Genomic DNA, 576,716 nt, shown 5'->3' with positions numbered 1-576,716 from the left:
ATGCTTATATCCAAAGGAAAATAAACAAAGATACCAAGAAGAATCTAAACAAAAAGGCCTGAGTTACCTCAGTTTATTACCATTAGATCACACTTCCTTTTGTGCAATCATATTTCTTCATGACTTCCTAATCTTCATTAAAGCGAAGCATCAAAATACAATTTTTCTTCTGTTTTCCTTGAGTCTTTAATTCTGGAAGGCTCTCATGTCACATAAAACTTATGATTAAATAAATGTGTATAAATGTGTATGGTGTGTATGCTTTTCTTTTGTTCATCTGTATTTTGTTATAGAGGCCTCTGCCATGAACCTTACAATGGGCAAGAAATTTCTCCCTTAGACTATGACTAATCCTACATCTTAAATATGTTTATTTGTGCAGGATGCTATATTTGGAAGTATTTTTTTTCCCTGAGCCATTGCTACTCTTATTTTGTCATCAATTTTACCATAAACTGACATACTGAGGAAAATTTTTTCTGTTTATTAAAAAATCAATAAAACAATATCTTACCCTAAAGTGCTGGTTTAGAGAGTTCGGTCTCTTCATGCTTGAATGAACCTGCCTAGTCTCCACAATCACTTTAGCTTTGACATGTTGAGTTTATTATTATATGAACTTTACCAGTGTTGAGGTTATGTTGGAACTTTCATAAGTAATTAAAAATTATCTATTGGTGAAAAGGGACCCTCCAAAGATGGGCCAACCCTGGTATGTGTTAGGTAATGAAGAAAAATAGATGAAGACTATTGCACAACTGATAGAGTTCCATCTCTCTCAATCTTAGCTCTGATTTTGAGTTGACACCCAGAATAAGGGTAAGGTGGATGGAGATGAATGGGAAAGGATAGATGTGAGAGACACGGAGCAATAGAATCCATAATGACATATGACTTATTGGATATGAGTAATGATAATAGGAAAAGGTCAAGGAAGGCTATAAGGCCTTAGGTTTGACCAAGTTAGATAATGGGGAAATGTAAAATAAACATTTAATGAATGAAAATAAAAGCCACATCTACCTAAGTTCAATGTAAAGTAGGCAAGGGCAGCAGGACTAAGTCAGTGGTTCAGTAAAGTTGAGAATATTGTCAGTTATAGACATTCAAACTCTTATGTTTGATTTACTTGGAATAAAGAGAGAATTAGCATTCTTATAGAAGGCAACTTACAGATTCCTGCTTTCAGACCCACCTTTGTCTGTGTTAGAATTAACAACGGTGGTAGGCTGGGCATAGTGGCTCACGCCTGTAATCCCAGCACTTTGTGAGGCTGAGGTGGACAGATACTTGAAGTCAGGAGTTTGCGACTAGCCTGGCCAACATGGTGAAACCCCATCTCTACTAAAAACACAAAATTAGCCGGGCATGGTGGTGCGCACCTGTAATCCTGCTACTTGGGAGGCTGAGGCAGGAGAATCGCTTGAACCCAAGAGGTGGAAATTAGTATTCAGCATCAACTTTTAAAATCTAGTTCGAAAAAAAAAAGATACTTAAGCAACTTTGGTTTGGCAAATAATTACTTGATGATTTAGTCCTAGGTTTGAGCTCAAGTTTCTCTCAAGGGGAATTATAATTATTCAAGAACCCTAAGACAGTAGAGATTAAATCGATTATTATAAGAAAAGTAACAACATTGAACCGTTGCTTTCAAATAAGGTTATAACACTTTTATTTAGAGATATATAGAAGAAAAATAATTGGAAGAAAGAGCATTTATGCGGAAAATTATGCTCTGCTCCTTATCCAATGTAAGTCCACTGCCTTAAGTCAGCTGAAAAGCTTGTCTCAGGCTTGTGAAGACCTAAGTATGGAGATTCAAAGGGTTTAGAAACATTTATAACATTTTTTAAATGTGTTTTGGAAACAATAACAAACTGGTCTGTATAAGTTCATATTCGCAGTGTTGTTGTTGTTGGTTTTTGTTGGTTTGTTTGTTTTGCAATGTTGGATTACAGCTAAATAGAAACTTTCAAAAACAGTCTTCTACCATGGGAAGTTTTTTTAGAAGCACTGTTAGAAAACAAATAACATGTCTAGCCAGGCACGGTGGCTCACACCTCTAATCCCAGCACTTTGGGAAGCCGAGGCGGGCAGGTCACCTGAGGTTGGGAGTTCAAGACCAATCTGACCAACATGGAGAAACCCCGTCTCTACTAAAAATATAAAATTAGCCAGGCTTGGTGGCACATGCTTGTAATCCCAGCTACTTGGGAGGCTGAGACAGGAGAATCGCTTGAACCTGGGAGACAGAAGTTGTGGTGAGCCGAGATCGCGTCATTGCACTCCAGCCTGGGCAACAAAAGCGAAACTCTTGTCTCAAAAAAACAAACAAATAAACAAATAAATAAATAAATAAATAAAATAACGTATACATAAACATAGGGGGCAGTCTAAGCTTTTTGTAAAGCAAAGTATTGTACAGGTTGCAGAAACTCAAAGTCTAGTTTCATTGAAGTATAATGTATCTAAAAGTTTCAAGAGAGAGAAGGCGTAAATTAACTTAGGAAGTCTTGAGTGCTATAGTTTAATTAGTAAGTTGTCCCAGAAATCTTTCCTAATCTTTAGGCAAGAAAAGGTTATTGTTGAAAATGAGACCATAATGTAGATAAATATGCTAGTTCCAGTTGCAATTTTTTTTGTGAAGACACAATTCTAACTAGTGATCTTTTCTTTCTTCTCTTCTCACTCTCCCACCACCAACACAAAGCTTGAAGGAACAACCAATAAAAAATAGTATGTTATATTCGGGTACATTTCCCTATATAGCCAATGAGTTACAAAAAAAATTATTGCTTCAAACCCAAGTTTCACCAAACATCTCAGAAAATGAAGTTTTGAATAGCTCCCCATCAGATATTAAATATAAGCTCAAGTCATCCCATTACTTTTTCATACCAGAGAAACATTGACCCCCATTCCTCTTCCTTATTGCTGAAAAACAACTTATTAATATTAAATTTGGGAAAAGAGGCTTATAATCTTGTCCTGGGAGGATTTATTCTGGTTTATTAAGATGTGCTATATTTGACTGATGGGGGGGTGGAAAACTACCAAGAAGGAAGGAGAAAAACTTTTTAGGAAGCCGGATTCCTAAACACTCATGATTTATCAATTGAAGCCCTTAGTATAAATCTCATTCAAGTGAATAGTTTGGTATGAGGTAAACTTCAAAAATATGCTCTATGATGTATTAGCTGAACTCAGATCTTTCCTTTACTGTTAGTCAAAAATATCTATTGGAGAATATGTAAGCTATAATGAAGCAGATGTCTTTTAAAGAGCTAATTCAATAGTCTCCAACATTCATTTACTTTTCTTTTGTTCTAACTGTGATAACATTCATTACAGTGATGTTACATCAAAGAATACAAATAGAAGACTTCTTCAGAAGCAATCATGAAGTTTCCTACCTGAGTTACTCCTTATATTGTGAAGGATTAAAAGGAAAAAAATCTAATCCTGTATCTTTGCTAAACAATGGTTTTAATTATAATCTCAAAAATCATGCCCTCGACTGAAAATGAATTTGGAAGAGACTCAGCACAGATATCATTTTGAAAAACTACAAAAACAAAACCAAAAATACTTCTGTATTGATGCTAATAAGAGATATATTTTTTAAAAGTTGGTATGATAACTTGTATAAAATTATAAAATGAATATGTGGCAAATATTTTATTTAATTCATTATTGAGAGCACCAGTAAGATGTTACTATTGGTTCATAGAATTCAAACTGTTTACATGTATACAGACAATCAAGAATGCTGAAATAAACTTGCAAATGAATGTAAATCTGATGAATATCCACATGGCAATAATCACTTGCATTCTACTGGACAAAATTTAATAATTTGTATAGACAAGAATTATTTGTGTTACTAAGTAGTTCAAAGAAGATGAAAGGTACAAGGCCAAATAGAACCAGATCACCAGGAAAGGTGTGTTACACAGGACACTCAATACTTTTTGGGTTTTGTCCATTTCTATGCCATTCACAAATTTTCCCTACAATGCTGTCAACTGGAACCCTCTATTTTTGTATGTTGTGTGCTATTGCTGTTCTTGTTGTTATTCTTTTCCCAGTGTATCCTAACACAAGAGACAGATAGTTAAGCTTCCTTAGAAGTGGAATATCCATACAACTCATTTTCAAAAAGCTTAGATGGAAGGCATTTGAGAAGGGGATATATCAGGTCACCTGACTCTGTGCCTAACATCTTTTGATGACATGTATAAGCAGCCATGGCTCTATATATAGGTTTCTTTGCATTCTCTATATGAAAAAAATGCATATTTTTGATCCACTATCATTAATTGGTGCTTAAAAGAGCATGTTTGTTTCAGGAAATCTGCTTGACAGTCTATGGTGCAGAAGAAAAATTCCATAGACACTTTGCTCCACCAGTAGAGCGTAGAGTAAGCATGTAGCCTTTCAGATTAGGGACTGAGTGAGCATCTAGCCTTTCAGTAGATGGGAGTGCTAGAAAGCAGTGGGATGTTAAACCAGCAAATGGCTTCTGTGGCAGTGGCCCATACCTTACTGTGGCTACTCTGTCTTACACCGTCAATTTAAAGCTCTGACCGAACACAACTTAAAGGTGATTGGTGCCCTCTGAAAAGGAGCTACTCGTTTCCAGAAAGGCCCTATTAAGCAGGCATCAATGTTTCCTGGAAACTTGAAAGGGATATCACAAGCCTGAGGGTCCTTGGTCCTTCTAGCTCATTCCTCTGAGCCTTCTTGGTTGATTAAGTCTGAGGTTCTTGTGTGAAGTGCTTTAGGACAGTCCACACTGTGAGGTTGGCAACACAACACTTCTTTTTGTGATTAACTTCCCCAGGGCTTTTGACTTAAAACCTTACACTTGCACTCACTTCACTTAAAATTTTACAAAAGCCAGAACCCCTGAGGTCTCATTGGCTTCTACTGAAATGTGTCTTTTCTGCCAAAAATGTATCTTCTTTAACAGAAGCCTATTTCCTCCCACCCATCCTCCCTTTCGGAAACTGTCCAGCTGTGGGTCAGACCTCATATGCTCTTCTTCTGATATCCAAGATAAATCTGACTTTGTGCGTACCATCATTCTGATTCAAATAATTACATGCTTGGTTTAGTAGGGGGTGCCAGCCACAAATGTGATAATTTCTTCTTCCTGCAGCCTCACACAAAGAGGTAATTTGTTCCATGCCCCCAGCAACAGGTGAATGGCACAAAACATGAGCAATGCATGCATGGAGAGAAAGCCACGTTTTACGGATAAAATGGGTGACAGAGAAATGATCCATGTGCACAATTACTAAATTTGCATTAATCGTTTTGGGATGGATGCTTTCATTGTATGAGTCTTGGGAAATTTGGCAGAGGAAAGCTGTTGCCTAGAGAATAAAAATAGCTTTATTCTTGCCGTCATAAGCCTGAGCACTGGGGGATTCAATTCCCTTGCCAACTTTTTGAAACTCCAGCCCAACGCACTGGAGTGTCACTTAAAGCTCTGCACTTCTTAATCAAATTCCAAGTTTTTCATTTCCCAGTACTTAGGTTGTATTTGCTCTCCAACAACAGTATCAAATGAGCTTGGTTTTCATTTTACAATTATGTTCTTTTTCTAAACTGGTATGAAAAAAGTTAAAAGGTATCCCAGAGGTAAATATACAGGAGGTGAAATATAGTTATTAGTGTTGGGTTTTTTTGGAAAAAAAGCTTTTATGTTTCTTACAAACCATTCATTCTAGTTCATAAATTGGCAGGAAGAAATGGTCACTCACTTGAATGTCATCGAAACCAATGCTTAAGCCAGGTGAAAGTGAAATAAAATCTATGCCAGCAAGCTTGTATGAAGAAAAGTATATATTTCCAGCTGTACTACAACTGAATATAAGCATTAAAGGGCTTAGAGGAGAACAAATGGAAGCATTACGGTTGGTGAGTTAGGGAACAAATCAGTATTTACATAGTCATATGAATGAAGGTTACTATGGTTAACTTTCTCTTCCATTAATTATACCTAAATTGTATATCTTTATTTTTAACTTAGGGTATAGTTCTTTCCATGCTCACAGACTCAGACTGTCATTCTCGAACATCTTGTCCATCACTCCTACAAGCTAACAGCCTCTTCTTGCCTTATCGTGACCTCTCTTCCCTGCCCACACACACATACTTCTTTAAGGCTTTTTTTTTTTTTTTTTTTTTTACCTCCACCTCCCGTATTTGCTTGTACCATGCTTGTGAGCACTGGCATAAATCCTTTCCATTGGACCCAGTCTTTTTCCATAGACATTATCCTGAAAAAAAAAAAAAAAGAAAGAAAGTTAAACTTCTTCCATTTGAGGCCACCCTTACTCGCAAACTGAACTTTGGTTCTCCTTTGTTCTGCCTGCCAATGACATCTAGAGTAGGCCAAGGAGATGTAGGGTGTGCCAACAGCATTTATTACCCCTTTCAACTCCAGTGTGTTCCTTCCTCTATATCATTCCTCTCTTTTAAAACTTTTTTTCCCTATGAAACTAGCAAAGACAAGCAATATGTCCTGGCAGAAGGGATGGTAAAGAGGAGGAATGCTAATATTTTACAGAAGAAGTTAGACCTTATCTCCAGTAGGTAGAATCAAATGGTTCTTAGCCAACCTAAAAGTCATAGCTAAGGCCCACAGATGAAGGCACCCAGTTGAGATCAGTAAAGCTGCCTGCCCAACCAGAGAAGGACACAGATGAATGATGGAACCCAGTCATAACCAGAAGAACTGCCAAGCTAAGTCTCATCTAAATTGCCAAACTGCAGAATTATGAATTAAATTCTTCCTGCTGTAATTTACTAAATATGAAGGTGATGTTGCACAGCAACAGGTAAATAATACGACATTTGCATCGCTGCCTTATTACTCCACAGGAAGAGTTTGCATCCCTGGATCCTTGCACACTACTTCTTGCATGCATGGAATGTTTTCACAAGCAAGTTGGTAACCTTTGCTAGTTTAGCTCTCAAACTGGTCATCTGTTAAAAAAAAAAAAAAAGAAGGTGTTTGCCGGGTGCAATGGCTCATGTCATAATCTCAGTGCTTTGGGAGGCCAAAATAGGATAAACGTTTGAGGCCAGGACTTTAAGACCAGCCTGGGCAACATAGTGAGACCCCACCTCTAAAATATATATATTAAAAATAAAGGTACTACCATGTGATACACAACACCACATTCAGCTCCATGACTCTAAGAATAAAAAGAAAAAAGGATTGTAAAATATCCTTTTCTTTAAAAATAGAGCATGGCTGGTAGGTGCACCAAAGATTACTGCTTCTTATTTAACTGGATGAGTAAATTTTAGCAACTTTTAACATGAAATTAATCTCTGAGCTGAATATATACATTTATTTCACACTTGCTTTTCTCATTATATACCACCACAGCAAAAGAAACTGAAGGATGTGTTACAGTAAAATAAACATTAAACAATAGAAAAAGAAGGAGTGTTTGAATTATCAAGTATTGAGCCCCATTACTAACACCTAATTAAAAAAACACACACATAGCACTGTAGTCTCTGTTTCTATATAATATAGATTTAACGGCCGGGTGCGGTGGCTCACGCCTGTAATCCCAGCACTTTGGGAGGCCAAGGTGGGTGGATCATGAGGTCAGGAGATCGAGACCATCCTGGCTAACATGGGGAAGCCCCGTCTCTACTAAAAAAATACAAAAAATTAGCCAGGCGCGGTGGCGGACGCCTGTAGTCTCAGCTACTCAGGAGGCTGAGGCAGGAGAATGGCATGAACCCAGGAGGCAGAACTTGCAGTGAGCCAAGATCGCGCCACCGCACTCCAGCCTGGGCGACAGAGCAAGACTCCGTCTCAAAAAAAACATTAATAATAATATAGATTTAATAACTTAATCTTTGTATTAAAAAAATCTAGTAAGTTACCGTGATAGTTAATACTGAGTGTCAACTTGATTGAAGAATACAAAGTACTGATCCTGGGTGTGTCTGTGAGGATGTTGCCAAAGGAGATTGACATTTGACTCAGTGGGCTGGGGAAGGTAGACCCACCTTTAATTGGGTGGGCACCATCTATTCAGCTGCCAGCGAATATAAAGCAGACCAAAAAACGTGAAAAGGAGAGACTTGCCTAGTCTCCCAGCCTACATCTTTCTCCCCTGCTGGATGCTTCCTGCCCTTAAACACTGGACTCCAAGTTCTTCAGTTTTGAGACTCGGACTGGCTCTCCTTGCTCCTCAGCTTGCAGACTGCCTATTGTGGAGCCTTGAGATCATGCAAGTTAATATTTAATAAACTCCTCATATATATATATGCGTGTGTGTATATATGTGTATATGTGTGTATATGTGTGTGTATATATGTATATATGTGTGTGTATATATGTATATATGTGTGTGTATATGTGTATATATATGTGTGTGTGTATATGTATATATATGTATATATGTGTATATATGTATATATGTGTGTATATGTGTATATGTGTATATATGTGTGTGTATATATGTATATATGTGTGTATATATGTGTACCTATGTATATATGTATACCTATGTATATATGTATATATGTGTGTATATATACGTCTGTGTGTATGTATGTGTATATATGTATATGTGTGTGTATATGCGTATATATGTATATATGTATATGTGTGTGTATATATGTCTGTGTGTGTATATGTGTATATATGTGTATATATGTGTGTGTGTATATATATGTCTCTGTGTGTGTGTGTATATATCTATATATCCTATTAGTTCTGTCCCTTTAGAAAACCTTGATGAATACATTACTTTATGCTTTCTAAAGTAGGGTTAATCACAACAACTAAATTTAATAGATGCTTTATTTTAAATGCAAGATAAACATAAATTTTGTATGTATTGTCAATTTATTTCCTCTCAGCTCCAAATTTGCGTGTCTTGACTCTTACTTTGTGATGTTGAAGCTGGACTCTGACGTCAGTTTCCTCAAGGCAGCTGACACAATGTTAGGCTTTGTCAATAGAGGGTGCTGGAGGGATGTTGAAAGACAAAATAGAGGAAGGAGCTTCTCTTCCTGGTTTAGAAGTTTCATCTGGCCAGGTGCCATAGCTCAGGCCTGTAATCCCAGAACTTTGGGAGGCCGAGGCTGGCAGATCACTTGAGGTCAGGAGTACCAGACCAGCCCGGCCAACATGGTGAAACACTGTCTCTACTAAAAATAAAAAAATGAGCTAGGCATGGTGGTGCACACCTGTAATCCCAGCTACTTAGGAGGCTGAGGCAGGAGAATCACATGAACCTGTGAGGCAGAGGTTGCAGTGAGCTGAGATCCTGCCACTGCATTCCAGCCTGGGCGAGAGAGCGAGACTCCATCTAAAAAAAGAAAAAAAGGGTTCTTGGTACAGTCCTCAGTAGTTGGGTACGCAATTGACCCAGTGCAGTCACTCTCTGGCTAGTCCCTAGACCACAGAGGTAGGATACACAATGAATGCCACAGTGGTGTACCTGATCCTATGGGTCAGCTCAGTCTGCTGACTCTGCAGCCAGTCCCTGTGCTCCCAGCTGGCTGCTTTCTATGAATGAACTCCAGCTTTTAGTGTTTATAATAACTAAGTTACACAATAAGCAATAAGTACTATCATACCGTTTTGATCACGTTTGACTAGCCATCAACTATTACATCAAAAAATACATAAAAATTAACAATTCATATATGCTTTCTAAAGTTTCAAAAATAAACTTCAAAGTGGACGGTATAACTGCTCTATCAAATAATAAGCAAATTAAGAGAGCTACATCCAGTCTGACTTTTTTTTCAGGAGAATGTAAGTTCATTTACTATAGTCGAAAGAAAGTACCATTATTCTCAATATGTAAAATATCAGTTATGGTTTTCAGAAGGTAACAATCTAAAATAATATCAGTACTGTAAACACTTACACAGTCTTATAAATGTCATGGAATTTTACTAAAGAGGATTAAATTCTCTAGAAATTCATTGTGGATATGGACCAGAAGCAGTTGCAATTTGGCTCATAGTTTTTATTAGACCAGGTTCCCAGAAGCAGATTCTAAGAAGAGGATTCTTTTGCTAGTGATGTAGTAAAAATGTATTTCCAGAAGACGACTAATAATGGAGATGGAGGGATGATGGAATTCGAAGAAACATATGATAAAGAGGAAGCAAACAAATGGTGCTGTTGCAGACAATGTCCCAGAAGGGTAATATCAGCCTGCTACCACAGAACTCTGGCATATTAATCACGAGCTAGGTTGTCATAATCTCATAAGTTCAGTAATTGGCTAAGGGCAATTGAGCAGAACAGTGTGTGCTACTTAGCAAAAGAAAATAATTCTTCTGTCTTTCTCAGTGTCTTTATTTCAGATGCTTGTCAGAACTATTCTGAACAACATAGAACAGAGACAAGATTTGGAATCAAATAACTTATCAAAAGATCAGGCACGGTGTAAAATAGTGATGATCAGAGATGGATTTAGCAGTACCATGGCACTCTCCAAGTCAAGACCCCTTTCTTACAAAATAAACAGCCATGTTCGGAAGAAACAGAGTGAATCATGAAACTCAGATATTACATTAAGTTCTGTTTAAGTATAATAATTGGAGGCTATAAAGGTGGAGGGGTTTTCCAGGGACCTCTTGGGCCTCTTTTTCTTAACCGTCTCACCTTATGTATTTGTTTGAGACTCCAGGCTGAACGCAAATATTTCGGTATGTTTTCCAATTTTGGTTCAGAATGTTTCTCTTTGATTCTATGCAGCCTGAATCTCAATCAATCCTCTGACAAAGGTGTAAACAATGAAAGTAAAAGAGTAGACGATAAACTGCTGAACCAGAGAATAACAGCAGGAAACAGGGTTTTTAAAAGGCTGCAGCTAAAAAGAAATTTGGCAACTGATAAAATTATGATATGAAAAATCTGAATTTTACTCTCTCATAAATGAAATATAAGGACAAGCAAGATGGATTCAGCACAGTTTAATATGACTAGGTAGGGATAGTTAAGAATTAGAGAGCACCAGTATCTGTATTTATGCTGGTAATGAAACATCAGTCATATCCAGAAAGTGTATTTACCTGAAAATAAATCTTTGTTAGCTTAAAATTACATTCTAAGAAGTTAGGATATACAACGAATGCCAAGAATGATGTGTTACAATGTCAAATGTTTTGTTTCTGCCAGATTTTACCCTACATAAGGTAAATAATATATATTTACAGTTTCATCTTTGGCAAAAAAAAAATGAAAATGCAAACCAGATTTCACTCCTTTTCAAAAGAATTGAGGATATACCAAGACTAATCGGGTAAGTCAAACAAATCAGGAAAACTCAGTCTCAGGTTCACAAAGGTAAAATTAAAGAAACATTAACGACCTAGGAAACAATGAGAGAGGCTGAAATAAGAAAAACAGCAAATAGAAATTTAGTTATACTATAAAGAGACATTTATTCTTTTTATCTTTCCCTTTCTTCTTCCTCTCTTTCCTAATGAGGAATGAACTACATATAATAAAGTGTATTAAGTGTACTAATTTTTAGCATACAGCTCAACAGTTTTTACACACACACACACACACACACACACACAGACCATTTTCAGCGTCCAGACACACAGTAAATTTCACCAGATATAATGATTATTCTGATCTCTATCACCACACATAAGTTTTGTCTGCTTTTTAACTACTTGTAACTTGAAGCATACGTATGTATTATTTGGGTCTGGCTTTTTCATAACCCAGGATTATATATTTAAAATCATCCATGTTGTTGCATGTATCAGAAATTTATTATTTTTTATTGCAATTTGTGTTAAATTGTGTGGATATGCCACATTTTAACCATTTTAATTAGGAAGAAATTACAAATTGTTTCTTTTGGGGAGCTAATATGAATACTGCAATAAATATTTTTGTAAATGCCTATTAATATACATAAGACTCATTTCTGTGTGGTATAATCAGGAGTAAGATTGGCAGGACAGGGGGGATGAAACTTGGATTTATACATACAGACAAACAGGTTTCCAAAGGGGCTGCTTTAATCATACCTCCACCAGCAAAGTATCAGTGTTCTAAATATTTCACATTCTTTCTGGCATTGGTATTTCTCTCCAATTTTTTTAACCATTCTTATGGATTTAAGTGGTATAACTTTGTGTTTTTTTGTTTATGATTTGAATTTCCATTATGACTAATATTAACTGCCTTCTCATGTTTATTGGCTTTTTTTTTTTTTTGAGACAGAGTCTCACTCTGTCACCTAGACTGGAGTGCAGTAGCATTATCTCAGCTCACCGCAACCACCACCTCCCAGGTTTAAGTGATTCTCATGCCTCAGCCTCCCAAGTAGCTGGGATTACAGGCATGTGCACCCTGCCCAGCTAAATTTTTTTGGTATTTTTAGTAGAGATGGGGTTTCGTTACATTGGCCAGGCTGGTCTAAAACTTCCGGCCTCAAGTCATCCACTCACTTCATCCTCCCAAAGTGCTGGGACTACAAGCATTAGCCACTACGCTGGTGGCTATTTGATATCTCTTTTATGAAGTGCCAGTTCATAATTTTTGCTCATGTTTAAGTTGTATTGTCCATCTGTTTTTGTTATTTGTTTATCCTGACTTGGCTAAGGGATGCCCAGACCATATGTCAAACATTATTTCTGGGTCTGTCTGGTAGCATATTTCTGGAAGAGATCACCTTTTGACCTGGTGAAATGAGGAAAGCAGATGGACCTCCCCAATGTGGGTAGGCATCCCCCCACCACCATCCATTGAAGGCCTGAGTAAAACTATCCATAAAAGCCTGAGGAAAGGCCAATTTACCCTGTGCTTGAGATGATACATCCATCCTCTCATTCCCTCAGACATTGATGCTTGTGTTTCTTAAGCTTCTGGACTCAGGCTATGACTTACACCACAGGCCCTCTAAATCTCAGGCCTTCGTAGTCAGACTAAATTACACCAATACCTTGGTTATCCACCTTGAAGATAGCAGATCATTGAGACTTCTTAGGCTTCATTATTGAGTTAGCCAATTTTGGTATGCTATTTCACACTTTCGATAATTTCTTTGGAAGAACAGATGTATTTAATTTTAATGAGGTCTAATTTTCTTTTATGGATGGTAATTTTATTGCCCTATTTAAGAAAGTATTGCCTCTGAAGAAATCATGAAGATATACCTCGATTATTTCTTGCAGGTAGTTCTTTATAGCAATGTGAGAATTGACTGTAATAGAAAATTGGTACTGTGAGTGTGGTATTTCTGTAAAGATACCTGAAAAATGTAATAGCAACTTTGGAACTAGGTAACAAGAAGAGGATGGAAAAGTATGGAGGGCTTAGAAGAAGACAGGAAAAAGAGGAAAGTTTGGAACATCCTAGACAATGGTGAATGGTTGTGACCAAAATGCTGATAGTAATACAGACAGTGAAGTCCAGGCTGAGGTTGTCTCAGTTGGAGATGAGGAAATCATTGAGAACTGAAGATCACTCTTACTTTTACAAAGAGACTGGCAGCATTGTGCCATTTCTCTAGAGATCTGTGGAACTTTGAATTTGAGATAGATTATTTTGGGTATCTGGCAGAAGAAACGTCTAAGCAGCAAAGTGTTCAAGAGGTGACCTGGCTTGTCCTTAAAGCATACAGTTATACGTGCTCACAAAGAGATGGTTTGAAATTGGAACTTATATTTAAAAGGGAAGCAGAGGAAAAAGTTTGGAAAATTTTTAGCCTGACCATGTGGTAGAAAAGAAAAATTCATTTTCCAGGGAGGAATTCAAATCTGCTGCAGAAATTTAAATGATTAAAGAGGAGCTGAATTTCAATAGCCAAGACAATGGGGGAAAAATGCCTCCAAGGCATTTCAGAGTTTTGTAGCAGCCCCTCCCATCACAGGCCTGGAGGCCTAGAAGGAAAAATGGTTTCATGGGCCAGGCCCAGGGCTCCACTACTCTGTGCAGCCCTGGGACATGGTGCCCTGCATCCAGCCACTCCAGGTTCAGCTGTGGCTAAAAGGGGCCAAGGTACACCTCAGGCTGCTGCTCCAGAGAGTGCAAGCCAGAAGCTGCAAAGGCTTCCACATGGTGTTAAGCCTGTGGGTACACAGAGGACAAGATTTGAGGCTTGGGAGCCTCCATGTAGATTTCAGAGGATGTATGGAAACAACTGGATGTCCAGGCAGAAGTCTGCTGCAGAGGTAAAGCCCTCATGGAGAATCTCCTCTAAGACAGCACAGAGAGGAAACGTGAGGTTGGAGCACTCACACTTAGTACCCACTGGGGCACTGCCTACTGAAGCTATGAGTAGAGGGCCACCATTCTCCAGACCCCAGCATGAAGCTGTAAGATCCACTTACAGCTTACACTATGCACCTAGAATGGCCACAGGCAATCAACACCAGCCCATGAAAGCAGCCACGGGGGCCGTACCCTTCAAAACCACAGGGGTGGAGCTGCCCAAGGCCTTGTGAGCCCACCCTTTGCATCAGTGTGGCCTGGATTTGAAACATGGAGTCAAAAGATTATTTTGGAGCTTTAAGATTTAATGACTGCCCTACTGGGTTTCAGACTCGCATGAGTCCTGTAGTCCCTTTGTTTGGATGAATTTCTCCCACTTGGAATAAGAGCATTTACCCAATGCCTGTACCCCCATTGTATCTTGGAAGTAACTAACTTGTTTTTTATTTTACAGGCTCATAGGCAGAAGGGACTTTCCTTGTCTGATGAGACTTTCAACTTGTACTTTTGAGTTAATGCTAGAATGAGTCAAGATTTTGCAGGACTGTTCAGAAGGCATGACTGTGTTTTGAAATGTGAGAAGGACATGAGATTTTGGAGGGGCCAGGGCGGAATGATATGGTTTGGCTTTGTGTCCCTACCCAAATCTCATGTTGAATTTTAATTCCCAATGTTAGAGGTGAAGCTTAGTGGGAGGCGATTGCATCATGAGGGTGGTTTCTAATGGTTTACCACCAACCCCCTAGTGCTGTTTTGTGATTGAGTTCTCACAAGATGTATGGTGGCTTACACTTATAATCCCAACACACTGGGGGGCCAAGGTGGGAGGATCACTTGTGGCCAGGAGTTCCAGACCAGCCTGCACAAAATGGTGAGAACCTGCCTCTATAAAAAATATAGAGGCTGGTCTGGAATTCCTGTCCTCTAGTGATCCTCCCACCTTGGCCTCCCAGTGTGTTGGGATTATAAGTGTAAGCCACCATACGTGATGCATATGAGCTTTAATATCCTGACAAGAGAAATAAGTATCTCATTGCCATTTTCTCAAAAGTAGGATAGCTTCATTTATGGTACTGAAATAAACATAGAATTAGGGTACAAAATTGAATTTTTCTCTTTTTTTTGTCCTTGTTCCCTTTCAACTCCTCACTTTACCATGTATTAAAAAGGCACAAACCTTCATTTTATGTTCAATATATATTAAACTTTACAGAATATGCTGGGCTGCTGGGATTCAAAAAGGTTCTTAAAACATCTAAGAACTTCTTACTGAATATTTAAACTTAACTCTTTAAAATTTAATGTTTCTTAAATTATTTTGAGTGATTTTAAAATATATTATTATATAATAATTATATATTATATTATATATTATAATTATATAATATATATTATATATTATATAATACTATATATAATATAATTATATAATAATATATAATATATATTATTAAGATATGAAAATGTATACGTATTAGTAAGAGGAGGAATATGAAATATTAATTTATCTTACTCTTATGTTTATCCTTTTTAGGACCTAAAGAACAAACTATAAAATACTCAAACACACCATGCAAATATATGCACATTGCTCTGCTAAATATAGGAACCAAAGTAATCTATTTAAAGTAAAGGTTGGTATAATCCAATAAAAGAGATTTTTGGAATATAATAATAATTAGGCTCATAACAATAATGGTGTAACAATTATTAAAATGATGAGGATAACAATAAAACATCTGAAATCCATTTAAAGCTAAGCACGTACAGTCAACTTTCCATATTCGTGGGTTTTGCATCCATGAATTCAAACAACTGCAGATCAAAAATATATTTTTTAAATTGTATCTGTACTGAATGTGTACAGGCTTGTTTCTTGCCATTATTCCCTAAACAATACAGTCCAACAATTATTTACATGATGTATTAGTTCATTCTCACACTGCTATAAATACCTGTAACTGGGTATTTTATAAGGAAAAGAGGTTTAATTGACTCGCAGCTCCATAGGATGGACCGGAAGCATGGCTGGGGAGACCTCCGGAAACTTTCAATCATGGTGGAATTTGAAGGGGAAGCAGACAAGTCTCACATGCCCCCTAGGAGGAAAAGAGAGAGAAGGGAACGTGCTACATGCTTTCAAACAACGAGATATCATGACAACTCTATCATGAGGAACATAAGGGGTAATTCCACTCCCATGATTCAATCCCCTCCCACCAGGCTCTTCCTTCAACACTGAAGATTATAATTAGACATGAGATTTATGAGATTTGGGTGGTGACACAGAGCCAAACCATATCACATGGCATTTATATTGTATTAAGTATTGTAAGTAATCTAGAGATGATTTAAAATATAAAGGAGGGGCCAAGAGCCATGACTTATGCCTATAATCTCAGCATTTTGGGAAGCCAATGAGAGAAAATTACTTGAGGCCACCAGCCCCTAGAAAAAATTTAAAAAATTTAAAAATTAGCCAGGTATGTGGCACATACCTATAGTCGTAGCTACCTAAGAGGCTAAAGAAGGAAGACTGCCGAACTCAGGATTTTTAGCCTTCAGTGAATAATGATCATGCCACTGTACTCTAACATGGGTGACAGAGAACCTGTCTCTAAAATATTTTTTTAAAAATTAAAGATTTAAAAAATAAGGCATACAGGGAGATGGGCATGGTTTATATGCAAATGCTACACTATTTTTTATGAGATGATAATCCATAGGTTTTGGTATCTGAGGGTTTTGTAGAATCAATCTGCCAGGATACTGAGGGACAACTGTGCCAATATTTTATGTTAGTTCATTTATTTCTCCTACAAACCTTAAACGTTATGTGTTATATAATTATTATATCTTTTTTGTATAAAAAGGAAAACTCAAGCACAGAAAGGTTAAGAAAGGTGTTCAAAGTCACATAGATACTTAATGTTACAACCAGGATCTAAACTATCTTACAGTACATAAGAATGACTTCACATGCCTATACTCTTAACCATCAATCTATATTACCACTATTTTTTTCTAACTTGTATCCATTGTTTTTAACCAGTAAATAAAAAAAATACTAGCCAATGACATCTCCTGTTTGATGATTTCTCATAGAAAAGAAGGTTTAGAAATGTGTGTGTGTGTGTGTGTGTGTGGTGCTATTACAATAACCTGACCCTTATCTACTGGGTTTATAAAATCAAACATTGAACTCTACTTAGGGCTTTAAGAGCCTATTCTTCACCTTTTCTAAGCTTGAAAATAAAATGTTTTTTTTCTCTTTTCCTTACAGGGGTGAGAGGTGGCCTTTTTACTAATCTCCAAGAGTGCTTGTGAATTAATTCAAACCTGGTAAAACCTTTCACTTGAAAGAATCAAGGTTGTTATGTTACCAGACCTCTGTTAAAGAAACAGAGGCTTTGAAGGTACTGCCCTGTCTTCACAAGTTATTTATTCTCAGGAAGAAAACATCAAAACTGCTCCAATTCCTTTCAGAAAAAGTGCTTATTTTATATGTTTTATTTTGAGAACCAATCTGCCAAAATTACTTTAATCTTCTGAATCATTCTTAAAAACTTTAAAGAATTAAATTCTAAAATATTCTCTTTGAATAAGAAAAGAAGATGAAGTGACAGTTCAATGGGCCATCAAGGAACCCTTCAAATAGGACACTCAGGGAGACAAATGAGAAACATTGTATAATTAAAACTTTACTGATCTTTTTAAATTTGGTCCTTTAACTTCCATCAGTTTACAAATTTTCATTTAAAAATGAACATAACTAAAGAATTGAAATAAGATTTTTTAAAAAGACAATCAGTTGAAACTCATATTTAAACAAATTTCCCAAGCTCTGGGGCAGTTACTTTTCAGTGTGAATTATTTATTTTTCCTTTGAATGATGTAAAAGTTTCCACATGCCTACTTTGAAATTGTGAGAAAAATACGAATGCTTCTGCTTTATGCTAAATGAAACAAAAAGGTAACTACAGACTTTCCATTTTTAACTCTACATGTTCCCTTACAGTTATGTCAAGTGTTTACTGCAATAAATTATATTCCTTCCAAAACTGAAAAGTACTACCATCTCCTGGGTATTCATGAAAGTTGCATAAATGATTAAAGTGCTCATGGTAACAACTCCCAATATGTTGAACATAAACTTGTTGAGCTCTCATCCCAGTTAGCAAGAAGGCACAATGCAAAACCTGTGTTGAGACTTTCCCAACTTTTTCAATCAGCCTGTAAAATAAAGTGAAATGATTTCACCAGTTTCAACTAAACACTTCCAAGTAAATCAGAGTATAAAAGGATCGTTTTTAATCCCAAGACATTTTCAGGTCATGTAAAAAATGTTTGTCAAATATAATTGTTCTCTGTCCCTTTTTAAACATCATGGTGTTTGGCTTTGAAATGTATTTGGCTATACCAAAATTGACAGTACACAGCAATTTATATGTAGATTCCAAAATGGGAGTACAAAGACCCAGGACCTCAAAGAGAGGCTGCAAAATATAATTATAAACTGGAATAGACACTATCCTCAGTTTCTGCAATCTACCTAGAAATAGTACTAAGGAGGAATATAGCATAGAATATTGTAAATATTCAAAAAACTACTCCTGGAAATGCACTTGTATTTCTAAGCTGCCTTTTCCCACTAAGGAAGCAATCACTGTGCTTCAGGCATAAATTATGTATATAAAAATAATACTCCTGTATTAAGTGTGCTGTACAAAATACACTACACACACACACACACTCACACACTTGTTTCTCTGTATCCACAAGGAATTGCCTTCAGGACCCCCCCCTCCCACTGCCCAGATACAAAAATCTGCAGATGCTCATGTCCTTTACATAAAATGATGTATGTAGTACTTGCATGTAACCTACATAGTTCAAATCATATCTAAATTACCTATAATACCTAATTCAATGTAAATGGTATCTAGATAGTTGTCATACTGTATTTTTTATTTGTACTATTTTTATTGTTGCATTATGTTGTATTAATTTTTTTAATGGTTTTGATCGTGTTTTACAGATCTGGAACCCACAGGTATGAAGGGTAAAACTGTATAAATGTAAAATTTAGGACTTAGAACAAAATTATTTGTGATTATTATTGTGATTGTTATTATTAAAATTATTGTGATTATTAATCCCATCTCCAGATGGGGAATCCCAGGCTCAGTGATAATAAATTGCCTAAAGTAATGTAATTAGTAAATGTTAGACCTGGATACAAAGTTATCCTTTACAGTTGCAATTCTATGCACTTTCCAGTATACCAGTGAAGAAAAACTATCTTAGACTTACTAGATTTAAAGACACGTTGATGCAAACAGGCAACTCAGAAGATTTCTGAAATAGAGTTAAATATTAAATACTAAAATGTCATACTGAGGGGTTGCCACTGCTGAAACGTCCTTGTAAAAGCCACCTTTTCCTACATCCTCACCAATCAGACCTGCAGTCTAAAGTGATTGCACAGAAAGGTGAATGAGGTAAATCAATTCTTAAAACAAACCACAGGTGAAACTATACAAATGACTACTTTCAAAGGTTAATTATCTCTCCTGGAGAAAGACTAGAATCCCAGAAGGAATTTGGAAACCCTAATATATCATGGATTAAGTTCATGCCTTCTGAAATTGCAGTGATTTTCTCCACTTAAAGATAAGCTAAATGGAAGAACACCAGAGGAAACAAAAACAGGAACCGGATTTACCAATTTTTAAAAAAATAAAAAGATTGACTCTGCAAGCCTTTTAATTAATCATCTCCCACTGACAAACGTAAAGCTCTTAAAGTGTTGCAATGGGAGTCATGTTCAAAGATTTACCAATAGATAAGCCTTGGTTTCGAGGCATATCATCTATTTCACATCATTCATGGTCTTCACTGTCAGAAGTTGTATTCTCATCTATTAGATCATCAGCTGGATGATATTTATTGCTCAGAAGTCAATCATCCTTCAGCCATTGTTCCCTTTAGAACACTTACAAACATCTTTCCTAGCTAGCCAAAAAGAAAGAAAGCTAAGAGATTTGAAAAAAAAAAAAATACTGGAGTAGCAATGTATTTGAAATTATACCAACAGTTTGACAATTCATAAATTTGTGTGAAATGATTCCAGTAGTGTCCAAGATGAAGTAAGTTTACTATAGCTTATAGCTTGCCATGATAATAACTAAAACTTTGGACAGAATACAAAAAGAAACAATGCAAAGACTTTAAAAAATAGACCGTAACAGACAGATTGGGAAGGAAGTCAAAAATTGAATAAAGTCCAGTATGGAAGCAAGTTAGTAGGGTTTTTTTCTTCCTTTATCTCTGACATTTGATCTGAAAGCAAGCTGAGACCAAGAACTGCACAGAGAGCATGGGTAGCACATTCTCTTAATGAAATCCTCTTTTTAAAGCAAAGGAAATGGGAAAAGGAAATTCTTCGGCTACAGAATGCAGAAGAAAGCTGGTGGGTTGTTTTTTCTTTCTTTTATTTGGTTTTTGTTCCTTCCCTAAACCTGCTTTGAGTTCAGCCCAGTTGTTCTGTTACAGTAGCATAGACACCTAAAACTTTAAGGGAAATGTATCACTCATGTTGCTTGTGAAAATGCAAAATCATACACTCTGGAAAGCAGTACAGCAGTTTCCCATAAAATTAAATATGTGCTTACCACAAAACTCGACATTTTCACTCTTGAGTAATTATCCTATAGAAATGAAAACATATGTTTACACAAAAACTTGTAGAGGAATATTTATAGTATCTTTATTCACGATGGCCCCAAATTAGAATTCAAATATCCTTCAAAATAAAAAGTGTGGTATATCCATGTTAAGAATACCACTCAGCAATAAGAAAGGAAAAGGGTAGTAATAAATGCAACAAGCTGGATGGATCTCAAGGGAATTATGCTGAGTGAAAAAGCCAATCTCGAATTGTCACACACTGTATAATTCCACTTACGTAACATTTCTTCAATGACAAATTATGGAAATAGTGAATAGATTAGTGGTTGATAGAGGTTAGAAAGCAGGGGACAGTAGGGCAGGCGAAGGTGGCTATGATTATTAAAGGGGTAGATTTCAGATTCTTGTGATGGAATTGCTGTATACCTTGATTGTTATGGTAGTCATACAAATCTACACATGTGAAAAAAATTGCATAAAAGAAATGTACACACACACAAATTAGTGCATGTAAAACAGGTGAAATCTGAAGAAGATAGATAGATTATACCGATTTCCTAATTGTGATAACATACTATAGTTATGCAAGATGTTACTATGGGGTAAAACTAAGGAAACAGGAAATGGTGTATGGGATTTCTCTATTATTTGTTACACATTGATGTTAATGTACAATTAGATCAAAATTTTTTTAAAAAGTAACGTCTGGGAAAAAATCCTGTATAGACATATATAGGTAATTTCTTGCTTAGCATTGCCTTTACTGCATTCCATATGTTTGGGTAGTTGTGTTTTCATTTTTATTTGTCTCTATTTTCTAGACTTGTGATTTCTTCTTTGAACCACTGGTTGTTGAAAAGTATGTTGGTTAATTCCCATGTACCTGTGTATTTCCAGCTTTCTTCCTGTTATTTATTTTTAGATTAGTTCTACTGCAGTCAAACAACATAGTGTATATGATTTCAGTCTTTTTAAAAACATATTGAAACTTGTCCCATGGCCTATCATTTATCTTTAGCATTTGAAGTTGTTTTCTTGTGACAGCATACATTTTATTCAGTGTGACCATATCTCTTAATTGGTGTGTTTCAAGCATTTACATTTATTATTACAAGCCAGTCCTCCAATGTATATGGAATCAGGCATAGCTGAAATAATCTTGAAAAAGAACAAAGCTGGGGGACTCACACATCCTTAGTTCAAAACTTACTATGAAGCTACAGGAATCAAAACAGTATGGCACTGACATAAGGATAGACATATAAACAGATAGAATAGATTTGAGAGTCCAGAAATAATCTCTTACATCTATGGCTAATTGAGTTTTTTACATAAAAATGTGCATTTAATATCTGCAATACATTAAGTTGAACTTACAGAAATAAAAAATAAAACATTTGGAAATTAATCTGAGAATACAGACAGATTATAGGAAACAAACTATAAACACAAAACCCAACGAGTTTGGTGGTGACAAGAATTAATATTTAAAACTCAATTTATATTCTAATGACTCCAATTAGGTTAATTGCATCATACAATGGTCCATATTTTTCTTCTATGACTTGGATAATATTTATACTTTGAACAAACGTGAACCTAAAGGAGCCAATCATTCAAGATGGAGCCCAGGTGGCTCAATGAGCCTCAGTTTTAAATAGATGCAAGTGGCCATTTGTTGACTAGACATCACACATGTATTCTTTCTTTGAAAAGAATTCTTTGGAAATCCAGACCTCTGTTTAACTTTGGAACTTCAATGATCACCTTTACCAACCACTCAGGCCTGAGTTTTATCAACCAATCAGGGCTTAGCTGTATAAACCAACCATTCAGAACTAAGCACGTTTGAATTCTTTATTTGAATAAACAGACTTCATTGGGAACCTAGGAAGGAAATTTTGCTACAAAAACCGAATCCTCCCTTTGTTCTCTGGAACATGCACCTTCATTTTACATCAAAGGCTGCATCTTTCTGGTTTGCAAATTGTTCAATGGAATAAAATCCCTTTCCTCCAAATTCCTTTTCAGAGAACTTTTGTTCACAATACTGAGCAGAAAGTTTCTGGGTTTAACCAACAAGTAATTTTCTGTTCATGTGTCTTTGCAGTGGAGGTTTATTCATCCTTCCCAAGATGGACTGGAAAATTGGCAGTGCCCAGGTTCATCACAGGACAGATACTCAGGACACACTGATCTCAGAGAGTTGAAGGAACAAAAAAACTGGATACAGTGGCTCCTCAGCAGAAACACATGGGTGTAAGGATTTGGGATCCATCTTCAATTTAGGAAAATAATTTTTTTCCATGTTCGTATACAAAAAAATCCCCATTTGCTGTAACGTGGGGTCCACACAGGGGATAGGCCTTGTGCTGGCAAAGAAGTAGCCTCCTGCCCTCAAACTCAGAGTCCAGGATACACACTCTGAAGAGTAATCTTTCCTTGTTGATCAAGAGATTTTTTGCAAATTGCCAGGTCTCATTCTTCGCCTATTCCCATACCCACCTCCCAGTCATGGTCACCAGCGGTAAGAGGAGGACAGCCCAACACACAAACTGTGAAGTCGAATCTCTCAGCAAGCTCTTGCTGATTCTGTTTGATATGCTTACATTGGATGCTCCAGAGGTCATCAGAAATAATAAAGAAGTTACGGGTCGTGTCAACATCCAAGGTCACGTCCACTTGGAACTTCAGCATTCTAGGATTCATCTCTAGAAAAGCTTTCAGCTGGGGCTCCATTTCCTTGATATTGGGAATCTGCTTTTATAGCTGCCAGTTGGACCTGATGTCATTTTTCTGAGAAACCACTATGCAAAAGAAGAACAGTAAACCTTTTCCATGAGGCTCTTTCTACAGTGAATTGACACTGTTGAGGCAGAAGATGCACACACGTTTCAGGTACGTTGGTTCTCAAGATAGTTTCAGGTACATTGGTTTCTCAAGATAGGTTGACCAGATGGGAAATCTGCTTAAAGCTTGTAAGAGTTTGTCCATGTCCGCCCTTCTGTGCTAGAATCTTTCTATATTCCATTTACTTCCACCAGTAGTTTAGGTATTGTGGGGAAGAGACACAGGAGAGCCTTTTATTGATGAGACTCCTTCCTGTCTCTTTAGCCACACCCTGCCATGCCTCTTTCTCCTAATCAGATTTTGATTTTTAATTATATCAGATAATTAGGGCTTATATTGTATTTTTTATTGATATATAATAGCTGTACATATTTTCAAAGTGCATGTAATATTTTCATACATATATACAATGTGCAATGATCAAACGGTAATTGCAATATCTGTCACTTAAAACATTTTTCTTTGTGTTGAGAACATTACAATTCTCTACATCCACTTAAAAATATACAACAAGTTATTGTTAATTATAACTTCCCTATTGTGCTAATTTATTTTTAACAAATTTTCAAAGTTTATTTAATGAGGCAAGCATAGTGACTTCAATTGATGATACTGGGCCAACTGGATTTCCACATGTAAAAGAATGAATGTGGATTCTCACCTCACCTCAAGACATATATAACATTTTATTACTAATGTAAGTGTAAAAACTAAAACCATAAAACTCTTAGAATAAAACGTAAGAGTAAATCCTCATGACCTAGGTTTGGGCCATGAATTCTTAGATATGCCACTGAAAGCACAAGCAAAAACAACAAAAATAGATAAACTGGACTTCATCAAAATTAAAAATGTTTTTGTATTAAAGATTAAGAAGGTAAAAATACTAACCAAAGAATGGGAGAAAAAATTGCAAATTACATATCTGATAAGAGTTTCATATTCATTATAGGTAAGGAACTCTTACAAAACAACAAAAAACACAAAATCCATTAAAATATGGTCAAGGAGCTTGAATAAACATTTCTCAAAAGAAATTATACAAATGGCCAATAAGCACATGAAAGGTGCTCGACATCATTAGTCATTAGTGAAATGTAAACCAAAACCATAATGAGACACCATTTGATTCTTACTGGAATAGCTATAATTAAAAAAAAAAAAAAAACTAAGTGTTAGTAAAACTTTAGAGGAATTAGACCTTTGTATATTGCTAGTACATTAAAAAAAATTGTTAAAAGGGTAGATCTTATGTTAAGTGTACTTACCACAATAAAAAAAAAAGAATGTAATATGGTATAGCCACTGTGGAAAACAGTTTGCTGGTTCCTAGAAAAGATATTCAAAATAGCCAAAAAAAATAAAGTATCAAAGTGTGTATCAACAGATGGGTGGATAAACAAAATGTGATAGATAACATACAATGAAATATTAGTCATAAAAATGAAGTTTTGATACACACTACAACATAGATGAACATTGAAAACATTATGCTCAGTAAAATAGACCATACACAAAAGGACAAATATTGTATAATTCCATTTATATGAACTACCTAGAATAGTCAAATTCCTAGATACTTCAATAACTTCCAGAGAGGCTTCCTTCATTGTGTGATATTCTTTTTGTTTTACTGGGACCATTTTCATACAATATGAAAATCTTTCCAAATGATATGTTTCATTTTGGGGAATCTTGGCCATCTTCCTAGTTTACAATTTAAAGAAAGTGCAGCCAACATATAGCCATTATGAAAATTGAACAAGAATATTATTATTAAGTAGCTCATCAAGTCAAAGGAATTTCATGATTTTCTAATGGAATGGGTTGGCTCAATCTCTAACAATCGACAGGCCAAGTCTATCATCATATTTAGACCTCTACTTTGCCTCAGGTTCAGTTCTGTTCCTGTTAAAGGACAATGACCGTTGGTCCTCTGACCCTTGCCATTAATCATTTTAAAGTTATGCCAGTAAAATTTTTAATAATTTCCATAAGATTGAAGAAGTGCTCTTTTTTTTGCACAATGATGAAACTCCAGCTATCTTCTTTATTCTGTTTCTTCTGGAAGATTCATGAGCCACATTAACTGTAACTATTTCTGCTTTTCCATATTAGGAGTAATCATTTTTCTCCCAATGTATTTTTAATAAGTCCAATAGTGAGGAGTATTACAATTTCAATCCTTTCAAAGTGTCTAAAGCGAATAGTGGCCATGCCTGTCATAACTGTCTCTAGGACTTTGAGTTCTTTACCTGACTAGAGGTTCAGCTACTTGCAACTTCCAAGACACTCCCTTTTTTCAGGAAACTGTTCTATATTCCATCTTCCAATTCCACTAACTTCTCCTGCCTGTTCTTTGCAGCAAAGCTTTCACTACTGATGCAAAATTCCTCTGCAATTGCCCTCTTGGACTTAATGTTTCCAAACTCGCAGGATATGCAAAAGTTTAGAACCAACATAATATATTCTTTATTTACTGTGATTCCTAATCACTCAAAACCAAAAATCAAACTTTTATAACTAAGAATTGCATTGAAGTCATAAATATTCCTTTCAATACCATACAGAAACATCAATCATCATTGGTCCCACAATAACCATACAAAATGAGATTTGTAGTTGTAGGTGTGACCTTGGATGATCTGTAGTAAGTATGTTGTTATTTATTGAAATCCCATTGAAAAGAAAACTCATGTCTATCCCTTTCCATTAGGTAAGATCCTTTTATTTGAAACGTTCACCAAACTAAAACTCTATGCATAGTAATTTATTGTACTTCATGCATGGGTTTTTGCAGTTATAATCTAATGGTAATAGAAGCAGAGTTATCAACATGCACTAAAGGCCTTGAAATATTTTCCTCTGTCTTCTGAGGCATAGGCCTATTACAATGTATTTACATCTTACATTTGAAACCTTTTAAGTTATGCATTACATATTCATAGGTTTTAAATTATCTGCATCTACTTGAAATAATGTAGACAAATCTTATGGTCCCTTTTGGGTTCATAACAGATCTTCCTCCTCCCTACCATTGGGATTTAAACAAAGGTCCATAGCTAGAAATAATGTCTTTCTGCATGTGTCATTCATGGACACACATATACCACACCACTCTAGGTGTAAATGTAAAATAAAAAAAGGTTTATTGGGGAAACTCTCAAGCAGAGATGCAGCAGAGTGCATGACTCTTCCGTTCTCTTGACAGCAAGTAGAGAGGCATGCTTGGTAAAACACAGCCAGAGAGCCTCTGAGCTTAGCTTCTGGTATCAGGCTGCTGTACTAATTCAAAAGTGTTGTGCCAGCCACTTGCTAAACCACCAAAAGTGTGTAGGTGTTTGTGAGGGGGATTTGGGAGGAGGATGAGCCTCAAAACCATCCAAAGTTTTTTCTCCTCAGTCAATCCCGTGGCCCTTGGTTGTTCATTCAATGTGAGCCTTCCTACTAGCTCTAATGGATCCTGAGTGAGAGTCATTCTTGCATAGTTGTCTGGGAGGTCTCCTGCTGCCTGGATAGCAAGTCACTGCTTGAAACAATTGTAAAAGACCATTTTGGCCTTTGCATCCACATGTGAAATGGGAAATTTACACCCACCACACACTTTCTGGGGTCAGAGATATTAATGCCTGAGGTCTGTCATCCCTTCTTGATTAAAAGCCAGGCTTTATATTTACTTTTAAGGAAACAAACAAAAAAAGTCCTGCAGGGACTCAGGAATCATTCTTATTAAAAACAGCTTCTGGGGATAAAAAAAAAATAGTTGTACAACCATAAGAGGCAATGTCACTATCTAGATTCATGTCTCTTCCGGTATCCCCAGATCGAGCAACACACACGACCCACCCACCAAGGCCATACACCACCCACCCACCCACCAAGGCCATACACCACCCATCCACCCATCAAGGTTACATACCACCCACCCACCAAGATCATACACCACCCACCCACCGAGGTCATACACCACCCACCCACCCACCGAGGTCATACACCACCCACCCACCCACCCACCGAGGTCATACACCACCCACCCACCCACCCACCGAGATCATACACCACCCACCCACCCGAGATCATACACCACCCACCCACCCACCGAGGTCATACACCACCCACCCACCCACCCACCGAGGTCATACACCACCCACCCACCCACCGAGGTCATACACCACCCATCCACCCACCGAGGTCATACACCACCCATCCACCCACCGAGGTCATATACCACCCATCCACCCACCGAGGTCATATACCACCCATCCACCCACCGAGGTTACATACCACCCATCCACCCATCGAGGTTACATACCACCCATCCACCCACTAAGGTCATATACCACCCATCCACCCACCGAGGTCATATACCACCCATCCACCCACCGAGGTTATATACCACCCATCCACCCATCAAGGTTACATACCACCCATCCACCCACCAAGGTCATATACCACCCATCCACCCACCAAGGTTATATACCACCCATCCACCCATCAAGGTTACATACCACCCATCCACCCACCAAGGTTATATACCACCCATCCACCCACCAAGGTCATATACTGCCCATCCACCCACCAAGATCATACACTACCCATCCACCCTCCAAAGTCATAAACCATACATCCATGTACCGTTGTAAAAGCAAACATAAATTTTAAAAATATTAAAGATGGCCAAACTGCTCAAACTCTCCTGGCTTATTACCCCATGACTCCTGGATGTACTGTTGCTCAGCTAAGATAGAGGAGATAGGGCAGTATGCAACTTTTACAGAGCAGGAGGCAGCCAGTTCAGCTAACCTTTTAGATGTTATTAATGGAGAGGCTAGAATGGGTGGCAAATATAGCATTCTATTAACGTCAAGATATTTTCCACTGGTCATCCTAGTCAAATATGGTGGCTCTATTACTATGACGAGTGCAAACCTGGGTACAACAAGCAGGAGTAGAGATGATGGCCACATATGTCTGTTTGGATTTTTCAGCACAAACTGCAATTCTCTGCCTCAGCCTCCTGAGTATCTGTGATTACAGGTGCCCGCCACCACGCCCAGCTAATTTTTGTATTTTTAGTGGAGACGGGGTTTCACCATCTTGGCCAGGCTGGTCTTGAACTCCTCACCTTGTGATCCACCCGCCTCAGCCTCCCAAAGTGCTGGGATTACACACGTGAGCCACCACAGCACGCCCAAATTATTTCTTTTAAATGTGATCACATCACATGGACATGTACACATCTAACACTAAGATTGAGTTCACGATTGAGTTGTTTCAGTGAGAGGTAGCCGCTAAAGGCAGCACTTTCTTGCCTTTAATAGTCTAGTCATGAGTGACTCAAAGCCAGACCATATATTAATGTACCATCTATAATAACTATACCATGTATCTATATAGATTTTTATTTCAGTCAATTTCAGATGGGCTACTCCATGATCAAGATGACAAAAGTTTAGTTTATTGTGTAGAACCACCAATGCTGTGAGTTATCAACAATTTACTATCACTATGTATGGCAGATGGTTGTGGCATTGCATAGGATTTATCCACCTTAGAAAAAAGTTATTTTTTTTAATCAGTGACGCATGCCTTTTCTAAGGTGGAAAATCTTATTGGCAAAACTCCTACTGTGCTAAGGGTTTCAGTGAACAATATTTCAAATTTAGGTAAAGGTGTAGGTGGGCCAATTTATGAGAAATGAGTAGGGAGTTGCCTGTTCACAAAGCTGATTAAGACTCAGAAACCAAGCCTAGCTGTTGATTGATTGTATCATGTCCATTTTTCAACAGATTATTTTTGGGCTTACCTTACCTTAAAATTCTTACATAATTTTTGGTTTGGTAAGAATGCTTTGCAGGAAAAAGTCACAAATCTTCCTTTAGTGAAAATGATTTGCCTTCAATAGGGCCCAATCACAGGCTAACAGCTGTTGATAAACATCGGAATAAAGTTCTCAAATCCAAAAACCCAGAAGCCACTGAACACTGGTGGAGGTTATTATTGTTTTTGTTTGTTTGTTTGTTTTTGGTAAGGCTCTAAATAGCTATGAGATTGGTCTCAGGAATAAGGAATTTGGGCCCTGAAGTAATTGATAGCCCAAGAATAGGGTTTGTCTTACTGATTAAGGCAGCTTTTCAAGGTTGTGGCCTGCCCGTCAAGTTTGGACAGTAACCTGCAGCCTTGGGATAGAGATTGTGGTAACATGCACAAGTATAGAATTCATTTTCTCTAATATCTAAAGAGGTCAAACAATTGCTGGGCCTCCTTCTTTCCAGGGGGAGGCAGAAAGGCCATCAAATTTAACTTAATAGACTGAATTGTCTCTAAGGATTGAAGTCTAGTTAGCTCCCAAGTGTGCCAGTCTTAGACTCTATCCACATTTAAGGTCCTATTCATATTTAGTCACTTGGGCTTAGATGCTATGTAATGAGAAGAGGTTTTTTCTTTTTCCATTGGCGACAACTATCAAAATAATATCCATATCCTGGAATGTTTACACCTTGTCTATTAGTCCACAGTGTATTCAGATTTGTCCAGCTTCACTTGCCAGGGAAGCTTGGACAAGTAAAAACATATTGTGTTGCTTGTCAAGCAAAGAGAAACTAATGTGGGGGGTTTATTAAAGGGGTATGGAAAAGAGAGCATTAGCAATACCCAAGGTTACATATAAAATCTCATTGGTGATGGCTATTTGTTCAGTCATTGTAATGAGATGCTGCATTATAAGAACAACAGTTTCTTGTTTGCGAGCCTCAAGAGTCCACAGTGAATCTCCAAGTACCAGTGACTTTTAATGACTTTCACTGGCCAGAATAGGAGATTGTTTTTATAGCACCCTTGCCTCCAGTGATGCTTGGATGAGGAGAGTACCTTTTTTTTTTTAAACATCTCGTCAGAGGTGACATTGTTTCAGTGTTACAACCATTGGCAAGTTTTAAGCTATTAAGCAGTTCTGAGCCATGCATTCAGCTACTAAAGAAGCCACCAACAATACTCATGGTGAATGCACCTGATCAGTAGATCCATGCACCCATGCACTCAGAACATTCACATGAATCAAAAGGCAGGATAACAGAGAAGAACAAGCACAGTTCAGAGCCCCTTCCCTTTCCAGGATCTTCCTCCAAGAAAATGATCAGTAGCCAATTGAAATGTGATTTAATCAAAATCTCCTTAAATTAAATAGTTGAGGTTTTCACTTTAATTCATTGAGTTGTCTGCATTTTTCACAGAAGAGGCAGCCAAATACTTACCAGGCATTCATGTCAATCAATCTGGATGCATTTCTGAGCAGCTTCTGTTCTTGGCTTACACCTAGTATTTTCATTCTCTATAAAAAGTCTCAACCTTCCCTCCACCAGAGTGTTGCTAGTTTTTGTAACATTTAAAAATATCTTTCAGTTCCCCTCATCCTCAGCCACTGCCCTCAGTGTAGCTCCTCTCTATAATTGTATCAGTCATCTGTCTTTAACCCATTTACAATGAATGGGATTCTTCCCGCTCCCAGCCTACCACCCTTCCCCCCATCCCAATGCTTCTGAACCCTGCCTTCTTCCTACTAGTTACCTACAGGAGCATCATTATGTTGTGTTGTATCTTTCTCGGGAAATCCTCACTCTGAGATTTCAGCCTATGGATTTTGCAGCCACCTCCCAATTACTGCATAGATCTAAACAGACACTACAAAGAACCTACTGTCTTTCATACTTGGTACACATTAAAGTTAACTCATCCAATCTGAGTCTACAGAATATTCAGTCATCAGACCTTCCACTTTTCTGCCCCAGAGAAGGAATATAGCTGAACTCTGCTGATTCCAAGAACATAAAGCCAAAAATAGAGTCTCATGTTCCTTCATGGTTGCCTGTTATTATGCAAAAGAGTCAGTGACCCACCACTGCAAATGTAACATAAAAGTTTTTGGGGGAAAACTTGAAGGCAGGGAGAGAGAGGAGGTAGGAGAATTGCAGGCCATTTGTGTTTAATTGGCTTTACCCAATTAAAGAAAAAGTATAAACTTTCTTGTATCTTCATAAGAGTTAATAGTTTTACAACTTGAAGCAAGGTATTTTCTGTTTAAGTTAGGATTCAGCTTTCCCAGAAAGAGTGGAAAACAGAAGCAGTTCTATTTTCTTTTTTGATGATTACATTTCAAAGAGGTGGCTCCCAGGTCCTTGAGAAAGATATTCCTGAGTTGTAAAAATGGCAAGAAGCTTTAAAAATATTTAGATCTGAAAGGAGCAGAAAACAAAATTACAATTACAATTTTCTAAAGTAAATGCTCTAAGAAAAGGGAAGTGGGGGCCTAGAGTTAAGAAGAAGCTTGTCTAAAATTAAGCTGAGGAAATGTTAAGGACTTCTTGGTCACCAGGTGTCATCAACTTGGGGAGCTATGAATGAAAGGAGACTAGCTCCAGCTCTAAACTATTGAAATAAACATCTATTATTCAGACAGACACTATAGACGGAGCCAGTGACACTAAGCCTAGGAAATAAAATGAGTAAAGAAAAAAGGAACTAAGGAGCGGGGATCCAAAAATTACCTTCTTTGGACAGACAATGGAATGTGAGTCAAGCAAGGGACCCAAATATCAATATGACCGCTTCCTGACTCAGGCCACTACATTCTTCTGCCAGCCATTGGATACTTCATCAATGGCAGGTGTTTAAAGACTCTGTCATCAAAGTAGTTTCTCTTCCCAGGGATGTAATGATTCACCACCCAACAGCTGCATTTCCTTTGACTGGAATGTCCTTGACTTGAAAACCTCTTTGAAACACACTGGATCTGATTCATCTGCTTTATGCTGACAAAGTCCTCAATTAACTGAGTCTCACGCATTTTCTACAATGCTACCAAGTAATAGAAACTGATGCTTTCCTCTGAGGCCAGCCAGGAGTCAAGCACAAGTCAAGGGGGCATTTGGATGGAGTAGCCAGAATTACTGGGAAAACAAAATTAGCAGATGGGCACATGAAGTCAAGCAGAAAGGGAGTAAGATATGCCAACTGCCATCCTCTTTTTTATGGCACTCATCATTACCAGTTAAATCAGTGGACACTGTAGTCATTTTTTTTTTACCATAAATGTATTAAAAACATTTAGTTTTACCTTATCAAAAATTGAACATTTAATAACTTGTCTTTCTCCTCAACTGACTCTCAGTGCTGCCATTTAGCTTTTTAAACCTTGGAAATAATCCCATCATTCATTTCTGTAAAAGTTTTAGTGGCTTTTCTCAACTTCAGAATAAAGTCAACACCAAACCCCTTAACCTAGCAAAGAAGATTTAAAACTCTCAAACATATTTCTTACCAATTGTGGGGACTGGTGGGGACTTCATGTACTTGTGGACATATGAAAGGCAATCACTAGAATTGTGCTGTACAGCGAACATATCCAACAAATTTCTTCTGACCATTTCCAAATAGAGCTGCCCTCCCACTCACAAACTGTTACTATACTGTTATTTGAAGCCAAAAAAACAGTTTTCACAGTTGGGGTCAAAGTCTCTCATCTGATCACCCAATGAGCGAATGCAACCCCTTTAGGACGTGGATATGTTACATTCATTTTTATTGTCCACACTACCTGTAAGACAGAGCCTGGCTCAAAGTTGATCCTCAGTGAAAATGTACCAAATGACTGAAATTAATTGATTATAAATAAATGAGTGGATAAATGACCATGAAATGACCACTTGGAAATAACATAGCTCTGAAAAAAGAAATGTAAATATGCACTGGAAGGGATGAAAGTTGTGGTGCTACCCTAGATTAATTAGGCTGGACCACTGAATTAATCAACCACAGATTCACCCTACACAAAAACACTATATAGGATACATGGCAAAAATGGCATGAGGATTCTTTTATCTTCTTCATCAACTTCTCTGGAAAGTAGGAGAAGGCATTCTGTTTCCTGAAATTACTTCAGAATCTTTTCCAGTCTCTAGTATTGATTGATCCTCATCAATTTTAGCCTTGAAATGATAAAAAGGGTGAAACATAAACAAAGAGCCGCCTCCACAATTTAGGTGGAGAACATTCATCAGCGTGAACCACTGTAACTTGAAATCAGTGAGGAAGAGTAGTCTCTCAGTGCCGAAGTATAGTTCTCAGCTTTAATGAAAAAGAGACAATTAGAACAAACGCACTTGCTCACTTCAAGTCACAATTCATCAAGCTGTCAAAGACAATAAAATGTTACATACCTAATCTTTCCTGTTAACCACAATGTGGGCAATGCAATTACATTGTTGCAGCAAATTGGCAAGAATTAGAGGAAGAATTAATGCAAAAACCCTGTGAAATTTTCTGTTCCAGTAAATGGTGTTATTCATATTTAAAAATCTGGTAAAGAAATATTAAGTATAAAGTAAATTAGCAATAAATACTTCTTATTGGCCAATTTTCTTTCTCAGCAGTTTTAGAGACATGTTTTTAAGTATATAAGCAAGGAAAAATCAATTAGCACTACAAAGTTCACTATTAAAATTAAAACCTAATGATAATTAAAACCTAGGTGAAATGGAAAGTAGTAACACACTTTATAATACATGGAAATGAGAGAAGACAGATAAGTTTAATTTCAAAAGTAGTCAGAATGCTTTGAGTATACTTTTTCCATAAACGGTGGTTCCACATGCACACAGAAGAAGAAATTATAGATGACTATGAAATTATATTATGAAATGTAAAAAGCATTCTAAATGACCTCTGTTTGCAAAACTCAGTTCTGTAAGGAACACAGAAAAATAAAACAAGGTTCCACTGTCTAAAGGCACAGTTATTAATTAAGGACCTATGAATGCTAGGCCTAGGGATTAAAAAGATGAGGACGGGGTCAGGCGTGGTGATTCATGCCTGTAATCCCAGCACTTTGGGAGGCTGAGGCGAGGGGATAACCTGAGGTCAGGAGTTCGAGACCAGCCTGACCAACATAGAGAAACCCGTCTCTGCTAAAAATACAAAATTACTTGGGCATGGTGGCACATGCCTGTAATCCCAGCTACTCAGGAGGCTGAGGTAGGAGAATCGCTTGAACCCAGGAGGCGGAGGTTGCGGTGAGCCAAGATTGTGCCATTGCACTCCAGCCTGGGCAACAAGAGCCAAACTCTGTCAAAAAAAAAAAAAAAAAAAAAAAAAAAAAAAAAAGGGGTCAGGTATAAACCAGATGAGCCCGAAATTCTCTGAGGATGTATGAATAAATCATTGCAGTTTTTAGCCTTCTTTTCATGTATAGCAAGAAATGAAAGACATTTATTTTCACATTTGATCTAATCCTGCCTTATATTTTCTTCTTGGTGCATAGCAGCAATAAGCCTCGTTCTCCAGGTTTATTTGACATTGTCATTTAAATTTATTCATTATGCAATTAATTCAAAGATTAACCCCCATCATTGCTGTTTCTCCTGGTTCTGCCTTTCCCACCCCATCCCCCACAACCCCCACAAGAAACCAATGGCTGTTTAGAGACGTGGGTTCTATTGCTGAGTGTAAAGGACTCTGGTAACGTGGACACTCTCTGAACTGCGTTCTGTCCAGTGGATTCTTGCTCTGCTTGCTGAAGGTTCAGCAAACTGATTTCTCCTTTGCTATTTCATCACTACTTTGATTCTTGCTGCCGTTTGGGTTCTCTCTGTGTTCTCATGGCCTTGGCCATGTGTGTACTTTGCCCCACCAGATCAAGCCTCCCCTTTCATTTCCCTCCATGGCAAGCTTATCAGCCAGCACTATCAGCCACTTGCATCCTGCCAAAACCATGAAATAAGATCTATCTACCCTTTCCACATGCACCAAAACCACCACTAGCTCTAGCACTTTTTTTACTGTTACTTTCTCTGTCTCTCTTTCTCTCGCTCTCACTTTCCGTCTTTCTCTCTCCTTTCTTGAGTAGAACACATGTCTATTTCTACTCAGATATAACCATATCATGTTGAATTTTCGTTTTTGAGTTCCAAACAGAAAGTAGAACAAAATCATTTCTTCCCTTTTTTGCTTTTCTTCAATAAAACACTCATCTCTCTCTCTCTCTCATGTATTCTGTAATTCCCCTCCTTCTCTAGACAAAAAGAAGAAATTTTTGATTTTATTTTCAGTTAGCAGATACATACAACATGCTATATTATTATTACGTTTCTTCCAGGGAGTATAAAGCCACATACTTTAGGTCTTATTATAGACAGTTTTCAAGAGGAGGAAACACTTCTTTCTGGTGAGCAAAACATTTACAGAAGTTTACCATAAGAATTGTCCCTATTAGACTCATGATCTTATTACAAGTATGACATAAGAAGATAATGTTATGCTGTGAAAACATAAATAAGAGATTAGATTAATTTAGGAGACTGAAGAAGGTTCAGAAAAACCTGAGCATTTGGTTAAAATAGTAAGGATGAGCATAATTTCCAAACATTGAAAAGACAAATATTAAAAATCGAAGATCCATTTATATCTATAGACATACCTGTATTGACCAAAAAACACAAAAGTTGGATGCTACAGCTGCCTGCCAAGATCCCAGCCCCCAAATATATTGTGTCCTGCCCAAGAGCCAATGCTACTGCTGCCGCCACTGCTGCCGACACTGGGCCAGGATGGAGAAGGGAGGCTGAGCATGCTCATGTGCCCTGAGGGACAAGTATCACCACTGGTGCTGTGGGCTGCTGTGCCAGTGAGTCATGGGCACGGTGTGTTCCCCCACAGCTGCCTGTCTGTGCTGCTTCCACTGAGAATGACCCTGCCCTCACCAGTGGCAGGCCTTCAGTGCAGCTGCCACTCTCCCCACCTGAGCACTCAACCAGCAGCCTAAGGACCAATCTGCCCCTGCCTAAACAATCAGCACCTGAATGAACTACCAAAGGGCCTGACAATAAGTCTATCGGCCTGGTCTCATCTCCCCAGTACATGAACATGACACCTAAGGACCTGGAAATTGCCCAGACCAGCCCACAACCACTGGCACTTGAGCAACTTTACCAGAGTATAAGGTTGGGCCAACGCAACTTGTGGATACCACCAAAGCTGGCACCCACTTAGATGTGCCACCAGCAGGCCACAGGACTGGTCCCCCAACCTGATACAGCCACTGCCAACACCAGCTTGGACAGCTTGGGTTCCAGTGGGTTGCACCACCACTGGTACTGCCATCACCCACATTATGTACATTGTCCAGGAGCCCAAAATCCCCCACCCACATGCCGAGCCCACTGCTGCCACTACTAGTATTTAAGCAAGCCATCTGGAGGCACAATAATTGGTTCACCTGGACCCATTAACACTGGATCCAGTAAAGGATCCTGTCCTTCATGCTTGGGGCTGAAACACAGGCATGCTGAGCTCACCACTGCCACCACAGGGGCCCAAAGACTAGGCCATCTGGAATTCCAGTCCCCAGCAAAACTTCCTCTCAGCCTCCACTAATAACTGCACTCTAAGCTACCAAAGAAATAGCAGATACCACTGATGCTGTTTATAGATAGAAAAGAGAATATACCACTGCATACAGCCAAAACTAAACCCAAAGTGCACTATCTAATCAACATCAGAGATACATCTTCAGGAAAAAGTCCTTCCCTAGATAGAATATTTTAAAAATTGGAAGAAGTGATTGTTACATCAGATGCGCAGATATAAATATAAGGACACAGAAAACATGAAAGTGCAAGAAAATATGACATCTCTAAAGGAACAATAATTCTTCAGCAACAGATCCCAATTTAAAATATTTGCAAAATCCCAGATAAAGAATTCAAAATACTCATTTTTAAAAGGGACTGCAAGATATAAAATAATTCGGAAACATAATACAAAAAAATCAGAAAAACTACCCAGGGTATGAATGAGATTTTATCAAAGAAATAAATTTAAATTAAAAAAGAAAACACCCACAGGAATTCTGGAACTGAAGAATTCACAGAATGAAATGAAAAATTCATTTAAAACATTTAACAATAGAGGGTATCAAGCAGAAGAAAGAACCTCAGAATTTGAAAGTAGGTCATTTGAGATAACACATTCAGATTAAAAATAAAGAAAAAAGCAAATGAAAGAGAATGAGCAAAGCCTTAGTGACATTTGGGACAACATAAAGTGACAAAATATTCAAAGTATCAGTGTCCTTTAAGTCAAAGAGAGAATGAAAGGATTATAAAACCTATTTAATGAAATAATCAACAAAAACGTCCTAAGTCTCGCAAAAGAATTTGGCATTCAGACACAGGAGGCCTGGGGACCCCTAAGTAGGTACAAAGCAAGAAAGATCTTCTCCATAGTACATTATAGTCAAACTGTTTAAAGTCAAAGACAAAGATAAGATTGTAAAAACAGAAAGAGGTAAGAATCTAGTCATCTACTAAGGAACTGCCATTGGACCAACAATGGGTTTCTCAGAAGAAACCTTACAGGCCTTACAGGAGGTAATAGGATGGCATAACGAAAGTAATGAAAGAAAAAAGAATTGCCACACAAGGACACTACCTACAGCAAAATTATCCTTTATAAATGAAGAAGAAGTTACATCCTTGACAGACAAGCAAAAACTGAGAAGATATATTATCACTAGACTAGCCCTACAAGAAATGCTCAAAGGAGTCCTAAACCTGGAAGCTAAAGTTATGACATTACCATCATGAAAACACAAAAAAACTATAAAACTCACACAAATGAGAAAGAATTCTAGTGGCACGACTACATAAAACCATCACACTACAATAACAAATACTAAACTTTAGAAAAAAGAACAAAGAATATACAAAACACCCAGAAAACCATTAGCAATATGACAGGAACATAACCTCACATATCAATAATTTTTAATATAAATGAACTAAATTCTTTACTCAAAATATAGAGACTGGCTGAATAGAAATTTTTTTTAAAAAATGATCCAACTATATGCTGCATATAAGCAATGTATTTACTATGAAGACACTTAGACATCAAGTAAAGGGATGTAAAAATATATTCCATGCAAATGGAAACTAAAAGCAAGCAGGAGTAGCTATATTTAAATAAGATAAAACAGACTGTATGTAAAAAAAAACAGTTTAAAAAAGACAAAGAAGATCATTATATAATGATAAAGGGATAAATTCAGCAAGAGGATATAACAAATCTAAATATATATGCACTCAACCCTGGAGCACTCAGATTTATAAAGCAAATATTACTACATTTAAAGAGAGAATCCAACAAACCAATGATAGCAGAGAACTTCAACACTCCACTCTAAACCTTAGACAGATCATCTAGTTAAAAAATCAATGAAGAAACACTGGCTTAAAACTGGACTTTAGACCAAAGGGACCTAATAGATATTTATAGAACATTTTATACAAGGCTGAAGAATACACATTTTTCTCATCAGCACATGGAACATTCCCCAGGATAGACTATATTTTAGGCCACAAAACAAGTCTCAACAAATTTTCAAAAATTAAAATCATATCAAGTATCTTCTCAGATGACAATTAAAAAAAAACTAGAAATCAATACAAAGTAGAACTTTGAAAACTATACAAATTCATGGAAATTAAGCAACATGCTCTTGAATGACCACTGGGTCAATAAAGAAATTAAGATGGAAATAAAAATTTCTTGAAACAAAAATAACATACTGGTGAGAATATGTAGAAAAGGGAATTAGTGCACTGATGGTAGGTATGTACATTAGTCAACCAGTATGGAAAACAGTAAGAAGACTTCTCAAAAATCTTAAAGCAGAGCTACCATATGATCCAGCAATCCCACTACTGAATATTTGTCCAAAGGAAAAGAAATCTGCATATCAAAGAGATACCTGTGTATTTATCACAGCACTATTCACAATAGCAAAAATAAGCAATCAACATAAATGTCCAAAACCAGGTACAGGACCTAATAGACCAAGTGGTTAAATGCCCCAAAACAAGCAAGGTTAAGTGCCCAACCAAGGCGAGTCAGTTTTGCCACATCAGAGCTCCAATTAGGAAAACCTTGGATTCTGACATGCGAAATGGAGCAGCAATCCAAAGAGTTGAGGCAGAATCTAGTGAGGCAAGGGGTATGCCGTAGTAGATGCGAAGATGTGCCCCTCAGATCATTCTTAAATGAAAGATCTTCTGTGAAGAGTGTGCTCAGCACACTATCCAACTGTCAGTCTCTTCAAGGTTTGTCTCAACTGTACAAAGCAGCCTAGTCTGGGATCACACCCTTCCCAGGGCAGCCCACATGCAGTTACTGAAGGAGGAGCAGGTGTAAAGTTTAGACAGTTCAGCCTCATGTAAAACACTCTAACAAATTTGTTCCAGAGCCATCTGCTGAACTGCTGGAAGCTTTGTCAAGTCCGTTCCACTGTTTTCTTTGTCCAAACCCATCTCCTCTCTTTTGCTTTAATGGGTGTTCAGTACACATATTGGATCCCAAACTCCAGTACATTTTTCTGATGATGCCAAGCTACAACTCAAACAGTTCACAAAGAAAACTATAGTTCAGGGATTAAAATGCAATTAGAAAGTATTTCCTTTGTTGTCTATAGATTAAACTTAATGAAATATTTGATAAGGAAATATTTGAGATGATTTCTTACACATGTAAGAAACAGAATTTTTGGCATCTACAAAAATCGAATTCTTTTGAGTGCCAAAACAAAATATTGCCTTTTAATCTTCCATTTCAATTGTCCTTTGGTGTATTTCTATGTCTTTAGTTCAGGCTTAATATACTGCTCATTCCTAGTATGAAAATCAGCAAAATATATGGATTCTCTGTTGTATTTGAGCTAAGTGGAAAAAAGTTCATATTTATAAAGTAGGTAATGCATAAGAATTGACTGAGATACAGTGTCTGTTTACTAAATCATCCAATTATTATTTATAATCATTATCTCTAAATATCTTACTGAGGTTCAACAAATGAAGCCATAAAATTGGACAATATTGCAAAGGGGGTGAGCATAGAATGAAAAGAGAAGAAATCTATGGTTTTTCATCATTAAAACATCAAGGAGGCTGGGCGCGGTGGCTCATGCCTGCAATCCTAGCACTTTGGGAGGCCAAGGCAGGCAGATCACCAGAGGTCAGGAGTTTGAGACCACCGTGGCCAACATGGTAAAACCCCGTCTCTACTAAAAATACAAAAATTAGCTGGGCGTGGTGGCAGGCACCTGTAATCCCGGCTACTAGGGAGGCTGAGGCAGGAAAATCACTTGAACCCGGGAGGTGGAGGTTGCAGTGAGCCGAGATCACGTGAAACTGAGAAGGAGTAGCCAACGAAGAAAGGATGAACCAATAGAGAAAGTACGTCATAAGCCACGTGAACAAAACGCTTATAAAGGAAGGACTGGTGTATCATGTAAAATCCTGTGAGATGTAAACTAAGATAAGAATTACAACAGGTAAGTGGATTTTGCAATGTAGAGGCCATTGGTGGCCTTCACAGAGCATTTTTTATGGTATAGTGGGGTTATTAATTGGAGCAGATAAGAAAAGATAAATTAATGTATCTATAAACATCTCTTTTTTGGATTTTTGTTATAAAAACAGGACAGAGAAATGGGAAAGTTTGCTGAGCATAAAATAAGGGAAAACAGTTTCTTAAAAAAGATGGATGGAAGGATGCAATAAATAAACTAAGTTCCCTTGCAACTTCAAGATGCAGCATTCTAATAGTATGAAGAACAGCAATGCAAATGCACTATGCTGCCTTGCTAGGTCATTTTTTTTTTCATAAAGAAATTTTACCAAACACTTTAATACATAAATGTAATTTTTAAAGATTCCTATTTTTCAGTCAAGTACTTTAAATTATGATCAGCTCTCTTAAACACCTGCTCACTTGTAATAGTCTTCAAAACAGCTCATTGTTAAACACCCAAGTTAACAATCTCTTAACAGGTTAAACACTAGCACTTAACTCCTAAAGTATATTAGCTACAAATTGAACATTAAGTAGAAAGCACTCAAGGCTATTTAAGGCTTTAGTGCCTTCTTATAAAGGTATGATATTTGCAATCAGGTATGGTTTTCATTAGCTATCATGGAAATAAACCACAGAATAAAGTTTCTAATTGGTATTATAGGAAAATGTGTCTCTGTAATCTGAACATTTTGGGGGGTAGAGGTGGGAGGATTGCTTGAGGCCAGGAGTTCAAGACCAGCCTAAGCAACATAATGAGGACCGCCCCCCCGCCCCCACAAAATAACAAAAATAAGCTGGGCGTGGTGGTGCACACCTGTGGTCTCAGCTACTCGGGGAGGCTGAGGCAGGAGGATCACTGGAGCCCAGGAGGTTGAGGCTATAGTGAGTTATGATCAAACCACTATACTCCAGTCTGGGTAACAAAAGACCCTGTCTCAAAAAAAAAAAAAAAAAAAGGAAAAGAAAGAAAAAAGAAAATATTTCTCCTTAGTCAAGAGCTGAATCTAAGCAAAGGTTTAGGTTAAAGTAAATAGATCCCTTGCCCTTTCGGCCAATTTATTTTTGTCTCTCTCTGGTTATTTGGCCAGGAATATGCAGGGACCCTGGAATGCAGATTATATTTCACTGGCCATCCTTATGAGTACTTGTTTGCTTTGGGAAGCAGGTGGGCACCTGAGCACCTACTGCCAGAATTAACTACACATCTAACTATTCCTTTGGCTCCTGGCAATAACTGCATTACCACTCACCTTTCCAATTCCCCACCCTGCCGTCCAGAGATGAGTTCTAACTTCCCGGGGCTCAAGGTGAAGAGACTGAAGCTGATGCAAAGAGTTATCCCAATTTCCAGTGAATTTGTATTGTTAACAATTCAACTTTTCAAAGGATTTTGGAGTAAAGCAATCAGCTCTCTGCTGGAGCTGGTCAGGACGCGGCGGAGATTGCTGAATCAATATGTGGAAACCTGGCTGACAACTTAGGTAATTTGATGCAGGATTTGGGACAACAACTGGAGATAAATTACTTAACACAGTTGGGAACCAAAATTGTGTTCAGAAAGAGAGACGTGTTTTCCTCAGAACAGTGAGAAGAATTGTACTGACAGGAAAGTGATGGGTACAAGCAAAACTCTTGCAAACATTATTCCATATGCAACTGTAAACGTTCTGGTGAATATCTTTGAATTGTCTTTGTAGGGGGCGGGGAAGTATTGTGAAATACATGTAAATCAACAGTGATATGAACGTCTTCTGTTTAAAGTATGTAACTATAGAAGAGTTACGTACCGAATTGTAAGAAAATGCTTATTGTGTGGAGAGAAAACTGCAGCATACAAAAAATATATTTTTTCCTTTCTGAATCATAATGAAATCCTTTTAGAATTCATTTTGACTTATAACTAATCTGTGTAAAAGTTCTTTTATTAAAGTTTATTTGAATTTTTAACAAGCTTGTATTTGTGTACTAAAGGAAGCTTCTCCTCTTCACACCCCCACCCTCACCCACTAACCTAACATCCCCCTGTAATGTGATATATTCAGTATTTGCAATAACCAAGATGAATAGATCTGGCCACCTGGTCAACCCTAGAATGTGTGAGGTGAAGAGGAGGGAAAGGAGAATGCAGAAAGGGGCAAGCACAATAATTTTTTCACTGTCACAGTTACTGCCAACTCAGAGAAGGTGCTTTCTTTTTCACATTTGTAGGCAAACAAATATCAGAAAGGGTTGCTGCATTTCTGCATTGGTTCAGTGAATACTTAAAAGAGAGTAAGTTAAGTGCCTTCTGAGATGTAGCAGAGATTTGTTTGAGGCTTTTCAAATTTAATTTCTCTTTCGGATAGGATCCTAATGTCGTTTCGAGGAATAATCTCCTCCAGTAAGGTTTCCTGCTTCCATATTTAAGGGATGATGACATGTGACCTGAGTTAGGCCAGTCAGATGCTTCCTTTCGAGCAGAAGAATAAAGAGACCAGCAATGACTGGAATTTCATTCTAGCAGCTGTAACCCACTCCGATTTTTACTCTTCCAAGACTCTTGTGTTTTTTGCTTTCTAGCTTTTAGGACTACCTGACCTGCTTGTTTCTTGTTGTTGTTTTTTGTTTGTTTTCATTTTTTGTTTGAGACAGGGTCCCACTCTGTCACCCAGGCTGGAGTGCAGTGGTGTGATCTCCGCTCACTACCACCTCCACCCCCTAGGTTCAAGTGATTCTCATCCTCAGTCTCCCAAGTAGCTGAAATGACAGACGTGCACCACCACACTTGGCTAATTTTTGTATTTTTAGCAGAGACGGGGTTTCACCATGTTGGCCAGGCTAGTCTTGAACTCCCAGTCTCATGTGATCCGCCTGCCTCGGGCTTCCAAAGTGCTGGGATTACAGGCGTGAGACACCGTGCCTGGCCCCTGCCTGTTTCTAAAACCTATGCTCATGCCCAGCATTCCATGAATTCTGTAATCCTCCATTATTTTTCCAACAAATTTCCTTTTATGTAATTCACTCAGAGTTGATTTCTGTTATTTACAATCAAAGATCTCAAAACTCATACAGAGGATCATAGCTGACTGGCCCTGATGCTGGCAATTCCATCACGGTTCTCCATGAACATATTTGTGTGTGTGTATGTGTATGTGTGTGTACGAGAAACCTCAATGTGAGCTCTCCAACACTTGTGTTACCTTTTGACCACTCCCGTTAATGTCTTTGGCAACATGTGCATATCATCATGGTAGCAAAACAATCATTTTCTTACTTCCTTTCTTGGTGAAATTGATCAAAAAGAGGACAGTTACAAATACCAAATACCAAGGAATTATCCTAAGACCTTCCCGAACTTCACTGCCTTTATCCAATACTTGGCACCAAGTCTTAGTGATTATAGCTTCTAAATATCTCTCTAGTCTACCTGCAGGACCCAACCTCCACCACCACTGCTCTGGATGATGGCTGTTTCTCTCATGAGCAACTGCAAGAGCTGCCTGATAGCTCTGCTCATAATTACTTGTGTTCCTTACCATTCTATTCCTCACATATGGCCAACAATCTTAATGGAATGATAATTTATACATCTCACACCCTGTTTTTAACACTTTAGTAGCTTTCAGAGGCCCTAAGGCAGTGTCCAAAATCATTAGGTGCCCTCTAAGCCAAGTAGTCTGAGATCCCTCACTTAGATCCTTATTTCACATAACATCTGTAGTCCATCCACACCATCTTTCACCTTCAGCAAGGAGCTATGATTCCTTTCTTCACAGGGCCTCTTTAGCTACTTCTACACATTTTGCTTCGTAGTCCCCTCTGTACTTCTTTCTAATTAAATCTTAAGCATCCTTCAGATATCAGCTAAATGTCATGTCCCCAGAAATCACATCCCACTCTTACTGACTAGATAAAATCCCCCTAGGATGCTGTCTTTAGAACAATAAGAATTTATTGACACCAGTTATCCCAGTTGTATTTGTACTGTAGGATTCTTTGATTAAACATCACTCCTTTCCACTTCCCAACAATAGAGTACAACTTATGTGAGGGCAGGGAGTGAATCAATCATTTTCATCATAACCCACCCAGATTGTTACTCTTCCAAGAATCCTGTTGTACTTCTTGCTTTATAGCTTTTGGGACTAGCAAAGTCCCAAAAGAACTAAGTTTAGTGTCTGACACTGGTGTTTGGTACTTGGTGATGAGTGAAGAAGGTCAGTCTTTCTCGGGAAAATATGAATTCCTTGAGAACAGGAAATAAATGTCTAACACAGGTACTCAAAAATACGGTAGTTAATATATCTTCTACTTGGATTCAGTAAGGAAATTTTTCACCCTGACCAATGACAAAAGTTCTAAACATTTTCTTTATTATTCAAAGTCTTGTATACATTTTGGACACAATCTGACTTTCCATAATTTTAAAAAACAAATTTAACATCAGACTCTCATCACTTAATCAGGGTCAACAAGCCAGGCATGGTAGTCAATAGTCTTTCTTAAATATCCATGATACTATTTTTCTTTCAACAGGGAACATTTTAGAAAATCTGAAATAATCAACTTTAGCAAAATGATTAACTTTTCCTCTAACAGACAGACTACTTTATTTTAAATGTTTCTTAATAAATTCTTAAGATATTTAAGGAAAATCCTAAATTATGTAACAACCCTACCTCAATTAACTTTCAGACATGTGCCTTTGATTTTCTGGTGGCAATTCAGAATTACAGATTTAGACTAAAATCTCAGTCCCTACATTCACGATCCTCCCAAGGCCCCCTGTGTTTGATGAGCCTCACTTGATCTGCTCTCATTTTCCACGATTTGCCCTGGTCCTCTGATGCTAATGAGTGTTGGCAATTGTTTCTGACTGAACATTAGCCACTTTTCCTTGTAAATAGTAGTGGCTTCATCTATAGACAGGCAAGTCTCTTTCTCTGGTAATATTAGTCCTCACTGAATTTCAGAAAGATTCAAAACCAGAAAACATTTAAGTAAACCAAAAGACCTTAAAATATTCACATGATGCTTAAAGCCAGGGAATATGTTTGTATTGTGTATGTCACACAGTAGGCTCTTAACACATATTTGTGGGATTCATAAAGAATCTGTGAACTACGTCATGACTCCCATTTATTGTCAATTCAAACCTGCTCTACAGAACTATTTCCCAACACCTGGATGAAAGAGAATGCTGACTTTTTTCCCCCACAACTCTTAGATAATAAAATATGCTATGAACAACCAATTTTAAAGAGCTAAACATATTTTGGGGTTCTGTAGTCATTATAGCTTATCTATCACAGCTTACGCTGATCTCCCCCACCTGTCATAATTGCATTAGAGGGTATCTTCCCGGAGCTGCTTTGGGTCAGCAGGAGTCAGACCTCCAGATGATGGGCACATTCATAGAGACATCCAGTAGGCATTCAGGAAAATGAACCTTGGAATATTTGGCTGTGCTTTTCTATAGGAAATCTGGGAACTTTACTGGTTAATATCCACATGGCAGTAACGGCAGATAACCCATTTGTAAATTGAGTTTTAGCTTTGCTTTTATCAGCAAGAAGTATGTATAAACAGCATCTGCCCTCATTTTGTGTTGCTATAACTAGAATACCTGAGACTGAGTAATTTATAAAGAACAGAGGTTTATTTTTAACAGTTCTGGAGGCTAGAAGTCCAAGATCAAGGAGGCCATATCTGGTGAGGGTATTCTTGCTGTGTTTTCCCATGGTGGAACGTGGAAGGGGAAGAAAGGAGAGACAGACAGACAGACAGACAGACAGAGAGAGAGGTCACACATAAACCCAAGAGATTGAACTCACAGCTTACAGCCCTTTTCTAATCAGCCCTAATCCATTCATTAGGGAGGGCCCCTCATGATCTAAACACCTCCTGCTAGGCCCCACCTTCCAACAACACTGTTGCATTGGGAATTAAGTTTCCAACACATGCTTTTGGGGGACACATTTAAATTATAGCAGTATCTTTTAAGGGGGAATTAAAAATGACATTCTTCCGTAGTTCCTTATCAGTGCTAAACTGGACCCAGTGAAAAAGACTAGGAAAACCTTTACATTAAGTAGTTTTATAATTCATTGTACTAATTTTATAATTCATTCTCATTCAAGATTAAGCAACAGCACCACAGATACTCTGTGGCATAGGCCTCAACAGGCACTGATAAGAAGTGTGGAAATGGGGTTCCAGCCGTCTCCCACAAATAGAGGGCCTTCTCCCCTATTGGGAGGGGGATGTCTGGCAGCCTGGGGATTTTTCATCCTGAAAATCACAAAACCTATGATTTCACAGCCCTATATTTATTTTTGCTCCTTGCTACCCTAGATAAGGAAAGTAGATGAATAAAATGTTCAGAAGGAAGATTCACAGTTCCAAGTAGCAAGAAAGAAGCACTAGTTTTCTCTTAGTAGACGTGCCTTTTTGTTTTTTTTCCTTAAGACAGAAGGTATTTACCCCAGAGACTGGAGTATTTTATAATGCTACGGTTTTAGCATTGAGAGCCATATTGTGACATTTGTACCTGAAGGAAAGCAAAACAAAGATAAGGAAGTCAAAAATATACAGAATGTTTAGTTCCTCATCAAAGTTTTAACCCCAGACAAAATTGTTCCCAGATCTATTCAATAATGTGAGCCAATATTGTTCCTTTTTTACTTACTGAAGCTTTAATTGGTATATTAGTCCATTTTCCTGCTGCTGATGAAGACATACTCGAGACTGGGTAATTTATAAAGAAAAACAGATTTACTGGACTCACAGTTCTACGCGGCTGGGGAGGCTCTGCAATCACGGCAGAAGGCGAAAGTCACATCTTACATGGCAGCAGGCAAGAGAGAAAAATGAGAGCCAAACAAAAAGGGAAACCCCTTATAAAAGCATCGGATCTCATGAGACTTATTTACTACTATGAGAAGAGTATGGGGCAAACCATCCGCGTGATTCAATTATCTCCCACCAGGCCCCTCCAACAACAGGTGTGAATTATGGAACCTATAATCAAGATGAGATTCCGGTGGAGATACAGTCAAACCGTATCGATTGGTCTTTTAGTTCTATGCATAACCGACTTATGATCAGCCATGAATGCCCAAGGGAGACATTTTACAGTTGGCTAACTGCTGCCTAGTACATAGGTTTTACAGATCTCTTACCCTCAACTCCAAAGACACAAACCCTCTGACAGGCACAGTGGCTCATACCTGTAATCCCAGCACTTTGGGAGACTGAAGCAGGCAGATCACTTGAACCCAGGTGTTCAAGACAAGCCTAGGCAATATAGTGAGACCCTGGCTCTTAATACATTTTTTTAAGGCATAAACCCACTCACGGAGGAAAGCTAAATAGTGCTACCTCTTCCAAGAACTCAAAGAAGGCCACTAAAGGGAAAGCGTAACAGGAAGGAATCTTCTGCCCCTCTCCCTTTACTTCCAAACCCTGATGGTGAGGAGGTCTTTTGATCCTGCAGTTTGATTATTTTGAAAGATGTAGGCCTACTCCTAACCACAGACACGAGGAATCATTTCTGTCAGTTCTCAGGTTACGCCTGAATCTATCCAGGATTTTCTTCCTGACCTTGACATTAAAGCTCCCAGACAGGATGAAGTCAAGGCCCTAAGATTCCAGCGAAGAGGACACAAACACTGGATAAGATGTAGAAGAAACGAGGGCATCGGGGGCAGGGAGAGGTAGAAAACAATAACAGCAGAGGAGGAGATGGCTTCCAAGTGAGCGTCTTATCTACGCACCCCTGGAAAGGTGACAATGTGAAAAGGAAAGAGTGTTTTATATCAACTACCTGTCTCCATGTGCACCTTGTTTTGTGAAAAATAAGACTGTTTTCCCTTTGCTGACGAATGGTTCCTGCAAAGCCTTTCGAATTGTACCAAAAATACCAGAGCTGTTAGAAAACAAAAGGTCCTGGCACACATTTAAATGTTTCTTTTCCATTCTTTCAATCTCGAATCCTGTATCTGGCTCCCTTTGGGGGTGACTCTGCCTCTTTATAATAAATCAAGTACTACATGTAAAGACTGTATATGTCATTCTTTCTAGTAAAGGCTTAAAGTGGGAAAAAAATACCTGTTGCAGTTTTTGGTTTTTACATTCTCCAGGTGTCCATCATAAAATTTGTGCTGGAATCTATACTTAGTCTAGCTTATGAAGGACCCACTTCTGTATGTTTTGGGCAAATTTCCTCTCATTCGTCTGCTTGTATAATACTTCCTCTCCACCCCTCCCTGCCTTTCATAATTGCTATGCAATGGGATTTTACTTAGAAGCTAAACTAAGTCATCAATATTTTATTGCTGGTTTTAACTACAATAATTATAATTAAAATAACTATATATAGTGTACATTAACAGCTCAACATTTTACAGAAAGGTTCTAAAGAAGCTTCTTCCCAAGGAGCAGTGAAAATTTAAATTACTTTCAAATACAGTTACTACTGATTCCTAAAAACCTGGAATGGAAAGAAAGGAAATGGGAATATATTGTCTGTCCCGTGTCTAGAGGGCAATTGTTTTTTCCCCACTTGCCAAGAAGAGAAATGAACTGGAAGAATGTGCTTACCCAAAGCTACCATGAGTATGCAAATGCACTTGGAATGTTTCCAATGACTTTAACCAAATATTCAAACCATAACAAGTATTCCCTGTGGCATCATTGAAGCATGCTGCAGTTACATATTATAAATGGAAGCCAAATCACACACTTGTGTAAAATGACTGGTATAGCAGAAAAACAAGTTATGTATTTAATAAGCAATCTCAACCTTGTAATGTAGTGAAACCCACTTGTAATTTCTTTCATATTTGTTTTTTTCCTTCTGCACACACTGTTCATTTTTAAAGCTCTCTACAAGGCTTTTATAAAAATCAACTTAGCTGATATACCATCACTCCAATTTTCTTTGCCCATTCCTTTGAAACACTGTACCCCATTCACGAATATTTGTCATATCAAAATGCATGAAATGCAGTTGTACAGCATTCCTGAAAGCATGGTTTTTATTCATGAAATACGTATGTTAAAGAAAGAAGCCTTCAATACGTGTTTATAGTCCATATAGACATGCTTTCTATTTTTTCAACCTGTGGGTCACTTTTACAAACAAAAGCCATTCATTCGTAGCTGGTCTACCAAACGAAGGCTGTTATAGTTTCTCATACTGGCATTTACTGCCCCATGATTCTGATTGCCTTAATAAAGTGGCATCATGGGCATTTTTGCCGATTAAACATAAGGCTATTGTTAAACATTCAAATACTGGATATGGCAGTCAATTCCAAAACAGCCTAACCTGAAATCTCACCAGAAAACAGAAACTGTCCATTCAAAGACGAAACTATCTATTGTTGCCTTCAGCAGACCCTTTACTAGTTGGGTTCCCTCTCTACTAAATTACTTTTTGGATTCCCGTGACATTTCACATTTCTTTAATTAAATAATTATCTAACTCCATTTTGAACTATTTGTAAATGTGTTTTCATGCATCCAACTCCTCAGAATGTATTGTATTGTTTAACAGGCATCCAAACACACTGTCCTGTATCAGACAGGTTTAAATATTATACTGACAATTTCCCCATGAGATAATGTTACATGAAATTTTTCTTTAATCAACTTTGACTGAAAAGAAAACAAGACAGTATTTTACCAGTGAAGGCATATTGGCTTAGGTATTCATTGCAGTTTAGATGTATTTTTAACCTTGGCTTTATGTTTGAGCCAAAAAAGATCACCCACTTCCTGAGGATTTTTCTCCCCTTTTGCTGATTAGCTATAGAATGAGGAGAAGCACCTGATGGGGCCACATTAAGAAGGATGCTAAGCGGTTTATAAGTCTCAGTAATTAATGACTATTTTTATCACAAAGAATATAGACTGGCTTCTTCCATCTATCAGAAACTCAATGTGAGCCCTTATAAGCCTCAATGCAGCATAATTGGTGCAATAGAGCTGAAAATGAGATGGAGGATATAATGCAGCTTCAGTAATCCTGCCTTTAGCTAAAATGGAACAGTAGAAGCCCTTGGCAGCCGCCAGTGTGGCTCCCACTAACATTTAAAGCCAGCCAGCTGTCTACAGTTCCTTGTGAAGGGCACATCACTGTTTATATCCTTAAATAGAGTTCAAATGTTCAAAATAATTATATTTATGAGAATGATTTACTGTGGTAAACAATTTGTTTCTCAGCCTTTTGGCTGTAATTGGATATTTTCTCCAATTAGGAACCATCACGGACTGTGTACTTGTATCAGCTTTTATTCTGACCACCGTGTGCTTATAATGTGCTCTCAAACCTCTTGGGATGAACAAATGGGTTTTGCTTTCTCAGTGTTGTTATTAAAAAAAACCACTCTCTTGTAAAGCATAATATGCTAATAATAGGTCTGGGGACTCAACTGGGAAAATGACAAAAGCTTCACACTCACGAAAGCATGCTAAGTGAGACCACAATAAGTGCTGGGCAATGTGTGTGTTTTAGATTTGTGACTATCCCTTCAATAGCCTGAATAGCATTTCATTGTCTAAACCACCCACAATCACAAATAAGCTCCTGAAAGGTTTATACCACATGGCTGAAACACACACACACACAACACTCACACACTCACACACACACAAAAGAGACGGGGATGGGAATTTCTCCTAGGAGATTCTGAGACTAGTCAGGGTTGTTTTCAGCAGCCTGTTTGAACAGCATGTAAGCATTTCACTCATGTTCTTCCTTAGAGTACCTGCACCACCCACCATAAAAATAAGAGACTGGTTTCTTTAAAAGAAGGCTATGTCTGAAGATCCACTAGCAGTATCTTCCATGAGTATATTATATAACAGCTTCATGCCACCTCTCTTGAAAGTTAGAAAGTCTTTCTGAAAAATTCTCTTGAGATATGCTAAATATCCAGAAATCAAAAACATCATTGAAGAAACCAATTAGAATCAGATTAATCCAGGGCATGGTTAGTGTCATCTTAAGGGGTCCATGGTGGTCTTAGCTAACCAGCATCACCAGGGGGCGACTTCACCTTCCATCTGATTCACTTTCAAAGTTGAGTCTCAGGCCGGGCGCGGTGGGCTCACGCCTGTAATCCCAGCACTTTGGGAGGCCGAGGCGGGCGGATCACGAGGTCAGGAGATCGAGACCATCCTGGCTAACACGGTGAAACCCCCATCTCTACTGAAAATACAAAAAAATTAGCCAGGCGCGGTGGCGGCTCCTGTAGTCCCAGCTACTCGGGAGGCTGAGGCAGGAGAATGGCGTGAACCCGGGAGGCGGAGCTTGCAGGGAGCCGAGATCGTGCCACTGCACTCCAGCCTGGGTGACAGAGTGAGACTCCGTCTCAAAAAACAAAACAAAACAAAAAACACAAAGTTGAGTCTCAGGCACAGTCTGGTGTTCAGGCCGCTTATGCTGGCAGCACCTTTTCAAGACAGATGGTGGGAGCAGACCAGGGGACTGGGCCGGAAGCAGTCACAGATCAGATGACCGCCAGTCACGGAAGAGTCTCCATCTGGAAACCATTATCAAATTTGGGGGGATTTTTCTCCCTTTCTGACACCTATATTCAGCCTGGGTCAGTTACTAGATGTTTCTTTCACAAAGGGAGTTTAAGCTATTCTAGTAAGTGTGAACTTTATTTTAAGCTTCATGGAAGTTGCATTTGTGCTCAGATGACCTTGCCTATAATACAACCAGGTCACACTGACCATATTGTTGTAGAAAGCCCATAATCCTTGGGCCAGGGTTGGAAATCTTTAGGCCAGGTTACATCATATTGCTAAGTGACACATAGTGTAGGCCCTGAGAGATATATTAGTGGGCCTTAAGGGTATCATTAATCTTAAGGCTATGATATGTCTCTTATAGTATACTACAGTTAGATTTAACATCACAATACGGATAAATCGAATGAGATAGAGAAACCAGTTGTAATTCAAATCTTTTAAGAATGACTGTAAATGATGAAATCTTACACTTGAATAGGAGTCCAAAACACTATCTATTGCATTACATTACATGTGACAAGGGGCTTTCAACATGAGTGACGGTCTTCTAATATTGTTTATTATCTACTTCATATGATCTCTAGTAGGGGTAAAAAATTTCGTGGGATTCATAGATGAAGGTCCAAGAATGACTCCAACTGTTAAACAAATAGCAAAATGAAACAAAAGTAAAATTTGAATTCACTCATTGCTAGCAGGACACTAACCATAACAAAACAGATTAGGTATTAACTATTATTTTCTTTTGACTATTCTTACAAAGCTTAATATTTTGATAATTGAAATTATACATTTTGCTGAAATCTAGATTTGGACAAACAACATTTTATTCCTCGTAAACATAAAGCTGAATAGTATTAAGATCCAGAGTTATAGCATATAGGCAATATTACACAGGTGATGTAGTGGTTAAGGGTGTTGGACTCTGGAGTTAGAGCTCCTGGGAGTGATGTATAATTCTTGCAATTACTAGCTATGTAATCTTAGGAAAGTTGTTCATTTTATCTGTAAAATGGGGATAACAGTGAAATGAGAAAATTAGTTGATGCATAGAAATACTTAGAATGGTACAAATGTATAAGAATAACTCAACAAGCATTAGCTATTGTTATCTTTGCAAAAAAAGGTATATTGCTAAATATTTCTGTGTTTGCGTATATGTGTATATATGCACATGTGTGTATACTTTGTATATATATGTGTATATGTGTGTATATATATATATATATGCTCACACACACCCCCATTGCAAATCACATTTTACATATATGATTTTATCATCATCAACCAACAAACTTGCACGATAGTAAGGATCAATATTATTTAGCAAATGATTAAATAGAAACCCAAATATGTATGTTACTTTCCCAAGTTCTCATACTCAAAGTATTGGGGGCAGCAGCATTGGCATCCTTTCATTCCGACATGTACTTCAAAGTACTTTCACTTAAACCCTGTCAGTGGCTTTATTATTTTTTTATTTCCATAAGTTTTTGAGGAACAGGTGGTGTTTTAAGTTCTTTAGTGGTGATTTGTGAGATTTTGGCACACCCATCACCTGAGCAGTATACACTGTACCCAATTCACAAACCCTGTCACTGGCTCCCTAAGAGCACTGATTATTTTGGTAAGAGTGATTTTGGTGGTGACAAAGTACAAGTGAATGTAGGAACAAGCAGTTAGGAGGGGGATGATTAAATTTCCCTGAAGCAAGTCAAAGAAACCACAGTTTCCCTTTCCCAAGGTGGGTCACAGAAACAAGAGCACCTCTTTCCCAAAGACAACCATAAAAATTACAAGTTTGACTTTAAATTTTTCCCACCTTTGTGTTTAGGAGCTGATTATAAAAAAATTATCTGACCCACTCTTGTTTGACAGGTCATAAGACCCTCATTTTAGAGGGTTCTGGTCTATACATAGGAAGAAGGAATGCGACAACAGACAGGCCAGTAAGAATCTGAACAGACAGGCTTTGCTGGGTTTATTCACTCAGTCTATTAGTACTAAATCATATCTTTTGTCCAGTCACATTTCTACATGGTCCATTCTTCATTCAACCTAAGCATAAAAATGGACAGTTTTCCCTGTGTCTTTTTATCTTCACTTGGCTTCTGTGTCACATAAAACTTCAGTTAAATGAAGTTGTTGGGCTATTCTCTTGTTAATCTGTCTTTTCTTACAGGAGTGTCAACCATGACTCATGATGGTGAGGAAAGTTATCATGCCCTTTTCACTCCTCCACTATCAAACACTGTTTATGCCAAAAATAGATTTTACTGTTTTATATTCTCCAATGTCATGAGACATTTTGAAAATACTAATTTTTTCAGTTTGGTACCCCTGCATCCCATTTAAAGTTATTTCCTCACCAGATAACCTTGGCTACAACTGACATAGAATAATTCTCTGCATTTTCTATAGGATTATCATACTATTACATGGTTCTATTGCTACAATGCTGTTGCGTTAAAATAATAATGCACCCCAGATAGGATTCTAAATTATGTATCTTCTAAGGCAAGAAAATAAAATCATTTTCTCAACCACTCTGGAATAGAAGATGCTCATACATTTATTGCTATTTGTGTTTAGAATACCTATACATCTAGGTTGAGTTTTCTCTACTGCCTTTTCAGTCTCACATGTTATATTAAAATACTTTTCACTTTTGTGAGTCTGGTTATTACAGAATTAGAATCAATGGATGTTAATGAAAGCAAATATCTACTCAATAATAGAGGATTAAAAAAACAAAAAAATTATAGTGGTCCTTGATTGATGTATATACACATATGTCTTATCAGATCAGGTGCTCTTTGCTACTGGGAATGTTTAGAAGAAGCAACACATTTACCTATCACCAATATTGTAGTGAGGATTCCCGACTCAGACAAAATAGTAGACAAAGGGACCTCCGAGATTCCATGATTCCAAGGAAGCTCTCAGTAGATCTGTCTCATTAGATGGGCTAAAAACTTTTCAAGAAAATAAATAATAATTTTCAGTATATTTTCCATTTGATGTTTGAGGGTGAAGTTATTGGATTATAACTGTAAAGGCAATGGCCATGGACTCTGGAGTTCTATCGACTTGGCTATGAATGTTCACTCTGATGTTTATTAGTTATGCAGAATTGGGAAATTTACTTAACATCTATAAAACTCATTTGTAATTGGTAAAATGAGATTAATATAACACCTATTAGGGTTAATGTAAATACTGAAACAACATTTTTAATGCTGATACAAATCTCAGCATAAAGTGAGTGCAAATTACATAGTTGCTATTATAACACATAAAGCATAGAAATAAAAGTTTTAAAGAGCTGTATTAGCCAGGCACAATGGCTCATGACTGTAATCCCAGCACTTTGGGAGGCCAAGGCGGGCGGATTATCCGAGGTCAAGAGTTTGAGACCAGCCTGGCTAACATGGTGAAAACCTGTCTTTACTAAAAATATAAAAATTAGCCAGGTATGGTGGCACACAACTGTAATCCCAGCTACTCAGGAGGCTGAGGCAGGAGAATCACTTGAACCCCGGAGGCAGAGGTTGCAGTGAGCCAAAATCACGCCACTGCACTCCAGCCTGGGCAACAGAGTGAGACGCTGTCTCAAAAAAAAAAAAAAGCTATATTAGTGAGATTGTTTGTAAAAGTCATAAAATGCAATTGGCTATAGTTGTGTATAAAAATTATTCACTTATATCTGAAATGATGAAATCGTTTTTATCAGATTAACATATTCATTCTTGTGTTTCAGTTATGACTTCTTAATCTGTTAATATTTCTTTCCTTGTTTATGGAATACAACTCATTTATCTTGACATCCTCTGAAATAACTTTAAAATGAATCAAGCAATGTGTTTTTCTTGTTTGGCAGTTTTACCTTTTTGAGCTATAAATTCAGAGATCATTACCTTTGGTGGAAGATCCGAAGGAAGTAGGGTACCGCAGGGAAGGGGAAATAGAAGTGTTCACCGGGAAGAAATGTGTTTAGTGTTGAGTATAGAAAGAAATGTTAGCATATACAAAATGAAGATGCTAAAAAAAATGCAAGGAGAAAATAAGCATTAAGACCCCAAACGCTAGATAGAAAACTAAACAAACTGGGAACCCAACAAAAATAGCATAAAGGAACTTATTGAATATCTGGTTTAGGCTGGGGATTGTGATCTTTTGAAAGGTGAATTTTAAATCCGTTCACTATTATATTTGGATCACAGAATCTTAGCATTAAGTTCCCTACTCAGCCCCTCTGCCTACATGAAGATGGAGGGCTCTGTGGAGACGGATGAACGCTGGCCTCACAGTGGATTACGCAGAACATTTGCCTTGACCCTAAACCACTGTAGGAGTTACTTATTTGAAGAAAAGCTACTTAATCTCAATTTTACAAATTACCATCAGATAACAGTTATTTTTTATTTATGTAAGCAGTAAACAATAACAACTTATTATATTTATAACTTTTCATTGATCTTATTAGTCAGCCGCTGTTGAAAAGAAGGGAGATAATCAGTGTCTCCAAAGAGCAGTTATCTAGTGTTCTCTATTAAAGAAAGTGAACTCCACTTAACCAGAATACAAACTCAGATTCATATCATTTTTACATTCTTAAAAATTCATTTCTTTCTGAGTTTAAGTCACCACATGTTAACAAAATGGAAATAATTTGTTCTCTCTGATCTATATTTCACTGAATTCCTTCAGTAGTCCATTGCTGATACCCACTGGCTTGCATAACCCAAATGTCCAACAATGATAGACTGGATTAAGAAAATGTGGCACATATACACCATGGAATACTATGCAGCCATAAAAAATGATGAGTTCATGTCCTTTGTAGGGACATGGATGAAGCTGGAAACCATCATTCTCAGCAAACTATTGCAAGGACAAAAAACCAAACACCACATGTTCTCACTCATAGGTGGGAATTGAACAATGAGAACACATGGACACAGGAAGGGGAACATCACACACCGGGGACTGTTGTGGGGTTGGGGGAGGGGGGAGGGATAGCATTAGGAGATATACCTAATGCTAAATGACGAGTTAATGGGTGCAGCACACCAACATGGCACATGTATACATATGTAACAAACCTGCACGTTGTGCACATGTACCCTAAAACTTAAAGTATAATAAAAAATAAAAAAATAAAAAATAAAGTGAGCTCCACTTAACCAGAGTACAAACTCAGATTCATCTTTTTTACATTCTTAAAAATTCATTTCTTTCTGAGTTTCAGTCACCAAATGTTAACAAAATGGAAATAATTTGTTCTCTCTGATCCTGTATTTCACTGAATTCCTTCAGTAGTCCATTGCTGATACCCACTGGCTTGCATACCTCTTATGATCTTCAACTCTGTTCACCCACACTGGTGCCTGAAGTTTGTGGATTTTTAAATAAAAATAACAACAATTCAAGTTTTTTCCTACGCCCCTCCCACTAAAGATGTTTCTGGCTCTGCCTGCTAAGTTTGTTCCTTTATCTCAAACAATAAGAAACGTTCCAAGTCCAAGCAGATCTTCGCATTATTGTGACACATAATTATGGGAAGGTAAGAGAAAGAAACTGCACTAGAACGTAAAATATTAGTGAAGACATTTTTCAGGAAATGTGGATGTTGAGGTTTGGTAATGGGCTTACTAGAGGCAGATAGGAGAGGAAGTATTACAGTGGACCTTATATCTTCTTTATGGAGCTTGAGACATGTAATCAACTAACTTCGTTTCTCTATTTCTTTCTTTTTGTCTCTCCTTCTCTTTTTCTTTTTCTTAATACATAAGCCTTTCTTTTTTACGTGTCTTTTATTGTATAAATTCAAGGTGTACAACATGATGTTTTGAAATATACATATATACACATAGATGTATACATACACTATATATACCTACATGTGTATATATACGTGTGTATGCATACATATACATATATACACACTATATATGCATACACTATATATACCTACGTGTGTGTGTATACGTATACACACATATATATACACACACACGTAGGTATATATAGTGTATGCATATATAGTGTGTACATATGCACACACACATATATACACACATATATATGTAGATATATACATATATATATATAAAATGAGGACTACAGGTAAACAATTTAACATATCCATCATCTCATATAGTCATGCTTTCTGTGGCAAGAGCACCTAAAATATACTCTTGGAAAATTTCCAGTATATAATAAAATATTATTAACTATAGTCCTCATGCTGTACTTTAGATCTCTAGATGTATTCACCCTACATAACTGTACATTTTTACTCTTTGACCTATATCTTCCAATTCTCATCTCCCTTTCTTCTCAACTCCCCACCTCACCTCTGATAATCACCATTTTATTACATTTCTATGTATTGAACTTTTTTAAAGATTCCACATATAAGAGAGATCATGTAGCATTTTCTTTCTGTGTCTAGTTTATTTTGCTTAGCAAAATGTCCCTCAGGTTTATCCATGTTGTCACAAATGTCAAGATCTCTTTTTTAAAGCTGAATGTTCAGTTGTATATCTATACACTTAGATATATACGAATATATACACTGTGATTTCTTTAGGCAGTCAACTGTTGACAGACATTTAGGTTTGTTCCCATACCTTGACCATGGTGAATAATGCTGCAATGAATATGAGAGTGCAGATTTCTCTATGATTTCATTTCCCTCATATATATACCACCAAATTAATTTATTTTGACATTCCTTTTAGTGGCCAGTCTTTGTTTTTCTTTATCCACAACAAGGCTAAAGACTGCTTACTTGAATCATGACTATATTATTTATACGACAACTGCTTTCTAATGTCAGTATATTGAATACTATTATGTGTATGGGATGGGTAGTAGGGGTTAGTGGAGAAGATTCATAGCCAAAATCTATCATATTGGAGCAATAGCAAAAAAAGAACCAAAATTGGTTAGAAAATATATTAAAAATTTAAATATGTAAATGAGAAACTGTACAAGTCAGCAACAATACAAAACTTGTGAAAATAATACAAATCCAAGAGAGAAACAGTAAGACACTGCATAAGATGTTTACATCCATACAATTTAAAAATGAAGAGAACCATAAAGAATGTAGGAGATGAATATGTTTGTGACATTTTCAGTAAAGATTCCCAATGCAGACTCCACTCCCCTTCACTGTGACAATGGGATCCATCTGTGTGGTAATGCTTTATAACATTGCTTCAAAATTCAGTGCATAATACAGGTTGAATCACGTGGGGTCTATTTAGATCCACCGCCGCAAGTTAGGTTTTGAAATGAGATAGTAGGAATTTGTGTTGTAGACAAAATGAAAATTCATTATGAAAAGAATTTGAGTTAAGTACGAGGAGGCCAAGTTGCATCTGTAAGTTCAACTGAGCTCCAAGGCACTGTGCACAATTTTCTTTGCCCACTGACTCTGGTCATATCAGTACTCAAAATAAATCATGAGGTTGTATACCCATGAAGTTTTTCCTGACCTACTGGTTGGCATCTCTGCCTAGAAGGAAAACCCAAGAAATGAGAAATGGAGAGATTTATCTCTTCTGAGACCTTTAAAAGAAGTCCAGGATGAGAGGAATTGGTGCATCTTAACTTTTCTATCACCTAAAATGGTAATGAGAATAGAAACAGACAATGCTCCATACTCTTCACATATACCATCTTCTTTAACCCCTGCAACAATCAGATGCAATATGCATTGTGTTTTATATTTTATGAATAAAGAAACTGTGACTTTCAGGAGTATGTGCACCAAATCACTCAGCTAGTTTAAGGCCAGGATTGAACTAGGTCTAACAGAGTGCTTTCTTTTTCTTTTTCTTTTTTACATTTCTTATTGAACTACCTCCTTTCGGACTGCTTTTCTTGCAATGCTTTACCATCTATAGGAATATGTTTCCCTAGACTTTATACTCCATTGTGTCAAAACTGTTGTAAAAACAAGGGCAGCAGTATCATTGTTAACATAATATGCCCCAGACTAACTCTCTAAAAGGAAATCTAAGACCTTGATTGATATAAAACAAATTAACCTAACAATTAGGGTTTTGTTCCAAATGCAGATAGTCAGAAAACTTAAACCCTTATTTTTTCCCCAAGATTACAATGCTATTAATGAACATCCTAAACTAATGCAGGTTTTCTAAGTGACTTGGAAACCAATAAATTATTGAGGTGTCTTGAATACAGCATCAGTGTGACATATATTTTGTTGTGTGATAATACCTGGAACAATTTTCAATTTATCTATGATGCATGTTGTTACTCTCAGCCAATTCCCTAATCATGATTTGTAAAGGAACGTTTAATAGAATTGTCTTTGTTCAAAGCTACAGGGTCGATTGGCTCCTTTGCTGCTTTTCTGTACTAACATACCCACTTTTAAAGTCCTAGAAAATATAATAGCTCATGAGAAGAGAAATGTTTCTTCTACCAGGGTTAAAATGTTTCCAAATATAAATCTAAGTAGAATATGCATAAATATTTAAATGCTCCTTGGCCTGTTACCATCCTTGTGTTCATAGTATGAGATTCATCTGTGAAAGAAATCAAGGCATGAATTTAAATTCCCTACAAGGATAATTACCCATTGCATCTAATTTTAAGGGTAAGTTTTTAAAGAAACTGGGGCCATCTCATAGAGGACAGACATTAGCAAAAATCAAGGTATGGCCTGTCGTGTTGTATCTTAAGATTAATACCTTTATGAACACCCTTGTGTTTTTTTTCACTTGCTTTCTTGACACATTAACCAACAAGTTCCCAAAGTATTGATTGAGAACTGATATCTACTTGCATGCAGATTCTTACTGTGACAAGTTTTGTGGTCATGATTGTGAAATAATCCTGGTAGGTGAATGTGGATATACCAGTATTCTCTGGTGATGTTTTAAGAGATTCTGAAAGGGTCTGCACGCACAGGCTTTTAAAGAATTTCGAATCTGTATCTACTCCCGGATGCTGACTGCCAGCTTCAATTTCTTTACTTTACAGGACTAATCTCCTTTTAAGGAAGGGCATTAACTTACCAAAAAGGAAATGATGTGCTTGTAATGATGAATGAATGTGACTCTTCTCTTCTATTTGATAGAAGGGCACTTGTTCTGTTTAAATTGTGTATTCTTTTGTAAACAGACTCTCCAGCCCTCCAGCTAGAGGAATCAAGGCCCTGTGCAGATGGTGCCAGACCTTTACTTAGAAATGCATGCACCTGATTTATATTAAAGTTTTGATATTTAACCCTCTGCCTTTACTTTAAATCAGGGCCCTAGGGCAAGGACAAATGTTTTCATCTTTTTAAATTTAAAAATTTGTTTCACACTATAGAAGGGAAATTAAATCTCAGAATGATTTGAGTCTGTGAGCATAAAAATAGCCCTCTAGCATAGTATGCATTTAACAAGTCATAATCTGAGGATCAGTGTCTCAAAATGAGAATGAAAACCAAAAGAATTAGAGGAAAAAAAGTTGTGTCTGTAGAAAGATATATATAAAGCCCTGTGAATATAAAAACCAAGCAACCTAATTAAAATTCAAGCTTTTTAAAATATATCTCTATACCAATTCCTCCAACACACATACAAATATACACATAAAAATACAATACAACCCCAAATTATGCTATTTAGAATTTTTTAAAAGTAATTATAGGACTTAACTCATATAGCAGCTAGAAAATTATCACATGTTGTAGCTACTGCCACCATAAGAATTGATTTCAATTCAGCCTTTAATGAGATCAGCAATTTCTATTCATTTTCATGGGCACCTACTCCTATAATGAAAAGGATTAATCTGAAGTTACTAGAAATGCATCACCTAGCTCATGTTGGAAGGTTGCTAGTCTGCGGGCCATAAATATAAATTCTTCAAGTACTAGGTTGACTATCTCATTAAAATGATGATGTTTCAGTATTTTATATGCAGAGTCATGCACGCGTTGTGTAAAGCAGGGTTTTAATATAGAATGTATTTGAGGAGAAAAAGCTGTCATAGAAAGGTGATCGTCTGTTACTCAGAGATGCACCAGTGAGCGTGCAGGAACACTTCCTTTGTGGACTAAGTGCAAAATAATCTCTGAATCACAGAGATTATCTCTTCAGGATAAAATAGGCCCAGAAAATATAGCCCCATCTCTAAAATAGACAATTTAAAGCAGAAGAAGGCCTCTATGCCATGGCTACTCTTTGAAGCCAATGATATTGATTTATGCTATTTCTGCCTAAGTAAAAATCATAATGGTTGGAGGTCAGGGTTATAGGTTTGAGAGAAAGTGATATACATATTGTGGACCAGGCTACTACTTTGTCTCCTGTGAGTTGGCCCCTGACCGTAAGCGAAGATTTCCCCATAGTCCTTCTCCAACTCCACAACAATGCCATTCAGATGGACGATTTTGACAATGGCAGCCCACTGTCAAACTCAGTGTGAGGCATGCTGCAGAATTTTCAGCAGGCCTGCAAAGCACAAGTCCATTCAATTTCCTGAAAAATCGGCCATGAGCGATACTCCCTGGGTAATGTGAATTATGCACATATAATGATCAAGCAAATAATTTAATCCCAATTTGATCAATTCACTGAGGAAGAAAAAAAAAGATAGCCAATTTGGTTTCACACAGAAACACGAGCAATTCGTCTCCTGGGCATTGCACATTTCATTTAGGAGTGTTATAGATGGGTTTTTCAGATTTCTGTTTTATGTTAAAGGAAGAGTTCATTGGAATTTTGAGACTCAATCATTAAAAAGGCTTAAAATACTAAGAATTATTTGTAAAATGGTGATCCTCTAATTTTTAAAAGTGAAAATCATGAACAAAATGGTTAAATGTGTATTTCTTTGAAAATTATTTTCAAAAGCTGTACTGAATCTTAACATAGTACTCGTCATTTTGCCAGTGGAATGATAACATATAATGAGTCTCAGCCTTGCTGCAGAAATCTCACTTTGGGATCAGTATCCTCTGTGACATCCATGAACCAAAGATAAGACAAGATTACCAATAATGATGTCCTGGACAGCAATCTGCCATAATGCACTGAAGTCCAGCCAGGGTTATTGTTCTCCTGAGCCAGACGGGTGAGAAGAGGGATGCGTAAATGATGTATGAATCCTTCTGTTGTACCTAACAGAGGCAGGGTGTTTATCTTCCAAAATACGTGTAAGACTCCTGTCACTTAGACACATAACACTCCAGGAAGACAAAAGGAAGAGGAAAAAGAGGAAGTTTTTTTAAAAAGTACCTTTCAAGCCATTGTGCGAGGGAGTGTGGAAGGAGAAATGACTGCCAAGTTTGAGTAGTTCCAGCGAATGTGCTTGTGTAAAATAAAAACCACAAATTAATCCAGTGAAGAAAGAGAACAAAAAACGCTAACTTAGTTATTTCCAAAATTCAGCCCAAACTACTTCAAGTTTTCACCTGGTTTGTTAGTGTCATGCTAATCAAAGCCATAATTGATAGAATATTATGTGCGAAGGAAAAACATTCTTCCTTTCGTAATGTCCAAACTTGTATGGATCTTGACTTCTAAAAGAAACATTTATTCTACCTCTTACTTAGCACAGTCCTTTTAACTAGTGACCATCACTATTTGGAGTCTTTAGAGATTAAAGGGCCTATAAAATTCATCTCATAGAATTCTGCTGTTTGAAAGAATTTGAACTAATATTTAGATAACATATTGTGCCATAATATCTAACTCTATCTCAATCTAGAGTTGAGACAATGGCACAATATATTATCTAAATATAACTTTAAAAATAAATTATTTTTGCCCATGATATACAATGCATAAGGTAGATAAACTTTTTCTCAGTTAATGATTGTGTACATTCTTACACGTGCAAACAGTAGCCCAATCAGCGTTTATGACCTCTATATGTCCAGTTCATTTAAGTGGCTCAGGATAATGTACGTAGTGGTAAGATCTGGGTTTGATGCTAGACCTAGTTTCCTAAAACTTTGCCCCTAGCTCCTAGGACTATAACAGGCGATTGGTTTATCACTTTCCCCATTAGTTTCCATCATAAAATGGGATAAATAATTCATAGGATGGCTCTAAAGATTAAGTAAAGTAATATATGTAAAGTGGCTAGTGCATTGCAAGCACTCAATAAATATTAAATGGCACAATATTTTTATTTCTACAGGCACAAAATATTTTAGTGAATGAATCAGTAAAACTCAACTTTTCCTAAATTTTGACTGTGAAGCACATGTTAGTCACAGTTTGAAAAACATGGGACAGAAGATTAGAAGAAACTGAAGATCCAGACACTGTTACTCACTATAGCTGAATTTCCATTTGTGATTAAACTTTGGCTTCTTAATAATTGACAACATACTAGGATAATAGGTAATAATATTTGTTGTGCATATCTCCACATGTAAAGACTGGTTATTTCTGGTTTCAAGGCACCAACGTGTTTATATTGTCCTTTACAATTAGTTAGAATCCCAAGATCGGTACCTAGTTAACATGTGAATGTAGGAGAAAAAAGTTGATTGATTGCCATCCTAAATAGCTCACTTTCTTATAGTTAGTCACTGCTTTAGCAAATGTATTTTGAACAACTACTATGTGCCAAACACAGGCTAGTGCTAGTAGGAGAGACAATAAAGTTATAAAACGAGATAGGGTTTACAATTGACACATATATTCTCTCACACACATTTGTAATCAATTGAAAAACAAATACTGAACAAGATTATGAGCTACAGAATCCAGTGAGATTTTGAAGATAGATACAAAGGAGAAGGGAATTGTTAAGAAAAGTCATGTGAACAAATAACAGAGAATAGAAACATGAGGTCTGGTTTATTATCTCCCTCTTTAGCTGTCAAAATCCTACTCTTTCTTTAAGGCCTAATACAAATTGTAAACTGACTTCTGATTTTCCCCCATACTCTTAATTTTTGTCTTCCCATATGGCTTCTTTTTTTTTTTTTTTTTTTTTTTTTTGCCTTAGTAAGTTAAGTGTTTATCTAAATCAGGAACAAAGACTTGGCAAGGCTTACTTCCCTAGGACCTGACATGGTGCCTCCCCTCATATATTATAATTCAATAAAAAAGTTCTCATCCTAAAATGTAGGAAGTGAGGAAAAATGAGAAGTCCAGGTTGCCGCTGGAATTTAAATTTATGTATAGAAACAGCACAGAAACGTGGAGTCCCGGAAGAAAGGGGTAGTTTAAGTTGTTTAGGAAGAAGAACATTGATTGGTGATTTTCATTTTGATGGCAGCCTAACATCTGAGCAGAGGAGGTTCTGTCCAATGTTTTCACACGCAGGATTCCAATTTTAAAAGAGGCCATGATTTTAGAAAGACATATAAGACTCATAACTGTGTGTAAAAAAGATAAGGAGTGCTCTAATTAAAAAACAAACAAAAAAAAGCCCTGAGGAACAACTCTATTTGAGGAAGAAAAGGAAATTATTAGAACAGAAAATTGAGAAAAATTAGAAAGAGAACTAGGAGAGCTTATTGTCAGAGGACTCCAGGGACAAAATGAAAGGAAAGGAGAGAGATCCAGGAAAGCTGAGAAAGAACTGTTAGATCTGTGATGTAAGGGATCACTGGGTACCATAAAACATTATTTTGCAGCTGAATGGAAGTCAGTTTATCTGAAGAATGTTTATTTCTCATGTTGAGTACACTGACACCTGTGAACATCATCATATCACTGAATAGAATCAGTACAAAGTAGTACGAGATATCGATGGCTTTATGAAGCGCAAAAAGCAAGTGCTTATTTGAAGCTATTTCAGTATATTACTGTGATTTCCACATAGTGGCCTCATTTTAATAGTACATTAAATAATTTTGCACTCATTTATGACTTCATAATACAAATTATTTAAAGCCTATCATTAACCTTTCTAAAAGTTAGGAAATGTGTACCTACTATCACAATTAAACTACAGCAGGAAGTCATTCTTGATGCAAGAAGAAGAAGCCCACATACTATTCTAGAATCAGTGGTTACTATTTTTATGAAGAAAAGTAGATGTATTATAAAATACAGTAGGAGGAGAATCAGACTACCCAAAGGTAATTTAGCTTGCGGGTAGTGTGAATGCTTTGTATTTTGGAAATTATGTATAGGTTTGGAGGGTTAAAGTAAAACATGAAGAAATGAATATAGATGACCAGCTTCCCAGAGAAACTGCCTGATTCAGTTTGCAGAAAGTATATAATTACAAATGATGAGATCTGGTTAGTTGAGCTAGTCTTAAAAAGACAATAAATGCATACTGAGGATGAAATTTCTCTCTGTATTATTATATAATGAGAAAAGAAAACATTTGCTGTAATCATATGGAAGTAAATACATTTTCATGTTGGAATTAACTTGGTTATCTAGATTCATACTCTGTGAATGCCATGTAGAAGTCAGTATATTATCCCTTTCCCTTTTGGAGTATAGATAGTCATCCAACCATCCACTCATTTATCCATTTAAAAAATAATTGAATGCTGATTATATGTCAAGCACTGTGATACGCACTGATCACACGATCATAAACAAGACTTATCCCTTGCTCTCAATAGCTGAAAACCTAGTAGCATTCTGTATATATTTCAAAAATCAAAGAAAATTTATAGAGCGACTTTAAAAATCCAATACACATGCTATTGTACACCACGTAAAGGTCTCATCATATGCTATTTAACACCAATTAAAGGTCTCATCAGCTTGACATCTATTCACTCTATGGTATTATTCATATCTGATATCCATACATCATATCTGGTATCCAAAACTTTTGGACTTACATCCAAATAAAGAGGGGAGGGGTAATTAACATGTTATTGGTTTTAGGTTAATAGAAAATTTCTAAAGAATGCACATAACAAATTATTACATGAGTTCTCACTATAATCAATTTTTTTTTCTTGAGACGGAGTCTCACTCTGCCGCCCAGGATGGAGTGCAGAGGTGTGATCTCAGCTCACTGAAATCTCCAACTCCTGGGTTCAAGGGATTCTCCTGCTTCAGCCTCCCAAGTAGCTGGGAATTACTAGTGCCCGCCACCATGCCTGGCTACATTTTTTGTATTTTTTTTTTTTTTTTTTTTTTTTTAGTAGAGAGAGAGTTTCACCATGTTGGACAGACTGGTCTCAAACTCCTGACCTCAGGTGATCCACCTGCCTCAGCCTCCCAAAATGCTGGGATTAATAGGCAGGAGCCGCCATGCCCGGCCCAGATTTTTTCTTTTTTTTTATAGATGCATTCAATGATATTTTTATTTCAATTTTCCACAAGACAATATTATAATACTTTATAAAAATATTAAGTTTAGGCTACCATTATTCATTAAAAAAACGTGTGTTAGAAGGCTGTTTTTGCCAAGTTTCTTCTTTTGGTAAATGTTAACTTTCACGTTAAGACATTGAAGATGAAAAACTGTTGGAAAAAAATCTTCAAATATACAAAGTCGTTTATGTTTCTTGACAATTAAAAATACAGAGCAATTTAAAATGAACACACATTAAGTTAGTGTCTTATCCCTACTATACAATTGTTACTATATAAGGAACTGCTCTATTCAGTTAAAACCTAATGAATAGCATTCACTTTTCCTGGCTTACTTTCCTCATTAGATTTAGCACATAAACATAATTTTGTTACCCTTTTGAATATGCTTAGAAAAATGACAATATCATAGTTCACATAAAGCCCTTTAAAAATCTCATGTACAAGTAAATAATGACAGCACTCTTAGGAAGACCCTCTTGACGGAGAGAGTCAATACTAAGTAGGTTACATAAACAGAAAAAACAACCACAATTTTTAGTACCAGAACCATTACCCACCTGCATGAAGCCCATCTGTCACTTGTTTAAATGGTTTGAATTTGGACATAGACGCCATGGCACAGAATTTCAAATTTAATGATTAAATCAGGTAGCTAATGATAGTTAAGAATTATATCCTGAAAATAGAGGAACCTAATGTAAGCCTTAATTTCAGGTGTGACTGTATGAGAGTATTTTATGGCATACACACCAGAGCTTCATCTTATTTATCAGACTCATTTTTTCCTTTGCTAGACACTTAAACCACTAATGCTGCTATTCAAATTTGTAGTTTGAAATTGTTGAGTTACTCTTAAAAATCAGTTTTATTTTGTATGTTTCACTTTTGGGTAAAAACTGTCCCCCTTTCACCACTGTTAATATTTAGGATAAGTTTTCCTCCCCAAATCAACTATTTATTATATTCTAAAAGGAAAAATATGACCACCATTAGGCAGACTTTAAAAGTGAATCTAGAGTCAAACATGATTTGAAAAGTGAAGTTCTAAAAATGTTTTGCATAAAAGCTGTATCCCACTGGAATGAATGCGAAGCCATAACACTTCATTATTTTAAACAAATAATACCCATTTAGTGCACAAGAAAAATTAGTTTTATAGTTATACCTTATAACTCTTAAAAGTCTCAGAACATAGCTAAGTGAGGAGTTTTGAGTGCCAGCAAAGCCATTTTTTTCTATTAATCATCCTACTAGCCATCTAACTTGCACTGGATAGAAGGCGTTTTGCTCTGTCAGCCACAGACCACAATCCCAGATGCAGGGATAGAGCATAAGGGTGTTACATACCAACTGCTTGTATAGATGGATATCATTTTGCTACATTGAAACAGAAAAAGATTGTTTTGCCTCTCAGTTTAAAAAGGACAATAAGAAAGGATCATCCAAATTACAAAAAGACAATTCACCAGAAGCAAAACTACCTTACACATGCACATATGTCAATTATCCTACAGAAACTAATGTATTTGATGTGCCACATAATACCACCCAAGCTCTGGGAGCTCACCAAATGTGTTATTTAAACTCAGTTTGTGCTTAGGTGAATATTTCACTTAGAAGTACAAGTTTCGTTGGATAAAAATAAGAGCTTGAAACTTCATAGCCCTAAGGCTCCATTCTTTGCTTGCTTCTTAAGCACAACACTTTTCCCCAGTTGATGGATAGAAAGTACAAAAGGAAGTCATGAGTGGGGTAGCGTCCCTGGAAAAGAATGAGATATGAAAGTTTGAAAATTGAGTTTCCTGTTGAAAGGTGGCGTTATTTAATTCTCAGTGGTTCTGGGTACTGGTAAATGTTCTTACTTGGAATGTACATCCTTGAATATCACATTCTAAATGCCTAGAAAATGGGTTCTGAACAAAGCCATTTTTCTACCATTATATACTAATAAAACAAAGTAAAACAAATGTATTTATACACCCTCTGCTTTATAAAACTACCACAATATCAATTTTGCCTGTGAAATTTTTATGAGAACCTTTTCTTGTTTTACTCACTTACACGAGACCACTTAATCATCGCATTTAGTCCCCAGTCATTAGCAGGCTTACTGACTTAACTTGATTACAACATAAAATTTAAAATAACAATTTATCAAAAACAAATGATGAAGAAAATTCTTTGGAAGGTTTTCTCTTATGAATCTCTGCAAAATTTGGAAGACCTGATATCCTCAGTTACTTGGCATAAAAGAGATATACAATTCAAATTACGACTTCTCTCTTCCATTGTTACTCTTCTGTTTTATCCCAGTAGTGGACTTAATAAAATAGCCATCTTATTCAGCTACCTCCTCCACTTTAGCTTTAAATACAATTGCTGGTCAAGTTTCATTGACTCGTTCTTTCCTCATCTCCTTCACAATTCTCAAAGCTACCACCCAAGTCAAGGCCCTCCTTGGCTGACACCTGGATAAGGACAAAATATGTTGAGTATTTACTTCAATTTTTGTATCCTTTTGATATCCACAAAGCACCACAGAACTTTCAGATGAATCTTCCTCATACATTGTTTTCCTCAGTTCATTCTCCTGCTTAAGAATAAATAAAGTGGCCAGGCGTGGGGGCTCACGCCTGTAATTCCAGCACTTTGGGAGGCCAAGGCAGGCGGATCACGAGGTCAGGAGATCGAGACCATCCTGGCTAACACGGTGAAACCCCGTCTCTACTAAAAATGCAAAAAACTAGCCGGGCGTGGTGGCGGGTGCCTGTAGTCCCAGCTACTCAGGAGGCTGAAGCAGGAGAATGGCGTGAACCTGGGAGGCGGAGCTTGCAGTGAGCCGAGATCGCGCCACTGCACTCCAGCCTGGGCGACAGAGTGAGACTCCGTCTCAAAAAAGAAAAAAAAAAAAAAAAGAAGAAATAAAGCAATCTAGTGATAACATCATTTAACGAAATGCCTCTTCTTATTCCAAGTCTTCCTTAATCTCCTTCCACCCAATCTTATAGTATAGTCTCTTCTAATCTGTTTTTAAGTAGCTAGGGGTTTGAATGTATAATTCCTTAAGATCAGCATAAATCATAGAGCTTAAAGCAGGGATCTGGAAACTATGCCTGTGGATGAAACTATGCCTGTAGCCTATCACTTGTTTTTATATGTCCTTACGGGCTGAAAAAAAAATTAAAAGAATAATATTTTGCGGTGTAAAAATTATTTAAAATTCAAATATATATATAAATCATGTACCATCGATTGATTTTTATATATAAATACATACATATATCTTTTTTCTTCCTTATTTAGTAATGTATATTAGCCATGTTACATTCTACTATAATGAGCTATTATAAACATGAATCTCTTTTTAACAAAATTAGAAAAAGTATTTTCAGGCCAGGCACGGTGGCTCATGCCTGTAATCCCAGCACTTTGGAAGGCCAAGGTGGGCAGATCACCTAAGGTCGGGAGTTCGAGACCAACCTGACCAACATGGTGAAACCCCGTCTCTAGTAAAAATACAAAAATTAGCCAGGCGTGGTGGCAGGCACCTGAAACCCCAGCTATGTGGGCGGCTAAGGCAGGAGAATCACTTGAGCCTGCCTCCTGGGCTCACTTGCAGTGAGCCGAGATTGGGCCACTGCACTCCAGCCTGGGTGATAGAGCAAGACTCTGTCTCAAAAAAAAAAAAAAAATATATATATATATATACACACATATATATACACACATATATATACACATATATATACACATATACACATACATATATTATATATGTGTATATATATATTCATTAAAACCTGCTAATATTTCAGATTTAGTGAAACATAACAGAAGAAATGAGAACGGGAAGAGGAAACATATACATAGAGCAAAAGATGAATTTAGTGAGCGAGAAGGGGAAAAGAGAGCAAAAAGGAACAGTTTATAGAGACATAGATGGAGAAAAACCAAATTGGAATTGCTAAGGGCATATAGGAGCAATATTCCCACATCTAGTCACCTCCTCCCCTGTTGCTTCTTCTCCTTATTAAAACAAAAACATTACTTTTTGGCTCTTATTTGTAAGATTTAATTATTCATCTCAGTTAACCCTCACAGCAACCCTAATTAAGACAATAATACTATTCTAAGTTATAGATGAGGAATAAAATTGAAAGATAGTGACCAAGAGATGGACCTGTAATCCTAACTCTGGTACAGTGCTAACAACGGTTATTCTAACACTGCCTTGCTTTTATTCTTCTTCAATATTATCCTCTTACGAGTGTATATTTAGATCTTTAGAAAATCACATATTTCAAAAATTACTGTAGAATACTGTCATTTGAAACTCTTCTTGCCTCTTACACTTAAAGGCCCCAGGATCTTGTAAAATGCAGGGGTTGACTTTTACTTAAGAGTCTCTTGTCAGAGAGAGTAATAGAGATTTTTGTTGACATGGGGAAATAAACTACAATGTAGGTTTCAAGGCTATTGACTGGTGAATAAATATCATTCTAAAAGTGAACACTTATTGGCCTCTTATTAGGTTTCAGTCATTCTCTCCTCACAATAATCCTGAAGGGTATATACAGTTATTATCCCTATTTGCATCATAGATCATCGCATCACAGAAAGGTTTAAAATAACTTGCCAAAAGTTATAGAGCTGGGTGGGTGGGGGAGCTGGAATGCGAACCTCAATGATCCAACTCCAAAGCCATGCAATTAACCACTATGCTAGGCTGAGGACATTTTTTAAGCACCTAAATGTATGAGACTTACAAGCACCTAAACATATTAGACTTAAATTTGTGGATTCCATTTTCAAAAGACAACGAATTCTCTTCGCTTGCAGAGGCAACAATTTGAACATACAAGACTATTGAAATATATAAAATGCTACCTTTGAAGAGCATCCCACCCAGCAAACACACATATATATGCACACGTATACGTGTACAAAAGCATGCACAGACAATTACAATCACAGTGGTAAGATACGCTCCTGTAGTCAGAAAAACCCCACACTGCTTTATGATGCTTATCAACACCTACCAGTAAATAGAAACTCTTCCTATGATAAACTGCATGTTTTGACTGTAGAGGAGTTGTTTTAAGTTCAAGAAGTGTCTTTTCTTCAGGTAACGCTCACAACCAGCTCTCCTAATCATAAGATCTTGGTACTGTTAACATAAAATGGTTGCTGTCATTAGCGGCTGTGAATAGTGCATAATGAACACATAGCCTCGGGTAGCCACAGTTCACGTAGTCCCCAAACACTGATGAGCACAGAGATTGAGCTATCTTCTCAACCTTATTACTGTTTTTAAGTTGATTCCAGATATAAGAGGTCCCTGGAATGAAGAGGAGGAACCTCACTGCTGCTGGCACAACATTTGTCAGTAAATCGCCTTGGGTATTTTATCAACACAGTGCACTGCATTTCCCAGGAACTATGCCATTTTCAAAAACAAATGCTAAAATTATATTGTAATATTTAGACATTCTTTTCCTAGAGGTCAGTGTAAGGACACCAAGTACATTATACCATTACATAAGATGCTTAATGACAAAGGTACATGTTATCGCTACGAGATAATTTTATATGAATTTCTCATTTCTAAGAAACACTTTTTCCTCCCATTTAGGGATTCTGACACCAGAACACATCCTAACATCCTGAAATCACATGTAAATGTGTACATTTAATCAGGTGATACACTCCTCCAAATGTTGATTTTAATTCAAAGGTACATCTTAAAAGAGGGTCTCTTAAAATGGAAGAAGTGAAATAATCTAATACTGGTATGGCATAGATGTAGTTTTTAAAAATTGAAAAGTGCTTTTTCAGTGTTTTCCACTCCTGTTAAGATTTAACATGTTTGCCCAGATCACATGGAATGCTCGCCACCTCATCTTGACAAAGCATGAATAATGGCAGCAACCGCACATCTTGTCTGTCTTGCTGCCAAAACCATCACCCTATGATGTAGTGAGAATTAAAAGTCCAAAACCTTCAACTCAGTTGATTGGGAAGTTTTCATTTGAAGTAAATTCTATTGTGGCCCCATAACCTACATTTTAAAGCACATTAAACAGGGCTGTTTTAGCCTTGATGAGCTGACAACTGTAAAACATTCATGATAACACAATTGCAGTCTTGATAAATGCTTCCACTGTGTAATCTATTGTAGCAATGATCTACGCATTACAACTACTTCTTAAAGTACCAAAAACATCACAAAATCACATTCTTTACATAAACATACACATGCATATAGATTACATATATATCTAAGGATGTAAATCTCAGCTTTAGATTGATGCCCTTCACTTTTATTATCAGGGAATTTTTCCTTCCATACTGTTATAATTATTTAATATGAATAACTTTATTTTTCCATCCATCAAACAGCAACACTCACCAAGAACCCTAAAACAATCGGTCTTGATAGTGAAGAAAATGTTTATCATCATATGCACACTGTACATTATCAACTTCTAATGTATTGTTCTTTTTCTCAAACAGTTAAAAAAAATGTAAACTGGATTGCCTAAAAGATTCCTTATAACATAGCTACCAAAATGATTATGTAAGAAAAAAGTAGAAGCAACCTTGCGTTCTTTTAAGATTAAAGGTCCAACATTTGTATTGTCAAGTGTAGATTCAGTAATAAGTGAAATGTTCTCTTTTTATCTTAATCTTCATTTAATACATTAAACTTATACATATCAGGACATTAGGTTATAGAAAATGTTTCTAAAAGTACTTTCCAAAGTATACCCCTACAGACCTCTAGATGGCAAGCTTTAGTAAATTTTTATGACTGGCCTAAATTCAGTTTCTTAGCAATTCTGTGTAATCCACCTATTGAAATGATTTTCAGTTTAATAAGCTACTCAAGATATATATGTGCTTTTAAGGAACAAAGCATTAAAAAGTGAATTACATTTTTTTTTCTAAAATTTAATCTTTTTCTTTGTGATTACCTAATTGTAAAAAGATGGTGTCCCAGTGACTTCTAGCAGTGTCTCTTTGGTACGCTGGATGTTCTGGAAAAGTTTTACCTAATTAATGATTTCAACTAGCTTCTGAAACGAACTATTTCTTTATAATGATAAAGATTAGTTACAGCTTTTGTTATAGGAATTTTGCAGATCTCAAAGGATAATAAAAGTCCTTTGAGAAATGTAAAGTAGAAGATAGGTGCGTGAGTCTGTCATTAGAATCTTCCCCACCTCAAACATGTCCTTGACAAAACAAGTATCTTACATGGCCAATTTCCAAAGAATACATGTTTTTATAATATATCATACATATCTGTTTAATTCTATAATCACTGCCGTTCCTTTAGTCAACGTTGTTAGTTATATTTATTTTCAATGCTAATTATATTCAAGGGTTATCATGGATGAACTGAAATAAAATTAGTAGGAGATGATAATTAAAATAAGTGCAAGTGGCATCAAAATGGACAAGTTCACTTTGTGTATAATATTATTAGCAATAATGTTGAAGAATAAAATCCAGTCATAGCTGGGTACATATGTTAAAGTTGTAATGAGGATTTGAACAATCTCCTAAAGTTAACACTGCTGTGAGAAATTCCTAGCATACTCAATATTGCAGAACCCTCTATTCCGAAAGATGATTCCTCCCCCATATACATGATAACTATAGGGACAATATTTTATCATGCTATAATACTGGCTACCGACTACAACTGGGTATCTGACCCACTTGGCATAAGCATTTGACAAAAGCTGGACAATGTTCTTTTCAAATTCCAGCTTTTGTCACCAGGCTGGGTCGCTGACCCAACATGGACCAATAAGAGTTTTTTCTAAAGATTTATAAAACTGTGAAAAAGGAGAACAAGTATCTCTCCAGTGGCTGAGGCCTCTCTCCAGTGGCTGAAGCTGTAATATATATACATTTTATGAGTTAGTGGCAACCATATTTTCCTCCTGTGGGGGTTGGAGAAGTTGAGAAAACTGAATGAAAGACAAAGAGAAATATTAAAGCAGGTGGATGGAGTTTCTTGGGAATTTGGCTCCTGATTTCAGTTATTTCTGAGGCTGAGCCTTCTTATCTTCCCAACTGTGAGAGACCCTAGAGCCACTTATTAAGTTACCAATTTACTTAAGCTTGGACAAGTTCTATTTTGAACACTTGAAACCAATAGAATCTTAACTAATGCTCTTTGTTCTTTTTTAGTTGTGTTTTGAAGGAAAATCATTTTAGAGCTAAATTCAGTTGCTAGGTTTCTAATTCTTAGTTATACAAATACTGAGAGTGAACACATCTTTTAAAAAATATGACAGATGCAAGATATATACCTTCTTATAAAATCCAAGCACTTTAATTATTAATGGGCAATAAATAAAATAGCACCTTTAACTTAAGAGACTTCCATGCAAAAACAACAACGTTGTGCCATAGAAATGTAAGGAGAACCCAAATAAAAGAGATGAGATTTTCTTTTATTTACAATTATAAATATAAATCAGTTCTTTTGCAAAGTATGTGCATTTTTCATCCAAGAAATATACAAAGATTGATCAAATAGTGCAGGTTAAACTACAATGAAATATAAAAGGAAACTGGCTTGAGTTTGGCTCTCTAATTCATAAGCTGGAAGCTCTTTCAAAACTCCTTACAACTCAGTCACATTCTTTTCAGGCATTAGACTTCCTCTTTTTCAGTGCAAAACCTTGAGTGTTACTTTGCAAATGCTTCTTAGATTGCTCACAAAATTTCTTTAATTTTGGATGGTAACAACTGCCGACGGTTTTTACTAGGAGTTCCTTAAGCCCTGCAACATAGAGAAAACCTGCCTGAGAACAAAGTCAATTCACGAGACGTGAAACAGGTGAAGAGAGACGTGGTGTCACGAGGATATCACTTGAGCGCATGGATCCACTCATGCCTGAAGCCAGTCCTGCCTTTTGTCTTTATGTTTATGTGAGCTAATAATTCTCCATTTTCCCCAAACTAGCTTGTATATGATTTTATTAGGAACCAAAGTAGGCTTGACAAATACAGAATCAAACCCTACTATCTGACTCATGCTTTGCAATGAAATCTCATTCTTCGTGGTTGCAAAGGGCAGAATTCACAAATAGAAGATAAGAAAAAAAACAGTCTTCAAACAATTAATATAGATGTATTAGTCCACTCTCACACTGCTATAAAGAACTTCCTGAGACTGGGTAATTTATAAAGGAAAGAGGTTTAATTGACTCACAGTTCCACATGGCTGGGAAGCCTCAGGAAACTTACAATCGTGGCAGAAGGGGAAGCAAATATGTCCCTCTTCACATGATGTCAAGAAGGAGAAGGGCTGAGCAAAAGGGGAAAAGCCCTGTATAAAACCATCAGATCTCAAGAGAACTCACTCACTATCACAAGAACATCACCATGGGGTTAACCACCCACATGATTCAATTATCTCCACCTGGTCCCTCCCTCAACACGTGGGGATTATGGGAACTACAATTCAAGATGAGATTTGGGTGGGGACAGAGCCAAACCATATCAATAGATGTGTAGAGGAAACCTTAATATATTGATGTCTGGATGGAATCACATGCACAGAAGCAGCACATTTCCCACAGATCACATATAGAGATGATTGTGTTCAAAATGTTATGGACATACAGTGATTGACAGAATAAAGTTTTCAGAAATCTTGAGAAACTTAAAGAAAAAGTAGATTAAAACTTAAAACAGAAAATATCAAAGAAATTTATCTTTTGTAACATAAAATTAGGGTCCCACCTAACAGCTCAAGTGAAAAATACAGAGAAGTTTTAGTCTACAGCAGAGATGTTCAGAATAATTAATGCGACTTAAGTGAAGTATACATTAACAACATTTTGACTTTTTTTCCTCGGTTTCCTTGCTCTGTAATGTGCTAAACTCTAGGTACCAAAATATTCACAAATTTAATATTTGCAGAAAAGTATAATTAAAAGATTATATTAAGCATACTTAGGTAAAAACTGGCTAGAAAAAGAGATACCTCTGGGAAAAGAAAAAAAGAGACATGCAGAGACCTGAACCAAACTTCTTGACCTGTCAATTGCAAGACACTGTCTTGGACACATTGCCTCCTATCTCTAAGTCTCAGCTTCCTCATCCCTAAAACTGGATTGATATAATAGATAGTTGTGTGCTGTCTCCCCAGCAGCCTTTCCTAGAAACTATCCAACAACCATATAAGATCTGCAACACTCCAACTACATTTGGTTGTTGCAGGTAAAGAAACATGATCCTGATTCATCTATCAGGCCCTTCACTGAAATTCGTGAACCAGAGAGGGCAGAGGGTCATCAATATTCAAAGCTGGAAGATGACAGCTAAGAAGCTGCTCTTGATGATGGTTACTACCAAACAAAGAAAGGACACCTGCAATAAGAAAGATGCTGATAGAGAGATACAGTTAAGAAATAGTGAGTCATGGTCTGATATCCAAGTCACTGTGAGCCCATCTGCAATACCTGTTGCTTGGTTTTCCAACCTTTCCTAGGCAGCACTCTTCCTTTCCTTCATCTTATAAGTTGGTATCTATCACTTTCTACCAAGAAAATTCCCGATCTGATAAGATTATCGATTTTCACATAAGTTTTTTTAGAAATAAAATATGAATGTAATAAAAGACTTTAAAAACTGTAAAATACTACCCAAATATAAGACAGTGTTACAGTGGTTATTATCTGTAACTCCAAATGTTGGAGGGACTGTCACATAAAAAAAAAGGATTTCTTATTATTAGTAATTTCAAACGGCAATACCAGGGAAAATGGTTTGGTGAAATTTAAAGGAAAGAGGATTTAAGCTCCATGTAAGAAAGGAAGTTTTAAAAACTGGAGTTTTCTAGTTTTTTCGTGTTCAATTTTAAGATTGTATGGCACTAGGTCTCCATGATTCTGTTCCAAAGGCTGAATTCCCTCTAATTTACAAAAATATTTCTTCAGCTTTATTTTTCTTTAGACAAAAAGCCACCTTTTCAAGTTCTGTATCACCTTTGTTTTAATATAGAAGTGCACACAGCATACATTATTGATAGATGCACATACATACATATTACTTACATACATTTAAATTTACTCTAAATTTATTTATCTAATATACATATATAGTTTCTAAACCAGTGTTTCTCAAAATGGTTAAATCAATGATTGATTGCTTTTTTTTTCCCAGCAACTACTTCCCCTTCTTGAGGCAAGAGCAAACAATTATGATTTGAGGGGATCATCCAACCCTATTCTTTGGTTTTGCAGGTGAAGGTGACTCCTGGGCTGGAATTGTTCAGGTATAGAGGACACAACCTCTATTAAGACCTTTTATGTACTGAATTTCCTGCTGGTAGAAATTGCTAAGGAGACAGACACAAAACCGAAACGAGACCAATTAATGCAAATTCAGAAAGTTGCTCTGGACCAATTAAAGGGGCCATCAGGAACTTTGCTGGGAATTCTGGGGCCAAGATTCATTTTCTCCTGTTGTAACCATTTGGCCTTGAGATCTACAGGCAGCTTTTATGTGACCATAGGGGAAACAATGGCAGAGCAAGTGCTAATATCTTAGAAACACAGTAAAGAAATAAACCCAGCTGGGTCCTTGGTGACCAGGTTGAGTCACTAGATTAAACCTAATGTCAAACCTGACAAAGGTAACTTTTATATTCCCATTATGTGTTTAAGACAGTTTCAGTTTAGTTTCTTTAACTTGTAACTGAAAGCATCCTAAATAACGCAAGTGAGGAGATTAAAGGACAGGATTGTTCCACTCATTTGTTTGTTTTATTTTAGACATGGGATCTCACTATGTTGCCCAGGCTGGAGTGCAATGATTATTCACAGGTGTGATGAGATAACACACTGTAGCCTTGAGCACCTGGCCTCAAGTGGTCCTTCCACCTCAGCCTGCCTAGTAGCTTGAAAAACAGGCAAGTGCCACTATGCTCAGCTCACAAAGTGCCGCTACTATATTTTTTCAACCTCTACGTATCTGTGCACTCAGACATTTTACTCTAGTGACAACATTCACAAAATCCACCATAGCAAGGGGTGAGATGGAAAATTTTTTTAAATAAATATTTAAAAGTTTACATAAAATATTTACTGACCTGTCCATGAACTACGAATTGCCTGCTAAACTGACTGAAGAAAATTCTGAAAAGTCTGAAACTCTAGGTAAAATTATGTAATACATAACATTTGGCTTCAGAACCGTATTCATCCCCTAGCACTCTCAATCAACATCCTCCCCTCCAAAAAAGACATCTACAGAGTATTTATCTTTGCCCTTCAGTAGCCAACACACATTATGAATACTTCATGAATTCCAACATTTTTTTTCTCTGCAAGATCTTCATCTGGAAAAGCATTGGAGTGGGGAAGGATTTTTATTTTCTAATTGCCAGAGTTATCTACACTCTAAGAGTAGATGCCTGTGTATACTGATAGAAGATACACTCCTGTGATGAACGTTTATAAGGACAATTATAACCGAATATAGTACAAACTGCTGTAGTAGATCTGAATCTCACAGACCACCACCTCGGGTATAAAATTTAAAAAAACAAACAGAATTTTCTTTTTCCATCACTTAATTTAATTTCTACCTTCATTCCTCATTCTGCCCCATGACAAAAAACGGACTATATTTTTGCTTACTCTCTGCCTTCTACAATTGTCTTCCAGGAGCAGGGGAGAGGAGGTTGTAGATACTGAAACTAATTTTTAAAACATTTCCAGGATGCCGGGCATAGTGGCTCATGCCTGTAATCCCAGCACCTTGGGAAGCTGAGGTGGGTGGATCACCAGAGGTCAGGAGTTCGGGACCAGCCTGACCAACATAGCGCAACTCTGTCTCTACTAAAAATACAAAAATTACCTGGATGCTAATTGAGTGCTAATTGAGAATTCTCAGTTAATCTTATTGGTACATCTAACTGAAGCTTTGTCTTAACCTAACATTCTATTTAAAGCCTCACTTTACCAAAATAATAGGGGAGTTTGGATAAACTTGGAAGGACGATGCTCAGGAAAGTGAGTAATGCGTGAAATCTCCAACATCAGCAATTAGAAGACAGGAAACAGAAAGTCCGCCGTACGCTAATGGAATGATTCAGAAAAGGGGAGAGAAAGGAAGGAATGGTTTTCAAAGAGAATGTCTGAGAACCTTAATTTGCATATCGTTTCCAGAAAACTGGTTTGATAAAGCAAGAATAGAAGATAACGAGCTGGGACATTTTCTCCTCTCCTGCAAGTCTGTGCAACCTCATCAAGATCAAACATAACCTGGCCTGGCTAGAAGTCAATTGGTAAAATAAATTATCAAAAATATAATTAAGTAAGCAGAGAGGCCTGGGCAAGCTTCTTGGACTTTCTCATATCAAAGCTGTAAAAATGGAGCTTTTTGGGGTCATTCCATCAAAATCACTAACAAAGCCTACATCTGGCTTGACTCTGAGCAAAGATCACGCCTCGGAATCAATTAGGGTAATTACAAACTAGTGGTGCACAAGGGCACATCTGTGGTTAATTGAGTAACACAAGTTAATCAACCTTTCTGAGTAATAAGTATGTAGAAAATCAAAATCCCTGGTGTCCATTTGTGCTTTGTCTTAAGCCCTGCTACTTAAAATCTGGTCTGGCTCTTTTATGGACATGAAAGAGAAAATGTTTGAAGGAAGAGAATGAACAACACAGGATGATTTTTCTGGCATAAGAGGCCCTTAGAAGGGTCCACTTCCCATCACCACTAAACATTTTCTGTCTCAGAAGACTGTCTTTGTGCTCTAGTAAGATAGCAACACAAAATTAATCAACCAAAAGCAGCTAATCTAGAAAGTGTATTGGTCAGTAAGCTAAATATGAGTTTTGATCCCAAACCCTAGCTCTTAGAAGTTTTTACAAGAGTGCTGATTTATTATCACTCCCCTGCTGAAGATACATTCTAAAAACTAAGTTTAAAAAATAATACTTAAACGTTAACTTAGGTGAGCACTCCCTTTTGTTTCCACGATATTTCGAGAGGCACAGTCCATAGAGTTCTTGCTAACGTTAGAGAGCAGAAAATGCAACTCATGATGGAATCCAGCCATCTCCACACATGGCATTTCAGAGTCACTCTCCAATGTGTGTGATTTTCTTGAGGACAGCTTTGTTACAGAAATAATAGCCAAAAACTATTTCTACTGGCCATGGGGGAGGGAAGCTAAGAGCTAATTATGAGTTTGGGTTAAACCATCAAAGTGTATAGATTTTTACCCAGCAACACAATTTCTAATAAACTACTTGGGGAGTGAGCTCCTGGTGTCTATGGAAAGTCTACCTTCTAATTGTTATTTGAAGCACTGGGCAAATAACCCAGAACTATTTTAAAGAACCCAAACAGCTCACATCCTTCACCTGCTGGGTATGCTTCTAACAAATTGGCATTAGCACACACCTTCCTCTGAATGGAAGAGAACAAAGAAAAAGAACAAATGAGATATAAAACTGAAAACAAAAATGCCCTAGGGTTGTTCTGAACTCCAACAGCTCAGCCTAGGTGAATGGTGCTTCATCAGCACAGTGGGAAGTTCCCAGGCACACAGGTCCCTAGAAAATGCCTTTGATGTGGCTCTAATCAAACTAAACAAGAATTTTAAAGAGAGGATGAAAAAAAAGTGGCATGTCTTTGTGGGAAGAATATTACTTGCCCTGCCCACTCTGGAATCAGCACTCTGGCACCACATAACTGTCTGGAGTGTTCTCTTCCAGCAAAACAAGACTGGAATTATTTACGATTTCATCATGTCACATAACATGAGGCTACGATGCATAATCACGAAAAGACGCCTCAGGTGACACAGATGGTAGCCCCAATTGTTTAAGAAAAAAAATCCTGATCGCAAGCTTTGCATTACAACTGCTCTGAAAAATGAAATCATCATAAGAAGAAAATAGAACTTTGATTGAATAATAATTCTAAGTAAATGTCAATTTTCCCCACATCTAGATTCATCCTTGCCATTAAAGATGGCTTCTGAATAAAATAAGATGGAGGTCCTTTCTTGTTTCACATGAATAGAGATTAAGCACTGTATGATCTTTTAAGAATCAAGACTTCCTGCAGGGTATAGAAGAGGTCATATTTTAGAAAATCGGGGTACATGTATGTGCAGCTTATAAACGTGCCATCATAGTCTTCATATATGCACTGTTTCTAAGTGTTCAGTCTCTCAGCTATGTGGGAAACAAAGGCCAACAAGCTAATACAGAAACAGGGACAAGAAGATGCTGACTTCAGCTTAAGGATATTTTCTCATTTTTTTCATGGCCTACATGGAAGTGTTAGCGTGTATAAAAATAACAGATACATAGAGCATTTGAACAACCTTTTCTGAAATGTTGATGGTTGTGATCTCATGCTGAGAATGTCATTTGTATAACCTTAATATTTAAGATGTCTCTGCAACTCTTTAGTTTCGTGCCCTTTATATTCAACAATACACAGATGACAGTGAAAATATCAAATACAGCTATCATGTTTGATACATAACCCAGGGTCCTTCTAAACCCTGGGTTCAGATGGATATAACCTTGCATTCACTGCTACAGGCTTCCTGGGCAGGTCTTATCTCTGGGTCTGGCCCTGCCCTTTGCAAACCCACCGTAGCCTCTCTGTTATTCTCTTTCTGTCTGTCTGCTTCTAGAGAGCTAAGCCAAAGATTTCTCTTTTGTGTGTTTTTTTTAGGTTTTGTTGCCTGCCATTCCCAGTCTGCCCCCTCTCTCATATTATCCATAAGCTATTTCAGCATCCTGCTGTCTTCCCTCCCTCGTGCATGACTTGCCTTGTGAAGCTCACTTACAGCTCTACATTCTCCATGCGAGTTGACAGTCTGAGCTGTAGGATTTCATTTTTAGTGAGCATTGTTGTACTTGATGTCCCTTCTGAAGTAAATAGAGCCCTGAAGTTTCTGGGGGAAAAATGGAGCCTTGTGAGTAATGGTAGAAGGTTTAAAGGAGATTAATGAACTAGTCCTGCCCAGGAATTCTTCCCCAACTATACCCAGAGTGAAAAGTTGGCAGCCATGACCTGTTCAATTGATTCATTTTTCACCACGTTGAAGGGCAGTCTTGGAAAGGGGAATAATGCTTAATAACCCCCATGGATTTCCAAGCTATTTTTGTACCCCCAAGCACAGCCAGGGCCTCTTTTCTCACCTATTGCCATCAATAATTATTTGTCAGAAAGCTTACAAGGCAGCAGAATGTCCCATGTACAGACAGCTTTCATTTCTGCATCTCAAAATAATATCTTTAGTATTGTGAGCGGTCATCATGGTGTAAGGTGGGACTGTTATTTCAGTCTTCCTCCACATGAAGACTCTCTCCTGTATGTCTCTCGTGTGTATGGCTGGCTCCATACTCCCACTGAGTTATCATGTATGCAAAAGTGGTTCCTGAGAGCGTTAAAGATATCTATAATTTTTTTTAGCTGAAAGGGCTTTCCCCAGAGGCTAAATTTATAATCTAATAACATCATTTTTCATCTCCCTAAACAGGCTTTCAGAAAAAGATGTTTCTGAAGTCAAATCTATAAGTTATGCATACTTCTACACCATTAGTAAAGGAGAATGACTCTAACACAACCCATGAGTTGTCATCTACAAGGCCATATCCTCATGTACCAGCTTTGACTCATAAAGAATTATACTCACATCCATATCTATTCAGTAGCACCACAATTCTAGCTTGCTAATAATTGGAAATATGTCAATGAAGAGTTCTGAGAGATCTATATAGACTATTCATATTATTCCTTGCATTTCTCTCCTATCAAGGGGATAGTGTTTTTACAGCAGGCAAAAACAACAAATGACTCTGCAACAGTAATTTAGCAGTGCTCAGTTACTGACTGAAAGCAGCTCATTCAGGGATTGTGCCAGTGCTGAAGAGAGATGAGAACTCCTGATGACTGCTGCAGTCAGCATTTTGACTCTTCTTTACAGATGGTGATGAAGGTCTTCCTACATCCTGAGGCACAACGCCAATGCTTTATGGGAAGAATTCTTCCAGATGTCTATGAAATGATTTTCTTATTTAGGAATCCTTGGCAAGGATGTGGTAAAGTCCAAGGGCTTGACTGTGTTTTACTTTGCCTGCCTTGTCAAATTCCGTCAAAGTTGAATATTATCATGCTTTGCAACTTCTTGAGTATTCTGTATCATAGAGAGCCTCGTGCATAATGGTAGAAGACTTTAAGGAGATTGATAAATTATTACTACAAAAAAAATTCCTTCTCCAAAGGCCATCATGGTGAAGGGGTAGAAGGCTTGCTCTTTCCCTAACTTGATTTATAAGAGACTCCACAGTACCAATTAATGGCAGCCCAAAAGATGTAAGTGAACATATGTAAAAGCCAGAAATCACAAAAATGCAGTAGGTTTTAAGGTTAGTCTAAGGTTCCTTAACCCTTGAGGGTCTGTCAGGACTGATCTACCTGTAGGGAATTGCTCTCTGGATAGCTTTGAGAGGAAGTGAACTTGGGCAAGGCAATTTCGGAGTGAGGACATTTGCTTTGTCATGAATAGGCTTCACCTTCTCAGCTCCTAAGTGTTCATATTTTGGTAGAGGATATCATATGTGTCTATCTCTGAAAATTTCTGTCATCATTCCTTTTATAATGTGCTTAACAATTTAAGATTCTGCCTAGTTCTGACTTTAAAAGAACCATATTATTGAACAAAAATGATAAAACATTAATATTTTAACAATCCTTCATAGATATATAGAACCATACATTATGGTATAGATAAACATAGCAGAACATTCACCAAGGGACAGAGTAATGGGTAAGTTTATTAAACAAGATCCTATTTGCACATAAAAACAATAAGTAAAAATTCTTAAGCCTTTACTCCATGCCAGGCATGGTTCAAAGTATTCTACATGTATTCACACATTTAATACCCATAACAAAACTTATGAGGTATAGGATGTTTTCCACATTTATAGGTAAGAAAACTGAGCCAAATTGTAGGTTAGTATTTTGATCAAGATCAAACTGTTAGTAAATGGAAAAGATGGGGTTAAAAGCCAAGCAGTCTAGCTTTGGAGCATGCTACCTGAACCATTATTTTATACTGCCTATGGTCAACATAGGCAGTATAAAATAGCAAAGCAGTATAACTGCTTTGCTTTAACAGAGGTATTGCTGGACTAAGTTTACCAGTGACCATGGGTGTTACCAGCTATATTGTGGCAATAATGCTGCGTAATAGACCACCCAAAACTTCAGTGGCATGTAAAAATTAGCATTGATTCTTAACATCACTGATCATCAGAGAACTACAAATCAAAACCACAATGAGATACCATCTCACGCCAGTCAGAATGGCAATTATTAAAAAGTCAGGAAACAATAGATGCTGATGAGGCTGTGGAGAAATAGGAACACTTTTACGATGTTAGTGGGAGTGTAAACTAGTTCAACCTTTGTGGAAGACAATATGGCGATTCCTCAAGGATCTAGAACCAGAAATACTATTTGACCCAGCAATCCCATTACTGGGTATATACCCAAAGGAATATAAGTCATTCTACTATAAAGACACATGCACATGTATGTTTATTGCAGCACTATTTACAATAGCAAAGACATTGAACTAACCTAAATGCCCATTATTGATAGACTGGATAAAGAAAATGTTGCACATTTACACCATGGAATACTACACAGCCAGAAAAAGGAATGAGATCATGTCCTTTGCAGGCATATGGATGAAGCTGGAAGCCATCATCCTCAGCAAACTAACACAGGAACAGAAAACCAAACACCACATGTTCTCACTCATAAGTGGGAGTTGAATATTGAGAACACATGGACTCAGAGAGGGGAACACCATACACCAGGGCTTGTTGGGAGGTGGGGGATAGGGGGAGGGAACTTAGAGGATGGGTCAATAGGTAAAAAAAAAAAAAAAAAGAAAAAATGAGCATTTATTTATCATGCATCAGTGAGATGTGGCTGATCTATACTAGGCTTGGCTGGCTTTGGCTGAGCTCATTTATCCTCTGCAGAGTGGTTCTGCTCCATATGCCTCACCACCATTTTTTGCTTGAATCTTGTTTGCCAACGTTCCATTGCCCAGTGCAAGCCACATGGTAGAGGTCAAGAGTCAGAGTTGAAGGGCTCTATGAAAGGTATGGGAAATGGCAATAAGTATGGGTACAGGAAGAAGTAAAGAATTGGGTGATTATTTCAATCGAGTTTAATTGGTTACAAGGAAAGTGAATTGGGTTGGGAGCTAAATTTTATTCTACTCCATTCATTTTTTTCAGTAAACCCCCTTCAGTTTCATATACAAGCACCACCTTTACATCTTAGGGATACCAAGATAAAATTCAGGGTTGCTTCTTCAAAAAGACTTGCAATCTTATGGGTAAGATAAACAAGTCAACAGTTACAACACACCATAGTATTGCAAATAGCATTACGAGAGCAAAGCAGAGTTCCAAAAAAGGTTGTATTTAAGCTGAGGAAAAGTGAAAGGTTTGGGATGACTCCCTCAAGACATTGTTTGTGCTGAATCCTGAAGTGTAGATGGTTTAGATTAGAGACTGAGAATAGCAAATGTGCCTAAAGCACTTATTAGATGCAACAGGATGTCAAGAGATGAAGATATGAAAGTCTGACCAAATTTTGTATAAAAAGTATACACAATGACTGACAATTTTCTGATGCATACTTAAATAAGAAGGTAAGTGGTATTATAGAGAGGAAAGCCTTCTTTAATATGTCTTCATTTTTATATCCCCAAAGACTCTTTCTTTTTGATGTCTCAGAGTAGCATCAACCCCCAAAGGACTGATTCACATTTAATAATCAATAATATGTGAGATATATACCAAAGGGTTGATTTACTTGTACTCACTGAGAAATATCACTTTCACACAAACCACAAATATTTGAGTCAGAAAGGTTGGTACATTGACTCTCAGTGGCCAAATTATGTGGTCATGCAGTGATCATAATAAAAGCCTGTTTTATTAATTTACTGTGAAATATTCTGGTGATAAGAACCACGAAACAGAAGGGAGGCAGACTTGGGAATCTGATTTCTTGATGAGCATGAAATCAAATTAATGACAAGTAGATAAATTAAATGTTTAATGGTAACAGACAAGGATATCTGAGGTTTTCATCTCACAATAGAGTTGGTCTTTTCATTCAGATTAGGAAAATTTGAGAATTCCTGGCTCCAAATCCATGATCTAGGCTTGCCAGTGGGACATAAATAACTTGATGTCCAATGACAAGGGTACCCTCTCCATTTCATGATCATTACCACTTCCTCAAATACATGGCCCCTTTTACTTTATTTCCATGGTTGACTGATGCCTCTTCTGTGTGGCACCCTTTATCTTTAAATATGTTAATACTTCTACCAGAAGCCATTGGCCTACTCTAAGTCTACTGATCTATAATCTAATATTGATTTTATCATTTATTTCCAAGAGAAACAATTATTTCCTTCATTGTAATATTCCTAGTGGGCTTCTTATTGTAGTCCCTTAAAATTTAACAACACGGACCCTAGAATGAGCGGTCTATAGCTATTATATAAACACACATATGCAGTCAAGTGAAAAAAAAAGAAAACAGACATTTTTGGTTATTTAATGATGGTACTCCTCTAGTGAGTTTTGACCTGCAATAAAAGTGCATATTTTCTCTAAGTTTTTTAGACCAATATATCCATGAACACATGCCTTTAATCCTTATGAAATTTTAACTTCAGGTCTTTCTAATTATATAGTAAAGGGCAACAGATCCTTCCAGTTAATCTTTGAAACAGAAAAATAAAGAATTTGTTTTTTCTCTGATTTCCCATTCTTTTTTCTTATGTTCTTTATTACCATAATCAAAATATTTGAGCGAAATAGAATTTTTTGTTTATGGATGACTGCCTTTTGTTAATGTTGAGAAACCCTTCTGACACCTAAATAATACTTTGATTACAGTATTCCTGTTTTCTGGTAACAAATTAAGGAACCGAAACCATTACTCTCCAAATTACACACTGATATTGGGTGTATATGGCTTTAACTATGTTGAGGCAACATAAGCAATTAAAATTAGGTATTGCATGCACCCACGATACATGAGTTAGGCAGAAAGTCAGAAAAAGTTAACACCCGTGTAGAAATATTGCTACTTTGGTTCCATTTCTGTTTTTTGTTGTGTTTTACATCTGAGTTAGGGATTGAAAGATGCAAGATTACCATTTTTAACAGAATGCTTTTGTTTACAAGTAGTAGAAACAACTCAAACAAGCTTAATTAACACAGATAATTTATTGCTTTCGAGATTGAGAAGAATTTCAGGTAGTGCTTTAATCACAGATCAAAAGAAAGTCCCAGGACATGCCTTTATTCTTTTTGCATTTTTCAACTTCTCTTCCTGGGTGTTTGCTTCATTCCTTGGAGGCTTCTCTCTCTTGATTCAAGATGAATGGCAGTGGCTCCCCAAAAATCATACTTCTGCATTGCCATGAAGCAAAAGCAAAGAAGGACATTTCTACCACAGTCTCCAACTACATGCTCTGAGATTCACTCCCCGATCAAACCAGCTAAACAACAGGCCATCTGGGAACAAATGTGGCTAGGGAGCCCACGTGCCATGACTGTTCCTAGCAAACATGTTCAGTTTCCTGTAGCACATGGTTGTCATGGGAGCAGGAAGGAGATGTCCATTAAAATCAGAGTAGTGTACCAAGAGAAAGGGAATAAATGTAGAGGTAAATAAATGACCTTACACTCTGCTTTTAATATCAAATATATGCATTAAAAATATTTCTGCCCAGAAATAAATCCACGCATTTGTGGTCAGTTGATTTTCAACAAAGGTGCCAAGAACCCACACAAAACATGGACAGTCTCTTCAATAAATGGTGCTGGGAAAACTGGATATGCACTTCCAGAAGAATAAGGCTAGACTCTTATCTCACACCATATACAAAAACCAACTGAAAGTGGATTAAAGACTTAAACACAGAACCTGAAACTATAAAACTGCTGGAAGAAAACATAGAGGAAAGTTCCATTGGTCTGAGAAATGACTTTTTATATGACTTCAAAAGCACAAACAACAAAAAGAAAAATAGATAAATGAGATTATGAAAAATAGTTTCTGCACAGCAAAGGAAACAATCAGCAGAGTGAAAAGACAACTTATGGAATAGGAGAAAGTATTTGCAAACCATACATCTGATAAGTCATTAATACCTCAAACAACTCAATAGAAAGAAAATAAATAAAGTGATTTAAAAATGGGCAAGGGACCAAGATAGATATTTCTCAAGAGAAGAAATATAATGGGCAAGAAATATATTTAAAAATTCTTGACATTACTTAACATCAGAGAAATGTAAATTAAAACCACAATGAGATATCACTTCACAACTATTTGAATGGCTGTTATAAAAAAGAGGAAAGATAACAAGTGCTGTCAAGGATTGGAGAAAAGGCGACCCTTGTACACAGTTCGTGGGAATGTAAATTTGTACCGTCATTATGGAAAACAGTAAGGAAGTCCCTCAAGAAATTAAAAATAGAGCTATAGTATGATCCAGCAAATCCACTACCGGGTATATATCAAAAGAAATGAAATCAACATGTTGAAGAGATACCTGCACTTCCACGTTTATTGCAACATTATTTATAATCGCAAAGATAAGGAATCTACCTAAATGTCCATCAATGGATGAATGAATAAAGAAAATGTGATATATAAATATAATGGAATACTCTTCAATCTTAAAAAGAAGGAAATCTTGTCATTTTTGACAACATGGATGATCCTGGAGATTAAGTGAAATAAACCAGGCACAGAAAAACAATTACTGAATTTCCTCACTTATATGTGAAATTTCAAAAAGTTAAACTGATAGAATGATGGTTACCAGAGGCTGGTGTGGAGTTGTAGTGACTTGGATGATTTTGATCTAAGGAGAATTTTGGTTAGATAGAAAGAAAAAGTTCAAGAGATCCACTGTAAAACATGGTGACTATAGTTAATAATAACATATTGGATTTCGAAAACTGTATTTTTCTGTTCTCACCATTAAAAAAATGATGTGTGTGATGTAATGCATATGCTAATGACTAGATTGAGCCATTCAACAATGTATACATATTTCAAAACATCATGTTGTACACAATAAATATATACAGTTTTTACTTGTCAATTAATAAAATAAAATAGTTTTAAATTCCTATTCACAGTTAATATATTTAGGTAATATGAATAGGATACACACACCAAAAATATAATTTTAGTAGAGTTTTCAATTTAAAAAATCCCATTAATCTAGTATAAAAGGATTAATTAGATTGAAATTGTTAATATATACTTTCACCCACAGCAGAATGCCATAACCACTGCTTTCTGCCCTTAGGATATCTCCAAAGTACCACTGCTAATCACGAGCAATTGAGACTGCTAAGTTCGGCTTCTCTTTCTAGGAAGCCACAAACTCACAAACTCCCTGTCCAGTTTGCTGTCTTCTGCCATTGCCCTTCTCCGTAACAGTGATATGGTGAATACTAAGGAGCCAGAAAGAGCATGAGCACATTACCAACAGGGAACAAATGGCTTCCCCAACTCCAGGGTGCTGAGCTTGCAGCCCACTTGTGATATTGGGTCATTGAGAAACTAGAAAGCGAATAACACACGCAAATTGGAACATATATTTCTGCATTGTAATGTTCTCTGCCTGCTTGGTGTTTTCTCTACATTTTAACTTGTTTTACGTTGGCTCTATATCTTACTTTTTTTCTAAAGAGCTACTAATTATCCTTTGGTAGCAACTAAACAAAATATCTGAATCTCCTTCTCCAGGGGTCTTTAAATCTGTTATATTTTTATTTGTTTCTATTTTCCAGGAAGCATTTATTCTATTTCAAGTGGTATAGAAACCTTACTGGCTTTTTGTAAAAGTAAATATTTTATCCCCTTTCAAGATGAATTGCAATTTTCTACCAGCCTTGAGCGGTGAGAAAATGTAAAGATGTCCACCTTGCAGCATCTAGATTTAGATGAACTGAACCATCAAATTGTTCTGTGCATTTAATAAATTGTGCATTGGCAATGAATATTTCTCTAGTCAAGGTTGGTGTTATAGGAATTTAAGATACAGAAGCTCAGCAATAAAATGTATATATAACCAATGGCCTTGGAAAAGAATTGATTGAGTGTGGGTTTAAAATAAGGTTTTATAGGATCTTATGAGTGTTTTAATGAATTATTAGGTATTTTATTATAACAAAAATTTAACTTACATGCTAAATAGCCAAGGAAAGACATATTTGCTTCAGATTAATATTTCTATATAATGGAACTTAACTCACTTTCAAGAGCCCCTTTTTAAATGATTACCAGCTTGTACATAATAAAGGGGGAAAAACATATTGTGAGTTACAGTTAACTATTTGAACTAGTGAAATATTCTATTGCTTAATCACGACATAAAACTATCTGTAAGTATTTGTTGTAATCATAGTTGACTTCAGAGGAGTTGTTGATATTAAAAATACTTAATTTTATATATAAGGTGAATAGTTGATAAAAAGAAAAGGCAATAAATAAATGTAAAAGAAGCTTCATAGTACATTTTTGTAATAAATATTCAAATACTTTAGTTTTTCCTCTATGTCCTTCCAACTAAAACTGCTCTCAATATTTCTAACTCAAAATAGAAGGCATTGCCTCTTGCCTTGACTTTCTGACTTTACCTGTTGATGAGGCAGTGGTGTGACCCTCATTTTTCTCCTGCAGGAATGACAGTCTCATTTCCCAGTTGCTGAATCACTGCTGGCAACTTTCAACTGAGTCTGCCTCAAAATTTCTTGAAGCCAGGGCTCCAAAATTTGAGGTGTATTGGGTGAGCTTAAAGCTCAGATGGCTGTTCCCCCAGACTTCTGATTTAGTCAGTCTAGGGTGGAGCCCAATATTCTGCCTTTCTAGCGAGCACCAAGGTGCTGCCAGTGCTACTGTTCTGGGAAGCACACTTTGGAAACCAGGGTCTTCAGCTGAAGACAGCTGCTTACCCAAGGTGACACTTCCCATCTGGCAAAGCTCAGATCCACTGTGGGTACATAAGCCAGGCCTCCTTGCCTCAAAGGGATAAAGCGAAAGGACTATCTCAGCTGCAGATCTCCCACTGAAACTGGCTGAGCCATTTGTTCTCATTGTTTGGCATTTCAACAATTCTCTCTGTCCAGTCCTATTTCCATTCTCCCCCCTTATATGTGTTGATCCTGTGGGTGCAACAAGACCCGAATCAATCTGCTTAAAACATTTATCTAACACTTTAATGGCTGATCAGCATTTGTAGAAAGCCATCCAAACTTGTGTCTGTATTTTGTATTCTCCCCAATTCTAGGCTGATAAACTTCTCAGCTTCTACTGGCTGTGGAATGCTGCTACAGAAACGTGTAGAAATTCATAATGTGCTGATCAAAATGAGCCCCACATGGTGATACCAGAGTCCCTGTCTAGGTAGATTTCTCTCCTGCTCTTCACACTAATATCTTTTCAATTTTCTTCCTACTTCCTATTCCACCATTTCTTGACATACTGTCAGAAGATGGCCAGTTCATCTCTAGTTACCTGGTTACACAAACCAGATGCCAAAGTCATTACCCACCTCTTCTTTCCCCATATTCTCCAAACCTCGCCCAATATCAATTTCTGTTGATTCTACCTAGAAAATCTCTCTCCAATGTTTCCACATCTCTCCTTTCTAACTGTCCATTTAAACCCTAGGGCAGACAATAACATTCATCACTTAGATAACATTAAAGCCTTCCTAACTAGATCCAGGTTTTTGTTACCACTAATCTGTTCTGTACTTTGGCAATGTCTCTAAAACAATAATCTGATTTTGTTTCTTCCTTTTAATGCATTCCTTTTATCCTCTTCTACTACAAATGTGCCCATGACCCACCCCCACTCTATATATATATAAATTGATCTCTGGATAAAGTTCAAAATTCTCAATTTAAGGCCTGGCACGGTGGCTCAAGCCTGTAATCCCAGCACTTTGGGAGGCCGAGGCAGGTGGATCACTTGAGGTCAGGAGTTCCAGACCAGCCTGACCAATATGGTGAAACCCCGTCTCTACTAAAAATTCAAAATTATCCAGGCGTGGTGGCGTATGCCTGTAATACCAGCTACTTGGGAGGCTGAGGCAGGAGAATCACTTGAACCTGGGAGGCGGACGTTGTAGTGCGCCGAGACCATACCATTGCACTCCAGCCTGGGCAGCAAAAGGAAAACTCCATCTCCAAAAAAAAAAAAAAAAAAAATCTCAATTTAGATTACAGTCCTGTTCATGATCCACTCCTTCTTCTATCTCTTATCTCATCTTATATCCCCACATACAATACAATATGCTCCCATTATGCTAAACAACTGGAAGTTTCTGAGACTTTGCATAAGCCACTCATTCAGAAAAATGTCCCTGGGTTACCCAGACTAAGACAACAAACAAATGATTTTATGGAAAGACACTTCAAAGTTTTATTTTCCTTGACAATAAATTAGATCCTGAGTGGCTGGTCATAAAATCCCTAGTTGAGAAACACTGTCTTAGATACAATCCTTTAATATAAAAGCAAAGGCAAAGAATTATAGCATCTGGGGGGCTGGAATGGACTTTGAATAAAAGCAAGGCCAACTCCCTTATTTTCCCAATAAAGAAAATGTTTACTCAGAGAAGCTAAATGGAGTTGTTTGATGGATAGTAAAAGAGAACAAGATCAGAATGAGTGTGGGTAAAGTTGAAGGAAATCTATAAAATATTGAAGAACAAAAAAAAAAAGGTGCTTATGGAGGTGTCACCATTAATTTTGAAACTCAATACAAATAAACCCAAAGTGTGTATGGTGGAGAGGGGGACAAACTAGGAGCACAGTATCCCACACTGATTTCCAAGGTTATCGTCTCTTTCAGAAGGCATTGTTGCCAGTGTTTCTTTATTGAGGGCAACAGAGATTTAGAATGAGGGGATTTACATATATCTTCATCTCTTTGAGTGTGCCAGTTGTAACTCGAACAGCTCATGTCTCAGGAAGAAAAGTATTTTATATTATTAATTGGTATACTCATGTGGAGCAAACACTCTCATCCACAACTAAATAATAAACAATGCCACAAGCAACCTCTAATATTTTCTACTCTGTTTTATTATATTCTAAACCATTAAGAAAAGGACTGGTTATGATCTGCTTAACTGTTTTCTCAGTCCAATAGTGGGTTGTAAGCAATAGTTTAAAAAGTAATGTGCTTGATTTCTCATTATTTGGCCTCTGAATTTGTGGTCTTCTTTGTGTTCTTTTGTCCATAACATTAACGATGCTTTTTAAATAGCACCAATATATTTTGCATTCTTGGTAAATTGCATTGGTCAATTAAGATTAAGCCATATAGCAGGAAAAGAGAATAGAATGTTTCTTACTCAGCTGAGACTGCCATAACAAAATACCATAAAGGAGGTGGTTTAAACAACAGATATTTTTCTTTTTCACAGTTCTGGAGACTGGAGTCTGAGATCAGTGTGCCAACATGGTCTGGTTGTGAGAGCCCTCATCCTCGCTTGCAGGTGGCCTCCTTCTCGCTGTGTCCTCCCGTGGCAAAGAGAGAGCGAGAGAGAGAAAACTTCCTGGGGTCTCTCCTTATAAGGGCACTGAGGTCCTCTTGAGCACCCCACTTTCGTGACTGTAAATAAACTTACTCATCTTCTCAAAGCCCCATTTCCAAATACCATTAAACTGGGGGTTAAGGCTTCAACATATGAATTTTAGGGGGAACACAACAGTTCATGGCATGAGGTCAACCAGCATACTTCCATATGGAAAGGGCCTTCCAGTCCTGGAGGAAAAAGGGACCTGGAGAAAGAGGAATTGAAAGGCAGCAAGGAGTGTTTCATCCTCAAAATCAAAATTTGAGAAGAGGTTGCTAGAAATACCTTTATAAATGGAGGAGAGTTTATTCCTTATTTTCATGTTAAAGTTTGTACAATTTCAAAAACCCTTGGAGAAGCAGCTTGACAACATAAGGTAGCTGCCACAAAGTATTAATGATGACATGATGTGATTAGGCAGAGAACAGATCCTGACATGGTGACCTCTCATGCTCCACAGCCAGGGAAAACGTGAAAGAAATTCAGAAGTTTTTACGTGACACTCAGTGGGTGTTTGGTAGCTAGCTCAAAGTCAGACACTTTGACATCCCAGTGTCATGAATCCTGGCAATAACGGAAGTGTGTGTCCTGGGTAACAGAAGGAGATTTTCTTGCACACACAAAGGACATTTATACACTACACAGAAGATGTAACAAGGACAGAAGCCAAGGCCTGAAAGTAGGCAAGATTGATGACATCTCAACTGGAGGTACCCAGAAGCCAGTAGATAAGGACAACATAACATTATGTATGTTCTCATGGTGCCCAAACATCACCCAGAGACAGAAGCAGGAGAAGACGATGGAGAGTGATATGATTTGGATATTTGTTCCCTCTAAATTTCATGTTGAAATGTGATTCCCAAATGTTGCAGGTGGGAGGTGTTGGATCATGAGGGTAAATCGCTCATGAATAGCTTGGCACCATCCGCTTGGTGCTGAGTGAATTCTTGCTATATTAGACCCCAGGAGAGCTGGTTGTTTAAAAGAGCTTGGCACCTCCTCCCTTTCTCTCTTGCTGCTTCTTGTCATGTGACTGGCTGGCTTGCCTTCACCTTGCACCATGATTGTAAGCTTCCTGAGGCCTTCACCAGGAGCAGATGCTGGCACCATGCTTCCTGTACAACCTGCAGAACCATGACCCAAACAAATTTCTTTTCTTTATAAATTAGCCAGTTTCAGGTATAGCAGAGACAAAGTCTCAAGTCCAGGTATTTAGCACAGAGATATTGAGACAGGCAGAAAGAAATTATTGTTAAACTATAATAGGCTGCAATATATTTAATTACCAAGTTTGTAACTTAAAATGTGACACTGTTATACTTCAGTTTTCTTTTTTTTTTTTTTTTGACGTAGTCTTGCTCTGTCGCCCAGGCTGAAGTGCAGTGGTGCGATCTCGGCTCACTGCAAGGTCCACCTCCCGGGTTCACGCCATTCTCCTGCCTCAGCCTCCCGAGCAGCTGGGACTACAGGCGCCCATCACCACGCCCAGCTAATTTTTTGTATTTTTTAGTAGAGACTGGGTTTCACCATGTTAGCTGGGATGGTCTTGATCTCCTGACCTCATGATCCTCCTGCCTCGGCCTCCCAAAGTGCTGAGACTACAGGCGTGAGCCACTGCGCCCGGCCCTGTTTTCTTTATATACTCCCTCTCCATTAGAATATTTTGTCCTGTCATTATAATTTAAGAAATGTATAAGGTGATTTCTAAAAATATAACTTGGGTTTTCATAAGACGCTTGGGTCAAAAACTATATGAATTTTGTGCTAATATATTTAAAACCAAGTAATTAACTCTTCCTCTTACTCTAAAGATGATAATAGACTGATCTATATGCCACGTCTATATCATACTCGTTGCACAAAGTTTCACACAGTTATTTATTTATTTGAGACAGGGTCCGGCTTTGTCACCCAGGCTGGAGTGCAGTGGCACGATCTTGGCTCATGGCAACCTCTGCCCTCCTGGGCTTATGTGATCCTCCTACCTCAGCCTGCCAGGTACCTGGGATCACAGGCATGCGCTACCATGCCTGGCCTTTTTTTGTTTTGTTTTGTTTTTTAGTAGTGACAGGGGTCTCACCATGTTGCCTAGGCTGGTATTGAACTCCTGAGCTCAAATGATCTACCCACCTCAGCCTCTCAAAGTGCAGGGATGACAGACGTGAGCCACCACACCCAGCCACAGTTCTTATTTATAAAACGAGTGTTCTTTGTACTGTTTTAAATAAATACTACACTTTTCTTGGAGTCCTCCAAAGTATGTGAAAAGAAACATGTATAGCAAAGGCTAAGTCTGAGATAAACAGTCATTTCTGGATAAATCTGTAACTAAGAATAGGATAACCTTCATTTGGCCACAGAGAACTGTAATACGGTAATACTGTAATTGTCATGCTATGCTTAGCTATTTGTAAGTGATAGTTCACTTTTACTGTATGCCCACCATATACTCATCACTGAGCTAAGTAGGCTCTGAGAATACAGACTTAACTGGGCAAATTTTTGCCCTATCAAAGCTGGTTGCCTAATTCATGAAAGAAAATTAAACATTTACAAACAACAGTGCCAGCTGTGGCATGTTTCGTTTGTTATAGGAGCAGCGGGGAGGGTCTTTTTAGTTGTGCAAGGGGGCAGCGTAGGGGAAATTGTGAGGGATAGAAGACAGCTCCCCAGGTGGCCTTGGACTGACCCAGTTCTCCCTCCTTTCTCACTTACAGTTCTCAGGAATATCTGTAGAATGTGCTGCGAATGTAGTATCATGAGACAGAGAGGGACTGACAGGCCCTGGTTCTGTTCCAGTCTCCCCTACTAGAAACAGGATGTCCTTCAGGCTTTAGAGCTCAATGAGCCCTATGGCCCAGGACATAAAACCCGGGCTGGGCTGCTTCCCTGGGTCCCTCGGCTGCGGTGCAAGTGGGGCACGTGCAGATCAGACTCCATCTGCACTAGACAGCTTTCTTGGACCTTGGGGAGTGGCTTTTGAATCTTAGGTTTCTGTCATCTTTGCTGCCTATCTGTAAGTAACAAACCCACTTCATGTAATGTGTATGTGACTGCTCTGTCTCACCAGACTCTGACCACTTGGTAACCAGTGCCCAGTGAATGTGCTTCACAGTAATAACTGGGCTCAATCTTAACTTATAAATAGGAATTTTGTGTGTTTTTAAAATATTCCTTTCTTACACTGAAGAGGCCTGACTGAATCTGGTAGAAGTATTAGAGTGGAGCAAATTGGTGCCACAAAATATATTTGAGATTTAATTTTGAGGTTTTACCTCATGATTTCATATGTTGGGCACTAAAATAAGTCACTTAAACATAACTTTTAAAAGCCAGGCAGTGGTTGTTTATTTTGAGGAAATTGCAATATATACCTATAAATATGGACAGATACCAATGGTCCTAATGTTATCAGAATGGCTACTGTTGGCTTGGAAGAAAATATCCGCAATGAATCACATAACAATTCCAATAATTTTTTACTTCAAAATACTTGGACAGGTCTGAACATGAGGCAACTCAGAAAACCCCTTGATAATTGAAAAATTGACTCGTGATGTTGAGGGGATGAGATTACAAACGCATGAAACCCTAACCTAGATCAGACCAGTCAGATTCACTCTCTCAAGAATTTTAAATTCCAACAGATTCCAAGTGCTGGACTCTAAAGCACTTGTAAAATAGGACTGGGCCAACCATGGTTACCTATCAGCTTTGTTGTTAGGCAAGCAGTGAAAGCTCAACTGCAGAAGAGTCAAGTGCTGAGGAAAGTAGGATTAAACGTCAGGTGGAACCAAGAGAGGCAGGGAGAGATCGGGATAATTTGGTTGTGTTAATGTCTGGGTTGCCTTGATTGCCTTGTTTGGGTGCTCTCAGTTTCAGTCCCTTACAGGGCCTGGCTGCCCTTCTTGTCCTTGGATTTTGTGGGATCTGCCAGGATTGCTCCAGGCACTGACTAGATAATTCTGAATGAGTTTTGTTACATCCAAGCAAATGATTAACACATTTGTACTAAAAAAAAAAAAAAAAAAAAAAATGAGAAGGCAGCCTAAGACCAAGTAAGAAAAGGCTAAACTTTGTGTAGCACAATATATACATCTTAATCACAGTGCTTACTTACTTCTTGACTCCACCGAATGAAAACAATAGAATATAAATCAATTCCTATGCTGCCTTCATATTCCCCTGGGGTACACAGTAGTACTAAAATCATATCTAATTTAGCTGAGTGAGGTCAGTTGAGAGAAAAAGTTATTCATTTTATCATTTCAATGTTTACTCTTTTCTGAAATAGATTAATTTAAATTGCTCAGGGTGATCTTGGAATATCATTTGACATTATGATTTTTTCCAGTCTGCAAAAAAGTGTAAAAAACCAATAGTTATTAGCCATTTATTTCCAAATGCCCAAATATACTGGATGTCAGATTGATTTTTTTGATAATTATCCAGATGTTGAACATATGTAAACGTTAAAAATAGAGTAAGCGACTGCCACTCAATAAGTCATAGGCTAGGGCAGCATTCGGAATAGAAAAATCTTTGAAGAGGCAAAGTGTCCTTAATGATATCAATGACATTTTTCCATTGAATAGCTGCCCTCACCATCTTATTCTATTATGCAGTAACTTTATAGAGGCTCTCCTTGCCAGTGGACCCCTCTAAATTCCTTTTCTTGTTAACTTTTCAGAAATTCTTTCACACAAAAGGGATTGACAGTTCCTCACTGTAAGCTCTCCCAGGAGAACTGTCATTTTAAGTCTTTAATTAAACAGAGCAATCTTTTACTTTAAGATTTTGCGAAACGTAGGCAATAGAAAAGGGAACGTTTGAGGAACAAAGAAGTTTCCTTGATTCTCTTACATCATACCAGGTAGGTGACTGTTCTATCTATTATCCTTAGCAAATCAGGCCTTGCTTGATAAAAGAAGTATTAAGTAAAGATAATTCCAATACTTATCAGTCTTATCATTATAATCATTATCATTGCTATTCTCCTTTATGAATCATCTTTTTTCTTTGAAATCTTACATATTTTCCCCTAAAGAGAAGAAAACAAGCAAGTAAAATGAACTCAAAGAAGCATTAAACATATTCTATCAAGGAGATATGTTAGCAACAGCAACTTTTGTGAACACATGTAAAATAAAATAATTACACAAACAATAATGTACATACACTTATTCAAACATTCTCTGCAAGTTTTGATGAAACTTACAATATACAAGTGCTTAAGGCAAATAACGTTGGCAGAATGCTGAAGTGGTAAATAGATCGCCTATCTATGGGATCTCATTGGGGGTGGCACCGCAGATGGACTCTAGTCCATGATTAAGTTAGGAGAGGACCTGGTGCTCCCTAAACTAAGGCAGTAGAAGTGATAGGTCATGCCATTAGTTAATACACCAAATAGTTGTAGCCATAAGAGTCAGACTCCTGACCATGACAGGGAGTGAATCAATGCTTCTTAATCATGCATCTTAAAAATCACACAGCATTAAGGGCTGAGATCTCTCTCCCAAGTCAGATATCTGTCCTAGCCAAAGTGCAATGGACCACACCAAAGCCCACATCTGCTGCTTCTATTACTTTGTGAATCTTCTCTGAAGAACTCTTCCCTCAGTGAGATGAGCATGTATGAGGTCTGGCAATGTGCCTTTGCTTTTATGAAAATATAAAAATATAACATACAATGAAATAATGTAATAGATGTATACCTATACTGATTTATCAAATACTTACTATTCATTAGCCTTTCAACAAATAATTTTTGAGACTAAGTCTGTGCCAGAAACTATGTATGTACAACATATACACAGCACTGGGATACAAGATAAAGGTCAAGACTGGGCTTTGAAATTAGGATTACTGAGTTAGAATTCCAATGTTGCTTGTGATTAGTAGTGTGAGTTGAGCAAGTTCTACTCTCCAACTCACATTTTTGTTCCATAAAATAGATACATTTGCAAGGTTGTCATGGGGATTAATGAAAACGTATGAATAGTACTTAATATAAATATGACAACTATAGAATTCCACTTTGGTCAATATATTATCACACTTTTCTTTGACAAAGAATCCTGATAATCAGGACACGTAAAAGAATTCTTAATTTCAAAAATGCAAATGATTAAGCAATAAGTTAGAAGAATATTAGAACCAGATTAAAAAAAAAACAAACTTCTTAGTAAAACATGGGGGTGTCCCTTATTAAAATAGTCTGTTTGAGCATGGATGCATAAAACTTACACAGTATCTGCAAATATCTTAGTCCAAAATTCACAGTGATAATCATTAATTATTAGGCCATTTATCAGTGGGAAAAGATATCAGTTCTCCGTGACTAAAAACAAAATAGAGGGAAAAAAAAGGCTTCTCAAGAAATCTCCTCCCATACAATTTCATAGAACACATCTAAATAAGTCAGTTGTGTAGGCGGGTTGCTAGGGAATGCTGTAGTTTAAAGTACTTATGTGATAGCTTTGAAAACGTGAGTCCATGTAGAAATTAAATTTTAAGAATTAATGGTGAAATCCAGCCACAAGCATACAGTTTGAAGACATTACATGATATCACAGATTGTACGGAATATCCCACTGGTAAGCTGTAATAACCAGGTGACTTTTGCATGATTGAGAAACCCATGATATGGCTGAGAGGATGTTATTAATAGAATAGCCTTTGCCATATCTTGCTGTAGATGCAGTTTAAAGTTCCTTTAATTTAAGCAAATAAGCCGAAAGCTTCTAGTTCAGAGCTCTGAACACAAGGATTATGCCAGGGATGTTATGTAATAAGTTAACTGAACTGGTTTGCTCCTCAGGATTTTATTCCTTTTCCTATATATTCCTGAGGAATTTACTTCCCTCGCCATACCCCACCCTCAATAATGGAATAGCATAAAGTTGCTTTGAAGTATATGCAAGGGAAAGCATGAGAAAAAAAATGCACTTTTAAGAAAAAAACAAATGAATTACCCTGGTTTCCTATTTTATGAGTTGAACTTACTCCAAAAACAAGACAAATACTTTTCTAGTACGCTCTTTGGGGAAGAAATTCAAAAACTCGAATAAATAGAATACATCATCCTCAACTAAGTACTAAATGTAGAAGAATAAATGAACGAAGGAATGAATGTTTCCCAAGTATTAGATGCTTTAAATACATGATTCTATTTCCTATCCATCATAATTCCATTTTAAAGAGAATGAAGCTGATACACAATGACTCTTACTCCAGAAGGCAGAGGTGGGATGCCAGAATTCTAGATAGAGCCATATCCTCAATCATCTTTTCAATGGGTGTAGGTTGAAATTAAAGGACAAATTGAGAAGGTACATAAAATGTATTAATACAATCTATTCATGAGGGAAAGAAGATTACTAAAACATATTGCCTGTTACTGAGACAGAGTAAAGAAAAATGATGCACTAAGTAGCTTCTAACCTGATTGATGGAAAACAGAACAGGATGGAAATAATTGAACTTCTATATGAACGTGCATAGGCTGTACTCGTAAAGGTATTAGGAATTACTTTTAAAAACAATGAGTTTCACCTTAGGCATTGCCATCTATTCTGCTTCCCTCCTTAGCTGAAGATAGTTCAATAAGTTACTTTTTCCTATATTAAAATAAATTTTATCAAAAGGAAAACGTTTTTTCAATTAAAATCTATAATAATGAATGAATTTTACTGTGCTTCTGTAGTTCCACCATCACTTCTAGGGTATACAATTAAATTGCCTGAAGATGGAAAAAAATATGTTCCAGGGAGTCATTTAGTAACGGCTAAAGAAACATACTATGTTTTAATGTTTCTTTTACCGTTGTTGATTTCATCATGTGTTTTGAAAATGCTAACATCAAGCCCGTGGAAATCCCGACTTCTCAGTTTCTTTCTTGAATTCTGTGGGACTGCAGAATAATTTAAGCTTTTCATCTGAGTTAGAATCTCTATTTCTGTAGTTCATCAACCTCATCTGTCACGTATATGTCACTGAAATGAGAAAAACCTTAGAAGGCAGAAAAAAATTAAAAACAAATTAATGTGGGAAGGTGATATAAATCAAGTGGTGAAGCCAAGAGTGAATTATCAAAAGATCTTTCATCAGAAGTGAATACATTTTCCTTTCTCTCAAGAGGAGCCCATTATGTGTTTTTGTTTGCACTATTGTACTTGAAGTGGCATATTAAAGGAATAGATTTATTAGGATTTAGAATGTGTTTTACTCTGACAGGAAAGAATGGTGGTCCTTTAAATTTCATTTGAAAAGACTTAAACCTTGAAAGTCGACATTGGCCCTGGCTAGTAATGAATGCTATGAAAAACAAATACTCTTTTTAACTTAAAACACATGCCTGAATCATCCCCCACAAGAAAAGAAAATACCACAAGACCAGCTTAGAATTAACATTATTTATTCTATCTAAAATCCTTATAGTTTATTCAGTCAAATATGACAGTTTGACATTTTTTAGCAAATGCATACTCTGTTTACTGAGAGGGAAAAGAAACAATTAAAACAAGGATTGCTTACATTTTCTCAGCTTGTTTTTCCTCCGAGTTAAACTAACTGGCTTTACCAGTGGGTTTTGAAAGACACATCTATGTCAAACAGAAATCTCAATAAGGGGTTTGGGATTGCCAAGCAATGAGGCAAGAGATCAAAGATAGATAGAAATTCAACTATAAAGAAAAATTTGTTTTTTAGTAGCTCACCAATCACCACATCTGCTTTCTTAATCGGAGAAACATAACTTGCAATATTGTAGTTTTTTTGGAAGAGTGTGTGTGTGTGTGTGTGTGTGTGTGTGTGTCAGAGACAGAGAGAGAGAGAGAGAAGAGAGGATGAGAGAGACTGACTTGTTAGGAAAGCAATGTCTGAGCATTTACCTTGGCCTAAGATACCAATACGTGGTATGATCTGGGGAAGGGAACCATTGCAACAGGAATAATGTCCTGATCATGACATCTGCAAATATCTATAACAATAGGCAGAAAGGGGTTTTTCTTTTATAGACAGGAATAAATAAGGCTAGAAACAACCAGGTTTGGAAAAATGGGATAAGGGGGGCCTGGTGAGATCAGAGAGGTCAGCCTGTTCTTGGCAGGGGTGGGTCTTAAATGAGCAGTTGTATGCTGGCTCAGGCGGAAGGTGGTTCAAACAAGGTTCGAGGAAGAGGGAAAAAAAGTTCTTCCAAACAGGACACCATGGATTATTACTGCTCTACACACTACTACCACCAAAAGCAGTGAAGTTACATCACACATTCTATAATTAATTCCATAACAGTGAAAAAAATTAGTTCTGCTCATCGGTGACAAAATGCCAATAATTCTCATTCAAATTTGCTGTTTAGGAGCAGTCAGACCTTTTATCACTATTGTGATAAATTAGAAGTGGGAATGAAGCCTGTGTTTTCTGTAATTAAGCAGTAATAATGCCATTTCTGACATACTTTGTCTCTTGTTATCAAGCTGATATGATTTGCTTCTTAATTACATTTCTCGTGAAAGTGAAATAACGAAGAACCACACCAGTGAATTCATCTCCTTATAATACACGTTACAGTGAGTCTTGGTTCATGCTAAAGAGGTAGCAAGGAAAGAGGCTCAGCAAACCAGATCAGATTTTCCCTTCCTCTTACTTGTCCTAGTGTACAGGATGCTATTATTCTGCATTCCATAAATTAAATGTAATTACATTTTAGTGTCATCTCCATTTCTCATAATGTTGAAATGTTCATTGTAGCTTACCAGGAAGCCTTAAATGTGGGTGCACGGGAAGTGGGATGAAGAAAATAATGCCAATCCTGATTTCTACGTGCTATTATCAAAGCTCCATTTAACCGCTCTTCTAGAGGCGGGGCAGTCACACCTAAATGCCACCATCAACTAATGGAGACCACCTATAGAGATTCCAAAAGCCTTATGGGCAGCGATTTTTAGAGCTATTCCATTATGCTTTAGGCAGTAATATTCACAATACCCATCTTAGCATTTGGTGAAAGATTCTGAATCTGAAGCATTATTTTCCACCTCTCACTTAATCATAACAGGTAAGTTCTGTCACCCTCCAGGTCTCCTCTAAAAGCTACCACATCTTTGTACTGCTTACAGCTTTGTCTCAAGCAACAAGTCCCAGCAACTAGAAAAAGATCCTCTTCCTCCTCCACATTCTCAATTTGGAAGAGCCAGCTGAGAGCAATATGGTGGAGTAGGCTGACCTCAGCTGACACTTCACAAACATTTATTTAGCACTGTGCTATATGTGAATAGAAATAAAGATAAATAAAAATAGGGCCCAAGCCCTTCAGAAGCTGACAAAGTATTAATTCACTTGGGAAGATTCTGATAAGTTTATTCACACTAAATAGTTATTAGCTGACAAGTGTTAGTTCCATCAGGTGTTATTACAACAGGTTCCTTAGCAACCCAGTTTCTCCTTCTGTGGTTGGTAGGAAGCAGGGGGAGAAGCTGAGGTACTAGGGTATTGCTGTGTGGGAACAGCTTTAGAAGAAATCTGTCAGAGAATTATAAAGTTGCCCAACTGAAGCTCCAGAGAATCACCTGCCAACCCATTTCATCCTGGGGCTTTTACAGAGCGGGCTCCCAGGAATGTCCCTTAACAGATTTTCTGCCAACCAAGAAAGCAAGTATGCAGAGCTGACCTTGCAGCCAGTAGCTTCAGGAGACTCATTCTCTCATTAAGAATTGTATTCCCTTTAAAAGCACCATCATGTAGCCTGAAAAACTGCCTTCCTTTAAGAGCTTGTTTCATAGCCTGACACTTTGTGGAGTAATGGCCACAGAACCTTAGGTTCAATTGGCAGTGATCCTACAGGGCACCACCGTATCAAATGTTTAGAATGTTAGGAATTTTAGGCTAGAAATCAAGTGGCCTCCTGCGTGAATTTCGTATTTTAATAAGTGTATAAATGAGATGTGCCCTGAAGAAAGATTTGGGGTGGGAGGGACAAATTCTAGACAGCCTTCTTACAGGAAATATCTGTATCTATTTCTATCTATAAGATAGATAGATATTTGTACATATAGCATATGTGTGTATATATACATAATTTCTTATATTTAATTCGTGATTATTTAACAATAAACAATTGAAAATCAGGGACCAGCCTACTTACACAAAAAAAACTATACAAAATTACTTCTATTAATTCTGTAATCATCAAACAGTAAAAATGAAAACTTAGGGCTCAGAGCACTTACAGAAGTCTTCCTGCAGAAAATTATGGTGACTTCTACTATCATTTAAACAGGATTTTAGTAAGTTGGGGTTTAAAATATATGAGATGTGCTTTGAAGATCAAGGCCTGGGCCGGTTGGCTTAGAATAAGGTTCATCTGCAAACATAGAGATTCAGTAAACTGTCATTAGCCAAGGATAGATCTTGTCTTCATCTGCCCGAGCACCAGGAGAACATTTATTTAAGGAGAAAGAAAACAAGAACAAGGAGCATTCTATAGCTTGTGTGTCTTGTAACTTGAGATGACATCTTCTGCATACTTGCTACTATGTAATATCCAGTAGAAGATATGGGATGCCCACATCTCAGTGGCTCAAATCGCAAGCAAAAGGCAGTAATTGGATGTCCACACTGTCCATCATCTCAACAACAACAGAGGCAGATGGGCCACCTCAGGTGTAGAAACCAGATATGGTGAAGGGACTTGAGAGGCTATGAACCATTCTTTATTGTGGAGGGGTGGGGTGGGGTGAGCAGCAAGGATGAGGTTGGCAGATATTTCCCATTCTGCTTGCAGCCTTTCCCACCATGAGATTAGAAATTGGCATGGACCATATCTGAATATTAGTAATTTTATCCATCAGAGCCTGATGAGAAGAAATGAGAGTCCCGGACCTTAACTAAGAAGTTCCACGAAACAATAATATGTGTAAAAATAAATAACACATGTGATAGGCACTCAAGAAATGTTTTCACTGATAATATGAATAATAATAGACAACATTTTGGTGGGAACTTACATGTATCAAACACTTGGCTAACAATATACTCATGTGGTTCAAGCTCTGAAACTTATTTTTTTCCATAACTCATTTGGCAACAAGACCTGACTCTACCTGAATTTGGGTGATGCCAGAACTTGACCTCAACTGCTGTACAGCTATTTCTGGTGTTTATTTATTCAACTTAGTGGAAATATTTCTATATTTTCCTGTAGAATTTTTGATGTGCTTGACTATGAGATGTTCCCCAAACTCTGTTATGGGGTATTGTTTAATATATAATATATACTCCGTATAATCTTTCCTTAAAAAATAAAAATTTCTTATTCTAGGGTACATCTGGTCTCAGAGGGTTTAGACAAGGGTTGCAGACCCTGAGCCTTTTCAATATCCTTTGATTTAGCAATATAAATTATCTTTATTAATTGAAGATAAATTGAGATTGAAGCACAGAGATTTTAAGTAGTTTCTCCAAGGTCACACAGTTGATACTGGTTGAAGCTACAACTTGATTTTAGTCAGTTTGCCACCAAGGTTATGGTCCTAAGTCACTACTCTGTACTGCTTCTTATATAGATAATGATACATAATAGAGAAACAATGAAGTTTACTAGTAAGGTAATGGAAATGCCTACAAATAACAGTAAGAAAATATAGTATTACGAACAAGCAAATATAGTTCCTGTCAGATATTTGACAACCAATCTAATGTGTTGACTAAGAGCTATAGACACAAAAAAGCAATGCTGGATAGAAAAGGAAAGGGGATGAGAGTGCCTTATCAGTGGCAGGGCTTGGGAAATCCAGGATGTCAAACAAGAAACAATACCAAAGAGATATCTTTGGAATCTTTGTGTCAGAGCCTGAGAAAACCCCAAAGCAGCCACTAGGACAGGGATCATGGCATTGGAAGTAGGAGGGCCACAGTCCTTGGGGGTCTCAAGAGACATTTGAGAATCTCTGCTTGCTCTGCCCTTCACTTAGAAGCGGATCTTCCACTTGAAGGAGCCCGTCACATTGGCAGTGTATGGGTCACAACCAGTTTGCTACTGGGGGCCCTTCCGCTTATTTTCTTCTGACTGGTAAACAGAGTTTGTGTTAAAGAGCACTGTCGATGTAGAATGCTCCTCATTCCTTGCATATAAATACCATAATCGGTGAAGGCTGACACAGAGGTGACTGGGAGAAACAGAGAGAGGAAGAGCTTGCATATTATCTATATTCCATAGATAATATAAGACTATACCTAGAAAACCCCATAGACTCTGACCGAAGGCTCCTAGAACTGATAAACAACTTCAGCAAAGTTTTGGGATACAAAATCAATTTGCAAAAATCAGTAACATTTCTATATACCAATAACTTCCAAACTGACAGCCAAATCAAGAATGCAATCCCATTCACAATAGCCACAAAAGGAATAAAATACCTAGGTATACAGCCAGCCAGGGAGGTAAAAGTCCTCTACAATAAGAAGGACAAAATGCTATTCAAAGAAACCAGAGGCTACACAAAGAAATGAAAAAACATTCCATGCTCATGGATAGAAAGAATCAATATTGTTAAAATGGGCATACTGCCCAAAGCCATTTACAGATGCAGTGCTATTCCTATCAAACTACCAGTGACATTTTCACAGAATTAGAAGAAAATATTCTAAAATTTATTCTAAACCAAAAAAGAGTCCACATGGCCAAAGCAATCCTAAGCAAAAAGAACATAGCTGGAGGTTTCACAATACCTGACTTCAAACTATACTACAAGGCCATAGCAACAAAAGCAGGTTGTTACATGGTACTACTGCACACACAATCAGACAATATCGATCAACGGAACAGGTTAGAAAACTAGAAGTAAAGCTGCACACTTACAACCATCTGATCTTCAACAAAACCAACAAAAACAAGCCCTGGAGAAAGGACTCCCTATAGAATAAATGCTGCTGGGATAACTGACTAGCCATAGGCAGAAGATTGATACTGGATTCCTACTCTCCACCATATACAAAAAATCAACTCAAAATAAATTAAAGACTTAAATGGAAAGCCTAAAATTAAAAAGGCCCTAGAAGAAAATCTGGGAAATGCTATCATAGACATCAGCCCAGGCAAAGACTTTATGACAAAAAAACTCTAATAACCGTTGCAACAAAAACAAAAATTGGCAGGTGGGATCTAATTAAACTAAAGAGCTTCTACACAGCAAAATAAACTATGGACCGAGTAAACAGACAACCTACAGACTGGGAGAAAATATTTGCAAACTATGAATCCAACAAAGGTCTAATATCCAGAATCTATAAGTAACTCAAATGAACAAGCAAAAACCAAAAAGCCCCATTAAAAAATGGGCAATTTTAAATAAACAGACACTTCTCAAAATATGACACACATGCAGCCAGTGAGCATGTGAGAAAATGCTCAATACCACTCATAATTAGGGATATGCAAATCAAAACCACAATGAGATACCATCTCACACCAGTCAGAATGGCTATTATTAAAAAGTTAAAAAAAAAAAAGAAAAGCAGATGCTGGTGAGGTTGTAGAGAAAAAGGAACTTTATACACTGCTAGTGGGAATGAGTATTAGTTCAGCTGCTGTGGAAAGCAGTCTGGAGATTCCTCAGATTTAACCCAGCAATCCCATTAATGGGTATATATACCCAAAGGAATATAAATTGTTCTACCATAAAGACACATGCACACGTGTGTTTGTCACAGCACTATCTACAACAGCAAAGACATGGAATCAACCTAGATGCCCATCAGTTGTGGACTGGATAAAGAATATGTGGCACATATACACCATTGAATACTACACAGTTATAACAAATGAGTTCATGGCCTTAGCCACATGGATGGAGCTGGAGGCCATTATCCGAAGCAAACTAATATAAGAACAGAAAACCACATGATGCATGTTTTCACTTACAAGTGGGAGCTAAACACTGAGTACACATGGACATAAAGAAGGGAACAATACACACTGGGGCCTATTTGAGGGTAGCGAGTGTGAAGAGGGTGAAGATCAAAAAACTACCTATCACGTATTAGGCCGATTACCTGGGTGACAAAATTATCTATACACCAAACCCCCATGACACAGAATTAACCCATGTAACAAACCTACACATGAATGCCTTGAACCTAAAATAAAAGTTGGAAAGAAACAAAAAAATAAAAGAGAGGTTGAATGAGTCAAAGAGATGTTATTAAAAACAGTGGAGAAGTAAGGGACTCTTTGCAACATAATTGATGAACGTGAAAGCCGCCAAAAGCGTATGAAAGCAGATACGGAGGCCAAGCAGAGGGAAAGCTGATAAAAGAGATGCTAATGGCAATGAGAGAAATGAGTGTTCCAGAGAGTTGTTATATTGTGCTGTGTTGTAAAGCTGGAAAAGGCTAAGGTGAAATGACCCTACCAGTAAGAAGAGAATAATTGAGTTTGCTAGTGTCTGAGCTAAATGCTGGCCAAGTAGAATGAACTTCTTAATGCACCTTCTGGAGTGATTTTCAAATTTTTTTGTGACTCTCAGGCCTTGACTATGTATTAAGAAAAGTGATTTCTTAAAACTAAATAAAGTTGGTTTTTGAGGTACATATATTTTATTTTCCAGCATGTTTTTACAAAGCAATGGTGTTAGAAGATAACCCACAGATTATGAGGGTGGTGATATATTATTTGGGCAGTGATGTATGGTTGTAGTCACATTGGTCCACTGAAATATAAAATTATTTTGTCCAGAGATCAAGAGGTGATGTTAAACCAAGCTTGCTTAACCTTGAGGTAATGTTGGAGTTAATTTATATGTGGACCACAGGTGATTTGCATCATAAACTAAAATATAACTTCGAAAAGATTTAAACTCTCCATAATCTCTACACATATAAAATGACCCTTCTCAAGAACTCTGATGACTTTCTAACAGCAAGTTCTTACGAGGCTTACAAATCAGCTAAATGGACTTTTTTAATCACTATAAAAATGAAGCATACCTGCAGCGATCAGAATGCCAATTATTTGATCTAAAATTTCTTTCAGATAAATTACATTATAAACTATCAAAACCCAGACTAGAACTGGTTATAGCATGGTATTGCATTCATGGATCTCTCATCAATGGCCAGGAAACATTACTGAACAGTCAAAATATACACAGTTTCATAGTCTACCACATGTCAGAAGTTTTGAGAAGACAAAGGTGATATGATTTCAGTGTTTTCAGTAAAACTCTGAGGATTCATTTTATATCAGAAACCCATTGAATTATGTCGCAAAAAGAAGCCTGTATTCTTCTTGTTCTGTGGTAGAAGGCAAAGAATAGAGGAAAAAATATTTGGCATAAGACTTCTTTTAAAAATAAGTACTTCAGTGTGATTATCTAATTTAATGTTTTGTCTGCTCAGCGTGGATTTTTCCTTCTTATGACATTACTGTTCTATTTTTCTTTACAAAAACAATTTTGGTAAATCTGGCTGCAAACCATCTTGCTCTGAGGGATGGAAAGTAATCTATATCCAAACAGATTTATAATGAGAAGTTCAGGGACAGGCATGTGACTGTACCTGAACTAGGGTACAGTGAGTTAATCCCAATCCTCTTTTAATTTTTAATTTTTTTAGAGATGAACGTTTCACCACGTTGCAACATAAACTTCTAGGCTGAAGGGTTCCTCAAGCCTCAGCCTCCCAAGTAGCTAAAACTAAGGCACACACCACTGCATCCAGCTAAGCCCAAGATTCTTTCAGAAATCTTTCAGAAAGACAAGTGAAATTGCTAAGCCAAGACCTGCCACAGGTCTCTGTACAGTGAGAGCTCACCTAGGAATCGAGCCAACACAGAATAAAAGAGCTAAGAGATGGATAGAGGGCGGAGGTAGTGGAGACAGGGGAAGGCTGATGAACTACTGATGACATTCTTCGGTTACAGATCTTCCTGAAGCTCTCTGTCTTACTCCTGGATTTTTCTATTGTGTGAGCTAATAACAACCCTTTTGTATGTATGTATTGTTATTGTTGTAAGCACGTTTACAATGGGAAATATGTCACTTAAAACTTAAAGATTTAAGTTTACAGAAATTGATACTTGAAGGTGGGATAAATTATAAAATTTTGAATTGACTGAGTCAAAGTGAAATATGAGAAAGGTACAATTTGTCTATCCCAGGGAGATCGCTGACATTGCCTATAATGCAACAATAAAGTAGTGGGCTAAAATATACTTTGTGATATTTTAGGACTCTGGTGATATACCCACTGTAACTGGAATTTTAGGTTAGTAGGTATAAAAAATGTCAGCAAGACAGCTAGCTACATCTTTTATCCTACATCCTTACAGAGAGATCAAGAGTGTGTCTCCAAATATCGCACATCTGAAAGCAGAAATAAGGGAAAAATACGTTATTTTTAATTTTCTTTTCATTTAGTCATTTGTTTGTTTGCTGCTGTGAAGCTACAATTATCAAGACAGAAAGATACTGGTAGAATAATTGACTAATAGGTTAATGGAAGGGAAAAGAAAGTGCAGAAATAGATTCTGCTTTCCTTCAAAGTCACACCCAGGCCATTCAGTGGAGATGGTAAGTCTTTCACCAAATAGTCTGGAAAACTCAGATAAACATATGAAAAAAAAATAGTAATTTCAACCACTGTCTCCCAATAGTAAAAAATGTAATTTAAGACAACTGTAGACCTAAACATAAACTTATACTATAACATTTCTAGAAAACAACACAGACAAATATTTCTGTAAACTTGAGTTAGGCAAGGATTTCTGAGAAAAGACCAAAAAGAAAAAAGAAAGCACTAACCACAAAAGATGAAGAAATAATGCATTATATTTCATCTAAATTAATAAAAATGTCATCAAAAGACACCACGAGAGGACAAAAAGGCTAAAACAGTATTTATAATACATATATTTGACAATAGATTTGCATCTAGAATATCTAAACTACTGCAACTTGGTAATTAAAAAAAACCTACAACAGTTAAAAATGGGTAGAACATGGAAAGACACTTCACAAAAGAAAAAATTCTAGTAGCTAATAAGCATGTTAAAAGATAGCCAATATCGTTAGTCATCATGGAATTGCTGACTGAAACCACATCATGCCAAGTAGAACACAATGGAAAGAACTGATAATACCAAATGTTGGCAAGGATGTGGAGCAACTGGAACACTCACACGTTGCTGCTGAGAGTGTGAAATAGTATAACCACTTTAGAAAACTGCTGGACATTCTTATGAAGCCAAACATTTGTTTGCCCTATGGTTCAGAAGTTTCTCCCTTCAATATTTACCAAATAGAAAGGAAAATATATTTTTGAACACAAAACATTGCACACGAAATTTTAGAGCAAATTTATTCAAAGGTAGCCTCAAACAGGAAACAGCCTAAATGCCCCTCAGCACATATATGGAAAAATAATGTGTAGTCATAACACTAGAATACTTTTCAACAGTAATAATAATATCAATACAGAATTACTGATGTATGTAATAGTAGTAAATTACTCTCAAAGATATTATGTTAAACAAACAATAAAATCCAGACAAAAAATATTATCTATTGTGTGTTCCCATTTATATGAAGTTCAGGAAAAGGTTGTTTCTATGTATCATGTACCTCATAGCACTTAGCTTAACCCTAACCCTAATCCTAATAATGTTACTTCCATTTCAGGTTCAATTGCATTCAGGGACTTTCCTCTGCTTACTCAAATTAAAATCTCCCTCCTGCTTCAATTCCACCCATTTCTCCATATGTCATGTCCTAGGGGAAAGGAGAAAAGGAGATAGGAAACAATGGTTTGTATGCCCTATATGACGGAGTTTGTAAGATGGGCAGCAGTGGACATGCTTCACCCTACATTAAGTAGATGTGTTTTATAGGGGGTGTGAGCAGCAGTAAATCCTTACACCTTTACTATTTCTGACCTAGATAAATTGGCAGGAGTAGAAAGCAATGAAACTACTGACCTATGGTGATAAAACCAGAACAGTGGTTGCCTATGTTAGGTAGGAACTAACTTGAGAAGGGTTCAAGGTAACTTTCTGGGGTTATACAAAGGTTCTAGACTTTGACTAAGGTTTTGGATAAGTAAGCGTATATATCTTCAAAACTTACTGAATTACAAACATAAGATTTCTGAATTTCCTTATATCTAATTTTTTCTTCACTAAAAAATGAAAATTGTTATGATTAACAATACAACCTTCCTTCCCTCCTTCCTTCCTTCCTTCCTTCCTTCCTTCCTTCCTTCCTTCCTTCCTTCCTTCTTTCCTTCCTTCCTTCCTTCCTCCCTCCCTTCTTCCTCCCTTCTTTTTTCTTTTCTTTCTTTTCAGAGGTGATCTCACTCTGTTGCCCTGGCTAAAGTGAAGTGGCACGATCATAGCTCACTATAACCCTGAATTTCTGGGCTCAAGCAATCTTCCCACTTCAGCCAAAGCACTGGGATTGCAAGTGTGAGCCACTGCGCCTGGCCATTAACAATATTTTTTTCTCAGTGTAGGAAACAACAAGCAAACATAAGATCTTAAGACCCTAGGTGGCTGTTTGTGGACAGTAATCCGTGATTCCTGAAAATCAGGTAATCTTCAGTTTTATTGGACTGGAAACGTTGAATTCTTTGTGAATAATATAGTTAGTTCCGGGAGAACGCCGCGTATCAGGCTGAAACGAAGGAAAGCAGAGCTCGGATCTCCATCCTCATCCTTCTGGAAAATTCCTACTAGAGAAGTTGGTGAAGCACTACATTTGAATTTCTGAAATGGAAAGGCTTTCAACCTGGCATCTATATTCAGCACAATGATTAATAAAGCGAATGGCTGGAATAGAAACATTTTCTGACATGGAAGAAATGAAAATTTAACTCTGAAGAGCTGCTTCTTAGGAAGCTCTTTGAGGATGTGCTTCAAGCAAATGATGTGCTTAGGAACACACGGGATCCCACCTGACCCCACACAGGATCAAGGAAAGAATACAAGAAAAGTCTCAGCATGGCCATTGTGTATAGCAGGAACAGAAGGCATCCAGTTTCAACTGAGCAGGAAGGAGGATTCTCCAAAAGCAAAACAAGTGTGTACTGGGGGGGTGGGGTTAAAGGAGGGGTTGGGTCATGAGATGACATCAGAATGTTTTTCACGTCAGACGACGGTGCAGGTTGCAGATTACCAGACCCTTCAAAAAAGCCTTTAATGTGAACCCCAAGGGGATCAGCCTGTGAATATCTGCCACACAGAAGACACCAGTGGCTGGATTACAAAAGCACCAGTGATATAAGACATTTGCTACGTTTCCCCTAAACGTCTCACCCCTTTGCAGGACCCAGGAAGTATGGGAGTGGTAGGAGAGTTGAAGGAAAAGGCAAAGGACAGACTCTGCTGTAAGTCTCTTGAGTCTAACCTGAGACAGCCTGAGCTTGTGCAGGAGGGAAACTGGGAATTCCAAACGATTCAGGTTTAAGTTGGAGTGGTCTGGACATAATACCTAAAGATAGTCACAGTTAACTTTTTATTCTACATGAAAGTAACTGGAAAGGGATGGGGGAAGCAGAGTTGACAGAGCAGAGGCTTAAACACAGTGATTAGAGAACAAATCCCCTCCACTCGCCCTCGTTTTTACCCACTGAGTTCGAACTATTCAACAATCTACTTACAATCTCTGCCACCTGCCTGTTCTGACGATCAAAGAATAAGCATTTTTTTCTTCTGTTACAACCACCTATGTTTCATTCCTGGTCACCAAATGGAGGTACACCACAGCATCTGATTCAACATGTTGGTTGTTTACATCATCGTGCCTCTGGAAATATCATTCTTGTGTGAATCTACATAGACCAAAATATGATTACATTCTCAGTCTGATAAAGCTTTGCACTTTCCTTTAGTTATATTTTGCCTTAATTTTCAAGATTCAAATGAGAAATCAGCAACTATGTTTTTAGCACAATAAAGACTCTTAATAATTTGTTAAAATACCTAAGTATATATTAACCTACTTGTGTTTATTTGTATTATTTGCCTGTGTTTGAAATTATGGTATTGTATATTCTGAGGATGCTGTGGTGTTTGGACTTAGATTTTTTTTTAACTTCTGCATATTTTTGTTGGTTTATTGAGTGAAATAGAGTGAGTCTTCTTATGTAGGCTATACTGTAGCCATGTTTAACCAGTTCTGCATCTACTTACATTCTGTGGCCAGAAAAACAGACAGATAGATGGCTGATAGGTAAGTAGGTAGAGATATGTGGGTAGATATAAATATTTACATGTAACAATAAAAATAAGTATTTCTTACATAGGTAATATAAATTGTATAAAATTGAGGCAAGTTACTTCATAGTATTATGAAAATTTATTGAAATAATTTATATAACAATATTGCCTATCAAACAAGTGCTCACAAATATCGCTTATTATTTTCAGAATAATTATGCAAAGTTATTCTCTCATCCTATAGCACATTAAGAAATATGGACACATTCCAATTATAAAAAAGTGGAAAGCACCGTATTGGGATTTAAAAGAACTAATTTTCAGTCCTGCCTTCTGCAACAAGCTAAATTTGTGACTCTTACCAAAATGTCCCAGTTCTATGAGCCATAATTTCTTCATCTATAAAATTAAAGGGCTAATATACACTTTCTCTCTAATGTTTACTTCAGCCTTAAACGTCCATGATTATATTACTTTAATAAGTTTTCAGTTAGCGAAGTTTTATAAAACAGAACTAATTAAAAGGGAAATTTGGAAACAAAGACTGAGTTAAAGAAATGTATTTTTTCATGGCCATATATGCAATAGACTTGGCAGAACAGATTAAACAATAGTTTGCAGTTGTTACATTTAACAAGTATTTACTGAACATTTACTATAAGCAAGATTATGTAGTAAAAGACTAGACTCAGAACTGGGATACAAAGGGATCTCTGCAAATTTGGGGGACCACATCTCCAGTAAGATAAAAGTAAGATTCTATATTTATTAATAATTTCTGTGTACAGCTATAGCCGCAGCACAACACCTTATCTGCACAGCTTTAGCACTTGATTTGTACAGCCCTTTACCTTGAACTTAGACTGCTATAGGAACTAAATGCTACTCGTGAATATGTTTTTCTCCCTGGTAACATCTGGAGCCAAGTGCATCTATCAATGGCTGATTCTGTGGCAGCTGAAAAACCACTTTGGGAACACTGCCAGCTCCTGCTTCTGGGCCGATTTCTAACAGATGTCCTATCTTTGTGAATCCCCCCTTCTTTACTTCAGCTGCTGTCCTCTCCACTAACAAAAGGAGCCTCCCAGCTATTTAACGTATGTGTGGAAAGCCAGGTAGCCCAGTAGATGGAAGCACATCTGGATTAGCATTGCTTTTTCCCACTGACATGCACACATGTACCTCATTGCAGCTTGCTCGCTCTGCTTCAGAGTTGCTTGTGAAGGGCCAGGCAGTTTGATAGGTTTAATACAATGACTTTGGGTCATAGAACCACAGAAGTGACATTAAAGCATTAGGATGGATGTAAGATGTCACAATTCAAACACTTCACAATTGACCACACACAAAAAAAATTTACCTGGGATAACAGAAGTATTCAAGCGAAGAGACTGAAGCATTCAGGAGCAAACCACATCTGCTCCCTTTGGAATTATACGACACCTTCTGATGAGGATGTGACTTCAGATTCTCATTTTTAGGAAGCTTTCATTAACACCACCAAGTGTGGGCCAAAAGTTAAAATAAGACATGTTTATCTCATATGGCACATAGTTTCATCTGGTAAATGCTGTGTTCTCCCACAGCTTGACAATAAGTACAAAGCTAAATGAAAATGGTAATTATTTTGCAAGCTTTCCTCCAGCTTACAAAAAAATGAAAAAATATACCTTGGGACTTATTTTCGAGATACAGATTCTTGAAATTCTTTATTCTTTTATCAGCTCTGTTGCCCAAGGGGAAATCTGTACAACAGGCATCATATGTCTTTAATAATCAAGCAAACTACTGTAGCTCAAATCTTTGGAGCAGCTAAGAAACTCAACTGTGTGTAGGAAATGCCGGCAGAGTTTGTTCTACTAGAGCTATAAATTCAGCAACATTCAGGGGGTAGGCTCATTTCAATCGAAGGCAGCAAGACAAAACTGATGAGAACGTTTTAAAGGGTGTTCCATATGGACTGAGTCTGAGGGAGATTTCCCATGAAGCAAACACCTTCCTTATAAACCAGGGAGTTCTAGGACTCTTCCACTCCCCTTTTTTCATTTGTTTGTTTAAAGGTTCAAACTCCATAGGACTTCTTAAAACCATTAAAGTTTCATCCTTCTTGAAAAAGGGAAACGATATTTTTTTAAGTGTCCTATAAAATTTGTTTCCCCTGTGATCTAATTTACAAATCTGCATTTCAGATTGAAACTGCCGAATTGCAGTTAGCAATGGGACAAGATGCTATTTCTAATGACACTTTGTTACATGAGACAGCACATTATATGCCTTCCTGGCAAAGAACAATGGAAGATACATGGAAGATAATGATAAAAATAATTGTATTTAAAGCATTTTGTATACATTTTAGCCATCATTTCCATATGGTCTTCTAGGATCTTCAAGTTGATGTTCTGTTAAGTACTATCCTTTAAGATTTAAACTAATGTCAATCCAAAAAAGTCAGTTCAAGGTACTACACATTCAAAGTCATTTTTCTTTAAAAACATCCATTCAGCAGAAAAATGTATAATCTTAATGAAAGAAAAGGAGGTGGTTTACTTAGATATTTTTATATGGGAGACCTGGGCACTACGGAAAGCATGGTACTGAAAATAGACCAGCTTTGTCCTTAGCTAGGTCAACTAGGGAACAGCATTGAAACTACTTGGGTGCCTTCGGTAAATTGAAAAATCGTGTGAGATCTTAGCTAATGTGCTTTCTAGCTTTAAGACTCATCATAGGTCTAAAATTTAGATGTCACTTGACAACAAGCCTAATTCAGGGCAAAATCCAAATGAACTCAATGTAAATACTGCTCAAAATAACCCCTTATTTTGAGAGATTAATCAGATTTAAGATTCCGTTTACAAGTGACCTCTTTTATAACTTACGAATGGGAAGACTCTATCTGTCCTAAAGTATCTGGACAGCCCAACTGAAATAACTCAATGTTCCTGTTTCAGAACTTAGTATATTAGACAAATATCCTTACTAAAAACTTTTTTAGATACAGTTCTAAAAAGCATGCTTATTTGACTTTCTAATTTAGAAGCAGAAAATTAGACGGGGGCATGACCATATTGGCAGGCCATCAAAGAACAGCAAGAAATGACAGCTGACAGCCTGACAGAAAGGGGCATGTCAGAGGAACCATAATATACACAAAATCATTTTAAAAGTAAGGACAACAAACTGACCCAGATATTTAAAAAGCATAGCCTTTGGGACAAATTTCTCCTGGAATTATTACTTTACTATACACTGTACAATTGATATGCACAGTGACGACCCTGAGTTGTCAGAAAAGCATTAAGTTATGCACCCTGCTCCAATAAGGCAGGAAGTACTGAACAGATCAGAGAAATAGTCCGATCAAAATACTTAGGATACTTTTTATAAGCATCAGTAATTCAAGTGGTTTATTTTGTGGAAAATCTCATTCCCAATGATGTTAGACCACTAAGAACCAACTATGTTTATAGGAGAATATAAGATACTTAATATTCCTGCCAGATGCTGACTCATAGCTCAGGAAATAAAAGGAAAAACAGATGATTTATTTGTAAACTAAAAAGTGAAATACAGCTACAAAGTCTTCATAATTATAAGACTTGTTATCTTCAAAATATTTCTTTGAATATCTGAACATTGATTTTTCACTCCTCTTTGGTCGATCACTTATGTTGTTTCCAGCTGTATCCTAATTGAAGCTATGTATCTCAGGATACTTTGTAGATTAAATAAAGAAGAAAAGGCCCGAGATAAATCAGGACATGTGTTTGTTTAGGTAGCTGTCCAAAGAAGGACAAGCTTCCATTCTCTTAACACAGTGGTGCTGGCTTTGTTTCTCTGTAACTCCTCAGCTGTGCCAGGCCAGGGGCATTGGTTTAATCCCAGGAATGGCTCCCTTCATGGTCGCAAAATGCTTTTAGCATTCCAGCTTCCCATGACCACAAACCAAGATATGTCACAGGGCAGAGAACATTTTCTTTTCTTAATTCTCTCTCATAGAGCCTCAGAAGACCTCTCTTCTGTTATCCTCAAAAAGACTCCCTCCAATTTCACTCTCATGAAATACATTAATCCATGTACCTGAGGCCTGTGGCCAGCAGAATATCACTCAGTAATTGGCTTAGGTCTGGATCATTGATGTAATCACCATGCCATGTGGCATGAGATGGGCCTGAGACATTCAATCCCACTTTTGAGGCTGTGGTAGGGGAGGTGACCCTGGAGGAGTCAACATCTGTATAAAAATTGGGTTTTTATGAATTTGAGGAGAATGCTAGGTAGCAACAATCATTGATTGCTGCAATAAAATAGACATTGTATGTATAGAATTTTCCCTGTCCTTTTGATTTTTTTCTTTGGTATGGTTTGCCTTACATAAGAAAAAGTATTTTTTATTTAATAATGGAAACTTCTTGCGTCACAATGACTGGAATCCATTTAAATTGTTTAAGCAAATGAGGAGACACTGGAGTATAATTAAGATACATTGTCTTGTTCCAGAACAGTATTCTTTCCCTTTGTCTAGGGAAAGTGTGTTTAATGGGAGCAGCCTGGTTTCGTTTTTCATGCACTTACACTTTTGTGCTAACAAGAACTGGTTGAAGGATGAACAGCTGATTCAAGCTCAGCCAATCATAGTTTCCTCTGTCCCTGCCTGGATTGTAATTGAGGGGATATACGCATGGTTCAAGCCAGTTCTGGCTGCCTTCCAAAGAGTTTTATAAGTAGGAATTGTGAAACTTGAGGGAGGGTGATTGAAAGCCCATTTTGTTTTATCTTGAAAAACTGTGCATGCCCAGAGCTGCTAGTGGTCATTGCTCCGGGCTTGTGGAGAAAGCAGGTTTCAGAGAATAAAGCCAGAACTCAAAGATCAGCAGCTTGAAAGAATCCTGGAGACATTGCAGCACCTGATTCTAGTTGTTCCGGCAGCATTCTTAGCCTTCCAGTTTATTTGGGTAGGCAGTTTCCAGAATAATCTTTTTCCTCTGTTTCTTCTATAGATTGGCAACATATTGCTAATTTTCTTTTCCGAAATATGGAACTAATTTACACCATTACTGATATATTTCATGATAAGTCAGAATGGGTTTATTATTTAAAAGATTATATACTAGATACTTTTTTGAATGCGAATATTACAGAAAAGTAGTAGTTGTGAAGGAAATCTGTAGCAGAAGATACATAGCATTAAAATCTTGTCCTCCTGCTTGCTAACCACATAATTTGTGGACAGTTACTTGAGCTTCAATCACTTCCATTACAAAAATACACATATCAGTGTCTAGCCAGCATCCAGTTAAAAGCCCAGCATTTAATTAATACCTCTTCCTTTTTTCCTGGAAGGTAGAGATCTGCTTTATTTCTAATTTGACCACAGATTGTTTTATCTAAGGAGTTCATGTTACCCCCCTTTCTGCACGTCATCTTAATTTTTACCTGAGAGATTTAAAAATCTCTGTAAAACGTATTCTTTTATAATGTTTAACATCTCAAGATTTTTAAAACACTGTTATATCTTAAATTAAAAGTGAATAATTTGGCCACTCTCCTATAATCCCACACCTATAATCCCAGCACTTTGGGAGGCCAGGGTGGGATGATCGCTTGAAGCCAGGCGTTTGAGACCAGCCTGGCCAACATAGTGAGACTTCATCTCTACCAAAAAATTTTAAAAATTAGCTGAGCATGATGGTGGGCACTTATAGTCCCAGCTACTTGGGAGGCTGAGGTAGGAGGATCACCTGAGGCTGCAGTGAGCTATGATCACGCCACTGCACTCTAGCCAAAGTGACAGAATAAGGCTGTCTCAAAAAAAAATTCTTTTAAGTGAACAATTTGTATCAATGCAAAAGAAGTAGCTCTGACCTTTAAATCACCATTTAGAGAATAATAGTACTTTTTGTTATTATTCCATTGCTCTTTGAACCATTCATGAGTTAGACTTTTTTTGGTTAGTGGCATTAAGCCAAGTACAAGGTGACAAAACTGACTGGGGCTTTGGTATTTCCAAGAAAGCCATTCCCAACAGTCAACCAGAAGAAAAACCTCAGAGATAGGCTCTCCAGAACAAATTAGCTTATTTGGGAATAGCAGAGGGTTGCAATCTAGGATTTCATGCTGTAACTGAACATAGGCATATTCAAGGGAACGGGGCAAAAGGAAGATTTGTAAAGCCAACAAGAATAAATGCACTTGAACCAGCCTTGCATTCCAGGGATGAAGCCCACTTGATCATGGTGGATAAGCTTCTTGATGTGCTGCTGGATTTGGTTTGCCAGTATTTTATTGAGGATTTTTGCATCAATGTTCATCAAGGATATTCGTCTGAAATTCTCTTTTTTGGTTGTGTCTCTGCCAGGCTTTGGTATCAGGACGATGCTGGCCTCATAAAATGTGTTAGGGAGGATTCCCTCTTTTTCTATCGATTGGAATAGTTTCAGAAGGAATGGTACCAGTTCCTCCTTGTACCTCTGGTAGAATTCGGCTGTGAATCCATCAGGTCCTGGACTCTTTTTGGTTGGTAAGCTATTGATTATTGCCACAATTTCAGAGCCTGTTATTGGTCTATTCAGAGATTCAACTTCTTCCTGGTTTAGTCTTGGGAGGGTATATTTGTCGAGGAATTTATCCATTTCTTCTAGATTTTCTAGTTTATTTGAGTAGAGGTGTTTGTAGTATTCTCTGATGGTAGATTGTATTTCTGTGGGATCAGTGGTGATATCCCCTTTTTCATTTTTTATTGCATCTATTTGATTCTTCTCTCTTTTCTTCTTTATTTGTCTTGCTAGCAGTCTATCAATTTTGTTGATCTTTTCAAAAAACCAGCTCCTGGATTCATTAATTTTTTGAAGGGTTTTTTGTGTCTCTATTTCCTTCAGTTCTGCTCTGATTTTAGTTATTTCTTGCCTTCTGCTAGCTTTTGAATGTGTTTGCTCTTGCTTTTCTAGTTCTTTTAATTGTGATGTTAGGGTGTCAATTTTGGATCTTTCCTGCTTTCTCTTGTGGGCATTTAGTGCTATAAATTTCCCTCTACACACTGCTTTGAATGTGTCCCAGAGATTCTGGTATGTTGTGTCTTTGTTCTCGTTGGTTTCAAAGAACATCTTTATTTCTGCTTTCATTTCATTATGTACCCAGTAGTCATTCAGGAGCAGGTTGTTCAGTTTCCATGTAGTTGAGCAGTTTTCAGTGAGTTTCTTGATCCTGAGTTCTAGTTTGGTTGCACTGTGGTCTGAGAGACAGTTTGTTATAATTTCTATTCTTTTACATTTGCTGAGGAGAGCTTTACTTCCAACTATGTGGTCAATTTTGGAATAGGTGTGGTGTGGTGCTGAAAAAAATGTATATTCTGTTGATTTGGGGTGGAGAGTTCTGTAGATGTCTATTAGGTCCACTTGGTGCAGAGCTGAGTTCAATTCCTGGGTATCCTTGTTAACTTTCTGTCTCATTGATCTGTCTAATGTTGACAGTGGGGTGTTAAAATCTCCCATCATTATTGTGTGGGAGTTTAAGTCTCTTTGTAGGTCACTCAGGACTTGCTTTATGAATCTGGGTGCTCCTGTGTTGGGTGCATATATATTTAGGACAGTTAGCTCTTCTTGTTGGATTGATCCCTTTACCATTATGTAATGGCCTTGTCTCTTTTGATCTTTGTTGGTTTAAAGTCTATTTTATCAGAGACTAGGATTGCAACTGCTGCCTTTCTTTGTTTTTCATTTGCTTGGTAGATCTTCCTCCATCCCTTTATTTTGAGTCTATGTGTGTCTCTGCACGTGAGATGGGTTTCCTGAATACAGCACACTGATGGGTCTTGACTCCTTATCCAATTTGCCAGTCTGTGCCTTTTAATTGGAGCATTTAGCCCATTTACATTTAAAGTTAATATTGTTATGTGTGAATTTTTTCCTGTCATTATGATGTTAGTTGATTATTTTGCTCATTAGTTGATGCAGTTTCTTCCTAGCCTCAATGGTCTTTACAATTTGGCCTGTTTTTGCAGTGGCTGGTACTGGTTGTTCCTTTCCATGTTTAGTGCTTCCTTCAGGAGCTCTTTTAGGGCAGGCCTGGTGGTGACAAAATCACTCAGCATTTGCTTGTCTGTAAAATATTTTATTTCTCCTTCACTTATGAAGCTTAGTTTGTCTGGATATGAGATTCTGGGTTGAAAATTCTTTTCTTTAAGAATGTTGAATATCGGCCCCCACCCTCTTCTGGCTTGTAGAGTTTCTGCTGAGAGATCAGCTGTTAGTCTGATGGGCTTTCCTTTGTGGGTAACCCGACCTTTCTCTCTGGCCACCCTCAACATTTTTTCCTTCATTTCAACTTTGGTGAATCTGACAATTATGTGTCTTGGAGTTGCTCTTCTCGAGGAGTATCTTTGTGGCATTCTCTGTATTTCCTGAATCTGAATGTTGGCCTGCCTTGCTAGATTGGGGAAGTTCTCCTGGATAATATCTTGCAGAGTGTTTTCCAACTTGGTTCCATTCTCCCCGTCACTTTCAGGTACACCAATCAGACGTAGGTTTGGTCTTTTCACATAGTCCCATATTTCTTGGAGGCTTTGTTCGTTTCTTTTTATTCTTTTTTCTCTAAACTTCTCTTCTCGCTTCATTTCATTCATTTCATCTTCCCTCACTGATACCCTTTCTTCCAATTGATCGCATCGGCTAGTGAGGCTTCTACAATCTTCATGTAGTTCTCAAAACTTGGCTTTCAGCTCCATCAGCTCCTTTAAGCCCTTCTCTGCATTGGTTATCACGCAAATCAATAAATGTAATCCAGCATATAAACAGAACCAAAGACAAAAACCACATGATTATCTCAATAGATGCAGAAAAGGCCTTTGACAAAATTCAACAACGCTTCATGCTAAAAAGTCTCAATAAATTAGGTATTGATGGGACGTATCTCAAAATCATAAGAGCTATCTATGACAAACCCACAGCCAATATCATACTGAATGGGCAAAAACTGGAAGCATTCCCTTGAAAACTGGCACAAGACAGGGATGCCCTCTCTGACCACTCCTATTCAACATAGTGCTGGAAGTTCTGGCCAGGGCAATCAGGCAGGAGAAGGAAATAAAGGGTATTCAATTAGGAAAAGAGGAAGTCAAATTGCCCCTGTTTGCAGATGATATGATTGTATATCTAGAAAACCCCATTGTCTCAGCCCAAAATCTCCTTAAGCTGATAAGCAACTTCAGCAAAGTCTCAGGATACAAAATCAGTGTACAAAAATCACAAGCATTCTCATACACCAATCACAGACAAACAGAGGGCCAAATAATGAGTGAACTCCCACTCACAATTGCTTCAAAGAGAATAAAATACCTAGTAATCCAACTTACAAGGGATGTGAAGGACATCTTCAAGGAGAACTACAAACCACTGCTCAATGAAATAAAAGAGGATACAAACAAATGGAAGAACATTCCATGCTCATGGGCTGGAAGAATCAATATCGTGAAAATAGCCATACTGCCCAAGGTAATTTATAGATTCAATGCCATCCCCATCAAGCTACCAATGACTTTCTTCACAGAATTGGAAAAAACTACTTTAAAGTTCATATGGAACCAAAAAAGAGCCCGCATCGCCAAGTCAATCCTAAGCCAAAAGAACAAAGCTGGAGGCATCACGCTACCTGGCTTCAAACTATACAACAAGGCTACAGTAACCCAAACAGCATGGTACTGCTACCACAACAGAGACATAGATCAATGGATCAGAACAAAGCCCTCAGAAATAATGCCACATATCTATAACTATCTGATCTTTGACAAACCTGACAAAAACAAGCAATGGGAAAAAGATTCCCTATTTAATAAATGGTGCTGGGAAAACTGGCTAGCCATATGTAGAAAGCTGAAACTGGATCCCTTCCTTACACCTTATACAAAAATTAATTCAAGATGGATTAAAGACTTAAATGTTAGACCTAAAACCATAAAAACCCTAGAAGAAAACCTAGGCAATACCATTCAGGACATAGGCATGGGCAAGGACTTCATGTCTAAAACACCAAAAGCCATGGCAACAAAAGCCAAAATTGACAAATGGGATCTAATTAAACTAAAGAGCTTCTGCACAGCAAAAGAAACTACCATCAGAGTGAACAGACAACCTACAGAATGGGAGAAAATTTTTGCAACCTACTCATCTGACAAAGGGCTAATATCCAGAATCTACAATGAACTCAAACAAATTTAAAAGAAAAAAACAAACAATGCCATCAAAAAGTGGGCGAAGGACATGGACAGACACTTCTCAAAAGAAGACATTTATGCAGCCAAAAGACACATGAAAAAATGCTCATCATCACTGGCCATCAGAGAAATGCAAATCAAAACCACAATGAGATACCATTTCACACCAGTTAGAATGGTGATCATTAAAAAGTCAGGAAACAACAGGTGCTGGAGAGGATGTGGAGAAATATGAACACTTTTCACTGTTGGTGGGACTGCAAACTAGTTCAACCATTGTGGAAGTCAGTGTGGCGATTCCTCAGGGATCTAGAACTAGAAATACCATTTGACCCAGCCATCGCATTACTGGGTATATACCCAAACGACTATAAATCATGCTGCTATAAAGACACATGCAGACGTATGTTTATTGCGGCACTATTCACAATAGCAAAGACTTGGAACCAACCCAAATGTCCAACAATGATAGACTGGTTTAAGAGAATGTGGCACATATACAACATGGAATACTATGTAGCCATAAAAAATGATGAGTTCATGTCCTTTGTAGGGACATGGATGAAAGTGGAAACCATCATTCTCAGTAAACTATCGCAAGGACAAAAAACCAAACACTGCATGTTCTCACTCATAGGTAGGAATTGAACAATGAGAACACATGGACACAGGAAGGGGAACATCACACTCCGGGGACTGTTGTGGGGTGGGGGGAGGGGGAGGGATAGCATTAGGAGATATACCTAATGCTAAATGATGAGTTAATGCGTGCAGCACACCAGCATGGCACATGGATACATATGTAACAAACCTGCACATTGTGCACATGTACCCTAAAACTTAACGTATAATAATCATAATAAAAAAAGAAAATAAAATACAAAACAATTTAAAAAAAAAAGAATAAATGCACTTAAGTTGCTTTAAAACAAAGTTCATAGGTCACAGAAGTCATTGCAGGTATTGGCATTTGGTCAAAGGTGCACCCAGTCATTGCTAGTTAAGTGACCTTGTGCAGGTGGCTTATCTGGAATATTGCAGTCTTGAAGTTCTTGTGGTAAGTGCTGCTACTGGTCTGCATGCAGAAACGTCTTGTGAAGTGTCCTGTTATAGGCATATATGCATCAAAACTCCCTGCCATGGCCTCTCAACTCCATTTTGTGAGAATTTGAAATAAGTGACTCCAGTTTGGCACCAGCAACTTTCATGTAATCTTTATATTCTCTTTGCTTTGTTCAGTAACACTTTGTTGCAATAAATTTATATCTTTGGAGAGTCAAAGGTACACTTAGCATAATGGAAAATCAACCTGTGTGAAATCATTGGCTTTGTGAGGCTGTCAATTATATACTAACAATGTACACAACCATATAAATGTCATGGGTTAATGAACTTTTACAGCAAAATCATGACTCTATGATTTATCAGAATTCCTATATTCATAGCTATGTCTTTGTAGACTTTTTCAACTTAATTTGCAAGCTGTATAGGAAATATTCATTAGTATATATTCTTGCAGTTTGAATTATTTTTAAGGGTTTAATGAATCATTTCAGCAAGTTCACTTTAATTCAAAGAGAATACTTTATTGCTTAGCCTTAACTTTTAAATTTATATGTATGCTCATTTCAGAAAAGCACCTTAATTATTTAAAGCTTTTCTTAACATATGCAGATATAAAACAATAGTTTTTTGAAAGCCGAAACATTTTTACATCAGAAGAGACTAGAAGAAATGGATAAGAGTAGAAACACTGCTGTTTTTCATTTCCTTAACATGCATTTGTCAGCTAAAGGTTACTTTTCAGGTCAGGAAAACTTGTATGCTAATCCCTTCTGATGAGAGAATGAAGGAACCATGTTGGGACTTTGGCTTTTTTAAGTAAAAGAATATTAAGTAATATTCAGAATGGTAGAGACGTGTGTAAATAGAATCTTGCATTCAATTTAAAATTCTTTTCTTACTTTTGTATTTTGGGGAGGTATAAATATCTATAACCCACAAATATGTACACACATACATCTTTAAACTTATCCTTACTTTTTTCATTTACCAAATTTTTCTGAACAAGGAGTGAAGTTTTCAAATCCCAAATCTCTTTGTAATTATTGCACCATGACACTTAATCCAGAAAGCCTCTAGACACTTTTATTCCAGGAGGAAAAGGATCAGATATTACATAAGGCTAGAGTTGTAGTCAAGAAACCTGAGAAGTAAAAGGTATTAGAGGAAATTGGAAAAGGGCAGAACGTTGAGTGTTACTTTACAGTAAAATAAGCAATTTGATTTCTCTTTCATTTAATCCTTATTCTTCCCTAGGAACACACATACACACACACTTATACACATGAACACGAACATGCAGAAATCACTGTAATTATAGAAACCTTAGCTGGTTGGCAGTTCGCTGCTTTTTTTCAGTGGGCAGAGATAACAAAAGTGAAAGACATTTGTCTTTATTTTTTGCTCTAGATCTGTTCTTGAATTTGAGGAACCCGCTGAGGTTAACAATCATGGATATTCTCATACTATATCTGAAATAGGTAAGGAGGAATGGTAGATTATGGCACACATTCAGGATGGGAGTTTTGTTTTGTTGGTACCAGGGGAGGTTTGTGAGGAAGTTAAATATAAAAGTAGTTATGAGTGTTTTTGGTAAAGGCAAAAGCAACTGGAAAGCAACTGGTAGTCACTGAGAAATTATTAGCATCAGGAGGAATATAGGTGTGAGTGAGACTGAAAGAATGAGAGACTGTGATCACACAGGGGTGTATGGGATTTCAAGATTTCCAAGGGGTAGCAGCAGCTCCTCTTCCCAGATCTCAGTATATAGAGGAAGCAATGACTATGGTATCTATGCTTCAACACTTTTTTGAGAGTAATAGAAGATTAGAAAATGATAGCTATGAGGAGGGGTGAGATATGGTATGAAACTTAAGGGTAAAAGAATAAATGTTGGGAAACTGCCATGCGTTCTATCCTAATGAAAATGATTTAATCTCTGTTCTGCAGTCATGAAGGGCATTCTGTGAAACATGAGGGATATGCGTTCTGTTGTCTGAGAGTAGCGTCAGGTGAGGCCACTTTCCTGTTATTTGCTGGCCTCCTACATACTGGCTTGATGTTGATACATTACCTTTAAATGAATAAATTCATTGAACAGTCAAGGTGGCGAAGCAAAATAAACACACTGAGCATTTTATTACTCATTAGAGATATTTGGTCATTTGTAAGGTTGGCATATGGCTGTGTTTTCACTTCCATTTTCTTCAGCTAAGTCATAAAGCTCAATTGTGTCTTCCTTCAAAATGTCTCTTATCTTTATACATTCCTCTCCATTCTCTTTTCCTCAGGAGTAGTTCAGTTGGAAATCTGAAACTATTTTCTCCAACTCGCACCTGTCTTCTCTTTCAATCATTTTAATGCATCATGTGATTAATCTCGCAGAAGGATGATGTCACGATCTCATTTTATTGCCCAACAACATACACAGTGTTGATTCTCCACTGGGTACAATCTTGAGTTCTATTAAGTCCTTCGTAAATCTATGTCTTCAGCCTTGTTCCCCACCACACCCCACCAAGCGTGGTCTACTTTACTTTGGCTGTTGCTCTCTCTGTCCTGTGCCATAAAATGTTGACACTCTCATTTGTGCCTTTCCTGATCCTATTTCATCTCCTTCGATTCGCCTTGCTTTTCCCATCAAAGAATTCAAATTCTCCTCTGCTTTGTGGCCAAATTATTGGCCTGTCTAAAAAAATTCATTTGTAATATTCCCACCTACCATAACCTAGTCTCAATTTTATGCATATAACTATTTCCTTGTTTTGTCTCTCCAAATAGGTTTTAGGCTATGTGAGGGAAAGTGCCATCTTGAATGGCACAATCCTGTCTCCTGCCATTGTGCTTAGGAACATGATATTGGTGATATACAGGCAATCATACACAGCTATCATTGTGTTCCCAGTATGCCATTAAAAACACAACATATTTCTTGACTGATTGCCTTGATATTTTTCAATGAGTTTTATCAAATGTTGACTGCTTAGTACGACATTTTTATGTTGCTTGATAATTTTCCATATCGGGATTTGCCAAACACTACTGCCTCTTCTGAATTAGTCACCTGCTAAAATAAGCTCATAAGAAAGCCATCACTAAAATTATCAAAGCCAAAGCACAAATGGACTTTGATTACAGGTGGATGTTAACATTCAGATAAAAAGTTTTGACTATTCAATCTGTAAGTCTCTATTAAAAGACACTCCAATGACCTCGGCCTTAAGCTTCAGGAAAGCCAATTCAATTTGTAGTTTCATAACCTAAGAAGCCAACACTAGGCTACTCAATTCTATGGCAGAAAGTAATGTTCAGAATCATCTGAAGGTCAATCATGAGTAAAAACTCCGGTTCAAAAAAAGAAATAAAAAATGAATAATTTTAAAGAGATGCATAACATAGCATTTTGCTGCAGTTAATTCTATTTTCCACCTCTTTAAGACAGTCCAAACATGAGAAATTATAATTCTCTTTAAACCCTAGAAAACATTTTTATGAAGAATTAAGTGTGAAAGTGACTTAGGTTCAAAAGTAATGAAATTATTCCTATGCTGCAAACTTATATTGAAGAAAATTCAGACAAACGAAATTTCTACAGTCAGGGGTAGGGAAGTCAGGCTACACATCTTAAGGTAGAAGACAACCCTGCTTAAGTTTTGGGTGGCTTTTGCTCTGGCTGTTGCCATTGTTTTTCTCCATTGCCTTCCATAAGTTAAAGTAATCTGAATAAGCATTCTTGTGTCCTCACCTGCAACATGAAATAGTTAAATCTGATCAGCCCTTCTGCAATGAGGCACTACATAACAAAAATTTGATTACCATTTCAGTATGTTGGAGTTAGTGAACTGCCTTGCATGAATCTTTTGCAAAACAGGCAAGTAAAATACCAAGGGGTAAACGATATGTTTGGGTACAAATTCTTCTATGGGAAAAATTATTTGTCACACTAGAAATTAATTGAGCACATTCTCTGTACAACCATGTGGCACTGATATGGTTTGGCTCTGTGTCCCCACCCAAACCTCATCTCAAATTGTAATCCCCATGTGTGAGGGAGGGAGGTGACTGGATCATGGGGTTGGTCTCTCCATGCTGTTCTCATGATAATGAGTGAGTTCTCGTGACATCTGACGGTTTTATAAGCATCTGGCATTTTTCCTGCTTGTACTTCTCTCTCCTGCCACCACTCAAAGAAGGTCCTTCCTTCCCCTTTGCCTTCTGCCATGATTGTAAGTTTCCTGAGGCCTTCCCAGCCATGTGGAATTGTGAGTCAATTAAATTTCTTTTCTTTATAAATTACTCAGTCTTGGGTATTTATTTATAGCAGTGTGAAAACAGATTAATACAGATACACCGCTTTGTGGTTTGAAAAATATGAAAGCAAGCCATGAGATATAAGGATTTGAGCGCTAAAGAAGCAAGACACACAAACATGAAATAATCACAACAGTGAAACAATATTGCATAAAGATAAGTCACTGGGAAAGGTAACATGCTATGAGTTCGTGAGTACAGGAAGTCTGTGGATCAAAAGATAAAATTCATTTCAGCTATTGTGTTGAAACATAATATTTGTCTACGTGCTTGATGCTTATCTTATCTCCTTTGAGGGAATTTAAAGTGGGCTTTGAGCAGGAAGACTTTTCGCACAAAAGGAGTAATCAAAACATGAGGTCTGCGAGAGGGAGAACAGAAGCATAAATAGGCTAGGCAGAGAAAAGAAAAGTTTGGACATCAGGGGAGTATGGAAATTAATCAGGAGGTGAATGCAAAAACTGCCAATTCCTTCAGTGAAGTCAAATGACTGTCCTCCTGAGGCCCCTTCACCAGCTCATCAACTTTGCTGTTTAAAGGTATCTTCCTGGATTTCAAAAGCAGCATGGAGTGAGTGTCCTTTCCTTAGAGCTTTATTCAGCACACAACTAGCAACTGACACATCCAAGGCAGCTTCTAACCAAAGTTTTGACTACTTGTGAATTGCTGCGTAACCCAGTGGCGAACATGGGAGAGGTTTAGGGTTGCACCTAAATAGATTTACTACGTGTGCATATTCACATGTAATTTTATTTATTGCCCTTCACTTAAGCCATCTCTTTTTTATGCCAAGTGTCTTGGTCCGCGGCTTTAGCATGGCCATCTTTTCCTCTCCCATTTTCATTGTCATTTTATTGTGCTGTGAAAAGGATTTCTCTACCCACACGCAAAATACATTCTGGGAACAGAGTCGTTAAATATGAAAGTCACTGGTGTATCAGCTTCAGCAATTATATGAGGTCCTTAGGTTGACCATGACTTTATTTCCACTTTTCTTGAATATATTAAGGTTCTAGTTCTTTTAATTCTGATTATAAATAATTTTTTTGATCAATCTCCAGTTTAGGACTGTGATGTTTTAAAAGAATTAATTTTTCTTTATATTCCTTGGCTCAGAGCTTAATTCAAGTTAGGTTTCTTCTTTTAATCAAATATTTTCTTTTTTTCTAGGCAGTTTCAAAGCAAGAACTGTACATTAGTTGATAGAACTGACGTGTGTGCATCCACACCAAACTCACACAGTGAACAAATAAGACTCAGACCCGGTTCATTGTTTATTAAGAACCATATGCCCAAATGGAAATAATTATTTAGAAAGAAAGATACTTGTAACTTTTTCCAGCTCTCTCACCAAAAAGCACCAAGCTATTAGGTTTTATGTCTTTAAAAAAATGAGGCAAACTCTTTCTTTTCTTAGAATAAGAAGTTGGATTTTTTTCTCTGCTCTGGAAAAATCAATTTGATAGAAAAGAAATTATACACTGAATAATGTCAGAAATGAGCCCATAGGAAAAAACCTTCCCAAGAAAAAAAGCAGAAGATGCAACAGTCTGACAAAAGTCTCAGAAAAAAACATAAGCACAGGTAGGGCTGAAGAAGCATGCTAGAGTATGAATCTAATGATGTATTTGAATTTGAAGAGAAAGTATTCGACACTGGTAAATATCTACAGAGCTCTTGTAAAGACAGAGACTTTTTTTTAAACAAAGAACTGCTTGCCACTCCTTAATAAACTTGATATTTACCATCATCCTGTACTACAGTCACTATATATTCTCAATTCTTTCCAACTGGTTTTACTCTTCTTATGCAGACACCCTTTTTAACAATGCTGTTTCTAACACTAAAAGATTCCTTTCCTTCATTCCACCTCTCAGAAATTTTCTTAGCTAAGAACTAAAATAGAAAAAAAAAAAAATAACAAAAATTCAGCTTATCCATGGGTCAAGTTCACGTGATCTAACCTACCAGTTGGGATAAAACAACGAGATATTTTAGGTATGTTTTATCAGCTCCTGCAGGGAATGTTACAAACCATTCTCAGCTCTTCACAAGTTCTGTTTGGCACTCCCTCTTCCTCTTGGTGCAACGGACCTCTCCATTCAACTTTAAGGTGAAGTGATATGCCAAGGAGGGCTCCACTCCTTTCCTGCTTCATCACCTAATAATCTGAGTTGATACCTCCTCCCTTTTACCTCCCTCTCAGGAAGCATTGCCCTCCTCCTGTCCAAGTCACCCTCAGTCTGTTCTCCCAATCCCAACCCTCTAGCTGGGCTCAGTGGACCACACCGGCAATCCCAGCTACTCCGGAGGCTGAGGCAGGATCACTTGAGCCCAGGAGTTCCAGGCTTCACTGAGCTATAATTGCATCACTGCACTCCAGACTGAGCAGCAGAGCTAGGCCTCCGTCTCGAAAAAAGAAAAAAGAAAGAAAGAAATTTTAACCCTCTCAACCTCTGCTGAACTGTCATCCTCAGTTTTTACCTCTCTACTAGCTCAAGGTATATTAGATTTTCTCAAGGTGTATTATAAAGCTATCCTTTCTTTCTCAAAAAAAAAAAAAACAAAACTAAAAAATATAGTCCACATTTGCTATTCATCAACTGCTCACTCACTTCTCAGATCTTTCCAACCTCCTTCTTTTATTTCCAAGCATTTTATCACCAGTTTTCTATAAAGAATCACCATTAACATTCTAAATGGTGGATTGAATGAGTTTTTACTTAGGACTTACCCTACTTCTCAGCAACATTTCTTACCATCGCCCGTCTTTGTTATTGTTGAGGTTACTTTTGCTCTAAAATTCACTGCCCTTTGTTACATAACTTTGCTTTTTCTCCATTCCTTATGTCTCTCTTCATGCTACCATCTACCATTCTCTGTGCTTATCTGCTTCACATCATGTACCTGGGAGCTACTGCAAGGGTCTGAGTTCAGCAATTTTATTTCCTAACTTCACTTACCACTTGTTCGTACACGGCATTTTCATTTGTAGCTCTAGTTCCTGAATCTCCTGAGACGGATACTGAAATTTTAGCAGTGCGCTGGGTGTTTCCACATGGATCAGCCTCATGCAGTTAAAATTTAAGAAGTTCCTGCCGGGCGCGGTGGCTCACGCCTGTAATCCCAGCACTCTGGGGGCCGAGGCAGGCGGATCACGGGGTCAGGAGATCGAGACCATCCTGGCTAACACGGTGAAACCCCGTCTCTACTAGAAATACAAAAAATTACCCGGGCGTCATGGCGGGCGACCGTAGTCCCAGCTACTCGAGAGGCTGAAGCAGGAGAATGGCGGGAACCCCGGGGGGCGGAGCTTGCAGTGAGCCCAGATCGCGCCACTGCACTCCCGCCTGGGAGACAGCGAGACTCCGTCTCAAAAAAAAAAAAAAAAAAAAAAAAAAAAGAATTTCGAGATCAGACTCCTCACTGATCCTCGACTTTTGTACTGCTTGTTTCTAGGTCAATTATTGGCATCACTATTCTTCACCTTTAAATTTTACAGTTATTGTTGATTTTTATTTTCCCCAAGACCTCTTCTTGACATATTTTATATAGAGAAAGAAAACAGGCTAATTGTCATTGTTCTTGATGTTTTAAACTACTATGTACTAAATAAATGTTAGTTTTGCTATTTTTTCATTTTTCTGTTTGATTTTAACTGATAATAACAGACTCTTTAATAGTTTGACAAAAATGTTAAAAGGTTGTGAAACAGTTGTTTTTTTTTCTTTTTGATTAAGATCATTTTGCATGGTTTTAGCTTATACTGTCATTTTTATAATTCCTCATTACTCTGCAAAGCAAGAAGGCCTGGGTGCACTATGAATTCAGTTTCAACAGTCTTTGCACATGTCCTGCACTGTGCATGGGGTGCTCTTCCTCAGCGACTTCATTACTCTTTTTAGAGTAAGGGCATCTGCAGATGGCAGAAGGGAAGTTTCGCCGTTGGCTTTCAGCCATCCTCCTGAGAATTAACCACGTCGGTGCTGTAGGCAGCTGTGATAATCAATAGAAGCTTCTAACAATATCTGGGTATCCTCCTGAGAATCACACTGACTTTAGTGTTTCAGAGAGCTCCATTTATTAGCAATGGCTTTTCTGTAGTTCTGTCATTTCTGGATTTTCTGAAAGCCAGAAGTAACTTCCTGACATTTGCTTTACCAGCACTTCCAACATTTGTCTCTATGCTCCTATAATAAATCATGTTGTGTTTGTAATACCTTTCGTGATGTCTGTTTTCTTGTCTGCCCCTGACTGATAAATCATTTGGCACCATAAGCACTTCTAGGTAAAGAATCACCTGAAGATAGTATTTTTTATTGGCTATTTCATTTAGTGAGATTTGTAGGCAGTAATGACTTTACCATCGGTGGAAAATGAGATGAAAGTCCATAAAATGCAGACAAAAGTTACTTAAATTGTCACTTGTAGTTACCTGGCATACAGAGCCTAATGAAAGTGAAGCTGGAGAGTCCAAGTGACTTGGAAAAGAATGACAAGAAAGTGATGAGCACAAGGACTGTTGGGGAAGATGTCTACACTGAGATTAAAGAACGAAAATGCTCAGGATTTTAAATTCTCAGCTCAAGGCATGATCAGAACACTAGAATGCCTATACCTGGACTGGAATCATCTTTTATCTTCTGTAGCCTCAGGACTGATGTATTAAAAAATCAGACCCAAACTTTGAGGCTGCAGCCTCCAAAATTACCATGCAAGTTAAATTCACAACCTCTACAGTTCTTTAGTAAAAGGTAGGGCATTGATCATGAATAAGTCAGGATGCAACCAGAAAAAGAGAAACTGTTCTGAGAGCTTAAAACACAAGGAATTAAAAGCAGAGGTTTGGTTACATTGTTGACAAAAGAGGCTTGGAATCTATTTAGGGTAACTGAAACACATCCCTACCTGTGTAGCTCTGCTGAAACTTCTCTGGTTTCAGCCCATTCACCATCTCTGGTGTAGCAACTGAAGTAGGTTATAACTGGTAGCCCAGCCTCTGACATTTATTTTCTTCAAAGCACATTTCAGAATATCTTAAAGCACATCTCTGATTTGCACCCTACAACGAAATACAGACATTGGCTAGTGTTCTGTAGACTTGTGGTCAAGTCCTAACTCACAGTGGGATAATGGGCAAAGACTTCTCTGAGTCAAAATTTTCCAATAAATAAAATTTTAACATTGGCATAGATTGGTAGATTTGAATACTATTCACTTTGGGATAGTTTGTTAAAACATTACTATGTGGGATTATAAACAGATTAAAATAGAGTTCCTATGAATGAGGGCTCTCAGCGCCACGCAGCCATGCCCAGCAAGCAGCCCCAAACTCTGCTCCAGCCCCTCCCTGCCCACCATGTAGGTGTTAATGAAGATGTCTCATTGCATATTTTGAAAATCACTACATTAGAGGATTTTAAGGTTTCTTCAGCTCTAAATATTATTTTCCTCTCGCTTTGTAAAACAATCTTTAATGACTCCATAATCCATAAGAAATGAAATTCGGTCTTCTTAGCTTAGACATTGAAGGCTATTTATAAACTGGTTCTAACTTACTACACCCTTATTTTTAAATCGTTTTCTTCACAGACATTGTGCTTCCATCATTTTGGACTACAAGTTCATGTCGAGGGAATTGATGTATGTTTAGAGGGCATTCAATGTAATTTCCTAGTTCTAATATACTAATGTGCTTTCTTTCTGTATGTCTAGAGCCCTGCTCATCTACCTGCTTGAATCTTATGTATCCAAGGCCAACTTCTTGATTGATTTATCAATTGAGATCATTTAGTTTCATTGATAAGTGAACCATTTAGGATTGTATTGACTGCAAGTAACAGAAAATCCTAAATATATTAGTAAATACATAAGGGCTTTTTTTTTTACATGAATAAAGTGAGTAAAGGCAGCTCAGAATTGTATGACTGGAAATTATTGGAAATCTGCATCCTTCTTTCCCATCTGCCACCAGGCATGTAAAGTTGTCTCATAGCTAAGATAGATGCAGATCTCCAGCATTTTATACACATTCCAAGCAGCTGAAGGAGAAGCTTATTAATACTAAATGTTCCAGTTTTCTGTTTTTCCTCTTAAGCAGTAATCCCAGAAGTCCCACCCAACTTCCTCTTTTGTCTAGAATTTAGATACATGGGTGAAACTTGTCATCTGGCACCTGATTAATGGTTCTATTACTGTGGAAGACAGAAGAATGGACATTAGATAGGTGACTCTGAGACTCTGACACAATAACAAATCTATTTGCTCCTTTGTGACTAAGTCAATTTACTGAACTGTGAAATTCTATCTTATTTATCTTTACTTCCCAAGAACCTGGCACAGTATCTCAATATATGAATGAATAATAATGAATCAATAACAACATTGACTATTTTAAACTGACATTTGGGAAGCTAGTCAGAATGTCAAGAATAGACCCACTTTATGCTCATACTAGTTCTATGAGAAGTACTAGGAATAACTGGCCAGGAAAGACAAAAATAATTTTTATTTGAGAATGATCCTTCAAAAGAACAAAATGAAAGCTGAACATTATTAACTTCATTTTTATGACTGCCTGTCAATAAAGGCAGGGTATAATATATATTCCTGTATCCAATATTATTTTTTATTTTGTCCCATATTAAGAGCTTCTCTTAACTTTTCACATGTATCTATGTAAATGATATATTATACATCTTTTAATGATTTAGAGATATAAAGGAATGGAAGTTTCATTAAGCGCATATAAGCATTTATTATTTTGCCATACCCAGAATATTTATTATTTTTTGTACAGACTTTCCAACGTTTTACACATTAGAGTGAGATATAACATCCTGTTTTTACAACATTAAGCAGAAATCTCCACGAATTTAGAAAATCCAGGTTTTATACTAATAAAATATCAAGGGAAGCTCCTGCACTTCTCATTAGCTTAAAGTGGTTCCTCGGCAACCAGTCACAAAATATTGAAACAGATCACTGTGGATGATGCCATCACACCAGAAGCATATTTAAAACATCTATTCAGATGTCTATCTATGTATCTATTACCTATCTATGATCTGTGTATCCATCATCTATTTACTGCCTTTCTCCAAAAATGATGCAAATAGTTTACAAATATACATATAGTACAATAAGTGATATAAAAATGAATTTTAAAATACAGGCAACAGTAATCAGCAAGAAAACATTAGGCTGAAAAATAAAGCAGATCAATCCAGCAATTAAATGAAATGTTTATCCTAATATCCTACTCTGTTTCTAGAAGTTGATCGTTAATCTGGTTTTCAGATTTCTCATAACCCAGAAACATTCATTCAAGGGAACTCTGAGGTCAGTACTTGGGGATCCAATTAAACACCTCTCATGATCCCATGGAGATAGAGAGTAGAATGACAGGTACCGGAGGCTGGGACGAATGTCTGGGGGTGGGGCAGAGAGAATGGCTAATGGGTACATACAGTTAGATAGAAGGAATAAACTCTAATGTTCTATAGCAGAGTAGAGCGACTCTAGTTAACAACAGTGCATTGTGTATTTCAAAATAGCCAGAAGACAGGACTTGAAATATTCCCAACATATAGACATGATAAGTGCTCAAGGTGATAGATATCCTAAATTCCATGACTTGATCATTACACATTCTATGCATGTCATAAAAATCCCACACACTCTATAAATGTGTACAAATATTATTTATCAATTTTAAAGAACCTCTCAAGAGATTTCTGAATCTAAAGAAATGAGATCGTCCATTGACAGTTAATCACGAGATCATCATTTTAATAGAAATGTTGACTCCTAGATCAGGTGACCATGGAGGAAAATGGACGGCAAATGCACAACACACACACAAAAGGGAGTTAGGAGGGGGGAGTTATTGGTCATAGACACATTAAAAAAAAGGAGAGATAAATTCATCTTTGTGTTGCTGTAGACTATGTTTAGGCAAATAGAGCTTTTTTCCCCCAAGATGTTATTGGTGCTCCCTGTGAATGAGGACTGAGTTGAACACTGTTAAATGAGTTTGGGAAATACTGAATTAAACAATGCTAGATCAATTTCCTTATTTTAGGAATTTTCAGGGCCTTTAATATTTAATTTGCATCACGATTCTGTAAGGGGGAATAAAGTATATAAGATTTCCCAGACTTTGTTGGCAATTACGGCAGATGGCATGCTGTTTTCATTGCACTGTCCTCCCTCTTGGACACAGGAAGACCCGGCCCGCTCTGCAGTTAGGTCAGGGCAATATGAATGAGTTTTGACTAATAGGATGGGACAGAAGGGACAGTGGGAAGAGGATAAACCACTTCTGTGCCTGGACATTTTTTTTTTTTTTTTTTTTGCAGTTCTTCAGTTTTCTCTTTTTCCATTACAACTTTGGAGGCCATAGACTCAAGATAGCATAGCTACAGGACGGATGAGAGTCCCTCGCTATTCTGTAATGAGATGGGATATAAGTGAAAAATAAACTTTTGTTCTGTCCAGTCATTAAGATTTTAGGATTTACTTGTAAATTCGTCGTAGCTTCTCCTAGCTGAGAATTGCAGTCACAGCTCCTAATTTTTGAACATCTACAAACATTTTGTTTCTTAACATGAAATGTAGCTCCTACATACGTGGCCGAAAAGTACACGCCCTAGAAGCTGTTACTCTTTATTTAAGTTACTTAAGAGCAACTTAAATGTGAAAGAAATTTTACTAAATATCTTGAGTTTTGTTTCAGAATGTTTTTATTTATTCACTTGTACACCAATACCCAAATAATAAGCGCAACATCTTAAAGGAAGTAATCAAACGCAGATCAACAAGAGACCTACATTTTAGACATTTGCTTTCACGCAGTCGTGGTTTTAGACCTTTGCTTTGTCTGTTGGTCAGGGAAGATGTTGAAAAACAATTGGCTGTCATTTTCCCAGTCACTTCAGAAAACTGCGCTGAGGCTCCTGATCCCAGTGTCTTTCAGCCCTGGTTTATCTCTCTGGGGCATCAGATGTAATTTGTTGTAATACTGTACTTCTCCCGTAAAGGAGAACTACCTATTCAGGTATCTGTTTTTATTTTTCACACACACACACCCACACACACACAGTTAAACTCTACACCTGATTTGGATTTCACTAGTTTTTCCATAATGTCTCTTTTTTGTTCCTGAATCACATCTAGGATACCACATTACATTTAGTTGTCATGCCTCCTTAGCCCCCTCTGGACTGTCCAGGACAGTTTCTCAGACTTCCTTGTCTGGTCATGATTCTGCAGAATATTCCTGTGATAGTTACTCTTATGTGTCAGCTTGGATAGGCTATCATGCCCAGTTATTTAACCACACTGGTTGGTGAAGGCCAACACCAGCGATTTTGTGGCTAACGTCAATGACGAATTGGCATTAAGTAAAAGATACTACCCTCGATAGTGTGGTCGGGGCCTCATCGAATCAATTCACCAGCTTTATTAAGCTGCAACTAATAAATAAATGAAAATTGTATATATATTTATGATGTGCAATGTGATGTTTTGATATATGTATACATTGTGAGATGATTAAATCAAGCAAATTGACATATCCCTCATCTCACAAACTTACCATTTTCTTGCGGTGAGGACATTTAAGATCTACTCTTTTAGCAATTTTCAAGTATATAATAACTTGATATTAACTGTAGTTACTATGCTATACAACAGATTTCCAAAACTTATTCCTTCTAACTGAAACTTTGTGCCCTTTGACCAACTTCTCCCCACCCCACAACCATTGCCCCAGTCCCCAGAAACTACCATTTTACTCTGCTTCTATGAGTTCAACCTTTTTAGATCCCACATATAAGTAAGAACATGTAGTACTATTTGCCTTTCGGTGTCTGACTTATAATTTTGTTTCTTTATAAATGAGTGGAATGGGGACTTTAAGTTGAGAAATAAAGATGATAGAAGCATCACGCTCAAAAATTTTTTAAGAAATGATGAGGATAAAGGAGAAATATAAACAATAATTCCTAGTTCTCCTTATGGCAGAGACAATAAAAAAATGACAATGACTTGCTGAGGAGTCAAACAACAGTACACAGTCATCATGAGGTAAAATGCCCAACAAAGAAATGAGGGAGATGTGAGAGCAGGGGCCGAAAATGGTGAAAAAATGCAGACAGAGGATGACCCCTGGCACAAGCTCTCAGTCTTTGGAGCAGTCCTCCAGACTCATGCCTCATATCTCACAGCAAAGTGGGGCATCCCACCCTCCCACGTGGCTTCAAGTGCCACCCTGTCCTCCAACGAAGACATTCAGATTCAATTAAAGGCAAACAAGCAAAATAATACAAAAGACAGAGCCAACTTTTGATCCCTGATTTAGAGATTTCCGGTGATCCTTTATGCAACTAGCATAAAAGACAGCTGAGAACAGTGAGATCAGCACAGCCTAGACAAAAGGGGTGCAGTAATAATCATTTTGCAGTGTAAGAATAAAAATGTGCTCAGCACAGGACACAGTAAAAAGAAAAGGCTCAATATATGGTAGCCAATATAGTATGTCTTTTAAAAAATAGGTGTTTCAGTAAAGAATTAGGTATTCTACTGTTTTTTCTACATAGAAAAGTCCCACTGAATGATGCTCACTTACCACAAGAAAGAACAAGAGGGGGCCGGGCGCGGTGGCTCACACCTGTAATTCCAGCACTTCGGGAGGCCGAGGCGGGCAGATCACGAGGTCAGGAGATCGAGACCATGCTGGCTAACACGGTGGAACACTGTCTCTACTAAAAAAATACAAAAACTTAGCCGGGCGTGATGGCGGCGCCTGTAGTCCCAGCTATTCCGGAGGCTGAGGCAGGAGAATGGCGGGAACCCGGGAGGCGGAGCTTGCGGTGAGCCGAGATGGCGCCGCTGCACTCCAGCCTGGGCGACAGAGCGAGGCTCCATCGCAGAAAAAAAAAAAAAAAAAAAAGAAACAACAAGAGGGAATAGAGAGTGACTGTGTGTTTGTATGTGTGTAATATCATATGATCAGTTGTAATCAATAATTGACAGCGTGCCTTGGGGTGTGTGTGTAATGAAATTGCACACAGTATTTTTCATGTATATTAGTGGAGTCGATGGAAAGAGACACTACAAACAGTTAAAAAAGAATCCTTATTGGACATAAATAAAGAAGGGATAAAGTTAGTTCATCTCCTCCTCCTCCCTTTCTAAAGGAAAAAGAGAAGACTCATAGCTAAATAGTGTGAGGTGAGAAATTCCTAAAGATTTAAAACATATGTATTGCATTTCATTGCACAGATCTAGAACCTTCTTTAAATCCAAATAAAATCATTTGTTTGGGTCTGATGCTTGTACGTAACCAGAAAAATACCTAAAATTGAGAACAAGTGTCACATACAGAGATCAAGTGATTCATTGGTTCAAGTCAAATATTAGAAGTAGTGAACTTTGTGTTTTCAGTTGACTTACAAATTATATATCTGCGTTTTTTCACACATTTATATGTGTTATAATATGTATATGTTGGATGAGTTTATTCACACATTTACAGCTTTCTATTTCCTGTATTACCTTAGACAAGTATGCATAAACAATTTGAACACTTAACTTCATTTAATTCATATTCCTGTGTGGCAAAGTAATTTGGTGTGATAGCATTTTTGTCGATTCTCTGTTTTGTATTGCCTTACTGTTACTACCAGACAGCTGTTGAAATTTCAGGCCAATGGTTGATATCCCTCCCCGATCTTCAAGAAATTAACATCTAGTTGCATAAACATTTATTAATAACAATGTGTGTTCTTGAGAGTACAGACTTTCATAACAAAAAAAGATGAACCAAACTGTTTCTACCTATGAGCTCTCTTTTACAGTTCTTGCTTCCTCTGTCAATTATTCCTTCTGCCTGTAGTCTACCTAGGTTGTGAGTAGGAGGGGAAGACGGAAAGAAATAGATAACCTCAACACTTGGTTGCTATGATGGGGTCTAAGGCTATTTCATTTTGTATACAGTTTACATTGCCCTCTTGGTTACCATAGAGATATTGTTAAATGTCATTCACAAGGTTGGGCTATATTAGTGCAAAGCCTGAGAGTAGCTGAAACACCAGGGGGGCATTACAGCGACCGTAGGGGAAAGGAATTCACTGGGACATCCGTATGTTCCAAGAGGAAACATAAGCAATGAGGCACTGAGCACGAAGAGCTGTAACTTGAGCCCACCTCTCCTGACCACTATATCACACTATTCTTTTAAAACACAGTTCAGGCTTCTGGGTAAAACAGTCTACACAGCATACATGAGGGCTAAACACCTCTCTCTGGTCCAGCAGAAATGAAAAGAAAAACCGTAAGTCATAAGTAAGCTTCTGAATGACATGTTGTTAGCATGAGCATATCTAACACAAAATACATTTTTTTAAATGTACATAAACATTGCTTTCTCTGCACGGTTTTTGCCAAGAGTTAAAATCCAGATGTAACACTTTATGGAGACAAAAACACTTACAGCTACTGTATTATAATTCCTCACACTACCGATTAAGAAATTCTGCCCTGAAGTATGAATGTTTCTCTGAAATTATCTACAAATCACCGTTAATAAGATAATAGGGCAGAAAAATTAGCAGGGAGTTCATTTGATTTTTTCCCCCCTAAAGGCTGGCTTTAGTTAGAAAATTTATCTACATTTCTATTCTAACACATTGTGAATGATAAATGAACTCTACTGCTTAAAGGACATGACATTGCTATGCTATTTTCTTTCATCAGAATATTCTACCTAGCAAAGTTCATAGCTCAGTGCTTGTCCCCTTATAAGGAATAGAGAGAGAAATGAAACTCACTACTCTGAAGACCTCAAGTTTAGGGCGTGACTCAAAAATAGTAAAAATAAATAGTCTGAGAGGCACAAGGCCAGCCAGAAAGCTGATTCACTGTTTTGGTCTCTATCAAGTCTGTCTGTTCCAGCTCATTCTACATAGGAAAAGCAATAAGGAAGCTATTTTACATTGCTTTCATCACCAGATTCAATGGCTTCAGGACCAGAGACAGTGAAAAGGCGTTTTTCTGGAAACTGAAAGCTGAACGTGAGAGGAAAACACATGACCCTTCATCGCTTCTCCCCAGATCTGTCTGCACTCTCTTCTGTATTATTTGAAGAACAGGCTTCTTATTCAGACAACCTGTATGATCCCCATAGCAATGGCTATAACCCTGATGGGTGACAAATGTTGAATTGGTATTGCTAAGGGGAGTGCTTCAGTCAGAGAGAGAAAAAAAAACCTTGCATTCTTTTATAGCTGTTACAAGAAAAGTCAATTTATTGTCACTGGTTACTTTTTGAACTTGAGGAACATGGTGGCTAACTCCCTCATTTTAGGTTAGAGATAAACACGTCAGCTAAGAACAGGGCAAAGTGAGAAACATTACGTTTATAGAAAAGAGAATATGAGAAAAGTTGACCCTCAGAGTTCAAGTGGTATAAAGTGGGAAACATTCTAGGAGAAATGTTTACAATTCAATTTATGGCTATTATGAGCTATGGTATTTCCTGAGTCGGCTATTTATTAAACGAAAACCTTATGCATCATGAGCTTTAGGTGTAAATCCTATTACAGATAATAGGGCAACTACTAGAATTCGTTTGCTAATATTAGAAAATGATAGCAAGAAACCTGTACTCATGTTTTCTAGAACATAAAAAATTGAAACAGCAAAATATTTATTTTTAAAAAGTCAACAAAGACAGTTCACTCATTTCTGATGTTGGTTAATAAACACGTCAGAGAAAAAACATTATAAGGCACATTATAAGAGTAAAATTTTGCAAATGCTTTGATTATTGAAACATTTAGCCAATAAAGAACTTCGTACAAGATGACATAACAATGAGAATGTTACTGACACAGAAATGAAAAGTCCTACAGTAAAAATCATTAGAATATTAGAATGTTCCATAAAGGTCCTCTATGCTGTGATATAACCCAACTGCTTTCCACTTTGGACTCTTAATATTTTATTTGTTTGCATGGGTTTTTGTAATTCCTACCTAGCAACATGCATTTATCGATCTTCTGGGTGGGGGAGAAGGGCACTTGACAGGGGCAATTAACTTACATTACATTGTTAAATCCTAACTTTAGACTGTGAAATCTAAAGAACCTATTAGCAAAATCAATCAATATAATGAAAATATGGCATATAATTAGTCCGTTCTTCCTCACTTTGCCACAGAGGTCAAAATGAAAAGTAAATGTGTTCTAGGTGTCAAATAATTTATTGTAATTTAAAAACCATACCTAATAAACAGTATATCTCTTCATATAGAACACATGCAAAATTAAGGAACTATAAACTAGAACATGAAATATCATGCTTCATGGTTCTACGTTGTGTTTTAATCAATAACTCTCACAGTACACGGATCATGTGAGTGCTAAGATATTAATAATGTCCATGCAATGGGAAAACCATTACAGATGACTTACAGTAATTTTCCTCAGCACGTATCAATATCAGCTGGCACTGCTGATTCTTTCAGGAAATCAAACTACTATTCTGTTTAGAAGTTAAAGTAAATAACACCTTTCACGCTTAGATGCTCAAGGCTTTATTTAAAAACAGTTTAAGGATGATGGTTAATATACAGTATAGGCTTGGCTGTAAAAATGTTTCTATTGCTTATCTCTCCTACTAAGTTTTTAATGAAAGAACTCATTTCTAATTAATCGCAAATAATCAGGCTAAAAACAAAAAACAAGCAGTCAGTATTAATATTAGGGAAAAATTAGTTCTTTTAGAAAAAGTAACAGATACTTTATGTCCCATAAGTGCATTATAATCTCTCAGTTATGAATCAATGATCTTAGACCTGTGTCCTGGTATTTAATTAACCGAGGAGCAAATTCATGAAGAAGTATTCTACTGAGCGGAGATACTTAATTTAGCTACTAAAAGTGTTCAGGTTTACAACGAAGGAGTAGCTTAGATATCAAAATTGGTTAGTGTGATTTCAAGTTACAAAATTGTGCCTAAAAAAAAATATTAATCGCCATGCTTCCTAGTCCATCATGTAGATGTGAATGTATGTGGAGAAGGTATTAGAGTTGAGATAAGGCACAATAATATTCATTTATAATCAAGCTCTATAATAGTATTGCAAAATAAACATTAGCAAAGGCAATTTTGCAAAAGCTTTTTATTGATTGAAATGATAGACATTTTCTGAAATGCTACAATTACCATTTCAGGGCTTCAGAAAGACTGAGGTACTGGCATTTAACAAGATACTTAGTGGACAAGAGATCACAAAATAAAACTTACACAAAATGAGACATGGATGAGTTCATACGTAATGGCTTTTATATTATCTTGGATATAATTCTTTATTTTATATCACTACTGCATATTTATTACATTATTTCTAAACACAAAACAAAGAAACAATCTTGGTACCTCATAATTTAGACCAAAAGATATCAGAACAAACAGAGCCACCAAATATCCACTATGTACATTTAACAGAAATAATCATACATGACAAATGATTCAAATTTGAATTTAAAAGGATCAAATAATTAGCCAGGAAAGCACAATGTTTTTAACATATTATATATAACACTTCCATTTGAGAATCCTAGCTGCTAAGATGACTCGAAAATATGGTCTAGGATTCCTAATATTTTAAACATATTCTCCCATCTACTTAAATAAAAGTTTGCTGTATTTGCATAAACCAATGTTGAATTTCAGACACCTGATGGTTTGGCTAGACAACTGTATTCTGAAAAGCATACATGTTATAAGCTGTGGGACAGTGATAACAAGAAAACAAAACACAAATCTGCATCTGATGGAGCTGAAATCAGGCCTCTTCAATTCAGCAGATCCATATTCTGAAGGATGAGGGCCACTCTGCTTGGAATGTACACCTACGTCAAAACAATTATGTCAATGCAATTGAAGAAAGTACCAAACGGCCTGTCATTACGTCAAAGAAACATAGGCATGATGCAGTCTCACATCTGCCTAAAGTTACAGTTACCTTTACAATTTTACAAGCTCTTAGAAGGCTCAATTTCACAGTTCCAACAGTTCTGGCAGCAACCTGACTACCATAAAGCAACCACCACTAGAGGGCTCCATACGACTTAATGAAAACCAATGCTCCTCACACAAGAATGATGTGAATGGCCCTGTTGCTGCCATGTTGAGGCTCTATCAGGTGGTGAGGGAAGGCTGCCCTACAGTTTGCAATGTTACTACTTCACTTAGATGAAGAAAAGCAATATACAAGGCACTGGTTTTGCATCAAGACACTTTTATTTTTAATCTTGTCTTTTTTTTTTTCCTTTCAAGAACAAAAACTGAAATGTAATATAAGGAATCCTAACTCTCAATTTAAACCAGTGAATAGGCTTGACACTGCACTTAAACTAGGATTCAGATTATCCCCATGGCGTGCACAGCCCTTACTCGCTCCTCCCTGCCTAAATCTGATATCCCAGCTCAGCTCCTTGTTTGCATCTTCACCCACTACGCTCCAGCTGCAGGAGCCTTTCAGTTCCTTGGACACAACAAACACTCCCCTTTTGTTGGATCTTTGCCTATGATGTGCCTTCTGCTGTAAACACTCTTTGCCTTGCTGGTTCCTTATCTCTTGGAAAAATCCCAGCTATGTGGAGAGGCTTTCCTTGACAACCCTAGATATGATAAGTCCTTCTTTTCCAATCATGGCAGCTTTTTCATTTCTTTCTGAACACAACACAATTTGTGAATGATTTTTCAAGTTTACCATCTGTTTCCCTCATTAGACTATGAGCTTTACAAAGGCAGAAGTCATACGTTTTATTTCTAACTCTCAGTTGGTGCCATTGAACAAGGCAGATGTTGATGTTGACTGAATTAAAAAAATGAACAATGGACAAAGGAATAATAGTGGATCAATAGGTGCGTATTTAACAAGGTATTCTCTAATATATCTGAAGTTTTTAAATAAACTTGAGAAGTGATTTGAACTGTTTAATGCTTATTTATATGCTAGTTCAAACAACATATCTAAGTATTAACAAAGCAAACAGTAAAAATAATATTGTAGATGGTTGTCATTGTGACAATCTCTCTTCATTTCTGACTTTGCTGATATTTTACTATTTTCAGTCACTTTATCTCTAAATGAAAGCTTGCCTGATGGTTTAAAAAAAAAAAAAAGCTTTCAGAGGTTAGAACCAGAATGAAGGTGCAAAGCAAACATGACTTTAGGAAAAAAATCAAATAGAACAGTTGATTTTCACTGAATGAGACTTGTATGTCCAATGCATCTCAACTCTACAAACGTTTTCTCTTAAGGTTTCACAATAAAGAACCCATACTACTCTTAAAAAAATCAGACATATTGATACAGTTGGTTAGTTTTTAACATCAAAAGTTAAAGCAGTTTTAAAATGGTGGCACTTAAATTTATATTTTGGATGTAATGGCTAGAGAACAGTTTTTCTAATCTTCAATTCAAAGTAATAGTGATTTAGGAAATGAAAGTCATCTGCAAAAGATTAACAAATGCCAGCAGTCGCTGTGTAGCTCAATGTCTCATGGTCTGTTTTGCAATACAGTATTTCCAAAAACATAAATATTACATCCATGTAGTCACTAAGTGTGAGAAAACCATGTATTTCAGTGCTACAAACTGTTTCCCTATAATTTACACATTGTATTTAATATCTCATAACTATCATACCACATCAGAATTTCACTGCTAATGCAATCCTTTCTATGCAATGTTTTCTCTTTGTCGTACGTAAGATGTTTATGAGACTGATTCAATAAAAGGAAGCTGGAGTTATCCACGAATAAAGCAGAACTATTACCAAAGATCCAGACAGACCCAGTCCAAAGGAGGGCACATTTCCATAATCAAGCTACAGAGAAAATGAACACAAACCAAAGCAAAGGAGAAAAAAAAAAAACAACAGCCTGATTCAACCCATTCCCTCCCTACATCTTAGCAAAACATGTACAAATTGAGAAAGTGACCTACCCTTCTAAAGGAGTTTCCCATGTACTTATTAGGGGGTCTAGTCTACATATTTATTTCCTTCCTTCCTTCCTTTCTTTTTTTTTTTTTTTTGTTTTTTGATGGAGTCTTACTCTGTCACCAGGCTGGAGTGCAGTGGTGTGATCTCAGCTCACTGCAATCTCCACCTCCCGGGTTCAAGCCATTCTCCTGTCTCAGCCTCCTGAGTAGCTGGGATTACAGGTACACAACACCACACTCAGCTAATTTTTGTATTTTTAGTAGAGATGAGGTTTCTCCATGTTGGCCAGGATGGTCTCAATCTCTTGACCTTGTGATCTGCCCGTCTCGGCCTCCCAAATTGCTGAGATTACAGGCGTGAGCCACCGCGGCTGGCCATAGTCTACATATTTCATTTTGGGGATCACAGTAACTGGATTTAACTAATCAGTGGGACAGAAGGTTACAATTTGAATGGTTCTGAATTGTTCTGCTATGAGTAATCTAAAAATGAAAACCAATCTAAACATTTCAGTAGAACCAGAAACTGGACAAAAGAATTTCAGTTCCCTCTACATTGAAAACATTTCTCTTATACAGTATTGTCCTACAATGCAAGTAAAAAGACTCTGATCAAAGTCCAAGGTTCCTGGGAAAGTTGCAATGAAATACATTAGTCAGGCCTAGGATAAATAATGACAGGTCTCTGTAAGTGCGTGTTATAGTGACATATCTCAGCTTTGGATCCTATGCAATTGTGATATCTACTGTTTCATTCATAACCTCATTATTTCATTAATGAAATATAATAATAATAACATAATGATAATTTAGAACCAGTCTTACTCTTTGATGTTTTGGCATTTTAGCTTGTCTGAATTGAAGAGGTTTTTTTTTTTCTTTTCTTTTTAGAAGGAGTTTCGCTCTTGTTACCGAGGCTGGAGTTCAATGGTGTGATCTTGGCTCACTGCAGCCTCCGCCTCCCAGGTTCAAGTGATTCTCCTGCTTCAGCCTCCCGAGTAGCTGGGGTTATGGGGATGCGCCACCACACCCAGCTAATTTTTTTTGTATTTTTAGTAGAGACGGGGTTTCTCCATGTTGGTAAGGCTGGTCTCGAACTCCCGACCTCAGCTGTTCCGCCTGCCTCGGCCTCCCAAAGTGTTGGGATTACAGGCGTGAGCCACTGCGCCCAGCCGAGAGATTTTTTTTTTAAAGGATGCCATAACAAAGTTCCAGGTTTGTCATATATGCACTGTAATATATTCCCATTGTGGCATTTAATGATTAAAAAATGCTTCAAGAATACTTACTAACTGATGCTGGTCTTTTTATGTAAGAAGGTTTATAATGACACTTCCGTCATACTTAGAGACCTCTTAATGCAATATGCTAAAAAAGTCCTTTGGTTCACAATTGTACAATATCATTAACAGAAACACTTTGTAATAACATACATCTATTTCACTGCAGCGTTAATTACCAGAGCGTGTTTCTATCGCTCCAGAGCCCTTGTGGTACAGGCAACATGGAAGAATTTCCCAAAGCCAGTGATTTTTCTTAACTATGGCTATTTATGGAATTTTGAGTTTTCTTCTGAGTATGTAAATCAATTTTCTTAGTGGTTAGGAAATTACTACTAATTATACCAGGGAACTTAAGATAATCAGAGCTAACCCTTATGATGAGACAATTACAGACATGAACAATTTGGGGTTTCTAAAATTTAGTCTAAGTATTGACTCTGTAATTCTCATTTTATCATTTTAATTCATAAAATAGTTTTGATTAATATGGCAAGAGAAAAGAAACATGAACACATTTCAGTAGATTTAAACACAATCATTTAAGTATATTTAAATATAAAAAGTACATTGACATACCTGTATATAGAAGCCACTTATTATGCATGATAATATGCATGCTGATAAACACATTTCCTATGCTCATTTATTAGCCTGTAAGCTCTAAACATTTTATACCTAGAATCACCTTAAGAACATGAGACAATGTAGTATACAGCCATGAGTTTCATTTTTTTCTAGCTATATTAATAGTCTGCTCTTCATAAAGAATCAGAATAGCACAGTACAATCCAATTCATTTATTAAGAGAGTCAAATGCATGCTAATCTACTCAGTTATTTTGACGACTTTAATGACTTAATTATTACACTAACCATGAGTGTGGCTAAAAAAATAACTGTTCACACAATGGTCTATTTTATGTCATTCAGGCAAAATGTTATTTTCCTCTAGGACTATATTTTCCTCTAGGACTAATAACTGACTTGCAAAATTTAATTAGACAATTTTTGAAAACACAGTGTCATTTAAAAAAAGAAAATTTTAAAATTAAAAAATATTTAATACTTTAAAGGGTAATTAAAAAAATTCTCTTAGAAATTGTTAAGTTTAGAAATAGCACATACACATATAATTCTGGTAGAATGAAAACATCATTCAGTGGGTCGGGCATGGTGGCTCACACCTGTGATCCCAGTACTTTGGGAGGCTGAGGCAGGTGGATCACCTGAGGTCAGGAGTTTGAGACCAGCCTGGCCAACATGATGAAATCTCGTTTCTACTAAAAATACAAAAATTAGCTGGGCATGGTGGTGTGCGGCTGTAATCCCAGCTATTCAGGAGGCCGAGGCAGGAAAACTGCTTGAACCTGGGAGGCAGAGGTTGCAGTGAGTCAAGATCGCCACTGCACTCCAGCCTGGGCAACAGAGTGAGACTCCATCTCACAAAAAACAAATAAAACATCATTCAATGAAAAAGTCATCAGATTCTTTCATAGTCTATATACACACTTTTTTTATAATAAAAATCACACAGTTTTTTGAAAAATAAAAGATGATATAAAATAATTTTAGTTTTCACATACATGCTTTAGTTCATAAAATACTTTTCTAAGAAAAAATAAATTTTATTCTTGTATTCTAATTCTCATTATTTTGCATTGGGGTTAGGAGAAAAGTGACGCTAGTATTTCTGTATAACATATACATTAAAAAAGTAAACTAAAAATCAAGATTTTCTTCCTTCTAAAAAACTATTTTCATAATTTTGAATACAGCAAAAGATATTTTCCAACTATTAAGTTGTATTAAAACTTACAACTGAGGGGCAATAAAAATGATACATCTATGCCAAATCCTATATTTAAATCAAGCCTACTTTTGAACCTCCAAATTTAGAATGACAGTAAATACATCTACTTCTTATTGATAAGAAGCCTAATTGCCAAAGTAATTAGTGCTAAACCTATTGCTTTATTCTCATTTTCAGCATCATCATTCAGTTACTGTAAAGAAATCTAATTCATTTAAGGCTCAATAATCTCTCTTCTCCCATTTGTGCCATGGAATTTGATTTTATGAATCAGAGGAGAGAAAGGAAGTCCCCTGCCTCCAGTGCACTGATTAACATACAGGTTAACATATGAAGTTCCTGTATCAGGAATCAAAATATAGAGAAATGATTATACTTAAATGGAGTTTCCAATAACTGCCAGTAAAGCACACTGGCGGAGCTCTGCCCTATTGCTTTTGGACATTTATGACATACTCTGACCTTAGCAAATACATTTCAATGGCGGTATGCATGCAGTTATCCCTGGCTTCACAGTTTCAGCTGAGGGAGCACACAGAGACAACGCTAGAGCGGTACCTGCTGATGCTGCTGCATGTATGGCTGTTTTAAGATTCCTTCGGGCTGTTTGTTGCAATCTTTGAAAACAGATTTGACACTTATTCAGCAGATCCTTTGGATTATTAAGCTTGCAAATTAAGCCTTAGCAAATGCTGTGTACTAGTTATGATGGGCAAAAATTTCATGGAAGAAGGAAAAGTTATATTTTGTTCTTCCTTCCTCCTTTTAGTCTGCGAGTATGGGAGGTATGAGTGATCTCACTGGAAGTGGTGTAAGACTGACAGCACTTATGATTATGTTCAAGCAACTCCACTGGATCCCAGCACATATGACTCAGTTTAATAAGGAGTTCCCTTATAATGAAGCATTATTAGAATAGGTACATTTGTTAATGTGATTTTTTTTCCTGACTCTTTGCTGATTAACTTCGGTAAAAAGAAAACCTGTTTGCCTAGATTTTCTGTATTTTACTCGTCTGTGTGGGCTCCCTTAATCTGACATTAAAACGAGTGATTCAAGATGGATTAAAGACTTATATGTTAGACCTAAAACCATTAAAATCCTACAAGAAAACCTAGGCAATACCATTCAGGACATAGGCGTGGGCAAGGACTTCATGTCTAAAACACCAAAAGCAATGGCAACAAAAGCCAAAATCGACAAATGGGATCTCATTAAACTAAAGAGCTTCTGCACAGCAAAAGAAACTACCATCAGAGTGAACAGGCAACCTACACAATGGGAGAAAATTTTTGCAACCTACTCATCTGACAAAGGGCTAATATCCAGAATCTACAATGAACTCAAACAAATTTACAAGAAAAAAACAAACAACCCCATCAAAAAGTGGGCAGAGGACATGAACAGACACTTCTCAAAAGAAGACATTTATGCAGCCAAAAAACACATGAAGAAATGCTCCTCATCACTGGCCATCAGAGAAATGCAAATCAAAACCACAGTGAGATACCATCTCACACCAGTTAGAATGGCCATCATTAAAAAATCAGGAAACAACAGGTGCTGGAGAGGATGTGGAGAAATAGGAACACTTTTACACTGTTGGTGGGACTGTAAACTAGTTCAACCATTGTGGAAGTCAGTGTGGCGATTCCTCAGGGATCTCGAACTAGAAATACCATTTGACCCAGCCATCCCATTACTGGGTATATACCCAAAGGACTATAAATCATGCACACGTATGTTTATTGCGGCACTATTCACAATAGCAAAGAGTTGGAACCAACCCAAATGTCCAACAACGATAGACTGGATTAAGAAAATGTGGCACATATACACCATGGAATACTATGCAGCCATAAAAAATGATGAGTTCGTGTCCTTTGTAGGGACATGGATGAAACTGGAAAACATCATTCTCAGTAAACTATCGCAAGGACAAAAAACCAAACACCGCATATTCTCACTCATAGGTGGGAATTGAACAATGAGAACTCATGGACACAGGAAGGGGAACATCACACTCCGGGGACTGTTGTGGGGTGGGGGGAGGGGGGAGGGACAGCATTAGGAGATACACCTAATGCTAAATGACGAGTTAATGGGTGCAGGAAATCAACATGACACATGGATACATATGTAACAAACCTGCACATTGTGCACATGTACCCTAAAACCCTAAAGTATAATAAAAAAACAAACAAACAAACAAAAAAAAAAACGAGTGATCTTATCATCTGGAGCCTAAAGGTGTATTTCAACGAGTGATTCCTGAAGCACTATAGTCACCGAAAACAAGATGCTGCTGCTGGGAAGAGAGAGCTAGCCCTTATCTCACAGCTGCACGTTAGATTAGAATTCTGTCGCAGGCAGTGGTCAGCTCTTGTCTGTTTCCTATGTCCTTACAGTGCTGTCCTCCTCTATGTATTACTGACACTTATGAGATATTCTTTATTCTACCTGATAATTTACAACTGCATTTTCCATATTGGTGAGATCAATTCAATTAGTGATTGAAAAGTAATCTCCCGATGTTGCTGCCATTGGTTGCTTGGCTTGTTTTAATTATGCCAGCATATCTTTACTCTCACAAAATTGAAAGGATGCCAAGATATTTTCTGCCCACCTCAAAAGAGTCTGAGCCGTCGCCTAAGATTATAATTTCCCCAAAGTTAGGAGAAGGTATTCTTAATTGTGTGTCCTCGAACACTTAGTATTTTGACATGTTTAAACTACTGAATAATAGTTGCCTATCCATGACAATAACAACTTTAAAATACATGTGCAATAGCATTTTACAGTTTCCAAAAAGCTTGGGCATGTTAAAGAGTTTCTGCTTCCTAAGAATCTCTTGCTATAGGGAAGATAATATCAATCATCTTCATTTTACAGGTGGGGGAAACTGCAGTGCAAAAAAAGTTAAATTACTCAATTTCTCAGTGAGTAAATGGCAGACTAGGGTCAGGATTCCAGGTCCTGTGCCGTGGGGTTTTGTGATCTTTTCACTATACCTTCAGGTTCTTCATAACAGAACCCTGTTGGGGTACACGGACATTTAGAAAAGCTGGCTATGTAAGAATTTTGCTGTCTGAGTCTTTCCAAGTCCTTTCAGTCTAGTTCCATCAGTGAAAGTTCAGTTTTATTGCAATCAGTTGCTCCTTCCCCATGACTCCCCTTTGTGAGCTGAATCATCTTTCCTAACCCCTAAGGGCATCTAATTCTTTTGATTATTTCAGAACTTTATGGTAATATTTGTGTTCACTTTCTTATTTTACATGTCAAAATCGAATGTTCTCAGACTACAGTAATAATTCCTTGAAGAATGTGATAGCACCCTTAAGCCCTCGCTCTTAAAAATACATATCTTTCTCCAATATCTAAAGCTGTATCAATGTCATCATCAACACACACCCATATGCACACACATACATTTAGGGCAACACCTAATTCTCATAAGACTTTCCATTGCACTTTCCTCACAACCCATAATCCAACAACTCACTCTTTGTAATCCCTGCTCTTTTCAATGATTTTATGCTATGATCTTTGGCATATCACTTTTACATATAATATGGCAGCTTACAAAGCGGAGTGCTGGCATCACTCTGAGAGGTGGGAAAACAGTAGAAAGATGGAAGACCTAGGGGTACCATAGGGATTCTCACGCCTGACTTCTATCTAAACTTTTGAAAAGTGAGAGAATTTAATGAAATAAGAACTTTGGTAACAGCTATGGTAAAGTCATGTATTTGTTAGGTACCTCCTAGAATTAGAAATGGTAAATGTGGTTTTGAACCTACTATATGGCCATAAATTCAATAATGAATTCCTCTGTATGTAGAAACTTACTAAATCCTACATATTTTAAAGAACTTAAACATAGTAGTTTAAAGCAACATTCTAACATTCTATGTGTGTGAACACCACAATGTAAAAATTAGTTATGTCATATAATGCTTCATTCAGTAATATAAAAAATCCAGAGAATTTTATAACTAGAATGAATTCAGTCTTCAATTTACTACATGAAAGAAAAGAAAGATATATTTTTCATTGACTCCTTTAACGTGTTTTAAATTAAACTTCATTTGCTAGTCAATAATGTAGAAATCTGCTTAATATAAAATGTTATGGAGAAAACAAGAACAGAAGGAAAGTGAACTGTTGCATAAAGAATAGCAATGTTCATAATTGAAAGAAAAATAAAAAAACTGCCTTCTGCTCATTTCTTGAGAAACAGTTTTGAATCCTATTAATATTTAATTTTTGCCAATTGTCCCCTAAATATCCTTTACTATTAGTTTTTCCAAAACCCAATTTTTACATACATTACATCTGGCCAAGCATAGTCCCCTCTCCCTAACCCCTTTCCTTCATGCTTTTATTCCATGTTGCTTATTTGAAGAGTTGTTTATTTGAACAAAAACATTACTATAAGAATAAAGGAGTACATTAAAATAGCAGGAAATATGTTGAGAAACTTACTTACCAAAAGAGAACAGGGACGCCCATTATGTTCAAAAGCCTCAGAAAAAAAGTCAGTGCTGTGGTCCAGTCTCTGATGCCCTCCATATTCCGCTGCATCTGAATCTAGCACAATTTTGAATGTACAGCTCTTAAGGAATTCACAACAGTTGAGGAGTTGAATGAGACATTGAAAATATGTGCTGAGAGAGCAATTTAAAAGTGTTGAGCAGTGTTACATCATAATTTGTGCTAAGAACTAATTTCTTCTTTTATAGTTTTATGTTTGAAAGGGGCTGTATAGGCTATCTACTGCACACACTCATGAGATCCCTGTTATACTTCCATCACGACTCATCAAGTGATCACCCAGCCTGGGACGAAACATACCTAATCTACTTTTCTCTTCAAGCAACCCATTCCACTTGTTATAAATTCTTCTCCATATTGAATAGAAATTTTGCTCCTTGAGATTATATTATTTCTACCAAGACAAGTCATAAAGAATAAGTTCAACATGTAGTCATCTTTTAAATATTTACTAATAGTTATACTATTTCCATGTGTCTGCTAGATATATTATTAAATACATACAGTCAGTGCTCCATATCTGTGGATTTTGCATCTATGAATTGAATCAACTTCAGATAAAAAATATTCAAAAAAGAAAGGCATCATTGCATCTGTACCGAACATCTGATTTTTCACAATAAGTTGTTAGATAGTATTAGCATATTTACAGCAAAATTAATAAAAGCTATCATTATGTTCAAATTTATTAGGCTCAAAATGTCTAGAAATGGTACTTGATACAAAAATCTACAATTAAATATGCATTGGTATCTTAGAAATCTTAAGTTTCTTCTCGCCTAAGTAGAAATACAGATAGTTTAAGTGCTTTTTGTTTTGATTTCCTGGAAAATATATCACTAATCTCAGAAATGTTAGGATATTATCATTACTGCAAAAATTATCACATTAATAGAACCTGTGAGCAAGGAACAATGAGCCATCATTTTCAACCCTTGAAAATCTTTGTCTAAGTCAGAGATGAAGATGGACATGCTACAGAAACTTTTGCTAGTAGTGTTGCCTCCATTTTAGTCAATCCAGGTCAGCCTTCTCTAATTCAAACTGAAACTGATAATCAGAATATTACTGAGTTGAGAAAGAGAGAAAGACTGAGATTCAAATGATGACTACTAGGCACAGGGACATTTAAAGTCACTCAATATAGCTGAGAATTATTTGAGTGTACCAACATATCTAGGGCTGAAATCTGGATAATGAAAATAAATAATCAAAGACATGGCAAATAATGAAATATTGTGGAATTTAAAAAAAACTATTAACATAGAAGTTTAGCTTTTGTTCTTCAAAATACTTTGACAAATCTTCCAAAAACTAAAACAGTACAGTTTAGAGAGTAATGTTCTAGAATACTTTAAAAAACGACTGAATTAAAATATCAATTAATGAATTACTGGTTCACAACGTAGGCTTTTGACAGCAGTGGCTAAATAAGGCAAGCATATCATCAAAACCAATGGTTCCCAACCTAGGTGTCAAGAATCACTGACTGGTAGTCACCTTATTGTAAGTTCTCACTGAGTGAGTAGTTATGTTAGTATAAGGGGTTGGGAATCTATATATGCATTAGGCATTGTCTAAAGACTAAATTATGTTGTTATACACATTTGACACTATATTTCAAAGAACGTACATGTTTTTACCATTAAAATGCAGATTATATTGTTCCCTTCTTTGTGTCCATGTTACTCAATGTTTAGCTCACATTTATAAGTGAGAACATGAGGTATTTGGTTTTCCCTTCCTGCGTTAATTCAACAAAAACCAGGGCCTACTTGAGGGTAGGAGGTTGGGGGAGGGTGAGGGTGGAAAAACTACCCATCAGTTACTATGCTTATTACCTGGGTGACAAAAAAATCTGTGCACCAAACCCCCACAACGTGCAGTTTACCCAGTAACAAACCTGCACATGTACCCCCTGAACCTGAAAGTTAAAAAGAAAAAAAAAAAAAAAAAGAAAAGAAAAACCATTAGACCCAAACATTTAATGTGCCTTTTACACAATGAATGATCAATTATGGGAATGTGACAAGACACAAGAGCTTGTGCCGGGGGGGGCAGTAAATTGTGGGAAAACAACGAGGAAATATATGGGGGAAACTGAAAATAACTAGGGGTTATTTTAGTAGGTTTGTTTGTACAGGTCTGTTTCGGAAAGGCTTCCCAATGTCTGGTGATGAGAATGTCCTCCTATTCCTGGCACAGGAAAGGCAACTTTTTCACGGGTAATTTTATGATTTGCTTTTAGGTAGAAACGAGGAGATCAAAGAGCTCTTTCTGCATCTGCTGTTTCTCAAACAGCTTCAGCTCAAAATAATCAATAAGCCAAAGTGGCATATTTCGGGGTAGCATGTTCTGAACCCTTTCCTAACCAAATTCAACTTCTCACTAATACTAGAGATGACTATTCCTCCTATGAACACTTTCATTTTAGTCACCTGAATTATAATTTTTAAAATGTTATAGGAAAATAATTTAAGGTTGTAAAACTAAAAATAAGAATTCCCTCATTTACTTAGGGGCTTTTTTTTTTTTTTTTTTTTTGAGACAGGGTCTGGCTGTCACCCAGGCTGCAGTGTAGTGGTGCGATCTTGGCTCACTGAAACCTCTGCCTCCCAGGCTCAAGCAATTTGTCCCACTTCAGCCTCTCAAGTAGTTGAGACCACAGGCACATGCTACCAGACTGATTTTTATATTTTTTGTAGAGATGGGGTTTCGCCATGTTGCCCAGGTTGGTCTCGAACCCTTGAGCTCAAGCGATCTGCCCACGTCGGCTGCTTAAAGTGCTGGGATTAGTGAGCTAAAATGCCTGGCATGCTTTTTTTTTTTTCTTCTTCTTAATAAAGGAGAATGCTCTCAACAAAATTATTTTTCCGACACAGAATTAAATATTTAATAGTTATTTTCAATGTTATAGTAAAATAAAAATCATGTGTCCATCATTTTACATGCTTTTCCCACAATAAAGTACAGACTGAGCTTCACACACCAAAAAATGCAATTTTAAAGTCACAAAATTTAATCGTTTTTGTGTATACTTTTCTCAATCAAAGGACAGTAAAAGAACAATTGCTATATAAGGATTCATTTCTCTTTGACGCAGAAAGAGATCATCATATTGAAAATGTTAGAATCTACTTACTTTATATAATTGGTAGCCATAAAGGAAAAGCTTATAAAAGCCATAGAGAAAGTTTCAAAACATCGGTTTAGACATGTTTCTCTGGCCTATAATTTAAAGAAGAAAATTTTCTGTGTCCACTTCTGCAATCACCCAGTTCTGTGTCTACGTTACCCAGGGAACACAATAGCTTCCTTTAGAAAATGTGGCCTTTAAAATCCAGAAATTTCTACAAATTTAAACACTAAGTGAAAGGCAACGCATGTGAAAGAGCTTTATAATTATGAATTGCTACCATATATTATTCAAGTATCAGGAAACTACATGTTTTAGCAATACTGCTTAGAATTAGAACAAGCCTTTTCAAGCAGGTTATTTGAGCAACTCATTTGTTTGTTTCACACGTTCTCTCACTTGGGTACTCCCTCACTGTCGTGCGCACGCACATACACACAGATGCACACATACGTACATACATGATATGGGACCCACACAGCACCACAATTCCTACATCATCCTTTTTCTGTGAAAATTTATCTCTGAAAATATGACTCAAAGCCAATGTACACTTATTTTAAACTACCTTCGTTATATGGTTTCCAATACATAGCACATAGGATAAATTTAGCAGGACACCTTAAAAGGTCATCTGTTATCCATAGCTACCTCCCTATGCCTGGCAGAGGACCTTCTCATAATAGGTTCCCAATAAAACTTTGAAACTGATATTCAGAATGACAACACTGACTTACCAAGAAAAGCCAAATTACATATATTGTTTTTTATAATTGGGGAAAGTACAATAAATTGTCTTTACTCCCCCATTCATTTACTAAGTACATACAATGTACAAGATACTGCGCAAGAAACAAAAATAATGAAGACATGGTCTTCGTGTACATGTGACTTACAGCCTGTAAAGGGAGATTAGGCATGCATATGAACATGCATAAATAGAGCAAAGAGCAATATGCAATGAGAGGGAGAGTCAGGGAAGAAGAATATGAGGGATGAGCCACATATGAAGACTTTTGAAGGCTGGGTTAGGGTCTTAAGACTTATTTTATTAGTTAAGTGTCATAGTGTTTAAAATTCCTGAGAAAGGGTATCACAATAAAAAAAAAATTTAACCCGGAGGTTGTAAACAGTATAAAGCAGACAGTGGAAAGACTAAGTCGGAAAAAACAGTCAGGAGTCTAACAACCGTCCAAGGATAGTTAAGTATGGCTAATCTCTGAGTGTGGGAAAGGAGAGACATAGACTGAGTTTTAGAAGTACAAGTGACAGTACTCAAAAGTAAGGAAACTGAGGCTGAATTAGGGAAACAGAAGTGGAAGGGGAGAGCAGTTGTGCCCAAAGATAGACAGCTTGTTAAGTGGTAGAGTTGGGAGGTGTGTGTAAGTCAAATGTAGATCTGATTACCTTACTCTCTATATGTGGCACCAATTTTATGCCAAGAATATGGCAGTGTTTTCATATACAGTTTCTTGTTTATTTCTCAGGTTGAAAATCTTTATATTGTTATATTTGAGACTTTGTAATTTATTTTGGCTCACGGTTCTGCAGATGATACATACAGGAAGCATGATGCTGGCATCTGCTTTTGGTGAGGGCCTTAAGAAGCTTACAATTATGGCAGAAGGAGAAGGGGTCCAGGAATGTCACATGGCAAGAAAGAGAACAAGAGAGAGCGAGGAGGAGTGAAGCTCCTTTAAACAATCAGCTCTCATGTGAGTGAGAACTCAACCACCTCCAACACTGGGAATCACATTTCAACATGATATCTCGAGGGGACAAATATCCAAAACATATCACATTCCAAGCATAAAGAGGACAGAATGAAAATGACGAGAAGAATAAAAATAGAAAAATCAGATAAAATGATATCCATCTAAATTACTGACACGATTAGATATACAAGATTGCCATTCCTAAAAGTAATGTTGAGGTCTGAATATCTGAGATTTACTATACTTGTTCTAGTCCATTTCTTATTCATTTGGTCCATTTGATCATTTTATTAGTAAATACAAAACACTGGACCATAAAATTTACCTTGTTCAACTGGAAAAAAATACAGTAGGGAAAGAATGACAATTTTTTAATAGTTTTTTTTTTAAAGGAGATCAAATAGGTCCCTATCTTGGATAGCATTTTAAAATATTATGATTTCTTGTTTTAAATTCAAGAGCTTCCTAAGTATTTGACATTATCTATCAACAGGTTGAAGTAGATAAGAAGTTTCGAGCCTTATTTTATAATCCTTAAATTTTATAGTCCTTAAATTTGACCCAAGGAAGAGCCAGTGTTCTGAAGGAGGCCTGTACTAATAAGATTAAAGAACAGTGAAGGCATGAAGACTCTTAAATTCAATGGCTCTTCAAATACTTCAAAAGCTGCTGTGTTTGCTCAGGCACTTGATAAAGTGTCTGTTCAAAGTATAAGGATTTTGATGTAAGAAGTACTATCATTTATATCATTCTGCACTAAACTCACTTCACTCCCACTGATGAAGCTAAGGAAATTTATTGTAAGGTACAACCCTTGAGGTTTCAAATTGAGTGACAAAAAGAAGAGTTCTCCAGTGACTAGATGACTATAATGATGGCAGAGCGGGTAAGTTACCATATATCTTCAAATCTAAGACATCACCCATTTCAAGATGAATTATTTTATATATCTCTAATGAAGAGAAAAATATCACTACCACATCAATATTGTAAGATACATGCCAACTGAAGACAGGCTAAAATGTGAAATAATGTAGGTTTTTGGAATAGGAATTTAGTATAAGTTATTTTATATCTAATTCTTTAATCAATCCATTCATATTACCACGATTAAAATAATGCCCAGGAAGTAAGTGATCCCAGGAAAGAGAATTTATACTGAAGGCAGAAAATATTAGGTTCAAAATTCTAAGGAATGTTTTAATTAATGGAAATGTGAACAAATGTCTGGTAGGGTAAGAACAGTTGCTGAAAAGCAAGGAGAGTTTAATGATTGTAGTAGTCTGAAGAGATCTATACTGCACAGGGCTTGCCACAATGTTCTAACACAATCCTTCCCTTTTTATGTTACATGGATTGAATTTATTGCTGGTTATAATCCACAAAACCTAAGGTTATAGCTACCTAGCATCTCAAATAGATCTGTCCATTTATTTTATAAACATAGCTAAATTATGCCTACTTTATTGTCCTGAATCACAGAAAAGGCTATAAACTACAACTTTCAGTTTCTCTCTCTGGTCTCTTTCCAAATGCAGGAGTGGCAAAGACTTGTGATATATTGCTATATAGATAATGAATGTGCAGGTCTGTTAGTGTGTGGTGGAGGGGTGTTGTAGGTATGTGTGTGTGTGTATGTGTGTATTTGTGTATCTTATTTAGGTAATTCTATTTTTACTTCTGTGATCTAGAATACACACTAAACTTAAACAGTCATCATTAAAAATGATAGTTCTGCTAGCTAGCCATTTGTAGAAGATTGAAACTGGACCCCTCCTTACACCATATACAAAAATTAACTCAAGATGGATTAAAGACTTAAATGTAAAGCCAAAACTGTAAAAACCCTGAAAGACAACCTAGGCGATACCATTCAGGACATAGGCAAGGGCAAAGATTCCATGACGAAGACACCAAAAGCAAAAACTGACAAATGGGATCTAACTGAACTAGGGAACTTTTGCACAGAAAAAGAAATTATCAACAGGGTAAATGGACAACCTACAGAATGAGAGAAAATTTTTGCAAACTACGCATCTGACAAAGTTCTAATATTCAGCATCTATGAGGCACTTAAACAAATTTACAAGGAAAAAAACAAACACACTGATAAAAAAGCAGGCAAAGGACATGAACAGACACTTTTCAAAAGAAGATATACATGCAGCCAATAATCATATGAAATAAAGCTCAACATCACCGATCCCTAGAGGAATGCAAAACTACAAAGAGACACCATCTCACACCAGGCAGAAGGGCTATTATTAAAAAGTCATCCCATTACTGGGCATATACCCAAAGGATTATAAATCATGCTGCTATAAAGACACATGCACACACATGTTTATTGTGGCACTATTCACAATAGCAAAGGCTTGGAACCAACCCAAATGTCCAACAATGATAGACTGGATTAAGAAAATGGGGCACATATACACCATGGAATACTATGCAGCCATAAAAAAGGATGAGTTCGTGTCTTTTGTAGGGACATGGATGAAGCTGGAAACCATCATTCTCAGCAAACTATCACAAGGACAAAAAACCAAACACCACATGTTCTCACTCATAGGTGGGAACTGAACAATGAGAACACATGGACACAGGAAGGGGAACATCACACACTGGGGCCTGTTGTGGCAGGGGGGAAGAGGGGAGGGATAGCATTAGGAGATACACCTAATGCTAAATGACGAGTTAATGGGTGCAGCACACCAACATGGCACATGTATATATATGTAACAAACCTGCACGTTGTGCACACATACCCTAAAACTTAAAGTATAATAAAAAAAAAAAAAAGTCAAGGCTGGGCAAGGTGGCTCACGCCTGTAATCCCAGCACTTTGGGAGGCCGAGGCGGGCAGATCACGAGGTCAGGAGATTAAGACCATCCTGGCTAACACGGGGAAACCCCGTCTCCACTAAAAAATACAAAAAATTAGCCGGGCGTGGTGGCAGGCGCCTGTAGTCCCAGCTACTCGGGAGGCTGAGGCAGGAGAATGTCGTGAACCTGGGAGGCAGAGCTTGCAGTGAGCCAAGATCACACCACTGCACTCCAGCCTGGGCGACAGAGCAAGACTCCGTCTCAGAAAAAAAAAAAAAAAAGTCAAAAAATAACAGATGCTGGCAAGATTGTGGAGAAGAAGGAACACTTATACACCATTCGTGGGAATGTAAATTAGTTTGAACGTTGTGAAAGTCAGTGTGGTGATTCCTCAAAGACCTAAAGACAGAAATATGATTTAACCCAGCAATCTTGTTAAAGGGTACATACTCAAAGGAAAATAATTCATTCTATTATAAAGACACATGCAGGCACAGGTTCACTGCAGCACTATTCACAATGGAAAAATCAGGTAATAAACCTAAATGTCCACCAATGACAGACCAGATAAAGAAAATGTGGTACACATACGCCATGAAATGCTACGCAGCTATTAAAAAGCATGAGATCATGTTCTTTGCAGGGACATGAATGGAGTTGGAGACCATTATCCTTAGCAAACTAACACAGAAACAGAAAACCAAATACTGCATGTTCTCACTTAAGCAGAGCTAAATGAGGAGACCACACGGACACATAAAGAGGAACAACACACACTGGGGCCTTCCAGAGGGTGGAGGGTGGGAGGAGGGAAGAGGATCAGGAAAAATAACTAATAGATACTAGGCTTAATACGTTGGCGATGAAATAATCTGTACAATAAACCTCCATGACACGTTTACCTATATAACAAACCTGCACTTGTACCCCTGAACTTAAAACATAAGTAAAAAAAAATGAGAGTTCTGATATTTTAATTACTTTTCAAAACTATTTATGGCCATGTGAGCTTTATGATTATATTTCTTTCAATGGAAAATATCCAGTTAGTTTTTTTTTTATCTCCCTGACTTTAGTTTTTAAAAATCCCCAATATTATAATATTTCTAAAATAAAATTTATAAGAAAGTAATGTGGAATTAAACAGAGAACTTGCCCGGGCGCAGTGGCTCAGGCCTGTAATCCCAGCACTTTGGGAGGCCAAGGCGGGTGGATCACCAGGTCAGGAGATGGAGACCATCCTGGCTAACACGGTGAAACCCCGTCTCTACTAAAAATACCAAAAATTAGCCAGGTGTGGTGGTGGGTGCCTGTAGTCCCAGCTACTCGTGAGGCTGAGGCAGGAGAATGGCGTGAACCCGGGCGGTGGAGCTTGCAGTAGGCCAAGATTGTGCCACTGCACTCCTGCACTCCAGCCTGGGCAACAGAGCAGGACTCCATCTCAAAAACAAACAAACAAGCAAACAAACAAAACAAACAGAGAACTTACTAATCAATGTAATCAAAGCAAATTTTAAAATATAACAAGCCAAATGCAACTTTTTTCTTTATACATATATGTGTGTATATACATATATATGTATATATTTGTCGTTATTAGATTACCTTAAAATTTTAATGACCTTGAAAAAAGCAAGATCTTCATGCATAAGCTAAATATGCATTCAAATTTGTGAACACTGTCTTCGTTAAAAGTATAAATGACACCCGTACATTTTAATTAAGTGCAAAACAGAAGCATATTTCTATTATAGTCTAGGATGTGCTCATTTCATCAACAAAAGGTTTCTGATTTTAGACTACAAAATAAACCCCAATCCCTGCAAGTATGCTTCTTCAGCCATACATTTTTAGAAACTGTACAATGCAAAATAGCAATAAAACAAGCTCAAAGGATGAGGGGCTCAAATGTCACTACCAGGTTAATTAATGGATTACTATGCTTTTTGAAATGTATTTTCATGCAAATTATTAGTTTATTTTTAAGCATGCTTAATGACACACATCAGTAAATAGCAAATCAAATGGTAATACAAAATTTTGAGTACTACATATTTCTCTATGTAAATAGGACAATTATTCTAAATACTTTACAGAATACTTCTGACTAACCTACTTGGAAACTTTTCTGTATCCTAGAAGATTATATAACTTAAATTTAAAAAGTCACTGTTTCTCAATAATTTGAGAAGGAAGAAGAATAGAAAAATGTGCTCACACTTCTGCACTAACCTCTCCCTAAAACTGTTGCTCTCTGTCTGTGCCTTCAGGATTATCCAAAGAACTTGTAAATTCAATTATCTGATGAAGCGATGGCAATTATTTAGAACTGAAAAAGAAAAAATAACAGATTTTTATTCACCTTTTTAACCAAATCTTTTATTATCAAAATGAGTTTACACCCTGCAGACTCAACACTTTCTAAAAAAAAACATTGTGCTTTTAAACTCAAAATAATTTTGATTCAGGCTATAAACACCTTCCCCCAAACAAACTTACTCTGGGAACAGCCTTCAATGGAGTCAAGCGCAATATATCTAAATAAAAAGATAATTGCAAACGGGGACCTCTGAAAAATAAAGACAATCATAAGCAGTAAGAAAGCATTATCCAAGCCATTTCAGGCAGAAAGACAGGGATAGGAGACAGCATTCTAAAACACTAAAATATGGTGAGTACCTCCATGAGCTTTAGGGTCTAACAACTGCATTCTAATTCCAGTCCTACCAATTGCTAACTGTGTGTCTTTGAGCAAGTTACTTACTTCCCGGAGGCTCCGTCTCTCATTTGTAAATGGAGGTAACACATCAGAGGGTGGGTGTAGAGATTAACTGAAGCAATCGATTATTGAGTGCTTAACACCCTATCTAGCACTGGGAAAAGTGCTCAAATTATTAGCTGCTGTGGCTATTATTATTATAGACCCTGGCTCGCTTAAACTGCTGTCTCAAGAATTATATAAAATGTTTATCTTCAAGGCTCATATTTTTCATCAAGAGATGAAAAATATAAAAGTGGGTCTATTAATTCCTTATTTTACTTTATATACTTGACTTGGCCTCTTCTTTCTTTATGATCCTTATTTCTAGTCCTCTTTCTCTGTGTCTTTGTTCTCACCAGAATTTGGTATTTAAAAATTTTTACATTAAAGTTTAATCATACAGTACATAGAACTCTCTGAGGACTAGCGTCTTTTTTTTAATTTTAGGGTTTGTCTTTTTTTTTTTTTTTAAGAAGGTACTTCTCAAGTTTATGAGAAATACTGAGAGAGCTTTTGGTGACGATCCTACCTGAAAATTAAATACCTCCACACACTCTCCCACGCCTGCCTTGATTTTTCACCATAGTATTATCAGCTTTTAACATATTATAAATTTAATTATTATATTTTTGCTTCTCAGCCTTTTGGCTAAGATCTAGTGTCTGTTCTTATCAGTTTAATTTTTGTCTCTCATTATTAAAATACAATCTATATAAGAAATTTCTTTTTTTTTTCTCTGCCATATAGCACGTAGATTAGAATCTGGCATTTGGTGAGTATATCTTTTCATTATTTTCCTATTGCAGTCTCCTCCTTGGGTTTTAATTTTTAATCTATGCATGTTTTTGCTAAACTTTAAGAAATAATTTCATACTACTTTGGTCATCAAAGACCAAACTTGATTTTTTTCCCTCTGTTTCATAGAGTTAACATATAAGACCTGTATAAATATAACTTCTATCACAATTCCATTTCATTACCTATAAAGTTTAACTTAGACATTTTGAAAGATTTCATATTCTTTATAAATTTATAACAGAATATTTATAATAGAAAAAATCCTTCATTTTGGATAATTTATAATAAAATGCATGTTAGTTTGAAGCAATTAATTCTCAAGCTAACTACTCTGATTGGTATGAGCCTTGAAGATAAACGTCTTATATAATTCTTAGCTGACATGGATACATGATTCCAGGTTTATTCAAGTCAGCACAAACTCAAAGACTTTCCGTACCTACTTTACTGGTTAGCTTTCTCTAAAAAAACGACTGAACTTAAGCACAAAACATCAAAGGGGTTTGTCAAAATAATACATCTAATATTTTGGCAGGGCCAGAATATGCTCTTAGGTATAACAGTTTCTACCACTCTACTACCATCTTCCAGATAAAGCCTGCAAAGTGCATAAACTTTAATATATTTAAAATTTGGAAATCTGATTATTTTAGCTGTGGTAGTAGAAACATCATTTTTCTTTATTTGAAGTCTTAACTTCTTTGGAGTCATATAGTTAACGTATAGTCCTCTTTCTCTTTTAAGACTAGATAGAAAATCACAGTACAGGTCTCACTCAGTGCTTTAGAAAGCCGAAGAACAGGGGCTAAACTAGTGTCCCATGAAAAACTGTAAAGCAAAGTTTGCAGGTGTGCATATCTGCATCATCACTTCAGTCTTTCCTGAGCACTTCTGGGCACATAGCCCATAACTACATCAGATTAATTATTGTGAGGAGAAAGATTCAAAGTAAACATTTCCCCACATGCATTTAAAAAATTGGGTACATTTTATACTGTTTGGGTGATGGGTGCACCAAAATCTCAATCACCACCGAAGAACTGATTCATGTAACCAAACACCACCTGTTCCCCAAAAACCTATGGAAATAAAAAATAAAAAATAAGCAAAGGGAGTTTTAAACACACATGCATGGGGATATTTTAGTCAAAGGTACAAACTTTCAGTTATAAGATGAATAAGTTCTGAAGCTGTAATGTACAATACGGTGACTACAGTTAATAATAATGTGTTATATACTTGAAATTTGCTGAGAGCTGACCGTAAGCATTCTCACGCACACACAAGAAAATGGTCACTATGTGAGGTGAGGAATATGTTAATTAGCTTGATTGTAGTAACCATCTCACAAGGTATATGTATATCAAAACATCACACTGTACTTTAAATATAGATAATTTTTATTTATCAGTTATGCTTTAAAAACAAAAATAAACAATGGGGAAAGGACTCCCTATTTAATAAATGGTGCTGGGTAACTGACTAGTCATATGAAGAAGAATGATAGTAGACTGCGACCTTTCACCATACACAAAAATTAACTCAAGATGGATAAAAGATTTAAATGTAAGAACTCAAACTATAAAAACCCTAGAAGAAAACCTAGGAAATACCTTTCTTGACATCAGTCTTTGCAAACAATTTATGGCTAACTCATCAAAAGCAACTGAAACAAAAACAAAAATTGACAAGTGGGACTTAAACGAAAGAGCTTCTGAACAGCAAAAGAAACTATCAACAGAGTAAACAGACAACATACAGAATGGGAGAAAATATTTGCAAGTTATGAATCTGACAAATGTTTAATATCCAGAGTCTTATGGAATTCATAAGGAACTTAAACACTCAACAAGCAAAAACCAAATCACCCCATTAAAAAATGGGCAAAAGACATGACCAGACACTTCTTACAAGAAGACATACAAGCGTTCACCAAATACATGAAAAAAATGCTGAACATCACTAATTATTAGAGAAATGCAAGTCAAAACCACAATGAGATACCGTTTTACACCAGACACAATGGCTATTATTAAAAAGTCAAAAAACAACAGACGCTGACAAGGCTGCAGAGAAAAGGGAACACTTATATACTGTTGGTGGGAAGTAAATTAGTTCAGCCCCTGTGTAAAGCAGCTTGTAAATTTGAATGTCTCAAATAACTTAAAACAGAACTACCATTCAACCCAGCAATCTCACTACCAGCTATATATCCAAAGGAAAATAAATTGTCCTACAAGAAAAAAAAAAGACATTTGCACTTGTATGTTTATCACAATACGATTTACAATAGGAAAGGCAGGGAATCAATGTAGGTGCCCATGAATGGTGGATTGGATAAAGAAAATGTGGTATATGTACACAATGGAATGCTACACAGCCATTGAAAAGATGAAACCATATCCTTTGCAGCAACATGGATGTAGTTAGAGGTCATTATCTTAAGTGAATTAACACGGGAACAGAAAACCAAATACTGCATGTTCTCACTTATAAGTGGGAGCTAAACATTGGGTACACATGGATATAAAGATGGAAACGATAGATGCTGGGGATTACTAGAGACAGGAGAGTGGGACGGAGGCAGTGTCTGAAAAACTACCTACTGGGTACTATGTTCACTACCTGGCTGATAGGATCATTCACAACCCAAAACTTTGCAACACACAAACAAAAACAAAAGCAAACAAAAGAACCTCACGTAACAAACCTGTACACGTATGCTATAAATCTAAATAAAAGTAGAACTTAAAAAGATATATATACGTATAGTTGGAAAACATTTTTCCTCTTACATTCATCTGTGCTTTTGAGTGTCAGAAACCAGGATAGTATTACCCCCGCAGAAAAACATTTAGTCAAAGGCATCATTAACCTCTACAAACATAAATAGAGAAAAAAACTAAAATTAGTGAGACACACTTCATGTACTTCGATGGCATTTCTAGCGGGCAACAAAAAGACGAATTATCTGGTGACCAAATGTAAAACTGTACTGAATTTAGAGAAACTAGATTTAAATCACATTTATTCAATTACTAGAAATACGACCTTGTGAAAATTATAAATCTTTCTGATCCTCACATGTAGATTGAGGACAAAAAATGCTTGCCTAACCAGTATCACTGGAGATGATGTGAGGGTAAGATGGGTTAATGTAAATAAAAGTATTCACATATTGTAAATTGCCATCCAAATTTAACTTTGGTACTAATTTTGATCTCTTAATATAAGCTTGTATTTCAGACACATGATTCATATGACTAATCTAATTAAATTCTCATAAAAATTGAAAAAAAAATAAGCTTATATATATCTTAACCCAAGTAATTTTGTTTAATTTGAATGGGCTGAGCTAGGTTATACTAGAGTTTTCCAGTTTCAAAAATTTATAATTCCATGCTGCCCAGTTTTGCCTAACAGTTATTAAACATCACAAAATTGCCCACTGCTTGGTGAATAGGGCATAGGTCAAGGTGGGGAGAATCATTAGGGAACATCTTCACAGAGCTGATAGCTGAAGGGTGGGTGAATTTTTCAGGGAAAAGTGCAAGAAAAATGAATAAATGGATTTAGATCTTAAAAAAGATAACATGAAGAATGGGTGGAAAGAAAAAGAAATCAAGAGAGTGCTGCAGGATACAGAGAAAGGGAAATAAGAAAGCAAGGTGGGCAAATAGTACAACAGTGAGGAAGGGATTTAACAGGGAGCAGAAGAGTTTCAATTCCAGCACTGTGAAAGGACTGAAAGAAATCACTGTGGCGTGGTGAAATGGGAACTAGGACATGCGAAAAAACAAAAATCAAAAACAAACCAAAAAGGAGGACAATAGAAAAAAGACAACAGACAGGATTAGTACCTACTTGTCTTTCCTTTTTATAAAAATATCTTTTTATTATAAAATTTCTAATGCATTTTTAGAAGATGATGACAGTAAGGATGTCCATTACCCTTAATACTTGCTAAGCTCAAACGTGGGCGACACTGTTAAGCCTTGCATGCACATTAACTAATCATTACCTAATTTAATTCTGACAACAATTCTATGAATAGGTGTTATAGAGATGAATAACCAAGAAACAAAGAGGTTATTTTCAAAACAAAACTAAGTGGCAGAGATGGAACTTGAACCTCAGAGAGTCATATTCTAGAGCTCAAGCTCCTAACCACTATCCTTGCAATGAGAGCAAATTTCTTTATGTTTACAAATATAAGAACAAGAAATACCTATTACTTCTGGAGACCTTCGTTACATGAGCCAATGGGAAATAAAAATGTTAGAAGAAGAGAACAAACTGAAGAAAATAATGTTTCAGAATTAGAAAATAATGCTACTACAAGAGAAAATTATTTTTCATTTGTTTTCTTTAGCTGGAAAAAAGGACAGATGTTAATAGGGAGGCCGGCAAAGTGAAAATTGGCTCTCTCCCTAAATAATAAAGAACACATGAGAAAAAAAAAACCAGTAATGTTTATAATTTTACATACAACGTAATAATTTTTCATTTTAATTAATGTTCTTGAAATAAAATGATCATTATGTGACAATAAAAGGTATTGAGTGTAATCATTTCAGTTATATGTTAAATATTTTTATTTGATATTATCTAAACACTTTCCTTATTCAACAGCTGATACCACATAACTACAAAAAATAACCATAATTAATTTTGCAAATTAATGCTTATTTATAGGAATTAATTAGGCATTTTCCCATCATTAGGCCAACAGAAACTACATTAATAGAATTAGAGATGGTTCTTACGCATGATTACAATTGAAACCACTGCTTCCAAGAACACACTGTTTATGGCTCTAATATTTCCAACTTTCTCTGAGAAATGGAAACTTCCTTTGGTTGTAGCTTTCAAAAATGCTTAGGAGCCCTTAGGTAATTTTAGTGAGCCAGTAATTATATCACGTCTTAATTTTAAGAAATCATCTAGGATACTCAGGTAATACTTTTATGTAAATATAACACTGACCACTCAGTTTGATCCTGTGATATTCTGATTAAGAAGAGCTTAACAGAAAATGTCAGAACAAATAATAACTCACTTAGGCAGGCAGGAGATGCTCATTGAAAAAGGTAATTTCTACTGGCCAGAAGGAAAAGTAATATAACATCCATGTTAGAAATTTAGTTTAGACATAGAATGCTCTATTTAAAAAACACTGGTATCAGGTATAAAGATGACTAATATAATTTATTTTTTAAATAGAAAAAAAACATATATTTTGGATAAATTAAGTAAAGCCTAACTTTAAAAGGAAAGGCTCAATGTGAAATCTTTCAGGCCAATGAAACCAGCATAACTTGTTTTACTGCACTTTATTGCACTTTACAAATAAACATTTTTACAAATTGAAGATTTGTGGCAACCCTGCATCCAGCAAGTGTATTCGTGCCATTTTCCAACAGCATGTATTCACTTTGTGTCTCTGTATCACATTTTGGTAGTTCTTGCATTATTTCAAACTTTTTCATTATTAATATATATTAATATATGATTGTCTATTCATAATTATATTATTTTTACATTATCATTATGTCTATGATGATGATCTGTGACCAGTGATCTTTGTTGTTACTATTGTAATTGTTTTGGGGCACCGCAAATCATGCACATATGCAGCCACAAACTTAATAAATGTGTGTGTTGACTCCTCCAACCTACTGGTCGTTCCCTTGTCTCTTCCCCTTTTCTTGGGCCTCCCTATTGTCTAAGACCATATTGAATTTAGCCCAATTAATAACCCTACAATGGCCTCTAGGAGTTCAAATGAAAACAAGAGTGGCATGTCTCTCACTTTAAATCAAACACTAGAAATGATTAAGCTTAGTGGGAAAGGCATGTTCAAAGTTGAGACAGGACAAAGGCTAGGTCCCTTAGGCCAAAGAGTTAGCCAAGTTGTGAACTCAAAGGAAAAGTTCTTCAAAGAAATAAGAAGTGCTACTCTAGTGAACACATGAGTGATAAGAAAGTGAACACCAGCCTACTACCGATAGGAAGAAGTTTTTGGTGGTCTGGATCTAAGATCAAACTAGCCACAACATTCCCAAAAGTCAAAGCCTAGTCCAGCAAGGCTCTCTTCAATTCTATGAAGGCTGGGAGAGGTGAGGAAGCTGCAGAAGAAAAGTTTAAAGCTAGGAGAGACTGGTTCTTAAGTTTTAAGGAATAAAGACATCTTCATAATATAAAAGTTTAAGGTGAAGTAGCAAGTGCTGATGTACAAGCTGTAGCAAGTTTTCCAGAAGATCTAGCTAGGATATTGATAAAGGTGACTACACTAAACAATAGATTTTCAATGTAGATGAAGCAGGCTTCCATTGAAAGATGCCATCTGGGACTTCCATAACTACTGGGAAGACACAGCCTGGTTTCAAAGCTCCAAAGAACAGGATGACTCTCTTGTTACGGGCTAATGCAGCTGGTGACTTTGAGTTGAAGCTAATGTTCATTTACCGTTTCCAAAAACCTATGCCCTTATGAATTCTGCCAAAGTCTTCTCTGCTTGTGCTCTATAAATGTAACCACAAAGCCTGGATGACAGCACGTCTGTTTACAGCATGGTTTACTGAGCCTGTAAGCCCAAGCTTGAGACCTATTGCTCAGAAAAAAGATTCCTTTCAAATACCTCATTTTCATTACCTCATTGATAGAAGCATCTGGTCACCCAAGAGCTCTGAGATGTACAAGGAAATTAACGTCGTTTTCAAGCAATCTAATACAACATGCACTCTGCACCCCATGGATCGACAAGTAATTTCAACTTTCAACTCTTATTATTTAAGAAATATATTTTGTAAGACTATAGCTGTCATAAGCAGTGATTCCTCTAATGAGTCTCAGCAAAGTACATTGAAAATCTTCTGGAAAGGATACACCATTCCAGACGCCATTAAGAACATTTGTGATTCATGGGAGGAGGTTAAAATATCAACACAATAGGAGTTTGGAAGAAGTTAATTCCAACTCTCATAAATGACTTTGAGGAATTCAAGACTTCAGTGGAAGAACTAACTGCAGATGCAGTGGAAATAGCAAGATAACTAGAATTAGAAGTGAAACCTAAAGATGTGACTGAATTGCTGCAGTCTCATGATAAAACTTTAACGGATGAGGAACTGTTTCTTACAGATGAGCAAAGAATATGGTTTCTTGAGATGGAATCTATTACTGGTGAAGATGCTAGAGATGGCAACAAATGATTTAGAATATAATATAAACCTAGGTAATCTTTATCAACTAAGTGGTGGGGTTTGAGAGGATTCACTCTAGTTTTGAAAGAGTTCTACTGTGGGTAAAATGTTACCAAACAGCATCACATGTTATAGAGAAATCTTTCATAAAAGGAAGAGTCAATCCATGTAATAAACTTCATTGTTGTCTTAGCCACCACCACCTTTAGAAACCCCACCCTGATCAGTCAGGAGTCATTAACATCAAGGCAAGAGCCTCCAGGAGCAAAAAGATTATGACTTACAGAAGGCTTAGATGACTATTAGCATCTTTTAGCAATACAGTATTTTTAAATTATGGCATGTACATTGTTTTCTAGACATAATGCTATTGCACACTTATTAGACTACAGTATAGTATGAACATAACTTTTACATGTATTGTGAACCAAAAAATTTGTGTGACTTGCTTTATTGCAATATTTGCTTTATTGCAGTGGTCTGGAACCCAACCTGCCCTATCTCCAAGGTATGCCTGTAGATTGCCTTCTTCCCTATTTGCAGTCTAGGAAAAGAAATGGTTAGCTAATGTGGTAATGAGTATAAAGTGCTTTCAGAGTACAGGACATATATTAAGTTTATAAGAGACGGTAGATCTTATTATCAACATCTGCTCAGCAAGCACATCATAGTATAATAATATATTAATTGTGAATTCTACAAAATTATGGTGTATTTTATTGATAATAGTTTATCAATTTTTATACCATTTAATTAAATTACTGGTTTAAGGGAGAAGCAAATAATTTTAGTACTATTTATCTTTTAATTACATAATTTTAAACCTTCAGGAGTTATTTCACCACTAGGTAGCTACATACTCCATTTATCCATCTGTCCTTCCATCTGTCAGTCAGTCTATCAGTTCATCAACCCTCTATGATACTCCTGTCAGAGATTTAGCTCTCTGTTTACAGGTACCTAGTGTATTCTATGTAAACATATCATTGTTGATATATGGGTAATACTCTGTCTTATGATTCATCTCGAAGTTTACAAACACATAATAGTATCTCCTTTTTAAAAATTGATGAAAATGATCACCTTGGGCACAAATGTTCCTCCCGCCCAACCCCAATGAAGGATACTATTACTAGGTGATTATGCACTATCTTCTTTAAAGGTTATAATAATATTTCTGATTTATTTTTCCTCCAGAAGGGCAAGAAATAGAAGACAGAAATTTTGACTGGGCTATTGTTAGATGACCTTCTGAAGTGAAGAGACCATCATTGCACAACTGAGCTATGAAACAAACAAACAAAAAAACCAGAAATGCTGTTAAATATTTGACAGCACTGTGATGGCTCTTCAAAACAACAGGACCCTGGTATCCCTTCAAGAAAAAAAACCCCAAAACTAAATACATTTGTGTGCAGTAAGGGCTTACTCACTATTCATTACTGCCTATAATCTTATGAATATATATTAAGGCAATCTAAAAGTGTTATAGCAGTTGCAATATTTTAATCATGCAAAATATTTTTCTTACTTGGTGATTCATCCCTAATTCGTGGGTAGAGAAAGGAAGCTAAATCATAGGCTTTTTATGACCAAGGGAGCGGAGGGTACTGGTCTGTCATTATCATTAAATCATAGGGATTGTTAGACAGTGTTTAGCAATGAAAAAATGATCAAAAGGACCTCTATGTTTAAAAGTATTAGTCATTTCAAAACTAAAGAAAGTGAACCTAAGCAATCAGCATACATCCATTACGAAGCTATTTTTAAAAAGGAGGACCTATATTAAATATAAAATTGTTAGTAGGATCACCTGTCTCAGCTCTCATAAAGCTCATCATCAATAAATTGCAGCATAACGTAAAGGAAAAAGAAACATGCCTGTATCTGGTGACAGTCCCTGGGTAGAACTTCTGCAGAAAACCCTGAATTTTCTTTTTTACCAAAGTATCCAAAACCTGAAAAACTAGAAAGTTGAGATGCTCTATTTAGTCAGACCAGAAATTAACCTTTACATAGATAATCTGGATAGAATGTGGTAGTTAGCTAATCCTAAATTAAGTCCTTTGTTTTTATTTGTTGCATAAAGCACAGATTCTAATAAACACAGAGTGTTACATCACCACACTTCAAAGCCTGTGTAAACCAAGCACCTCACAGCAACACCTCTGCCTTCAGCAATCACACTGCAGTATATCATCCAAGTGACCTTATTTGCTTATTAGAAACTCTGTGTACAGGTTGCAAATGTCAGAGTATGAATTTACATTTTAAAAAGTGCATCTTGCAGTGGTTTAATGAAAATATTTCAACAATCTCAGGTCAAATTCAACTATTTATACCTCTGCTCCCTTGGGTTTAAAGATTTTGTCCTGGATTCACATCTTCTTCACAAGCCATACTTCATGACCACTCCTCTTAACATCTCCACACTGCAACAGTTTGAAATGCCATTTGGAAAGGGGGCTGTTACCACACTTTCATTTCCACTCCCACCTCAATAGTATGCCAATAAACAATTCAAACATTTGATTCTTGTGTTGTTTATGGTCTCAGAATGATATTTATCTGTATATGCCAACACAAATACTTTATAAATAAGCTGGGGGGGTTTAAAATTTGTATTGTATATCATGTGTTAACTTAAACTGATGTAATACATCAGTTTAACTCTGAAAATAGAACCATGACACATTCATATTCTACTCTAGAATAGAGGGAAAAAAATCACAGTAATTGACCTTCATATGTATGTTTGCTTTAAAATTATTTTTCTTCTTGTGGAAGATGGCAAAAAAGATCACCAAGAAGAATTTCTGGGCAAGAATTTGTCAGAGGTTATGGCAGGGCAGTGAGAAAAGTGAGTTGATTAGAAAGAAACCTGCCTGGGCCATGGGTCTGTATGTAATTTTCTCATTCTACCTATATTCCCAGAAGTATTTTCAAAATTATTTTGAACACTACAGAAATAAATCATCAATAATACCACCATTGCTACCAGCCCCAACCACATGTACATACTCCAGGAACAGAAAGAGGCACCAGGGTGTAACAGAAAGAATATGGGCTGTGGAATACACTGCTTAACCTTTACCTGCCATGGGCTGGAGGAAAAGCTTCAGTTAATTAAAGACCCCAGTCTCTACAACCTGCCTTATAGTGTGGTCCGAAATACAGTCATAAGTTGTTTTGTGCACTTCGCTTTATTGTGCTTTGCAGATATTGTTTTTTTTTCAAATTGAAAGTGTGTGGAAACCCCGGTTGAGCAACTCTGTCGGTGCTGTTTTTCCAACAGCATATGCTCACTGCACGGCTCTGCGTCACATTTTGGTAATTATCGCAGTGTTTCAATCTTTTTCATTATTACTATACTATATTGAACTGAATACTTTATAAAAATGATTAGCAAATAGAAGGCCCACGAAAGAGGGGCCGTGATACTCACATTCTCCCCACATCATTTAAAATGTGGTATAATCATTTGTATTATTCAAATGGATAGAAAGAGCACTCTGGCCTTGGGAACAGAGTATTCTTTCTGACTTAATGCCAACTTGATAATGTTCTAGGTGAAGAAATGCCACTAAAGAAATATAATGATTCTGATGATATAAAAGGCATTATGTTTCTTTCTTTACAGCTAAGCAATGTGAAAACTTCCGTGAATAGAACACATTGGGAAAATTGTATTTTATCTTTCTAAGCAGGAAATATGAACCTGCCTGTTTATTAAGTACATTTAGATCTCAGCATCACCCACATTTCTATCTATTGTATTAAAGAGTGTTGTGATTATTACACTGAAGATTAGCAGCTAAAAAGACAAATGTGACAGTATACAGGCAAAAGGTTTTTGTTGTCGTTTTGTTTTTTCATGTTTTCCTAGAATATGGCTGTAGATTCTATTTCAGAAACCATAAGATGTCCTTTGGCAGTCACCATGAAGGCCACATTCACAGCCTTATTGATACAAATCAGTCTTGCCTCTCAGTTTTCCAAATGTATCCTCTTATTTTGAAGAGATAGTTAAAAGCATCCTTAAAGTGTTTCTTCCACCTTGCCTGGCATTACCTCCAAAATAGCTCCCCTTCCAACAGTTTTCGGTATGGCAGTCATGATCTATTCTCCACAGGTTTGAGTGAAAGTTGATGTCTTGCTATTTGATATACAAGATCTACAGGTTCAAAAAAATGGAACTGCTCAAAAATTCAGACATGTTACCTATAGCAGGGTTATATTTCCTAGTGACAGAGGAAGTTTAAGTGGCTTCTTTAGAAAAGTTAAATTTGTTCTGGCACCAAATCCTGCTTCCCAGGGAATTAAAAATTTGATGAATTTTATTACTTGATTAACACATTCTATCTTGTCACTGTAGAATACAGTAAAAATCTGTATTCAATTCACTTGCTCAGTAGTTAGAAATACCAATGGCATAGAATATTTTGCTAAAGACAGAAAATATACCATTGAAATCCTAATTTTTAATACTTTGTATATCTGAATTCATTCTGTAATATTGAACTACACTGTAAGTTAAAAGTAAAAGAATAAAGTCAGAGAGATAAAAGGCCAAAAAGAAATGAGACAAAAAATGCAAGAGATAAGAAAAAGGACTTAAAGCTAAGCTTGGAACAACAAAAAGTTAAAAGAAGAGATCCATTTGCTGGTTATGAGAGAGGCTACAATCCTAACAGATTAATAACAGAGAATCGTCCTGTAATATTCTTTTATCTTTTCTAATAGGTTAGAGGGTCTAAGTTAATATTGTACTTTTTCATGTTTAATGTTAAATTTGGGATTTTAGGTTGACATTATTAACTGAATAAATAAAGAAAAAGGAAGATACGACATAATACTAGGATACAAAAGAAAAACTCAAGATTTTTATTTGGATGCAAATACAATGTGAAAGGAAAATGTGATGGCTGCCAGGAAAGCTACTGCAACTTTAACTCCGTGAATAAGAGAGCAGCATCAAGATAAAGGAAGGTAATGGGGCTCTGTACGTCATCCTTGCCAGAACATATCTAGAATACTCTGCTGTTAGTGTAGGAGGAATGTGAACAATGTTGGGTGCATTTTGATAAGGGAGATGCAATGGTAAGAGGTCTGGAAAGTATCATGAGAATCGATTTAAGAAACTAGCAGTATCTGGTCTGGAAGAGGAAAAATCAGGGAGAGGTGGTAATCTAAGAAGCATGTTAAATGCCTTTCTGATTTGAATCGCTGCAGAGTATAGAACATGTGTTAGCCGCAGAGTATAGAACTAACGCATTGATTTTAAGGTAACATTTTTAATTATTAAAAAAATACTGTTTATCTCGTGAAACAGTGATATTCCTAGCACTGCAAAGTATTCGAGTAACAGGTGATTATTTGTAAGAAATCTCTAGATGGGACTTCTGCACTGAACTGGGAGGGTGAAGCAGAGTACCTCACAAAAGGAAGATGTTGTGATTTCAATCTCAGAGTTATGGCTGGTGTTATTAAAATATACTTAATTAGAAGGTGTGTTGTAAATTATGTTGGAAATGCTCTCCTGCTCCCTTTCTGCCCTCCAAATTTAAATATATAAAGTAAAAACATGATACAATTCTCCCATTACCTATTTAGAACATTACATCTTCAATACTTTGTGAGTATTCAAAGTGAATTATTAAAATGCAAATATTCTCAGAAAAAGCAATAACGTATGTGAATTTACTACTTGTTAACAGAAAGACATGGAAGAGATGGGTGGTAAGAATAATTAAGGTCCAAGCGAGCACAAATCTGTAACAGGCAAAATGTGGGAAACAGGTCAACAATATTTCTTCATGGTTCTCTTGGAGACCAAATAGATGACTGAGGATTCAACTATAATTTCTATAAAGGATGGCTCAGTTTTCCAATGTCTGTATCATTGCAACTTATAACTAGTATAGTTTCCAGAAAAGGTGACTAATGAAAAAACATTCAGTATTTATTTATTAAATAGAAAATTTTCGTGTAACAAGTACCTATAGACATTTAAGCAGATAACTAAATTTCAAAAGACCCAATTTGTGCCAAGATTTTTAAAACCGAACTAGGCTTTCATATACAGTGTAATTCTGTGTCAGTATATATAAACTAACATTTGAGGGTCTTGCTGACTTACGGGGGTCATAGTAATACACTACACTATATAATATATATAATACATATATTACTATGTATGCTTTCATAATATTCAATATTTGTTAAAGTTAATATATTAATATATTTTAGATAGATCCTTATAGCTTGACCCAAGATTTTTCTCCTAAATATCATCATGGAAAATTCTATATATTTCCATTTGTTGACAATGATAAAATAATTTTTTAATTTAGATTTAAAATTTTTATGGGTATATAGTAGGTATATATGTTTATGGGGTACCTGAGATATTTTGATACAGGCTACAGTATGTAATAATCACATCAGGGTAAATAGAGTATCCATCATCTCAAGCATTTATCCTTTTTTGTGTTATAAACATTCCTATTACACTTTTAGTTATTTTAAAATGTAGAATAGATTACTGTTGACTGCAGTCACCTTATTGTGCTATCAAATATTAGGTCTTATTCATTCTATCAAACTATGTTTTTGTAGCCATTAAGCATTCCATTTCCCTCTCACTACGCCACTACCCTTCTCCAGCCTCTGGTAACCATCCTTCTACTCTCTTATCTCCATGAGATCAACTGTTTTAATTTTTAGCTTCCATAAATGAGTGAAAACATGCAAAGTTAGTCTTTCCATTTCTGGCTTATTTCACTGAACATAATGACCTCCAGTTCCATCCATATTGTCACAAATAACAGGATCTCATTCCTTTTATGGCTGAATAGTATTCCGTTGTGTATATGTACTATATTTTCTTTCTTCATTCATGTATTGATGGACACTAAGGCTGATTCCAAATCTTGGCTATAGTGAACAGTGCCACAATAAAAGAGGAGTGCAAATATCTACTCCATATACTGCTTTCTTTACTTTTGGGTATATACCTAGCAGTGGGATTGCTGGATCATATGGTAGTTATATTTTTAGCTTTTCTGAGTAATCTCCATACTGTTCTCCATACTGGCTGTACTAACTGACAACCCCACCAACAGTGTATGATGGTTCCACTTGCTCCACATCCTCACCAGGATCGTTACTGCCTGTCTTTTGGAAAAAAGTTATTTTAACTAGGGTGAGATTTCTCATTGTAGGTTTGATTTGCATTTCTTTCGTGATCAGCGATGCTAAGCACCTTCCCATACACCTATTTGTCATTTGTATGTCTTCTTTTCAGAGATGTATATTCAGATATTCTGCCCGTTTTTAAATACAATTATTAAATTTTTTCCTATTGTTTGAGCTCCTTACGTATTCAGGTTATTAATCCTTTGCCAGATGGATAGTTTGCAAATATTTTTCCCATAATGTGGATTGTCTCTTCCCTTTGTTTCCTTTGTTGTGCAGAAGCTTTTTAACTTGCTCTCATTTGTAGATTTTTGCTTTGATTGCCTATGCTTAGTTTAGGCATAAACTATGTCTAAGATTTCAGTCTTTAATCCATTTTGATTTGCTTTTTGTACATGATAAGAGACAGGGATCTAGCTTCATTTTTCCACATAAGGATATTCAGTTTTCCCAGCACCGTCTATTGAGGAAACTGTCCTTTCCCCATTGTGTGTTCTTGGTACCTTTGTTGAAAATGAGTTCGCTATACATACATGGATTGATTTCTGGTTTTATATTCTGTTCTACTGGTATTTGTGTCTGTTTTTATGGCATTACCGTGCTCTTTTGGTCACTATAGCTCTGTAGTATAATTTGAAGTCAGGTAATGTGATTGCTCCAGCTTTGTTCTTTTTGTGCAACATGTCTTTTGCTATTCTGGGTCTTTTATGATTTCAAGTAAATTTTAGGATTGTTTTTCCATTTATTTGACAAATATCATTGGTATTTTGATAGGGATTCTTAATTTCTTTCTTGACCTAGCCTTGGATTGATATGGTCATTGGTATATGGCCATTCAGGAATATACTGTTTTATTTGAATGTGTTTGTATAGTTTCTAAAATTCTTGTTATTAATTTATGGTTTTATTACATTTTGGTCAGAGAAGATGCTTGATATTATTTCAACTTTTTTGAATATTTTAGGACTTGCTTTGTGGCCTAACATATGGTCTATTCTTAAGAATGTTCCATCAATACCTAATTTATTGAGAGTTTGTAGCATGAACGGCTGTTGAATTTTGTCAAAGGCCTTTCCTGCGTCTATTGAGATAATCATGTGGTTTTTGTCTTTGGTTCTGTTTATATACTGGATTACATTTATTGATTTGTGTATGTTGAACCAGCCTTGCGTCCTGGGATGAAGCCCACTTGATCATGGTGGATAAGTGTTTTGATGTGCTGCTGGACTCGGTTTGCCAGTATTTTACTGAGGATTTTTTCATCGATGTTCATCAGGGATATTGGTCTAAAATTCTCTTTTTCTGTTGTGTCTCTGTGAGGCTTTGGTATCAGGATGATGCTGGCCTCATAAAATGAGTTAGGGAGGATTCCCTCTTTTTCTATTGATTGGAATAGTTTCAGAAGAAATGGTACCAGCTCCTCCTTGTACCTCTGGTAGAATTCGGCTGTGAATCCATCTGGTCCTGGACTTTTTTTGGTTGGTAAGCTATTAATTATTACCCAATTTCAGAGCCTGTTACTGGTCTATTCAGAGATTCAACTTCTTCCTGGTTTAGTCTTGGGAGAGTGTATGTGTCGAGGAATTTAACCATTTCTTCTAGATTTTCTAGTTTATTTGCGTAGAGGTGTTTATAGTATTCTCTGAGAGTAGCTTGGATTTCTGTGGGATCGGTGGTGATATCCCCTTTATCATTTTTTATTGCATCTATTTGATTCTTCTCTCTTTTCTTCTTTATTAGTCTTGCTAACGGTCTATCAATTTTGTCGATCTTTTCAAAAAACCAGCTCCTGGATTCATTGATTTTTTGAAGGGTTTTTTGTGTGTCTATTTCCTTCAGTTCTGCCCTGATCTTAGTTATTTCTTGCCTTCTGCTAGCTTTTGACTGTGTTTGCTCTGGCTTCTCTAGTTCTTTTAATTGTGATGTTAGGGTGTCAATTTTAGATCTTTCCTGCTTTCTCTTGTGGGTATTTAGTGCTATAAATTTCCCTCTACACACTGCTTTGAATGTGTCCCAGAGATTCTGGTATGTTGTGTCTTTGTTTATGACAAACCCACAGCCAATATCATACTGAATGGGCAAAAACTGGAAGCATTCCCTTTGAAAACTGGCACAAGACAGGGATGCCCTCTCTCACCACTCCTATTCAACACAGTGTTGGAAGTTCTGGCCAGGGCAATCAGGCAGGAGAAGGAAATAAAGGGTATTCAATTAGGAAAAGAGGAAGTCAAATTGTCCCTGTTTGCAGATGACATTGTTGCATATCTAGAAAACCGCACTGTCTCAGCCCAAAATCTCCTTAAGCTGATAGGCAACTTCAGCAAAGTCTCAGGATACAAAATCAATGTGCAAAAATCACAAGCATTCTCATACACCAATAACAGACAAACAGAGAGCCCAATCATGAGTGAACTCCCATTCACAATTGCTTCAAAGAGAATAAAATACCTAGGTATCCAACTTATAAGGGATGTTAAGGACCTCTTTAAGGAGAACTACAACCACTGCTCAATGAAATAAAAGAGGATACAAACAAATGGAAGAGCATTCCATGCTCATGGGTAGGAAGAATCAATATTGTGAAAATGGCCATACTGCCCAAGGTAATTATAGATTCAATGCCATCCCCATCAAGCTACCAATGACTTTCTTCACAGAATTGGAAAAAACTACTTTAAAGTTCATATGGAACCAAAAAAGAGCCCGGATCACCAAGTCAATCCTAAGTTAAAAGAACAAAGCTGGAGTCATCACGCCACCTGACTTCAAACTATACTAAAAGGCTATAGTAACCAAAACAGCATGATACCGGTACCAAAACAGAGATATAGACCAATGGAAGAGAACAGAGCCCTTAGAAATAATGCCACATATCTACAACCATCTAATCTTTGACAAACGTGACAAAAACAAGCAATGGGGAAAGGATTCCCTATTTAATAAATGGTGCTGGGAAAACTGGCTAGCCATATGTAGAAAGCTGAAACTAGATCCCTTCCTTACACCTTATACTAAAAGTAATTCAAGATGGATTAAAGATTTAAATGTTAGACCTAAAACCATAAAAACCCTAGAAGAAAACCTAGGCAATACCATTCAGGACATAGGCATGGGAAAGGACTTCATGTTTAAAACACCAAAAGCAATGGCAACAAAAGCCAAAATTGACAAATGGGATCTAATTAAACTAAAGAGCTTCTGCACAGCAAAAGAAACTACCATCAGAGTGAACAGGCAACCTACACAATGGGAGAAAATTTTTGCAATCTACTCATCTGACAAAAGGCTAATATCCAGAATCTACAGTGAACTCAAACAAATTTACAAGAAAAAAACAACCCCCTCAACAACTGAGTGAAGGATATTAACAGACACTTCTCAAAAGAAGACATTTATGCAGCCAAAAGACACATGAAAAAATGCTTATCATCACTGGCCATCAGAGAAATGCAAATCAAAACCACAATGAGATACCATCTCACACCAGTTAGAATGGTCATCATTAAAAAGTCAGGAAACAACAGGTGCTGGAGAGGATGTGGAGAAATAGGAATGCTCTTACACTGTTGGTGGGACTGTAAACTAGTTCAACCATTGTGGAAATCAGTGTGGCGATCCCTCAGGGATCTAGAACTAGAAATACCATTTGACCCAGCCATCCCATTACTGGGTATATACTCAAAGGATTATAAATCATGATGCTATAAAGACACATGCACACGTATGTTTATTGCAGCACTATTCACAATAGCAAAGACTTGGAACCAACCCAAATGTCCAACAATGATAGACTGGATTAAGAAAATGTGGCACATATACACCATGGAATACTATGCAGCCATAAAAACTGATGAGTTCATGTCCTTTGTAGGGTCATGGATGAAGCTGGAAACCATCATTCTCAGTAAACTATCATAAGGACAAAAAACCAAACACTGCATGTTCTCACTCACAGGTGGGAATTGAACAATGAGAACACATGGACACAGGAAGGGGAACATCATACAGCGGGGCCTGTTGTGGGGGGTGGGGGGAGGGATAGCATTAGGAGATATAACTAATGTTAAATGGCGAGTTAATGGGTGCAGCACACCAACATGGCACATGTATACATATGTAACAAACCTGCACGTTATGCACATGTACCCTAAACTTAAAGTATAATTAAAAAAAAAAGACATAATCACAAAACAAAACAAAATGAAATAAAAAAAAAAAAAGAATGTTCCATGTGCTGAGGAGAACATGCCCTCTGCAGCCATTGTATGAAATGTTCTGTAACTATGTATGAGGTGCATTTGGTCTATAGTGCAGATTACATCTCACGTTTCTTTGTTGATTTCCTGTCTGAAAGATTTGTCCAAAGGTGAAAGCGGGGTATTGAAGTCTCCAGCTGTTATTGTATTGAGGTGTATCTCTCTCTTTAGCTCTAATAATATTTGCTTTATATATATGGATGCTCCATTGTGGGGTGCATATCTAATTATTATATTCTCTTGTTGAATTGACCCTTTGTCGTTATGTAATGACCTTATTTGTCTCTTTTTATAGGTTTTGTCTCAAAATCTATATTATCTGATATTCATGCAGCTACTCTTGCTGTTTTATGCTTTCTGTTTGCATAGAATATCTTTTTCCATCCCTTTATTTGCTAGTCTATGAGTGCTTTTATAGGTGAAGTATGTTTATTGTAGGCAGCAGATATTTAGGTCTTATATTTTTATCCATTAAGGTACTCTATGTTTTTGATTGGAGAGTTCAGTCCATTTACATTTAATGTTATTACTGATAAGGACTTACTGCTGCCATTTTATTATTTGTTTTCTGGTTATCTTGTTGTCTTCCTTCTTGTTTTCCTTGTTGTGAAATTGATTGGTGATATGTTTTAATTTCTTGCTTTTTATTTTTTGTCTATCTGTGGTAGGTTTTTTGATTTGTGGTTCTCATGAGGCTTGCAAGTAACATCATATAATCCACCATTTTAAACTGATGACAACTTGACTATGATTGCAAAAACAAACAAGAAAAGAGAAAAACTGATAAAAACTCTACCCTTTAACTTCATCTTGCCAACATTTTAACTTTTTGTTTGTATTTATATCTTATTATAATTTTGTCTATGTCTTAAAAAGCTGTTGTAGTTAGTTCATGCAACACAAACGAAATACTTTTAAAAGTATTTCAATCTCTCTGTTAAATTTATCAGATAGAATTCTGAATTCCTTCTCTGTTAAACTGCATTTCACAAGCTTCCTCAAAACTGCTATTTCTTCTTCTTTTTTTTTTTTTTGTCAGAAAGGTCACATATCTCTGTCACTCCAGGACTGGTTACTGGTGATTTATTTAGTTTGTCTGGTGAGGTCATGATTTCCTGGAAGGTCGTGATGCTCGTGGATGTTTGCCAGTGTCTGGGCATTGAATAATTAGGTATTTATTGTAGCCTTCACAGGTCAGCCTTGTTTATATTGGTCCTTGGGAAGGTTTTCTAAGTATTTGAAGACTTAGGTGTTGTGATCTAAGTCTTTGGTCATTGCACTGGTATCTGTATTAAGGGGCTCCACTCTTGTTGACTCATAGAGGTACTACCTTGATGGTCTTAGTTAAGATCTGAGATAATTCACTGGATTATCAGGCAGAATCTCTTGTTCTCTTCCTTTACTTTACCCCAAACAAAGGTCGTCTCTCACTCTATCCTGAGCTGCCTGGAATTGGAGGAAGGGGTGATGCGAGCAAGTTCATTGCCAACACCACTAGGACTGTGCTGGGTCACACTTGAAGCCAGCACAGTACTAGGCCTCACCCAAAGTCTCTCGTGACTATTGCCTGGGTACCAGTGATGTTTATTCAAAGGCCAAGGGTTCTTTAGTCAGCAAGTGGTACAACCTGCCAGGCCTGGGTCTTTCCCTTTAGGGCAGTATGTTCCCTTCTGGCCCAGGGTAGTTCTAGGAATGCCATGCTGGCGCTATGGCCTGGCACTAGGAACTTTAGAAACCTACTTCATGCCATATTTTACTGTGGCTCAGGTGGCACCCACATTGCAAGCAATGTCCTTTTCACTCTTCTTTTTCCTTTCCTCAAGCAGAAGGAGCCTCTCTCTCCATGGCCACCACCACCCCAAGGCCACAGCACCCACTGCCTGGTTACTGCTGATGTTTATTCAAAGCCCAAGGGCTCCTTAGTCAGCAGTTGGTGAATCGTGTCAGACCTAGGTATCTCCTTTCAGGGCAGTGGGTTCCCTTCTGGCTCAGAGAAGGTTAAGAAACGCCAGCTAGCAGCTAAGGCCTAAAACTGGAGGCTTTAGGAGTCTGCTTGGTGCTTTCTTTTACTGTGGCTGAGCTGATCCCCAAGTTGCAAGATAAAGTCCTTTTCACTCTTCCCTCTCCTTTCCTCAGGCAGGAGTCTCTTCCCATGGCCAACGTATCTGGGAATGTGCTGGGTTACATCTAAAGCCAACATGGTTCTGGGTCTCATCAAAGGCTTGTGGCAATTGCTACTTGGCTACTGTTGATGTTTACTCAAGGTCCAAGTGTTCCTCAGTCATTAATTAAAGAATTCTGCCAGGACTGAGTTCTTCCCTTCAGGGAAGCAAGTTCCCTTAAGGCATAGCGTGGGTCTAGAAATGTCTTATGAGAGCTGGGGCCTGAAACAGGGGCTTCAGGTCTCTGCTTGGTGTTTTATTTTACTGTGGCTGAGCTGGTATCCAAGCTATAAGAAAAAGTCCTCTTTACTCTTCCCTCTCCTTTCTTGTGTACCCCATGTCCACTGGCTCTAAGCCCAGTACGACACAAGGACTTGCTCAGGAACTGTAGTCCTTGTGGCCTAGACTTTTAAATTTATCTGGAACCCCAGGGTACTTTAGCGTGCAGTGTTGGCTGTAGCTGGAACTCAGGTTCTGAATGCTGGGGCAGACAATACCCCTCTGCCTAGGGCTGGTCTAAAGGCTCTCTTTGCGGGTGCTGGCTGAATTCGGCCCATGTTACCTTCTGCTGTGACAGGGCAGCAATGAGTTCCAATGCAAAGTCCCACAATCACTGTGTTTTCCCTCCCCCAAGCAAACATATTCTCTTTTTCCATGTCCCACGTGGTGCTGCCAAGGGGTGGGGGAGGGTTGGTATAGGGAATTCGAGACTGTCTTTCTTATCCTCTTCTGTGCCTCTTTGCTTGAAATAATGTTAAAATGAGGTACTATGATCGCTGACTGATTTTGGGTTCTTATGAAGGTACTTTCTTGTGCGGATAGTTGTTCCATTTGGTGCTCCTGTAGGGAGGACAATGGCTGGAGAGTTCTATTCAACCATCCTGCTCAAATTTATATTTTCTACTACCCCAACTGGTTACCTCTCCTGGCTTTGCTATCCTCAGGAATAATACCACCAGCATTCTTTCTATTGTTCAAAGTGAAACCTTACATTTTCCCTTCTATACTCCACGTCCAAACAGATTCTGAGTTCCTTCACTACAAGAAAGGGCTTCGTATACTTTTTCTATTCTATTGACATTACTTTAGCTCATGCCCTAATTATCTTTTAGGTGTACTGCAATTTCTCATAATTAATATCTGTACTTCCAATCTCTTTCCTCATGAAAGCTCCCTTACACACTGGTACATGAGAACTTTTACTAAAGCCTACATTCTTATCAAGTAGCTCCCTAGTCAAAAACCTGCAGCAACTCACTATAAAATCATAGAAAAAAGACTAATTAATATGGCATTAAAATCTTCTATTATGTGATCTCCATCTATGTTTTCAGCTTTATCTCTTAATACTTCTTTCTATAGTCATCATTCTCCAATTAATCCATTGTACTGTCCATTATCTAAGAATAGTCTATGATTTTTAATAGCTGAAATGGCTTTCTTCATTTTTTCCTGCTATAATCTTGTCCATTTCCCAAGTCTAGGCTTAAAAGTCTTTGTTTTAATCTCAGTATCTCTCCCCTCCTCCCCTGCCACTTATTTTTTTCATTTTTCTTGTCCTCTGTTCTCCCATGGAACATTCTTGCTCCTTGTTCCTTTTCCATTTATTGCATTAAGACTTACAGCACAGTTTGGGTTTTATACATCTTTCCCTCCACTTAAGGATCAAGGACAGTGCTGCAAAGATATAACAAAGATTGCAGTAGATACCAGGTATTCTGTAAATATATTTTGGTTTGATTATATTACATTACCAAGTATAGACGGGTTTAGTCTAGGAGCATTACTTTAGCACTCTGGAGGTGAGAAGGATCACGTACAAATTGCTACATGTCCAGTATTTGTTTGGAAATTTTTCATGGAAATGAAGAGGACATTTGTTTCCCATAATAGTACTGTACTTCTTTAGTGCAGATAACCCATCACATTGGGTTATTTGCAGGCATAAAGAGACAGACAACACAGCGCATTCTGTGGGTTAACTGGGGCACATTTGTGCTATCAGTCACAACTACAGCCTCCTCTCCTAGATGCTCTGATGTTATGTGGAACAGTGATTGGCTGGGTGGGAAGAAAGTAGGCAACCATCTCTCTTTGCCCTCAATGACACTGAGCAGCACAGGGTGGTGACAGATGCTGCAGGCTACTTACTAAAAAGTACTGACTGTTTTCTTCTTACTGTCAGACTAAAATTCTGTCTGGGTGTCCACTTCATCAAGGGATGTCTTCCTGAGACTTGGGGGTAATTCCTGATTAAGTCACTCATGTTGATATCGTTCTTCTTCCTAGAAAATTTTTCTGGGAGATGTGAGACCCAACTCTGGTCAATAAAATATGAAAGAAATTTTGCTAAAGAAGTGACTTCATTCTTGAAGAGAGACACAAAAAAATCTGTTTGCATTTTGTTGTTATCTGAAGGTGGGTGACACTTGGAGTCATGGCTCTTATCTAATGATTATTAACAGGTGCCACCGTTTGGACATTGCTGGCACCCTGAGAATTGAAAGCAAAAAGAATGAACTGGGGAACTTGATACTGTCACAGTGCTGGGGAAACTAGACTTCAGGGTTTTTATTATGTGACAAATACCTTTTCCTTATGATTTGAGCCAGCTGAGTGGGAGGGTTTCCTTTATTGTAGCTGGAACCACCCTGACACACAGGACTTCATGTTGGCATCAGGCACCTTGCTCAGGTGGCAGATGCTAATCATTGTTAGGGCTTTAGGGGACAAGCACATTATTTCTATTGCCTGCTTGAAAAATTGTGCTGATTTGTTGCTAGGTCCTGAATCTGTCATTTTTTTCATGGATCTAGTAATGTGTCTTTAAAATATAATGTGCATTTCCTTTGTAATAATTATCACACTTACAATGACTAATATTTATCTTCTTTACTAGTTTAAAAGCTCTATGAGGGCAGTGACTGTATCTGCTAAGAGAATTCCTATATTTATAGTAATCAGCTCAGAGCTGTCACAGAGGTGTTCAGCAAATAGGTACTCAGTAAGTATCTGTAAAATGCATGAAAGAAGGAGTAAATGAACACACAGAGAACATCAAAAACATTCTCCCTGCTTATGTCTATTGTTCACACCTCCCCTGCCTTGCCTTCTTACCAATTCAGGCCTACAAAGGTATGCTGTGTCTTGAAGAAACAGAAAAAGGAAGGACGCTATCATTACAACTACTGTTTGCTCTCTCCCACTGAGTGGAGGAAAAGAAACAAGTCTCAGAGGTAACTTACAAAATATTTTCATAGAGTAAAACTACAGTCGTCTCCCATATTGCTTACTAGATCTAAATATTATTTAAGAAATATTATTTAAGAAATATTCAGTTACACTTTTTAAGGCCTGGTCCCCTAAGTCCAGAGCCTCTGCTATTATCTCGGGAGACTTCATTTACTGTCTTCTGTGTTGGTGGATGTGGGGACCTGGAGAGCAGGGCTCCATATTGAAACCTTCAGGACAGCAAGATCCACAGCTCTTTCCTTTGATGTGAACCACGTCTGCACTAACCTCTCTGTTTAAAGCCAAAATGAAGCTTAGGAATAATTCAGTATAACTGAGCTGAGCAAAGATGTATCCATCAACTATTTTAAGTTCCTCATTTTTCAGATGAGGAAAATGAATGTTTCCGTCATCAAGATCAACCTTAGTCTTTTTTTTTTTGTCCTATAATGTAGTAAAGAAGTGAATGTGGACAGTCATATTCACTGGTAACAAAAAGGATATTTCCCTGGCAATGCTGTTCCAACTCGGTAGTCAGTGTAGCTCCTGCTTGGATGGAAGTTGAAAATGAAAAGAAGACCTGCTCTTTCAAAAGCAATGATCTTATTGCCTTCATGTTTTTCACTCACATAGGCCTGCAAGAATTAACACACACGTTACATTTAAATATTACCTAGATGCTGCTACAAGTACATTATTTTTCGTCTTTCTCAATAGTCTGGTTATCAAACCAAAAATGAGTATTTCAGAACACTATATTTTTTGGAACATGTTACAATTTTGCTGTACCTGTGAGCCAAGAACAGTCTCCAAAATTGTTTAGTGGAGTATACAAAGCTCACCAGCCACTTGCCAACCTCATAGCGCAAATAGAGAAATAGCGTTGTGGCTCAGGTTTTAAGTAAAACCATGGTACCTATACATACTACAAAGTGTTTGTTTGTATAGGTTAGATCTACTTATAAGTGAATTTTCTGTAAGACTTTTAGTCTCCAGCTTAATGCAGTTAGGTACATAAAATTACTTTTCAAAATTTAATGTAACATTGTTATTTTAATGTAGTTTCTGAAATTATAGTTCTCTTAAACATTTTACATTTTTACCCAACTTTGTCAGATTCAATGGCAACCTAAAGTCAATTACAATACTTTTTTTTCTTAATAAAAAGATAAGGTCTGAAAAGAAATTACATCTGTAAACTCTCTTCTTTTATTCATCATCATGTATTTACAGTTGGCTGTGAAAAGCCTTTGCTTTTTCAACACCACCCTCACTCAGCCCCAGCTTTGAAAGGACTTATTGCCATGCATATCCGCAGCAGCACTCTTGGTAATTTAGAAATGTGAACTAAAGCTCTAGAGTGAACAGGGTGCCTTTTGATATTCAGCGTTGTTCCTATTGAAAAGGAGCATCATTTTGCTCTCTCTTCTGGAAATAGCATTACTAATAAACGTGATTAGGGCATTCGTGTCATGGAACAAATCTTACTGAATATATAAATACCTTTGTTCAGCCATTAAAAAAAAGACTCATAGACACCAAAGTAAAAACACAACGACAGTAATTTCAAACAGCCCCAGTATAAAGTAAATGGATTATAAAAAGACTTATTATATGTTAATATTTGCCAGGAAAAAAGAAGCCTGTGTAAAATTTTCACTTGTTAATTACATTTTCTAAAATTTGTTGAAAACTGAGACATTAATTCCAGAGGACAGACAGGCTCATGAAAAATACAAAACAGCATGCAGGTATAATGGCATCTATTGAAATGACAAGTTAGAGACCACTAAAGAAGAAAAAAAAATGAATAAAGAAATTTACATGTTGTCAAAGTAGTTTCTTTATGACAGCATAATTATTTACATAAAAAAGTGTTCAAAACAATTAAGATGTTTCCACAGCAGTTTCCAAAATGGGTTCCCTGCAGAGCTTTTATTGTTTATTTTAACCAATAAAAATACAAATTACTAAATTTAAACAATAACAACAAACAAACCAGAAACTAAGCAGGGCATTATGTTTAAGATTTTCATTATCAATTGGAGAGACTTCAGTGACATGTTGTGACAACCTGAAGTATGGTACAGGACACTACACACTGAATAATAAAGTGCTGTTTAAAAGATCTGCATATAGATTTAAATTGGTTGCTATTCTAAGCATGTACCTCACTGTTGCCTAAAACATAGCATTCAGAGTGAAGAGCTTACCTGTGGAGCTGAAAGCCAACCACATCTTTCTTCCAATCTATTCATATCCCTGTCAAAATTATTTAGGAACTTGTAGCGAAGAAGGTCATCGCCAGTTAAATGAAACTGCCGTCTGGCATAATGGTAACTCTCATTATTTCCTTTTCTTGGGAAGTCTAACCATTCAGGATGCCCAAATTCATTACCTGCATTGAAAAACAAATGTAAGTATCACCTTGTAATATTAGAATTTCTTACTAATAATAAATCAATAATTATACGTTTTTAATGGTTTTTAAATTCAGTTTAGGCTATCATTTACTAGACCTGTGTCCTGTGAATGATATAGAGGTGTAGCTCAAAAATAGCATGGTCTAGCACAGGAAGTACCACATTTGGACTCAGAAGCCCAGGGTCCAGCTTCAGTTTGGCTGCTCATTACTTGTTGCACATCTTGGTTTCCTCAAGCACAAACTGAAGACAATTATTGATGTCATACTTACTTTATTTCTGAAATAATCTCTGTGATCTCAGAGTAATTTCTGAAATCTCTATTTCTATAATCTCTGAAATCTGTACAATGCTTGACAATTTCCAAAGGCTTTGTATGTAGGTTATTTTTTGATCCTCAGAGGAACTCTCTATTATATTCACTTCACAGATAAGAAATCCAAAGCTCTGGCCAGTTAAGAGACTTGCCCAACTTCACATAGTGGGAAAGCAACCATTAAAATTGAGTTCCTCTCATTAAAATCCAGTTTTTCCTACCACATCACATTAGGCAAATATCTTGTAAACTTCAGGTGCTAAGGAAACTCAGGTCATTACTTTTATTATGAATTTTCCGTATTTCTTTTTCAGATCTATTTCTTACTACTAGATGTGTACCTTTCATTTCAAGTGTGCCTGCATGCTTATGCTTATTCTTCTGTGTGTACAGCTGAGACCCCTGGCTAGGGATCTGTATAATATTATCTCTCACTATAATGATCAGAACCAGAAACCCAATAAACGTAAAAAATAAAATAAAACAGTAACAAATATATGGTTTCCATTTTGAGAATCAATTTTAGATATTAGTCATCTAACCGATTGGTTCTTATTGTTACCCTTAAGTTCAATTTCTACTTTAAGCCTTCTTTTCTTTTCCTAAAAATTAAATGCTACTTTCCAAAATTTTCTTTCATGTGCTACAATTAATTATTGCTGTGATTTTCTAATTAGTGCTACAAACTTCTAATTAATGCTGCAAATTTCTAATTAATGCTATAAATTTCTCCAATGAGTTAGAAAGTATCATAGCCAATACAAATGTGTCCTACTTCAAATAACCTGCATATTAATATTATAATAAATAAAAACTAATAAGCTAGGATGTAATTCAAAATAATTTACTGCAGAGGTGCTTTAAATAGTGAACTTTACGCTAAGAAATTCTGCAACTTACATTTAACTTTTCAGGACCACATTCATCCAAATAAAAATATCATCCAAATAAACAGGTGTATAGCAGTTTCTTAAAAATTAAAGTGTCTACAAACATTTTGCTCAATTCAAATTTCAGTCTAAATGACAATATTTCTTATGATGTTGTCCCCAGTGTGTCATAGCGGAGAGCCGACTTTATGAGGCAATATTAGGATGCTTTAAATTGACACAAGGAATGTCCCTCTGCTATATTTAAAGGTCCTGTCTAGGTCTAAAATCTGATTCACATCAGCCCAAGGTATACCCATGGCACAGCTTACTCCTTCAACCATGAAACTAGCAAAATAATGTACCTCCAGAATTGCAATTGGAGCAATCTTTACTGATAATGAAGGGACTTCTAGTCTGGGAACAACTATATGTCCACATACCAATCCAAGGACTAGTGGGATTTTAACTAGTGGATGATTTACGAGAGACCAGAAATGCCATGAGGTAGCGATAGTATATTAGCCTACAAACTGGATCCAGGCTTCCTATAGGCAAAATACTTTTCTTTTGGGACAGCCATGGATCTCTGGGTTGATCCCAGTATTAACAGCCCTCTTCCATGGAGACTGTCACATCATTGTCATCATGATGACAGTAGAAGCAGCACATGCTTAATTTCTGTTTATTATGTGCCAGGCACAATTGTAAGCATTGCACATGAATTACCCCTATCTTCAACAATTGTCTAAGGTAGGTAACATTATTATTTCAATTTTACAGATAAGGAAACTGAGGCACAAAGATGTTACACAGTAATTAAGGAGTTGGGCCTGTGAACCCAGATAGTCTGGTTTCAGCCCCCTGACTCTTAATTGCTACTATAGCATGTTGTGCACAAGTAAATACTATGGAAATACAGGGCTAAGAATGACCAACTTCTCATACCTGGACAGAGATTCCAGGTATGTATCAGATGCACAAATATATCAGAGTGAGCAAGTGAGATGTAGTAAAAAGTTCAGTTTAGCCACAAAATAAGACTTGTGGTAAGGAGATAAAGCAGGATCATTAGGCTGAACCGTATGCATTTTGTACCTTATATTGCAGGCATTAGGGAATCAAAGGCTATTTTAAAGTAGGGAAATGAGAACTCCAAATGTGTTTATTATTAAAATATCTCTGGTACCATGTGGAAAAAAGACTGGATATCAGGGAAAGTTGAATGGTAGGAAAACTGGTATGGAATCCAATGTATAACAGATGATGAGATTCTGTGGAAACAGAGAAAAGAATGATCGATTCAAATGGCATTTCTGAGATGGAAATAACAAGATTTGATGGCTGGCTGACTGAATGGAGACAGTGAGGAAAAGGAAAGTCGGAATGCAATTTTGAAGTTTGAGTTCAGGAGGCTGAGTAGTGACAGCGTTAACTACACTAGAGGAAAACGGTGACAGAAAGTTTGGGGTAAGAAGATAATGAGTTCAATTTTAGGCCTGCTAAATTTAAGACACGAAGGATACATCAGCATCTGTAGATTTAGAAGAATGATAAAAATAAGGTACTGAAACTCAAGAGAGAATTGTAGGTGGGGAGAAAGAGTAATTTATAAAGCCTCAATAAGCAAAGATAATGAGAGCCACCAGAGAGAAAACGCCATGGCCAGCATACCAAGGAACTGAAGGCAGAAGGAAGCCATGTGAGGGAAGACTGAGAGCAATGGTTAGCAGGGTAAAGGGGACATCAGAAGAAAACACAGAAGGCTAAGAAGAGTCCCAAGGATGGTGGTCAGTAGCATTAAATGCTCCCCAAAAATAAAATCAGAAATAAGAACTTGCTACATGATCTCCCCTCTGATGCAGAAATACGAATGGTGTAAAGCTATGCTTCTCAATCTATATTACATTCCAGAATCACCAAGGAAGGCTGTTAAAAATGTTCACCCCGTACCCCCAATGATATGGATACATTACTTCTGGAGTGATTACTAGGCTGGAATCTACAGTTTATCAACCTCTCCGTAATATTTTGAAAGTAGTCAGTTATACAGCATGATGCCCATAGATGCAGATTTCCAAGTTAGCAAGACTTGGGTTTAAATCACAGCTATGTCACTTATGAGTGATGTGAATATAGGCAATTTAATCTTTCTAGTGCTCGGTTTCCTCATCTGTAAAATCATCATTCTGAGGAGAGAACCAGCTGCCCATACAGGTAACAAGGATGAATCCAAAGGGTTGCTAGCTATTTGGCTCTTCTTCATATAGGTTTCATGGAATGGCCTTATTCCTTTCTTAAAGTGTTGAAGTTCTGCACAGATGCATTTATTCATATTTTAATAATACAAACATATATCCCAAAGCCAAGTATTAATGTGCTTTGAATCATCTACTGTTTTAGATCTTAAAAGACAGAATTGAAAATGAAAATTACGTTGTTATAAGACACCCAGACTGATAGGGTAAATCAGATTACTATGTTAGGAATCCTATATCCACCCTCATGGAAGCCTCACTATTCTACATGTTCACCTTGCAAAGCCTCTGAACAAGCTCTCAAAGGTTATTTGTAGCTTAACTGGCAGTTGATTATATACCACTTAAAATTAACATTTTAGGCACTATCTAAAAGTAGAGTTCTGCTCTGGCTAGAACACTCCTGGCACCTGATGACCTCCCCAACTCCCATTTCTTCCAAGCCTGCTTGAAAATGTGACCTGAGGTCACGCTGTTGCTGCTTGCTATCTTTACCAACTGCCTTGGGTAGATTAATGAGGTGAAAACAACAAATTCATTTTCACTTTATAGTTTTACTTGCTCTTCGTATCTTGCTTTGGTAGTGGAGTTTTCAATAGTACAGAAATGAATGGTGAGTTTGACTAAAACTATCAGAGGATGGTATTAACTCATCGCACAATCTGATTAAAAGCTAAGTAACCGCTCCCCAGGAAAACACGCACACATACACACACACCCCATGATCCAGCCTCAGAGGGTTCATGGACTCCATAAAAATGTGAAATTACATTATTATCATTTATTTCTAAAATGCCAGTGTGAAAAATTCACATGCTTATAATCTACAGCATAAATAATGGTGATGGGCTGCAAGTTGCCCCCCCACCTCGCCCAAATTCATATGTTGAAATATTAACTCTTAATGTGATGGCATTTAGGTGATGGGGCTTTGGGAGGTGATTAGGTCAGAAGGATTGAGCCCTCATGAACAGGATTAATGTTGTTATAAAAGAGGCCCCAGAGAGCTCCCTTGTTTCTTCTGCTATGGAGGATACAGTGAGAAGGCAGTCATCTGTGAACCAGGAAATAGGGCATCACCAGGTATCAAATCTGCCAGTGCCTCTATCTAGGACTTCCCAGCATCCAGACTATGAGAAATAGTTTTTGTTGTGTAAGCCACCCAGTCTATGGTGGTTTGTTATAGCAGGACAAACAGGCTAAGATAATAAGGACTGAAGAGTAGCATAATGACAATTAAATAGGTTAGGCATGTAAATTATTCAGAAGCATATACGATACATAGTATGTGCTCAATAAATATTGACTTCTATTACAATGTTTTATTTTTCTTTTATTTATTAATTTATTAAGTAATCCACTCATAGAAATATTTTTAAAAATCACAATTACACACACACAGATATTACAAAATAATCTGTTTTTCTTTTGATAAACATTGTATTTATTTTTGTCTGATCCACATCCGTATATTTATATCTATATCTATATTGATACCTATACATACATTCATACCTATCTACCAACTACCTACAACTTGTTTTTGAACAAAGATAGACTCGTATTACATATTATTTTGAAATTTAAAATGGGCATTTTGCATATCAATAAGTATGCATCTCCATGATGGTATTCCATTGTGGACCATGTAATGAAATTTTATTTAACCAATCACCTTAAGTTAGTAATTTTGACTTTTTGTAATATTTCTGTGTTATAAAAAATCAGGCCTGCCCTAAAAGAGCTCCTGAAGGAAGCACCAAACATGGAAAGGAACAACCGGTACCAGCCACTGCAAAAACATGCCAAATTGTAAAGACCATCGAGGCTAGGAAGAAACTGCATCAACTAACGAGCAAAATAACCAACTAACATCATAATGACAGGATCAGATTCACACATAACAATATTAACTTTAAATGTAAATGGGCTAAATGCTCCAATTAAAAGACACAGACTGGCAAACTGGATAAGGAGTCAAGACCCATCAGTGTGCTGTATTCAGGAAACCCATCTCACGTGCAGAGACACACATAGACTCAAAAATAAAGGGATGGAGGAAGATCTAGCAAGCAAATGGAAAACAAAAAAAGGCAGGGCTTGCAATCCTAGTCTCTGATAAAATAGACTTTAAACCAACAAAGATCAAAAGAGACAAAGAAGGCCATTACATAATGGTAAAGGGATCAATTCAACAAGAAGAGCTAACTATCCTAAATATATATGCACCCAACACAGGAGCACTCAGAGTCATAAAGCAAGTCCTGAGTGACCTACAAAGGGACTTAAACTCCCACACAATAATCATGGGAGATTTTAACACCCCACTGTCAACATTAGACAGATCAACGAGACAGAACGTTAACAAGGATATCCAGGAATTGAACTCAGCTCTGCACCAAGTGGACCTAATAGACATCTACAGAACTCTCCACCCCAAATCAACAGAATATACATTTTTTTCAGCACCACACCACACCTATTCCAAAACTGACCACATAGTTGGAAGTAAAGCTCTCCTCAGCAAATGTAAAAGAACAGAAATTATAACAAACTGTCTCTCAGACCACAGTGCAATCAAACTAGAACTCAAGATTAAGAAACTCACTCAAAACCGCTCAACTACATGGAAACTGAACAACCTGCTCCTGAATGACTATTGGGTACATAATGAAATGAAGGCAGAAATAAAGATGTTCTTTGAAACCAACGAGAACAAAGACACAACATACCAGAATCTCTGGGACACATTCAAAGCAGTGTGTAGAGGGAAATTTATAGCACTAAATGCCCACAAGAAAAAGCAGGAAAGATCCAAAATTGACACCCTAACATCACAATTAAAAGAACTAGAAAAGCAAGAGCAAACACATTCAAAAGCTAGCAGAAGGCTAGAAATAACTAAAATCAGAGCAGAACTGAAGGAAACAGAGACACAAAAAACCCTTCAAAAATTAATGAATCCAGGAGCTGGTTTTTTGAAAAGATCAACAAAATTGATAGACCACTAGCAAGACTAATAAAGAAGAAAAGAGAGAAGAATCAAATAGATGCAATAAAAAATGAAAAAGGGGTTATCACCACCGATCCCACAGAAATACTATCTACCATCAGAGAATACTACAAACACTGCTATGCAAATAAACTAGAAAATCTAGAAGAAATGGATAAATTCCTCAACAAATACATCCTCCCAAGACTAAACCAGGAAGAAGTTGAATCTCTGAATAGACCAATAACAGGCTCTGAAATTGTGGCAATAATCAATAGCTTACCAACCAAAAAGAGTCCAGGACCTGATGGATTCACAGCCGAATTCTACCAGAGGTACAAGGAGGAACTGGTACCATTCCTTCTGAAACTATTCCAATCGACAGAAAAAGAGGGAATCCTCCCTAACACATTTTATGAGGCCAGCATCATCCTGATACCAAAGCCTCGCAGAGACATAACCAAAAAAGAGAATTTCAGACCAATATCCTTGATGAACATTGATGCAAAAATCCTCAATAAAATACTGGCAAACTGAATGCAGCAGCACATCAAAAAGCTTATCCACCATGATCAAGTGGGCTTCATCCCTGGGATGCAAGGCTGGTTCAACATATGCAAATCAATAAATGTAATCCAGCATATAAACAGAACGAAAGACAAAAACCACATGATTATCTCAATAGATGCAGAAAAGGCCTTTGACAAAATTCAACAATGATTCATGCTAAAAACTCTCAATAAATTAGGTATTGATGGGACGTATCTTGAGATAATAAGAGCTATCTATGACAAACCCACAGCCAATATCATACTGAATGGGCAAAAGCTGGAACCATTCCCTTGGAAAACTGGCACAAGACAGGGATGCCCTCTCTCACCACTCCTATTCAACATAGTGCTGGAAGTTCTGGCCAGGGCAATCAGGCAGGAGAAGGAAATAAAGGGTATTCAATTAGGAAAAGAGGAAGTCAAATTGTCCCTGTTTGCAGATGACATGATTGTATATCTAGAAAACCCCATGGTCTCAGCCCAAAATCTCCTTAAGCTGATTGGCAACTTCAGCAAAGTCTCAGAATACAAAATCAATGTACAAAAATCACAAGCATTCTTGTACACCAATCACAGACAAACAGAGAGCCAAATCATGAGTGAACTCCCATTAATAATTGCTTGGAAGAGAATAAAATACCTATGAATCCAACTTACAAGGCATGTGAAGGATCTCTTCAAGGAGAACTACAAACCACTGCTCAATGAAATAAAAGAGGATACAAACAAATGGAAGAACATTCCATGCTCATGGGTTGGAAGAATCAATATCGTGAAAATGGCCGTACTGCCCAAGGTAATTTACAGATTCAATGCCATCCCCATCAAGCTACCAATGACTTTCTTCACAGAATTGGAAAAAACTACTTTAAGTTCATATGGAACCAAAAAAGAGCCCGCATCGCCAAGTCAATCCTAAGCCAAAAGAACAAAGCTGGAAGCATCACACTACCTGACTTCAAACTATACTACAAGGCTACAGTAACCAAAATAGCATGGTACTGGTACCACAACAGAGACATAGATCAATGGAACAGAACAGAGCCCTCAGAAATAATGTCGCATATCTACAACTATCTGATCTTTGACAAACCTGACAAAAACAAGTAATGGGGAAAGGATTCCCTATTTAATAAATGGTGCTGGGAAAACTGGCTAGCCATATGTAGAAAGCTGAAACTGGATCCCTTCCTTACTCCTTATACAAAAATTAATTCAAGATGGATTAAAGACTTACATGTTAGACCTAAAACCATAAAAACCCTAGAAGAAAGCCTAGGCAATACCATTCAGGACATAGGCGTGGGCAAGGATTTCATGTCTAAAACACCAAAAGCAATGGCAACAAAAGCCAAAATTGACAAATGGGATCTAATTAAACTAAAGAGCTTCTGCACAGCAAAAGAAACTACCATCAGAGTGAACAGGCAACCTACAGAATGGGAGAAAATTTTTGCAACCTACTCATCTGACAAAGGGCTAATATCCAGAATCTACAATGAACTCAAACAAATTTACAAGAAAAAATCAAACAACCCCATTAAAAAGTGGGTGAAGGATATGAACAGACACTTCTCAAAAGAAGACATTTATACAGCCAAAAAACACATGAAAAAATGCTCATCATCACTGGCCATCAGAGAAATGCAAATCAAAACCACAATGAGATACCATCTCACACCAGTTAGAATGGCGATCATTAAAAATGTCAGGAAACAACAGGTGCTGGAGAGGATGTGGAGAAATATGAACACTTTTACACTGTTGGTGGGACTGTAAACTAGTTCAACCATTGTGGAAGTCAATGTGGCAATTCCTCAGGGATCTAGAACTAGAAATATCATTTGACCCAGCCACCCATTACTGGGTATATACCCAAAGGATTATAAATCATGCTGCTATAAAGACACATGCACACGTATGTTTATTGCGGCACTATTCACAATAGCAAAGACTTGGAACAAACCCAAATGTCCAACAACGATAGACTGGATTAAGAAAATGTGGCACATATACACCATGGAATACTATGCAGCCATAAAAAATGATGAGTTCATGTCCTTTGTAGGGACATAGATGAAACTGGAAAACATCATTCTCAGTAAACTATCGCAAAGACAAAAAACCAAACACCGCATATTCTCACTCATAGGTGGGAATTGAACAATGAGAACTCATGGACACGGGAAGGGGAACATCACACTCCGGGGACTGTTGTGGGTTGGGGGGAGGGGGGAGGGACAGCATTAGGAGATATACCTAATGCTAAATGACGAGTTAATGGGTGCAGCAAACCAACACGGCACATGGATACATATGTAACAAACCTGCACATTGTGCATATGTACCCTAAAACCTAAAGTATAATAATAATAAAAAAAAGAAAAAAAAATCACCAGTCTTTTAAATGTATCTTTGTACACCTGTCTGATATTTCCCTAACATAAACTGAATAAATATAATATCTGCTCAAAGGTAAATAGCAGATATTCTAGGATCAAACATTTCCCAAGTTTTGAACACTGTTCATGATTCGAAGATACAGGCACAAGTTAGTAGATTCTCTCGAAAACAATTTTCAACACAAATTATATTCCTTAATGTATATGTTTAGGATTCTACTTTAAAAGTATTTTTCATCATTTATATTGAATGTTTCATTTTAGTGCCCTCTAAGATATATCAATTTAAAATACTCATCTATCATTTCAATACCACATAATGGTATTGAAAAACTAGTAAGCATTAAGAAAAAATTCATCTGGGGACTACTAGAGGCAGGAGAGAGAAAGCAGGGAGGGCTGAAAAACTACTTGTTGGGTACTACGTTCACTACCTGGGTGACGGACATTCATACCCCAAACCTCAGAGTCATGCAATATATCCACATATATATAACAAACCACATATATAACAAACCTGCACATGTAAAATAAAAGTTGCATCTAAAATAAAAGTTGAAATTATTTTTAAAAAGTAACTAATTGTTAAATGGAGAAATGTAATTACATGAGGTTAATTTAAGTACTTAGAAAAATCTGAGAAAAAGAAAAAAGCACACAAAATATTTGGTAATATTTGTTAATGTAACTCAATTTAAGATTTTGTTTATATTTTAACTTTTACTTCATTTGTCTTTTTCAAGTATAAATTCACTACTTCAAAGAGCATCTCAAGAAGCATATTCATATAATATGTAATATGAAATTAAATTTCTAAGTTAGAAAATAGAACTTTAAAAAATTCAAAATAGGGTAATGATTCTATTTTATTAGAAAATCATTTATTAATCTCTAGTAGACATTTAGATTTTCTGAAAATGTTCCTTCAGAGGCCTCTTTTTAGACTGAAAAATATAGAAAGTTGCATATAACAAAGAGAGACAGAAAAATTGCATCAGTGATTGTAGACAAAACATTCTATAGGGTGGCTCTGAATGTTTTCTCTGTTGTAAAAGAGCTGACAAGGGGCAAATTAAGTTTAATGTAGACAAACACAACATTAAATTTCATATTTGGTTCAAAACCATAAACACAAGCATAAAATAAATGGAAGCAAATCACAGAAAGACTTTCAAAGTGACCTTGGGATAATAGTGAACCATTCTTAAGGCTGGAGAGAGAAAACTGGAAAATGCCTGTTAGTATCCTGCACTAGCTCACAGCTCCCAAACCTAATGAAGAAAAATACTATCATTAAAACGAGTTAAGAATGTCCTTCTCAGCTATGGTCTACAAATTACTTAGGATATATGGCAGTGATTGAGACAGTAGTGAAATACGGTGACCCAAATGAGCCTATAAGTAAGGGCTGCTGTGTATAAAAATGGATCAGAAATCTAAATTTATTCAGGCGATGGCAAAGAATATAATTGATTTATTTTAGTATAGATGACTTGACAGAATGCACACAATATGATCTGAATCAGCATTTGAATTTAAGCAATATGTATATTCCTAAATTACATATGAATATATAGGTATACATACATATGTACATAATACATTTATATGTTCCTCAATGAATGCAACAGGTGTTCACAACTTGGGGTTCATGCATTTCTAATGATTTTCTAATATTTCATGCAAAATGTTGTATGTATGTTCACATGCATTTTTCAGAGGACAGAAATGTGTTCTTCGGATTCTCCAGGCATCCAAAGATTAAATGTATTTGTGAAAGAACCATTCACTATATTAGAATGTCAGCAACTAGAAGAATGGGTCACAAGGGCTTTTAAGCAAAATAAAAAAGAAAAGTAGAGAGCTAAGTTAAAGGAAGCATTTTTAAAACCTTTGGCTGGTTTATTCAACAGATAAGAGCCTTAGAAAAGTCACATTTAAACTAACTGTGGCGCACAGAGGCAATAACTGTGACAGTTAAGAACAATAGTTCTGAGTCCAAAATACATATTACAAGTAATCTGGCACTAACCATCAAAGCATGATCGTTCTGCTCATTAAATTATGATTATGATCAGTAGTGTAATACATAGAATGTTCCTCGATTCAAAATGAAGAGAGGATAATCATTTTTTGAGCCATCACTTGGGACCCTTTCTAAGAGAATTCATAATTCATGACATGATTCATTGCATTCAATATAGTAACAGAACTGGGTGCTTCTAGAAATGAGAAATCTGAAAACTTTGGCTAAACCTTAAAACAAAATGAGGGAAGTAGGTGACTAACATTGCTATAGTTAATGATTCTAAAATTCTACCAAGTTCCTTCTCTCTAGTTCCATTTCCTCCTTACACAGCCCCCATTCATGTCTGGTTAATTGTGAAGAAACCTCTAAGCGCAAAATTCCGACTGGGACTCCTCCTTCTGTAATTAATTTTTTTGCTGTTTGATGTAAAGGTCCAAACTATAAATTGACAAGAAGCCAGCTGGTACAGTGATGAAATTCAAGGCAATATAACTAATGAAAAAGCCCCAGCTCTGTTGGCTGAAAATTTTGATTAGCAGGTTTGTGTGTTTTGTTTCTGTAAACTGTAATGCATACTAATTTTACCTAGGAATTAATTAAAGTATATCAAAGCCTCCATGCTGTGGATGTTACATAATTTGTTATTGTTCCCCACTTTACATGTACATAAAAATAATGTATAGTCCTAATGAGAATATAAAAACATTAGCTCCTACTCCTCTTTACTGTACTAAAGACTAACTTACTTTTAAAAGAAAATATCTATATTAAAATGAAATAAATGAAATTCTTTGGCATTTCTCTGGTATTGCAGTGAGTACTTAACTCACCAAAGTGTGAGGCACAGCACAAAGCAATTTTTTAAACCAGGGCCTGTGATTTTTCCTTAAAAAAAAAATAAACTTGCAATCACCGCCCCTGCTCCCTTTGATACTAATCAGTATGGTTATGGGAAGGGGCCAGCCACATCTAATGTTTCTCTTTCATTCGCCACAGCAAGCTCCAGTGCACTGTACCTGCAACAGAGTCTCCTTAAATATTTGTTAAGATTTGATGTTTTCTTCTATAATTATTAAATGTCCGACATAATTTCTCTGGAGGCACAGAAGCAAAATATAGTGATCAGATCCAGAAGATGAGAGAAAGGATGACATGCTAGATGAGGCCAACAAAACAGAACTCAGTGCTCAAGAGAACAGGATTTATCATTACAGTCTATCCCAGCCTCCCTCTTGCCTCCAGACTGTGAATGGTATGTAACTCCTTGCTGATATCAAGCATATGTGTGTGTGTGTGTGTGTGTGCCAGTTGTACTCCACCAGTCCACTCTTTTCCATAGTTTCACTTTCCATGGTTTCAGTTACCCATGGTCACCTGTGGCCTGAAAATATTAAATGGAAAATTCCAGATATAATTCATAAGTTTTAATGCATGCGCTTCAGTGTAGCATGATGAAATCTTGTGTTGTCCTCCTGCATCCCACTCCAGATGTGAATCATCACTTTGCCCAGCATCTCTGCACTATCCACTACCTGCTCATTAGTCACTGAATGGCCATCTCAGTTATCAGACTGCCATGGTATTGCTGTGCTTGTGTTCCAGTTAACTTTACGTTATTTTGAATGGCCCCAAAGCACAAGTAGTGATACTGGCATACTGTTATAATAGTTCTATGTTATTCTTTATTATTGTTGTTAATCTCTTTCTCTGCATAATTTATAAATTAAACTTTATTATAGTTATACATGTAAAGGAAAAAAAACAGTGTATACAGGGTTCAGTACAACACAAAGCTTCAGGCATCCACTGAAGAACATACCCCAGTGGAAAAGAAGAAACCACTGTACATGCACATACACACACACACACACAAACTCATACACACACACACAAACACACACACACACACACAAACTCTCACACACACACACAAACTCACACACACACACTCACACACACCCACACACACAAACTCACACACACACACAAACTCACACACACACAAACTCACACACACACACACATGCAAACATACACTCTCACTTTAAATACACACACCTGTACACACTCATAGGCAACAGTCCTGATGAGAATATTAAAAACAAAGAACAAACAGCTAACTCCCATTCCTCATAACTGTACCAGGTTTGTCAGGGGTGTCTGAACCACAGCAACTCCATCTTGAAGAGGGGCTGGGTAAAATAACGATGAGACCTACTGGGCTGCGCTCCCAGACGGTTAGGCATTCTAAGTCACAGAATGAAATAGGAGGTTGGCACAAGACACAGGCCATAAAGACCCTGCTGACAAAACAGATTGCAGTAAAGAAGCCAGCTAAAACCCACCAAAACCAACATGGTAACAAGAGTGACCTCCGGTCCTTCTCACTGCTACACTCCCAGCAGTGCCACAACAGTTTACAAATGCCATGGCAACGTCAGGAAGTTACCCTCTATGGTCTAAAAGCGGGAGGCATGAATAATCCACCCCTTGTTTAGCATATAATCAAGAAAATAACCATAAAAATGAACAACCAGCAGCCCTCGGGGCTGCTCTGCCTATGGAGTAGCCATTTGTTCATTCCTCCACTTTCTTAATAAACTTGCTTTCACTTTACTCTATGGACTGTCCCTGAATTCTTTCTTGCCTGAGATCCAAAAACCCTCTCTTAGGGTCTGGATCAGGACCCCTTTCCGGTAACATCTTTCTGGCCACCATGGAAGGAGCAATACTAAGGAAACTCCTGACCCAAAGACTAACTTTGGGTAAGTGGTGGGGTCCAGTAACATCTTTGTGGCAGACCATGGAAGAAATGCAACTAAAGAGACGCCCAACCCAAAGGAAAATCACCTGCATGTACCAATTGGCCAACTTTGGGTACGTGGGGTGCATATACCCCAGTGAAGAGTAGGATTGGATTAGAGCTCCAATTTAAGGGAGTCAGAGTCTCTCCTAAGACAGATTGAAAGGCTCCTCTCAAATAAAAGGCAAGGACGCTTGACTGAACTTGGGTTCGAGGCCCAACTTAGGAAGGTTAGAGTCCTTTATAAGATTTAGGGGGTTAGTGGACCCTCTTAGTAAAGTCCTCGGATAAGAACGGGTTCAGCACTATGGGATGTTAACTGCTATGTTCTTTGGAGTAATCTGCCTTGCAGTCTTTGCTGACAGTTGCAGGTGGCAGAATTACACAAGTAAAGAACCGTGGGAAACGGGGAGCTTTTTCCTCCCTCAAAGGGGAAGTTTGATAATTTTCCTCTTTGTTGCAGCTTGGCAGCCACGGCTTTGGTGCAGCCAGCCGGGTCACTGGGGCCACTCAGGGCAAGGAAACCCAGAAGCCTGGCATGCCAGCAAAAGGATAAGAATTTCTTACTAGTCAGACTTCTACGTTCGTTCGTTCTCTCTCTCTCTCTTTCTCCCTCTCGGCAAACTGGTTGAATGAATGGTAAAAATCACTGTTTATCTCCTCTGTAAAGGTTTGATTAATGGGAACAAAGGATCCGTGAGGCTAATCTTAAGCTGTAGCAAATATGGTGTGCTTTGTGTGCCTGTTTTGTTTGGTCATAAAGAGGGGTATCTTAGGATAGAATGCTGGTCTAGGATACCATAAGCCTGCTGTTCAAAATGGCCCAGAAAACTGGTCAGTTACAAACTTCCCTGCAGGTCCCTGAAACAAAACTGGATGAAGTTCTCCTCTTCTCTTGTTCTATATCCTTGAGAGCTTGACCTTTTAACCACATGGCAATACTATCTCTTGGTCTCTGCCATCACAATGGCTGCCCAGGTTCAGGGTTCAATTCCTGGCTTAGGAAATGAGTCCTTTCTGGTTTGATATCAGTGTGACATTTGCCATTTTTTAATTCTCTTCCCCTCTAGGAACCATCTTTGGAGTAATCTGCCTTGCAACCGGAATATGGCTCAAAACAGGTTTTTCTTAGAGCACTAATTGACCCTTTAACAAAAAATTGTAAAGGTTATAAAATTGTAAGGGTTAAAAAAGGTTTATGAGTATCTTACCTTATGGTCAAACATTAAAATTGGGTAGATATGTCAATGAATTTTATTAAGAATTGGTTTTAACATTAATAGTACACTAATGTAAAGGTGAAATTTGGCTTATTTGGTACAAAAATCATACAGGAAGCACTGTCAAATGTGAAATAGTGTTTGGCTTTCTTTGGGCTATATTTGTATAAATATGTTGTTGGTATGTGTTCCAAAATTATGTAAAACTCCTCTAATTCTAATAGGACTTAGTGTATGTTATTATAATTGTTACATAAAATCATATGCCAGAAAGGTAACCAAATTTGTCAATCGTGTTTTTAACTGTGGCTGCCCTATAACATTTTGTCATTCACAGAAAATTGTTGTGTTGTTTTGATCCTCTTCAAAAGATGGTTTCATAATCAGTGACAGGACTTTGATAGTTGCTCTTAAATGCAGGTTTCTGATTACTTGAATAACTTTGGAATAGAGGAAAAACATTAAGGACTCTCATGGAGAGCTGAAATGTTTATGACTATCAAGCAGAATAGGAGTTAACTGCATGGACTAAACTAATGTAAGATTAAAGAAACTTTTTAGACATTTTGCTTAAAAAATTGCTGATCCTTTGCTTTGTTTTTCAGAGTCAAGGTAACTTCTTTTAACCTACTTGCAGCTTTTAACAAGTAAAGTATACTCCTGTGAACAAAATTTGAAGCGTATTTGTTTCTGTCTACCTAATTTCTCCAGAATTTGGAAACTATTTGTGAGTATTCTTTTTTTTTTTTTTTTTTTTGAGATGGAGTCTTGCTCTGTCACCTAGGCTGCAGGGCAGTGGTGTGATCTCACTCTCTGCAACCTCCGCCTCCCTGGTTCAAGCGATTCTCCTACCTCAGCCTCCTGAGTAGCTGGGATTACAGATACCCACCACCACGCCGAGCTAGTTGTTGTATTTTTAGTAGAGATGGGGTTTCACCATCTTGGACAGGCTGGTCTCGAACTCCTGACCTTGTGATTCACCCTCCTCAGCCTCCCAAAGTGCGGAGATTACAGAAGTGAGCCACCACCCCCGGCTGGGTATTCTTAATTTATGACAATACAGTTATTTGCATAAGTGCAATAAGAACCTGTTTTCTTTTGTAACAGGACACAATTGGCGAAACTGGTTATTTTACCAAGGCATTGACTGGAATGGTGTGCTTTCCTTTAAGGAATTGAACTTGACTTTAAAGCCAATAAAAGCCTCTCGGGAAAGCTGGCCACACACCTTATCTACACAGGGTTCTTGACCAGTGATAAGCAAAGAATGTCACTTTCTGATAAGCCGAGGAGCCCCAAGCCATCTTGTAACTTCAAGAATAGAGGAATTTATACAACTCATAGATGTTTGAGGTTACAAACTCATGGCTGGGCTCAACTTAAAAAATAAGTCTTATCGGCTGGGCGCGGTGGCTCACGCTTGTAATCCTAGCACTTTGGGAGGCTGAGGCGGGCGGATCATGAGGTCAGGAGATCGAGACCACGGTGAAACCCTGTCTCTACTAAAACTAGAAATACAAAAAAATTAGCCGGGCGTGGTGGCGGGCACCTGTAGTCCCAGCTACTCCGAGAGGCTGAGGCAGGAGAATGGCGTGAACCCAGGAGGCGGAGCTTGCAGTGAGCCGAGATTGCACCACTGCACTCCAGCCTGGGTGACAGAGCGAGACTCCGTCTCAAAAAAAAAAAATAAGTCTTATCTGAGATTCCTTATGCAACAGAATTCCATCAAAGCCAACCAAAAAGTCTATATCAAAAATAATTATTCTTGCTGTACTTTATACAAATAAACAGGCCAAGCATAATAAAGCAAATCAGTCCTACCACAATTTGTCTCTAGTAAAAATGGGAAAGTGGAGAGAGAAATTAAGTTTCAAGAACTATAGTTCACTTGTTATTATTAATAGATTCTAGTCTTATCGGTTGTTTTTGAGTTTTTTCCTGCAATTTAGGCTGACCCTGCTTACTCCTGTAAACCAACAAGTGATCTCTGGATGCTGCTCAAAAGAAATGAAAAGGATGAGTAATATAAAAATCTGGAGTCAATATTCTAATTCTGGGCACACTGGAACTGGCTAGCAACCCCATAACGGCTTGGTTCCAATAATTGCCCAGTTCATGGAAAGCCTCTAATTCAGTTTACTTGGGGTAATTTTACTTATTTTACTTTACTCTTGTGGAATACATTGCTGGTTTACTCCATTTGTAGGAATGTAGGATAAGCTTACTCAATGTTCTCTTAAACTGGACACTTACTAATCTTCCAGATATCACCTTTTTTTCAGCACTCAAGAGTTATGAATGGCTATCACCATACCAATGCTTTCTGACTGAGCTCCTCTCTACCCTGAATGCAAGAGACCTAACAGGCAGGAATATCATTGCCCTTATTCAGCCTGAAGAAGTTACAGAAGATGGATCTTCATCCCACTATAACCCTTAAGAGTTCTCTTATAAAATGGAGCGAGAATATATGTCAGAGGTGTTTGAACCACAGCAACTCCATTTTGAATAGGGACTAGGTAAAATAAGACTGAGACCTACTGGGCTGCATTCCCAGATGATTAGGCATTGTAAGTCACAGAATGAGACAGAGGTTGGCAAAAGACACAGGTCATAAAGACCTTGCTGATAAAACAGGATACAGCAAAGAAGCCAGCTAGAACCCACCAAAACCAGCATGGCAATGAGAGTGACCTCTGGTCATCCTCACTGCTACACTCCCACCAGCACCACGACAGTCTACAAATGCCATGGCAACGTCAGGACGTTACTCTCTGTGGTCTAAAAAGAGGAGGCATGAATAATCCACCCCCTGTTTAGCATATAATCAAGAAATAACCATAAAAATGAACAACCAGCAGCCCTCGGGGCTGCTCTGCCTATGGAGTAGCCATTCGTTCATTCCTCTACTTTCTTAATAAACTTGCTTTCACTTTACTCTGTGGACTCTCCCTGAATTCTTTCCTGCCTAGATCCAAAAACCCTCTCTTGGGGTCTGTATAGGGACCCTTTTCTGGTAACAGATTCACTGTTTTAAAACAAAATGCTTTGGTCTCCACGTTCTCTCATGTCTTTCTCATGCACACTCCTCCTTTAAAAGATATAAGCCAAAGAATATATTCTAAGCCCCATGTTTGTTAAAGTGGTCATATGTTTAACTACAACAGAAGAATACAACTTTAGAACTACTTAAGTGTATCTCTGTATCAGATAACATGCTTAATTGCTTAATATACATCAGCATCATCCGTTTTCTCATAGAACTTACAATTTAATAGGAGAGATTTTACACAACCATAAAAATATCCACTTCCTTAACATGATGGGGGGTGCTGGATGAGAGGGATCAAAAGAAAGCTTAAAAGATCTGTAAAAGTTAAAGAAAGTAGTAGGAGAGTGTGAAAGCAAAATAAATCCTGGGGCCCCAGAATCACTAAGCTAAAGCAAAAAGACAAGCTGGGAACTGCTTCTATTCAAAGTTACCCCTCTGCTCACTGAAGTAAATGCATATCTGATTGCCTCCTTTGGAGAGGCTAATCAGAAACTCAATGCAACCATTTTTCTCTCATCTACCTATGACCTGGAAGCCCCCTCCCCACTTCCAGTTGTCCCAACTTTGCTTCGAGTTGTCCTGCTGTTTTGGACTGAACCAATAGTTCATCTTACATATGTTGACTGATGTCTCATGTCTCCCTAAAATGTATAAAACAAAACTGCTCTGATCACCCTGGACACATGTCGTCAGGACCTCCTGAGGCTGTGTCACGGGCACACGTCTTCAACCTTGGCAAAATAAACTTTCTAAATGAACTGAGACCTGTCTCAGATATTCAGGGTTCACAGTGATATGAGACAAATGCTCCTGTTCCATCTAATCATGCCATAGTGACAAATATCCATACCCCCAATTCCAGAAGAGCTGAAAGGGGCCAGGAATGTGGTGCTGAATGTCAGAACTAGGGAAGCATGCTGGGTCCATACCCTCACTCTACCCCTGCTCTCCCAGTCCTCCTCCTGATAAATTATGTATAACACCTTAAGGCAATAGCCAAATGAGCTATGGGCCCTTGGAAAACAATTTTTAACTTGAACTTTGGTTGATCTGGCCAAACCCATCAATCCCTTGTGTTATCTACATGATTACAATTGCTTTGGGTGGTTAAGTTCTCATCAATAAGGCAAAGACAGGATAGTGGGTGAAGTAAATTCTTAGGTCCAATGTTAAGAAGGTTGTCAAAATAGGCCGGGCGTGGTGGCTCACGCCTGTAATCCCTGCACTTTGGGAGGCCAAGGTTGGTGGATTATCTGAGGTCAGGAGCTCAAGACCAGCCTGGCCAGCATGGCGAAATCCTGTCTCTACTAAAAATACAAAAATTAGCTGAGCACGGTGGCAGGCACCTGTAATCCCAGCTACTCGGGAGGCCGAGGCAGGAGAATTGCTTGAACCTGGGAGGCGGAAGTTGCAGTGAGCTGAGATTATGCCACTGCACTCCAGCCTGGGAGACAGAGCAAGACTCTATCTAAAGAAAAAAAAAAAAAGGCTGTCAAAATAAACAAAAAATAATCTTCATCAGCAATGTCCACAAGTGCAAAATCAGATTTCTATCTTTCACATAAATGTGGTAGAATGAATATAAACACACTTATAAACCAGTTTTATTTGAAATGCTACAGATTTATTAGCATGACTATATTGAAGGGTAATTATACATCTCTTAATACTTTTTTTTTTAAATTAAGAAAATGGAAGATGAGCCTCCTACATACACGGGCTTTGTGCTACAATTATTAACGGTTACTTCAAAAAATAATCTTCACAAAAACCCTTCAATATGGGAGGGAACATTATTTCTGTTTTCAGATAATAGATCAGGAAAGGAATGTGACTTTCTAAGGTTATACAGGTATGAAGTATCAAGACTAGTATTCGAACTTAGATGTCTCTGTGTACTTTTCATTGTATCTGGCACTAAGTACATGATTTGAACAACATTAACCAGAAATCTATTATGAATGTACAGGCATTAGGGAAGGTAATGAAAGAGCTATAAAAAGATATGTAAGAGTGTACTTCCAATTCCACTATCAAGTGTACAAACGAAGTCTATTTATTACTGACCTCTGCTTTCTTTGTACCTTGCACGTCCTGCTGCTGTTGGTGTTATGATTCCACGTTGTAGCTGTCTGGTCTCCTGAGAGTTTTTTTTTAAACTCCTGCAAGAAGGCTTGAGTGTTCTCCTGTGCTTCCACTTGCACTTCGATATATATTTTTTTCTTTACTAATGAAAGCATTTAAATAGCGTTATGCTGTGTTTTGTATGTGTGTGTTTATATTGCTTTTGCCAATCTTTCTATTAGACTGGGGACAGATATCCTATATTTTCATCTATTATTTGTACTACAGCAAGCATTCAGTATACACCCAAAGATTTATTAAATAAATGTTGAAAGGAAAAAAAATAAAGTAAATGATGTCTGCTTCCATTAGTAGACTATGTATTCCTCATGGAAAATGTCTATCTTTTTTTTTTTTTGAATACCCAGTTGAAATATAGAGACAGATAAAAAAGTGTCTAACAAATGTTTCTTTATAGATGCAAAATGGGTTTTTATGAGAGCCATAAGAAAAAAAAAAAGAAAGTGCAATGGGGTAGAAAGGAGGTGGATAAAGAGGAACATATCTATACCATTAGGGAGAGAAATATTTAAATCAGAAGAGAACAGGTAAAGCACTTCAGCTGTCTATCAGAAGTTAGGTTTCCTTTTCTGAATGCCACATTAATAGGAGACACAATTTCAAATGTTCATGTTGCTATTCATACTTTGACCTATATGCCATTTTTTGGCACATTTTTAAATTTAAAATAAATAATAAAAATATAATAAGCCAAGGATAAGACAATGAACAAAGCAAATGAGACTAAATGGAGAATGAGTGTTATACTTTGCACACAATATTGTAAGAACTAGATATTATTTTCTTAATACAAATTTTCATAGCAACAGTAATGGGCTATCACCATTCATTTTCAAGCCATTTTGATGTTGCATGAAACAGAAGACTCTAAACACTCTTTTGGGAGAAAATTAGCCACACAAAGGACATGGTGGGGGAAAAGTGTTATTTTACAAAATTCCAACTGAATTCAGATTTTTTGCAAGTAAGTTAAAAATGACTCAGAAAATAATTTGCTAATGGAGAATCCTGTAAAAATGTATAAATGTTTTGCATGTGAATAAGGAACCAACTGAAAGATTCCACACCATTTTAAGTAGTAGAAAATAAGGCAGAAAAACGGGATACGAAAGCAAGGAATAAATTAGCCAACTATGAAATTGATTCTACACATGTGGCTTTGTGGCTACTGTAACTTTAGGTTTAGACTCAAAAGTTTAGTAGTGAAGATGTATGTTCACTGCAGCACTATTCACAATAGCAAAGACTTGGAACCAACCCAAATGTCCAACAATGACAGACTGAATTAAGAAAATGTGGCACATATACACCATGGAATACTATGCAGCCATAAAAAAGGATGAGTTCATGTCCTTTGTAGGGACATGGATGAAGCTGGAAACCATCATTCTCAGTAAACTATCACAAGGACAAAAAACCAAACACCGCATGTTCTCACTCACAGGTGGGAATTGAACAATGAGAACACATGGACACAGGAAGGGGAATATCACGCACCAGGGCCTGTTGTGGGGTGGGGGGAGGGGGGAGGGACAGCATTAGGAGATATACCTAATGCTAAATGACGAGTTAATGGGTGCAGCACACCAACATGGCACATATATACATATGTAACAAACCTGCACGTTGTACACATGTACCCTAAAACTTAAAGTATAATAATAATAAAATAAAAAAAAAGTTTAGTAGTGAAGACAGACTGTGCTACTTTGCCTATGATTAGGATATGCTACCGCTAAGTCAGAGTGAGTTCCTGTGGTCACAGCAAACACACATAGTGACAGAGGTTAACAAACTTCCCTAGCCAATTACTCTTTAAGAGCTAAGCACAGACATTTAAAAGGGAAGCACATAGCCACAGGGGAGAAAAATAAAAAAGATTAGTATGAACATGTTTCCTTAAATACTCAGAATTTGATAACTGACATTGGTTTAATTGAATACTGGTATCATTCCAGGCTACTGGAGTGCTTCTGTAAGAATCCAAGGCTTGTTCAAGGCTCAGCCGGCTGCTACTTTTCTAGGTTTCCATCTCCCACAGCCTTTCTTCTGTAGTCAGAGCTCTAACTCCCCAAGTAGAGAGACTTAACTACCTGCTTATAACTTAATCAAAGAGCCTGTATTGGTTTGCCTTTGGATGATGCTTCTATTGCTCCAGGTTCCTGCCAACAGCTAGTTAGCCTTGTCTGCTTCCCTGCTATCAGCTCTTGCTTCCTCTCAGGCCACTGGTGCCAAAGAAAGGAGAACAAAGTTCCATAGCAGCATGACAGCTGGTGGGAAACACTGTGAACTTCTTCCCACAATAAGAAGAAAAGGTTCTCAGTGTTTGTACTTGCTTGCTTCAGCCCTCTCCCTTTGCTCTGGGTAATGCTGATTTTGATTTTTGAAAAATGTGACTATAAAGTTATGAATTGGGCTATCAAATTGCTTTGAAGGCAATAAAAGGGAGAATTCAAATATATATAGGTTGAACATACATAAACAATCTTAGTGTCTTTAAGATAATGGCACTTAAACACAAATCTTTTGTCACAACATACAAACTACCACCCTCCATATAGGTAAACCATAAACTCTTCCATATGGCAAACTCATTCTTTGTACATCTACAGGAGACAAAGTTCTAAATGACAGAAATAGTATAGCAAAGAAAAGAACACAGACGTGAAGCAATATAGTTAGTAACTTAATGGGTGCTGCATTTAACTCTTGTCATATCTAACAGTTTCATTACTTAAATTATACCATTTGGAGATGCTCATCTCTACTATTCACATCTGGGTATGAGTAAAGTTTCTTTGCTATCTTTTGTACTTTATCTCCCAATACGCAGACCCTGCTTCAAAGAGCCAGATGACATGTAATAATCTGATCAGGACCCAGGTTTCCTGCTTCTAAGCCTTCTCTCCAGTTAGTTCTTTGACTTGCAAAGCCTGGTTTTGCCAACAGAAATTCTGTCCATTCTTTATTAACCAAGTTAAATATCCCCTCCTCTGACTGAGACGTATCTTTCCTTCAGTCAGAAAAACATAATTTTTTTAGCTGGATAAACTGCTTTCTAGAGAACAGACATTTCCTAACGTCCCTTTATGGCTCTTTGTCTTCTTCAATGACACACAAACAGAGTTGTTATGTGAAAATTATTTCAAAGGAGCTAAGTCCGATGGTAAATAGTCTCTTTTTGCTCCTCTTCTTCCTTGTGGTTTAGAACTTTGATCTGGACTATGTAGGAAGGACATTTCAGTTTTGTGCCTTACTTTGTACAGTGAGATGTTTTGTACATGTAGATATACAGTAAAGTCTATTTAACATAATTGTACCTAAACTTGTAAATTTCCAAGTAAATTTCCAATCTTCCAGTAAGAAACCTGGGTAGTGCGGAAGGAGACTTAAAATCAAATATGCTATTATCACAGAACAAATATCTTATGTATTTAATGTTTACTTAATGTCAAATAAACATAATATATTCAACTTTAAACAACATAAACAAAGCTATTCATAGATAAATGAAATTGCTCACCTAGAGAGTAAAAAAAATATCCAAGAGAATTTAATTACCCTAAAAAGATTAAAATAAGAATCCAGAATTATGGCACAACAGTTATTGGAGTCCCTCATAAACTGGCACATGAATGTATAAAAAGGAAACTTTAACAAATTTTCCTTCTTGAAACTTTACAAAGAATCATTAAATGTGTCAGGTATTTGGGGGTAACGAGAAATTTTTAACACTCCAAGTGACAGATGTCAAGACTCATGAATATCTAAATATTCATAACTCGGGAGACATTCTAGACTACTCTCCAGGAATATATACATACTTACTTTAATGTTCTCCCTGAGACCCATTAGAGAAATACTTTTGAGGAATGGTGGGAGCACAGGGTATAAACATAAAGAAGGTAAACCCTGTGAAATGATTTATTTAATTACAAATCATATTGCAGTTTTACGCTTTCAAATAATTGTCTGAATATAAATTAGTCCAGTCTCCAGTTAAATAAAGAATTTCTTCTATAGAATTTTTTAAAAGGCAAAATGATATGTCATACAGTGGGTGAAGCATGGAATATGGATACAAAGGACATAAATTTTAGGACCTAACTTAAAATTTGTAATATGTCACTTACAATGTGTAACCTCCTGCTGTGTAACTTTTTGTTTATCAAACATTTATTAAATAAAAAGCATCAACATAAACTCTTAACAAAACTAAATATTTTCTTACAAATGCCCAGTAAAACAGGTACCATTATAATTCCCTTTCTTAAACGATGAAGTTGAGGCACAGAAAAATTGAGTAACAAGTCAAAAATGATACAGCTAGGAAGCTAAGCAGCTAGGATCAGAATGTAGACAGACTGGCTCCAAATCTGGAGTTTTAACCATTAATTTTTGCTGTCCCAAAATAAAAATTATAAAAAAGATACCAACCTTGCACATTGTTTGTAAAAAGTGACATTATGCATGCAAAAATGCTGCATAAACTGCAAAAGTCTAAACAAATGCAACAGACATATAAAATTATGTGGAAGTGTATATGGGGAAAAGGTCATGAAGAATAAGGATACTGCGACTTAGCTGCAGGCTGGATGTTAATAACAAACAAATAAAAGGAACAACTAAAATGACTCCCAGATTTCAATGGTTAATTACCAGAATAATGAGGATAAAGAAGAAAGAAGGAAGAGGAAGAGGGAAGGAGGAAGGAAAAGAAGAAGAAAGAAAGGAGAAGGGAGAGGAAAAAAACAAGAAGAAAAGGTATCAAGATTTATAGGGAGGATGACTTCAGTTTTGGATTTAGTGACTTAAAGGAGCCAGCAAGATACCAGGTAGAGATCTCAGGCAGCTTCAAAATTTATGTTTGTAATTCAGAACAAAAGGTTGGATTTTGAGATAATGATATAGGAGTTATTCACACTAAAGAAATGGTTGAAGCATAAAAGTAGATGAGCTTTCTGAGAGAGGTACGGAAGCAATAAAAGAGAACCAGTAGAACACCTGAGAAAGATGTATTAATACATTACAGAAGAAACCGAGGAGAAGGAGTCTGTGAAGGAGACAGCAGAATCATAACATAACAAAGAAGAAAGAGAAGGAGAATCTGAGGAGTCAAACTGAACCAAGAGGTCAAAGGAGTTCAGGTAGCAGGTGCAGAGGTCTGCAAGTCAATGATGATCTTGGAAACCAAAGTTCCTGAATTGTGAGACGGCATCACGGAAAGTGCAAGAGTTTGAGAGGTCGGTAGAGTATGAGGAATTGGGATCAGCACACATAACTATATAATGAAGTTTGGCAAAAAAGGGAAAAAATGATAAAACAGTAATGAGCTTTACAAGTTGGCAACCTATTTCTCAATTTGTAAAGTATGTATTTTAAGTCAATGTGTGTGTGTGTGTTTATAGTTTCTCAGCTTCATTTCCTAGTTCTTTTATTATAATTACCAAAATAATTAAAACAAATGTGTATTAAAATCATGGTTAAAAAGAACCATGTTCAGCCAATGCTTACTGCTGATATTGCATATTTTAGCCGCCCTAAAAAACAAGACATTTACTGTTTTATTTAATTACAATTTAAAAACAAAAACAACTTAGGTATCACATATATATCATCTATCTATCTATCTATCTATCTACCTATCTATCTATCTATCTATCTCATCAAGCTGCAAAAGAAGTTCTGGTTGTTATAAAATACTTTTTGCTAAGGGTCAGAAAATAGCAAAATATCTGCTAATTAGCAAAATTCAAAAATTCTGTTTTCTATCTGTAAGTCCTAATAATTATATGAGCTTCTTACAATTGATCTTTCCAAGACAAAACAAGACAGCGGTTATGAAAATATTTGTGACTCATGAGGAAACAAGTCTTGTGTGTACCCAAGGTACTGATTTTAGGAAACAAAACCATGCTTAAACATGCAGATTTCAATATATTAAATGTTAATGTATATAATGATTATTTTCTTCACTAAAAAATAATTTTCATTATATCCATATAGTAATATTTCTATATTAGACCTTTTTATGATTTAAACATGTGACCTTGAAGTCAACTGATTAAAATGAACAGATGTCCTTGTCTTTTACTCAAAAAATGATGGGTGCCTATAGGAAAGAAAATTAGAATTTAAAAGTATCAGCTCTTTATCTTAAGCTGTCTGACCTTTGATGTTATATTTGCTCAGGCAACTCTTGCCCTCATTTAGTTGGGGGCAGCACATACTGGCAAGAGAAGGAGAAAAAGCAAGGAAGAATAAAGGAATTAAGTTGGAAGTAGGCTGGCAGTCATAGAATTTTTTTTTCATTTTCAAAACAGTAAAACATATCTTAACTTTTAGCTACTTGAGAAGTATTTTCAAGAGAATAAGTATTCTCAATGCCAATGTAAGGAACAATATGAGGACAAAGTCTTTGTTTTATTTTACAAAGTAGAACATTTAGTAAAATGCGAATGCCTAGGCTGGGACTAAAATCTTACCCTTCTGCCCTAAAACAAGAATTTACACATCAAACTAGAAAACTGAAACAATTATCATTAAGGTACTATTTTGAGGTAATCAGACTCTAGTGGGCAACCCTTGCATAGAAGGCCCAGAAATGACAATATGAATAATGCAGTGTTGCTCAATTCTTTTTTCATTATGTATCCCCCCTACCTACTCCCTCACTTACCCTGCAGAAGCCTCTTCAGCCATTTTTTCCCAAATTGTACCCACCCCATGGATTTTTGATGCTCCAAATACTACTGCATATCTGTTTATATGCTGTGGCACTCTGGAGGGCCACACACTATTGTAATATCTAAGGTTTTATTCGTTCTACCAGAAAAATCTACTTTTGCCCCTATTGGGGTTGATATCACCCCGCTGAGAATGTATAGATGATATACACTTGAAGATAGCCACGTTGCTGGAATTGGGTTTATACGCTCTGCTTTACGTGTAGAGGACGTGCTCTGCCTGCATCAAGTCATCAAGTAATTGTTTGATTATACCTCTTCAAAGAGAATACAAAAGGAGTACACCATCTAACTCTCTTTAGAAGCTATCAGAAAAGTCTGCTCCAAAAATATTTGGAATGACTAATGAATAACAAAACAGTAGCTTTCCAATGTTGCAAGCGAAATAACATGTTCAACTTTTCATTTATTCTACTAGTATCTATTTGGCCTCATTTATAGTACAGTCCATACACAAAGGATTTTAAAATATCCTAATTAAAAGAAAGAAACAAAGAGAGAGATCCTTATGTGTTCACATAGCTTGCATGAGAGTCTTGCTTTAATAAATAAAATGTCTTCTAAAAAGTCAATAAATGGATTTCTCAAAATACACCAGGCTTATGATGTTTATTTGTTCAACACATAATAATTAAGTTCTCATCATACCACAATTTTACAGTCTATAGGTAAGTATAAAATAAGCTGACCTAAAAGAAATACTTTGAAGTGCACAGCATTTCTACATTATATATAACAAAAAGGTAAATAAAATTTAAAATGTGGAGAAAGTTGTAGTACTTTAAAATAACACTTTTAATCACATAGATCAGATAATGTTTCTTACTAAACTATAAAAATCATATTGGAATAATCTAAGATATCTGTCTTCTTGTTTATAGAAAGTTGATAATACAGCTGATTACTATGCTGGGAGGGAAAGACTATAAAAATAACTCAGTATAACGATTTCATAATAAATTTATCAATTTGTTATCGAGTATACCATGAAAATTTTATCTATGACCCATATAAAATAAAAACATAATGTATAAAAGATTAAAGTTCTGAAAAGGTATGAATTACCTTGGTTTTCAAACTTATCTTTGTCATTTCATCTCCACATGGTCATCTCTGCATATTTCAAAATGTTATCTCTGAATGATGGTTCTGTGTGTGTTGGTGAAGCTCAAGTACCTATCACATTTGGCTTTATTAAATTTAACTTGGTTAACATAGTTATAAAAAAACCTTTTTTACAAAAGATAAATCAGGTGGTAATTTTTGCTGTATTACAAAATTCCTTAAAAAATGAACACATTTTCAACTGCACCTATCATTACTCAGTTTACAAACACTAAATTAAAAAAAATTACAGATGATAACGTATAAAGTGTTACACCTATACTACCTTATGTTTTTAAAATTGCTTAAATCAAGTAGCTGTGTCAGTTTTCAGTTGTGAAATATAATGCAGAAGTTGATTCAAACTTGTACAGTCAAAGAAACACAACTCTTGTCTCATAGACTAAAACAATTTTCTAGTATTTGATTACCTAGAATATGAATATGCAGTAAAAATAATTTACCTGAAATAATGTAATGGTATTTTATTTTGTACACGATAAGTTAGGCAGAATTAATGAATATCTCTTTTATTTGAGTCAACAGAGGGATAGAAACTTTATTTCCCTCGTAATCTTTAGCAAGATCTTATTTTTTTAAAAAAATGAAGTGGATGATTTCAAACTGATCCAGAGTGGCGGTATATAAAATTTACCGACTGACGTGACAAGTGTGGAAAGAATTCAGACCTACAACTTTAAACCAATATGAAAGAATTCTGGTGGCAAAACGTCTTTCATTTCTATATTTAGTTTGAGGTGACAGCCCCTTCGAATCCATCTTTTACATTATCAATCAAGTAACATATCTAAACTGTGGATCTGACCATGCCAATCTCCTGCAACACCCTTCCAAAGAAAGCCCTCTACCACTTGGCCTCTGCTTCTAGGTTCAGCCTTCTCTCTCATCATTCATGATCTAAATTAGTGTGGCCCTCATTCTGTTTCACCTTCTTAGCTTTGTGTAGTCACCATTCCAGTGATGGGACTACACAGAGGATCAGGATGGAGGTGAAAGGGATACTTTAATCTCTTCTTCCAAAGCAGGCCTTTCTTCATGGCCTGCAACTTCCTTGCCTAAATATTGGTTTCATTATCTTTCTTGAAGTACTCACAGTGCTTTATGCAGATCTTGAACGTGAAATTTATTACCTAACACACTTGCATCTGTCTTGCTTTGTTTCCTCTCTGCAGAGTGAGCTCCTTGAGTTAAGACTAAGTGTTCTCTTTTGTTACCCAGGTCCTAGGATAGTGCTCAGCTCAGCAGTAGGTGCCAAATTAGTGTAGAATGAAGAAATAACTATCACAAGTAAACAAAGAGGACCATTAAGTAATTTGTAACATTGGTTCATAATTTGGAAACAAATTACTTTCTCCCTTGATTTGTTTGACAGACCACAGTACAATATAAAATTTGATCTGTTGTTTTCCTCTTTGTTGCATCTCCTCTGGATGAATGACTATAGTTAGAGCTGCACCAACACGACTACCAACATTACCATTCATTTCGGGCAAAATAATACTACTGTCTTATACAGGGTAGTGATGCAGAGCCTACATTTTGGAGACAGACCAGCTGGCTTCAAATTCTGGCTCCTTTATAAATCTGAAAGCCACTTAATCTTACATTTCCCTAGGTGTGAAGAGAAGGGAATCATATCTATCTCTCAGGAGTATGACAAAGTTTTAAATGAGATTATATGTAAAGCACTCAGTGCACTGCCTTGCTCTGGGTAAATTTTCAAGAAATTATAGCCATTTTTAGAGTAGTAGGGTGCTAAAAGACTGTCAAGTTGAGACAAGTCATCTAAATAATCTGTATCCCCTCAACCTCTCAAAGAAAATATATCACCAAAGAGAAACCTATGTCTCTCTTAGTGAGAAGGAAAAATGAAAACTAACGGTATTTTCCAAGTAACTGAGATTCTCTTTACTATTTTGAGACAGTATGTATAGGTCACTTTCATTTTTTTTTTAATGGGAGGGGGGCCAAGCTGGGATGGAGAAGTAAGGACTCAGGTAATAATCTAAAATTTTAGAGGCAGAGAAATTCATCTTTTAAACTCCTAGTCTCCTATTGTCGAGTCGTTCAGGAGAAAGGTTGCCAGAGCAAGATATCTGTGTTTAGAGCACTCATCACTACATTCTATGAGATGACAGCCATATAGCTCACCAGTTTCACAATACATCTCACATTTTTCAGCCTATGGATCCTTCCAGCCTGTATGAATAACACTGGCAGAGTCCGGTATTCAGTCTTTGAGCTAAAATGAAGCCTCTAATCAATTATTTTGGAAAGAAGATCTGTAGATTTTCTGGTAATCTCTAGAAACTTACAGAAAGTGTGCTAAGTGGCTGTGAGCCAAATAACAAAGCATTACTAATATAGCAAAATTAGAAAGGCGAGAATTAGTGAAGGTGAGAGATGATTTAAGAACTTAACATGGCAGAAATACTGTGAAGAAAATCCATACCATGGTACTCTGTAGAGTGATGTCAGGAAAGGGGAGGGCTATTCATTTGTTTGCATGTCCAACAATAAAGTGAGGCTCTCACTCAGGTGGGTCTTTGGGATCAAATCGAGGGAAGGCTTAATTGAAGATGTAACACCAAATCACAGACTCAAGACTAGGATTAATGCCCACTGTATATTAATTTATCTTTATTCCTAGAGTAGCAATCTATTCCCCTGCACCAGCCCTTAAAGGTGACCTATCCAGTTCCCTGTATTTAAGGGAATCTTTTGTGAGTCACTGGGGCTCATAGTTAGAAAATGAAACTTTGAAGTGCTTATAAAATGCTAGGTAATTAATAAATAAAGCATTATAAAAATTTATGTATTTCTATATAATGTTAAAGTAAACCATACCTCCATTCTGCAAACTCAATTGTCTATAACCTAACCATGGAGCTGAAGAGGTTTAGATACTATAGGTATCCTTCTAAGTCAGAGTTGTGTGGATAATGAATACATTCAGGGAGGGAGAGATGGAGAAAGGGAGGGAGGGAGGAAGGAGGGAGGGAGGGAGGGAAGGAAGGAAGGAAGGAAGGAAGGAAGGAAGGAAGGAAGGAAGGAAGGAAGGAAGGAAGGGAAGGAAGGAAGGATTGTTATAGTTTAAATGACAATATCTCCTCTAAAATTCCTGTAGAAATTTAATCACCAATGGAACAGCATTAAGAGATGTGGCCTTTGGGAGGTGATTAAGTCATAAGGGTTCTTACACCACAAATGGAACTAATACCTTTATAAAAGGGCTCAACGTTTAAAGGAACACTTTCCTGCACCTCTGTCCATTTCTCCATGTGAGGATACAACGTCCATCCTCACATGGACATTGCCTCAGAGGCATGATAACAGAGGTGGACCTAGCTTAGATGGATGAAAAACAGAATATCTGCACCTGGTCACACCTGGGCACTGCAGTGGGTGTATTCCTATGGCTCCCACTCCGTCTTTAAAAGGGCCTCAGCTAGATACAGCCCAACTGAGGAGAAATTCAAAAGGAGTCAACACCACAGCCACTGACAATCACAAATATCCCAAAGGAAGAAATGTAGCAGTATTTCCGGGGCATCCTATCCTGAGACCAAGACTGAAAGAATTAGAGATAGTTAGGTTCAGTTGCTTTTTTTCCTCTCCAGAGTATCAGTATAATCTTTTTATATTTGTAAAAGATTTTCTGTATTCAGTTTGGTAAATGTGGGTGGGTAGAAAAAAATGTGGGTAAGTTACATAAGCAATGTTCTCTAAAGTGACTCTTCTCAAAGGTTATGATCATCAGGAAGGATCTGAGATGAAATCGTTCTTGTGAAAGCTAACCTGGCAGGAGTTTTTCCAGTAGTGGGCATTTAAGTCACCTGGGAAAGAGGGCTAAAGCCATTCTCCTGCCTGGCTTCCAGTGATTCTGGCACAGTCCAGGTCAATCTGTCTCTGGCTCAACCTTCATTTTTGCATGTTCTTCCATCAGTGGATCTCTATGTTATACTTCCACAAATTAAAATCATTTGGTGTGATTTTTCAAAACAACTACTGCCAGAGCCTTATACCCAGCGATTCTGTCTCAAATGGTTGGGGTCAGGCTCTTGGGTTTCAATATGTTAAAGGTCCCCAGGTAATTGTAGCAGCACTTCCTTAACTCCTAGTGCAATGTCATGCTCATGGTAGGTTGTCATTAAATGCCAGCTAACCCTGGTTAACAGTGTGCTGTGAATCAAATCAGGGCCATTGCTTTTAAGTCTGTGCCATTTGGAATATATGCTATTTGTATCTCTGAGCATTTTAACAGAACTTCAAGCCATTTACAACTGCTCATATTGAGAATTTTGCAGTTTTTCACAGCTCAGTTTTATAGACTTCTATGAGTCATGTTATATTCAGTAAACTTGCCTCAACAAGCTAAAAGAAAATGCCAAAAATTAGCACTCCCACTGTTCAGCAGAGTGTATTTTGTCTTTCTATAACTGCCTCAATTCCAGCACTTAGCAGGAAGACATTTAAATCTTTATTGTATTCCTATCTATCAGAAAAATAGAAGAATTTACAAGTTTGACACTAAACAACCACAGATGGAAGATTTGAAGTAAGATCACACATTTTATACTGAAGTCTAATGTAGTGATCAACAAATGCAGACTGACACTTAGGACAAAATCCATCTGACTTCCCCTGTGGCTTTGGGGAGAATGTAACATATTCATTAAAGAATGTCCTACAGAATTTTCAAATGTCAAAATACAATATAATTATATTGAGAAAATCCTTTAAATTTAGTAATGGAAATTTCATAATACTGCTGAGAGAGAAAATTGCTAGTTGATAATTATGCCTCTTTCTCCACAGGTATCACTCATTACAGAAACTAGAATAACATCATGATAATAAGAGTGCTAAACAAGAAAGTAGGAAAAATATATGTACATGTATCAGATGACCTACATTATAAACAAAAAATACTTTGTTCTCTATTGCCATGATTTTTGTTTGTATATAAATCTATTTACACACATTTTGTATATATTTGTATACAAATCTATTTATATACAAACAGTATAAGAAAGGCAGAAAGGCTTCTGATTTAAACTTTATTTACTGATGAAAATATATTTTAGAAAGCTTCTCAATAATACCCAGCAGCAGCCCCATTCGGGTTTGCTTCGTTTGTTACGGGAAATCCAAGTTCAGGCTCCTGGCCAGGCACTGATAGTTGAACTCACCACATACCACAGTCTGAACTTTTCTTCTCTTCCTCCAAAATCCTCTTGCTATGCTCACTACAATATCTGTTCTAAAACAAGAGAACTTTCCTATATCTTTTATGACCTCCTAAAATTCTGTCCTCACTTCCTAGCCTGAAGAATCACTTGGGAATCATTTTAAGACTCTTTTTCAATGCCCGAGCCCTAGCCAAGACCAATTAAATCACAATTTCTAGGTATTTGTCATAGACATCAGTGGTTTTGAAACTCCCCAGGTGATTCCAATGTACAGACCATTTTGAGAACCAGTTGTCTATTGGTTCTTTAATATGTTAGTTATTTGCTAGTACTTTCAAAATCCTTCTTTTGACAGGTGCCTGACAAAACTACAATCCTTGATCAACACTAGCCCTCTAGGGAAAAAGGCACACAACCAAGAGGCTGGATCAGTTTGTACTCCTGATTACAAATATCTAACAAACATGTAATATTACCTGGACAGCCTACTATAGTTCTCTAGTATTTTCACTCCTGGAGATGTCTATCTCATAACTTCTATTCTTTTTTCAAACATCTCTTATTCCTTCCTCCTTTTGCTCTCAAATGATAACCTCACTGAGAATATAAAAGTTATCAAACATGAACTTTTTCATCTTCACAAAACCCCACTTACAACCAACCTGCACCTGTATTCATTTTTGTCTTTTTTCTGGGGAGAAGGAGGACTTGTGTATAAACATTTACCTTTCCACTTGTGCTTTGGAACTACAGTTCTCCTTTAGGCAGCCCCTTTCCCTTCTATATTGATCTTGCTCTCACCACGGAATCATCCCCTTTGAATAGGCCTTTTCTGAACACAAACATGTTCTTATATTTCATAAGAAAACAAACCTCTCTTGATCCCCATCCCACTCGAACTGCTATCTTATTTATCTGCTGCCTTTATGAGACAAACACCTCAAAAGAGCTGTTTGCAAAAGCATTACTTGACTTTCACTTTTAAACTCACTCCATTGTGGCTCTCACGCTCATCATCCCCTCAGAATCATTCTTGTCTAGTCACCACTGGCAACTTATTTGTCCTCATTTCATTCAGCTGCTTAACATCATTCAACATGGCCATCTTCTCTTTTTTCAGATACTATATTTTGGTTTTCAAGGTGTTGAAATCTCAGGATATGTCTTCTTTTTTCCCTATCATTCCTTCTCAGTCTGCTTTTATGCCTTCTCTTTGTTGAGATATCAGTGTTCCTCTGGGATCCTGGACTTTCTTTTCTTCCTGGTTCATGGTTCTCAATCCCAGGAGTTGACCTCATTAGTATCATGGCTCTAGCAAAATTCATATGTTGAGAAATGCCAATTTTATTTAACCAGTTCTTTGAGTTCAAACTGTTTGCCACTTCATTTGAGTATTTCAAAGAAACACGAAAATAATATACCTAATACTAAACTCCTCACCTTCACTTCTAACCTGACTCTAGCCTTATTTATCTCATACACAGTGGTACCAATAGGTAATGGCTGCTTAAGCCAAAAACCTGAAGTCATTATTTGATTCCTCTCTTTGTCTTATGGCCAAAGACTATTACTAAGGTTTCTTGATTAAGTCTACCTCCAAAATTATAACTTGACTCTTTTTGCCTCTTTCTATCTCCACTGCTATCATTGTCACTCTTTTGACTACTTCAACAACCTCCTGAGTGGTATCCCTGCATTCACTCTTGCCCTGGTCAATCCTTAAAAAGCAACAAAGGTTATCTTTGCCAAACAGATTGCACCTTCATATGACTCTTTAAAATGCATTTGAAGTTATAATGCAACATCCACTTCTTTACCAAGACTTATAATGACCTTTATGATCTAACTCCTGTCTGCCTTTCCTATTTCTTGAGTACAAAGTCACAATGACACTAGTCTCCTTTCATTTCCTTGAATTCCCTAAGCATTTTCCCACCTCTGGGCTTTTGAACATTCTGCAACCTCTCTTTAGAGAGTGTTTTTCTGTGATCTTTACAAAGTATGTTTCAAATATTTAAAGATCTAGCTTACAGCCATCTTTGGATTCTCAATTTTTTTTTTTTTTTTTGAGATGGAGTCTCGCTCTGGCACCCAGGCTGGAGTGCAGTGGCACGATCTGGTCTCACTGCAACCTCTGCCTCCCAGGTTCAAGTGATTCTATTGCCTCAGCCTCCCAAGTAGCTGAGACTACAGGTGCATGCCAACATGCACGGCTAATTTTTGTATTTTTAGTAGAGATGGGGTTTTATCATGCTGGCCAGGCTGGTCACCAACTTCTGACATCAAGTGATCCACTGGCCTCAGCCTCCCAAAATTGCATTCTCAATTTTAACAATGTTTTTGTTTTCTTTGTGTCACTTATCATTTGCAGTTTTTTTTTCACCATTTCTCTCTGTTGCCCTTAACAGAAATTAAGCTTCCTGAGGAAAGAGGCTGTATTTATCCTGATCACTTTGCATGTCAAGCATTTAGTAGAGTAACTGAAACAATTCCTAGTATGGAATGTGTACTTAGTAACTATCTGAGTTAATGAATGAGTGAATGAAAGCAAGCATTCCAAAAGTTCCCAAATGCTTTAAGGACTGTTCTTAACAGATTGACTTAAGGGAGGAAAAAGACTTAAAAAATATTGTGTGTCTGTATCTGTGTTAGACACGAACGTGTGTGTGTGTGTGTGTGTGTGTGTGTATATATATGCATGTGAGTATACGTGAAGACATATATGAGTATGTATGTGTGTGTATATATACACATATAAATGGAGAGATAACATGTATACACAGATTGTGAGCTATCTAGGAGAAACTATTGACTATTAAAATGCCATAAACATTCCAGCTACCGCCCCCCAAAATATGAATTGACATTTTAAAGATCTAAAAAAATACCGAAGTAATTGCATGTGACCAATATTAGAAAAGAGCTATACTTAACATGTTACTTCAATTCACTAGTGACACAACTGTTTTATGGAACATTTATATTTATATGATAAAAATTTAATTTTTCCCAAATGTCCAAATTACATTTGAAAACTAATTTTTTAATGTTTTGAGTATAGTTATTACTGACATTAGTACTAATAAGGGTAAACAATAGGGGAATTAAAAAAACTAATTTAAATGTAGGACATTAGGAATTAAATTTTACTTTGGTTTCAATGCTAAGATAAAAAATGTTATAGGACATGTAAACTGTGAAATATGCCATTTAAAAATATTTCTCTTATAGCAGTAATACATAGCAATATGTAAAGGCCAACTGATATTTTTTGACCTTGTTGTTCTGCCATTTACATGATATGGTATTCCACCAGTGAGTAGGAGAAGATGTGGCAAGGGGACAGAGATGTTCAGGCCCTTGCCATTTAAGAGCATGACCTGTGAGTTGCACATACAGCACTGCCATTAACATCCTACTGGCCGTAACTGCTGGTCACATGACCTCAGCAGGCTTCCAAAGAACCTGGGGAATGTGCTTGTTATTCTGGCCATCCATGTACCCAGTTAAAATTTGGAGGAAAAGTGTTAATGGAGAAAACTAGCAGTCATGACCACAGCTATGAGAGAGCAGATAGAGTATCTATTACACAAATACAACACATTAGTAAACACTTAACTGAAAAACTGTTTCAAACATTGAATTCTAATAAAGAAAATAATTGCCACTTTTCTTTGCTTACTTATTTTATTTTATTTTATTTTTTTAATTTCAAGACTTTTGCTCTTGTTGCCCAGGCCAGGGGGTAATGGTGTGATCTTGGCTCACTGCAACCTCCACCTCCCAGGTTCAAGAGATTCTCTGCCTCAGCCTCCCGAGTAGCTCGGATTACAGGTGCCTGCCACTACACCTGGCTAATTTTGTGTATTTTTAGAAGAGATGGGATTTAACTTGCCAAGCTGGTCTCAAACTCCTGACCTCAGGTAATCCACCCGCCTCAGCCTCCCAAAGTGCTGGGATTACAGGTGTGAGCCACCACGCCTGGCCTGCTTACTTATTTTTATAAAGCCAAAGACAATATTAATTTTCAGACTAAAATATACGAGTCACTAGGTGTTTCTTTTACAGTGATAACTTCTAATTAACCTAAGAAACAGAATGTTAAATTAGAAAAAAAATTCTTAAAAGCATGCAGTTAACATAATTTACATAAATCTATGGGATTAAGAATTTGTACCATTTGTTCAAAGTATCCTGATTGCCAACACAGATTCAGAACTCATCACTGATCTACTGGCTCTCAGGATATGATTGTTGTACTAAAATTACAGATGTTTCCCATAAGAGTGAGCAAGATGTTATGAATCTCCAAGCATGAAAGATATTCCCAAATCTTAAGAGGGAGAAGATGAAGGTTGATGGATTTCACACAAAGTAAAGTTGCATAAAGTTACCACATGTGTTTTCAAAAAGTGCATGATCTTTATGATTTAACGCCTGCCTACTTTTTACTTCCTGTGTATCAGGAAATGAAATTGGAGACTGGTGTAATTGTAACTTAGTACTCAAGAACTAGGAGGCAGAGATATCTGGGTGGAAAGGTAGGCAGTAGTTGGATCATAAAGGATGCCTTAGGCCTTCATAAAGGGGTGGGCATTGCATTATAAGTTCATTGATCACGTGTATATAGTATGTCTTTAAAAGTCTGAATTGGAACACCACTCATTCTTAATTCTCTTTATTCAGTTAGAAGAAAAGAAGGTATAGGTTTCTAAAGAGTCTAAAAAACCATAAACATAATTATATCTGTAAATGTGTTCCCATACATGCTGGAAAGTAGAAAAATAACTCCATTTTTATTTTCTACCAAGTGTCCTGTATAAAAAATAATGATAACACGATTGTTTTTAATGGTAGGAATTAGGCTTTTAAAGTCAATACTGTATACACTCAGGATCTAAAGTCTTCTTTAACAGGAAAAGCAACGTATTACTCTGAAACAAACAAAAAAAATGGAGGGAAAAAGGAGGTAAATTCAAGGTGGAAGGACAGGAAAAGAGATAGAACTCCAGGAGTCTGACTTCCTACATCATTTCCCATAGCGTTATCTGTACACACAGCTCCTCATATACCTTTTTACTTATTTCCTCCTTTTATTACTTTTCTCCGTTGAAGGGGGAAGAGATTAGACATGGAAATAATGAGTTTGATTTGAATGAATTAAGGAATGAATGAGCAAACAAATAAACCAATGGGTTCAGTTGATTCCAGATTTATTCTGATATTTCAACTTATGTGTTAACATCTGATGTCATGGGGAATATGTTTTATAATGACAACACAGGTTTTCAGTTATCTGGAGCACTGAGCTACATTACAGAAGTGAAGTGTTGCTGGTTTTGTTGATTTAAGTCTGCTAGTTCAGCATTTTTTTAAATGAGAAATGTGAATCATTTATGTTTCGAGGTATACCCGGAAAGTTATATAAAAAGCATTAAATTTCAAATAGAGTGAAGCTATACTCATTTAAAAAGTGCTCTTCTATAACACTACAATCCCCAGGAGGAAGAAGAAAATGACAACTGATGAAAGTAAAGCTTCTGTTCAAAGAATAATTTTTACTTTAGTTCAAGGGTATTCTGAACAAGTGGAATATTAACATGACAGTACTAAAAGTGATTCAGGTCACCCTACATTTGAATCTTTACCTATACGTTATGAAACTAAAGAAGAAGTCAAACCAGAGTGGAAAACAAAACAACTATTTTTAAACAAAACTGGCAGTAAGCTATTGATAAAAAAGATTCCAGTACCCATAAAGAAATCTAAACGTTATTTTTTTAAAAATTCTTAAAGTTATCAGATAAGAGACTTGATTACTTGAGAATGGACATGGTTAGGCTTTGTGTCTCCACCTAAATCTCATCTTGAATTGTAATTCCCATAATCCCCACGTCAAGGGAGCGACCAGGTGGAGGTAACAGAATCATGGGGGCAGTTTCCCCCATGCTGTTCTTGTGATAGGGAGTTCTCACAAGATCTGATGGTTTTATAAGGGGCTCTTCCACCTTTGCTTGGCACTTCTCCTTCCTGCAGCCTTGTGAAGATGCCTTGCTTCCCCTTCACCTTCTGCCTTGATTGTAAGTTTCCTGAGGCCTCCCCAGCTATGCTTAACTGTAACTCAATTAAACCTCTTTCCTTTATAAATTACCCAGTCTCAGGCAGTTCTTTATAGCAGTATGAAAATGGACTAATAAAAGAATGAGTAAAATATGTGGATTTAGCTGTCCAGTATAACTTTCTCCTTACTATTGCCCAATGTAGTGTAAAGTTACAAAGATCTTTCTGAGAAGCCAGAAAATGTTTCACAAAATACCATTTGTGTCTCAATGATGGCAAGATTTTTAAGCAGGTTATTTTTTAAGTTCACATTTAAAAAGCCATTAGACGTTATTTCATTTTCAAATTTATGATTAATTTTTAAATTGCATTTAGTTAGCAGATTCTTAAAATTACATTCTACCTTGCCTGTCAATATTTAAATCAGCAAGATATGTTCTTAATTCTTATATTTTAATTTATCAAGATATTTTAAAATGTCTGTACATGTTTATATATTTAAAATGAATTAAATATTTGGTTTCTTCTCTTGTTTTTTATAATTCTATGTAGCGTTTAATAAGAAAATCCTTTAATACCCTTATTTTCATATTATATGGAATTAATATTGCAGTATCAGGGTTGGTGTTTTTTTCCCTAGTGTGATCACTGGACATAGTAGTTAATTTGCCTGCCTAAACTAGCATGTTCATAGCAACATTCCTGAGGTCATGTGATAAGGCCATATGCCTCTAATCCCTCTGCCACAGCTGACTGAATTAGGAAAGGATAGCATTTCCATGATAACCAAATAAGCACCAGAAAGCTGAGTAAAATACATTCACTGAGGTCATCCTATGCATAAAGTTGATGTTTTTTATTTTATATTTATTTTTGAACATGAAACATACTTAGCCAATGATTGTTTAAAAAAAAAAAACCATAATGCCACATAACCATTGATACTAGTTCTAACTGAAGAGTTAACAATATTTTAAAGTGATTTAAAGTGATTGAAACTCATCTTTTCATTAAACTTGCCAATCAGAATGGCATGTAAATTGTTTTCTTTAGGCCCCAGTTTTTTTCATTTATTTGAAGTTCAATAATCTTAGCTGGCTGTAATCTCAAATTATCAGTCAACTGCTTCAAGCCTACTCTTACTTAGACTTTTACTGATCTCATACATAACTTTCTTGTGGCTTCCTATTCCAAGTTGGTTTGGCTAAAGCATATCATATTTTTACCAACAATCTCCAAAACAAGTTTCCTACATATTTACACAGCATTTTCTGCTTACCCGTATCACTGAACCTAGTACATGCATTACGATAAAGGTATTTGTCTATTACTTGCCTGTATTCCCTTTTGGGTTTTAAGGCCTTGAGGGCAAGAACTGTTTTTCATCTCTGAATACATACCACTTAGTAATACCTGGTATATCATAGATACATATAAATGTTTTAAGCATAAAGAAATTTTATAACATTTTAGAATGCATTATGAATATATTAAATTTATAGTTTAAATTAATATACACCTCAAATACAGTAACTTTTCAGATTGAATTTGCCCTAAGCCAATTTGCCTTCTCTCTCTCTCTCTCTCTGTGTGTGTGTGTGTGTGTGTGTGTGTGTGTGTAGAAACTCTGTACACAGGTACCATAAAAACAGTAAATTTCATCTGATGCTCTGATGCATATATACACACAATTATATACACACAAAGGAAACAGTTAACTCATAATAAATGTTAACTGATCAATATGATATTGGCTTATCCCAAAAATAAAAACAAGCTAAGGCTGTTTCAACAGCATCATTCAGTAGACATCATTATGACTAAAAACTCAGAAGGTAAATTGGTGAGACTTAATGTAGAAATGGCTTAATTTATTACATAACATAAATTAGGAAAAGAACATTGATTTTTAACAAATCACTACATTAACTGATATTTTAAAGTAGAAATGAAATAAATAATTTTATTTTAAACAATGTACTATCAGACAACATTCTAAAAAACACAATTAAATGGAATTAGGACATCAGCATTCAGGTACCATATAGTTAATGGAATAACTGATAATATTAAAAAATAGTAACAGTCAATTTAAATAATAGTTAACTATAAGCTATATGCCTGCAAATACTCTGTGTTTTATATAAGTATAAAAGTATTAAGTCATTTCACCCTCAAAACAATCTTATGAAGTAGGCACCCACTTTATCACTGAGCCGATGAAGGCATAGTTGATGCATCTTACCTAGATCACACAACTAAAAAGGGAAAGGCATAGATTCCAATCCAATAGTATTCTTAACCACTATGCTGTACCTTTTCTCTAAAAAATATTCATAAACCATATATTTGTGGCTAACTAATCTAGATACTGATCTAAGAGTAATTTTCATTACAATTTTCTCAAATTGGAAATCAGAAGAAAACCAGCTGCCAAAATTTTCTGGTTGTGCAAATTGAGGCATGTCCCTATATGTCTCTGAGTTGAAGTTTTAGCAAAACGGACTTAGAATGTCTAGGTAGCATACCTTATTACTCTTTTAACTTTTGGCCCCAGGTTTCTTTTGAACAAATATCTGGTATAAAAAATAAAAAGGAAATGGAATGTTCACTTAGATAATAGATATGAAGTGTTTTAGAAAGTATAGAATGATGCCAGGCGCAGTGGCTCACGCCTGTAATCCCAGCACTTTGGGAGACTGAGGCAGGCGAATCACGAGGTCAGGAGATCGAGATCATCCTGGCTAACACAGTGAAACCCCATCTTTACTAAAAAATACAAAAAATTAGCCAGGCATGGTGGCGGGCGCCTGTAGTCCCAACTACTCGGGAGGCTGAGGCAGGAGAATGGCGTGAACCCGGGAGGCGGAGCTTGCAGTGAGCAGAGATTGCATCACTGCATTCCAGTCTGGGCAACAGAGCGAGACTCCATCTCAAAAAAAAAAAAAGTATAGAATGCTATGTCGATGTTACTTACAAAAATCATTTAGTCATTGCTGATCTCCCTTCTATATTCAATTATTTCATGAGTATATGATAAAATAAAAAATACAAATCTATTCATAAAACCATTCACAATAACCCAGCAAATCAAAAATGCATAGTAAATATTTCACAGCTATAACGAGTGAAATAATTTTTTTGAAATTCAAAATTAGAATACATAAGACAAAAACAAAACAAAACAAATCAGCCAAACTGGTATTCTGAAAAAAATCTACATTAATCTTCATGATTTTTGATAAACAGAACATATATCTGAATGCCTGACAAATAAATTTACGTAAACATGTTTTTATAAAAATATGTGCTATACAAATGTATAGTTGTTTTATTTCTTTTGACTCACTGTTTCTCTCCAGGAGGAAAATAAAAAATAAAATTCCAGAAAATTAACAAGTTTAGAAATGCCTAAAAGATAAGTAAACAATCAAGTTGCTTCTTAGTTTTGAAAAAATTTCTTAAATTGCTCTTTTTAAATATTAATTTCTATATGCCATGAGAACATATCACCTAGCTTATAACTAAAACTGGTAATATTGCAGCTAATGAACTAATGCTAAAACAGTATTACAACGCAATACTCCATATACACACACATACACATGCACACACACACACATATATATACTATATATGTATACATACACACATACACATACATATGCAGAGTCATGTGATGCAGGATAATGTTTCAATCAACAGTGGATCATATATATCGTGTGTGTGTGTGTTTGCGTTATATTTTTAAGAAAATTTTAAGAGCCTTGTGATGTGCTAGATACGGTGCTAATTCCCAGATATATAAAATTGTAAACAAAATACAAATAACAACTGTCTTCACTAGGTATTAAATTCACTTTAAAAGTCATGTATTTAATAGTTTTCCAAGTATAATTTTCTTAAATAACATGAAAGGTAAGGAGAAACTGTATAAACATGTATTTTAGGGAAAATTAACCTAGTTTGAGGCTTTAGGGAAGACTCCCTCAGGAAAAGACACTTGAAAATAAAGGATTTGGTCAGGTATGGCAGGGAGTGTTTGAGTGGGATGATTCCAGGCAGGGGTAGAGTGCAGAGTGGAAAAAGGTTGGTTCCTTCATTCAATGAATGGAAAGGCAGCTACCATAGCTGCAGCAGGGTGATCAAGGTGGAGACCCGGAGACCCATGAGAGCTTTCTGAGGCTCAGAGGTCAGCTGGAGAGCATAATGGTCACAGAATGCCTTTTTTATTTATTTATTTTTGAGACGGAGTCTTGCTCTGTCACCCAGGCTACAGTGCAGTGGCACAATCTCCGCTCACTGCAAGCTCCGCCTCCCAGGTTCACGCCATTCTCCTGCCTCAGCCTCCCAAGTAGCTGGGACTACAGACACTCGCCACCATGCCCAGCTAATTTTTTTTGTATTTTTAGTAGAGAAGGGGTTTCACCGTGTTAGCCAGGATGGTCTCGATCTCCTGACCTCGTGATCCACCCGCCTCGGCCTCCCAAAGTGCTGGGATTACAGGCTAGAAGGCCTTTTAAGCAGGACAGTGACCATGATCAGAAAGGGAAAAATAATATTTAAAATCGTGACAGCTCATGAGGATATACTAAATTTCATAAAACAACACCAGTAATTAGAAATTATTCATCCATTAGAAGATTATTGATTTCAAAGTTAGTAGACAAACACTGTATTTAGGTAAGATACAAAGAAAAAAAATTTAAGTTGCTATATTGTAGTTTAAAATATTAGAAGGCATTTGCTTCAAGGACAAAAGATTAAAAGATTATACCAAAGTATAATCTCAAAATCATATTTGATGTAATAAATTGGTCAATTTACAAACATAGAAAGATAGATGGTAGAAATAGCTATAATTGTTTATTTTGTTACTATTGAAAGTTCCATGAGAAGAGTGTCTAAAACTGAATAGATGCTCAGCCTGCCCTCAGTTGAATAGATACAGTTAAAGTGATATTAATATAAATATTTCTGAAATTTTATAAAGTTTCTGTAGATTCATCAGTGTCCTAGCTCTCCAGAACATGCTTTATCCCAGGTAAGACACTACCCAAAAATCAAGAAAATCGGTCACATTATAAAATATCATTAGGCCTTTCTTCATTGACAAGTTATCAATTTTACATTAGCCATGACCATTAAGTCTCTATCATGTGCTATTAGCTCGGTTTTACTGTGATGCTTGCTTGGTGGCTCTGCTGTGCACCACAGGCCAGATCTGATATCTTCAACAAAGGACAGCATCAGGAAAAGGAATCTATTAGGTACTTCCCGATAAATTCTAGACTCTGGTAGGGGCTTCTGAGTTGACGTCACTTACATAGCTTCCAGACTACAGCAAAAGACTCAGTCAGGATTTCTATATTTTCCTATGTCGCAGGCTACAAGGATTAATGACATAAGACTGCGTGCATGAATTAGGTGTCCATTTTATTTTGGTTCTTTGAAAAATTGTTTTAGTCTACAGATACATAAGGATTTCCTTCTGTAGATTATAGTAATTTTGTACTTTTGTAAATGAAATAAAGCATTTAAAATACCTCACTAGGTCCTCAGTTTCCTTACTTTACATGGTGACATGGTTATTTGCATAGGTTCATACAGTCTACTTATTCATCAGGATATAGTTAAACAAATTAGTTGTATAACTAAGGCCTTAGGGAGATGCCCATATTGGAGAATGATGCATCTTGAGTCAGGTGGAACCATTGCTTTTAAGGAACTAAGGCTGACTTTATTTATGGAACCAATCATTGCAAAGTCAATCCAGGGAACTTGACCTGATACCTGGCTGATGCGATGCAGTCTCAAAAGTCAGGAAGGTCATATCCTGGAAGGCTAGGGATGTCAACAAATTTCAGTGACCCTGAGAATAGAGGATACACCCAAAGGTACAGGTAGTATAGGTGAAATCTGTGTATGCTTTCTTGGGGTTGGCTTCCTAACCTCCAGTTAGTAAACAATAAAGGCTTTTAAAAGTTCAATCTGAGATTTCTTACAAAAATTTCCAAGTAGAAGTGAATAATTCAAAGATCCAGGGCTTTTTTAAAATCAGAGATAGGGTCTTGCTTTGTCACCCCAGCTGGAGTGCAGTGGCATGATTATAGTTTACTACAACCTCAAACTCCTGGGCTCAAACAATCCCTCTGCCTCAGCCTCCTGATTAGCTAGCATACAGGCATGTACCACCACACCCAGCATTTTTTTTTTCTCTTTTGGTAGAGATGGGGCTTTTCCATATTGTCCAGGTTGGTCACTAACTCTTCGCCTCAAGCCATCCTCCTCCCTCAGCCTCCCAAAGGAATCAGATTAAAGGTGTGAGGCACCACTCACCCTGAGTCTTTTATTGTAGAAAAATAAATCAGCCTTTTGTATATATTCCCCAGTCTTTGTGTCTTTCTCTAGTCTAAAAGCTGTAAAAATTTCCTAAAATTCGAATGTTTCAATGTCTGCTGTTTACCAAATAGAACAATTTTTATATTTTATTTCAAGAGCTTTCAGACAAAAATGACCTTCCAGTATTCATATTTTTCTATTTTAAAAAATAAATTTCTTTTTGTCCATCACAATATCTCTGAACCTAAGTTTACACATTTATAACACAAATATACTAGTATAAAATTATCTCAAAGAAGACCAATAATACTAGCTTGCTATGTTATAATATGATAATTATATCTTTCCTAGATTTAATGTGCAAATACTATAACAAAATTAACTCAGAATGATTAAATTCAGAATCATAATTCTGGATGTTAAAAACAGGTAAGCCCACTTGACAGCAATATTCAATTAAATATCAGCTTTTAGACTACACTTTTGTATCATATATTAATATAACAATAACCTTATAGTGATTTAATTTTATTTTTGCAATTTACACGACAGTATATGAAATAAACAGTTGTAATTTTATATTCTAAATCTGAAAAGCCAAATCAAAATATTCTACATGATTCATGTCATTATAAGTTAACATTTTAAACACAAATTGGATATGTGTTTAACTCACACTTACCCATGAAATTGAGATAGCCTTCTCCACCAAGCCCATGCGTAATGAGTCGAATCATTTTATGAAGCTGTATTCCACGATCAATAACTGGAGTAAAAGGAGCCAGGACACTCATGTTTGTATACATTTCGGCATCCATCAACCAAAATGCCAGCGACTTATCCCCAACCAATGCCTACAGAAATAAAAGTAATGAAGATAAATGAAAAAAAAAAAGTGCTAAGTACTTGTGATTTACAATAGAACAACACATGGTTACAAATGTTAGGAAACATCGTAGAAGAGGTGTGTAGATTAATATTAATTTCAGGTATTTTCCACTGGTGATTTTCTAGGCTCAAGGTAAGCTGGTAAAATACATTAGACATCAACACATTTGTTTTCAGGACTGGACTGATTTTTATTTTTAAAATAGGTTGGTGAAAGATTCATGATAAGGTACCTGAGTATCTGTTATATGTGAGCTGACACCTCACATTTTCTTAAACATTTATTATAATGTTGAGAATATTAAATAGATTTTTAAAATAGATTGTATATAATGATTTTATTTGCTTTGAAAGAAGTTTCTGAAAAATCATTGATATATATAATATATATATTATTTTGCTCATATATATGAGTAATATAATATTATACGTGTACAAATATATCACAATAGTTCCTTCCTGCCCTCAGCAGAGAAAATAAGTTGAGAACTTTTATTTAAGTGTAAATTTGCTTTCTCATTGTATTTGCCATTTAATCTAAATTTAGTTTGTTTTACCTGAAAATATAATAATTATTAACTGAGGCAGGTAACTCAGAAATGCCCTGAGTAACAGCAGAGAGACCTCCTAAAAATCTGAATTATTTACAGTTCAAAACATCTAATGCAGTGTTCATCATGGACAAAACAATAACATAGAGTAAAATGTATAATAGAAATTAACCCATAATCTCAGTACCCTATTACAATTATTTTCATTTTCTAGAAAAAAATTTTGTTTACAATCTTTTCTATCTTTAACCTACTCTAATTAAAATGATTTTTCTTTAAAAATTGTTATAGGATTTATATCACTACTTCTTAAGCAATCCACCTTCTCTACTTGTTTTGAATTCTTTAATTATGTTTTTAGCTATAATTATTTATTTCTATAATCTCTGATTCTATTATAAAATTATTTTAATAACTTTTGATCAGGTTCATAGATAAAAGCTTATTTTCATATCAAGTTGCCCTCTTATAAAATCCTGTTGAGATACTGGTAAAATTAAGTTTACAAATTTAATTGTTAAGGATTTATCTAAAAAGTTTAAAATAACATCCACATTTTTACTATAAATTATATATGTTTATTTATTCATTTTTATGTATTCATTTACATTTATATTTTTTATCAGGCTTAAGAATCAAAAGTACATTTGCTTTTAGAAAGAACGAGGCAACTTGCATTACTTCTGCTATCCTGAGAATTCCTGAATATGTAAGACAGGATTACCTGAATTTTTAAAGTATGAAATAATTCTTGGTAAATCTGTTTCTTTACAGATTAGGTAGAAAGTTACGTAAGAAATCTTTTTCATCTTCCATTTGTTCATGCCACTTATTTGTTTACTCTTTCATCATACAAAATAAACATATGCTGGGAATTCACTATGTGCTGCAACTTCAAGGAGTTTGCAATGGAAAGCTATAATTTATGCATATATTTTAATTTTCAAAATGTTATATATTTGGTGAGAGTTTCCCCCTCCCCACCCCCACCACTCACCTATTAAACTAATATTATTCTTTTCTAGATTGGGTTCTTCTTTTTTAGATAAGTATTTATCTTCTCTTCTCTATGGACAAGGATAATATAAATTTAAGTTGATAAGAAAGCACAGCCCCAGTTTGGAAGATGCAAAATTCAACATGCATTTACTCCAGAGGTCATCAAGTTTCTCTAAGGGTGGGCCACTTTCTCTGTCTCAACTACTCAAATGCATCATTTTGGCACAAAGGAGAATACGTAAACAAATGAGCTTGGCTGTGTTCCAAGTAACCTTATTTACAAAAACAGGCAGCAGGTAGGATTTGGCCCATGGGCCTTGGTTAGCCAACCCCTGCTTTACTTACATTTTCTTAACAATTAGAGGAGACACCTGAAAAAATCATGTTTGCGTTAAATGGCCAATTTCTGCAAAAATGATAGAGAAACTTATTTAGTTTCAATTTTTTAATAAAGATACTTTAAGTAACTTCAAACATTTTATTGTCTACATTTTAATCTACAAAAAGTAAATTTTATGTTGATGTGTATGAAGATTAATATGACCTTAAATAAGTGGCCTTTTTACTCCATTTAAAAAATATTTATTAAGTGATGACTAAGATCAGTCACAGTGCTAAAGGCTGGAAATAGAAAGACAATGAAAAAAAATTCTGTTCCTAAAACATAATGGAAACTTGGAGGACGGGACAACTAATTTTTCCCTACGTGACCCAAGGAAGGCTTCATATAGAATGTGATGTCAGAGCCAGGCAATCAGGTCTGAGTAGGAACTTCCCAGATGCAGATGCGTGGGGAAAAGTACAAGACTGGAAAAAGCTGACCTATTTGGAATGGGTATGGATTTCAAAGTATTGAAGAACAGGAGGCTTGGAGAGTTGGGCACAGAATAATGCTGGAAACTTCAGCTTGAGCCAAAATAGGAGCAGCTTTGAATTACAGGCTTCGACCAATATATCTGGGTTGACAAGATGAGCTTTCCTCTTTAGAAAATACCTTAGGCTGCATTCGAGAAGACAGACTAAGGCTGGAAGGAACACGGGTCAGGGAGGTCAGTTAGCAGGAGATTTCGGTGACTGAGGGGAAAAAATGAAGAATGCTTGTGAAAAGCATAAAAGAATACCTCTAGAAGGCAGCCTAAGATGGAAACTAAAATAACCCTGGTCCAGCACCAATATTCTTCGTTATGACAAGGGAAAACATATAATACTTGCAACTGCAATGTATAATCTATTAATTATAGTTTGGCAGGACAAACATACTACTGCATTTTGAAACTGGAGTTTCTCCATCTACAAATTTAACATTTTTTCCAATATACATAGTTTTCCTGTAAAGATATATATTAATACACACACACACATACATACATTATAGTAACTACAGAGGTTTATATTTTGATATGTTTATATTTAAATATGTTATTAAGGAGAGGGAAGGAAGAAGAGAGAGAGAGAGAGAGAAATAAATGAATTTATGCACATATTCATTTACCTGATCATGGCTCTCTGCATAAGCAATGCACTTTTCAAGGTAGCGCCTGTTTGTGAGTGTGTATACTATATTGCCCATGTTCCAGTCTTCATCTTTAAACTCTTTAAGTAGCTAGACACAAGACAGAAAAATAAGCTTCTGAGTAAGGCATTACTTTTCTTATTTTTAAATCACAATCTGAAGGTATGCATTATATCAGTGCAAACTATTTGATATGCACATATTAGCCCACTCATCTAGCGAAGTTATCACTGTTTAAACTTTTGCTGAAATTAAAGCTTTTATACAGAATGTCCAAATGACAGTGGTGTAGAGAGAGAGAGAGAGTGTGTGTGTGTGTGTGTGTGTGTGTGTGTGTGTGTGTGTGTGGTGTCTGCTTTTGTACAGACAGTTTAATCATTATATTTTAGGATCTTTGCAACTTTTTTTCTGTAATAACTGCTACCTCTTGATTAATGCCCACAGTAATGTGTTATTGCATGGCATGTCTTTCTATAACTTGTACATGGTACAGATACACTTGTTATATTTTTTTGTTTATATGAAAAAAATTAGTAAAAAGAGGGTTTCACTTCATTTTTACGAAGTGATAAAACAACTGTTTCAAAATTTACAGCTAATTATCATCAAATAATTACCCTCTTAACAGACCACACATTTTGTGTGTCTGCATTTCAATTTCTATTCAGTCTTCAGTCTGGCTGTGTCCCTCCAGCACTATACTTTTATGCAGCTGAACTTGCTGAGGTTAAGCTTGTGGTCTGAGCTTAAGTTAGTAACTGCTCTCTCTTAAGTAGATACTTGCTATACATATTGACACTGCTGATCCTATCTCCTGCCCCTGAACTTTTCCCTTTATTAGTCTACTACTGTGAAACTCTTGCTTTATATTGTTTTGTTTCTTCCCGCCACTCCTGACATACTGTAAATTCTCTTCCTCTGTTTGTCCTATAAAGGCTGATGTTCCTCAGGATTATGTCCTAAATTTACTCTCCCTCTTTAATTCAACACACTCGCATACAATTATGAGAACATAAGCAGTTCTGATCATTGCAGTGTGAATCTTTGGGCGCCAGAAGGCAGAACGTGGAAGGCAGAAGAGCAACCATCCATAGATGTTCACAGCCTAATCCACGAGAATCTTTCTAAAAAGCAGGCATGAGTGTCAAAATAAGAGAGAGATTTGAAGATGCTATACTGTTGCTTTTAAGATAGAGGAAGGAGCAATGAGCCAAGGAATACAGGCAGCTTTTAGAAGTGAGAAAAGGTAAGGAAATGGCTTCTCCCTTACAGTCTCCAGAAGAAATGCACCCTGTTTACGCTTTGATTTTAGCCCAGTAAAACCCACTTCATTTTTGTAACACATAGAACTGCTGTGAATTTGTGCTGTTTAAGCAACTAAGTTTGTGGTAAATTGGATATGGGAACAATAGGAAACTAATGTATAGACCTACACAAATGGGCCAGTCTAATTTTTGATAAAACGGCAAGAGAAATTCAATGGAAGGTGGGCGGATGTTTCAACAAATGATACTTAAAGAATTGGATACCCATGGGTAAAAAGAGAACGATAAAGAACCTTGAGCTAAGTCTTATATATTGCACAGAACTTAACCCAAAATGGATCGTGGACTTAAATATAAAAAATTTAAAAAAAGATGGCCGAATAGGAACAGCTCCAGTCTACAGCTCCCAGCCTGAGTGACGCAGAAGACAGGTGATTTCTACGTTTCCAACTGGGGTAGCAGGTTCATCTCACTGGGGAGTGCCGGACAGTGGGTGCAGGACAGTGGGTGCAGCGCACCGTGCGTGAGCCGAAGCAGGGCGAGGCATCGCCTCACCCAGGACGCACAAGGGGTCAGGGAATTCCCTTTCCTAGTCAAAGAAAGGGGTGACAGACAGCACCTGGAAAATCCGGTCACTCCCACCCTAATACTGCACTTTTCCAACGGGCTTAACAAACGGCAATTTGTTAACAAACACCAGGAGATTATATCCCACACTTGGCTCAGAGGGTCCTACACTCATGGAGCCTCACTCATTGCTAGCATGGCAGTCTGAGATCAAACAGCAAGGCGGCAGCAAGCCTGGGGGAGGGGCGCCCGCCATTGCCAAGGCTTGAGTAGGTAAACAAAGTGGCAGGGAAGCTTGAACTGGGTGGAGCCCACCACAGCTCAAGGAGGCCTGCCTGCCTCTGTAGACTCCACCTCTGAAGGCAGGGCACAGACAAACAAAGGACAGCAATAACCTCTGCAGACTTAAATGTCCCTGTCTGACAGCTTTGAAGAGAGTAATGGTTCTCCCAGCATGCAGCTGGAGATCTGTGAATGGGCAGACTGCCTCTTAAAGTGGGCCCCTGACCCCCGAGTAGCCTAACTGGGAGGCACCCCCCAGTAGGGGCGGACTGACACCTCACACGGCCAGGTACTCCTCTGAGACAAAACTTCCAGAGGAACGATCAGGCAGCAGCATTTGCAGTTCACCAATATCCGCTGTTCTGCAGCCACTGCTGCTGATACCCAAGCAAACAAGGTCTGGAGTGGACCTCCAGCAAACTTCAACAGACCTGCAGCTGAGGGTCCTGACTGTTAGAAGGAAAACTAACAAACAGAGAGGACATCCACACCAAAAACCCATCTGTACGTCACTATCATCAAAGACCAAAGGTAGATAAAACCACAAAGACAGGAAAAAAACAGAGCAGAAAAACCGGAAACTCTAAAAATCAGAGCGGCTCTCCTCCTCCAAAGGAACGCAGCTCCTCACCAGCAACGGAACAAAGCTGGACGGAGAATGACTTTGACGAGTTGAGAGAAGAAGGCTTCAGACGATCAATCTACTCCAAGCTAAAGGAGGAAGTTCGAACCAATAGAAAAGAAGTTAAAAACTTTGAAAAAAAATTAGACAAATGGATAACTAGAATAACCAATGCAGAGAAGTCCTTAAAGGACCTGATGGAGCTGAAAACCACGGCACGAGAACTACATGACGAATGCACAAGCCTCAGAAGCCGATGCGATCGACTGGAAGAAAAGGGTATCAGCAATGGAAGATGAAATGAATGAAATGAAGTGTGAAGAGAAGTTTAGAGAAAAAAGAATAAAAAGAAACGAACAAAGCTGCCAAGAAATATGGGACTACGTGAAAAGAACAAACCTATGTCTGATTGGTGTACCTGAAAGTGACGGGGAGAATGGAACCAAGTTGGAAAACCCTTTGCAGGATATTATCCAGGAGAACTTCCTCAATCTAGCAAGGCAGGCCAACATTCAAATTGAGGAAATACAGAGAATGCCACAAAGATACTCCTCGAGAAGAGCAACTCCAAGACACGTAATTGTCAGATTCACCAAAGTTGAAATGGAGGAAAAAATGTTAAGGGCAGCCAGAGAGAAAGGTCGGGTTACCCACAAAGGGAAGCCCATCAGACTAACAGTGGATCTCTCGGCAGAAACTCTACAAGCCAGAAGAGAGTGGGGGCCGATATTCAACATTCTTAAAGAAAAGAATTTCCAACCCAGAATTTCATATCCAGCCAAACTAAGCTTCATAAGTTAAAGAGAAATAAAATACTTTACAGACAAGCAAATGCTGAGAGATTTTGTCACCAGCAGGCCTGCCCTAAAAGAGCTCCTGAAGGAAGCACTAAACATGGAAAGGAACAACCGGTACCAGCCACTGCAAAAACATGCCAAATTGTAAAGACCATCAAGGTTAGGAAGAAACTGCATCAACTAACGAGCAAAATAACCAGCTAACATCATAATGACAGGATCAAATTCACACATAACAATACTAACCTTAAATGTAAATGGGCTAAATGCTCCAATTAAAAGGCACAGACTGGCAAACTGGATAAAGAGTCAAGACCCATCAGTGTGCTGTATTCAGGAAACCCATCTCACGTGCAGAGACACACATAGGCTCAAGATAAAGGGATGGAGGAAGATCTACCAAGCAAATGGAAAAGAAAAAAAGGCAGGGGTTGCAATCCTAGTCTCTGATAAAACAGACTTTAAACCAACAAAGATCAAAAGAGACAAAGAAGGCCATTACATAATGGTAAAGGGATCAATTCAACAAGAAGAGCTAACTATCCTAAATATATATGCACCCAATACAGGAGCACCCAGATTCATAAAGCAAGTCGTTATTGGGCAAAGGATATGAACAGACACTTCTCAAAAGAAGACATTTATGCAGCCAACAGAAACATGAAAAAATGCTGGCCATCACAGAAATGCAAATCAAAACCACAATGAGATACCATCTCACACCAGTTAGAATGGCGATCATTAAAAAGTCAGGAAACAACAGGTGCTGGAGCGGATTTGGAGAAATAGGAACACTTTTACACTGTTGGTGGGACTGTAAACTAGTTCAACCATTGTGGAAGTCGGTGTGGTGATTCCTCAGGGATCTAGAACTAGAAATACCATTTGACCCATCCATCCTATTACTGGGTATATACCCAAAGGATTATAAATCATGCTGCTATAAAGACACATGCACACGTATGTATATTGCAGCACTATTCACAATAGCAAAGACTTGGAACCAACCCAAATGTCCAACAATGATAGACTGGATTAAGAAAATGTGGCACATATACACCATGGAATACTATGCAGCCATAAAAAATGACGAGTTCATGTCCTTTGTAGGGACATGGATGAAGCATCATTCTCAGCAAACTATCTCAAGGACAAAAAACCAAACACCGCATGTTCTCACTCGTAGGTGGGAATTGAACAATGAGAACACATGAACACAGGAAGGGGAACATCACACACCGGGGACTGTTGTGGGATGGGGGGAGGGGGGAGGGATAGCATTAGGAGATATACCTAATGCTAAATGACGAGTTAATGGGTGCAGCACACCAACATGGCACATGTATACATATGTAACAAATCCACACGTTGTGCACATGTACCCTAACACTTAAAGTGTAATAATAATAAAATAAAATAAAAAAATAAAAAATAAAAACTATAAAACATTTAGTAAAAACCATAAGAGAGTCAAAAAGTTCTTAAACTTGATACCAAAAGAGAGACCTATAAAAGGGAAAAAATGATAAACTAAGCTTCATCAAAATTTTTTAAAAATTGCTCTGGTAAAGCCAATGTGAAGAGGATGAAAGAACAAGCTTCAGACTAGGAGAAAAAAAATTGTCAACCATATATCTGGCAAAGAAGTTGAATCTAAAATATATAAAGAACCCTCAAAACTCCACAGTAAATAAACAATGCAATCAGGAAATGGTTAAAAGACATGAACAGATACCTCACCAAAGAGGATATGCAGGAGGCAAATAAGCACATGCTTGGTATCCGGCATCATAAACCATTTGAAAAATAATAAAACCACAATAAGATATCACTACACACTGATTATAATAGCTAAAATAAAACATAGTGACAACACCAAATGCTGGTGAGGATGTATAGAGGCAGGTCTCTCAAACATCACTAGTCAGAATGTAAAATGTTACAGTTACTTTGGAAAACAGTTTAGCAGTTTCTTAAAAAATTAAACAGGGAATTACTATATGGTTCAGTAATTGTAGTGTTTGAGTATTTATCTCATAGGTATGAAAACTTATGTTGATAAAAAATGAGTACACACATGTATACAGTAACTTTATTCATAATAGCCATAACCTAGAAGCAACCTGGATGTTTTTCAGTGGGTGAATGCTTAAACTGTGGTATACCCCTGCCTTGGAATCCTATTCAGTGCTGTTGAATGCACTGTTGATACATGCAACAAGAATGCTGGATGTAACAACACTGGAGGTTTTCTTGGATAAATCTCGAGAAAATTTTGCTAACTGAAAATGCCAATCCAGAAAGGTCACAAACTGCACGATTCCATTTATATAATATTTTTGAAATGACGAAATTATAGGAATGGAGATCTCATTAGTGGTTGCCAGGGGTTAAGGCGTTATTAGAAGCAGGCAAGATGAAAATAAGTAGGTGTTACTCTAAAGGCAACATGAGGGAATCTTGTGGCAATGAATGTGTTTTGCACCTTGAGTATATCAATGTGAGTATCTTGGTTAAAATATTGTTCTATACCTTTGCAAGAAGTTGCCACTGGGGAAAACTGATGAATGTGCATACCAGATCTCACTGTATTATCTCTTACAACTGCATGTGAATCTACAATTATCCTAGTATCTCAAAAATGTTTAATTAGAAAAACTATATTTATTAAAAATACTAGGTGCTCGATAAATATTTGGTGGAATTAACAGATCAATGAATGAGTTCATTAGACACATACATCACCTTAACACAAACACTTCAAAAATGATCAAATAAAATGAAAGGAAATACAGCAGATTTGGCATAATTTAGATAGTCAAATATTTGTTCAGTAATTGATTAAACTAAGAATGATATTCGAAACTAATGATTTTCAAATAATACAACTAGGAAACGATCTAGAACAGGATGGTCATATCCTAAATTTAGGATAAAATATTTTTCTATTTGATAACTATGATTATTATAGTTATCATGTATAATAAGTAAGTATGATACATTGCCTAATGCATTACCATCATCATACAACGTAATAAAATGTTTATTAGGTTAAATTTCAATTTTTTAAGCTGCCATGAATACTCAGAGAGAAAATACCTCACTTTGTGCTATTACTGACTGAAAAATAATTCTAGGTTGACGTACACCTTAAAAGATTATTGAATGTGAACAAAGAATGATTAAGGCTTTTAGCAGGAGGTTAAAAAGTAAGATTTGTCACTTGTGAGGAAAAAAAAGTCTACATGAAAAAACTAGAAATAGTAAGAGATGGGGCTGATAAAGAACCTTATACCAAGGTGAGAAAATTGGAAACCACAGCATTTTTTTTAAAGTAACAAATACAAGGCTACCTTCCCATGTATTAAAGGAGAATATTTCTTTGTTTGTTTGTATGTTTGCTAAGTAAAAATCTTTATAAAATACTTGCTTTTTGACCTGATAATGTTTAAGGAATCATTATAAATGTAGGAGCATAAGTTATGTTGGTCGAAGATTAATATCACAGCTATGCATTGCACAAATTGCCCGGGGGGACAGGAAAGACAGCTAAGAAATGATTATAGTAACCACTTCCTTAAGAGTAGGTTCTACAGTTTTTCTACCCAAAATTAAGCCCTTCTACAACTGTGGTCTCATGGCACCAGTTCATGTCTATAATAAAGGGCTCATCAGAAAGCTATGATTATTTGTATACATATCTGACTCCTTATACATATATATTCAGCCCATGAATGTCGACATGGCTGCTAAGAAATGTTCTATATCAAACCTAAGTCTACATAATGACTTTAGTCCTTTAGGCAAACATTAAATGAAAAAAAAAAACCAAACTACTTGAAATTTCATTAAATTTAATAAAATTTTATTGATAAATGATGTGCAAAGTACCATGTATAGTTATTCATTCTTAGTGTCTGACAAATGGTAAGGACTTTTTAATGTTGAATAAAGGAATGGATGAATCCAATCCAAATTTGTTGAGGAAAAACCATACTATTAAGCAAGTACTGGGAATTAAGGAGTAACTTTTACATTAATGCATGATCTGTAGGCATAAATGAATGCTTTAATGAAGTCTAATGTGTATTAAATATAGAGCACTGAAGTTTCATATAATTGCATTGATAATGCAAAATTCCATTTATACGGCTAACATTATATTAATCATATTTTCCCTTTGCCTGAATACGTATGAATACTTTAAATCAGAACATTTAATATTTTGAGAAGCACCTTATTAAAAAGCATAAGAATCGACAGACTAATGAAAGAATTTAATACTTCAATTATAATATCTGTAACTAATGATCACAACTAAGAAATAAAGATCAATGAAGCAACACCGTATTCACAGAAACAAAAAACATTTACATGGACTCTTACCTGAATCCACTTATCTGGAATTGCCATGGCTAGTCGATAGTCGAAACCACCCCCTCCCTGGGAAATTGGAGAGCACAGAGCTGGCATTCCTGATACATCCTAAAACAAAGAACGTCGGTTCATAATGATGAAACTTTAAGTAAATATTCTGACCGTAAAGCCCAGGTCATAAATGAAAACAATAATAGGGGCATATATTTTGGGGCTGCTTTGGTAACATAAAAGTCGATAAAATTGTGATAGCATATCTCATTTCCCAGAAAGACTTTTGCTTAATGTTTTCACTCCAGGCAAACTTTGATCTCATGAAGCTATTTATTTCTTTTCTTCAGTATCGCCTAGAGAACACAAAATAGTAAAACTATTATTGCTAAAACATTTCTTATTTTTGAACTACTGTAAAACATTTATTAGTTTTGTTGCTTTCACCAAGCACAACAATACATGTGGCATAAATCTGTTATAGTTGTTCTTTCTGTATGTAGCCCTGATAGGGAGTGTATTTTTGTGAACACTAGCTTTTGATGAAATGGAATGTAGAGTTAGTACATTAACAGTGAAACAGTACAATAGCTTTTACTAGAGTAGGTTGCACTTAGAAGGGGTCTTTGAGATGAGGTAGGGATATCTTCATTTAGCAGATATAGAAACAGAGGCTTATTGAGGTGAAGGGATCTCTCAAGATAGATAATTTTTTTTTTTTTTTGACACAGAGTTTCACTATTTTTTTTTTTTTTTTTTTTTTTGAGATGGAGTCTCGCTCTGTCGCCCAGGCTGGAGTGCAGTGGCGCGATCTCGGCTCACTGCAAGCTCCGCCTCCCGGGTTCACGCCATTCTCCTGCCTCAGCCTCTCTGAGTAGCTGGGACTACAGGCGCCCGCCACCACGCCCGGCTAATTTTTTTGTATTTTTAGTAGAGACGGGGTTTCACCGTGGTCTCGATCTCCTGACCTCGTGATCTGCCCGCCTCGGCCTCCCAAAGTGCTGGGATTACAAGCGTGAGCCACCGCGCCCGGCATGAGTTTCACTCTTGTTGCCCAGGCTGGTTTACAGTGGCATGATATCAGCTCACTGCAACCTCTGCCTCCCAGGTTCAAGCGATTCTCCTGCCTTGGCCTCCTGAATATATGGGATTACAGATGCCCACCACCATTCTCAGCTAATATTTTTTATATTTTTGATAGAGATGGGGTTTCATCATGTTGGCCAGGCTGGTCTCGAACTCCTGACCATTCAAGACGGGAGTCTGAACTCCCATCTTGGCCTCCCAAAGTGCTGCGACAACAGGCACGAGCCACCACACCCAGTCGAGAGAGAGGATTCTTAATGGTAGAGCTGGATTCAGATATCAAGCTTTTTGACAGGGGGTCCTTTCTACTCTAGACAATTAGTATCCAATAATTAATCAAATAAATAAAATTAATTTAAAAATGGGTTTCAAAGATTGGTACAGGGACCCAGATGTAACAAAAGATATTATTAAGACAACTTTGGGAAAATATGCGCTAAGTATTATCAATTCTAATTCCATAATATCTTTCAAATAAGTTACTTTCCTTTGCTCCATTACCACAGCCACAATCTTATTTAATCTTCATTACTGTTTTCCTAGATCATATCCAAATGGCATTCCCCATCTCTACCTTCTCTTTATACTAACTGCTGCCAAATTCATATCTTATGAGACAGTCTGCTCCTATTACTGCCCTTCAATGGATTTCAATAGCCAACAATAGAAAATTCAAATTCCTTAGCTTAAGATTCAATTCAACAATTACACATTAAGCATTTACTATATGATTTACTATCTAATTAGCTACTCCCCTACTCCCTGTTATAGTGTTAGATCCATGAGGGCAAGAGTTTATAGCTGTTGTTCACCGATATACCCCAAGAATCTAGAATAGTTTAATAATACTTGGCACAAGCAGGTTATTCAGTAAGTATCTGTTGAGTGAATGAGTGAGGTGCTCTGAGGGATTAAAAGATAAGACATAATATCTGACTTTCAAAGATTAATAAACTAGGACCTAAATACACACAAACATACTTATAATTATGAAATAACCACGTGATGTAGTTGTGATCATTAACTAAAGTACACAGAAAGTGAAATGGAAAGACATCTTTCCACCATTATTTCCTACTATTTCATTTTAATTACTAAGTACTTCGGCCACTTTGAAATATCCCCCCTTGCATGTACTTGTTACAAGCTTTTCTACATCTGTCAATGCCCAAAGTCTTCCTTAGATTATGATCCTTACTTCCTATAAAAGACTATCACATACCATAAGCTCTCTGAGACTCAGGTCAAATGCTTCTTTTATTTTTTTCTTATGGAAGGAAGGTATAAGTAAATGTAATATATGGTAGAATACATCCATAAGAAAATAAAATGTTTGCCAGTAACCTTATTTCTGCATAGTTCTTCATGGTTTATAAAGTAGAAAAAAGATCAGTAGAAAAGAAGCCATTTCAATCATTCTATTTATCAAAATATAAGTCACATCTCCACAGACAGGATTGGATAAATATGTATTAAATATCAGGCACCATATTAGGAACTAGAATTACAGACACAATGCCTTCTGAAAAGAGTTTCGAAAGACCAAACTGTCAAGAATGACTGGTGATGGGCTGGTATTAAAGATCAAGATAAATTTTCTCAAGAAAATATTAAGGCATGTTCTATATCCAGTCTCAATGTTGTTTTAGGAAATAGAATCTGCTAAGAAAAACATACGGTCATCATGAAACCCAATCATCCCATAGACAGATTTTTTTGGATAAACATAGAATTTAATCCTTTTGAAAAGCTTGAAACCTGTATTTGTCCCTCAAGCTTCTCAAAAAAAAGTATCAAAGAACTGAAGCTCACCAAATCACGGCATGCAATGAGATGCCAGACCAGACATTCCTCATGATTGCTTCCTTACCCCTCTCTAGTTCTGTTTTCTTACACATTGTTACATTTATTTCTTACTATATAAACCTCTAATTTTAGTTGGTCAGAGAGATGGATTTGAGACTGATCAAAGCCTTTTTCTACGGCAATAATCATTGTCTCAGTGATTGGCTTTCTGTGCAGCAAGCAGCAGGACCTAGACTGAACCCCTGGTGATTCAGTAACAATCATATAGTCTTGACTCCTAAATCTGATTTCTAGAAAGCTGCCTCATTTTAATGCATATGAGTTGTTTCGGCCCTCCTTTTGAAGGTAGAAAGTTAGTGACTGTTCTTTTGAAATTTTTAAGAAAAAAGTAAGGTAAATCATAAAGGTCATCAAAATAAACATACTCTAAATATAAAACAATTGATGCCTATTCATATGGCATATGAAAATCACTCTGTGGGATGAAATTAAAATAGTTCTAATTTTTTACTATCTAAAGAGCACTTATAACCATTCCAGAGGGAAAGATACATCCATCAAAAATGTTTTAATTAATATAGCAAATATAATAATGTAAAATGGTAGATACATTTGAGCAAAATAAGGTTTCAATTTTTGTAATTGTCATTATGAATAAATTAATATTTCTACTAAAGGAATTTAAATAAAATTACATTGCTTATTCGTTCAAATACATTCCTTTTCTTAAAAAAAAAAGTTCATGGGGATCAATTCTACATTTGGAAGAGACTCCCACTAGACAGAAAAGCGATGTATTGAAATTGAAGTAGTTTTCAATTTAAGTAGAATAAATTGAAGGCACATCTTGTTTTTTAAAAAAATCTAAAACCAAGTAATATAAAGTAGGCTAAAGTCTCAAAGTTTCATTGGTAGAAACACTGACAATCAGATCAGAGCTCCCTAGATGATGAAACTTTTTACTTGAAATGAATGGAAAGATCAATGTAACAATTTTAACTTTCATGTATTAAACCATCGCTTCTTTTTCTTCAGTACCCACTTTTGATTTGTGCTGTCATTAATTGTTGGTTGTAATTTGTCATTTGTAATATCTCTGCTTTGGATTGCCATAAATTTCATTGACAAAATAATTAATTTGTTGACGTTTGACAAATAAAATACAAATATACAGAAGACAAAAGTTTAAAATACGCTCTGATTGATGTTAAAGATATTCAGCACAAAAAATATTAGCACAAGTATTAGTAAGATGTGCTATGATCAAACGTAGGTAGGTCATGACTGTGAAATAATACTGGGTGTCTAAACTGTATGGTAGGTTGTTGTTTGTTTTTTAATTGTACATGAGAACCAATTTCAGGAAAGGCTACTGCTCTATTCCCAGAAAATACTTAGAAAGTAAAATGCCTGAAGGGAATAAAACTATTCTCCTCTATCCAAACAATGAAATCATACCATTTGTAAAACTGGAGATTTCTGATTTTGAGAAATGGTGGATATAAAAACAGTCTATACAAAAACTAAATACTACAAGGAGACTATTCCATTTCATGCCAATAAACTAAACACCAACAATGTAAAAACACACCTTAATTCTAATTCTTTTTAACAGTAGTCTTACTATTTTTATATGCCAACCACTATACTTTGTATAGAACAGTTTTAACAAGCTAAATTCAATTTTAACAATAATCCTAGTTAGAGAACTTAGAAAACCAGAGGGATTTTAGCACTAAATCTAAATTAGCATAAGCATTTAACAAACTTCTTAATTTATCACATGTATCACCAAGAGGGGAATTGTCAATTATGTATATATGGAATTATATCATTAGAGTGCAGCTTTGGGACAGTTAATCATGAACCTTCAAGAATCATGAATAACTAGTGAACATTTGGCAATCTGAGAGCAATCACATAAACAAGAAAGGTAATCGCATCAGAACAAGAAAGGCTTCAGAGAAGCTTGCAGGCAGCGACCCATCCTATCTCTAATGACTGAGCCAAAAAAGAAAAAAAAATAATAAATGGACAGACACACATTAATATTCAATTCTTTTCTCTGCTGAAGGTCTCATAGTGAAGGGCCTGTCCACTGATTAGGACATTTAACTCTCCAACCACTGGCATTTTCTTTTTTAACAATAGAATGGTGACAAGTAATTAGTATACATTATCTTCTAATAGGGAAACAGTGAATTCTAAATAATGTGCCACCCATACAAGACAGCTGCACTATACTCAGGGTAGAATTTCATTTATGCAATTATTGACAACATGAGATTAATTAATCAGATACTATATGCTGACAAAATACTCTCTATTAAAGGGAGTCAGAAGGTAAGACTTCACTATGGCTTTACCTCAGCTATTGTTACAGAATCGGGACACAGCGTGTGAACCAAATGATTTGCCAACATGAGGTAAGTCAAGGCATCTTCATCTACTTGTAGTCCAAAATATTCACTGTAATCACCCGAGAAACCTTGGCCTTAGAAAAAGAAAATCAATATGGATATATTATGTTAACAAGCAAGTCTTAACTCTGCACAAATACATCCACCAATTAGTTTGTTTATATGAATTGTTATTGTAGCAGTTTAATGATAACATAAGCATCAGCAAATATACTTAGAAAAGTACTACATGTCAACATTCAGAGTTCAGACAATTCTGCAAATCAATTTTGTCTGACAAATGCACACGCATGAGAACAACAAAGCACTTTAAAGATTTAATTTAATTTTAGCTAAATTATATGGCAAAAAAGTGAAATCATACTAAAGGGAATTCTAAATATCAACTAATTGTCAATACATTTTCTGTCACATTAAGATGTTAATGTTAGTTTGTATTAGATCCCTTTGAGGTAAGGAAAAGAAAATAGGAAAACCATCATAAAATTGAGACATAATATTTATATTATTTCAAACATGCACTTCAATTTATGCAATATGGAGTTCCCTATGATAAAGAGATTATATATTCTCAAACTTCCTCCTACCTCCTCTTCTCCCACGTCCTAACTTTGGTTGGTTATAGTATATTTCACTTACTTGGATTATACCATTTACTTTCTATTCTTTCAGTAATTTACTCTTATTGTTATAATAAAATCAAATTTGTGCTCAATATCAGCCTTTTACCCTGTTTCTCTACATCTAAGTTCTATTGATTTTTTTTTTCTCAGTTTGCCGGATTCTATCACTGAGGGATATTTTCAAGTATAATTATGGAAGTCTTATTCTTCAAGTTCTTTCATGTTTATATTTCAGCAGTAATATAACTACCAAGTTTCTCATTTTTGTTTGATGCTGTCATTCTTTAATTTTAAAATATTTAATTGACAAATAAAAATTGTATATATTCAAGGTTTCCAAGGTACTGATTTGATATTGGTATACATTGTGTACTGATTACTATACTCAAATTGACACATCCGTCACCACCCATAGTTACCACGTGTGTGTGTGCGTGTGTGTGTGTGTGTGTGTGTTAAGGATACTTAAAGTTGGCTCTCATCAAATACCAAGTAATATTATTAATTATAGTTACATTAGATTCCGCATAGCTTATGCACCTTAAAACAAAAGTGTGCCCTTTGACCAACGTCTCTCCATTTCCTCCACTCCTCAGTGCCTGGCAACCATCATTCAACTAGCAAATGTTTGAGTCACACTTTGTAAGAATTTGGCAGACATTGCCTCTGCAAATAGAATACTGTGAGTCCAACCATTTTTTTTTCATGCATGCAAGTAAATTGCAGGTAAATTCATCACCTCCTGATACATTTCTCTTTACCCCTGAGTTTATACATCAAATACTGCGTCTTGATATTAATTGCCTTATCTCAACTTTTCTGGTATTCGATTTGATCTTCTGCTGTGCGGTTTCAGGGATTTTGTTTGTTGCTTTTTCTGTCATTCCAAGGAAGAAAAAAGTGTTAAATAACTCAGAATATTTTTCTTTAACCATTTCTTGGATTCTGTATCTATAAAAAGCACATCCCATATCCATAAACTTTGGTTCATTTCTCTAATACCACAAATCCCTGGAATATACTCCTCTCTCAGTGAGGTAGTTTCTGCAGGGGCACATAGGTGTTTAAATCTAGGAAAAGATTTTTCTGAACTTTTGCCATGCTTGCCTTTGCATACCGTAAGTCAGCTTCCCCGAGACTGGGAAATGGATGTCAATAAAATCTGCTGTTTTACAGATTCACCTTCTTTCCTAGCAACATTTCAAGCGGGCAGCATCACGAGTAAAATCAAGCAGCAGCACACTTTGAATGTTTAGCTTCTTTCCTTGGCAGTCACTTTTCAAGATTTACAGTCACGTTTTTCACCTCCTTTGTTTTTTTTTTCGTTTATTGCTAGTGAATATTTGGCCATTAAAAAATAATAATTGGCTGGGTGTGGTGGCTCACTCCTGCAATCCCAGCACTTTGGGAGGCCAAGGCGGGCAGATCACCCGAGGTCAGGAGTTTGAGACCAACCTAGCCAACATGGTGAAACCCCGTCTCTACTAAAAAAATACAAAAATTAGCCGGGTGTGATGACAGGCACCTGTAATCCCAGCAACTTGGGAGGCTAGGCAGGAGAATTGCTTGAACCCGAGAGATGGAGTTTGCAGTGATCTGAGTTCACACCACTGCACTCCAGCCTGGGCAACAGAACAAGACGCTGTCTCAAGAATAATAATAATAATAATTGTTCCAATGTCATCTATTGAGGGATTAATATTCTGTGATTCTACTTCTTTGTACAACTTTTAAACTGAGAGTCTGATAAATTAATTTCAAATTAATAATTTATAATTTAATTTTAACCAGGTAAATCTACAATTAAAATACATATTTTACTCAATGTGTAATATGTAAAAACCTATGCATTCACAACTGTTCTCATCTATTATTTTTTATTTTCATTGGAAGTGCTGTAGTGTTCACATCCTGATAGTGTTATAATAAATGGTTTCCTCAAAAAAATTTTAAGCTACACACGAATGATAGCATATTCAGTAGATATATTTCAAAGGAAATGATTACCTTTTGTTTACTTATAAAATGTACTTATAATCTACCTCTTGCCAAAATGGGATAATAAATTACTACAGAGAGAGCATATGTAATGGAACTAATAAAAATCAAGACACCAGTAATGGCTATTGCAGCTTCTGCAATTAACCCCCAACCTGATTATATCAGGTTACCTACCCACTCCATGGTGATGATAAAGCATGGATGTAACACCATCAAAACGAAATCCATCAAAGCGATATTCTTCCAGCCACCATCTTATGTTTGACAGAAGGAATCTTAAAACTTCCCAGCTAAAATATAAGAGAAATATGTATTTAAGCAAAATGTAAAGAGCATTTTCCTTAACTGTTATAAATGTTTGCTATTAACTAAAATTATAGGGCTCTATCTTAAGAATCATAATGTTCAAGAAACATAACATACATAAAAGTCACAAAACTAACAAGAATCTCAGTTGGTTGATGCAATTCATTCTACAAGGAAAAATTATTAATTTTTATAGCCCACAAAGTCACTTAATATCTAAGAAAATTTAGGGAAAACATTTTTTAACATGAACTCCAAAACCAGAGACCCTGTCTTATTCAATGTTGTGTTCTCAGCAACCGGAAAAGTGATTACTACATAGTAGTGCTCAAAAAAAGCAAAGGAATAAAATCTATTACCAGTCCTTGAATTTTTAAAAAGGCTTTTCATATAATGTAACCATAATTATGTGATTTTTCTCCTTTCAGAAAATGCATTTTCATTATCAGTAGAAAAAGTACTTTCAATGACTTTTTGCTTAAAATATTTCCTCATGCTACAATTTCAAACAGATATGATTCAGAATAAAAAGTAAAAGATAAAAACAGAAAATCAACCACATGGTAAGCAATATTACATGGACTAGACTGCTGTTTTGTGGAGGTAAAAAAAAAGAAAACCTAATTACCAAAAACCACATGTGTAATAAAGTACAAAGTTTTACGAGTTTAAGAGTCCTACATCCATAAAAAGAGAAGGAAAACAAAGAAACTGTATAACTCAATTAAAAACACGCAAAACAAGTCTGTTTTGGACAATTGAAAAGAAGCCATCATCAATTAGTATTTTCTTTAGTCATATAGTTATGGTGGAGTTCTCTATCTTATTATAACTGTGGTTTTAAGACTGTAATACCTCATTTAGTTTAATGACAAACCTCTGTAATAGTGTACACAAATCTTTACCCCAGTTGAAATTTATGTATTTTTAAAACCTTCCATGTATTAAAGAACAATCTGACATACATGAAGATTAAGTCATCAAAATTAACTTCGGAATTGTAAATCCAAACTCCGGGGAAAGATGAGTGTTGTTAGTAATTAACTGTTTTAAATAAGTTACTTTGAGTCTTGAAAACTTACTAAGTTAAAAAAAAAAGAAAAGAAAAGAAATCCAAGCAATCTAATAGATATAAAAAGGAGACAGGAGGTTCAAGATTTTAAGGTTAAGCAACCTTGAAGGTAGTATTTGCTTATGGTTCTATAATTGCACATTCATACGCTTTAAGGGGGAAATCCTGTTTAACAGAAGAAATGAATAGAAACAAGGAGATATACTAGAACTGTGTAAGATCAAAATCACTCTATTTTGCTTAGGAATTTTCATTACCATATTGTTTATAGTTTTCTTATAATTAATAAATTTTATTTTTCAGAGTTTTAGATTCACAGCAAAATTGAAAGCAAGATACAGAGAGTTCCCTGTCCCCAAGCATATATCTATATATTGTAACAAGTTTGCTATATGAGAATTTCAGAAAGAAGACTTGAATAAAATTGCATACAAATAATCCTTTGAAAATAATTTTTTGAAAAGAATATACTCTTCTAAGTAAAGAGAAAAATAAGTGAATTATATTGCAATTCAGTGAAAAACAGAAGAGAGAAAGGATGTGAACTTGATCATTGAAAAGAAAGAATTGCCTAGTGTCACAGCAGGTTTCATTAAAGTCAAAGGTAATGAAAGTCCTGTTGATTCCTTTTACTACAATATTTAATCTATTCTATCCTTGACCAAAACAGGAGATAAAGTGTGTTTAAAATATTAAAATAAAAAGACACATTGGGGAATAACTATGTTAGTAGACAGAGTCTTGGCGTGTATGAACAACAAAAAAATTCCTGTGATAGTCAGAAAAGAAACAATAGTGACAATGGAGCACCTAATTAAAAAGTTCTCATGGGTTAAAAGCTGCATTCTATTCTTCAGATCTCTGAAATACTCTTACACATTGTCTGAAAATCACAAACAGTCTTTTAAAAACTGCTACAAGATTAAAGTGATACATCAAATTTCTAGTGCTTTTAATTTCTTTTATATTTTATGAATCATTAATGAAACACAATAGACAAAATTTTATTAAACTATCTAGAACAAAATAGTAAAGAACAAAAATCTAGAAAGTTTTATTTTTTAACCAAATATCAGGAAATAGATTTAGGAAAAGCCAAATATAAAATTTAAAATTAGTAGCAGCAAGCGCAAAGCAAAAGTTAAAAGTATTAATTCTCTGGCTAAGTCGATTTTCTAAAACTAGATTATTAGTATCAGTTATGCAAAAATAACTAATCTTATAAGAGTAACATTTTATAAATAACTAGCCTTTGTGGCATAAGAAAAAATGAACTGTCAGTTTTTAAGGATAGTAGTCTTAGTTTTGCTATGTTAAATTTTCTGCACAAAAGCAAAACCTTTTGTATATAATTATAAAATACTTAGGACACATTACTGAAAAAACTTCTTCCCTAATCATTTTGTCACATAGGTACCCACACCTCAAAATCAAGTGGAAGATTCTCAGATATACATTAAAGATCCAAGTGTGTAAGGACATCCAGCAGAGGTACCCTGTTCTGCACCCTACCCACCAGCAGTCACATGGAGAATGAAAACACTAATCTCATACAGGAATGAATGAATTAGTTCACTGAATCTAAGATTTGCCTTTGAAATAGAGCAAGCTTAAAGAATACGTCACCAGTGAAAATACTGATTTCTGAAAGATGTTCAATATTATTTCTACTCTCATAATTTCCAAATTCAAAGCTCATAAATTCCATTTTTCCTTCTTTGGGGTGTTGAGAGAAAGAGGGGTTATGAATTATTCCAGACTATGACTGAATTAGAAATATTGTTCAGTGTTCTCTCTAGGAGTAAATGAACTGAATCACCTCAACCGAATGGTTTGCCTTGAGTCAAGGGTATAACAATGTCTGGTAAAAAGTACAATAAAAAAGGCAATTTACTTTTTCTACCTCAAAATGTCATCAAACAGCCCATAACACAGTTGATATATCCAGTTGATTAGAATCTCATAAAAATATACAGCAGAATTTAAGACACAGTTTTATTTTGGTGCGTTCCAACAGACAAGCCAGGACTTAGATTACTCCACTGACTTACAGCTTTTAAAGCCTGTCTTTACAAACCACTTACTGGCCAGAAACCTAATTTCTGAACAATTGGAGGAGCTAGATGCTAACTTTTAGATGGTGATGTCAAATATATATATATACACATACACCTCATTGGTCACAATGAATGTGTTTAAGAAGTAACCCATTTTAGATCTTAGCTTTATATCTTAAACTAATTAACACATATATTAGAAACTAGCACTGTGTTATTTATACTGTGCATAGTCAATTGATTAGTGCACTCCCGATTTATTTTTTGGAGCAAAACAAAATCTCTAATATCCAGAAAAAAAATAATAAAAATGCAATTGACTTTCTTGTGAATCATAAACCACTAACAAAATGTTTAAATCAAAGGTGCCTAACATAGAAACTGAATACATCGATGGATAATACATACATTTAAGAATTTCTGGCAATCAAAATAATCATGATTCTAATTGGCTTAGATGTCTGAAATATTCAACCTGTAATCAAGTAATGAGGATTTATTAAGGAAATTTTGTCACACACAGATAATTCCAATACTAAGGTTTTTAGGAAATATCCCTAAATCAAAAACTGTTGATTGTCTCACATTCTACCAATAATCTTTACAATGAAATATAGACAAATTTTCTCAGTGAGCAACTATAATCAAATATAATGACATTTATTTAATGATGTTACATTTTGTAATCCAAGCTTATTTGCCTAATGTTCTATTTATTTGTGGTCCAAAAATACCTCTGAGATTTTCAAATTTGCAACTTAGTTCACTGGATGTTACTAAACCTACTAATATTGTATATTAATAAATAAGAGACATTACTAAGCAGTGGCTAAATATCAAAAAAAATGAAAAAATGATGTTCCTCTTAGATATTCCATAGGCTTTTAGGCTGAATGGGTATTAAACAGTACATCACAAAATCACGAATCAAAAACCTCATGTTTTAATCTGTGTATTTCAATTGAGGCAGTAGATTGTGAGGAAAAATAAGAAAGGTATAGAATGCCAAAAAAAGTCTTAAATTATAATAAAAATGACATATTTTTACAAAGATATTCTAAAATGTCAATGTTTAATATAATAACAGGTAACATCAAACTATCTGGTTTATTTTTTTAAATTAAAAGAATCAATTTTAATTAAATTAACCAACAATTAAAAATATGTTTTGCTCATAATTTGTATAAGTTACATTACAAACTCAGCCAATTGGAATTAAGAGAAAACTTGAAATGACTGAAAAGGAATTTAAAATCACCAAGTGTCTGCTAGCTTCCAGACTCCACTCATTACACAGCCTCATTAAATAAGGCTGTGATATGATATTTTATGGTTTGGGAAACTGAGGTTTAGAAAAGTTAAAAACCCATGTCCAGGGTCACTCAGGTAATAGGTACAGGTGCAGCTCAACCTTTTGAATCTAAAACCTCACCTCTTAACTGCAATTTTATACTCCACATTCAGCATGACTACATTAAAAATTATTTCTTGTTTTTGGCAATTGCCCTGGTACAACATCTTTTAAAACCCTGTAATTCCCACATATCCATAATTTTAATACATGGTCATACTAGCTGTATTAATCTTCTCTAAGTCTCAGTTTTCCACAATGTAAAATGGAAGATAATTTCTGCACCCTCCTGAATGGGGATTAAATGGAATGGGTATAACATGATGGCAGTGTTTGATATACTGCCAATCAATGACAGTTCCTATTAAATAATAAATGAATTTTGAATATTTGTTTAAATATTACATATAAATTACATTTATGGCTGTAATATATCAATGTGTTCTATTAGTTGTGATTTTCTCATACTGAAATAAATCATAAAGATAAGCATGTTTTAGCTAACATCAAAGCTAAATAATCCCTTTTTTAAATTCAGCATTTATTTTTCCTAGAGTTTTATTTTATTTACCTATTTGTACATTCAGTATGCGTTTCTTAACTACCTGCTTTGTACCAGGCACAATGCCAGGTGCTGGGGACACAGCTATGAATAGCAAATACAAAGTATCAATTTGTGTGGAGTTTAGGGTCTAACAGGAGAAACAGACATTTTACAACTACTAACACAAACAGATTTAATTACAATAGTGATAAATAACACAAAGAATAAATATGGCAGTATGAGACTGTATTGAGAGAGAAACAGTTAATGTATTCTGAGGAAGTGAAGCTAAGCTTCTCAGAAAGTGAGAGTGAAAGCTGAAGCCCATAGGATAAATTGGACAATATAACACTCATTCAAAGTTATTAGAAATCACCTTACATTAGTTCAGAAAAGCCCTCAATCCACTTTTGACAGGCACAGCAGGAATATATTTTTATTACATACTATCAGTTCACTAGTGTAGTCATTAGCATAGGACTTCCTTTAAAGATAGATTCAACATGGTCAACAAAATCAGATTTTGTGGAAAGGTATCTATTAAATTAACCATCTGTCTTAGTTTAAGCTCCTATATCAAATTGCCATAGACAGAGTAGGTTATAAACAACAAAAACGTATTCCTCATAGTTCTGGAGGATGGAAGTCCAAAATCAGGGTGCCAGCATGGTCAGATTCTGACGAGGGTCCTCTTACAAGTTGCAAAGTGCCCACTTCCCACTGCATCTTCACCTGGTAGAAAGAGTGTGAGGGAGCTCTCTGGGTCCCTTTTCTAAGAGTGCTAATCCCTAATCCCATCCAGAGCATGGAGCCCTCCCAAAGGCCCCACTTCCTAATATCATCACCTTAGAGATTAGAATTCCAACATACAAATTTCAGAGGGACAGAAACATTCAGAAATAAAAGAGAGGATGAAGAAATAAGAAAAGGACATTTTTCTTTATGTGTTAATTTTGTGTGACTGACTCCCTACATAATGCTTAACTATCTTTCTTATTTTAATCACATTTCTCCAGAATTTTTCTATTCAAAGAAAATACTTTTGAGACTTTCCAGAAGCATATGTATCTAGAAACTTTCCAGAAGCATATGTATCTAGAAACTTCCCACTCGATACTCCTTCTGTACCAAATCTCATCTTTTCTTGGCTGACTCATGCCCCAATTCTTGTCCTCTTCAGCCCAGACTCTGCTTACTCTCTACCTGGAGAATGCATTCCTTTCCTCCTTACTCCCTGTGGCTCCTCTATTCCTAAACTAGCTATCCAACTGCTCTCTTACTCTCTTTCCTTCCATTTTCCTCTTCTAACCTCTTCTCCTCTCTCCCTTTCCTCTGTTAGCCTCTCTTCCTTCTTAAATCTTGATTGCAGAAGCAAATGTAAAAGCCTGTCAAGCAATCCTAGGAATTGCTTATAATTCTTTAAATATACATATTTATATATGATTTTGCAAAAATAAAGATATCAGGTACTCTGACTTGATGAATTTCATGAGAAAATTATGTCATACTTCACTTAATGAAAATTAACTAAGCATTTTTAATACACAATGAAATAACACTGAATTAGAAGTCAAGAAAATTATGTTCTAGCCAATTTTGCAAAAATCAGTATATAACCAGATAATCTCTCTGAAAATCAGTGTGATAATTTTTGAAAAGAAGGTACTAGATTATTTGATCTCCATCTTATATATTTTTATAAATTTAAATTTATTTTATTTTATTTTGAGACAGTCTCTCTCTGCTGCCCAGGCTGGAGTACAGTGGCGCGATCTTGGCTGCAACCTCTGCCTCCCAGGTTCAAGCAATTCTCTTGCCTCAGCCTCCCAAGTAGCTGGGATTACAGGCGCCCACCACCACGCCCAGCTAATTTTTTGTATTTTTAGTAGAGATGGGGTTTCACCATGTTGGCTGGGCTGGTATTGAACTTCTGACCTCAAGTGATCCACCTACCTCAGCCTCCCAAAGTGCTGGGATTACAGGCATGAGCCACCATGCCCAGCCTATAAATTTAAATTTAAACTGAAAAATTAATTCAAGATTAACATTTCTGAGTTTTAGCATACAGACTAATTTGAATGATTTCACTATATTCTACTAGAATACAGACACAAAAGTTTATGACATTAAATGTGCCTTAGAAAATGATAGAGTTATGGCCTAAAAAAAGACATCCACACTCAAAAATATTATAAAACCAAATTCAACCAGCACTGAATCCCACAATCTCAACTGATAGCCCAGCACAAGGTTCACAAAATCTTATTTCTTACATGAATGCCATGTGAGAGACAGTAAGAGACAAACTGGTTCATGCAAGTAAGTCCTGTTTTCCCAATGTAATCATAAATTATTGTCTAAATGTTAAGAACCATATCTTATGCCTTTTCTTTATATTAGTTTCAAACAAACTGACCTGAACTAACTTAATAATGTACATAGAAAGCTAAGACACTCACATAATAAAATATTAACTTTTTTTTTTTTTTTGAGAAAGGGTCTCACTTTCTTGCCCAGGCTGATGTGCAGTGGCACCATCTCATCTCACTACATCCTGGACCTCCTGGGCTCAAGTTATCCTCTCACCTCAGGCCCCAAGTAGCTGGGATGACAGGAGTGCACCACAACGCCAGGCTAATTTTTGTATTTTGTGGAGAGGCAGGGTTTTGTCATGTCTCCTAACCTGGTCTTGAACTCCTAGACTCAAGCAATCTGCCCATCTTGGTCTCCCAAATTGCTGGGATTAATTTATCTTTTAAATACAACATTAACTCTGAAGCGGTAAAAATAAACAAATTGAAAAGTAATGTATAAAGTTAAATAATGTTTTCATAGTCATTGGAAATGGAACTGGAAATTAAGAACAACAAAACTCTTTACTTCACTAAAATAAAGGCACATAAGCAATGATTATGATATTTTTTGGAAACCTACAAAAGTGGTATTTTCATGGTGAAAACTTAAGTAAGAAATTATTTAACTGAAATGTTCAAATAATAGATTTTCCTCTTCTTTTCTTCCTTTCCCCCCACAGCTTACAATTTCTCTTTAGAGACCTTTCATAACATGTTTAACACTATAAGAAGTAAAATCATTAAACTCTTCACTGATCATCTTTCCGTATTGTTTATTAGAAGTTTTAACACACATGGGCATTCATGCAAACATATACCTCAATTTTTTTTAAATAAAAAAAAAAATATGGCCAGGCTCTAGTGAGAGTAAGCTCATATTGGTGAATGTATGGCCTACATTGGAATAAAAATGCTTATGATTAAATATTGAAAATTTCCCCAAATGTAATATAAATCTCTGGTGACGACAACAAAAGGAAGAAACCACAAAAACATCAGTATCCTTAAGGAATCATCAGCTTCTTTTTGTTTGCTCCAGTTATAAATTTTGCATTTGCACATTGCTGCCTAGACTTTCAAAGGGTTCTGCAATGATTAATTTAACAATCTACCCATATTGCTGTAATATAACCAAAAACTTTTACATATACATAATTTATAATATCCAAATCAAGGATAAACTAGTGGCCAAAATAGAAGTTCCAACATCCAGGCATGTTATTAATGCAGAAATGGCCAAGTGTCACCAAAATATGGCTACTTAAATACTTCTCAAGCTTGGGTGCTTTACCTCTAAAGACACACGGAAACACACATAACAGTGCATATTTATGACAGTCAATTTGACCTGATTATTTGACAGTAAAAAAATCAATGTGTAAAAATTCTAATACTTACAAATATATATTGAATGCTTACTAAATAAATGGCAGGCCTTGTACTGAGTGCTTTGCATGAATTATTTCATGTAATTCCCACAATAACCCTCAAAGGTGCACATAATAGAGGTTGGCACACTTTTTTGTACAGAGCTAGAAAAAAACATTTTAGACTTCGTGGCCATGTAAGGTCTCAGCGTTGCATGACTCAACTCAGTTGTGGTAGGGAGAAAGAGGACATAGGCAATGTGTAAAGGAATGGGCGTGGCTATATTTCAATAAAACGTTATTTACAAAAACAGGCAGCAGTCACGCTTGGCCCACAAGCAATATCCTTTGCAGACCCCTGCAATTAAAATTCTCATTTTACCACTGTTAGTATGTAACATTCATATGCCCACACAGCTGGCCAATGAACTCAGGTCTCTTATTGCAGAATCAAAGCTGCTAACTACTACATATATCTGCTTCTTGCCAGCAATTTACACAGCTATTCCATGGTAAAATAAAAACAAATATATTCTGGAGTAAAAGGCAAACTGATATGTTTATAAAAGACAAAACAAAATATTAGAAGAAACCTTGCATTTACAATGCTAGTGATGCTCATTCCAGGAAATAAAAGTCTATGCTCCCCAAAACATCAAGATATCTGATGAAATTTAGAGAATTCAGTCTATGCTTTAAAGATGAGCTGTCTTTAAAAAGTTATATACTTTTTAAAGCTCCATGGAATCTTTTAGGGTTCTTCTTCATATATAATGACACAGAGGAATTGCTAAAACCATGCACCAGGTGCTATACATTGTCATCAATGTCCATGCCCATTTGCAAATGTACAGCGTATGGCCAGACTGAGAATAATGATTTATGTCCAGGTCAAAATCCTGCCCAGGCAGGAAGACCCTGCGCTATTTAACAAAGTCTGATTTCACTTGGAATAAAATCCAGTCCACAGTCCTGGTTACAGGTCCAGTATAATCCAATCCAATCTAATATTTCAACTACTGCCCACTACGCACCAGCTATAGTGCCCTTTTTTCTGTTCTTGAAGCACAGACAAGCTCATTTCAGACATAGGTACTTCTTACCAGCTATACTCTCTGCCTAGAATTCTCTTCCCTTAAGTCAGACCCCAGCCAAATGTCAATTAGATTTCACGCAAATATGATCTCTTAGAGGACTTCTCTGGACACCAGTTACTCTGCCAACCATATCACTTTCAGATATGTTTTGCTTAGCATTTATGTGATACTATGATCTTTTCTTGGTTTATTATTATTTACTTTATGTGCTATTATGTAGCATTTTTAAATTGATTATCAATCTTCCTCAATATAATAAATATATGCTGTAGATGTACAGATGTCACGTTTATTTAGTTGTTGCTGTATTCCCAGAGCCTAGCAGCTGGCCTGGTGCTTAGAAACCATACAGTAAATATTTGTAAAATGAAGAAATGAATTACACATATCACTGTTCTGCAGGCTACACCATATTGCCATTTATGGTTTTATTCACTTCATTTTGGTCAATCATGCACAGAAAAGAAAAAGTTGTTTAGACCTCACAGAAAATGATTTAAAATTCACAGTGCCTTGTTATTTTATTCAAAAAGTTTCTTTTTAGAACTGATAGTCGTTGCTGTCTAAAAATGGGGGAAAAACTATTGTTTACCTCTTCATAAAGTTTATTTAAAAAATAAATATGGCAGGCCAGGAGTGATGGCTCACACCTGTAATCCCAGCACTTGTGGGCGGATCATGAGGTCAGGAGATCAGGACCATCCTGGCCAACATGGTGAAACCCCGCCTCTACTAAAAATACAAAAATTAGCTGGGCTTAGTGGTGCACGCCTGTAATCCCAGCTACTCGGGAGTCTGAGGCAGGAGAATCACTTGAACCCAGGAGTCAGAGGTTGCAGTGAGCCGAGATTGTGCCACTGCACTCCAGCCTGGCAACAGAGCAAGATTCCGTCTCAAAAACAAATAAAAACAAAAACAAAAAATAAATAAATACGGCAATTAATTCTGCTAAGTATTCATTTTGTCTTGTCATATTATTTTAATTATTTGAAATTTATGTATTTTTATCTTTAATTTCTTTTGCATAATATTACCTTATTTATGTAATTTTGTCAAAATGTTTCCCAGTTTAAAAATCATTTTATTTGACCTTAGTCAAGTCTAAAATGTCATCCATTATGCAATTGGTAACAATTTAATTCTTTTTTCTTAACTCTTTTCTAATTGAATTTCCCAGCACTTGTTTTATTTTAATTCAACTTTTATGTTAGAATTTTTATCATTTATTACTTTTTTGTATTTGTTATTATTTTCTAAATTTTACTGTAGGACAGCATAAAAAGTATAGATAAATGAAGATCACAGATAAGAAGAGCCAGGTTTACACAAGAAATGTATGCTCCTGTTCATCTATGATTAACTGTGTATTAGCCCCATAAGTCCTTAGGACTAAATCCACTTTTACCAAAATTCATGTTGTTGTAATCACTAAGTTGGATACTCACTGAAACTGATGTTCTCTTTCAGCATGTCAGCATGCCACTATTCATATAACTATCAAGGGTTTTCCGGGTCAGTGTTCAACTTTCCTATGCTAAACCACTGATTTCCAATAAGAAGGAAGTTGTAACCTCAACCCTACCACCTCCTCCTCTGTCATCTCTGCTTATGAGCTATGCCATATATCAGTACTTTTGCATGAGGAAAGAAAGGGGAGGCACCATCTAGTTAAATCCACTGTGATTCTTCCATTGAAAACCCTTCTTGAGAAGTATTTTATTTAAGAAATATAAATTCTGAATGTTATTACTTGATTAAATCAGGCATTTAGGAAAGCCGCTTATTTGTGCAACACTATCTTTCTCCTTTTCAGAAAAGCCCTCCTAAATTACATTTTCAAAACCTCTTTCAACCTTCACTAAAGGTCACGGAATACGTTTGTGATATTTGCTATTTCACTGACATGTAGAACTGTCATTGTGAACACTTCCCACAACATTATTCAAAGACCCCCAAACAATACATACATGAGATAATCACTGTCAGTTATGATATGTCTGTTAACTCCTTAAGATGATTCCCTCTCCCCTTTGGCTGCTGGCAGTCTGTATGCTGGGATGAAGAAAAGAAAACTATCCTTTATTGGGAATCTATATGTGTCCGGTGCTTTATCCATATAATCATATTTAATTTTCTCACTACACTTTTGGTAGGGTAGAGGGGAGGCAAAATCTTTACCTTTACCTGTTTAGGGTATCCAGCTGGGTCTGAGAGTTAGATTGACATAAGACAGATTAACAGGAGAAAAGCATACAAATTTACGTAATATAAAAGCCTTCATAAGGAAATGTTGACTCAAAGAAGTAGCAAAACCTGAATGCTTATAGGCTGGGTTGAACGAAGAATCACAAATACAGAAAAGTAACTAAAACAAATGGAGACACTAAAGGAAGAGTAGAGTTATTTTGAACAAGGTCTGTTTGTACAGAATCCTCTAGTCCCATCTCTGGTGATAAGAACATTTCTTTCCTCCTGGCATAAGGAGGGCAGCTCTTACATAGGAGTTACATCTGCTTTCAGGAAGAAAAAGGGGAAATGAAAGCATCCTTCTTGCGCCTGTTTTTCAAGTGCCTTTTACCGAAAACTCAAAACCAGTAATATGCCAGCGTGGCCAATTTTGGGGTGACATATCCTGAACCCCTTCAAGGAGTTATTATCCTCTAATTACTAATGAAATTAGTATTATATCTGAAACAGATATTAAATGATTTTCCAAAATCACTTGGGCAAACAAATGAAGGACTGGAACACTTGTCTACATCTGTCTGTCTCCCCAACCTCAAAAACACTGCTCAAAGCCAAAAAAAAAAAACTTTAAAGTTGGATTTTACTCTCAGACACCGAAAATATACCAATGATTACAGGTAATATATTTCTATACTTCTAAAATCTTATTTTCTAATGTTTGTTCCCTAGGATTTTTGGGTTTTTGTTTGTTTTTGCTTTCTTTTGTTATTTTGCTTGTTATTGATATATTAGTGAAGTTAATAAAGCTTTGGATGTTGTCACAAGCAGCTCATAGACTTTATGGCAATCCTCCTAAACTTGCCTTTTCTAGAGCCCACTTATTCACAAATGCTCTCTTTTGATTTATACCTTCACAGAGTGTTTCACTGTTAATACTGTTGGTTGCTAATGGTCAAACCCACTTTGGAAAGAATTGTAGTATTAGAACATTTTAGTGCAGATGTTAGAGATTGCAAACATATAAATTGCTCACAGTAGAGTCTCGTAGAGCTCAAATTTGGCACTCAGACTTGTTACTAACATAAAAATGTGACTGAAATTATTCACAGCCAATTACAAGAAGGATAAATGAGGAAAAAAGAGTAAAAGGGTATTAAAAATCAATAAAGGTACAAATGTGAGGAAATAATGCAATAGGCACAGAAATATGTGAACGTGTCAAGAAAATAATGGATTACACAAAAATTAGTACTGCTCTAAAGTATAAAGTCTTCTCAAAATTATCTTACTTTTCCATCTATTATGATGCCACATGTCTGGCCCATTGGTTCAAATTTTGAGTTTTTCTCTAGAGCAACAGCAGTACTAAGTCAGCAACTCTCCCTATCATCATCCAAGGATACGACCCCTTGACCTTTGATATAGCATGTTAATCAGTGAATTATTTTAAGAATCCTTTGTTTTACAGACACTTGCTAGTCTTTGGCAATAGTTTTACAATAAACTGAAAAGTATCTCTTTTAAAGTTGAAACAGTACTAAGTAGTTGAAGACAAATATGTTCTTGTGAATAAAATTTTGTCCATGTTCATAAACAAAAGGTCTACATTTGTTTCTCATAATCCATAAACACTTCATAAGACCTCTTTGAAGGTTGATTATCTTATTAAAACAGGAAAAAGAACACCATTTTTGAGAAATTGGGGGTGGCATATATATCTCTAATGTGGATTTTGAGAGACAAGGTTTGAATATGGCCCAGGAACTTCAGAGGTATTGTCATCACAATGGCTGGCAGAAACAAAAATACCACAGCCCTCTGAAGCGCCAAGGCTTGTGGAGAACACCTGTGACTGCAGGTGGCTCTACTTGAAAAGAACTGCACCCCGTTCCTCTTCAATGGGGGGCACTGTGTTCCACAGTGGGTCAGAGGTGACCAGGGTGCTTTCAAGTTTAGTTTTATAATTTTGAAGAACTGGATTGTGAGGCCTGACAAGTTCCCAATTTAGCCCGTTAAAAACATAAAAGTGGTCGGTTTTCCCTCCTTTAACATAAACCTTCATTCACTGACTACAGCAGGAGATTTCATCTAGTGACCTTCTTTTCAAATCCAATTTAAATTAAATGATTGATTTTAAGATTTTGCCAGACATATACTGAGGCTTCAAAAAAAAAAAGTAATCTTTATAGTACTCTCAATGGAGATTAAGTCAGGTTAGAAAAAAAAAAATGTCACTAGAGTGATTTTTTCCCCTGCTACCTTGTATACAAATTATTTATAGGAGTCTGGAAGATAGAACAGCACCAAATCTTAAGATACTGAAAATATTTTGACACAATTGCACTTTTCAAGTATAAAATAGCAAATAAGGATGTGGTGGATGCATTCCTGTAATGGGCAATGGCTACGAAATTTCTGACTAAAATATAATATGAAAAGTCAGAACTCACCTGGTATAGTACATTCAGTTCAGTATTCCACATTTAAGAGGGATATAGACAAATTCAGGTTTGTTAACAAATAAGAATTCAAAACCAAGTAATGCAATAGGAAAAACAACTGGGGAAAAATGGAAATACACGCTCTGGAAATAGAAGAAGCCCCAGGGCATAACACTCAAAGGCACACGATGTAGAAAAGTGATTGGATCGGCTTTGTGAGCTTCCATGGGTTACAAATTGGTAGACAGATTCTAAACTCAATATAAAAAAGAATTTTCTAATGGAGAGATCCGTCCAAATACGAAATGAGCTATCTTACAAGATCAGTTTCATTTTCTGAAGACACGCAAGGGAAAGGTGAATTAGGGATGCTAAAGAAAAGACTAAAGATTAAACTATAATATTGAGGTCCTTTCCAAGTCTAGAGTCTGAGTTTTTTAGGATGAGAATTGCCTATAATTGGACAGCTCTCAAACTGATAAAGAGGGCATGTCAAAGTAAAATACTAGCATATAATGAATAGCATTAGTTAGAAGAAGAAATAAATGTAACTAAGACATAGTTTACAAATGCTTTTTTGATGAAGAGTCAGGGAATATCCAAACACAAGCAACATGACAAGTTTTTGAATTGTGAAAACCAGGATATACTGAAGAAACACGAGAAAAACCTCAAGAGAAACCATATTGGAAAAAAGCATTTTTGACATCTTGCCTAGTAAAAGCAAATACTATTACTAATCTTACTAATACGCATTAATCAGTACTAATTCAGCAGTGGTGGGAAGAAACAAACACTAGTTTAAGAATGCAAACTTTCAAATTATAGGAATATTAGAACTTTTTAGGCAGGAATGGTTCAGAAGACGTTTATTTTATCAAGATTATGTATCTACTAAAATCATGCCACTCTTACTGTGTTAAATCCACGCTCATTTAAAAAAAAAAAAAAAAACCTTAAAGAAGCTCTCTGGTTCCTCATGTTGCCTCTTCCTGCTGGCTTTATTCTGCATTTGACTTCAGTGTTTCATCAAATCCATTCCAGATTTCCATTTGATTTCGGTGGACTTTGAAGATGGATCACCACTCTCATTAGGATGAAATTCTTTGGGAATAATTGTATTTTCAAAGTAAGGATTTTCATCAAAATAAAAATCTATCCTGTAACCTGATTTAATATCTTCAAATTCTGTCACTTCAACTCTGGTCAAATAATGCAGTGCGTCTTCATCCTCCTCCCCAAGCACTGCGAACACTGGTGGATGGTTGACAAATGTTGTTACCCCCAAATTTGGGATGCTGGCAATCAGTTCTGACCTCTTCTGAAAAAGTGGTTGGCGGAGTTTGTTACATTTCTATTCGACTTTCAAAATCTCCTCACATTAAGTCTATTTCATTTTGTACTTCATCAATGTGTTCAATTGCTTCTTGCTGTTCTTTCTGTCCCTTCTTCGGCAAGCCTGCAGGAGCAGATGTCTCCTTCGGTCCCACAGCAGGAGGTGGTCCAGAAAGCTTCTTTACCTGATTTACTGACCATTCTGATGCAGGTGTGGATGAGTTAAGAGAGTTCATCAAAGACGACATTTGGCCGAAACCATTACAGTACTACTTGGTTCCTGATATGGATAATGAAGAAGGAAAAGGAGAAAAAGATGATGACGACGATGATGATGATGCAAAGGAGGAAAGATTAGAAGATACTGATGAAGTAGGGGATAAGGATGAAGGTGAAGAAGATGAAGATGATGAAGGGGAGGAAAGAGAGGAGGATGAAGGAGAAGATGACTAATAGAACACTGATGGATTCTGACCTTCCTTTTTAAAAATGTTCTCCAGTCCCTGGGAGCAAGCTGCAGTCTGTTTTGTTTTGTTTTGTTTTGTTTCTTCTCTTGTCCTCAGTCGCCCTGTTCTTGAGGTCTCTTTTCTCTACACCATGGTTCTCAACTTATTTTGGAGAAAATACCTTGAGCAGAACAGAATGGGAAAAGAGTCTCTACCCCTTTCTGTTCAAAATTCATTTTTATCCCTTCCTGTCTGAACTATATGGAATCAACACCACCAAGATCTGTGGGAAAAAAGAAAAAACCTGCTCCCTTCATACTACTGGAAACTGGAGGGTGCTTCCAGGGTGCTAAGCCCCTGTGTAGTAGTGCATAGAATTCTAATTTCTTCCTCCTTTCTCTGTATACTGGGATCAGAAAGCACACTGTGTCTCTATGTGAATATGAACAGTTAGCATATACCAACATGTATCTATTTTCTCTTGTTTAAAAAAAGAAAAAAAAACTTAAAAAGTGGGGTTATAGAAGGTCAGCAAGGGGTGAGTTTGAGATGTTTCAGTGGGTTAAGTGGGCATTTTGACAATACGGTTTCTCCTTTGGCATGTTTAATTGTGATATCTGACAGACATCCCTGCAGTTTAAGATGACACTTTCAAAATAAATCCTCTCCTAATGATGGCTTCAGCCCTGCCACTCAATGGGAGAATCAGCAGAACCTGTAGGGTCTTATTTGGTATTAATATTCTCTATTGTAATTTTGTTCGTGTTTATTTTTAAGTTTTCTCTTTGTTTCACTGGAAAGGAAAGATGATGCTCAGTTTTAAACACTGAAAGTGTACAAGCTTTCTTACAATAAAAGTAAACGTGTCCACACACACACACCAAAAAAAAAAAAAAAAACCCTTAAAACTACTGATTGCATTCATAAACTCTGGAACAAACAAAGGTAAGTTGCTTAGTGAACTCCAAAATCTGAGTTACCTTTTTTGTTTTTTTAGAGTCAGGGTCTGGCTCTGTTGTCCAGTGGCATAGTCATGGCTCACTGCAGCCTGCAACTCTGGGGCTCAAGTGATCCTCCTGCCTCAGCCTCCCAAGTAGTTGGGACTACAGGTGCACACCACCACTCTTGGTTCACAATTACTTTTAAAGCATCTATCTCATCTAATATTACTAGGTCAACAATTTTTAAAATATCTTTCTCTATAAATTTTGTGTGTGTCCCCTATAGCTCAATCTAACCTAAGGGGGGAAAAAACCCTACCATAATTTCTGAACTGTGAAATTGAAGATTAGTTCTCAATCAAAATGTTCTTAATTGGCATTGATGTTCTAAGTGACTGCATAAGCAGCAGATGTCCCTGATTTGACTAAATTAAAATACAAGTTGCTTTTTAAGAATCTATTTGGTGGAGCCAAGATGGCCGAATAGGAACAGCTCCGGTCTCCAGCTCCCAGCCCCAGCGACACAGAAGACGGGTGATTTCTGCATTTCTGCTTGAGGTACCGGTTTCATCTCATTAGGGAGTGCCTAACAGTGGGTTCAGAACAGTCGGTGAAGCGCACTGTGCGGGAGCCGAAGCAGGGCGAGGCATTGCCTCACTCGGGAAGCGCAAGGGGTCAGGGAGTTCCCTTTCCTAGTCAAAGAAAGGGGAAACAGACCGCACCTGGAATATCGGGTCAGTCCCGTCCTAATACTGCGCTTTTCCAACGGGCCTGGAAAACGGCACACTAGGACATTGTGTCCCGCACCTGGCTCGGAGGGTCCTATGCCCACAGAGTCTTGCTGATTGCTAGCACAGCAGTCTGAGATCACGCTGCAAGGCGGCAACGAGGCTGGGGGAGGGGCGCCCGCCATTGCCCAGGCTTGCTTAGGTAAACAAAGCAGCCAGGAAGCTCCAACTGGGTGGAGCCCACCACAGCTCAAGGAGGCCTGCCTGCCTCTGTAGGCTCCACCTCTGGGGGCAGGGCACAGACAACCAAAAACTCAGCGAGAACCTCCACAGCCTTAAATGTCCCTGTCTGACTGACAGCTTTGAAGAGAGTAGTGGTTCTCCCAGCACGCAGCTGGAGATCTGAGAACGGACAGACTGCCTCCTAAAGTGGGTCCCTCACCCCTGAGCAGCCTAACTGGGAGGCACCCCCCAAGTAGGGACAGACTGACACCTCATTCAACCGCGTACTCCTCTGAGACAAAACTTTCAGAGGAACTATCAGACAGCTGAATTTGTGGTCTCACGAAAATCCGCTGCTCTGCAGCCACCGGTGCTGACACCCAGCCAAACAGGGTCTGGAGTGGACCTCTAGTAAACTCCAACAGACCTGCAGCTGAGGGTCTTGTCTGGTAGAAGGAAAATTAACAAACAGAAAGGACATCCACACCAAAAACCCATCTGTACATCACCATCATCGAAGACAAAAAGTAGACAAAACCACAAAGATGGGGAAAAAACAGACCCAAAAAACTGGAAACTAAAAAACAGAGCACCTCTCCTCCTCCAAAGGAACGCAGTTCCTCACCAGCAACGGAACAAAGCTGGATGGAGGATGACTTTGATGAGTTGAGAGAAGAAGGCTTCAGACGATCAAACTACTCTGAGCTACGAGAGGAAATTCAAAACAATAGCAAAGAAGTTAAAAACTTTGAAAAAAAATTAGAAGAATGGATAACTAGAATAACCAATGGAGAGAAGGGCTTAAAGGAGATGATGGAGCTGAAAGCCAAGTTTCGAGAACTACGCGAAGAATGCAGAAGCCTCAGTAGCAGATGCGATCAACTGGAAGAAAGGGTATCGCTGATAGAAGATGAAATGAATGAAATGAAGAGAGAAGGGAAGTTTAGAGAAAAAAGAATAAAAAGAAATGAACAAAGCCTCCAAGAAATTTGGGACTATGTGAAAAGACCAAACCTACGTCTGATTGGTGTACCTGAAAATGATGGGGAGAATGGAACCAAGTTGGAAAACACTCTGCAAGATATTATCCAGGAGAACTTCCCCAATCTAGCAAGGCAGGCCAGCATTCAGATTCAGGAAATACAGAGAACGCCACAAAGATACTCCTCGAGAAGGGCAACTCCAAGACACATAATTGTCAGATTCACCAAAGTTGAAATGAAGGAAAAAATGTTAAGGGCGGCCAGAGAGAAAGGTCGGGTTACCCACAAAGGGAAGCCCATCAGACTAACAGCTGATCTCTCAGCAGAAACTCTACAAGCCAGAAGAGAGTGGGGGCCGATATTCAACATTCTTAAAGAAAAGAATTTTCAACCCAGAATTTCCTATCCCGCCAAACTAAGCTTCATAAGTGAAGGAGAAATAAAATACTTTACAGACAAGCAAACGCTGAGTGATTTTGTCACCACCAGGCCTGCCCTAAAAGAGCTCCTGAAGGAAGCACTAAACATGGAAAGGAACAACCAGTACCAGCCCCTGCAAAAACATGCCAAATTGTAAAGACCATCGAGGCTAGGAAGAAACTATAGCAACTAACGAGCAAAATAACCAACTAACATCATAATGACAGGATCAGATTCACACATAACAATATTCACGTTAAATGTAAATGGGCTAAATGCTCCAATCAAAAGACACAGACTGGCAAACTGGATAAGGAGTCAGGACCCATCAGTGTGCTGTGTTCAGGAAACCCATCTCACGTGCAGAGACACACATAGACTCAAAATAAAGGGATGGAGGAAGATCTATCAAGCAACTGGAAAACAAAAAAAGGCAGGGGTTGCAATCCTAGTCTCTGATAAAATAGACTTTAAACCAACAAAGATCAAAAGAGACAAAGAAGGCCATTACATAATGGTAAAGGGATCAATTCAACAAGAAGAGCTAACTATCCTAAATATATATGCACCCAACACAGGAGCACCCAGATTCATAAAGCAAGTCCTCAGTGACCTACAAAGGGACTTAAACTCCCACACGATAATAATGGGAGATTTTAACACCCCACTGTCAGCATTAGACAGATCAACGAGACAGAAAGTTAACAAGGATATCCAGGAATTGAACTCAGCTCTACATAAAGTGGACCTAATAGACATCTACAGAACTCTCCACCCCAAATCAACAGAATATACATTTTTTTCAGCACCACACCACACCTATTCCAAAATTGACCACATAGTTGGAAGTAAAGCTCTTCTCAGCAAATGTAAAAGAACAGAGATTATAACAAACTGTCTCTCAGACCACAGTGCAATCAAACTAGAACTCAGGATTAAGAAACTCAGTCAAAACCACTCAACTACATGGAAACTGAACAACCTGCTCCTGAATGACTATTGGGTACATAATGAAATGAAGGCAGAAATAAAGATGTTCTTTGAAACCAACGAGAACAAAGACACAACATACCAGAATCTCTGGGACACATTCAAAGCAGTGTGTAGAGGGAAATTTATAGCACTAAATGCCCACAAGAGAAAGCAGGAAAGATCCAAAATTGACACCCTAACATCACAATTAAAAGAACTAGCAAAGCAAGAGCAAATACATTCAAAAGCTAGCAGAAGGCTAGAAATAACTAAAATCAGAGCAGAACTGAAGGAAATAGAGACACAAAAAGCCCTTCAAAAAATTAATGAATCCAGGAGCTGGTTTTTTGAAAAGATCAACAAAATTGATGGACCGCTAGCAAGACTAATAAAGAAGAAAAGAGAGAAGAATCAAATAGATGCAATAAAAAACGAAAAAGGGGATATCACCACCGATCCCACAGAAATACAATCTACCATCAGAGAATACTACAAACACCTCTATGCAAATAAACTAGAAAATCTAGAAGAAATGGATAAATTCCTCGACAAATACACCCTCCCAAGACTAAACCAGGAAGAAGTTGAATCTCTGAATAGACCAAGAACAGGTTCTGAAATTGTGGCAATAATCAATAGCTTACCAACCAAAAAGAGTCCAGGACCTGATGGATTCACAGCTGAATTCTACCAGAGGTACAAGGAGGAACTGGTACCATTCCTTCTGAAACTATTCCAATCGATAGAAAAAGAGGGAATCCTCCCTAACACATTTTACGATGCCAGCATCGTCCTGATACCAAAACCTGGCAGAGACATAACCAAAAAAGAGAATTTCAGACCAATATCCTTGATGAACATTGATGCAAAAATCCTCAATAAAATACTGGCCAACCAAATCCAGCAGCACATCAAAAAGCTTATCCACCATGATCAAGTGGGCTTCATCCCTGGGATGCAAGGCTGGTTCAACATACGCAAATCAATAAATGTAATCCAGCATATAAACAGAACCAAAGACAAAAACCACATGATTATCTCAATAGATGCAGAAAAGGCCTTTGACAAAATTCAACAACCCTTCATGCTAAAAACTCTCAATAAATTAGGTATTGATGGGACGTATCTCAAAATAATAAGAGCTATCTATGACAAACCCACAGCCAATATCATACTGAATGGGCAAAAACTGGAAGCATTCCCTCTGAAAACTGGCACAAGACAGGGATGCCCTCTCTCACCGCTCCTATTCAACATAGTGCTGGAAGTTCTGGCCAGAGCAATCAGGCAGGAGAAGGAAATAAAGGGTATTCAATTAGGAAAAGAGGAAGTCAAATTGTCCCTGTTTGCAGATGACATGATTGTATATCTAGAAAACCCCATTGTCTCAGCCCAAAATCTCCTTAAGCTGATTAGCAACTTCAGCAAAGTCTCAGGATACAAAATTAATGTACAAAAATCACAAGCATTCTTGTACACCAATAACAGACAAACAGACAGCCAAATCATGAGTGAACTCCCATTCACAATTGCTTCAAAGAGAATAAAATACCTAGGAATCCAACTTACAAGGGATGTGAAGGACCTCTTCAAGGAGAACTACAAACCACTGCTCAATGAAATAAAAGAGGATACAAACAAATGGAAGAACATTCCATGCTCATGGGTTGGAAGAATCAATATCGTGAAAATGGCCATACTGCCCAAGGTAATTTATAGATTCAATGCTATCCCCATCAAGCTACCAATGACTTTCTTCACAGAATTGGAAAAAACTACTTTAAAGTTCATATGGAACCAAAAAAGAGCCCGCATCGCCAAGTCAATCCTAAGCCAAAAGAACAAAGCTGGAGGCATCACGCTACCTGACTTTAAACTATACTACAAGGCTACAGTAACCAAAACAGCATGGTACTGGTACCACAACAGAGACATAGATCAATGGAACAGAACAGAGCCCTCAGAAATGATGCCGCATAGCTACAACTATCTGATCTTTGACAAATCTGACAAAAACAAGAAATGGGGAAAGGATTCCCTATTTAATAAATGGTGCTGGGAAAACTGGCTAGCCATATGTAGAAAACTGCAACTGGATCCCTTCCTTACACCTTATACAAAAATTAATTCAAGATGGATTAAAGACTTATATGTTAGACCTAAAACCATTAAAATCCTACAAGAAAACCTAGGCAATACCATTCAGGACATAGGCGTGGGCAAGGACTTCATGTCTAAAACACCAAAAGCAATGGCAACAAAAGCCAAAATCGACAAATGGGATCTCATTAAACTAAAGAGCTTCTGCACAGCAAAAGAAACTATCATCAGAGTGAACAGGCAACCTACACAATGGGAGAAAATTTTTGCAACCTACTCATCTGACAAAGGGCTAATATCCAGAATCTACAATGAACTCAAACAAATTTACAAGAAAAAAACAAACAACCCCATCAAAAAGTGGGCAGAGGACGTGAACAGACACTTCTCAAAAGAAGACATTTATGCAGCCAAAAAACACATGAAGAAATGCTCATCATCACTGGCCATCAGAGAAATGCAAATCAAAACCACAGTGAGATACCATCTCACACCAGTTAGAATGGCCATCATTAAAAAATCAGGAAACAACAGGTGCTGGAGAGGATGTGGAGAAATAGGAACACTTTTACACTGTTGGTGGGACTGTAAACTAGTTCAACCATTGTGGAAGTCAGTGTGGCGATTCCTCAGGGATCTAGAACTAGAAATACCATTTGACCCAGCCATCCCATTACTGGGTATATACCCAAAGGACTATAAATCATGCTGCTATAAAGACACATGCACACGTATGTTTATTGCGGCACTATTCACAATAGCAAAGAGTTGGAACCAACCCAAATGTCCAACAACGATAGACTGGATTAAGAAAATGTGGCACATATACACCATGGAATACTATGCAGCCATAAAAAATGATGAGTTCGTGTCCTTTGTAGGGACATGGATGAAACTGGAAAACATCATTCTCAGTAAACTATCGCAAGGACAAAAAACGAAACACCGCATGTTCTCACTCATAGGTGGGAATTGAACAATGAGAACTCATGGACACAGGAAGGGGAACATCACACTCCAGGGACTGTTGTGGGGTGGGGGGAGGGGGGAGGGACAGCATTAGGAGATACACCTAATGCTAAACGACGAGTTAATGGGTGCAGGAAATCAACATGGCACATGGATACATATGTAACAAACCTGCACGTTGTGCACATGTACCCTAAAACCCTAAAGTATAATTAAAAAAAAAAAAAAAAAAAAAAAAGAATCTATTTGAGGCCAGACACGGTGGCTCATGCCCGCAATCCCAACTCTGTGGGAGGCTGAGGCGGGGGCTGGGGTGGGGAGTATTGCTTGAGCCCAGGAATTTGAGACTTCTATTCTACAAAAAAATAAGGAAAATCAGCACAGTGACTCATGCCTATAATCCCAGCACTTTGGGAGGCCAAGGCGGGCAGATCACGAGGTCAAGAGATCCAGACTAGCCTGGCCAACATAGTGAAAATCCTTCTCTACTATAGATACAAAAAATTAGCCGGGCATGGTGGCACGTGCCTGTAATCCCAGCTACTCAGGAGGCTGAGGCAGGAGAATCACTTGAACCCAGGAGGCGGAGGTTGCAGTGAGCCAAGAGATCACTCCATTGCACTCCAGCCTGGGAGACAGAGCGACATTCCATCTCAATAAATAAACAAATAAGGAAAATTAGCTAGGTGTGGTGGCATGTGCCTGTGGTTCCACCTACTTGGGAGGCTGAGGTGGGAGAATCGTTTGAGCCCAGAGCCCAGGAGCTCAAGGCTACAGTGAGCTGTACTCCAGCATAGGTTACAGAATGAGATTTTTTTCTCAAAAAAAAAAAAAAAGTATTGTTTTAAAAATAATCTATTTGAAAACATATTAGCTATGTCAATAGGTTTTTGAAAATGAAGACTACTGCCAAATGCCATCAAGAGGGAATACTTAAATAATTATTAATCGTGGGTATATTTTCTTCCAGCTGCTTTAGAATTTGTATGCAAAACCAAAATTCTTAAACTTTTTATCTTGAGAAAGCCATAGATTCATATGCAGTTATGAGAAATGATACAGAGGGGTACTGTGTTCACTTTACCCATTTTCCCCAAATAACATCTGGAAAACTATGGTACAATATCACAGCCAGGATATTGGCATCAATACAGTCAAGATACAGAACAACTGTATCACTAGAAGGAATCCTCTTGTCCTTTCATAGTCACATCCAGAGCACTCCTGTTTTCTCACCACCACCCTTAGCCCTGGAAAACACTAATTTCTTCTCCACTTCTTTGTCACTACAAGAATGATAATATAAATGGGATTAAACAAAATGGAATATGTCCCTTTGGGGACGAGCTTTTGCTACTCCACATAATCATCTGGAGATTCATTCAAGTTGTGTGTATTAATAGATTACTCATTTTTATTGCTGAGTGGTACTCCATGATATGGATGTACTACACTCTGTTTAATATACTGAAGAACAAGTGGGTTGTTCTCAGGTACTGGCTATGATGAATAAAGTTGCAATGAACATTTAAGTGTATGTTTTTGTGTGAAAACAGTTTTAATTTATTTGGAACACATACGCAGGAGTGCAACTGCTTGCTGACATGTACGACAGTTGCATATTTAGTTTTATAAGAAACTACTACACTGTTTTGCAGTGATTATAGTATTTTACATGCACACCAGGAATGACCCAGTCTTCTTGAATTCTCACCAGCATTTGGTGTCGTTACTATTTTAATTTTAGCAGTCTGATAGATATGTAGTGATATCTCACTGTAGTTTTAATATCCATTTCCCTAATGATATTGAATATCTTTTCATCTGCTTATTGGCCATCTATATATTCCATTTTCTTGCCATTTTATGATTATTTTAACTGTAGCGTTTTGACACATTTATGTATTGTGGATTTGAGACCTCTTTGGGTATGTGCTTTGCAAACATTTTCTCTGAGCTTCTAGCTTGTCATTTCATCATCTTAACAAGAACTTTATATCACAGTCTTGAAGTAGTCCAATTTATCAATTTTTCCTTGTATTGACAGTATTCTCATGTCAAGTCTAAGAACTCTTTGACTAATCCTACAGCTGAAGATTTTCTCCAGTTTTATTATTCTAAAATTTTCACATTTTACGTGTTAATCTATAATCTATTTTAGTAAACTTTTGCATAAGGTAGAAAATTTAGATTGAAGTTTATTTCTATGGATGTCCAACAGCTCTGGTATCATTTGTTGCAAAATCTATCATTCCTCCACTGAAATGCTTTTGTACTTTTGTCAAAAATTAGTCGTGCATATTTGTGTAGGCCTATTTCTGGGTTGTCTATTCTGTTCCTTCAATGTGTCTATCCCTCCACTTATACCATACAGTCTTGATTACTATAACTATATAAGACTAAAAATTGGGGAGACTGATTCCTCCCACTTTATTCCACTTTTACAAGACTGTTTTAAGTGTTCTAATGTTTGTCTTACCATATAATTTTGAAATAATCTCTATGTCTACATCTATAAAAATGTCTTCCAAGAATTTAACAGGAATTGTCTTAAACAGCTTTTGATTTGGAGAAAAATGACTTCTTTATTACTCTGAGTTGTCCAATCTATGAACACAGTATGCATCTCTATTTATTTAAATTTTCTTCTTTCATCAGTGTTTTATAGTTTTCATTATACATTCCTGTACATATTTTACTGGATTTACATCTTACTACTTCTTTTAAGAGAGAAAAAACATGAAGGGAGGGATGTAGGAAGGGAAAGAGAGGAGGAGGGAGAGAATAAGTGTTTATAAATAGTATATTTTTTAATTTTAATAACCACCTGTTCATTACTAGTATATAGAAATACAACTGCAACCTTGCTCATCTCACTCATTAAATTCTGAAGGGGTTTTGTTCAGATTCCTTGGTATTTTCTATATTCTATATATACAATCATGTCAACCACAAAGAGAAAGGAAAGTTTTATTTATCCATTCTGATCTCTATGTCTTATTTCCTTTTTATTTATTTTTGGCTTTATTTCATTAGCCAGAATTCCCAGCACTGTGTTAAATAAGAATGGTGATAGTGGACTTCTTTGTCTTGTTCCCAAAGTTAGAAAGAAAGAATTTAGATTTTAGCCACTTAGTATATTGTCACATTTCAGTTTTTAACAGATCTTCTTTATTAAGACTTGACAGTTCCCCTCTGTTCCTATTACTCTGAGCCATTTTATTTCAAATGGGTGTTTAATTTGGCAAAATACTTTTTCTTCATCAACTAATATAATGTTTTTCTTCTTTAGCTTGTTACTGTGTTGGGATTTTAAATACAAAGCAAGCTTAATATTTCTAGAATAAACCCTACTTGGTTATGGTGTATAATTCTTTTTATATATTGCTGAATTGTAATTGCTAATATCTTGTTAAGAATTTTGCTCCTAATTCACGAGGAATATTGACCCATAGTTATCTTCTTATTATTATCTTTATCTGGTTCTAATATTAGGGCAATACTGGCTTCATAAAATGAATTGGGTAGTGTTCTTTCTTTTTCTCTTTTCTGGAAGAAACTATACTAAATTAGTGTGAATTCTTCTTAAAATGTTTCAGAAAACTGTCCATTGAAAATACATGTACGTGTAGGTTTTCCTATGTTACATGCTTTTAAGTTACAAATTAAATTTTATTAATAGTTACAGGGTAATTATAATATTTCAGATTTGGTAAGTTGTGGTAGTGTTTTTTTAGAAATAGATCCATTTCATCTAAATTACCAAATGTATGTATGTAGAGTTATTCCTAGTATCCTTTTACTGTTATTTTGATGTCTGCACAGTGACATAAGTTAAAAATTAAAGAGAAGGAAACTGTATTGTATTTAGCCGTACTTTTACTCTTTCCAGTTTTCCTTCTCCATTTCATAGAATGTCCATTAAACATTCTAGATAAGTCTGCTGGCAACAAATTATCTTAGTTTTCGTTCATCTGAGAATGTCTTAATTTGATCATCATACTAGAAGAATATCTTCACTGTTTTCTAATTAATCAACTTGTAAGAAATATCTTAATGCACAAAGCATTTTTAACTTATAGTTGGCCTATAGCCTTAGAATAAATTACCTTATACTTAATAATTCAATGATCATGCTCTAGGACTTATTAATGTACGTACTCACAAATTTTTTTCCAGAAAGCTTGCAGAAAATTAGACACCATGAAAAAACTGTAAAGAAGTGATCCCTAGTTGACCTCAGAAAACTCAACTCCACACTCCATGATTCTACATGATCCCACTGAAGAGGATCATTTATCATGTTAATTTTTAGGCAGGACAAAGAGGAATAAACTTTGAATAGCAGTGAGAAGTTTCTTTTGCCTTTGACATTCTAAATCAGGACCTGTTTCCTCACATGCTGGTTCACCTTGGCATTTTGCTTCACTTTTCTCTCACAGTTCAGAAATTTCATTGAGGATGCATATTCTATCCTGAATCTCCCTTTGTATTAAGAGGTTAGAAACGAATTTAGGCCAACTCTCATTTTACACATGTAGAGTAAGTCCTTGAAAAAGAAGCATTACTTAGTTACTTGCATACTTACTTGAAAAATTAAGACTAGAGCTAAAGTTATTGATGTTCCTTTAGTGATATTTGTTCTTCATAAATCTACTCATCAGTCATTTTCTCAGCCTGAAAAACTGCTACACACCCAGAAAAGAAACACCGTACCTAATATACTTTTGGAAATCTTTGAACTTATACATGAGATTCTTTTTAAAGAATGACTCTTTAAATTATATCAAAATAATGCAAACATGCAGAAAATTACTATATAATTTTGTCATCTATTGCAAGGAACATGTAATTTTCATTCATTTATTTTTAAAAAGGGATCTCTGGTAAAATCATCAATAATATTGATATATTTAGCATTTGTCTCTGCCCTGTAAAAAGAAGAATAACAACGATATTTTGCAGACCCTCAGCACCATGGCTAAACTATGCATGTAGTATTCATTCTATAAAAAAAAATTGTCCTTCATATTATCCAAGTCTTTATGAACTTGATCCAAATTTATCTTGTAAATATATCTACACATACCTATATGTTAAGATAATCTACAATTTTCTCACTTAGATAGAACAAAATGGTTTTATGGTCTTCTGCTATATCTGTCCATGTTGAAATTAGAATAAAAAGAAACATATTTCACATATATTAAGGGTACAACTATAGATTATCATGCTAATTTTTTAAAATTGACAATTAGATTATTTATTTCATTTGAGTGTGTATCTCCATATTTGCATTTTAATATAAATTTTTTATTGATTCCATTAATCAAGATAAAATAAAATAGGAGGTTGGAAATTATTTAACACTTACATCATTTCATGGGGGCTCATTAAAATAAAGGCTCAAAATTATGACTATGTGGGATGGAAGAAAATTATAAAGCAAATAATTTTATACATAATTGTTTTAAAATTATCCTCTAGGTTGGAGACACTCACATTTAAAAATTCTTTAGGGACTTAATTAAAATAGAAAGAATTATCACTTTTCAAAAATATGACCAAGAGATTTAATTTTGGCTTTTCACATTTATTTTGACATTTTAAAATGCATTTTAATGTGAGGAAACAAAACACCATTTTACATTTAAAATGAAGTTTTTCTTTTTACTTTTTTTTGTAGATCTCTTAGAGTAAAACCTTTTCATAATAAGTTAAAAAGCGTAGCATTAAAATGTCATCACCATTAAAAAACATATAAATTTATAAGCTAAAATATCTCCATATTTAAAAAAATATACTTTGCAAATTAATTTATTAAAAAATAAATTATAATTTTTATTTAAAAATATTGCTTCCATAAATTGCCCAGGAAACTAAATTAAATCAATGATATAAAACATAGCAGTTTAAAAGGCTGTCATATATGACAGCATGAGAAGATCAAATTATTTTTGACATGGAAATAATTTTTTTTTTTTTTTTTTGAGACAGAGTCTCGCACTGTCGTCCAGGCTGGAGTGCAGTGGCGCAATCTCCGCTCACTGCACCCTCCACCTCCCGGGTTCAAGTGATTCTCCTGCCTCAACCTCCTGAGTAGCTGGGATTACAGGTGCCTGCCACCACGCCCGGCCATTTTTTTGTATTTTTAGTAGAGATGGGGTTTCACTCTGTTGGCCAGACTAGTTGAACTCCTGACCTCGTGATCCGCCCGCCTCGGCCTCCCAAGACATGGAAATAATTTTTAATAACAAAAGCCAAAATTAATGGCAGACCATCTTGTTTTAATATATGAAATTTAAAGAGCATTTAGTATATATACTTTTATTTTAGAAAGAATTCTAATAGTTAACGAGCATTTATTTGAGAGCAAGCATATGCTATGGAAATAAATTCAAAAGGCAAGTAGCTGAAATGACATGTGGTCCAGTAAAAAGACTAAAATGGGGAGGGTTTTTATTTTGGGAAGTGTAATTTATACAATATTAGATTTGTTTAAGTAGATTATACTTAAACAGTATTTAAATAAAAAAGGGAAGTCCTGATTGAGTTGCAGTGAGGTGGTGGGGATGAATGTCAACCAGGCAGGAATGAGGATGAGGACAGATCTTCTATGAAAGTTTCTTATAAGATAAGAAAGACATTTGGTCTTAAAACATAAGATAGTCCATAAAGCAAAGTAGAGGAGGGAGTGCATTCCAAATGAAAGGAAATGTCATGTGTAAAGTCACAGAGACTCAGTATATGAGAGGACAGCAACACGTAGGAACTCCGCAGGGAGACGCCAACAGCAAGCAGGACCTCACGGAGGCGGGCCCCTGACCTTCGAGTTCTCGGTCTCTATCACTGTAAGAAACAAATTCCTTTTCTTTATAAATTACCCAGTTTCAGTTATTCTGTTATAAGCAACAGAAAAGACACCACTGAATGTTTTACATTTGTGAGTCACATGTCAAATTCGCATTTTAGAAAGCTTACTCTGGTAACACTTTGGAGAATACATTTAAATGGTGATGGACTGAGTGTATTCGAATCAACTGTCTCTCAAGGTTACCTTATAATTATACCTCCTGCTGTGGCTTATTATTTAATGCTATAATTTAATAGATTCGACCTAGAAAATTGTGAACCTTTTTATTGTTGTTACCATTTTGGAAAAGTTAAGTATATGAAAATGTAAGGGAAATGGAGAAGCACCACTGTCATTCAAACATTTTTGAGGGGATCTTAAGAAACTGTCCTCCTCCTAGCTTTCAAAGAGCCCTGGTTGTGACTTAAGGGAAGTCACAGCATGCTTTGGTCTCCTTATAAGGCTGTTCCATAAGCCAAAATATTCAGTGCCCTCATCCAACAATTCTTCACCCCGCAACAGAAAATTACTCCTAACCACATCTTTTGTACCTACTATCCTTCTTCGGCTGTCCTGTCCACGCTTATCCAAATTAGAATTCTCACGGTCTATTACCCGAATCATTCCTTTACATCACTCTCCTAGTCCTAACAAAAATCCACCCTTAGTTGAATCTGATCCCTAAGGAATCCTATCACATTTCCTTAGTGAACTACTCTACCACTCTTGCAGTGGACAATACCATACTTCCTCTCACCTGGAATTTCCAATACCTCTCCCTCATTCACTTTCACTGGATGGCCTTGCCTTTTATTTAAATGAGAAAATGGAAGCAATTAAAAAGCATCAACACCCAGTCAAATCTACCTCTTTCCCTGCATAAAACCAATATACTTCACCTACTTTTTTATTACATCAGATAAATTGCCCCTGCGTTTTTCTAAGAACCCTCTCTATCAACTCTATCCCATCAGCTGAACTATCACCTACCTTAAAAGAAACTTTTTGACTTTTGACCTCCATTCCAGCTACCAAACCCACTTTTCTACTACTTTGTAAATATCCTCTCTCTATACATAAAAGTTTTCTACACTTGCTGCCTTCACTTTCTCACTTTCCATTTTCTTCTTAACCCATCTGAATCAGAATTTCAGCCCAACCATTCCAACAAAACCATTTTTAGTCCAAATAAATGACCATCACGCTAAATCAATGGCCAATTCTCAATCCTCATCTAAATTAAACTCTGCAAATGCAGCTGGCATTTTGAGCACTAACTCCTTCTAAAACATGCTTATTTAAATAGGTCCTCCCACTTCACCTGCATATCCTTCTTTATCTTCTTAGCTCCCAGCTTGTTTTTCTTCCTGATCTCTTTATGTTAGAGTAACTTGGAGCTCAGTAGCTCAACCACACCTTTCTTCACACCCACTCTTCAGATGATCCGATACAAGCTCACTGCTTTGAATGCCTTTATAAACAGATGATTTCTGACTCGAATTGCCAGTCCGAACCTCATCACTAAATTCCAGGTTTTATTTTTAAGTGCCTACTCAATATCTCCACTTACATAGCAAACATGCATCTCGCACTTGTGATATCCAAAACTAACCTCTTGATTTTCCCCCAAATCTTTCTCCTCCCGGTTCCCCATGGATTTGTGAATGGCTACAGTGTACCTTATGCCAGAAGTCCCATTTTCAGAGGCCTGTTTACCTCTTGGTCAAAAATTTCAGAGTTAACTTCTTTCTTCCCCTCATATACAACCAATCACTCAGCAAGTTTTTTTTGTTTTTAAATCAGTTATACCTTCAACATGCACTCCATGTTTAATTTAATTAATTATTAAAGCCCCTGATGCTACTGCACTCATCTAAGACAGCTTCTCAGTGGACTACTGCAATACAAATATCTTAAATCTGCCCACCAGTTCTACATCTGCCCAACATCTCTCTTCCTTCTAGAATAGAAAAAATGATCTTTTCAGTAATGTCATACCATTTCCCTGATCCAAACCTTTAAAAAGCTGTTAAAACAGCTCCCCATCAAACACAGAATAAACTGAATAAAACAGAAGAAAATTGAATCTCCTTACAAGGGCCTATAAGGTTTTTTTTTTTTTAATTTAATTTTATCTTATTATTATACTTTAGGTTTTAGGGTACATGTGCACAATGTGCAGGTTTGTTACATATGTATCCATGTGCCATGATCTGACAACTGCCAATCTCTCTGGAGTCTCCTGAAATTCTCCCTCACTTACCAATCTACATCTCCCTGGCCTTCCTTTAAACACACCAACCCCACTGCCCCCGCAGGGACTTCACAATTGCTTTTCTCCTCACTGTTTGCTTATTCTCAGAATATGATATTGCATGTCACTTCATTCAGGTCTCTGCTTAAATATCACCTTTTCAGAATGCTTATCTTGGCCACACACTAATAGCCACTTTACAGCATAACACTGAATCTTTCTAGCTGGTTGCCTTTTTCTTCATAGTACTCGTTGCTACCTAGAAATGTACTTTGTATTGTTGGTCTTCCTCACCGAAGTATAGGGCTCTGAGGGTTGGTGTCTTATCTGTTTTCTTCACTGCTTCATTCCCAGGGTTCAGGAAGGTTGGGTATCCAGTAGGTACTCAAACTTTTGTTAAATTAATTTAGCATCTGTGGTGTGCCAGACATTATTATTATTATTTGAGACAGCGTTTCACTCTGTCACCAAGGCTGGAGTACAGTGGCACAACCATGGCTCACTGCAACCTCCTGGCCTCACTTGCAGCCTCCAGGTTGCCTGGGCTCAGGCAGTCTTCCTGCCTCAGCCTCCTGAGTAGCTGGGACTACACGTAAGAGCCATCATGCCTAGCTATTTTTATTTTCATTTTTTTAATAAAGATGGGGTCTCACTATGTTGCCCAGGCTGCTCTTGAACTCCTGACCTCAAGCATTCTTCCTGTCTTGGCCTCCCAAAGTACGAAAATTACAAGCATGAGCCACTGTGCCTGACCCAGACTTATTTTTAGTATAGGATCTGTAGTAGTCCATTTTCATACTGCTATAAAGAACTGCCCAAGGCTGGGTAATTTATAAGGGAAAAAGGTTTAACTGACTCACAGTTCCACATGGCTGGGGAGGCCTCAGGAAACTTACAATCATGGCAGAAGGCAAAGACGAAGCAAGGCACCTTCTTCACAAGGCGGCAGGAAAGAGAAGTGGCGAGCAAAGCCAGGACAAGCCCCTTATAAAACCATCAGATCTTGTGAGAACTCACTCACTATCATGAGAAAATGGGGGAAATTGCCCCCATGATTCAGTTCCCTCCACCTGGTCTCTCCTTTGACATGTAGAGATTATGGGGATCATGGAGATTACAATTCAAGATGAGATCTGGGGGAGGACACAAAGCCTAACCATACTAGGATTCTCACAAGCATATTACTTAGGCATCAACATTTGTTCATAAAGCCTCCTGCTCCTAACATGTAATATTCATATATTTAATACAGAAACAGTATTTCATATTTATTTTTAAAGTAGACCTCCCACTTGCACAGTCTAGAAATGTATATTCTTGCCCTATTGTCTATAAATTTTAGGTGTGTTGATTATGAATTGCAGAAAACCAAAATATTAAATAATATATGATCAATGGGTATAAACTTTTGGACTTTAGATGTGATACACACACATGCATACACACACACATAACATGTAAATAAATAAGAAAATAACCTAGTGGATATTTATTTGAGCTAGTTCATATCTATAAGGTAACATAGCACACACAATACAAGAAGCATATCTCTACTTTCTACGGGATGTTAATGTACCCTGCAGAAAGAGTGGAAAAGAACCAAGTCTCCTTCTGGTTTCTTCCCAGTGTGTCTGAATTAGCTACGTTTATGGTCAAATAGCCTAAAATATTCACATTTCTTAAGGAAACTTTCTAGCAGCAGCCAAACTTTTTTCTACCTGCTAAAATAATCAGCATAGCAGGGAAAAGAGCCAACCACGGGGAAGACAAAAGAGTAGGGCCCTAAAATAAAACCAGTGCTACACTTTTCCTGACGTAGACTCAAATCCTTCCCTGCCTCAGAACCCTGCCTGCCCTTATGTTATTAGGGAGGGGAGGGGAGGGGGAGGGAGAAGGAGGGAGGCGGTGGGGGGAAGAAAAACACAGAAACCAAGAATAGAATGCTTCACTCCTGCCTTGATAGGAGATATTTTCAGGTCTTTATCAGTCAAGAGAATACTATCTAAGACTCTAGACACTACTGATAGCTTCTTCTCAGGATATTTGATTCTGACATTCCTATTCTTGCATTGGCTATGATCTTTTAATATTTTACACTTCAATCACTGGAGGCACCTGGAGTCTGTAAATTAAGACTTTTAGAAAGAACATAGAGACAACTATTCCCTTACATCTTTCCTAAAACTGACAAGTGCCAACAAAAAATAAAATCCTGGACTCTTTTTTTAGACTGTGTCTCACTCTGTTGCCCAGGCTGGAGTGCAGTGGCATGATCATAGCTCATTGCAGCCTCGGAGTCTTGGGCTCAAGCAATCCTCCCACCTCGCCTCCCAAGTATCAAAGACTACAGGTATGCACCACTATGCCCAGGTAATTTCATTTTAATTTTGTTGTAGAGAAAGGGTTTCACTATGTTACCTAGGGTGGTCTTAAACTCCAGTGCTTAAGTGATTCTGCCACCTCAGCCTCCCAAAGTGCTGAGATTACAGGACAGTCACCATGCCTGGCCCTTGACTTTTATTTCCAGTTTTTGGCTATCTTCTTTTCAAATATCACAAAGCTTAATCACCAAATGTACAGCTGATATCTACTGGAGTATGGGGAGAAAAGGAAAGGTAATGAGAAAGAAAGAGAAGGAGAGGAAGAAAGGCAGCCAGAGAAACTTCTGATGGGCTGATGAGGAAAGGGTGAAATTGTGTTTTATTTTAAAAAGCATAAATACTGAAGCAGGTTGTGCTATTATCTTCTGCTAGAGGAAATAACCATAAAGAGACTTCATTTCCGTAACTTGTATGTTGTAAATAAATAGTACAACATGTTGATGCTAGTTTAGGGGCGGTAAGATTTCAATAAAGTAAACAACTTAACAATGCCGGCCCTGCTCAGTACGGAGCAGCTCATGCTCGGAAACAGCAGAGCCTGAATGCCAAAGCACATCTATTCTAATTTCATCCACTCACTAGCTCAAGCTATTATCACTATATCTGTATTGGTTAAGGTAGTGGTAAAAATCATTTTCTTTCAAGGACATAAGGTTCAAACAGGATATTCTTTACAAAACAAAAGTAAAATGACCATTAATAATGTTTATAGCACAGAATTTACATATGTACACTTATGCAATGGAATAGCTCCTAAAGGTAAAATCAAAAGAAAAATAGGTAAGTTGTAAGTATTTCAGAATATAAAACACAAATGCAATCACAACTGTTAACTACAGATTATAAATAAGTACAGGATAAAAAGAGGGAGCCTTGAGCAAGCATTCCCGACGAACTGTTTTTAGACTGGCGAAGATAAGGGGAAGGGGCTTTTACACTGAGGAGCAGAAAATAAACAGGAGATGGATACCAGGGAACTACTCCAGGCAAAGAAAAAAGCATGCACAACAGCCCCAGTGCAGGAAAAGCACTGGAGTGGCTAGAGCTTAGTAAGCAAGAGAAAAAGGATGTCAAGATGAGACTAGAGTCAGATCCTTCAAAAACTCCATAAGCCAAGTTCAGACTCATTTAAAAAAAAAAAAAAATCTCTTCTATGTGCATTCAAAGTGTTTCAAGGTCTAATACATTTCAAAAATGAAATATTATTGTATAGCACTTACTTGGAGATTCAAAATGTATAGTAGCGAATTAGATTCCAAGAATTTTGATTCTAAAGAAATGTGCTGAATTTGATTTAATTTGGGGTTTTCCAAGTGTATTTGAGCACTGAACACCTTTCATGTACCACACTTCCTAATTTCCTGCTGAACTTTCCTCCTTGGTAGATTATTTCCCGCTTTCCCAAAGAAATTATACGGAACAAAGAGCTATAATAAACCTGGATGCCATTGTTACTTCGTGAATGAAGTGAAACACCATTTTCTATATCTGGGTATAAAACGACCTAAACTATTGAAAAAAGTATTACTTCATAGAGATAATGGGCTTCATTTCTACTCATCTGGACAAATTTTGACAGTCTGTTCTCTAGCAGGTTCTGAGGTACTTGCTTAAGGAAGAGGATTATAAGATCTATATTCTAATTTGGGAGAACTAGCATAAATGTATTCATTTATTTATTCATTCAACAAATCTGTGTTTAAATGTGTCAAGCACCATTCCAGTCCTGAGGAATAAAGTGGGAAACAAGATAAACATGGTCTTTGCCCTGCTGAAACCTATATTATTGGCTTCGTATAAAGGAGAAAAGCAAACTAAATATGATAATACTGCAATCCAATAACTGGTATAATAAAACACATACATGGAAGAGAACAAAGAATGGAGGTGAATAATAACAGCATTTTTAACACGGTGGGGAGTAAGAAAGAGAATCTGGATTTGAAAAATCACATGGAAGTAAAATAAAGAGGGGAGGACAGGTAACAGTTAAATGAATGTGTGTTGTTTATGTGATACATCAATTCGAGCTCAACTGAGAAGTCTAATTTTAGAATAAACCATGGCAGTTATACGAAACAATACTAATTCTTATAATATGCCAAGAACTGTTATAAGAAAATTATATATTATATTACATATATATATAACATATATATTTGTTGTTGTTGTTGTTCTTGTTATTTCCACTTTGTCGCCCAGGCTGGAATGCAGTGGGCAGTGCTGCAATCATACCTCACTGTAACTTCAAACTCTCGGCCTCAAGCGATCCTCCCACCTAAGCCTCCAAAGCACTGGGGCTACGGGCTAGGATTACAGGAGTGAGCCACACTGCTTGGCCACACATTTTTAATATTTTAAATCTTATAATAGCTCCATGAGATAGGCACCCTTTAAATTAGTGTTTTAAAGAAGAATCTGAGACACACAGAGTTTACGTGACTTGCTCACTCCAAATTGGAGACGGGGAGGGGCCATTTGTTCCAGAGGCTTTCATGACAGTTCCACTCCCTTTCAGACTCAGGCAGCCCTCTTATATGTGTCTTCAACTATCAATATGTCACCCTGGGTTGCATTAGCATACATATTGTGTATCATCCTCTTTAGACTTTTAATTTCCTGAAATAGGGACCATGTCTTTCTCTTCTTCAAGGTGACCAGGTGCAGTATAGTCTCTACAACAAAAAAGATACTGAATTCTTGAGAGAATGAATATGATGGCCATGAAGGAGAACTCAGGAAAAGCATACAGATAAGAACATGAAGAAGACCCTAGATGGAATCTTGTGGACTCTAACAGTGAGGGCAAGAGCTCTGGGAAATCTGAAAACTGATTTATTCAGGTGATCATTGTGGAAGGATGGCAAATGATAGAAATCAAAAATTCTGATCAGAGTTAGGCAAAATGCCAAAGAGCCAGTGATGAGTTTCTTCATTACTGCTAACACTGTTTTCTCTATGTAAATGATCACGTCATATTTACAAAATTTAATTAACGAAACTTCTTTGAAAATTCATGACAAAACTCAATTGAACAGTCTATTTTACCATATATTTATATATTCTACCCATCATTTAAGCAAATAGCCTACCCTTTAAAATATAAAGGAGAAAGAACAATTGCATATATATATATATTGCAACAGAGTATGTTACTAAATTATTTATTTCATCTTAATCCCAGGATAACTAAATTTTATACAACTAAATCATTCATTCTAATTCACTTAAGCCTGAGTCATATTTGAGAGGTAAAACAAGCCAAAATAATTACTTACATGTGTTTACTGGCTGACAAATTGGTGATTTTACTGGTAGCTGTATAAAACAATTCTTGGCAACTGATTAATAATTAGTGACTATTTTGGTTAAGTTATATGTTTAATTTCTTGAGAAAGAGACATTTAGTACTTTCATAAAACATATACTTTTTTAGTTTATTGCTACTAAAAGGGTTTATTGAAAAATAAAATGTTATTATAACCACCTAACTCAATAAATGGATGTAGATTTACCCAATGTAATGATTACAAAGCTGTAACAGCAAGAGCCTTCAGACTACTTGCTATACCTGTGTCACTCAATGCAATTCACATGGGGCTACTGAGCCCTGGAAACCTGGCTAGGGAGGCCACAAACTGGATGTTTAATTGTATTTTATATTGATGTAGATTTAAAAACTGGCACTCAGTTCCATTACTGCAAAACCTAAGTATGTTTGAAACAACTCAGGTAGGTGAATCGACTTTTTGCTGTAAAGTTATGAATATTAAATACATATCAACTATTTCTCATGAAAAATTAACATCCAAATTGAGATGTGCTCTAAGTGCAAAATATACACCAAATTTCAAAAATGTAATACCTCTAAAATATGTAAAATGTCTTATTTCTCAACTGATTTTTACATTGGTTTACCATTGTTACATGTTGAAATAATACTTTAAACATGTAATCAATAGAGTTAAACTAGTCAATGTTATAGAAAATAGCTTAGGCATTACATGAAAAAATTTGTCACCTAACTCCATGATTGAAAAAGATGAAAAATTCTGATTTAAAGTAAATGTTCTGAGAATAAAATCCCGTTTTCCTCTCACAAAAGAGCATCATAAAACAGGATCCTAAAAAATACGTAAGACATTCCCTAGGCTGTGCATGGTGGCTCATGCCTATAATCCTAGCACTTTCAGAGGCTGAAGTGGGAGGATCACTTGAGCTCTGGAGGTGGAGACCAGCCTGGGCAACATAAGAAGGAACCCATCTCTACAAAAAATAAAAATAATTAGCCAGGCATGGTGGCATTTGCCGTTGGTCCTAGCTCCTCAGTAGGCTTAGGTGGGAGGACTGCTTGGGTATGAGAGGTCAAGGTTGTCATGAGCCATGATTGTGCCACTGCACTCCAGCCTGGGCAACAGAGGGAAACTCTGTCTTTAAAAAGGAAAAAAAAAAAAGATATTCCCTGATATAAAATGCAAAATAAGCAAGGTAGTCAATTCAATAACCGATTAGTAATATGCCTTTGGCACCTGAACATTTAAAACATAAGTGGAGGAATGCTTCATTTATTCGACATTGGAGGGAAACAAAGTAGTCCACATAAAATCTACACAGTAATCCCTCATTAAAACACAGTAGACAGGTAACTTTAACTTAATCCCTAAAACAACATTTGAAAATTTAACAATGACCAGGTGTGGTGGCTCACACCTGTAATCCCAGCACTTTGGGATGCTGAAGTGGGCAGATCACAAGGTCAGGAGATCGAAACCATCCTGGCCAACATGGTGAAACCCCGTTTCCATTAAAATACAAAAAAAAAAAGAAATTAGCTGGGTGTGGTGGTGTGCACCTGTAGTCCCAGGTACTCGGAAGGCTGAGGCAGGAGAATTGCTTGAACCTGGGAGGCGGAGATTGCAGTAAGCCGAGATTGCACCACTGCACTACAGCCTGTCAACAGAGCAAGACTCTGTGTCAAAAAAAATAATAAAAATTTTTAATGGAAACACTTTGAAATTATATTTTACTTTTTTTTTAATCATACTTTAAGTTCTGGGATACATGTGCAGAATGTGCAGGTTTGTTACATAGATATACATGTGCCATGGTGGTTTTATGTACCCATCAACCTGTCATCTACATTAGGTATTTCTCCAAATGCTATCCCTCCCCTTGTCTCCCACCCCCCAACAGGCCCTGGTGTGTGATGTTCCCCTCTCTATCCTCATATGTTCTCATTGTTTGACTCCCACTTATGAGTGAGAACATGCAGTGTTTGGTTTTCTGTTCCTGTGTTATTTTGCTGAGAACGACGGTTTCCAGCTTCATCCATGTCCCTGCAAAGGACATGAAATCATTCTTTTTTATGGCTGCATCGTATTCCATGGTGTACATGTGCCACATTTTCTTTATCCAGTGTAATAGTGATGGGCATTTGGGTTGGTTCCAAGTCTTTGCTATTGTGAATAGTGCTGCAATAAACATACATGGGCATGTGTCTTTACAGTAGAATGATCTACCTATCTGACAAACAGCTAATATCGAGAATCTACAAGGAACTTAAACAAATTAAGGAGAAAAAACAAACAACCCCATCAAAAAGTGGGTGAAGGATATGAACAGACACTTTTCAAAAGAAGACATTTATGCGGCCAACAAAGATGAAAAAAAAGCTCATCACCACTGGTCATTAGAGAAATGCAAATCCAAACCACAATGAGATACCATCTCATGCCAGTCAGAAAGGTAATCATTAAAAAGCCAGGAAACAACAGATGCTGGGACGATGTGGAGAAATAGGAACGCTTTACACTGTTGGTGGGAGTGTAAACTAGTTCAACCATTGTGGAAGACAGTGTGGCAATTCCTCAAGGATCAAGAACTAGAACTACCATTTGACTCAGCAATTCCATTACTAGGTATATATCCAAAGGATTATATATTTTACTTTTTCCTGTCATCTTAAAAATAAATTTTGAACATGACTTGAATGACTCGGACTCATTATCATCAATTATTATACTATACTGCAGTCTAATGATGCCCAGAGGGGCAATTACACTACGCGGAGCTGTTTGCTGCTACACATAAGTGGCCTCACAATGCTGTGCCTTCGGTTTTGGTTTCTGACCTTGATGCATTTTCTCTTTCTTCCATTGTTTTTAGCTGTGACTTCTCAATACTGTTAGATGTAGACCACAATTGGTCAGTTCTGCAATTGTTCTTAATTTCGTCCTTCTACCAAAAAATAGCTTGACATCCTTTTAAAAATAGTGATACAACAATGAACAAATATCCATAAACATTATGGTACATGTTTTGGCTCATGAAAAAAATATTATTACTTGTTTCAATGCTTGTAGTTATGTTTCAGAGAACGAGGCTGGCTAGTAAGTCTGACCACAGATAATCATGACAATGATATTGTGATGACAGTGACAATGACAATTTATCACAACTATAATTGAGACACTGGGGGAAGTGTGTAATGAACCCTTCACAATTATACAAGGCAGAGAAACTATAATCTTATTAGTATTTTACAGGGGGGGAAATTAAAGTTAAACTTAGAAAGATTTATCTGGCTGTGATTACGTGCTAGTAAGTGGTGAACTAGTATTTGAGCCCAGGCCTATACCGATTCTCTATACTGCCTGCAAGGTCAGTATCTATATTTATATTTTAAAAACAAATTAACAGCAACTTAGATGCAAAGCATTAAAAGAAACAAGGTTACCAAATTTTAACTATGCAGATTTCTTTAATAAATTTGTATTCTGCTTTACTGAGCCTGATATTAAAAGACACTTATTTTGTTTATTCCTCTACTACTTAAAATCAAGGAGATATTACACAATTCTGCTAAGTGATAATATACTAATAGTTGAGGTTTATAAAATTATCATTGCTAATACAAAATAAATTGAGTATTAAATACTGTATTTAAGCTATGAAGGTACAGTTGTCCTTATTAGATTTGACTTATGGCTTAATTTATTTGGTAGTTTAGTAGAATCTAATTTGTTGCGTGTCCCCTAAGGCACATTTTGGAACCCAGAGACAGCCTTAGTGACTGGTTTTTATCCATCCTGCATGTATGTTGCTTTGGTATGCACAGTGAATGAAAATTTTAAACTAATTGTATGACATTTTAACATGGGGAGGTTTCATATAAAATGTGGGCTCCTGACTTAAATAACTAGAAGATGTGACTCCATGGGTCCACATTCTCAACACGAATGCAACTGACAATTGTATTCAAAATGGTTTGTGAATGGCAGCCACCTCAGAGGAGATCCGTTTGCCAGGTTGCCAGTAAGAACCAGCTGGCCTGCTTCTCTCGGTTACCTGCCTCGTTTGCGAGTCCTGCTTTTATCCGTTAGTAAAAATCTGAAAGTATAACTCCAAACTTTCCATGATATTCTATATTCTAGTTTGTTGCACATTTTCAATTGTATTATTTTATGCAGTCTGAACCACTGCCCTATGGCACATAAATAATATCATTATGAGTTCTTTATACATGAAACTGAAACTCAAATGTAAGCAGCTTGGTTCAAGAGCAGAGAGGTAAAGATCATCCAATTCTAAAACCACCCACTTTATACTGTGTATTAAATCATCAATTAATCTTAATTCTATATAGTATACATGATTATTGCTATTATTAGTGCTGTAATCAGTATTTTGGGGGGAAACATCTTGTGTGGCTTTCTTCACTGTTTTCAGTACTAAAGAACAGGAATCTATCACATCACTTTGCAGTGTTGCCTCCATGGCAAGCATGATGGTGAAAAGTTTATGACAGAGACTGAGAGAGAGAGAAAAAGAGAGAGAAGGAGAGATCAAGAGACAGGGGAAAAAAAGAGAGGTATTTTACTTTACATAAAATATATCCCATGAGAAACAATAAATTATTAACTTTCCTTTCACATCTAATATGGAAACAACAAATACATCACTAAAATTAAAAAATAAACAACTATTCCAAATGTCACATGGTGGGAAAGACAATGGAGAAAAGTTAGTGAAGGAACATGTGGCAGGGAAGCATGGGAGGGACTGGATGGATTATTTTATATCAAGTGGTCTGGGAAGCATGTAAAGCACCTAATGCTTCAAAATTGCATGAGTGAAGGTATGACAGTAACCATCATGAGTATCATAATCTCACCAAGGCAAGGGGAACGCACCTGGACAGCTCATCGGCCTCCTTCACTGTTCTTAACACAGTGTTGAGAACAGAGCTCCAGTCTCAGACAAGTTGGCTATCATGCTGTTTTGTTTCCTAAAGCTCTATGAGAAAATGTAACTGTAACTGCCCCCAAGTTTTACTGATGCTTTCAACAGACAGAATTTGAAAGGCTATACAGGTAAAAGTCTATTCTTGGGGAGACAGTTAAACCTAGAAGTAGACAACGAACCAAATCCTGTGGCTATCAGCTTCTCTTACATATGGTGAAAGAAACAGAAGGAAGACCAAAGATCCAAGTTACAACTAAATAGTGATGCCTCAACATTATAAAATGTAGATGGGAAATGCAAAAGTTAGATAAAAATCTGCCTGATCACTAATCTAAGTTAATGGGAATAAGGTCCTCAAAAATGAATAATTTTATATTACTTATATATGGATGCTTTCAAAATTATAAGAAATACCTATATTTTCTGAAAGTCAGTGGCTTAATGTAACATGAGTTATTTATCTGCAGCATAACAGTAAGGAAATCATTCAGCTAGAAAACCATGAAATATCTCTTCATAACTTCAAAACGGCTAGTCTATTCTGTAGAAAATAGACATGCTTAAACAAGCTGTTTTGCTACAACCAGATAAAAACAGAAAAATTTATTTTTCCCACTTTTAACCTGCTTATTTTAAAAGGTCATAAACAAGACCATTATTATTATAGATACCACATAATTCCCAGACTTAAATAGATAATCACTTGAATAGGGACCTTGGACCATTTTCACAAGCATGCACCAACCATTGTTTCAAGCGAAAGAGAAGAAAATAGAGAGATGTTTGAGGGCAATGAGCAGCATTTCTAAACTTAAGGTAAATTACCCAGTAGAACTATCCTACTTCAGCATGAGTTTACATTTGAGAAGGTGAATGTTATAGGTGAGTAAGACGTAAATACTCCAGATACTTTCAAAATATCCCTGTGCTCCTAAATTTTAGGCTTGTGGGGAATAAACGAGGCAGATAATACCAGGAACAAAGTTTATACAAAGACGGTAAATCCTTACTCCTGTGCTGCACTCTGCATCAACAGAAACTTTTCTGCTAGACTGAGTAATCTAATAAACCCTGTGAGAGAAGTTATATTTCTACCATTCAAACTCAAATCCAGACAGATTAGACTGATATAGCAACTTTCTTAATCTCTTTTACAGAAGAGAATTAGTCTGTCTGAATTTTGAAGCTAACTCTACTTTATTTGAAAGAGTAGTAGATTTAACTGTTCTCCTTCATCAAGCTGAAATAAGATTCTGGTTTTAACAAGGAACAAATGCTGAAAGGGAAAGAAAAAATACTAAGAAAACAGGAAGACTTTTAATGGGACACTCAATACTCTAAAAAGTTATTAACAATCATACTGTGAGATTATAATATTCTTAATGAAGAACAGGCTATCAGTTAGTTACTGCTTGTTTTTTACTGTCTGACTCCCTTTGGAATAGTCAGCTGCTTGCTAAACTGTCCGAAATGTCTTTTAATCATCCATCATTTGTTTTTTGGCTTTTTTTTTTTAAAAAAAATGGAATTTTGCTCTTGTTGCCCAGGCTGGAGTGCAATGGCGCAATCTCGGCTCACTGCAACCTCCGCCTCCCAGGTTCAAGCAATTCTCCTGCCTCAGCCTCCCAAGTAGGTGGCATTACAGGCATGCACCACCACACCCAGCTAATTTTGTATTTTTAGTAGAGACAGGGTTTCTCCATATTGGTCAGGCTGGTTTTGAATTCCCAATCTCAGGTGATCAGCCCTCCTTGGCCTCCCAAAATGCCGGGATTACAGGTGTGAGCCACCATGTCCAGCCATTATTTGTTTTTGTAAAGCATATAAGGCAGGTATTTACATGTCTAAAATGATGCTGTATTACTTCAATTATAAAAAAATTCAGTGCTTTGAAATCAATCCAGTGAAATTAAAAACAAATATATTAGCTCTCCCTTATTTTTAGGAGGTACAGTCTAAGACTGCCAGTGGATGCCCGAAACCATGGATAATACCAAACCCTATATATACTGTGTCTTTTTACATATATACCTATGATAAAGTTTTATGTATAAATTAGGCACAATAAGAGATTAACAATAACTAATAAAATAGAACAATTATAATATACTGTAATACAATTTATGTGAATGTAATCTTTCTTTCTCTCAAAATATTATACTGTACTCACTCTTCTTCTTGTGATGCTATGAAGATGATAAAATGCCTACATGATAAAATGTAGTGAGGTGAATGACCTCATTGTGACGTAGCATTAGGCTACTATTGAAAACTAATAAAAAATTTATGAACTGCTTATTTCTGGAATTTTCCATTTAATATTTTCAGGCTAAAGTACTATGAGTAACTGAAATCACAGAAAGCAAAACCACAGATAAATGGGGGTGCCTACTGTACTCTGAAAGGAGTGATTTTTTTTAAGTCTATCTTTCCAAAATTTCTGACAAACATATGCTCCAAGCATATATATTGAATAATGCATCATAGTATATGTGTATCTCTAACTTTACCAAATAATACCAAATTGTTTTCAAATGTGGGTGTACACACTTATCCTTTGTATGCTATTTTTTCTGTTTTTTTTGTTTTTGTTTTTGTCATTGGGTGAATTGTTCTTTTTGTAATTCAATGACAAAATCAAAAAGTAGTGTATGACTTAAAAATCCTCTTAAAAATAACTTTAGAGTTTTCCATTCATGTCATGGTTGCTTAGTTTTTAAATAATCTTGCTAATCATGATGGTGTCATATACTCGTTAGCTAATATACTGATACATAATAATCCTCAAATTAGTATTTATCATTGAGAACTGATATGGTCATGATGTAATATCATATATAATTATGCTAAAATTGTGTTTAGAATACTTGCATCTATGGTCATGAGGGCTTACCTCAGGAATGCAAGACTGGCTTACCATTAAAAATCAATTCTAATTAACCACAGAAAAGCCATATGGTAAGATATCATAGAATAATTACCTCAGATACAAAAATCCACTCTGAGCAGGGAGAACCCCTTGAATTTCCTTCCACACACTAACTTGTAAAAAACGCCCACCATGGTTAAGAAGCCCCAAATATTATATATAGTGTCTATACTAAGAGTACTTTATTCCACATACTTATGACCCTAAAAAGGCCAATTGGACTCATTTTTGTTTCTGAAAACAACTCTAGTTGCTCAGGAAAAGAGAGTATCTTTTAGCCTAATGTTTACCATATTATGAACTCAAGCTGATGAAATATAACTATATTAATTTTGTGTCCAAACAGAAGTTTAAGGAGGAAAAACATGAGCATTAGATCTACTCTGCTATCTCCTTTAGAAGTCAGTATTTTATCTTTGAAAGAAAAATTTAACAAACAAAAGATATTCATCTGAAGACTTAGTAATGATTATGGCATAATAGTTATTTAAATCTAACAAGTTTTCATTGTCTTAAAAGTGCATTTATATAGTGCCAGAGGAATATGCAAACAGAATTTAAAACTGGGACCACTACATTATATTCATTATTACTAATTCTAGAAACTCCTGAAACTTATGGGTGACATACTTGTCAGAAAGTTCTCTTTACCAAATAAAGGACAATCCAATCTCTGTGATGAACTGTCATTACTAATTTAGCAAAGCTAGAAGGCAGTTCAGCTGAGTAGACAGAAAATTAAAACATGGGCAGTTCCTGATTGGAAATTTATTCATAGCAGCTAATGAAATAGTACGGTCAGGATCTCTGGTATTACTCAGAGTAAGAGATTTAATTCTGATAACTTTGATGATGGCACTTGAATCACAGATTCTAAATGGTGACAGGTTGTGACATATAGATAGGATAAAATGTGCATCAGCAACATATCTCTACAGAAGCAATTTTATAGCATAAATTTTTTCAAACAGTAAATATAATAATTTCAAAAATTATGACAAAAGTTTTCAAAGAAGAGGCTTCAGTCTTAAGCAAGCCATGTGCCATATTTATGTCTGTTTGTCAATGAGTTATAAAATTAATCAGCCTAACAAATGTAAGGGGTGGAAAAATTTATATTTAAAATATGAAACATAAATTGTAGTTTCTCATTTCATCTGAATAAGGAACAAATTCAAAATTACAGGCAGAGTAGCTATTTTATGAAGAGGGTGAAAGTGAAGTATTGGGTTATGTATTTCTATGCATGTAAGGAATATTCATTAAATGCATTCACATATAGCTAAATACAAGTATGTTGTTCACATTTTTTAAATATAGTTTTTTTATTTTGAATTTTCTGTGCCTTTTTAAATTTTCTGATTACAATGGCATTATTTTACAATGAAAGGTATATTTTTTAAAAATTGGCTATTTCAGACATAACTCTCTGATAATACTCATAACAGAAATATGGCTGAGTACATAATATTTCCACATGAACAGGTATTTCAATACATCTATTTTGAATTTGTAAAGTAGCATATTATATTTGTTGTGTGTGGTTAAAATTACTTAACGCCCCTTCAAAGGGAGGGGTGTTAAGGAATTTTAAGGCTATGTGCAAAATTCTCTTATCTTTATCTAACAAGTTTTATTAGATAAACTAACAAGTTTTCAAGTTTTCTTGAAACTGTGATTGACCAGTAGTTTTCAGCAGAAATGGCACTCTGCCATGTTCTAAACCCAGACCATATAAAATGGCAGCTTGCACATCCTGTCTTTTGGGACTATCACTCTTGTGAGAAAGCCCACGTTGTCTGTGGAGTGGGCTAGGAGGAGGGGAGCTGGGGTCCTCAATCTCACAACCAAGGCTGAGCTCCTAGCTGACAGCCAGAACCAACTGTAGGTCACGTGAGTGAACCATCCTGAAAGCAGATGCTCTGTCCCCTGTATGAGCCACCCCGGCTGACACAAGGTGAAGAAAAGAAGAGGAGTCCACACTGAGGTATATCCAAATTGTGAGTTTGGGAATAAAATAAATATTGCTATTAAGTCACTAAATTTTTGGCTTACTAAGCAGCAATAAATAACCAAAAGAGCAAAGTAGGACTTTGATCATGAATGCTAAGAAGTATTTGTTTAAATGAATTTATATACACTGGCTTTGGAGGATTTTATCTATATTGTTTAATAATGTCATAACTAATTGTGATGGTTTATACTGACTGTCAACTTGATCGGATTGAAGGATGCAAAGTATTGTTCCTGGATATGTCTATAAGGGTGTGGCCAAAGGAGATTAACATTTGAGTCAGTGGATTAGGAAAGGCAGACCCACCCTCAATCTGGGTGGGCACCATCTAATCAGCTGCCAGCGCAGCCAGAATAAAAGCAGGCAGAGGAACGTGGAAAAACTAGACTAGCTTAGTCTTCCAGCCTCCGTCTTTCTCCTGTACTGGACGCTTCCTGTCCTCGAATATCAATTCCAAGTTCTTCAGCTTTTGGACTCTTGGGCCTTTCACCACAGACTGAAGGCTGCACTATCGGCTTCCCTACTTTTGAGGTTTGGGGGCTCGGACTAGCTTCCTGGCTCTTCAGCTTGCAGATGGCCTACTGTGGGAATTCACCTTGTGATCCTATGAGTCAGTTCTCATAATAAACTCCCCTTGATAAATACATATAGCTTCATATATAAATATATATATATATATCCTATTAGTTCTCTCCTGCTAGAGAACCCTAATACATTAATAGTATAAACCTATATAGAAAATACTAGTTCTATAAAATGGGAAAATTTAAATATTGGTCAAATAGAATGACATGTAGAATAATACAAATGCAATTTAATGAAACTATATTTACAGAGGACTAAGCCTATATGACAGCAGAAAAAAAACAAATAAAATGGTCACAATAAAAAATAAATTAAGCTAAAACTATATGATGCTTTATTTACCAAAAGCATGCACATGAGAAAGATTAATAGTTAATTCAATAAAAAAGAAGCCAAGTATTAAATAACAATGTTAAGTTTGTCTCAATTTCTGTAATAGAAATGTTTTTGGAAACAATGATGTATGATCTCTTTTGTTTAGAAAATTGGCTAAGTTTAAATGCACTTTAGTACAACAAGGTGCACTACGATAAACACATGAATAAAATAAAAATGTTGTATAACATAAAAATCCATCCACTTAATGTATTTCTTTGTAAGGTATAATTCTACAGAAGAATTGTTTTAAAACATAAAAATCTAACTATTTAATAAATATATTTCTTTCATAAGGCACAGTTCTACAAAACAGTGAACCCTCATTCATCCAAATATAAACCAGAGTTCAATTAATTGAATTTCTTGTACATATTCTACTTCTATAAGATGTACTCGATGTAATTAGTAGAGTTATGTAATTGCAGTTTTTTGCCAATAAAAGGGCAAAAACCAAAATTACTTTTGCACCAACCTAATATATCACAGAATTAATACAGATTTAGTCTTTTTTATTTGCTATAAATCTGTGGCATAAAAATAAATGTTCAAAAGGTGACATAAATACAAAATACATTCATGAGCAAAATTATATTAGCCCCCAAACTCTGCCTCCTTCTATAATAAAAAGCCTGAGAATAAGAATGATTAATCAGTTTCTACCAGAGTGAGGCTGGACCAGGAACCCAGCTACCATCTTGTTTCCTTTCTCACCTGTTACACTGTCTTATCTGGCATGAGTGATTCCTGAATGGCTATGAAATATAAAATAATGTATGACATCCAGAAATAATATATGAGTTTCCTTCATATATAAGTCATCTAATTTAGGTTGAAAAATGAGACTTCTTCATTTTTATAAAATTATTTGCTGAGACACTTTTCTATACAGTCTATTTTCCAGGTATATGTATGTTTATGTATGATGCAACACTGGAAAGAAAATTCATCAATTTTTTTCAAAAATACATATACATATATAAAATATATATAGTACGTATATAATACCTATACATATTTCAAATATGTATATTATAAAAATATGTATTATACATTATTTGATACTTTGCTACTTTTAATATGCTTGACATTTTCATTTTTTCACTTACAATAAATAATAAACACAAGTTCATGGTTTTTTAATTTGTCTTTTTAATTTTTGCCATATGCTATTTAATCACGTAAAACATCCTTCTCCTTAGATGGTAGAAGAGGTCAGAGATCTGTTTGATCTTAACAAATGGTTTCAACACTAAGCCTTAGTTTATTTATCTGTAAGATGGCTATGACAATAGTGTTTACCACATGTAAGTAGAATTGCTGTGCAGATTACATAAGATAAAATAGGTAGCTAATATATCTAAAACACTTGGCACCATACATGAAACATATTATATACTAGTAACTGTTGTTTTATAGTTATAAATTAATTTAGCTGTAATCAAAACCATGTAATTTTAAGATATGAAGCAATGAAGTACGATTTTTTTAAATGGCCTACCTAAAACAATGTATTTCTCTAGTAAAAGGAGACTGGCTATGGTTTAAGTCAACTTGATAAAGTGGCCTCTTAGATATTAAAAAAAATGATTCACAGTAAAATTTTTAAATGATTATATAACCAATATATTTTACATGGCATAAGATATGTAAAATTGAAATTTAATGAAATATACCACAAATACATGTGCTATACAAAACAAGGTAAAATCCCCTGTACAACAAAAATAAATCCAATTAAGAACATTAAGTACCACTGAGAGAGTACACACACAATAAATTTAGTAAAATTCTTAAAAATTAATCGTAAACAGCAACAATAGAAAACATTTCTATATTGTATGTACCTACCTGGAGTAGGCAAACAATCTGCTATCCCAAAGATCATGAGTCCCTCTAGGTCCGGAATGAAAATAACAGGAATCTGTCCCATCAAACATATTCAATCCATCTGCTGAATTTTTTGAAGCATGGCTGTGTACCACATCTAAGAGGACTATGATACCCATGGAATGAGCTGTGTCTACTAGTTCTTTTAGCTCTTCAGGTGTTCCATAACGGCTAACAATAAAGAACACAGCAAAACAAGATTACATCATATTTAGAGGAAATAGCTGATTGTGCATCCATTGTTTCACCATCACAGTACTAGATACTTTAAATATCCAAACAGCATGTGACATGATACTTGGATACAACTCAAATTTGCTTAATATTTGATATTAAGCAAATTTAAAACCATTAAGTTAGAAAATCATTTAAATCGGGTTATTAAATATAGATTTATACCCCAACCAAAATTCACATTTTGAGGATGTAAATAATAAAACTCTGCTTCTCTATTTTCAGAGCTTCTGATTTCCACCTGAAGCAAGTCATTCCTGCTCTCATGTTTGCCCACTGCCCATTACTTTCAGGGTGTACATTTGAGATTGAGGGGCTCTTCAAGAATTTATTAGAATATCCATGGTGCCTTGATTGAGGTTATCCTTTCTGCATTTATTCCAAAAATAGAATGCACACAGTTGGGCCAAGACAGCATGCCACGTTTGTCACCACCCAAGTAAATAAGATGGGTAGCTCACAAGCAGGTGTGTTTGTGTTAAAGGTAGCCCCCTAGTCTTAACGAAATAGGTAACAAAAATTACTCACAGAAGAAGGCCTTTCTTAACTTGTGTAAAATTTTGACATTATAGTCACCCACAGCATCAACTTTGCCCTTTAAATAGTCACCCTTGCCTTCAATTGTTTACTGTCTCTCTTTCTCACTAGACTATATGCTCCTTGAGGGCAGTGGCTGTTACTATCAGGCTCCTCATGATATGGTACAGTGCTAAGTATACAGCAAGTCTCCTGATAGCCAACTCCACTGAGCAGCAAGAGCTGTCTTTTAAAACTGCAAATAAGATCAAGTCACCTACTTAAAATCATACTTGTGCTCCCATTGATCCCAGGGTGAAGACCATTGTCCTGATCATGGCCTATCGCACCATCTACTGGGTCTATCCAATAATGCTAATTATCCTATGACACTCTCCCACACCCTTTTTTTTATTCCAGCCACCTATCCATTTTTATACTCATTGAACAACATGTTCAATAATAAACAGCCTTAAAGTTTTTTTCATTCAGCCATTCACTCATTCCTTCATTCATTCCTTTATTTGTTTGCCACTTACTAAAGTCATCTACCATGCGCCATGACATTTTCTATGTTCTGGAGATACACCAGCGAAAAAAATAAACACCACTGATCATATGGAATTTACATTCCCATTGGGAGACAACAAACAAGCAAAATACATAGAATGTCAGATAATAGTAAGTGTCCTAAAGAAAACAAAGAAAAGCCACTGGTGGGAAGGGAAGGTTTGCTGTTTTAAATAGGGTCATCAGTTAAAGTTTCATGGAAAAGGCAAGAAAAAAAGTAAGAAGAAAGGCATAAGAATATCTAAGGGTAAGAGCATTCAGACAGAAAGGAACAGCAGGTGCAGCGGACTGGGGCAGGGATGAGCTAAGAGCATTTGAAGAAAACCAAACAGGCTACTCTAACTGACTCTAAATGGTCAAGAAAGAAAAGAGGTGAGCTCTAAGAGTCAGCCAAGAAGCACATCAAATAAGGCCTCGGGAACCAGTGTGAGGCCTTTTGCTTTTATTCTGAAGGAGACAGGGATTCATTAGGGGTTCTGGGCAACGGAGAGACATGATCTGACTTTAATTTTTAAATGATTACTCTGGCCACCGTGCAGAAAAATTGACCATAATTGGTAGAACAAAGGTAAGAGAAGGGGAAAGACAGCATGAGAAAACACAGTGACCAGTTAAAGAGCTATTGAAATAATCCAGGTAAAAGATAATCACAAGTTGGACATGGGTGGTGGCAGTGGGGGCAGTTGAAGCAGCCAGATTTGGGATATATTTTGAAGTTACAGATGGCTAGATTTTTTAATAGCTAGCGTGTAGGGAGGAACAGAAAGGGACAAGTCAAGTATAATGCCAAGATTTTTGGCTTGAACAACTAGAACATGAAAATGTCATTTACTGAATTAGAGAAGATGGCAGGGGGAGGAAGTTTGAAGTTAAGATCAGAAATTTAATTTTGGACACAAGAAGTTTGATACATGTATTAGATACCCAAACATCAAATATATACTTTCTGAAGTTCAAAAGATAGGTCAGAGAGACTTAAGTTTGGGAGTTAACATATAGCATATATTTAAGCTACAAAACTGGATGACACTTGATGAGATCCTCCCGAATACTTCATACAGATGAAGAAGAGAATGGAACTAAGTTCTGAGTATTGAGATGTCCAATATTTAGTGGTCATAAAGATGATGAGGAAAGAGCAAAGGAAATTAACAATAAGCAACAAGTGAGGTGGGAAAAGCAACAAGTGGAGGTTAAAATATTCTGGAAGCCAGGGAAAGAAAAAGGTTTCAAGAAGGTGAGAGTAACCAGCTGTACCAAGGAGTACTGACAGCTGAAGTAAGCTAAGAATTGCCCATTGTCCTCAACAATGTGAAGGTCACTAATACCCTTGACAAAAGCAACTTCAGTGAAGAGGCAGACAGCATACTTGGAGTGGGCTCAGGAAAGAACCAGAGTGGAGGATTTGGAGACAGTATTATAGATAACTTATTCAGGGAAAACTAATATAAAGAGAAACAGGTAAATGAACCAGTATCTTTTTTCTATGTCTGGAATGTCACCTATTTACGCCCACTTCACCCCTCTCCCCAGTTAACTCTTAGTCGTGTTTTAGATCTCACTTGCAGTATTTGTTCTGATCTATTCTAAACTGATCAGACTTCTGATTATAGCTCCCTGTCATTTTCATTTTAGCTTTTATTACAGTTAAAAATAATAATCTGTATGAATGATGACGGGAGAAATGTCTATATGCCATACGTCATAAACTCCATGACACTGAGAGTGCTGGAATTCTTCAGTCTGTGGTCATTTAGATCAGCACCTCTTTAATTGCATAGAATCCCTTGGTGTCTTTTCTGTCCAGAGAGAATTATTTCATCCATTTCAGCCTGGAGGGAAGGGCAGCCCTTCTGTGAGTAGTAATTGTTGTACCAAGGGACTCTTCGGTGACCTTCCTAGATGAGTCCATCTCTTTCCAGAAAACGATGTGCTCTCTCACAATAATGGCTTTCATAGGAAAAGATTTTCTGACTAAAACGTGGGCTCCAAATAAGTGACAATTTCAGCAGGTAACTGGACATTCTATATCACAAATCATCCCACGAGGAGTAACATAAAATCAAGGACAATTTCTAAGGCTGGATGAGAAGAAGTCTATGACCTTAGTAAAAGAAAATGTTCAGCTTCTATTAGCTCTGTTAACCCTAAAATGTTACACAATGTTATAAAAAATGAACGATTTCATTTTATTTCTTTAAATTATTGGCTCAAAATAAAAATGAACACAATGAGTCTCTGATTTTACCTGGAAGCTGCAAAGAAGCTTGTGATTTGGTAACCAAAGCTGGCATAGTAAGCATGCTCCATGATTGCCATCAACTGAATGCAGTTGTATCCTATATAAGGCAATGGTCAAATATAAATTAAAAGCCACGTTTAAAAAAAAAAGCAATGGGGAAAAAAAGCATCCTTACTCCAAATACATTAAAATTTACAAACAATCTAGAAGCTTTGGTCGTCTTGAAAAGTTCTACTACTTTAACATTTTTTTGTTTGACCTTCCAACAACATTGGATAGTGTCTTAGAGCTGTATTCTGACTAGCTATTTGATATATCTTCATTTTAACAAGCAATAAATAATATGCAAATTTACTTAATTTGGTTTTAGCATATTAAAGATGGCAATCTCCATATGCTAAACATCAGTTACACTTGTAATATTCATATTGAAGATTATGAAAGCTAAATAAAAATAACCAATTGCATGACATATACTTTTTATTTTGACTCTATGTATTTCTATATATTTCAGTCCTTTTTTCCATATAGGATAAGAAATAGCACCAAACCCATATTTTCCACAAGGTAGCTTTTTTTTTTTTTTTTTTTTTTTTTGAGATAGAGTCTCGCTCTGTCACCCAGGCTGCAGTGCAGTGGCATGATCTCGGCTCACTGCAACCTCCACCTCCCAGGTTCAAGCAATTCTCATGCCTCAGCCTCCCAAGTAGCTGCAACTGCAGGTGCGTGCCACCATGCCTGGCTATCTTTTTGTATTTTTGGTAGAGATGGGGTTTCACCATGCTGGCCAGGCTGGTCTCAAACTCCTGACCTCAGGTGATCCACCTACCTCAGCCTCCCAAAGTGCTGGGATTATAGGCATGAGCCACCGCGCCCAGCCCGCAAGGTAGCTTTTATACAGTCAGCATTAATGCTTCTACTTTCCACTATATAATTTGCACCTAAAAAATTATTTCCAAGTTGCATATATGCATGTATGTGCACATACAAACACACATCACCTTCCTTTCTCCATCTGAATATGTTTTGCTCTAACAGTAAATAAAGTGACTCAAAAAAGTAGATATTGTGTTTTAAAAATCCATAACATTAAAAAAATTCTAATATATTTTTAATATAAGCAAATAATCAGAGGAAAAAAGTACTGGTCTTAAAAAAGCTAAGAAAAACAAGTTTTTCTTCTTGAAGTATAATTTGGTAAAATGTTCGAATATGATTTCATTACTTTGGAAGTTACAGTTCTGTAACATACATAGTAAATATTCTTACTCTGCTCTCAAAGTCCAATTCATATAAGCTTTATAATTTTCTTAAGGTTTATATAAGTTCATTTTTAATGGCAGTTCATGTAACTATACAACTATACTTGTAAATATACTTATAAACAAAGATATTATATTAGTTTCATTCTTCTGGGTTGATACCTTGTATCAAGCACAAATTTATAGTTTTATTCTTAATTGTTATGGCATTAATCATTCCTGGATTCACTTTTATTCCAGGTACTAGGCTAGACAATTCAAACACAAAGATGAATAAGAGAATCCTTGTGCTGCTGAACGTTCTGCAAGAACTGGGTCATAAGCAATTTATTACTCCATAATATGAAAGAATATCTCAAATATAATAATTTAGCATAATATCTATTAATTATAATTAATACTAAATACTCTATACATTTAACTAATTTTGGTTTCTGGAACCTGACTTTACCATCACAGATAATCCATACATAACTGAAAACTTTAACCATGGCTTACAAACCTTTCTTCTAGCCAAAATTTGGACTCCCTAGCAGAAGCAGTATCATTAAATGTGCTTTATCCTCCTGCCTAGTCATTGAAGCAGGTGTTAAATATACTGTTGTATTATCTTAAATATCATTACCTATAAAAACAACAGATTTAAAGCACACTGAATCAATAATTCAGCAATATATTCTTTACTCTCCTGTTTGTTATGAAGACAGGATCTGTGCCATTACAGTTCAATATATGAACATCTAGCAAAATGTGTCTCACATAGATATTCTATAAATGTTTGTTAAATAAGTCATCCAGGCAGGGGCTATATAAAATAACTCTGATACAAAATGAGTTCCAGGCACATTACAAATATAAGATTTTTTTTCCTTAACAGACTAAAATGAACAGGCTATAGTCAATGATCACTTAAATTGATAAAGGTTTTCTCCAGTAAAAAAGTAATTATGCTTACATATTTATCTATAATTTTGGAAGTCATCAGTTCACATTACTTAAAATTGAAATTGGAATAATATCTTTAATTCTTATGCTCTATCTTATTCCATTTCTCTTTTCTATGCTATCACTATTACAGGGCAATTTGAGAAGCCTAAAATAAAATGCATTTCTATTACATATTTAATCTCCTAACACAAAAAAGAGACACTTGTAATTAGCTTTTCTAATAAGAGAACAGACTCATTAAAATTTTATCTGAATAAAAATCACAGTTATTACTTACCAAGGTCTTTGATTCTTGGTAGTACATTGCATGTAAAATGTTTATAAGAAGCTACTTTTCCTTCATGGGAAGAAATTCCCACATGAGATTCATAAATTCTTAGACTCCGTGACTTCTTTGGTCTGGAATGCTTAAACTACAGAATATAAAATTACATATAGAGTTAAGCCAGGAATTCTGGTATGACACTACCTGATCAAGTATATTTTAAAAAAGTGGTGAATATACTCAAACACTTCAAACTATTCTCACATATAAAAGGCACCGGCTACACTCACTAAATTTTCTTTCAGGAAAAAGTCCTTATGGTCTTGCTAGTGGACCTATTTTAAAAGATAAATCATGTAATAGCTTATGCCTTATCATTGAGTAAAGATTTTTTTTTTTGAGCTTAGGCCTTAGAGAAAATGTAAGAGCCACGAAATACATATGTAATTATCGAATGCAAAGTATATATCAACAAACTCAAATGAGTTAAAGGGCAGAAAGTGAGTTCAAACAATCACAGAACACTTGTCACTAATATGGCGGTAAAAATTACCCTAGTTAATACATTCATGAGATGGTCTTCCCTATTCCGTGTTTCTAAGGACATTGATCCTAATTCAAACCCTGAGAAATACTGCACTAAAGAGTCTCTGATCAATCAGAAATTGTAGTTTAAAAAAAAAAAACAGTATCCCTTACAGATTGGTACATAGCAATTTAGTATTCTGTTTTCTTTAACCTCAAAAACATAGACAACACAAAAACTAACTTCTATATGTTATTAGCTACAGAAGACAGACTATGATACTCATGCAGTATAAAAGGAATAATACTATGATGTAAAATACTCAACTATCAGTGAAGAGAAGCATTGAACATTACTGTAAAAGTTCTAAAAGTAAAAATTAATTTTCCTAGATATACTGGAACAAGAATTTATTTAAATATTTGTTGTTCTCACTTCATATGAGTGTTCTGGATCCCAGTGTATCCAATCATAATTCACATTATCACCTTCACGAACCACATACTTCGCCCACGGTGAAATACGATACAAGATCTCTCCGCTTTTACTAGTAATAACTACCTAAAAAGAGAATGAGATGTTATTGCTTTAAAATACATCCAGAATTCTGATAATACATAATGGTTTAGGAGCACTGGTACAAGTAGGAAAGGAGGAATGATCTTAAGAATCTAGACCACCACACAGATGTGTGACCTTCAGGAACATAATTCTATCAATGCTGGTTTTCTCATCTGCTGTTACTATATTATCCTTAAAGTAACTTCTAGCTTGAACATTTTATGGCTTTCTGGCAATTTCCACCACTGCAAACCAGCCATAAGAGTGCTTACTTAAACAAACAGTAGATACTAAAAAGACAAGAATATTATTTGGAAGTTTCTGTCAATAAATCAATCAATGGGAGAAAATCATCCTACTCCATTAAAAAAAGCAATTAGTCAGTTATATAACCATCTCTTTCATTTCCTTTCTATAGCAACTAATGAAAACATGTTCAGGAAGCTAAAGAAGAAAAACGGGTTTGATGAACACTTACAATGTGCACGCACAGACACATACAAATATTTTCTACACCTTCTCAACTTCTTTTACCTATTTGCTGTATTCTTTACCATATAAAACCAAACACTATCTCCTTTAATCATCCGTTCACATATTTGCCAACAATATCATTACTATTTTTGATAATAAAAAATAACAATTTTTTTTATTTTTTAACTGAATCTACCATTAAGACTTAGAACTGAATACATGATTTTGAATTTATCCAGCCATATAAGTGGAACTTCCAAATGATTGAAATGATAGCTTTTTATTTATTTTTTTTGAGACAGGGACTCACTCTGTCACCCAGGTGGAGCGCAGTGGTGCAATCGCAGCTCACTGCAGCCTCAGCCTCACAGGCTCAGGTGATCCTCCCAATTCATCCTATCGAGGAGCTGGGACTACAGGCATGTACCACCATGCTCAGCTAATTTTGGGGGGGGGGGGGGGGGTGGGGGCTGGGATTTTTTTGTAGAAATGGGGTTTCTCTGTGTTGCCCAGGCTAGTGTTGAACTCCTGGGCTCAAGTGATCCTCCTGTCTCAGCCTCCCAAAGTGCTGAGATCACAGGCGTGAGCCAATGCACCAGGCTGAAATTGTAGCTTTTATACAAAATTGCCTTTTTTACTAAACTTTCTAAAAGGAGGTAGAATACAATTTTAAAAATCCAGATTAAAAGCTATATTATGTCCTCATCATTGAGGAGAACGTATTCTTCAGTCTCCTCTAACAGAGAAAATATTAAGTACTCACAATTCTTAGTAATTAAATATTTGTATAATGCCTTATAGTTTATAAAGACTTTTACATTCTTATCTCACTTGATTCCAGAAAATCTTTGTGAACTAAATATTAAGTGAGATTACATAAGTTGCCAAAAGTCCCAAAATACCCATGTGGCAGAGCCAAAAGCTCAACACCGAGCTTCTAATACTCACTTCTCTTCTCTGAACAGGCTTCCACAGCACTTCCTTCAGATGCCAAAAAATAATAAATTATGGTTTATGATGGAGAGGCCAGATAAGTGGGAAAGGAATGTCTAACTTACATGAATACAATTATTTCTCCTTCATTATGCCTCCCACCTATTAAAGCTAATCATTGCCAGGTGTTGCTATTATTCAAGCGATTATCACAAAACATGAATCAATAAGACCAACCTACTTCAAGATTATTTTAACCTTAAAAAAAAAGTCCCTTAAGCTACATGAATTTGTAGCATAATATACTACAGTTAATATGTTTAAGAAAGGGCCTTTTGCTCACTCATCAACACAGAACAAGGTATGAGGAAACAAAATACTATAAACCAGTTTTCCGTGACTACCACTTTGGATAATCTATCCATCTATGCTTTCTCTGTTTTGTAAACGGCTCTATAATACCTCCAAAGGCCGATCATAAACTAATAATAATTTCTAAAGGTGTCTGTTGGCAGAGAAAACACTTGCAATTTTAAGACATGAAGAATCTACTTCATGCTGAATTTAACCCCCACATCCTTTGGAACACTAATTCATTCATCTTGCTGTACACACGAATGTCTCCAGAGGCTACTGAGTGATGGGTGTTGAATGTTGAAAGGAACAATATCCGCATGGTTCTCTGATGCTCCTATATCTTTTGCTGGGTATGCCAAGAAGGCAAGGCCCTGGCCGGGCGCGGTGGCTCACGCTTGTAATCCCAGCACTTTCGGAGGCCGAGGCGGGCGGATCACGAGGTCAGGAGATCGAGACCACGGTGAAACCCCGTCTCTACTAAAAATACAAAAAATTAGCCGGGCATGGTGGCGGCGCCTGTAGTCCCAGCTACTGGGAGAGGCTGAGGCAGGAGAATGGCGTGAACCCGGGAGGCGGAGCTTGCAGTGAGCAGAGATTGCGCCACTGCACTCCAGCCTGGGTGAAAGAGCGAGACTCCGTCTCAAAAAAAAAAAGAAGGGAAGGCCCTGACCATTGTTAATGGGAGACATTTCTTAGGGCTGTCCTTGTAGCGAGCAACCTTCAAGGATGACATAGTGATGCCCTTGAAGACACAGAGCTGCTACAAAAGAAGGGATTCTCCAGGCTCAGTAATATCCAGCTATGATGCAAACCCAGTGTGTGAGCAGCAGCCATCTGGGTCATATCATGTCACCTCTATGGGGCTCGGAGGACAAGGGGAGCCAATGAAATATGATACCTACTGTGCCATGAGTAATAAAATAATTTTTCTCTGTTCTAGGAGTCCTGGGCCAGAATCGATGATATGGTAACAGGTTAACTTCGAAGTTTGTAGGTAGGGTAAAATCAAATCACAGACTTGACAAAGGAGTATTTGCTCATTCACTGAGTAACTTCAATATTTTGTTTCCAAAGGTTCTGTCTTCTGCTACTCTAACAGTCATTTCTACTAGGGTTGCTTGTTGAGTGGAGTATTTTAATTTTCCCATTTTCTCCTTCTCTCTTATTCATGGAATTACAACCAACTGTTAAGTAAAGCTTTCTACCAAATCCGGAACACCGACCTGTGATTGTTACATAATAAAAATCTCTACTCTTTAGGCCCCTGAATTTTGCAAGTATTTTTGTTACAGTAACTTAGGTTTTCATTACTAGTACATTTGTCTATAGTAGCTGTCTCATGTTGCTTTTCACTTTCTATTCCTAAATTGTTGTAATCTTTATAACCAAATAAGAGTATCATAATAAATCTAAATAAATTTAATTTGAGAGACAATGCAAAGAGTAAAGACTATAGCCTTTATGGACGAAACTTTGCTCACGAAACTCTTTTGGTGAGGGTGAGGGTACATCCTGCATTTGTGTTATGCTCCAACGAGTTCAAATTCCAGTCGGAAAAATTTTTAGAGAAAACTTTATGTCATTTAACTCACAATCTCAAAATGTCAGCATGCTATGGAGCAAATTGAAAGAAAGAACTGGCTTGATTGATCTTTCGACAATAAGTCTGGTAGCTAATGTTTAAAAGAGTTCACTTGATACTGTCAAATGGGAGGTCTGATACACTGCTAGTGTGAGTATAAAGCAGTATAAAATTTCTGAATAGCAATTTGACAATCTGCATCAAAAATTCAGAAAAATTAATTCCAGGTCAGGCACAGTGGCTCACACCTACAATTCCAGCACTTTGGGAGGCTAAGATGGGAGGGATCACTTGAGGTCAGGAATTTGAGACCAGCCTGGGCAACATAAGGAGACCTGGTCTCTACAAAATATTAATGAAAAATAAAATATAATTAAGTTAAATTAAACTGGCATGATGATGCATGCATATAATCCTCGTTAATTAGGAGGGTGAGACGAGAGGATTGCTTGAGCCAAAGAGTTCAAGGGTACAGTGAGCTATGATCATGACACTGCACTCCAGCCTGGACAACAGGTAAAGACCCTGTCTATAAAAAAAAAAAAAAAGTTAAAAGAAAAAAGTAACTTCAATGAATCAGTAATACTAATTATAAAAGCTTGCCTCATGGAAACAATCAAGAGATGTGCCCAAAAAACTATATCCTTGTCTATTAGTCTTAGTGCTACTTCTATTAGCAAAAGCAGAGTGACTGAATAATGTGTAGTTGTTAAATTATACACTATTTAAGCATATTAAAGGTTGACAAAAAAGTATTCTAAGTTATAAGAAAGAATATATTGTATCTTTCTAATGTAAATGCAGAAAAACCCACAGCCTAAAGTATTTTAAAAGATATAAAAATATCAATATGGTTACCTATGGGTAAGGGGATTGTTAGTAGTTTTTATTTTCTAGCTATATGTTTTGATATTATCACTTCATTTACTTGTATAGATTCTAGATTCCAAAAACATAAGCGGTTTAGTAAGGATTACAAATATATGAATCACGTAATCACACATACATCTGCAGAGTGTGCTACTTAAGGTGTATATCTTGCGTCTTGCGTACCTTAAGTATATTAACACATTAAGAAATACAACTTAACAAAATATATCAAATTACTTGAAAGAAATATAATAATGAAAATAATACCATAATAATACCAAATAATACCATAATAATCCTTTTTAATGAGCCAAATTATTTATTTGACTTATAGGAGGTTATCATCAAAAGACATTATTGGATTACATAAATAATTTAATAAAAGAAACTTCTAACTGTGCAAAAGTCAAATTAACTTAGTGAATGGTTTAAAGTCAAATTTTATTTAGAACATGTCATTTAAAACTCAAATACACAATATAAAAAACAGTAAATGTTAAAGACAAAAAAGAGTGTGTGTGTGTGTGTGTGTGTGTGTCTGTGTGTTCATTCATGCTTGGAATATATTTTAAAATGCTTCTTGCAAAAAACAAATTTTCCATGTACTGGAAAATTACTGAGGAAATATGTTCCTTAGGTGGCCAACAGTTTTATATAAAAACATCAGATGTGTTCAGCTGGTTAGAAGTAAGTGTTAGCATATTTTGAAAGATGGTAATGAATGTAGCTCTAGGCTTCATGAAGGAAAGTGTAGCAGGCTAACAGAAAACTCACAGTTATTGAATCATATAATTCAAATTGCCCCAATTATACTATAAATATCTCCTAATGTTGTGAGGAGAAGCTTTTCTTTAAAAAATTTTTGCTTAAAGCAGAGTGAAAAAAAACATATTGATCAAGATAACTATTTGATAGGCTACAGGTCAAAGTGAATTATCAAACAAGTGATTTCTAATATATAGAAAAATACTACTTCCACTTCTTTTTTTATTTCACTTTTAAAATTTCAGCTTTATTGAATTATAATTAACAAAAATTGTATATATTCAAGGTGTAAAACAATGTTTTGATATATGTACACATAAACCCAACATATTTTAACAACATGTATATTTTTTGTTTCTACCAATCAGATGAGATGATGGCCACAGAGTACAGGCCCCTCATTTGCCAGCTGTTAATCCTTTAATAGCTGAGTTGTCCTGAGTTCTGGAAGTTCTGGAAGAAACATGAGGGTGGTAGGAGTTGTACTCACAAAGTCCCTGAGCAGTGCCTATTTATCAAATATTAAAATACTTTTATTTTAATAGTAAGTATGGCCATACCAGCGTACAATGCTGATTATCAGTATCCTGTGTGAATATATATGTATATATTTCCAATGAGACTGAAACACACACACACACACACACACACAGACAGACAGACAGGTCTGGCTAATTGTTATTTTTAGTAGAGAAAGGGTTTCACCATGTTGGCCAGGCTTATCTTGAACAACTGACCTCAGGTGATCTGCCCACTTCAGCCTCCAAACGTACTGGGATTATAGGCATGAGCCACTGCACCCGGCCTATAATTAATTTTTAAGTAATTTGTAGAAGAGGGTGGAAGGAACATAAAAAAGAAAAAAAGTAATAAAAAATTTGTAATTAAGTAGAAAAATAAGTGATATTCCAGAGGAAAAGCTAACAATTCTACCAATGACCTGAATCCCAAAGAAATAAATGTGTTTTTGTTATTGTTGTTGTTGTTATGGAGTTTCACTCTTGTCACCCAGACTAGAGTGCAATGGTGCCATCTCTGCTCACTGCAACCTCCACCTCCCAGGTTCAAGCAATTCTGCTGCCTCAGCCTCCTGAGTAGCTGGGATTACAGGCACCTGCCACCACGCCCAGATACTTTTAGTATTTTTTTTAGTAGAGGTGGGATTTCACCATGTTGGCCAGGCTGGTCTCGAACTCCTGACCTCAGGTGATCCACCTGCCTCGGCCTCCCAAAGTGCTGGGATTACAGGGGTGAGCCACCGCGCCTGGCCAAATGTGTGTTTTTAATAGTCACAAATATCTAGTGTAAACATTATTTTAAAATGCATAGATATAATTTATAATTGCTAAAACTTTAAAATAACTTAATATAATTTAAAGTAAAGCTCATAAATTTCATTTCAACCAAACTAATCTTTTACTACTTATCCTTGTTTTGTTTTGTTTAAAACAGGACCTATTTGTATAAATTCCATCCACAGCTCTGCTTGTCATTTCTGCTGAGCCAATTTAACATTAATGAAGCTTATGTGAAGAGCATATGGGCAAGAATCTCTTTGCCACTGTGTGACGCTGAAAACGGCCTCCCAAAAGATATCTACACCCTATGCCAAGAATCTGTGAATGATACCTTCTGTGACAAAAGAAGGTCTTTGCAGATGTGATTAAAGTACAAATCTGGAAATGGAGAGATTCTTACTCCATTTCCAGATTCTGCAGGGGGGCAATCACAGAGGGAGATTTTACATATAGAAGAGGAGAAGACAGTGTGACCCAGGAGGGAGAGAGTGGAGTGACGAGGATACAAGCGAAGGAATGCCAGCCACTACCAGAAGAAAATGTCATGGGACACATTCTCCCCTAGAACCTTCAGATGGACTATGGCCCTGACAACAACTTGATTTCAGCCTGGTGATACTGATTTTTAACTTCTGGACTTCAAAGCTATGAGAGAATACATTTACATTATTTAAAGCCAACATATTTATGCAGGAGCCTTAGGAAACTAATACAGCCAATAAGGGAAAATTTGGAAACAATAATTTTTCTATGAATAAAATGGAAATAAACTTAGCTGAAATTTGTCAGTACTGGAGAGTGAAAAGATATAAGTTATCTTCATAGTAGTCTAAATAATACATTTGTCTTGTGTTCATTTCCTACTCCCAAAAAGTAGACAAATATGTACTAATACATTACAGTGACCTTCACTAAACAAGGTAAGTCTCCTTGACGATTCCCAGGTAAAGCAAACTCCTTCAAAATAAACATTGCTGAGTTCCAGACTTGATAGAAGAGCCTTTAAAAATGTGAATTTGTGGCCGGGTGTGTGGCTCACGCTTGTAATCAAAGCAATTTGGGAGGTCAAGGCAGGTGGACCACCTGAGGTCAGGAGTTCAAGACCAGCCTGATCCATATGGAGAAACCCCGTCTCTACTAAAAATACAAAAATTAGCCAGGCGTGGTAGCAGGTGCCTGTAGTTCCAGCTACTCGGGAGGCTGAAACAGGAGAATTGCTTGAACCTGGCAGGCAGAGGTTGCAGTGAGCCCAGGTCATGCCACTGCACTCCAGCACGGGCAACAGAGTGAGACTCCATCTCAAAAAAAAAACAAAAAACAGTAAATTTGTAATACACAGTTTTTATACCTGGCCTTCTTCCCACGTAAGTATTTTTGAAGATTAGACAAAAACAATCACTGCATACGTGATGTAAATGAAGGCTCTAAATTTACCATACGGAAAAGCAAAGGGAATATTTTTTTTCTACTCAATACCTGACGTATTTGCTTCTTTAAACAGAGATGAAACTATTTAAGTAAACAGATAATCAGTGAACAAAAAAAAAATACCTATTGAAAAAATTGCATTCTGAATTTCCTAATTAGGAAGATGAAAATCAGAAACACTCTTCATAGTAACTGCTAGTTCATTGTGAACTTTGAGTTTATATTTCTATTAATATGGAATTAAAATAAAGAGATCACTAAAATTATCAAGGTAGTTTTCTAATAATAATAGACCTTGATATATAAAAGACCACTTCCTGGGTGATTTTTTCTAAAACTGTACATAGTTAATGGGTAAGATTATATAAATTAGGGTAATATTTAGGCTATAAATGACATTATATATTATTTAATTAAGCCTGCTATGGGTACCAAATAAACATAACTGTTTTTTTGAAATTATTTTAATTTTCTGTTAATTTTATCTGGATACTAAAGTTCATATATTTTAGAAATCTCTTTCTTTGCCTCATAATTTAGTTCATAGTTTTCAATTAATCAAATAAACTTATACAAGACATATGCATATATAATCATCCTTGTGAGGCTCTTTACATCTACGATGTTCAGGAATTGAGAGAGGTGGATAGAGAGAGATGAAATGATCAGATTAAGCCCCTGAGCTCTTATATTATGCAAGACTGGACACTATACGGGAGAAAAGAAGATATCCTGGCTAGTAGCTTAACTAAAAAAGAATAGAAATTAGTTGAACTTCTAAAGCAATAACCTATAGATCAAATTTCACTAGCTACCATTATTTTAGATTTCTTATTTTAAAACATGCCATCACAATGTATTTTTTTTCTTTAATAAAAAATAAGAAACCTTTCCAAGGTTGAATCCATAGCAACAGCTTGAATAGGATAAAGGGTTTCTCTAACAAAAATAAATACTTACAAATCGTAATTTTAAAACTTCACTAAAGGAAAAGACTGAGTATATTAGCTATGAAAAATAAATCTGGAATGTGATACAAATGGGTGTCAGATCAATTTATACAAAACTTTGGGATAACAGACACCAATGTACAGAACAAAAAAAAGACTATTTTTGAGGTATAATACACATAGCTTCTTTGTCCCTGACAACACCAATTAGAGAATTATAAATATATTACAATCTCACTTCTGTAATACTTACACATGAGAAAGAAGAAACTGCAGAATATTGTGAAAGTAAATAAAGGTCAGTAGTCACTTCTAAAACCAGGTCCTGACTTAGAACGATTTAGACAGACAGAAGCTTCTGCACCTATAAAAAGGAGTATTATCCCCTAAGGTTTATACCCTAGTTCCCCTATCTTCTAGCCTAGTTAAGGAGTATTACAATTGTAATATGCTTTTCTTTCTCTGCTTTTCTACTGAGGCAAATCTTTAAAGAAATAAAGAAACAACTAAGTAGGACTGATAAAGTGTTTGCTTCATTTCAAGTACATTACCTGAACAAAAACCTTACAAAGTGAGGTCGCTATAAAAAGACAAAGTCCAAAGGGATTATTAGAGATTTAGGAAGTAGGCATTGAAAACGATATCCCTGAACACATGAGAATAACCACTCCTAAGTAAAAAGAAAAGGAACAATGCTGAGATGTTGTAATCATGTAAAGATTGATTAGGTGTCTTAGACTAGAAAACAAATGAATTACACATGATACAAAAATATGGGATTTAAACATCCAAGATATTGAAAGATCAATATTGTAATAAAAGAAAAAGGCTATGAAAAGGGGGAAAAATCAGTGAGTTTTCATTACTCAAAGAGTGTGCTTCAAAGAGACTCATCCATGTGCAGTGAAGGTTAGAATTCGATTAAGTAAACAGAGTTACAATCTGGTATAAAGCCAATAAAAAATCTAAGAAGTATTTTCAGAAGTGATAGGATAGGGGAAGCACTATCATAGGATGAGTTGAAGTTCTTTTAAAAATGTTTTATTAAGTATAATTACAAAAGTCTATCTGGTGATAAATTCAATCATTTGAAGAAAAGAATATGATTCCTAAGCAATCATTCTTTTTTTATTTTATTTTTATTTTTTTTGAGACAGTCTCACTCTGTCACCCAGGCTGGAGTGCAGTGGCGTGATCTCGCCTCACTGCAACCTCCGCCTCCCAGGTTCAAGGGATTCTTCTGTCTCAGCCTCCCAAGTAGCTGGGACTACAGGTGCATGCCACCACGCCCAGCTAATATTTTTTTTTTTTTTTTGTATTTTTAGTAGAGACGGGGTTTCACCATATTGGCCAGGTTGGTCTCGAACTCCTAAGCTAGTGATCCACCCGCCTTGGCCTCCCAAAGTGCTGGGATTACAGGCGTCAGCCACCGCACCTGGCCCCTAAGCAATCATTCTAAGTGCCACTGCAATGAAGTAAAATATAAAGCATGGAGGGAAAAAAAAGAAATAACCCCTAAAAGAAATCTAGAGAAATTCCAAAGACTACACACAGAATACACAATTCTAAAAATTATAGGATCTTTTAAGAAAACATATAATTATGTATTCAATAAACATTAAGACTATTACGTCCAAGAATATAGTTAATGACTTAAACAGTTAATGATGAGATGAATTCCTCTTGAATCTTTAAATATTCTTTATAAATTAAGATCTCACAGGCTGGAACACTATCATTCTTTTCTCTCCTTTCTTCTACAAAAATCTGTATTTTGCCAGGTATAGGTGATATTAGAGGAAAAAGAACTGGAAATAGATATGTATGTACAATGACGAAAGTAAATACAACCACCAAGAAATAAGAAAGTGATGAAATAGTTTGTATTATGGGAAAGAGATAATGACTACCAGTGAGAAGTAGCACTAGATATGCGTTTGGATAATTTCTTGTCAATTGATTTTTTTAACAGCATTCCATTAGGTTATAAGGTCAAGAATTGGAGTGACCTTTGGATAACGGACTCAGGCACTGGAGGTGGAAACAGTGATGATGGGAAGAAACAGTGGTAAATAATAGGATTCTACACAATAAAGCTTGTTACTTTCGTCCTTCCTTGTTCAGATATATCTAAATCTTTAAACATAAATGCCCCCATCTTGTGTCGATAAAGCAAAGGCACAAGGCAGCAAACTTTGAGCTTGATCTCTAAGTGTGACAACCCCTCTGGAAAAGTAGAGAAAACTACTGAATAAACTAGTGAATATAATTCAGTCAATAAAGCACCGGTCTGGGAATTACTCACCTGACCAATGAGTGAGGCATGGGGAATATTCATAAGATGAGATGCAGTGACCTATGGCTGACTGTTAAAAAAAATTGTATGTTCATGAGAACATATAATTTTCAATTTGAGCGCTAGTCACGTGGGGAAATGTAACGTTACTGACATTAGGATGGATAAAGATGAACATACTGAAGTGTAAAACACACACACACACACACACACACACACTAAACCACACACTTTAAATTGAAGAAAGTTAAACATTAATTTTGACATCTAACATAAACTTGTGATATTCAATAAAAGAACCCAGCTTAAATGTAAATGTTTAAATCATGAATGAGATTGTATAGTATGTACTTTATCAGGAGAAAAAGGTTATTTCCTGTAGGCATACCTTTATTCATTATTATTTGAAGGTATACTTGGCCAAAGTGCAAATACTTTTATTAAACATAACCAAAAATAATGCCCACCTAAACAGTCACAAACTGTAATTTTCTTCCTTTTTCTGGCACAGCAATAAAAGATCAAATACTAAACAAAAGCTCTCTTGAAAAAAAATTGGATGCCTACATAATTTAGAAGAAAAAAGCATGAAATATTTTTATTTTTTTAAAAAAGTATTTCTAAAGAAAAATGTGAGAAAGTGTTCAATTTTCCAGACTTTATAATCATATTTAAAATATACTATGCCCACATTGAAGGAAGAAAGAAAAAAAGATGATAAAATACAACATATTTCACAGTACATAGACATAAGAAAAGTACGTTTGCTAATACATTTAAAGTATCTATGGAATCAATGTTTACATTAAGGGCTCAATCAGGAAACATAACTTTATGGACAGTATAATTTTTTAGATAATGGTGATTCATTTGTACAAGCATTAAGTAAAATAGAGAAAACAAATGTCTTTTTATAATCATTTTTCTAAAATGTATCCTACAACCACCTGTTGGGATTGATTTGTATACTCTGATGTGCCTGGAATACAAACATTTTCCCCTTTAATTCAGTAAGAAAATATTAGGCTTTTATATATATCTTTGACAGCAGTTTTCAACCCTGAAAAGCAGTAGGAACTCCTGAGGAATATCTTAAAGATGGCTGAGCCTGATTTCTAACCACTGCCACCATCCTACCAATTGTTCTTGATTCAGATTTTGTGACCTGCAGTCTAGTGCTTTAGGAGATAAAAGCTAGACCTGAGAAGGTAAAAGACAGAGTAGCTACAAGTACCAGTGTTCCAGTAATAAAATGATAGATCTTTATTTTTAAAAAATAATAATAATAAATTATCATAAAGGAAAGAAAACATCAGGTTACAGGGAATATATTTCCTAAAATCCTTGTAATAATACTTTTGCAAATCATAAATATTTTGCAATAAAATTTGTCTCAATCTCTACTTTGCATTTTACATGTATTTCTTATGTTTTAACAAAAATTTACAATTATATTTAATCCTTCATTGCCTAATCTTCCTACTAATTTATTTATTTTTTAAATTCTATTTATTTATTTTTTAGACGAAGTTTCACCCTTGTTGCCCAGGCTGGAGTGCAATGGCACGATCTTGGCTCACCGCAACCTCTGCCTCCCACGTTCAAGCGATTCTCCTGCCTCAACCTACCGAGTAGCTGGGATTACAGGCATGCCCTACCATGCCTGGCTAATTTTTGTGTTTTTATAGAGACCTGATTTCTCTGTTAGTCAGGCTGATCTCGAACTCCCCACCTCAGGTGATCCACCAGCCTCGGCTTCCCAAAGTGCTGGGATTACAGGTGTGAGCCACCACACCCGGCCCTTCCTACTAATTTATTATTCTCGAAAAATGAAATTTAAATATCTGTATAAACTTAAGTTAATCTCACTTAAATCATTGAAGGCTTCCATGCTGGCTCAGAAATTTATCCATCTGTGGTCCTGAGCATACCTATGATTGTCCTTAAACTCACATCATTTACTTATGAAAAAGTTTCCACTATACTTGGGAATGCGGTCATAAAAGAGTCTGGTAAATTTACTCAAGCTTCTGATCTTACCCTGTTGTTCTAATCCATCAATATTTTTTAAATTTCTCAATTTCCATACTATGCATCACATCAATCATTTTGCCAAACATTAACAGTTTTGTAAAAAAAAACAAAAAAAAGTTATCAACGTTACTTTAAATGCCATTACTAAAACTTGATACTTTCCTTCTCAATACATAATTTTTATTTTAAAATTATAGCAGATATTGGCTCTTTGGTCAGTCAAACTGCCTTTCTGCATTGTTTCCTTGTATTAGAGAGTATGGAAAGCTTAAAATCACATTTTTCTCACTCCCTTGCAGCTAGATTTCAACATGGTTAATAAACTCACATAAGAAACGGAAGGAAGAAGCAAGTACATGAGGTAGATCATATAGGGATCAATTGTTTTTGCCTGAGAATGCAGAGTGATGCTTAATCTAATAAAATCCATTATCTACATAGTCACAAAGAGTGGAAAACTTAAAGATAACTATCGAGCTGATAAGGAAGTGCTAGGAAGGGAAAAGTATGGTCCCTTTAAATAATACAGAAGAGGGAAGAGAAGTGCTGGGTAGAGAAAGCTGGGTTCCTGGCTAGGGCTCCACTCCCATGGACCTAGGTGAGGACAAGCACTCCTGCCCTTCCAGCCCAAATGCTGCATTTTCCAATACCACCCTGGCCCGCCATGAACCATCATGGGCCTATAAAAACCCAAGACCCCAGCAGGCAGACACACAGGTGGCCAGACGTCGAGAGGACCACATCAGCGTAAGCAGCTGGAAGGCAGGAGGACATGGAGGGGGCACGCCAGCTGAAGAGCACCCTAACAGACACCAGCACACCCGCAGGCCATATACTGGTGGGACAAGGCAGAGTTTGGCCAGGGCAATCTGAGGAGAGCCAGAGCCACTGAAGGGCCCAACTCCAGGGGAAAACCACCTCCCTACTAGCTCCGCCATCAGCAGAGAGCTACTTCTACTCAATAAAACCTTGCACTCATTCTCCAAGCCCAGACGTGATCCCATTCTTCCAGTACACCAAGGCAAGAACCCGGGATACAGAAAACTCTCTGTCCTTGTGACAAGGTGGAGGGTCTAATTGAGCTGGTTAACACAAGCCACATATAGACAGCAAACTAAAAGCACACGGTAGCACAAGCCCACTGGGGCTTCATGAGCTGTAAACATTCACCCCCAGCCACTGCCATGGAGTTGGAGCCCCACAGCCTGCCTGTCTGTGAGTTCTCGCAAAGGTTTGAGCAGCGGGGCACTGAAGTAGTGAGCCACACCCTCATCGCGTGCCCTGTGAGGGGTACAAGGGAACCTTTCCCATTTCAATGTCATCATTAATTGGTTCATGACACTAATAATTTCTATTTGTACCTTCCTACACATAATTATGTGCACATTCGGCATCAGCTTTTTCATGAGAAATAATCATAAAAAGGGGCTGTGAATGGAAAAAAAATATTTTCTCCGTGCATTTGGTTTCAAAATTCAAATTTTAAAATTTATTTTTATAAGCAGAGTTTATTATAGTTATCATGCAAAAAGACACAGAAGAGTTGGCAATACCTAGGAATGCTCGAGGCAGAGAGGATGAAGAGGAGGGGGAATCTGTATTTCAACTAAGACGAGAAGCAGTACTTTTTTTATGAAAAATAAGAACATAATTTGACTTAACCTAGGACCTCATTTCAGAAGAACACAACACATCTGGAATATCAGAAAGTTTGGAATCCAAGTAAGTTTGAGAGAAGTGGAATAAGGTTCACATGAGCAAAGCTGGAGGCAGAACCTGGATTGAAGGCTTAAAGAATGGTAAGGAAATGGCAGAGCCTGGAAAATTAAATGGTAAAAATAGAAAACTTGAATGTGTCAAAAAAAAAAAAAAAAAAACCTGCCAGCACTACGAAGACAAATAGTACAGATACATCCAAACCTGAGAGCAGCTGGGCCTAAAATGCCCCAACATTTTGAAAAGAAAAAGAAAACCAACAAAATTTCTTCAGATGTTAAAATTATTTTTATATAATAACTCTATTAATTGTAAAATGAGTTCATGTCTAGGATCAAATGGAAAGAGGTGCTGCTCAGCTGAGAACAATGTGCTCATGAGATTGCTTATAGTTCTATTCACATGAACAGATATTTGCAAAAATCACCCACTGTAATTACCAGTGCAAAACATTACGGATTATTATTTCATTATTATTATCACTTCAAACCTCTCAACATGACTGTAAATGTGACTTCTTAAGTCAATGACATAGAATTAATTGGCAATCACAAACTAACTATATTTAGCATAATGATAGAGTAAACCCTGTTTAATATAAATATGCAAATGTCAATGGCATTGTTATTTACAAAGGCAACAAACAAAAGCCATCACCTGTGTATTCTTCAATTTATATTATTTCATTACATTCTAGTTTGTATATGAAATGATGCCTATTCTGAGAGAGAATTTTTTAATTCAAAGGAAGTTTGCAACAGTGTTTCATAATAGTAACACATATTTATACATACACACATACATATTCACATATATTATTATACTACACATCCATTTAATTTCTGTAGGTTGAAGTAGTGTTTTTAACCTCTTAGAAATGCTGATTAAATAAGTTCTTTAAGTAATTTATGAAAATTAAACAAACGAAAATTACTAGATTGATGTTAGACATGAGACTTGTTAAACTAAAATAACCTACTGTTAGCTCTTGTAAACATTTTCTTTCTACATTACATGTAAGTGGTCTTCTTGGGATATGTTAACGGTTAATTTTAAATTTTAAATCTCAAGCACTTCTCCTTTATAATCTGTAGGCAAAGTTACAAAGGAGTACACAATAAAAACAAAAACCACATCCAGCAAAACACTCAACATTGTTGAACAATTTACAGGGTAAATTCAGAGCACTTGTATGACCCAAACGCAGGAAGCAGGGAGGGTAGAAAATGAACATTTAGTTCTTCTAAGCAGTGGTAATGAAGGTGGAGCCCTGATTTTAATACCTCAAGAAAGCATACAATTGTTATAAAATTATGTTAGCTATTATAAGAAACAGACTTGAGTGATCTAGAATAAGTATATTAATAAATTTTATTTCTTTTTATAATAGTCATTCATATCAAAGTAGAATGCTTAGCCAGAATAAATATTAATTTATACCTTGCAGACATCACTCTATTAATAATGGGTATGGACTTGATTCTTCAAGTAACTAACATAATAATGTACTTTTTGAGATTTGCATGATGTATTGGGAGGGGTGCAGCAAACTGAAGACTAACAGGCACAGGATAATCATATTTTTATAATAGAAAGCATATAAATACAGAGAGGCAGAGGACAAGGGCAAGGACAGTTTACAAATGCCTAAAAACCGATGAGCAAGAATACCCATAAAATCTATCAAGAGTGGATGGTAGCCTGGAGGGCCAGGCCATTAATGATTATAAGAAGGGCTATTTTTCTTTCCATATTTTTTTAATTAACTCCTATTTTTTAAACAGACATTATGAATCACATTGCATAATTAGAGAAAAAGTAAAACTGACTCTCTTCAAGTAAAAATAAGGGCATTTCAAATATCAAAATAAAAAGTTTTCCTGGGTTGAAACACGTCAAATGTCCTGTCGTTTTCCACACGTCTAAAGAAATATACATGTGCATATATGTATGAAAGTTTAACTTTTTATTCACGTAAAAAATTTACAAGGAAAATCTATTCCAGAGAGAAATATTATTTTTAAATCTGTATGTTCAGGAAACCATGTAAACTGAAAATTTGAAAAGAACAATTTAAACTCAACCAAAATGCCATGCCTTGGCTTTCCAAAAGAGGGAGATATAACTCCACTGCCACAAACATATCAATGTGACACATAAATGATCTACTCAAATACAGAACTTATCAAGAAAATAATTTTAAGGAAAAACTCTAAATTATGTGTTTATTTTAGCCTTACGATTTTAATTGCCTAAAAAGCACAGTTAAATCTATGAAAAATATCATGATCTACAATAATAAAATGAAAGCTGTTCCAGCTCCTTTACAGAGAGCTCAATTGTAGAATAAAAATGTGACAAAAGACTTACAGTATTTAGATTTTGAAAAATAGGTTTAGAGATGACAGATGTCAGTTACTAAAATTTGTACCTTCTGATTGTTATTTGAAAATTAAAATTTAGGATTATTCTGAACTAGAGACAGAATGCTACTCATTTCTTACAATGATTACTAAAATTCTCTAATTTCCTTGAGCAGTGGTTTGTTGCTCTCATTGAAGAGGTCCTTCACATCCCTTGTTAGCTGTATTTCTAGGTATTTTATTCTCTTTGTAGCAATTGTGAATGGGAGTTCATGATTTGGCTCTCTGCTTGTCTATTGTTGGTGTAAAGGAATGCTTGTGATTTTCACACATTGATTTTGTATCCTGAGACTCCACTGAAGTTGCTTATCAGCTAAAGGAGTTTTGGGGCTGAGATGATGGGGTTTTGTAAATATAGAATCATGTCATCTGCAACAGATTTGGCTTCCTCTCTTCCTTTTTGAATATGCTTTATTTCCTTCTCTTGCCTGATTGCCCTGGCCAGAAGTTCTAATACTATGTTGAACAGGAGTGGTAAGAGAGGGCATCCTTGTCTTGTATCAGTTTTCAAAGGGAATGCTTCTAGCTTTTGCCCATTCAATATATTAGTTGTGGGTTTGTCATAAATAGCTCTCATTATTTTTAGGTATGTTTTATCAATGCTTATTTTATTGAGAGTTTTTAACATGACGGGATGTTGAATTTTATCAAAAGTCTTTTCTGCATCTACTGAGATCGTCATGTGGTTTTGCCTTTGGTTCTGTTTATGTGATGGATTACATTAGTTGATTTGCATATGTTGAACCAGCCTTGCATCCCAGGGATGAAGCTAACTTGATCAAGATGGATAAGCTTTTTTGATGTGCTGCTGGATTCGGTTTGCCTGTATTTTATTGAGGACTTTTACATTGATGTTCATCAGGGAAATCATTCTACTATAAGGACACATGCTCACATATGTTTATTGCAGCACTATTTACAATGGCAAAGACACGGAACCAACCCTAATGCCCATCAATGATAAACTGGATAAAGAAAATGTGGTATATATACACCACAGAATACTATGCAGCCATAAAAAGAAATGAGATCATATCCTTTGCAGGGACATAGATGAAGCTGGAAGCCATCATTCTCAGCAAACTAACACAGGAACAGAAAACCAAACACTGCATGTTCTCACTCACAAGTGGGAGTTGAACAATGAGAACACACAGACACAGGGAGGAGAACATCACACACCAGGGCCTGTTGTGCGGTGGAGGTGAAGGGAGGGAACTCAGAGAACGGGTCAATAGGTGCAGCAAACCACCATGGCACACGTATATCTATGTAACAAACCTGCACGTTCTGCACGTGTATCCCAGAACTTAAAGTAAAATCAAAATAAAAAATGAAAATAAAGCTATATTAATCAAAAACAATAATAATTAAGATAACAGGTATACACTGGTACTGTTCAGGCAAAGCAGAATGTAGGGTGAGCCAGTAATAAAAGTACTTACTGTATCGAGTTCTTATAATGAGTCAATGACAAAATATATGTAAATTAGTTAGCTGTCAATGGGAAACATTCAGTAAGTGGTAGCTGCTTATGTTGGTATTTTTCATGCCTCCTACTTTGGCTAACAAAGCAAAAAAATCGATGAGCTGTTTATTCTTATCTTTTAATAGATGATGCTGGGTCTAGTAATGAGGTAATGAGTGTTTAATAATATAATCATACAGAGCCCTTTTTGAGAGGGAAAGGAGCTTTATGTCTATTTAGTTATGTTTATTATAGTGATTCTCCACCAAAAGAAGGAAAATCTGTTTTTCAAATTTAAAAACTTGAAACAGCCCATTGCGCCTCTTCCACACACCTAGCTCCTTAGCTTGATAGTTACTTCCACAGGAAGCCGCCTCTACTGAGTGGACTGTGTCCTAGCTCTTAGGCTTATTGGAGCAGATAGAAATTAAAAATAACTAATTTATTAGATTATTTCCTTAAAGGCAGTAATTTTTAAAATTCTGATTCCCTATGCATATTACAGTACCAGGTGCACAGAAGATACTCAATACATATTTGTTGAACTAGTGAAAATATCAATAAATAGAACTCGGCAGCTAAAAATCAACCTTATGAGGTGATGGACTGTAGTGTAACCCTGCAATCAAAGCTCCACTATGATTGGGAATTTTCCTGGGCTTCAACTAGAACATTTGAGGGTCACAGAATCGAGGAGTTCAGGGATTTCACAGCTGCAATTGGTGCCAAGGAGCTGTTTGCTATTTAGATTGGTTCTCTTAGTTAATTGATTGTAACAAGTAAAAACTCAGTAAAGTTAATCTGCCAATTATCTCAAAAAAAAAATAAAAAGGAAAAAGGCAGAAAAAATTTCTGCAACACTTTTTAAAAAGTAGTAAGTTCAGTTCTTAAAAAAAGTTCCGAACCTAAAATAAAGGCTAAAAAAACAGCCATTAAGACCTAAAGCAGCAATGAAAACAATAATAGTTGCCTTGCCACAGTTTCTATAAAATTAGCCCTTATAAACTATTGAAGAATCAAATTGTTTGATTTACTTCTTCAAAGACTGAGTCTCCAAATGGCTTTAACACTCAATAAATATTTTTTGAGTGTCTACTCTGCCAGGCACTGTTCAAAGAATTGAGAGTATACAGGAGTAGGAACAACAACAACAACAAAAACCACACAGCAAAGGCCATGCTCTCATGGAGCTTATACTGACATGGAAAGGGGATTATTTATATTAAATTTTAATTCCTCTTATCGTATACTGTCGGTATTTTTCTCTTTTTTACTGTAGATTAAAAAGAACCTTGACTGCCATCTCTTACTAAACGTCTTCTTATTCCAAACAAGATTCTTCTCTGCTAACTATTATTATGTGTGGCAATACCTTATTAAATTTTACATACACTTATAATTTCATTATTTATAAAATATTTTTAACAACCTACAAAATAAACATACTGTGCATTTTGATTTACTATATTTAAGTAACTCTGAGTTAATATTGTTAAATAACAAATACCAATAAAAACAACAACTCAATCATAGGATTTACCATGGTAAGTGTCTAAGGAAGGAAGACACAAGGGACATGGAAATATTACATAATTATATGACCGTGGAGTAAAATCAAGTAAGTGTGAAAAGATTTACATCGCTTCTCTTGTAATCAAATGCCTTAAATCTGTGATCCAGATTTTGGAGCCCATCCTTCAGACATCCCTTGACAAGACAAGAGCAGCTGACTCTAACTGCTCTGCAGACCTTGAATGCAAAACCACATGGTCAACGAAAGCAGAGGGAGTGTGGAGGACACTCTACCTGCCTCCAACAGGGAGACCCCTGGGCTAATTCAGGTGGCTTTATCACAGAAGAATATGATAAACAAGACCACGCCACCACCATGTCAGAGGCCAGAAAGAGGAAGAAGCAGAAGAAGCAGCCTCCAAAACGCATGAGCGTCCAACACAGCATCCCCTCCCACATCAATTTCATCCGACATCTTTACAGATAAAAATCCTCTCTACATTGGCTGATTTGAAGGCAGGTTTCATTTTTCCATTAAACTTTGTTTCCCAAGCTAAAGTTTTACAATTACTCAAAATCACTTTTAATATATCATTTCTTACATAAAGTTTCCAAACTTGTGATAACAATACAACTAAGTTTGGTTCCTTACCAGCCAAACAATTCTAATCTAACCCAATTCAACTCATCAAGACCTTCTCCTAAATTTTCTTCTATTTGTACATTCAGACTGTTTCTCCCACAATTATCATGCATCAGTTGTACATTCTAATAGTTTAAATCAATCTTGGCAAACAAGATAAAAAGAAAATGATAAGTTCAAGAAAAAATAGGAGGGAGGAAAGTACCTTTAATTTGGATCCATGAGGCACGAGTACAGATTTATCCTGCTTTGGTGGGATATACAGCTCCCATTTTCCATAGTCCAGTTTTTTATATGGGTATGAAAATGGATTCCAACCATCTAAAAAAATACAGAAGATCAGTTAACAACAGCATGATAGGACTAATAGTTAATGAATTTCAAGAAAAACAAAATACTGCTTTACTTGCACAAAAAATCAAATTGTCTAAAAAAATCGTTTTCTAAAGTGTTAATCAAAATACTAGTGGTTTAGAAAAGGCAGGTTATTCTTAATTTATTTATTATAAAAAGGATTTTAAAGTGTGCTTTTGCATTTTATAATTAAGACCGTAACATTTTCAGTTGTGGTTTCAACTCTAATACTTCTGTCAATAAACAGAATGCAAAAGAAAATGATGGATCCTTTTTTTAGAAAACGCCATCAACAAAGAGACATATTATGAACAAACAGAAATGTACATGCCATGGTAGAAAAATAATGAAAAACCATTAAAATCATATAACATTTACTGAATTTCATAAGAGTGTGACAGAGCTGACATAAAATGTAAAGAAATGCCGTAAGCAAGAAAGGTAGAAGGTTATAAAAAGTATAGGAAGAAAAGAAAAGGTGGAATGTAGAATGTGGAAGAAAGTAAAACAAACAAGAGCAGACTCACATGCATGGAACTTAACATATCATAAGGGAGGCATTAAAAACCAGTGAGTAAAGGACACACTATTTAATAAGTCGTGCTGGAACAACTGGTTATCCTTATGAAAATAAAATAAAATAGATCTCCACCAACTAATATGTCCCCAAATCATTTGAACATGGATTAATATTTATACATGATAGGCAGAACCATGAAATGCTTAGAAGAAAATACAGAGAAATATATTTACAATATTGGAGTATAAAAGGTTCTTTAAGTAAAATATTTTTTAAAACCATAAAACTTTAAGACTGATAATTCTGACCATTAAAACTATAAACTTGTCATCATAAATAGGTGAATCAATAGAATGACAAGACAAGCTATAAATTGGGAGAATACATTTGTAATGAATATACCAAAAGAGAGAGAGCATCAACAGTACATGAAGAACATTGTAAGTCAAAGAAAACAAACCAAGAGAAAAATTGACAAAAAAATACATTCAGGAGAGGACACTTGAATGACCAATAAACATATGTAATGATACTCAAAAGCCCACTGTTCAATCAATCACAAATTAAAACAACAATAAGATATCATTTTGCACTCAGGGCATTGGCAAAAATTAAAAGTTTAAAAATATCATAGAGGCCGGGCGCGGTGGCTCAAGCCTGTAATCCCAGCACTTTGGGAGGCCGAGGCGGGCGGATCACGAGGTCAGGAGATCGAGACCATCCTGGCTAACATGGTGAAACCCTGTCTCTACTAAAAATACAAAAAATTAGCCGGGCGTGTTGGCGGGCGCCTGTAGTCCCAGCTCCTCGGGAGGCTGAGGCAGGAGAATGGCCTGAACCCGGGAGGCGGAGCTTGCAGTGAGCCGAGATCGCGCCACTGCACTCCAGCCTGGGTGACACAGCAAGACTCCGTCTCAAAAAAAAAAAAAAAAAAAAAAATATCATCGAGTCAGCAACCATATAAAACATTGCTGCTGAGGGTATCATTGGTAAAAACAACTTGGCATCATATGTGATGAAAAGTTGAAGATATCTTAACCCTATAGCCCAACAATTCAGCTCCTAGGAAATAGCTCAGAGAAATTCTCCTAAATGTACACAAGAAGGCATTCAAATTTACTCACTGAAGAATCTTGTGTCATAGCCAAAAAATTGGAAGCTATCAAAATTTCAACAGCCACAATATGGGTAAAACCTTGCAGTATAATTAAACAACTGGATGCTGTACAATGGTATAAAATGAATGAATTATAGTACCAACATATGCAAATATCCCACACACAAAAGTTAATTTTAAAAGAGTACAGAAGAATAGCATTTATATCAAGATCAAGAACTATCAAAACATTATATGAAACTTATTGATCATATGTATGTAGTAAAAATATTAAATCAGAAATAGGAATATGAAATACCAAATTCTATGGTGATTCCTTGTGGGTAGAAGAAAGGGAACACAAGAAGCTTCAATAACATCTGTATTATGTTTTGTTAAAGTGAGTTGTATACACATAGATGTTTATTACATTATTTGCTATTTGTTTATGCCTAAAATATTTCATGGCATAAAAAAAATCAAGCAGCCTTGTGGCATATACTGTGTCGCTAAGACATTACATTCTCAACTAAGGACATAATAAAGGAATAATCAGGAAACTCATTTTATGCCATTTTTTCTTATGCCACATTTCACTCTTCTCTCTCAGCAGTCTGAACACTGGGGGTAAAACAGGAGTAAGAAATAAGATTTAAATAAAGGTTCTTCTAAACAGTTACCTATTCTCCATCAAGAAGACAACCTGAAAATGTCTAACAGCAGTTTATCTTCAACGGCAGCTCTACAAGTTTGGTGCTGTTATACTCCTCTTCACCTAAAAACCTCAAAATACATCTCACCTATACATGCTGTGACATTCCATTACCAAAACAAAGAGTTTAGTCCATAATTAGAGAAAAAATAACAATAAAAGCTTAGAATATAAAAATCTAGGTACTAGAACACTATATGATTCCTGCATTTCCTTTTAGCTAATCACTCAAGACAAGCAGCAGATCTTTTCCCGGTTAGATAGAACTGAAAATAAAGGGTACAGTTGATTAGTTCATTCATTCATTCATTAAATATGTATTCATGCTTAATGCAGGCCCAGTTCAATGCCAAACCAAATTTAGTGTTCCAAATTCGTCATATCTCATAAATAAAAGGTTAAATTGAGTTATAATAGACCAATATAAATGAGAAAATGTACAATGGTGTATCCACTAAAAAATGTATTAAAAGATTTGGATATTTTGAAAGTGAAACTTCAATGATATGTGAAATTTAGATATGCAGATTTATTTGTAAGAGCTGTTTCCAGCACTGTGAAAATGGTTTCCAATATCAGTTTTTGAAAATTGATGAACTAGTTCTTTAGCTTGATATCAACTATTGTTTTAAGACTATTTAAATAAGCAAAGTATTAATATTTGGTAAAGAAAAATACTTTCACTATGTCGCATTTTTCTTTTATAATCGTTTAATTATATAAAACTCCAAAGCACATGCTGATTATTTGTAATTATACACTGTAAAAAACCTGCTTTCTTTGCATCTTCAAGAGTTTCATTTTAGTAATGCCCCTCTCCTCATGGGAACTCAGGTGTTGGTTTTCACTGCAGGTACTCTTTTCTTGCCAAACACAAATCTTTAAAGCAAGACTTAGAAAATCTTCACATATTTACCCCCACCCAAAAAAATCCAGTACATTAGCCATCATGAATCTTTAGCATACTAAAGATTTCGTATGGGAGAGAAAGAAGAAGGTCTGCAAGCATATACATACGAAACTATTTAAGACTTTTCCGTTAGTCAGTTTTCTCTCCAAATAAATCCCTCTTCAGCTACCCCACCATCAGTGTTTCCATCTCCTTGGCTCTTTCTCCGATCATTGCTAAGTCCTAAATTCTCCTCTCTCTCATTCCTTTACTAGTGTTTCTTCTTTCCATTCAAAACATGGGCACCAACCAAAATATCCACTTCTACCACACTACATCACACAAAGGATTTTTTCCAATAACACCAGTTCCTGCCTAATATGAGTTTCTCAAAATATCTAATAAAAACAGCTTTACTCCACAGAATACACATATCTCAATATCCAGAAACAGAATAATCAGGAAAATCATTGGACTTGGATCTGTGCTTATAAACTTAACATGAAACACTTAGCTAAGAAAGAAGGAACTATCATTAAGGTGTATTCAGGTATGACTGCAGGAAGCAATCATGGAAGCACACAGTTAAAAATAAATACATAAAATTCAACTTCAAATTATTGGTATAAAAATACTGAAAATTGATTTTAAGTAAAATGTGATTTAGAAAAACACAGAAGGCAAAATAATACACGCTGGTAGACACATTTTAGGGAAATGCATGTCTTGTGAAATAAGTCATGTGACTCTACTACAGAATATAATTGAAAATAAAGTAATAATATTAATAACAATAAATAGTACAAAGTCACATCAGAGCATATCTAAAGACATATTTATAAAAAAAATCAGTTTACTCAAACTTTTTTTCATTTAATCCTACACAACTTATGCTGAGTACACGAGAGAGAATTAATTTAATTATGTAATGCAAAGAGTTTGCATTGCTATGCAGACCTGAGGATGGAAATAAACATGACTCTTCATCATGTGTGACAATCATTTGCTTCTCTACCAAGCATAGAACTACACATAGAACTAGAAAGGTCTCTATCTAGGTCAGTGGGTTCTTAAACCATAGCTCACATGAGAATCACATGGATTTGTTAAAATACAGCTTGCTGGGTCCCAGTCCTAGAGTTTTTTATAAAGATCTTTGGTGAGGCCTAATAATTTGCATTTCTAAAAAGGTCATAGGTGATGTTGATGCCAGTGGCCTAGGGACTACACTTTAGAAACAACTGCCCTGGTTAAAATGATGTGTTTGCCTGTTCTCTACTTAACAGTTTTGTGAGTAATTTCCTAGATGAAGTTAAACTAAAAGGCTATCAAATAATATATCAACAGGTCAAGGGACTTCTGAAATCAAAAATGTCATAAATAATCCTTTGAGGCAAGTGTTAATCACATGAAATATAGGATTTAAGATTTAGGATTGACTGGAGTTGTAAAGCCCAGGAAGGATGACCAGTGAGAATCAGATTAAACACGCAATCTCAGACATCAAGGAATTTAAATGTATTAATGTGAGGGAACAGAAATGATAATCAGAACATGAGAAGACAACATGCATTAAAACCATTATTGAATATACTATTATTAGTGTCTACAGATGATATTTTCTATGATATTCACACCAAAACATTGCTTGGTTAAAAAGTATAAGCAACTGATAACAAAATGAATAAAAATTTAAAGGTTTATTTTTCCCATAGAAAAGTGACATTAAACCTTTTAAACGTTAACAATATTAACTCGTATTCCTGTCTACTCTTCATTATCTACCATAATCTAGATATTGCTAGGCTCAAAGTTAGGTACCCCCAAAACAACGTGTGCTTATTATTTCAGTTTTGGCGAAATTTTAAGAACATGTTTCCTATATGCATAAATTATTTTATTACAACATCTGCTAAAACATTTGATGTTTATCAAGTAAAGAAAACCTGATACAGTTCTCTGTTTTAGTGATACAATGTTAAAATTTATTAAAACTTAGGTACACAAATAAAGACCATACAGGTACTATTTACAATTGAGATAAATGTAAACAAATATAAAGATCTTTATGATGATTCACTTTTACTTAATGAATAGCAAATATATTTTCTGTTTCTTATGATTTTCTTAATAACATTTTCTTTTCTCTAGCTTATTTAGTTGTAAGAACACAGCATATAATACGCATAATATACAAAATACATGCTAATCAACTCTATGTTATTGGTAAGGCTTCTCGTCAACAGCAGGATATTAGTAGTTAAGTTTTTGGGTAGTCAAAATTTATACTCAGACTTTTGAGTATGTGGGGAGTAGGCACACCTAGCCCCCACGGTGTTCAAAGGTCAGCTGTATAGTCTTGGAGCAACATTTAGGAACCTCCAAGAATGTAGAAAGGATTCGGATACTCTTATGCTTGTCTAGTTTCTCTTGATAGAAAATTTTGGAGTGGCATATTAATGTTTTTGTTTACACTGTGACTAAGTGGCATTCTTGGAGTCCAGCGTATTTTAATTTGCAGTCTTAAGTCTGGAATAAAGGTAGATTTTAATTATAAATTAAAGTAAAATATTTCTAGGAATCACTTGGCAATTAATATGTACTAATTACTATTTTAAAATAAAAATATAATGTATAGAAACATAGTATTTGAACATCTCCTACTAAAGAAGGTCTTATAGAGCTAATTTACAATAATTAGGTTTTTTTTTGGCCTTCTGTATTTTTCTTTCTTTTTTATTTTACTTAAGTTCTGGGATACATGTGCAGAACGTGCAGTTTTGTTACATAGTTATACATGTGCCATGGTGGAAAACCTGATATTTTTCTAAAGCAAATATTTTAATAGGTATTTTATTAACAGGCTTAAATTCATCATATCTGATAAGGCACAAGATTCTATTTGTCCATAGACTCAAAACAAGCTGACAAAATTTAAATCGAGATATGGAAAAGAAACAGTGTGATGCACAGTTTAATATGAACTGCAAACACACATTCGGCAAAGGTGATCAAACATTAACTAAGGTCACTGTATCAGGCACACAAACTCTATGTTTATCTCATACCCAACAACCTTTCCTTTTCAAATGTACTAATCCTCACAAAAAATTCTCAAATGTCAGCCTCCTTCAAACATTCCCAAACTCTTTGATTCACAGTGGAGTACTACTCTTCATCAGCACTTAGCCACTTCATTTCTGCAGCGTTTTTGAGTTTAATACAAATTTTCCTTAGACATGGCTGAAATGGTTCCAATTTAGTATGCAGGGCCTTCCATTTTTCAGGAAGATTCCAATGTGCTAAAGAGTTTGGTTTGCACTTGGGCCAATCCCTGCCACACCCAGACAAGCAGTGAGGCAAGATGCCTGGCAAATGCAATAGGCGAGGCTAATATACAAAGGCTAATATAAAGTCAGTACCGGCCCATATGGCAGATATCAATCCCATCCCATCTGAAAGGATATCCTCAGGTCAAAACAGTTGTTAAATATTTGGAATATCACCACTTTGGAGCAAGGAAACATCCTTCCTCACCATATGATGTCATTTGATTACTTTGTATCATGCAGAATGTATAAGAAATTATAATGCAATGGCTTGTAAAGATTGAAGTTTGGGGACTTTGATTGTATTAAGGAAGAATCTTGTCATAAAGTATAGAGCTGGAATTTCCTATGGCACTGTTCTTACCCAGGATTATGAGAGAACCACTCAGTGTCTGGGGGGTGACGGACAGTATTCCTTTCCGACATATAGCCCTGTGCTGTTTGATTTTCTCTCTTCCCCTCCAGATAATTCTTCCTCCTCTCAGTTGGGTGCAAAGGAATCACCCTTCTTCAACTTCTGCTGGCAGCTAGTACCCTGGGAGGGACCTTAGTAAGACACTTCCCCTCCCTATCACTATTACCTTGGGGAAACTACTCTTAACACATATTAGTTTAGCTTAGGTGTGGTTTTCAAGAACAATCTCTAAAGTATATCAGAGTGCCACTAAACTCAGAACCAATGGAATACTAATACCTCATTATTTAAAGAAACATAGTGCTCAGTCATATATATCTAGCTTTCTGGGAATCAGAAAATAAATCAAATACAGTCATTTGTTCATTACTTAACAATGGGGATACATTCTGAGAAATGTGTCATTGGCTAATACCATTATGGTGTAAACATTATAGAATATACTTACGCCAGCCTACATGGCATAGCCTACTACACACCTAGGCTATATGGTATAGCTTATTGTTCCTAGACTACAAACCTGTATGACATGTTATTCTAATGAATACTGTAAGCAGCTGTATCACAATGGTGAATATCTGAGTATCTAAACATTAAAAAGGTGCAGTCAAAGTACAGTATTATATTCCTATGGGACCACTTTTGTATATGCAGTCCCTCACTGACCAAAATGTCATGCAGCATATGACTAAGATCTAGAGCTTCACTTACTAAATTGTTATTTAAGGTATTTATGGGAGAAAATAGTTTTATTATCAAAAAAGTGTGGTTTTAAATAAAAGTATGTTTATTTCTAAAATAGTATTTACATTATGGTACTTTCTATGTAACAAAGGGGATGATAAACGGATATACATCATTGCTTGTAATTTTAAATGAAGTTAACAATGTTTCATCAAGAAACAGTATTTATACTATGATTCTTCTTATGTAAGAAAGGGAGTGATAAATATTCTTGTTTATGATTTCCAAAAGCACAAAATACAGCAAAGGATGCATAGAAATTATTCTGAATATGAGAAGAAAATGCACAGATTAGTAGTCTTCCAGGATTGTACTCATTATATTTTGACTACAAAACCATGTAAATAATTCATAGAATGGGAAAACTTAAAAAGTTAAAAAGAAGAAAAAATAAGAAAAGCCCTTAAAATATAAATATGCTGAAATAAATGCATGTAATTGCATGTCAATAGTAGCATATCAGGCAAATCTGACTCTAGACTGAATATAAAGAAAGTATTGATAATTTTATTAAGGATGATAAGTAATTATGTTACTAAAAACATCTACTGATAGTAGGAATTGCATAAAAAAGTATTAATGATGAAATTGTACATTGCCTGAAGTTTGGTTTAAATTATGAAAAACAAAACAACTAACGTACATTGGGCAAGGGAACAGATGAAACAACACTAGCTAAATATTGGTAAGTGTAAAAGCTGGGTGAAAAGGATATAGAACCTTATCTCTATCAGTCTACAGAGTAAAATATTTCTGTAATAAAAACTTAAAAATGAATGTTAGGAGGTCTCTGTGCACAAATATGTATCCAAATCTCTTTTCTTGCTATCAATTATAAAAAGTGATATTGTAAAGCACAGGGCATAAAGTTTAAGACACTTGTGGTTCTGAATACAGATTAACAAACTACTTTCTGGATAGGTAGTTTCCATTCATACTCCAATCAGCTGGATATGAGGATGTTCAACTACCCATAACCTCATCAACTCTGGGAATTACCATCTTAATAACAGGGCATAACTGCCTTGATCAATCAGGGTTCTCTAAGAGAATTAAGCCCTAATGTGTTAAGAATCCATTGTATGCAATAAATTAACTTCCCTTCAGTGCATCTAGAATCGTATTAGTTACGTATAGTCCTTGGGATAATTTGGAAAATAGGCACTCAAATAATTTTCTGTGTTCTGTGGATCAGATGCAGAATCTTTCATTATTGTTCTAGCGGTAACCAATAGCTTTCGATACAGTTTTCATTTCTTTTCAAAATAGACTATAATTGTAACTCTGATTATTCTCTCCAATACTAATGTTGCTTGTGAAAAACTATATGGTGAGTATTATATTTTCCTTAAGATTTTTTCATTAATTTCTAGTTTTATTGAAATGAAGTTCGTCAGGAGGCTTACTCTGTAGCTCAATACAGGGGCAATCAAACTATTTACTTATTTACCCACCTATTTACTTGCAGGAGTAGAAACCATTCAATTATCTCAAAATAGATTTTATGGAGAACTCCAACATTAAAACTATGCAAAGCATATAAAAACAGAGCTGATCTGGCTGAAATGCCTCTATCTGGCCGCACTTTCTCATTTCTTACCCTCCCTCTCACAGCCCACCACATGGAACTCAGTTCTAAAAAGTGCTCCAGTGTATAATTTATCTTTGTAGACGTTCCACAGATCCTTGAAAATATGTAAGTTCATTTCATTCAAATTCTCCATTTATTTTCAGTTTACTTGACCCGCTGCAAGCTAATAGTATATTAAATACTACCATGACAAGTGAGTTTGAAATGTTACCCAATTTCGGCTGGGCACAGTGGCTCACGCCCGTAAACCCAGCGCTTTGGGAGGCCAAGGCGGGTGGATCATGAGATGAGGAGATCGGGACCATCCTGGCTAACATGGTGAAACCCCATCTCTACTAAAAATACAAAAAAATTAGCTGGGTGCAGTGGCGGGCGCCTGTAGTCCCAGCTACTCGGGAGGCTGAGGCAGGAGAATGGCGTGAACCCGGGAGGCGGAGCTTGCAGGGAGCTGAGATCGCGCGACTGCACTCCAGCCCGGGTGATAGAGCGAGACTCCGTCTCAAAAAAAAAAAAAAAAGAAAAAAGAAAATTTATCCAATTTCACACAATTCATGCCATCTACAATTGACCAGAAATAAACATTATTTAGGATCTAAGGATAATGACATTTATCTTTGCTGTGACTTGCATTATTGATCTCTTTTTACCTAGTATTATGGACTGAAAGTTTGTATGCCCCTCAAATTCATGTTAAAATCCTAACCCCAAATGTGGTAATATTTGGAGACAGGGACTTTGAGAGGAAATTAAATCATGAGGGAAAGCCCTCATGAATGGGATTAGTACCTGTATTAAAGGAACCCCAGAGAGCTCTCTTTCTGTCTCTTGGTCATGTGAGAATACACTGTGAGAAGACAACCGTTTGCAACGCCAGAGAGGGCTCACACCAGAACCCAACCATGATGGCACCCTGATCGCAGGCTTCCAGCCTCCAGAACTGCAAGAAATAAACGTCTGTTGTTTAGAAGCCACCCAGTCTATAGTACTTTGTTGTAACAGCCCAAACCCACTCAGATACTTGGATTTGGTTTTGGCCTGAACCTGACTATCCTTTCATTTTGCAATCTCTCAGTAACAGTAAACCAGAGGAAAACTAATGGTTACAGCTGGAAAGTGAGACATTATTTGCTTAGAAAGTACACGGAAAGGATAAAGTAGGAAGGAGAAGAAATGTAAGAGAATTGTGAATGCCATATGGTCTATAACCAGAAGTAGCAACAGTCATCCTATGGGCCAAGAATGGCTCTCAAGTATGTTTTCAGTAGCTAGCTAGCTATCCATTTCAACAAACATTTGGAGCCCAGTAAGGGGACTCTTTTTGGACAGGGGGCTCACTCTAGTTCCCTGTTACATGCCATATCACTATCAACTGCAACTTAACTGATTCATCACTTCCTTAGTTTCAGCATGTATTTGAGTTTAGGAACTCTCCTCTGTACCCTAAAACACAATCTTCTAACTTAAGATGTCCCACCTGACCCAGTCCACGGTGTGGGAGCATGGCAATGGTTTACAGCAATCAAGAAGGCAACTACACAGGTCTCCCTCCTAACCCTATAGTCACTTATGAAAATACACCAATAAAGTTAAAATAATGGTTTCTAATATAACTAGCAATGTAACAGATAAAAACTCATGTGTCTACAGCCAACTGGTTTTCAACAAGGATGACTAAGACCATTGAACAAGGGAAAGAATAGTCTTCAAAACCAATAGTTCTGGGACAACTGGATCTCCACATATAAAAGAATAAATTTGGATTCCTGCCTCGAAGCATATACAAAACTAACTCAAAATGACTCATGCCAGAACTAAAACTAGAAAACATACAGCAATCTTTGTAATCTCTGTTCTTTAATATCACACAAAAAGTACAAGTAGCAAATGAAAAAACAGATAATCTGACATCTTCAAAATTAAAATTTTTGCATGTCAAAGGACACTATCAAGAAAGTGAAAACACAGTCCACAGAATGGGGGAAATATTTTCAAATCATATATTTGATAGGGGACGTGAATCTAGAATACATAAAGAATATTTAACAATTGAATAAAAAAGACAACCCAATTTTTAAAATGAGCAAAGGATCTGAATAGACATTTCTACCAACAAGATGTACAAATGGACAATAAGCATACGAAAGGATATTCAAGGGCTGGGTGTGGTGGCTCACATCTATAATCTCAACACTTTGGTAGGCCAAGGCAGGAGGGTTGCTTGAGGCCAGGAATTCAAGACCACCCTGGGCAATATAGCAAGACCCCATCTCTACAAAAAATAACAAATTAGCTGGGCATGGTGGCACACACCTGTAGTCCTAGCTACTCAGGAGGCTGTGGCAGGAGGATCGATTGAGCCCAGAAGGTCAAGGCTGCAGCCAGCCATGATCACACCACTGCACTCCAGCCTGGGTAGTAGAGCAAGGCTCTTTCTCAAAAAAATAAATAAACAAATAAATAAATAAAAATAAAAATAGTAATAAAGGGGTATTCAACATTATTAGTCATTAGGAAAATACAAATACAAATCAAAACCACAATGAGATACTACTTCATGCACACTAGGATGGCTAATGGATAATAAGTGTTAGCAAAGATATGGAAAAATTTCAAACCTTATATACTACTGGTGGGAAGATAATACAGTGCAGCCCCTTTGAAAACCCTAGAGTTCCTCAAAAGCTAAAGACAGAGTTACCATTAGACACAGCAACTCCACTCCAACCTGGATATCCAATTGAAATGAAAACATATGTCAACACAAAAACTTGAATATAAATGTTCATAGTAGAATTACTCATAATAGTCAAAAGATGAAAACAATCCAAATGATCATCAATAAATGAATAAAAATGTTGTATATCCATAGAATGAAGTATTATTTGGTCATTAATAGGAATGAAGTACTAATACACACTACAACGTGGAACCTTGTACACATGCTAAGTGAAAGAATCACATCACAAAAAAACACATATTATATGATATCATTTATATGAAATATTGAACACCAGCAGATTTATAGACACAGAAAGTAGATCAGTGGTTGCCTAGTGCTGGGGAAACAGTAGGATGATAGCTAAAGGGTATGGCATTTCTTTTGGGGTGTTGAAAATGTTCTAAAATGAACTGTAATAATGGTTGCACAACTATTTTATTAGACTAAAAACCATCAAATTGTACACTTTAAAATGGTGAGCTGTATGCTATGTGAATTATATCTCAATAAGGCTGTTAAAAAATAAAACTTTTTTCAAAAGTCAGGTAGCCTTTATTCATTCACTTCTACTGAGCTTTTGCCCTAGAATAAAATCAGATTCTGTTGGAGATACTGTAAAGGAAAAGACCACATAGTGAGATATATAAAAATTTAATGCTGAATAGTTAGCTTGGTCAATAAGTAGAATAAAGACTCAGGATGGATAGCTGAAGACCATGAAGAAAAAATGATTAAAAATGTCAAGGCTTTGCCAAGGTAGAACAACTTAACCACATTCAAAGCTATAAACAACAACAGGCTTTTTACTCAAAGGAAAATAAGTATCCTCTTCTCAAACCAGATAATCTAAGCTAATGAAGATGATATAAGAAATTACCTTTTACTCTGAATGAGACCTATAAGGAACACAGATCTAAAACTTTTACATAGCTCCCAAATGTTTTGCTATCCAGACACAGGTTTGGTTACCAACACCCCATGTTATTATTTAAGAAACCTGACAAAGAATTGAGGGAGGGATTTTCTTTCACGTTCCATATACATTTCATATATATTTGAGGAAGGAGAGCTGTGAACAACTTTATATCAAATAATATGCTCTCTTTAAAAAAATAATTTGAGCACAGGCCATCTCAAAACTAATGATATAAAAATGAAGAGTCTTATTGTGATAGAAGTAACAAAATCATTACAACAACAAAAAATAGGAAGACTTGGTGACACTGATTCCAGTAGCGGTAGTTATGGATTGTCCTTAGTGCTTGACATTCGACATCTAATTCAATTACCTCAAATGTCCTATAAAGTATCACAATTTTCATTTGATGGATGAGAAAATATGCTCCAAGAGGGAGGGTAACAAAGACCAAATCACAGAGCTACTACATGACAGGGCCAGTATTTGAATCATGTTAGTCTGACTCCTGCTTCTGTCTGCATGTGCTCTTACCCTCTATGACATGTATACAACAATCTAGATTCAGCCCAGCAACTATCTACTGGGTAGAAATGTGGATAATACCTGTCTTAGACAACTCAGGCTGCTATAACAAATACCACAGACTGGGTCACTTAAACAAAAAACATTGATTTTTCACAGTTCTGAAGGTTTTGGAAGTCTAAGATCAGGGCGGCAGCACAGTCCAATTCCTGATCGCTCTCTTCTCAACTTGCAGAGTACTGTCGCCATGCTGTCTCACAGGGTGGAAACAGGAATCCTCTCTCTGGGGTCTCTTATACGGGCACTGATCCCATTCATGAGGGCTCTCCCATCAAGATCTAATCACCTCCCAAAGCCCCCACCTGCAAATACCATCACGTTGGAGATTAGGGCTTCAACATAGGAATTTTGAGGAGATGCAAACATTTAGTCCACAGCAGAAATTTAACTAGATTTTATGTTTGCCCTCTCAATTAACGCCATCCTGGAATCTCATGCTTTAGCAATCAAAATTTCTCTATGGAATTTTTTTTTCATAGAAAAGCTCACTAGTACATTTTTGCAAGCCCTGAAAACATTAGGCATGTCAATATAGCAGCTACACCAGAAAAAAAGCGACATCAGTCTGTCAAAACAGAGGATCCCCTCAACCACACTGCTGGGATAAGTCACCATCCCCAGCCAAGTAAGTGACAGAGCATGATTCAGGCTACTCTCTGGATATTCAACCTTAAATGACAACAAAGTGTTTTGTTAATGTTTACAACATGCCTAGCATTAACCTTGGTGTTATAGCCTTGTGGAGGACAACAACAAAAGTATCATAAAAGAGAATGACGGCAAGCCAGAGAGACAGATAGGTAATAAAATAATAAAAATAATGCATTTTACCAAGTAGTTTCCAGTATCTCCACAGAGAGGTAAACTTGTATACTCTACTTCCTTGCAGCAGCAGGTTTTCTATTTCACAGAGAAAATGGGAGCCAGCAGACAAGAACTCCCTCAGCTTTCCACTCTCAAATCTATGAACTGATAAGTGCAGGCACCTTTACCTCCTTTCCTTCAGTCTGTGAGAAAGACATGTTTTTTGTTGTTGTTGTTTTGTTTTTGTTTGTTTTTCTCTTGTTCAAGGCTAATTCCTTGATTTCATTTTTGTTGTTGTTTTTTTTGGGGGGGGGGTTTGTTTGTTTGTTTGTTTGTTTGAGACAAAGTTTCACTCTCATCCCCTAGGCTAGAGTACAATGGCATGATCTCAGCTCACTGCAACCTACACCTCCCGGGTTCAAGCAATTCTCCTGCCCCAGCCTCCCCAGTAGCCGGGATTACAGGCACCCGCCACCATGCCCAGATAATTTTTGTATTTTTAGTAGAGACAGGGTTTCACCATGTTGGCCAGGCTGGTCTTGAACTCCTGACCCCAGGCAATCCACCTGTCTGGGCCTCCCAAAGTGCTGGGATTACAAGCGTGAGCCACCGTGCTCAGCCGATTCCATTCTTTTCTTTTCTCTTTTGTACGTTTTTTTTCTAATGTTCTGATGTTTTCAAACATGCTCTCAAGCTCTTTATTCTCAGCATTCAAATATGATGAATTGATGCACTGGCTCAAAGAACATTCACAACAATGAAGAAAACCTCTCTTTTTGATCCAAGTTATTCTCTGGCTATCCTACCACTGATAGACCAATTTCCTAACTGCCATCTCTACTTCCTCATATCTCTTCAGCTGCTAAAATGCGTCTGTAATACTCTGGCAAAGGTCACCATAGACTTGTAAATTTCCAGTCCCAACAGTTCTCTCCAGACTTCAAGTGGCATGCATTTTCACTGGCATTGGAAACTCCTGGTTCCTCCTCCTTGGGCTTCAGTGATACCCATCTCAGTTGGTTCTCTCAAACCACAACAATGAAGATGGGGATGAAAATGAAGGAGTGCATTTGAAAGCTACTTCAGAGTTAAACTTGATAAGACGACTGTTTGGTTATTAGGGGTGGCAGAGAAAAATAATGTTTTGCTTGAGTGGTTCTTTAAATGGGACAGAGAATATGAAAGTAAGAGAGAAGCGAATTTTAAGAAACTAGAAGTAGTCATGTACAGCATCTACTACAACATCTACTACTGCAGGAAGATAAAGGAAGAAAAGATACCCATATGGAGGAGGGAGGGAAGTAAGGTAAAATAGGGAATGCGGGTACATGGGGTACGAACCGCTACCATTATTTTTGTTTCTTATTGCAAAAGAAGGATATATTCTGCATAGAAAAAAATAGAGAGATAAATTTTAAAGACACTGGCCAGGCGCGGTGGCTCACGCCTGTAATCTCAGCACTTCAGAAGGCTGAGGTGGGTGGATCACCTGAGGTCAGGAGTTTGAGACCAGCCTGACCAACACGGAGAAACCCCGTCTCTACTAAAAATACAAAATTACCCGTGTGTGGTGGCGTATGCCTGTAATCCCAGCTACTCTGGAGGCTGAGGCAGGAGAATCACTTGAAACTGGGAGGCAGAGGTTGCGGTGAGCCGAGATCACACCATTGCACTCCAGCCTGGGCAACAAGAGCGAAACTCTGACTCAAAAATAAAATAAAATAAAATAAAATTTAAAAACACTAAAACATACTGAAACCACATCCACCTCTACATTATTAATGCCTTAGTATAAAATCTTCTCATTTTTATTACATAGGTATTTATATGCATATGCATGTGCCTATATAGTATAAAATATATATAAAAGTATTTACATACAATTTTTTAACTTACAATCTTGTAACCTTTTGTCACATACTACACAGTCAGCATCACCTATATTAATACATACTTATTTATTACAGTAGTTCCCCAACCTGGTTATCTTTAAAAGTTCGAAAACAATAAAGACTCTACTATAGGTCTGTCAATCAGATCCAGGAGTGGATCTTTACTTTTATAAGTTCCCTACATGTTTGCTATGCACACACAGGTTTTCTAACCAATAGTCTACGGTATCTTTCTAGAAATCTGACAGAGAAATGAAAGAGGTATTGTCTTTCGTTCTAATATATTTAGGGAAGAAGAATGATGAGCAACTTTATGTGCAGAGGGAAAGAAAGCAGCAGATGGAGAAGCTGAGGGGAAAAGAAGAGGTAAACAGATGTATGATATTAAGGACGCAAAAGAAAATGGGATTCAAAGTATGGATCTGTGACAGCAATTTCTTCTACCAACTTTTGAAAGCACATGGAAAGGATAAACGTATAGAGATATTTTTAAGAAAATGATTGGGAAGTCGAAACTTTTCCTTTCTGGTGGCTTCTCTTTTCTCTGAAAAGTCAAGGCAACTATTATGTGAATGAAAAATGAGGAGGTAGTAAAATAACGGATTCTGAGAGTAGTGAAACTGAAATAGCAACCATGGAGAATGTAAGAAAGAGCAGGCTCGGGGTGTGCAAATGATTTCTGTGGAATGTTGATGGCCATGATTCTGTAGAAGCAGCAGTTCACATCTCTGTGATTTTCCTCACTGTTCCCAGAAGCTATGCAAAAGCACAGAAAAAATTAGACTTTACAGATTTACAAGGTGAGCACGGTGGAAGCTCAAGGTTCAAAAGAGATGAAACGTTCAAAAAGAGATCAAGGGGTCTGGAGTAGCATCAAAGAAAAGTAGTCATGTCACAAAACATCGTAGATCGAGACGCCCCATTCAGTCTGGAGTATTTAGCATCATGGAGTTTAAAACAGAAAAATTCTGCCACAGTAATCTTTATACCTTTTACACAATAAAGTTTGATAATGCTTTCCAAAAATTCTGCTCATCACTCACTAGCAGCCTCATTCCACACCAAAAAATCTTGCTTGCTACCCCATCACCTTTCCTAAGCATATCAAAACCTCTAAAAAGCAGAGCTATTCTAACAGATCTGCAGATGCATGAGTGGAAAATAAATGCTTGCTATTGTTACACAAAGTATGGAAATAGTGTGCTACTCCGCACTACTGTGGATATAGCTGACTTGTGTACCAATCAAGAGTGATAACTCCCTCTGAACTCCTACAAGTAGCCTAAACCTACATCTACCATAGCACTAACTACAGTTAATACATTTGCTTATACGTAGCACTTACTAATTTGTCTATATTGACTTGTTTTTCCCTTGACTGTCAGCTTTCTGAAGGTAGGGATCAAGTTTTATTCTTCTTTGTAACCCAAGGCCTAACACAGAATCATGCACAGAATAAGTACTCAACAAGTATTTACTAAAATAAATTTTCACATTTTTATGTCAAATGAAGATGCTATTAACTTGGCAACTGAACATGTAATAAAGAATACAATTAACCCCCCCAAAAAATTTATTTTTAGTTTTGCAAATGAGCATAAATAGTATTCTTTTAATAAGACTCCATTATATACTAAGATTATATTAATAAGAATTATACCTGTATTTAGCAAATAATATAAATGATTAAAATGCACAAAAGATTTAGGTGGTTCCTTTTGTTAATCTTTTCAATTACTATGGGTTACTAACCAATTATGTAGACAGATTTAAAAGCAAAATTACAGTAATTTTAAAAAACATGAATGACATGAATGTATTTACTTGTATTTTAAAACAGATCTTAATTTTCTCTTTTATGTCCTAAATGCCAAAAATATTACATATAATATATATTTAATATGATATATAAATTACACAGGCAATTACTATTATGTATATAAACTATATCCATTCAACATATTAAATATCACCATTTTAAAAAAGGAATCTTCTAAAATGTTCAATAGGCTATGAATCTAAAAATTCACAAAATGCCAAATTATCTATGCCCAAACACTAGTGGCACCTAAAATAAACCTCTATATGTGATTTCTACATTTATAAGACATATAGGACATAATTTATTAGACTATGTTCCTTTTTTTCTGAAATCTAAAATCCAAGAAAATGGAATCACTTTTAAATGAACCAATGTGTTTATTAGATCTGTAGGGTGTAAGAAAACTTCAATTGCTACTCTATGTCATGCTGATACAGGCATAAACTCTCAGGTTAAACTTCTCTCTTTGTAGTACAAGTTTCAATTTGTATTTTAAAAAGCTTGAGGCCATCAATTTTCACATCTTTCCTCACTCCCATTTCAGAAATCAGGGACCCAATTTTAGGAAAATACTGGCAAGTTACATGGAGGCTTAACATGTTCAAGAATAAATCTGACTGCCATTAGGGCAATTCCATTAAAATAAAGAACATTTAATCCACCAACAATTGTCATGTTTTCTGTCTTTAATGTAATAGCCATTTGTTTAAAGTCGAACAAAGTAAATAGTCATGTTTTTATTAACTACTCTACTGATTAGATTTTAAGAACTCTTAAATTTGAAACAAAATCATTAAAATGTTTTTGTCACTTTTAACTACCTCCTAAAACAGCCTGCAAGGCCCTACGTTACCATCTCACACACAGCCTCCCATCACTAGCGGGCGATCCACTCTACCAGTTGTGAAGTAAGCCTCTTCCAGCCTCCCTTGACCATTGGCCATATTGAGACAGCCAGGAGGGAAGGGGTCCCCAGAGGAACTCCAAACAGTCTGCGCCCGGGGAGGAGTCTGCTCTGTGGTATGTTCCTGCTGGGAAGTTAGTCTTGTTTGCAGTGGGGAGGAGCCTGGCCCCTCCCTTCCTGGGTGGAACCAGGGATTCAACTCAAAGCACACCAGCAGGGATTCTAGCTTTGTGGAAGATCCCTGTTTCCCATTTTTTCCCTTTTCACCCAATAAAACTGTGCCTTACTCACCCTTCAAATTGTCTGTGAGCCTAATCTTTCGTGGCTGTGTGACAACGCCTTGTCTTTAGCTGAACTAAGGAAAAGTCACGTAACAATAGGTCCACTACACAAACGTTATAAATCTAATGCTCTAGAGACAGAGAACTATGTGCTTTCTCTGTGCCTAACCCTGGTTTCTAATGAGCACAGTTAAGATCTTCACAACTATGAAGTCCTGCCAGAAATAATTGTGTCCTCCAGAAATAATGTGGACTTAAGTTCTCTGACATCCGCTAGACACTCAACACCAACCAAAGTCATATGTTCATCCAGTCAGTGCTAACCCTGTGTGTGCATACTTCGCCTCTAAATTCCTCTTATTAAGCTTCACAAAGCAATGAATAAACTATATCTCAGTTGCAACACTATCAATCAAATAAGACAGGAAGCGCGCTAGATACAAAAATACCAACCAAAAAGTAGTAAGACAGATACTCATCCAGCTCTGGTACTGGATCAGCACACAGCAAACAATAAATGTGCATTAAATAAACAGTTAACAGAACTACTCACTATTTTATAGTTACATGTACACGACTATTTAAAATTACAATAGTAAGTTTTTCCAATATATTTATGAAACATTTGCTAATCAATTAATTGGGATATCATTAGCACTTATCCTAACAGAATGAATAACTCCAAGCCATTCCGTAACAGCATCATCACCACAAAACACAAATTTAAATGATGGAAATCCTCCTTTTTGCTGTTGTTGTTTAATAAAAGGGTTAAACCATTTATGACTGTCTTTATTGTGTTTCTATTTTATTCTACTTTTTATTGTCTTTATCATCTTGCTGTTTTCCTCATTGTTGTCTCATTTTTTGATTCTCTTTATTATCTTGCTATATTATTGTCCTATGCTAGACATTACAATTGTCTGTAAGCATGATTAAGTCCTACTAACATAAAGCAAAAATGAATTTGTAAAGAAACATTTACAGTGAACATACTAGATTTTAGGAACTATGCTAACAGCTCTAGCATACAAAATTTCATTTCATCATACTTCCTATGCAGCACTGTACACAGAAAGCTCTTCCTATATGGCCGATGATGGTGTGAAACAAAATAAAGTCCAGATAAGGATAATCCATCTGCTTGCAACAACAATGGACTCCAATTTTCTGTATGCCTAACATGACCATGCCTTCTTGTTTAGCCTCTGAAAGTGAACAAATCTCAATCTTAAATGAGAAAAGATTAACAACTCTATAATGTTGCAATTTCCTTCCAGTTAATGATAATATATTTACAGGAGATTTCAGTTTGTGATTCCTCACCCTGTGAAGAGGAAGAAAAAGGAGAACAAAAATGGACTATTTTATAAAAAAGCTTTTCCTTTAAAAATGAAATGAAAATTACAGTAAATGACTTAGCTTTTAACAACGTATTTTGGTTTAATATGTACAATTACTCTGAGACACTTCGTGCTAGTCAGCATGACCTAATCATAAAAAAAAAATAATAAAGTTTGAATTCTAAAGTTGGTTGGATGCAGTGGCTCACACCTGTAGCCCAAGAAGGCCGAGGCAGGAGGAGGCCTTGGAGGGAGGATCACTTGAGCCCAGGAGTTCGAGACCAGCCTAGGCAACATACCAAGACACTCCTCTCTATAAAAAATAATAAAAATTAGTGGGGTATGGTAGCACACACCTGTAGTCTCAGCTACTCTGGAAGCTGAGGCAGAAGAACTGCTGGAGCCCAGGAGTTGGAAGCCGCATTAAGCCGTGATCATGTACACCTTCCTAGGTGACAGAGCAAGACCAGGTCTCAAAAATAATTAATTAATTAATTAATTTTTTAAATAAAATAATACAGTTGAATCAAGCACCTAAGGTAATATTATCATTCATCTGGGTAGATCTTAGGCAAAAGTAAACCAACAAAAGAGAAAACCCCACTTCTGACTTAGTAACTCTTAGAGGAAGGGATCTGTAACGAGTTGACAGACAGGAGCCAAGGGCATGATCATAGATTGGGGCTGTGGCAATTGCTCTGAACATTATTACCCATGCCTACTCCTATGGCTTTTCTCAGGTGGGAAAACTGCCATGACCTACACAGCTCAGACTTCAGCATCTTCTTACAAGAGACATCCACATCCTGAAACCAGCTGATGCAGAGCCAGGGCTGGGGGCAAGTAGAGTGACGACTGGTAGTTGGACACACATCCTTCTATATTCACCATATTTTTATTTTTAATGCCTTGGATTAAGAGTGCCCAATTAGATAGAATCACAGAATAAGTTTGGAGCCCTCTAATTTCTTCTAATTAACCTAAAATGATTACATAAAGGGGAAGTTTGCAATTTGGCCAACTAATGTGCACAATATACAGTCTCGCTTATGTTTGCTTTTCAACCTCAGTAACTTCATGCATCATATGCTTTAACTTTAGAAGAACAATGTCCATCGGGCAGTATTATGAATAAGGACCTACCCCAACAGGTGAAAACATTAAAATACCAGGAAATATATTCAGGCGTGCTAACGAGGTGTTAGGAGTTGAGAATGCAGAGCCCCCTTTTGCTCTCAGTTTTTAGTTTGGTTTGTTAAGTTTGGTAACGTTCTCCATCAGGAAAAAAGTGAACCATATTTTGATCCAATATACTGTTATAAAATGCTTTCAGAAACTTTCTTTATATGTTCATTGTAATAATTCAATTAAAATGTGCCTTTTTTGGACTAAACTTTATAAAGAATTCCTATTAAAGGCAAGTACTGAATACAAGTTAAATACAAACTAACTATAAATTTAATTTAAGATTTTAAACCTATTTCTAACTTAAAGAAAGGTTAAAGCAATCTACTTTTAATTAAATATATCTATGGCAACTTAATTTTAAATCTTAAGGTTTTGCAACCCAATTTTTCATGATAAGAATATTACTAAAACTCATCTGCACTGAATGACAATCTTCCATTCCTCTCGGCTCTGACTCCATTATCTCTCTCATGGGAATGAATGCTTTGCTATGACTGATGATGAATAAGATATATAGGACAAACGATGCACTTTTTCATTTAAAAGACTAAAAAGGAAATTCACTTTAGTCTCCTTTCTGCCTAGTTTCATTAAAATCTAAATGCAGCTATTCTAAGAGATTTTTTCTAGCTCAGATCAGCTTGACAAAAAAGGTCTCATGTATCATTTAAATCAGTTACAGATTCTCTGGAAATATACCTCAAACTTTCAGTTCAACAGTTTTGGTTTAAAAATAAACACATAAAATATTACCAAAAAAATATATGCAATCAAACACAATCCTCAAAAAACAGTATCCCAAAGGAGTATATTGTTTGGAATTATTATTAAATTATATTCCAAGAGTTACTTTTTGACTTTAGAATGTACTTAGGAAAGTATCGGTAATTACTTCCTAACGTATCTTTATAAAATTTTATCTATTTTTATACCAAAAAAATCACATAATGGCCACAACTACTTACAATAACATCAAAATTTCAATTTAATGTTATTAATATATAAGTTGAAGCAATGACTGCTGGTTAGGAAGAAACCATCCATTTCCTCTGCTAGTTGAGAAGGTTATTGTCCCTCTTGTGCACTGCTTGAATTTCCAAGACTTACTTAGCACAGTATTTGGCACACAGAAGAGACTCAATAAGTACTGTTACTTAAGGGAAGGAAAGCAGGGGTAGATGAGAAAGAAGCTATTGAATTTAAATTCTGGATCTTTCATATAGTCTTCTAATATCAAGAACCCTAACAGATTTTTGAAACACACAAGCACACACACACAACCACCTATATATATCATATACATATAAACTATATGTATAGTGAATTACATGTGAATATCAATGCTATTTGGAGGAAAATACAATTTTAACAGAGTAAGCACCTTATTTTAACATCATATTCTGTAACTACAGGAAAAAAAGGAACAGAATAAAACTTTGATATTACTTGTCTAGAGTTTAGATGCATTGGTAATCATGTATAAATTGTTTTATGATATTTTAGCAGTCTGTAATAATTGCTACTAAGTTAATTGCTTGCTTTATGTGAATTAAGAAATAAAGTACCATCTTCTTTTCCCTAAGAACTCAGAGCCTTTTTGTAAGCCTGAAACTCTCTCTTTTTAACACTAGTTACTAGGCTTGCTGAGGAATAAGACGATCAAAGCACTATCTAAGAAAAAGGAAGGATAGAAGGAAATGAGAGAAGGGGGGAGAAAAGGAGTGGGAGGTAGAGAACGAAGAAAAAGAGAGGAGGAAAAGGAGGAGGAAATGAGGGAAAAAGAGAGGAGAGAAGGTGGGAGGGAGGAACAAATGAACCAAAAATGTTTTCTTCCTCTTTGAACAGAAAGATACATAATAGTATGTACAAATGTAGCCATTTAAAGAAAGTAGGGGTCACTTAGAAGCAAATAAAATCAGAAATGGCTCTGGTGATTTATGTTCTTTTGACACAGCTGCTTCAAGAGGCACAGCCTTACTCTAGATTGCAAGAGTGGGCAAAGGAGGAGGGGAGAATTCTCCAGCTCCCCGCCTCCTTCTACTCTCCAGTCTTCCACTAGTGCTACCCACTAAACCAACTCAACAGAAGCAGAAGCCAAGGAAGCTCAGCTTGGAAATGTGGAGTACAGCAGAGAAGAATGAGTGAAAGGATCATAGGGCAAATAAGAAAATGACCAACACGGCAAAATACATGAATTTGGTAAGAGCATCAATAACCAAGACAACCCAAGAGAATCAAAACTATACTGTTACCCAGTGTAATGCCTATGTGACATAGTTGAATTTCTACCCTGCCCTAACTCTGCTTATCCTTAAGAAACAGGATGCCTACGATACAGTTTCCTTTCTAACTAGACTAGCTGAGACCGGTTAGGACCAAGATAGCTGATTGAAGGATGTCAAAAAGACCTCAGGCTTCATTATAATCTCATTTCCATGCTAAATGACACACCCATCAGTGCCATGACAGTTCACAATGGCCAAGACAATGACTGGAAGAGGCCATAAAAGGACAAAAAAGGCAGCACTCCAGTTCTGAAATGTTCACCGCCCACTTCCAGAAAAATCGTGAATATTCCTTTTGCTTTTAATGTCCAACTCCTTCAATAGAGAAACACTACATTTTAACCCCGTCATCCTTCACTAGTCGAGAAGTTGATTGGTGAGCCAAGCTCCCTCTTCTCAATGCCATGGCCACTGAATAAAGCCTGTACTACTTGACACACATTTTTATAACAGTATAATTCACAAGAAATAATAGAAACAACCCAAATAACCATCTACTGAGGAATGAATAAACAAAATGTGGACTACCTATAATACAGTGTAATTTTATTTGGCCATAAAAAGTACTGTTACATGCTACAAAACAGATGAACTTTAAAAATATTATGCTAGGGCCGGGCGCGGTGGCTCACGCCTGTAATCCCAGCACTTTGGGAGGCCAAGGCGGGTGGATCACGAGGTCAGGAGATTGAGACCATCCTGGCTAACACGGTGAAACCCCGTCTCTACTAAAAATACAAAAAATTAGCCAGGTGCAGTGGCGGGCGCCTGTAGTCCCAGCTACTCGGGAGGCTGAGGCAGGAGAATGGTGTGAACCCGGGAGGCGGACTTGCAGTGGGCCGAGATCGCGTCACTGCACTCTGGCCTGGGTGAAAGAGCAAGACTCTGTCTCAAAAAAAAAAAAAAAAAAAGTTATGCTAAATGAAAGAAGCCAGACACAAAAGCCCACATGTATGATTCCATTTATATGACATGGTCCAGAATAGGCAAAGCCACAGAGACAGAAACTAGATTGGTGGTTGACAGGGGTTGGTAGGAAGAAGAGGGGAATTAGAACTAACTACTAACAGGTACGAGGTTTCTTTTGGGGTGATGGAAGTGTTCTGAAACTAGATAGTAATAATGGTTGCACAACATAAAATATAGTAAAAATCACTGAAGTGTGTACTTTAAAGGAGTGAATGTTACGTTATACGAATATCCCTCAACTTTTAAAATATTAAAATGAAAAAGAAAGAAACACAATAAATACAAAAAGCAAGAGTATTAACAGGCCTTCAAGAGTTGAGTTAAAACTCACTTATGTGTCCATGGTTGTTAAAAGACAATGGCATCAATATTGAAGGTCATTCCTTCTTGCTGAAAAAAAGTGTGGTATTATTTTCAGCTTCCTAATCACTAAATAACACATCTGAAGCAATTCTGCCACTGATTTACAAGCAAGTAAGATGGCTAAGTCATTTTTTCAGGAGTCCATAATGAGAGGGGGGTCTCTGGCAGTCATAATTAAAATGAATACTTTCATAGTTTTACATGATGAACTGGCAAGCTATAATACAAAGAAGCAAAAGTTTCCTTTTTTCCCCCCCAAGATCTATTCAACCTTAAAAGTACCTCTAATTTTTTCCTTAAAAGGAAATAGTTCAACAAGGGTTGAAAATATAAAGAATACAAGATAGTAAGAGGGAAAAGAGGAAAATAATCTGAAATGAAGAGAGAGCTACAGATTCAAAGCTTGACAATAAACCAGACCAAGCGTCAAGACTAATCAGTGAATTCCAATTCACCTGCATGAAACAACTGCTTGGATGAGCAAAACAAACAATGCTGTACACCTTTGACAGATGTACCACATTTCTGTAAACCTCTCCACAATGCAAAATGATACTCAGATAAGCTACCCGTGGCATAAGAAAGAAATTATCAACAAATTAAATGGAAGTTGCCTTAAACGTCTATCATAAGTGACAGCTTTTTAGAATAATGCAATTTGAACTTAAAATGAATAGTTTTGTTGTGATCAAGATACAAAAAATTTGATATATGTTGTAATCAGTCACACTTGGGGCTAGATGTGACTGTTATAAAATAGAACACCACTTCTCTAAGAAAACATCTAACTTGATAAGAGAATATGAACAATGCACTTTCTTTGTGTAAGTAAGTGGTGAGCTTAACAAAGCCAATTTGATAGATAAAATTATGAAAATTTAAAGACAACTGCTAAAGAACAACCATAAACAAGATAATTTTACAGACATTAACTACAAGTGAAATACCAAAACTGAAACCTAAGAAAAAGCACTGTATTATCTACAGAGCATAAATTTTGAACAGAATTTTTTTTTTTTTTTTTTTTTTTTAGACGAAGTCTCGCTCTGTCACCCAGGCTAGAGTGCAGTGGCGTGATCTCGGCTCACTGCAAGCTCCTCCTCCCGGGTTCACGCCATTCTCCTGCCTCAGCCTCTCCGAGTAGCTGGGACTACAGGCGCCCACCACCACGCCCGGCTAATTTTTTGTATTTTTAGTAGAGACGGGGTTTCACCGTGGTCTGGATCTCCTGACCTCGTGATCCGCCCGCCTCGGCCTCCCAAAGTGCTGGGATTACAAGCATGAGCCACCGCGCCCGGCCTTGAACAGAATATTTTTAAAAAGCAATATGAGGCTAGGAAATGTATATTTATGTTTCACAGTTCAAAATCTACTTTCTAGCATTAAGGTCCATACCAGGAAAGGCTCTCTCAAACCATGTATTTCCTATACTCTGACACCACGACAATCATCAACACAGAAGAGGACTTCTGTGACCAAAGGTGCGAGAACTTCTCCCCACCACCACGCAGCAGACACCAACTGGGTACCCGCCAATTCAATCCTGACACAATCTAGCAGGAGACAGTGTCAGATCCCACAGGTTGGGGGCTCAGTCCCCAAGACTGCCCCCCAAACCAATTAACAGCAGTCGCAAGTCTGGGCCTCCGGAACTTCAAGTTGGGATTCCCATGGTCCCTCTTTGGGTTCAATTAGTTTGCTGGAGTGGCTCACAGAATTCAGGAAAGCACTTGCTTATGTTTACCAGTTTTGTATAAAGGATATTGCAAAGGACACAGACAAAGACATGCATAGGGTAAGGTATGGGAGAAAGGGCAGACAACATCTTTTTTTTTTTTTTTTTTTTGAGGTGGAGTCTCGCTCTGTTGCCCAGGCTGGAGTGCAGTGGCATGATCTCGGCTCACTGCAACCTCCGCCTCCCAGGTTCAAGCGAATTCTCCTGCCTCAGCCTCCCCAGTAGCTGGGACTACAAGCGCCCACCACCACGCCCAGCTAAGTTTTTTGTATTTTTAGTGGAGACAGGAGTTCACCGTGTTAGCCAGGATGGTCTCAATCTCCTGACCTCGTGATCCGCTGGCCTTGGCCTCCCAAAGTGCTGGAATTACAGGCGTGAGCCACTGCGCCTGGCCCAGGGCAGATAACTTCTATGCCCTCTCTGGGCAAGCCACCTCAATGTGTTCAGCTATCAGGAAGCTCTTGGAACCCAGTTCTCTTGGGTTTTTGTGGAAGCATGCCTTCCCCCAGGGTATGAGGCAGGACCCTCTCAGGGTAGAGGCTTAACAACCACAATCAGAAAGGCGGGGAAAGATTAGAGTCCTGCCTTGGAGCAGGTGGAAGGAAGAAGGAAGAAAGATTCTGATTCCTGAGGCCTACCCTTGAAGTCTAACATGCCCAGCATTTTAATGAAAGACTGTAACAAGGGATATGGGAGTTATGAGCCACAAACCATGGATAAAAACCTAATATATATAATATATATTATATTTTAGGTATTAAATATTATATTAGGTACGATATCTATTAGGTATAAAATATTAGGTGTTATATATTATATATATAATTATATATATATTAGTTTTATATATATCTTACAACACCACAAGGTCTTTAACAGCAATCTCCTAAAATCCCAGAAGGTAAAGATGCTTTTCAGTAAAAATAATCCCATTAGGCATTATAACAAAGCTCCATGATCCAGCATAATTGAGGCTAGAAGTTGTTACATATGTTCAAAATATTAGTTAAAAGAGGGAATAATAAAGTACACACACAAAAAAACCAGTAAACATGTTATTTTAACTTAAAACCTAAATAGAAATATACATTCGCCCATCTTGTCACATAAAACTAAAGTTTGGGTCCTCTGATAAGGATTTTGTAGCATCTTTCTTATATGAACATACATCTCCAGTGTAACGTTTATAATTCCCAACTCCCTCTGGACAAAAATGAATGAAAGCTAAAAGGTTAATGTAAAATAATCTACATGCAAAAGTCAATTAGGTTTATATCTTTTCTTTTTAAGTTCATACTTAATTCAAAAGACTTTTTACAACTTGTCCTTACTGAGATTTTCCCAATATTCAATAACTTTCTTTCCTGTCATATTCACAGATCATCACTTTATATAAAATTATGATATAGAATTATAACGGGAAAAAGTAGCATTGATGGGATTGGGGGGAAAAACTGACACACAGTATAACTGCTAGAAGCAGAACTGTATACCTGTGGTAGACTATAGTCTACTACCTGTGCGGAATATTCTGTGGGAATCAGTCAGCAGCATTTACAATGAAATCTGTTAAACAAAAGTAAGTTCACTCTGTCTAGTAAACAGAGATTGGTTAAGTAAACCTCCATTGTACATATACTCCATTGAAAGTAAACAACTCATTAGGTAAAATAAATTAAGGTGGTGAGAGCAACAACATCAGGTTGGAAAGCTAAACGAAGTACTGCAAAACTTTCTACAAAACACTATTTGCTGAATACTTACTTTAGGTTCACATACGTCGAAGAGGTCACTTCTCAGCATAGGTACTAGTTTGGTTAACAAACCTAAAGCCTTCTATTTGTGCCTTGTAGTTTGCTACCACTTTGCCAAAATAAACAATATCTAGAATCCTGAGGCTGCCTCCAAAAACTTGCTTTCTAGGAAAAATTTCCAATAAACCTAATTGAAGGGAAGCCACATAGCAAAAATGCACTAACAGAGAACCCAGAGGGAGTTGAAAATGTCTATTGAACAAAAGACTCCTTGAAGGTCTCTCTGAGTTCAGAAGTCAAGAAATCTTCTCAACAATCTGTCTGGATCACTACCCTGCCAAAACAATTCTCTTCCCACAAAGACCGTAAGATATCTAGAATATCAAAAAATATGGAAAGTTTACACTGTATATTACAAAGATGGGTCATACGTTATTGTTCCCAATTTTTCACGAGCCTTATATTAGTCAGGGTTCTCTTAGAGGGACAGAACTAATAGGATAGATACATAAAGGGGAGTTTATTAAGTATTAACTTACGCAATGGCAAGGTTCCACAACAGGCCGTCTGCAAGCTGAGGAGCAAGGAGAGCCAGTCCAAGTCCCAAAACTGAAGAACTTGGAGTCTGATGTTCAAGGGCTGGAAGCATCCAGCATGGGAAAAAGATGTAGGCTGGGAGACTAGGCCCATATCTTTTTCAAATTGTTCTGCCTGCTTTATATTCACTGGAAGCTGATTATATTGTGCCTGCCAGATTAAGAGTGGATCTGCCTTCCCCAGTCCACTGACTCAAATGTTAATCTCTTTTTGAAACATCCACACAGACACACCCAGGATTAAAACTTTGTACCCTCAATCCAATCCAGTTGACACTCAGTATTAACTATCACAAGCCTCCATAAAAGATGATTTGGCTTTCATGCCTCAAAGACATAAGGCTTGGCCATGTTATTTGGCTAATGAAATGTAAGTGCAAATCACATATGTTATTTATAAGCTGAAGTTTTTAGAGCCATCCTAGAGTTTCTTCATTGCTCTTTCTCTCTCTCATGTGATCAATGTGTCCCCACATTGGAGTTACTCCATTAACCTGTATTCTGGAGTGAATTTGACAGTTGCGGGAGAGCCACAGCTGACAACTACGGCCAAAATGAACGAGAAAGAGGCCTTCCTTTGTTATTGTAAGCCATCAAAATGTTGGAGTTGTTTGTAAAATGTCATGCCACAGTGAAAGCTGACTAATAGAGATAAAAAAGATTAGATGAAAAAACAGAATCCAAAAGAAGCTGGTATCAGAATTACACCCCTGAACCAGAAACGGCCTTAAACCAATAAATAATGATCACTAATTTTCATATCAGTGTTTCTCAGACTATGGTTATGTACCAATTACCTTTCTTAAAAAACTTTAATTTCACTATAGACCAATAATTACGTAAATAAAATTAATTATTCAAAAACTGAAAGAAGACTTAAAACTCAAGCCCAAATTTTTGTATTATAATTATTAGATTCTACAGAAATAAAATGACCCTGCCAAATTGCTATCAACATTCCTAAATGCTTATTCCCAATTTCTGATAATATCACTGAAAACAGATTACAGTTCACAGAACCCACTAGTCCACAGAGCACATGTTGAGTAGCACGGTTTCAGAGCCCGTGGGATTAAGAAATATGAAGGCTTTTATGACACTGAAAACTTACATAACTGAAAAAAAGTTATAGACAAAATTGGCCCAAAAAAACAGTTAAAAACTTCTTGCTATCTTTCCCACTCTGCAGAAATATCAGTGGTTCCTTTTTCTATAGGCATAAAAATCAGGGTTTGTTTCTTTTTTCCTTTCTTTCAGTCTATCAGTGATAGACATTTAGGTTATTTGAAAGGTGCCTAGCTCCCAGACTTAGTAATTTTAAATGAAATGCTTTCCGTCATAGAAATAGGAACCCAATTATTTTATATTGACATATGTAGTTTACTGCCTTTCTCTCTTATTATCATCTAGATACTGGAAAGCAGCTAGTTATTTTCAATTATTTAGCAACCTGCAATAAACATGATTCAGAACCAAAACTCCAAGTATATTTTAAATCACATCAAATTTTCTAAAGAATGAGTCTTTGCTGTATTGCGGATGATTCAAAGTTTTAGAAATTCACCTCAGCCCTTTAAAATAGTTTCTAGTTTAACCAGAAACACTTTTTCAGTGGTAAGAGTCCAATCCTGATGAATGTCAATATATATACACCATCCTTCTAGGTTGCTGCGGCAGCTGTTAGCTTAAAAAAATAGTTGTTTAAAAATGACTGGAAGAAAAAGAAATGATTGTTTTATTTTCTCTCAAATAAAGAAAAATATATGTACTGTATTTAAAGTGAAGCTGTTTTCCTAGTAGTTTTTTAAAATGTGGATGGCAGATCTGCCTTAGTTTTGGCAAAACAGACTATTTTACTTTTGCAAGGCTCAATTGCCTTTTGAAATTAACAGTAATTTTCTGAAATAAATAAAAAGACCTTTGCAAATAAGAGGGTTTTTTTTTTAATCTTGCCAATTAACCTTTCTGTAACATTGATTAAGGTACAAAATTTCTCACATTCACAATCTAGTTAGTACCCAGAGCAAACCAGTTAGGCAGTTAAAACAATTATGATCACGTTTATCCCCAATGAGCCAGAGGAAGAACCATTGTTTAGAGAGCTCAGCTGTGTTTTCAAACTCTAAATCCCATCATTTTTTATTTTACACACCAATTCATGATGATTTCTTTATTTTTTATTTGTATTTATTTATTTATTTTCTGGTAAAGATAGGGTCTATCTCTGTTGCCCAAAATGGTCTAAAACACCTGAGTGATCCTCCCACCTCAGCATCCCAAAGTGCTAGGATTACAGATTACAGGTGTTAGCCACTGAACCCAGCAGGCAATTTCTTTCTTAAATAGCATTTATATTTGATTATTCTAAGTACCTGTAACTAAAATAGTCTCAGGTCAGTAGGCACAAAAAAAAAAAAAAAGAAAAAAAATCTTTCTTTTTGCTCAACTATTATTAGGAAAAAACGGATTTTATGTTAATAAGGGGAAAATAAAATACAGAATCCCTGGAGTGTGTGTGTGTGTGTGTGTGTGTGTGTTAAGGCATGGTTAGTTCAGTTATCTAAGAGTATATTTTCACGTAGGTTGTCATCACAATAAAAATTCTGTGTTCACTGAAGTCATACTGACCCACGTGTATATCTTTTTTTACAAAGAAACCTTCTAAATGCATCATTGGCTCAGAATTCAGGCTCCACTCTCAATTTTCAAATTGTTTGTTTGTTTTTGAAAGTCAAAGCCCATTAGTGAAAAAAAGTTGAGATCCCATTCACAAAGAGACTTTGAGATCCTATAACTTTGGACATAAAAAAAAGACATCTTTTCATCTAAAAAAGAAAATAAATTAGACATTTAAGTTTCCCAATATACTGCCTGTCCTTAACTATTTTCTATCACAATTTCATTCACTATAGTCTTTTCTTATCTCTTCAATAAAAATGAAGGCCCATTGATTACATCTGCTGCTTTTCATGCCCTTAGTTACTAAATATTTGTTGATTGAGAATCATTAAATGAATGTTATCACAAGGATATGGGGAAATTTAAAATTATGCAATACATCTTTATAAAGAGTGGAATTTTAAAAGTCAGTGTAAATTGGGATAAAAAGTTAACAGAGGACATTTTTACAATAAAATATGGGCCAGGTAATTTTAGTTTCCTGTTTACAAAACTTTTTTTAATTACTGTATTTTTAACATTTAAGCATTAAGTCCAAGAACATAAAATTTTTAAATGCAATTCTACAAACACACACAGCACAACTTTTAATAAATGAGCAATAGTCATTATGACAGTTCACAAATCTAGTTTTCATATAGTCCCTTTCCTATATTTTTATGTTTATAGAAACTATTAAGTGGATTTCATCATAAATATGGGGGTGGGGGAACCAAATGCAACTATCAGATATTAATGGTGGTTCTTATAGTAGCTGGGTATCTTTACATAAAAATTTAACTTAAACATTCTCAATATCCTCAACCTCTGCATGGAATTTTAAAAAAGAAAACTAGTAAAATAGAATGCCTTGATTATAGGCAGATTTCTAAGTGGTCTAGTAACAAAAAGTCAAGGCAGTCACTTAGAGAAGATGAGGAAATACCTGTGTTTATGTAAAAGAAAAAATTATTAACAACAACTATTACTTAAGTGAGTAGTCTCTTATCCTCAAAATACATTTAATAATTACCACCAGGCCAAGCTAATCTGAATTATCAGATCTCATGGTCTTTTACAAAAGAGTCCATGAAATTTTCCAACAACTCTCCAGACACATCTAATTTTGGGGACTACACCATGAATTATTTTCAGTCCTTAGACTGTACTTTCCAATAAAGAAGCCAGTAGCCACAAGAGGCGATAGAGCACTTGAACTGAGGCTAGTGCAACTCAGAAACTGAATTTTATATTTTAATTCATCTCAAATAATTTATTAAATTTAAATTTTAAAAGTGTTATTCAAGTCAGTTACTGGAAACCTCTCAATTTTGTTTGGAAAAATTGGGTATATGAACATACTTTTAAACTGAAAATTTTATTAAACTTAAATTTAAATTAAGTGCAGTCTGCCCTCAGGTTGCACATCTACTGATTCAACCAATATTAGATTGAAAATATTTGGAAAAGAAAAGTGGATGGTTGCATCTGTACTGAACACTTAAACAGTCTTTTTTTTCTGGTCATTATTCCATAAACAATACAGCATAACAAATATTTATACAGCATTTACACTGTGTTGGGTATTGTAAATAATCTAGACATGATTTGAAGTATAAGGGAAGATGCGCCTAGGTTATATGCAAATACTACATCATTTTATATAAGAGACTTAAGCATCCTTGGATTTTGGTATCCACGAGAAGTTGTAGAACAAGTTCCCCATTGACACCGAAGGATTACTGCATTTGCAATGAAAACTTACCATCTCAATTAAGACTTGCTGTACTCAGATTTCAAAGATGTGGTACAATAAAAGAACGAAAATCTCATCAATAAAATTTACATTGATTAAATGTTAAAATGATAATATTTTTATATACTAGGTAAATATAACGTATTATTAAATTTTACTCTACTGTTCTCCTTTCACTTTTTTAATATTGTTATTAAAATTTCTGAATTATGTAAGTGGTTTGGATTTTATTTCTGTTGGACAGTGCTGTCTTAGACAATGCATATTAACATAAAACCCAAAGTTCTGTTAAGTCAGGTTCCTTGAAGAATAATTAATATTGCATTAAAATTTGTTCTTTATACATGTATAGTTCTATAAATGTTGATAAATTAATACAGTCAGGTAACCAGTACCATAATCAGGATATGAAACATTTTCACCACCCCAAAAAGTTCCCTCACATCCCTTTGTAATCAACCTTTACCCACCACCCCACCCCTGACGACAATGATCTGTTTTCTGTCCCTACAGTTTTGCTGTTTCTAAAATGTCATAAAAATTGAATAACACAGCATGTAGACTTTTGAGACCAGTGAAATCAAATTTTAAATATTTTACCATTCTATGGTATTAAAGGATTATGATCATTTTGATATTCCTTTTCCTTGTATCAAGAACCTTTACCAAGGCCAATTTTTTCCAGTTATTCCACTTTCAAAACTGAACTTTCCTTGTCATCATCCTAGTAATGTATTTACGCTTCAAGAATAAAACTTAGTAGATTGTATTACAGTTATTTACATTACAGTCCCTCCTCCCACCAGACTCTAAGCTAGAAACCTGACTTTGCTTTCCGTAGCGTTAACTCTGTCTAGTGGAGTTAACAGTGCAAATGACAATGCTGAGAAGATATTTCCCATTGTGTTCTAAAACAAGGTAAAGGAAAAAAAGAAATGAGTGATGGAGGTTACCCCCCAGATTAGATATCTACTTTTATTGAAGACTCCAAAAAGAGTATAAGGCTATAGAGAGGATCCAAGAACTATGATGCCAGCCAGCCAGGTGTGAATGCTAGCGGAGCTTTATGCCAATATTTTTACCTGGATTGCTACTGGTTTTGTCAGAGCTTGCTAACAAAGTCAAGTAAATTTGGAGTTGTCTTCCTAATAGCATTTTTCTCATAAACCTTGTTATTTCTAGTACGTGATTTTACAGAACATAAAGTCTTTCAAGAATACACATATCACATTATAACAGAAACAGCTGAACCATACAAAGAGCTTAATAAATTCTAAGGCTCTATCTGAAAAGTCTCATATTTATTTGTAATCATTGATGTTCATATGGTCAAGTACATGAAACATAAGAAATATATGTATTAAATAGTTAATAAGATATTATTATTTAGTTTAATGCTTTCAAGTACTTACTAAAATCTCCAGTAAGAAAAACTCCTTCTGCTCCCGGGGCCCATTCTTTGCAGTATAAACCACCATCAGCACATCTGTGGACGCCAAATGATTCATAGCCTCTGGAAAACTTATCAATACCACCTTCGTTTTCTCCAATGTTCTTCAAAATTTGGCTAAACTGCTTATACCTTTGAAGAAGTGTGAAAGAAAATAAGTTAGAAAATCAAATAGTCTTCCAGAAAAGCTACTGTAATTAAGTAACTGCTTTAGTCTTATTCAGGGAAAAAAAGACATTATTAAAGAGGAATAATATAAATAATTTCATTTATTAGTAGAGGTTACCTGGTAGGATAAAATCACTTATTTAAAATAAACTGAGCTAATCTAACTAGCATTTTTTGTAACTTCAAGCACTGGTATGAGAGAGGAAATATGATGGTTATACTATTTCATGAATTTTTTTAAAAACTAGCATTATAGCAACTTCCATGTCAAGACAGTGTAATGGAACAGAATCTCTACAGCTCTCTCCTCTGATTCCTAGGAAAATGAAATAACACAGTCAAAATTCAGCAAGAAAAATAAAATTAGCCTACTGCAGGGTTTGGCAAACTTTTCCTGTAAAGGGGCAGACGGCAAATATTTTAGGCTTTGTCAGCCATATGGTCTCTGTCACAGCTACTCAAGGGTGTCTCTGAAGTATGAAAGGGGCCATGGACAAAAAGTTAATGAGTGGGTGTGGCTGTGTTCCAATAACACTTTATTTACAAAAACAGGTGGTGGGCCAGATTTGGCCTGCAGCCTTTTCCTTCCCTAAAGCAACTAAGCATGTCAAGAACATACATCATATCAAAGTACAAAAGCCAGTGGCCACGAGAAGAAATCACAGATTCCTAAGCAGGACAAAGAACAGCACATGCCTGCTCCTGACCCTCTCCCAGTTCCCCTGGATCAGGTACTGGTACACCAAAAAGTACTGCCCTATTTACATTAGTATCCCCTATATCTAGTAGAAACAAACTAGGAAGAACTTGGTAAAACTGGAGAAGTAAACCATGTGGCAGGTGCTCTATGTCAGAAGTGGCAGGTGCTCTATGTCAGAAGTGGCAGGTGCTCTATGTCAGAAGTGAAAGTTCCAGAACTATACAATGAACTAGGCAATGCCTATAAGCTTCTCTACACCTCCCCATACCCTCAGGGGTAAGCAGCTTTCCCAGAAAGATGGCAGGAATCTAGGCACGGGATATCCAGGGCATATACAAAATTTGAGATGCAGAATAATGAACCACATCTCAACTTAGCTACATAGAAAATGGATCTTTTTACAAATATTTCACATTATACAACTTAATTAAAAATAACTCAAAAGAATAAGAGCTGAAAGATTATATGACAACAGAATGAAAAGTAAAAGACTGCAGACCTAAGGAAATAAATGGAGGAATAAAGTATATCAATAGATAATGATGAATAAGTTAGACTCAACAAAAAAGAGTACGTAGTATAGCAAAAATAGCAAATTATTAGTTAAATGAATAAATAATTGAGAATTGAAATAATTAAAGAAAAACAATGAATTTGAATATATTAAAGAGAACCTAAGAGATACCCAACACAGACAAAACAAAATGATCCAAATATGGATATAGTTGCTGACTGAAAATAAAACCAAATAAAATGAATACAGAAGATATAAAACTGGAAAATTCTCCTAAAGAATTAAATCCACATATTAAAAAGAGCATACGATGTTTTAAGAAAGGTTTGGGAAACAAACACACACAAAATATATCCCAATTTAAGCAACTGAAATTCAAAAGATATAAGAAATGAGTCTATAGCAACCAGGCAGAAAAAGGCAACATTAATTAAAAACCAAAAGATAAAGCCAACTCCACACAATTCTAAGAAGGAAAAGTAGTAATCTAGGAATATCCTAGGAGACAAGTTTCTATTCATATCTAAGGGATTTTTTTAAAATATTGTCAAATTTAAAATTGAGTTTTAGTCAATGACACTAATGAACCATTCTAGAAGAAAAATAAGCTACTTTCCATTTTTCTACATGGCAATTCAAAATTAAAAACAAACACATACAAGAATGAACAGTTATTGTAGGAGTGTGTCTAAGAACTGACTCCTTAAATATAGAACCTTAGCTAGACAACTGTGGAACTGTTTGGATGTGATCATGAAAAAAGGATCTCTACTGACAAAGTGAAAATATTATATTAAAAAGGAGTGAAAGGGGGATGAAATTTTATAGCAAAGAATCACTCAACACAGAGTAAAATTTAAGGTTGTCATCATTATACTTTTTAATTTCTTTATTAATCTTAGATGAGCACTTAAGAAATAACACTTTATTTAAGGTAAAGGAAGTTGTATATGAATTCCAATAATTTCATCTTTCAATTTCACTTTAGTTTTATTGCTTAAAGTTAACAGACATTTATTTTGTCATGTCTCATTATAGTATTTTTATCAAGCATTTTCTCTAAACTTCTATCTAAAGATAGGCATATAAAAATACCAAGAATGATATACCCTTAATATCAGTGAGGATTATTTTGGTGAGGTTTCTTTTTACTTTCTCTGTTGCATTGTTCTAATCACGTATAACAAATAACTACCATTTAAAAAAAATGAAGTATAGTTTTCCTAAAACTATAATTTTTCACATTTTAAAACAGCAACATAATTTTATATAATATTCATAAGAATTTTACTGAGTATGTAAAACTAGGTTTATAAAATGTGAGGAACTGAAATCATTTGAAATAGATCTATAGAACAAAACTGAGTTTCTGAAATAGTATTAAGCAGAAGTAAAAATTCAGTATGTGATGAAAGGGCATTTCAAAACAGTAAGAAAAGGATGGTTTATGCAATAATATTGAAATCTATAAGTTTGTCATAAAAAAGTAGATCTCTAAAACCAAAATAACTTCCAGAGAGACCAAATTTATAAACTTTAATATTTTAAAAATAAGTAAGTCCAAGAGATCATGGAAAATGAAATACAAGTGGCCAATAAACATTAGAAACAATGATCAAACTCATATATAACTAAAGAAGTGCAAACCTAAACTTCAAAATTCAATTTTCCACCTAAAAGACCCAGAAACATATGATAGTCTATATGGATGGGATATGGTTCAGGAGAAAACACATTTTCAAATGCTCTTGGTTGAAATATAAATTAGAAAACAATTTGGCAACAACTATGAAAATTTCAAAATCACACTCTTCAAGTAAGTAACTCTATTTTTAGAAATTTGTCCTTTGGATATACATCACACAAAGATGCAAAGACATCTATGTATACAATAATATTTATTCTTTATGGCATTATTTATAATACAAAACCATGGAAAATAACCCACCTTTGCAACAATGGGAAACTAAGTGAATAACTGTGGAATATCCAAATGATAATTATATGACAACCATTAAAAAAAATGAGGTAGGGCAAAATGTGCTGATATGGAATCCTGTTCGAAATAATCCCAGTCTCACAGATAGTTTTATTCCAGGGGACATAAACTGAACCACCCCAAGGAGCCAGGCCAGGCAGGTGTAATAAATATGAGGAGCTGATCCCACACAAGAAACAAAATTGCAAAGCTGATGATAACATAATTAAGGAAAACAATGCAGAAAGAAACTGTTGAGATGGAAAGTACAAGCCTCATCTAAAAGCACAGCCTCTATTTAATAGTTACACCTCATTGCTACGTAGCATAGTTTGTCCAATCATATAATTATTCAAGAACATGAAAAAATACAGATTTTTCTATGAACTCTTCCTAATTTAAACAGTGGCAACTGTTTCAAAATACTTAAAATACTTACCTAGACGAACAAACTAGATATGCAGGCCTGATGGAATACCATATGCAAACTCTTTAAATCATATGAGAAAAGGTTCTGTGTGTGTGTGTGTGTTTTTAACCTCTTCCCGATATCAGTCAGCTGTACTTCTTGGAATATGGAAATGCTAACCCATATTAAATTACGTAAGTAATAACAGGCAATAAAATGATCAAACAGTGTGGAACAATCAACAAAACAAAAACTGAACTTAGGGTAAAAAATATACACACACATACACCCTCATAATAAAAGGAAAACTACTGATTTTCCAAAAAGGTATAACGTTGGGAGGATAAACAAATGTGGTAATAATAATTTTACTTTCAATGTTGGTAAAATGCCTTAAGATAAATTTTTAGATTTATGTAAAGTTTAAAAAATAATCATTTTCAGAAAGTTTCTTAAAGTATTTTCAAACGTCTCATTTAGTAAAATTGCAGTGGAAACACGATTATAGCATTATATTACTTTAACTAAGTATCTTGACTTGCCTCAAGGTCAGCCCTAAAGCTTCTGATACAAAAATACACATTGCACTTTGAAATCATTGTGGCTCAAAAAGGAAAATGCCTGAGGATACAGCAAGCTCATCATGCGTGTGCCCTCTCCTGCTATAGTCATCTCTCTTAATATTTTGCTATGAATTTAGAGGATATTTAAAAACTAGGTCAAATTTTTGGCAACCAAGAACATAAAATGAAACTAGTACAGGAACTAGCATTTTGTATAAAGAACTGTTATAAAAATTATCAGATGTGACCTCTATATCAATGTTTTAAATCCTCTGTTACACAGGAAGAGACAGAGGCAAACATAAATACATAAACTGTCCAAGGTCAAGAAGGTAATAAGCAATAAGGACATCACATCATTAATCACAAAAGGTAGATTTCAAGTTAAATCTCAAATTAAAAGTCAATTTTTATTTCACTTTTAAAGAAAGTTATTTACGTTGTTTTACTCTTTAAGTAATTAATTTTTATTTTATTTTATTTTATTATTTTTTAAAACGGAGTCTCGCTCTGTCGCCCAGGCTGGAGTGCAGTGGCACAATCTCTGCTCACTGCAAGCTCCGCCTCCCAGGTTCACGCCATTCTCCTACCTCAGCCTCCCGAGTAGCTGGGACTACAGGCGCCCACCACCATGCCTGGCTAATTTTAAGGTAATTAACCTTATAATTACATTTAACCTTTAATTATATTTAATTAATTTAATCTTACAATTAAGAGAATCGGGGTAGCTGATATTAGCTTTATTTCTAGAAACAGTCCACGTTCAAATCCTGACTCTGTTACACACCATATGTGACTCTGAATAAGTCCCTTAATCTCCTTTTTCCTGATTTTTTTAACATGTTAATTGGGGGCTAGGGGGAACCTCATAGATTGTAAGGAATCAACGAAACACAGCAGGCGCATTCCCCACAGTATTCAATAAATGGTGGCTGGAACTTTTCTACCCCTCGAAATGGGAACACGATAGTGTACTTTTTACTTTATCAATTTTCTTTTACTTATTACACTTGCTTAGATTGTAAAACACATATTAGCTATAGCAACCTTACGATTTTTCCCCTCAAGTTCCAAAAGTGTTTAAGAATGCTTTCCATTTTTTTCCTGGAATACAAAAATACAAACATAAATACACCAACACATATCACACACTCCAAATTGATTTGAATATATGAGTTATAGAAAGTTTGGAAGAAAATAAAGTAGACTTGACTGCCCGGCATGGGGTGGAGGGGCGGCAGGGAGTTAGCAGTAGGACAGGTATGAAAACAAAATGAAACAAGCTAAAATCTTTGCTCTCCTGGAAGGCAGTTGGTTCATCCCAGATCAGTACTGAAGCTCTAATTTCAGACAGGGTTGTGAAAACAGGAGACATGTCAGCGGAGATGGACCATGCCTTACCTGGAAATGTATTGGGTATAGAATCCATTCTCAAGTCCTTCTGAGCAGGCCAGAAACCCAAGAAACACACAAGGAAAACTCCTTTCTTAATAGCTGATTTTTAAGATTTTATTTTGTCATTTGCTTCCTATGGGAGAATTGGATTAGAAGCAAGAAAAAGCACAGAAGTAAAACTTCAAGAGAAATTTTTAATAGCTCAAAAAGGGGGAAAATAGGGTTAAAGGAGTGGAGTGTTGAAAATTTTTGGAAGGGTAAAAAAGCTTTCTAACTTCCCAGCACCATTTATTAAACAGGGAATCCTTTCCCCATTTCTTGTTTTTGTCAGGTTTGTCAAAGATCAGATGGTTGTAGATGTGTGGTATTATTTCTGAGGGCTCTGTTCTGTTCCAATGGTCTGTATCTCTGTTTTGGTACCAGTACCATGCTGTTTTGGTTACTGTAGCCTTGTAGAAAGCTGAAACTGGATCCCTTCCTTACACTTTATACAAAAATTAATTCAAAATGGATTAAAGACTTAAATGTTAGACCTAAAACCATAAAAATCCTAGAAGAAAACCTAAGCAATACCATTCAGAACATAGGCATGGGCAAGGACTTCATGTCTAAAACACCAAAAGCCATGGCAACAAAAGCCAAAATTGACAAATGGGATCTAATTAAACTAAAGAGCTTCTGCACAGCAAAAGAAACTACCATCAGAGTCAACAGGCAACCTACAGAATGGAAGAAAACTTTTGCAATCTACTCATCTGACAAAGGGCTAATATCCAGAATCTACAATGAACTCAAACAAATCTACAAGAAAAAAACAAACAACCCCATCAAAAAGTGGGCGAAGGATATGAACAGACACTTCTCAAAAGAAGATATTTATGCAGCCAACAGAAACATGAAAAAATGCTCATCATCACTGGCCATCAGAGAAATGCAAATCAAAACCACAGTGAGATACCATCTCAAACCAGTTAGAATGGCCATCATTAAAAAGTCAGGAAACAACAGGTGCTGGAGAGGATGTGGAGAAACAGGAACACTTTTACACTGTTGGTGGCACTGTAAACTGGTTCAACCATTGTGGAAGACAGTGTGGCGATTCCTTCAGGATCTAGAACTAGAAATACCATTTGACCCAGCCATCCCATTACTGGGTATATACCCAAAGGATTATAAATCATGTTGCTATAAAGACACATGTACATGTATGTTCACTGCAGCACTATTCACAATAGCAAAGACTTGGAGCCAACCCAGATGTCCATCAATGATAGACTGGATTAAGAAAATGTGGCACATATACACCATGGAATACTATGCAGCCATAAAAAAGGATGAGTTCATGTCCTTTGTAGGGACATGGATGAAGCTGGAAACCATCAGTCTCAGCAAACTATCACAGGGACAAAAAAACAAACACCGCATGTTCTCACTCATAGGTGGGAATTGAACAATGAGAACACATGGACACAGGAAGGGGAACATCACACACTGGGGCCTGTCATGGGGTGGGGGGAGGGGGGAAGGATAGCATTAGGAGATATAACTAATGTAAATGACGAGTTAATGAGTGCAGCACACCAACATGGCACATGTATACATATGTAACAAACCTGCATGTTGTGCACATGTACCCTAGAACTTTAAGTATAATAAAAATAAATAAATAAATAAAAAAGCTATCCAACTCAGTCTTTAAAAAGACTGCAGGTGTCTCACAGAAACCTTCTTTCTTAAGTGAAAAATAACCAAAATACACAAAATTATTCATATATTAAGGCTGCCAAATGAAGGTTAACCATTCGAGACTTTAAAGTGAGTATTTTATGTTCCTCAGTCAGGGCAATTATTCAACAAAAATACCCAACATACTTATTGCAGGATAAACATATTTATTGTGTGCTAATAATTCAGTTACGTAAAACAAGATCCTTCTTGTAAGATGTTCATCCGTGCAGTGGGAAACACTGTCCGACTCATGACAGGATAGGCCTGAGATAAGCAAGTGTTCACTGAAGAATGAGCAAGACCAGGAAGGAACTAGTGATTTTGACTGGAAGAAGAGATTAGGAGAAGGCTTTAGGGAGTAGCTGGCATTTGTGCTGTATCTTGAAGGATGAGTAATACATTTTGACAGCTGGAGAAAAGACAGAGAAGCACATTACATGTGTAAAAATTGGATGTTTATTGATGACATGACGACTAGCTGTGTGTAGTCAGAGCAGGAGAAAGTGGAGTATTCCAGTGGCCAGTTGGGATGAAAAAGATAGTCTGCAATTGGATAATAAGTGGAATAAAAAATAAAATCCTTAAAAACTTTACAGAGGAGATAACTGGTATGATCAGAGACATGTTTTACAGGGAGCAGTTTGAAGGATGAATTTTATTAGGCAGAGTCCATAAATTAATAAAGTATTTATTAAGTAGACTATTAAGCACAGATATTGGCAGATCCTCCTGTTATACAAGAGTGAGCAATGAAAAGAATTTTTTAAATGACATCATGGTACACATGGTTTCTTATTTTTGAAAACTATTTCTTATTTTTAAAATGTTGTAAATGTCATCAAATCACCAAATGCATCTATTTTCAAAATCCTACATAAATTTTCAGTGGCATTTCCAATCTGTATTCAACTTAGCATACACTCTTCACTTCATCTATCAGAAAACAGTAGAAATGAAACTGAGCAAAGGTGACAAAGAATAGTGAAATCCATCTATTTATTATACAGGCATTACTGAGAGTCTACTGTATATCCAGTACTATGCTAGTCACTGAGAATATAGAGATAAAAGACATTATAAAGTCCACAACTTGAAGATATTCTCTGTTATGTATGGGAGACCATAGAAGAGAAAGTAAGGAGTAGGAAAGCATTACCTAAGCTACTGATAAAGACAATCATAAAACAGAAGGTAATTCTGAATGTAATTCTTTCCTTTGAACTAAACTAAATGGTATTCTTCGCTTTGAAATTCCACAAAGACTGGGAAAATTATCATTTTGAACCCTGATGTCTTCCTAGTACATAAAATACTGGCACATAGTTAAGTATTCAATGAACAAATATTTAGTGAGAACCAATTATCTGTCAGATTCTTTCAATGGTGATAAAATGGTTAGAGTTAGGTTTAAGATTATGATTATTATGTTTGAATTTGAATCCTAATCCTACTGCTTACCAACTGTGACTAAATTTTCTAATCTGAAATAAGAATAATGGAACTTACCTTAAAGTCTGCTTTGAAAATCAAATGAAATAATGTACCTAAACTTTTTAGCATCTTTCATGTGAAATAATGAATACACTATTAATTAATGTATTCAATAAGATTGATAGAAATGAGATAAACAGAAAAATTAATAGACTATTAGAATATCAAAAAGATATAATTCCTGTAACTATATTAGATATAATATAGGTGGCTTCCTGATTTATCAGTCCCACTGGCTCTCTTTGTACACTTGCTTGACTGGCCCTATAGAGGTTGTGGCTTGCAAGCAGCTATCTGAAGAGGCCAGATACTGCAAGTCTTGATCAGTTTGAACTGTTATAACAAATTACCATAGACTGGATGGTTTAAACAACAAGCATTTATTTCTTATAGTTCTAGAGGCTGCGAAGTTCAAGACTGAGAACCAGCAGATCCAGCGTTTGGTGAGGGCACTCTTCCTTGTTTTCCGATGACCACATTCTCATTGTATCCTGATGTGGTAGACAGGAAAGGGAGGAAACAAGCTAACACCCCCCAATCTCTTCTTATAAAGCCACTAATCACGTCAGGAGAGGGCTGCTCTTATGATCTAATTAATCACCTCCCACAGGTACCATCTCCAAATAGCATCACATTATGGATCAGAGTTTCAACATTTACATTCTGAGTGGATATAAACATTTAGTTCATAGCAAAATAAAATGAATGTGTAGAAGAATAAAGGCTCCAAAGGCCAAACTTTGACTAATACGAGACAGAAAACGGGAAGAAGTCCTTAGATAAATTCCTCACTCTTCCTCTTTAATATCTTGTGTGTCCAAATGACCAGCTATAAAAGGAGATATATCCTCTCACTTGAGAATTCAGTGCATCAGCTTGGGTGCATACCAAGATCAAATGTATATAGATCTGCACAGGTGAATAATAAACTGGGGATGTGATGACCCAGTGGAGACCACCTGCTTCCAGTAGTGAAAACACAAACCTCTCACTGTTCTTTAAAATGACTGCAAACTACTCTGTGCAAACCACTCCTAACTGATTAAAAGTGAGCTGCAGACAGTTAATTCCCACCATTTCACTTCTGCTCAAACTGCAGGTCTGTGGTTTTTCACTCAAGCAGCTTTTCCCACTATTATAATCTTTATCAATGCCTAGGTTCATGAGATTTGAAGCTAGCTATTAAATGAGTTGTTTCATACATGGAATTAGTCTAAGATTAATTGGTATACACCACCTACTATGTGCCAGGCATGGTACTACACAAGAAAGAATAGATTTACAAATAAAAGACTGAGTTACATTGCTAGTCCCATTAGCAACTGACCTTCAATTTTCACTTAACAGTCTCAGAATTTCTGCTTCCTCATTTATAAAACGGAATGATAATATCATTGATGTCAAGGTGGCTGTGCTTATATATAACCAGCCCACAAAAAATAAATTACTTTATGACACGTTATATCTTTCTTTTTTAAAAAAAAATAAGAAATGAAGATCTCATTTAGTTGTAAATTATTAACTACTTTCAGCAAATCATTAGTCTCCAATTTCTAAGTAGAAAACTTAAAACCTTGAAAAAATTGGAATTGTTCTGCTATGCTAATTTTAATACAAAAATAAAATTTAAACATTAATCCCATTACAAGCATACATTGTGTTATTAATTTTAATCTTTTTAAATTTTATTCATATTGTACCATCTCTAAAACACAATCAAATGCATTGTGACCAATCTAATAAACACATCCTCAGTCTACATGTAAGAACAAATTGTTAGTCTCTTATTTTCTGATGTGAAGGAATGAAAGCTAATTAAGTCACAGTTTTGTTCTTAGTCTAAAGTTAAGTGCAATGAAAATTGGCTACTTTCAGTCTCAAATTAATAAAATACATAGAGAAGTTATGGTTATAAGGAGATCATTAAGTATTTGGTGGGGGAGGAAGTATGAGGTAAATTCATAATTATTATCTTTCAAAAGTTGCTACTATTTAAAATAGTATCCCAAAAGTAAATAGCGGCTATTATTTGTTAAATATTCTTTCTTAAATTCTGGCACTGGGCCATAGATGTGAGGGGGTCAAGGGTGATCATTGCTAAGATCTTTCTAGGTCTCAATCCTATAAAATCAAGAAAAGAAAAAGAAATGTTCTTATTCAATTAACAAAAACCTAGACAAAGTCCATTTAGTGGTACCATTTAGAAATCCTTAAAACTCTTCATTTCTTTTAATAATAAAGCCTTTATTTATACTATATTATTCTACATTCAGAATAATGGAAATACTATCACGTTTAATGACACAACTTAAAGAACCTACTATAAAGCCATTAATGTAAACATATTTTGACTTAACAGATTAATTAGAATAAATTTAACAAAATATAGCTAGAAATTAATTTTAATCACTGTGCCTTATCTCTTGGTTGCAAGCAAATTAATAATATATTGCCCTTACAGTTTACTGAGGTATGATTAATGGTCAATATTAAAATTTCTAGAGTCTTCTGGCAAAGTGAAAATCTGACTGCCTAACAAACGCTCACACAGACACACATCTGAATGCAATAAGTCAGAATTACCGAAGGTAAGCCCTGTGAGATGGCCCATCTGGTCAGGCCTGGAAATGTCAAGTATTGTCCCAAGCACTTTAAGCTGCCAGCCTCTTTATCAGCCTCTCTCTTTCCAGTCACGCTCCTGTTCAGGTCTTTGGTACATGCTCTGCTGATTACCTTGGAAAAGGGCAATGCTGTAACTGTTCAACTGACCTTTCAGTTTATTTTCTCTTGTGTAATATGAAACATGAGCTAACACAGTCCTAGTCTACTGATTTCTAGGAAGAATTCTGACTTGATGTTTCACCAGCTCTTGGCTCAAATAACACTCTGCTCTTCTGTATTCAGGTTTCTCTTTTTGGAAAAATTACGTGGCAAAGACCAGAGGTATGGGCTAGAGAGATAGAAGCTTTAGGTCCTCTGCAAGGTGGACCACATCTGCACAGCAGTATGCTCCTGAGAATGTATGGTCAACTAACTTGCTGAGAAGCAATTCCAATCCTTTAAGTCATCCCTAGGATATTGTACTTAATGTGACTTTCATTGTATCCATGAATCGTTTTAAAGTGATGATGCTTATGCCTTTTCTGTCTTTCAATATGAATGTTACAGTTACTTGAACATTGCCAAAAATGCTATACTCACCATGGGAAAAACAAAATGGAGAGGGAGGTTAAAGAATCGAAAGGTACACATTCTAGACCCAACTCTAAGATACTAGCGATGTGACCTTTTGAAAGACAAACATCAAAAATGCTATACTCACCAAGGGAAAAACAAAATGGAGAGGGAGGTTAAAGAATCGAAAGGTACACATTCTAGACCCAACTCTAAGATACTAGCGATATGACCTTTTGAAAGATAAACATCCAAAGGTTTAGGTTCTTCTTCTACAAAATGAAGAAGTTGAACTGAAAGGTTCCATCCTATAATCTATACTCTAAACTTCTTTGATTCTTGTCTGGGTACTAAATTTTCCCAACCCAGAAAGAAAAAAAATGCACCCCAACACAAAGGTTATTTTGCACATTTCCCACATAAACCAAAAAGTACATATTTTACCATGTACAAGAAACATAATGTTACATTTATATTTTTTCTTAAAATAAAATGCAGGGTATAAACCACATATGAAATATAATAGACACAGGAAATTTTATTTTATTTATTGATTGATTTATTGAGAAGGAATCTCACTCTCTAACCCAGGCTGGAGTGCAGTGGCACAATTTCAGTTCACTGCAACCTCCACCTCCTGGATTCTAGCGACTCTCCTGATGCAACCTCCCGAGTAGCTGGGACTACAGGCCTGCGCCACCACGCCTGGCCAATTTTGTATTTTTTAGTATAGGCAGGGTTTGTCCATGTTGGCCAGGCTGGTCTCAAACTCCTGACCTCAGGTGATCCACCCGCCTCGGCCTCCCAAAGTGCTGGGATTACAGGCGTGAGCCACTGTGCCTGGTCAACACAGAAAATTTTAAAAAGAGAAATAATCTGGACAGAAAAAATAATAATAATTTATAAATATTACAAATTGTAAATTATAATGACCAGTACCTTATGGAGTACTTACTATGTTCCAGGCATTGTTCTAACTTACAAATGAAAGCTTACTTAAGCTCTCGCAATAACTCAACACCGAGAGAAGTAGTAGTATTCCTACTGCACAGATGAGAAAACTGAAAAGGTTAAGCAATCTTGCTCAAGGTCACACAGCTAGTCTGTATGTGAAGCTGAAATATAAATCCAAGATTTTACCTCCAAAGCATTGGTCCTTGACCATTCTTAATATCACCCCAATAAGTTTGTTTTGTTTGTTTTGGTTTGGTTTGGTTTTGGTTTTTGAGATGGAGTTTTGCTCTTGTTGCCCAGGCTGGAGTGAAAGGGCACAATCTCAGCTCACTGCAACCTCCGCCTCCTGGGTTCCAGTGATTCTCCTGCCTCAGCCTCCCTTATAGTGGGGATTACAGGCATGCAGCACCACACCCAGCTAATTTTGTATTTTTGTAAAGATGGGGTTTCTCCACGTTGGTCAGGCTAGTCTCGAACTCCCAACCTCAGGTGATCCGCCCACCTTGACTTCCCAAAGTCCTGGGATTACAGGCGTGAGCCACCGCGCCCAGCCCACCCCAGTAAGTTTTGCAGTTTACAGTTTACCAGCTGACTTAATCTTGTATACTCAGTTTAAATTACTTGTTACTTAGCATGTCTTAAATAATTGTAATAAGTTGAACCATTGAAGAAAAAAGATTCTGCTCTAGGTAAGTGTGATACAACTGGTCAAAAATAAAATTGGGGGAAAACTCACTTGAAAAACATTAAAATGTATCACTTACAGTAAGTGAACAAATTCACAAAATATTTTAACTTTTCCTATTTTATTTTTGGGATTTCAGTTTTTTTGTTTGTTTGTTTGGTTGGTTTTGAGACAGTTTTATTCTGTCTTGCAGGCTGGAGTGCAGCAGTGTGATCCTGGCTCACTGCAACCTCCTCCTCCCTAGCTCAAGCGATCCTCCCACCTCAGCCTCCCGAGTAGCTGGGATTACAGGCACGTGCCACCATGCCCAACTAATTTTTGTATTTTCAGTAGAGACGGGGTTTTGCCATGGTGGCCAGGCTGGTGTCAAACTCCTGACCTCAAGTGATTCGCCTGCCTCAGCCTCCCAAAATGCTGGGATTACAGGCATGAGCCACCGTGCCCGGCCTTATTTTATTTTATAAAGTCAACAAAGAGAAAGGGACACATATTATTTTAATTGCCCAGAGAATTTTTATTTGGGGAGTGTTCCTGTCACAACAAACTTGAATTAACTGACCTGAAGCAAGATCTGGAAACAAATACTTTTTGAATATATAGTTTAAAACATAGTTTGAAGTATTATTTTGATAGGTAGTTTGAAACTATGTATCAGAGGTATAAGAATTTATATCTTCATGATATATAGTTTCAAACAAGATCGTTATATCAATTGTAAAGTAAAAACTAACAAACACTAATTTTTTTACCTAAAACAATAATCAAAGATCAGAAAACTTATATAAATTGACACTTTGCAAATCAACAAACCCAATCACACTTATGAATTTATTAAATATAGCCAGAGAGTCATGGATGCTAGCCTTGTGAATGTTTTTTATATTAGGAACAGGATAAATGAATCAGTTATCATTTTGACAATGGCATAGGACACACTACATTAATATATATCAAAGAATCTCAGGAGATATATATATTTCCAACAACAAAAAAATCCACATCTTTTGGACTAAATAGCGGTGAAATATCAAAGATCCATCAAACACTCTGACAGTTCTTTGCCTTTACTGAGAGAAACAAAGGTTTCAAAATTCTGTCAGGCACAAAACTACAAAGATCATAAGAGCTTTCACAGTGGCAGCCTACATATTGGCAAGATCTCTTTTAATTTATAAAAATTCAAGCCTTATATCTACATCTATCTATCTACGTATATATCACATTGTATAACATATGCATATACACACATACACACACACACACACACACAGCGCATATATATATAAGATATATATCTATATATATCTTATATACACAAACCCAAAGATTTTACAGCCAATAACCTAACACCGATGAAACAGAATAGGTCTGAAAGCACAGGTACAGTTTGGCAAGTACAGTGGTCCTCTGCATTGTGTGCATGTCTCAATTTATTACATCTCCTCCATTACATATTTTATTCTTTTACCTATTTACCCAAATTGAAATTGAGATAAGGTATTTAAATGTTACTGGGCAACTCTACTCTGTAGGTCTTGTAATGATGTAATGTATGAATGTAAAATAACACTTATACATTTTACTTACCATATTTTCAAGTTCCTCACCAAATGAAACTACTATAACCAAGAGCATAATGCTACAAGCAGATTTAAAAGAAAACCCAAAGTTAAATTTCATGTAAGTACAACTAAATCTGTGTGCTAATAATGTCATACTAATACTTAATTTAGTAGCCTATTCAACATCAGTACAATGGAAACTTTAAATTCACCTAAGCCTTGTATTGCTTATGGGGAACAGTTTTTCAATTCTGTGATCCCAAAGTGCTCTGACCAGACATACTGATACAGATAATTACTGTTTTGGCCTATTCATAATTAAAACAAGTGAAATAGTGAACTCACATAGGCACCTCATTACTTACAGGTCAACCTTTCCCAAGACTGAGTTCACGGAGAGCTTTGACCAAACTGCCCAAACGGTATAATTATACAGTATTATAAATTTATCTGCTGACATATTTTCCCTACCAGATTATAGGTGCCATAAAGCCAAGGATCATGTTTCTTAATGGTTGCTGTACTAGATGCTGAGAAACACAGATTGAACAAATGTTTCTCTCAGCATGTTTCACCATGAGATGCTTGTAAGAGTAGAAAATTTCTTAACAATCTGGGGTGATTTCAATAACTGATACTTATTATTGCATTTACTATGTACCTAGCATTGTGCTAAGTGCCCCCCAAACAATATCTAATTCTTTCTATTCTGTATGTAAAAAAAATCCTGTACTAGTTGCATAAATGAGGAACCCAAGAATCAGAAAAGTTAAGCTACTTACTAAGGGCACTCAGCAAGTTATTAGCAGAACCAGAATTTTAAAAGAACTTTTCATGTTAAAGTACCTTAAAAACAGTCATCATCATCATTGTAATAACTTGTAACAGTGGCTAATTCAACACAATTTCAAATCCCTTTTAAGAATTCTCAAAATTCTTATGGGAAAACAGCCGTTAGAATACTCATGTATAATATTTTCAAATTATTAAGCACTGTCCATGCATATCACAGATATAATATTATTGACTATGTGACATTCATACATTTAATATTGGAGTGTTGGATCTACATTTAGTGACATAAAAAGACGTTCATAATACACTAAGTGCAAAAAAGAATCAAGTTTAAAGGGTTGCCCATTTAATTATGGATGTATAGTAATATAATAGAAAAGTTATCTGATATATATCAGAATGTAACTATGGTCTCTTGATAATGGGTTAACAATGATTTTTCTTTGCTTTTATCTCTATTTTTCTATTTTTTCCTACTATAAACATACAAAGACAAAATATTAAGTAAATTATGAAAGGATCTATAATATTACTTTAAAATTTTGTTTAAAAATAATTTAAAAGTTTTAAGGTAGAGCATGTTTAATCAAATTGTCTACTTTAACAAAAGTTTGAAAGCTTATTGAAAAGTAGATAAGGAAGAAATGAAGACAGCCGAATAATGAAAACTTATATCTCATTAGCAAGTCTACTGTTCAAATCACTGTAATAGTAGTCATAACTGTCCTAATCCAAAATATGGTCAGCTAAACCTGACCATTCTGCTGAAATGGAATGTATGAGACCCTTCAAGGCTTCGATGGCTCTGTCTATATTCAGTTTTTCCACCCCCTTTAACCCACTTATTAACTCATTAAAAAAAAGTTTAAGCTCTAGGGTATGTGCATGGGCACACACACACGCGTGTGTATATATATATATATGTACATGTACATATGTACTATATATGTACATATATACACATATATAATCTCATACTTGCATACATATAATCTATTCAAATCTCTAATACCTACTCAGGTATCTAACAATAGAAGGCACTCCTGAATAAAATATCACTGGAACAAAATAAAAATGAAAAAAAGTGGTACCTGTCTTCAAGAAATTACAGGTTGTTAAGATTTCTCTAGTGTTATTTGCTCATAGTATCATACCCTCAAGGATATAACATATCTAAAGCTTTCTGATACTTCCTTATTCATTTTCAAAATGTCAACCCCACCCTATACCAGAAACTGACATATATCCTTGGTATTAAATAAAAGTAATTTTTTTTCTTGTATTTTTAGTAGAGACGGGGTTTCACCGTGTTAGCCAGGATGGTCTTGATCTCCTGACCTCGTGATCCGCCTGCCTCAGCCTCCCAAAGTGCTGGGATTACAGGCGTGAGCCACTGCGCCCGGCCAAATAAAAGTAATTTTTAAAAAGAAGTCTGCAATATCAAAGGTGCCATATTTAAATAAAATCTACCACAGAAAGGACAGTAAGATAAACCATTTAATTTTTTCACCTTAGATTTTTTTCTTAAAAAAAACAGTGAAATACATCTTAAATTACTTCACTGCCTGTTGCACAGAGAATCCCAGTGATAGATCTATTTTATTATTGTTTGCTTCAATACCTATTTTCCTTCTTTCTTCTTACTTCCAGCAACATTCTCAAAACCACGCTCACAAACAATAAATACTAAAAGTAGTGGCACTGAAGCATGACATGCTCATTCTCTGCTAAGACTGGTTACCATCGAGCACAAAAGTCCAGCTCTGCACCCTCAACAACAACATTATTTCTATTTAAAAACTCCCGGAGAAGACAGAGGCAGCCATGTAATTATGAATCTGCAGCCACTCTATCTGCTTTGCTTCCTGCTTACGGCCAGTGTGCAGTACTATGAAAAGCATTAGTCATGCGGCCTCAAAAACCAACTTCAAAATCAAAGCTTGAGCTTTGGTCCTGTGTTTGCTTGTTTTGCTTTCTTTGTTTTTATTTCTAATCCTTGGAAAACACAAGGTTTCAAATTCCCTCCCTTTAACTTGCTACTAGAATCAACACCTAAACGATAACTGTACCCCATCAAGAATTGGGCAGCTCAACAACTGCTGAGAAAAGTATATTTGACATTTTTCTCCACAAGACTCCATTCTCAGTTCCTGTACTGGTTCAGTGAACGTGGCTATAATTGAGAAAAGCCCAAATGCAACAAAAGATTCATTCCACAGAAAATATATATGTTTATCTTTAAAATATTTTATATAACTCAGTTTAAGCGGAACTAGGTTTGTCTCCAAATTCACATTAAAGGTCGTATTTACAAGCATTTTCTTATTAACATTCTAAATTTAAAAGATGGAAACGCTTCCCACTATGATGATAAGTGTATTAAGATACTGTTCACTAATTATTTCCTACAGTTCTATAGTACCAACATGTGTATTAAAATTATGATCTCTAATCAAATTCACCCCTGCTCCAAGATCTTTCTAGTCAATAAAAAGAATCACAGATTTTTCAGGAAGGAAAAAATCTTTGCTGCAGAAAAATAAATAAACAAAAGCTCTAACTCACTACAGAGTATTCCAAAATCTCTATTTCCAGTTTCCACAGCTCCTTTACATCATTCCAAACCCCTTTAATAGTCGCAACATCTTAGGTTAACAAACAGTGATTTAATGATTTCATCGTTATACATGAAAATGTGATGTCTTTCATTGAAAGAAAAAAAATTTCATTCACCAAAAGCAAAAATTAGTTTTACTAAAAATAAAAACATGCAAATCTAAAATTTGAAAAAAATAAAAAACGTCTTCATATCTAAGCACTCTAAAATAAAATGCTAATCACATAAAGTCTATAAAGCCAACAACTGCATTTAAACTTACATATTACTCTCAAAATGTGTGTTTCTGTGTTGTCCATCTGCATCTCACTCAACTGAGCTATTTGTCGAAATCAAGATTTCTGAGATGCTTGCCAAAATGCCTGTTACTGGACTCAATTTCTGGACATAAGGCCTACAAATAGACATATAAACAAAAACCTTTTCATATAATTAGTATGTACACTAAACTCTTTTAAATGTCTGCTGGTAGACATGTTGCTTCTGTACCCTACTAAAGACTTTATACACACTGTCACTTAGGCTATGCTAAATTTATATTTAAATATTTTTTATTCTTCAATAATAAATTACCTTAGCTTACAGTAACTTTTCTATTTTATAAACTTTCTAATTTTTTCTTAACTTTTGGACTCTTTTGTAATAACATGTAGCTTATAATACAAGCATGTTGTAAAGCTGTACAAATATATTTTCTTTCTTTAAATTTTTATTTTCTTTCTTTGTATCTTTTGGCCTACCCAGGGTCAGGATTATCAAGATCACTGTCTTCCACCTCCATATCTTGTCCCACTGGAAGGTCTTCAGGAGCAGTAACACACATGGAACTGTCATCTCCTATGATAACAATGCCTTCTTCTGGAATCCCTCCTGAAGAGCCTGCTTGAGGATGCTTCATAGTTAACTAATTTTTTAATATACGTAGTAGTAGTACACTCTAAAATAACAATTTAAAGTATAATAAATACATAACTGGTAACATGTATTATCATTATTAAGCAGTATATACTGTATATAATTGTATATGCTCTACTTTTATATGACTGGGAGCACAGTAGGTTTGTTTTCATCAGCATCTCCAAAAACACATTAGTGCATTGCACTATGGCATTATGATGGTGATGTCACTATGTGATAAACATTTTTTCAGCTCCATTATAATCTTATGGAACCACCACTGAAGATGTGGTCCATCACTGACTAACAAATCTTCAGTGGTTATAACTGCATATAGAAGATTCTAAGCAACACTGGGGCATGACATGAGCTGTGTTTCAAGCTTGTACTAACAGAGGGATTCTTCCAAATGTTCCAAGCAGTCATTCCCTAGAGTTGATGATGCTCTCTTGGCTTTGGGCACCCAACAAAGTGATGCCCAAAAATGCTCAACATATTGCTTCTTAATAAAGGTTACTTGAACTGATAATCAATAGGCCTTTTTTTTTTTTTTAGCTTTGTAGAGGAATATGAACCACATTAATAACTCAGTTTTACCTGGTGTCCCAAGTTTGGTAAAATTCAAATATATTTATTTTTCATAAGACCATATTTCTCCTTTCAGGATTAGAACCTCTAACAATGCATCCCCCTTCAATCCCCCTTCAGGATGTTCCTCTTGAGGGTGCAGAGCTGGGCTTTTGTGCTTTGGTGGTAACCAGGCTTAGCAGAGAATGAAGATGAGTATGTCATGCTTCAGTGCACTGCTTTTAGTATTTATTGTTTGTGAGTGAGGTTTTGAGAATGTTGCTGGAAGTAAGAGGAAGACAGGAAGTGGTTATTGAAACAAACAGTAATAAAATAGATCTATCACTGGGACTCTCAGTGCAACAGGCAGTGAAGTAATTTAAGATGTATTTCACTTTTTTTTTTAAGAAAAAAATCTAAGGTGAAAAAAATTAAATGGTGTATCTTACCGTCCTTTCTTTGGTAGTTTTTATTTAAATATGGCATCTTTGATATTGCAGACTTCTTTTTTTTTTTTTTTTTTTTGAGATGGAGTCTCTGTCTGTCGTCAGGCTGGAGTTCAGTGGCACAATCTCGGCTCACAGTAACCTCTGCCTCCCAAGTTCAAGCGATTTTCCTGCCTCAGCCTCCCGAGTAGCTGGGACTACAGGTGCATGCCACCATGCCTGGCTAATTTTTGTATTTTTACTAAAGACAAGATTCCACCATACTGGCCAGGCTGGTCTCGAACTCCCGACCTCGTGATCTGCCCTCCTCAGCCTCCCAAAGTGCTAGGATTACAGGCGTGAGCCACCGTGCCTGGCTGATATTGCAGACTTCTTTTTAAAAATTACTTTCATTTAATACCAAGGATATGTGTCAGTTTCTGGGGTGGGGCTGACGTTTTGATTATGTGTCTATGTCATGGTGACTTATTCAAAGTTAGTAATGACGGGTGGAGGAGGGTATGGGGTCCTGTTTCCTTTTGTTCTCTTCCCTAAGGCAGAAATTATAGCCATAGTGACATCCAGTCAACCTAATTTCCAAACTGAGACAGTTCAGTGTCCAGGATACTTGATATTCCTTCATAAAAATATGAAAATGCAAACATGCTTAATTCCTGAGCAAAATCCTCTTCACAATTCCTTTAATCGTGCGAATGTTACACATTTTCTCCCCTTGATGCAATATTTGTAAAACTTCCTAAAAGAGATCCACGGATCTTATCACTATTGAAGAATAAACAAAACAGTCATAAATTACCAATCTACCATGAGAAAGGGGAAAAAAATCATTAATCATACGGCATCAGAAGATCTTGAATCCAAAAGGTCGGAATTTGACCAAGGCATTCCTAGAACAGCTTTTTAAGAAGGGTTATCAATCCATACTTGCTAAATTTCTATACTTTTTTAATTTGAACTTTTATAGATTTTGGAGGCACAAGTGCAGATTCTTACATGCATATATTGCACAGTGGTGAAGTCTGGGCTTTTAGTGCATCGAACAAATTTCTGTAGTTAAGTGTTTACAATTAACTAATTCTGAATCAACTGTCAATTAGCATTCATTGCATAATGTAAAGCCAAATGTCTCCAGTGCAATTCTTCAAATTATGAGAAACTTTAACAAATTTCAAGCTAAAGTACAAAAGAGAATATGAATGTCAATATAAAATGAGACTCCAAGTAAAAATAGGAAAAAAGTAGGCAGTATATTTTTAAGCTTCTTTTGGAAAATAAATTCATGCTGAATAAATTGAAGTGACATTTGGTTTCTCATAATTCCAGCCTGTCCTGATGGCCTCCAAAGTAACAGATTCTGAAATGTAGCCTTCTTTCTCTAAAACTGACACCTAGCCAGAATTGCCAAGGCAAAAGATTATTTTTAAAGCTGCTCCTATAATATTATTTAGAATCAAATTATATAATTATATAGAATTATCAATTAACCCTCCCAATTACCAAAAAGTTAGCAATAAAAATTGGTTGCCTGGCAGTATCTATTTTATTTGTATACAGATTAGCTGTTAAATCATTAACATTATAAAACATGACAAATGAACCAAAAGATATAATAATACTGAGAGGAAAAAAGAACGATGTCAAACTTCCTGAATTTAAAATGTCTCCTTGAGCAAGAATCTGCCTCATATACATATCATAGAATCAAAAACGTCTGTCATCCTAAAGATAAGTAAATGTATTGAAAGTAATTTAAACTCTGTAAAAGGAAATACAAAAACTTAGTAATTTCTGAAGTAGGACTCCTATAGAAGGGCACGAGGAGGAACTATAATAATGCAAAAAAAAGATATAATCAAATTATAGTCATATACTTTCTAGTTACTCTGACCACAGATCTATCCTAACAGAGATAAGATAACAAAAATAATGCAAAATCACATCATCTAATTTTTCCTCTTAGAGCCAAGAGAGGCAGGTAATAACAGAAAAGAAACTGGACACAGTAAATGTGGCTAGCAGTGGATAACCAGTCTAGTCTAGAGCTGAGACCTTTAGTTTAGCCATATATTGCAATGTATTATACAAGAAAAATATATTCTAATTACTACTGGAAAGAGAGGAGGAGGAGAAAGGGGAGAAGAGAGAGTGAAAAAAAGACAAGAAGAATACGAAAAAGAAACAAATATCCCTGACAAAAAAAAAAGTACAATGTGAAAAATCAATACAATGAAATTAAATCAAATTCTAATCCCAAATCAAATCACTACTGCTGCCTTCCTACACAAAAAGACATATAATAACAAAAAAGCTAATTAAATGTTTCTCATTAAAATTCTTCAGTGTTCAAAGTCTATCAAGTGTCGTCCATCTGCCCTTCCAAATTCACCACCTCCAACTTTTCTTTTTTTTTTTTTTTTTTTTTTTTTGCACACCACTCTTTGACTCAAGAAGCTGGTATATGGGGACTGCATTAGAATACCCATGCTTTTCTCTGTAGACAGCTACTCTCTCTGAAAAGCAGTTTTTAGCTTACAAGGTGCTAGTAGAGATTAACAACCTGCCCATTAAATATTAAGTGACTATTTAAACGCCTGTTTGGAACTATTATCTGTTCTATCAAACGAACCCTCAAAATGAACTTGCAAAATGAAATTCCACTATAAAATGGAAATAGTATATACAAGACCAGACCAAAGCATGTTTAGAAGGCACAAGTAAACTAAACTACCCAAACAAGTGACTTGGACTCCAAAGTCACTTGTTCCTACTATATTTCCACGTCTCCCTTAAACCCACAGGTTTGGTGTCATGGGCAGGTCCCAATGGCCAGGAAGTTAAGAAGGAAAATGCATGAGCCTGTAGAACAGCTCCATCTGCACAGTATGCCTGCATAAGCTAGGAGTGAAGTGTAAGCCCACTCAGTGACAGCCTCTCCAATGAGGAGAACTAGGTTGTACATGCGGTTTTCCACTTTGGAATAAAAAGTAACTAGAAGTACAGTTCTACATTGACTTATGAGCTAGTAAGTGCAAGTTCTGGCAAACAGGACATAATCTTGGGAAGAAAGTAATTTAGAAATCAGTGACAGATATTGACCTCTAGGAAGAAGTACAGAGTAGGATGATATTCATGCCCATATAAATACCCATCATAGAACACACAGGCAGGAGTGGCCTCTTAGGCATCAGATGAACACTGATGGTCAATTCAGTGGATGTCAGTCAGCCAGTTTCCCCAGCCAATACATGCTTTGCTTATGTAAAAAGTTGCTAGGGTTGCAAGAATGGATGCTATACATGGGTTCATGGTCTTTCCCTCACCATGTTCTTCCCCGCACCATATCTGACTACCATATATGCTAAGCACGCAGCCAACAAAGAGCAGGATGCCCCCATAAACCTCAGAATGTTACCGTTCTGTGGATTGATCAACCAACTACGTGGGAACAGGCTGATACCACTGGATACCCCACATGAAGGAAGGGGAATATTTGGTCCTCACAAGAAGAAATACTTATTCTGGGTGTAGATTTGTCTTTGTTGCCTACAGTGTTTCCAACACCATCAACAGACTTAACTTATCCTTTGTCAATTGCTGTGTTACATGACACAACAGGGCCTGTGACCAGAAGGCATACTACATAGATGATGAGCTTACACTCAAGTAATTCACTGGTATTACTATGTGCTCCATCACCCAGAAACAGCTGGCTTTATAAAATGGTAGAAGAGTCTGCTGAAGTCTCAATTATAATCATATTGGGTAGGAAACAGCTTGATGGGTTGAGGTTCTGACCAGTAAGATACAGTATATGCTTCAAACTGGCAGCAAATATATAGTGTTATCTCCCCATAGGCAGAATGTGGGTCCAGGAATGAAACAGAAGAGGTGGGACTAGCCCTTTTCACTGTAATAACTGATAAGCTACTGGAAGAATTTTGCTTCACTCCCCAATTTTAGGCTTGGTGAGTTTGGAAGTCCTCATGTTCAAGGGGGGAATTCTTCCACCAAGGAACATGATCATATTTTCAATTAATTGAAAGCTAACACTACTCTGTGGCCATTTTGTGCTCTTCATGTCACTGAAGCGTGGAAAGAAAAAAAGCAACTTGGGTGGCAGTTTCACAATAGAAGCCAGGAGGACTGCTGAGAATCAGAAAATATACCAGGAAGCCTTTTAGTTTCAGTAAAGGAAAACTGCAGCAACCTAATAAAAACACAGCTGAAGACTGAGATCCTGTAGGAATGAACCTCTTAAAGGTTAACTTCATAAAGAACCCTGTGTACCCAATACGGAGGCAGCTGTGATTACAAACTGAGCCTTGTAACCATCTACAGACATAGTCTGTAGCAAATATGTTTATATGACTTAAGCCAGTTATTTTCTCTTTTTTGCTGTGCTACCTTATATGAAGAGTACTAGCGGTAGCCAATATGTTATGTTTCAAGTAAGGTATAACCGGTTTTACATCACTTGATGATAGGGTAGCTGATGGGACTTTGTGGATTACCTAAGTCAGGATCCCAAACTTTTAACTCTGAAAAAAGGTAATATAGGCTGAGCGGCAAAGGAGAAAGGCTGTACTATACATCTTTAATTTACCCCTCGAGGCCCATTTTCCAACATCCTATACCATTTTCTGCCCTGGGAACACAACCTGTATGGACTATATCACAGACCTCCAGCCTAGGCAGGGTTTGGCCATTTGAAAGGTCCAGGAAGAGATCATGGAGAAGTGGAGTAGATCAGGACACTTATTCTCCAGGTCCCTCCCTGCAATTGAGTTGACTATGTCCCCTGAACTAAGATCACTGCTACTATCAAAATGGATGACGGTACATGATTTTCTTGTTTCACATTAGATGAATGGCTCCTTCTTTTATTCCTTCAGGCCTACAGGTATTAGCAACTCAAAAGCGAAGCTACTGGCATTATCCACTATGGATTCCCTATTACCATATCTTTACAAATACTTCATAAATTAATATTCCTTAGATGATACTATTTTGATTGTCATTTGCCTCCTGTTGAAGCCTGATATGGTATGGATTTGTGTACCCACCCAAATCTCATGTCAAATTGTAATACCTAATGTTGGAGGAGGGGCCTGGTGGGAGGTGACTGGATCACGGGGGCAGATTCCCCCTTCCTGGTCTCATGATAGTGAGTTCTCACGAGATCTGGTTGTTTTAAAAGTGTGTAGTACTTCTCCTTTCACCCTCTTCCTCCTGCTCCAACCATGTAACACGTGCCTCCTTCCTCTTCACCTTCCGCCATGATTGTAACTTTCCTGAGACCTCCCCAGCCATGCTTCCTGTACAGCCTGCAGAACCATGAGCCAATTAAACTTCTTTTATTTATAAGTTACTCAGTTTCAGGTATTTCTTTATAGCAGTGTAAGAACATACTAATACAAAACCCTACATATATAAGTCTAAAATCTCTTCTTAATCCCCAAAAAACCACTAATTTTTGTTTCTAATTATTATACAAAAACTATTGTAATGGGAAAAACAAAAACAAAACAATAACAAACAAAAACTTCAGACAATGATTACAGCACCATGAAGACAATTGTCTGCTTTGTTTATTCCTATAGCCCAGCACCTAACACAATGTCTGACATATACTAGCATTAAAATATAGTTGTTAAATCAATGAATATACATAATACTAAGAGAATTACATTAAGCCACGTCAAAAAATAAAATGAAATAGAAAAGCTGCTATTACTCAAGATGACTGTCCCTCAAAAATATGATATACTAGACTATAATACAGCAAATCTTATATTAGGCAAACATATGCAGCAAGTCCACATCCAACTAAAATCCCAGATTCAAATATATTAAAAATATTCCAAATAAGTGTGGTCTTTGTCCCTACAATCTATGAGATTTATGCATTTAAATCTGCAAGCTATAAATACTGAAATCCAAGTTATAGTACTGTCCCTATCTCTAACTAAATGATAACCCAGGCCCAGGTCACTGAAATTTTTTCCTATTATTCATTCCAAAAACTTCAAAGTCATCATTGATGCTTCTATTTCTCTCACATCCAATCCATCAGGAAGTGCTTTTGACTCAGCTTTCATAATAGATTCAGAATGAATTCAATTTCATAATTTCTTACCATCCCTCCTAAGATACTGATTCAAGCCACCATCATCTCTCATTTGGATCACATAATAGCCATAACTAGTCGTCCTGTTTACATCCTTGCCTCCTACAATCTATTTTGAATATAGTCACCCAGAGTAATCATTTTAAGTCATAAGGTCATGTCATTTGTCTTCTCAAAACGCTCCAATGGCTCCCCATGTCACTCACAGTAAAAGCTAACCAAAGTCTTTATAGCAATCTACAAGTACTTGTGGTGTCATCTGATCCTTCCTCCCTTATCTTTCTTAATGTCCTTTCTTACTGTTCTGTCCCTAGCTCATTCTGTCCCATACAAACTCTTCTATTTGCTGTTTCCTGAATACTCTAGGCCAGGGGTCCCCACCGGTCCATGGCCTGTTAGGAATTGCGTCGCACAGCAGGAGGTTGAGTAGCAAAAATAAACACAAAGAAGCTTGATCTGTATTTATAGCCACTCCCCATCGCTTGCATTACTGCCTGAGCTCCACCTCCTGTCAGATCAGCCGTGGCATTAGATTCTCATAGGAGAATCTAACGGGGTTCACATAGAACCCTATTGTGAACTGCACATGCAAAGGATCTAAGTTGCGTGCTCCCATGAGAATCTAATGCCTGATGATCTGTCACTGTCTCCCATCACCCCCAGACAGGATCATCTAGTTGCAGGAAAACAAGCTCAGGGCTCCCACCAATTCTACATTATGGTGAGTTGTATAATTATTTCATTATATATTACAATGTAATAAAATAGAAATATTGTGCACAAAAAAATGTAATGCACTTGAATCATCCCGAAACAATCCCCCTGCCCCCCATTCATGGAAAAATTGTCTTCCACAAAACCAGTCGCTGGTGCCAAAGTTTGGGGACCCCTGCTCTTGGCAAACCCCCGTGTAGAGGCTTTTGTACTGGTCATTTCTTAGGTCTGGCACACTCTTCTACCAGACAGTGCATGACTAATTCCCCTGCAGGTCTTTCCACAAATGTCAGCTTCTCAATAATTCCTAACCTGAAATCAGCCTATTTAAAACTGCCCCTCGCACTCAATTCTGATTTTTATTGTATTCTTCTATGTTTTCTTTTTGCCATAGCATTTATCATCCAATATTTGTGATGTTTATTGTGTATCACCTGTCTCCTGCTGCTGGAAAGTAAGCTCCTCAAATGTATGAGCTTTATAGTCTCCCCATTCACACTTATATTCCAAGTATCTATAACAGTACCTGGCTCATAGTAGATACTCAATAAATTGCTGGCATGAATTCTGTTTCTACACTTGAACAAAAGGTGAGAGTTGTATAAATTTGCCTCTCCTATCTATATAAGTACTTATTTTCTGAAGCCATCTATTATTTTGCTAAACACAAACAAGATTTTATTTGATTAAGAGCATTAGGTATAATCAATCATAAACAACTTGAAGGCAAAAACTCTGGTTTATTTCTAAAGTTTTCCAAAATAACTTTTATTCTTACTTTTATATATAAAGCATTAAACTACAGAGTTGTATTTGTAAATGTTATGTTAACTTTTACATATGAAAGTATGTGTGTAAAATAAATACACTAAATTTCCTAAATGTATTTTCCCGTTGAAAAACTTCAATTAAAAAAATCGCCATTCAAAAATAAAGCTCAAGTCAAAATGCTACAGAGAAATTTGTATTTTAGAGGTCTGATACTGTGTAAGCTGTTCAAAGCAAGTACCTTCTTTTCAAATTACTATCAAGTTCTTTGTTTTCCTTATTTAATTAAACACCAGTCATTTGGGGGAAAGAACCTATAGACTCAATAGTGTTGAATCAATATTTGAACACAGTATTAAATTAAGTTTTGCAAGATTACCAACTTTAAAGCACAGAGTTTATCATCCAACATCTGGCACGTGTGAGTCCTACTAAACCACCTAGGCTACTTGCTACTTCCTGATCATCAGATTCAAAAGCATGTTTGCTTTAGGGTACTAGTTTGAGATGATGTTTTCTACGTATCTAGATGGTCAAGGTCTCCATGAGCCATATTATGACGAGATCAGAAGACTTTTATCACCCTGCCCTAAAACAATGAAGGCGTTCAGTTCTCCCCACTAGCTGAAGACAATGTGCCTCTAATCTAACTGGCACAGCAAGAAAAAAAAAAGATGCCATATCAGTTGTGGCATTCCAGGTGCAAAGGACTATAGGAGTCACCCAATTTCTGCAGTTTCAGTTACCTGAGGTCAGTGTGGTACAAAAATATTAAATGGAAAATTCCAGAAGTAAACATTCATAAGTTTTAAATTGTGTGTCATTGAGAATAGTGTGATGAAATCTCACACTGTCCCAGCTCCATCTCACCTGGGATCTGAATCATCCCTTTATCTGATGTATCTACACTGTCTGTTCTACCTGCCACTTACTCATGTAGTAGCTATCTCAGTTATCAGATCAAATAAATAGTATATATAGGGTTCAGTACTATCTGCAGTTTCAGGCATCCACTTGGGGGCCTTGGAACATATCCCCCGTGGATACGGGGTGACTAATGTATACTGATACTACATTTTGGAAAGCAAAGCAACTAAGAGTCACTCTCTGATTAGGATTATGTTACTCCATATTTGATCTCCAAGATCCATTCATCCAATCAGCAAATCAAAAAGAGATGTTATATTCTCCACTGAGATTGAAGTCTTTGAAGGGAGCCCTGCTCTGTGCAATGTTTGTAGGGATTTAGCAGTGCTTAAAGTTTTGTCTTTTGTTAGTGAAAGGCAGTTTCAGGGGCTTCCACTTAGTCTTCCTAAATAGTCCTCACTCCACAAGGGGTCAATGTTAAAATTCTGCCAATTTCCAGGCTTGATGCAATCATGCATTCAGGAAGTGGGAAAATCACAGGATTAGTCAGCCAAGCCATTGGACCCATGGCGATGCAGATGCAGCTGAAAGTCAATTTTCCAGGCGACTTCCATAAGCCTTGACTCGAACTGATATGCCACAGTAGCACTGCGGTCCCCCCAAGGATTAATCCAGGAACCATTTTTATTAATTTTCAAAAGTCTGGGCTTTTTCCCAGTAAAGAGCAAGTCCCTTTAGGAAAGCCTGGAATATTTAAAGTATAGATCTGTGGTAGTATTTCATGTCCTTTCTCAAGGGATATCAGTCTCACCTTCAATCAAGGGGTTCCAAAGGGCTCCTATATCAGTAACAAATGTCAAGTTTCTCCTCCACACAGGAAGAATGTCCCCAGTGATAGAGATCAAGTAAAAATATGGTAAATGGCCAATTTATTGTATGCTTAAGGACATTATAACCAATTAGCCACAACCACTAAAGCCTGCATTTCAAAACACTGACTGCCACTCCACATCCAAGCCTATTATGAAAATGATAGCTACCTTATCCATGAAGCCAAAGCACTGCCAAAAAAGCCCTTTGCCACTCCAGAGCCCCATGATCCCCACTGAAATCAATTCTAGCTCAGTGGCGGCATATCCCAGTGAGATTTCCCAGCTGAGAGATACCATACAGGTCTGTTCTCCTCACCAAGACATTTCTCAATTCTTAGTCATGGGTATGCCCTCTGGAATCTCACAAGGGTTGGAGTGAGGAGGTACAGGAGAGGACTGCATATAATAAATGTATTCTGCCACTTCACTTTCCTGTGCCTTCCTCCTACCTGCACAGCTAGAGATGTTAAGGGATCTCAACCACGTTGAAATGTTGGCCATTGCTGAACCTAAGTTTGAATCAAATAACGAGGCAAATTGCTGGAGCCATTTCCAGGTGCTGAAGTTAACACATTAAATCCAGACTCCTGTTAAGAACACTCCTATACATAAATCTGGCTCCATCTGAATTAAGTACACACATATTTGTATATTGCATCCTCCTTAGTCTACTTAGAATTCAACCCCACACACTACTTCCAGATTGCTGCTAATACAAATTAGCCTGCTACCTGATATGCCAATCATCCCCGTGAAAGACTGGGATCTGGCTCAGTTTTAAACTGGAAGGAAACGAGAGGTAAACATACATTTAAAGCACTAAGAGAATAGTATCCCTTTGGCTACAGGGCTTCCTAAATAATCTCTAGCCTCTGATTTATTCCTTCTTAATCTTAATAACTGGCAATCTCTCAAATCAGAATTTTTAACATTTACACACCCACCACCCCAACTAAGCTATTAAACCACCCATCTGGAGTACTGCCTCTTAAAGACTTGAAAATGTGATTGTTACATACCATTCACCCAAGGAAACTGTAATTAAAACATGAAGCCAATAAAAGGTTATAAACATTTACCTTTTTAGAAAACTCATTCTTGTAACTCTATGCAGAATGGAAGAAAGAGGATGGAGTAGTAGAAGCAGGAAGGCTGGTATTAAGTTGTATCAGACATTGGTGGCTTTGGACTAAGAAGCTAGCAGTGAAGATGTAAGAATGGCAAAATTCAATAGGACATAAACGATGGATTGGTTGGACAGGTGAGGAGAAAGAGATAATAATAACAGATTTCTACCGAGTAGAAATAATGCCATTAACTAAGAGAGAGATGGTCATCTCCACGTGTAAATCAGAAGGCCAGAGAAATGGTCTGGGGTATAGATATAAACTTTGAAGTAAATGAATATATATATAAATTTCACATTGATATTTAAAGCAATACTACTCAAATGTGTGCCACAGACCACTGCTGAGTCGCCAACTGTTTGTCACTGGTCCAGATAACGTAAGTACTGAAATTGAGAGTAAGCATTTAGAGACTTTTATAGCAGTTTTACAGAGAATTTTTGTATGTGTTGAATCTAATTTAAAAACTGGTACTTTTATGTCTTCTTTTTTAAGTTAATTTTTCTAGTAACTCATTTTTGTTGAATTTTATATAAGTATCAGTCTCTCGTAGATTAAAAATGTGTTGTTTTTTTTTTTAAAAAGACTCTTCACAGGTTGGAAGGCACTGACTTAAAGCTATTGTAATGAATGTAATTACTTGCAGAAATAAATCTAAAGAAAAATTCTAAAAAAATTCCATACCCTGGAATGTAATTCCTTGGGTCATTTTATTTTCCATATCTCCTTATCACAATTAATAATATTTATAGAGCACATACTTCTTGCCAGACAGTCTTTACATGGATTATCCCATTATTTAATCCTCATAAAATGTTGATAAAGTTGGTATTATTATCCTCATCTTATAGATTACAAAATTAAGGGTTAGGAAAGTTAAATTACCCATAGTGTCAGTCCATTCAGGCTGCTATAACAAAATACCTTAGACTGGGTAGTTAATAAACAAAAGAAATTTATTGCTCATAGTTCTGGAAGCTGGTTAGTCCAAGATCAAGGTGCCAGCAGGTTAAATGCCTGGTGAGGGATCTCTCACAGTTTCATAGTTGGTGCCTTGTTGTTGCTTCTTCACGTGGTGGAAAAGGTAAATGAGCTTCTTCATGCCTCTCTTATAAAGGCACTAATCCCATTAATGAGGGTAGAACCCTCAGGATCTAAACACCGCCCAAAGGCCCTGTCTCTTAATATTATCATCTTGGGGGTTAGGATTTCAATATATAAATTTGGGCAGAGGGAATACAAACATTCAGACCGCAGCACATAGCAAATAGTTAGGGAACTAGGATTTGAACTCGGGCCAGCTGACCCAAGTCTCAGCTTTTAACCACTGCTGCATACACTGTCAGCCTACCCATCAGTGATTTTATATATGTAAAGCAAAATATTTCATGTGAAACTCATCAAAACTTCTAAGTGTGTTATCTCCAGACCCAGAAATTTATTTTGAGTATATAACATCTTAGTTATCAGGTAAATTTTATATACTACCATTTATTACTGGATTATTCCTACTACCTCCAACTAGACAGTAAATTACTCAAGAACAAAAGACAGGGGTACACTTTCTAGAAGACAACATATTGCCTGGCAAATATTGAGTGAGTTAACGTCTGTCTCAAGAGCACTGGGACCTAAGAATTGATCTTTCCTTAATAGAAAAATAAAACATCTTACCCTGTCCGTCAGCTTAGGTAACACAGTAATATGGTCACGGATTCTCTAGTTACCTTTTTTCATTGAGAGGTTTCATTACTGACTTGAGTTTTTCCATGAGGCTTCCAAAACTGGTTAAGCCAATTTTACCTTGGCTTATCATCCTTTGAAAATTGACATATATTCTATTCCTTTAGAAAGTATTTCTGTTAATTTTCTTACTTTTTTTAACCGAAAACACATATCCAAACATTATATAAATTACACATGCCTTTGATTAAGTTTCTACAATTCCTTTCCAAAGCCCATAATAAACAATTAAAAACAAAAATCGGGCCAGGCGTGATGATCACACCTGTAATCCCAGCAATTTGGAAGGCCGAGGCAGGAGGATCACCTGAGCCCAGGAGTTCAAGAGCAGCCTGAGCAGCATAGCAAGACCCCATCTCTACAAAAAATTTAAAATCAGCCAGGAGCAGTGGTACATGCCTGTAGTCCCAGCTACTCAGGAGGCTGAGGCAGGAGGATTGATTCAGCCTAGGAGTTCAAGGCTGCAATGAGCTATGATCTTGCCACTGCACTCCAGCCTGGGCAACAGAATGAAACCCTTTCTCAAATAATAATAATCATAATGCATTAACCAATACATATTACAGTGTATTGGTTATTATTTAATCTATTCTTTTCCACTTTCGTCTAACTCACACCTGAATTTTGTCTTAGCGCCAAGAAAATAAGATTTTCAGCTACACATAGAGTATCTCTCTTTTTTTTTTTTTAAAGCTGGTATCTACCCATATGTAAAGCTGGCCTTTAAGAAAAGCCAAAACAAAACAAAACAAAAAACAAATAATCATGAATTACATGGTCACATGTTGGAGATCACTTAACTTCTAATTACTATTTTTCTCATAAACACAGTAGGGAGAAGAGAACTAAAACTGAGGGAAATGGCTACAATAACCAGCAAAGGCCAGTCAATAAGGCCCAGAATTGAAAATGAGGAGTATGAGATACTTAAAGCCATTATAAGATTTTGCTGTCTTTCTCCAACTATACAAACTGCTAAGAATAGTGCCTCCGGATCACCTGCCTGGTGACTGAATCTGGAAATTACAACAAACTCCTACTGTACTGCCTAAGAGTGTTGGAAAGCACACACACACACACACACATACACATGCAATTTATTTAAAATCAAATTTTGTCTAAAAGAATCCATCACAAACATTAAAAGCTAAAAGGAGTCAGGGAATTCACCCTCTCAATAACTGAACTGAGGTCCAGACCACTAATTATTCAGCCCCAAAATCTCTGTCTCACACACACCTGTGCCAGAAAATGCCAACTGACAGGGATTTAAAAGGTTAAGAAAAAATAGAGCACAGAGCCAACATAAGTCATACAGCACCAAATCTGGGTATTTATGGCTTATTCAAATTTTTAGTATTTCCTGGTTATAATTGAACCTTAACTAAAAACCAAAATAAAATTAAACCACAATGTCATTAACAAACAACAACTAACGATAACAACTATATAAAAATATCTTTGATGCCATAAAACATTGTGTCTAAAACTTTAATATTTATCATTGTATTTTCAGCCAGATCTTTCCATTAATGCAAAAATGGTTGTTAATAATGTATAATAATCAGTAAGTTTGCAAGCTTGAGAAATATTTAGTTCAACAAACCGTTTGATTTTTTTTTTAAGCCAAAGAAGAAGTATTCAGACCTGGAGTGAATCACAATGTGATAGAGCCTTGGTTGTATTTAAAAGTGTAAATTCTGTTTTAAGCATTTCCACTCCACTTGAGAAAGAGCAACCACAGAATCCCCAAATGTCAACACAGATGGAAGTCGAGAGGAACAGCAATGAAATTTAAAATGCAAACTATAACCTAAAAAAGAAGTACTCTTCCTTTCTCCTTAATGTTACGATGAGTATCCCCAAAGAGAGGAAAAGCCCCATTTTCTCCCATGTTTGCACACAGAAACCGGCACAATTAATGGGAATTTATTCCAACTAATACAAGGCATAATATAAAAGCCATGTATACATCACACAAGTTATATGTATATGTGGTGTGTATACAACACAAATATACACACATATAACATGATACATAAAAATGTATAATACTCTATATATAATATATAATACTCCATATATCTATATACATAATATATAGAGTATTATATATTATATAATATAGAGAGTATTATATATTATATAATATATAGAGTATTACATATTATATAATATATAGAGTATTATATGATATATAATATATATAATATATATTATATAATATATGATATATAATATATATAATATATATTATATATTATATATAATATATATAATATATATTATATATTATATATAATTATATAATAATTATATATAATAAGATTTTCAGCTACACATAGCTGAAAATATAATATAATATATTATGACCAGAGTTCTAATTTTAGCTTAGCCCTCCACCTCCCCGTCTATATTCCCTAGAATCTCTGGAAAATCTTGATACTATAAAAAGATATTTCAACACGTACCTCAATGTAAACCAGTAGTGCCTTAAAATAAGACAGCAAAGGGTTTCTCTTGTATGTTTCTGTTTGCCAGACTCCCCCCCATTAAAAACCTAAATCCTTCTAGATTATGTCATTATAACCAACTTCAAACCCAAAGAGTAGCTTCAAGAGCCTCTACTTAAAATGCTGTCTCCTCTCAAGCCAAAAATCATACCTAATTTATATTCATTTGGGATGGAAAGGAAGATAACCTGTTTCATTCACTTTTAAAATAGCACTTAAAAAGAGAATTTGCTATCTATTAAATGAACTTGAATGTTATAAAAAAAAATCAGCAAATCAGTCTCTTATTCTAGTGTGAATACTGTTGTTCAGGAAAATGCTATGAACAACTTTAAAAGTTCAGGGGGACAATTAAAATTCTATTCATTAAAAAAGGATGGTTTATGACATAAAAAACTGAAACAGATTTGAAATAAATATGAAAACTGGGCATGTCTTCCCCTTAGTAATAAAAATGAAATAATATTTTTGTGAACCAAATAATATCAAAGAAGGCATAGGCACCCCATCATTTGCTACACCATAAACACAAAAAGGAAACCTTCTTAGGAAATCCACATCGAATTTTAACAGTGAAGGTGAATGAAGCCAGGAATGATAGAAATTACTACTGGCCTGGCTGGAAAAGCATGTTGGGCCTGAGGCGAAAGAAGTTTTTTAAATAGGAGAATGTTCTGAAATAGAAAGCATGTTAAACAGAATTGCCCGAGGACTGTTAGGAAATGAAAAATTACACTAACTGCATTGGGAACAGCAACCTGATAAAAGCACAATGCACAAATTACAATCTTCTTCACGAGTAGTATTAGATGCGAGAAAGGTTAAGCTGTATGTGAGAGAGGTTTTGCCCACCACAGGCCACTACATGATAAAAGAATTACTCCCAACCGTTTCTAGGGACCCTCCAACAACTACAGTAATAAATATTTCTAGATTCCTAATATCATAGAACAAGCTAGACTAGACCCCTAGTCAATACACATTTGCAAAACATCCCTGAGTACAAAGCTCTATTCTAAATTCTATAGAAAACACCAAAAGACAATAATGTGTTCCCTAACTATATTCTTCTCTTCTTAAATTCAAAAACGCGGCCAGCATCCCAGAGATGCTCGGTGAGTCAGCACGTACTAAACAGCATAGTGTGGAGAACACAACATGGATGAGAGCAGGAAAACAACATTCCACTGGAAGAATGTGACTGATCGCTCACGAAGGCAAATACTTCCAAAAACGGCAATGTTTTCACTATGAGTACGAGGTTAACTATTCAGTATTTAAAGTGAGATATGCAAATATAAATAAAAAGTATAAACACTGAAGAAACTACCATCTAGAGAAAACAAGAAAAGCAAGTCATGAAGAATATAAAAAGACACAAGGCACACACACAATCATGAACACATGCACACCCCCACAATATTATCACTAGTTTTAAGTTTAACAGAGAATCAATCTTTCCAACCCCCCTCTCTTACAGGCAAAGACCAACTCAAAAATAATGCAAGTCATAATGAGTCACCTCGCTTTAGCAAGATTCTTGGGACAACGAAGTTAGGAACAGCTGTTAATTTGGGCCGAATCCAAGTGAAGTTGGAACATCCAGAAAGGTCTAGGGCTATTAAAGCAGACAGCAGTCACCTGATCTCAGTCATTTTATCAAGAAAGACCAGATTTACTTTGGCCCATGTTTTTGTTTTGTGTTGTTTGTGTTTTTGCTTTATAGAACGGACATGATGCATTTAGCATTAAAAAATGACATGAATAAGAATTACCTCAATGAAAAGGTCAATGTGGACTAGCCATGCCAAATAACTTATGGCAAACATGACCACCTACTTAGCCACCGTTAAGTATGTGGCATATCTCCATGTTTACACTTATCATCTATTTATCTTCAAATATAAAAAAGTCACTGGTCAATAATTGCTGAGTCCCTATCTTAGGCTAAGTCAGAATTTCTTTGGGTCTAATTACCTCTGTTATGAACACAGGGCTGACTGAACCATTCTCCCTCCTTAATCTTCCCCTTGAATCTCTTTGTGGAGTGATACCAACTTTTTTTCCAAAAGCTTTTATTTCAAATACCCACCTGCACTGTCTAATACGGTAGCCACCAACCAAACATTGTTATTAAGCACTTGAAATATGGCTAGTCCCAATTGAGATGTGCTGTAAGTGTAAAATTCACATCAGATTTCAAAGACAGTACAAACGACAGGTAAAATATCACTACTCTTTTAAGTTACACGTTGAAATGATACTTTGAATACATTAGGTTGGATAGTGTAAAAATTAGTTTTCTTTCTACTTTTTTTAACGTGGCTACTGGAAAAGTTTAAATTACCTGTGTGATTTATATTATATTTCTATTGGATAACATTGGTCTGGGCAGGACACTTAACATGGGATCAGGAGGAGCATGAGCATTCAGTACTCATTTGCTTTTCTGGAAACCTCCTCTCCAGATAACACTCATAATGTCCCTTGACTCATTCAGGAATGCAGCCACTTAGCTTACTCAGGATTGCCTCACTCCCATTAAAAACAGCCCACTATCGGCCGGGCGCGGTGGCTCACGCTTGTAATCCCAGCACTTTGGGAGGCCGAGGCGGGCGGATCACGAGGTCAGGAGATTGAGACCACGATGAAACCCCGTCTCTACTAAAAATACAAAAAATTAGCCGGGCGTGGTGGCGGGCGCCTGTAGTCCCAGCTACTCGGAGAGGCTGAGGCAGGAGAATGGCGTGAACCCAGGAGGCAGAGCTTGCAGTGAGCCGAGATTGCGCCACTGCACTCCAGCCTGGGCGACAGAGCGAGACTCCGTCTCAAAAAAAAAAAAAAAAACCAGCCCACTATCCCTTCCAAAATGGGCTTATCTGTGATAAAGAAACATGTTGCTGTGTTTTCAGATATGATTTACAAGCTATTTTAGAGGCTTCAGTGCTCACACAATGTGGCAGTTCTTACACAAGCACATTTTGCAACTGAACCAATTTTGCAAGTAAACTTTCACTATAACCAAAGCTGTATAAAAGTTCAAATGATACCTTCATTAAATGTTTTAATGAAGATTAATGTCTCAGATCTTACATTATTTATTTCCACAAAACCCACAGACTTCCACATTCTTAAAGACTCATTCTAATTTTAATAGAGAAATAATTTTGAGAACTTAAAGCAATTCAAAAGAACTTCTTTGTCGTATATGTATTATCCCCTTCCTTAATAGAAGAAGATATGCTTTCATCTGTATTACACTGAATTTTGTGACTAAATATCTACTCTGTGTTTATTTGCCTAAGTGAGCTCCTGTCAGGCAGGAAGCCTATCTTACTCGTTATTTGTTCTGCTATCATATAGAAAAGTGCCTGTGCCAAAGAGGGTGTTAGGAATAAATTTCTTACAGATCTGCAACAGTAAAACTCATAGTACAGATGTAAGAAAAAGCAACTTTGGACCAGGCACGGTGGCTCACGCCTGTAATCCCAGCACTTTGGGAGGCCGAGGCGGGCGGATCACCTGAGGTAGGGAGTTCAAGGCCAGCCTGACCAACATGGAGAAACCTCGTCTCTACTAAAAATACAAAATAGCCGGGCGTGGTGGCGCATGCCTGTAATCCCAGCTAGTAGGTAGGCTGAGGCAGGAGAATCGCTTGAACCCGGGAGGTGGAGGTTGTAGTGAGCCGAGATCGTGCCATTGCACTCCAGCCTGGGCAACAAAAGCGAAACTCCGTCTCAAAAAAAAAAAAGCAACTTTGATAATACTAACAATAAAACCCTTTTTACCTATAAGAGTTAGAAAACTTATTGTGACCACCAAAAAATTAAGTAACTTGGTTAACCTCATCAGTATATACATGTATTATTTATTTTTAAAAATTTGAAATACGTACTTATAGCTTACATATTTACAGAATAAAATTTAGCCCTTTGCTAACTCCATTTTGAACAGAGGTATGGGACTACCTGCTACTGAAAGTATCCTCTGGGAAACAGCAGCATTAGCGTCACCTGGAAGCTTCTCAGGAAGGCAGACCCAATGCACATAAAATGATGTATATGTAAATTGTAACAATAATAATTATTGTAATGATGGTGATGATGATAATTATTATTATCAGTAAACTTGGTAGAGATCACTTTTGGATGTTTAGTGCTTCAAATTCATTATAATGAGTTACAATTGTAGAATAAATATTTCCTCAAACACTTAGCACAAACGACAGGTAAATATGAGTAATCTTTTAAGTTACATGTTGAAATGATAATTTGAATACATTAGGTTGAATAGTGGAAGAAAAATTACTCCACCTTACCTTTCTGTTTAAAGGTGGATAAATTTTTAGCTATATTATGAATAAATTTTCTAAATTTTGCCAAATAAACGTACAAACAACTTCCATCTCTCAACAACTAATCAATTTCTATTTGGAAAGTGGCATGCTATGATTTCTAATATATTTATAGGATAATGAACCCTGATAAACATCAAAGAAAATATTAATATTGGAATAAACTAAAGGCTAATTTCATTTAGATAAAAGAAACTAATTTTGTAAAATACTGACATTAGTTAAGATTTAACCAATTCATTCTTACAAATAAAATTACAACACAAAATATTAGATTTACTTGTCATTAAGTCAAGTAAACAGACAAAATGAATGAAACTTATTTTTAAAAGTAATAGGTGTTTTTTTCTCTGTACTTCAATAGATATAAATAAAGGCAATCGTTTTCATAATGTAGAAGTGAAGACTGATACTGTGAAATGAGGGTTTTCAGACTAAAATATAAAATGTTTTAAGTTTTTTTTTTTCTGAGACAGGGTCTTGCTCTGTTACCCAGGGCGAGTGCAGTGGCACAATCTTAGCTCACTGCAGCATTGACTTCCCAGGCTCAAGCAATCCTCCCACCTCAGCCTTCCAAGTAGCTAGGACTACAGGTGCTCGCCATCACATCTGGCTAATTTTTGTTTATTTTTGGACAGATGGGATCTCACTATATTGCCCAGGCTGGTCTCAAAACTCCTGGGCTCATTCAGTTCAACCTCCTCAGCCTCCCAAAGTACTGGGATTACAAACTAAGCTACCACATCTGGCCAAGAAATGAAATTTTTAAAAATAAAAAGTCAAATTAAAATGATAAGTCAAATCAAAATGATAACCACTACAGTTATACAGTATACATGAATGTATACATTCATACAGATTCATATGAAGAAATGTTTGGAATATAAATCAATAATGTGACATGATAGAAAAAATATGAAAATCAAAAACTGAAAAGAAAAAACCTTAACATGAGGCACCTACTTGAGAATAAATTCCTATATATAACACAAATTTTTGCCTGGCTTCCTAAAGTTTAGGGTTTGTCAAAGCTTAAAATGAGATCTCATAAATAAGAAAACTGACAGTTTCCATGCTTTCGATAACCTATAATATGTGTAAAAATTATCACTGCTTGTACATTTCGGTGACACCTGATTAAAGATGAGTGTAATTTTGGTCAGGTCACTTCTCCATACAAGTTTGTCAGTTTATGCTCGTTAAAAGGAAGCAAACACAGATAAGCAATAAAATAAACCTGGACTTAAACCTAAAACATTACACAAAAAATTAATGCGTAACGGATCACAGACTTAAATGTAGTATGTAAAACAATAAAACTTTTAGAAAAAAAAATAGAGAAAATGTTCAGGTCCCAGAGCTAGGAAAAGAGGCTCTTAGATATGGCAACAAATGCATGATTCATTAAAAAAAATGAATAAATTGAACTTTTTAACTTCACTAAAATTTAAAAATTTTGCTCTGTGAAAGACTCTGTTTAGAAGATAGACAAGCCACAGACAGAAAGAAAATATGTGTAAACCACAAATCTAACAAAGGATTAATGTGTAGAACATATAATGTACACTCAAAACACAAAAATAGGCCAGGCTCAGTGGCTCAAGCCTGTAATCCCAGCACTTTGGGAGTCCGAGGCAGGCTGGTCATTTGAGGTCAGGAGTTGGAGACCGCACTAGCCAACAGGTGAAACCCCATCTCTACTCAAAATACAAAAATTAGCTGAGCGCGGTGGCACGCACCTGTAATCCCAGCTACTAGGGAGGTTGAAGCAGGAGAATCATTTCAAATGGGGAGGCAGAGGTTGCAGTGAGCCAAGATCACGCCACTGCACTCCAGCCTGGACAACAGGGCAAGACTCCATCTCAAAAAACAAAAACCGGAAAGTAAAAAAAGAAAAATCAATCCAGTTAGAAAATGGGCAAAAGACATGAATAAACATTTCACCAAAGAGAACGTACAAACAGAAAACAATACTTTAAAAGACTTTTCAATGTAATTAGGCACTAGAAAAATGCAAATTAAAACCACAATGACAGCACTACATAACCTATTAGAGTAGTTAACATAAAAAATAGTGACGGCCGGGCGCGGTGGCTCACGCCTATAATTACAGCACTTTGGGAGGCCGAGGAGGGCGGATTTCTATGTACTTCTTGTTTATATGTTGTATTTGTGAGTAGAGGTTTGCCTAATACTGCATGGGTACCATACAGTTTTTAATTAAAGGCACTTTGGAGAAGTAAAGCAAACAGAGACCTGTTAGTTTCACTATACTCCTATCACTAGTAAGCACAACTTAAACCACAAAAATAACACTGCCAATCAAAATGGTCAAGAGGATGGAAGACTCCAAGATGTAAGCAAAAAACAAACAGGCAAACAAAAGTGTCAGAGTATTTTAATGCAGAAAGAGAAAAGCTGACACAAAATAATAATAAAAAGCACAGAAATGACAACCATGAAGACTGATAGTTCCACATCTTAAGCTTTAAAAAGAAAAGCATGGAAAGGTATAATGTTAAAGCCTCATAAGCTTGTGTGTAGTTAGGTAAAAAAATAATTCATGCTTTAAAGACTTAGCATAAATTAATGGACATTTTTAATTTTGTTCTCCTTTTCTTTTTAATCACACAAATTTTCTATTCTCCAAATAACTGAAAACTGATCATTTTTTCATGAGCCCAAGATAGATGGAAAAAATTATTAGTAATTAACAAACCAATTTCATCTCAAAACATTCATATATATATATATATATATATTTTTTTTTTTTTTTTGACTCTGTCGCCCAGGCTGGAATACAGTGGCGCGATCTTGGCTCACTGCAACCTCTGCCTCCCCAGTTCAAGTGATTCTTCTTCCTCAGCTTCCTGAGTAGCTGGGACTATAGGCGCGTGCCACCACGCCCGGCTAATTTTTGTATTTTTAGTAGAGACAGGTTTCACCATATTGGCCAGGCTGGTCTCATGATCCGCCCACCTCGGCCTCCAAAAGTGCTGGGATTACAGGCGTCAGCCACCGTGCCTGGCCACATTCTTATATTTTCTAAGAATATTCATGAAACTAAAGAAAGATAGTGGAGCTAGGGCCAAGTAGCTGAAGGGACTGAATCAGCTTAAGACAGAGCAGTGAAAAGTCTCTGTATACCCCCCGCCCCCCGCCAAAAAAAAAAGAACCCAGAAAAACAAAGATCAGGTCTAGCAAAGTAAAATCCAGAACCAGAGGTTGGTAAGACTGAGGGGTGTTAGTACAGACTCCTCTCAGCAACAGTAGAATGCCTGGATCCTGCACAGAATGCTTTGTGCGTAGATGTGATTTTAGAGGACTACAACATGATCTCACTGGGGCTTTTCATCTTCCGCCAGATGTAGTTTCCTCTTTGGAGAAAGGAAAAGAGCCCTGGGAAGTTGTGATGGATGAAACGAAAGGATACATTTCAGGAAGATGTGTGTGCAACTGAAAGCCTTGATGATCCAGGCTCACTTTCAGCTAAGGATGACCATGGGACAATTCTGATCAATCACCTGTAAATGGGAAGAACTAGTTGAAGTTTACAAGAAAGCTAACATATGCTTCACTAAAATAGACATAGTAAGCTAGCACGTGTTCCAGCTAGAAACATGGATGTGGTGCCAAGCTGTGCCCAATCATCCTCTAAGCATAAGAAAGGAGACCATATGCTAAGGATAATACAGCAGAAAGATAAAGAAGGATGTATTTATGCTAAAGCCCAAACCACTGACCTTCACTTTTCTTCACAAGCCTCTATTTCTATAATTCACTGCTTGTGGGAAATTCTGTTAATTGAAAGTGTGCTGGGTTTTCTATGACATGAACCTAAATGCATAACTAATTTTATCATGTTTCTGTAATGTGTGTATATCTGTATTGTGTAGTTATTCATAATTAAATATAACCTGTGGCTAGGTGTTATTAATGGAAATGAAAACAGATTGATGACATTGAGGATCATGTGATACCACCGGTAAAACAAACAGTTAATTCTTTTTGCTGGGTATTTGGAAAACTTCAACTTTATGCCAGAAGTACATTTGTATATTTGGTTTCTGATTATCATATTTTGGGTTGTAGAACTAGTGTATAAAGCCAGAGATTGTGTCTCATTAAAATTAATCATTCAATGGATCTACTAAAATACATATGAATATTCCATTCATTTGTTTTATGCATCTTATGGCAAAATCAAACCTATTGAAAATAACTGCAGCCATCAAATATCAAAAAGCAAGGGAGGAAAAAAAAGGCAGAATATTGGATTTAAAATTTTTTCTAATTAATATGCACATATCATATGTTCAGACTCCACTAGAATAATTCTTTCATTTTCAAACTTTTATGCTGCTATTATATATTTTTTCTTCTTCGACATTAGTCTTATTTTCAAAGTTACTCCTGCTATTAGTAAACTCAGTATGACCATTCCTCTAACCATCCACAGTTCAGGAGGAAGAAAATCCCTGCAGCTGTCTGATGCCCAAGAATATGAACACTTAGCAGTCAGACGAAAGAAGAGAAAAAGACAGAAAGGAAGATCAAGAGAAGAGTGGTTTTGAATTTCTGCAGGCTAGCATTTACCTCTCTCAATAAAAGGAGCTTTGTGCTCATTATATCCCAGGACTCATCTTGCCTTCAGCTTATAGTAAACTAGCAATTGCTTTATCATTTCCTCTCTAAATTAAGGATCAAAGTTTAAACATATTCTTTTCCTTCTCTATTAGATTATGATTAAAATTACCACCTGCCTCACCTCATTCACAGAATCACTCCTACTAACAAAAAAAGAAGGAACCCCCTAAAGTAAGGCACAGTTAACTAGCAAAACAAAGAGTTGTGGGGAATTTCTGGTCATGGAATTTATCTGATAATTGATTTCAGAATATAGTGTTAAAGAAGCAAACAATAAAATCTTCTGAAAGTAATATTCTAGTAAATATTTAACTTGATATATGTTTGCTAATAATATTATCATCAAACTACTATTTATTTACCAAGCATCTTTACATGTATTCTTAGTCCTCAAGACACCCTACAAAGTGGATTCTATCCATCTTTTATGGATGAAGAAATAAGTTCACAGAGGTTGATTAATTTTCCCTAGGACTCAAAGCTATTTGAGAGCTAAAATTTAGTTGTATAATAAATCAATGAATGTAAGATGTATAATGTATTTTAAAACTCTACATAATCATGTGTTTAATGTAGAGTCTTACCTTTTGTCAAGGTACCGGGTTCCTGTTGCCCTAAGCATAAAACACGATGGGGCTTCTTCTGGATATTAAACACAAAAGAGCCCTGGATTCAAAACAGTGGTGAACATAAACTGATGAGCTCATATTGCCATAAGAAGAAAATCAGCTCACTTTACAATGAAAGGTACCTTGTAGTAGCAATTTTCCCCAAAGAATACACTTTCATATTTTCCTTTAATATCTATAAATGTATAATCAAAGTTTAATATGTGCTTTCAAATAACAGCAGCATGTTATACTTATCAGTCTAAAACTATAGCATATTTCACAGAGATAATATTATCATCTCACTGGCTGACCAAGGCCCAGTTTGATGAGAGCTGAAAGGAATCCTGTAAGTTACAACACACACAGTCATTTCTCAGGAGGTGGTGCAGCAGGTGCCAGAGCCTAAACTAAACCAAGATGCTCCATGAAGTCATTTGAAGGCACTTTGAAAATGCGAAGAGGTCAGAGCCTGCTGACCATCACTGTAGAGAATTCAGGAATGACTGGAGTTAGTAAAGATTTCAGCTGCAAAGGGCAAATGCATCTACTAGTGCAGAAGAGCAGGTCATGTATATCTTGTCATCTTCAGATTCTTCACTGCCTTCTGCAGTCACTGACATCTGACTTCTTTCAGAGCCCACAACTTGGCCAGGCACTGAGAAAAAAGTACCCCATTCCACTGTGATATAAAACTTCTGCGCTGTGAGAATCAATTTTTGGTGTGGTTGGCCAGAGCAACTAGGCAAGAGATAGAGCTAAAGGGCATCAAAACTGTACAGGAAGAAGCCAAATTAGCCTTGTTGCAGACAACGTCATTATACACCTACAAAAACATAAAGACTCCACCCAAAAGCTGTTAGAAGTGGTAAACAAATTCAGTGAAGTTGCAGAATACAAAATCAAAACATAAAAATCAGTAGGATTTATATATGCCAACAGCGAACCACCTGAAAAAGAAATCCAGAAAGCAATCCCATTTACAATACCTACAACGAATACAAAATACCTAGGAGTCAATATAACCAAAGAAATGAAAGACCTATACAAGGAAAACAATAAAACTCTGATTAAAGAAATATAAGAGGACACCAAAAAATGGGAAGGTATTCCATGCTTATGGATTCGAAGAATTAATATTGTTAAAATGACAATACTAGCCTCAATGCAATCCCTATCAAAATGCTGATGATATTCTTCACAGAAATAGAAAAATAAATCCTAGAGTTTAAATGGAAACCACAAAAGACCCCAAATAGACAAATACATCTTAGCAAAAAACAAAAAAAGCTGAGGACATCATACTACCTGGCTTCAAAATTTATTACAAAGCTATAGAAACCGAAACAGCATGTTACTGGCATAAAAACAGACACAAAGACTAATGGAACAGAATGGAGAACTCAGGTTTAAATACACACATTTGCCACCAATTCATCTTTAACAAAGGTGCCAAGAACTTAAAATGGGGAAAGGACAGTCTATTCAATAAATGGTGCTGGGAAAACTGGATAACTATATGATGAAGAATGAAACTAGACCCCTAATATCTCATCATACACAAAAGTCAAATCAAACTGGATTAAATAAACTTTAGTCTAAGACCTGAAACTATGAAAACTGTAGCAGAAAACATTGGGGAAATGCTCCAGGGCACTGGTCTCTTACACAAAGATTTCTTGTGTAAGACCTTAACAGAGGCTATCAAAGCAAAAACAGACATCAGAGTATACATCAAGTTAAAAAGCTTCTGTACAGCAAAGGAAACAATCAACAAAGTAAACAGACAACCCACAGAATAGGAGAAAATATTTGCAAACTGTCAGATAAGAGATTAATAACCATAATGTATGAAGAACTCAAATAATCAGATAGCAAAAAAAATAAATAATCTGATTTTAAAATGGGCAAAAGATCTGAACAGACATTTCTCAAAAGAAAACATATAAATGGCCAACAGGTATATGAAAAAAATGCTCCATATCACTAATCATCACAGAAATGCAAATCAAAACCACAATGCAATATCATCTCACCACAGTTAAAATAGCTTGTATCAAAAACATAGGCAGTAACAGATGCTGGTTAGGATGTGCAGAAAGGGAACACTCATACACTGTTGGTGGGAATGTAAATTACCATAGCCACTTGGAAAAAAAAAACTGTATAGAGGTTCCTCAAATAAGTTAATATATAACTATGATATGATCCACCAATGCTACTACTGGGTATATATCCAATAGAAATAAAATCAGTATGTTGAGAAGACATCTGCACTCCCATGTTTATTGCAGCCCTATTCACAATAGCCAAAATATGGAATTAACCTAAGTGCTTATCAACGGATGGATGAAGAAAATACAGTATATATACACAATGGAATATTATTCAACCATAAACATTAATGAAATCCTATCATTGCAGCAACATGGATGGAACTGGAGACCATTATGTTAAGTGAGATAAGCCAAGTACAGAAAGGCAAATATCACATGCTCTCACACACATGCAGAAGCTAAAAAAGTGTTTCTCAGGAAGACAGAAAGTATACTGGAGGTTACCAGAGGCCGGGAAGGAGAGGGGGGGAAGGAAGATAAAGGAGGAAAATATATATAAATTTATTTATTACCACTGAACTGCAGTTAAAAATGGTAAAAAATGGTGAATTATGTATGTACATTTTACCTCAGTACAATTTTTTTTTAATTTCTTGCGGTGGTTGCTAACATACCAAATCCAAATTACTTTCTAATTTTAATTAGATACCAATGTGAAAATTATTTTATTTCTAACCAAGTAGAGCCCTTCACTGTAATTATAATACCTAACATATAATACTTATCATAAAACCCCTTCTCCCATTCTTGGACACACAGCTACAACTTGACACCAGATTCTCTCAAACTGACTATTCCTTCAGAGATTAAACTTTTAGTCTCTAATGAGTATGAAAGTATCTAGTTAAGAAACTATTTTCTTGATTTATTCTGGTCATCTTTAGCTCTTTAATTGAGCATATATTCCCCTTCCCCAGATTGTCACATGAAACCTCTAGTAACCACTCCTGTTCCCTGTTCATCTACCCTAGTAATCCAGACATTTTTAGCTCCAGGTGAATTGACCTTAGACTCACTGGTATAGCACAAAGGAAAAATGAAGTTAGAAGACATTCACTCAGCCACTGGCTCATTCAAGTATTACACTAAGTATTTACCGTGAGGCAGGTCCAGTTCTACAGAATGAGGACTACAACAGTGAATAAATAATATAGACATAGTACCTACTCATGAGAGCAAACAATTAGTGGGGGATACAAAGAGTAGAAAGACAACTATATTATAGTGGATGAGCATCCATAGGATAGTGGTCCAAAGTGGCAGAAAAGAAGAGGGATCCCTCAACCAGACCAGAAGAAGCTTTGAGATAGGGCGAGGTCAGAGAAGGCATACAATATATCTCTAAGCTGTGTCCCAAAACATGTATAGAAACTACCCTAAGGTAGAAGCAAAGAATGCTTAGGCAGAAGCAATAGCATGTACAAAAGCACAGCTTCACCGAGGGCTAAACCAAAACATGTGGCATCTAAGACAGGATAATATGTCAGACTTTCCAGCTGATACTCAAACATTTGTTAAATGTTTCTCTTTCATGGGGTAGAGAAATTGTTTTATATTAAGAAAATATTAAATACAAGAAAAATTCACTTATTTAACCCACTCCTACTAAGCTAAAACTGTCACTCTTCTGATAAAGATTAGAAAATTTTTCTAATTTTTATCTTTCTTATCTTTTATTCAGTGATTTTTTCAGATGCCCCAATTTCTTGTGTGTGGACAAAATAAGAAATGAAAATCTTCAATATTCAAGAAAAAAGGAATGCCTGCGGGAAATGGATATCATGTTTCTAATTTATTTTACCGGCATTCTAGTACCTTTATAGAATGGTCCCCAGAGATCCGAGCTGCCCCTTCCCTTCATGGCCCTCTGGTTAGATGGTACCGACAGGGAGGCTGAAAAGGTCAACAGGGACCAGATAATGCAGAATCTTCTAAGTTATGGGAAGGAGGCGGTACAGAACTCAAGAGAAATGAGGAATGGTTGAAAGGGTTTAAGCAGAGGAGTACCATGATCAGATTTGTTTATTTCAAAATCCATTCTACTTACTTTGTTTTGAAAGAAGAGGAGTGGAGAAGTTAGAATGGAGTGAAGATTTGAAAAAAGAACAACAGCTATGAGGTTGTTTCTGTAAACCATACTAGAGATGCTAGCAACTGAACGAGGATGGCAGCAGTAGGAAGGCAGCATGGTACATACTTAAAAGAGTTAGGGGCTACAATTGACTAGACTCGGATGTATAAGGAAAGGAGGAGAGGGGAGTAATTAGAAATCACTTATTACCTTTTAGGTTTGAGCAGCTGGTAGAGGAAGATTCCAGACACTGCAATTGGGCTGACAGGGACAAACATGTTTGGAATGAAAATCTGTAAGTTCAGTTTTATACATGTAGAGACTTGTATTTATAAAACATCAAAATGAAGATATACATAAGTCCAAGATAAGGAGAAAGATCTAGAGTGGAGACAGATGTGGGCAGCCTCAGTAGATAGATGGAATCCATGGGATGGATGAGAATGTCCAGGGGAAAATATACAATAGAAATACATAAATGATCCCAGGAAAGAGCCTTGAAAATCTCTTACATTAAATGGTCAAAAAGAGGCTGAGAAAATGAAAGAAAAGCAAGATTATGGCTTCAAAGAGCCAAGAAATAGTCCAACATGTACAATGCTAGAGATAAAGAAAAGAGGTATCCCTAAATTATCATGAAGTTGTCTATGAACTGGTTGAGAACAGTTTCAGTAAAGAAAGACTAATCACAGTTGCAGCATTTACTTATGCCATGTATGCTCAAGCCCGTCACTTAGTTTCTCCATCTGCAAAACAGGAAAAATGCCCACTGTCTGTCTACCTCATGGTTTTGTTATGAGGATTACATTAAATACCATATCTGAAAGTGCTTTATAAACATTAAACAGAGGGTATAACGTAGTATTATTAAAATTGTGTTGTTTTGACAGAGTTCAAAAATGCCAATTCTCTGTTTCACCCACACGGCAAGCTGATGTGCACTGGCCGATGTAACGTATCAGCAGAATGGACTCACTGCTAGGCAATCGCTGCTAGGCAAAAGCTGTAAGAAATAGTGCATAGTTCAACATGCTTCTCTTTGCACTGCCACTACCTCTACAGAAGCATGTTTCAAAACAAATCCTTCATAAGCTTAGATTTTTGAGTGACTGCCATGAGGAGAGCCCTCTGGCTGACTCATGCTGACATGTAACATGGGGACAATTAAATGTTGTTTTAAAGCACTAAGATTTTGGAATTATAACAACTAATTGTAGTGTAACAACAAGTAAATAACTAAATAAAAAGTAGAAAAACCAAGTGGAAAACGCTATTTTGGGAGGTCATCAATGAGACAACATGGAGATGGCCAGTCATGCTAATAATATATTAATTTTTGTTTTATAGCAGAGTAACTCATTAATCCTCTACACTTGATTCAAAATTCTCACGGGTACAGAAGGTGAAAAGAACAACTAATGAAGGTGATATGGTTTGGCTGTATCCCCACTCAGATCTCATCTTGAATTCCCACGTGTTGTGGGAGGTACCTGATGGGAGGTAACTGAATCATGGGGGCAGGTCTTTCCCACACTGTTCTCGTGATAGTAAGTAAGTCTCACGAGACCTGATGGTTTTAAAGAGGGGAGTTTCCCTGCACAAGCTCTTTTCTCTTGTCTGTCGCCACGTGAGCCATGATTGTGAGGCATCCTCAGCCACTTGGAACTGTTAAGTCCAATAAACCTCTTCCTTTTGTAAATTGCCCAGTCTCAGGTATGTCTTTATCAGCAGCATGAAAACAGACTAATACAGAAGGGGGAAAGGCCAAGATAAAGAAGGGAAGGAACATCAAAACATCCTAAGGGAACATCCAAAAAATTTCAAATGAAAAGACGTCTGTTGGGGAAGGATGAGACAGTCCGTCAAAGAGTAATTTCCTTCTTCATCACCTTAATTATATATTGTTGTTTGCACCTCAAATTTTCTTCACTCCTCAGTGAGCATACTTTGCACCTAAGTGTTTGACTGGTTATGTATTTGTGTTAGGCCAAAGACACACAGTCCAAATGGAGTATCAGAAATAAATGGAAAATTGGACAAGGAACTAAAACCAGATTGCATGAAGGAAAAATGTTTTATTCTTCAAGTGTTAACAATAGAAGTTACCACTAACAAATGCCAAATTACTATTTGATATGCCTAAACGGAACATGTGTGCTAGCAAATGGCCATTACTCAGAACCAAGGACAAAAGTAAAATCCAGGTCAGAGTGAGGCATGAGGGCCCACTGGACAAGGCTTTTCACTAAGCACACTGGATTCTCTTCCCTTCTTTATCTTGGCCTTTGTTCCCTTCAATAGTTTTGGCAAACCATGAAAGAGTGTAAATGCTTCAATCCCAGTGGAGTTGGAAATAAAGTACATGAAAGAAACACTTAATAAAGAATGTTTATCTGTTTGTGTCATTTTAAAAAGATGGAGGGGGTGTAGATAAAACATTTCCACAACTCTTCTTTAATAAATATCTTGTGTCATTTTACAAAGCACGCAGGTAAATTAATGTCATGGTTACAAGGACATCAAAAAAATATATAACCACTACCTTTAATCACTATCTTTTGTTCTAAATGTTTTCTGACTATTTCTAAATCAAATCCAACCTTAAACCTATGACGATTATGTATTAAGTTTCCTTGAAAGCGTATACTGTAAATTCTGAAAACAATTTCACAAGGCTGCTCCCCAAATGGTTTACATGAGAGCATAATCATCTGATTAAGTGAGGGACAGCTCAAGATGATTATTTTACAGAGGGCTCATTCATTACTATATACAATCTCAAGAATGAAACTTCATATCCCTTACAATCCCTAGAGCAGTGTTTTATTTATAGGAGTTCCTCAATAAGCACTTGCTGATTTGAATGCATTTAATACCTGAAAATGCTAGGACACAAACAATTTGCTGGGCTTTTTTCAAACTCCAAATCAACCCATTTTCATTACTCTCAACGCTCCTTCATGCCAGTTAACTAGCTGGATGTTTTCCCTCACTCGAAAAATTGGCCATGTATTTTCTGTTGCCAGGATAGTTTCCATCCTGCAGTGTCTCTCCTAAAAGGGGAGAAACTATTAAATCAAAATGGGGTAACCTCACAAGTATAACTATTACAACTTGTATAATAGCTCTTATACTTCAAACAACAATAACAACAACAAAAGACCTGCACCTTTTTAGTAGAACTTATTAACAGAATCATTAGCCCAGTAACTAAACTGGTATGGTACACAATGGTAGAAGACAAGCTAAAACGACATTGGCCTGTAGAAGTTTTGCTTTCCTGACCTTTCTCCCTCTTCAAGATGGCAAAGTCACACACGGACAAATGTTGATGTACATTTAACTTATCAATGTTGATCCAAGGGGAGAAAAAATTGATCATTGTAGGTGTAATCTTCCCCTAAATGAGGAACACTAGCAAGGAAAAAACAGAAGTTAGGATATAGTGTCTGCCTGAAGGAATCCTTTTAGATATAAAATCACAATATTTGCTATGAAATAAACTAGAAAGTTTTAAATGCGTAATTACACGTGCCAGGAATTATGCCCACGTTACTCCACCGGCCCACGCTAGTGCGTGCCAAAGTCGGAAAACCTGCAGTGGCGGTGAGTCACTCCCCAGCAGCACTACGGGGAGTAAGTGTTGGAGCCACAGCACGTACCCTATGGCGCAAGCCAGCTGATCAGAACAGAGGGGAAAGGAGATGAGGAAAGAAGTTTCTTCAGCGCCTGCTCCGGGGACCAGAGCTGTCAACCTGCCACTACGGAAGCCACAGAACCCGGTTACCCGAGTCACCCCGAGCCCCGCCCACTCAGGTTCCTCCCCGCCTGGGGCGGGGTTGGCGCGCGAGGGCCGAGGGGCGGCCCGCGTCCCGAGTCGGCTCCTGGGAGGCGGGCTGCCCGTCTAAGTGGGGGTGGTGGGAGTCCGGCGGTACCTGCGCTGGAAGTCCACGGCGTAGGGCTTCAAGTACGGGTCGATCTCCAGGAGTCTGGCCAGTTCGGGCACGTCAGCCAGGGCGGCATTGAGCGCCGCCTCAGAATCCTCGGCCCGAGCCGCGGGAGTCACCGGAGCCGCCATCTTCCGCCGCAGTCCAAGTAGCCGAGGCCCGAGAGGGTCGAGTGGGGCCTGAGCGGGCGCTGGAGCTCGAGCTGGGACGCGGCGGCTAGGGCGGAGCCGGAGGGCGCCTAGGCGTGTCTAGGCGAGCCGAGGCGAGCCGCGGCGGTCCGGGGCCCTTTATAGCCGGGGCGGAAGGCCTCCTGCCCTTTCTCCCCCCGCCGGCGGGGAGGAGCGGATCCTGGGCTGATGCCGGGACGCACGTCTCGAGTGGGTAGGAGGCACCGAGGCCTCTCCGCCCACTCACGCGGCTGGCACCTGGAGGCCGCAGGAACCTGCCCTTTCCTCCCCTTAACGGTTTTTTCCCTGCCGTCGGAGGCCATTCTAGGAGGTGGGTCCCAAGTTGACCTCGCTCAGCCTTGGCCTTCCTACCCTGATCTATTCTTGGCTCCGGAATGGATTCCGCTTTTCTTTAAGTACCAGCTTAAATACCCACTGACAGCGAGCGCCCCCTTCAAATTGGACATAAGGGGTTTTTTTGGAAGCGACCGCATTTCTCAAAGTTCTGAGACTTTTGAGGGGCAGTATTTCAAACATACCGTGTAAATTCACAGAGAGGGGAACAGTCAAGTGTAGCTAGAGTACTACTGCTGAAAATGTTAATACCACTTACAACCAGGACTCTCCTAAGTTTGCCGGGTCACATGAATTTAAAATTAACCAAGACACAGAATCCTGGAATACCGCTGGAATTCTGCTGTTCTGGTACTCCTTTCTGCATTACCAACAGCTAAGAATTTTAACCATGGGAAGAACTTTTCTCGTTCTCTGTAAGGCCAAAAAGGAAGAGGCATTTGCCTGTGTTTATAATTGTTAAAAGCTTTTCAACGATTAAACTATCTTTGATAACACAAATGATGTCATTGAATTGGAACTCCACTCTGCCACTTAACAGTGATAAGGCAAGAAACCTCTCTTCCTCTTGGCTTGGGAAGCTCCCACTTGGAATTCCCTTCTTTTATTGCCATTAACTGACTAGCTTCTATTTCAGTAATTGCTTTTTAAGAATACAGAATTGGACACCAAGAGAGATGGACCCACCAAACTCAGGAGGGTCCAAGCTGCTTTACACCTAGAAACTGGAGAGGATTGAGGATATTTTTCTCGTTAAAACCTAGAACTGGAGGATCCTAGGGGTTATGGAGGAGAAACAGTATTAATCAGCCTTGGGCCTTGAATTTTAAAATATTTCAAAGGAAAGTTTTTATAAGGGGTTTCATAGACTTGAAAGGTAAGTGGATATGTAGACAGACCTCAATGTGAAAAAGTGAAGGACTTGAACGACTTTAAGGCGTGCCTTGTCTTCCATAAAGATGGCAAAAAACTGCTGCAGATATTTGTAAAATATAAAGCACTAAAAAAGGAAGAAAATTAAAAAAAAGAACCCGAAGCAGGACGACTATTAGTAACAGACCCACAGATCTATATCTCCAAGCCTAAACTTTTTTCAGAAACCCAGGCTTGTATCACTGCCTGTCTGCTGAGATCTCCATTTAGCTGGCTAGGAGACCTAAACAAACTGTCCGCAAAACATAACCTAGAATCCGTCTTCTCATCCTTCCTGCTATCACTCTTATGCAGGCCACTGTCTTCCTTCAGTTGGACCATAATGTAGCTCTCTAACTGACTTCCCCTCTTCTACTCTTTCTCACCTCTACTCCATTCTCTGTACCAGTGTTTCTCACACTTTAATGTGCATATGAATCACCTAGGGATCTTCATTCAGTTCTGGAGTAGTGCTTCAGATTGCATTTTAACAAGCTCAGAAGTGATTCCGATGCTGGTGGTCAGGGACACAGTTTGGTGAGACTCTACACTGAGTAAATCAGATGATGTCATTTAGCAACTTAAATAGCATACTATTTCACTTAGGGTAAAATAGAAACAGCTTATCATTCTCTAACAAGGCTTGTATAATCTGGACCCTGACTACCTTTCCAGCCACTTTTCTCATCATTTTCCAGTTTTACTATGCTCTAGTCACACTGACTTTCCTGGAACTCAGTGAATTTGTTGTATAATAGCCTCTAAGATTATTTGCTTGCTGTTCTCTCTGTTGGAAATTCTCAGGGAGCTGACCTCTACTTGCTTAATTTTTTCCCAGCCTTCATTCCAGCCTCAGCAAAAATGTCAGCTCATACCTGAGAACTTCTGATTATAGACTCCTCAGTGTCTTCTGTATAACTTCAATCTCTTCTATGCAACAGTTAACAGAATCTAGGTGTTTGTTTTTCTCCCATTTATTGACCTTTCCCTTTAGAACCTAAGCTCCCCACGAGCAGGATCCTAGTGTACATATCTGCCTACCTAGGTGGTTCACTATTGAGCACATATTTATTGAAGTCCCATGTGCCGGCCATTTTCCCACATACTGTGGATAAATGGTAAGACAAGTCCCAGTTGTCATACTCTATTGGGGGTAGGAGGGAGAGGAGACACAATTACCAGTGAAATACATAAAATAATGCAAAACAATGTCAGATAGTGGTAAGTGCATTGTCGAGAATTAAAACTGAGCAAATATCTGTGTTAGTTCCGGTCATCAAGAAAGGCCGTTCAGAACTGACATTTAAGCTGGAGTGTGATGACAAGAAGAAATGAGCCATGAGAGGAAGAGCATTCCAGAATGGCAGAGTTCGTGCAATGGAGGAATTGAATTGGTCTTTAAAAAAAAAAAAATCTAGCATACCTGGTGTGTAATGAGGAGTAGCAGGAATTGTGGTGCAAGAGCTAGGCAGCTGTTTGTTCATATAGGTCCTTTAATGTCCATTTAAGGGATGCTATTGGAGAGTTTTCAGCAGATATGATATGGTTTAATTATTAAAATATTCTATGTGGCAAATGAATCGTAAGGATACAAGAATGGCAACAGGGGTGCCATTCTTGTGGGAGACAAGGGAGACAATTAGGAGGTGATTAACATTGCCTAGGTATGAAATAATGATGGCTTGGTCTGGGGTAGCAGAGAAAATGATGAAATAAAGATTTGGGATGCATGATATAATGAATGCCTAAAGTATTATGTCTACTTTAGTGTCTGTATTAGTTACCTAGGGCTGTAGTGATTAAGTACCACACACTAGGTAGTTTAAGCAACAAAAATTTGTCACCTTACCCTAGTTCTAGGGGCTAAAAATCAAGGTGTCCACAGGTTTGGTTCTTTCTGGGGGCTCTGAAGGAGAATTATTCCATGCCTCTCTCCGAGCTTCTGGTGATGGCCAGCAATCTTTGGTATTTCTTGGCTTATAGATGCATCATTTGGATCTCTGCCTCCATCGTGACATGGCATTTTCCTGTGTCTCTGTCTCTTCACATAGTGTTCTTTTTATAAGGTCACCAGCCTTATTGAATGAGGGACACACCCTATTTCAGTATGACCTCATCTTAACTAATTATATCTGCAATTATTATATTTCCAAATAAGGTCATTCTGAGGTAATGTTAAGTTAAGACTTCAGTGTATCTTTTTGTGGAGAAATACAATTCAACCCATAACATTTTTGACACACCAAAACAGAGGAAATATTTGAGAAATAGAATTTATAAGATTTGGCGACTGATTGGATATGAAAGTGAAAGGGAATTAAAGATTGAGCTTCTGAGCCTGGGGGAATTCTGTCTAGCAAAAATAAAGAAGTCCTTGAAAAAGGGAGAACTGAGTTCAAGGTGTCAGCTCCTGGACACCCAAGTCAATATGGCAGCTGGAAATGTAATTCTGGTGCCTAATAGATCACTTAGGAATGAAGATAACAATTAGAGAATGATCCATGTGCAGTTACTAGCCAACAGTGGCAAATAGGAGATCCTCAATAAATATTTTGAAACCTTTTTTTCTTGATATTTGAGTCTCATGTCACATGTTTGCTTTTCAATAGTTTGCATTATAAAGCCAAAGAGTTACTGATAATGTGCTCCAACACAGATGAACCTTAAAAACATAGCAAGCGAAAGAAACCACTCACAAAAGACCACATATTATGTGATTCTACGTATATGGAATGTTCAGAATATGCAAATCTACAGAGAAAGAAAGTAGATTTTTAGCTTCCTAGGGCTGGAGGGCAGGGGAAACGAAGAGTGTACGCAAGTGGATATGGGATTTCTTCTTGGGATAATACACATTTTCTAAAATTGGTTGTCGTTATGGTTTCATGGCTCTGTGGATATACTAAAAACTAATTGTACACTTTAAATGGATGAATTGTATGGCATGTGAATTTCATCTCAAAGCTATTTTTAAAAAGACTCTGAAGGATAAGATAATACTAAATATGCTTTTTAAAAGGCAAACGATTTATACCAACTAAAGATAAACTAGACTATATAAATATACCTTTTAAAATTACATATCACCCTCATTGGAAATCATTAGCAATGAAAAAGAAAATCAGAGAGCTGAAAGAAAAAAGAGGTAACTTTTTTTTTTTGAGACGGAGTCTAGCACTGTCGCCCGGGCTGGAGTGCAATGGCATGATCTCGGCTCACTGCAACCTCTGCCTCCCAGGTTCACACAATTCTCCTGTCTCAGCCTCCCAAGTAGCTGGGATTATAGGCGCACACCACCACACCCTGCAAATTTTTTGTATTTTTAGTAAAGATGGGGTTTCACTATGTTGGCCAGACTAGTCTCGAATTTCTGACCTAGTGATCTGCTGGCCTCAGCCTCCCAGAGTGCTGGGATTACAGGTGTGAGCCACCGTGCCCAGCCAAATAAGTAACTTTTAAGAACAAGGAGTAGTGTTAAAGGAGAATGTGGCTTCTGACAAGAAAAAGGAGAACTTTCAGAAAAAAAGAGAGTGATCAGTGATAGCCCTACTATCTTTTAAAATGTGATGGAGGAGCCAGGGTCTATGGTTGTTTCATTTTCTCATCGTATGTGCTTTTGACCTCAAGTTTGTCTCATGGTCATAAAATGGCTGCCACAGCTCTACGCATCACTCTCCCATAATGTGTCTGGAATTGGTGGGTTCTTGGTCTCACTGACTTCAAGAATGAAGCCGCGGACCCTCGCGGTGAGTGTTACAGTTCTTAAAGGCGGCGTGTCCAGAGTTTGTTCCTTCTAATGTTAGGATGTGTTCGGAGTTTCTTCCTTCTTATGGGTTCGTGGTCTCGCTGGCTCAGGAGAAGCTGCGGACCTTCGCGGTGAGTGTTACAGCTCTTAAGGTGGCGCATCTGGAGTTGTTCGTTCCTCCTGGTGGGTTCATGGTCTCGTTGGCTTCAGGAGTGAAGCTGCAGACCTTTGGGGTGAGTGTTACAGCTCATAAAGGCAGTGTGGACCCGAAGAGTGAGCAGCAGCAAGATTTATTGCAAAGAGCGAAAGAACAAAGCTTCCACAATGTGGAAGGGGACCCCAGCAGCTTGCCACTGTTGGCTCACGCAGCCTGCTTTTATTCTGTTATCTGGCCCCACCCACATCCTGCTGATTGGTCCATTTTACAGAGAGCTGAGTGGTCTGTTTTGACAGGGCGCTGATTGGTGCGTTTACAATCCCTGAGCTAGACACAAAGGTTCTCCACCTCCCCACCAGATTAGCTAGATACAGAGTGTCCACACAAAGGTTCTCCAGGTCCCCACTAGATTAGCTAGATACAGAGTGTCAATTGGTGCATTCACAAACCCTGAGCTAGACACAGGGTGCTGATTTGTGTGTTTACAAACCTTGAGCTAGATACAGAGTGTGGATTGGTGTATTTACAATCCCTTAGCTAGACATAAAGGTTCTCCAGCGTCCCCACCAGACTCAGAAGCCCAGTTGTTTTCACCCAGTGGATCCCACACCAGGGCAGCAGGTGGAGCTGCCTGCCAGTCCCGCCCCGTAGGCCCGCACTCTTCAGCCCTTGGGTGGTCACTGGGACTGGGGGCTGTGGAGCAAGGGGCGGCGCTCATCCGGAAGGCTCAGCGGTACAGGAGCCCACGGAGTAGGGGAGGCTCAGGCATGGCGGGCTGCAGGTCCCGAGCCCTACCCGGCGGGAAGGCAGCTAAGGCCCAGCGAGAAATTGGGCGGGGGACCCAGTACACCCTCCGCAGCCGCTGGCCTGGATGCTGAGCCCCTCATTGCCTGAGACCGGCGCGACCGGCAGGGCCGGCCGACCGCTCAGAGTGCGGGGCCCGCCAAGGCCACACCCACCCGGAACGCCAGCCGGCGCTTAAACCGTCGCGCGCAGCCCCGGTTCCCGCGCGCACATCTCCCTCCACACTTCCCTGCAAGCTGAGGGAGCCGGCTCTGGCCTTGGCCAGCCCAGGAAGGGGGTCCCACAGTGCAGCGGTGGGCTGAAGGGCTCCTCAAGTGCCGCCAAAGTGGGAGCCCAGGCAGAGGAGGTGCCCAGAGCGAGGGAGGGCTGTGAGGACTGCCAGCAGGCTTTCACCTCTCAATAAGGCCACATAAAAGGTAAAGAAAAATGCATTTCTCCTGTGTCTTTGCCAAGAGGACAACTTTTCCCAGATGTCACTATCAAACTTTCTTGTATCTCTTTGGCTAGAACTAGGTCACATGCCTACTCTGAAACAAGTGGCATAGAGTAATGTAACTTCTATGAGTAGCTTAAACTAATTGTGATTCACTGCTTGAGTTGGGACCACCTTCCATTACTGTGCAACATATGAATAAAATGGTGGTTCTGTTCCCATGGAAGAAAGGGATGACTAATCAACATGTGTGCCACATTTTCCTTTTCTATTCATCATAGATTCCACTACCCATGAAACTTGCCAGTGCTGTTAACTAACTTGTCGCCTTGTGATTTTGCCATACTCACATGACAAAACCCCAGGCTGGGACCAATCAATTTGCCTTCTCCATTCCTGCATCCAGAGTGCTATGAATGTCACACATACACACACACAGACGCACACAGACATACACACTATAATTGTAGGAACTAATTTCATTAAAAATCTACCTTAGCTTTAAAATCCTCTCTTCATACAAGGCCACTACAGTTTTACAGGCCATATACTATGTAAGGTATGCCCAGCAATTGAAATCATTCACTCTACTCTGAAGAGGAGCCTTCCCTTGCCCCACCACAGAAGTGCATCCTGCTTCTCAAGATATGAATTCCTTAGAAGTGTATTAACCTGCCAGTCGCGGTGGCTCATGCCTGTAATCCCAGCACTTTGGGAGGCCGAGGTGGGCAGATCACGAGGTCAGGAGATCGAGACCAGCCTGGCCAACATGGTGAGGCCCCGTCTCTACTCAAAAAAAAAAAAAAAAAAAAAACAGTCATGGTAGCACGCGCCTGTAGTCCCAGCTACTCTGGAGGCTGAGGCAGGAGCATCACTTGAACCCAGGAGGCAGAGGTTGCAGTGAGCTAAGAACATGCCACTACCAGCCTGGGCAACAGAGCAAGACTTCATCTCACAAAAGAAAAAAAAAAATTTTGTTAACCAAGAGTAGGCACCTTTTTCTATTCTACACAATGACACAGTGTAGGTGATAGTAGCCTTGTCCTTCTCTTCTCTCTCTCTCTCTCTCTGTCCCCTCCCTCTCACTCCCTCCCTTCCTCCGTCTCTCTCTCTTCCTGTCTCCTCCTCTCTTGCCCCCCTCCCCTTTGCCCCTTAATGATAACATTCTTTCTTCATTGCCAGGCATTTGAGATATTATTTCAGTTTTTAGTGCACTGTGAGCTGTCTGGGCTGTGACTATGCATGGCCACTGTGGGATAGGATAAAGAAAACAAAACAAGGTTCCTGAACAATGGGGAGAGCCCAGCTGAGACTGGACATCAAACATCTCAAACAGTGCTGTGTGGCTGAATCATTAGATTTTGTTCAGCATTGCTTAATAGACTGAGTATATAAGCTCAAAGTATAAATATTTTAATGAAGTTAGGGTTAGAAATGCACAGGATGAGTACAGCAGAAGGTCAGTAGGGCTGAGAAACTTCTGGCACTCGTGAACATGCCATACGAATGCTTAGCCATGGAATTCAGCTAATGAGGATGGTTAAAACAATAAAGGAATTGGGGAAAATCTTTGTTAGCGCTGGACCATTGATTTAGCAAGGATAAGAAAACTGGTTGGTAAAATGAAAGTTGTTCTTGGATGTTAACAAAGACGCTGGATCTAGACTGCCTAAATTCTGATTGGCGCTTCATCATTTGTAACCTTGTCAAGTTACTTTACCTCCCTATGGCTTCGCTTTCTTAACTGCAAAATGTGGTAAGGATTAAATAAGAATATTTAATAATTTAATAAGTTCTTAGGATAGTGCCTAGCATATTGTAGATGCTATATAAGTGTCAGCTATTATTATTATTAATGGACTATGAACTTTAAAAGGAAACGTGGCTTTTTCAGCAATGCATATATAACAGACACTCTGATTTTCCTATAATAGTATTTAAATTTATTCAGTGATTCTGGATATGAAATACTTAAACATGGAGGAATTATGAGGATGGATAACTTTATTTAATATTAAGTACTTAATATTAAATACTAAATGAAATATTGAAGTGCCTACCATACGTATGGCATAATGTTAAAGCATTATGATGATATAAAGACCTGTGATATGATCCACTAAGGTCTTCACAATATTAGACATTTTGTAAATAAAATGTCAACAATGACAGCTCCAAATACTATACAGTTGTATTAAAATTGTATTTTAAGGTTTAATCAATTTTTTTTATTATTATTATACTTTAAGTTTTAGGGTACATGTGCACAATGTGCAGGTTTGTTACATATGTATCCATGTGCCATGCATAATTTTTAATCCCATTATTTATCTCTCTTGCTCTTTTGTTCCCCCTCTCTCTTTCCCGAATGTATTAACTTCTTTGAAATTAAATAATTTGAGTATTTATTCCTTTACATTCCTCCACAAAAAGATCTAACACTGGATGAGGCAATGGTTACACAATTCAGTAAATTTACCAAAAATCATTCCATTAGACATGTAAAACAGGTGAATTTTATGTATGTAAATTATACCTCATAAAGCTATTTTAAAAATTTATCCATAAAACTATCTCAGAATCTCCATTGGAAGGTAGATTTAATGCCTAGTAAGTGTTGGTTCCCCATCTACAAACTAACAGCCACTTACTTTCTTAATTCAGCAGAGGTTGTGACCACCTAAACTTCCCCTCTAACCTTTCCCTCTTAGCACCTACCCAGCTTCTCAAGAGAACCCTGGGGAAGGAGACTGTCATTCCATCTTGAGACCTATTCACCCTCTAACATCTCTACTTAGATGGCCAACTGACGAGTGTTCAGGGTGATGGGGATTTTTGCCACCTGAAAACCAGAGTAAAGCAAACAGCCTTTTCCTGAGATGGTACTGAATAGTTTTTAAATGATAATGATTTTCAATTACTTTTGTCCTACGTTGAATGAGAACCAGTAACCTCAAGGTGAAAGCCTCTAACTGTTAGGATAAATCCTCTGAGCATCTAGTCCTCTCCATTAGAACAGAAACAACTTCACTGAATCTCAAACCTACCTGAAAAAACTGGCAATTTTTATTTCACTCAAAGTTACAGGCTTCCTTTGTGATTATTTTATATCTGAAATTTTAAGTACTCCTTGGTTGTTCCTTATTTGAAATATTTGCAAACATTTTAGGCGTAAAATTATGTAAGAATAGATTTGATAACTGAGCTTATCAAGAAGTTGTTATTTTGAAAAAAGACTAGAGTGGCTCTTTAGAATAATAGCTAATAATACACAGTGTCCTCTACAGTCTGGGCACTGTTCAAATGTGTGTGTGTGTTTTAATATAAAGTTATGTATGTGTTTGTGTATTTTAATATAAAGTTATATCTGTGTGTGTATTTTAACATAAAAAGGTGTGTGTGTGTGGGTGTGTACGCATGTGTGTATGTATGTGTAAAATCCTATGAGAAAGGTACAGAGCCAAAGAAAATTGCATAAAGTGGTGCACCTAGCAGGAGTCAGGATTTGAACCCAGGTAGATCTTTTGCACAGTGCATGCTCTTAAGAACTGTTTTATACTGCTCTCAGAAAGATGAATATGAAAGATAATAGCATGTTTGCTAAGTATTTAAGACAAAAGTCAGACAAGCAAAATTTAAAAGACTGTGACTCTATTAACTTTACCTGAGTGAAACCCAGGTCCCTGACAAACTCAACCAATCCAGGATAAAGCAAAGATCCAAGAAATGTCGCGGTGACAGTGTGTGTGTGTGTTGGGGGCGGGGGGGCGGGCGGCAGCGAATTACCACATAAAATTTAAGTCATGAATCCCATGGATTAAATCTCCATCCAATGTACTGATCAGAAGACATTTCCAACTATTCTCACTTATTGTAGTAGCTGGAATGATGGTCCCCCCAAAATATATCCAAGTTCTAATTTCTAGAACCTGTGAATGTTACCTTATTTGTTTGTTTAAGTCTCCATGGAGTCAAATTCTTACCTTATTTGGTATAAAGATGTAATTAAGTTAAAGATCTGGAGATGAGATCATTTTGGATTATCTGGGGTGGTCTAAATCCAATGACAACAGAAGAGACATGCAGAGGAGACAGTTACAGAGAAGACTAGGAGACAATCAAAGATTGAAGGGATGCAGACACAAGTCAAGAAATGCCAACAGGCACCTGAAGCAAGAAGAGGCAAAGAACAGATTCTCCACTAGAGTTTCCAGAGGAAGTGTGGCACTGATAGCACTTTGATCTCTGACTTTTGGCCTCCAGAAATGTGAAAGAATATGTTTCTGTAGTTCGTTTGGCAGCCTCAGCAAACTTAACACAGGTGTTTAGTCTTTTTGAAATGAGTTCTCAGTGATTGTAAGACAATCAGTAGAAATGTACCAGCTGAAGGCAACTCAGTGAATTTAGGAGGGAAAAGCAGAGTTGCCCTATTATAGCTATTAATATATCTAATAAAAGTCACAACAAGTAATCTTCCTCGTCTCTTGCTTCACCCCAATAGGAGGATTCGATGTAGTGCTCTAACTGGCGTGCTAAAAGGACAAACAGCTCTGATAATATTGAGATGAATTATAATTACGATAGATTAAAATGTGTTAGAATACTGCTTCTGTGAAAAATGAATCATAATCATCTTCAGAATCAACTTTCGAACGTTATGCTTCTAAATTCCACATAGCTTATCGTAGTGTTTTGCTCAAGAGAATTCCGTTTAAAACTGTATTATCACTGGATTGGAGAAAAAAAAAGCTGACCTAAGTAAACTTTGGAAAACAGTGTTTTGACTGGATACTGGAAGGCTAAAAGCAAGAAGAAATATACATAAACACTGTATTCTAATTGGCAAATTTAGTTTTCACAGGGGTGTGGGCTAGGATTTCAGAAGCTACTTTTCAAGTATACTATAGCTGAACAAGTAAGATGGACATGACAAGCGATAGGAGAAAAATATTATAAACCCTGTGGTGCTAAATTAGAATCAGATAGCTGTATTAACTCACATACACACAAATAGGTAAGTACAGAAATATGTGTGTGCATGTAGGTGGATGGGTGGGTAGGTGTGTCTGTGTGTACACCAGTTTGTATAATACGAATATTTCTTAGCTCTGTGTACTGAGACAGTATAGAAGCAGTGACAAAACAGTGAAAACAAGCATACCCAGCACCCAGATCTTTACACCATACTCCATTAAAGGAAATGGCTAACTCTAGGGTGAAGTAAGGAAAGTGAGAGATGAGTTTGGATTTTATAGTGACAGAAAGTAAAGTAAAAAATGTTTATATGTATTTATGTATATATTCCACTTGCACACATGGGGCATGAACACAAGGGTCAACCCAAAAGAGTCCCCGTGGTCCAAGCAGAAATCATTTGAGCAACAAAAAAATAACAGTAGTATTAGATTATAGCCTAGAGAGTAAAGTAAGTATCTATGAGTATACCCTAATATAAATAATAGATTAAACACATAACTAAATTGGGGAGAAAGAAAAATAAATATTATGGAAAAATTCCAAGTTTAGATACAGCCTCCCCGCTCAGGAGAGGGAGCTTAATTCTCCTCCACTTGACTGTGGGCCGGACTTAGTTATATGCTTCCAAATAATAGAATATGGAAAGAGGAAAACAGTAAATTTATAGGGGAGAAACCTGTCAGACTCACCTTAACCAAATGTCAATATTAATAGCACCAGTGATAAGACATGATATGACATAACCTTTGATGTGATGAGAAACACATTTCGCCTCTCAGATATTCTCCCTCAAAGTTCATTGATTTTTTTTTTTTTTTTTTTTTTTTTTTTGAGACAGAGTCTCCCTCTGTCGCCCAGGCTGGAGTGTAATGGTGTGATCTTGGCTCACTGCAACTTCCACCTCCCAGGTTCAAGTGATTCTCCTGCCTCAGCCACCCGAGTAGCTGGGACTATAGACGCATGCCACCACGCCCGGCTAATTTTTTGTATTTTTTAGTAGAGATGGGGTTTCACCATGTTAGCCAGGCTGGTCTCCATCTCCTGACCTTGTGATCTGCGTGAGACAATATCAGACAAAACCAAACTGAGGGAGATTATGCAAAACACATAACTAGTACTCTTAAAAATAGTCAAGTTCGGCCAGGCATGGTTGCTCACACCTGTAATCCCAGCACTTTGGGAGGCCGAGGTGGGCGGATCACGAGGTCAAGAGACCGAGACCATCCTGGCCAACATGGTGAAATCCCGTCTCTACTAAAGATACAAAAATTAGCTCAGCATTGTGGCGTGCACCTGTAGTCCCAGCTACTTGGGAGGCTGAGGCAGGAGAATCGCTTGAACTCGGGAGGCAGAGGTTGCAGTGAGCCGAGATCGTGCCACTGCACTCCAGCCTGGCAACAGAGCGGGATCCCGTCTCAAAAAAAAAAAAAAAGGTCAAGTTCGTGTATGAAAAACACAAAAGACAGGAAATGTCACTGATTGAAGGAGACTAAGGATGCATGATGAGTAAATGTGAAGCAGTGTCCTGAAATGGATCCTGGAAGAGAAGAACGTTAGTGGTGAAATATGAATAAAGTCTGTAGTTTACTTGATAGTATTGTTCCAATGTCAATTTCTTTATTTTGACAAATGTTTAAGGTGCTAGCAGAAAAAAAGTTGTGTGAAGGGCATATGGGAACTCTGTGCTATCTTGCCAACTTTTCTGTAAATATAAAATTATTCCAAAATATATTTTAACCTATAATATTAACTATGATAAAATATTGATATTTATCGATTTTGGAGAAAATACATGCAGGTTTAGAAAAATACTATTTCATGTATTTTTCTATAATTTTTTCTTAAAAGATATTATACTAATTTCCCCCCTTTTTCCAATGATAGTTTGTCCTTACATAAACCTTAGTTAATATTTAAATGAAAAATATGCAATAATATTTTAATAATGTCATAGTTAATCAAAAATGTCTCTCTTCTAGTGGAATTAAGTGTGATGGATTTTCTGAGTTTCTATGAACTCTTTGAGTTTACAAGGCTGCCACTTAGTTATCCAGTGGCACAGTGTTCTGAGAAATTTAAAGGAACTGCTACAAGTACCTAATTAATCCGTACAAAGTTGAGATAATCTGATTCATTAAAAGAACAATGTGTGCCTGGCACTGAACTAGAAATTTTTAATTACCATTTTGTACTTTGCCGATAACTTGATCTTCAGTGAAAGAAAGCGACTGTCTTTAGGTGTTATACCAAAATGTTTTAAGGCGCTGAGCTGCAGGAAATATAGCAAATCACAGGTAAATGACCTAAATTTTAAGAATTTATTTTTCACATGTTGAAATTATATTCCTAGGCTATTTGAATCTTAAGACACTTTGAATAAGAACTCATTCTACCTATCTTTTTAAACAGTTATTTCATTTTAATAGTTGACACAAAATTTTCATAACATTGAATCACTTAAGTCATTGAACAATCTGACATTACTTTCCAGTCTGAATTAATTATTTCACTGTTTGCTTCCACCTATTTTTATTAAAATGTTTTCTTCTTTTCTAGAAACATTTCCCACTTTTTAAGATTTTTTTTATTATTAGCAGTTGTAATAATGCCTTTTAAACTTGAAAATATTTACTGTGCTCAAAGAGAATGCAGTGAAAACTAGAATATTGGTCTTGATATTGAATATTAAAGGTTTTTTTCCCCAAAGATTCTGTTTTTACGTAAAACTAACAATCTAGGTATACATTTACCTATATCAAAACTTTTCAAGAACTTTTTTAGAGATAACTAATTTTGCAGATATTCCTGCATAACCTACATTTAAAAACACCTACCAAATTAACTCTCATTGGTAAGATAATATTTCAGGAGATGGCTTATCATTTTACCTGAAAGAGTACCTGAAAGTATTACACTGTACTTTTGAGAGAAAAAAATGTTTGACAGAGGAAGGTTGAAACTTTTCTTCAGTAGGATGAAGTCAGAAAATTCAGTAAGATCTAAGAATAGCTCTCATATAAAAGGATCATAGAGGCTGGATTTGAGGTACACATTTCTGTGAAGTTCTCACTACTTATTAAATGGCAGATACTCTTACAGTATCTGTTTGTTTGTTCTTTCTTTCTTTAGTGAACAGTTAGGATTAAATTTCTTGCTCATTAAAATTGATACTTCACCAGAGTATGGGATTGTAATTTAAATTAAAATATATATTATATATATATATATATATACATATATGGGTGTGTATGTAGAAGAAACTTTGATTCAATATTTTACCATAAGCTGGATTTTCTACACAAGACGTGTATATAGAGTGTCTTGATCTGCCTATAGCTCATTTCCATTATTAAGATCAGTTGAGACTTCAGCTTTCAGCGAAGATGGAGTAATAAGGACGGGATTTATCCTACTGCATAAAAACAACAACAAAAATATCAAATCAAGATACTGGGCATCAGACAACCAAAGACTGTGATTTCTGAGGATGGAAGACAAATGAGGTGAGTTGTGTAAATGTCTTAGCTTACTACAGTGAGAGAATTTCAAGCTACCGTTCAGGGAAGAGGAACATAGGGAGAGCCTGGCCTGAGGAGATGGAAGCTAAGAGTTCAGAGAGAACAAGCTGACTAGAGTTCATAGGACAGACTATCAGAAAGGAGAAAACTTCACAGAGAAATAACCTTAGAGTCATGCAGAAGGTACCCACTGAGTATTCAACATAGTACTGATCACTGTATTCATTTGAGGAAACTGCCAGAAGCTGTGAAAGAACCATCCAAAAAAATTAAAGAGAACAGTGCTTAACATTCACACAAGGCCAGACAAAGTACCTCTTCCCTACAGCCAGACTGGAGGATTGGATAGAGTACTCGAAAAGGTCTTGTCTCAGTAGTTGAGAGTAATTTGCTCCAGACTGGGTAATATTCTGAACCCACCAAACAAATCTTAAAGAAAGTCCCTTAAAGGATCTGCTTCCATGTAACTTAACTGCATATAAGTTACAAAGTTTAAGAATATTTATAGAAATATAAAATATCTACTCAACAAATAAAATCCACAAGGCATGGCATTTAATCAAAGATTTACAGACCTACAATTAAGCAGGGAGATATAACTCATATTGAGGAGAGTCAATTAAAAATGACAGAGGTGTAAGAATTAGCAGACCCAAAGACGTAATTATTATACCTGGTTTCCATATGTTTAAAAAGTTAAGTAGAAATATTGAAGACAGGAAAAAAGTCAAACTTTTACAGATGAATGCTATAATATCTGAAATTAAAATTCAGGGTAGCGAAGAAATAGCAGTAGAAATTATCCCAAATTTAAAACATAAAAATAATAATAAAAGAGAACACAAAGAACATGAGTGAGTACAAAACAACTTCCACTCACGTATATAAGGTGATATGTAAGGTGGTATATATATGGTTGCTTAAAGTTATTTCACACTCCTTCAAGTTCTTTGAATTCTTTTATCATTATTTTTATGTTTTAAATTTTGGATAATTTCTACTGCTATTCACTATCCTGAATTTTCATTTCAGATATTGAAGCATTCATCTCTAGAAGTTTGACTATTTTCATATCTTCAATTTCTGAATATATACGCATATATATATATGCAGACATGCAATAAAACAGGCATATATATACCTTTATATATATATATAAAGACATATGTATATAAACCTTTATATATATAAAGACATGTACACACACACACACACGTAATTGGATCTCTGAAGGAGGGAAAAGAGAGAGCACACAAAAAATCATTGAAGAAAGAATGGCCAAAATTTTCTAAATTTTACGGAAATTGAACACACACATTCAAAGAAGCTAAATGAGCCTAAACACAAACATCATGATGTAAACGATACCAAGGCACTTTATCATAAAATTACTCAAAACGAATTATAAAGTGAAAATTGTAAAAGCAGCCAAGGGAAAAAAAGATATATTGTGAAGAGACAATGATTGGGAAGACAACAGATTTCCCATCAATAAAACTTAAGCAAGAAGACAGCGGAGCAACATCCTAAAGTTGTGAAAGAAAATAGTGACAATATAGAGTCTAATGCTCAGTGAACATATTGTTCAAAACTGAATGCAAAATAAAGAGAATTCAGACTTATAACAACCTAAACAATTTATCTTGAGAAGACCTACACTACTAGAAATTTTCGAAGAAATTTGCCAGGTGCATGAAAAGTAACACCAGCTAAAATATGCATTTAAAGGAATGAAGAATACAAGGAAAGGTAACTACATGGGTAAAAAAATAAGAGAAGATTTTGTTTCTTGTAGTTTAAATTTCTTCTGAAGATAATTGAGGCCAGGTGTGGTGGCTCACGCCTGTAATCCCAGCACTTGAGAGGCCAAGGCAGGCGGATCACCTGAGGTCAAGAGTTCAAGACCAGCATGGCCAACATGGCAAAACCCTGTCTCTACTAAAAATACAAAAATTAGCTGGGCTTGGTGGCAGGCACCTGTAATCCTAGCTACTCGGGAGGCTGAGGCAGGAGAATCACTTGAACCCCGGAGGCAGAGTTTGCAGTGAGCCAAGATCACGCCACTGCACCCCAGCCTGGGTGACAGAGCGAGATTCCTCTGTCTCAAAAAAAAAAAAAAAAAAAAAAAAGGTAATTGATTGTTTAAATAAAATGTTACATGCAATTATTAAAAAATACTTAATCCAAAGGAAGGCAGTTTATAAAAAAGAAAAGCAGAACAAGAACAGATGAGACATGTAGAAAACAAATAGAAAGTGATAGATTTAGACCTAACTCTGTTAATAACCATATTGAATGTAGTAGGTCCAAACATTCCCATAAAAGCAATGTTTGTCAGATTGGATGAAACAGGAAGACCCAGCTCAAGGATACTTAAAATGAATTCACTTTCAATATAAAGATAGAAAAATGACGCTATACTAACACCATTCAAAAGGAAGATAGTTTTTAAGAGCATGGGTTCTGGCCAGGCGCAGTTTCTCACGCCTGTAATCCCAGCACTTTGGGAGGCCAAGGCGGGTGGATCACGAGGTCAGGAGTTTGAGACCAGCCTGGCCAACATGGTGAAACCCCGTCTCTACTAAAAATACAAAAATTAGCTGGGTGCAGTAGCACATGCCTGTAGTCCCTGCTACTCAAGAGGCTGAAGCAGGAGAACTGCTTGAACCCAGGAGGCAAAGTTTGCAGAAAACTGAGATAGCGCCACTGCACTCCAGCGTGGGTGACAGAGCAAGACTCCATCTTAAAAAAAAAAAAAAAAAAAGAATGGGTTCTGAAATCAGATTGTCCAGGTTTGAATACTGGTTTCATCTTTTAAAACCCTGGCAACTGTGGGCAAATTTTTAAATCTTTCTGTCCTAATCAAATGGGGATGGTGTAATAATAACTGCATCATGAGTTCTTGTGAAGACAAAGTAAAAGCTTATCATGTTGTAAGAGTTGAATAAATATTAGCTATTATTAAAATCCATACATCTGCTTGAGAAATTTGGCCCTGAAAGGCAGGAGAAAAATAGATATATTTCTCCTTTTTTTCTGGGTCACACAGTTATGGAGACATTAAAGGACTTATGATGTTATAGTAACAGATATCACACCCTAATTAGAATTTTTTAAAATTGAGATTAGTACTTCACCAAACTCCTTTCTTTCTGTCCCTGACTTCTGAATCAGGAGGAGAAATTTATCTGTAGCCCAAGTGCCTCGCCAAGTTGCTATCCCTGCTGTTCCCAGCCCTACACTCGGGTGCCCATGATTCTCATAATTGCTGACCACCAAGATAAGGGCACGCAGAATGAAAGGTATGAGAAGGCTGTACTAGTAAGAGCTTAATTTTGAATATAAATATTCCCATTTATATATCATTTTCAATAAGAATCGTAGAATGGAATATATTCTTTATTACTATATCTATTAAAATATATTCATAAGAGAAATATATTTACAAAAGAATACATTTATTCTTTTGATTATATCATTTTTTGCCCCCAGGTTTCTTTGCACTTCAGTCTTCCACTGCAGCAATAGAGATAAGAACAGAGATAAAAAATAAACAACCTTGAAAATACTTTGTGTAATTAAAGTAACATCTGGCCAACTAAAACTAGAGTTAAACAAGCACATTTGGTAAGTTAATCAGTGAATTGGATTCTGGCCAATTGTGACCTCTGACCTTGGGTTTGTTGAGATTCCTTTGCATACTGTTGAGAATTTTCTTCTTTTTACCTAGACTAGTTTGAAGTGATCCTTTACTACTTGCTTTCAAAAAAAGCTAGACTGACACACACTCTCCTCCATCTGGCTCCTTTCCATATGCGTGTAAACATGTTTCACATCTTCCCTTTCACTGTAAAGCTTCTTAAATGAATTTATAGTCTATAGTCTCATTCCCACTCATTCTCAGTGGTTTTTGCCTAAACTCATTGCCAAAACTGTCAAGTGAGTTCCCCATGAAAACCCCTGTGAGGTCCATGACAATAGCTGTAGTAATACAATCCCAGTTTTCGTCTAGCTTAAATTTTTTTTAGCAGTATTTGACAACATTGACCCTCACCCCAAAAACTCTGCCCTTAGTTTCTTTAATAAAAAGTTTTCCGGATTTTCCTTTTCCTGATTTGACTGTACCTTCTTGTTCATCTCTTCTGTCACCTCTTTCTTTCCTAACTGATCCTTAAATGTCAGAGATCTGGATTTCTTCCCGTTTTTTTTTGTTTTTTTTCCTGCTTTTAATTTTTTTTCAGATGGTATACCACTGTATTAGTCTGTTCTCACACTGCTACAAAGAACTGCCCAAAACTGGGTAATTTATAAAGGAAAGAGGTTTAATTGACTTACAGTTCAGCATGGCTGGAGAGGCCTTAGGAAAGTTACAATCGTGGCAGAAGGGGAAGCAAACACATCCTTCTTCACATGGTGGCAAGAAGGAGAAGGGCCAAGCAAAGAGGTAAATGCCCCTTATAAAGCCATCAGATCTTGTGAGAACTCACTCACTATCGTGAAATCAGCATGGGGTAACTGCACCCATTATTAAATTACCTCCCACCGAGTCCCTCCCACAAGGGGATTATGGGAACTATAATTCAACATGAGATTTGGGTGGGGACACAGCCAAATCATATCATGCCATCCTTGGCCCCTCCCAAATATCATGTCCTCACATTTTTTTTTTTTTTTGAGATGGAGTCTCACTCTATTGCCCAGGCTGGAGTGCAATGGCATGATCTCTGCCCACTGCAACCACTGCCTCCCGGGTTCAAGCCATTCTCCTGCCTCAGCCTCTTGAGTAGCAGAGATTACAGGCACCCGCCACCACGTCCAGCTAATTTTTGCATTTTTAGTAGAGACAAGGTTTCACCATGTTGGCCAGGCTGGTCTTGAACTCCTGACCTCAGGTGATCCACCCACCTCGACCTCCCAAAGTGCTGGAATCACAGGCATGAGCCACCGCACCCAGCCATGTCCTCACGTTTCAAAACATAATCATGACTTTCCAACAGTCCCCCAGATTCTTAGCTCATTCCAGCATTAACCAAAAAGTCCAAGTCCAAAGTCTCATCTAAGAGAAGGCAAGTCCCTTCCACTTATGAGTCTGTAAAATCAGAAGCAAGTTAGTTACTTCCTAGATACAATGGGGGTACAGACATTGGGTAAATACACTCATTCCAAATGGGAGAAATTGGCCAAAACAAAGGGACTACAGACCCCATGAAAGTCCAAAATCCAATAGGGCAGTCATTAAACTTTAAAGTACCAAAATGATTTCCTTTGACTCCATGTCTCACAGCCAGGTCATGGTGATGCAAGAAGTGGGCTTTCATGGCTTTGGGAAGCTCTACCACTGTGGCTTTGCAGGGTAAAGCCTCCCTCCTGGCTGCCTTCATGGGCTGGCATTGAGTGTCTGTGGCTTTTCCAGGCACACAGTGCAAGCTCTCATTGTATCTACCATTCTGGGGTCTGGAGGACGGTGCTCTCTTCTCACAGCTCCACTAGACAGTGCCCCAATGGGGACTCTGTGTGGGGACTCCAACTCCACATATCCCTTCTGCACTGCCCTAACAAAGGTTCTCCATGAGAGCTCTGCCCCTGCAGCACACCTCTGCCTGGACGTCCAGGCATTTCCATACATCCTCTGAAATGTAGGTGGAGGCTCCCAAACCTCAATTCTTGTCTTCTGCATAGCTGTAGGACACATGTAGGCATGTGGAAGCTGCCAAGGCTGGAGGCTTATATCCTCTGAAGCAATGGCATGAGCTGTACTTTGGCCCCTTTTAGCCATTGCTAGAGTGGCTGGGATGCAGAGCATCAAATCCAAGGCTGCACACAGCATGGGGGTCCTGGACACAGCCTGTGGAAACAGTTTTTCCTCCTAGATGCCTGGGCCTGTGATAGGAGGGGATGCCTGGAAGGTTGGAAACATTTTTCCCATTGTCTTGGCAATTAACATTTGGTTCCTCATTACTTATGCAAATTTCTGCAGCCAGCTTGAATTTCTCCTCAGAAAACGGCTTTTTCTTTTCCATTACATCTTCAGGCTGCAAATTTTTCAAACTTTTATGCTCTGCTTCCTCTTGAATACTTTGCTACTTAGAAATTTCTTCCACTAGATATCCTAAATCATCTCTCTCAAGTTCAAAGCTCCACAGATCTCTGGGGCAGGGGCAAAATACTGTCAGTCTTTTGTTAAAGCAGAGTAAGAGTGACCTTTACTCCAGTTCCCAACAAGTTCCTCATCTCCCTCTGAGACCACCTCCACCTGGAGAGTGACCTTTACTCCAGTTCCCAACAAGTTCCTTGTCTCCCTCTGAGACCACCTCCACCTGGAGAGTGACCTTTACTCCAGTTCCCAGCAAGTTCCTTGTCTCCCTCTGAGACCACCTCCACCTGGAGAGTGACCTTTACTCCAGTTCCCAACAAGTTCCTCATCTCCCTCTGAGACCACCTCCACCTGGTCTTCATTGTCCATATCACTATCAGCATTTTGCTCAAAGCCATTCAACAAGTCTTTAGGAAGTTCCAAACTTTCTCACATCTTCCTGTCTTCTGAGCCCTTCAAACCTCTAGGAAGTTCCAAATTTTCCCACATTTTTCTGTCTTCTTCTGAGCCCTCCAAACTGTTTCAGCCTCTTCCTGTTACCCAGTTCTAAAGTTGCTTTCACATTTTTGGCTATCCTTACAGTAGCGCCCCACTCCCAGTACCAATTTACTGTATTAGTCTGTTCTCATGCTGTTATAAACAACTGCCCCAAACTGGGTAATTTATAAAGGAAAGAGGTTTAATTGACTCACAGTTCAGCATGGCTGGAGAGGCCTCAGGAAACTGAGAGAAAGGACTAGCTGGATTTCCTAGGCTGACTAAGAATTCCTAAGCCTAGCTGGGAAGATGACTGCACCCACCTTTAAACATGGGACTTGTAACTCAGCTCACACCTGACCAATCAGGTAGTAAAGAGGGCTCACTAAAATACAAATTAGGCTAAAAGCAGGAGGTAAAGAAATAGTCAAATCATCTGTCATCTGAGAGCACAGGGGGAGGGACAATGATTGTTATATAAACCCCAGGCATTTGAGCTGGGAGTGGGCAACCCCCTTTGGGTCCCCTCCCATTGCATGGGAGCTCTGTTTTCACTCTATTAAATCTTGCAACTACACACTCTTCTGGTCTGTGTTTGTTCAGCTCAAGCTGAGCTTTTGCTTACCATCCACCACTGTTCTTTGCCGCCATGGCAGACCCACTGCTGACTTCCACCCCTCTGGATCCGGCAGAGGATCATGGGCGCTCCTGATCCAGTGAGGCACCCATTGCCGCTCCCAGGTGGGCTAAAGGCTCGCCATTGTTCCTTCATGGCTAAGTGCCTGGGTTCATCCTAAGCAAGCTGAACACTATTCGCTGGATTCCACAATTCTCTTTCATGACCCACAGCTTCTAATAGAGCTACAACACCGACTGCATGGCCCAAGGTTCCAATTCCTTGGAATCTGTGAGGCCAAGAACCCCAGGTCAGAGAACAAAAGGCTTGCTGCCATCTTGGAAGCGGCCACCACCATCTTGGGAGCAGCCCACTACCATCTTGGGAGCTCTAAGAACAAAGACCCACCCTTAACACTATAATCATGGCAGAAGGGGAAGCAAACACATCCTTTTTCACATGGTGGCAAGAAGAAGTGACAAGCAAAGAGGGGAAGCCCCTTCTAAAACCATCAGATCTCATGAGAACTCATGCACTATCATGAAAACAACATGGAGATAACTGCCCCCATGATTAAATTACCTCCCACTGGGTTCTTCCCACGACATGTGGGGATTACAGAAATTGCAATTCAAGGTAAGATTTGCGGGGACACACCAAATCATATCAGCCACGTACTCAGTTGCTCAAGAGAGAAAAAGCATCCATGACTCCTTTTTTAATAGCCCACATAAATCTTAATAATTCTACTTCCAAATCACTCTCAGGCTTATCCACTTTTCCCAGCTCTACTGCCAGCCACCCTGCTCTGATTCCCAGCATCATTATCTCACCTGGACTACTGCAATGGCCATCTAGTAGCCTACTGTATACAATGGATCTCTTTTCTAATCAATTCTATGCTCTCCAGCTAGACTGTTACAAAAAATAAAACCTAAATGAAAAACGTGTTTAATCACATTAATAGCTTTCCATTTCTCTTAGAATTAAGTCCACATTTCTTTTTTTTTTTCTAATTATACTTTAAGGTTTATGGTACATGTGCACAATGTGCAGGTTTGTTACATATGTATACATGTGCCATGTTGGTGTGCTGCACCCATTAACTCATCATTTAACATTAGGCATATCTCCTAAAGCTATCCCTCCCCCCTCACCCCACCCCACAACAGGCCCTGGTGTGTGATGTTCCCCTTCCTGTGTCTATGTGTTCTCATTGTTCAATTCCCACCTATGAGTGAGAACATGGGGTGTTTGGTTTTCTGTCTTCATGATAGTTTGCTGAGAATGATGATTTCCAGCTTCATCCATGTCCCTACAAAGGACATGAACTCATCATTTTTTATAGCTGCACAGTATTCCATGGTGTATATGTGCCACATTTTCTTAATCCAGTCTATCATTGTTGGACATTTGGGTTGGTTCCAAGTCTTAAATGGCTTAGGAAGAAATGGTTTCCCACAGTGTGGACAGTCCCCACCAGTATCTTCAAGCTTACCCCTTATGCATTTCCCTCTCTGTGTTTTATTCATGTTTACTCTTTTTCAGCTTTAGCCCATAGGCTAGAGAGCTAATAGTAGTAGTATGGGACCTCCAATGGACTGATTCTTTCCTGACCTTGGAAACTCTAAACCATTCCCTACTTTTCCCTAGCTAATATGCACCCATCTTTCAGGTCTTAAATAAGATGTCATCTCCTTGACCACTGCCAAATACTTGGCGAGGTTCTATAGCATCTTTTGCATACCCTTTATAATACCTATAACACGTAAGTATCTACTTAATGTCTGTATTCTCTGCTATATTATAAACTCCATGAGGGCAGAAATCAAATCTATTTTATTTCTATATTCCTAACTGATCACAGACCAGGTTGATATTAAATGCTAAAAAGTATTAAATGAATGAATAAACAATAAATGACTTTTTCCCCGTCATCTACTGTATGAATATTATAAACATTTTGAGATTAAGCAAATGCATTCCCCAAATCTGGGCTGGTTCTTGACATTACTGGATTAGAGTTCTAACTATATACTGTGGATAGATATAAGGCCCACCTTTCCCCAAATATCTTACCTGGTAATCTGTCATAACTTCTTTTTCTTGCTATTTGTTCTAAAACTGCCCTGCCTCTACCCACACTCACCTGGGTTCCATAATTAAAGGATAAAAATATTAATTGCCTTCCAAAAAACCAGTGTTAAGTGCATGCCATTTTTTTTTTCCTGGGGACAGAGTACTACTTCCCTTTCTTTGGCCAATTGGAAGGATTATATTATCAGATTTGCTAATTGCTGAACTACTATCCCTGAGAAGATGAGAGAAAGAACACACAGCTATTAGTAATGGCTGTGGTCTTCACCTAGAATAATAGGGCACCCTCTAATCTTTGCTACTTTGGAATACGAAGAAAATTGTTCATCAGAAAGAGAGATGACACTGAAGACTTTTCCTCCTTCACAATTTTGTGGAAGTAGTCCAAGTGTGTTTAAAATTGATAGGTATTTTTGGGATAATCCTTTTAACCTGGAAAAACACAGTGGTTCCAAGATATTGAACCCATATGCTAGCTTCGCTGATATCTGTTGTTCCGTGTCACTGGCCAACTAAATGCAGAATGAATGAGATTAACTCCACAGGAGTAAATGGTGCCAAATTCTATGACATAGGTTGGAGGGAACCCAAACACAGGCCTTAAGCTACATCCTAAAATCAAGGCAGAATTAGCAGAATTGCTTGTACATAAATTTGATTTGAAAAAAAGTAGAGAGGAAAAAAAGGCAGTAAAGTAAATATGATGTTCTTGATAGTTACACTAAAAGTAATAGAAGGGGAAAAGGCACATAAATGTATATAAGCTAACCACATTTTATCAGTTCTGCGGTGCTCCCCTTCTCCACATTTTTCATCCGTGAAATTGGAATGCATGGTACGATTCATGTTTTGTCCAATTTAATTAGAAACATGCTTTCTTTCTTAGTAGTACACATAATGGTGTGCCTTTTAATCAATGACATCTTAGATTGATGAAATACAGTATTTGCTTATAAATATACACTGATAGCATGGGCTCATTACCACATTTTCAAATCGTGTTACAATTGACCACTTTTTTGTATTTGGCAGACTTTCTGCATAAGTTATAGCCTGAGAAAGAGATGAGAAATTTACATAATAGGTATCTCTGATGGAGAATTATAACATGCCAAAACCTCCATAGATAGCAACAACCGAGAAAAGGATAATAAACTCTGCAGCATCAATTATCGTTGCATAGGTTACTAAAGACCCTGTATGCTAGAGAAACAAGTCATTGAAGAGACAGAGATAGAGAGAGAGACAGATGGAAGTTGAGATATGGGGTTGGGTTGGAAGGAAGAGAGGTGGGAGGGGAGAGACATACAAAGAGTGAAGGAGAAAGAGAGTGAAGAAGAGAGAAAAAACACATGATTTGCAGATATGTAAAAGCACAAATATACTTTTCTTCTATTTAAAGATGATAGGAATATCTATGTCGTTAGGCAGAAGAAATTCAAGATTTTTTTTAACTGAGAACTTTCTTTTTAAAGTTTACATCGAGTGATAATGTAATTAGAGTGGGAAAATGCCAAATGAAAATGAAAATCCTAAGACATGCTATATATGAATGTCTCGGGAAATTCTTGCAGATTCCTTTTTCGTCTCAAGCCGTGTATGTCAGTGAATTGTGCCTACAGAAAAAACTATCAAACTGGTGGCACCAAAAATAATCAAAATATGTCCAATGGTGCTTGAGAATTTCAGAGGAAGGAAGAAGAGCTTTTTGTGTAAAAAAATAAGTTTTGAAAAAAACTAATCTTTTGATGAACACAAAACAAGAACTATTCACCAAAAAAATCCCTCTATACTGTGATACCACAAATGTTCCTTACAATGCAGTATAACATTACTTTACAAGTTACTATATTAATCAAAAGTCACTTTCAGTAAGGTATACTATAGCTGACAAATGGCTTACCCTAGTAGATTCCTGGTTATTTGTGTATATTTTTTTCTGAAAAACAATGGCAAGTTTCTTAAAATATTTGTTTCACATATTGCAGAAAGCTCCAGAATAAGGCAGAGGAATTGAGTCCAGAGGAAAACAACTTGCTTTTTTCCAATCAGATTAGATTAAACACTGATTATAAGCCTTGAAAAAAATAAAGACTCTTTGGGATTCAGAACACCAAGAAGAGAATGGTGGTACCTACTGTCCATTATCCCTAGTGTCCCCCTTTGGTTGCAATGCATGATACGCCAATGCATGAGGCATGGTCTTTGCCTCACTGGTCATAACTCCTGTTGGACCATGGATCAGCTGCTTGCTTGTAGTTCATTTACTTTTTTCTGTTTTTCAAAATAGCAAGATCACCCTGTATGGATATCACTTCCTGACCAGGACAGCAGGATTCCATTTTTGTATATACTTGTAACCCTAATTTTTCTCACTGGAAGAATGGGCTTCTCTTCACATCACATATTCATCTCCCAGAATGTTTTAGGTAGGAAATGAGGGGTCAGGTGTGGTGGCTCGTGCCTGTAATCCCAGGACTTTGGGAGGCCGAGGTGGGAGAATTGCTCGAGTTCAAGACCAGGAGTTCAAGACCAGCCTGGGCAACATGGTGAAACTCTGTCTCTATAGAATATACAAAAAGTTAGCCAGGTGCAGTGGCACAAGCCTGTAGTCCCACCTACTCAGGAGGTTGAGTTGAGAGGATCACCTGAGCCTGCGAGGTCAAGGCTGCAGTGAGCCATGATTTTATCACTACACTTCAGCCTAGGGAAGATAGGAGGATTACTTCTCATTGGCTTCTTCACTACTAAGTATTATATAAGTACTAAGTAGACTTATATAAGTATGCTAAGTATTATAATAACATTTTTTAGAAGTGAAGTCCTTAATTTTATTTGTTGTTTCAATTGATTTATCTTGCCCAGTGAAACAAAGTTTAGGAATATTAGTAAATAAAATATTCTTTGTAATCAGCCTTTGTCAACCAATATAAGGTTGTTTGTTTTTTTTAATCAAAATGCTTGTTATTCATAATAGTTTAGTATATATGTTCACTTTTTCTCATGTTTATCAAAGCGATAACACCAAAAAAAGTTTTAAAATCCCCTATACAGATGCAAACTTTAAATTTCAAATGTGTTAGCATCAATAAAGGAATAAATACCATCATTAAATTTTATAATTTAAGTTTTTTATTCCCACAAGATGCTTAGTACAAATGTTAAAGAAAAAAACAATTTAATATGTGTGGCTACTTTTTTTTTTCTTCTTTTGAGAAGGAGTCTCGCTCTGTCGCCCAGGCTGGAGTGCAGTGGTGCTATCTCTGCTCACTGCAAGCTCCGCCTCCCAGGTTCATGCCATTCTCCTACCTCAGCCTCCCGCATAGCTGGGACTACAGGCACCTGCCACCACGCCCGGCTAATTTTTTTTTTTTGTATTTTTAGTAGAGACGGGGTTTCACCGTGTTAGCCAGGATGGTTTCAATCTCCTGACCTCGTGATCTGCCCGCCTCAGCCTCCCAAAGTGCTGGGATTACAGGCGTGAGCCACGGTGCCCGGCCCATGTGTGGCTACTTCTTATTAGAAGGAAGAAAGATCACACAGACCTTTTTAGAAAAATTAATTTTAATGGCAATTAGCCCCAAATAGTAAGTTAATTCTGATGAAATTATTGTGACATCACTTTTCAACTTGCTAGGCTAACATAATAGGGGCCAGCTTACCGTCAGTCAACTTTTGGAATTTTACTTGAAAACCCTGGAAACTAACCTAGCCCTTTGATTGTAACATCACCTCTATAGTAGCCTCCAGGATTTGCTGAGCTAATATCTCAGCAGACCTACTCTGTAAACTGTTACTTTTCCATTTCTGAAGACTAATGTTCTTGGGCAGCACCATATGATACAGATTAATGATTAGACTCAGCATCCTCTAACTACCGTATATGTAACACAGCCCTTAGTTGGCAAATCCTGCTTTTGACAATTGAAAACATAAACATAACAAATAGGATAATAATACACACAAATCAATTAAATTGATTTGAGCTTGCAAAGTTGATGCATCATTTAGTTTTTCATGCAGATATCCTTAATCAGACAGTGCAAGAGCATCTTTTGGTTCCCAGTGAACTTTTTCTTAGAGCACTGAATCTCAAATATACTTTAGCACTACGTTCATTTTAATAGTCACTGATGATGCTTGGATTTAAAGAGTGCGAGCATTCAGTTGTAATGTTCTCAGTAATTTAAAAGGGCTTTGCGATTTTTGCTTTTGAAAGGAGGAAAGGAATTTATCAGAGCTGTCACAAATCTTTCATACCCTGATACCCTACCTACTTCCCTTCTCCAATCCACAGATCTGTTATTAAATTCTACTACACAGGAAATATGAATAGTCATTGAAACTGTTTCACTGCCAAGATTTGAAAGCTGATGCTCTGAGAAATGTTCCCAGTGTATATTAAATGAACACCAAACTCCCTGGCAATAAGGGGACTGATATGAGACTATGACACAGTTAAATTTAGAAACAGGGTTAAAAATAGTGCCACGGTTTTCATTTCGAGGTCACTCACAGACACATTCTCAGAGTCCTGTGGATTCTATCACAGTCAGATTTCATTTCACTTATGGGGTTGTCTCTTATCTATTCAGACTATTATGAATTTTGAAGATAAATTTTTAAAAATGAATATTTATTAAGCGGCTACTGTATTCCTGAGATTGTGCTAAATGTTTTTCTTTGTATCTAATAATAACAGTAACAATATAAGAATAATAAAATTTGCTGATATGTTTTGGACACTGGAGAAAGACAATATGCAAAGTGATTTCCATTCCTAGTTACACTTTCTCTCACCAAAAGCTTGTGAGTTTTGCAAATAAAGAAATTCATGTTTACAGAGGTTCAGTAACTTGTTGAAAGTGGCTGACACTTTTACTAAATGGCAGAGCAAGATTTGAATATCAGTTTCTTTGTCTCCAAAGCCCATATCCTCAAAAGAATGTCAGTACAAACATTTTGGAACCAGATTGTGTCTCAATGCCTTCGTTTGTGAAATGCTGATAGCAATAATACCTACACCAATAGATTGTTGTCAAAATATAATTCTGGAATACACTTAAATTTTATAGTGCTAGTGTCTGGCACATGGTAAACATCCAAGAAGCATTAGCTGTTAGTATTTTTGTTTAATGACAAAAATAATTATTAGGTTATTGCATTTCAAAAGATAGTGATATTTTCTTTACATTCTTATTTTATGATTACATAGCACTAAAAAAAATTATAAGAATATTTTATGTCATTCTAACTTCCAAATACTACTTTAAAGTAGTAACATTTGCTACTTTCAATTAGCAAAGTTTGGAATATTTCTGCAAATATTATTGAATTTATTATTTCTTGGATCTGTGGCCTGTTGTGTAAAATCAACATGTCATAGATAAGGACATATCAAAAGCAATATCCACTAAAACCTTTGCCATTTGATCCTCAAAACACTATTTCATTTTCAAAATTTATTCTCATTCTAAAGAAAAGGGGAAGTTAACTTAAGGCATCCTGCCAAACTCTGCTGTTAGTTCCTTCCATGCAGATAATATTCTTGAAGTAAACACAATACTGTATTTTTAAAGTTATCCCTAAAATCCATTTCTTTCATAACCTTAAGGGGAAATTATTTCAATCTTTAAGACTTCAGTCTGTTTATTTGTTATTTATACATTTTCTAGTAGCAGCCAGACAAAAGGCATTCTAGCAGAATAGCTGACATTAAAACGGCTAAGTTTTCAACAACGTCTTTATAAAACATCTTTTAAGGCTGAGATCATTCTCAATTTAAAACAACGATAACAATATATAATACTTGCTATTCCCTTCTCCAGACTTTTGTTTCCCAGTAGAGCTGACCGCTTGGCAATAGCTGACTACTCTTGCTGAAGTGTTTTTGTAACTGACATCACTTAGCCACTTAAAATACCAGTTTTAATCCAACCTTACAATTAGTAGAAGGCTTTTGAAGTGCACCGAAACTTTAGCAAGACATTCCAGCAGAGGGTGGTTTCTTTTACTCTGCTAAGTCAGGAAAAGTGACCTGTTAATATTATTTATTAGTGATGGATCTGTTTCAAAGAGGTCAACACTAAATGAATTAATCAACACTAGTTGTCTTTAAAATAGTAAGGTTGGTGCTATAGTACAGTGTAGAAATCCTCAGTGCTGTTCAGCAAATATTTCTGGTCTTTGGCTACCTACTAGAATTTTCTCTCCTGGTTTATTTTTTTGTTTGTTTGGTTTACGTAGGTGAGTCGATATGACTAGTTCTGACCCATGGAGTCATGAACAAAAGTAACATGGGTCACTCCTGGGCCAGAGCATTAAACTATCAGAGTAAGATCCCTCATGAACTGCCTTTCTGGCGTCCACAGTGATTGACAATACTCTAGATTGTGTGTATACTATTATCCATCAGCCTGGTTTCTCAAAAACACTGAACAGCAAAACCCTCAGGCGATCTGCACTGGAAATATAGAGTGAACAAAACAACAAACATTTGTGCTATCCACTGAGACTTTCAGGGTTGTTTGTTACCACAGCATAACCAACCCTATCCTGGATGATGCACACAACAAGAATTACAAGGGAAAAATTTGTGATAATTCAAAAAATAAATTGGAAAATGTAAACTGACACTTAAAAATTACTTTTATAGTCTTGAATGCCATACCTATCCTTGTCGGGAATAGGCTATCAACTTTGTTTCACAGAAATTTAGATTCTAAAATTGGATCCGTGATTTACGAAGTCAATACTTGAGTAGTCACTATGAAGCAAGCACTCACAATGAATGCAATACCTTAAACTTTATTTTTAAAACATGTTTAACTTCGTTTTAAATATTCATGTGATTATAACTAAATTTCTAAGAGTGAAGAACTAGAAGGAATTGTTTTGTAAATCAATTATAACTTATGTGCACTGAAATTAGTATTTCTTTAGATTATTCATTTTCATCTTGTGAGAACTACTATATTGTCATAATTTAAAAAGAAACTATAGAGAAAAATTACTCTTCATCTGTGTGAAATTCTATCTCTGACAGGGACACAAAGTTATGGTTGCTCTCCTTGCTTTGATCAGAAATGTACTTCCTTCAAACTTCTTCATTTTGTGCAGTAAAATGAAGAATTTTACTTTGTGTACTATCATTCATCACATATCTAAATATTGCATGAATTGTTTTGTATTTTTACTATGTGGTACCTCCTAAGGATGATGAATTACCTATGTTTGAAACTTTACTATGAAAAGCAGTACTTAAAAATGTTTCTTAATATTTTCTAATTGTCATCTAATTCTCCAGGTGGAGAAGACCTAGATGAGCCTATCACTACTTGCCACATCTTAATGTATTTCAAACTACGTCCCATTTATTTTCTACTTTCCACACCTAAGGGCACAAATATTCATAGCCACTCAATAGTGATGTCGTAGTCATCTTGGGCTGCTATAACTAATACCATAGGCTGGGTGGCTTGAACAGCAAACATTTATTTCTCACAATTCTGGAGACTGAGAAGTCCAAGATCAAGATGCAGGCTGATTCGGTTCCTGGTGAGAGCGCTTTTCCTTGCTGTATTTCCACATGGCAGAGAGAAAGGGATCATCTCTCTTGCCTTTTTTTTTTTTTATATGTATAAGGACACCAATCTCATTATGAGGTCTCCACCCTCATGATCTAATTACCTCCCAAAGCCTCACCTCTTAATGCCATGACAATGAGGATTAGAGCTTCAACACGTAAATTTGCTGGGGATTGGGGGGAGGTAGTATAACATAAGGCATTCACTTCCAATCCTGCATCATTTTCATTAAAACATTCAAAAAGTAAACAATGACCAAGTTTCAAAAACTGTAGCTCATAATGATGCACAATTATGTTATGTACAGAAAATAACCTATCATCGTTAATTCTAAAAGAACTCATAATCATTAATTTTATAGTTTTATAAGTTCTATTGATTTAGGCAGTATTTTCATAATGACCTTTACTGGGCATGGCAGTGTGCGCCTATAATCCCAGCTACTGGGGAGGCTGAGGCAGGAGAATCACTGGAACCTGGGAAGGCAGAGGTTGCTGTAAGCTAAGATCGCACCACTGAGATTCGGTCTTCAAAAAAAAAAAAAAAAGAAAGAAAGAAAAAAGAAATGAAGTGACTTCATCTTGGATGACTCAACCTAAGTTGTGTGAAATTTATTTATTTAACAACTGAGGCAGGGTGCAGTGGCTCACGCCTGTAATCCCAACACTTTGAGAGGCCAAGGTGGGTGGATCATCTGAGGTCAGGAGTAGGAGACCAGCCTGGCCAACATGGTGAAACCCCGTCTCTACTAAAAATACAAAAATTAGCTGGTTGTGGTGGCGGGTGCTGTAATCCCAGCTACTTGGGAGGCTGAGGCAGGAGAATCGCTTGAACCCGGGAGGTGGAGGTTGCAGTGAGCCGACATCACACCACTGCACTCCAGGCTGGGCAACAGAGAGACTCTGTCTCAAAACAAAAAAACAACTGAAATTTGAAGTAAGCTATCAAAATGTAGTTTTTTCATGGATGGGTAAACAGTGATTTCTTTCAGAATATGCATCTTACTTTGATTAAAATTCTTCTGTTACACTGCACAGATGAAAGTAACAACTGTTTTTGTTTTAAATGATAACACTTGATGCTAAAACTGAGCGTAGAAGAGTAGATACAGATTTCAAAGGATAGTACACATCTGTGCACTAATGTTGGTTCTTAAACCTCCATACCCCAAGGTCATATGGAAGTACCAGTTTCTATATTCTGTTCATTGTTGTGTGAAAAAACAGATTGGCAGTGGCTATTAATATTTCTACAGTTTGTTCCTATGCAAATTTAAAAGCATATGCTAACTACAACACAAATGTTATGTTGGAATATTGACTCATTTCTGCTTTTACCTGATTATTTAAAAAAACCCACACATCTATCCACCTTTATTAGTTTTTAGTATAATAAATTAATCCATGTGTATAAGAAATGATACCTTATACATGTTCAGTTATCACCTATTTAGGATTTTAGAAAGTTGAAGCAATGTAGACAGTCCACAATGATTTAAAATAAAAATCCTGTCATATATTTTAAGTAGGGTGAAGTTAAATTTTATTTATTTAGCATATGCCAAATATGACAAAATGAAGCAATTCAGAAAGGTCCAATATAATCAGGCATGCATTCCAACATTTTCCTCAGTTATCTTCAAAATAGGGAATCTATGTATAAATAGTCATAAGGTGGTCATTAACCCATGTATTTTAAATATTTTGAGGTGGCTTATAATAAAAGCATAGGGAGGGAATGCAAGATCATGAGTCCAAAATTAAGAAAGAAAAATCAAATTGCAAAAGACTAAAAGGGGAAATTAAGCAGAAAAATATCTATGAAATAACTTCCAATTAATTTCCTATCTGAAGAAAAAAGGCTTGAATATCAACCAAAAGATTGACAAATAAATGTATATTTATGTTTTAAGTTTAAAGGATATTCTTGCTTATGTGTATATAATATTTTATAATTTCCATGTTTTTCAAAAATTTCAGTCAACCAACCAATAAGATCCCAACTGTGTAAGAACAAGAGGGTAACCGGTGCATTGAGAAGTGTTGAGGGCGGAAGATAGTAGCACAAAACTTAGTTCTAAGCAGAAGTGAATACACTATGTGGCTCATAAAGCTTATATTCAAAGCCCTGAACTTTGATGAGGCTCTTCCACAGCCTTGTACCTAATTTTGTATTCATAATTTTGAAGTTTTATTTTCCTAAACACAGCTCCCCAAATTGTAAAAAGACTTGAGGTTCCATTAAGCTAAGACTGGCTTCTGGCCTGTCAAGAAAAAATATGGTTGGTCATAGAACTCTCAGTGCTTAATAACAGGAAAATCCCCAGTTCATAATAATGAACATTTTTCTAGTTGATGTTCTCATAGAGAAATTTAACATTAGATGCTTTATGTGAAAAAGATTGAGCATTATAACAAGGTATAGACCCTTGTCAATGATGTTACAATATGACAATATATCACAGAAAAATGCAGCATTATTTTACATACAGTGTGTCTTTATATCAGCAGCAAGGACATGCTATTAAACCATATTTCACAAAGCTTTTTTTTTTTTCAGGATGTCACAAAAGGGCTCTGGAATCGGGTTTGCCAGGAAAGTTTATTATGGGGCAGAGGGTGGAAAAAATTAATAGCAAATGTCAGGGGGACAAGAGGATACAGTAGAAGGAGATGAGCTAAATGAACAATCCAGCCACAGTAGAGTAGAGAGATGAACCACCTTGCGGAACTGCAAGATTCAACAATTTGTGTAGAATTTTCCACTGTCATCATGCATAAAATTAGAGCAATAAAATTAAAGCATTATTAGTAACGAGGAAACTGGATTTTTGATGCAGCTAACTGACAAGATAATATGAAGGTAATTGGTCATGAGAATGTTTAGCATTAGTAATGGAGTGTCTATTTTCAAAATTGCCTTACCATAATTAAACAACAAAAAGTCACTGTGTTTCATTGCAGAACATTTTTACATACCATATTAAAGAAAAAATAACCATTTCCAATGAAGTATGGATATTATTTCTCAGTAATAAGCATTAAAACCAGGATTTGTTCATTGCCTTATCACTGGCACCAGCATATACCAGACTCTGAGTAAATATTTTTTAGTGAATAAAAAATTCACATCTAACAGCCATGAAACTCTAGAAAAATGTATGATATTGCAATTTTGTTGTGAAGGGTACAATATAGGTATAGATATACTTACTAATCACAGTAACTATTAGAAAGAACCCAATATAGTAAAGAATCACAACTTCGTATTATAAATTTAATACATTGCAAACTATTAGCTAATCAACCACGAATTATACAATGCAAATGTAAATTACAAAATCAATAGTTTTTTTAAAGATAACTTGAGCGGGGCATTTTTTTTTTTTTTTTTTAAGATGGAGTTTCGCTCTTGTTGCCCAGGCTGGAGTGCAATGGTGCAATCTTGGCCCACTGCAACCTCTGCCTCCCGGGTTCAAGCGATTCTCCTGCCTCAGCCTCCCAAGTAGCTGGGATTACAGGCATGCGCCACTATGCCTGGCTAATTTTGTATTTTTAATAGAGACGGGGTTTCACCATGTTTGTCAGGCTGGTCTCGAACTCCTGACCTCAGTTGATCTGCCCGCCTTGGCCTCCCCAAGTGCTGGGATAACAGATGTGAGCCACCGCACCCCGCTGGGAATTATTTTGACTGTTTATATCACTTTCAAAAGCTGTCCAAGAAAGTTTATCTGCCTTCACTTTCTCATATAGCAAGTAGAAATATTTAGATATCCACTAGACTCTATAAAAACACTAAAATTTGGGACAACTTTTATAGACTTAACTATTGATATATTTAAGCCTCATGACATATTCATCTGGGAGACTGGAGAAATCTTTCTTGAGGATGTTAATGTTCCTTTTACTTTGTACCTCTAGACTCCCGAAGAAAAGCCTCAAAGGGTAAAAGAACCTCGAAAAGAACTAAAATGAGTTCTTCTGAAGTGTGTGTGGAAAGTAGAAACATAATGGCACAATCATATTGTGGCAATAATTGCTGTTTCTGTGCTCATTGTATGGTTTTGTTAATTTAAGCATTCCCTGAAACAGAGCCAGTTTCTTATCCTCTATTCTCTTGCTGGGTCCTTGTTTAGTGTCAGCAGCTTGGAACTCTGTTTTAGACATTATGAAATAAATTAAATGTAGAGTTATTTAGAATGAATCAGTGGAGAAATCAGAGACTTTTAGTTATGATAATTAGTTCCTATTTAAAACTTGTATACTCTAAGGACTTACTCTTCCAGCCACCCCTTTTCTTTCAGGGCTGGAGAAAACCTCTAGATGATATACCGAAAAAGAGAAAAAATATATAAAGCATTTTTTCTCATTTATATATTCCTTTCACCGATGAAAACATTTAAGATACCAATATGTTTTTTTAAGTGCAGAAAACAAATTCATTAATTACCACCTGGGTCAGCCATTTGAACCTTTGAATTTAGTCACCTTATAACTGAATTTACATTTTACCTCAAGGACTTGTACATCTGCAGCAGTTATCTGACTATGCTTTTCTAATTTTGAGTTATGGCAGATGACATATCTTTAAGTTATACAAGTAGAGCCTGTCTATTCTTGTTCATCTTGAAAATTAAAACTTTAGAACATATTTTATAATGGAAATTCTAATTCACATTATTTTAGGGAAAATTATAGATGTTTGGAAACAAGTATATGCAATAACAAGAGGATTTGCCATATTTGACACAAAATGTTTCTAGCCTGAATCAGAAATACAGCTACAAGTGCATCATTCTGTATATTATTGGGAGAGAATTGGTGAATTTTGAAGTGCAAGATCAGACAAAGAAAATTAAAGAAAATTATCAGCTAAAGTAAAGTACTACTTAGGTGCAAGGAAAGGACATAAAAACACAAGAAAAAGCATAGATAGGGCAGGAAGTGCACATGTTAGAAATAATCTAGGGGCTAAGAATAGGTACTTTCCTCAAGCAAATACAGAATTAATCAAAAGAATGACATCTAATTACAAGAAAGTCCTGGGCTAACAAATATAGAGGCCTAAGAAAAATAAGAAAATTAACATTTAATCTGAAAGGGTTAACCTCGGCCATGATTATCTTAGAAATTGAAATCGAAGTGTTTCTTCCTGACCATAATGAATCAGCCCCAAAGTCCGAAGCTGCTCAGGACCAAGGACAAAGGCAATTCAATACAGCCACGTAGATTTTCTCATCCCAGTTGTTGGAGAATCATGTGTAATTATACAGCTGGAAATGACTGCAGAAGCCATCCAGGCCAACTCCTTTATTTTATACATAAGAAAACTGAGGCACAGGAGCATCACTAACTTCTCCAGTCATCCTCTTAGTAAGTAGTAAATTTGAGCTTCGAATCAAAGGATACCTAGTACAGCATTCTCTAAGTTACGCAAATATATAGAATCACATGCACGGAAGATTTTGAGTGATTGTTTTCATATTAAAAAGGTGATTCATATTTGATATTTGTATATGTATTTCTGTGTGTGTGTGTGTTCATGTTAATAACTTAAAGGCAAAGCAGGACATTTTTCTAAATAGTATGCTCTAATCACAATTGTTCAGATTGTTTCACACCAAATGGACTCTTCCTGATTTTGGTATGTGTATTTAGAAATGGTCAGAAGAAAGCTGTCCAAGTTCAAAATGTCTCCTCAGACCTGTCTTTCATTTGTGTAGTAATATTTAACCTAGTATCATGGTCTTTTTAAAATATTTGTAATAATTGCTTATTATTTAAATTTTTATTCTGCAGTTGTCTAATGTCTGAGGACTGTTCCATATTTGTCTTTGTGTGTGTCTGATTTTGTGTTTTTGTATTGTTGTCAATTTCAAAATGTAAATCGTTTGCTAAATTGATTTTTTTCTTTTGAAGGCTTGGTCAAGGAGGATTAGAATTTATACTAATTAACTGATTGCTGAGATTTTATGGGAAAGAATCACTCAGGGAAAAGTTGTATTGCTGTTAAAACTATTTTGTCTACTTTTAGGCAGAGATATCAAGAGGAACTAAAATAAAGTTTAAGTGATAGCAGAAAATCAGAGGCTAATTTTATGATGTATATAGTCACCCCAAGAGTAAACCAAATTAGAAATTTAAAGATGAATCCTAATATGAAAACATTTTCTTAAAAAAATCTTTGACCTGCCTAGGGAATATCACAACTTCTTGATATAGTGAAAAGATTATGAACTCTGGAGTCTGAATGCAAGATTGCACTGGGAAGATTTCTTAGACTCTGTCAGCTTCAGTTTCTCCCATTGAAAAATAGGGACATTCTGTAGGACAGCATTTATCTCACATGTAGACATATCAGTAATGACACTTACTGAAAATAGTTTCTGTCCTGCCCTCTATATGTCCTCCCAGAGCCAGCTGAAAACATTAGATCCAATTATGTGCTATGAACGCTGGTGCAGGGTAAGAGAGATCTATGAAGATGTAAGATCCAGAATTCCCAAGCACCCATCTGCCCAGCCTGAGCTGTTGTGGTGATAAACTTCAGGAACCAGGTGAATAAGTCTTACTTTAGACATAGGTTTCCTCAGAAAACAATCTGGTGAACTCTTAGGGTGTTTAAAATCTATTCTCGGACTAAATGTTGGCCAAAGATTTCTACCTGTTTCTCCATGAATCTCTAATTTCTTTTCTTTTCTTTTTCTTTTTTCATTTTTGTTGTTGTTGTTGTTGAGACAGAGTCTCACTCTGTTGCCCAGGCTGGAGTGCAGTGGCAGTCTCCGCTCACTGCAATCTCCCCGTCCCAGGATAAAGCAATTCTCGTAGCTCAGCCTCCTGAGTAGCTAGGACTACAGGTGTCCACCACCATGCCCGCCTAATTTTTGTATGTTTTTAGTAGAGATGGGGTTTCACCATGTTGGCCAGGCTGGTCTTGAACTCCTGATCTCAGGTGATCCACCTGCCTCGGCCTCCCAAAGTGCTGGGATTTAGAGTGTGAGCCACTGTGCCTGGCCCTCTAATTTGTTTCTTAATCCTTCAAATCTTGCTACTTCCTCCCACCTTGTTGTGGATTTTTGCAAGGGCACTAGCTATTGAAATGCACTTGGTTATTAACCAAAAATACTTTCTTTCATTTTGCACTGGATACCCTTTGTATATTGGACTAAGTTGTTTCTGTATTTCAAGCGATCACAATTTGGACCCGACCTACATACAGTTAATGAACACCATGTGGAAATCACACCCACTTTGCATAATATTTTTCCATACATAATAATAAAATTAAATGAACATTAATTCTTTTACAAAACCCCACCCACCCTTTCATTGACGAAAGGAAAATCAAGCACACAACTTTAACAAGAAGGTAATAGTAGAATTTCTTTTTGGATTTTGTTACTTTCCTTTTTTTGTTTTGTCCAGATTTTAGGAGGACCATTGAATCATTTGTACTCAGGTTGGTCTGCCTATTTGTGAGAGAGTATTCTTCACAAATGGGATGTAGTTATGCAAAAAGATGAGACCTGAATTTATACTTTGGCTTTAAAGTTGAAATGTTAGTTTAAATTGTATTTTGTAACTAGCTCAGAGAGAATTGGTGCATTCAAGTACAATCGAGCTTCGTTTCCTAATGTCAAAAAAACTTTCACTTTTCACATTCTTGTTCTTGACAGAACATATTTTCGTTTATTCATTCCACTAATAATTATGAAATTAAGATATCTCCATCTCAAAAAAAAGAAAGAAATTAGAGATTCATGGAGAAACAGGTAGAAATCTTTGACAAAGAAATTATTTTCTGAAATCTTCATTAGAAGTTAATTCCTGAATTGATAATTGCTTTTACATTTAAGAAAAACATAGTTTTAACTACAACAGATGCTCCCACATATATACATGAAATTCAAACAAAATTGTGAAAAAAAATCTAGTTGAGTCTGAAAAAAGCAAAAAGCGGCTATTTAAAAACTGTACACCAGCACAAAGAAGAAGAAAGAGCTGTAATATTTATGTTTCCTTCTACATATCATTGTCACCTATCAGTTATTATCTTGAGATAATTCAGGATGAAAACTTTTGTGATTTTCTTTGCTTACAGATTACATACCTTCTTAAGCACATTAAAGCCCTGTCTCAGTTCTTTTCCTGAATTTCACAGCTGAAATTGTTAAAAGTTATTTTTTCCCTTATATTTAGCTAAAATCTGCTTCTCTGAGCCTCTACCAGTTGATAGAAGGTAAAAAAAAAAAAAAAAAAAAAAAAGCTTCTACTCATTGATAGAAGGTAAAAAAAAAAAATTCTCTACCCATTGATAGAAGGTAAAAAAAAAGTTCATAAATTCAGAAGTCAGTAAGACTGGGGACACACTGTTATTATCTCCAGTAATGTGATATTTTTAAGTTTTAGCTTCCTGATCTGTAAAATGGAAATAGTAGCAATTGTACTGTGCCTGAATGTGGAATATAATAGGAGTTTTCTACATCCCAACTCATTCTCCTCCTCCTTTTTTTCCCCCTCCCTCAAGAAGTATCTGGTATCATTGAGGCGTCAAGATGGAAATAGTTGAATTAATGTATGTCAGCGTGTAAGTAAGCATTAAATTGCTACTATATCTAAATATACATATTGAGACCAGGCCCAGTGGCTCATGCCTATGATTCCAGCAGTTTGGGAGGCTGAGGCAGGGGAATTGCTTGAGGCCAGGAGTTTGAGTCCATCTTGGGCAACATAGCAAGACCCCGTCTCTACAAAAAATTAAAAATGGCCAGGTGCGATTGTTCATGCCTGTAATCCCAGCACTTTCGGAAGATGAGGCAGGTGGATCACTTGAGGTCAGCAGTTCGACACCAGCCTGGCCAACATGGTGAAACCCTGTCTCTTCTAAAGATACAAAAATTAACCAGGTATGGTGGCACATGCCTGTAATTCCAGCTACTCGGGAGGCTGAGGCATGAGAATCGCTTGAACCTGGGAGGTGGAGGTTGCAGTGAGCCAAGATAGTACCTCTGTACTCCAGCCTGGGCAACACAGTGAGACTCTGTCTCAAAAATTAAAAATTAAAAAAATTAAAAAATAACCATGCATGGTGGCATGTGCCTGTAGTTCCAGCTACTCTGGAGGCTGAGGCTGGAGGATCGCTTGAGCCCAGGAAGTCAAGGCTGCAGTTAACCATGATCATACCACTGGACTCCAGCATGGGTGACAGAGTGAAACCTTATCTCAAAAATAAATAAATAAATATGCATGTTGATTTGTGGTACATATTATAGCACATATGTTGTGAATTTAATTTAGAACTCAGTATGCTTCAAAAAGATTGTAAGAATTTTCCCTTAAATACTTCCTTGTCCTTCTGTTTCTTCTTTCTTTTTTTATAGCTACCCCTCTTAACTGTTTCTCCACTCTCTGTGCCCCATATCCAATCAGGTATCAATTCCTATTGACTCTATTCTAGTGTTGGTGCACGTTTGAACCCATATTTTCTTTTCCACTTCCAACTCTACCCCAGGCCCTCATTAACTCTTCCTTCCACTATAGCATTCCTTTCCCAACTAGTCTATTTGGCATGAGCTATGTCCTTTTTCATTCGTTCTATAGACTCCATCTGGCTTATTCTTCCAAAGCAGAACTCTGATCAGAAAATTGCCTTGCTCAAATACTCTCAACAAGTTCACATTTCTTAGAAAATGAAGCCCAAGCATCTTTTCTTGGAAATTAATACTTTTTATGACAAAGTCTACTACCTTGCTTAACAAACTCTAATGCGCTGCCAATTTTGATACTTGCTGCTTTCCATCTGCACCTTCCCACTCTTGTCTCTGTGCAATGTCTTCAATTGTCTTTCCTTTTTTCTAGAATTTTTACCATCATTACATATAGATACCACCTACATATTAAGCCTTACTTGATGTCCTTAACTAAAATTGGTCTTTCTCTTCTTTGTGGTTCTACTGTCCATTGTATCCATCTTACAACACTCATAATCTTTTGCCCAATTTATGTGAACATGTTTAATCTCCCCAACTATATTTTAAACTTCCTGAGAACAGTTTTTCCATCTAGCACCTTACCTATCAGAGTTTTGTACATGTAATACAGAATACTTTTTTTAAAAACTGGACATACCATTGTGAGTTGGCAAAACAAAGTCTATTTCACAAAGGAGGACAGTCTTTGAGTTTGGGCAGAAGGAATTTAGGGAAATAATTTTCATGACAAGAGTAGGTATGATAGAAGGTAGTCATCCTGAGTGAAGATTTGTTTTGGGAGGAGAGTTAAGAAGTAAGTTTAAGTAATTTTAATAATGAAGTATCATCGTAGAGATCTTGAAAAACAAAGAGTTTAAAAATGTATAGGATGGTGAAGCAGAAAGAACATTATGTCAGGAGACCTGGATTCCAGTCACAGTTTAACTTCTGATAGGTTATGAGACTTCAGTAATGACTTTTATGGGCCTCAGTTGATTCTGAGTAAAATTAGCAGATAAAACTTAATGATTTCCAGTCTATTCTAGCTTTAAACTCTCATGTCTATAAAGAAATAATGGGCTACTTTATGTTTTTGAGCAATTAGTGGCATATGAAAGTTGTACTTAAGGAAGATAGCAAAAAGATCAAAGAGGATAAAAACATTAAAAATACAAAATTTTAGCAGCTTTATTATTTTATGCAAGTAAAATTAGTTAATTAATTTGGAGATGTCTAATTATATAAATAAAGTGTTACAGGTTAGAGTATCTATATCTTTTTTTCAGTTTATTGTTTACTGTTTGAATATTGAAAATTCTTACTATAGAACTATAATAGTCTTGAGAAGTTGCAACTGTTATGCATACCCACACTCAAACTATTTCATACAAATAAGGTTATGCTTTAATTTTAAATGCCTCGAGGCAAACAGCACAGTCTTTTTCTGGCTCAAATAGATCCAATTACCTCTAATGACCCTGCTACAGTTTATTGAGTGTCTATGATCCAGGTGCTTTTGCTGAAGTCTAAAGTCATATTTTATATCATTTTGTGAGAAGTCATTGACCAAATGAATAAAAATTACTGAGACTTTCCTCCACATTACTATTTCTTCATGTAAATATTTATTGAGCTCCTACTGTGTGTAAGTGAACATGCTAGCCCCTCACAGAGAAGAGAAAAATGAACAAGACAGTCTGATCTCAGGGAGCTTATGCTTTGTTACAATAGAGCAAACATGCAAAATAGACTGAGCTTATAAAGAGCAGGAACAAGCTCCTAACACACAGCAGGTACTTAATCAATGAATATTGACAAATTACACAAAAGGTAGACTATTTTAAGTACCACTAGAAGTAGGGATGGGGTGAGGCAATGGGAACTCATGGCCTTGGGGTTATCAGAAAAAGTTTGTGAGGAAAGTTCTATCTGAGTTCTTGATAGGAGCAAATGTTTGGAGGTCAGCAGGGCTGTGGATAATAGGGAAGGAAGTTTCTTATAGAGGAAACAGACAGAAAAAAATTAAAAAGGTGGGATAGCCTTGGACAAGTTTTAGAAACAGGAAATGGCCTAATTTGGCTGGAGGATAGGAGAATAGGGTTGATAAAGTTAGAAAGCTAAATGGCTGAAAAGTACTTTCTGTAGGTAACTTGGGAGTCACTGAAGATTTTTAAGTAGAGAAGTATTACAAAAGATCTTTGGTTTTTCTTTTAGTCATTATACTTTAATATGACTTAGGGTGATTCTTAAATAACACATTTCAACGTTTAAAAATTCATGCACTAAAAACAGGCACCAAAAACAAAGACAAAGTCAGAATAAAAAAACATGTAACAACCTTTTCATTTCTCACCACTCTGGGCAGTAATGTCAAGAATCAAATGGATTATTTATAGTTCTCAGTTAGCCCTGGAGGTGGGTGCTCAGAGAAGTAGCTGCACTTGGTGATGGTGCTGAAATAGTTACAGACTTTACATTCCAGCGTATCTGAGTTTCTATTGACATTAGATCTACTATGTAACACAATTTTCTGGTAGAACATCATATAAATCATATTAGAAAATATTTTTTGTTAACATGTAAGAAAAATGTTAGATTTCTATTACTATCTGCTCTTTGCCCTAAAGTTATTCTAGGAAAAATATTATTTCCAATCATCAAGAGGAAAAGGTAAATTATTCAAACAGTGTCATCATTAAATAATTTTTCAAATGATGTTATCATATTCATTTGGTTTATTCTGGGAGGTATAATTTAAATGCACTCATATGTTAAGAATCCAGTTAGTTTTTAAATGTATGTTTAACCTAAACTGGCATAATATAAACTGGCATAAATTCTGGCTAAATTTTCAACTTTAAATTATTATTACAAGTAGACTATTTTACCTTAATTATCATGAGCTTATTCCTCAAAGTGTGCAAGTATATTTATGAAATTAAAAGTAATAAATGTCTACTATGATGTATTGCAAAAATATTATAGAATATTATTGTCCCCAATTCTTCATTCTTTTCTTGTTGTAGAATTGCACACCCGTTTGCAAAGTGATTTTGTATTATCTCCTTCTTACTAGGGTAGATGAAATATATTTCCCCACTTTATTGATGTTGGGCTTGGCCATGTGACCTGTTCTAGCCAATGTGAATGGCCAGAGAATGAGCAGGAGTTTCAATGTGCCAGTGTGGCTAGGCTTGAGTTCTTGTGTTTCTGCTCCATGAGAAAAATATGCTTGAGTAGCCTCTAGTCCCAGAGTGATGAAGACAGGTGGAAAAGATTTGAACCCAGTCCCAGGCCTGGAGTTTAGTCAAGCCTAGCCAAGTCCTGCCTGGTAAGCCCAGCTGAAATTAGAGGATCTGCAGCCACCCTACATGTTTATAAATGGAAAAACAATAATGTTTGTTTTTGTAAGCCATTGATATGTTAGCGGTTGCTTATTATCCATCATAATTGTAGCTAGAATTGATTATTACATATATTATTTTGTATTTTGATAGCTATAAATACTTACCAAATAATGGTAAGAAATAAATGAATAAAGCGTTAAGACTATGGGATTTGTAATACGACATTGAATGTTAATTACATGTCCCAATATAAATGTCTCAGTAATGATGATAAGATTTTGATGACTAAAAATATAGTCCTCTCGGGAAACCATTTTTAGTCTTTTGAGGCCTACAAGAAAGTTCAAAATGAAAAGATTGGGCTACATAGTTTTTATACAGAAAAACTTCAATTCATCTGAAAATTCCTACTCCTCACACTAACATTTTTATAAATTTTCCTTTGTTATCTTAAAGCATAGTATTAAAAATTGCTTATCAAATAACATCATTTATCAGCTGTACATTGTAATCTCTTTCTAATTGAGTTTTTAGTGAACATGATGCAGGGTATAAGTTACCTTTGTTCTACTGGAGACTTGTTTAGAATGAGCGGCCAGAAGAAAAAATTCTGTAACTTTAAAACTATATACCAATGCTTGGCAGGAAACAGTTCCAATGTCATATGAGGATATGTTTAGGAATAACAAATCCAATTGAATAAGTTTCTCAATTTTAATGGATGGCCTACACTATTCAAATAAGCTCATCTAAAATTTTTAGCATGAATATATATATATATATATATATACATGTTAAAAGTTGTGTAATTATACAGTGAATATTTCCATTTCAGATGTCAGAGACTTCTTGTCAAAAGCCAAGAACTGAGTGAGTGGATTAAAATACTTTGCTTCATAAACAAGTTGGCCTATTTTATTTGGCCTACTTTTTTAAAAAAGCAATTTCCTTTCGTAGGTAAGATAGCAATTGTTGAACAATTAGCCTCATAAAATATTATTTCACAATAAGATGGGAAGAAATAAGGGATACAAAGACCATTTTCTTCCTATGAGATTAAAACCATTTTCTACATGTTTGTCTATCGATGGCATAATAGACTCATTAAGTTAACGTTTCATTGTTACATAGCATCTCTAATTCAAATTTCTCAGTTTCAGAAAGAAAATCTTTTGACAATACTTTGAATAGGTTCTAAGTGGAAGATTTTTATTTGGTAATATTTTCACATTAAAGTTTATGTATGATGTAGAATTGATTTAGTAAAAGCTATATTTAGTTAGCTGGTTAATTCTTGGATGGAAAACAAAATAATTATAGCTAGATACTTCACTTTTTAAACATGTATTATTTTCTTGGATATTTGAACATCATCGTTACTTTGTTTTTTCTTTTTGCAGGATCATAATAAGCCACTTCTCTCCATCCTCCAATTAGGCACAAATATTTATTTAATTTTGTAATTAATTATATATGTTTTTAAAATATAAAGCTTGTAGCACATAAGACAACATAATTAAGGACAAAGAAGACAAACTCAACTAATGAACACAGAGTTGAAAAATAGAATTCTGAAAAATTAAATGAACTCTTGCTTTGCATGTCAGTGAAAACCTTTTGTTATTTTCTGGCAGGATCTGGATAGACAGAAGCTTTCCCATGTATTGACAGAACTGCAGAAAGCCCAATTAATTCTTCAGCTTCATTTTTTTTTTCCTTAGGAGTAATTCCAAACAATTCTAAAGCTAACAGAAAGTATTCACAGTATAAAAAGTTTGGGAGTACTTTGGCTTAGTTTTATTTTGGACTTTGTAAAGGCAGTCAGAGAATGAATGTCACAAACGCCAGCTTTAGACAAAATCTGCAGCACATTAGGCTTGGCAATTTACTCACATTAAAAAGATCAACTGTTAAGGTCACGGGAAGGAATTGCATGTACAGAGAGTCAAAAGAGGAAGGTAGATGAAAATAAAATACTACAAATGTATAAAAGTGTGTACATTTTAGATTGCATGCAATTTTAGCATTTAATTTATATGGTACCTGTATTTGTGCCCTACTGTTTTAAGTATAATAGTCATCTTCTCACCAGTAGTGTAAACTCCTTGAAATAGGCTTTGCATTTTATAGTCTCTTTAACCTTTAACACAGAATCAAGGCTAGTGCTGAACATTCAATAAATAAATATTGATTAATTGATTAAGATCATAATTCAAGTTTGCTAGGACAATGCAATGTTAGAATGTTCATTGCAAACAATAGAGTCATTAGGGGTTCAAACTGACATGATATGGATAGGTTTAGGTCACCTCAACATTGTTTATTTATTTCTCATTTTAAGGTTGCTTTACTTGCCGTTGAAGATAATTTTCACTGCAATTAAAAGTATTTCTTTTCTATTTAAGTGTGTTCTGAGTACTTCTCTTTATTGTCTTTTTTTCCTTTGGTTTTGTGCAAAAAGAAAAAAAAAACAACATTATAAGCTCTTTAAGAATTGCTTTCTTCACTTTCAGACACACGTTTAAACCCTGTGTAGTGAGAAGACTCTGCCTTTTTGGACAATCCTTTGATCCTCACTCTCCAACTAAAGTTTAGGAAGAAAGACACTATTGAAATTCAACACAGAGTTTTAAGGATTCCAGCCTCTTGGCTCCATCTAGGAAATGCGGTAAGTCAAAGAAAATCCTAATGACACGTGGTTAGCATTACTCCATGACATTTCAAAGCTAGAGGAGAGAGAAAATTTAGCATGCATTTTGTTAATATGTTTTGTATCCATTAAAGTCTCACCTTTGCAGCCCAGGGGAGAGAGGACATGACCTGTCTCAGACCAAGATCTTGTCATGAAGTTCTAAATAGCAGTGTGGTTTTAGAAGGGCCACCCTCTCTTCCATGGGCCACTGTATTCCTAGAAAAAGTTTTAGTAGACCTTTGACTCTGACATTCTATGTATTGAAATGTTGCAGCTTTGTTGCAGACATATATAATTGAGTTTGGCTATAACCTTGCCTCTGTCTGACTGCTTCACTGGAATTGGGTTGGTATTGGAACACAGCTCTCTTCTATAGGGTCTATGACAGGAGTTGCAAAATCTTGTTGAGACAAAGGAATTGACTTACGGTACGTTTTCTAAGCCATGAATTATTTTTACATAACCTTGTGATAAGGAGTAGAATTTTTACAAAAGGGGTAATAATTTTTATTAAACAGAACCTCTGGGCTTATTACTGGAGAAGAGGATCCTTGGTGATTGTGTTGTTGGTTGTACTTGGCTCTAATTCAGGGGATATTGCTTTGGAAAAAAATACTGCTAGCAGTCCCTGGACAAATATTTTCTGTGTCACTAACCGTTGAAAACCTGCCGTGATTTCAATGTATAGTAAGTGGCGTATTAACTAACATTCTCATTTGTATGAGAATTCCACATGGGTTATCTTTTGGTTCATTGGACATAGGTCAATGAAAAGTGAGTATTGCTAGCACTAGGGAGCTTTCTATGCTTTATGTCTTTAAGCTCAATGAATCACTCTAACATCCAAATAGCATTGCACAATTTATACTTTCTAATCAGGAATATAATTTCACAACATCACGTTTGCAGCATAACCATAGCATTGTAATTTAGCATGCATTTTGTTAATGTGTTTTGTATCCCATTACAGTCTCATCTTTGCAGCCCAGTGCCATATGTTACCAGTCTAGAGTAAACCTCTTAAGCAAAAGGAAATAAAAAGTGGTAAAATTACACTAAGACATATGCTATTTGTTACCTACCAACAACCAGCCTCCTCTCCTTATTTCCTAACTGAACCCTAATTTTGTTCAAGTTTGGGGAAAATGTGCTAAGCAAAGATGTGCCCTACTCCCAGCACAGGGTATGAAACATGAAGGATATATGTCACAACCTCATTCTGCTTTCATCAGGGATTCAGTTGGGGTTTGCCTTTGACTGAGGTCTGGCCAATAGGAGCTGAGAGAAAGTCTGTTGCAGGACTCCTGGGAAAGGTTTCTTCCTAATAAAAGAAATATGCATGAGGAGAAAATACCTCCATCTCTTTCATTTCCTGCCTTTGGATGCTGTTGTGAGGATGTGATGCAGAGTTCCTACTGCCTAGGGGTCGGGGATGAGGAAGATTGAAGACATGCAGAGCCTGGCAAAGCAGGGAGGTTAGAAAGAGCTTAGGTACTTTAAGGCATTGTTAGGCTGCTGAGCCAATTCTTAGATCTACTTCTCTCTGGACTTCTTGCTGAATGTCATAATAAATGCCCTTATTGTTTAAGCCTCATTTAGCAGGGTCTTCTGTTACTTACAGACAAAAGCATTCTGACTGATAAAAGAAGTTAGTTAAAAGAATGCAGCTTGTTCCAGTGTGGCTGCTTCTCTCACGGGCAAATGCGAGGCAAAAAAAAAAAAAAAAATTAAAAATTAAAAATTAAGAAGGTATAACTGGTTTACTCATGAGCTTTTTGTGAAGCTGGTAGTTTAGAACTTGAAATGAATTTTCCCCACAGAAATGTTATAAATGGTGTCTGGGTTCCCAAGGTAAGCCCATAAGGCCTATTTAATCCAATAATGCCATAAAATCTGTACAGTCTAGTAGAATTGCATCACCTTGAAAAACAATGTTTCCTTTGGGACAAAAATTAATTGAGAAAAAATGCAAAGATCCGGCTTGGAAAAACATAAAATCATCATGCTAATAACAATAAAATTCAGGACTTCTCACCCCTCAAGGATTGGGCAGTACGTACAGTTATTAACCCAAAGGCAATGTTTGTACCTGTTGCTTGGGAGTCAGTGTGAGAGGTCAAAGGCTAGACAGTAATACAGGAGAAAGGTAGAAACTTGGTAAAGGGGTGGGGAGGTGGGCACTAAATGTTTTCTTTCCCCATTACTCCTCAGTGCCAAGAGTTTACCTGCCTGTTTCTGTAGGTTTCTAATAAAACAATCGTCTTCCCCTCTTTTCCCTGAAGTATTCCTAACTTGTGACATTTTTAGGCAGAACTAACAGTATTATGTTGGCGTCACTGCTTACCTGGTTTTGTCAGTCTGAGTACCAGATCCTTGATGTTGATGGTGAGGTATCGGCCACCACTTAAAGTATCTATATATAAAGGCTATTTAACCTGGTATGAAGTGGCAAGATATTTTGCTGATATTAATTTGTCCTATGTTCTCACCACATGAACCTGGAAGATGTGAGAAGTCTTGCTCATCACTTCTTCCAAAAACTTGAGAAGGTCATCAGGTTTTGTGCTCTGAGTTCTGAACTCTTTGCCTTGTGAAGGTCTTGACCCATTTTTGTGGCAGGAACAAATGCTAAACTGGTCAGAGTCCCAAAAGAACACTGCATCTACTCTGTGTTGGACTGTTTTGTCTTTAAAGCCTAAATTAGTGGAGGGGGAAGGTAGAGAAACTGGGGAGAAAAAGGGCTTTGCTGGGCTTTTCTGGGGTTTCCTCAGAAGCTTAGGGAGTCAATGAGGATGTGGGGTGCCTTTCGTTGAATGACAGAGATCTGAGGCCTTTGCCCACTCAGAGGCCTTGAGATGTGAAAAGATCTTTGATGAAGTAAACATCGGGATAACAGGAGAAAAAAATGAATTCTTGTGATAGACAACAAAAATTATTAAAATGATGATAAAACTATACATAGTTGATCAAATGTAAATTATATATAAAGGATAGATATCCGGTATGTCCCTAAAAACTTCTGTGATATTTCCAGTGAATTCCTGAGCCCTTGTTAATATGAGGATGATTTCTAGCACATCACACTTAAAGTCTCCTTCATACACAACCCAGTATTATGAGGGTTGCTGCTGGAAATTTTTTAACTGAAAATAATCATAAGAAGTAGCAATGTAGATTTGGCGAATGGTTCCTCCTTTGCTATTTCAACATCTTTTCTTTTACTTAAACCTTCATTTCTATCCTCTATAATTGCAGGAGCTATGTGTCCCCTGCCTCTAAAGGAAGGGACAAGAATGAACTCCTTGGAGATTTGAGGGCTGATGAAAAAGAGCACTCAGACACATTATGTCTTATACAATTACATTTCATGCAGTAAGCTCAAAGTACTTTCTCAGCCAAACATCTGAGAAAATGTTATGCTGATGGAAGCTCCTTCTCCAGGATCCTCGTTTCTTTACAGGGAATGTATTTGGATCCCAGCAAGGGTCATCTGCCTGTCCGAGGTAGAGCCTCCCTGGTCAGGGCCATTCTTGGTGGGGGTTCATCAAGAGTAACATAGTAAAAATTTTCTATTGCTATGTCACAAATTACTTCAAATGAAGTGGCTTAAAACAACACATATTTCTTGTCTCACATCTGTGGGTCAGGAGTCTGACCATAGTTTAACTAGGTCCTGTTCAGGGTTTTATAAAATTGCAATCAAGATGTTCAAAGAGTTGTGTTCCCATTTGAAGGCTTGACTGGGGAAGAATCTGTCTGGAAGCTCTTTCAGCTTGTTGGCAGCATTCATCTTCTTGAAGCTGTATGACTGATGCAGGTTTTTCTAGGTGTCACCTGGAGACCACCCTTAGGTTCTAGAGGGCACTTGCAGTTCCTACAAGTCACCTCCAGTTTCTTGCTGTGTAGGCTTCCTTACCCATGGCTGCTTACTTATTAAGCCAGCAAGGAGAATCTCTTTCTCTATCCTGCTAACACTGAGTCTCATGTAACATAGCATAATCATGAGAATGGCATCCTATCACCTGTCCCTTATCCTATTGATCAGAATCAAGTTGTAGGTCCCACATACACTCAAGATGGGAGGTTACATAAAGGCATGGACACAAAGAGACACCAGGAGGTGCAAATCAATGGAGTTTTCCTTAAGTTCTGTTCATCACACCAACTTTATTAAATCCTAACCACACTCTACATCTCTGAAATAATTACCTGATATAACAGCAAAAGTTGCCTTTAGCATTTCTTCCAGATCCAGGTTCTGTATTACAATTTTTACTTTGTCATTTGCATTATCTTGTGCCATCACATTTCAACAATGTAATACTAAGAAGTCTGTACACAAGTACTAATAAGGCCAAGAAGACATTGGATCTTCAAGGCTTGGGCTGGGCCTACCACATGTCAGCCCTGCTTCTGAAATCCAAGTGGAAGAAGTATACCAGAAAGGTACAACCAGTTCATTGCATCTTTGCTACCGTAGGTTACTATTGAACATTATTGGTTCTCTAGTGATGATACATTAAATGGTCCAGATCCTTGGGCAGATTATGCTGGTATTCCATATTTGAGCCCAAAATCATAGCTTTCTGTCACTGTTTCTGCAGTTATAAATTAGAACAATAAGGAATTTCTCTCCTTAGGAAATTCCACTGAGCCCAAGTCAGCCATATATACTCTCTCTCTTCCCTGACAGTGAACTCTCCTTAGGGAACTTATGTGTCAGCAGAATTTAGTCAGGGCTATCTTCTCCTGGGTTTTTCCTAATTTAAATGGCTTTTCCTAATTTCCAATCTCAGGAAAGTGGTTGAAATTTTGCTTTCTTTATTTGCCAAGAGTTTCTTATGCAAACTGGTGCACCCATTTTGGGTGCTCTGATTATCAAGAGTTAGGTGAAACCTGCTAAATCTAGTGGAAGATTTGTTCACTTAGGAGTGACTTTATGCCTTACATCTGCATAACTGTGTAACTGCACAGAGTAGAGAAGATCGGCTCCAAGACAGCTTTCTTTCTTTTTTTTTTTTTTAACCTCTGCCTAAACAGAGAAGCAGCTGGTACTCTGCTCAGTAAAACAAATTAAAGCCGTGCCTCACCAGGCATTCCAGGCTCCCTGTTACACTGGAATTTTATTATATGCAGCCTCAAAGCAGTCTTTAAGTACTGAGTCTTTATCAATTGAATTCTATGGGAGGTTTTACTCTTCTCCATTATGCTTTGCCAAATGCTGGCTGGAGCTGTGTGACGCTGCAATTCTCTGTCATTCTATCCCCGGAAATCTTTGTCTGTGTTCTTTATGCATGTTGTGGCTATGGGAGCAGTGTTTTAAGGTCGCTTTGGTGGAAAAAACCCAAACTAAAAACAGCTACTTGACTGGGCAGAAACAAGGAGGCCATGACCTTTCTTTTTGGCACGTTAAACAGTCATTCCGGGAGGCAGTGGACCAGGTGTTGCTGTTTAACACTTTCACACAGTCTGATACCATGCGGGTTACACAAGCACATGGGACATTTGAGATTTTTTCCAGGGCCTTTAGTGGCTAATAAGTACAAGTAGGATGGGGTAGTTGGGTAAAAATTGTCCTGCTATGTTATTTATACTCCCTACTCACCCCTCTCTCCAAGAATGCATGGACACCTAAATTTTAGATCTATTATTTTCTATTTAGATCTATCTATGAGCACATAAATAAATGCTAATGATGGCTTTTGAGTACTGAAGTTAGATGAAGTTATATTTTAGAATGAAACTTGACTGAGACTTACCTGGGAATTTGATTACATCAGAGTCAAAGATCTTGTTTGTGAAAAAATAAGAATGGGGAGGTAGAACAAGTGTCTGAGTTTGGAATGTCACCCCTTCCCTGATAAGAACCATGCACTAGAACTAGGGGACTGCGCTATGTGAAATGAACATAGTTGTTCATCGTAATCTTCTTGATTCTGTTTACTCAGCTATTATTGGGTAAATTTAATAGAAAATTGGGGATAAGTGATAGTCACAGGAAGGATTAGTTGAGTGGAAAAGAAAAGAAAATTGAAAGAGAAATCCAAAAGCCACAACAGAGGAGAGTGAAGGGGATGAGAGTTTCTGTAGGCACTACTCTCCAAAGATGTAGCTGTTGCCTTATAGCCTTTTATATATAAGATGAGAGCTAGCTTGTGTGGAGCTACCTCACCAGCTGCCATGCGTGTGCACACACACACACACACACACACATACACACAGCTAGCTCACATGAAACTGCCTTGGGTATTATTTTGGCTGATATAGCTGATGCAACCCATAATGGTCCAAGTTTTTAGTTACAGACAACAGAATACACTCTAGTTAATGAAAGCAGAAAGTGATTTGTTAAAAGATAATGGTAGCTCATAAATCACTGGGATAGTTGAAAATAAGTTTGAAGCTGAATGCCAAAACAACTCTTCAAACCATTTCACAGAAATGGAGTACCCAGGGAGCTGTTGCCTCTGCTGTGATCAGGAATTTGCTGAATCAGGGAGCTGCTCTTGTAACTAGGTGCTCTAGAATAGGTAGTTCTGCCAGTAACTATATCAGTAATATGGAGTGTCAGTAAGATGGATTTTATATCGCCTGCCTTTTCATGTGACTAAATTCTAAATTAGATGCTTCTGCCAGTGTGCAAAACCTAAGTTATATCTTGAACCTTAGCTGCAAGGGAATCTGAGAAGTGTTATTTTTTTTTCTTATTCTTCTAGTCTCTGCATGCTAGGAATTAAAAATAAGTGTTGATTAAGACACACTACTGTATTCTGCCACTCTATGGAACTTAGTCTACAAAAAGATCCTTATTCAAAATGAAAGAAAGGATGACCAAATTTAAGTAAAAGAACAACAAATAAGGCAGAACAAAGCCAAAACAAGAAAGACTGGGAAATATAGCCTAGATCTGAATTCCTGACTTATGTAGATCCACCCATCAATAAGAAACAGCTATTTTGGACTTTCTGTGAGAAAAAAAGAAACTTCCGTTGTGATGAAACAATGAGGTCTGGGGTTATCTGTACAGCATTTAACATTACCCTAGCTATGGCGTCCTAGTCATTGATGTTTCTCCCACTAAGCCTACTGTTCACTAACCTGTCTTCTACAGTCTAGCCAGAATGATGTTTCTGATCATCGTTAGCATGATACATAAACTCTTTTGAGACCTTTTCCCAGCCTCTCTCTCCAGTATCATTTCTTGAAAATTCCCTCCAGATTTGCTCCATGTTTCAAAGGATACAATTACTGACCATTCTTACTGGTTATTGCTCCTATAGCTTTGTAAATGGTGTATCCTCTTCCCAGATGCTTTCCTGATCAATATATTCTTGTCTTCAATGACATTAATTTTCCATCCTCTACAGTAGAACTTTTTCTGAGCATTTATTGTATTGTGATTTTATTACTTCTTTACTTATCCTTCTCCTCTATTATAAAATGATCTCCTGGAAGACACATCTATCTTATTCAACATATTATCTCAGTACTTAATGTAGTGTTAGGTAAATGATTGATTCTTATTAAGTTCATTAACTCATTAAACATGTTTGGATTATATTTTATATGAGAAGGCAGGCAATAAATATGCAGATAAATACATATGCAAAAATTTTAAAGTTTAAGTGTTATAAAAATAAAAACTCATGGGATAGAGAGAGGCTGAAGTTGAGGTTGGGAATTTCTCCATAAGCTTAACAAAGTTTGAATCCTTTAAACTCTGTGCTTTAATTTCCTCATCTATTAAATGGGGATGATGATAGAACATATATCATCAGTTCTTGAAATAATTAAATGAGTGTATACATCTAAAATGCTTAGTGCACAGCCTGGCACATAATAAGTGCTATATAATTGATTGCTATTAATTATTGTAAATTTATCCTCTTCATATAAATTAGAAAAATGTGTCTTCTTCCTATAAACTAAAGAAATTCACCCTCTTCATATAAATTTTAGTTTTAGCTTAAACCAGACATAATTCAGATGCTAAATGTTCTCATAAAAACTCTTTCCCTCTCACACAATTAGATAATGATTTCTAAAGCAGGTTTATGTGCATTTGTGTATAGTATGTATATGCCAGTGTAATGGGGTGCCTGCAAGTGTGTATATATTTGTACATGCCATGGCTTCTGTGTTAGTCTGTTTGCATTACTATAAAGGAATACCTGAAACTGGATACTTTATGAAGAAAAGAGGTTTATTTTGGCTTATGGTTTGGCAGGGTATCCAGGAAGCATGTGTTGGCATCTGCTTCTGGGGGGGCTCAGGGAGCTTACAATCATGGCACAAGGGAGAAGGGAAGCCGATACAATGTATTACATGGCAAGAGGGGAATCAAGAGAGAGAGGGAAGAGGTGCTAGGCTCTTTTAAACAACCAAATCTCACATGAACTCATAGTGTGATAACTCAGTCATTACTGAAAAATAACTTTTATGTTCTGCTTCCTTTTTATTCATAAGCTCCAAGTTTAAGTCATTTCTTTGCTCCCATATCTTATCATTGGCTGTTAGAAGCAGCCAGGCTACTTCTTTAACACTTGGCTGCTTAAAGATTTCTTCTGCCAGGTATCCTAAATCATCATTCTTAAATTCAAACTTCCACAGATACGTAGGGTAGGGACACAATGCACCCAAGTTCTTTGCTACAGAGTGACAAGGATAATTTTTGTTTTTGTTCCAAATAAGTTCATCATTTCAATCTGAGACCTCTTCAGCTTGGCCTTCACTGTCCATATTTCTATTAGCATTTTGGTTATAACCATCTAACCAGTCCCTCAGAAGTTCCAAAATTTCCCTCATCTTCCCATCATCTTCTGAGGCCTCCAAACTCTTCCAGCCTCTTGCTGTTACCCAGTTCCAAAGTACTTCTACATCTTCAGATATCTTTATAGCAATGCCTCACTTCTCAGTACCAATTTTCTATGTTAGTCCATTTTGTGTTACTATAAAGAAATACCTAAGACTGGGTTATTTATGAAGAAAAAACATTTATTTTGGCCCATGGTTCTGCAGGCTATACAGGAAGCATGGTGCTGGCATCTGCTTCTGGTGAAGGCCTGTGGGAGCTTACAGTCATGATGGAAGGTGAAGGGGAGCTGGTGTATCACAGGGCAAGAGATGAAGCAAGAGATAGAGGGAGGAGGTGTCAGGCTCTTTTAAACAAGCAGATCTCATATGAACTCATAGAGCGAGGACTCACTGATTACCATGAGGACAGCATCAAACCATTCATGAAGGATCCATCGCCATGACCCAGACACCTCCCAGGAGACTCACCTCCAACTTTGGAGGTCACATTTCAAGTGGAAAAAACATCCAAACTATATCAGCTCCTGTGGAAATAATATGGTTTGAGGAGGAATCAGACACTTATTATTATAATATTTTTATACTAAAAAAGTTTATTTTCATGTAATTTTAGAAGTCTGTTTTACAACTTCATTCTAAAATTTGAGTTAATTATAGCTAAAATTTAATACTAAAATTTTAGTTAGTGAACTAAAAATGTCAAATCAAAATCAACTCTTACAATCAACCATTGAATAATTTAATGTATATATTGTTCTTCAAAAGTAAATCACATGAACAGGAAGTCTCCCCGTTAACATCATCCTTCCAATTATAATACACGCTTCAGTCATATTCATGCATTTATAATCTTCCCCCACCATGTTGAACAGGTATAAGTTGTTTCCCTTTAAACTTACACAGATCAATTATTTTGTCTTTTGCAGGTTTCTTTTAAACACAATTACCTTGAAGGAAAAGATTAGTTTATGAAAGGAATTTATGCAAAAAAGAAAAAAAGTGATGCTCAAGTTGCTTTTCAGTTTTAGAGGTTTTTTTCTCCATATTTAAAGACTGCATTATGTAGTCATTCATTCTGTAAATTAAACCTTTGATTCCTAGTAGCATTATGCAAAGCTAGTATATTGTACCTATTTGCAAATACATTATATTAGTGAATGGTGTCTTTTTCTTTGCCCAAACTGCCAAAATGTTTCCACAACATACAAAGGACATCTTAAATGTTACCAAAATAGAAAGTTTTTGTATGAGCTATACAACATAGAGTGTAGTCACTCCAGGTGCCCAAAGATATGTGGAACTATGGAAGAAAAGAAGCAAAAGCCCTCTGAAAAAGTTAAAGGCACACTATATAAATATCATGGAAAAGTCACCCAGGGACGCCTAACCACTGAAGCACAACTATAACATAAAGTTATAGTTATGTTAAGCACAACATAAACATACATATATAAACATAAACATATATAAACATAAACATATATAAACATAAACACATACATGTTAAGCACAACATAAACATAAAGTGTAGTTTCATAAAACTAGACTTTGGAAAAATTTTCCCAATCCTACCCTTTTCTTGCTCCAAAAGTAACTGTTGGCACTTCAGATTCATCTCTTTATGATGGAAAAAATTATCAAAAACAGAGCAGTGGAAATGGGGCAAAGCTGCAGTTGCTTACAAATTCCATACCATTTTGTCACTGTATTTTGAACAGCAACTGACATAGAGTGTTAACACTCTTGTATTCTCCTCATTCTATAGATTGTATTTTCATGGGACAGCACACAATCCCAGGGATGGAACAGAACCTGAAAAGATGTGGCATTTAAACAGCTAAGATGTTTCTCTATCTCTTTATCTAGTCTTAACCACTGTCTTTAGTAAATAGAGAACTAAAAAGAAAAAGAAGGGCTTGAAAAGGCCTTTATACTATTTGTGAATAGACAATGGAGTTTTTCAAGGCGACAAGCAATCAGAAAGGAGAAGAAGAGGGATACTCTTTCCCCTAAGAATTTAAGAAGAAAATGGATGTGTTATTTATTCTAAAGTGTTGTGCAACTGAAGGTGTGTTCATGGGGTAAACATCCTATCAAACACACCCACATACACATACACACACAGACAACAGAAACTATTTATGAAAAAATGCTTAAGGGTTAGCAGACAGCTACTATTAAAATGAAACTGCATATCTACCTAAATAAGTATTTATAATATTTCTATGTGTAAGTGTTGTAAATTAACTAGTAAGAGAAAAAAAGAATGATGAACAATCTAATATTCAATATTATTTTTACAATGTGTATGTATATAAAAATAAAGCTTACCCTCCTGGGTGATTTGACCATTTGCTGTACAACACCCTTTCTCACATATTCTCTTGGAGTTCTCACAGCAGTTTTAATCCACATAATTTACCTTCTTTATCTCTCAGAGACACTGGTGAGGTCCACTTTGTTTGTTTGTTTTTGAGACAGGGTCTCATTCTATTGCTCAGACTGGGGCGGTGGTGTTATCATGGCTCGCTGCAGCCTCGACCTTCTCGGCTCAAGGGATCCTCCTACCCTAGCCTGCCAAGTGGTTGGAACTATAGGTGCAAGCCACCAAACTCAGATTTTAATTTTTATTTATTTATTTGTTTTGTAGAGATGGGGTCTCACTATGTTGCCCAGGTTGGTCTCAAAATCCTGGGCTCAAGCCATCCTCCTGCCTCAACCTCCCAAAGTGCTACAGGGGAGGTCACACCAAAAAATCTGCTCTCAGTGAGTTCTGTACATGTGACAGAAGACAAATGAAAGAATACTTTGGTCTCTTGGGCAGACATTGATCACCACAGGCCTGGGTATGACCTTGCAAGCCCTTGAGTGGTGAAAGGCCCTGGCAGGTCTACTTTGGTGTTGAGCAGTGTCTGTTTACCTCAGAGTGCAGTACAAATATTACCATTTTAAGATAGGAAAACATTGCCCTAAGGAAGCCCTGATTTTCTAGGCTTCAGAGTTCCTTTGAATTTCTTTATTTTGTGGAGATAGTCTTTGATTATACTCTGTCGTATCTACCTCTATCTCTATTTTTATCTGTATCTGTTCCACAAATATTTCTTGAGCAGATACAATACACCATGCACAGTACAAATAAACAAAATATGATTTTGATGAATACTGTGTAGATAAGCAAAGCATAAGTTAAAAACATAGTGTGTGACAAGTAATGACTAGAAACTTTAATTTATACAGTATTTCTATATGTTATGAAATAAGTCTTTTGCTTTTTCCAAAACTGCAACCATTCTTTCTTTAGGTCAGTTTAATTTCCTTGCTCTTCTTCTAAGTATGAAATGCTGTTATTTGTTTGTGTCTATAAACTAAAGTACACCAACTGGATTATCTGTTACTCTCAATATTATTGATTTGAAAGATCCTCCTCTTGGTATTTCTAATGAAACAGCCAAAATATCCTGGTATTTCTGTTTGTGATGATTCAAAATCAATGAAGCAAGCTATTTCCCTTGAATGCTATTATCCATGACAAAGGAGCTAACTGCTTAATTCCAGGGGTCTGTTATTATTTGTAAACTGATTCTTAAATAAGGATACTTAGAGAAGCCTCTTGCTCCAGATGGTACCATTTAACTGCCTGTGTTACTCATGAGTGATTTTCTGCTTTAGCTTTAAACAAATACTTAACACAGCAATTCTGTTATCAAGAATTCTCTCTCAAAATTGGAACAAAATCCTGAAGTGCTACATGAAGTGGCAGCACAAGCAATTTCCTCATGGGTTAAAAATAAACAGAGCATGACCGTGCTTGTAGGTAAAAAAGGGAACTGTAGCCAACTAGAAAGAGAAAAGACCTCTGGTCTGTCTGAAGACCTGAGTGCAAATCTTTGCTTGACAACTCATTACCCTGTGACCTGGGTAGATCACAAAAAAGGAGAGATTAGGTCATTCTTTTCACATGATTTGTTTATGAACTAAATAAAATAATATTTTTCCATCACTATTTCTGATGAATGTTAATAGATGTTACCAGAAAAAAAAGCTTCCGTGGTTGTAATCATTTGAGAAACACCAAGTTAAACCAGGAATTAAGTTTTTAAATGTGGAACACTTCTCAGTCTTTACAATGCTCAAATGTTTTGTGACTTTTAGAAAAGACATAGGTGACGTGTTTTCTAAATATATTTGGCTCCCAGCCAGCAATATCCTGTGGAATACACTTTGGGGAATGCTATCCTAATCTCGAAAGTGCTGTTCAAAGGTAACCTGTTAAAAATTTAGATGTTAACAGTATTTACCTGGAGCCTGTGTTTTACTTATTTGTGTTTTGAAAGATCTTATTTTTTAAAAAATGATTCCTTTTTTTCTTGAGCTGCCATAGGTAAGTTTAACTTCCTTTTTCTCTTTTTTCTAACTATGAAACTTTGTTTCTTGCCCATATCCGTGAACTCAGAGTTAAAAAAAAAAAATAATTCCTACATGATTATCAAAATAAACCCCTTATATATAATATTTTAAAATAAATTCGTTAGCAGTTATGATAGGTAGTACATCAAGTACTTAAAAATTAACAAATGAAAAGGAAAGCAAAACAAAATGTATTTGTGTCTACAGTTCGGAGAACCCCAGCTGTACTTCTCAGCTTTGTGCTTAAAATGTAACCAGATATTATTTTTGCCCTCATGGAATTTCTACTCCAGAATCTTATCATAATGTAAGCTGAAACTCTGTATAAATTTTAATGCTATTTTTGCATTCCTCTTGGTAATGCATTCAAAATGTTAGAATATTTGAAAAACAGCTCAAGTACTGGATAAAAATCTTGGATTCAAATTCTAAAGGGTCACTTACTTGCTCTATGATTGCTACAATTTACTCAGCCTCAGTTTTCTCATATATTAAATGGTTATAGTGATATCTACCTTCTAGAATAGTTGTGAAGCACAAGTAAGGAAATTATTAGATGACACTTACTGACACGCATTTGTTACTCTTGAGGGATAATAAAAGAGAAAGTAATATATGTGCCTACTAAAATAAAAATGACTTTTGCTCATTTCCTGAATTAGGAAAAAAATACATACATTTCTGAATTAGGAAATGACCACAAGTGCCCAGTTTTTAAAAATTAGAAACAAATATATTTTTATGAAAGCAACTCTAAATGACAATGCAGTGAATTTCAATTTATGTTTCAAAGAACAATACAAAATAGCTCATCTATGCTGCATATCTGTGTCTATGGAAGTCTTTCTTTTAGTCTTTCATATTTCTTTTCCATGCCCTTTTACATGTTCATTGTTACTTAGCTCACAGAACAGGATTTGAATTTTGGTACCCCTCCTTTAAAAATTCTAAACTATGTTAGTTTTTTTTTAATTAATATGTAATAGTGTACGTGTGTTGGGAATACATGTGATATTTTACATGTATACTTGTAAAGTGTGTAATAATCTAATCAAGGTAATTGGAATATTAATTGTCTCAAACATTTATCTTTTCTTTGTGTTGGAAACATTCCAATTCTTCCCTTCTAGTTATTTTAAAACATACAGTAAATTACTGTTAACTGCAATCTCTCTACTGCACTATTGAATTCTATAACCTATTTCTTCTTTTTAACTGGAATGTTGTATCCACTTACCAACTTCTCTTTCTCCCTCCTTTCCTCCCTACCCTCCCCAGCCTCTGTTAACTATAATTCTACTCTCTACCTCCATGAAATGCACTTTTTTTTTTTTTTTTTTGAGACGGAGTCTCGCTCTGTCGCCCAGGCTGGAGTGCAGTGGCGCAATCACGGCTCACTGCAAGCTCCGCCTCCCGGGTTCACGCCATTCTCCTGCCTCAGCCTCTCCGAGTAGCTGGGACTACAGGCGCCCGCCACCACGCCCGGCTAATTTTTTTTTTGTATTTTTTTAGTAGAGACGGGGTTTCACCGTGGTCTCGATCTCCTGACCTCGTGATCCGCCCGCCTCGGCCTCCCAATGAAATGCACTTTTTAACTTCCACATGTGAGTAAGAATATGTGAAAATTGTCTTTTTGTGCCTTGCTTAACATAATGACCTCCAGTTCCAACCATGTTGCTTCAAATGACAGGATTTTATTCTTTTTTCTTATTACTGAATAATATTCCATTGTGTATATACACTGCATTTGCTTTATCCATTCACTCACTGATGGTTGATTCCATATCTTGAGTATTGCGAATAGTGCTGCCATAAACATTGGAGTACAGGATCTTCCTGATGTACTGATTTCCTTTATTTTGGATATATACTCAGCAGTGGGACTGCCGGATCGCATGTGATATGGGTTGGCTCTGTGTCCCCACCTAAACCTCATCTTGAGTTCTAATCCCCATGTGTTGAGGGAGGTGATTGGATCGTGGGGTGGTTTCTCCCATGCCATTCTCGTGATGGTTTATGAGTCCTCATAAGAGCTGATGGTTTTAATGTGTGACATTTCCTCACTCTCTCTCTTTCCTGCCGCATTCTGAAGAAGGTGTTTGTTTCTCCTTTGCCTTCCGCCATGATTTTAAGTTTCCTAAGGCCTCTTCAGCCATGCAGACTTCTTTTTGTTTATAAATTAACAGAAGTCAATTAAACTTTTTTGTTTATAAATCACCCAGTCTCAGCTAGTATTTTTATAGCAGTTTGAAAACGGGCTAATACAACATGGTAGTTATATTTTTAGTTGTTTTGTGTTTCCATAGTGGCTGTGCTAATTTACATTCTCACCAACAGCGTACAAGCAGCATCCCCTTTCTCAGCAACTTTGCCAGAAGCCATTATTTTTTGTCTTTTTGATTATTGCCATTTTAACAGAGGTGAGATTATATTTCATTGTGGTTTTAATTTGCAGTTCTCTGATGATTAGTGATAATGAACATTTCTTTCATATACCTGTTGGCCATTTAATTTTTATGTTTTGTTTTTGAGAAATGTCAATTTTGGTCTTTTGCCCATTTTTTAATGATTATTTTTGTTATGGAGTTATTTGAGTTCCTTTTGTATTATGGTTATTAATCTCTTGCTGGATAGATGGTTTGCAAATATTTTCTCTCATCCTGTAGGTTGTCTCTGTACTTTATTGATTGTTTCTTTTGCCATGCAGAAGCTTTTTAGCTTGACGTAATTTCATTTGTCTATTTTTCCCTTTGAGGCCCATGCTTTCAAGCTCTTACTCAAAACACCTTTGCCCAGAACAATGTCTTGTAGCATCTTCCCAGTGTTTTCTTCTAGAGGTTTCACAGTTTCAGGACTTCCATTTAGGTTTTTAATCCATTTTGAGGTGGCTTCTGTATAGGGTACCTGATAGGGCTCTAGTTTCATTCTTTTGCATATGGAAATACATTTTTTTTCCCAGCACCATTTATTTATTAAAGAGACTGTTCTTTCCCCCAATGTATGTTCTCAGCACTTTTGTCAAGAATCAGTTGGCTGTAAGTGCGTGGATTTATTTCTGGGTTCGCTATTCTGTCCCATTGGTCTATGTGTGTGTTTTTAGGCACACACATAGACCAATGTTGTTTTGGATACTATAGCTTTGTTGCATAATTTGAAGTTTAGGTATTGTGATGCTTCCAGTTTTGTTCTTTTTGCTCAGGATGGCTTTAGCTATTTGGAATATTTTGTGGTTCCACATAAACTTTAGGATAGTTTTTTCTATTTCTATGAAGAATGTCATTAGTATTTTGATTGGTATTGCATTGAATTTGTAGACCACTTTGGGTAGTATGAACGTTTTAACAAAATTAGTTCTTCCAATCCATGAGCATAGGATACCTTTCCATTTTGTAGGGCCCTCTTTAATTTCTTTCATCAGTGTTTTATAGTCTTCATTGTAGAGATCTTTCACTTTTTAGTTAAATGTATACCTAAGTATTTTTATTAATTCCTAGTCTATCTTATAGCCTCTTTTAATTTTATGTTTCTGATGGTCTCAGGAATAATAATGGCTATATTAATTATTTTTATTTTAAAATTATTGTCTGCATCTTGAATTGACACTTTCTTCCAATTTCAGTGTCTACTTCATCAGTACAGTGATCATTGGCACATATGAAAGTCACTGTGAGCATTGGTGTAGATTATAAGGGCGAGCACTGAGCACGGGGGGAGATTTATAGCTAACCGTTGTGTTTTAAGATATGATGGGAGGTTGTTCTCAGAGATCAAGTGTTTGTTTATTAATAAGTGGAGGTAAGCTAGAATATGACAGCACCACCTCTGGTTTCTCCAGCAGTGATGGCTGGCAGATTTGAGAGTAAGGAGTTGGCATGGCTGTTCTCTTGCCCTTAAAAATTTAAACCACCTATTTCCTTCATTTTTCTGCCTCTTAGACTAGATTTTTCTGGAGTTCTGATGGCAAAACTCACTTCATAGCAAATCTCTCTTTTTCCTATATGGCACTAATGGTTACTTAGATCTGTTAAATTTTCCCATTGGTTTCCAACTCTTTGGTATATTCAGAAATTCTTTTTCTTTCTGGTTGGTACTTCTATGAATTTTTTCTAATTTTCTAATTGCTTGTTATTTCTTTCCAGTGGGAATTTTTATGAGGAGAGGTAGAGGTAAAGTCTTGTGTTGGTCATCCGTCTTGAGCTGGAACACCTTAAAATGATTTTCTTTCTATTATATTTTCCTTTAAAAACCATACATTGTTACAGTGGAAACTTTCTTTTCACTCCCCTTAAAGCATATTTGACTACAGCCACCAAAGAAATGTATTTCTAAACTTTTGGTTGATTTAATCCCTCAACAGAAGAAATTAATTTTTGTAGTTGAATATGCATTGTTCATTCATTCATACACTCATCAAATACTTGCTCAGCCCCTCTTAGATACTGGATTATGAAGAAATATAGACACAGTCTGGCCAGCGGCAGAACTATACTCCAATGTGTAAATAAGGTTTTCTTTATTCTTCCACAAGAAGAGTGAATCTGTCTTTACCTTTCTGCTAATTTAACTTATTAGCATAGCATATGTTTACTTTATGTTTAAAAAATTGCTTACTATTTGTACAGTAAAAATCTTCATTTTAACTTTGCAACCACTAAAAAAGAATACCAAAAGTGGTGTGAAGCCAGGTGCAGTGGCTCATACCTGTAATCCCAGCAATTTAGGAGGCCGAGGCAGGTGGATCATTTGAGGCCAGGAGTTAGAGACCAGCCTAGCCAACATGGTGAAAGACCATTTCTACCAAATGTACAAAAACTAGCCAAGCGTGGTAGTGCTTGCATGTAATCCCAGCTACCTGGGAGTCTGAGGCATGAGAATTACTTGGATTAGGGAGGCAGAGGTTGCAGTGAGCCGAGATTGCGCCACTGCAGTTCGGTCTAGGCAATAGAGTGAGACTCTCTCTCAAAAAAAAAAAAAAGGGGGTAGAGGAAGCATTTTGAGATATGGATATGTTCATGATCTTGATTGTGGTGATGATTTAATGGGTGCAAAAATTATCTAATTGTACATTTTAAATATATGCAGTTTATTGTATGTCCATTATACCTCAATAAAATTGTTTTTTAAAAAACAAACACAAAAAAAACAAAACAAAACAAACAAAAAAAGAATACCTAAGGTGAAATATGAAGCTTCGAATACAACAGAAAATTAAACTGATGTTTTAATTTCACTGTCAATAATACCATGCATGTTCTAGATATTCTCATAGGATTGTTGCCATCATGTAGGATACAACTGATGGGCCTTTAATACAAGTGGCTGTTTTAGATTAAATTATCTGAATTTATCCCTTACAGGTCTCTCAGGACATTTAGAGTTAAAATGCATATTGCCTATATTGAAAACAGATCTTCATGATATTAGACTAGGAAGAATTTCCAAAATAGTTTATGAAATTCCTCTTCTGCAGAGACTATGGAGTCATCTTTGTTCTTATATGTCTATTGTAATTTAAATGTGGTTGTCTTTGAAGGTCAAAGACAAGACAAAGTACCCTACCAAGCTTCCATTTAATCTTTATGACCTGTGGGCAGCTAAGCTTAGTCATCCCCTGTAAGTGAAGCGTGTGTGAAAATGACAAAATACACAGGAAACTGCATGTGCAATATGGAATTAGAAATGGAATATGGAAACCAGGTGAGGAGATGGCTTATTGATCCTGGAAATCTGTGCTTTTCAGACTAGGACATGCATGACTCCAGAGGTATAGAATGTTATGCCAGGGAACATTTGAAGTTGTAGAATACACATGATCCATCTTCCTACCATGTTGATAGTCATAAAATAATTAGATAAAAATATTTTGCATTTAATTTTCTTTCTATTATAACATACAGTTGTATTGTAGAGTAAAACCCACAAATTTTTGCATTAATTAAAAAAATAAGACATTAGATTTCAAAATAATTTTGGGCTAATTTGGACTAATTTTCTCTAATGATGCTCCAGGGGCACCTGTTACCTCTCCTCTGCTGTAATTTGTGGGAGATGGTCATCGAGCTCATCTGTAGGTGAAAACGTATGATCTAAAATGCTGGCTTCATTATGCAGATTATTGTCACAGTTTGAGTAACAATAGTTTTTAATGCTAGTGGTTAATTTATCTAGCTATTCAGTAAAAAAATTTGCTTTGAGACTAGGCTATTAAAAGCAGATCTTTCAGATATTTGATAAAATTGAGCCATAAACTAGCCTCATTACTATATATTTATTGGATATTTGTTTTGATAGATTAAATACTAACATCTGTTTGAAAGTTAATTGCCACAGTACATCAAGCATGCAAAATTGTCCTTAGCACCTTTATTAGATTACACTGTGTGTAGTAAGTTACCAGCCTAGCATCTGCAGCTTTTCTTCTCCACACTGATTGTAACCAATCACTCTTTTTTCATGTGTGAGCCTCCAATTTATCATCTCAAGGCTATGAAAGCTGAATCTCTACATGTTACTAAAATATTCTGAAACTCACAAAGAAGTTGGAGATAAAGTGCACGCATATTGAAATTACTCAAATGACAGCTTTATTTTTAGCTAATTTTCATTTATGGATGTCTCTCAATTTTCTGTCTGAACAAAGATAGACAAAGACACAAATTCAGGTGATCTTTTTCCATTTCTGACATTTATTTTAGAGTTCTCTGCAAATAGAGAAATCTATCAATATGGCTCCACCTTGCTAACCTCACACCTTTTCCCACCGAGAGTCTCTAACATTTAAGCCCAGGGCCAAGGCCAGCATGGGGTCTGAGGGGAGAGCAGGCACATTCTTTTTCTCACTTCTCCGGTTTCTTCTTTGTCTTCGCTTTAGAAGACCACTGAGAAATAAATGTTTATTTACCTTCCAGTTTTCCTTTTATTCCTGTGGGGGACATCAGACAGATGAATCTATTGTAGTTTTGGTATTTCTAAGCTTTTGACAGCAAATGAAAGTACGGAGATGTTTACTGTTCCACCTAGTTCGTATTTAAGCAGCCCTGCAATCATGGGCTCAATAAAAATAACTTCAAGTATGAATTTTGGAATACTTGACTTGAAATCATGAATCGAAAACCTGTAAGTACTTGCTCAAGGTCTGAGAAAAATAAAAAAATACTGTAAAAGTGACTATTATTCAAACCTTAGAGTTGGAAGACAATGTACAGGTCAACCATTCTCAGCAGTTCTGAATTCCTTTAACAAAACCCATATCTAAGGTCATTCCACCTCTTCTGGAACATTTTTATGGAAAAACTGTCTATTTGGATACTTTCAGTGAAAATTCATTGCCCCGAAGAGCTGCCACATTAACCAATTTCACTGTTAAAAAGTCTGGGCTTAAAATTGATCCTAAATTTGCCATCGTATGTTTATATCTACTGGTCCCGGTGATGCCCTCTGGAATAAAATACTAAAGTCTTATCCTCCCCTGTGATGTATCTTTAAATATTTGAAGGAATCATATCTTCCATTAATCTAGTTACTTGTTGGAGCTGGCTTATACCAGGTTACAAGAGCCAATTTTTAAATTTTCCAGAAATTTGCAAGCAGTTGTTAAACTGGTCATTATTAAAAAATAAATTATGTAAATTTCCTGTTAATTAAATTATATTAAAAACAAAGACCATAAATACAGCTCATTATACAGCTAACTATTTTACCGCTATCTAAGACTAAGGTTATTTATACCTATATCTGAATGGTATTAGTAGAAACATTATATATTGATTGCTACATGCTATAGACTGAATATTTATGTCCTTCCCAAATATATAAGTTTAAAACCTATTCTCCAAAATGACGACATTAGGAGGTGGGGCCTTTGAGAAGTGATTAGGCCTCGAGGGCAGAGCCCACATTAATGGAGTTGGTGCCCTTATGAAGAAGACCCCAGACCGGGCGCAGTGGCTCGCTCCTGTAATCCTAGCACTTTGGGAGGCTAAGGCAGGCAGATCACCAGAGGTCAGGAGTTCGAGACCAGCCTGGCCAACATGGTGAAAACCCATCTCTACTAAGAATACAAAAATTAGCTGGGTGTGATGTTGTGCGTCTGTAATTCTAGCTACTTGGGAGGCTGTAGCTGGAGAATCGCTTGAACCTGGGAGGTGGAGGTTATAGTGAGCTAAGATCATGCCACTGCGCTCCAGCCTGGGTGACAGAGTAAAACTTTGTCACAAAAAATAATAAAATAAAATAACATAAAATAAAATAAAATAAAATGAATAAGACCCCAGATAGTTCATTTGCTCCTTCACCATGTGAGGAAAAAACAAGAAGATGGCCACCTATGAACCAGAAAGTGGGCTCTCACCCAACACTGTATCTGCCAGTGCCTTTATCTTGGGCTTTCTTGCTTGCTTTCTCTTTCTTTCTTTCTTTCTTTCTTTCTTTCTTTCTTTCTTTCTTTCTTTCTTTCTTTCTTTCTTTTTCTTTCTTTCTATTTCCTTTCTTTTTTCTTTCTTTCCTTTTTTCTTTCCTTCTTTTTCTTATCTTCCTTTTCCTTCCTTCCTCCCTCCCTTCCTTCCTTTCTTCCTTCCTTCCTTCGCCCTTTCTCTCTCTCTCTTGCTTGCTTGCCTGAGATGGAGTCTTGCTCTGTCACCCAGGCTAGAGTGCGGTGGCACAGTCCTGGCTCACTGCAACCTCTGCCTCCCGGGCTCAAGCAATCCTCCTGTCTCAGCCTCCTGAGTACCTGGGACTATAGGCACACACCACCATGCTCAGCTAATTTTTTGTAATTTTCATAGAGAAGGGTTTTTGTCATGTTGCCCAGGCTGGTCTCAAACTCCTGAGCTCAAGTGATCTGCCCACCTAGGCCTCCCAGAGTGCTGAGCCTAAAAATAAGTATCTTTTCTTTATAAGCCACCCAATCTATGGTACTTTGTTATAGCAGCCTGGAAGGACTAAGACACTGTAGTACTGATTATTTCTTCCCAACCCTGTGACCAGTGATGTCATCCTGATGGTTGGAAATTGGCTATGGTTGGAGAATTTATACGATGGAAATTAACAAACGCTAAAAATTAGTACTTTTACTTTTCTCTCTCTCTTTTTTTTTTGTTTTGGAGAGCCAGTTGTTGAACATTTCTCAGCACACGACTTTCCAATCTCTTATCTAGCCTAAAAATCTTATGCAGTTTCTTTTATTGTCCGATAATCTCTCAAAATTCATTTCTCTGTGATTTTATGAGCACCTCCACTTTCCAACAGACCCGCCTCCAGAGGTCTGTCAGTTTCTCTTAGTATCTAGAACCTAAAGCAAAATTCTCAACACCCAGTAGAAGAATTTCTACTGACCATTAGGACATTACTATTTTTTACAAGACCTAAGGAAACAGTTATTGTTTTTAAGTAGTATGTAGGTGTTATACATACATAAAAGACTAAAAATATAGATTTCTACACCTACCACCAGGATTTTTGAGAGACTCTAATGACATGCATAAAAAAGTACCATGAGAAACATAATGTTACAGAAATATAAATGATTATTAGAATTTATTATTATTATAGCAACTGTGTCCGGGTCACAGAAAATAATATTTCCACTATGTGTTTCAATAATCGGAACAAATGTCAAATATTGTTCTCAGTCTTGGTGTTTGTTTTCATAACAACATGGATAAATGAGGGGAAGTCTTCAGAAGTGTGTCCGGAATGGCAAGGTGTCTCGTTTTGATTCTGTTATTCTATCACAGGCATAGCTTTCTAACAATGTTTTAGTTAAATTAATACTAAAATTTGTTTACATTATCTGTAAAAATATTATTTCATAATTAGGTAATATACACATGAATATCTGAGAGTGGTTCTGTAATAAGCCTGCTTTCTACCAATTTTTTAAATTTAGAAAAGTAAACCATTATTAAAATTAGTTTCATTTTCCACCTTCATATTTTAAAAATAATCTTCCATATTTTCAGGGAAAAGAGAAAACCCCAAATCTTTTTTTTTCTTTTATACTTTAAGTTCTAGGGTACATGTGCACAATGTGCAGGTTTGTTACATATGTATACATGTGCCACGGTGGTGTGCTGCACCCATTAACTCGTCATTTAACGTTAGGTATATCTCCTAATGCTATCCCTCCCCCCATCCCCCCAACACAGGCCTTGGTGTGTGATGTTCTCCACCCTGTGTCCCAGTGTTCTCATTGTTCAATTCCCACCTATGAGTGAGAACATGCGGTGCTTGGTTTTCTGTCCTTGTGATAGTTTGCTGAGAATGATGGTTTCCAGCTTCATCCATGTCCCTACAAAGGACATGAACTCATCCTTTTATATGGCTGCATAGTATTCCATGGTGTATATGTGCCATATTTTCTTAATCTAGTCTATCATTGTTGGACATTTGGGTTGGTTCCAAGTCTTTGCTATTGTGAATAGTGTCGCAATAAACATACATGTGCATGTGTCTTTATAGCAGCATGATTTATAATCCTTTGGGTATATACCCAGTAATGGGATGGCTGGGTCAAATGGTATTTCTAGTTCTAGATCCTTGAGGAATCGCCACACTGTCTTCCAAAATGGTTGAACTAGTTTACAGTCCCACCAACAGTGTGAAAGTGTTCCTGTTTCTCCACATCCTCTCCAGCACCTGTTGTTTCCTGACTTTTTAATGATGGCCATTCTAACTGGTGTGAGATGGTATCTCATTGTGAAAAACCCCAAATCTTTTACAAGTATGGACACCTAGTCCTTTTGTAACAGAATAAGAAACATCAAAACATATTCTTTCAAGTGCTATTATAGTTAAGGAATACAATCAGGAATAATTCTGATGAAACAATATCCACAGAAGAGATTGTGTAATATAGAAAACAGCTCATAGTAATATATACTACAGGAAGATAGGGACCTGAGCTCTTTGGCAGAAATGAAATGAAGAAGACAGGGCAAAGGGCAAGACAGGGCAAAGGGCAAGACAGGGCAAAGGGCAAGACAGGGCAAAGGGTATTGAGAGCTGGAAGATGAGGCCACAAAGATATCATAAATGCTGTGAAAGAATAGGCAACATACTTTGTCAGCAGGAGGAGCCACTCAAGTTTTTTGTTTGTTTGTTTTTAGCAATTGAATAATCTGAAACAATTGTTTTACAAGATCACACTGGCAATATTATGGGCTGAAGGCAAGGTTGCAGGGTAATTGCAATGTAATAGCCAGACCAAATCATATGGCAGTTTTTAAGAGTGCCAGTGGAAGTTGAAAACAATTCAGATTTAGCAATCTGCATAAAGATGGTAGCTAAAGCTATAAAACATAAGCATACAAACAAAATCACCAAGGGAATAAGTATAGAGAAAATATAAAGTACAATGATCATAATACTTTTAAAAGAGGCATTACAATATCAAATGTGAAGAATGAGAAGCCAAATAGCATATATGTTTTATTTGAGCAGTATTCTCTATATACTTCTTCATAAATATTGCCATATTTTAATTAATATTTTGACTTGATTCTATTCTTTGGATTTACTTAACCTATGTATTACTATTATAAACAGAAAAATCATAAATAGAAGCTAACTATAAAATAAACAGAAAACTACTAATAACAAATTAGAGAATATTATATGTCAGTGAAAATTGACTTCTATACAATCAGTGGTTCATGTACTACATTTTGGGAAATTCAAGACTAGGAGAAGCCACTCTTGATATATAGAGAATACTTAACGGAGTTGAGTTTTAGGGAAAGAAATTTAATTGTTTGGGAGCTGGTTTGCTCTTGAAGTGAAATGTAGGACCAAGAATGTTGGGGGGTACCTTTGAGAAACAAGAACTGAGGGCTTCCTGATGCTGAAGCATGGAGTTTGGACATTTGCATCAGAACCTCTGAGAGATGGAACTTTTCTTTTCAAGCATGTTGTAAAAATTTTGCATTTCATATAGTGGTATGTCTGATACAACTAATAATAATAATTTCCCACCACCACTAGGAGATTTGTCTTCTTGAAAAGTGTCTTTTGCTGAACAAAAACAAAAAAAGCTGTTCCAATAGAAGACTAAACAAGTCAACCTATAGTGTAAAGCAGCAGTTCAAAATTTAATTTAATTGCATTGCATGAAATTGGTTTTCTTTACGTAATGTCAAAGAATGCAATTTGAAATAAAGAAATTTTTCCAAATCACCATTTTTTTTCATTTTAAACATAATTTGCTTTCCATGGGAAAATAACCTCTCCTTTCATGATTGTTTGTAAAGCTGAAAGAAGAAGAATCTTTCATGGCAAGAGGATATGCTGGAATGTACATGTCCTCCCAAATGTTTAAAACTTATTTTGACTGGCAAAGAAATTGTCTTCATACAATGAAGACCTCTCAGGAAGTCCAACTGCTTGTTTGTTCTTTCAAGCGAAACAAATCATCATTACAAAGGTTCAGCTTCAAATTAAGACCTTTTAGAAGCTTAGAGGAACTTGCTCACAAAGGTTCAAATCCGTTAGAAAATGGCTCATTGCTGTCTCAGAAAGAGAGAAAAATAGCTACTGATGAGATTCAAATTATTCTCTATCTTCTCTTTCATTAATTTTAAACATAACTCATAGGCCATTATGCTTTGGAAATCAAAAGAATTATTCCTCATTGTAGCCCACCATTTTTCATCATTATACACACACAATGTCCAATTTCACCTCACTCATTCAAAATGGCGCTTGAAGCAGGCAGAAAAGATTAACTCCAATACTTATATTTGGCTTTAATTCATAGCCTTATAAAGAGTTTTACTAGTCTAAATATGTATTTACACAATAGAATATGATGAGTCATTTCTAAAATGTAAACATACTAGTTTTAAAAATTGCTTTAATATGTATTCTGCCTGAGATTTTCTCAGGACATTCCTATGAGATTCATAGCAAAAAACTCCCTTGTATTTGAATAACACTACTTCTCCACACATTACAAATAATAAGTGTGAGCAAAGGGTAGAGATACCTCTCAAAGCAGTCAAAATATTTTAATCCTTCATCTTTCTTCATGTTGAACAGTCATGGAAGCACTGCCTCTCTTTTCACATAGAATCACCTTCAGTCTGTTCTGACTATGCTTTTAATAGTGTCAGCAGGTTGCTGTTTAAAGTCTCTAATAATCAAACACCTAGGCAGATGTTTCAGAGAATAATAGTGTTCTCTTTCTATAAAGACAAATACAGCTCAGCACAGTGGATTTTTTTCTTGGCTAGACACGCATTTCACTATTTCATAAGTCTCTTTTTGCTTTTAAGTGGTCCGTTGCACATTAAAAAACACTTTGAAATCTTATTTCCTGTTGCTAGTGAGGATGATGATGAATATCATTTTGGCGCCAGTGTCAATGTCATCATATGTCTGAGTTTGGTATCTCTGTATTAACATGCCACTGCCAGTTCTGATTCCTGTCCAAGATGAGGTATGATAAAACTCTAGTCTCCTGCACAGCCTGCTCTGAGTGAATTACTCTTTCTCTATTGCAATTCCCCTATCCTGATGAATTGGCTCTGTCTAGGCAGAAGGCAAGATGAGTCCCCTGGGTGATTACAATTCTTCTGATTATCCAACTTTCCCTTTTGGATCTCTACTACCTTCGCTTTTCTCACAAATGTGTGAAGTCTGATTCCCATGATAACTCCCTTATCCCATCTCTATAATGGTTTCACTTCTCTTATTGAATACTGAGTGATAAGAAATCAGTACCTGAAACCGGATGCCACCAAAATGGAAACTAAACCATGAGACTTTGGAGCAAGGAGTGAGCATCAATAATATTTATAGAAAACCCACGAAGTTTTAAAGGGAACCTTACTATAAAACATACTGTGTAGTTGAACCTAAAAGGACAGAGACAGTTCAAATTAAAAAGAAGGTTTTGGGCCCCAACTTTACATAAGCAGGAAGCAGGTTGAGATAGTTTCTCAAATGAAAAGATGGGTCATTTTTTTAAGGAAAAGAAAAGATATCTCAGAGGGAGGTGCTAAGACTCCAGAACTGAGAACAATGGATTAAGGAATTACTTCTAGAGAGCAGAATTACCGTCTAATCAAGAAACAGTTTTTGTTTCTGATGGACTTGGGGAACCCAAAACATGTTCCCAGCTGTATTTTGTTTTATTTTCTTTGTCCTTTTCCCTTTTCTTTTTCCTTCCTCCGTTGTTTGCCTGCCTGCCATTTTGGAATTGCTATGAACTCATGACTGTGATTCCCCTTTTCTTTGCACAGAAGTATCTGCTGCAGTTATTATTTTCCCATCTTGCTATTCAGTGTTGCTTATTTAAAGGTCAGATAACTTATATTTTTAAGTTCACAGTTCTTTAGGCTAAAAGGAGGTCCATCTGATGAGCCTCATCCATATCTGTGCCTAGCTTAAATCATAAGATCTTGCATTTTGAGTCAGAGTCAAATGATAATAATGTGATTAGATAAAACTTTGGGGATCTTCGGCAGGGCGCGGTGGCTGATGCTTGTAATCCCAGCACTTTGGGAGGCCGAGGCGGGCGGATCACGAGGTCAGGAGATCAAGACCACGGTGAAACCCCGTCTCTACTAAAAATACAAAAAAAAATTAGCTGGGCATGGTGGCGGGTGCCTGTAGTCCCAGCTACTTGGAGAGGCTGAGGCAGGAGAATGCCGTGAACCCGGGAGGCGGAGCTTGCAGTGAGCCGAGATTGCGCCACTGCACTTCAGCCTGGGTGACAGAGCGAGACTCCGTCTCAAAAAAAAAAAAACAAAAAAAACTTTGGGGATCTTCTTTGGAGATTAATACATTTTGCATAGGGGAAGAACGTGAATTTTGGCCAGGAAACAATTTCTCCCAAGCCCAAGCATGCATGCCATTTGTCTCATGCAGAGGTAGAGTCTGTTTCCCTTTTCTTGAACCTAGGCTGTCTTTATGACCTTCGTAAATCAGTAGAATGCAGGAGAAGTGATGCAGTGCCACTTTTGAATCTAGTCCTTATTAACCCTGAAACCTTTCATTTTTGCTTTCTTGGAGCCCTTTTAAGCAGCAGTGAATCCATATGGGTCTGGAGTAACTTTAATTCTTGCCTCTTCAGAAGAAAGAATTAGACTGAGGGGCCTAAGGCAGAGTGAGAGACTGAGGCAGGTTTTAGAGTGCCAGTGAAAGTTTATTAAAAAGCTTTAGAGCAGGAACAAACGGAAGTAAAGCACACTTGGAAGGGGGCTGAGTGAGCGACTAAGCAATCACAAGTGTGTGGTTTGACCTTTGAATTGTGGTATTATGTGTTGGCATTCTTCTGGGGTCTGTACTACGTCTCCCCTGATTCTTTCCTTGGGGTGGGCTATCTCCCTGTGCAGTGGCCTATGAGCGCTTGGGAGGGCCCCGGGCAGAGTGTGTTTACTGAAGCCATACACACTCTCACTTAGGTGTTTTTCCCTTACCCACCCAGTGTTCCTAGAGAAAGGTCGTATACCAGTTAAACTCTTCCACTTTTGCCTCTTAGTGGGCTTGGGCCACAGAAATCATGGAGATTCCAGTTCCAGCAAAGCCCCTGGTGGAATGCAACTTCATAAGTGACCCTAGCCAATGCCACCTGGAGCAGAAAAACAGCCCAGTTGACCCCAGGCAACCCATGGAATGATAAGAACTAATAAATTGTTACTGTTTTAAGCCACTGTATTAGTCTATTTTCACACTGCTATAAAGAATTACCCGAGACTGGGTAATTTATAAAGAAAAGAGGTTTAATTGGCTCACAGTTTTACGTGGCTGGGGAGGCCTCAGAAAATTTAAAATTATGGCAGCAGGCCGAAAAAAAAGCAAACATCTTCTTCACAGGCAGCAGGAGAGAGAGAGAGTGAGAGCGAGGGGGGATGTACAGCACTTTAAAACCATCAGCTCTTGTGGGAACTCACTCATTATCATGAGAACAGCATGGGGGAAACTGCTCCCATGATTTAATCACCTGCCACCAGGACTCTCCCTTGACACGTGAGGGTTACAATTTGAGATGAGATTTGAGTGGGGTCACAGAGCCAAACCATACCATTCTATTGCTGGCCTTTCCCAAATCTCATGTTCTTCTCGCCTTTCAAAGCACAATTATGCCTTCCCAACAGTCCCCCAAAGACTTAACTCATTCCAGTGTTAACCCAAAAGTCGAAATCCAAAGTGTCATCTGAGACAAGGCAAGTCCCTTCTGCCTATAAGCCTGTAAAATCAAAAGCAAGTTTGTTACTTCCAAGATACAATCTGGGGGTACAGGCGTTGGGTAAATGCTCCCATTCCAAATGGGAGAAATTGGCCAAAACAAAAGGGCTACATGCCCCATCCAAGTCTGAAACCCCGTAGAGCAGCAATTAAACCTTATAGCTCCAAAATAATCTCCTTGGACTCCATGTCTCACATCCAGGGCATGCTGATGCAAGAAGTGGGCTCCCAAGGCTGTGGGCAGCTCTTCTGCTGTGGCTCTGCAGGTTACAGCCCCTGTGGCTGCTTTCATGGGCTGGCGTTGAGTGCCTACAGCTTTTCCAGGTGCATAGTGCAAGCTGTTGGTGGATCTATCGTTCTGGAGCTAGAAGACAGTGGCCCTCTTCTCACAGCTCTACTAGGCAGTGCTCCAGTGAAGACTTTGTGTGGGGGCTCCAACCCCACATTTTCCCTCTGCACTGCCCTAGCAGAGGTTCTCCATGAGGGCCCTGCCCCTGCCACAGACTTCAGTCTGGACATTCAGGCATTTGCATACATCCTCTGGAACTAAGCAGAGGGTGCCAAGCCTCAACTTCTGACCTCTACACACCCACAGGCCTAACACCACATGGAGGCCACCAAGGCTTGGGTCTTGCACCCTCTGAAGCAACGGGGTGTAGCTGTACCTTGGCCCCTTTTAGCCAGGGCTGAAGCTGGAGAAGCTGGGACACAGGGTACCAAGTCCCAAGGCTGCACAGAACAGCAACTGGGCCCTTGACCCAGCCCATGAAACCATTTATTCCTCCAAGGTCTCCTAGGCTGTGAAGAAAGGGGCTGCCACGAAGATCTCTGACACATGCTGGAGACGTTTTGCCCATTGTTTTGGCTATTAACATTTGGCTCCTAGTTGCTTATGCAAATTTCTGCAGTGTTGGTTTGAATTTCTCCCCCAAAAATGGGTTTTTCTTTTTTACCACATGGTCAGGCTGCAAATTTTCCAAACTTTTACTCTGGTTTCTCTTTTTAAACATAAGTTCCAATTTTGGACCATCTCCTTGTGAATGCATATGACTGTATGCTTTCAGAAAAAGCCAGGTTACATCTTGAATGCTTTGCTGCTTAGAAATTTCTTCTGCCGGATACCCTAAATCATCTCTCTCAAGTTCCAAGTTCCACAGATCTCCAGGGCAAGGGCAAAATTCCACCAGTCTTTTCGCTAAAGCATAGCAAGAATGACCTTTGTTCCAGTTCCCAATAAGTTCCTCATCTCCCTCTGAGACCACCTTAGCCTGGACTTCATTGTCCATATCACTATGAGTACTTTTGTGAAAACCATTCAACTAGTCTCTAGGAAGTTCCAACCTTTTCCATATCTTCCTGTCTTCTTCTGAGCCTTCCAAACTGTTCCAACCTCTGCCTGTTACCCAGTTCCAAAGTTATGTCTACATTTTCAGGTATCCTTAGAGCAATGCCCCACTTCTCTTAATACCAGTTTCCTGTATTAGTCCACTTTTACACTATGGTAAAGAACTAGCTGAAACTGGGTAATTTATAAAGAAAAGAGGTTTAATTGACTCACAGGTCCACATGGCTGGAGAGGCCTCAGGAAACTTACAATTATGGCAGAAGGCAAAGGAAAAACAAGCACCTTCTTCACAAGGTCACAGGAGAGATTGAGAGTGAGAATGAGGGAGGAAGTACCACCTTTTAAAACCATCAGCTCTTGTGAGAACTTCACTATCATAAGAATAGCATGGGGGAAACTGCACTCATGATCCAATCACCTCCCAACAAGTCTCTCCCTTGACACGTGGTGATTACTATTTGAGATGAGATTTGTGTGGGGACACAGAGCCAAAGCATATCAACCACTAATCTGGGGATAATGTATTATGTAGTAATTGATAATTGAAAGACTTGCAAATAAATAAATGAAAGAATGAAAGGGTAAATGATTAGAAGAAACATCTCTATAAATGGAGGCAGATCTTATTACTGGTTGTGTTACCTTTTCCTCCCCAGCCTAGTACCTTTTGTGAGGCTTTACACCTGTGATTGCCTGTAGACACCAAGGTGCTTTGGAAAAATTCTGCACCTTTGTGTGTGTGAAGAGAAAAGCAAGAGAGAGAAAAAGAGTGTTGTTGACTTGCCCCAAAGGTTTAGATCTAGATGCTTTTCTTTTTTTTTTATTTACTTCTTTTCAGAGCAGTATTATGCCCATTATTATTTTTTTGAACCCATCATTTCTAAAAAATATTGAAGTAATTTAAAAAAATAAGGTAGGGAAACCTAAAGTCTTAAAAGAAAAGACATGGAAAGTATTACTTTTATACTGTGGGAGAAAAGGACTTCTTAAACAATAGCTAAAACACATTCAAAGGATCCAATACAGTAAAACTACCAAAATGTCATCAATGGTTTTCATGTCAGTGCTAAGTGAATAAACTTTTTAAAAAGCATGGAATAGAAGCAAAGTGATAAAGAAAGTTTACTTCAAAATAGAAGATTAGCTATACTCTAGCTGAGGATTTCACATTTGAAACTGGTTGTTTGGTGTCTTAGTACCTCAGTGACTCTGGAATATGTAAATGATAGACATAGGGAAATAGTGAGGAGGGGAAGAGATAGACTTTATAGATACTACTAAAAAAGCAATAATGAGGAATGACTTAACAAAATTCAAAGGTTTCAGATCATTTAAGAGCCTGAAACAGCAGATGGCAAATATAGTTCAATTCAGACAAACATTAAAAAAGATGTGTAGCAATAGAGAACTACAAACGAGGGCTGTGGAAACACATTTCAATGGACTAATCACCCAGCACGCCAACTGGAAAATATTTGAAAACTTTTAAGTATCAGCTTAGTGCAAAGAAACTGTCTTCTAAGATGAAGGGCAGAATAAAAAAAGTGTTTTAAGTTTCTAGTCTTAACTCATGGGGGAGGGGAAGAAGTGGGGTTAAGAAAAAAATACTTAGATGTAGGAAAAGATAATGATACTTTATGAAGCGTGAGACTCTTAGTCACAAACTGCAGGAGATTTAATTTCCTCTACGGAAATAAAAAAGCATTTTGGTAGGTGTGTTAACTTTTTTAATAGGGTACATTTTAGTACCTTATGTAAGATGGTGCCTAAAAATAGCCAGGGGAATTTTTCCCAAGTGGAAATAGATGGTGTAGTCTGTAAACTACCAGTTGTTTATGCTGATAGTCTTAGGGACAAAGGAGGATTCCTACACATTTATATGGCTGAGTCGGCTGTTTCCCCCTTAATATAAGTATCCTGTTACATGTTATTTTGTATTGAGGTAGTCACTTCTCATAGAAAAAGCTCAAGGGGAATCTTGAAGCCTTCATCGCTACTCTGTTAACAAAAATCTCATTAGGCTGTTCTTCCACAATTTACCCAGGACAACCAAGTTTGTCCCTCTAACTATAGCATCTTTAATATGTTGTTGACAGTCCAAAAAAGATGGTGTAGGCGTTCAGGGGAAGCTAAGTACTCAATCTGGTTGGGAAACCCTATGTATTTGGAGTTAAGTGCAGAGTTCCTCGAGAACCAAGAAATAATCTTTATTTTCCACATCACTCCAGGTTCTTTTGCAATTTCAGCAATATATGGTTAAAAATTATTTTTACTCTCAGCAAATATTTTGGAAGAAAATGGGACAAGCTTATACTCTTATCCTTCTTTAAAGACAATTTGGACACTGGTAAGAATATTAGTTATGTGTTCCTGAATGATCCTATGATGTCATAGTGCATTTGGCTGTGGTGTTTTGGGACTTAATCTAAAACTATCCTATCAAGAGTATCTAGAATTAAGACACTGAGTGGGAAGATAGATACAAATATGTCCATAGAAATATGGAAGGTTTTAAGCCAGAAAATCCTTAAAAGAAGGTCTATACGAGTATCTCTCCAGATATTTAAAAATACAATGATCACCAAAATATGCTATAAATGTTTAAAATGGACTCCTATCTAAGGTTCAGAGGTTAAAGATGATGGTGTTTATGGTACTTCTAGAAATTGATTCTTCTTTATTTTTTCTTTTTGTTAAGAGTTTAATTGCCACTAGAATTATTTTCAAGTTAAGAAGATAAGAGGATTGACATTTTAAACTTCAAAATGAACTTCCCTGCTATGACTGACTATATTCCCCAGTATGGAGAATTGTAGGTTTTCACAATGAAATCATAAACTTTTAGTGTACTTTTACTCTCTGCTTTATGCTTCATCCATCTGCCACATAGGAGCATTCTAGTTAGTGTACTGATAATAGCTTACGTGCTTACCAGGTACAGTTTTAAACTTATTACTTATCATATAGAAACTGAAATGATATATATGTTTTAAAATATATTCTCATCTAATAAATAATAAAAATGATTGATGACAAAATCTAATTTTAGGATATTTAAATAAGATGTATTTGGGATTACTATATAGAGATTATCTACTTAATTTAAAAAATAAAGTTAGCTGAAAATTTTTTTAGTAAATTTCTCTTTCCTTCAGTTGGCATATAGGTACATGTAAACATTGCTTCCCCAATTGAAAAAGACCATGTTTTTGACCTCACTAAACTTTTTGCCATTATAAAAGACTGTGATTTTGATTTTCCTAAAAGCAGGTTTCCTGTCATTTATTTTTAAATTCTCTGTACCCAGCACAGTGCTTACAAATGGTAGGTAAGCTAGCAAATATTTTTAGAAGAAATACATGAATCATAATGTAGTACTTCCTAATGGTTTCAACTAATGACATCAAATTTAAAATATATACCAACTAGAAATTAAACTCACTAAAATTTTTATTTTACTAAAGTTTCATGTATATTCCACTCATATGAGAAGAGATAGAGGGTCACAAAAAAATCAGAAAATACTAGGCAGCTACATTTTTGACAAGATCAAGAGTCACTGAACTCGTAGAGTAATAGGAAGTTATATTTAGAAGTAGACTTAGAATATGACAGTTCATGACATGATATTTATTAAGGAACACACTTCACATATGGGAGTTGGCTTTTTGCTCTAGTATGGCTTGCCTTACACGTCTTTTATATAGAACAAACAAAAGTGCTTTTGTACATGACATTGTGGCAGGGATTCTCAATTCGATTCTCTGATCTATTTATAAGAAAGGTTTTCTACTGCATAAGTTACCATGTCAATATTCATAAAAACTAAATATAAAATTGGTATCTGCAATGTATTGTTTCTAAAATCTTATTCTTGATGCTTTTTTCTTCTTTGATCATATCCCTAGCACTTACCTAATACTATTTTCACAAACCACTGTCTTAATCAGTTCAGGCTGCTATAGTAAAATATTATAGACTGGGTGGTTTACAAACAATAGAAATTTATTTCTCACAGTTCTGGAGGTGATAGTTCAATATCATGGTCTCAGCATGGTCAGGTCCTGGTGAGTGCTCCCTTCTTGATTGTAGACTGATGACTTCTTGTTGTATTCTCACATGTCATAAAGAGTGAAGAGAGCTCTCTAGGGTCTCTTTCATAAGGGACCTAATCTAATCTCATTCATGAGGACTCCATCCTCATGCCTTAATTACCTCCCCAAGGCTCCACCTCCATATACCATCACATGGGATTAGGGTGAATTCTGGGGGGATACAAACATTCGGTTCAATGCAACCAATATCTTCATGTTCTTCTTGCTTGAGGGTAGAAATAGAAAGATGTCCAACAAAATATTTTCTCCTATTCTTTCACAGTAAATTTGTTGTTGGGCATGTAGCTGCCTAACTAGAGACATTTCTCAGACTCTCTTCCAGCTAGATGTGGTCCTTTGGCTACATTTCACTAATGGAATGTGACTAAAAGTGAAAATGACACTTCCAGCTATAGGTCTTAAAAATATTAGTCAAGCAAGTGTTTTTGTACTTTCCCTTTCCTGTGAGCTGCAACATTTCTGGGACTTAGCTATCGCCATACGGATGAGAACAACAGCCTTGTTAATGGCAGAATCACAATGTAAGGAACATGAATCTCTGAATGACCTCATGGGGCAGAGCTGTCTGCTTACCTGGACTGCTACTTACATCTGTGACACAAGAAAGAATTAGAGTTATATTTTTTAACCTCTATACTTTGGACAGTTTTATTATAGCGGCTTAGTCTTCATCCTAACTAATTGGTTGGACCCAGCAAAAGTTTTAACTCATCTTAGTCCAGGATGAAATCAAACTCATTCTTTTACATGCTGGCACTTTTCCTTCCAAAATAAAAACAGATTTACTTTTATCTATTGATTAGTGCATCATATTAAAGGTGATATGTTAATTTAAGCAGTGGCCGCATGAAAACAATATTTAGTTTGTAGTGACTATTGAATAGAATTTCAGCCTATGTTGAGGTGAAAATATTTAGGTTATTTAACAATGATCAGATGTGTATAAACAGATTTCATCTTTTAAGATACTGAGAGTTTCAACATTACACAGTGCAGATCTCCAACTGAGTGCTGCTCTCCAACAGTGATACTAAAAGGTAAAAGCCAAAGAAAGACTTGGTACTTTTCATAGCCTTTACTTCATTTGTCCTAGAAGCTCCAGATGATTGATGGTCTTCTCAAACTTGACATTATCTATCAATTCTATTTTGCTTTGGGCAGTTGTATGAGTTATCATCTACCTGACTTTAAGCAGACAGGTATGAAGTTCAGTTAATAATGTATGCATTCATTCAACAGATGTGTGATAGAGGAATGAATGAACAGGTATTTACTTATTGAGTTTATCATGAGTTAGGCATTATTCTGTTAACCAGAGATTCCGCAATGAATCAGAGACAAGTTTTCTTCCCTGGTAGAACTCGTCGTTCAGTTTGCATAGAGAAAAGCACATACAAGTAAACAAACAAGTCAATAAATAAGAAATATTTAGGTATTGATAAATAATATGAAGAAAATAAAAGCAGGATGATAAATTAGAGACTGACTCAATGGAGAGAAACAATCTTAGAAAGGGTGCTCCCAAATTCCCCTCTGAGAAAGTCATGTGGAGCCACGTCCTGAATAACAAAGAGATGGCAGACATTGGAAAGCTAAGGGAAGAGTGTTTTAGGCAGAGACACCTCTGGCAATGTAGTCAAGTCCTTAGAAATCTTTACGTTAATTTTTAGATGCCACATATATGCTATTTACCTAATGATCATCTAATAATAAATAACATGCTAGTGATATGAAATAAGAATCAAGGGAATTGATATTTCTATAGAGAGCAAAAACTGAAATATTCAGACCTCTGTCTTCACTTGGTTTAGTATTAGATGCTCTGTGAATCAGGTATGCCAGTTTCCTAACTGCTGGTAAAGGGTTATCATCTAAAATGGATTCAAACAAGAGATCTTGTTTACTATAATAGTTTATTTTACTTATACTATTGTTAGTGGGAAAATGTAGGCCCCATTAAGTGTAATGTTGTGCTTGGCAGGTACCATCAGGAAGTAATTGGCTTTGACTAGTAAAATCTCATGAATTGTTGTGACTTTACTTTTAATTGAGTCTAAGAAAGAGGCTGGAATGATCAAATAATAAAAAGTTGAAGAGGTCTGATGTTTTGATGTATCATCTAATAGACATAAATATAAATAATATAGACAGTAACTTAGCAAAAGGAGGAAAATCAGAAGTTCCTCTTGAACCATGCTTATTAGGAATCACTGAAGAAATACTGGAAATACATAAACTGTTTCTCTCTAAAAATTTCCAAAAACCTGAACTTTAGCTCTTCTGAGGATAAACCTATTAAAACATCACAAGAAATGTAATCAGTGTCTTGTAGAAACTAGTAAGGACAATTTCACTGCTGAGTAGAGTATCTGTGACCTGGAAAACAATATAAGGATTAAGAAAATGACTCTCAACAGTTATTTTAATAGGTTCAGGTAAGTTGGAAATCAAGTATGCAATATGGCACTTACTTTACCTCTATATCCTGTCTGCAGTGCATGAAAATATCAAAATGATATTTGCAATAACACAACATGAGCCAATCTATGAAATTTAATGTCCCAAAAAAAAGATTCAGCATGTCTGAACAAGAATACAATGAAGAAAAAGTTACTATAATTATGAAACTTATGACCATCTAGTTACTTATGTTGTATACATTTTGCTGCATCTTTTTTGTAAAACTTTAAATAAGCAATCTAAGAAAATAATTTTCTGGGAAATGACTGAGATAACCAGAGATAAGAAATTAAAATGAATTATTTGGCAGCCACTGTATAGTAACATCAGATTCAATCCTACTATTGAAATTGCCTCTGTATTGTGAGCAGTTAGAAAACACTTTCTCAAATGATCACCATCTATTTCCAAAACTGTGGTTATGGATAATATGCATAGTTACAAATGATCATGGACTTCCTTCCAAGAATCAATTCAAGGAGAGGAATTCAGACAAATAGATGCCTTTTAATAAGTCAAGTTCCAGCTGTGAACTTCAAGGCAATTATGAGAGATAAACGTAAAGAGTCCAGGCATAATACAAAATAAATAAGTCCTCTAAAATTGGAAATTTGCAGGGTTCTAAATTTTTAGGAATCCACAGGATGTTCGCAAATGCATTTGGAGGGCAGGACTTTCAGAGCTAACATAAAATCGGACTCATTATCTTTCTGTAATTTAGTATTTCCTCTAAATAGAGGGTAGCTAGAATAGCTGAATTAATCGAAACTTCTTTTCCATCAAAAGTTCGTTACCAGTGCCCTTGGCTCTGTTCTCAGCTCCTTCATGCCTGCACATCTCTCCTGCATGACTTCAAAGAGAAGTCTCCACACAGGAGATAGGAACGAGAGGCTGGGGGATGAGAACCAGGCCACCTCTGTTAAAAGAGAGGCTTAATTAAGTACATATTTGAAGAGTGCCTTTCACATGAAAAAGCAGTAAGAAAACTCAGTACTATTAACACTGAACAAGAAGCGCCTGGTCCTGGGAGCAAAGCCGTACCGAGATTAAGGAAAAAGTTTATATTCTCCTCCTCCAGGCAAGCATTTTTCAATGGGGTTCTTTATTGATCTGTCATCCTAAGAGAGTCTGTAAATCTAGCATCTGCATATTGATTCCTAGTTGGTTTGGAAGAAGAGGAAGCAGAGAGCAAAAGACACATCTTTCTTAAATCAGAGTAAAACTGCAGCAGACATACTTGTAAATGTGCACTCATTTCTCTGCAAAAGGACTTATAGTACATGTAAAATTTGGAGGCAAAAAGTTTTTGTGTGTGTGATGAGAGGATCTTTATCTTCATTTGTTACTTAGAAACTTAACTGGCATGATTTATTATTAAAATGGCCAACGTTATTGTAACAGCATGTTAAGGCCAAACTATTATTTAGTGTCATACCAATAATTTAAAGATAAATCAAAGCATGGATAAATATTAACTGTGATTTATGCAATTTATTAAGAATGTTAGACAAAAGTTTTCATCAGAAATGAAAACTTGGCAGGTATATTCTAATGGTTCAAGTAGATGTACAATCATTGGAAGTTTAGAGTGCGGCACCATATTTCCACAGATATAAAGTCCTGAAGTGAGATGCCAGGTCGAAAAACAAATCCTCTGAGAAAAATAACTGGCTAGAAGGCTCTAATTCCGATGATAAAAGGACTGAGTAAGAAAGTAAAGTAAAAATATATTTGCGAGAGATTTCCTTGAAGGGAGCTGGTGCTGGGCTCTAAATCTCACCACCCTTCCCAAGGGTGAGGAGTGGGAGTCCATCCTTCTCAACCTGAAACTTAGAAAGAGGAGCTTCATTGGGAGTATTTGGAAAGCTTGAGAAATGGCTCTGGAATTTAGGGAACTCTGGCCTACTGTCTGACACATGTCCTGACGTTCTTCAGGGGAAGGCCATGACTTCTGAGGTAGCATGTTCAAAAGAAAGAAGAGTTTGTTTGTATAATAACCGCATTCCCACTAGTAACAGAGCAAAAACTCATTTGCATTTCCCGTACACCAGATATAGACGACAAGAGTGGGAGTGCCTTCTAGAGCCATTTGCAATCATGATTGGCGGGACTTCCAGGATAGGCAATAGTACTCTAACCGCTAGTCTGTGTTGAAGAGGACACCGCAGAAGTTAGAACTAAGGGAGAAGTAGACATCTGAAGGAAAGGTACTGAACAAGCAGTCACAGATGTTGTAGCCAGGGAAGGTTAGCTTCCAAGGTCTGCAAAAGCTTTGAACATCTGCCAGGCCAAGTTCCTATAATACCATCTTGTGATAGTACCTGCCCAAGTAAAAGCTCCCTGTCTGCCTTTGGCCTCCAATCCTTTTAATTTGCATGAACAGGTGAGTAGAGGAGGAGATGAGTTAGACAGAATGACCCATTCCCTCTATCCTCTACCACTGCAATGGCTACACTACAGTCAGGCTCTGACTGAAGAGGGGAAAAGTTCAAGGTCGTATTTTGGATAACTATTGGACTGAACAGTGTCATTTCTGAAATAAGACTATGCTCGTGACAGGAATGGAATGAGGAAACTTCAATTACCTAAAACCAACAAAAGGATCATGAAACCTTCAAATGTTTCATACAGTATTGGAAAACTACCTGCAATAGACACAATAAGACGAAGTGGGTAAAAAAAAATAAAGTTTTGTCTTCAGTTTACCCTTTGAATTGTGCTTATTAAAGAGCAATAATAAGCCTAAAACCAATTGTTTTTTCAAAGAAACTGCAGCTAAGAAGCAGCTGGTTAAAATGGGACATATCTGTCATTTTGCTAGGTAATCAAAGTAATCACCGTTGAACACAAACATTATTATTGTAAGTAAAAATACAAATTTCAAACTGAAGGGGATCATAGTTGAGTAAAAAATTCACCAAGGCCTTCAGCCATATCTTCAAAGATATTGAAGCAAGAATTAGTCTATTTATAATTGTACCTGTAAGGCCAAACTGTTATTTAATGTCATACCAATAATTTAAAGATAAATCAAAGCATGGATGAATATTAACTGTGATTTATGCAATTTATTAAGAATGCTAGACAAAGTTTTTCATCAGAAATGAAAACTTGGCAGGTATATTCTAATGGTTCAAGTAGATGTACAATCATTATTTGAAAGGTTGATTAGATGCATCACTTAAAAAAAGGCTCTCAGTGTTTCTATTTCCTTGTCTGAGTCTTCAATGGAACCATTAATAAGAAGGAAATATCTATTCATGGAAATCTGAATATTTATTAATTCAGCCTTGCTGTTTGGGTTGTGAACTCGAGTTAGGTAAAATCTCTTTGCCGTGATTTGTCAAAAGCAGATTTTTTGATGACTTGAATGGATTTTGTTTTCTGAAATCAATTTGGGCAATAGCGCTTCAATTCTACTAATTAGCTGCCTTGGCCCATTAGAGAACTGAGTTTCTGTCCTCCATTTTAGAAAGCAAAGACTAGGACAAAACAGCACTTTACTGTAGTGGTGCGAAGAGACAGATAAGGTTTGAGCTACAAAGAACAGTTTCCAAAAGTGGTTCTGAGCAACCTTCAGTTAGTAAATAAAATCTGCGCAAATAGCTATTTGTGAAACTTGTATTATTTTCTCTTTTTGGAAGTTATTTGCAGGATTGATCCAGTGCTTAGAAAAATGACTGACAGATGAATCAGTTTTGAATCTCTCAGTTTCTATTCACACTGTCTAGATCAAACCTTCATCTTTCAACTAGATTTTGACAATACCTTCTTTTTTCCTAACTTCCCTTACTTCAGTGTTGCTCTCCTCTAATGAACCCTTCATTATACTGACAGATTATTTTTAAATGCAAACCAGTTAACATTTGTTGTTTTTGTTTAAAATAAATTGTTAGACTCCCATTTCCTAAAGGAGTGTTTCTCTACAATTTTTTCTCTGCCTTGACATGCAAGATAGCTGGTATTCATACAAAGGACAAACAGCGTGGACGTACATAGCTTTAGTGTCATTAGCTATTTACTCCACTTTTTTCTTCCTACCCACTCAAAAAAGCATATTGAAATGCAAGAAACCAAAAGGGATGTAAGACTAGAACTCATTTATTAGAAACAGTAATCAAATTTTTACTGACTGCCATTATTAACAAATTATTGATATAATCGTGTATCAAGATACTATAGTTAAAAACCCACTAGACTACAAGGTAAACCCAAACTACTCAATTTGATATCCATCATACTAGCCTAACTCATTTTTTGCTCCTTCTTCAATTATATTTGCCTCTGACAGGGAAAAAATACAAATCACACAGGAGGGGAGAATTTCTTAGGAGGGAAGAACACATAGAGATATGAGAAACCAGAGAGCAACAGACCTCGGGACTCCACGGTTCACCTAAGGCTGGTTTGGATTGGTGAATCTTCTCATACATTCTCCGGACTATCTTAACTAGGATTTGTTACATTATTGACAGTCTTTCAGTTTATTACTTTGATAAAATAGTAGAATTTAAAATATGGATCTGTGATATAGTTGTCACTGAACTTGTTAGTAACTGAGGAGATTATAGGTTTATAATTTAAATTTCATAGTCATGTACATTTTTTACTACCATGTGAACTTTTAGAGGGGTGGAAAGTCACAATCAAATGAGTAGATTTCAGTTATTAATATTAGATTTGATTACCTTATGTATTTTTAATAAAAATATAAAGAATTCTACACCTATGAGATTTATAAAAATAAGATTAATTACTATATCTGCGGGTAGAGTAATTCATCAGAGCAGAGAACTGATGAATTACTGTCTCTGAGATAATTTATCTTTGAAAATTCTGTTCTAAGCTGAATGTGTAAAATTTCCCATCCATTTTTATAGCAGAGCACTTTTCTTAGCCATGGATTCAGTAAAATTAGAATATCTTGTGCACAAATGTCTAAGTTATGATAAAGAAAATCTCACATTCTTAAATTCCACATACATCTTTTTAATATAGGTTTTTCTTTCTAGGTTTAATTTTCTTTCTAAGCCCTCATTTGACAATTATGTGTCACCTTGAGTATGCTTTTTGATGAAGTTTTCTGTCTTCCTAGCTAAATTATGGTTTCTTTAGAGGAGGAAATATATATTCTATCTCTTTGTCTCCTGAATATATAGCACAGTGCTTTGAGGATAGTAAGGCAAATTTAGTTTAGAGGAAACTCATTTTGAGAGGAAAATTTATTAGCTATTTTTTCAAAGTGACAAAACCTTTATCAACAAATATCCGGATGCAAACACTCTCGTAGGTATGGCATATGTTTTGCGACACTTGCCCTCAAAGTCCTTTTACAGAGACAAGCCACATACCCAAGGCTCATTTACAAAATACCTAAATGAGTGAAATATATATATATATAATATATATAAATATTTAATACAAAAGACCTAAATGAGTGAAATATATGTGTATAATTATATATAATATATAATTAAAATTATATATTATATATAATTAAAATTATATATTATATATAATTAAATATAATTAAAATTACATATTATATATAATTCACTCATTTAGGTCTTTTGTATTAAATGATATTTTCTATACTTTTAGTATATAGAATAAGTAGAGATTTTTTAAAGATGACTTTACAAAAAGATTATCCTTGCATTTGTACATTATGTAAAGAGACAGTTTGAGCTCATTGATCCTGTGAGAAAAGGCTTCCAGGCACAGGTTTACATGTATTTGAATGTATCACTAATATTACTTTGAGAACTAGACTCCTTTTTTTTTGCTATTGCGCAACCATACTTCTTAATAAGAAATCATGCACATTTTGTAATGTAGTTTCATATTTACGAAAAACAAATTAGAATCATGGAAGTACTGTAACAAACTTACTGCTACTTTTGCTTTGGCAGGTGGAGAAGTTCAAAGGCCAGAAATTGAAGAAAAATAGTGGTAAAGGCCACTATTTACAAAAATAAATGAAAACAAATTGTATCCATGATAATGTACAATATTTCAATAGTCTTGCACTGTCATGGCCAAGCCTTGTAAGTGAGATAAGAACAAAGGCCTCTGATTTGCAATTTTAGTTTTACTAAATTACAAAGGGAAACTAAAGTTCTGAGAGCTCTAACCCTAGATCTTATATCATTTGGACGCCAGTTCTAGTCTATTTGAATTCCAAACCCATATTCTTTCCACTTCACTGTATTAAAGTTTACCTGGCCACTTATGCATACATGCATATGTATGTGCACACACACACAGGTTTAATTTTCTTTCAGGTTCAGGGAACAATTTTGGCACCAGAGATTTCTCTCGGTTGATCAATACTATGTTAAAAATTACATAATAAAAATTCCTGCTTTTCCTGTTGTATCTTTGGATTTCTACAGTCATAAATATTATTTACGCCTTTGTATATTCTGCTAGGTACTGAGGAGAAAGAAGACAGTCCTTATATTCTAGGAACTTACTGACCAATTGAGAAAAGCAAGTATGTGAACAAATATATACTACAGATAATTAAGATGAAATTAGTTTTCAGGTTCAAGGAAGAAATAACAAGGATGAGTGGACAATTCATTATATGGGAGTGCTAGTAAACTGGAGCCTCTGCCTTCTGAAATCTGTTCTTTGTTTGCTGTAGAGATAAGACAGTCTTATTACAGGGTCCTTTTCATAACTACAGTTTACCAAGTTCTTGGAAGGTGTCCAGCAGTGACCTCTCAAATGATGAATTTAACTCTTTTTCTTGTGCCTTTCTTTAGCCTGTACATAATTCTGTCATAGATGTTGAAACATTTTAGTCTTTATTATTTATTTCTTTATATGTTCTAACTTATCTAGACTTGCACCCGAAAGCCAGTGTCTTTATTCTCTGTTTAGCTAAATCCTAACACAAAATCAGGCTTATATAAGGCATCCAATAAGTACTTAGTAAAGTAAATGAAATAAATATGCAGCATTTGACAGTTTATGGTTTATAAATCCTTCTACAAAATATGTGACATATATTTAATTTGTATATATGAATACACATGCATATACACACATATGTAGGTATATGTATATGTGTGTATGTGTACATATATATACAATATATATTTATCATTACTATTTTAATACAAGGAAGAAATTGCATAAATAAGCAATATTTTATCCAAATTACTGAATTTTTAAAAATTCTAATAGTAATAAGCAAGATAGTCAGATCAAGGACTAGTAAATTTACTTTCATCTATTAAGAAAGTGATGCTTAGAGAGTTTGTTATTAAGGCAAGTTTGGGTGGAAAGCCAGAACTAGGGCATAGGTTTACTGACTCCCAGATCAATGCCCTTCCATTTTACTACACTAGTAAATGCACTAACACAGGAAATAAGAATAATAACACCTATTTGTTCCTTTCACCCAAGGTTCTCAGCATGCCTTGCTAATTGTATCTACAGTCAGAGAAAATAAAGCTCTTACCCCTTCAGGATTTTGTCTAATTCATTCTGCAGCCAGTGGCTGAGCCCAAAATACAGCCCTTCTTTCATTTTGATCAAAAGATCATCTTGGTTATGCCAACCTATTAGTGTCTAGAGAAGCTGTGAGTTAAATTTCTGTGCTTCAAAGGATAAAAAGCATTATTTCTGTTTTGAGATGGTATTAAAAAAAAGATTCTGCATGTAGGAGGTTCATTCAGCACACACACTTCTAACATACTTTTAAATCTATCTTAAAATAGAAATCTGTCTAGTTCCTCTGGATCTCTTATAAATTGCTAATGTCAATGCTAAGAATATGTTATGTAGTTTGAACTTTTAAAAGCAGTATGGTTTATAAGTTAAGAATTATTATATAGGATCTCAATTAGATAATGCAAATGTTAGCATTTAAGTGCTTATATTTTTCATCCTTATATCAGTTATGGGAGATCATATTTATAAAAGATGGTTGTCATACTGCAGCCATTCTTTAATTCAGTTCTTTGGAGTAAGTGGTGAATATGATCAAGCATTTATAGATAATATTTCTGGAAATAAATATGTGTAATAAGGTTAAATAATGAATCAGATTAGAAATAACAATTATAGCTAAAATGGTGGAGAAAGGTTTACATGCTTGAAACTTGTGGGGTTAAACATACTATAAAATATACATATTTTATAAATTTTAAATCTTACTCTTTGAGCCTTTTACTCAAAGCCTCTATCTCATCTATATTTATTCAACTTTTGCTTCTTTATTATATAGGTACTTTGGTTTCTACAGATCTAAGATAATTCTCCTTTTCAGAAATTATTACATAATAATCAAATATTTAATTGGATTCCCAAATAGCCTGATTGGTTATAGTGGCAAAAATAATGAAATTGTTGTTTTCTGGTTTAAGTACTGCCACTGTTACATTATCTAATTTATTAATCTATAAAACTCTTTGGGAGTCTCTAGTTGGTAAGTTGGGACTTACTGCTCGATCTTTAACAACACCTGTTAACTTTCAGAGCTGCTTGCTCCCCATAATGTGATCCTTTCTGTCAAGAACATCCATTCCAACACTAGCCCTCACTCTGCAGCATTTTCTAAGATGAGCACAATTGGCTAATCAATTTAATAACTATAATTATTGAGTACCTTAAATATGACAATAGTATTGTGTTCATTGCAAGAATATAAACATTACATGCCACGTTCTCAAAGAACTTATTAACAGAATACAGAGCATGTTTAGCACAGCTACTGTACAGGAAAGTTCATGGCAAACAAATTAAGGGGTATATAAATTGAACAGGAATACATTTTAAAAAGCTGGATGTAAGATTCAGAGGCAGTACAATGTATTAGTTTTGAATATTGTTTCTCTATCCAGACTACATCCGTTTAAATTACAACTTAGCCAATTAGTTGTTGAGTGATTTTGGGCAAGTTACTTTAACTTGCTAACAGATATTTATTATGTGTTACTTCTTTATTTATAAGCTAGTGATAATAATGGTATATATGTATATATATGTACTTCAAAGATTTATTGTTAGAATTAAATAAGTAAATATACATAATAGTGTCTGGCACATGGAAAGACTGTAGAGTGTTAGCTTTTATTAGTAGTAGCACTATATGGAAGAATAAGCAAGATAATAATGTATTGTACATGAAGTGTTTAACAGAATGCCTTTTTTATAGTAACCAGTCAAAAATGTTACTTTATTATCAGCATTACTTTATGTGCTGGATTGCTATGCTGTTTTGAGAAAAGTAAAACCAAACCAAATCAAACCAAACGAAAAAACATATGCACAGAATGAGTAAGGACTGATAGATTCATACAACTCTTCATCTAATTAAAAAACAAATAATATGTTTTGATGTGTTTAAGAGATAGATTTTGAAAGTTATATGGAAAAGGGGATGAGGGATGGTCTAGGAAATTAATACCAGAGTACGTCTCAGGGTGAGACACACAAAAGTAAATAAAAACCACCAGATCTGGTATTGCTTCTGTATTCTGGCTGTGCTGAAAGTCATCTCCCAATGTTAAACCTTAATCAGTTGCCATATGCTGGCAAAATAACTATTTTTATTCCCTGAAAAATGGCATAAGGTCTATAATGGTAAGATGAGTGCTAAAAAAGCTACTACAACCTAGAACTTCCCCTCCCTCCCAAAATAGCAAACAAAAATGAATATAACATTCTAAGTAAGATTGCATGTATTTATGCCTCCAACAAAGACTTGTAAGATACATCTCTGTTAACTTGACTATTTGGAAGAGAAGTCAAATGAATTTTGGAGAAAGACAATGGGTTATCATAAACATAACCACTAGCAATTCCAATTTCTGTTACTATTCTAGATCTGTTCTCTTTATTGGAACAAATCAGTGCAGCATCTGGTAACTGGTATGCAACTACTGAGTTAATGAATGCTTTATTTTCTATGCTTAAAGACTACCAAAAGAGTTTTGAATTCATTTGGCAGAGTTAGCAGTACTCCTACTGTCTTAGTACATTTGGGCTGCTGTAACAAAATACCATAAAGTGGATAGCCTATAAACAGCAGAAACTTATTTCTTACAGTTCTGCCCACTTGGAAGTCCAAGATCAAGACACTAGCATGTTCAAAGTCTGGTGAGAGCCTGTTCCTTGTTGCATAGATGACATATGTTTTGCTACAGCCTCATATGGTGGAAAAGGAGGAAAAGTTCCCGTAGGCCCCTTTTTATTTTTTTGGAGATAGGGGTCTCAGTACTTTGCCCTGAGTGGGCTTAAATTTATGATCCTCCCACCTCAGTCTCCCAGGTAGCTGGGACTGCAGGAGTATGCCACCAGGCCTCACTATCTTTAGCCTCTTCTATAAGGGCACGAATCTCATTACAAAGTCTCTGTCGTCATGTCCTGATCACCTTCCAAAAGGCCCCACCTCCTATTATCATCATCTTGAGAGCTAGGATTTCAACAGAGGAATTTGGGAACACACAAACATTCAGATTATACAAAGCACCTACTCTTTCTAAATTCTAACTTGTCGGGTTTTCTGTCATAAACTGATCTCCAAGGATTTTGCTCAGTCTGCCATTTCTTAGAACATCATGCTGATCTGCTACACCTAAAGGTATCATACATATTAGATTTGGTGAGCAGGACTTAGTAAATAACCCATGCACATAGTGACTGATATGGTTTGGCTGTGTCCCTACCCAAATCTCATCTTGAATTGTAGTTCCCATAATCCCCACCTGTCCTGGGAGGGACCCAGTGGGAGGTAATCGAATCATGGAGGCAGTTTCCCCCATGCTATTCTCATGATGTGAGTAAGTTCTCATGAGATCTGATGGTTTTATAAGGGACTTCCCCCTTTGCTCTGTTCTCATTCTTTTTTTTGCCACCCTGTAAAAAGACATGTTTGCTTCTCCTTCCACCATGATTGTTAGTTTCTTGAGGCCTCCAGAGCCATGCTGAACTGTGAGTCAATTAAGCCTCTTTATAAATTACCCAGTCTTGGCCAGGTGCGGTGGCTCACACCTGTAATCCCAGCACTTTGGGAAGCCGAGGCTGGTGGATCACCTGAGGTCAGAAGTTTGAGAGCAGCCTGGCCAACAAGGTAAAACCCGGTCTCTACTAAAAATACAAAAATTAGCCGAGTGTGGTGGCGGGTGGCTGTAATCCCAGCTACTTGGGAGGCTGAGGCAGGAGAATCGCGTGAACCCAGGATGTGGAGGTTGGAGTGAGCCGAGATCACGCCATTGCACTCCAGCCTGGGCAACAAGAGAGAAACTCCATCTCAAAAAAAAAAAAAAAAAATTACCCTGTCTTGGGTATGTCCTTATAGCAGCATGAGAATGGACTAATACAGTGAGTTACACGCATGCCAGAGAGTAGGAAATAAACACATTGGAAATTTAGGGGATGGGACCTCAGTGGTGGAAGAAATGCTTCACATTATGGTGGCAAGAGGAAGAGTAGGTCAGTGCAGGCATTATGGAAATTTGAGTGGGGCCTTAAATAGTGGATGAGTCTTTTGTTGTTAGAGATGGGGGAAAATGATGCATTTCTAGTAGAGGGAAAAATATGGGGGAAAAACATGGAAATGAGAGAGTGGAGCAGCACCAAATCTGTTTTGGAAATGAACAGTAAAAACTGGAAAATAATGTAACTGGAAATGAAGCTGAAAAGGCAGGTTGGGGCTTGAATTGCCAAGCTAAGAGTTTGAGTGTTATTTTTGATAATGAGGTGTACATTTGAACTAGAGGAAATGTTTCCATAGACCTGTAATCTTGCAAGAAAATGCAGGAACTGACAGGAGGAAGTGGGTGTGAGGGGAACATCCTATCATTTTTTCCGTTCCCCAACTCACCGACCTCAGGACTCTGATAGATTATGATTGACTCCAAGGTAAGGGCTGCACCTTTAACGGAACACTTACAAAAATCAGGTAGGTTTCTTTACCTAGACTTCTAAAATCTCAAGTTGTAGAAAAAAAGGCATAATTCCAAATCACACTTTCATGAATGGTAATATCCACTGCTATGGCAGTTGCTTTGTCCGTTAGTTTTTAACTCTTTGAATAGCCAATCCCTTAAAAAGAGAAATTTTTATAGCAAATTACAATAGCAAATTATGGATTGGATTTCTTACTTAGAACTGGCCTGAAAGAAAAGGAATTGTTGATATTTGTGCTTTGTAATGAAACGTTTTCATTAGTGGGCTATATAGAAAGATGTCACTGGTCCACTCTCAAGGATATTTGCAGTTTAATAGACTTCTCTTGGTTGCAGAAGGAGTAATAGCGATAGTGACAGTGGTAGTAGTAGTAGCGGTAATACTATAGGTCGTATTTATTTTGAATTTCCATGTCAAAAATAGTTCTCTCAATTCTGCCAACTATAGCCCTATGAAGTACTTGCTATTATTATTCCTATTTACAGATGAGGAACCTGTTGAACAGAAAAGTCTCTGACCGTAATCAAGGTCACACAGTCAGAAGGCATCCAAGCAGACACTCCACACTAGCCAATGTGAATTCAGAGACTGCACCCTTAATTACTGTGTTGTTTGATGATACTAGTGGTATGATTCGTCATTCACAAAAAGATAATAAGTCTTGGACATAATTACTGGAAACAGATTAGAGTTGTTTGTGTTTGTTTTTGATGGGTAAAAATAATTAGCCTATATTTAAATATGTGATCTCTGCCCTATTTGAATGTTTCTCTAACGCCAGCCATAATGAATCATAAAGGTGAATATGAATTATTATCATTCCTTCTTTTTAATCAAGTCACAACAGTTGTTAGTCATTTTTTAAAGTTTATGGCATTATTTTGAAAAGTATAGTTAATGTAAAATTTCACGATTATTCTGAAGTCGTGATTTTTTGGTCAATTTACTTCCAATATAGACTTCCTTGCATTACACAAAAGACTTTAGATTAAAGTGTTTGGCCTCGTGACCAATTACATTTACACTTTGTTCTGTGTACTTTACTTCATGTTAATGCTATTGCATTTGTTACAGACATGTGATTGTGTGGCTTTTGATTTTTATTTTTCTGTGTTCAAATATTTAAACCTCATTTGTGAATCCTGTTTTTAGTTCCATCATATAAGACAGCTCAGGGCTGGGCCCAGTCAATCTCTCTAATTTCTAATCATGATAATTCTTATCTTGTTTGATAAAGGTATAAATTTTGCCTAAAGGACAGTGTTCCTATGCCAGAAATAGGGAGGACCAATTAGTAAATGAATGACTCACCTTTTTGTTTATAATTGACTTCCACAGTCTAATTTTGTTTAAGCAATGCCTTATGCTTTAATCATGAGGTTAGTGTATTAAAGTAATGGTTGATTTTTGGTCCTCCCATATACTGTAAGACATGATATTGCTAATATATTCAGAAACCTAGGAATAGTTTCATTTATTGCTAGTGGTAATGGCCAATAATCAAGGCATAACTTCATAATAAACAATTCACTTTCAGAATGAAAACACATATAAAATAAGAAGTTTTAAATTTTCGAATTGTTGTCCTCTCCTGCAGATAATGATAGTTAAACTATTTTGTCAGCTATGATTTATAAGTACAGTACTCATTATGTTCCTATTCCTTTATATTTTACTATATTCTTTTTACCTTTCTCAAATGGGACATTTCCTCAAGATAATGTATATAATTATTCTCATTAAAAACTGGTAAACCTAGAGAAAATACTCTGTATTTTATTACTGAGCAAGTCTTTATCAAACAGGTGATTTTTGAAAACATTTAATACTCTTGTAATAAAGCCTTTCTGTTTCATTCCAATAACATTTCTTAGCATTTCTCTCCAGGTGAGTACATTTTGTGTTTTTAAGCTAAAAAAATGCAACACAGCCTGCTATATATCATATTTGTTATTAAATGGCTCAAAATTTTAATTGCATTTTTACGTTGGAAAGCAAGCATGTATTACAGAAATCTGAGGTCACTTTTAAAGTTCAAGAGACTTTTCGGAATGGTAAAATGAATATAAACTTTAAAAGAAATGTCAATTTTATTCTATACAATTACTGTTAAAAATGAAATAGTTAAGGATAACATGCTTTGAAAATTAAAAAGGAAAAGGGAAAACACAAAATTATATTGCTTTTCTGGTGTTATGTTGACGTTGTAATTCTACAAGGTTTGTTATATGTTAATTTTTTTCCTTTATTTTCTCTTCTTTTTACATAAAAGAATGTTGTTGTATTCCAGTATGTAATGGGCAATTAAGTATTAGAACCAGCTGTTTCATCTCTGAATCTTTTGCTTATCATTGCTGGGCAAGAAGCAATCTTCAGTGGGACAAAATGAGAGTGTGTTATAAAATAAAAACAAATCAGAGAAAGTGATTTCTCTGATTTTGGGCAGACAAGCCTTACGGATTAAGGATGAAAAGGGCCAAGTTTAGGTCCCAAGTTCATGAAAAAATTTATTCTGATTACATGGACATCTTATGGCTTCTGAAATAATTATTTAAGCATGTAACATATATAATTTGGCTTCTCATTAAGGAGTAAAGAATTGAAAGTTCTTTAGCGGAGAGTTGAATAGAGTAAGTGAATCTGGCATTTTAATAGAAAAATATTGCTAGCACCTATGAGGTTTTCCATTTTATGTTGATTGGCTTGCCTCAACTCATTCTTGGTTGTTTGCTTTTTGGCTAGCACCTTCATGAGTCAAAACTTTCCATATATGGAGGTTATTCAGCATGTCCTTTGTGAGTAATTGTTACAGGTATAAGGTGCATACAGGTAGATGTGAAGAAGGCAGTGGAGGATAACAGGAAAATGGAAGAGAATGAGGAAATGTATGGTCCTGTGGAAGGAACACTGGAATTAAGGTCAAAGTTCTCAGCTTTAAATTCATACTGCACCCTTCTAAGAGTAACTGTGGACAATTTCTTTAATTTTCTTTTGAGATTCACTTTCTCTGTCAGCCTGCAGGAGAATACAGGGTCTGAAAAACAATGCTTGAGATGCTTGCCTCACAGGCTCCTACATCAGATGATGTGTGATGGTGGCTTCTAAGTGGGGACACATTATTTAGATATTAGGGGGTATTTGCAAACGAGTGCCGCCAAATTTGGAGCTCCTAACACATATTCCAACATGTCTAATAGTTTCTCTGAAACAAACATTTATGGTGAAAAATATCTTATGAAATCCTAGGTACAGTTTGGATGACTCAGTTTTAACAAAACATCAACTGTTTCCTATGTACTTCCCCAAGCATAAGAGTTGACTACAAAATAGAATAACCTCTCTTTCTTCTTAGATTTCTGTAAGAAACTTTCATTGTTGTTGATTTGTTCATTGGCTGATTTTACCTGTTCTCATTTTCTTTTTTATAAAGCATATGTAGCAAGAAAGAAACCTGAATTAAGATTTGTGCCTTCTTGTAAAATTTTTGTTTTAGCCGGCATCAACTGCGGGCAAGGCTGAATCCAGGTTTTGGGGGCCTGAAGCTTAATCAATGTGGAGGACCTCTTTGAGGAAAAGCATGCAAAATTACAAATACGAAATTAGGTATGAAAGTGGAATTTCATGTAGAATGAGAGAACAAATTAAAATAAATCACGTCCCTTTTTCTCGGATCTTTTTAGGCTATTTATTGGAAATACTTACATAAAAATGCTTCATGATTACAAGCTGACTTTCCCTCCTCATTGTGGAACTTTACAAACCCCATCAATTCCTAGCAGCCACATGGGCTGGTACAGGGTTTATCTGACCCTGGCTGTGAGGAAAATCTGTGAAGCTCCTTTTGTTCTCGTTTCTCTTCATTGGGGCTAGCAAAGCACCCTACACAACTCTTTAAAAAGCATAAGAAGACACTTTTTGAAGGATTACAATCTTTTACCCCTTCAGTGTAACTGCTAAGTGTTATCAGGCAACGATCACCAAAGGGTTCTTCATATAGTTTTTTGTTTGTTTTTGCCTATGAATTTTAATAAAATTTCCTAGAGGTTAGACAAGGAGGCTTTGAATGATCAATTGCTTTCTACCTCAAGGTGATTTGTATTTTGTTTTGTTTTGCAACTACCCTTCTTCCTTCCTCCTCAAGGCTGGTGCAGCCTTCGTTTACTTATTTATTTTTAGTCTCTTTAATTTCATGGTGTAAGTAGTCATTCTCAAACTTGGCTGTACATCATCTGGAGAGCTTTCAGAACTACTCACGTGCAGTTACACTCCCAGAGATTATTATTTAATTAGTCTGGGGTGATTTTACCATGCAGCTAAAGTTGAGAACCATTGTCTAAGATCCCAACAATCTATATTTCCTTAAGATCGATCTTTATTTTTTTTAAAGGGGCAGAAATGGCTGAAAAATCTAGTGGTAAATATGCATATAAGGCCCATTAATTTGACACTGTTTTGTTTAAAAATAAGAAGGCTGTTGGATTATTTTCAAATAGTGAAGATAATTGTTATCTTACTGAATAATTCTTAAAATCAATTTGGCATTGCGATATCCTCTTAACCACTGAAAACAGGTAGAATTTAGAGATTAACTTCATTCTGGTCTTTAGGTTTACTAACTTTTCTAACTTTATTCTAACTAGATGGCTCCATTTATCAGGCTAGAAGCTTTTGGTTTTTTAAGATTTCTTAAAACTTTATACTTGATGATCCCTTTACTTGAGGAGAGTCAGTGGCAGATCACAGAGTACAGAGCAGGGTAAACATAAAAGAGCCGGGCGCGGTGGCTCACGCTTGTAATCCCAGCACTTTGGGAGGCCGAGGCGGGCGGATCACGAGGTCAGGAGATCGAGACCACGGTGAAACCCCGTCTCTACTAAAAAATACAAAAAATTAGCCGGGCGCGGTGGCGGGCGCCTGTAGTCCCAGCTACTCGGAGGCTGAGGCAGGAGAATGGCGTGAACCCGGGAGGCGGAGCTTGCAGTGAGCCGAGATTGCGCCACTGCACTCCAGCCCGGGCGACAGAGCGAGACTCTGTCTCAAAAAAAAAAAAAAAAAAAAAAAAAAAAAAAAAAACCGAAAACAAAACAAAACAAAAAAAACATAAAAGAGAGGGCTGAAAGCTGTGCTATACAGTAGAATGGCTCTAGGATGGGGAAGGACAAATGGGAAAGTTGGTGCGAGGTACTGATTCTAAAGTCCAAGTCAGACACTCTGCCAAGTTAGAGGATGTGAGCAAGTTTCCCTGTCATTCTGTACAGGGAATGACAGTGTAAAGATTTACCTTCTAAAATAAATGTTATTTCAGTGATGGGACTAAGGTGAAGAGATACCTTTTTAGGTGTTCTCAACAACCCAGCAACTGAGGTGTGATGCTGATCCAAGTGTTTTTATTAGACTTTTTGATGTGAGTAGATGTGTACAACCAGACAGCATGTTTTTTTCCAGAATGAGGCAGGATTCTGTAGTGGCTGGGACTGAAGCAAAGGCCACATCCTTTTGTGAGTAACACAATCAGTTTAGGATGTTGTGACCAGCACTTAAAAATAAATGAAATTTAATAGAACTGGTAGAAAGTGCTGTGGGGTAACTGCTGCTTCATGGAACTTAAATGGATCAACCTAGGCTCAGAGTGTGTGGAATGAACTTCCAACTAAGCATACTTAAGACAGAAGAAACATAGAACAAAGGGAATCCTCACAGTAGCTTGGTACTTTTAGTTCTAGAATATCTGAACAAAAGCTAAGAGTTGTGAGTAGGGTAGTGGAAGGCTGGGGATAATTTCAAGTGCCTCCTCTGGGAGTTAGGAAGAAAATGGGAGAAGTATGGTATTTTGAAGTTCTCTCTGAGAGTACTGTGGAAATAGGATGTCTTGGTAGAGAAAACAGTGCATCTTGGTATAAGAAAAAGTTTTACTCTTTCGAATATTAGTGAAGAACGAAGGTAGCCATTAAAGGAGGAAAAAAATTTACCAGGATGTCCACATTTCTAAGAGGAAAAAGAATAATATATAGCAGCTTGATTAAACCAACTACACCAAGAAAATAGGTAACAATGAATGATAAATGATAAACATAAAATAACATTTAAAAAGTAAAATAAATTATTTAAATCATTAAAAAAAGTTGAAGGCAATTCTTCTGTCAACCTAAAGAAAAGAAGTGAGGCAAAATTAATATAAGTGGAGAGTTTATTTGGGCCAAGTTTGAGGACTGCAGCCTGGGAGCATCGTTTCAAGTTGCCCTGAATATACACCCTGATTAACCACAGCTAGAAGAAGGTTTTTAAAGGAAAAGAGGAGACAGTTCCTAAGTGTTTTACCAAAAATTTATATTAAAATAACATAAGCTATTATTGGCTGTACATTGTTTTTGTATCACAAATTTCAGGGACATGAAGATAATGGGTGAGGCCGCTGCCCAGGAACGAAATTACTTTAAACGCCCCCTGAACATGGGGAGAATATGACTGGAGTCCCTAATCCTGTCTCTCTGGACCTGATACATTTTGAATACCTCACATAGCTCAGAACACTCTGGGCTATTTTCCTTTTCTCACTTCTGTTGAAAGGAAAAAGGACAATAAGCTAAATAAAAACAGAAGCAAAAATTCCAGTTAAATACAGCTTATAAAAATAATTGAACAAAGTAATAAATTATGCCAGTAAAAAAGATATATCTGGCCAGGTGCGGTGGCTCACGCCTATAATCCCAGCACTTTGGGAGGCCGAGGAGGGCAGATCATGAGGTCAAGAGATCGAGACCATCCTGGCCAACATGGTAAAACCCTGTCTCTATTAAAAATACAAAAATTAGCTGGGTGTGGTGGTGTGCACCTGTAGTCCCAGCTACTCGGGAGGCTGAGGCAAGAGAATCACTTGAACTAGAGAGGTGGAGGTTGCAGTGAGCCGAGATCATGCCACTGCACTCCAGCCTAACAAAAGACGGAGACTCCATCTTAAAAAACAAACAAACAAAAAACATATCTCACTGTGTGTTATGGTCCAAAAAATTAATAGCCACTATTTTAGATAGTTGGATGATTTCAACCTGAGTGTTACGTACTTAGTTGGTTGATTCACTTATTCTTTCATTTATTCAACAAATATTTATTAAAATCCTTAATGTTTTTCAAGTACTGGGGAAAATGTGTGCATTACAAAGAAAATAAGAAAAACAATTCCTGATTTCATGGTGTCTACATTCTAATGGAGTAGATAAGTAATAAACTATTTCATAAGCCAAAAATAACTTCCTGCTATAATAAGAGTTCTGCGAGAAAGAGACGAGGTGCATGCTATAGAATAACAGGAGGTGACATAATGTAGAAGGTGTGATCAGGGAAGGTTACTGAGAAAGTGACATTTAGTTGAATTCACTTCAACTTCTGTTGGATACAAGGTTTGAATTTTCACATCTGATATTTTACCGCTAGTTTCCTGTTTCTCAACCTCAAACCTCACATAACATTTATAAAGGGAGTTATTTCATTTCCCTCTATAAAATGAAGATCTAATTTCTACAGAATTACAATGGGTTCATCCACTTAATTAAATTATTTGGAATCAAATTAGACGTATTGTATTTGCCTTTTAGTTTAAAAATACATCTGAATGTGAAGGGAAGGAAACGAACCTCTGAAACAAATCTCTAAACCAGTCTTCTAAAAATAACATCAAAAACCCAAGTAATTAGCTAAATAGGCTTCATATTCAAAGAGAAATTACCAATTAACCTTCCCCTGGCCCCCTATGAGGAAAGACAGGGAGAGAGTTGAAGAGTGAGGAATTCCTGCAGTGGGAGGATCTGATCCATTTTGCGGGACGCCCTTGCTGAAGGCGATACTCACTTGAAAGAAAATCCCAGCCACTGATTCCACTCAAGTTTAGAACCTCTTAAGGGCTGAAAGGGAGAGCTTTGTATGCTGAGAGAAAAACAATCAAGATGAGGAAGCAGTTGGTTAAGGAAAGTCTGCCCAGAGTCAGGTCTGTTTTCTGTCAGTAAGTTTGGGTTTGGCAATAGATATAACCAAGACAATTGTTTTATTTTGAGCTCAACGCTGGTGAGATGCAATATACAAACATTGTCTAAGCTGTATAATCTTAATTTGCTGATAAAAAGAGGATGCTATGTTTGTGTTATAATCAAATGCCTTTCTGGAATTCAGACACTATGTGCCATACCGACTGCTTCTCCTTGGTAGGTTAGGCTGTCCTTGCATGACTTACAGAAGCAGCATATTTTTAAAAAATCCTTACCTGAAAATTGAAAATAGAAAACCAAAAGCTGAGTATTCTCTTTTCATTGCTCCCATAAAACTATCTGTCCCTCTATTTTTGTATTTAGTGAATAGTTTTAACACTGCTTATAAATGTTTTCCTTTAGATTATGAACTCCTTGAGGGATCTTGTATTTTTCTCTTTCTTTCTTTCTTTCCTTTCTTTCTTTTTCTTTCTTTCTTTGTCTCTTCCTTCCTTCCTCCCTCCCTCCCCCTTCCTCTCCCCCTCCCCCGCCCCTCCCCTTCCCTTCCCTTCCCTTCCCTTTCTGGCTCATTCTATCACCCAGGCTGGATTGCAGTGGCACGATCTCACTGCAACCTCTGGCTCCCGGGTTCAAGTGATTCTCATGCCTCAGCCCCCGAGTAGCTGGGATTACAGGCACATGCTACCATGCCCGGCTAATTTTTGTATTTTTAGTAGAGTCAGGATTTTGCTATGTTGACCATGCTGGTCTCGAACTCCTGGGCTCAGGGGTGATCCGCTTACCTCAGCCTCCCAAAGTAATGGGATTATAAGCATGAGCCACCACACCCAGCCAGATCTTGTTTATCTTTGTAATATCAGTGCCAAACCATTTCTGACCTACTTAGACAATGCTGAATTTAAAACAAAATTGGGAATGCTTTATCACCTTACATAAAACATATAACTCACTCCAACTTGGGCTTTTGTCCCTTTCCCTAGGATAAAATTATGTTTGCCAGTGACTTCCATGGCCTTCAGTGGCCGATACTGTACCTATCCTCAGCGTTGGGCATGATTAGCTTTGCTTTCCTTTGGGGACAACATAATTTTTTGTTTTTCTCCCCTCCCCACTGGAATGCCTCAGGGCTCAGGTCTAGGATCCGTTCTTCATCAACACTGTCCACATGATCTTATTTACTCTCTTTGAATGTGGCATCCACATTTATACTGAAACCCCGAGAGCTCCCCGTTAAACAGCAGTATCACCCTGTCAGTAGCTTTCACTTGGTTACATAACTGGGATCTCAATTGTACCTGGTCAACATCAAGTCCTGATTTTTCTCCCTCAAGCCAGTTTCTCTGCAAATCTTTTCCTTCTTTATGAATGGCAAGTCCACCCTTCCAGGGACTCAGGACTCCAAATTTGGAATGTCCTTCACTCCTTTGTCTGCTACCCCACATAATGAATTCACTAGAACAATCCCATTGTCTCCTCCTTCAATATGTATTCAGAAACTGACCACTTTCCCCCACTGCTATTACTGTTGTCCAAGCCAATGTAATCTCTCATTTGGACTAAGATATGAAGCCTGAGCATTTAATTACAAAGTTCATGCTCCTTTCACCTTTTCTAGATGGTTTTCAAACCTGGCTGTACATTAGAATCTCCTGGAAAACCTTAAAAACAACTAATATCCAGGCATCAAATCACCTCAGATCCCCTGATGTAATTTGTCTGGTGTGGAGCCCAGGCATGGGTATTTTTCTTATTTTGATAATCTATAGGGACATCAATCAATATATGTAAAATGTACATTGGTTCCATCCAGTGGGCTTCCAGGTCATAGGTAGGTAAGAGACAAATGGTTGCATTCTTTTGAGTGTCTGATTAGCCTTTCCAAAGGCAGCAGTCAGATATGCATTTATCTCAGTGAGCAGAGGGATGGCTTTGAATTCTGTCTGTCTTTTGTCCACTAGGAAATTCCTTGTGAGGGAGGTGTGTAGCTTTTTTATTTAGTAGCTATCCTTTTTTTTTTTTTGAGATGGAGTTTCACTCTTGTTGCCCAGGCTAGAGTGCAATGGCGCATTCTCAGCTTACTGCAACCTCCGCCTCGCAGGTTCAAGTGATTCTCCTGCCTCAGCCTCCTGAGTAGCTAGAATTACAGGCACCTGCCACCATGCCTGGGTAGTTTTTTTGTATTTTTAGTAGAGACGGGGTTTCCCTGTGTTGGCCAGGCTGGTCTCAAATTCCTGATCTCATGATCCACCCACCTCGGCCTCCCAAAGTTCTGGGATTACAGGTGTGAGCCACCGTGCTCGGCTGCTAGCTTTTTAAAGAATAAAATGGGAGGCAGATTTGCCCTAAGCGGTTCCCAGCTTGACTTTTCTCTCTGGCTTAGTAATTTTGGGGTCCCAAGATTGATTTTCCTTTCACAGGTCCAAGATCAACAGCATCAGTCTTCTCTGAGGACGTGTTACAAATGCAAAAACCCTAAATTAGAGACTCGAGGCTTACGGTTTAACAACCCACATTTTAACAAGCCATCTAATGCACAGCCAAGTTTGAGAACCCTTACCATAGAGATTAAGGGCCTTGACTTTGGGTTGAAAAAGATCTAGGTTTTAAATGGACTTTCAACACTCGATAGGCATGCACAATAAATCAAGTAACGCAACACCTCGAAGCCTCAATTTACCTGGATGTGAACAAAGGTAATGCTATTTACTGCTCTGAAAAATAATGAGATAGTTAATGTAAATCCCTTGGCGCATACCAATTATTCAGCAAATAGTAACTAATACTAAGGGGTATTTTGGAAAGAGTAATGAGTCAGAAACTGAGCCTATAAATAAGCCTATTTTTAAAGATCTGGGGAAGACAGTTATGGGAATATGAAGTAGGTAATCTGAGAATTGTATATTATGCTTTAGAAGACACTCTACAGCTAATATTGAAAAATGGACAAAAATGTCCAGCCTATGGAATACTTAAAGAGTTGGTTTCCTCAACAGAATCGGAACTAACTCATGCACATTTTTGGACATATAATAGTTATATAACTAAGAGTTATGCTAACATTTCCTACTTTTTCATTTTGTTAGATAAAGATATTGCTGACTTGCTTTTAGGGTCATCTGTTTAAATACTCTTTGGATGTTTAGATAATAGATTTGGTCATGCAAAGTACTGATGGCAAATGGGTTGGATTTGAACTTTGGACTTAAGTAAACTTCCTTTTTGAGCCAGGTCTCACTCTCTCCTATTCTCCCTTAGAGATCTGGAGTCTAAAAGCATTTGTATGTGGCCAACAGTAGGAAGGCATGTGTTGGGAGAATGAAAGGATTCCTGAGATTTTAAATCAGATTCACCTGTTCATTCTGGACTTTTTCTTTTGTGGTTTAGTGACAAAGGACTTTGTATGTGTATGTATGTGTGTGCACATGTGTGCATCTTTAAGATATCCTTACAAGGTTACCAAATATTATCTGTTTTAAATTACTTAGAATGACTGCATGTTCGTTCTATCTATCATCTATCTATCTATCATCTATCTATCTATCTATCTATCTATCTATCTATCTATCTGTCTCTATCAGTCAATCATCTATTAATCTGTCTATCTGTGTGTGTGTGTGTGTGTGTGTGTGTGTAAATTGTAAAATAGTAATGCCAGAAAATGGCCTTATAGTCTTTTAGGGTGTTTGTAATTGGATTTACTATTACCACTGAAATTGTCATAAATTTGAGGAATGTGAGGTGTTGTACAAAAGAATTGAACTCAGGCTTGATTCTTTTGCTTCAGAAGGTGCTTCAGGTAGATTAGATAAAATCCTGGAGGTGCTTGAAAAGTTCTGAAAGACAATGAGAATTTGAACTTGGAGATAGGTAGATGGAAAGAAAAAATATTGGGCAAGATGGAAGTATTAATTTGAGAACATTTGCTGAAAAATGTGAGTGCAGGGGGTATTGCATAATACACTGGCACATACACATGAAGAGAGTTCTCAGAAACATGCCACAGTGTTGGAGAGAAAATGCCAAGAATAATTTTCCCATTGATCTAATAGTTCAGTTTTTGGTTTAATATTTCTCATGAATTTAGGATAAAAATAATTGATCTAACTAATTGGTTTATGTTTAAATATGACTTTAACAGGTATTCTATCAGGATGTAAAATTTTTATTCATGGAGTTTAGAATATGACCATGTCACTTATGTGAAAAAATAACAATCAGTGAATCAAAAGATATACTATAGTGTAGCAAAGTTTGAATTGTGGTTCTGGCATTGATTTCATTAAAATTTCTTTTACTGAAATGAAAAAAATAACATAAGCAGATATACATTTGGATGGTCAAAAAGGGAGAGAATCTCAGTTTATGCATTTAAGCAGTTTTCAGTAATACATTACTGCAAAATTTATAATACCATGAATTCTAGATCAGTACTCTAAATGAGGCAATTAAACCTTCGTATAAGTACTTGTGTCTTTCTTCTGAAAAAATACCAGTCACTAATTTCTGTTTCATATTTGTTAAAAAGAAAGCTTTATAGTTTAATTTTACCCTGGTTAACCTTAACTTGTCAACAGATTATTGAAGATTTGTAAGACTATTTACTCTACTAATCCATAAAAAATGAGGTTACCACAGTAACTAGAATGTCTTTAATACTCTGCTTATGTAACCTCTGAGATTCAGAATAGTTTTTCATCTGAACTCTTCTATCAGCTACACTGATTTCAGATGCTCTATTAAACTTTGTACTATAAAGGGAAGTGCTTTCTTTACTGATTATGCAAGCCTGAGTATTTTTAGACAATTTGTTCATAATATAGTCCAAGTGCCTTGGATGTTTGGGAAATTTTAAAGGCAGAAATAATTTAAAAGCACTTTCAAAAGACTTTGGGAATAGCAAAGAGGTGGTGGTGGAATATTTATTTAAGTAACTGTGGACTTAAGAGTTTCAATTTTCAGAAATGCCTTGAAGTAAAAAGGATCAGTCGTTTGATGCATATGTTATTCTAAGAAATTCTTCTATAGGGAGATTACATCTTGTTATTGGGAGACTATCTTATTAACTCAGATCATGTAAAGAAACACAAATCTTGCTTACTTCCTAATAAGTTCTGCTACAAATAATATATACATGATTTTTGCAAGGAATGAGTGGAATTGAGGTTCTGGAAATTTAACACACTTCGTTTGGCTCATTTTCATGCTGTTGCCTCTATTTGGAATGATTTCATCATTTCTGCACACCTCTATCCCTAGCATGCCCCTAATATTTCTTGGTTTACTCTTATTTATTCTTTACATCTTATCTGAGATGTCATATTCTCTAGGAATATTGCTACGTTAAGACTTTTTATACATGCTTGTATAATATCTCTTGAAGATAGTTTCATGCCTAATTATAATGGTTGGTTCACTTGTCTGTCATTCACTTGCTCAGGTGTCCTGAAGGAAAAGGCCAAGGTATTATGGCTTGGCCTTGGTGCTGTGGGCTTGAAGACCCATTTAGTGCCTCCATTCATAGTAGGTTTTCAATAAATATTATGTCCATTAGCTGTATTAGTTTCCTATGGCTGCCATAACAAAATACCACAAACGGGGAAGCTTAAAACAACAGAAATTTGTTTTCTCCTGTTCTGGAGGCTAGGTGTCTGAAAACAAGGTGTTAGAGTTGCTTCCCACTGCAGGCTCTCAGGGAGGATCTGTTCCATGCTTTTCTCCTAGCATTCTTGCAATTACTGGCAATCCTTGGTATCCCTTCGTTTGCAGTCATCACATCACTCTAATCAATCTCTGACTCTTATCTTCACATAATGTTCTCCCCTGCGTCTTTGTCTGTCTCTTCTCTTCTCATAAGGACACCAGTTATGTTGGATTAGGTCCACCCTGTGACCTTATCTTAACTATGTCTCCAAAGACCCTATTTCCAAATAACGTTACATTTACAGGTATCAGAGTTTAGGATTTCAAGGTATCTTTTAGGGGAAACAATGCAGCCTGCAACAGTAACCATCTAGTGCATTTTGCCTTTAGGACTGGATTGATATACAATCTTAACCAGGGGCAGGTTAGTCACGAAGTTGCTAACTAGTTCATTGCTTAGTCATTTTACTTAACAGGATGACATTCACAGAATGAAAAGTACTTGGTCTGATTATTTGAATTGCCTTGACATCCAGACCTGATAACTCCTTAGAGAATTTTACGTATTGATAGTGGTCTCTGTGATTCAGTCAGAAAATGTATGAACTAGTTTGCTATATGGATACAACTTCAGCAGTTCTAAAAAGGATAAATTTATTTGCAGCAATTTCAGAAAGAATTAGGCCCAAGGAACTGTGTTGTATTCAGGGTTGTTAATTCTTATGTGTAACTCAAAGTCTCACATTTTTAATTTGGGTCATCTTTATTTGGCACCCACTGCAAGGCATGGGAAGAGGAGGCAACAGAAAAGTTATTTCTTGGCATTTAGAAACTAGTTGATTAACATGCAAATTTTATTCAAAGTAATACAAAATATGCATCTATTATTTTTGGTTCATCAGATTGAGTTATTTTTAATTTTAATAAGATGCAACAATAATTAAGTGATTTAAAATATATAATTTAATACTGAACTAGTTTTGCAGTAGCAATGATTGCCAGGTTGCACACGAAGCTCCAGGTACAGGATCGGCTACCAGATCCAACAGGCAGTAGGCAGAGAATGGGACCTGGAAACCAACCCATATTGGTGACGACTAGAGAAGTTTTTAGAGTTCTAGGGAGAGGATAGCAAATAAATTTGAACTAGTACTAGGCAAGCGAGGGATTTTTACACGTGTGTGTGTGTTTGTGTGTGTGTGTGTGTGTCTGTTTACTTTTTAAATATTGTTTTAGGTTAAAAGGTTGATGTGGTTTTGGATCTAATTCGGTGTGAATGTGGACAGGTGGAAATATACATGAATGTTGATGGGTCTGTATATTTAGTACATAAATGGATATTGCAGCTGCTTACTGGTAGATGCTTTGCAACTTCTGAAAGATATGTGTCCTAGTTCTCTAAATGAGTAAGATGTTAATGTTTTAGAATATAAAAAAATTATCACAAGGGGTTTTCTTATTTTTATTATTCCACTAAGCCAGCAGGGGGAAGTCACACATTACTTTTTGGTGGGCTTCAGAAATATTTCTTCAGACTTTTTCTTAAAAAGGTCCATGATCTTAGTAAAAAAAAGCAAATAATTTAAAATAGAGAGCTTGTAGTTATGATTCTCATAAGCATACTAGTATCAATTCTAAAAAAGCAGCCTTAAACTTTAAATTCTTTACCTTTTCTAAATAAAGTAAATGAAACACCTCAATATTCCTGGCAGAAAATATTAAATAATTACCTTGTTGTTGAGATATGAATAATGTTTCCAAATGGTTAATTTTATTTGTAACATCAGAAATGTAATCACTGAATTTAAATGACACTGCAAAAAGTAAAGGAGAATCTCTTCATCAATATTTAGTGCTAGAAGTAAATTATTTTGTATACACCACTGTATTCTTCATCTGGTTTTTAATTTTTTGCAGTTTAAAAACATCTGAGGAAGAGGGAAAACATTTTATCTTTCAAGATACAAACAAGAATAGCTCTTTGCCAATAGAAAACATAATATGCGGACTCTATGGCTATTGTTTCTGAGAATATAAGAGATGATTACATCACATTGTGTATTCTGTAGGAAAAACACTGAAATGCTTATATGGCTAATAACGGAATGATCTAAGTCAATAGATTGTGCAGTTTTGAGAGACATAGAAGAATTACACCGTTATTCTTTGTATTTTGGTTTCTGCGCTAAGTTAATCATGTTCACTGTTTCATCGTCAATTATCGTTCACTCATTTTGTAAAATTTTAGCATCTGCATTTAATGTTACTGTATTGTTTCTGTTTACTACAGCTGGTTGCAATAGACTCAAATGACAATTCAGAGCTATGTATAAAAGGTCACAAAAAGTAAACATTCAAAACAGAAACATCTTACTTCCAGAAAGTATAAAATGGAAGTATGAGTAAGATGTCAAAAGTTATGAAAACTGGAATGTGTTCATCTCATTATATGTAAATTCATCTATTTGGAAAATGTGTTTTTTAAAGTAAATCATTAGGTAACATTTATCTTAAAAATCATAAATTCTCCATCATTATGATTGCTCTGTGTTGCCAATTACATATAAATGTTAAATTACAGAGAAAACAAATAGAAAATAATAATCACATATTTAAAAATTTGCAAAAATATAAAAAGTTATAAAAAATTCAGTTCAAGAAGTAGAACAAAGGGTATTAAAATAGTACTTACTGTAAAGACAAAACCACATAATTTATATAATGCATGTTTACACACACACACACACACACTAACTGCTAAAATGTGAAGTAAAAAATTTACAGTGGGAGGGCAGGCAGAACAAGAAGGTGACAAGATAGCTATACCTCCAAATCTATATCCTCCATCACCAAGACTTATTTCAAATTGTTAAACCTACAAGTGTATCCAGTAACCAGCCTTCAGAAGAATATTTTTTCCAAAGTGCTGTTGAATTAAAATCATAAATGGCTAATGGAATAGGAATGAAATAATTATTTTCTTTCATTTGCTGGAGAAAATACTGAGCTATGAGCTTTTCTTTTCACTACTGGGGTTAAAATTTTAAGCATTCTATTCTTAAAGGAGCATCTTTTTTTCTAAAGATTTATGTTCAGCAGCTGAATTTTAAAGCTGTGAGAACACAGCAGTTATATATTAAGCCTAGTGCAAACCTGACCTAGATTATTTTCACTGACTAAAAATTATGAAAAATATCAATAATTTTATTGGCAAAAAATACATAGAATAAGTAGTAATCTTAAGAACTAAACAAGGCATCCAGACATACTGAAAAATTTGGGGCAAAGCAATTAGAGAAAAATTAGTTGTTTTCTTCTAGATAGATTATATATTCTTTAACAGTAAGGTTTATGACTATTATCTTTATTTCCCCACTTGCTCTTCCAGGAATAGCTGCACGTAATAGTTACTAAATACATATTTTTTAAATGATCAGGTTTCCTTTTAATTCATGTAACATTTTAATCTGTAAATGTAATCACAGAAGGTCACCTCATTTTTAGCTTTACTGATTGGAGATGAGGATTGATACTACGATAAGAGTGATATAACATATGGCAGACCTAAGTGCACGAATTTTGTATTCCCAGGTATCATTTAAATTTCCTGTCATTTTATGTGGTTATTTGTAATATCTTTGTGTTAACATGCCTCATGGTAATTTAGAAGCAGTGACACAGTCTTACTAAAAAAATGCTAGGGCTCTTGGCTTAAAATGTTCACTTGCATTTAATATTACAGAAATTTACATGTTGGGATTAAGTGGCCTGAAAATGTAAGATAAGATGGAAGTAACGCAACCTACTGCAATAATATTGTGCCAATATTTCAGGCAGGGCACAGAGGAAAAACACAACAGGTTTTGAAACCAATCAAATTAATCACAGCCTAAGCTGGGCAAGAGAGAGGGAACGATTGCTATTCATCAGATCATGCTGTGATGATGAAGGAAACAGATCTGATAATTTGATTACTGGGCTATAGATACAGAATTTTGGAAATCTTTCTCAAGTAACTAACTTCTGGGAATGTGTGCGACTATTTCTATGGCTTGGAAGTAGGAGTTGAATCGCTGTTATAACTTGTATGTTTTAAGGTGAGCAACCCAGACGCAACAAAAACTGTTCAACTATGAGATCAAGCAATAATTCATGATTCACAGACAACAATCAGGGAAAGGGAGCTAATAGTATGAAACTGATAAACAGAGTATCAGAGTAGTAGCCCTTGAGGTATTATGAGCCAGAGATCTATACATGCAATTATAGGCTTCCACTTTTCATTTTAATGTCATGTTAACCCCTTAAAACATTTTATTTGTGTCCAATAGAATCGATGTACCTAATAGTCATTCAACTCATAGACTCTACCTCAGGGTGGTAATTTGAGAGCCTAGAATGCCAGCTGAAGGAAGACATGGGAAGACAGCCAAGATCAGCACTGCCTTTCTGTCAGCCCCTACTTGATTTTCCTTGCATCAATGGTGCTATCTAAAGAAACTGCTAAATGGAGTGATGGATGTTATTTGTTAATAATGTCTTTATCTATATAATGAAGTGAGGGTTGGTACTCCTGGCCTCTGAGAATTTTTGAATCCAGATTTTATAAAATATATAAGTCTTGCATTACTGTGAGGCAGCAAGACAGTGTATCTCTTTGAAATAAAGGTGAACTTGACTAAAATTTCAGATCTAACATTTTCTAGCTGTATAACTTTGGACACCTCACTTATTCTCTTTTCCTCACTTTCTTCATTTATAAAATGGAGATGTTACATGTCCATTTATATGGTTCATATAGCAAACACTTCATATGGTTGCTGTAAAGAGAAAATGAAATCATCTATGTGAACTGCTTACTGGCATACTGACAGGTAGAAGATGTTTACTATGTGAACTGCTTACTGGAATACTGACAGGTAGAAGATGCTTACTTGTTAATAGCTATTTCTATGGCCACAAGATGCTCTTAACTATTTAAAAGCTTCCTCATTTGGAAATGAATACTATTATTTAAACTTGGGAGCTATCAAATGCATTTCATATTTTCTGTTTGAAAAATATCATATAAAATAAGTTAATACCAAGGAAATATTGGCAGTTCACAAAGTCATTTGCAATAGTCTCCCAAGACTGAATACTTGGGGCACCAAATTATGTAAGGCTAGATAAGTACTTCTGCATTTTAATAAGTGAAGCTGATACTATAACTTTTTAAAGTAATGATGTATTTTCATGGCTCCTGTCTCTGTAAAAGCCGAGTGTTCAAAGAAATGCATTAAAAAATTAATGGATATATGAATGCTTTTGGTCTCCACTCTCTTCTTGCTGTGACAGACAAAACAACGGGTGAAAGGAGAGCTTATTATTTCAAAGAGATAATTCCTTAAGTTAAAATGGCAGTGTTTTCTTTCTTTCTTAGGATTTCCTTTTACAGGAAGAGTTAAACACCTATTATAGGTTGAATTTTGTCCTCTTCAAATTCCTATGATGAAGTCCTAACTCTCAGCATCTCAGAATGTGAACTTACTTAGAAGTATGGTTGTTGCAGATGTAATTAGTTAATATAAGGTCATACTGGAATACAGTGGGTCGCTAATCTGATAAGACTAATGTTCTTTTTTTTTTTTTTTTTTTTAGATGAAGCCTCGCTCTGTCGCCCAGGCTGAAGTGCAGTGGTGCGATCTCGGCTCACTGCAACCTCCGTCTCCCGGGTTCACGCCGTTCTCCTGCCTCAGCCTTTCAAGTAGCTGGGAATGCAGGTGCCCGCCACCACGCCTGGGTAATTTTTTGTATTTTTAGTAGAGACGGGGTTTCACCGTGTTAGCCAGGGTGGTCTTGATTTCCTGGCCTTGTGATCCGCCTGCCTCGGCCTCCCAAAGTGCTGAGATTACAGACAAGAGTTACCACGCCTGGCCAAAGACTAGCGTTCTTATAAAAAGGGGAAATTTAGACACAGACATACACAAAGAGAGAACACCATGTGACCATGAAGGTGGAGATCAGGGTGATGCATCCAAAGGCCAAGGAATGCTGGTGGTTGCCAGCAAACCACCAGAAGCCAGGAGAGAGGCATAGAATGGATTCTGTCCCACAGCTCTGAGAAAGAATCAACCGTGCTGAAACCTTATCTTGAACTTCTATCCTCCAGAAGTGTGAGACAATAAAATTCTGTTGTTTAAACCACCAGTTTGTGGTACTGTGTTACAGTACTCCAATGAACTAACACCAGATAATTAATTAGAATATGAATTCTGGGGAACTGTGTATAAACTTGTATTCATCTTCACAGAGTTATTGCTATGAAATAAGTTACCACGATTAAGTAGCTTAAAAGAACACACGTTTATTATCTGACAGTTCCTATAGGTCAAGAGCCGAGACACAGGTTAGCTGGATTCTCTGTTCAGTTTCTCACAAGGCTGTGATCAAACTATTAGCCAGGCTACATTCTTGTTTGAAGGCTTGGAATAGGGGAAGAATCTACTTCCATGCCCATTCAGGTTGTTGGCAGAATTCTTTTCCTTGTGGTTGCATGAAAGCTTCCTGTTTTTTCCCCTAATTGTTGCCTGGGGACTAGTCTCTGCTCCTAAAGGCTATCTGCTGTTCCTTACTCGGAACCCACTTCACAGTCAGTTCACAACACTGGCTGTTCACTTTTTCAGGGTTCTCTTACTCCATTCTACTAAGTGTAGGCGTCCAGTGGAGCCTTATGTAATGTAAGGTAATGTTAGTAGCATCTCATCACCTTTGCCATACTTTATTGGTGAGATAAATTCACAGATTTTTTTTTTTTTTTTCTTTAGACTGATGCTTACTCTGTTGCCTAGGCTGGAGTGCAGTGGCATGATCTCGGCTCACTGCAAGCTCCGCCTCCCGGGTTCACGCCATTCTCCTGCCTCAGCCTCCCAAGTAGCTGGGACTACAGGCACCCACCACCATGCCTAGCTAATTTTTTGTATTTTTTTAGTAGAGACGGGGTTTCACCATGTTAGCCAGGATGGTTTTGATCTCCTGACCTCGTGATCCACCCACCTCGGCCTCCCAAAGTGCTAGGATTAAGGTGTGAGCCACCGCACCCGGCCGATTCACAGGTTTTATGCACACTCAAAGGGAGATTAACTACACAAGGATGTAACTCATTAGGAGTCACTCTAGGGTGGGCTGATAAAAAATGATGTTTTTGTTTGTTTATTTGCTTTGTAACAAAAAAGCACCATCAGCATTCACACATGCACGTGCGCAGGAACACACACACACACACACAAAGCAGATCATCTGTTCAATTAGAAAATCATCATGGCATAACAAAGCCTGCAACTCCATCATAATCAAGTTCTAAGGACAGGGCTATAGAGTTCTACTTACCTGAGGAAGATTAACCACTACAGACCAAGCCAAGATACTCTGGGATGAACATTGCCATTCTTCAAAAGGCTCTTTAGTTTTTCAATATTTCCCAAGCTATGATTAAACGTATTAACATCTTTTATATACATAGAAAAGATATATTTAAACACCTCTGGTCTACACCTGAAATAAGAATGAAATGTTGGGGGGTGGAGCCAAGATGGCCGAATAGGAACAGCTCCAGTCTACAGCTCCCAGAATGAGCGACGCAGAAGACGGGTGATTTCTGCATTTCCAACTGAGGTACCGGGTTCATCTCACTGGGAAGTGTCAGACAGTGGGTGCAGGACAGTGGTGGCAGTGCACCGAGTGTGAGCCAAAGCAGGGCGAGTCATCACCTCACCCAGGAAGCACAAGGGGTCAGGGAATTCCCTTTCCTAGTCAAAGAAAGGGGTGACAGATGGCACCTGGAAAAATCAGGTCACTCCCACTCTAATACTGCGCTTTTCCAACAGTCTTAGCAAACAGCACACCAGGAGATTATATCCTGCACCTGGCTCAGAGGGTCCTACGCCCACAGAGCCTTGCTCATTGCTAGCACAGCAGTCTGAGATCAAACTGCAAGGTGGCAGCGAGGCTGGGGGAGGGGCGCCCACCATTGCTGAGGCTTGAGTAGGTAAACGAAGCGGCAGGGAAGCTCGAACTGGGTGGAGCCCACCACAGCTCAAGGAGGCCTGCCTGCTTCTATAGACTCCACCTCTGGGGGCAGGGCATAGCCAAACAAAAGGCAGCAGAAACCTCTGCAGACTTAAATGTCCCTGTCTGACAGCTTTGAAGAGAGTAGTGGTTCTCCCAGCATGCAGCTGGAGATCTGAGAACAGACAGACTGCCTCCTCAAGTGGGTCCCTGACCCCTGAGTAGCCTAACTGGGAGGCACCCCCTAGTAGGGGCAGACTGACACCTCACACGGCTGGGTACTACTCTGAGACAAAACTTACAGAGGAACGATCAGGCAGCAACATTTGCTGTTCACCAATATCCGCTGCTCTGCAGCCTCTGCTGCTGATACCCAGGCAAACAGGGTCTGGAGTGGACCTCCAGCAAACTCCAACAGACCTGCAGCTGAGGGTCCTGACTGTTAGAAGGAAAACTAACATACAGAAAGGACATCCACACCAAAACCCCATCTGTACGTCACCATCATCAAAGACCAAAGGTAGATAAAACCACAAAGATGGGGAAAAAACAGAGCAGAAAAACTGGAAACTCTAAAATCAGAGCACCTCTCCTCCTCCAAAGGAACAAAGCTCCTCAACAGCAACAGAACAAAGCTGCATGGAGAATGACTTTGACGAGTTGAGAGAAGAAGGCTTCAGACTATCAAACTACTCTGAGCTAAAGGAGGAAGTTCGAACCCATGGCAAAGAAGTTAAAAACCTTGAAAAAAAAATTAGACGAATGGCTAACTGTAATAACCAATGCAGAGAAGTCCTAAAAGGACCTGAAGGAGCTGAAAACCAAGGCACGAGAACTACATGATGAATGCACAAGCCTCAGTAGCTGATTCGATCAACTGGAAGAAAGGGTATCAGTGATGGAAGATCAAATGAATGAAATGAAGTGAGAAGAGAAGTTTAGAGAAAAAGAATAAAAAGAAAGAAACAAAGCCTCCAAGAAATATGAGACTATGTGAAAAGACCAAATCTACGTTGGACTGGTGTACCTGAAAGTGACAGGGAGAATGGAAGCAAGTTGGAAAACACTGTGCAGGATATTATCCAGGAGAACTTCCCCAATCTAACAAGGCAGGCCAATATTCAAATTCAGGAAATACAGAGAACGCCACAAAGATACTCACCGAGAAGACCAACTCCAAGACACATAATTGTCAGATTCACCAAAGTTGAAATGAAGGAAAACATGTTAAGGGCAGCCAGAGAGAAAGGTCGGGTTACCCACAAAGGGAAGCCCATCAGAGTAACAGCTGATCTCTCGGCAGAAACTCTACAAGCCAGAAGAGAGTAGGGGCCAATATTCAACATTCTTAAAGAAAATAATTTTCAACTCAGAATTTCATATCCAGCCAAACTAAGCTTCATAAATGAAGGAGAAATAAAATACTTTACAGACAAGCAAATGCTGAATGATTTTGTCACCACCAGGCCTGCCCTCAAAGAGCTCCTGAAGGAAGCACTAAACATGGAATGGAACAACTGGTACCAGCCCCTGCAAAAACATGCCAAATTGTAAAGACCATCGAGGCTAGGAAGAAACTGCATCAACTAACGAGCAAAATAACCAGCTAACAACATAATGACAGGATCAAATTCACACATAAAAATATTAACCTTAAATGTAAATGGGCTAAATGCTCCAATTAAAAGACACAGACTGGCAAATTGGATAATGAGTCAAGACCCATCAGTGTGCTGTATTCAGGAAACCCATCTCACGTGCAGAGACACACATAGACTCAAAATAAAGGGATGGAGGAAGATCTACCAAGCAAATGGAAAACAAAAAAAGGCAGGGGTTGCAATCCTAGTCTCGAATAAAACAGACTTTAAACCAACAAAGATCAAAAGAGACAAAGAAGGCCATTACATAATGGTAAAGGGATCAATTCAACAAGAAGAGCTAATTATCCTAAATATATATGCACCCAATACAGGAGCACCCAGATTCATAAAGCAAGTCCTGAGTGACCTACAAAGAGACTTAAACTCCCACACAATAATAATGGGAGACTTTAACATCCCACTGTCAACTTTAGACAGATCAACGAGACAGAAAGTTAACAAGGACATCCAGGAACTGAACTGAGCTCTGCACCAAGCAGACCTAATAGACATCTACAGAACTCTCCACCCCAAATCAACAGAATGTACATTCTTTTCAGCACCACACCACACCTATTCCAAAATTGAACACATAGTTGGAAGTAAAGCACTCCTCAGCAAATGTAAAAGAACAGAAATTATAACAAAGTGTCTCTCAGACCACAGTGCAATCAAACTAGAACTCAGGATTAAGAAACTCACTCAAAACCGCTCAACTACATGGAAACTGAACAACCTGCTCCTGAATGACTACTGGGTACATAACGAAATGAAGGCAGAAATAAAGATGTTCTTTGAAACCAATGAGAACAAAGACACAACATACCAGGATCTCTGGGACACATTCAAAGCAGTGTGTAGAGGGAAATTTATAGCACTAAATGCCCACAAGAGAAAGCAGGAAAGATCTAAAATTGACACCCTAGCATCACAATTAAAAGAACTAGAGAAGCAAGAGCAAACACATTCAAAAGCTAGCAGAAGGCAAGAAATAACTAAGATCAGAGCAGAACTGATGGAAGTAGAGACACAAAATACCCTTGAAAAAAATCAACGATCCAGGAGCTGGTTTTTTGAAAAGATCAACAAAATTGATAGACCGCTAGCGAGACTAATAAAGAAGAAAAGAGAGAAGAATCTAATAGACACAATAAAAAATGATAAAGGGGATATCACCACTGATCCCTCAGAAATACAAACTACCATCAGAGAATACTATAAACATCTCTATACAAATAAACTAGAAAATCTACAAGAAATGGATAAATTCCTTAACACATACACCCTCCCAAAACTAAACCAGGAAGAAGTTGAATCTGAATAGACCAATAACAGGCTCTGAAATTGAGGCAATAATTAATAGCTTACCAACCAAAAAAACTCCAGGACCAGAAGGATTCACAGCCGAATTCTACCAGAGGTACAAGGAGGAGCTGCTATCATTCCTTCTGAAACTATTCCAGTCAACAGAAAAAGAGGGAATCCTCCCTAACTCATTTTATGAGGCCAGCATCATCCTAATACCAAAGCTTGGCAGAGACATAACGAAAAAAGAGAATTTCAGACCAATATCCTTGATGAACGTTGATGCAAAAATCCTCAATAAAATACTGGCAAACCAAATCCAGCAGCACATCAAAAAGCTTATCCACCATGATCAAGTGGGCTTCATCCCTGGGATGCAAGGCTGGTTCAACATATGCAAATCAATAAATGTAATCCAGCATATAAACAGAACCAAAGCCAAAAACCACATGATTATCTCAATAGATGCAGAAAAGGCCTTTGACAAAATTCAACAGCCCTTCATGCTAAAAACTCTCAGTAAATTAGGTATTGATGGGACGTATCTCAAAATAACAAGAGGTATCTATGACAAACCCATAGCCAATATCATACTGACTGGGCAAAAACTGGAAGCATTCCCTTTGAAAACGGGCACCAGACAGGGATGCCCTCTCTCACCACTCCTATTCAACATAGTGCTGGAATTTCTGGCCAGGGCAATCAGACAGGAGAAGGAAATAAAGGGTATTCAATTAGGAAAAGAGGAAGTCAAATTGTCCCTGTTTGCAGATGCCATGATTGTATATCTAGAAAACCCCATCGTCTTAGCCCAAAATCTCCTTAAGCTGATAGGCAACTTCAGCAAAATCTCAGGATACAAAATCAATGTGCAAAAATCACAAACATTCTCATACACCAATAACAGACAAACAGAGAGCCAAATTATGAGTGAACTCCCATTCACAATTGCTGCAAAGAGAATAAAATATCTAGGAATCTAACTTACAAGGGATGTGAAGGACCTCTTCAAGGAGAACTACAAACCACTGCTCAATGAAATAAAAGAGGATACAAACAAATGGAAGAACATTGCATGCTCATGGGTCAGAAGAATCAATATCGTGAAAATGGCCATACTGCCCAAGGTAATTTATAGATTCAATGCCATCCCCATCAAGCTACCAATGACTTTCTTCACAGAATTGGAAAAAACTACTTTAAAGTTCATATGGAACCAAAAAAGAGCCCGCATTGCCAAGTCAATCCTAAGCCAAAAGAACAAAGCTGGAGGCATCAGGCTACCTGACTTCAAATTATACTACAACGCTGCAGTAACCAAAACAGCGTGGTACTGGTACGAAAGAAGAGATATAGACCAATGGAACAGAACAGAGCCCTCAGAAATAATGCTTCATATCTACAACTATCTGATCTTTGACAAACCTGATGAAAACAAGCAATGGGGAAAGGATTCCCTATTTAATAAATGGTGCTGGGAAAACTGGCTAGCCATATGTAGAAAGCTGAAACTGGATCCCTTCCTTACACCTTATACAAAAATTAATTCAAGATGGATTAAAGACTTAAATGTTAGACCTAAAACCATAAAAACCCTAGAAGAAAACCTAGGCAATACCATTCAGGACATAGGCATGGGCAAGGACTTCCTGTCTAAAACACCAAAAGCCATGGCAACAAAAGCCAAAATTGACAAATGGGATCTAATTAAACTAAAGAGCTTCTGCACAGCAAAAGAAACTACCATCAGGGTGAACAGGCAACCTACAGAATGGGAAAAAATTTTTGCAATCTACTCATCTGACAAAGGGCTAATATGCAGAATCTACAATGAACTGAAACAAATTTACAAGAAAAAAACAAACCACCCCATCAAAATGTGGGTGAAGGATATGAACAGACACTTCTCAAAAGAAGACATTTATGCAGCCAAGACACATGAAAAAATGCTCATCATCACTGGCCATCAGAGAAATGCAAATCAAAACCACAATGAGATACCATCTCACACCAGTTAGAATGGCGATCATTAAAAAGTCAGGAAACAACAGGTGCTGGAGAGGATGTGGAGAAATGGAAACACTTTTACACTGTTGATGGGACTATAAACTAGTTCAACCATTGTGGAAGTCAGTGTGGTGATTCCTCAGGGATCTAGAACTAGAAATACCATTTGACCCAGCCATCCCATTACTGGGTATATACCTAAAGGATTATAAATCATGCTGCTATAAAGACACATACACACGTATGTTTATTGCGACGCTATTCACAATAGCAAAGACTTGGAACCAACCCAAATGTCCAACAATGATAGACTGGATTAAGAAAATGTGGCACATATACACCATGGAATACTATGCAGCCATAAAAAAGGATGAGTTCATGTCCTTTGTAGGGACATGGATGAAGCTGGAAACCATCATTCTCAGCAAACTATCACAAGGACCAAAAACCAAACACCGCGTGTTCTCACTCATAGGTGGGAATTGAACAATGAGAACACATGGACACAAGAAGGGGAGCATCACACACTGGGGCCTGTTGTGGGGTCTGGGGAGTGGGGAGGGTTAGCATTAGGAGATATACCTAACATTAAGTGACGAGTTAATGGGTGCAGCACACCAACATGGCACATGTATACATATGTAACAAGTCTGCACGTTGTACACATGTACCCTAAAACTTAAAGCATAATAAAAGAAAGAATGAAATGTTTAGAATTACACAGAAAAAAATAAGAATATGTTTGAATTATAAGAATCCAAAGAAGAAAAAATAAAATCAACCAAAATTATTGATGTATTTTGATTAACTACTTCTTTCAATGAGATATATAACTAAATATAGTTAGTAAAGGGCTAAAATACTAATGTGGTAGATAAATTTTGGAAATTTTAATTAAACGTAATTGGAAAAGTATTTTCCAAGTCCTAGATCTATTTATTCTGAAAAAGTTTAGACATTGTGATTCAGTTATAATTTAGAAATATACTACAAGGTAAATTGCATTTCTGTTAATACTATATTTTTCTAGGTATACAGTTTATAGATAAAAGGGAAAAAATTTCAAAATTTAACTCAAACTTGTATATTATCTGAGTTTATATTAAAATCATGCAGTGTAGTCTCTTACTTGTATCTTTACATTTGAAGAGATTTTTTTGAAGTTATATATTGATTAGGTTAAACAGACATTCTGCAGAGTTAAAATTAAAATGTACATACCATAAAAGAGGGTCAGTCAGCAAGGACTGCTTTCTAAATTTTACGTCCCAGACAGCCATCAGGCAGCCAGCAGAAAAATGCCTTTTGTAGTCATGGAATCTCCAGTTTATGTCTCTGACATTATGTTGAGATTCGACAGATGGAAGCCCAGCAGTAGACATGCAAAGTGGATGCCAAATGAGGCACATATACATAGCAGAGTGGTGCCCCACCCAGGTGGTCATCTTCTCCTTTCCAGAACCTTTCACATGGCTCACTCCAAACTTGACTACGCTGTAGCGATATTGACATGTTCTTCAGTCATTGGTGAATGTCAGTGGGCTCTTGGCTCTCTGCATAAGAAACTTTAGCATGCTTTCTGCTCTGTACATATGTCCAAATTGGCATTCAGTTGGCATGGTTGCTGAAGTATCTCTATCTGTCAGAAATCCTCCTCACCTTTGGGACACAGATAGACAATATGAGTGTGTCAGCAAGAATGCTATCATTGGCTGAGAAAGGATGTCCTTGGAAATAAAAATTTTGAGATATTTAGAAGCAATTTTATAAGTTATCTCTACCATTTAAATCAAGGATCTATTAATCTTCTCTAATACAGGAAAAAATCCTATTAAAACAGAAAAAAACTTATGGCAAGTTTAGCCAAGACTTCCATAATCTTTCATAGTTCATTATCATACCTTGAGCAATTGAGCCATGAGTAGAGATCAAGCTTATGTAGGACTAGAACAGATTTCTAACATAACATTATGCAAGGTATTAAAAACAAACTAATAGCTAACATTTTTAATAAATTAAAATTACATGAACAGTTTACAAGAAACAGAATTATGCAAGTACTCTAAATCGAGCTTGTCTAACCTGCGGCCCCAGATGGCTTTGAATGTGGCCCGATATGAATTTGTAAACTTTGTGAAAACATTATGAGATTTTTTTGTATTTTTTTTATTTAAGCTCATCAGCTGTCGTTAATGTTAGTGTATTTTATTTCAGATCTAACATTTTCTAGCTGTATGACTGAAGACAATTCTTCTTCCAATGTGGCTCAGGGAAGCCAAAGATTGGACACCCCTGCCTAATGTTCACCAATAAGTTTCCAAATATTTTCAGCAGGATGTGTAAGTTTCTGCTCTCATATGCACATATGTCTATACTTCCCATTTATTCTCCTCATCACCTAGCTAATGGAAGACATCCAAATCATTTTTGCTTCAAATTTATAGGTAACCTTGAAATAATTGGTGGAACTGGTTCCATTTTAAATGAACTTCTCTATTATCTTTTCATTTCAGTAATGTTATTTTTAATTGTTATATTCATTCATTCATCTATTCATACCAACAACTATTTACTGAACTCATGACCTCCTGTTCAACACTTAAAGAAGTTCCTCCAACTATGCTCCCTAACTAATTGCATGAATCACTATCTACTCACTCAAGACAAAAACTTGAGAAACATCCTTGTCTTTTTCCTTTTACTCATGTCTCACATGCAATCAGTTCTTAGTCTTCTAATTCTATTTCCTAAATGTCACAGATCAGTCATCCTGTTTCCAAAGCCAACAGCAGTATTTTTTGCAATGCATTCAAATAACCATGAATAGCACTGTTCAACCTAAACGTTGGGAAATATATCAATGTCATTCTCTTTTATGATAGTAAGAACGCATTTTTCACAAAAGGATAAAACCACTTTTAGTCATCCTTGGAAGAATAATTGTGAAATAGTATGAGTCGGGATTAGAGCAAATTTTGGAAAGAAATTTTTCCTCTTGCATAGGAGTGGAGGTGATGGACAATTGAGTCTCATTTTTAGATGTGGAAAAGTTGTTAAAATGCTCTTTAAAAAACTAAGCTTATTATTTCACTGACATGCCTATATCAGGAATGGAAACCTAAAACTTTTGCTTTTTTTTTTTTTTTTTTGGTGTTATTGATAGGATAGAAACAGCAGACGAGAGATTGTTAAGTCCCTATGCAGCCTGAATCCAGGACATTTCTGGTCTACTACAGGCCAAGGGGACTTACCTGAGTTCCAGTTCGATGGGTGAATAAACTGCCCAATGCCCTCCAAAAAACAATGAATAATATCTAGAACATTCTAGGGCAAAATAAAGAAAGAGAGGACTTGAGATAAGACTGGACTTTATATTTATCTAGGCAAATACTGGCTGGGATCCTGACATCAGTCATCATTGGTTAAGTCCTATGTAGTTGCAATGGAAATTAGTGGGTACATACATGGGATCTGGTGGTAGATTCAGCCCATGAGCTTGAATTTGGATCCTCCTGGGATCTTTACCAAATAATTTACCTTCTCTATGTCTCAATATCCTCATATAAAAGGAGACATAATAATAATAACACCCATTTTGTAATGGTGTGATGAGGTTTAAATGAGATAATACATATAAACATTTAGAACCCCATTGGCCATGGAATAAGTGAGAAATAAATGGATGATATAAACTCCGATTCCAATTCGGACCATATAGCTGAAAGTGCAATTTGTACTGACTTCACTTCCACATTCTACCTGCCTCCAGGTTGCCCTCTCTAACCCATCCTCCACCATTGCTCACATAATTGCCAGAATGTTCCCTAAAACTAGAATTAATCATGTCATTTCCCCAGCCTCACTTTTTTTGGGAACTCTTCTTAGCTTTCAGGTTAGATCAAAACTTCTCAAATTGAAATCTTAGTAGGGTGGGCTGGGCGCGGTGGCTCACGCTTCTAATCCCAGCACTTTGGGAGGCCGAGGCGGGCAGATCACGAGGTCAGGAGATCGAGACTGCGGTGAAACCCTGTCTCTACTAAAAATACAAAAAAATTAGCCGGGCGTGGTGGCGGGCGCCTGTAGTCCCAGCTACTTGGGAGGCTGAGGCAGGAGAATGGCGTGAACCCGGGAGGCGGAGCTTGCAGTGAGCCGAGATCACACCACCGGACTCCAGCCTGGGTGACAGAGCGAGACTCTGTCTCAAAAAAAAAAAAAAAGAAAAAAAGAAATCTTAGTAGGGTGGCCATGATTTATTCTGGAAGGTTAAGAGTAAGAATTTGCATTTTTAATTACTTTGGACAGCAGGCATAACTCTGGCCTATCCCAGGCAAACAGAAACGTGAATACAAAGTCCTTCCGGGGTCTTTCTCCATCATCACCAGTCAGTTTCCTGGTCCTCTGCTGCAGTCACACAGACCCAACAACTGTCCTTGAAACATCATATTTTTCTGTGCCTTTGTACATATCGCCCTCTTTGCCTGATAACCATTACAACCCTTGCTCTCCCCTCCTCATTCATTCACAAAATTGTATGTGTTCTTTTAAGCCATTGCCAAGTTTTGGAAATCTCCCTAGATTCATGAAATCTGAATCATTTATGTTTCTACGTGTAATGCAATCTGGGCTTTCTTTATCACTGTAGAAATAAAATGACAATAGTTGCCAGATATATAATGTCTTCAATGCCAATTACCCTGATACCAGGATGATTTTGTTTATTTGTGTTTTCTCTAAACAACTCTGCAAAGTGTACTTATAATTTTTGAATTTTTAAAATTCAAAAGTGGTGGAGACAATGTTCAAGTTCAGATAGATCTGTATCTAAGCACATCTTTTCGCCAAATTGGCCTCTCCTCTCATCAACACAGTTATTACAAAGAATTGTGATAAGCTATTTATTATCTCTCTGCCTGCATTATAGATTTCTTGAAGGTTAATATTATTCCTTATTCATTTTTGCTTTTAAATTTTCTGTACCTTAGTCCAGTGTTGGGCACATGATAAGAGTGCTATGAGTGTTTGATGAATGAATATATCACTAAATCTTGACAAATTCGATGACTTTGTGAAAAATAGCCAGTGTCTTTCAGTTCAAAGGCATGCTTCCTGAGTTTTCTACCATTGGACACATTTCTCCACCATGAATGGGGCTCTGGTTCTTATATCTCAGTTGACTACCTAATAAGGTCCTGGAATCCTAAAACCAGCACTGGGTTAAAGCAGTTATAAAAAAGTCAAGGTAATCTACACATATGGGAAGGCACAAAGGGAGTACTTCATAGAAGGATAGTGGATCAGGAAAACAAAACATTTACTATATGATGCATCAGGAATTTTAAATAAAGACTGCCTCCATTATTTTGTTTTAGAATTAACCAGAAATGCTATTTTTCAACAACTTGCTGAGAGCATTAGAGAAATGAAAATTTTGATAAGGTTAGGAAAAGGAAGAATGAGCAGTAATTTTGGAGCATAAGGGTACTGTGGAGGAGGCCAGGTCTTAATGGGATTTTGAAGCAGGGGACTTTGGATAGCTAGATGACAATATGGCGAGAGTGACAGTATGGTGGCTCTGAGATTCTGGTGATTTGGGGAAGGGAGGGTCAGCTCATGAAAGAAGGGCAGTGACACAGAAAAGAGTTTAGCCCTGGGAACACCCAAAGGCAAAGCGAATCTGCTGTTTGACTCTCATATTCCTGTCAACTGCAGGCTGACTGCTGCAGGCACAGATGGAATACGTCATAAACACGATTCCTTGTACTACGGAAAGAAAAAGTGTCTGAGCATACTTTATGACATGAGCAGCTGGGCATGCAAACCTTTGGAAGGATCTGTGGAAATCAGTGACCTTTAATGCTTTGGATCTAAAATGTTAAACTCTTACTATGCTATCTCAACACAATACAGAAATCCTCCCAGTTTTTATTTCTACTTTGGTTTTACTTGAATTACAGTGGGTGTGATTATGCAATATCCATAACATGGAGAGAAACTTAGACTATCAGAGCTAGAAGAGGACTTATGAATCCCCTAATTCAATGACCTCATTTTATAAATGAGAACATAGAAGCAAAGAGACGTTATATGATTTGCCTGAATTACTCAGCTAGATCGTAGTAAGCTAAGCTGGTCCAGGGTTCTGGTTTCTAGATTCAAGCTTCAGGGTTTCTTTCCAGTAGTGCACAGTTCCAGTGACAATTATGTTATCAACTTACTGCTCTCTCAACATTGATAAATGTCTGAGAAACATTTGTTACATATATGCATATATGTGTGTGTGTGTGTATATATATATATATATATAGAGAGAGAGAGAGAGAGAGAGAGACAGACTCTCGCTATGTAGCTGGACTCAAACTGCTGGGTTCAAGCTATTGTTCTGTCTCATCCTCTCAAGTAGCTGGGATTACAGGAGTGTGCCATTATGCCTGGTTTGTTCATATATATTTGAATATTTTAGAGCTTCATATAGTTAGGGAAGTCAGGATATTTCTGATGAGAAAGGGTAGATGCTGCTAAAGTTGATGTATAACATTGAAATACGAAGTATTGCTAAATTTATTACTAGTAGATAGAAGTATGGAGGACAATAGCAACTTATAGGAAAATGTACTTCAAGTAAGAGGAATTGCACAATGACACAATTGTCTCTTATATTATGCTCCTTTTTAAAAAAAAACTTGTTTCTCAATATGTAGTCTATAGGGCAACACTGTTGGCATCACTTAGGAGCTTCTTCTAAACACAGTTTTGAGTCTCATCCCTGACCTGCTGGATAAGAATTTGCATTTGAAACAATCCTCAAGAGATTTACGTGGACATCACATTTTTGAGAAGCACACTTCTGCATCACTGACAGTTTTTTCATTTTTTCTCACCTTGAAATAAACCCTAGAAACCGATTTTCTTTTTAAAAGCACCTATGTCTGCATGAAAACTCAGATCAGGCTTTTATGAGGCTACAAGTACAAGAGAGTTAAAGTTAGGGTAAGAGACCTTTATGTTTTCTTCCAAAAATAAAAACTGTTGATCTGTAAAGGAACTAAAGTTGGAGCATATATAAACTGGAATTAGATCAGGATTTTGGTCCTTTCTGGTTATTTTGGACACAATACCAAAACAGTTTCTTTATTTGTTGCAGGTGAGAGTAATTATTCCTCAGGGCCGGAGTCCTCAGTGAGGTGCCTCGTGGCCCTGAGAGTGGGTGCCTTCTGAATCAGGCACCCTGGCCACCTTACTTGCCTCCTCCCAGTTCCAGCCTGTTATTCCTACACCACAGCATTTTTGTGGGAAGTGCAAGAGGAAGGTATTGGAAGGTGACATTTATTCTTCATTTATTCAACAACCACTCATTGCACATCCTTTATAGCAAAATAAATGAGACATAGTCCAACAATGAGAGCATCACAGTTTGGATAGTTCAGAGGTGGCCTTCAGCAAATCAGTGCTGCAATAGGATCCTGAAACCAGAATTCTGTCTCACCTCTGCCAGTATTGGACACATGATCTCAAGCAAATCTCTTGGTCTTCTTGTGTTTTGATTTCCTCATGCTTTAACTGAGGGCACTATGCAGGATAACCCTCAAGGTTTAGAAGCTTGTATTATTCTTAACTATGCTAGAAATGCTGAAAAAGCATGGAATTTTGGAGTACCCAGATCTAAGATAAAATCTTCAAATCACCACTGGGTAAGCTTGGGAAAGTTATTTAGCCTATCCATACCTCATTTCCCATCCGTAAAATGGAGTCATATTGCCAGCCTCGCAGGCTTGCATGCGACCGTCAAATAAAATCAAATGTGTAGCTGGCATCATATCCATAGAAGGTATCAATAAATGGGAGATATTATCAGGACATTTTTACAGGCTGAGGAAAGTCTCATTTCCTATGACGGGCATGGCAAATGGAAGGCTCAAGTTACTGTTTGCATTCTTCACCCGTGAAGGTGTCCATGAATTGAAATTAGCACTGTGTGTGAGCCTCATGGGATTCGAGTGTTGCTAAGGCAACCACTAATTTCCAAATCAGGGTAAATACTTTCACAGAATGTACAGTTTCCTTTAACAAATTGGATTCCAGTGAAGGGCATACCTTTCCTTCCCCTGCTGCTCTGCACCCCAGTTAGGGTTGTGCACCTGCAGCTCTGTGTGCCAGGGGCTACTTTCATCTTCTGCCAACCACACTCTAAAGGTAACAGTCAGTAACAGAGATCCCTGAGGTCTGTCAGATTTACCCAGTCTTTACCTTTTGTACTTTGTCAAGTTGGATTCACTTTCTTGACTCACACAGTGGGGCACTGAAACAGCTCCTTGGCACATTCGTGTAATAGACTTCTAAGCAAAGAGGCCATGCGGTTCGCAGTCATGTCATTCTGCCTTCGTTTCCCTGCCTTGCAACAATCCTTATTTCCCCTACTCATTCATGAATTCCTGCAGAGAATGAACCTATTATTAAGCCAGCATTGCCTCTCTGCTACATTTTTGTGTTAAATTAGTCCTCTTCATTGTTACAAATAATAGGCAACCACTTACATATCAATGAAAATTCACTGCACTGCTGTGGGATTATTTCAGCTCTCGATAAACTACACATTCCTGCCATTGTTTATGGGTAGCGATTTTAAGTCTCTCTTGCTTCCTTTTAAATCTTTTCTTGTGGGAGGTATGGCCAATCTTCCTCATGTACTTAGCATATTTTCTCCTTGAACCCCTCTCAACAATGGATACTGTAATAGTGGCATCTTTTTGTGGTAATTCCTAGTGTTGGCTCCTGCTTTTGAATATGCCAGGAGCAAAGCATGGATACAATACTAAAAACACATAGAAGCATGCTAATTACCTTCTTTAGAATATTTATGATTTTTTTTCTTTTCTGGTCAAGTTCTGAAATCAGAAATAGCTTTACTAGCTTTTTCACAGCTACGTTAGGAAAAGAGCTTGGTCATTCACTTTCGCTGAGGTTCCGCCTTGTGCCAGGCACAACATTAAGCCTCTTATGCATGCTATCTCCCTTAGAATTTAATATAACTCTGCAAAGTAGGTATTGGTTCTGTCCATTTTACTAACGTGGAAACTGATTGGAATTTTTAAAGATTTAACATAAAAAAATTTAATCTGGAAAACTCGTGTATCTCTGTGGTGCACCAAAATTACTGACATCATTCACTAAGCCAAACATTTTTCCCCATGCTAAAAAAGAGCAAATATATGTATATCACACACAAAAGGGAGCATATACAATGTATATATTTACTGTAAAGAATAAAAAGAAAAAGACACTTATGTACTCACTGCTCGCATAAGGAAAAGAATTTACCTTCCTACTGTGCTTGTCCTGGGCCTGTTAGCACTCAGATCCCTTGTTCTCTATCACAAGAAGGATGGCTCTTGCAGGTTACATTACCCCAGTTCACTTGTACCTGTGTTAGGTCAGTGTGATTCATGGCAGGAAACGAAGTCAAGGAGGAAGTGAGAAACTATGGTGTCTCCTTTCCCCAACCCATCTTGAGTAGCTTCCTTGACTGTGGCTGTGTGTTCTCCAAAGCTCCGGACAGGCCCAGGTAGTTCTAGTCTGGACTCTGTCAATATGACCTCCTCCCTTTTTCTCTTTGACCCAAAGATGATAGTGAATTTCTGCTTTTGCTAATTGCTGCATTTCCTTACTCTCCTATTTGGTTCCTTAGCTCTTCCATCACCTAAGTCAGTAATTCCTGATTAAATTGTCTGTGATGCAAATACGTGAAAGTTGCTTCTTTCTTTCATGTTTAGATCCTAACTAATAAATCTTAGAAGCCCTTGTGTGCTCCTCCTTGATTACATCTCTTACTCAACCCCGGAAGCAACCATTTTTAATCTTAGCATTCTCTTGATTTTCTTTATTGGTTTTTACAATTTATGTATCCTTAAACACTGTATTTACTGTTGCCAGTTTTGCATTTTATATAAATGGAATCACACACTGGTTTCTCTTCTGTGACTTGGTTTTTTTTGCAACAATATGTTTTTGAAATTCATGCATATTGACATAGGCAAGTGGTTCATTCATTTTCACTGCTATGTAGTATTCCACTGCATAAAATATCACAATTTATTTCTGTGTTCTACCGTTGATGGACTTTTGCCTGTTTCCAGTTTTCACTTTTATGGATGTGCCACCATGAACACTTCAGCATGTGTCTCCTGGTACATACGTGCAAAGAGTTTCTCTGGGACATAGGCCTATGAATATAGAGCTTCAGGGTTGTAGATCACATAGATGTTCAGGTTTACATGAAAATGCCAAATTCTTTCTCAAAGTAATTGTACCGATTTACAATCCTAATAGCAGTAAACCAGTGTTCCATTTATTCCAAATTTTAGCCTGCACTTAGTTTTATTGAGTATTAAAGATTTATATGTAGACAAATCTATAAAATATATTTAAATAAGTTATAAGGTACTCTTGTGTTGATACTATCTGTGTATTATGCAAGCAAATACAAACATTTCCACAGTTTCTGTGTAAGAAACTCTTGCTTTTTTGTAGATAAGACTCCCATAGCTCATTATGGTCAATCTTTTTTCATTTTATGGAGGTTAAGTGTTTTGTTAAAGGTGGCTGGTTAGAGTGTAAGAGGCTGAAAAAATGTGGCTCTTTGTAGCTCATGTTTGAATGAGGTTTCAAGATGAAGAGAAAGAAAGAAGAGAGAGCAAATCATTCCAGAATGAGGCTCTAGACTACTTACTCCTAACTTGCTGAGGAGATGCCCCAAACAGGTTTTATAATTTTTAGCCCAATGCCTAGTTGAGTAAATAAAGCATTGAGATTGAAGGGACTAAGAAAAATATTTCTTTGAAGAAATTTGTTGCATTCTTGTATTATCCTCATCACCCATGGGAGAAGGAATAACGTACTTTTCTCTCACCTTATGCTGAATCTGAGGCTCGTTAAGGGAATACCTTAAGAGCTTGATGGGTTGACTGGATATTTAGGCACATAAGACGGTGTCAGGTCCATTTCTAGAAAATTCTAAAGGCAAAGGTTCAGACTGGGCAGTTGCACTGATGAGACGGTAAGGAGACTAGGCTGCCCTGGAAGCCGCTTTTACTCTAAGTGTTTGTCAAGTCAAAGGATCTACAGACTGCAATGGGCTTGAGAGATAGCTTTGTGCTAGAAAGTTTGGCTGGAAGAACTGTAGGATTCAGAGAGTCTGAGCAGGGTGGGTTGCCAGAGGTTGAAGAGTGAGCTGTAAGCAGCGCCACAGAGGAGAGTCTTCACTGTGTCCGCTGAGCTACATTTGGATGTTCCCAGGGTGTGTGGATAAACATGGGCGTGGTGTCTTCCAAATATGTGCAAAGGAAGTCAGGGGAAAGATTCACTTTTGAATGCACAAGTTGAGAGAGCACCAACCCCAGATCACTGATGTACCAGTAAGCCAGTAAAGTAAGACCTTTCGTGCTCTCTACCTGTCTTTCTCACTCCCTGTTCCCAGTCCCTACGGGACCTGAGTTAGGAATGACAGGAAGAAGAAAAGAAGCACATGGTGGGGAAATAGAGAGAAAGCCTCACTCACCATGAGGTCCAGCATTACAAATGCCAAAGCTGAGAGAGAGGACAACTGAAAATTCACAGGAATTTCTGAGTTTTGCTATTACCTGTACTGGACAACTTAATTACCTGAATGAAAATGTTTTGTGAATAAGAGTGACAGGAGAACATTTGAATGATGACAGAAATCATAGAAAAAAAAGGCAGTTTGAACATAAACCATTGCCTCTTCGCTATGTGCAATGCCAACTAAAAGTTCTATATATAAATATTGTTAAAGATGTAAACCCTTTGGGACAAAGACAATAGGAGGGGAGGCAATAGGAGATCCAGCAGCCAAAGTTTTCAAGCCTGTACACCAGCAGGGCTACTGGTAACTGACAAAGAAGAGGCAAGAAAGCTCAATCCTACAGATTGGCAAGGCCAGCAATCTATTTGATTTAATTAGAGACTTATTAAAAGGCTCAGAAGTTGGCTAACACTAGACACCTGTGGTGGAGGTGAAGGTGGGTAAAGCAGGATTATTAAACGTCAGTTTAAATAGCATTAGGTTGCTTAGGTAACCTCCAGATTGTTTGATGTCTTCCATGGCCCTTGTATATATCCCTCTATATTCCCAAATAACATACTTAATTCTCCTTTCTCACTTTTCACTTTCAGATGTTATCTTCTAAGTCCCATCTATTTACTTCTTCATACCTTTTTCTATCCCTGCTAGTTTTACTGTTATTTTGGACGTTTAATATATGTTATTTACATTATGATGACTGTGTAAATGCCACTTACTACTGAGCCATTTAGGTTAGTTAATGATTTTTCTTAAAAATGTGTTTGTTTTCCATTGTATTAATACATTTTTCTTTTTAAAATATTGATTAATTATATACACACACACATACATGCACTCAGTGGAATAAAATGGTGAGTCATACGGCTGTTCAGCAAGATAAGAACACCCACATTCAAAAGATAAAGGAAAAACTTCAAGACTGAATCTTGATGTCAGCAAAAGTGTCTAGAATTAGAACCACCAGGCAAGTTATATTGATTAGGGGGCTTGGTGTCACTTCTGTTCAATTAATTTAATATATTATATTCTGCATAAGGCACTTAGAATACAAGCATACTCATTTTTATATATGATTCATGCCTCGCCTGTAACATTATAGTGTTGACAGAGAGACAAATAACAAAAAGTTATATCACAATGTATTTCAAGAAGTGTTGTGGGGGTGATGATAAATCAGGGAAAGCTTCTCAGAGTTGTGAGGCTTGTTAATTCTTATGAAACTGGTAGCAATTAACTAAAGGAAATTGAGGAGAGTGGAGTTTCAAACAAAGAGTAAATATTTACAGAGTTGTTTAGTATATTATGTTAGAGAAAATATTGTTTAGTGTTGTCATGGATGAATAGAGGGAAGGCAAATCTGGAAGGAGTTAGATCAGTTTGGAAGTATTGCAATAGTCTAAGCAGGAAAGGATGAGGGGAGAAACGAATACTCTGTTTTGCAAGAGGAAGAAAACAAGAAACTGATTAGAGATTGCATTAGTCTGTTCTCACACTGCTAATAAAGAGATACCTGAGACTGGGTAGTTTATAAAAGAAAGAGGTTTGATGGACTCACAGTTCCATACTGCTGGGGAGGCTTCACAATCATGGTGGAAGGCAAAGGAGGAGCAAAGTCACGTCTTACATGGCAGCAGGCAAGAGAGAGTATGCAGGGAAACTGCCATTTATAAAACCATCAGATCTGGTGAGACTTACTCACTACCATGAGAACAGTATGGGGGAAACTGCCCCATGATTCAATTACCTCCACCTGGCCCTGCCCTTGACACATGGGGATTGTTACAATTCAAGGTGAGATTTGGGTGGGGACACAGCCAAACCATATCAGAGATCTAGTATAAAATTTGAATGAGTAGGACAGTGTTATTACCTGCACACTGGGGATACAGAGAACTCGGTTACTTAGATGTTTTTGTTTGGGCTTATTAGATGAACAGTCACATTATTCACTGAGATATTCACACAGAAACCTGATAGGTTTGGGTGGAAGATGATGAGTTTTAGATCTTTTGAGTGTATATTATCTATGGGACATATATATGAAGAGAATGATGAAGTAGGGTAACATTTTGAGATGTAAATGATGTTTAAATATTTTCTCCTAGAATCAGTAGATCTCCTAGTCCAAGCAGCTAGGATATTTCATCCTCACTGCCCCAAGAGAAGAGATGACCAACACAGAGCAGATAAAAAGAGTTAATTCTTAAGTTTGTTTCCATAAGCTTAAGCCCTGACATAGATAAAGATTTTTTTAGAAATGCATCATGAAAAAGATAAAATATTCCTTTTATATAACTCTCTTCCCCTCTTTAGACTAGAGAAAAGTTTTATGGGTTTCAGAGAAGAAAGAAAGGGACCTCTCTCATTTAACTTGAGTCTGGAGATTTGGCACATTATGATGTTCTCATACAACAAGCAAGGGCAAGAACAGGAACAAGTCATCTTTTGCTATGTCTAGGTAAACTGGCCACAGTGGGCTTCGCAGATTTTCCCACAGCCATTAGTGGTTTGGGATCAAACAAGGATTTTCCACATACCTTAGGATGTCTCTCCCACATGGATGAAAGAGAGCTGAACTTAATGCAGTCAGCAAAGAGGTTGCAACACTGGTTTTTATGGATTGATGAACAGAGTACCAACCAGGAACAGGGATGTCTCAGCAAATGACAGAGTGAGTATGTAAACAGTTTGCTCTCCAACTCTCCCATGATCCCAGAACTTAAAATCAAGTCTGGGGAGAAGGCAGATTGTTCCTTCAACTTATTAAAATTAAGCTTTAATTATCAGGCGAAATGGGTTCTTAAAATGGAAATAAAGTTCAATTATTGAAAAGTAAAGAAAACTTATTTTTTGGGCCTGTGATTTTGTGGCCTGGGATTCATCTTGCTGTATACAATGGGTGTTTGAATATGCTCTTCTGAGTTTCAAATGATTAAGCTCATCTGGAGGTATTGACTTGGAAGTCAACAATGTACAAGAATCAGATTACCTTGGTACCATGTGGAGCAAGAGAGAAAAAAGTTGAGGGTCAAACGTCTAAAGAACACGAAAATTCAAAAAGGTGGAAGAAGAGGGTTCCTTGAAGAATACCAAGGAAGCATTAATTTTTTAAGAAGGCCTGTGTCTGAAGGTCTTACGTTGTTGCCTTTGTCCATTTCAGTTAAAAAGAGCTAGCACCTATGTGTCTAGGTATTATAAGAAATACTATGTATTGCTAAAATAAAATGTCTTTCCCGCCTTCTTTCATTCACACAATTAACCTAAATGACTTCTGAAATTACTTGTTTAATATTAACTTCAACTCAGGCAGCAAGGAAAATTTGAGCATTGCTATATATAAACAGTTTCATGAACTTCTATTAAAAAAAATCAGTGTCTATTTCCCTCAAACAAGGAACAAACACAAAAACAGTCTTCAAATAACATGCAATAGATTATGGGAAACTATGATTCCTCATAAACATCTGTATTACAGAGTATCCTGAAAATTCAGAGGTCTAATAGTTTGGTAATTCTTGAGTCTTTATTAGAGTTTCAATTGCCTTCAAGTAAACCCATAGTAATGAATTTCCTCTGGCATGCATGCAGTATGCTCAAAGACTTTAGAGATGAAGGCTGTTACATAGGATGAAGCTGAAGAGGCTGCTGATGCTTTTCGTGTCAGCCTTGGTAAAAACTGACGTTCACATGTTTCTGTCAGTTGTCATCTGGGATGGATTTCAGTTGCCATTGTGAATATAAAAAGCTCACTATCCCATTACTAATTCCCATGAGTTATTTAGTCCTGTCTTTCTTTTTCTAAAGGTTAAACTCTTATCTTTCTGCTAAAAAGTTAGATAATTAACATTCTCACTTACAATGCTTCCATAACATCTGTAGATTATGCACCATTAATCAAGTTCCTCTGCAGGCATGATTGACTTTTGCAAAGCAACTTGGGGAATAAATCCTTTCTCTTTAGTAATAACTTTGTTGTTATTATGGTTTTAAAAAAATCTCTTTCTGAGAAACTCAATTTAGAGTAACGGTCTCTAGCTTCTTAAAATGGTTATCATAAAACCATGTAACAGAAATAAGAGCAAATGACGTATTTTAAAACCTTTAAGAGTGCTGACATCTCTTTGCATTCAAAAACTTTAGAATTTGTGATTTCCGAAGCATTGCATATTTATAAAATCATTTGTATTGACATTTAAATTCTCCATTTTCAAATGACAGAAGCTAAAATTAAGGACATACACTTTATCAGCATTTTAACTTGAATTTACAATAGACTTGTAGGAAAAGATATATCAAAACTCAGATTTTTTACAAAAAATTAGCCGGGCGAGGTGGCGGGCGCCTGTAGTCCCAGCTACGTGGGAGGCTGAGGCAGGAGAATGGCGTGAACCCCGGGGGGCGGAGCCTGCAGTGAGCCGAGATCGCGCCACTGCACTCCAGCCTGGGTGAAAGAGCAAGACTCCGTCTCAAAAAAAAAAAAACTCAGATTTTTAACATTCTAGAATTTCTGTGCCTGAATTATTTGTCAAGAACACCTGCACAAGGCAAGTGCTGGACATTTATAGAAAATATGTCCTAGAAATGATTTGCTCATGAAAAAAATCTATTTTATATCTGTGATGTTTCCTTGACATTTTCTTTCTGCTGTAGGTTTCTCATAATGCTTCCTTGATCTGTCTGAGGAGATAAATTGTGAGAATTTTTTGGAAGCTTTAGAGATCTATTAAACATAGAAATGAAAACTTTTCTATCATAAGTCCCTTTTTTCAATTTTCTTTCTCATGTTACTTTCTCCTTTCTTTTTACTTCCCCTATGTAGGTGGTAGAAAATATTTTTTGAAGAAAATAAACTAATATAAGGGTTTCTTTTGTTGTTGGATAACAGAAAACAAAAATGAATTAAGTCAGTAAAACTAATTGTAAATGTTTTATGCCCAAAATCATAAATGTCTTGGCCTAAATGACTCTTCCTCTAAATTTGGAATATAATCAAGATTTTCACAGAAAACAGATTGTCAACCTTGACACAGGGGCTTTTTTTGTTTTTTTTTTTTTTGCTTCCTCAGTAGTAGCCATAGAGATAATTTTTTAGGTAGAAGACAGAGTTATGGAGAGGGGAGTAACAATGAAAAGAAAACAAGGTGGTATCAGTAGATCATGATTAGTTGTACTGATAACATTATAGAGTTTAGGTATGTTCTAAAGGTTTTCCATATAATCAAGATCTTTGTATAAGACTCAGGCCTCAAAAAGATGAGATATACTGTACTACATATACTTGTCAGTTATGAGTAACTTGTCTTCTATTTATTAAGAAATTTGCTTGTGAGAATCATTACATTTAGTGTTCAATTAAAGCTTGATCTCTGACCATTCTGGATTATTCACAATTACCTATACGTTTTAAAATCTTTAAAAATTGGCTTATATTAACCTCTACTTCTTTCCTACTTGGTGAGCCTCTACTCATTCTTTAAGGCACAATGAAATACCTTCTTTTTGAAGGTTTTGGAAACTCTTTATTCAGAAACAGTTTCCTCACTATGTGTATTAGTCTGTTTTCATGCTGCTAATAAAGACATACCCCAGACTAGGTAATTTACAAAAAAGTGTGGTTTACTGGACTTATATTTCCACATGGCTGGGGAGGCCTCACAATCATGGTGGAAGGCAAGGAGGAGCAAGTCACATCCTACATGCATGGCAGCAAGCCAAGAAAGAGCTTGTGCAGGGAGACTCCTGTTTTAAAAACCATCAGATCTCGTGAGACTTACTCCCTACCATGAGAACAGCATGGGAAAGCCTTGCCTTCGTGATTCAATTATCTCCCACCAGGTCCCTCCCACAACACGTGCAAATTATGGGAGCTACAAGATGAGATTTGGGTGGGGACACAGAGCCAAACCATGTCATTATGATTCTATATTATCCGGAGCACAGCTTAATTAATCAGTCTGCATATTACCTTTTTGCTTAGGTCTTTTGTTTCTCAATGTTAAATGTGATCTTGACAAGGACAAGGGGCATATCTCAGCCATCATATACACAGCAATGAGCTCAGTGCAGACACAAGCAGTCATAGTTCAAAAATAAATGTAAAAGTAAAGAAATTTATATGAGAGTTAGAAATGAGAAGGGGCACAGTCAATATCTTGAGCACAGGAAATGCTTCTTTCTTCAGCTATATACAGCTTTCAGGATTTATTATTACTTTCCATTGGGAACTAAATTAGGAGTAAAAAGAGCTAAGAACTGAGGTTTAAGTTGTAGATTGATGACACTGTAAAATTTAACATTTTGAGGAATAAGCCTTGTGACAAATATTTTGGAATCTTGCACTTAAATAAACTATTATTTAGGGAAAAAACGGGGAAAGACTAAGCATTTGGAAAATGAGAATGTATTTCTAGATTGATCTTACTTGAACTTTAGCAAATAAGCACAGTGATGTCAGAGTGTCTAGGATATCAATTATCAATTTTTACACAGAACTAATGACCAAGTAACCTTAAAAGTATATTGTACAAAGAATTCAGTACATATAGACACAGGTTAATTCTACTTGCATGTTTGTCCTCACAACTTCGAATTTTAAATGTATGTTTTCCATTTTACTCTTAAGTATTCTGAGAACAAAGTTGACCGAGGAGATGGAAATTGTTCTAATGATGCTTCTAATTTAAGCACAGGCAACTTTTCTGTGTTTTTTTTTTTCTCTCTGTCTCTCTCTCTCTCTCTCTGTCTGTCTCTCAAAAATCCTTGTTTAGACAAAGATTGTTTTTGGGGGGGTGGATGTATTTTTTTCACTCCTTAATATATGTGACTGACACACTGTAGGAACTTGATAAATATTTGTGGAGAGATGTATATTTCTATGCCACCAAGGTAGGTCATGCATAGAAACAGAAGATATGGTTCTTATTTTGTAACTCGTGATACCTGCACAACTAGAAAACCTCTAATACATATGCTCTAATCAGCTTCAGTAACATGCTTCCGATAAAATTTGAAATATCTTCATTCTGTTTTCAGTCTAGCATTTAATAAAGATAAACTAATTACAAGGCCCAGTAAGTAAGCCAGTGTTGGTCTCTGTCCCTTAAGTCCAGAGACCAAATTGATATTATCATTGGCCATTCTGTTTCCTCTAATAGATCAGTTTGGACTTTGATTGTAATATAATAAAACATATTTTCTAGAAGATGTAATAATAAATATTGTCAACAAGAGAGAAATCAAGTATTTATTGAGCTGTTTGCAGAGTTTCCATTGCAAAAAGAATGCTTAGCTGTAACAGCAATGTGTAAAATTTATGGGCATCCAATAATCTTAACATTTTAGAGTTGAACTTTTTAGAGTTTAAAGAGTCATTATTTCGAGGACCTTACATTTTTAAATAAGGAAATAAAATGTAGAGTGTTTGAGTGAGCAAGGACTCTTAGGTGGTTAGTCTCCAGAAGAGAATTCATTAACTCCTGGCTCCCCATTTAGCACCCATTTCAGTGCACCCCTACTGTGAGAGTACCCCATAATTTAATGAAATCCACATTCACACAAACTGTTAAACTAATTTGGCCATTAATGTAATGGAGAAAGAAATGTCTTAACGTAAGTAACAATAATACAAGCAAATTGGGGCAAGAGACTGTGTTTTTCTTAATTGATAGAAGACCACAGCCTCTGTATAATGCATATATTGTGAAGCACGTGATAATGTAGAAATTTTCAGAACTTCAGTGTAGATGATTCCATATTTCACAAGCCCTTGGCATTATGATAGGCCATATCTTTCTTGAGGTTGTGAATTTTATTTATACCCATTTCTCTGCCTCTTCAATAGAATTTTTATTTCTTCATTTGTTGTTGTTGTTTTCTCAAATCAAATGTGAATCCCTGTTTATGAAGGCTATTTTGTGCCACCATCAACAAAATGCAAGACTCTATGTTTGGGAGGCTGGTGAGCAATGTTATTATTGGATGTTGTGAATAATTTTTTAAAGCACTCCAGCATTTGAAAAGCAGTATGTGAATCAATAAATAATTAAAATAATGATGATGATGATGACACAGGAAATCCTATAGGGAAAGTATTTCAAATTGAATCATTGAATTAGTCTTTCAGCATTTCAAGGTATCAACCAGAAAGGCAGACAATAGAACATATACAAATTAATATCTTGGTCAGGTGGAGGAGTTAAAAAAGTCCTTTAATAGAACTGAAAGTGTAGCTATTGATTTCTTAGGAGATAGGATTGCTAAAGGCTGAATTGCTTCTATGATTAAATCACAAGCTTCTGCTCTGGCATCGGTGTTTCCTTCAGTCAAAATCACAGAGGATATCTGCAGATCCCTAGAGCTGTTTCTCTGAGTAAACTGGTAAAACATAAATATTTCCCTGAGGGGTTTTAATCCAGTGCTAGATTAGCTGCCTGAAGTTGATCATTTCAGTTTTTCTTGGAGAGATCTATAGAAGCTAGTTACCCTCTTGACTTGCCCTTCTGTATCTGAGAATTAAAATGGATAACCGTTGAAACCTCTGCATTTATTTAGTGCACTGCAGGGCAAGATGGAAATGCAGGTTCCTAATGTATCAGACTTTTATGCTTCCACCTTCTGGGTTAGATATTACTACTTTTGGTGTTTGAAGATATTATATCCTAGAAAGGGAATGTATATATTTAGAGTTCAGAGTTCATTACCAAGCACCTTTTAAATCTTGTGAGTCAAATAAACCACCATTAAAAAAATGTTATGTAACAAATTGTACATACATCAAATCCCCCAAACCCAAAATGCAGCTTGCAATAATGAAATGATTAAAGTTAGTGGGGTGAAAGAGCAGCAGCTAAGGTTGTTAATCAAATACATTTACTGGGCAATCTCAACTGGTGGTATACAAACCCTGAGATAGTGTTATTTTCCTCCAATCATTGCCTTCAACCATGCTTCATTGATTGTTCTTTTCCTGATCCTTAATGACATCCTGGGAGATCCCATAGCTTTCCCATCACTTTCAGTTATTAAAAAGTGCAGTCTAGTCTTGTCCAATTTAAAACTTCAATTTCATCACCTTTTCCCAGTGCTGACCAAGGAGCATTGCATTTTCACTACGTTGCTCCTTACTGGATCAGACCACTCCATTGCTAATGTGGGAGGAGGCATTGCAGAAACAGCCAATACTCTTTTAATCTTGCTGGTGCTGTAAATACTGCTGTACAAAACAATGGCCAGCTATGGATGTCCTCTGGCAGGTATCAAAGGCTGCTTTTCCAGAACACAAATGTAATTCTTTGGGGGCCATGATGTCTTCTTTCCATCTCATAACCCCAGAGTCAGGAGATTCACTGGCTCTATTTCCTCTAACCGCCTTTCCTGCCTTTCCTCCTCCTCCATCCCCAAGGCTCCACCCCTATTCTTATAACCTCTCTTCTCCCTGTGGCCATCCATTCTTGAGAGGGGACCAGTAAGATGGCTCAAATCTGGGTACTCTTTGTACTATCTGCTTGACTTATTAAAATCTGCTATATTCTCACCACATTAAACTGTGGAAATTCAGCCTGCTCCATTGTTCTTATCTCTTTACTCTGTCTTTTCTAGGTAATTCTCTTTTCTGCCTGCTAAAAGAGGCCCTAGAAGAAGATTGGTGGGTTCATGACATAAATCAACTTTCATCCAAAAAACAAGATGCCAATCTTTCCTTCTGGAAAGAGTTGCCCCCTACTTGCCTATTGGGTTAGGGTGATCATATGTTTCAATGTCCAAACCAGGTCACTTTTGAGAATAAAATATGGCTGTAGGCATAAACCTGTTTATTTTGGAGGAGAGGATAGGGCAATAGGGATAGTTGGTGTGTGCAACAAAGTGGGGTTGGCCACAGTCAAGGTGTCTGTCACCCAATTACTTCTGCTTTAGTTTAGAATATTAGATGTTTGATGCCCCTTTGTTCTTAGATTTCAACTTTTCATGTCATTTATCGAGTAAGAGGAAAAAAACATATTCAACGTCAACTTAAATATAGACATTTAATTGTACAAAATCAGATGTTTCAGGAGTCATGATTTACTATAAATTTAATGTAACCCAATTATTTTCAGGTATCCACATGGTAAGAAGTGTGGTTTCCAGGACAAAGACACTGACACTCCAAGACTATTGCCTTCTCAATAACTTTCATTCTATGAATATCTATTTTATCTCTCATGTTATTCATTATTTCCTCTCTACTGGCAAATTCTCCTCAACTTATGTAAATACTATAAAATACATTATATCTTACCTTACTGAAAAGGCGATTCCACTTTTTGTGTCAACTACTGCACTATTTCTCTGCTCCTTTTCATTTCAGAACTTCTCAAAACAATTGTTTATGCACATTCAAACTTAAACTTCATTTTCTTTTCAGCCTTCCAAGATATCTCCCCTCTTCTCCACTCCCATTGCTTTGTCATGGTCACTAGTGGCCAAATCCAGTGGTTACCTCCATGTTTTCATCTTGACTTCAGCAGAACTCAGGGAAGTCAGCCTTCCTTTCTTAATATATTTCTTTGTTTGTTCTCTGAAACATACATACTCATGTTTTTCTTCTTACTTCAGTAGTAGTCCAGTTTGAATTTCTTTGGGTACTTCTCCTTTTCCAAATCTTCAAATTATACCATGATTCAGGGCTCATTTCTGGACCCTCTACTTTGCTTCTGTATACTCTTTTATTAGGTGATCCAGTCCTATAGTTTAACATTTGATCTCTATATAGGTGATTTTCAACTGTACATTTCTAGCCCTGATCCCTCTAGATTTGTAGCCAATGGTGTTCTTCATACCTCCACTCTTGATTATCTTAAACCTTTTGTTCAAGACAGAGTTCTTGGACAGTTTCTTCTATATTCCTCAGATCAAGTAAATGAGACCACAAGCAGCCCAGAAAAAAATCTTAGAAGTTAGTCCAAATTTTTCTCTTTCTCCTTCCTCCCATGTCTAATCCATCAGTTGAGTCCAATAACTTTTATTCCAAAGTTTATTCATAACCTGTTCACATAATCTCTATCTTAAATGCTAACACCTTAGCCCAGATATTATAGGCTGTCTTTAGCCAGGTTATGTCTTGGTATTTCTGGCCATTTTAGTAGACAAGTCATAATTTTTATAAGTAAAAACTTCTACACAACTCATTTTCCCTGATATAAAAATATGGATATTTAATGCTATTTAGGATGACTTTTATTTTAACTTTTTATTTTCCACATATTCCCATAACTTATTTCTTCTTTAGTGGGTAAAGCAAACAAAGACTATAAGCAAAAACCCCAGACTCCCTAGATCCAGGTTTGAGACTTGAAATCCTTTAATAAATAAGTTAGCTCTCATTTATTATTTATTATAACAGTCATACTTTAGGTTATTTATACCATTAAAAATCTCTTGCATGTTAAAAACACTATGTGCTTACCTTGTCCTTTTATTACATAATGATGCCTTTTTACTTTTACCCTGACTGTAATGGAGAGGAGTGGAATAGGATATCAAGGCTTTTAAAACACAAGCATATGCATGATGTGAGCCAAAGTAGAATACATATGATGGACATTGTGGTTCTTTCCCCAGATCTATTATTTTATTTCTTGGTAACTCCCCATACAACTTCTAAGAAGTTTTTTGGAGGAAATTGGCTTTATGTTTGGATCTGGGGTTGGGTCTAGTTGCCTAAAATCTAAGGCCATCAACAGAAACCTATCCTTAGAAAGGCACAGATTCAAGAGTCGTTATTTGATTCCATCTGGGTTAATGAGACATGAGAAGAGGTTTTCCTGAGAACTTTGGGGAGACAAATTGACTATACTTCTGAGATAATTTCCAAGAGTGACTATTTTGTTGCATTGGAGTTACATTCAGAATCAGGTAGTCCTGGCAGTTGATTGTAGTCATCTTGTGTTGGATAAATCAAC

At 36.6% G+C, this 576,716-nt stretch overlaps 1 protein-coding gene, 1 long non-coding RNA gene and 1 pseudogene across 6 annotated transcripts; all 3 read right to left on the bottom strand.

Moving 5' to 3' along the window:
- Positions 1 to 147,691: 147,691 nt before the first annotated feature.
- GBE1 (1,4-alpha-glucan branching enzyme 1) lies at positions 147,692 to 430,497 on the bottom strand. 5 transcript variants are annotated; one of them, XM_055260356.2, is made up of 16 exons: positions 429,854 to 430,497; positions 376,710 to 376,879; positions 341,283 to 341,398; positions 320,203 to 320,328; positions 319,254 to 319,389; positions 316,773 to 316,863; positions 313,166 to 313,375; positions 261,962 to 262,077; positions 259,110 to 259,237; positions 253,870 to 253,968; positions 245,930 to 246,040; positions 242,682 to 242,853; positions 195,688 to 195,872; positions 193,979 to 194,109; positions 158,123 to 158,240; positions 147,692 to 148,439 (listed from the first exon to the last, which is right to left on the bottom strand). In XM_055260356.2, exons 1-16 carry the CDS (start codon positions 429,994 to 429,996, stop codon positions 148,383 to 148,385), a joined length of 2,109 nt encoding a protein of 702 aa, XP_055116331.2. In that variant the 5' UTR covers positions 429,997 to 430,497; the 3' UTR covers positions 147,692 to 148,382. The 5 variants fall into 5 exon arrangements, 2 of the variants coding, with proteins under 2 accessions (XP_055116331.2, XP_063486602.1); XR_010118596.1 differs by lacking the exons at positions 147,692 to 148,439; positions 158,123 to 158,240 and adding an exon at positions 169,075 to 172,300 and having other exon boundaries at positions 192,395 to 194,109; positions 429,854 to 430,151; XR_010118594.1 differs by lacking the exons at positions 147,692 to 148,439; positions 158,123 to 158,240 and adding an exon at positions 184,093 to 191,920 and having other exon boundaries at positions 192,395 to 194,109; positions 429,854 to 430,151.
- On the bottom strand, positions 263,317 to 278,510 carry LOC129471391 (protein SET-like; annotated as a pseudogene).
- On the bottom strand, positions 419,062 to 429,847 carry LOC134735463 (uncharacterized). The gene is made up of 2 exons (XR_010118597.1): positions 429,581 to 429,847; positions 419,062 to 422,504 (listed from the first exon to the last, which is right to left on the bottom strand). It is a non-coding gene; the product is annotated as an uncharacterized lncRNA (long non-coding RNA).
- Positions 430,498 to 576,716: the final 146,219 nt, after the last annotated feature.

This window comes from Symphalangus syndactylus, chromosome 21, assembly GCF_028878055.3.
Source record: "Symphalangus syndactylus isolate Jambi chromosome 21, NHGRI_mSymSyn1-v2.1_pri, whole genome shotgun sequence".
Lineage (NCBI taxonomy): Eukaryota > Metazoa > Chordata > Mammalia > Primates > Hylobatidae > Symphalangus > Symphalangus syndactylus.
This window is presented reverse-complemented; position numbering and strand designations above follow the sequence as displayed.

Bases quoted from the DNA above. Each gene is read 5' to 3' on its own strand.
- GBE1 (XM_055260356.2), bottom strand. From the start codon at position 429,996: ATGGCGGCTCCGGTGACTCCCGCGGCTCGGGCCGAGGATTCTGAGGCG. The intron at 313,376-316,772 runs GTAAAATCAGAG...CTTTATTGTTAG, and splicing joins AGCTTCTTTGCAGCTTCCAG to CCGTTATGGAACACCTGAAG. The intron at 259,238-261,961 runs GTAGGTAACCTG...TCTTTTTCTAAG, and splicing joins TTATCATCACCATGGAGTGG to GCCAAGGTTTCTCGGGTGAT.